The sequence below is a fragment of the Desmodus rotundus genome, chromosome 6 (genome assembly GCF_022682495.2).
Source record: "Desmodus rotundus isolate HL8 chromosome 6, HLdesRot8A.1, whole genome shotgun sequence".
NCBI classification, from domain to species: domain Eukaryota; kingdom Metazoa; phylum Chordata; class Mammalia; order Chiroptera; family Phyllostomidae; genus Desmodus; species Desmodus rotundus.
Window position 1 is genome coordinate 30,566,147 of NC_071392.1, and position 518,211 is coordinate 31,084,357.

General features: G+C 39.8%; 5 protein-coding genes, 1 long non-coding RNA gene and 6 pseudogenes across 11 annotated transcripts; 6 read left to right on the forward strand and 6 right to left on the reverse strand.

Moving 5' to 3' along the window:
• Positions 1-4,939: 4,939 nt before the first annotated feature.
• LOC112319822 (small ribosomal subunit protein uS7m pseudogene) lies at positions 4,940-9,185 on the reverse strand (annotated as a pseudogene).
• Positions 9,186-70,458: 61,273 nt separating this feature from the next.
• Positions 70,459-70,992, reverse strand: LOC112319786 (chromobox protein homolog 3 pseudogene; annotated as a pseudogene).
• Positions 70,993-89,551: 18,559 nt separating this feature from the next.
• On the reverse strand, positions 89,552-91,731 carry LOC112319823 (NADH dehydrogenase [ubiquinone] 1 alpha subcomplex subunit 12 pseudogene; annotated as a pseudogene).
• Positions 91,732-91,749: 18 nt separating this feature from the next.
• Positions 91,750-92,507, forward strand: LOC112319824 (TIP41-like protein; annotated as a pseudogene).
• Positions 92,508-116,098: 23,591 nt separating this feature from the next.
• LOC139440974 (uncharacterized) lies at positions 116,099-173,890 on the reverse strand. The gene is made up of 3 exons (XR_011651310.1): positions 173,784-173,890; positions 119,755-119,860; positions 116,099-116,449 (listed from the first exon to the last, which is right to left on the reverse strand). It is a non-coding gene; the product is annotated as an uncharacterized lncRNA (long non-coding RNA).
• LOC112319825 (annexin A11 pseudogene) lies at positions 147,331-148,871 on the reverse strand (annotated as a pseudogene).
• CDK6 (cyclin dependent kinase 6) lies at positions 173,699-401,325 on the forward strand. 3 transcript variants are annotated; one of them, XM_024577298.4, is made up of 8 exons: positions 173,699-173,869; positions 176,700-177,308; positions 235,912-236,047; positions 288,073-288,240; positions 328,975-329,084; positions 381,595-381,645; positions 386,121-386,256; positions 391,342-401,325. In XM_024577298.4, the coding sequence occupies exons 2-8, from the start codon at positions 177,076-177,078 to the stop codon at positions 391,486-391,488; spliced, it is 981 nt and encodes a 326-aa protein (XP_024433066.1). In that variant the 5' UTR covers positions 173,699-173,869; positions 176,700-177,075; the 3' UTR covers positions 391,489-401,325. The 3 variants fall into 3 exon arrangements, with proteins under 3 accessions (XP_024433066.1, XP_045041203.1, XP_053782922.1); XM_045185268.3 differs by lacking the exon at positions 173,699-173,869 and adding an exon at positions 176,405-176,517; XM_053926947.2 differs by lacking the exon at positions 173,699-173,869 and adding an exon at positions 176,440-176,587.
• Positions 362,163-363,288, forward strand: LOC112319897 (rRNA-processing protein FCF1 homolog pseudogene; annotated as a pseudogene).
• Positions 401,326-410,240: 8,915 nt separating the features above from the next.
• FAM133B (family with sequence similarity 133 member B) lies at positions 410,241-435,444 on the forward strand. Its single transcript, XM_024577219.3, has 11 exons — positions 410,241-410,357; positions 419,682-419,779; positions 421,539-421,617; positions 424,993-425,067; positions 425,240-425,272; positions 425,681-425,743; positions 426,190-426,282; positions 427,578-427,628; positions 429,214-429,306; positions 430,922-430,969; positions 434,158-435,444. The coding sequence occupies exons 1-11, from the start codon at positions 410,334-410,336 to the stop codon at positions 434,242-434,244; spliced, it is 744 nt and encodes a 247-aa protein (XP_024432987.3). The 5' UTR covers positions 410,241-410,333; the 3' UTR covers positions 434,245-435,444.
• Positions 435,445-436,210: 766 nt separating this feature from the next.
• LOC112319826 (calaxin-like) lies at positions 436,211-450,590 on the forward strand. Its single transcript, XM_024577200.3, has 6 exons — positions 436,211-437,559; positions 443,363-443,518; positions 444,538-444,642; positions 446,592-446,746; positions 448,934-449,038; positions 450,540-450,590. The coding sequence occupies exons 1-6, from the start codon at positions 437,508-437,510 to the stop codon at positions 450,588-450,590; spliced, it is 624 nt and encodes a 207-aa protein (XP_024432968.2). The 5' UTR covers positions 436,211-437,507.
• A 385-nt stretch (positions 450,591-450,975) lies between these two features.
• RBM48 (RNA binding motif protein 48) lies at positions 450,976-457,929 on the reverse strand. Of its 3 annotated transcripts, none has more exons than XM_024577286.3 (5): positions 457,802-457,929; positions 457,059-457,249; positions 455,749-455,894; positions 453,713-454,281; positions 450,976-451,296 (listed from the first exon to the last, which is right to left on the reverse strand). In XM_024577286.3, the coding sequence occupies exons 1-5, from the start codon at positions 457,910-457,912 to the stop codon at positions 451,210-451,212; spliced, it is 1,104 nt and encodes a 367-aa protein (XP_024433054.2). In that variant the 5' UTR covers positions 457,913-457,929; the 3' UTR covers positions 450,976-451,209. The 3 variants fall into 3 exon arrangements, with proteins under 3 accessions (XP_024433054.2, XP_045041204.2, XP_045041205.2); XM_045185269.2 differs by lacking the exon at positions 457,802-457,929 and adding an exon at positions 457,593-457,790; XM_045185270.2 differs by lacking the exons at positions 455,749-455,894; positions 457,802-457,929 and having other exon boundaries at positions 457,059-457,192.
• A 301-nt stretch (positions 457,930-458,230) lies between these two features.
• Positions 458,231-507,045, forward strand: PEX1 (peroxisomal biogenesis factor 1). 2 transcript variants are annotated; one of them, XM_024577208.3, is made up of 24 exons: positions 458,231-458,439; positions 462,355-462,498; positions 465,085-465,168; positions 465,345-465,459; positions 465,558-466,324; positions 467,448-467,567; positions 469,636-469,759; positions 469,969-470,069; positions 471,140-471,222; positions 472,374-472,506; positions 479,630-479,726; positions 480,878-481,048; positions 482,715-482,869; positions 485,268-485,457; positions 485,674-485,840; positions 486,845-486,979; positions 489,528-489,592; positions 492,931-493,073; positions 493,157-493,260; positions 494,063-494,239; positions 495,316-495,546; positions 496,797-496,994; positions 497,275-497,405; positions 506,727-507,045. In XM_024577208.3, exons 1-24 carry the CDS (start codon positions 458,311-458,313, stop codon positions 506,809-506,811), a joined length of 3,849 nt encoding a protein of 1,282 aa, XP_024432976.2. In that variant the 5' UTR covers positions 458,231-458,310; the 3' UTR covers positions 506,812-507,045. The 2 variants fall into 2 exon arrangements, with proteins under 2 accessions (XP_024432976.2, XP_045041201.2); XM_045185266.2 differs by lacking the exon at positions 462,355-462,498.
• The last annotated feature ends 11,166 nt before the right edge of the window (positions 507,046-518,211 follow it).

The following is a 518,211-nucleotide window of genomic DNA, read 5'->3' on the forward strand; positions in this document are numbered from 1 at the left end:
AGAAACCCATCAGTAGAAACCCTTTCTTCTGCCAAGTAGGTAGAAACACTTTGCTTCCTCACACAACCAAAAGGAGGATAACAACCAATCTACAGTCAATAAACAACCAGAACTGCATGGAACTCCGACAACCAAGGAATTAAAGAAAAAGTCAACCAGACCAACCAGACTGGTAAGAATCTATGGCAAGGCGGTGGACTGCACGGGCAGGGCTGGCTGAAGGCAAAACCGAGACTTAGAGCTCACTGTGGACTATGGTGGTTGTCGAGGTGGGAGAAACTCCCAGTCTTACATGAGAGTTCCTTGGAAAGTGAGCTGGAGCCCAGTAGGCAAGCTGCACTGTTCCCTCTCTGGCGCCTCCCCCACAGGCAGTGCCACAGCACAGCAAGGGGAGTTGCCATGCCCAGGTGAATACCTAAGGCCCTGCCCCCTTACAACTTAACAGGTGCGTCAAGACAAAGAAATATGGCCCAAATGAAAGAACAGAGAAAACTTCAGAAAGAGAGCTAAGCGATGAGGAGATAGCCAACCTACCTAATGGAGAGTTTAAAGCCCTGGTAATCAAAATGCTCACAGAACTGATTGAGCTTGGTCAAAAATGAAAAAACAAATGAAAGATACCCAAAATGAAATACAGCAAAATATTCAGGGAACCAACAGTGACAGGAAGGAAACCAGGACTCAAACCAACAATTTGGAACAAAAGGGAAAAATAAACATCCAACCAGAACAGAATGAAGAAACAAGAATTCAAAAAAGTAAAGAGAGACTTAGGAACTTCTGGGACAACCTGAAATGTTCCAATATCCGAATTATAGGGGCACCAGAAGGAGAAGAGCAACAGCAAGAAATTGAAAACTTATTTGAACAAATAATGAAGGAAAACTTCCCCAATCTGGCAAAGGAAATACACTTCCAGGAAGTCCAGGAAGCTCAGAGACTCCCAAAGAAGTTGGACCCAAAGAGGAACACACCAAGGCACATGATCATTAAGTTACCCAAGATTAAAGATAAAGACAGAATCCTAAAAGCAGCAAGAAGAGAGAGTTACCTACAAAGGAGTTCCATAACACTATCAGCTGATTTCTCAAAACAAACCTTGCAGGCAAGAAGGGGCTAGAAAGAAGTATTTGAAGTCATGAAAGGCAAGAACCTACATCCAAGATTACTCTATCTAGCAAAGCTTTCATTTAGAATGGAAGGGCAGATAAAGTGCTTCCCAGATAAGGTCAAGGTAAAGGAGTTCATCATCACCAAGTCATTATTGTATGAAATGTTAAAGGGACTCATCTAAGAAAAAGACCAAAAATATGAACAATAAAATGACAACAAACTCACAACTATCAAGAAATAAACCTAAAAGAAAAACAATGAAAACAAAAACTAAGCAAACAACTAGAACAGGAACAGAATCAGAGAAATGGAGATCACATGGAGGGATTTCAGTGGGGAGAAGGAGGGGAGGAATAGGGGAAAAAGGTACAGAGAAGAAGCAGCATAATAAGTAGGCATAAAATAGATGGGGAAAGATAAAAAGTGGTATAGGAAACAGAATTCAAAGAACTTATACGTATAACCTATGCACATGAACCAGGTTGTGGGGGAATGCTGGAGGGTTGGGGTGTTCAGGGCAGAGGGGGATTAAAGGGGGAAAAACTGGGAAAACTGTAATAGCATAACCAATTAAAAATACTTAATAAATAAATAAAACCACAATGAGATATCACCTCACACATGTCAGAATGGCTATCATTATCCAGAACACTTTTAAAAAATTTATGTTATCATCCCATATAAAATTTTATTTGTTGGGAGTATTTATAATTAAAGGATGTTAAATTTTGTCAAATGTGTCTTTTTATCTTTCTAAGGAGGTGGGTCATATGATTTTTACTTTTATTATACTATTGTGATATGTTCTATTATTGATTTTGAATCATCCTTGCACCCCAGGGATGGCTCTCACTTGTTATGATGCATAATCTTTTTAATATGCTGTTGAATTTGATTTACTAGTGTTTTGTTGGGAATTTTTACATCTATTCATCAGAAATATTGGCCTATAGTGCTCTTTTCTTATAGTGCCCCTGTCTGGCTTTGGTATCAGGATAATGTTGGCCTTGTAAAATGAGTTGGGAACAATTCCTGCCTCTTCAACTCTCTGGAAAAATTTGAGAACAATTGGCACTAAATTTTGTATAAGTGTATGCTAGAATTCACCAAACAGTTATATAAAAATTATAATATCTACCTATCTATCTATACCCAGAAGCCATCTGGTCCTGGACTTTTCATTGTTGGGAGGTTTTTGATTACTGACTCAATCTTAATCCTTCTTGGTCTATTCAGATTATCTATTTCTTCATGATCCAGTTTTAATAGGTTATATGTTTCTAGATACTTATCCATTTCTTTAAGGTAATTCAATTTTTGGGCTTATAATTGTTCAAGGTAATCACTTATGATCCTTTGTATTTCTGTGGTATCAGTTGTAATATCTCCTCTTTATGATTTTATTTAAGTTTTCCTCTTTTTTCTTAGTCTAGCTAAATGTCAATTTTATCTTTCAAAATAAGCAAAAGCTTAGTTTCGCTAATCTTTTCTATTGGTTTTCTGGTCGCCAGTTTATTTCTACTTTGATCTTTTTTATTTCCTTTTTTGTATTAACTTTGGGCTTAATTTATTCTTCTTTTTCTAGTTCTCTGAGGTGTAAAGTTAGGTTGTTTACTTGAGATTTTTCTTTTTTCTTAGGCATTCATCACTATAAACCTCCCACTCAGAACTGCTTCTAAGCAGGTTACAGCATGAGTTTTAGTATATTGTGTTTCCACTTTTATTTGTCTCAAGAATTTTTTTTTATTTCCCTTTTGATTTCTTCTTTGACCTCTTGGTTTTTCAGGAGTGTGTTATTTAAATACACATATTTGTGAACTTTCCCACTTTCCTCCTGTTACTGATTTCTACTTTCATTCCACTGTGGTTGGAAAAGATACTTGGTATGATTTCAATCTTCTTAAATTTGCTAAGACTTATTTTATGACCTAAAATATGATATATCCTCAAGAATGTTCCATCTAAACATAAAAAGAATATGCATTCTGCTGCTGTTAGGTGGAATGTTTTGTATAAGCCTGTTAGGTCCATTTGGCCTAAAGTGTAGTTCAAGGCCAATGTTTCCTTATTAATTATATATATGACATAATATATACTATTATGTATAAGTTACTTATAATTGGTTTATTTAACAATAATTTATAAAGTTGAAGATGTGCATTTTCTAACACAGCAATCTACTTTCAATTGTTGATCTTCAAATCAGAATATTTGTTTTTTTAAAGATTTTATTTATTTATTTTTTTATGGATAGGGGAAAGGAGGGAGAAAGAAAGGGGGAGAAACATCAATGTGTGGTTGCCTCTCGAGCACCTCCCACTGGGGACCTGGCCAGCAACCCAGGCATGTGCCCTGAGTGGGAATTGAACTGGCAGTCCTTTGCTTCGCAGGCCAGCAGTCAATCCACTAAGCCACACCAGTCAGGGAGAATATTTGTTTTTTGAGGGTGTGTGGAAGCATTCCAATGGATACCAGGTCATAGTACAGAAAATCAGTTTTAGACTTTTAATTTTCATATCTACTCTTTCCTAAAAGTTTTTTTTTTAAAGCCTATCCCATTTCTCCACACCATTGACAAACACCCTTCTGATTTTACAATGCTCAGAGCACTGAATGACCAGAGCAAACCATTTCAGAACTCTTTTCCCTTTGATGCAGTAACTGGCAACACCTTGGGTGGACGCAGCTATATCAGTCTGGGTCCCACAATGGGGATAATGTACAGCAGAGCCTCAGCTAATCCCAGAGGGAGTTAGGAAGAAATAAACCTGGTTTAAGCCACTGAAACGCGATCATTTCCTACTACCACATAAACTGCTGATCCTGACTGATACAAAGACAAGCCCCTGGCCACTTTACACAATATTATGGTGACTTGCCCCACTATAAAAACCTATTTTACAATGAAGAGGGCATTTTTCTTTCTCATTGGTTTTCAGAATATACGTTAAAATGTATATTGACACATATTTGAATTTTTTTAAGTGAAGTCACACTTTCTCTAACAGAAAGTTTAATTTAATAATTAAACAGAAAGTTTAATTATTAGCAATAAAAACTATTTATTATAAATAAAGCTGTATTAAAATAAACAACATACTTATTTTTCCCAAAACTTTCTGATTATATTTGGTTAAATAAGATGCCTCTAAGTAAAAGAGCAATGAGTGTAAATAATAGTTTTTTCTATCAAAGCCTTGTTGGTGTGTTTCCCAGGAACTGAAAAAGTAATGACTATAATGTCTATATAACAAAATATTTTGCAAACCAGGTTGTTTCCAAATCTTTGCTTTCAATAAAATTGAAGGCAGACCTGAGTTGTCAGATGACAGATCATTAAAGTTTATGATAGATAATTATATTATTTTCTCAGTATAAGTTCAAATAATTGATAGTTTTTTAAAATACTCCATTCCCATTCGCTTTTTTAAAAAATTTTCTCGAGGTGGTTTTAATAAGTGATAGTACTACACAGTTCAGGATTAGAAATTTCTAATAAACCTTCTGATACTAAAATGCTTCCTTTTACATCTCCCAGAAGTCTACCCCCAGCAGAGGGAAAAGATGAGCCCTAAGTTTTGGGGAGAAAATCCAAGTCCATGTGCTGTCTCTTTGCAAGGAGATGGGGCAGGGAGAACAAGTTCTAGCCCACAAGGGAAGGACTAACAAGCAGTAAACATAACTGCTCCATCTGTCCTATGAGGCCTGCCTGCCCAACCTTCAAAAGAAACTGTATCCTGCATCGTGGCATTTTTCAGTGTAGCGTATCTCACATTGCTTCTTGCAGGAGAGAGGCTGGGCTCCTCCCCGTGCCTCTACCCTCCCTCTACCACCAGCAGTTGTGGGCCAGGGCATGGTGGGTGTTAGCCATCTTGGGCATGTCATGCTTCCACGTAACCACAGGGCGCTGGTTGTGAAAAGCCTCCAGCAGCTCACGCAACAGCTTCTCTGGCATCAGCATCCGTCCACTGACAATCCTCCCGGCACTCAGTAATCATCCACTTCATGGCCTCTGGTGGGCTAGGAGCACAGGGACCTGGCAGAAATGGCCACGCTTTCACAGCCCAATCACAGGCTCTCAGTTTTTCAGTGCTTGGTGGAAGATGGTGTAGGGGTTGCACTCAATGGTGGCCTGCTGGCGGCAGGGTACTTCTCAAACAGCTTCGTTTTCAGCTTCCAGGGTCTGTGTTATGAGGTATCTGGCCAGTAATTTGTTTCCTCCTTTCACCATCACGTCGGTGAATGTACTGATCAGTGGGTCTTCGAACACAGAGCTTGTTTTCATCACTGGGGCAGCTCTGATACACTGAGTCTTCCTGAGCTCCCTGTTCAAATTTCTCTTCAGTTTCTGCCACGGGCAGTAATATTCCTTGTCAATCTGAGGATCCCTGTATTCAGGGCCATAGTGGCCCCACCTAACCTGGGTTAGCCCTGGAAGCTGCAGGACAGCACTCTGTAGGCACAGCTCTGGGTCCAATCACCCTGCCTTCACCGCACCATCCCCTGTTTTATGTGAATAAGATTCTCAGCAGCTAACTATAGTAATAAAGAGCAGGAATAGAACTGATGCTTAATTCACATCTTACTACTAATTGTTATTTTTCATGGAAGTATAAACTAAAAAATGTACCCAAATACATTGTATCAAATGTTTCTAAGAAAACTTTTATGTTTATGTTAAATAACTATTCCCCAAAATAATTATGTTACCTTGGCCAATTTTGTATTACTAATAATAGTGCTACTAACTGAGTTCAGAATGTTTTAACATTTAGAGTCTTTGGTCATGGAAGAAAATCTTTTTAAAATTTTGATATATATTTAGTTGTAGAGAAATAAGGGCAATTGAGAAAATATTTCAAACATCAAAAAATACATTAGGATAAAACTTGATTAGAATGGAAATATGAACTCAAGAAGAAAAACAATGTGAAATTTCAGACTAATATATATGATAGAGTTTATGTTTCTTTATATCGATGGTGATGCTATCAACCTATTTGATATCCAAACAGCTGTATTTTAAAACATCAATGTTTACCAAAAAAATCACATTTGCCACTATTCAAATGTGAATGAAAAAATGTAATTATTATCTTAAAATTGTACAAGAATCACACAGTTAAGATTATTGGGGGCATATAAACACAAGTTTCTTTAAAGAAAATTTCACACATGTGCACTTGGAGAAATGTAAATGAACATCATTCTAATGTTGTTTGAAATAAGGAAAACTTAGGGAAAAACAAAATTTTATCAACAGGAGAATGTAGGAAAAATGTGTGTGTGTGTGTGTGTATATATGTTATGCTATTACAAATACAGGAACTAAAATGATGAACCCTATGTATATAAATAAACATAAAGGACTGTAAATTTTATGTTGATAATATATATTATTTATATGTTTTAACCAGCAAAATATTTAAAACTATTGGACTACATTGTTTAACTAGGTAATACATAATATAATTTTAAAACATTCATGGAATTAATAAACATCAAATTCATGACAGGTTAACTCTCAAGAGGAAGAGAAGAAAAAACGAGACCGAGCAGGTTGTACACACGGCTTCAACTTATTGTCACTGTTTTTCTTACTGAATAGGTCTAAGACTGTTCCAGCCAAATGTTAGAGTTGTTAAAACTCTGTAAAGCTGGGAGGTGGACACATGGGTTGTTATGTACTGATATATAGAACTGAATAATTTCTTAATAAAAATAGCTAAAACTAAAAATTAAAAAGAAATTATTGGGTTAGCCAAAAAGTTCTTTCAGTTTTAAAGATTAAAAGACACATTTAAAAATAAAAGACACATTTTCATTTTCACCAACAACTTTATTGAACAAAGTATTCACCATTTTGTTCCACTACCTTCTGCCATCTTTCAGGTAACTTCATAATTTCATCTTCCCAAAACTTTTTGTCTTTTTGAGCAAAGAACTGTTCCAGTACCTTTTGCAGTCTTCCAGGGAATTACAATTTTTTCCGTTAAGAGAATTTTGTAAAACTGAAATAAATGAAAATCCGAAGGTGCGATGTCTGGTGAATATGGTGGATGAATGAGGACTTCCCAGCCAAGCTCTAACGGTTTTTGCCTGGTTATCAAAGAAACATGCGGTCTGGCGTTACCCTGATGGAAGATTATGCGTTTTTCTGTTGACTATTTCCAGAAACTTTTCACTGAATGCTGCTTTCAGTTGGTTTAATTGGCAGCAGTTCTTGTTGGAATTAATCATTTGGTTTTCCAGAAGGAGCTCATAATAGAGGACTCCCTTCCACTCCTACTACACACACAACATCACCTTCTTTGGGCAAAAACCAGCCTTTGGTGTGGTTGGTGGTAGTTCATTTCACTTGCCCCATGATCTCTTCTGTCCCACGTTATTGTAGAGTATCCACTTTTTATCACTCATCACAATTTGTTTTAAAAACAGAACTTTTTCTTTATGTTTAAGTAGAGAATCGCATGTAGAAATATGGTCAAGAAGTTTTTTCCTTTAACTTATGTGGAACCCAAACATCAAAGCGATGTTTAACATAATCAAGCTGTTATAAATGCTTTTCAACTCTCAATTAAGATTTTTTTAAATTTTTTATTCTTGTTTATTCTATTACAGTTGTCCCAATTTTCCCCCTTTGATTGTTCTCAATTAATGTCTCCATTTGATTGCTATCAACTTCAACTGGTCTATCTGACCATTGTGGCATCATCCAGCCAGAAATCTCCAGCACAAAATTTTGCAAACTACTTCTGACACATTTGATCAGTCACAGCACCTTCTCCATACAGTGCACATATCTTTTTTTTACACTGCAGTTTTTTTACCTTTCTTGAAATAATAAAGCATAATAGGCTAAAAATGTTACGTATTTTCTTTCATCTTCAATATTAAAATGGTCATACAAAAATTCACCAATTTTGATGTTTTTTTAAAATGCATGTTGACATGACAGTTATCACATACAATCTAAGAAAATTGTTTCAGGTTAAGTTAAAGACAACTAAGTGCTACTAGAGCCATCTTACAGAAAAAGAAGAATAAATCTTTTGGTCAACCCAATATATAAAAGAAAAACTGTAATATAACGTATCCTAAAATGGCAGAGGGAAGAATATTTTTTAATTATCAGTCTAACAGATCACAGAAAAAAGAAAAATAAAATACAAAAAAACAAACATAAAAGGTGGTGGAAATTTAAATAAATCAATAATCACAATATATGAAAGGAGAATAAAGTCACCATTAAAAAACTGAGACCCTCTGGGTGTTTTTAAGGTAGCCATGTAAGGCCTACAAAAGACACAACTTAAACAAAATGACATACAAAGGTTAAAGGCAAGAAATACCAAGCAAATTCTTTCCTAAGAAATGCAATTGTAGATATATTATATTAGATACAATGAAATTTAAGGCAAAAGGCAGCAATGGGGTTAAACGGAGAAACTACATTTTTAAAAAAGGAGATCAAATAGTCTTAAATACATGTGCATTTAACAACATGTACACAAAAAGCAAAAAAAACTGACAAAATTATAATACATTGACAAATGACAATCATGGAGAAAGATTTTTATCTCATTTATAACACAATATGATAAACTGAGTAACTTCCCCACCTATATCCCAAACCTGTAGGATATAGAAAACTTGGACAGCCAAATTAATATTTAGACTGCATAGGTATACATAGGTAGAACCCTGCAAAAACAAAAACAAAACAAAATGAAAATGCTGTAGCTCCCCCATATCCAAAGGGGATACATTCCAAGATCCCTCCAGTGGACACCTGAAATCATGGATAGTACCGAAAGTTACATGTACTATGGGTTTTTTTATAAATATATACCTATAATAAAGTTTAATTTAAAAATTGGGCACAGTAAGAGATGAACAACAACAGCTAATAACAAAATAGAACTATAACAATACATATAATAAAAGTTATGTGAATGTGGTCCTCCCTTCATCACTCTCTCTCCAAATATCACACGGAACTCTACTCACCTTTTACTTAAAGAGGCACTTTCCGACTTCTTTTTGGCATAACTCCTGTGCTTCGGGCCCATCACTAAGTAAAATAAGGATTATCTGAAGACAAGCACTGTGATACCAGGACAGATAATCCAGGTAGCCACTAAGTGACTAATGGCAGGGAGTGTATACATCAAGGAGTCTCTGGACAAAGGGATGATTGACCTTCCAGGCTGCACAGAGCAGGTAGGTGCAAGATTATACTCAGAACAATGCACAATTTAAATTTTTTGAATTGTTATTTCTGGAATTTTCCATTTAATGTTTTTGGTCCACAGTTGACCATGGGTAACTGAAACCACGGAATGTGAAACTGTGAATGATGAAGATGACCATATATTGTTCTTTCAGGTGTCCACAGGACAACGACAAAAAGCTAACATGGTTAGCTTTCAAAAGAAGTCTCAACGAATTCTACATCATCACTACACAGATCACCTTCCAATATTACAATAACAGATAAATTAGAAAACGATAAAATGATCATTTTAAGTACTAACATATATTTGAAAACTTTTGTTTTAATGAACTCTTAAAATAAGAAGGGACTCTCTGGTCCTGTCCAATCCAGCTTATAAAATTTGTACTAGAATTATATCTCCGTTTTAAGTGCCACCTCAGACAGTGGCAGTAACACAAAGAATCCACTGGATGTCAGTGTTACTTTATATTTATTCTCATTTGCTCAAATGGCGCTGTGTACAGAACTTCCAGTCCAACAAATCAGATTGCAGACCCAATCCTAAACCTTTTTAGGGTTGACTCAAAGATCTACTAATGAGAAAATAATATTATTTATAATGAATAATTTTAATGTGCTATAAAATGTAAATTTTTATCACACAATTGCTTCCTAACTCTCTCTCAGTATATTTTCTGTGAATTATTTATTACCTTGCTAAAGCAGTTTTGTAAGATTTTATAAGCCTTTTAAGAGACAAAAGCCATACAAACAGCACATCTTGGCTCATGCTTCAGACTTTCCTAAAATTTCTCAAACAAGCAGCATCTGGCCTCGGCACGTCCTGTACCTCTGGCTAAGTGGTCCCAGGCCTGGCACCAGTGGCAGCCAGCTCTGGTTTGCAGGTTGGCCTCTACCAGGCACCTCCAAGCCCAGCACAAGTAGCAGCCATCTGAAGATGGCTTGGTAGCTCATGCCATGTGGCCTTGGACAGAACACAGGCAGTAGTTGACCTTGGCCTGCATGTCCCGGGAGGCCTCGCAGCCAGTGCACCCAGTGGATAGCTTCAAACCACATTGAAGCACCACCAGCAAACACCCTCCACAAGCAACACACTCAAGGGGCAGACTCAGCAAGCACCAGACCCCTGCTGAAGCAAGCTCTGCTCCAAAGGGTTGATCTCTGCACAGAAGCTCCTTTGATGTAACAGCACCCAGTTCTCCCAGCCAACTGGCCTGGGGGTAAACCCCTCCCACTGACATGCCAACAGTAACCAAGGTTCAACTAAAACAGGAGGGTGTACACAGCTCACACAGGAGGTGCACCTGGAGTCCCAGGTGGACAAGGAGGCTGGGCCACTAGATCCTACTGGACAAATACTACTTAAGGCCATTCTACCAAGCCCAGGAGACAAAGCAGCTCCACCTCATACATATTAACAAACACAGGGAGACTGCCAAAATGAGGAGACAAAGAAACATGTCATGAATGAAAGAAAGAACAGAACAAAAATCCAGAAAAAGAACTAAATAAAATGGAGACAAGTAATTTATCAGATGTAGAGTTAAAAACACTGGTTAGAAGGATGCTCAATGAACTTAGGGAAAGAATAGAGGAACGTAATGAGAACTTCAACAAAGAGATAGGAAATGAAAATGGAGATAGAAAACATTAAAAAGAACCAGTCAGAAATGAAGACTACAATAACTGAAATGAAGAATATATTACAGGGAATCAATAGTAAAGTAGATGAAGCAGAGGATCAAATCAGAGATTTAGAAGATAAGAAAGTAGAAAACACCCAATCAGAACAGCCCCCCCAAAAAATATCCAAAAAATTGAGGATAGTATAACTAGCCTCTGGGACAACTTCAAGTGTACCAACATTCACAATATGAGGGAGCCTGAAGGAGAAGAGCTACAGCAAGTAATTAAAACATATGTGAAAAAATAATTTCAAAAAACTTCCCTAACCTGGTGAAGGAAATAGACATACAAGTCCAGGAACCACAGAGAGTCCCAAAGAAGATGAACCCAAAGAGGCCCACACCAAGACACATCATAATTAAAATGCCAAAAGTTAAAGGCAAAGGGAGAATCTTAAAAGCGGCAAGAGAAAAGCAGTTATCTACAAGGGAGCTCTCATAAGACTCTCAGCTGATTTCTCAATAGAAACTGTGCAGGCCAAAAGGGATTGGCAAGAAATAGTCAACATGATGAAAAGCAAGGACCTACAACCAAGATTACTCTGCCCTGCAAAGCTATCATTTAGAATCGAAGGGCAGATAAAGAGCTTCCCAGACAAGAAAAAGCTAAAGGAGTTCATCACCACCAAACCATTATTATATAAAATGTTAAAGGGTCTTCTTTAAGAAGAAGAAAAGATAAAAAATATGAATGATAAAATGGCAATACATACATATTAACAATTGAATTTAAAAACCAAGATAAACAAACAGAATAGTAACAGACTCACAGATACAGAGAACATTTTGATGGTTCCCTGATGGGAGGGGGCTGGGGGGGGCGGTGAAAAAAAGTGAAGGGAGTAAGAAGTACAAATTGGTAGTTACAGAATAGTCATGGGGATGTAAAGTACAGCATATGGAATATAGTCAATAATATTGGAATAACTATTTATGGCATCAGATGATATGAGATTTATCAGGATGATCACTTAGTAAGTTATATAATGTCTAATCACTGTGTTGTACACCTGAAACTAATATAATATGTCAACTACACTTGAAAAATTTTAAAAATTATTTGAAGTAAAAAATACAAAATAATAATTTTTTAAAAAAGAGACAAAAGCAAAATAAACTTATCTCCTATTGCTTTGGGGAAAAAATCCCTCTAAATTGTCTTCAATTCATATACATACATTAATTGAGTTCCTCTTAGAAATACAGCAAAGTAATACTAATATTAAAAGAGATCTTGAGAAACCATCTACGTATTCTCACTGCCTGCACCTTAAAAACTGACAAATTGGGAACTATTCTATTTTTAAAGATGGCAGGGAAGGAAATCATCAGTCAGGAAGTTCTTCCCATCTAATCTAAATCCCTGCTGGTGAAGTTTAATGCCATTTCCTCTAGTGTGAACCTTTCCAGTGAGGATGAAGGAATAAACTGTCCACCATCCTCATGTAGAGAATAACCCTTTATGTCCTGGAATACTGTATATAATAAGGCTCTTGTGAACTACAATGTGAGTCTGAACATGGAGGCAGCAATGAGCAACTCTCAGGCAAAGTAATACTAGCCCAAAAGTTAATGAGTTCAAAGAGACTCTCTAACAAAAGTTTTCTGCAATGTAGAGACCTGATTTTGAAGTAGAGATATGGGTTCTTATCCCCACATTACTCTAGTAGCATTCTAGGTTACCTCAGAGGGTTAGATAAATACAACCATGACTGAGTACCTACTATGAGCAAGTGCTTTAACTAATTCTTATAATCCTTACAACTGGCCTGCAAGGTAGAAGGGATTATTATTATCATTGTTATCATTAAGATTATAACCACTTCCAAAGAAAGAAACTGAAGCTCTCAAAGGTTATTTTGCCCAAGGCCACGGAGATGGAAGGAGACAGTGCTGGACTCTCAGTTCTGTCAGGACTCCAAGGCTGGGCTAGTACAGTATACACCTCTATTCTTCAGTTCTTCAAGATTTACAGAGATGGCCTGCCTGGTGTGGCTCAGTGGATTGAGCACTGGCCTTCATACCAAAGGGTCGCAGGTTCAATTCCCAGTCAGGACACATGCCTGGGTTGTGGACCAGGTCCTCAGTAGGAGGCACTTGAGAGGCAACCACACAGTGATGTTTCTCTCCCTCTCTCCTTCCCTTCCCCTCTGTCTAAAAATAAAATAAATAAAATCTTTAAAAAAAAAAGATTTACAGAGACAGGCTCTAAAAAACAGGACACATAAGAACAGGAGGCAGGGTAGGTTTCTCATCCGAGTAACTGCTCCTACTTTAACCTTAACACAGGTAATTGATTGAAAGTTAACACTGTGTGAGTTAATATACGATGCTCAGTTGCTCTGTTTCTACACTAGGGACAGAGGTACTCAAATATAAGAAAGTAGTACTTCATAGTACAGATTATTACATGTGAAAATGGTTATCAAGGGAAGCTGCAGAATCTAATAACCTGCCTTTTAAAATAAAAAAAATATTCACAAATATCTGGGGTGGTTAAATTTAGCCCTACTGAAAGTCAGGGCATGGGCTAAAAAGAATCATTTATCCAAACCCTGATCAATCTTAAAACACTGATGATTAGGTTGTCCTTTGCCTCTGTAGTACAAATACCTGTTGTCTCCTTTCCCTTTCCTTTCTTTTTTTAATTGTTATTCTAATAGAGTTGTCCCAACTTTTCCCCCTTTTCCCTCCTCACCCATCCCACCCCCATCTCCCACAGTCAATTCCCACCCTGTTGTCCATGTTCATGGCTCATTCGTACATGTTCTTTGATTAATTCCTTCCCCTTCTTTCCACTATTATCAACCTCCTCCCTCCCCTCTGGTCACTGTCAGTCTGTTCCATGATTCCATGCCTGTGGTTCTCTTTTGTTCATTAGTTTATTTTGTTCATTAGATTCCTCTTATTGGTAGATCATATGGTATTTGTCTTTCACCAACTGGCTTATTTCACTCAGCATAATATTCTCCAGTTCCATCCATGCTGTCACGAAAGGTAGGAGTTCCTCCTTTCATTCTACTATATAGTATTCCATTGTGTAAATGTACCACAGTTTTTTGATTCACTCTTTTACTGATGGGCACTTAGGCTGTTTCCAGCACTTGGCTATTGTAGATAGTGCTGCTATGAACATAGGGGAGTATAAGTTCTTTTGAGTATGTGATCCAGGATTCTTTGGGTATATTCCCAGCAATGAAATTGCTGGGTCAAAAGGCAGCTCTATTTTTAGTGTTCTGAGGAAATTCCATATTGTTTTTCACAGTGGCCGCACCAGTCTGCGTTCCCACCAACAGTGCAAGAAGGTTCCCTCTTCTCCAGTACTTGTTTGATTTATTAATGATGGCCATTCTGACTGGTGTGAGGTGATATCTCATTGTGGTTTTAATTTGCATCTATCTGATGGCTAGTGATGTTGAACATCTTTTCATGCTCATGTCCCATAGACATGGGACCTCTGTATGTCTTCCTTGGAGAAGTGTCTATTCAGGTCCTTTGCCCACTTTTTATATGGATTGTTTGTCTTCCTGGGGTTGAGTCATATGAGCTTTATATATTTTGGAGATCAAACCCTTGTCCACTGTATCATTGGCATATATGTTCTCCCATACGGTCAGTTCCCTTTTCATTCTGATGATGGTTTCTTTAGCTGTGAAGAAGGTTTTTAATTTGATGTAGTCCCATTTGTTTATTTTTCCTTTATTTCTCTTGTCCTAGGAGATATATCAACAAAAATATTGCTACATTGGATATCTGGAATTTTCCTGCCTATATTTTCCTCTAGGGGCATATTTCATAGATTTAGAACAAAGATTTCAAAAATTTGTTTGGAACCAAAAATACCCTAAATAGCCTCAGCAATCTTGAGAAAGAAGAACAAAGTAAGAGCAATCACAATACCCAATATCAAACTATACTATAAGACCACTGTAATCAAAACAGTCTGGTACTGGCATAAGAACAGACATATAGATCAATGGAACAGAATAGAGAGCCTAGAAATAAACCCAAGTCTCTATGGTAGATTAATATTTGACAAAGAGGGCATGAGCATACAATGGGGTAAAAATAGCCTATTCAATAAATAGTGCTGGGAGATCTGGACTGATACATGCAAAAAAATGAAACTAGACCACCAACTTACACCATACACTGTAATAAACTCAAAATGGATAAAAGTCTTAAATATAAATCGTAACACCATAAAAGTCCTTTCCTTTCTTTTTGTCTTTCCTTTTCTCCTCTTCCTTTCTTTTTGAAACAACCAGAGGTGGGGTGTGGTGAGGTAATGGGAAAATGGGAGCAAGGTACGGACTTTAGTTATAAAACACGTAAGTTCTTGGGATGTAATGTACAGCATGGTGACTCTAGTTAATAACACTGCATTGCATGTATGAAAGTTGCTAAGAGAGATCTTAAAAGTTTTCATCACAAGAAAAAAAATGTAACTGTGTGAACTGATGGATGTTAACTAAACTTATCATGATAATCATTTTGTGATATATACAAATATCACAGCATTATGCTGTACACCCTTACTTGCCAAGCTCTCACTTGCCATCCCTCCACCCCTTTCTTCCAGGTGGTAACCACTGATAATAGTTTGATGCATATCCGTCAGGGCACATTCTATTCATTTACAAAGAAAAAGGAAGGAGAGGAGCAGAGACAGAAGGAAGAGAGAAAGGAGGGAGTATTTTTACAGAACTGGGATAATACTGTTCATATTGTTCTACAGCCTGTTTCTTTCACACAAAACTACCTTATATACTTCTAATGTTTATACTTTCTTTTAACAGCTGCATGGTATTTGTTAACATACATGAGCCATAATTTCTTAACTATTGCAAACTCCCTCCAATTTGTTCATATTCCAAGCATGACTGCAGTGAAGTCCTCCCCCTTATATCTTTTTGCACTTAATGTGAGCATTTCTAGGGACAGGTGTCTACAAAGGGGATTACTGAGTCAAAGGTAGAGCAGTTAAAAGTTTTGGTAGGCCCTGTGAAATTGTCCTTCAAAGGTTTCAAGGAAGTTACAGTTTAGTTTGAATTAAAAAAAAAAACTTTTATGTGAATTAGAAACCATTTTTACTTCCACAAAACAGGCAAATAAGAATGATTTTGATTACTGTTGCTTTAGAGTAAGTCTTGAAGTAAGGTAGTGTCCATCCTCCAATTTTGTTCTTCTTCAATAATTGTGTTTGCTATTTCTAGGTCTTTTGCCTCTCCATATAAACTTTATTTTTTTAAGATTTTATTTTGAGAGAGAGGGGAAGGGAAGGAGAAAGAGAGGAAGATAAATATCAATGTGCAGTTGCCTCTTATGCATCCCCTACTGGGAGCCTGGTCAGCAACCAAGGCATGTGCCCTGACTGGGAATCGAACCAGTGACCCTTTGGTTCACAGGACAGTGCTCAGTCCACTGAGTCACACCAACCAGAGCTCCACATAAACTTTAAAATTATGACAATATCCACAAAATAACTTGCTGGAATTTTGACTGGTGTTGTATTGAATCTATAGATCAATTTAGGAAGAACCAACACCTTGACAAGGAATAAACTGTCCACCATATTGTTGGCTTTTAAAAAAATTATTTTGAGGTAAAATTCATATAAACAGTGAAGCTCACATATCTAAAGTGAGTACGATTCAAAGAGTCCATGTAAATGTAATAGAAAATATTTATATCAACTCATAAAGACCCTTCTATCTACATCCAGTAAGTCCTAAATTTCATAAATATTCTCATATACCTCTTTTTAGGGACATGTTTTCAGTTCCTTTAAGTACCTAGGAGTAGAACTACTGAGTGGTAGGGTAGTTTTATATTTAAACTCATAAAAAATTACCATATAGATGGTACCATTTTATATTCCCAGTAATATGGTGTGAAAGTTTTGGGTATTACACAGTTTTACCAAGATTTGGTATGAACTGATATATCATGGTTTGATTTTGAAATTTTCTGACAGTTAAAGGTGTTTGGGCATTTATTCTTGTACACGTTCTCTTTAGTGAAGTACCTGTTTAAGCGTTTTTTCCATTTTTAAATTCTTCTTTCGTTTTTAACTGTTGATGTAGCTCTTTGTGTATTCTCTATATAATTCCTTTCTCAGATATGTGTATTATATTTTCACACAGTCTATGGCTGATTATTTTATTTTATTAATGGGCCCTTTAGATAAACAGAAGTTTTTAAATTTTGATGAAATCCAAATTATAAATTCCTTTTATTTTTTAAAGATTTTATCTATTTTTAGAGACAGGGAAGAGAGGGAGGAAGGGAGGGAGAAATAGAGGGAGAGAAACATCAATTTGCAAGAGAAACATCAGTGGGTTCCCTCTCGCATGCCCCCAACCTGGGGTCCTGTCCTGCAGCCCAGGTATGTGCCCTGACTGGGAACCAAAGCAATGACCTTTCAGTTTGTAGGACAATGCCCAACCCATGAGCCACACCAATCAGGGCTCAATTTTCCTTTTCTATTTAGTGTTTTTTTCTCCTAAGGAGTCTTTGCCAACCCATGATACTCTCCTATACTTTCTTCTAAACACTTTCTAGTTTAAGCTTTTAGGTGCAGATATAAAATTTATCTCAGTTCTGTATATGGCATGAGGTAGGAGCTCATATTTTTTCTATATGTGTATCAAATTGTTCTAATACTATTCATTGGCATAAAGGTGTAATGCTTCCCTACTTTCTTTTATCTACAGTATTAGTCTCTATTTTATTCCTGATATAGGTAATCTGTGCTTCCCTTTTTTCCTAGATTAACCTTATAGTACTTTGTAAATGTTATTAATCTTTTCAAAGAAAGAACTTTTGGCTTTTGTTAATTTTCTCTATTGGTTTTCACTTTACTGACATCACTCTTTTTCTATTTCCTTCCATATATTTTTAATTAGTTAAATAACTTAAGTTATATGTACATACAGTTAAATTTCTTCCTCTTTTATACAATTTAAAGTGAAAACTTACATGATTGATTTTATGCCTTTCTCCTTTTTTTGACATACAACAGCAACTATGTTTAATAAAAGAATGAAAATTGCCCAATTCGCAAATGAGTAGACTAGACTGCCTTCACTGCTAGTCTGATAAACTATGTAAGAATTAGGATTACAACTCCTTTTCCAATCAACTAAAAATAGAATTCCAGAGGAAAATAGGGGAAGTGTTTTGGAAACTAGTATGGTACTATATAAAAAGTAATACAACATGATGATGATATTGTTGGTTCTTCTGATTTTAAAAGCCTTTTTGTATTGTGTCTTGCACATACAGTCAGTCTGTAAGTATTTTTGGTGATGAATTCACCCTTTTATCAAATATTTCTTAGGCCTTTATATAGAGTCAGATGTATTCTCACTCTTTTTTTCCTTATTACTCCTAAGTTTGGAATTAAGATTTATTTTTTGCAGATAAAGGTAAATGACTTTTCTTCAACATCATCTTGTTAATTAAGGAAATTGGGAGCTTTCTTTTATTAAAATATAAGGATTTAAAGTTTATTCTCTCTATGAACTGACTTAGCTGTATTCCACAAATTTTGACACATTGTATGGTCATTACCCTTCATTTTAAAGTGGTTTCTAATTTCCCTTTTTTATTTCTTCTTTGACATAGTTCATTTAGCAGTCATCAAGATAACAACTTATTGTTGTTACGTTCTAATTTAACTCCATTGTGTATGACAATAACTTAGTAAAAATTCAATTCTTTGAAATTCAAGACTTATTTTATGGTCCATAATATGGTCTATCATGATGTATATTCTATGCATCCTTGAAAAGAATATGTATTCTGAAGTTGTTGGTATACCATTCTATAAATACCAATTAGGCCAAGGTGGTTGATAATATTCAAATATGCCATATTCTTAATTTTTCACCTAGTTTTTCTATCAGTTACTGAGAGGGTGATTAGTTAAAGTCTCTAACTGTGATTGTGAATTTATTTCTCTCCTTATTTCTGTCCATTTTTTCTTCATGTATTTTGAAGCACTATTAACTGCATACACATTTATGATTATGACTTCTTGTTGAATTGACCTTTTTATCATTATGAAATGCTTTTTAATTCTAGTAATATTCTTTTGCTCAATATCCACATTTGTCTTGGGTTAACACAGAAACATGATCTGTGTATTGCACTGTGGGCCCACCACCCAAAGTCACATCATCTTCTGTCACCATATATTTGTCCCCCTTTTCCCTTTACTGCCTCCTCACCTGCTTCCCTCTGGTAACCACAATACTGTTGTCTGTGTCTATTGCTTTCATTTTTATATCTCATATATGAGTGAAGTCATATGGTTTTTAGCTTTTTCTGACTTATTTTTCTTAGCATAATATTCTTAAGGTCCATCCATGTTGTCGCAAATGGCAGTATTTCATCTTTTCTTATGATTGATTAGTATTCCTGGTAGATATGTACTACATCTTCTTTTACCCAATCCTCTAATGAAGGTCACTTTGGTTGTCTCCACATCTTGGCCACCGTAAATAATGCTGCAATGAACATAGGGTGCATATATCTTTGCAAATACATTCAGGAAGGTACCCAGAAGAGGGATTGTTAGGTCATATGGTAACTCTATTCTTAATTTTTTGAGAATCTGCCAGACCTTTTTCCATAGTGACTGTACCAGTTTCCATAGTGACTATACCAGCAGTGAACAACCTCTCCAACACTTGTTATTACCTGTCTTGTTGATAATGGCCATTCTAACTGGTGTGAGGTGGTATCTCATCGTTTGCATTTGCATTTCCCCTAATGTCTAGTGAACACTTTTATTTTCATTCTGACACTTTATATTTAAAGGGCATCTCTTACAGACAGCATATGATTAAATGCTGCTTTTAAAAGCAGTAATAGCAAGAATATGCTATTCTTTTTAATGCTATTTGACAATATCTGTCTTTTAATTAGTGTTCACTTTATTTACATTTAATATTGATATTGTAAGTGTAGGTTTACCATTTTGCTATTTTCTATTTGTCCCATATTTTTTCCTTTGTTTCTCCTTTCCTAGTTATTTTGGTTCAACCACATTTTTGCTTCATCCACATTTTTAATATATTCATTTTAATTTCCCTGTGGACTTAACTCTACTTTTTTGAATTTTAGGTGATTGTTCTAGGTATTATAATATTCATTCTTAACTTACCACAGCCTTCTTGTAGAGAATATATTACCCCTTCATGTAAAATGTAAAAATGAAGCAACAATAAAACTCCATTAATGCCTAATCACACATTACATATCCATTAATTATAAATACCAAATTACAATGTTATAAATTTTACCTTAAACACTGAGTTATTTATTGTAATTGCAAGAAGAAATATTTTATATTTACCCACTTTTAAAAAACATGTTTTGGTGTTCTTTATTCCTTCTGTTGACTTGAGTTTGTACCTGCTATCATTTTCTTTCAGCCTGAAGTTTCCTTTAACATACCTATAGAAAGTCAGCCTTTACTGTCATGTTTGAAGGATAATTTTGCTGGATGTAGAATTCTGGATTGACTGGATTTATCATTCAGCACTTTAAAGATGTTGTGATAGTGTGTCTGTCCCTACTGTCTATTGAAAAGTCAATAATTATCTGTACCATTGTACCCTTATGTGATGTCTTTTTCCTCTGAACTTTTCAGGACTTTATCCTTGGTTTTTAGGAACTTGGCTATACTGTGCTTAGATTAGGTTTTCTTTGTACTTTCCTTACAAGGGGTTTGTCGGGCTGCTTGGATCTCTAACTTCCTACTTTCCATTAAATTTGGAAATTTTTCTTTTCTTTTTTAATTTAATGTTTATTGTATCTTTTCCATTACCATTTAGTCCCCTTATACTCCCCTCTCCCCAGCAATCAACCACACTGTTGACCATGTCCATGAGTCTTTTTTCCTTTTTGCTCAATCCCTATACCTCCTAACCTGCCCCCCACTAGCTGTCATCTGTTCCCCATCTATGTCTATCCCCATTTTCCTTGTTAGTTCAGTTTGTTCATTAGATTCCATATATGAGTGAAATCATATGGTATTTGCCTTTCTCTGACTGGCTTATTTCACTTAGCACAATGTTCTCCAGGTCCATCCATACTATCACAAAGGGTAAATTTTTTCTTTTTACTGGCCAAGTAGTATTCCGTGGTGTAAATGTCCCCTAGTTGTTTTATCCACTCATCTACTGATAGACACTTGGGCTACTTCCATATCTTGGTGATTGTAGTAAGTAATGCTTCAATGAACATAGGGTGCTTATATTGTTTTGAATTAGTGTTTTGGGTTCCTTTGGATATATTCTCAGAAGTTGGATTATTGGGTCAAAAGGCAGATCTATTTTTAATTTTTTGAGATATTTCCATACCGCTTTCCACAGTGGTTGCACCAGTCTTCATTCCCACCAACAGTGAAAAAGGGTCCCCTTTCTCCACATCCTCACTAACACTTGTTGTTTGGTGATTTATCTTTTTTATCAAATGATTTCATTTCTTTTTTTAAAAAGATCTTATTTATCTAGAGAAAGGGTAGGAGAAAGAGAGGGAGAGAAACATCAATGTGTGGTTGCCTCTTGCAGGGGCCTGGCCTGCAACCCAGGCATGTGCCCTGACTGGGAATCCAACTGTTGACCCTTAGGTTCACAGGCCAGTGCTCAACCCACTGAGCCACATCAACCAGAGCTGTTTGTTGATTTATTGATGATAGCCATTCTGACAGGTGTGAGATGACATCTCATTGTGGTTTTAATTTGCATTTCTCTGATGATTAGTGACGTTAAGCATCTTTTCATATGTCTATCGGCCATGTGTATATCCTCTTTGGAGAAGTGTCTATTTAGGCCCTTTGCCCATTTTTAAATTGGGTTTGTTTTTTTGGTGTTAAGTTTTGTGATCCCTAAGTTCTTTATAAATTTTGGATATTAACCCATTGTCAGATGAATCGGTGAATATATTCTCCCATTCTGTGAAGTGTCTTTTTATTTTGTTGGTGATTTTCTTTGCTGTGCAAACACTTTTTAGTTTGATGTAGTCCTATTTTTTCTTTTGTTTTCCTTGCCTAGGGAAATACATCCAATGAAAAATTGCTACAAGCAATACCTGAGATTTTGCTGCCTATGTTTTCTTCTAGGATTTTTATGGTTTGGGGTCTAACATTTAAGTCTTTGATTCATTTTGAATTTATCATCCATTAATTGATTGGATTAATAATGTTTTATTAATTAATTAATAAAACATTAATTGATGTTTTTTATATTCTCTCTTTCTTCTAGAAACCTAATTACATGTATGTGAGACTGTTTGATATTTTCCCACAGGACCCTAAAGTTCTTTTCACATATTTGTAAAGCTTTTTTTCTATTCTTTAGATTGGATAGTTTCTACTGATGTCTTCAAATTACTGTTCTGAAGCCTATCTGGTGAACTTCATTTCAAATATTACAATTTTCAGTTATAGAATTTCCATTTGGTTCATTTTTATAGATTCCATTTCTTTGCTGTAATTTCCCATCTCTCTGTTCATTATGATTACTTTATTCTTCAAACAAATATATTATAAATATATCAAATAATATATGTAAACAAATATAGCTGCATTAAAGTCTTTGTAACATCTGGGTCATTTACAAGTTGGTCACATTTTTCTTTTTCTTTATTATGTCTAGTAATTTTTATTGTATACTAGACATTTTAGAGGATACATTTACAGACTCTGGTTTCTATTATTTTTTTCTGAAGTGTATTGAATTTTTTCTAGCTGGCAGTTACATTAATGGCAGATCATTTTGAACTTGTAGGGGCTTGGTTTGATGCTTTGGTGGGGTCTGTTGCAATTTTGCCAGTCATCCTATGACAAATCCTTCAATTATAATATCTAGTTTTATACCTCAAGCATGACTTCTAGAATTCAAGTGGAAGCTTCTCAAACTTGGCAGGACTCAAACTCTAAATTGTCTTCATTCAGTGAACAGGAGCTGAAATCTCTGTTCTGTTCTTCCAGCCTCACAGCTGCAGTTTTCCACTGAGCTCCTTGGAATCTCTCCTGCACATGTGCTGTTCAGAGGTCAGCCAAGGATTTGAAAGGATGATATAAGCAGATTTGGGGTCTATTTCTTCTATGATCTAAGATTTTTACACCTCAATTTCCAGTTACTATAATAGCCCCTAAACACCATTCTTCAAATCCTCAGGCTAGTAAGACTGGCTTTCTGCTTGAATTTTAGTTGTCCTGCACCAGGTGAACTATGGAGTACCCCTGGGAAAATACATAAACATATTGGACTTATTTACTGTGGTTCCTTCTTTTAAGCATCAAATTCCTTCCAGCTTTCGCCTGCTTCAGTCTCTCTCCAATACATTTAAATAGCTGTCTAATATTCTGTAGTTTATAATTGATATCTATAGAAAGGAGAGTCTAGTACAGGTTACTCTACCGTGACAGAACCAGAACATACACAAGTAACTTTTTTAGTTCATTTCACCTAAGTGAGAGCTGCCTTCTTCACTTGCAGCATACACTGCAATAGCTTAAAATTTGGAGATCAGCCTTTGATTTATAAATCATTGCTTTTCACACCTAGATTATCATTGCTTTATAAAAAGGTAGAGGCTCTCAAGAGAAAAACAAATGTTTCCTTCCCTGAGACTATATCAAATGAAATTCTGTCTACTTTTGTTTAATATTGTATTTATAATAGAGAGAGACTTAGGACCTCAGCCTAAAATTTGTCAACCTGAAAGATATGAGTTTCCTGTCTATGTGGCCTTATCATTTTACAAATAATTCATTGAAAACATCCCATGACTGACCATTTATGTAAATAAGGGAAACCGTTGTTTTAATTAGTTTTACTGGTTATACTGGGCAAATTAATGGAAGGAAAGCCAGGTAAAATAACTTAGTGAGTGGGGAAATGTGGAGTGTTTGTTTTGTTAGGATGTACTTTAGAGATTCCTGGTTGGAATGGCCCGTACCATAAGAGTTCTGGGTGGGTGCCATGCCACACAGGAAACAATTGTAGCCTGCCCCCGGGAGTAAGCCACAGAGCTAACAAATTCAGTGTGCATTGAAATGCTTCATCAACACGCCTTCTGCAGGGCCTGCCCTCTCTGCTGGGTCACCGACCTTTATAAGTGCACAGTCATGGCCACCATCTGACAGGCATGAAAAGAAGATAGACAATGGACGAGAGCGAGACACGCACAGAGGGGGAAAATGCACTCATTCAAGGGATTTACTGGCCAGGGATGTCATGTCCTATTTCCAACTCCAGAATGCAAGTGACCATATTTAAACCATGTACATCAGGCTGAATAAATATCAGGAATAACTGTTATCAACATAAAATATCCCTGAAAATAATGATCAGTTGTGTGGCAGCACAGAACAATGTAGAAAGTTGCTCTTGGTTGCAAAATTTTTCACCAAGTTCTAAGAGCTTTAGATCATTAAAATTGATTAGAGTGTCATACAGTCTGATTTCAAAGGCATTCCAGACTCCAGAGACAGCATCATATAGTGGCTTACAAGTGGGAAAAGGAAAAACTGAACTTGGGTCCTGAGTTTGTCACAAAGTAGCTGTGTAACCTTTGACCACTTGCTGCAAACCATCACTCTCTGTCTGTATATCAAATGGGTGCTCTCCAAGTACAATGATCCCATTCCCCTGATATTTTAGGACATCTGTGTTTATTACTGTCCCTTCACATTCTGAGGTTATCTGTACAGCTTCTTGTTCAGAAAGTTTTAAAATCACGTTAACACACTCATATTCCAAATGAGCTCCTAGAACTCTAAATGTTCTCTCAGTACAATAAGATACCCTAGTTCTGTGGGGGTTTTTTACATATTGTAATCCCATGTTGGCTTTTATTGTTTTATTTTATTTTTCAAAGGAGTCCATTACTAAAGGGAAAAAGCATTTGAAAACCCATTCTAAAGGATGTTCTTTCTACCTTCAAAAGTCTATAATTCTTCTAATGAAAAAGGAATGCATAAATGATACCTTTTATTGATAAACATTTTCAGAGGCCTATCAGTGATATTAAATTACATATCTCTCCTATTCTTTAATTTTTATTTATTGATTTTAGAGATAGAGAGGAAAAGGAGGAGAAAGAGAGAGAGAGTGTCATTGAGTTGTTGTTCCACTTACTGATGCATTCATTGGTTGCTTCTTGTATGTGCCCTGACCAGAGATAGAACTTGCAACCTTGGTGTGTTGGGACGACACTCCAAACAACTGGGCTACCTGACCAGTACTAACCTGTTGATTCTTGACCAAAATACCATTCCTATAGAAGAAATAATGTGCTACAGATGCATACAGAAAGACACACATGTTCTGCAAAACCTAGTCTGGAATGGAGTACTGTCCTAGACTGCATATATACCACTCCCCACGACAGTGACAGTCCCGCAGAGGGTGTTGTCACGTGATTCTGTTCACAGTTCATGGTCTGCAGGTCTTACCACCCTCCTCTGGTTTCATCACCCTAAGAGCATCCCAAAAATGGCATCTTGCCTGGCATTCCATCCCTAAGTGCCTAACTACCCATTTTGTTTCTTGGGGAACCTCTCCAATTATCAGTTGTTCAGGGAAAGTAACCTAATTTTAACACGAATGAACCCAAATATAAATATCTGCAGAAAGAATAATAATATGACACATTTAGAGTAATTTCTATTACTTGTTATTGAAAAGTAATCTCTTTCACTACTCCCTCCTATAAATACAAGGTTACTGAAGAAGTAATATATGTGAACAACCTGCAAATGGCTTCCTAAATTGACAGCGCCTATCTGATAGTTATAGTACCTTTCACTCAAGAACCTATACCTATATGTGTTAGTAATTATTGTTATCCCCACTTTGAAAAAGTATAGAAACTTAATCCTGGAGAGGATGACATCAAAATTCATTGGATGATGTAGATATATTGTTCTTCCCTGATGAAGAGACTGAGGTCTCTAATGAGAGAAAAGAAGTCTGATTAGGTATCAAGGTGGAAGACCTGCCCATCTTCTAGAAGACAATAATACTTCCTTCCTTGTTAGTCCCTAAGCCCACGTGACAGGAATAACTGCTCCAGGGGTTTCATCAGAAACACTGGAAGGGCAATAATTGTGTTTACTGTATTTACTTCCCAAATACAAAGGTGCTGGACTACTCTCTAAGAGCCTTTACTCTGCTGCAAAAAACTCAGTATCATTCATATAGCCTAAAATATCCCATAATCAAATGCTGAACACTTTGCACAGTTAGGTTTTTTAGATATATTTTTAGGTTTTCTTAATTTCTCCATTCCTTTTTAAAGTTTTTTTTTTTTTCTTGCCAGGGTGGCAAGAAAAATAGAGACAACTGTTTAAATTCTGAGGGAAGTAAGTGTACTCACCCCACCCACTTCATCAGAAGCTTCTTGTGTGAGGTGGGATTGGAGTCATATTAATTTGTCCCAGACCACACCAAAATTAAGCTGTTCAAGCCTGAAACATTCCATGAATTTAGTTGTGAGAAGGGATTTGTTCAGCCATGTTACAGATTCATATTTCTTTGCTCTCCCAAGAAGGTCTGAGTGTCTTTATAAGGGAGAATGCCTCTGTTTCCCACAGTGTGAAGAGCTAAATAAATATTCTCTCACAGTCAATGCAGAGGTAACTTTTTTTTTTAATGGATTAAAAAAAAAAAAAAGCAGTTCTGAGAGTCCATCACTGTTTCAGCATCCCCATTCAGAGAGGGGGGCTTTTGTCTCTCTCTCAGTGGGAGCTGCCATTTTAATGGGGCCTCCAGCGGGGCCTAGTGTGATGATGTGAAGAAGGCCTGGAAGAATTGAGGAATTTTTTTTTTAATTTAGGTTTTGGTTAATTTCACCATACTGGCTTTCAAGTGAAAGAAATTTTAAAAGTGAATCCAAGGTAAATGTCCCTCAGAAACTGCTACCAGGTAATTTCAGCAATTTCTCATTTCTGAAGCTCTTTTATGTGAAATACATCCCTTGCTGTTCTAATAGACGTTACCGCCACCCCCCACCCCCACTCCAGCCCCACCCCCATTCCCATCCCCAACCCAATCTATTTACAAAGACGAGAATCCGGAGAAGAATTTATTCTTAAAAATATGCCTAGGTATACACACATATTTGCATAAAAACATGCTAAGTGCTAGATGAAGCACCCTCCAAAAATTGCTTTTAGCTGATTGGTGACGCCAAGTAAGGATTGAGATGGCTTTGTGGTAATTCTGGGTTTCCCTTTGGCCTGAGTCAGGAGCATAAAGGTACATGGAGTACTCCCCACACCCCTGCCCACAGGGGGAGTTCAGCATCCCTGCATACACTTTCCAGATATGACTGTGATGTTCTTTGTAACCAGGCCAGACCTACAGGGCCAAACCGGGCCGCAGGCCACTTTCTATAGGCCCTGATGCTGGACCTGCCCCAGCCCACCCTGCAGCCCCCACAGTCTTATGGCCAGCTGCCAACAGCTGCAATGTGTGTTATATTCCTGTGTCTCTGCCTGGTCAGTCAAGGGCCTGGGGAAGGCCCCGGCCTCGCTGGCTGTGGTGGCTGTGGTGGCTGTGGCGCGGGGCTGCGGCAGCAGGGGAACTGATGTGCGATCAGTTCACAGACAAGCTGTTCAACCATCCAAAAACTGTTTGCCTGCACTAATTCTGCGCAGGATGCATACACTGAGCTCTTTGTAGGGCTTCTGGACCACAGTTCTCTTCGGCCTAGATTTGTTTAGTGAGTGGCTGACAGCATGGGCCTGCTGTACCATCTGAATACCTGGGGATTCTTCAGTGTGTGTGTGTGCACGCGCATGTGCCCATGTGCCTCATGTGCCTGCATGGGCAAGCAGGCATAAAGGTGCTAACTCTTTGCACAACTGAATGAATGGATGACTTTTTAAAAGGAGGGTGGGAGAACTGGTACATTTCTGAAAAAGGCATACGTCTGGAAAAAGCATGTGTTGTTATAACACATCTACTCATGATTCCATTATTGGGGGATTTACATGAAGATAGCTTACCGTCAGGCAACCAGCAAGCAAGAAAGCACTCCTTAATTGAGTTGAAAGTGGGGAGGGAAAGAAAAGAAAATTTATCTCCACAAAGTAACTGAAATTCAGGCTTGCATTTTCCCAATAACTGTGTTATCTGAGGAATGAGAGTGGGAATGGAGAAAGCCAAGTCAATCTTACAGCTGCACTTCTCAGAAGTGACTGTGAAGTCTCACAGGCAGTCTGTGATTTATGCTTCTTTGAGACACAATGTTTTAATTCATTGTATGCAATAAATATGATATCACTGCATTGGTGACTAATAAAAATATCACTTCTCACTTGTTTGTTTGGTGGAGGTATTCTTGGGGTTTTTTTTGATTTCTTTGTTTCAATGTCAAGTTGATCCAAAGGGTCTCCTACCTACCAATGTAATGCCTGGAATATAAAAGTATTAGATTTTCCACCTCCAAGAGCTTGAATGATGATTTTAAAAATCATTTGACCTCTCTTTGTCTTTTTTACGCTTCATATAGAAAATGACAATGGCAGATTTAAGCACGTAGGAATTATATTTGAGCCAGAATGAAAAATCAGGTACTACAGACCCAGTTTTACACGCAATTCATTTTTGGAAAAGACATAAAAAGTAGACTTCCACTTATACAGCAAAATCTCAAAAGCAGATATGTTATAACATTAAAAAAATTAAACTATAAATGTAATACCTTCTTATAAAAAGATAAAATACAATAAAGAAATGTTTAAAATAAAAAATGAGCATTACCTCATTCTCATTTCCTAGAAATAAGCACTTCCTAATCTATGAGTCTCCTTCCAGTCTTTTTATACACACATGTATATAATCTATGTGTGTATTACATATGCATATAAATGAAATATATATTTAATATATCTAGATAGAGAGGATTTATTCTTTTTGATGGGATCTTTTAAATATATTGTTCTGCCTCATACACTGTGGCTGGGAACACATACTGGTGCAGCCACTATGGAAAACAGTATGGAAGTTCTTCAAAAAATTAAAAATGGAACTGCCTTATAATCCAGCATTTCCAATTCTGGATATATATATATATATATATATATCTGAAAAAACCCAAAACACTAATTTGAAAGAATATATGTTCTTTGTTCTGGGTGAAAACACTAATTTGAAAGAACATATGTCCTATGTTCATTGCAGCATTACTTACAATTGCCAAGCTATGGAAGCAACCCAAGTGCCCATCAGTAGATGAGTGGATAAAAAAGCTGTGGCACATTGACATAATGGAATATTACTCAGCCATAAAAAAGAACAAGATCTTACCATTTGTGACAGCCTGGAAGGAACTAGAGGGTATTATGCTAAGCAAAGTAAGTCAGTTAGAGAAAGACAAATATCATATGATTTCACTTACATGTGGAATCTAAAGAACAATATAAATGAACAAACCAAACAGAAATGGACTCATAGATACAAAGAACAAACTGGTAGTTGCCAGAGGGGAGAGTGGTTGGGGGACTGGGTGAAAAAGGTGAAGGGATTGAGATGTACAGATCAGTAACTACAAAACAGTCATAAGGATGTAAAGTATAGTATAGGGAATATAGTCAATAATATTGTAATGACCATGTATGGTGCCAGCTGGGTACTAAACGTATTAGGGGGAAACACTTTGTAAAGTACTATATATGATTGTCTATGAAACACTTTGTAAAGTACTATGTTGTACACCTGAAACTATTACAAAAGAATACTGAATGTAAACTATAATTGAAAAAATTTGATTTAAGAATTAAAATAAATAAATGTATTGTCCTGTAAGTTCTTTCTTTTTACTCAAAAATACATATCATGGACTATATATGGTTCTATAATATCCCAGAATATCAATGTATGGTGCTTTATTTTGTTCTTCCATATTTATGGTCTTTTAAGTTATCCCAAAATTTTTAGTGACACAAATAATGCTCCATAAACATCTTTGCATATACATCATAAATTTTAAGCATACTGTATTTAGGTACAGTTACCTCTGTGGAAACTGAAATTATCACTGGAGCAGACAGGGGCAAAAGAAGTGAAGAACAGGTGTTGTACAAAGTATAAAGCTGCAAGTGGCAAAGCAGTGAGTTGCAACTGGCTTATAGAAACAGAAACTGGACTCATTAAAAGTTGCATCTGGGTGTATAATGTATTATTTTTCACAGTCATGAGACTCTGTTCTCACAAACAGAATGTTCTTTCAGATAATATACCTGTCCATATACAAAGCTCTGTCTCCAACTTTGTCACTGAACTTCGGGTAGAATTGGATTCACCATGTAACTTTGAAATACTGATGAAAAGGGCAGGAACAATCATAGAGTTCTCTGCAACAAAAAGACTTCAGTGGTTCCTACAACACGTGGTCATATTTGTCTTTATTCTCAAGGCCTAAAACTGAAAATTAAAATTTATTTTTCCTCTAGTGTGATCTCCTCGTTATTGATCACCTCACCAGGTGACTCAGATGGTTGGAGCATCCTCCCGTGCACCAAAAGGCAGTGGGTTCAATCCCCAGTGGGCGCACATATCTAGGTGGCGGGTTCAATTCCTGTCAGGGCGTGTGTAGAAGACAACTGATCGATGTTTCTCTCTCACATCGATGTTCCTCTCTCTCTCCCCCTTATTCCCTCTCTCTCTCTAAAATCAATAAATATATCCTTGGGTGAGGATTAAAAAATAAAAATAAAAGATCCCTCACATTCTTATTACTTTGGTCTAGTTTCATTCCTTTATCCACTCAATTATTGATATATGTTGGGACTTGGTGATCTTCAGTAAACCAGGAAAAAGTCTTCACTATTTACTATCTAGATGAGTGAAGTCTTTTTATTCATTTATTTTTTGATGTTTTAAGTCATTTTACAAATAATTATAGAAATAAAGGTATAGTAATAAAATGATTTAGTTAGAAATAAGAACTAAACATAGCAGATTCAAATTTATATTCCATATTTACCTGCTTTTGGATAAATATATGCCCCAAGTGGGGAATATATTTAAAATTCAACTAAATGTCCACCACCTGTCATGCAGAAGCCTGGATCACAGCTATTCTATTGTAAGTACTGATTCTGGATTTCAAATACCTCTTTAATCAATTTTAGTGTAAGTTATTTCTGGTTCTTATCATGTCTGGCATTATCAAAATGCAATATAGGTCTGGAATATAAATCTAAGATAAAACTGGTCAATCACATTGGTTTCTGAACTAGACAGAAATGGAAATGAACAGATTATTGTCTGCACATACTGGAAACCAAATGTTGTATGTCTCTAGAAGTCATACAAAATCTTACAGCTTTAGCTGATTTAGTTTTTATAGAATTCAAAGTATTAGATTTCAGTGAGCCTCCTGCTGTAAGAGATATCTGATCTCTGCTGCCCACTCTCTTCCCAGGGTAAAGAGTTCTGACACTGTCCCAGCAGCATCCCCAGTATAAAACCTTATGAGGTTTTCAAGAGTCTACAATAGGCAGGTAACCAGGTCCTAAAGGACCAAGCATGCGTCTCTCCCTCCATCATTTGGAAATTTCTCATGGGGATCAGTATCTTACTCCTTGCTGCCACACCAAAAGCCTATTATCTTTCCCTGTCCCTGCTGCCCTGTGCTCACCCTTCCCCTCTTTTTTTTTTTTTTTTCATGCAACCCAGGGGTGAGATTATTAAGGGACTTTGTGGTTTTGCTATACAAAAGTGATTCAAAGTCCCTTCAAGACCAGACTAATTGCTTCCGTGGAATAACTTAATCCACATCCTTTGCAGATTATAAATCAAAGAATAAACTATAAACTATTTTCAGATAAAAGGCAAAATCTAAGTTACCATAATTGTCATCCACTTGGTCGAGTGGGAAAAGCTCCAGCCTGGAGGTTTAAATGCTGGTGGTGCTCCCACCTACCAGGCAGATGACCTTGGACCATTCTCTTAACCTCTCCAAGCCTCAGTTTTCTACCAATAAAATGAGCATAAAGCCAACCTCAGGCGGTGATGTCAATAATTAAATACGATTAAAAGAGAAAATCTCTATGAATCCATCTACCATAGTGCCTGGTCCATTGCAGGAGGTCAGCCAGTGTTTACGAGTTCTAAATCCTTTAAAAATCAATTGCATTTGGAGACTAATAAAACTACATATTGCACAAAATGAAATGTATTAGCCCTTCCAAAGTTCCAAGATTTTGTTTAATTTATAGTAAAAAGTTTTGTTCTTGTATAATCCCATCTTAGGTGAAATGTGGTGGTTTTATGCAAAGTAACTGGTAAAGGTTTAAATAATTTTGTATCTATGTACTTTTATTAGGTTTTTGTGTATCCTAATTTATTCATAGAAGATTTAATTGCTGAAGGAGAAGAGAATTTTTTTCAATAAAACTCTTAAGAAAATTGCCAATTTCTATTTTTTCCAGAATATCCATTTTTATGGAATGACTCTAGCCCTGAGTCAGGCCATAAAGGCATGTTTTACTAAGTTTGAGTCACAAATACTTTTGGGAGCTAGTCTGCAATCTTGAATCTCAATCAAGAGATTATTTGAAATTAGGGCTCCATGTGTGTGATTATTTTCATCCTGTTAGAATAATCCACTTAGAATTTAAACTGTCCATTTAATTCTATCTCTTTTAATCTATTAGTCACCATCATTCCTCCTAATATCCTAGTTCTCCTAAAACTCTCTTCCATCATCTCTATCAAACCCTGCCAAAAAGAAAATATACTGGTTTGTGAGTAGGAGGATGCCTGAAGTTTACTTCCCTCCCTACACAGTCACCAGTATTTCAAATCCCACTATTAGCATTTTTAGTTTGTTTGAGTCAAAGTTCCACAAATACAGACACATTATCAGCTTCTAGTACTACTGTACATATAGTAAGTACTTAGCGCAGTACTTGCCACAAAGTACTTGCCACACAGTAGTTGCTCAACAGCAGTTTGTTAAATGAATGAAATATTTTGAGGATTTGTACCATGATTTAACAATGCAAATGCCTTCAGTAATAATAGTCTTCATATCATCACTGGAGCCTTAATTGACTCAGTCAAAGTATTTAAATGTCCACAATATGCCACAACCATGCTAGTCCCCTCCTCACAATGCAGTTAGAGCTTTGGGGTCCCCTTCCCCATGCAGGAATTCATTGACCTTGGTTTAAAGTCTCAGAATCTAGGTAGCCAGCATGGGACACCTTGTACTCACTACCACTCACTACCCTACTCACATGTACTTTAAGGACTGGCAGCTTGAAAGGCACTGAGGGACCTCTATTCCAGGTGGAGGCATCAGTGCCCACTGGTGAGCAGTATCCATGGGATGGTGGTACCAGTCATAGCCTTTAAAGGTGGCTGAAAACAACAGAGTAGCTGTAGCAAAATCACACAAGGATATTAGGTGTGAGTTCCCTTTAGATATAGCTCCAATGTCTTCTACGAATAAATAGATGAGATTCCAAAATTGCTATAGATCTTGTATTTGGAGTTAATTGATAGAGCTAGATGCCTTGAATGATTACTTAAAATGTGACTCACAAAGGCTTGTATTGTCTGGAAAATGAAATTTTATGCTACTAAAAATGAGTTTGAGACTCCTAGACCCATTCATGAAATAATGGCCTCATCTTTTTCCCACCTTTCTTATCATTTCCTCCCCTTTCCTATCATCCTGGCCTTTCTTCTTCCTGTCCTTGGCTATCCACACCCCACTTTTCCACAATGGTGAATGCATTGTGCCTCTCCTCATTTGTCCTTTCTCTTTTTTGGACACCCCCCATCCGTGTGTCCCTGAATGTAGGCCTCTTTCAGGAGGAGGCCTGTTCCTCTGGCCAGCTTTGCCCCGCCTCTCACAAGCAGAGTCAACCATAGAGAGAAAAACTCTTTGCACACTAACGTTTAGTGAAAACAGACAGCAAGTAATTGAGACCCTTCACATAAATGCAAAAAACAGACATCTGTAGTTTACATGATACATGCTTCTAGGTTAAAGGACAGCATATTACAAATATAAATGACACTTTTGGAAAAGCATATTGTATATATTATAATTCCTAACATTGTAAAACAAGAATGTCAGAAGTCCCCTAAAGAAAGAAGACGCCATCTGTGGGTTTGTGACACGAAACAGATGGAACAGCATCTGAGCAGTGCTTCACAGTCTCTCTTCCCGATAGTGTCATCAATGCGATCATCACTTGAGCTGCCTGAGAATCCTAAATGACACAGTGTTTAGGAGGCACCATAGACATGAGGGAGTGCATCAGAATTCACCCCAATGATTCAGCATCAAGTGTGATCCCAACATATACATCATCTCAAATGTTGTCAAATGTCACCCTATATCCTAAACAGAGCAAAGCGACAGTGAGAACCAAACTATTCCCATTACTGTTTAGCAGATTGTTTTAAAAATGTTTACATGGCATTCCAGAGTCTTCAAATAGAAAGAATTAAATTAAGGAAGCAAATAATCTCACCTTTTAGTCAAAAGAAACTTTTGGTTCTATAATGCAAGCTATCGCTATCTTAAGACACCATAGCTACCAACTGTACCATGGAGTCCCTGAATGTGAGCCCTGAGGGGCCTTGGAGTCTTTTGCTTACTGAAATTTGGTAACAACTAGCCCAGAATATTCTAGTTTGATGCATAAATATGAGAAAATGCTCCACAAACACTATGATGGTCCTCATGTAATCTTAGAGGTCGAAATTAATAGAATTAGGGTATTTGTTGTTTTGTTTGTGAGGGTTTTGTTTTAAAAAGGAGGGAAATACATGCAAATAGTTCAAGAGGAAAACATGCATAATAAAGATCTAAAGAAATGAGTTGTATGTGTCCTCCAAAGGGAGATTAATAAGGTAGGACCTACACATTTTCACAACTTGGATTAAGCCTGTCTTATGGCATCATACGATTACAATTTTGTAAGGGAAAGATTACTTTACTGGGAAATCAAAGCAAAACAGCTTCCAAAATATCATATGTCTTTTCCCACAGACATAACGTACAAAAAACGATTTAGGCAAATTCACCCAATGGACACTGTTTATTACAACATACTTTCAGTAAAGCCTCTCTGGACTAGATCAGCTCCTAGCAGCTTGAAATGGAATGCCCAAACATTGGAGCAGCTGCTCTATAAGTAAAATATCCTGTTACATTTTCGTTAACCAACCACCTATTCAGGCTGTCTTGTCAGTGTGTCCCACAAATATACAAAAGTCCTATAAAACTAATCAAAATCTAATAAAATCTAATAAACAGGAATGGACACTTCTCCAAAGACAGTTCACATCTAGCCACAAAACCCTTCCCAATATTCTTTGCTTAGGTTTGCAGAACAAATCAGCTTATTTATTATTTATTTATCTATTTATTTTACCTTGGGCTACAGCTAGCCTCAGAAGCCTCGTGAAGCCCCCTGTAATGGCCTGGCCTGGCCCTGAGTACAAGGGGCCGACCAGGCCTCAGAGCGGCATCTGACTTCTTCCACATCAAATGGTTTCACCAGCCAGCTCCATATCCAAAAGATTTAGGCTGCTCTCCCAGAAGACCCTGGAGATGTACAACTACCCAGGTAACCCAATCTAACCCTGAGCTTCGCTGAGAAAAAGACTCTGAATGCACAGACCGTTAGCCAAGTCAGATTTAGTCCCTTCTTTTCTGACTTCTGAAGCCACTGTAATTTAATGAAGAAATTCTTAACAAGGGCTCTGTGGACTAGCTTCACTGATTCCATAAAATTCTTGAGATTGTGTTAAGATTTTCTATGGAAATATGTATATGTATTTCCCTAAAGGAGACTGTCTACAACTTCCTAGTTTCTCAAAAGGGTGTGTGCCATTAAAGGTTACTACATTCACATCTAAAGGTTAAATGTAATAGAGTTGGGTTAGAATCCACCTCTTCTGTTTACTGACTTTATAGTTTGAGCGCTCACTTCTCTGTGTTATGTGTACTACTCACATATTGAGGAAAAAAGAAAGAAAAAAGTAAGTTGCTCGCCTTCTGTATCAGTTAGGGACTGGCTTTGCCTGCCAGTAATGCTGGCCCTGTGGCAGTGGCTGAAACAAGTTTTTTCTTCCTTGTAAAATAAATTTGGAGAAAGGAAATCCACAGTCTTGACGCCAACAAGACGCCATTAGAGACACAGACTGCTTTTATCTTCCTGCTGACATCCTCAGCACCTGGCAGTGACAAGACAGCTGTCATCTACCTGGATTTAAGGACCTTTCCTAGATGTTCCGCGACATAAATTTACTTTACATCTTATTGTCCAAAACTTAGCAGCAAGGAAGGTTGAGAAACAGAATCTTTAGATGGCAACTTACCTCTCCCACCCCAACCCCCTAGAATCAAGTTTTTGTTACTAACGAGCAAAGGGAAAACCAGTTCAGTAGGCAACCAGCAGTCTTCTTTATCTTTTCTTGGAAACAGAAGTTAATGGACTTTTATTTTCTACTTACGGTTCCCCGGGGAATTAACACTTCGAGTCACCTATTCATTCGAGAATCAGAAGCACCACTCTATAAAACACACTGCTCTGCGTAGTAGCGAATCTCTCGCTTTGTTGTCCGGCCTCTTAGCCTCTCTCACCCACGCACACGCTCCCGCACGCGCACGCGCACGCACGCACACGCACGCACGTACACGCACACGCAACACTGCCAAGGCGCTTGAAGCTGATTAAAGAACTGCTGGCAGTCTGCGGCCCGGTGCCCACGCTCACCAGCGCAAGCACACCTCTTCGCGTCACGCGGCATTCTCCCTGCCACCACGCACCACTGAGTGGGGAAGGGGGCCTCCCATCCGCTCACTCTTCTGTGTCTCGGTCTTTTAAAACAATGAGCGCAGAACCTGTCTCTGCCGCCCTAGAATTCCTCTGCTTTTCTCGCCAGGCCACGGCTGTCCTCAGCCCTTCCTTGGGTCTCTACCTGAGCCTTTCTGGTGAGTTGAATTCGTTTTAATCAAGCCTGTTTGTAGGATGGGGTCGGATCCCAAACTCTGGATCTCTTTCCATAGTCTGCCTCACTTGCTATGATTTCCATGGCGGACCAGATGGACTGCTTTCCTGTCTTGTGAGCGAACGCCCAGAACCCCATTTGTCTTCCTTCCCCTCGAAGGGCGCTGATATGTTAGTCAGAATGAGTTCTCAAGATGACATCAGCCAGGCCACCGGAGCGAGGTGCCTGTGTGCGGCAGTGATCAGATGGGATAGGAGTGTTCTAAGGCCAAGTATTTATGTGCCCTTGAGCCGATCACTTTCTGCCCGCTAAGCCCCCGTTTCGCCGTAAGTAAAATGGCAGTGATACTCTGCTTCAAACGTGGAGAGCTGAAGTTCTTGCATCTGAAAGGTCATATTTTCCACCAGATTTTATCCTCCTGACTCCTTCAGCAGGAAGAGAGCATTCCCACTTGAGTGCAGGCCTGCTGCTGCGGTATTTGCACTGCGGAGTTCCACCTTGAGCCCCTGGAAGTTAGAGGGGCTTTGGGTCCTACAGGAGGAAATGGGAAGAGGCCAGGCCCCAATTCACTGGATAAAGGACAGACAACGTTTGACCCCCATGAACGGTCTGTCACATCCTCTCAGCCAAGAAGCTGATGGCTGCAGGATGAGCGCTGAGCTACACGAGAGGTGCAGTTAGGGGAGGAAATGGTACTCCCGGAAACTGATGTGGTCATCCTTAGGACAAACTGGGGAATGGCTTTCGTCCAGAAGGTTTTCTCTGTGTGTTTCTCTGCCTTGAGAACTATATGTATAAGGATAACAAATGCTTTGTGGAAGAGGTCTCTTTAAAAACAATTAAACTGAAAGTCCCTAGATGCTGCCGGCTGAGCAGTTTCTCTACTCTGCCTGCCAGAGAATGCAAGCCCTGTCTGACTTCCTGTGAAGCTAGTCAGAGCAGAACATCTTTTCTCCGGATCCTCTTCTTAGCAGCAGCCATCGCAGTAAATCTTCAGAGAGGCCTCATTAGGCAAGTTCCTTTTTGAACTCCCTCCACCCTCCAGACCTCGCGAAACCACCACCGCCATTCTAGCATGTTATTATTTTTTCCTCCTAAGCTTGCATTTTCCTCAGTCCTGGCACCTAGGCCTCCCTACACTGCTCTTGCTTTCCTTAACCGACTCTTCTCTAGCTGGAATCCCTCCAAAGGGTGTGTCCGTGCATTCAAAAACTTCCCTTTTTGTTTTATCACATCGCTGAACATACCAGATAAGGCCCAGCTAAGGGAGGGAGGAAGAGAGGGAGGGGTCTGGGCTGGGTTGGCTGGTGGGGAGTAGGGGGCAGGTGAAGGGGGAACAGGAAGGAGGCAGAAATCTTTACATCAGCTCTTAGGACCACAGGGACAGCAGAGATGTGGCCTCCCCCATCCGACCCTGGCCACTTCTCAGGAAGCTGCACTGTCACATTCACTCATGTAGCAATGACCGTCCACAACTTGAAAAGAGCATATAGAACAAACCAGACACACGAGTTACAGTGAGACATTGGACACCAGGGCATTAAATAGTTAATTTTTAGCAAAACCAAATTGCATTTCCATCATGTGCAAGTAGTCAGCTGCTATTGTAGGTCACCAAGATACAACGCATTATTTCTACAGTTTGTGGAAAACATTAGGCAGCTGTAATAAAGTCAATGGTATTTCCTTCCTTACTGAAACATGACTTCAGTAAATCCCCGTTTAAATTTTTTTCCCTTTCTAAACATTTCTCTCCATCTGCACGATAAGGCAATAAAAGAAATTAAAAGTTAAAATGCCTAATGAAATTTTATCAGGCATGAAATGGCATTTAAACCAGAGTTGCCACCCGGGCTTAGATGCATGAAAACTGACCCGAACCTGAGGAGTTATAAAAAGCAGGGGGAGGGTAACAGCAAGTTTCAGTGGCCTTTATGTATTACAGCCACTGAAAAAAAAAAAAAATCATTCCAGAGAGGCATTCCATGAAACCGAGACTCTCAGAGCAGTTAAGATTTTTACAGGAGGTACATCAATTCTGTAAACCTCCACATTCTTTTAGGCCGTCATTCTTTTTTCTTTAATCACTTCTTTGCACTGACGTGCTTATTTTGAAATCAATCTTCATCTGTGTGCCTCTGTCGTGATCCCAGGCAAAGTGACAGGAAGAAAACCTGAGAACATTTTTAAGAAGAAATGGATGGGAAGAGTAGGGAACTTAATTCTTAATCTTTTTTAGAGAAGAGCATTGGGATGTTCCATGTAGGCTCAGAAAGAGTTTTAAATAAGCAGACATAAAGAAAAAAATCATTCTTCTTTACATAAGATTATTTATTTTAATACTTACTGCCCCATCTCATTTTCATAGGAGCCTGGGAAGAAAATGAGTTATTCAATTTAAAATATTAAACTTCTTTAAAAGCAAATCCCAGAGTCCTACCTCATTCAGGACATCCACTGAAGTCAAGGAGCATTCTGTCTTAGAAGGGAGAGCAGAGTTAGACTGTCTAACTGGAAAGCATATTGAGAACTTTCTAGAAACTTCTTGTAGTTTGCAACCTGGGGGCTATGTTTGTAAGTGGTTGGCCTTAACTGATAGCCTTGGTGAGCGGAAAGTTGTTGTCCAGCCTGCTGAGCAGGAAGGGGGACTCCATTCATTTCTAATGGCTCTGAAAATTAGCATGGGATAGTGGGTTTCCCACAGTGTGTTCCGTTCAGCTGCACTTGGAAAGCCAGCAGTGGGAGTGCTGGGCCCAAGCGTTATGGAAACCAGTCCTTTCCTCCATCCAGAAACTGGCCATCAGGCAGGTAGGAAAGTATGTTTGTTACTGCCGGCAGCATCACAACACTGTGATCACAAATGGATCTTACCAGCACCTGCACACCCAACCTGACTGTATTAAAATTCCCTTAATTCAGGCAAGGTGATACATTTTCAAATATTTGCACATTAGCATGTGCTATCAGTAACCCCCACCCCAGCTTTTTTAAATCATCAAAGAAAGTCGTGTTCACAAGTCCAAGAAATACATGTTCACTTTCATTTTTTTATAACGCTGACTTTCTGTAATAAGAAAATAATTCGCCCTAACTTTCCTAATTTTTGTCTTCCCAGTTTTAACCCCAGAAATCCTGTAGCATTAGAGATTCTGCGACACTCAAACACACAAATGTTTCCAACAGTGCACTTGATAATGTTTGTAGAGAAGCCCTTGAGATTTGCAGATATGCATGTTTTACAGCCCATCAGACAAACCCCAAGCAAGACTGACTCTTAACCTACCTGTACCAGACCAGATGTGTGCAGAATCCCTGAGCGCTTGTAGGCTGGCGCATTATTGAAGGATGGATTCATGGCTTTCCCTGAAATATGAGAGGTGGATAGACCAGCCTGACATAGGGAAATTCAGACTAGGAAAGTGCTTTTTGAACAAACACATCATGCCAACTATGAGGCAACACATAGAATTAGAAACAAAACCAACTTGGATAAACTCTTGGATAAGAGGAAACAAAAGGATAATGCTTAGATGTGTGTGGGATAGAAAAGCCTGCTACTCATCTGTTTCCATCACATCATCCACAGGTAGAATCCCCATTAGTAAGAGCTGGGCAAAGCCAGGTCTTGTGGGCCAGATGCTTATGTAATAGTGGGCCTTCTTTAAGAAAGAAGACTATAACAAATAATGGTTTAAGCTCCATTAGCTTCCTGATACATCCACCACTGATAACAGTACCTTTCCCCACAAAGTGAATGCTGCATGAATACAGTATTGGTCAGCTATACAATGCCCAGACTAAATGAAGGGCTAGTCTCTGCAGCGAGAAAGTCTGTCACAGTTCTACAAAGATTGATGTTGTGTTAATATTTCCATATCATAAGGTTAACCATCATGTCTGTCCAAATGACAGGGCGGGCACTTAAACTTGAATTTAGCCCCAACACGTATTACATACAACCTCAGGATTATCTCAGTTAGAAGGACATGCAGAGTTAGGCTGCGGAGTGCTGGATCAGATCCTCTGAGTTCACAAGAGATCTTCAGAGGTTTTGCAATGGAGTTTTTCATGAGACTCTGTATTCTTTTTTCTCCCTACCTGTAATCTTGACATCAGGGATTACAGTGTGATCCAAACATTCATTTGCTGCTGATATGACTTGTCAGCGTAGGTAAGGTAAGTCGATTCAAAATTAAAGTCAACTTCAGGCAATTTGGAGATCTAACCTAGTCGTAAGTATTTTGAAGTATCAGGGTACATTAGTATTATTTAGAAGAGGATGCGAATTCAAAGCTAATCTAATAAGCATTAAAAAGAGAAATATTACACACACCATTTGAAATAACTGGCCCTTCACTGATGAAGACTTTAACCATCATTAAAAAAGATTTTTTAAAAGTTAATAGAAACAATTTTTAAGCAAGATTCTGTCAAATTAAATATCTAATTTCATGAACAGTCTCATTTTATTAATCCTAATTTTTTAATTTATCTCATGAAATATGTGGGATGTTGGGCCCAATAACCCTGTCTCCACTCTCAGGACATCTGTATTTTGCTGGTTGATTCTAGTAGGGAAATATAGTTAATTGTTTCTAAACCATTAAGTTCTGCTTTCATTTCTTGACTCTCAATAGCATTAGCAGTTAAAGAATGCATTCCCCTTCAACTTATCGTATGAAAATCTTAATGTTGCAACTGCCTTTTGACATCAATATTCTAGAGAGTGTTTTATTGTATTAACTAGAAAGTGGCCACCATGCTCTTTAGTGTTTGAGGAAAATTAGACTGAAGGTGGCCCCCAGTCCCTGGAGAGGAATTTTAAGCTGGTTAGGTGCATGTGGAAGAGTTAAAAACCCTTTGACACATAGCTGGTTGCCTAGAAGTGTAGCACCAAGTGTGGCCAGTAGTCATAATAATGCTATTAGAATAACCATCTCTTCCGAAAGAAATTGAGGCATCATTCTGTGATGGACATAACCCATTTCCACATTGCAGCAGGAATTAGAAAATTATTGGAGTTGCTATAGCTATTACTTATCAATAAATGCAAAGTCTATACATTTTTTCATTTATTCAACAAACATTTACTGGGGACTTGTTTTTATACCAGACATAGGTACATTGATATGCTCTTGAGGAACTTAAAATACATATTATATGTATATATCCATGTATTTACGTCTCACATATTTAGCACATAGACACCATACCAGACTCCTCCCTGACACACATACTTACACAATTGGGTATTTCCAGCAATTTTAACTGTGTACTACAAAGTCAAGGATCCCTGAGTCACTGGAGACAAAACATGTCAGAAACTTTAATGAGAACAATCATGAACTTACAAGAGAAGCCTTTGGGCCCTACACAGAACTCATATCCTCTTACTTTTCTCACAATTCCAGCAAACTCATTATCTCATTCCTAACATAGTAGGTCAGTAATCTCATTATGTCATGTAAAAAGGCAGCTAATAGGTGGGGAGAGAAGCTATTAAATGAACACAGGAAGTAAAATGTACAATAATTTACGACCATTTCATACAGGGGCAAACAATACTACATCCTTAATAGTCCCTGAGCTACCAGGTAAGATTAAATTTGTTCAGTACATTCCATTATGAAGACAAGACTGTGTAGTTTATATTAGAAAAAATGTTTAGCTTTAAACTGGTACTTTGTTATATTTCTTCAATAATATTGCTAAACAAATGAGCTGCTATTATGCAAAAACAATTGTCACCATCAAGCTCATTTATCAAATCCCTCACAGTTTGTGGAGAAAAAAATTCAGATAGGAAAATAAATGTACAATGGTGAGTGTGCTATAATATACACACTTCTTCCACTGTGAGAATACTCTAGCAAATGAAATGTTTCTGTCCAAAAGAGGGAGGGTCCCTGTATTCAAAAGACATGGCTAGGGCTCTGTCTTCAGCATAAATCCCCTTGATTTGTAACAATAGTTTGCATGACTAATGTTTTTGATTCCTCATTTCCATGGACTGAACTGGTGAAAGTGATTCTACTTTCTCTGGAATTCCCAAGACTTAAAAGCAAACTCTTTGCCATTCTAAATGCAACCTGCACAACCTGTTTTCAAAGCCTCTGAAGTAAGAAGTCAGGCTCCCAAGCATCGAGAAACCATGGCAACTATTCAGTAATGCTGTCCACTTGCCTCCCTTGGGCTGGAGACCTGGTATTAATAACCCGCATGACAAGTTACATAAATCGTGGACATGAAGGGATCACTTAAGGGGTCCATTCGCAAGAGAACATGAAAATAGTAACTTATAACAAACACTTGGAATACTTAAAGCTTAGTAGCAACTGATATAAAGTACTATAGGAAGCAAAGAGATGCTTCACAGATATGTACAAGAGCTTAGAGTACTCATGTAGGAAAAAGAAATATCCCCTCCCAGTAGTTCCAAATTTTACCACTCTATAAAGAAGGCACTGAAAGTTGGAGGTGGTCTGCCATCTGATTTCAAAACTGTACAAAGCTGCAGTAATTAAGGTTATGTGGTATTTACATAATGATAAACATAGAAGAGACTCAGATATAGATCCACACTTGTGTACCTGATTAATTTTTGATAAACATGCCAGGGTTAATCAATGGGGGGAGTAGTATTTTTAATACATGATACTGGAAAAATGGATATTCATATGCAAAATTTATCAACTTTGGTCTTTGCCACTACATTCAAATATTAATTCAAAACCGCTTATAAAATTAAGCATAAGTGCTAAAATTGTAAAACTTTTAGTAAAAGAATAGGGGAAAACCTTTGTTATCTTGGATTAGGCAAAGAATTCTTAGGACATAGAAATCATGAACCATAAAAGAATTATTTGGTAAGTTGGGCTTTGTTAAATTAAAAATACCTGGTCTTTGAAAGATGATGTTAAGAGTATTAAAAAGCAAAGCACAGACTGGGAAAAATATTTTAAAATTTCATGTCTGCTAGAGGACTTGCATCTAGGATATATAAAAGATCTATTAAAACTCATAAGAGAGCAAATCACCTACTAGACAAAAGAATCGAATAGACAATTCATTAGAAATACACATATGGTGCCCTGGTCAGCGTGCCTCGGTTGGTTGGGTGTCATACTGCAAAGCAAAAAGTCACCGGTTTGATTCCTGGTTGGGGCACATGCCTGGGTTGCAAGCCTGGTCCCCATGTGAGGTCATGCAAGGGGCAACTGATTGATGTTTCTCTCCCTTTCTTTCTCCCTCCCTTCCCTTCCTTCTAAATAAATAAATAAAATCTTTAAGTATTTATATATACGTGTGGCAAATGCACATATGAAAAGATGCTCAATGTCATTAGTTAATGGGGAAGTACAGATTGAAACCAAGATATGATACTGTTACACACCCATCAGAGTGGCTAAAATTTTAAAACAGCAACTGTTGAAGATACGGAGTACCTGAAATTCTTATATTGGGTTGGCCAAAAAATCCGTTTAGTTTTTTCCATACTATAACACACATATTTCATTTTCACCAATAACTTTATTGATTTATTAGATATTTTAAGTATGTTGGCTTCTAGTGGGCAGAGGCTGGGATGCTGCTAAATATCTTCCAATGCATAAGACAGCCCCACAGCAAAGAATTATTTGGCCAAAATGTCAACAGAACCAAGAGAAACTTCACAACTACTTTTGACATGTTTGATCAGTCACAGCACCTTTCCCATACGCTGCACAAATCTTTTTTGTGTGTTTCTGTTGCATTTTTATCTTTCTTGAAATAATAAAGCATAATATTCCAAAAATGTGGCTTATTTTCTTCTATCTTCAATATTAAAGTGGCTGCACAAAAATTCACCAATTTTGATAAGTTTTTTTAATGCTTGCTGATATGGCAGCTGTCAATAATACACTCTAACAGAATTGTTTTGAATAAAGTTAAAGACAACTAAGCTCTACTAGAGCCATTGTACAGAAAAAACTAAATGAGCGTTTTGGACAACCCAATACATTGCTGGTAGGAATATAAAATGTCACAACTGCATTTGGAAGAGTTTAACACTTAAACATTAAATTTAAATATGCACTTAGCATAAAATGTACCAGTTTCACTTCTAGGAATTTACCCAAGAGAAATAAAAAGCATAACTTCACACCAAAATCTATATGCAAATGTTTATAACAGCTTTATTCTTAGTCACCAAAATCTGGAAACAACCTAGCTATTCAACAACTTGTGAATGGATAAACAAATTGTGTTACATCCATGCAATAGAATATTACTCAATAACAAAGTACTGATATGTCCAACAGCGTAGATGCATCTCAAGATCGTTGTGCTAAGTTAAAGAAGGCAGATTCAGAAGGCTTCCTACCACACAATTTCATGCTCCTTGACTTAGCCTCTAACACAGGATTACAGCACAACATAGAGAAACAACAGAATACAAGGTTATTGTGTATGTTTTCCATTTGGTTAAATTCAAAGGTTTTTTTCCTTTTAACTGAACTTTCCCCTTATCAGTGGAACTTAAAGAGCTTCTCTCTATTAAAGTCAGTCAGAAATTAGATTCAGCCAGAAGCTTTCTACCATCAGCCGTTCAGTGCTGGAAAGATAGTTGTTGGTGACCCTGACCAATTCAAACAGCCAGTCCACACTTTGAAATTGCCCTGAATTCTACCATTGAAAAAGCAGACTGGGGGCAATATGATTGATAAGGGTTTGCAAGAAAAGAACATGAGAATTGAGAAGAAAAATGGTAGCTGTCTCCAGACTGGAAATTCACAGCTCAGAAAAGAAAAATCTGGTGTGGTTGTGGTAGTTCTCACTGCACCAAGTGAGTTAGCTCTCCATTTCTCATTAATGTGTTCTGCAGTTTAATCCATTTCCATGAAGCATCTAAGTGCTTAGGCTTTTTTCCAAAGTGGGTATAGGGGGAAATAAAGGTTACCACCAAGAAACAGCCATGTACTGATTACAAGGATAATACAGTTTGCTTCTCTAAATTATTGAGAATTAAACAAGGTAAGATATTAAAGTATCTTGTTCAATATTGGACACTCAATATTATATTCACCAAATTATGATTTTCTTTCAATTCCTTAATGAAAAAGAGAATATTTTTGGAACTGAAAAGACCTCAGATTATCTTGTACAGTGTTTTAATTTTACAAATGAGAAAACTAAGTTCAATGAGATTAAATACAGTGCTCAAGTGCACACAGTTAGATTTAGAAATCCAACTTCCATTTCACACAGATCTTTTCCCTAAAGTACCTGCTTCAACTGTGATGCCCCAAGTACAAAAGCTGAGGGAGAAAAGAGAGGAGAGTTTTGCTCTATATATTTAGAAATCATGGACTCTTGCTTCTGGCTCTGTGTTTACATGAGCTATTTTCATTTATTTTTTACTTAAAAAATGGGAAGCAATAGGAAGCCTTTCTCTACAGAGACTGTGATTGCCAGATTTAGCAAATAAAAGGACACACAGATTTGGATATCATATCAATAAAGCACAATTCTTTTGTTCCATTTGGAGATATTTGGAACATACTTATCCTGGCAGCTTATCTATCACCATTACCAGGGACCAAACAATATGTGGTTCCCAACTATGAAATGTTTTTCCCCCCTAAAGCAAGTAAGCAACAGAAAGTCACCAGCCCTATGCATATATCTTGGCTTTCTACCATTTCTTTCCTATGACCATTTTCCTCACCTGGGATCAGGATAACTGTGATGAACAGCCTCTCTGACCAAGGTTGCATTTGATGAGGATAGTAGTGGGGCAGGAAAAATGATGACATGCCTAAAACATGGGATGACATGTTTTGCCAAATAGGAAGTACTAGCTGTGTGGCTATATGACTGAGCAAGTTACTTAAACTCCCCCACACCCACTTACCCTCAGAGTCTGCTTTCTCATTCATAAAATAAGGTTACCTTAAGTTTTTGTGAAGATCAAATAGGATCACAGGAAGAAAGTAGTGATTACTATGCCTAGAATATAAGAGCTCCTCTTACAAATTTTCATTTCTTGAACTGCTCATATGTATTTTATGTCCTTTTCTCTGTATTTAATATAGTTCACAATAAAATTGCATAAGCAGAATTGATAGATTGGAGGCAGAGTGGTGAGGGTCTTGATTGCCAGAATTTAGAATTTGGATGCCTAATTTTATCCTGTAGTTATAGGGGAGCCATTGCTATCTATACAGTGTTTCAGGTCCAGAAGCAGGCAACCTCTTTCTAAGTTCCCCTAAAAACAGCTTGGGAAATTTTGTAGCTTATCATTTCTTGGAGGGTCAAGCACATGTTAGCCAACGCTGGATGAACTGACCTGCTCCCTTGAGTATTTTCTTCGGCTCCTCAAGTCCAACCTTGACAGAGAAGAAAATGAGAAGTTATCACTCTTCCCATCAATCTACTATGTGGCATCAGACACAACCAGGAATAATTCCTGCTCTATCACTTATTAGTGGAATGGACTCATCCAAATTAATCAGCCTTTCTGAGGTCTATACGATAGTGATAATATCAACTAAGCTGGAAAGGTCTTAGAATCTAGACTCTACCAGAGTGCCTAGTTATAGGAGAGGTTTGAAATCTGTATTTTTATTTTCTATTTTTATAGAACAATACACTTAAGAGTCATATGAATCTTATGAATCGTAGGTCCCTGGAGTGCTCTTTCTCACACCTATCGAGAAAGTCTGTGACTCAGTTTCAGAACACTGTCCAAAACTGAGAACCAATTGTTCAGACCAATTTGTTTAGAAAATTGTTTTACCAAAGTATTTTAGAGAGTTGACACCTGAGTGAGTCCGATTCCTACTCAGCTTTCTACTTGATATCTTATGGGCTGCACCCTTTTAGAATCTGCAGATGTGTGTTATCTGCTCCTTCTGTTTGGTCAACTTCAAGTGCTTCTAATCTTTTTATAACCAGTTCTGTTGGCTGTTATCTGGATTTCTTGTAGTGCCTTGTCTGTTGTACAGTTTTAACAGGGCTCCACCCTCTTCCTAGGAATCAGAAGGACAATTGTTTAACAATGTGCTAGTGCTAGTAGTCTATCATAAGCTCCTTAATTGGATCTTTTCATCCTTTGTCACTCTGTTGGGGGGGGGGGGGGGAGAAAGAGAGAGGTTTTTCTTAAAGTTAGACTCTTACATCATTCACTATGCTAAATACCAAATAAAGGCCCAAAGCACCCTTCTGCCAATAACATCCCCCACTCCATTGCCTCCCTCCAAGCATGGATGTTATTTCTCACAACCTGAAAAGATTAATCAGACCTATTATTTTAGTTTTGCAGCTCTGTTTTTGTTATTTTCTTACATACTCTCACCACTCTTCCTATTCCGGTGTCTTTATCTGTGTGGCTCCATAGTCATTGAAATTTTTAACTCCATAGTTAGTCACAGGGTAATGTGGGATACTGGAGAAAGTAATGGACTTTGAGTCAAGAGAGGTAAGTTTTCATTTAGGCTCTGCTGCTGACTAGCTATGTGACCTGGCCAAGACAGTTAACTGCTTTGGGTTTCAGATTCCTTATCTATAAAATATAGAGAACACATACTCCCTTTCAGGTCTATGCTCTGTAAACCTTCACTTCTAAAATGCTCATCCTTACATCTATGGGCTTTTCCATTCATTCCCTACCACCTAGCGAAGACCTGCTTTTACTTTATGTCAGTATTTGCTGTTAGTTTTTGCCAAATGACTGTTCATATGCTCTCTTACTAGCTCCAAGGGGCTCAGCTTAACCCAACATAAAGCACCTCAATCATTTCTGGATGTTTGAGATACATCCACTAACCTAACTATCGTGGATTCCACTAATTATCCTCTGTAATTTAAATATTATTAGTCATAACATTTTTCCTAAACAATAAAAATATAATTTAGAAGTAGAATTGTACATTCATGTTCTACTTGTAAAATTGTATGCAATGTTTTTTCTTAAAATAAAAAATGAAATGATGGAAGAGCATTAGCTCTAAACTATGTTTGTTTCTCTCATTCTATGCAGAACAAATTAGGAGGGCAATAACCAGATGTATTATGTTCATGGAAAGGCAAAAAAGAAATCCGAATGAGAATTTGAGGACCCGCTCAGTCTTTCTAGAGATCTATAGGGTTCTCTCCTCCTAAGAGCCCAAGTCTCTCCCTGGTTGCCATTTCGAGTAGAGTTGATTAGAATATAGCAATAGAGCATAGGGTTCCAGGAAACTACTGTGGTGGGGTCTGGGCAAGAGCCTTAAGATAGGAGGTACCTACAACTTAGGTCCAAATCCTTACATTATCAGATACCTCCAGCCAGGGTGAGGACCGGCTAACCACAGTGACATGCAGAAAGAAGCCCACAAATTTTACTGACCACAAGCTACACCCAGGGCTGGAATAACAACCACCTCCTGCCCCCTACCTCCCTGCCCCCTACAGTGCCACCAATGGAAACAGAAAGGAAGAGGCATTTTAACTTTGAAGTGAACCTAAGTTAAAATGAAAAAGAGGCTAAATGTGTCTGCCTTTGGTGGTATTTTCCTTTGAATGTAAGTGGGTATCACAGGTTAAACCTATAAACTCAGGCAGAGTGCTGCAGAACCTACCTGTTGCTCTTTTGCTCTCCTCCCCAGCCCTTCTTCCAGGACTAGGTTCAAGCTCCTCCTCACTGGACCATCCATAGAGTGTGAGTAGTCAGCCTGCCTTCAGCCTCACCCTGCCTGCAGGGTCAAACTATTCTTCCTAAAACTTTAATCCAACTAGAATTTCCCTTGTAGAAAGGCTTTCACTCATTCCTTATCCTCTGGATATAGTCAAAGGTCTTCACCATTATCTACCCTTCCTACTTACCTTGCCTCACTCTGCACTCTTACCCTCCCTTTTGCATTATGAACTAACAGTGCTGAAATTTTCACAGATCTCTGGACACAAAGTGCTACTTCAAACCTCTAGAGTAGTGGTTTGATTCTAACCCTCTTGTCCACTTGATTCATTCATATTCAGCTCATCTGATGGGTAGATGGGTAGATAAAACTCTATGCAACCTTCAAAACCTAAATCATAAAATGTTAACAGGAAAAAGTATTTGGTTGTCATTTGTAGTTGCAAACATTTTTTTATTACTAATAACATTTAAGCTTTTTCATGTTCATTAGCCACATATATTTTTTATTTGAATATTTAATTTTTTATCTAACTATTTTTATAGTATTTTCATCACAATGTATGAGGATATTTCCCTGTAAAGAAAACCAATGTGTTTGTCATATATGAGAACAAAACTTTTTCTTCCAATTTATTGTCTTTTAATATCCTATTTTAGTGAAGAGTTTTACTTCACTGTGAAGAATTCACTTATTGTTAAATTTTACTAAGGTTTCATTGTTTGTGTTGGCTGCTTTGAATTCTTGAATGTAACAGTTATCAAGAATTATTTTCTAATTTTTAATAAATTTATATACTGTACTTAACAAGAACAATAACAACCCAATTCATAAATCACAGCCCCCAATATAGAGGAGGTATTCAATAAACCATTGCTGAGTGGAATAGTGCACAGGAGGCCAGAATCCACGTGGTAAAGTTACCACCTTTTTATATTCCTTTAAGTTTCATCTTGCTTCTGACTTTATTTATTTTGTTCATATTTTAAGTATATTTTACTGATTATGTTATTATAGTTGTCCCTTTTTTTCTACCCTTTATCACCCTCCACCCAGTACCCCCATTCCCTCTAGCATTCCCACCCCTCTAGTTCATGTCCATGAGTCGTACCAGTAATTTCTTTGGCTTCTCCATTTTCTCCCCCTCTATTCTTTACCTCCCTCTGTTTATTTTGTACCTACCAATTATGCTACTTATTGTGTGTACCTTTTCCCCCATTTTTCCCCCTCTGCCTTCTGGCTGATATCTCTCCATGTGATCTCCATTTCTGTGATTCTGTTCGTGTTCTAGTTGTTTGCTTAGTTTGTTTTTGTTTTTGTTTTTTTAGGTTCAGTTTTTGATAATTGTGAGTTTGTTGTCATTTTACTGTTCATAGTTTTGATCTTCTTTTTCTTACATAAGTCCCTTTAACATGTCATATAATAAGGGCTTGGTGAAGATGATGAACTCCTTTAACTTGACCTTATCTGGGAAGCACTTTATCTGCCCTACCATTCTAACTGATAGCTTTGCTGAATAGAGTAATCTTGGATATAGGTTCTTGCCTTTCATGACTTGGAATACTTCTTTCCAGCCCCTTCTTACCTGTAAGGTTTCTTTTGAGAAATCAGCTGATAGTCTTATGGAACTCCTTGTAGGTAACTGTCTCCTTTTCTCTTGCTGTTTTTAAGATTCTCTCTTTATCTTTAATCTTGGGTAATGCAATTTATGATGTGCCTTGGTGTGTTCTTCATTGGGTCCAACTTCTTTGGGCTTCTCTGAGTTTCCTGGACTTGTATGTCTATTTCCTTAACCAGATTGGGGAAGTTTTCCTTCATTATTTGTTCAAATAAGTTTTCGATTTCTTACTCTTCCTCTGCCCCTTCTGGTACCCCTATGATTTAGATGTTGGAACATTTATAGTTGTCCTGGAGCTTCCTAAGACTCTCTTCATGTTTTTGAATTCTTATTTCTTCATTCTGTTCCAGTTGAATGTTTATTTCTTCCTTTTGTTCCAAATTGTTGATCTGAGTCCTGGTTTCCTTCCCTTCACTGTTGATTCCCCGTACATTTTCCTTTATTTCACTTTGCATAGCCTTCACTTCTTTCTTTATTTTGTGTCCATACTCCACCATTTCTGTGAGTATCCTGATTACCAGTGTTTTGAACTCTGCATCTGATAGGTTGGCTATCTCCTCATTGCTTAGTTATTTTTATGGAGTTTTGATCTGTTCTTTCTTTTGGGCATATTTCTTTGTTTCAGCGCACCTGTTTACATTATAAGGGTTGGAACTTAGGTATTCACCAGGGTGAGGTAACCCACTTTGCTGTGTTGTGGCACTGTATATGGGAGCAGGGTCAGAGAGGGAACAGTGCCACTTGCTTGGCTCTGGCCTAGCTTTCAGTCACTCCCCCCCGCTTCCCAGAAGTGAATTGTGCCCTTTCAGGTGCTGCCCTCATGCTGATTTCTGGGTGGGTGGGCTTGTGTACATTCAAGGACCCTGCGGGCCCTTCCAATGGACTCTCTTATAAGGCTGGGAGTTTTTCCCTCCACTGCAACCCCCCACAGTTTTTCTAGCAGAGGTTTTTAGGCTTTATTTTCCTGTCACTGGAACCCTGGTTTGCGTAGTTTGTATCACTCCCCAGTTGTTCCTTTTGGTTTATCTGCACACAAATGTGAAACCACCCTGCCCGCCAGCCTTCTCTCTGCCCCAGCTGCTGCTCTCTGCCCCTATTACCTGTCTGGATGAATGTTTCTTCTTTAACTCCTTTGTTGGACTTCCATATAGTTCAATTTTCTGAAAGTTATGGTTGTTTTTTGTTTTAAAATTGGTTATTATCCTCATTTTGGTTGTGTGAGGAAGCGAAGTATATCTACCTATGCCTCTATCTTGGCCAGAAGCCCTCTTCTGACTTTAATGGATTGAAAGGTATCAGATACAAAATACCAAAAAAGTGTCTAAGCAAGTACCGTTTTGCCTCCAGTTCCTACTGTCTCTCAGAAGCCTGTTCCATTTCAAAGTGACCTGAGAAAACCAACCAAACCCTAAGTGTTCTCCATTCCAGAAGAACACAGGAAAGACCTATTCCAAATGTTACCTGGGCTAATCAGTCAAATTAAACAGATGCTTTACTTGCTCTTTTGATTGCACTTGGTCTAGAACTCCTAAAGTCATCACCAACTAACACATATCCCCGGATCTGTTGTAATAGTAATGGCCTCTTGAGTATTACCATGGTTAATCTTGAGCTAACTTTGTCAGAATTTTTAGGCCTGTTTTCATCCCAAGCACTACCAGGACCTCAGTCCTGCATTAGGTCATGACTGGTGTCCAGATCAGGATAGGAAGAAGGTTCATTGTGGCCTGTAGCCTGAGGTTTCCTCACTGATTGATTATTTGAGTTCCTGAATCATATTTTCCCAATACCTTTCATATAATATGAGAGACTTGCTTCTTCAGAGGAAATTTAAGACTCAAGATAGTCACAATCATACCAAACAATATATAGAGGACATTTTAAAGATAACACAAAGACACACTATTCATGCAATCCCCATTTATGTATTGAGCATTTTCCTGGGCTAAAAACTGGGGACAGAGTTGATCTGGAGATACATAAAGCATAGATTACTTATAATAAATAATAAGTAGGTATCAAAGATTAAATTAAAACTAAAATTTTTAAATAAGCTTAAGAGTCAACTGAAAAGGACATAATGTAAAAGTAACACTTTTATAAACAATACCTTTTCCAGTATCTTACAGAAACATAATACGCCACACTGTTTGATTCTAATCCAAATTCTTCTCTCTCGCGCCAGCCTCTATGCTGAACTCCAGACTCCCTAAAGAGTTCATTCTGTCTTCCACCAAATGCTGACTTCTTCATTTGGAAGTTAAAAGGCTTCTCAAACGTAACACATCCCAAAAGAAACCCAAATCTGTCTCCTAAAACCTGCTCCTCTAGTGATCTCCCTCATTCAGTTAATGGCTACTAACAAACGTTTCGGTTGTTTCAAAGCCCAAACCTTATACTCTTGACTCCTTCCTCTCCTTATCTCAAACATTCAGTCCATCACCGAATCCTTTTGCCTCTATATTTCAAATATATCTCTTCACCTGTCTAAGTATGTCATCTCCCTCCTGAACTATTGCAATCTTCTCCAAACTGATCCTCCAGCTTCTGTCCTTGCCCCCTACAGTCTCTGCTTAACCCCATAATCAAGGCGATTGCTTTAAAATAGAAGCCGGTTATATCACTCCTCTATTCCACACCCTCCAATGGCTTCCTGTATCACTCAAGGTAATATCCAATGTTTTTGCCACCATCTACCACGACTCCCCTGACTACTTCTGTAACCTGTTTTGCTTGCATTTTTTTGTTCTATGAAGAACAAAAATGGTCATGATAGTTTACTACTTACTAGAATATAAAGTTAGTCTTTCAACTGCAACTAACTATATAACCTACAGTTGCATGTCAGAACAAGAAACACATGTCAACTGCAAGTAACACTCCTGGCATAGGAGGATAAATAAAGTTGTAGCTAGTGTTATGTAATAGTGTTGAAGAGTACACTATTATGTACATCTTGCCAAAGCAAACCTTCCTGTGAAGGTTATTGTGATGATACAATACCCTCAAACATTAAAAAGAAGCCCACTATTGAAAATATTTACACTTGCAACTCATTGTAAATCTTATCCTGTAATAATTCCATCTATAAGACGACTTTATATGTTCTGTCTGTCTGTCTCTCTCTCTTTCTCTCTTTGTTAAGAGAAGGGAAGGAAAGAATGGAGGAAGGAAAGAAACTATTAAAAAACATGTTTCCTTTTATGCCTTAACTTCCGAGAAAATTAAAGGCTAATCCATTGCCCAGATAAGTAAGCAACTCACCCCAAATTCCTGGTAACAGCCTTTCCCTTTAAATTCTATCAGATAGCCTTGGTTCTGGTTTCAGTGCTAATTATACTGTTTTGTACCATGGTATGCCTCGTATACTACCATAAATCTTTTTGAAAGCAGGCAAGAAAATTCGTCTCCAAAACATTTTTTATTTTTTTAGAGAGGGAAAGGGAGGGAGAAAGAGAAGGAAAGAAACGTCAATGTGTGGTTGCCTCTCGAGCACCCCATACTGGGGACCTGGTCCACAACCCAGGCATGTGCCTTGACTGGGAATCGAACCGGCGACCCTTTGGTTCACAGGCCAGCACTCAATCCACTGAACACTCCAGCCAAGGCCCCAAAACATTTTTAAACTTCATCATGTATCATATTTTTTAAAATTGTTTGCCAAAAAGATATTTCTGAATTTCAGAATCAATTCAAGGTTTCCTCTTTTCTATTCATGTTCTTAGGATCTAAACTTTGCCTTCAGGTTGGGTTTATTGAGTTACTGGGATTTTAAAAAATCTATTTATTTACTTTTTGAAATATAATTTATAACATTGTGTAAATTCAGGTATACAACCTGTTGATTTGACACTTTATATATTGCAGTATGATTACCCATATAGCTTTAGCTAACAATATCACATAATTATGTATATATATTTTGTGGTGAGAACATTTACAATCTAGTCTCTCAGCAATTTGAGATATATAATACAAGTGTTGTTGTCTATACTCACTATGCTGTGCATTAGATCTTCAGAATTTCTTCATCTTCTAGTTGCAAGTTTGTACCCTTTAACATCTCCCCAATTCCCCCACCCCCAGACCCCTGCTAACTACCATTCTACTCTCTGTTTCTAGGAGTTTGTCTTATTTAGATTCCACCTATGAGTGATACCATACAATATTTGTGTTTCTCTGACTGGCTAATGTCAAGAGAAACACACAAGCATAATGCCCTCAAGGCTCATCTGTATTGTTACTAATGGCAGGATTTCCTTCTTTCTCATAGCTAAATAATTTTCCATTGCATGTGTATATACCACATCTTCTATATCCATTCATCCATTGACAGATATATTTTGGCCATTGTGGATAATGCTGCAATAGACATTGGAATGCAGGTATCTTTTCAATATCCTGCCTTTTTATACCCTGTTTTTATTCCCTTTGGATATATTCTCAGAAATTGAATTGCTGGATCATATGGTAGTTCTCTTTTTAGTTGTTGAGGGACCTCTACTGTTTTCCATAGTGGTTTTACCAATTTTCACTCTCAGCAACAGTGTACAAGGGTTTCCTTTTTTCCACATCATCTCCAACACTTGTTATCTCTTATCTTTTTGATTCCAGTCATTCTAACAGGTGTGAGGTGATATTTCACTGTGGTTTTAATATACATTTTCCCTGATGATTAGTGAGGTTGAACAGGTACTTTTCATGTACCTGTTGGCCATTTAGATATCTTTGTAAAATTGTCTATTCAGGTCTTCTGTCCAGTTTTTAATGGAAGTTTTTGGTGTTCTAGTTATTGAGTTGTATGAGTTTTTAAATGTATTTTGGATATTAACACCTTATCCAATATGTGGTTTGCAAATATTTTCTCCCATTCCATAGGTTGCTTTTTCATTTTGTTGATTGTTTCTTTTGGTTTTAGTTTGGGACTACATCAAACTTTTAGTTTGGGGGACTACATCAACTACCCTTGTTGATTTTTGCTTTTGTTGCTTGTGATTTTAGTGTCATATAAGAAATTATTGCCAAGACCAATTTCTTCTTCCCTCTGTTTTCTCCTAGAAGTTTTATGGTATCAGGTCATATGTTTAAGTCTTTAATCCATTTCAAGTTAATTTTTATGAATGGTATAAGATAGAATTCCATTTATTTTCTTTTTATTTTCTCTCTTTCTTGCTTGCTTGCTTCTTTCTTCTCTCCTTTTCTCTCTGCCTCTCACCCTATCTCTCATTCTTATTCTTATTCTTCTTGTTTTTACTAAAATGCCATGATGTCCAGAAGGCAAATCTCCTTCACACATCACCCTCTTTTCAGACTGGATAAAACGAGCAATCCAAATGCCTCCAACAAAGTAAAATGCCCACCAAAGGAAAAGAACCTGACATTGTTACCAGGGAAAACGTCACTCTGGGTTATTCATGTAATTATCACTATTCCTTGATCAGTACCACCAACACATTTCTAAAAACAAAAATGAAGGGAAGAGAGGAAGTTTTTCTAGCTCATTTCCCCTAAATTACCTTATGTAAAAAGCTCTCCCAGACACCCAAAAGAACTGTTTCATACTGTCCAGAGTGAATAAACCTGCAGTCTGGTAACGCATCACTTTGAAAAGTCTCCATGCACTTTCATGCCACAGATGTCTGGCAAAATATTTTTGGAGCCTTCACACAACCTCCCCTGCCCCCCCAGTGTAGCAATGCCTTTTAAACAAAATAAAGGAATTGCCAGTGAGCAAAACTCACTGATTGCTTTCCATATTTACATCAGACCTTCTGATCAAGGACTAAATCATTCCACTTTTCCTGAGAATTTGCAACATATTTGGAAATTATCCTGTAGAGCAGTGATTCTCAACAATGGCTGCACATGAAGATTATCTGGGGAACTTTTAAAAATACTGATTGATGTCTGCAATCCACACCTTAAGACCTGGGAAGGGACTGGGCACCAGTACTAATTGAAGGCATTCACACTCACTGCCACGGGCTAATTCCAATGGACAGCCGGGTTAAGAACTACTGACTGTTGAGAGATGATTGCTTTTCGGAACTTTATGTTTTAATGGTTATTTAAATGGATTTTCTTTATTGTAGCCCACTAACTTAAGCATCTCACTTGGCCAAATAACTTTTACTTTGTATGGTAGGGTCAGAATCCTGGGATTCTTGTTTTTTAAATGGTCTTTAGTTACACCTAGCATTACTGTGTCTGTGGAGTGTTTTGAGTGTCTCTAGTGGTAGCCAGGTTCTTCAAAAGAAACATACTTAACTTGATTGCTTTGGAAATATTCATTAAGTCCAGGTGTTAACATGCAAAAGGTTCTCAATGCCATGTTTAGCACCTTCAAAACCTATCATTACATGCATTAAAAAATAGCCGAAGACTCATTCCCAGATATTAGAGGGAATATAGGCTACAATATTTATATGAAGAAATACTTCTTTTATATATTTTTCGGTTACTCAGTAACACAATTCACACAGGAAAGACAGAATAATTACTTGATTTGTTCCTTTTATTTACCAGTGTTCAAAATAATGAATTGGTTCTTTATCAACATTTTAAAGTGACTGATTAGGGTTTTATTTGTACCCATGAATTTAAACGTATTTAATGTTCTGGCTGCCTTTAGCAGATTTCTCCCGTGTACACTGAGCTACTCCTCCAGGGCTTTAAAGATAATGACTGATACTTAGTGCCAGGTGAGTCTTTGTTTCTTAGGTCTTTATTTGTTAGTGCCATCGGAAAATTAGAGTTTGATAGGTTTGCTAATCCTTCACAACACCGTCTTGATAAAACCTTATCTTAGGAACCTGGACTTTACATCTGTGCTAAATAAAGTGGCAACTCTTCCAAACCCTGGAAAATATACAGCATCACAAATTTATTCTAAGTTGGTCACTCCCCCAAAAGTACACATAATTTTCAACTTTACTGAAAATAAGTTAATTATTAATTAATTAATTAATCTTAGGGCCTGGGAGTTGTCCAACCAGCAGAGGGAGTGCAAGTTAACTGACAAACTGAAGCACCCAAACTGCTTTCCTATTGGTGAAATCACTGATAATGTTTTGGAGAGAAAGAAGATACCAGAAACAAGACAGGACATATCTGTGCTATTTTGTTGTCTGTTGGGTGCAAACTGAACTACACTGATTCTTAACAAAGAGAAACTACAAAGTGAGGGGAAAATATTCTCCTGATTTTCATCAGAACCTTCTTTGCTCAGAATTCAACACATTATTGTCCACAGCCTGATTGATAACTGCCTTGGAGGATTGGACAGGAGAAAAATATGATTACCTCACTTTTTGTAAATTTAAAAAATAGAGACATTCAGAAGTGATATGAATTCCTTAAAGACACATCAGTTTACAGGTAGAGGCAAAACAATATAAATCATCCCAGTTTCATACCTGCTTTTCACATGAGACCTTAGTCAATGACCTTTTCAAAGCTTACAAAAATATTTTGCAGCTTTCCTACTTGTCTTTGCTAATAATGATGCAGCTAAGGCAAGAAGAAGAGCTCGAAAATACAGAGCACCCTGATTTCTTTGCAAATTTTCCTGTGGGGATAGCGCTTTAATTTCCAATCAGTCCAAGTCAATAATGTATGGTTGTCAGTGCCATTGTTGACTCTCACAATTTCTTGTCTCAATCCCATAGTTTCTGGAGCTTGGGGCTTGGGGTCACTGGCAGGGGTTTTGATTTGGGGCTTTCTATGTTTACACAATAGGGCAAGTCAATATCTCCTCTGTAGCAGCGAATTCTGGACTAAACTGATCTATCAAGCATTGTAGACAAATGAAGACCTTAAAGAAGGCTCTGTGGAAGCCTCCACTCCTCTTACATTTCATTGAATCCACAGATTCTCATTTGCTCCCTACAGAGATCTGAGAACAGCTGAATAAGAAAGAAAGGAAAGTCACATGAGAAGAGTGGAATGCTCTTACAATATTTTTAGTCTGCAATGTATACTGAATTCCATTCACACAGTCCTGCAGGAGGTTTGGCCCATCTTCACAGAGCATGCCACAACTCCTGCTTATTGCAACAGATATGTACATTTCTCAAGGACTGACGATAATTAAAGAAAAAACAAACTGGGAGGCTCACATAGGATTGTTGAGGCAGGCTTTCCCTTTTCCTTTTGTTGATACCTGTTTTATAAAGTGTTGGAAAGTTCAAGTCTTTCTCTAATTTAATGAACTCAAATTGTGCACCTGAGTCAAACCAGTTTTGGAGATCACAGGGCTACTTCTAACTTTCCAAGAGGCCAATAAAAAGACCAGGAAAAGTTTTTGACCACTCTGCCATCATTTTTCAAAGAAATAAAATTAATATAGAAATGAACTGTGAAAAAAATGAAAAATTTCCCTTGGAGACATGGGTTGAATACATGAGGACTTACTTCTTGGTGGAGGCCATAAATGAATGAGTTGGGTCTTTGCTTTCACTGAACTTAAAGGTTGCAGGTTTCTACTTGCATGTTCATTGCCTTTATTCTGTGAACCAAATCTGCCTATCCCATGCCAACGTACAGCATGGCCTCCTAAAGCCTGTTTGCTCCCAGCCCAGGAGCCTGCAATCCAGAAACAAGGCTTTCATCATTTCCATGTGTCCCAAAACCCCCAAGTCTATGCTAACATCACTTAGTTGAGTGGAGTACCAAGTTAATGACACAAGGTCATTGATTCAGACTTACTGAAGGTGATCCTGCTAATCTTGCCCCTCTCTGTGTCAACTGAACACATTACCACAGAACACACCCTCAGTGGCGTTGTAAATCCATTAGTCTCTAAGAGCCTATGGATGGAGGGCAGCTGCTCTAAAACTTGTCTTGGCCACTTTATAGCTGTGTGAACTTACATAGATTACCTGATGCTGGCCGCAAAATAGAGGTAATATCAACTACCTCATAGGGTGGTTGTAAGGACTTATGAGATTAACCGTATAATGTGTTTAACATAACAGTAGGTATATAGAAAATAAATGTTATTTTAAATTTCAATTTATTATCATTAGTATTGGTGGTGGTGTTATTGTTATTACTATTGAACAACATTTCAATATACTTGAGTTCCATGGTGCTAATTTATAAAATTATTGTTATAGCTTCAATTCCTTTAGCACTGATAAATATTGGCTTTAAAACACAACTCCACAAGGTACATAGAATCCAGAGAAGCCAACACACCCTCATGGAAGTGCAAGGGGGGCAGTAACCCTCCATTCTCAGAGCCACTTCACCGATCACACCCTAAAATCAGCCAACACAGCTGCCATATCACCGGCAAGTAATTGGACCCCACTGTGACTTTTCAGTTTGCTGAGATGGCTTCTTTTCCAGTGATGAAGCCTAAACACAAGTTCAGTAATAAGGAATGTGAGTATCATTCAAGATGTGAAAACGATGGTCTCCTCTTTTAACAAATCCAAAGTGCAGCCATTTATCTATTTTTCCCCTTTGGGAGGAAAAAAAGAGTTGAATTAGAAGAGCTTTCTGTTTTATTTATATTTTTGCTTTAAAAAAAACAAACATGTTATTGGTTTTACACTACAGAAGCCAAAGGGGTGGATTATTTCCTGATGGTTTAGAGAAGCATCATCTATTTCAGATCATCCCCATGCTGACTTCCAGTGCATAGCTACACAACTTGAATGCACTCAATAATTGTTCATGCCTCTTTAATTTGGGTGTGTAACCTAGCAGAGAAGTATATCTTAAGATGGGTGGAAAAAACATTCCACATACTTCTTTACATTTTAGCAGAAGCAGTGGCTAATGTGGAGTAGCCATTAATTCCATTAAAAACACCAATTCTTAGCCCTGGTCATTGTGGTTCAGTTGGTTGGAGCATTGTCTTGTACACCAAATGGTTGCGGGTTTGATCCCCATTTGAGGTGCGTGTAGAAGGCAACCAAACGATGTTTTTCTCTTTCACATCTTCTCTCCCCGCCTCCTCCATTCCTCTCTCTAAAAACAATTTTAAAAAATGTCCTTGGGTGAGGATTAAAAAAAAAAAAACCACCACCTATTTGTAGACAACTTTGCTAAGAGATTCTGATTCAGTAGAATGGGGTAGGGCCTAGGAATCTCTGTTTTAAAACACTTGTTCTGGTGATTCTTATGATCTGTTACATCAGATACATTTGGTCATCTGTTGTTTTTGCTTGGCCAACATTTCTTCTTTCTTCTGATAAGAATACCTCCGTTTTCCTTTGAGAAAACACTCTTCCCCAATTCTCAGACTGTGAGCAAGATTCTGGACATGTTGAGTGCCCACGTGAGATTCACGGCTGTGGAACTTAAAAGAGAGACCAGGAAAAACAGTTCTGTATTTTTTTTCCAGCCATTTCAGCTGCTCAGATGCCAGTAGAGGGTAAACAGACAGAAGGGTTTGACCCAATCATGAGGCAAGGGTATCCAAAAGAAGTAGATAGAGAATAAATGGAATTCCCAAGACAGTGTTTAAATGAAAAGAGACAAAAAAATGTAAGATGGCAATATTAAAAATAAGTTTTTCTTTTTCCTCTCTGATACAAAGATGAGTTTTAATTAAGAAAGATTAGGCTAGATATCCTTTACTCTTATTTGTAGTACAATGTATAAAATTTTGAACCTACTACATTATCAATATCAAATAATACCACTACAACTGGTAGTGCATTACTTTTAGATAATGATCGATGCAATTTGTGTTTATTATGCACTGCAAACTTCCAAATAAACCGGAGATCCAGGTCGGCAAGAGTCACCTGTTTAAGAAACTCTTTCAGAATAGCACTTATAGTAACTCTACCTCCTCACCCATTAGATTTTTAATTTCTAACACTGTTTTCTCTTCAGGGCTTAGTATGTTTGATCTCAGACTGGTATCAATATGCCTAAGAGCTAGTGCGATTTTATAGATAAAATTTCAGCCTATTAATTAAACTATGTTTGGACAGTCTTCCTTCCTGTCCAAATTTTGAGCTAAAATTCTAAAAATGAAAATTGTTTCTAGACTCCATGAATGCCCCAATCCTAAATCCTTCCTGAATTGTAAAAGTGGAAAATTAAATCATTTTTGTTGGAAAATTCCCTGTTCAATGGGTCCAGATCAGCACTCAGATGATGTCAGCAAATGTTACATTTTTTTCCAATTATGAAATGAATTATGGGGCGCTAGCAAACCACAGTCAGTCATTAAATAAAGCTATTTTGGCTGACACATTGTTGTCCTGCCAGAAAACACAGGTGTTTTGTTTTTAAAGAATTTTTAAAGCATTGCTTTAAGAAAAGATTGCATTAACAATCCCTGGGCACAAGCAATATAGGAACATAAATAAGAAGCTGCTATTTTGTGGAGAATTTGTGTGGCAAGGGTAGAGATTGTATTTTCACATACAAAATAAAGAGTTGCTTTATGTCCAAGGAATTGAAACATTTGGGCTATGATGTATGATGACAGTGATATATGACCATGCATATTTAAAAATCTATACAGAGTCTTAAGAGTTGAATAAAAAGCACCTTATAAACATGAATTATTATCAAGGACAAGCTTTCTTGGACTGGGATTTTTCAAAGAATGTTACTTCATTCTTTCTATGATGATTCCCAAGGGTTTCAAAAGCGTAGTCTCAAAATGATGGCATGTCCATCTGTTGGTATCAAACATGTGCTTGCTACTGGTAGGACTTGAACCGTACTTTCATTTGGGGGTAGTTCCTTGAAAGACAAATGAACATAATTTTTTTTCCTTGGCCCAAAAGTCACAGTGACAATTTTTAGTTATTTTGCCTTTTTAGTAATATCCTTACTTTTACACCCACCTTTCTCCCTTTCAATCTACTGTCTTCAATTTACATGTTTCTAAGTCATTCCTAAACAAAGCATCTGCTTTCACTTGATTCATCTAAGGAATCTGATTATCTCATCCAACTATGACATCTTGAATCATGCATTAATGGCATGCTTATGGAATGAAGCAGTTTTCTGTTTCAAAATGACTTTTTCCCTTCTGTGTGTGCAAGAGAATATAAATGTCACATATCTGTAATCCTCAGAACTCAAAAACTAAAGTAAGTATTAACTTCTCATCTGGGTTAAAACTATGTTTAACAAGAACAGTGTTCTATTGGCAAGCGTCCCCTAATAAATTCTTGCTGGAAATAAGTTTTAGGGTTTAATTGTTGAAAATGGCATTTTGAATGTATTCTAAAATTGATTCCCAAGACCTAAATTGCCCAGGTTTGACTTCAGAGTTGCTAAATGCTTTAATTGAAGACTTTAGAAAGAGCCCCTCCTCAAATTAATTATGGGTATCTCATTTTTGAATGCTGATATATATCAAGAACATTCTTCAGATACTCAGGATTGTCTTAAAAGCATACTTTAATTAACAACACATTCAGAATTTCACTAATTACTTAGTCACAAATGTGTGAAATTCACCTAAGATACAAAGACATTTTTTTAAATACTGAAAGGACTTAAATTATTTATGAAACAATTACTGTCCATACAAAATTGAATAATTTTGCAATAATCTGGTGGAGAGAACTCTGAGTAAGCTATTGTTCAACTGAATGTTAGGTAAAAGTTTTAAAATGAGAGAATTCTGATCAATGACCAGATCTTATACTATGGTGACATGATTTAATAAAACATATTTATGGACATATAACTCTTCTACATCATTTCATTATTTCAAGTTTAAATGTGGCAAATTCTATTATCAAACATAATTGGGGACTATGTTCTGCTTAATCAAAATTTCGGGTTAAATAAGTGACTATTTCAACAAAAAATTTGCATAGAAATATAAATAGATACATAAGAGATATACAGTATTATATATATATATACACACATGTGTACCAACTTTGTGAGAATTTCACAACACAGGTGAACCACTAGAACTTATTTAACCACAAATGCATTAAACACCATCATCGTAACATTCTAGAATTAATCTACATCAGCGAATTTCAACTGGTGTGCAGCAAGAATTTTCAAAACATGCTACACCAGACTATTTAGTCAGGGGCACTGACCTCTTTTCCCTTAGATTGTCAAATTAAAAAACGACAACAGCCAACACAACAAGAACCCTCCAGTGTGAGTGCCATGTCTTGAACCATAAATATATAGGTCATATAACAGAGTTGCATCTTATTTGTCACATCACATAATAAGTTTGCATGTGTTTAGTTAATTCTTTGTATCAGAAATCCTCATATACAAGTATAGGCACATGATTTTTAAAAATGTCACTTTGGAGGAAAAAGGGTAGGTAATTACTATTATTATTTTTTTGGAAATCAATCAAAATTATGCCTATTTTTGTCAGATTAATAATTTTGGGGGTATGCAGCAGAATTTTAGTAATTAATTTGTGTGAAATGAGATGAAAAAGGTTGAAATCGCTGATCTACATGTATGACAATGTTTCTAAGAAAGAAAGCACATATAATTGTTGCTGATGATACCTAAAACTTTGTTCCTAAGTAGAGGACTCTCCTTACTCCCTATTCAACTTGCCACCCTGATTCTAGCCAGGCAGTAGAGACTGCTTTCCCACAGTTTTTACCCAATGACGGTATACCCTATGGCAGGACGATCTAGTTGAGGAGGTTTAGACGCCAAGGGTAAATCCAGAAGTCTGAAGAGTTATGATGGAGTGACCAGAGGTCCAACTCAAAATTCCAGGAAAACTGAGGCAAGAGGGGTGGGTGGTGGGTGGGCAGAACACTTAAGATAAGTATCTGAAGATAAATTTGCAAACAGAGAAATTAAAGGGTGAGATTGTTCACATAGCAATGGATCCCAGGAACATTTGAAGAAACACATTTTCAAGTATTTGCTTATAATTCTTTAAAATAATTAACAAAGGGAGAAATTAAAATCTAAAATGTTTTAAGCTACTAAAAATTTTCAAAAGTGGAAGCTTTCATATCTATTGTATTTTTTAATATTAAATTATTTTTTAAATATATTTATTGATTATGCTATTACAGTTGTCCCATTTCCCCCCCACCCCACTCCATCCTGCCCACCCCCCTCCCTCCCACATTCCCCCCCCCATAGTTAATGTCCATGGGTCATACTTATAAGTTCTTTGGCTTCTACATTTCCTACACTACTTTTACCCTCCCCCTGTCTATTTTCCACCTATCATCTATGCTACTTATTCTCTGTACCTTTACCCCCCTCTCCCCCTCCCACTCCCTTATTGACAACCCTCATGTTCTAGTTGTTTGCCTAGTTTGCTCTCATTTTTGTTTTATGTGTGGTCGTTAATAACTGTGAGTTTGCTGTCATTTTTACTGTTCCTATTTTTGATCTTCTTTTTCTTAGGTAACTCCCTTTAACATTTCATATAATAAGGGCTTGGTGATGATGAACTCCTTTAACTTGACCTTATCTGAGAAGCACTTTATCTTCCCTTCCATTCTAAATGATAGCTTTGCTGGATACATTAATCTTGGATGTAGGTCCTTGCGTTTAATCTTGGGTAATGTAATTATGATGTGCTTTGGTGTGTTCCTCCTTGGGTCCAGCTTCTTTGGGACTCTCTGAGCTTCCTGGATTTCCCGGAAGTCTATTTCCTTTGCCAGATCGGGGAAGTTCTCCATAATTTGTTCAAATAAGTTTTCAATTTTTTGTTCTTCCTCTTCTCCTTCTGGCACCCCTATAATTCGGATGTTGGAACGTTTCGAGATGTCCTGGAGGTTCCTAAGCCTCTCCTCATTTTTCCAAGTTCTTGTTTCTTCATTCTTTTCTGGTTGGATGTTTGTTTCTTCCTTCTGGTCCATACCATTGATTTGAATCCCAGTTTCCTTCTCATCACTATTGGTTCCCTGTACATTTTCCTTTGTTTCTCTTAGCATAGGCTTCATTTTTTCATCTGTTTTTCGAACAGATTCAACCAAGTCTGTGAGCATATTGATAACCAGTGTTTTGAACTGTGCATCCGATAGGTTGGCTATCTCTTCGTCGCTTAGTTGTATTTTTTCTGGAGCTTTGAAGTGTTCTGTCATTTGGGCCTTCCCCCCCCCCCATCTTGGCGCTTCTGTTACTTTAAGGGGCGGAGCCTTAGGTGTTCACTGGGGCGAGGTAATGCTGGTCGCTGCGCTGTGACGCTGTACGTGGGGGAGGGGCCGAGTGGGAGCAATGGTGCCTGCCTCACTCTCCTCTGGATTTCAATCTTTCACTCCGATACCCACAATGAAACCGGGCTACTCTGGTGCTGGTTCCCGAGTAAGTGGGCCTGTGCACACTCTAGGCCCCTGTGGGTCTCTCCAACAACCTCTCCTGTGAGGCTGGGAGTCTCTCCTGCTGCCACCCCAACCCCCAGGGGTGCTTTCAATCAGAGGTTTGAGGCTTTATTTCCCCAAGCTGTAGCCCTGGGTTGCGCGGTCTGCTTCGCTGCCCGCCGTTCGTCCGGTTTATCTGTGGGCGAATGTGGTGCCTCAGGGTGCTACCCGCCACTCTGCCTGCCCCACTCTCCGCCACTCTGAGTCCGGCCCTCTGGGTTTATCTGTGCAAATGTGGGGCCGCAGGGTCTGCTAGTGCTCCAACTGCCTGCGACATTTGTCCCACAGTCCGCCAGTCTCAGTCCCACCACAGCCACGCGAGTCCTCTCCACCCTGGTGCCCGTCTCCGCCCCTCCTACCAGTCTGGATGAATGTTTATTTTCTATTTCCTTGGTGTCAGTCCCCCTTGCTGTTCGATTCTCTGTCAGTTCTGGTTGTGCGAGGAGACGCAGTGTGTCTACCTATGCCGCCATCTTGGTTCTCTGAACATTAAATTATTTATTGACCACTGTATTTATGATAAAGAGTATATAACATTCTGAGTACTACAAAGTTGTTCTTTATCCAGGCTCCTGCTAAACCAGTAACACAAATACTTAAAAGATTGAGGCTATATGTAAGGAATGAGTCGAGGGTAAAGAAAAATCATGCAAATCAATAGTTTAGATGACAAAAGTTTGTTCACCCATTTATTCCAGCAGGTCTTCTTAAATTGCCAACATGTTTAACCATCTGATTAGGTTTCCATGAGCAAAGTCCTAGACATTGACCTTTTAGTCAATATAACAGAGATTTCAACTTGCAAAGTTTCACTACAAAGAATCTTTAAGTGTCTGTTTAACTAAGTCTTGCTTAACTAATTAAAACACACGAGGATTTATCTAGTTTTCTCATCTGGGAGGGGAGGGAGATTGTTGGTATCGATAAAATATTCCCATCAGGGGTTTTGCAGATAAATTTGTATTTATATGACTGTAGATACAGGTATGGATTCTGACATGGCTGCTTTTAATATGTCTGACTTAATTTGTTTCCATTGTATTTAAATTGTCTAATAATTACAGAATTATCTATTTGATTTGAAAGATGAAGGTTTCAGAAAAATTTTCAATATAATGTGAACTGACATTTCTTTTTTCATTATTTTAAAGTATATTTTATTTATTATGATATTACAGTTGTCCCATTTTTTTCTCCCCTTTATTCCCCTCCACCCTGCAACTCCCTCCCACAAGCATTCCGCCCCTTAGTTCATGTCCATGGGTCATACATATAAGTTCTTTGGCTTCTCCATTTCCCATAATATTCTTAACCTTCCCCTGTCTATTTTGTACCCACCATTTATGCTTCTTATTCCCCAAACCTTTTCCCCCGTTTATCCCTTCTTGCTCCTCTCTGACAACCCTCCATGTGATCTCCCTTTCTGTGATTCTGTTCCTGTTCTAGTTGTTTGCTTAGTTTGTTTTTGTGGGGGGTGGTTTAGGTTTAGTTTTTGATAGTTGTGAGTTTGTTGTCATTTTACTGTTCATAGTTTTGATCTTTTTCTTACGTAAGTCCCTTTAACATTTCATATAATAGACTTGGTGATGATGATGAACTCCTTTAACTTGACCTTATCTGGGAAGCATTTTATCTGCCCTTCCATTCTAACATAGCTTTGCTGGATAGAGTAATCTTGGATATAGGTCCTTGGCTTTCATGACTTGGAATACTTCTTTCCAGCCCCTTCTTGTCTGCAAGGTTTCTTCTGAGAAATCAGCTGATAGGCTTATGGGAACTCCTGTGTAGGTAATTGTCTCCTTTTCTCTTGCTGCTTTTAAGATTCTTTCCTTATCTTTAATCTTGGTTGATTTAATTATAATATGTCTTGGTAAGTCTCTCTTTGAGTCCAACTTCTTTGGGACTCTCTTTGAGCTTCCTGGACTTCGTGAAAGTCCATTTCCTTAACCAGATTGGGGAAGTTCTTCATTATTATTTTTTCAAATAAGTTTTCGATTTCTTGCTCTTCCTCTTCTTCCGGCACCTCTATGATTCAGATGTTGGAACATTTAAAGTTGTCCCAGAGGTTCCTAAGCCTCTCCTCATTTTTTTTGAATTCTTATTTCTTATTTTGAATTCTGTTCCAGTTGAATGTTTATTTCTTCCTTCTCCAAATCATTGATTTGAGTCCCAGTTTCTTTCCCTTCACTGTTGGTTCCCTGTACATTTTGCTTCGTTTCACTTTGCATAGCCTTCACTTCTTTCTTTATTTTGTGTCCATACTCCACCATTTCTGTGAGTATCCTGATTACCAGTGTTTGGAACTGTGCATCTGCTAGGTTGGCTATCTCTTCATTGTTTAGTTCTGTTTTAGGTGTTTTGAGCTGTTCTTTCATTTGGGCCATAATTCTTTGTCTTGGCACACCTGTTACATTGTAAGGGGCAGAGACTTAAGTCTTTGCTAGGGTGGGGCAGCCCACTTCTCTGTTTGGTGCTGTATGTGGGGAAGGGATCCGAGAGGGAACAATGCCACTGGCTCAGCTCTTGTCCCACTTTCTGTCACTTCCCCTGCTACCCACAAGCCAATTAGGCATTTCTGGTGCTGATTCCTGGGTTGGTGGGCTTGTGTACATTCTAGGACCCTGTGGGTCTCTCCAGCAAACTCTCCTGTGGGGCTGGGAGTTTCTCCTGTCCCGCAATCCCCACAGGTTTTTTCGGTCAGAGGCTTTGAGGCTTTATTTCCACACACTGAAACCCTGGGTTGCACGGTCTGTCTTACTCCCCAATTGTTCCTCTCGGTTTATCCACTCATAAATTCGGGACCACTGGGTCCTCCATCCACTGCCTTGCCTCACGTCCTCTCTGCCCGGGCTGCCTGTCTCCACCCCACCTACCTGTCTGGATGAATGTTTTTTCTTTAACTCCTTGGTTGTTGGACTTCCATACAGTTATAGTTTCTGGCACTTCTGGTACTTTTTTGTTTTTAAATTTGTTGTTTGCCCTTCTTTTGGTTGTGCAAGGAGGCAAAATGCATCTACCTACGTCTCCATCTTGGCTGGAATTTTGTACTGAGTTATTTCAGTGGTGTCAAACTCATTTTCACCGGGGGCCACATCAGCTTCTTGGTTGCCTTCAAAGGGCCTAAAGTAATTTTAGGACTGTACAAATGTAACCACTCCTTAACAGTTAAGCAAGAGCTCAGTGCTGCCGCTGGGTAGAAATAAGGTGTAGAATGGGATAAAACAAGGTGGAGGGCCGGATTCGGCCCTTGGGCCTTATGTTTGCCACCTGTGTCTTAGGTTGTTCAGAATGATGATATCGCATAAACATGGGCTTATCCATGGTTGTGAAATGATGGGAGGAGAAGGAAGAAAGTGCAGGAAAAAAAAACATTTGCAAATGTATTTTATGTGTACACACACAAAACAACCAATAAAGAAATAAAAAATACCCAGAACGGACCTTAGGCATATGAGTTAAACACAAAATCCGACTGAAGAATGAGTATGAAGAAACTCCCCCACATTTAGAAAAGCTGTTCTCTAATACAAAGGAAATAATTTACCATGAAATCAATTTTTTTCTGATAAAAGAAGCAACTAAGAAAACTTTATTTATTTGTTCCATGTAACCAGTGCTATAGATGAAGAAAACCCAACTTCCCAAATATTACTTTAAAAGGAATATATCAAACTTGATTTTCATTAAAATGTAGCTGTTTTTTCACACTAATAAATCAAAAAACCAAGACCCAGATTTTATATATATATATATAAAATCTATCTATCTATCTATATATCTATGTCTATCAATCATCTATCCATCTATATCAATGTAAACAATTATTGAACTTAATTTTCTAGACAAGAATTCCAAATTAGTCTCTCTTCAGAAAAAAGCCAGTACAATGAGAACACTTTATATTGGCCTCTTTTTCCATCACCAACTCTACCTCATTTCAATCTTTCCATTTCTGTGGAAACATTAATTCTCCATTGCTGTCTGTGGCACCAATTATTTGTTCAGTATCAAACCTCTGGCAAAACCCCTCAGTCTGTCAGCAGCATCTCTTTTTTGGTGTGCCATCATCAGATTCACTGTGAGATAAAGATTTTCTTTTGTACCATCTTTTTCTTTACCAGCTCCTTGAGGATTAATCAATGTTTTAATAAATTCTGGACAATAGAAACTTTCTTCAGCTTCCCAATACTGTCAACACCGGTACTACCTTCCACTTCAGCAGATACCCCACCTTCCCATTCACTACACGTGGGGCCTGTGTTTTTTCCACTACAAATCCTTCAGGCTCTGCCTCTTCAACATTTTCACTCCTTCCATTCTGTTTCTTTCCCATTTTTTGGCAATGTCGTTTTATGGGAGGCCATTTTTACTGCAGCCTTGAAGAGCTATTGTAGTAGTCTCCCCTTATCCATGGGGTATATGTTCCAACACCCACGGTGGGTGCCTGAGTCCACAGATAGAACCAAGTGCTATTTATACAGGCATGGGAAAAAGTAGGTTTACAGTTGTTCATATGGAAAATAATACAATAATTAATAAGCAATGATATAAGACTAAACTCTGTGTTTTACATACTCAAAACTGTAAACCTAGTTTTGCTCATCCCTGTACTATGTTTTTTCTTATCCGTACATACCTATGATAAAGCTTAATCTATAAATTTGGCACAGTAAGAGATTAACTACAATAACTAATAATAAAATAGACAATTACATCAATATACTGTGATGAAAGTTATAGGAATGGTCTCTCTCTCTTTGTCTCAAAATATCCTCTTGCACTGTACTCACCTTTTCACTCAAAGGGTCACTTTATGACTTCTCTTTAACATATTCAAATTGCCAGCATGGCCACTATTGTGCTTTGGGGCCATTATTAAGTAATTACTTGAACACAGTCACTGCGATACCATGACAGTCAATCTGATAACCCAGATGGCCATGAAGTGCCTAATGGGTGGGGAGCGTGGACATCATAGATACAGTGGACAATAGGATGAGTCGCATCCTAGGTGGGACTGAGTAGGATGGCAGGAGATTTCTTCATGCTTCTCAGAATGACATGCAATTTAAAACTTAGGAATTGTTTACTTCTGGAATTTTCCATTTAATATTTTCGGACTGTAGTTGACTTTGGGTGACTGAAACCATGGAAAGTGAAACCTCAGGTAAGGAGGGGCTACTGTATTTTCCGCCTCCAAACTGCCCCCTAGATGAGCCACGTCTCCAACCCTGCTCACCTGAAGTTCAAGCTCCATTTTATTTTTAATTTTCATCTTACTGGACAGGAATAGATCAGGCCGTAAGGTACACCCCCAAAGTCCTGCCAAAGCGGGGTATGGAATCTACCTTGGGTCTCACCAATGTATCTCCCTCAGGCCCCAGCTGGTACAACCCCCACACCCCTGTCAATCACACCTCATTGCAGACAGCATCTAGTCATCGCCTTTCTCCACACAGGCAGAAAAGCAGAATAGATGTCTCACAAGTCAAAGGTCCATCATATATCAGGGGACAGTAATAAAGGCATGTCTTTGTGCATGAGAGTTCTCTGAACTCCTTGACACCTTGACCCTCACTTTTACAATCCTTCCTCCTTTGCCCTCACCCCATAGGCTTAGATCTACCCTGGCCTTGTTTTTGACTCGGAGAGGAAAGAAGTCAAAGGAGCATAAAGCTCGCTATTGATTGGACAAAAGACTAAGGAATTATCTATTTTCACAGGAACACCCACATACAACTGCTCTTTTGTTCTATTAGGACCTCTCTGATGAACAATTCCTGACAGAGCTGTGCTGGGAGCGGCACGGGGAATTCATTCTCCTTGTCTTTGACCTCATTTGATCAAGGGACTGCTAGTGGGTGAAGCAAGAAAGGTAAGCAAATTCCTGAGGCCACATAAAACTTACTTTTAAGTAGGCATTTCTAGGAGCTGCAGGCTGGGGCTGGTTTAACAGCCTGTTTCTCGCACGTCCACCACTTCACACTGACACCCCCAGCCGTGGCAGCACGTCGTCGTGCTTGATGTGCAGGCAGAGATGCACTGTGCCTCCACCAGGTTGATACATTGTCAGTCAGCACCTGAAAGATTGATACATTTTCTAAATATATTTGCACCATTGAGTTCCCTGCGCAGGAAAGAATCTATTAAAAGAGTATTTATTGGGATTTTGTCTACTTGTGACAATAATGAAAGTTCAACTTTAGAAAAATCTCAAAAGCAAAAGAAGGAAAATAAGAATCATACATCATTACACCCCACAAAGAGAACAATGTTAACATATTGAAGTATTTCCTTTGAGTTATGAGAGACAAGTGAGAGAATTACCACAATTGGGATCACATTAAATTATATATGCATTTTTGTATCTTTTTTTATTTAACACTATATTATTCATTTAATGTTTGAAAAATATTAATGAACCATTATAAAACAGAACTGCATTTGTCTCTGAATATTATGAACATTTTCCAATGATATTAAATGCTCTTCAAATACATGATTTTTAAAAAACAATGTTCAAATATTTACTGTTAAATAACAGATTAAATTATTATTCAATTTTTGATCATACATGTTATTTCTTTTGGTAACAGCTTTATTAACTTATAATACACTGCACATATTTAAAGCGTACAATTTGCTAAGTTGTGACCTATGAGTGTACTGTAAAACCACACTCGCAGTGAAGATAATGAACATGCCTCACCTGAAAGAGTTTTCTCGTGCTCTTTTGTAATCCCTTCCTCTGTCCTTCCCCATGACCACCCCCATCTCCAGGCAACACTGATCTGTTTTCTGTCACTATAGATTAGTTTGGATTTTCTAGACTATTTTATAGATGGGATAATAAACTATGCACTCTCTTTTGTCTGACTTCTTTCACTCATCATAATTATTTTGAGATTAATTTATGTTGCTGTGCAACTAGCAGTTACTTCCTCTTATTACCGAGTAGTATTCCATTGTATGGATATACCCCAATTTATTAATCCATTCACTTGTTGATGGATATTTTTGTTGTTTCCATATTTTTACTATCACAAATAAAACTGCTATGGAGGTTATGTGTATTTTTGTATACCATATGATTTTTTCTTGGGTCATGTATACAAAGACTTATACACAAATGTTTATAGTATCTGAGGATGCAATGTCTCGGTCATATGATATGTGTGTGTTTCTAAGAAGCTGCCATACTGTTTTCTAAAGTGTATGAACCATTTTCATTCCCACCAGCTTTTCATGAGAGTTCCAGTTGCTCCATATCTTTGCCAACACCTGGTATGTTCAGTGTTTTTAATTTTAGACATTGCAATAGGTACATGGTGGTATCTCATTGTGGTTTTATTTTGCATACCTGTGATGACTAATAATGTTGAGCATCTTTTTATGTCCTTATTCAGTTGGTTGGGTAGATTTCTCAAATCCTCAATCAGGTTTAACCTGAAGTAGTGACTTTCAATCACAGAAGAATACTTCAAAATGTAAATTCTTAGAAAATTATTTCTTTAATAATACACTTCTGTCATATCTTATTCCTATTCAAAGCACTCAAGGTTGCAGTAGAAATAAAAGACTAATCTTATCAATAGATAATTAATAGGTGGTGGTGATGATGATGATGATGATGATGATGATGATGATTTAAAAGTCTTACCTAATCATCAGGTGGATGGCTCCAAAACAAATATCTCTTAAAGAGGAAAACCATCATTTTAAACTCCTACAAGCACTCTCTAAAAGACCAAAGATCCCAAGGTCATAACAATTATGATATTACTTTATTCTTTTACTCAGAAATCTCCCCACTTCTTCAAGGTCAGTCCTGCTCAGCAATTCTTTTTTATTATTATTATTCAATTACAGTTGTCCCCATTTTCCCCCATTGCTCTACCCTGCCCTACCCACCTCCCTCTCCCACATTCAATTTTACCCCCACAACTTTGACCCATGGACAAAGTTGTCTTTGTCCATGGGTCCTTTATACATGTTTCTTGACTTGACCCTTCCTGACATGAGTCTTTGATCACTTCTGGCTCATTTCTCCCATTTCTGCCTCAAATTTCTTTTTTTTTTAAATATATTTATTGATTATGCTATTATAGTTGTCCTATTTCCCCCCCACTCCATTCCATCCTGCCCACCCCCTCCCTCCCACATTCCCCCCTATAGTTCATGTCCATGGGTCACACTTATAAGTTCTTTGGCTTCTACATTTCCTACACTATTTTTACCCTCCCCCTGTCTATTTTCCACCTATCATCTATGCTACTTATTCTCTGTACCTTTCCCCCCCTCTCCCCCTCCCACTCCCCTATTGACAACCCTCCATGTGATCTCCTTCTCTATGGTTCTGTTCCTGTTCTAGTTGTTTGCCTAGTTTGCTCTTGTTTTTGTTTTAGGTGTGGTCGTTAATAACTGTGAGTTTGCTGTCATTTTTACTGTTCCTATTTTTGATCTTCTTTTTCTTAGGTAACTCCCTTTAACATTTCATATAATAAGGGCTTGGTGATGATGAGCTTCTTTAACTTGACCTTATCTGAGAAGCACTTTATCTTCCCTTCCATTCTAAATGATAGCTTTGCTGGATAGAGTAATCCTGGATGTAGGTCCTTGCATTTAATCTTGGGTAATGTAATTATGATGTGCCTTGGCATGTTCCTCCTTGGGTCCAGCTTCTTTGGGACTCTCTGAGCTTCCTGGACTTCCTGGAAGTCTATTTCCTTTGCCAGATTAGGGAAGTTCTCCTTCATTATTTGTTCAAATAAGTTTTCAATTTTTTGTTCTTCCTCTTCTCCTTCTGGCACCCCTATAATTCGGATGTTGGAACGTTTCGAGATGTCCTGGAGGTTCCTAAGCCTCTCCTCATTTTTCCAAGTTCTTGTTTCTTCATTCTTTTCTGGTTGGATGTTTGTTTCTTCCTTCTGGTCCACACCGTTGATTTGAGTCCCAGTTTCCTTCTCATCACTATTGGTTCCCTGTACATTTTCCTTTGTTTCTCTTAGCATAGGCTTCATTTTTTCATCTGTTTTTTGAACAGATTCAACCAAGTCTGTGAGCATATTGATAACCAGTGTTTTGAACTGTGCATCCAATAGGTTGGCTATCTCTTCGTTGCTTAGTTGTATTTTTTCTGGAGCTTTGAAGTGTTCTGTCATTTGGGCCTCCCCCCCCCCCATCTTGGCGCTTCTGTTACTTTAAGGGGCGGAGCCTTAGGTGTTCACTGGGGCGAGGTAATGCTGGTCGCTGCGCTGTGACGCTGTACGTGGGGGAGGGGCCCAGAGGGAGCAATGGAGCCTGCCTCACTCTCCTCCCGATTTCAATCTTTCACTCCGATACCCACAATCAAACTGGGACCCTCTGGTGCTGGTTCCCAAGTGGGTGGGCCTGTGCATACTCTAGGCCCCTGTGGGTCTCTCCAACGACCTCTCCTGTGAGTCTGGGGGTTTCTCCTGCTGCCGCCCCAACCTCCACGGGCGTTTTCAATCAGAGGTTTGAGGCTTTATTTCCCCGAACTGGAGCCCTGGGTTGCGCGGTCTTCTTCGCTCCCGGCCTTTCACCCGGTTTATCTGTGCACCAATGTGGGGCCGCAGGGTCCGCTAGTGGTCAGACTGCCTGCGCCGTTCGGCCCACACTCTGCCGGTCTCAGTCCCGCTACAGCCACGCGAGTCCTCTCTACCCCAGTGCCCATCTCCGCCCCTCCTACCAGTCTGGATGAATGTTTATTTTGTGTTTCCTTGGTGTTGGACCCCCTTGCCATTCGATTTTCTGTCAGTTCTGGTTGTGCGAGGAGGCGCAGTGTGTCTACCTACGCCTCCATCTTGGTTCTCCCAAATTTCTTATCTCACTCTATTTCACCCCCAAAACATTCTCCCACTCACAGGAGATGATCTGCTTCTTATGTCATCCAGAGAATAATCTATTAGGTATGATTTCTATTCCCTTCTTTTCTCCAATTTACAAGCTTATCTGCTTTTTCACCCACGATCCTTCCCACTGCCTTGTGTAAGAGAATCACATACTCCTCTTAGCTAAGGCCAGCACTGCCTCCTAATCTGTAGGCACCTAGTATCTAGTATCTGTTTCTTTCCTGTATCTTCAGTACTTACTTCACTATTGACTCCTTTCCTTCTGCATCCAAGCCGGTTTGAGATTCTTGCAGTTGAAGCTCTCCCTCCATTTTATGTTCTTTAGATAAAGTCTTCCTTTCCTTCCTACCTTTTCTTCCTTCAGAGCCAAGCTCTCAGGAAACACAGATTACCCCTCTTCCTCCTCCACTCCTCCTCATTACCCATTCACACCTTAATCATCACAGTGTGGTCCAGTTCACCCCACACACTATTTTTGCTAGGAACATCAAAGGTCTCCTCATGGTCAAAGGCACTGGACACTCTTCAGCCCAGATCTTACTCAACATTATATATTTTGAGTTTCTTGAGTAACTCTCTTTCCACTTGATTTCAATTCCACATTTCTCCACAATTTTGTTCCACAGTTCTCTTAAAATTGTTAAAGTGGCCTCTATTATCCACACCAGACCTTGGAATGATTTAGCTTCTTTCTACACATTATAGTCCAAAGAGATTAAACCGACTCTTTTCACTGCCTCCACACACCATGTCTTATACTTCTCAAACTTTGTTCATGGTGTTACTTCTACCTGGAAAGTGTTTTCTTCCTTATGTCCCTAGGTTACTTTAGTGAAATGGAAGATTTTTCACACAATAAAGGAGCTGTCAAGAAACTATCATAACTTTGTAACATTTCTACTAAATCTTTCTTCTTTTTCTGATTTATTAAGGACAAAATACATCGCCTCAAATCATTAGTTCAGTATACATCCACAAAGCTTTGCCTGATTTCTGATAACTAACTACCATCTATTACTATCTCTTATTTTTTGAAGTCTTCATGTATGTTTTCCTATTTTTCTATCTTAAATTACTAGAATTAACTCCAAAATAAAGCTCTCTGAGAAATACTCTTTTCTTCAAGGAATTCACTTTGCATGGTATTTATATTTCAGAGCACAAAGAAAAAATAGAGATGATTAAAGGCTTTTTGGAAAGTACAAAATCAATTCTTTCATCCAATTTCCTGTGGCCATGAAGTTAAAGGTTATTCCTGTGAAGAGCCAGATCTTTCAAGATGATGACATGGCTTCTGTTGTATATGGAATTAAAAATTGATTTTTCATGTGGTAGAGCATTAGTACTAGAAGGAATATTGGCCATCACTCTCTTCTGTTACAAAGCAGAAGAAACTATTTAGAACTATCTTCTAAAGGAAAGAAATGGCATACCTAAAATGGTCTAGCATATTTATGGTAGAATTGGGTCCCCTAATGCCCATTAAAATATCATTTTCGATATTTTTCAATGACTTTATTTTTCAACATTTACAACACTGATTAATGGTCTGCAAGATCCATTTTTAATTTGTTAATTTTGGAGCAACTAAGAAATGGAGAATTTTATACAATGCAAGCAAAAGTGAAAGCAACATATTCAAAAGTTGAAAACCAGGTTAATCTTTTCAAATAATCACTCATTTTATCCTAGACTAGGAGGGATTAGGTCCTGGAGAATGAGTACATGATACAGGACAATTCAACTTAATCTTTTCTTACACTTCTGATGAGCCTGAATAAATAGGCTTTCTGGTTACTGCCTACATTCAAAGCTATCCTTCATATGTACTAAAACATAAGTCTATGGCTTCTCTCATTTCAAGTATATTTTGGGCTTTCCACAAGGATTTCCAAGTATGTATTATTTCTCAAATGAGCTAACATAACCATGTTACATGAAGCCTCTTGCTTAAACAAGTGGAAAGTAAATCTGTTTCATATAGATTTGTTTTACTACCATTCTCACTACCTTATTTTGGAGCTTTCTAACTATCCAATTATCAAGACAAGGATTCTAATAATTTGTGAACCTCCACCAATTATGAAACTGATAAAGTACCAGGGACAGTAACTTGACACTGTCACAGATGCTCATGAGCAATCTCAGACATATCAGTCCCTTTGAGGTCACGCTGAAAGTGCCAGCCCAACTCTGATTGGTAGATCACCATCAGACTCCAAGTCAGATAGCAGTTTTTACAGATCTAACTGCTGTTGCTCAACTGGGTGTCCATGGAAACTGAAAAGTTGGTTTGTTGCCTAGAGAAGTGGAAAGAAAACCAAGTCATTTGGTTTCTATGTGGTTTCTAGGAAGCTAAGAAAAATTTTTTGGCAAATGATGAAAACAAGAATGGCAAAGGCTGTGATTACCTTGGTCAATTCTTGATCTTATCAAGAAATATTCTCTATGTATATATATTACTTAAAAATATAAAAATATTCTAAATGATGGAGTACCAAATTCCAGGGTTATTTGATTCTTGGTTAGATTTAAAAGAGTGACCAACATATGCAACAAAATCTAATAGGTTAAAAAGTCCTTGGATTCATTACATATGGAAAATGTTTCTCATCCACAAATTCAACGGAGTTCCAAGTAGAAAGAAAAGGCTAGTATTTAATAAGGGTGGAGGAGACTGAAACACCTATTCATTAATTCTATAGAAGTATTTGTCACTCATATGTGGTTTAGGCAATTAGGTAAAAATTGTTTTCCTAAAAATTTGTTCATCTGGGCATGGATCTTTATCTATCTGAACAACTAAATATGACATAAGAGTAGGCAGGGGACTTACACAATGAACTCCCTGATAGACAGGGATGCAAAAGTGACAACTTGGCACATGTTGGCATGATTTCACAGCATCTGTTGGCCTTCCATCAGCTAGAAAATAACTCCTGGCGGATCCCCTCTCTCAATAATTGCACAAAATCAGCCAGGTCAAGAAAGGTGGTATACATGAGTTACAACCAACAGTTGGCCTGACCTCAGCTGTTCAGTATTTAGGATAATTAATGCTGCTTTTTAGCTTGTCTTAGAATACGTGGGAGAAATACCTACAAAAATTGAACTTAAACAGGAAAAATCAAAATTGCTTTTATCCGTGAGTCACAGCTAAATGCCCACAGAGGCCAAATGGGGGGTGAAAATCAATGTATGGAACTGAGCAGGAGCAAAACAATAGCACTAGTGTGATGACCAGCACCACCGACACATAGGCTTGGGGTTGGGGAAAAACAGGGAATGATGACAACTGTAGCAAAGGGTAGAATACACTTCTCCTCAAAAGGGAACAACCACTGCTCCAGTCTAGTCATTTGATGCCATGTCTTCATATATTTCCAAGAGGCTAGGTTTGGTTTCCCCATACTTGCTGGAGTCCCCAGAATGATTTATTATTTAAGGAAAGAATAGTAAAAGGGATATGGATACAACTGACTATTACATATTCATTAAGTCATTATGCTCTGTAATTTTTGTACAGATTACAAGTCTGCATGGAAATGTAATGCAAATGCTCAAACACACATACACACAAGCATGCACACACTCGGGGTACAATGCCTAGAGATAGGGCATTGGAAAGTTGAATTAGTTAATATACAAAAACTAAAACATGAGCTGAGTCCAGTGGGGAAAGGGGTGTTTTCCTGCTTCACTTTCTTCCTTCATGTTCCTAGACCATCTCCTATGTGTGTTTTGGTTTTGTGTTTAGGCTTTAAGTCCTCAAGAGGTTACAGTGAAGGAACATGTAAGGTTGTTGCTCACTTTTCTCTGCCTATGGAAGAGTTATTTCATTATAAGTCATTCCACATTGGTCATGTTTTCTAATCCAAAAGCTTTCCTTGTTTCCCAATACCTGCAAAACAAATCCTAACTCTTTAGTTCAGGCCCAACAAGCTTCCCAGATGTGCTCTCCTGCCAAACACACATTTAGCTTTCACCTGACCTCTGCACGATCCCTTGTCACCCTCTGCCATGTTGTTCTACCTCTAAATGATGCTTTTCTCTGTGTTCCTCTCCATCGAACACCTACTTATCCTTTAAGATCCACTTAAAATCCCACCTTCTATATAAATCCCTCCAAGACCAAACCAGTCCAGCGTGATTTCACACTCCTCTAAATTTCATATGAAATCATAGTAACAATGCAATGATCAAAGCCAACACTTATATCATTTACCTAAACACCAATTCTCTATGAAACAGATATTTTTATTAACACATGATTTATAGGTGAGAACTTTGGGAATCAGAGATATGAAAACAAAAATAGAATCCTTTCCCGATAGAAAAATGACAAGGAGGGATCTCATTGGACAACTTGGATTATTTGCTCATCCCTGAACCAATTACTGTGGCCAGACCTTGTATTACATAGTGTGATGTTACAAGGTCAAATGAGCCAAGCCTCAAGTCACACGAACAGATATCAGAAGGGAGGGGAGGTTCCCCCACGCAAAAGCTGGGGTTACCTAATGTAAGAAAGAATGCTGGGAAGGCAAAAACAAAATATTCACTCTTCTTCTCACATGGAGAACTGTGAACTCTCAAGCTTCTGCTGCAAGATTACTGCAGCCCCCTGCTTTCCTTCCTCATGTAAAGTGAGGCTTCTAGTCAAAATGATGCAGGGAGTGCACACTTTAATATACCCTCACTGCTCCAAACTCATAAAAAGGAAACATAAAATAGAACATTTTTTAAAGAAATGGTTAAAAAAATAAACATTTTTGTAGGCCAAAAACAACCAAAGAAACATAAAGGTCTGAACAGAGCTATAGTTTGTAGATATATGACAAGTTCAATATTTAAAGTTGAGAGCAAGTTGGACTCTCCCCATTTCCAACTCAATTCTCAGTCCTCTATGTTATCAGTTCCTCTGACCATGTGACAGTGACATGTGAAAGAAGACTAGAAAAAACTATTACTGACCAACAACTATGGCTATGCCTTTAACAAGGTGAAAGTCTGCAGGGCAAATACAGCTTTTTGATAAAGTCTGCTGCTGGCTCACAGAATACTGTGATATCCCCAGTATTAAGGTGAGTCCTCAAAATGATATCATCAATTCTGGTTCTGAATAGAGGTACATGGTGAACCAGGTAAGGCCACCACCAAACTGTTGGACAGGGAGATGTGAGCACAGTGTAGGGAGGGTCTTAATCAAATACCTCCAACTGAAAATGAGCCTCCACACTGAAATTCCAAAATATTTGAGGAAATATAACACTGGGAAAGTCTAAATAATGAGAACGTGAATTTGCTCCAGATGAAAATAATTTATGAAATAGTCTGGTGAAGACTTTAAAATAAGTAAGTTTAGAATTTTCAAGTAAAACACAAAAGAATGATTTTCATTTTTTTTTTCAAAAAGAGCAGAAAATGATGAAACAAAAATAGTACTGAATACAATGTAAAAGAGAATTAGAACCACCATGAGATTTTCCTTCGTACCCACTAGGATGACTAAAATCAAAAAGTCAGATAACAAGTATCGACCAGGCCATAAAGAAATTAGAGCCCTCTTACACTACTCATGGTAATGTAAAATGGTGCAACACTTTGGAAAGTAGGATGACACGTCCTGAAACAATTAAAGTCTGAGTTACCATTTGACCCAGTAATTCTACTCCTAGGTATATACCTAAGAGAAATGAAAACATATGTACTTACAGAAACGTGTACATGAATGTTTATAGCAGTATTATTTATGATCGTCAAAAGATGGAAACAACCCACATGTCCATCAACTGATGAGCAGGTGAACAAACTTGGAATAGCCATACAATAGCGTATATGACTCAGCCATAAAAGGAAATGAAGTATGGATTCATGCTACATCATGAGTAAATCTTGAAAACATTATACTAAGTAAAAAAAAAAAAAGCTAGTCACTAAAGGACCACATGTTACATGATTCTGTGCATACTAAAATCCAGAATAGAGAGAGCTATAGAGACAGAAAGTAAATTAGGGCTTGATTAGGGCTGGCATGAGAGGCAGGAGGAAGATGGAGGAATAGGGTGGTAATAACTAAAGGGTACCAGATTTCTTTTTGAGGCGATTAAAATGTCCTAAAATTGATTGTGGTGATAGCTGCACATATCTGTGTCAAGCCCTCTAAAGCTGTCTTAATTTTTTTTACTTTGGAATTTTCCCTTCACCGAAAAATTTTAAAGCATACTATAAACATTTGTTGAGACTGGATGAATTTTCTGTAACCGCCACCAGATAACATTAGTGCCCATGCCTACTCGTGTTTATAATTTCATTCTCACCACATGAAAAGCCAAAAGGCCTCTAGACAAGTAACACAAATTACAGATTCAGAATCATTAAGATTCAGATTCAGTCATTAGAGATTCAGAGTCACTAAAAAGATGGTGGGGAAACCCAGTTACCACACAGTGAATGGTACTAAAAGGAAACCAGACTCAAAGCACCCACCCACAGCAGTCAGGAACACATTCACTCTGGGAGTGGACATACTGTGACTCCTGGTTCGTACATACCCTCTCGTATAGCCAAAGGAGAAATCGAAACTCTGTAATGCTGTTTCTTCATTGGACCCAACATCCACTTGCAGTGATCAACCATAGAGAACACTGGACCACATGGGATTCCAATGTCATCCACGGGGTGCTGACAGCAATCTGTCTACTACGTAGCCCTGTAAACTTGTGTGGTGGTCCTGCTTTGTACATACCATCTTGTATGGTACTAGCGGTAAGAATAATAGCAAACCCATAGTGAAGGATTTGTTATATATAAAGCAACTTTTAAAAACTTTTTAGTATTATTTTTATGTATTGTGTTTAGTATTGTGTTTAGTATTGTTTTTAGTATTGTTTTACAATATTCAAATGATTGGATCAAATATTAAAAACAAGCTCGCCGACTAAGAGGAAAACTAATGATATTGATAATGATGATGATTTAAACCATGGTCCATAGTACTCAAAATCAAAAGAATCAATTTAATGTAAATATTTCTTTCCTATATTGAACCCAGAGTCCAAACAAGATCATTCCTCACATCAAGTATATTCATCTGAATTATATGGTTTTGCAATTTTATTTACATTAGATTCCTAAATTTGTCTTTGTTTTGTTATTTTAACAAAGGCATTAAGTATAATGAGTTTAAATCTAGTTTTATCACGGTACATATAAGTGTGATATTAAAAATTGACCTCAGCATTAGAAGTCCATGTAAATTATTTTCCTCTAGAAAGGTTCTGTGAATTTCTTTGTTGTTAGGATTCAGTGAGACAGTCTGTAAAGTGCTTAGGCAAGAAATGAAGATTTGAGATTTGGGTAAATAAATAATCAAAATGTTCTTGGTCTGAAATTGCAATGAAACTAGCTAGACATCAAAGAAAAGAGAACATGGCCTCAATTAACTAGAACGTGCTGAGACCTATGTGTTTTGAATAACCAGAAATTTTATTTTTAAGTCTCAAAACCTTCTTAAAAATATTTTTAAAGTGTTTCGTGCTTTCTTCATTAAAGAAGATAATTTAATCTTTATTTTATGACCTAGACACTGTCAGTGCCTCAGTTTCAGCTTTCAAAAATAGTTTTATTATAGATCCATCACTGTAAGAATTATGCAAAAAAATTACTCTTTAAAAATATAGGATATAAGGATTTTTCATGCAATTTTCCTCCTTTTTCAGCGAGGGAATGCATGACATGAGGTTTCTCTGATTGGAGTCCTGTTAATTAACATTTTATTTTGCATATATTGTTACTTTGATATAGGACTGATAGGCCTAACTGTGGGGTTAGGGAGAGGAGGTGAATCATTTGTCCCTATGTGCAAAGCAGCCAGAAACTTTATATTAACTTTAGATACTTTAATTGAATGACTGCTATGGAAAAGAAACTGGGGGAGGGATGAGGAGAGACTTAAAGAGGTGAGTGAGATACTATCACCAACTTCTTAGAAGTTTATAGGCAAAGGAGAAGTCAAAACTCTGCAATGCTGTTTCTTCGTTGGACCTCAGCAGCCAGTTGCAGTGATCAACCATAGAGAACATTGGAACACATGGGATTCCAACGTCATCCACCGGGTGCTGACAGCAATCTGTCTACTAACCAGTAACCCCGAGTAAACCCATATAATTAATGGGTGATGTCAAGACAGGGCCACTTCCTAACAGAGTTCCACTGGCTCTGGACAGAGCCCTGTCCTGCTAATACTTTGTGAAAAATGAGAATAAAAAGATATTCTGCAAATGTATCAGATTAGTAGTTAAAAACAAACCAGAAAAGACAGTAAACACAGGATGAGAGAATCAAGATCCAAAACGCTGAACTATTTGGCTGAATGTTAAACATGATTATTACAAAGGGGGAAATAAGTTCCTGCACTCTGGCCCACAGGAAAAAAAAAAAAGAGCACAGTGTACAAATACAGGATGGGAGAGGCATGGAACAGTGTGTGTGTGTGTGTGTGTGTGTGTTTCTGTATGTGTTGCGTGTTTCAAAGAATCAGACTTGAACTAGCTTGAATTGACCACCATACAAAGAGGAAATATTAGTTATTAATAAACAAAACTGTTTATTCTCATTTTAATCAAATAAATTAAAATTAAACTCGTAGTCCCTTGATCTACCAAATTGATGAAGATAGGAAAAATAACAAACCTCATGCTGGATGAGAAAGGTGTGAAGAAATAGGCTTTCTTATATACTTCACATCAAAGTGTGAATTGGTAAGTTTTGCAACAGTTTGGTGATATGTATTGGAAATTATAAAACTATGCAGCCATTTTATTCAAATAATTACATGTCTGTGAATTTACTTAATTAAATAATTAAGGATGCACATAAGTTTTTAACTTCTGGCACATAAACCACAGCATTCATTTTTTCCGCCTGTACCGAAATAGCATTGACATATACCATATGGAAGATTAAGGTGTACAGTGTGATATTTGATACATATATATTGAGATACAGTTAGCATGACAAAGTTAGTTAATACAGTATTCACCTCACATAGCTACCATTTTTTCTTTTTGTTGTCATAACATTTAAGATCTATTACTCCTTTAAGAACATTCGAGTATATAACATAGTATTTTTAGACATCATGCCATACATTAGATTCCCCTGAACTTATTCATCTTACAACCAGAAGTTAATACACTTTGACCAACAACTCCCTCACTTCCTCCAACCCCCAGCCCCCCGAAACCACCATTCTACAGTTATCATTCAGCATCTGCTGGGGATTGGTTCCAGAACCCCACCACCTCTCCCCTGCCTTCAAATCCCCAAATCCACAGATACTCAAGTCCCTCATATAAAATGGTGTAGCATCTGCATATTACCTATATTTGTATATAGGCTACAGCAAGGTACATCTACCCATCACTTCACATGGATTCAATGTAGTGCTTGGCATGTGTCAAATTCGAGTTTTGCTCTTTGGAACTTTACGGAATTTTTTTCCTCAGATAGTTTCAATCCATGGTTGATTGAATCTGCAGATTTGAAACCTGAGGCTATGGAGGGCCAGGTATACTCTCTCTTTGCACATGAGTATTTTTGTGAATAATACAGAGAACATGGGGATGCTTACAGTTCTTCAAGACCCTGATGTCATTTCCTTCGGATATATATCCAGAAGCAGGAATTTCTGGATCATTTGCTAGTTCTATTTTTAATATTTTGAGGAACCTCTATACTGTTTTCCTTAGTGACTGTACCAATTTACCTTCCCACCAATAGTACATAAAGGTTCCCTTTTCTGCATATCCTTACCAATACTTATTCTTGTCTTTTTGATAATACAGCTTCTAACAGGTGTGAAGTAATATCTCATTGTGGTTTTAATTTGCCTTTTCTTGATGGTTAGTGGATGATGGACATCTCTTCATGTACCTGCTGGCCATTTATTTATCTTCTTTGGAGAAATGTTTGTTCATATCCTTTGTCCATCTTTCCATGAACTACCTTTGTGGTTGTTGTCATCGAGTTGTAAGATTCTCTATATAGTTTGGATATTAGCTTCTTATCAGACAGATTGTTTGCCAATACTTTCTCCCATTCTACAGGTCATCTTTTCATTTTTTTATTGTTTCTCTTGTTGTGCAGAAGATTTTTAGTTTGGCGTAGTCCCACATGTTTATTTTTGATTGAGTGGCTTGTACTTTGGGCATTATTGTTCTCTTTTTGCTTATTGAAGCCTTTTAATTTCTATAATTAAAAATAATATTTATTTTAAAATACTTCAGTGTTGCAGTTGAAAGCAAGGTCAGGTTTTGTTGCAGCCAAGATAGAGGCATAGGTAGACACACTATGCCTCCTTGTACAACCAAAAGAAGGGCAACAACAAATTTAAAAACAAAAACAACCAGAACTGACAGAAAATCACACTGTATGGAAGTCCAACAATCAAGGAGTTAAAGAAGAAACATTCATCCAGACCGGTAGGAGGGGCAGAGATGGGCAGCCGGGTGCAGAGGACTCGCAGCAAGGCAGCAGCTAGTGGACTGGGTGAGGTGGTTGATGGCAGAGCAGGGATCCCACATTCTCGTGCAGATAAACCAGGAGGAACAACTGGGGAGCGAGACAGACCCCGCAACCCAGGGCTCCAGTGCGGGGAAATTAAGCCTCAAAACCTCTGACTGAAAACACCTGTGGGGGTTGAGGCGGTGGCAGGAGAAACACCCAGCCTCACAGGAGAGTTCATTGGAGAGACCCACAGGGTCCTAGAATGTATACAAGCCTGCCCACCTGGGGATCAGCACCAGAAGGTCCCAATTTGCTTGTGAGTAGTGCAGGAAGTGACTGAAAACCGGCAGAGAGCAGAGCAAGCAGCATTGTTCTCTCTCGGACCCCTCCCCTACAGACAGCATCACAATGCAGCGATTTGGGTTGCCCTGCCCTGGTGAACACCTAAGGCTTTGCCCCTTACCCGTAACAGGTACACCAAGACAAAAAGAAAAGGCCCAAATGAAAGAACAGATCAAAGCTCCAGAAAAAATACAACTAGGCAATAAAGAGATAGCCAACCTATGAGATGCACAGTTCAAAACACTGGTTATCAGGATGCTCCAGGAACTCACTCACTGGGTACTTCCACAGCATAAAAAAGACACAGGCAGCAATGAAGGTTGCATTATGTGAAATAAAGAAAAATCTACAGGAAACCAACAGTGATGGGGAGGAAACCAGGACTCAAATCAACAGTTTGGAGCAGAAGGAAGAAAGAAACACTCAACCAGAACAGAATGAAGAAATAAGAATTCAAAAAAATGAGGAGAGGCTTAGGAACCTCCGGGACATCTTTAAACGTTCCAACATCTGAATCATAGGGGTGCCTGAAGGAAAAGAGGAAGACCAAGAATTTGAAAACTTACTTGAAAACATAATGAAGGAGAACTTCCCCAATCTGGTAAAGGAAATAGACTTTTAGGAAGTCCAGGAAGCTCAGAGTCCCAAAGAAGTTGAACCCAAGGAGGAACACACCAAGGCACATCATAATTACATTACCCAAGATTAAACAGAAGGAGAGAATCTTAAAAGCAGCAAGAGAAAAGGAGGAAGTTACCTACAAAGGAGTTCCCACAAGACTATCAGCTGATTTGTCAAAAGAAACCTTGCAGGCAAGAAGGGGCTGGAAAGAAATATTTCAAGTCATGAAAAGCAAGGACCTCCATCCAAGATTACTCTATCCAGCAAAGCTATCATTTAGAATGGAAGGGCAGATAAAGTGCTTCCCAGATAAGGTCGAGTGAAAGGAGTTCATCATCACCAAGCCCTTATTATATGAAATGTTAAAGGGACTTATCTAAGGAAAAGAAGATCAAAACTATGAACAGTATAATGACAACAAACTCACAGCTATTAAAAACTGAACCTAAAAAAAACAAAAACAAACTAAGCAGACAACTAGAACAGGAACAGAATCACAGAAATGGAGATCACATGGAGGGTTATCAGTGGGGGAGTGGGAGGAGGAGCGGGGGGAAAGATGCAGAAAATAAGTAGCATAAATGGTAGGTAGAAAATAGACAGGGGGAGGGTAAGAATAGTATAGGAAATGTAGAAGCCAAAGAACTTATATGTACGACCCATGGACTTGAACTAAAGGCAGATAGTGCTTGTGGGAGGGGGTGTGTAGGGTGGAGGGGAGTAAAGGGTGGGAAATGGGACAACTATAATAGCATAATCAATAAGATATATTTTAAAAAAAGAAAGCAAGGTCAATATGAGTCCACAGGATAAAATGACTGTGAAAATATCTAGTTTGGCTACATTGACAGAGAGTAGTATTTTCTTTTTAAAGAGGCCATAGTAGTGTTCAGCAATGCCCAGATCAGATGTGAGGTGGAATATAGAGCTCCTTCCATTTGGGGAGCCACACTTTGGTGGGAACATTGACATGGAGACCTTTGAAGGGGTATTTAGAGAAAAGCTATCAGAACAATGAGAGAATCCAAAATCACTCCATAATAGGGATGGTGGCGAGAACTGTGGACATCTAGCTTAGAAAGAAGACTTAGAGGGAACATAATAACTGTCTTAAAATTGTAAAGTTTTATCACTTAAAATAATAATCATAACTAACCTCAATTTATTTCGTGCTCATTAATCCTCACCACAGCTTTATAAGAGAGACACTAATATTATTCTTCCTTTACAGACGAGGGAACTGAGGCTCAGGAAGTTCAGATAACATGCCCAAAGTCATACATGCATTAGTGATAGTGCCAGCGTTCAAACCAGAATCTGTCTAACTCACATCCCAACAAAGGAAAAGAGACTGGGGGTTTCTGTGACTCCTGATGAATAGAATTGGGATCACAGCAGGCATCTCTATACTCAGAGATTTATCTCAGAAAAATAAAAACTGTCTAATTATGCATTGGGTTGCCATGGAAGATAGTGAATGTCCCTCTCTACACTAATTTATTTTATTTATTTTTGTTTAATCACATTAAAATTAAACAGTAAAAGTGTAATTACATGAAAGCCTCATATTTTACATGTTTTAATTATTTTGCATTGCCTTGTAAAGTGTTGATGGTTGGACCCACTCTTGAATCTTCTTTCTAGAGGTGGAATAGGGTACCTATTGCTCTGGGGTGTCACTCACGTTGAATTTATGGCTTGTCCAGATGAATTTATGAGCAGTAAGTGGTTTTGTTGTTGGAGGACCATCAGTCACTCAGTGAGGCCAGCCATGCCATTCAGGGGCACCAGGCTTCCACCCACATCAGAGAATGTGTTTTTGCCATTCATTTCAGTAGTAGTATATGTATAACCCATCAGTGATGGCCAAAACACTGCTGTGGTCTTCATAGTCTTTGTTCCCACGTTTGTCTTCCCCCAATAACGTGCCAACCCTCACCTCATTTGCCCTGAAGGGAATTCGCAGACGGCCTCAGAGGCCTCAGTGGCCACTGACTTGCAGCAGCCCGAGCTTCTGGACCTGCAAGGTGCTCCATTTCGTGCTGCAGGCCTGTCCTTCCAGGTGCAAAACTCCTGTCCCTATATACACTTAATGTAGAATCAGTGACACTCATGAGTGATGACAGAGGGATCTCAGACTTCAGTATGCATGAGCATCACCTGGGAGAGCTTGATAAAACCAGATTCTCTCCTTCCCGGCCATATATTCTGCTTCAGAGGGCCTGAGGTGGTAGGATCCAGAAATTTGTAGTTCTGTCAGGCTCCCAGGTGATACCAATGATTCTGGTCACACACTGAGATATTTTTAAATCCTAAAATTCTGTTACTTTCTAAAAATCAAACTCTATGGGTTCGACAAAATTTGTGTCATTCACAACCTCTGTCATGGAATTGCATGCATCCTGCACCTAAATCATACATGTTGTTTGCTTGCTTTTTTCTTATTCAAGTTACCTGTCAATAGGGTATCCTATATGTTTTTAAAGTAACCTTTGGATAGCTGAGTTTTTAAAAAATTTCCAGAGATTGCTAATATATCAGAGACAGGTCTCTCTGTCTCTCTCTTTCTCTCTCTCTCTCCCCCCGCCTCTCTCTCTCTCTCTCTCTCTCTCTCTCTCTGTGTATCTTAGAAATCCATCTATATTTCTGATAAAGAATGAGTAAAAGCAAACCTCATTAAATTATGAGACAGGGGACTGATAAATCTTAGCGTCTCCTGATTATCCGGGAGGAAATGTACTTCTCTAGAATGATTCACTCTTCAGCTGTCTCGCTCAGTTTGGAATGGGAAATGAAATTGCTGTTGTTTGCCAAGAAATAAGGACAATGACCATATGTTATAGACCATGTTTTATTATTTTCAACAGTGGCAAACTCAGCATTAAATAGTGTTAATTTTTCAGAACTTCCGAACTCTACTCATATTTACCTTAAGGGAAGCTTTATTGGTTTTATCCACTTTTGATGAGGTTAAAATTGCCCAGTGTCTTTAAAATAGGCAAAACAATCTAAAAACAAATATTAAGGAGAAAAAGAGAGCTCTCCATAATTGTACCACGGGCCCTCTGCTTCCTAGAGGACAGCTGATACAATGCCTACGGCTGCTTCTTTACACACAGGATTGCCCCCGCGAACCTGAACAGCCAGGATCCCCATATAAGAACTGAATGTGGCTTTTAAGTTGATAAGATAGAGTTTAGCTGCTGTATTTTATGACATAATTTAGCTGGTGTTCCTTTACAGAGGGCCACTGGCTGGCCAACTTTTAAGTCATAAACATTTGATTGTGGAGTAATTTAATTTAATGATTTGTTTAATCTTCAAATCACAAGGGGCTGTTTTCAAAACACTTTGTTGCTACGTTGATCCGTTTTTAACCTATAGGATTAATAACCGATGTTGAAATGCAGTAGGGGAAAAAATTGACAATGAACTTCTTTCTAAAAGAAATGGCACCTGAACAGAATTATCAGATTTATGCAATGACTCCCCAGATAACAGATACATTCAAAATACCAAACCTTTAAAATCACAAGCCTTTTGGCCTCAGCCAGGTACTTCCCCTGGTTAGAGCAGGCATCACCAACCCCTGGGGCCACAGACTGCTACCAGTCTGTGGCCTGTTAGGAATCAGGAAGCACAGCAGGAGGTGAGTGGATTAAAGTTGAGGGTGGGGATGGGGGCACAGCTGGGCCACAGTAAGGTGGAGGAACTGGCGCCCACTGCTGAGGCCTCACCTGCCAGTCCCGTGTGACCCATGCAGGCCCTGCCTTGGCCATGATCATCCACAGCCTCCAGAGCAGCCACTGGGACTTCTCCTTTGGGCCCTGGAAGCTGACCACTACCAAGACCCACATCATGAAGTTGGCAGACGTGGAGAAGTTAGCTGATGAACTGCATATGCCATTCCTCCTCAAAATGATGTTTGGAGACAACGTTTTAAGAATCTAGCACTGTTCTGACTTTGGGATTGAGTTTGATGCTACAGATGCTTTATGATGTGTAAACAACTACCAAGGAGTGCTCAAAGTAGCCTGAGCAAAAAGTGGCAGGAAAGCAGGACAGAGGGTGAACACTCCAAGGAGGTTATTAAACCACACGATTGGACCCATACAACATTACAAGGGAACATTCCCTGGAGAATCACTCAAGATAAAGGTTGTACCTACAATGGATCATATAGAGAAATTGAAAACCAGAGAACAGATTTATTTTTTTGAAGTTATTCTTCTGTTTGAGGATGAACCTCATGATCTTGGAGTTTCAAGTCTGTGTGAAAATCAGAGTAATGCCTTCCAGTTTTTTCCTGCTACTGTTGAGGGGTTTTTGAGAATTGATGAAGTGCTTATCAGAACGAATGACATGAGACTTTACCACGAAGCCGACAAGTACGTTATGAGAATATATGTCACAAGAGCATTATTGCTAATTTAACACATCCTCCGCCTTGCTTCTTCACAGAGCCCAGGGAAATGGCACAGTATTTACTGATGAAGGAGGCAGCAGACTCACAAGAAAATGCACCTGTGGAATAGAATGTGATGTACCACATGCTCGCTGTGGAATCTGATGGAGATCTTGTAGGTGTGGATGGCGGTATTTTTATTATGAGAATTAATTGCCTTGTCTATGTGCAGATTTTCAGTAGCCTTAAAGGAAAAAAATAAAAGATTGTTGCAGGAAAAAATAATAAAGTCAAGGCGGAATATCCTGAGATTGCCACATAGGCACTGAATAGCCTGCTTCCATTTCCAACATCCTGTCCTTGTGAAGCAGTGTTTTCTGCAGTGACAGCAACCAAAACGAGGTTATGGAGTAGACTGGACATAAGCAACATGCTTTGGTGTCACTGTCTCCCACCACCCCCAGATGGGACCGTGTAGTTGCAGGAAAACAAGCTCAGGGCTCCCACTGATTCTGCATTATGATGACTTGTATAATTATTTCATTCTATATTACAATATAATAATAATAGAAATAAAGTACACAATAAACCATCCCGAAATGAATCCTCGTGCCCTGGTCCATGGGAAAATTGTCTTCCATGAAACCGCTCCCTGGTGCCAGAAAGACTGGGGGCCACTCGGTTGGAGCATCACCCTGATATGACAGGGTTGTGATTTGATCCCTGGTTGGGGCACATACAGGAATCAACCAATGAATGCATAAATAAGCAGGACAACAAATCAATGTCTCTCTCTCTTTCTCTCTCTCTCAAATCAATCAATAAATAAAAAATTAAAATGACAAACATTTTGGATTGAAATATTTCTAAAATGTCTCATAGGTTTTCTTACTATCTTGAAACAGAGCAATGGAACACACTTTAACGTCCTTTAATAAATCAAAATATTACTTATAAATAAGTCTCATTATATTGTATAACTGATTGGTACCCTCAGAGGGTACAGTTAAGATTTGGTTGATTGCTGCCTCTAAAATGCCTTTAGAACTTTACACTATATTAGTCCTTTCATTGAATTTTTACAGTATTACACTTTTCCCTTTCACTTAAATGTGCCGACCACTGTTAATTTTTCCTTCCCTTTTAATTTGCTGTTAAATTTACTGTGTGCTAGAAATCTGGGTTACCAAATTTCCTGGAAGTGTGTGCAAATGAGTAAGAGGAGTCATTCTGAGAATTCTGTGACTCTTTAGCATGTGTTGGGTTTATGCCGTAAGTTTTAGCTTCTTGAGGAGTTTATTTTTGAGTTGTTTCTGCTTCTTATCTGTTGTCCTATAATCAGGTTGCCAGATACATGACCTCTTGTCTAAAAAAGAGTGTGACTGTGGTCATGGAATGATGATCACTGATGTTTCTTTTATTATCTTGCTGCTCCAGCCAGGTGAGCTCTTTATATTCAAATCTACATCTTAAAATGTAGCACCCACAATAGCAAACTGAGTTTAGATAACTTTTCTATTCAAAACCTAGCATCCCTTTATCTCTGAAGAGGGCTTCAGACCTTACAAATGAAACCGAAATAAGAAAAGAAGACCTGACTTCAGATAGGAGTTTTATAACTCAGCCATTAATACCTCATGAATGGAAAAAAAAAGTCCCTAAATTGCAGTTTTCACCTCCCCTAATCTGAGAGATTAAGGAAGGAACAGAAATAAGTAAACAGGAAAAATATACCATATTACCCTCCTGGGAGTCATGATTCTTTGAAATTCTTTTCAAGTTACAGGCACACATTCTGTTTGCTGCTGTGAGAAATGGCTTTCATCAAGTAAAAGTTTTCAGTCTGGCCCTTTAAATCCTCTAGGATATGGCTCACCCCCCTTCCTCATCTCATTTTCTACTGCTTTCTCTATGACTCCCACATCTTTCACTTTTCTGCCTTTGGAGCATGTGTGAGGTGCTAATACGTGTTTCTCAGAGGGGAGCAGAAAACCAAGATGGGGGAGCCCCATGGTCAAATAAATCTGGGAGATGTTACATTAATTAGTATAAGACAGGGTGTTTTTTACTATAATACTCAGAACCTTTCAAAATCTTAATGTTCCTTTACATCTCCAAAAGGGGAACAGTCCAGAATGAGTGCAACCACTCATCCCAGGTGCCTAGGACAGCCCCAGTTTACACCTGTTATCCCAGCCCAATTAATAGTGTCCTTTTCAGCTTTTAAAGTGCCTCATGTTGAGCAATATGGTTTTCCTATATATAGCACTTTCAAAATTAATTTGACCACCACACCCACTTATCACAGAACACCTGATATCCTATGAACACAATGTGGGAAACATGACCTTTGCCCCACTGTGCTAGCTGTCTACCTCGACCTCAAATAGTTTACACTCTGGTGGAGTCTTCCCTTATAACTGGTCCTCCTCCACACTAGAAGTACTTTCTCCCTCTCTGAAAGTCATAATACCTTCTCTAGATCTTCCCTTGAGACTTTAGCATTTTCTGCCCTATTTTTTGTTTGGGGTTCAAGCTTTCCTTCCACTACTGTAACATTCATATTAAAATCCAGGTAGTGTTTCACTTTTTATTCTCTTAAAATGCCGAACTCCAAAACCGTCTTTGAATGATTAAACTTAGTTGCACCTTTCTCTCAGTACGCAGAGATAGACCCTCAGTGCAGGTCAAGGCAGCTCCCACCACTACCCTCTCCTGCCTTCTTGGAGACCTCTGCTCATTACCTGTCCCACCCCCTTTTATGTCTCCCACTTACACACTTAAACACTCTCAAGATTCTCCCATCTTAACAAAGCCTGACCTCAACTTTGCCCCTGCAGCTACTACCCTACCTTTCTCCCACCTTCACAGTCTAAATTCTCGCGTCAAACAAATGGCCCTTCAGACTTACTCTCTTCCCATTCGCTTGCCAGTCCACTTCCACCTGGCTTCTGTCTCCAACCCTGCACCCAAGCTGCTCACATCAGAGTCACCAGTCCCTTTTTTTTCTAAATCAAATAGGAACTTCTCATTTGGGTTTGAAAAGCTCAGATTCTGAAAAAGTTTCCTTCTGTGATTTATACTCTCTTTAAAAGTGACCAAAGTTCCTCCAAAATTTGAACATAGTATTACCGTATGATCCAGTAATTGCACTTCTAAGTAGTATATACCCAAAGGAATTGAAAGCAAAAAACCCACACTAATATTTGCACACTGTTGTTCATAGCAGCATTATTCAATAGTCAAAGGCACAGAGAACCCAAATCTTCATCTTGGAGATGAGTGGATAATCAAAATGTGGTGTATACATTCAACGGAGTATTGTTCAGTATTAAGAAGGAGTGAAATTCTGATACGTGGCACAATGTGGATGAAGCTTGAGGACATTGTGCTGGGTGAAATAAGCCATACACAAAAGGATATTCTACAGGCCTACTTATATGAAATATCTAGAACAAGCAGGTTAATAGAAACAGAAAGTAGAATAGAGGTTATCAGGGGCTGGGGAAAGGGGAACTTAGGAGTTATTGTTTAATGGATTCCAGGTTTTTGTCTGAGATAATGAAAAAGTTCTGGGAATGGAGAGTGGTGACGGTTGCACAATGCTGTGCATGTATCGGGTGCCACTGAATTGTATGCTTGAAACATGGTTAAATGACAACTTTTGTTATGTATATTACACCACAATTTTTAAAAAGAAAGTGACCGAAGTATTAAAGTCCTTGAAGTTAAAACTGTCACAGTAAACAGAAAAATCCATTTCATAACTCCCTTCTGCTCAAGAAGAATCTCATTCCGGGGGAAAACCTGAACTGGGGGATTCCCAACCAAGGTAGGTGTCCTCGGCAAGCATCCTGTAAAGAGCTCTCCACCTAAGCTTATCTCTAGCCTTCCTGGTTACAGAGCCACACTTTGTTTTCCCAGTACCAATGTTTCTGTAACATTGGAAGCCAGATCATATTTTCCTAATAACTTGGTTATATAGGCAGACAGGTTTCATTTCATTTGAAATTGCTCTTCAGGTGGCAGTGCTTCAGAAGGTTTCCCTTCAGGTCTCTTCAATCCTCTCCTACCTTCCTTACCAACCTCTCAACCTCTCATTCCCTCCCTAAAAGGACAGTGATTTGTTAAAGAGAGAGAGAGAGAGAGAGAGAGAGAGAGAGAGAGAGAGAGAGAGAGAGAGAGAGCCAGCCACTTGTTAAGTATGGGTGATGTGAACTGTCGTGGGTAGTTGGGGAAGGGCATCAAAGTCCACCCCTGCAATCCCAGATTAAATCTTTTATTGAGCATGAAGTTATCAGTGCCCTAGTTTCCTGCCCATGGTGTATTTTATTCTTCTGTGTTATTCTCTGCCAGTAATGAATGGCCTGCTCCCCGTGCCCAGATTTTCTGTAACAGCAGGGAGCCAAATAAATCAGAGTGATTTTTCTGACTTTTCAAAAGTAACACATTACTTGTTATTATTTGGTGACATATACCCATTGCCTGCTGTGAAATTCCTTATCCCAAAGCCTCATAATTCTCAAACCCCAAGTAAAGCATCTCGCTTCCTCAGAGTTTGCTATAAGTCTATTACGGGAGAAGGCCTCTCGTCTTGCAAAGTGTGAGCTTTTATTTGGTTTGGTAGCAGTTGAGCTCCTTGTAAAATTCTCACTCAAAGGATAAGTAAGATGTCCAAAATCCTGCCCGGGTTGATTTTTCCCATTGTGAATTTGGTCGATTTGAGGGAGGGTAGATTAAAAAAGCATTGAGGTTTTTTTAGTTATTACGGCCTGAACATGGGCTGTGGTAGTGGAAAAGGAATGATTCCAAAAATATTAAAAACATGAGAAAGGAGGGCACTTGGTATCTGAAAAATTCGTTTCTCTCAGCATCTTGTCCTTAGCTTCTGTGAGCTACCTGATCACATGGGAGAAAGTTCCCTATTAGAATAAAGTTACAGGAAGCCTCTTTCTTACTTTTTTTCCCCTTAAAAAAATTGTCACAAGGACTCTTTACTCCCATGGAATTTCGAGGAGATCCCATGAAACTGTGTGTGAATTGTGCTTCCTCCAAGGACACTCCCTCATGCGCACGACGCTGGCCGGATTTTGTAACTGCGTTTATGACTGATTTACGGAACTTTTACTTGGCAGGCCTTGCTGTTACTGTTAGCTGGTTACTATGGATCTTTCAACATGCCACTCTGGCATGTTGCATTAAAAATAACCTCCCAAGACTGTACAGAATACATAGAACAACGGGAGTACAGTCATAGCTGCAGACTCCAGGCTCTGCTTTGGTGCCTATGATTTTACATGTGCTCCTATATGAAGCGCAACTGCAGGAAAAAAATATATAAACACCTTCTAAAGTGTCTGGTTGCATTGTAATTTTTCTAAGCTTCCCCAAAGCAGGATTTCTCAGAGATCAACAACATCCCAAACAACTATAGACCAAAAGAATTTTAAAAACACAAGTTATAATTATTTGTTAAGGGCATAAATCCAAAGACAGACTCTCTAGGGTTGAATCCTGGCTCCAGTACTTAACAAGCTCTGGGACCTTACCAAGTTATACCATGACCACAGCTATCTCATCTGCAAAACAAAATGGTAACAATATCAATCTCAAAGGGTCCTGCCAAAGATGAAGGGAGATATTTAGGTAAAAGTTCTTGGTTAAGTACTTATACATAGGAGGTGCTTAATAATAAGATTATCATCCTTTCAACGCCATTTTTTAGCCTGTAGACTCGTAGCATTTATCAACATGCAATTTATGTTACAGTGCCTGGCACTGAGTATGTGCTTAAGTATTTATTTATTGTAAGAGTGATGTCCAGTTACAGCACATGTCTGATACTTTTATCTAGATTATCTACTTCTTAAAATTAGAGCTATCGTTGATTCATCTTTGTATTCTCCACAGCTTTATGGTGGGTGCTGAATAAATATTTGTTGAATTAACTGGAAAGAGAAAGGCTATCACAGTATAAGAGGCAACAGTTAGTGTGTAAACTGGTAGAAAAAAAATCACAGGCTTCAAGTGCAAATATAATCCAGTGCCAAGAAAACACTGAAGTTCCCTGAAACTAAATGAATATATCAAGCTACATATGAATACAATATTTGTAATGCTGGGTCTGGTTCAGTGAGTCTGGTTCTAGCTGGGTACTGCAGAGGGGAGAAAAGCTTTTATCTCTATCCCACCCCTGGCCTCAGCCCATGAGCTAGGCTTGCCCATGACTCAAGAGAAGAATTGCTCTCTTAGAGCCAGACACCACAGTCACCACAAGCAAAGTAGTTTCCTTATACCACTTCAAGAGTCATTGGATTCGGTGGCAGCAGCACAAGCAGAATACTTGTGCTGAGGGACATGACGCCAGGATAGTATAGACTCTGCCCCAGTTTTCCTCACGAGTGTTTGAAATGAACCAGCATGAACAGAACTGTGCCCATGCAGAGGGGCGGAAAGGCTGTCTCCTCCTGACAGGAAAGCCAGCAGGCCACTCTGGATCCTTAGCAGGGAAAATGGTAATAGGGTTCTGTGACTTGTGTCTGACCCCCAGGGCAAAAGTGAAAATTATAAGTGTGTGTGTGTGTAAAAACCATTTCCTTATTTTCTGACAGTGTGTCAACACTTTCCAACCAAAGGCCACCAGGACCATACTGATAATTGACTGAGGTTGGTTTCTTACTTATTCTAGTAAAGGATATGTTAGGAAGAACCTATTATAGGATGTGGGCCTTGGTTGGGTGATTTGGGGAGGCTCTAGGAAAGTGGTAGTTCATTCTAGATTGGTTGCTCTCAGAAAGCTCTCAGAATTATCTCAGAGATAATTCTATGATTAGGTATCTCAATAAATCTAATCTTTAAGAAGGACAGACTAGAGTGAGAATAAAGATAAATTGCAAAAGAAGCAGTAGTCACTTAAATTAGCTGGAAGAGGGGAATTTGGGGAATTTGTGGTTTGGACAATATTCATGGTTTGTCTGTGTTCGGGTGTGACTACAGAGTCATTGTCTTGATCCATCACAGTCAAAGAGTGGCTTTGTCTGATGCTGATGCTCAGTGAAACTGTTTGTGTTCAATAGGTGAACACCGAGACCTAACTATGAGTGTGAAGTCCGTTGGCAACACCTAGGTCTAGCTGATTGTGCTGATTTTGTCATAGTAAATGACAAAAGTGGAAACCCATTGGAAATGTATTTCAGCAGGTCTTCTGATAAAATGTCTTAGAGCTTGGTACAACCATGTAGTGTTTTAACTGATTGATGATGGCACCCAATGAGAATTTATTGAACATCCGGTTGAAAACCTGCATTATCTACCAGCATGCCACAGGGCACCGTCCTTGGTTCTGTATTGTCAATTTGCTTTACATTGAAGGCATGTGATCAAAACCTAAGCAGATAGTAAACTTATTAAGCAGGAGATTTTTATTCCAAAAAATAGTTTCCATAGGCCTTAATGATGGCCTGGGTAAAATATGATAAGCTTAATTGGTGATTCCTTAATAACAATTACTGAAAAGCACCTAATTTAGGTTCAAAAACTCAGTACCAAAGACAAGATAAAGAGAGACCTGAGAAGCAACAGAAGGGGAGGAAAAAAAACTAATAGTTTATCTGAATGTAAGTTTTAATGCAATCAACAGTGGCTATAAAAAAAAAGTAATGTCTTTTTAGACTACATAAATGGGAAGATGGACTCTTTAATAAGGGAATTGACAATCTATCCATTCTGCACTGGTCTGGCAACACCTAAAATGCTGTGTTCAAGTCTGGGCATCACATTTTTGAAGGATATAAAGCCTCCATCAGAGAAAATGACTATGATGCTCCCCCTTCACTTAGAAGCAAAACATGGGCCATACCAAACAAAAACACAGAATCATAGGAGAGATGATTGAAGACGTAGTCCACATTTAGCGGAGGAGCTCCAGGGGATACATGAAAACTGCTTTTAAGTATTTTAATAGTTGTCATATAAAAGAGTCCATTTTTGTCTGGCTTAAGGACCTGTGATCAGTTAAAGCTAAAGGGAGGCAGAATTTGCTTTTAAAATACATGCACATGCATTTACATACAATGATATCAGAAATCCTCTTTCTATTGAGGAAACAAATTCTCCATGATTCGAACTCTGCAAACAGAAGCTGGAGGACCACTGGTGAGGGTGCTGTGGGAGGGAATCAGGCGTAGAAGACTGAATTTCCAACTCTTTGATTAGAGTTTTTGTATGGTAAATACTTACAATACAATAGTCTCTTAATATTTTTTCAGATTTTTAATTGGCTTGACTTGTTTCCAGTAGAAGTTATTTTTCTCTAGACACACATCCCATTCAGAACCTTATAGAACAGTTTGCATATTTATCAAATATATGTATTATGCAGCAAGAATCTTAACAGAAAGTTGAGTTTTTTCCCCAAACAATTCCATGGTTTGAACTTGATTAGCAGCTTTGGCAGTATTTCACCTGCCTTCTTGTCCCTATTTGCATCTTAAACTGTTTGCTTTATATCTGAATACTAAATACTCTGCATTAAAAATTCTGTTTTTTTGTTTTCACAGCTACATTGATCTGTGCCACCTTCTACTCTTCTGTAATAACAATACTTAACTTCACAACAATATAGTTCTAGTTTTATAGAACTTAAGAGTTATAAAATTTTATGACCTCCAAGTTCCTTAAACTCTACATCCTTCCCTGACTTAACACTCAAAAATTGGTGAATCTCCATCAACCTGGCTAACACTGTTCACCCTGCCCTGGTGATTCCCTGTGACCCCATCCAAGCCAACTTTCAGGGCCCCCCCCCACACACAAGCTGTTTCCAGTAGCTTTTCCATACAAATGGCCTGTCTTGACTTGTGCTTCAGACTTTTCTAAAAAATCTCTCAAAGGTTCACAAACCCCAAATAAACAATATCTGGCCCAAGTGTGTCCTGAACATCTTGCTAAGTGGCCCCAGGTCCAGCACAAGCAACAGTCAGCCTTGGTTCACAGCTTGGCCTCTCCTGGGCAACTCCAAGCCCAGCTCAAGTAGCAGCCATCTGCAGATAGCTCTGTAGCACATGTTGGGTGGCCCTAGGCAGGGTACAGGCAGCTAATGGCATTTGTCTGTCCCTCCTGGGAGGCCCCACAGCCAGTGCACCCAGTGGACAGCTTTAACCCATGTTGTAGTGCCACCCAATCATCCCCACAAGTGACACATTCAAGGGTCAGACCCAGCAGGTGCCAGAGCCCAGCTGAATCAAGTCCTGTTCCAAGGGTTTGGTGCCTGCACAGTAGCTCCTCCACTGTATTTGCAGCCAATGCTCACAATCTGCCTGGGAGTAAATCTCTTCCAGTGACGTAACAACAGGAATCAAGAGTCAACTATTGTACAACAGGAAGGTATACAGAGCCCACACTGGGGATGCACTTGGAGCTCCAAGCTCAGGTCACTGGGGGTGCTGCACCACTAAGCCCTATAGGACACCTACTACATAAGACCACTCTGCCAAGACCAGGAGATGTAGCAGCCCTACCTAATACATAGACGCAAACACGGAGAGACGGTCAAAGTGAGGAAACAAAGAAACATGTCCCAAATGTAAGAATAGAACAAAAATCCAGAAAAAGAACTAAATAAAATGGAGACATGCAATTTATCAGATGTAGAGTTCATAACACTGGTTAGAAGGATGGTCTTCACAACAATATAGTTCTAGTTTAGTGGGAAAGAATAGAGGAACTTAGTGAAAACTCAACCAAGAGTTAGGAAACATAAAAATGGAGATAGGAAACAACAAAGAACCAGTCAGAAATGAAGACTACAATAACTGAAATGAAGAATACATTGCAGAGAATCAACTGTAAAATAGATGTAGCAGAGGATCAAATCAGTAATTTGGAAGATTTAGGAAGCAGACAGCACCCAACGAGGACAACAAAAAAAATCCAAAAATAAAAATTAGGATAGTTCAAGGAGCCTCTGGGACAACTTCAGGCGAAGCAATATGCACTTCATGGGGGAGCCTGAAGGAGAAGAGAGCAAGGAATTGAAAGCGTATTTGAAAAAGTAATGATGGAAAACTTTCCTAACCTGGTGAAGGAAATAGACATACATGTCCAAAAAGTTCATACAGTTCCAAACAAGATGGCCCCAAAGAGGACCACACCAACACACATCATAATTAAAATGCTGAAAGTTAAATACAAAGGGAGAATCTTAAAAGCAGCAAGGAAAAAGTTACCATATTTTGCCATATAATGCACCCCCATGTTTTTGGCCCAAACTTTCAGGAAAAAATATTTTGTTTTAATTTTTTAATTCAATTTTTAATTCATTTATATTTAGAAACAAAACTGATTATCATATTCCAGAATATTATTTTGCAAACAGATATTGTTACTGCTTTCTAGAGTTACACTTTTAATGTGTAAGCATAAGTAAAAGAATTAAAAACATTTATATAGGTACAGAATTAGTACTACCCATGTGTAATACACATCCTTAGTTTTCCCTTAAAAATTTGGGCAAAAAGGGCGCATTATACAAGGGAAAATACAGTAGGGAGCTCCCATAACATTGTCAGCTGATTTATCAACAGAAACGTTGTAGACCAGAAGGCATTGACAAGAAATATTCACAGTGATGAAAGCAAGGACCTACAACCAAGATTATTCTACCTAACAAAGCTATCATTTAGAATGGAAGAACAGCTTAAGAGCTTCCCAGACAATAAAAAGCTAAAGGAGTTCATCATCACCAAACCATTATTATATGAAATGTTAAAGGATCTTCTTTAGGAAGAAGAAGAAAAGATTAAAAATATGAATAATAAAATAGTGATAAATAAATATCAAGTATTACTTTAAATGCAAATGGATTCAAAGCTTCAATCAAAACAGTGGCTGAATGGAAAGCAGAACAAGACCCTTACATATGCTGTGTATAAAAAATTCGCTTCAGATCAAAAGACACACACAGAAAGTAAAGGGATAGAAAAGTTATTTCATGAAAATGGAAGCAAACAAAGAAACAAAAGCTGGGGTAGCAATACCTATTTATACCAGACAAAACAGACTTTAAAACAAAGGCTATATTAAGAGAAAAGAATGACCAAAAAATTCCACTTCTGGATATTTATCTGAAGAAACTTAAAATACTGAAAGACCTACACAACCATATGTTCATTGCAGCATTATTTACAAGCCAAGATGTGGAGCAAACTAAGTTTCCATCAACAGAAAAATGAATAAAGAAGAAACGGTGCATCTATTCAATGGAATATGTCTCAACCACGAAAAACAGTGAAATTTTGTCATTGCAACTTCATGGATGGACCTAGGTGGTATTGTGCTTAATGAAGTAAGTTAGACTGAGAAAGACAAATACCATGTGATTTCACCTATATGAGGAATCTCAAAAACAAAATAAATAAACAAGCAGACAAACAGACTCTTAGACACAGAAACAGACTGATGGTTGCCAACTGGTTGGGGGTTAAGGGAGATGAGTGAAAAAGGTGAAGGGATTAAGAAGTACAAGTTGATAGTTACAAAATAGTCATGGGGATGTAAAGTACAACATAGGGAATATAGTTAATGATATTGTAATAACTATGGTATCAGATGGGTACAAGATTTATTGGGATAATCATTTCATAAGTTATATAAATGTCTAATCACTGGGCTTTACACCTGAAATTAAGATGTATGTCAACTGTAATTGAAAAATAAAAAATTAGCCCTGGCTGGTGTGGCTTAGTGGATTGAGTGCCAGCCTGCAAACCAAATGGTCGCTGGTTCAATTCCCAGTCAGGACACATGCCTGGATTGTGGGCCAGGTCTCCAGTTGAGGGCACTCAAGAGGCAAGCAACCACACATTGATGTTTCTCTCCCACTCTTTCTCCCTCCTTTCCCCACTCTCTAAAAATAAATAAATAAAATATTTTTTAAAATTATTTTTAAAAACGCAATCTATTCTCTATATCTATTTATATCTGTATATTTATATAGATATACAGATATATATGATGATAAATGGCTTGCCATTTTAACTTTGGAAAAAAATAGTGAAAGGTTGGTAAATACAAAAAAGTATCTTTTCTGAATATACACAATTACCTCTTAATTAAACTGTTATTCTTTGAGATTCTTTGAGTTTTTTAATGTAAATCTCATATATAATTAGTATTTTTGAACCTTAAATATATTGTATGATATTAATTCATTTTTCCTGAAGCTTTCTTTTAGTCTGGGTTGTCTAGAAAGCAGAGCTTGAGGCAGGAATACCTGTTGTGTTGATGATTGTGATATCATAATATAATAAGAAATATATACTTTGTTCCTTATATCTATCTGGCTTCTGGCCAGAGCTTTGAAAACCTTTGTAATTTCCAAATAGATAAAGTTACTAGGAGTATCTTTTTTTAAAAAAAGATTTTATTTATTTACTTTCAGAGAGAGGGGAATGGAGGGAGCAAGAGAAGGAGAGAAACAACAGTGTGCGAGAGAGACACACCTATAGTTTGCCTCTCACACGCTCCCCACTGGGAACCTGGTCTGCAATCCAGGCATGTGCCCTGACCGGGAATCGAACCAGCAGTGCTTCGGCTCTCAGACCATCACTCAATCCACTGAGCCACACCAGCCAGGGTGCTAGGAGAATCTTTTATTTAAATGAGGTGACTCTTGGGGGAGGCTTCTAGATAGCTTGAGGATGGGTTAATCACCAGGAAGACCAAACCATGTTTTGAAGCTTGGAATTTTCAGCCCAACCCCCATCCTCTGTGCAGCAGAAAGGGTTTGGAGATTGAGCTAATAATCAATTATGCCTATGCAAGGAAGCATCCATAAAAATCCCTAATCTATGGAGTGCAGAGAGCTGCTCAATTGGTGACCACATCCATGTACTGAAAGGGTGACACATTCCAACTCCATGGGGATAGAAGTCCCTGCTCTCAGGAACCTTCCAGACCTTGCCTTATGTGTCTCTTCGTCGGGCTCTTCATCTGTATCCTTTACCATAGCCCTCATTATAATAAACCAGAAAATATAAGTGTTGCCCTGATTTCTGTGAGCTGTTCTGGCAAACTATTGAACTTGAGGGGGGTCATGGGAACCCTGAATTATTGCTAGTCAGAAGTTTGTGGGACAACCTAGGACTTTCAGTTGGCTGCCGATGGGGATAGTCATGTGGAACTGAGCCCTTGATTTGTGGTACCTGACGATAACTTGAGGTAGATAGTGTCAGAACTGAATTGAACTGTAGATGTCCACTGAGAATCAGAGACATATTTCGTGTGTAGGGGAAAATATCACATATTTGGTGGCCAGAAGTGTGAGTGTGGTAGCAGTAGAGAGTAAAGCAACAGAGGAGGAAACTGAGGTTTTGTTATTTTTTTTACAATGTTTTATTTGTGAATACCATCCCAAGCCAGCAAGAGTAAGGGCAAAAAGAAAGTGAAACTGGAAAAGAAGGTAAGCCATGCAAGGTGAAGGATCCGTGCTGGAAGATACCTGCTGGCCAGTGTTTTACGATGGGCGGGACTCAGCAGGTGTCCTGACTGATCTTATGGAGAAACTGTGCCTCAAGGGAAGGAGGAAGAACTTGGAATGTATCTGCCTTCTTACCTCCTGACTCCTGTTTTCCCCTAGTCAAAGTTGGACCCACGGGCAATTAGCTTCCCAGCCCTTCCAGGTTGCCACATTCAGCCCCTTTGGCATCCTCTTGGAAAGCCAGAGTTCACACCCTGCTGTTTTACGTTTCATTCAAATCCAGAAGAGACAGGAGCCCAGCCCTCCCAGGGCCTGGTCAGCACCAGGCACTAGAACCACTTGGACTCTGCAGCTGAGACAGAGGCAGAGCAAGTGGCTGAGGGTCCAGGAGATGGTACCGAGTAACTCTGAGGAAGCACTGAAGTTGTTATGGGTGCACTTTCTCTGACTCTCTAAACCTCTATCAGTTGCCACCTTTACTGAACCTTTAGCACTTAGTCTGTTCTCTTTATGGCTCAGGCTTCTAGTGTCTACCACATGTGAATCTCCTCTCCTGCCTAGACACACAGGAAGATGACACTTCCTGCCTCCTTGCAGTCAGGTGGGGTCATATGACTTGTTCTGGCAACTGGTAATGAGAAGTGCCTTGTGTGATTCTGGGCCAGAACATTTAAGAGCAAGTGCAAGTTCTCACATTGTTTTCCTGCAGCAGCAAACATGGAAGCTGTGTGGAAACAGTGGAGCGTCAGAGGGAGGCAGACTGTATCCCTCCCTCTCCTCTCAGGGAGACAGCATGGGTACAGAAAAGAGCTGAATTTATATTTCATTAGTCAGATTTATCTGATAAGCAATGGAAATCTTCTGTAACTAACTCAGGCAAAATAGAAAGGGAGGCTGGAGAGGCAGATTCAGAAAGTAGGCAGGAACCAGAGACTCAGCAGTAAGAATCACAGTCAAGGTCAGGCCACAGGAACTATCTGGCTAAGATGCTCCTGCTGGCCACACCCCCCTGCCTTGACAGACACCACTTCTGCTGGACTCTTTTTGCTGCCATAAATAATTTCTAAATGGCCCCTGTGTTTTTGTCTCACTGCTATCAGGGGACAAATTATCTCAGCCTGTATTATATGTCCATATCCTAGCTACAAGAGGGATAGTGAAAAGGGACATCTGCCCCATTCTCTTTCCATCCCACCGATATCACACACTGGGGCTTTCCCACAGGTAGCCAGGAGCTTGAACACTGAGCAGCCAGAAAAATCCAACTCTCCTACAAATGCCCACTGAAGTCACATGCTACTTTGTCTGCTCTATAATGCCTGGCCACAATGCTTTCTTGCAGTAGTCAACGAAGAAGTATCCGTGATTGATGAAGAGCTGCGTAGGTTAACTATACAGGAAATAAATAGGAAGCTATTTATTCAGAGCCTAAATACTGAGTCAATATTGGATGAGCACAAATCAGGATTCAAAACAGGAATGAGACTTAGGAACAGCAAGTTCTAAGTTAATGGTGCCACTATAGTAATAACATAGTTATTACTGTCCTTCCTCCTAGAGAGAGCTTTGCCTTTTTTTTTCTATGTGGGCCTCCATAGCCCCTTGTTTTTTCCTTCTGAGTTTCCATTTTCTGGAAGAAGCAAACACACCAGATCTGAGCATTTTTCTCTCCCCTTCTTTGTTGAAATAAACACGTGATCCTGATTACCACCACACTCAAGCACCTGTAGCTTACATGCCTTATGTGACTGTTTCCCATTCTCTGCAAAAAGCTTGAGATTAAACTAGAAAAAGGACCCATATCCTTTCTCCTTTGGGGCTCTCTCTACCATATAGTATGTCATGATACCAATAAATCTATCCCAGGGAAAACAAAGAAATTCTAGATGTATACATAACTGGTTATTAGGAAATTGTTAAAGATGACTAGTATATTTTTATAACCTTTTGAGGTGCCCCATAAAATTTTCCTTAATTTGGAAACAAAATACAGATATAAATGGGCACATAATATGACAGGTTAGCACCTCTTCTTATTCCATTTTGAAAGGGATAATTAAACTCAGAGTTTGAGGAAGATTGTCCTGGTCATTTATATGGAAAGAACTGGAACAAGATGAGTGAAGGCAGGTGATAAAGACCAGGATGCACGATGTGGAGATTAAAAAAGCACAGCATACATCCAAGAAAATTCTAGGATCTGCTTCAGCAAGATTCCTATGGTAGATGCCAGGGAAAAATAGTACCACCAGGAGCAAAAGGGTTTCTGATAGGCAAAGAATTCCAGCTCCCCTGTTGCAACATATGGCAACATCCTGATAGTGATTGTTTTGGCAACAACCAACAGGGCAACAGTCAAAGGCAACATGCCCCAGGGGAGTAGCCTAAGAGGTATCACTCCTAAATTTTATGGAATATATTTCAGTGGCTGTCTTGGTTATCTACTGTCACGGCAATGCAACACTCGTATTCAAATAACTCTTACTTTGCTTAGTCATGGCCCCAAAGCTCAAGAGTAGTGAGGCTGGTGATTTGCGTATGAGAAGCCATACAATGCTCCCTTACGTGAAAAGGTGAAAGTTCTTGACTTATTAAGGAAAGAAAAGAATTGTATGCTGAGGTTGCTAAGATCTATAGTAAGAAAGAATCTTCTATCCATGAAATTCTGAAGAGGAAAAAAATTTGTGCTAGTGCCGATGCTCCTCTGACGTATTGTCTGAAAATCAGTGTAGCCGAACACTTTGTCACAATGCCTATGTCATTCGCATCACTTCATCTCCTCACGGGGGCATTTTATCATCTCACGTCATCTCAAGAGGAAGAAAGGTGAGTGTAGTGCAATAAGGTATTTTGAGAGAGAGACAGAGAGAGCACATTCACATTACTTTTTTTACAGTTCTGTTTTTTATCGTTATTAATCTCTTACTGTGCCTAATTTAAAAATTAAGCTCTGTCGTATGTGTGTATGTTTAAGAAAAAGTAGCGTGTATGTAGGGTTTCAGTGCTGTCTGTGATTTCAGGCATCCACTGGGGGTCTTGGGACGTATTCCTTGCAGATAAGGGGAGAGCAATGTAACTAGGCATAAATTCTCAGGCTTCCCTGAGAATGTTTGCCTCTTCGTTTTAGTAATGATAATGTGGTTTTTCTGTGTTTCTCTTTTTGCCCTAGCTTCCAGAGCCAAGTCTGATGCTCAACAACAAAATACAGTATACATATGTTACTCTGTATGATGAGAATACTTGCTTTCTCCTTTTTGCCTTGATTCTGATTTTTCTTCTATCATTCACTTATTCAATAATGATTTGGGTACCTAATACATGTCAGACACTTTGCCAAGTGCAGTGGATACAAAGATGAACACAACTTGGTTCCTACCTTCAAAGACCTCATAGTCCAATGAGAAAACTTACATCAAACAATGAACTGTAAGGCAATATGATAAATGCTATATAGTAAAATCATGCGCACAGAATAGTAGCACGACAGGATAGAAGGGCTAGATTGGTGAGGGGTTTTGAGTTGGATCCCAGTATAAGATTGAGTTGGATGGATGGTGGTTGACTGGGGTGAGAAGCTACGGAAGAACACTGCAGGTAAATTCGTACTTATCGAAATCTTACTTTGATTAACCTTAACAAAATACACCTAACCCTGGGTAGGTATGTTTTGTTAAAATTGCTTTAAATCCTTCTGGAAAAAGAGACGGGAGATGATGAAATATAGAGACAGACAGGTTTTCATGCCAATGGAGTCTTAGGCAGTTGGGGGGAACAAGAGGCAGGCAGCCGAAATGAAGTCTGATCTAAGACTCAAGAATAAAGGTGCAGTTATTACTTGCAAATCCAGAGCTCTTAGATGTTCATTTCTTGAGGTTTAAAGCTTATTCTGCTTGCCTTTCCTCGTTGCTCTTTTTCTCCCTGGTCATACCACGTATTTCTATTCTCTGACTGTTCTCTCAGGACATTAGCATGAGTCTCAACAGATTTTTTTTGTTCTTTATTTTCTTTGTTCTTTGTTGTTGTTGTTGTTCTGCATTTAGTGATGACACAATTCAGGTCAGTCACTTAAGCCTTGATAAATTTTATTTCTTCCATTAATTCAATGCCATAGAGAATTCCTTGTGCCAGCTGGGGTCAATGGAACCAAAAACAAATTTCCGAAGTCTAAATATTGAGTTCGTAGTTCTGCACCTTCTCCATGTTAAGCACCCGCTATTTGTATGAAGAGCACAAAGTTCCTTCATCCGACCACTGCTTCAACATGCAATAGCCAGAACCATATTGCCCTGGCAGTCCCCTCTGGTCCTTCCTCTCTCCGTCTGTATTTCTTATTCCTACCGATCCTCAGGCCACCTTTCACTCCCGCCCTCCAACAGTCACTATTACGATGATCTGTGCCTTCTCCAGCCAGTGCCCCCTCCGTAGTCCCAGTCAGTCCAGCCCACATCCCTGTTCATGGAGCAGCGCTGACAGCTCTCATGTTCTCTTTCTGATGCTGCCAGGAGGAGGGGTTGTGGGACAGTGTTTGCAACACCAGCAGTAGTGCGCGGTGATGTCCTGTGTCTTCCCCCCCTCTCACCACTGACACCTAACGATGCATTTCTCAGAATGTATCTCAGTCGTTAGGCAACATGTGATTGTGTTGCCACAGATCGTTTTTCTCAACCTTTACTCCTGCTCTCAAAAAAGTTTTCTCAAGGGCATTATACTGACTGAACATCATGTTTACTTTTAACAGAGTTCTTTAGAAGTCCTCCTTCCCACCACATTCTCATTCCCACTTTCCCAGAGCTTCCCTTCTCTCCTACCTAGGCAGCCTCTCCCTACCTGACAGGTCTTCCCAAAGTCAAGATCTGGTTGTCCACCTTGGAACATAAACTCCCCAGAGAAGGAAACTTGTCTTTCTACATATTTGTCGAGTATCATGTACATTTAGAGAGTTAAATAAATAACAAATATAGAGTCAGCATGAATGTGTTCAATAAATACCTTAGGTATTATCCTGAGGCTTTAATTACACTGAAGCTATGGACATGAGGTGTATAAACAGAGCTGATTACAAAATAATAAAATAATGTTTTGGCTGCTCTGTAGTGGTAACAAACTGACAGCGTGGTTGGGTGACCAAGAAGTCTCCTATCCCCCATCCTGAAGAGCAAAGCCTCAGCTGTCACTCTCACCAGGTGTCATACTGGAAGGGCTGTGCAAAGCTCAAAGACTAGCCCATCTGGAAGACACCCACAACAGATCGGGGGCTCCAATGGTAAGGGGGGAGGGCTAAATTGGTAGATGGGATCAATTACAGGGTGACCGGTATGTAGATATTGAATTATAATATTGTACACCTGAAACATATATAATGTTATAAATCAGTGTTACCCCAATAAAAATTATTTTTAATAACAAAAAAAGCTAGCCCAGTACAATTTTCCTTCCCCTGCCACATCGACCACAGCCGAGCTGCTGAACCCTCTCAGGTGAAATTCCTTAGCAGCGGTACGCTGTGCTGCACAGTTACTTGCCTATGTAACTGTTGTTCCCAATTATTGTGTGGGTCTGGTTCTGTCTCCTTTCCAATCTCTAGGTTCTTAAAATGTGTCTCATCTTTCTTTTTATTCTCTCACATTATTGAACACTTAATCTGTGCTCAAGAATTACTTGGGTGCTTTTAAATTAAATTTATTGGAGTGACATTGGTTATTAAGATTATATAGGTTCTTCTCTCACCATATATTTGACCCCTTTTACCAGTTTCTAACAGGCCCAGACCAGTACCAGCCTGCAGCCTGGAGGTTGGGGACCCCTGGTTAGCCTGAGACCCTCACAGTCCATCCATGTTATCACATGTGTCAGTATTTCATCTTTTCTTACAGCTGATCAGTGTTTCGTTGTGTATATGTGCCACCCTTCCATCTTTTTCCCTAATCTCTTATTTGTTAATGTTTTTGAATTATGTATATAAAATTTTTCCAACATACAGAAAAGAACCAAAAACAAATATCATACTTATATACCCAGTACCTGGACTGAACAGATGTTAATATTTTGCCATATTTTCCTTAACCCTCTCTTTTGTGTTTAAACATGAGAAACACAAAGAAAATCATCCCATTTCTACTCTCTCCTTTGTCCCTCAATATAAGGCTTTTTCAGCTGATCTAGTTCATTCATGTCTCAGGGTTTTGACTACCACACATGTATCTATAGACTATACTCATATATTATTGTTTTGTGTATTTTAAAGACTTATATCTCTGGTGGTATTGTATATATCTTACTACATGTTGCTTTTTTCATATGAGTGTCTGTTTTTGAAATTCGTCCATGTTGATATTTATGAATCCAGTTCACTGATTTTTGCCCTGTACTGCTGTCTACTGCCCTTTGACGGGGAGTGGGCCATCCCACCTTTGTGCTGTTCTCAGCAGTGCTGCAGTGAACAGCTGTAGACATGGCTCCTGGGGCATGAACTTCTCCAGGCAGTGTTTGGTTGATAACACTGAAGCCCAATTGCCCACTCCAAATGCAAGTTCCACCGCAGTCACAGCAACGTGGCCGTGGGTGTATTGTTTCATTTCCCTGTGCCTCAGTTTCCTCTTCAGTAAAACCAGGATAATGATAGCATCTCCCTCAAGAGAATAGAGTGAGAAAAGAGTCTCACACAAAGCAAGCACTCTGTCTGTGATGGCGGTTGTCATTGGGGCAGATACTTAGGGGGAGGGTCTGAGCATCTTTGACTTCACTATCGTCAAATTACTTTCAGTTGGTTGTACCCATTTACACTCTCACCAGCACGGTATGAGTTCTTGTCCCCCACATCCTCACCAGGACTTGACATCCTTTCAAATGCAGGAAGATGAAGAATAAGATGAGAGAACAGAAGGAAATAGAAGTGTACTGGTAAGGAGTAATGGGAAGGGTGAGATGACCAGCAGGAGGAGAGCAGTCAGTGGGAGATTTGAAAAAGTGGGGGAAAGTGAGTTCTTTTAGGTAGGAAGAAAAATTCATTTAGTCAGACAAAGTAGAAACTCGGGAGACTTGCAGAAAATAAGGAGGCATGGTACTAAGACATAGTGTTAACAAAGGGAGTATATAAGGTGAATAGAGGAGAAGCTGAACAGAAATGGGCCTGTAGGAATCTGTTAATGACTTCTCAGAGAGGCTCTGAGCTTTCTTGGGTGGTGTAAGTAGGGACAAACAAACTCTTTCTGAAAAGGAACAAGGAAAGAGAGAGTAGCAAAATGTCAGGGTTGGTAGAGTAGCCGAGGAGGTAGCTTTTAGGGAAAGAAGTTGATTGGAAGTATTATTTTATGTGGAGACCAGTGGACCAGTGTCACCTCTCTGATATGGCGTCAGCATCTGCAGCATCTCTGTGATTTGGTTCCTCCACTCAATGTCGACAGCCACTGCCCCCCACACCCTGATCCCATTGCACCTGTGTGGCTGCAGTGGCTGTCGGTGGTGTGCTGAACCAGGCTGGCAAGACAGGTATTATCATTCCTGCTTTATGAATAAGAACTAAGCCTCAGATTCACTAACTAGCTCAAGATTGCACATCTTGAAAATAGTGAAACTGAGACCAAAGCCTGGGTGTCCTGATTCCAAGTTTAGGGCTCTTTGCATCAAAAAGAATTGATATTTATCTTAAATCTTTCATTCTCAACTCAAAACCTTAAGAGGGTTTCATTTTTCCCAAGACAATCATAACTCCTCTGTTTGACTTTCAAGACCTTTTAATCATTGGCTCTGGTCTCTCTCTCGGTCCTATTTCCCAACTCACTCTTAGCCACACTCTCACCTCTCCACCCAGAGCATGTCTTGCCTGATTTATGAGTTTCACCAAGTTCATTCCCACCTCTGTGTCTTTGTTCATGCCTTCCCCTCTGTTAGAGAGACTTCCCTCCTTTCTCCATCGTCTAGGCCCCGTTCGAGTCCTGTGCATTCTGTGATTGCTTCAATGCACACTTTCTGAACTGCCATATTGGTCGTTCATTGTGAAATACGACTCTATTGTACATTCTCTTGAATTGTCCTCAAATTGTTACCCTTTGCAACAAAACGCAAAGCAAATCACTAGTTTGTTTGCTTTGCATTTTTAATCAACTACTTGTTATATAGGGATTTTTCAATCACCCTTAGCCTACACTGAATGTATATCAGACCCTCCATAAATACTTAATAACTGATGAAATGTGGACAAATGAGAACTAATAGGAAATGGAAATTATGAAGACTTGGAAGTTATGATGAAATCGGTGGTCAAGATGAAAGTCTATAGGCATGATAGAAAGTTCAAGTGACCAAGTTTTAAGGCAAACTGGTTAAAAAGATGCAGAGACAGAGATCAGTACCAGTCTGAACCATAGCTTTGCTGTTCCTCCTATGATGGCTCTGGCTTTGTGACACACTGCAAAACAGGGGAAGTGACTTCTTATTGCTACTTAACAACAAGGCTTGCCCACACTCAGAAATAGCAATATTATCTGCAGATGACGATCACATTGCGCATTCATGCAGCCAAACTTTTATTTTGCATTTATGAAGTGATGGAAAAGGTTGTGTACATATTCAATTTTCCAAAGTTAGTAAGAATCTTATTGGTGGAGAGATGTCAAGAAAGTCCTGACCCCTGCCCTGTGGGTAATTAGGGGAAAATACTCATATCTGTGCATAAGTGAATACATCCTTTGCAGAGCAACATGTAAACAAATGCGAGTTCATATAACACTCTATGTATTTCCATGTTGAACTGCTGCTGATAAAAAGAAATAAAAGGAATAAATAAGCCAGTCAGAGAAAGACAAATACCATATGATTTCATTCATATGTGGAATCTAATGAACAAACTGAACTAACAAGCAAAATAGAGACAGACTCATAAATAGAGAGCAGGGTGACAGCTCTGTGGGGCATAGGGGAGAGGGGTTGGAGTGGAGGAACCAAGCAAAAAGGAAAAGGATTCATGGACAAGGACAACAGTGTGGCGATTGGGGATGGGGGGAGGGTAGGAGGAGGTGGAAGAGGGTATAAGGAGGATAAATGGTAATGGAAAAAACACAATAAATTTTTTTTTTAATTTTCTAAAATAAAGTCAGTTAAAATGATGAACTTAATTTCACAGACAAGAATAGTGGAAACATTCCAGTGTGTGTAAGGTCATGGAAGTGGAAGCAATACCTTATCTCAGTACACCTGGTAGAGTATATTATTATAATATTATTATTATATTATTAGTAGTATTAATATTCCCATTTGATAATAGGAGATGGTTGGACATTTAAGTTAACTTTCCCTACATCATACAATGAGTTTCTGGCACAGCTAAAACAAGTGATATTTTGAGAACAGTTTACATTATGAAATACTGAAGCTGTATATTTTAAAAAATACATCCAAGTACTCCTATGTACTTCTTGGACAACAACGAGTAGAAACTAAAATATAGTCTTAAAATGCTTGCTTCACAAATATTGCAAATGACAGGACAAGGAGCCGTCGTATTTCCCTAGAACAGAAAACCAGCAAGCTTTTTTAATCATTAGCAATATTTCCTGAGGGAGAATATAGACTTCAGCCTATGCCAGAATTCCACATTACTACTCGAATTCAAAGATGAAGGGTGTGTTTAGCCCACACCCTACATTTTTGGGAACACAAGCCCTGCCATTATGTAAGGTCTACTGAGGAGGATAACATGACTCTTCTCTTCATGGGAGAGCCCGTAGTCTGATCCATAATATGCATATGTGTTTTGCAATGCACTCTGTCCATTAGCCAAACTGACAGATTACCACTCAGGTAAACATACATCTCTATACCTGCTCCTCCTGCAAAGGGTAGCGCTTACACCAGACAGAAAACTCTCCTGGAATAACCAGTATATTTGTTTTAATCACCTACAGATCCATAAAGTGGGAAAGATCCAGAATAGAGGAGTGGCTGGTTTTAAATACGATATAATTCTCCTCCTAGACCACTGCTGAGAGCCGAGCACACCACTGTATAGTATGGGCCTTTGTTGAGGCTTATATTTCCCACCTGTATTTCTTTTTCTTTTTCTAGCAACAGTCTGTCTTTGTGCCAACTCCTAAATAACCATAAATTTTGTTCTTATAAACCTTAATGAATGCTTGGCCAAGATGCTGTAACTATTGGCTTCTACATTGGAGCATAAATGGAAAGGGGGGGAAAAAAGTGTGCACTGTGAAAAACTGGATAAAATGGAAAAAAGATCACAGCAAACCCAAAGTCGCAATTTGCCTTTAATGTGAAGGAGGCCTTGTTTTCACGGTGTGGCAGCTTTCAGGGGGTTTAATCTCAAAGTGGCTGATCAATTTAAGGTAAGTGGCAGGCATTTGGCCTGGTTCCCAGGCTTTGCTTTGCTGCTCTGCAAAAAGAAAGGATTCAGTCAGACACACAGACAACAGGCATCATCAGCGGCTCCCACATTCCAAGCATTTTAACACAGATTAGGTTGGCATGATTCTACTGTTTACTGAGATCTCCTAGGTGTTGCATTTTTCCTTCTCCTTGCCGTGGTTATCCAAGATGGTTTTCTCAGGTCAGGACCTTCATATGCCAAATAGCTTGCAGGTCTGGGGAAGCAGAAAGAGCATGGGTCAAGACTTCTGATTAAAATGCTATTTCATTTGCTCACTGCAAAATATGAGACTTCAGACACCAGGTAATTGAGCACTGAACTTTTTGCCTTAGGCGTACATTGAGACAGGAACTGTTTTACATGCATTCCTGAGCGAGGGAAAACAAAGATAATTTCTTTAACAAGGAAAAACTTAATTCAGCTAGAAATGCCCAACGGACTAGCAGTGTGATTTGTAGTTATTTTCTCTTCAGATGTTATAAGCATGAGACTTACAGATACGTTGAGCAATATTGCAATCAATATAATCCATATTTTAATTTACATTTTCACATTAAACGTTCTTTATTTGTTCAAAACAGTTAATGTTAAATAGGTTCCACAGGTCCTTGACCACTATCTCATTTTCTTAGCAGAAGTGATGTTTTCTGAATCCATTTGACCTATAACCTGAGTTAAATAAAGTATGTGTTCAGTTGATGGAAGCAAAACAATGTGTAAGTTGTCTCTCATGTATTTCGGTTATATCATGCTTTATGTAAATTGTGTATTTTAAAATACATTTTTACAGTTTTTAAAGATACCTTGTCTTACTTTAATATAGTCAAATAAATCCTTTAATTATCCTCATGGAAGATTTACTCATTTTCTCTCTACAAAAATTTATCAAATTAAATAACAATATGGATATTAAAAAATCATTTCCAGCTATTAAATTTTTCAAAAGCAATGCCAAATTATTATACTCACTATACCCAGAAATGCCTTTTTAACATTTCATAAATGTACATTGATATATTTCTTTCAAATCGAACATTGTTGCAATCAAGTAATTTATATTTAGAATATGAATTCTTGTCTGTAAGTATTAGCTTAGAAGCTAATGTAACTATATGCATTTATTTTAATTTCAATTGCTGTAAGTGCAAGCGTGGTTTTTGAAAAAATAATATATGATTCCTCATTGATTAAAAAAAAAGGAAATAAGTGAGAAGCGGATAGCAGCCATCCTTCTGCTGCTTGCTGGACGTGTCTTGTCAACTCTTGTCGACGTGTGATGCATGCAGTGCTGGAACTGCAGCAGCCTTGTTGCAGCCGTGAACAGAGTTAGCCTAAGAGAACAAGCCAGTATGCTGAGGAGGGCAGGCTGGAGGGTGAAGAGAGCACGGCTCTCACTGGGCCACAGAACCAACAATCCTGGCACCGCCCTGCTCGTGCCTCATGTGAGATAATAAATTCCATTTTATTCACCCAACAGTATTTATTCAGCATTTACCATGTGGGATGCTCTAGGTGCTCTGTTCTAGGTTCCTAGAATGTCTCAGTGAACAGAATATACAAGAGCCCTGCCCTTTTGGGACTCACATTGTAGCCGAGAGAGATAATAAACTAAGAACAGAAGTAAGAAAATTCTGTAGTGTGTTAGGAAGTAGTAAGTGGGCAAATTTAAAAGTAGAGCATGGTGAAAGCATCAGGAGTGCTGGGATCCAGGGGAGAGGATTTGATGTCGAATCCAGTGAGGGCTCAAAGAGAGGAAGTGAGATTTGGACAAACGCTGAAGGGGAACAAGGAGTTATTCTTTAAGACAGTAGGAAGGCGGGTGGGGAAGAGTTTTCCTATTGTTGAAACTCCTCTAAATAAGAGAGAAAGGTGGGGAGAGGGAAAAAGAGGGAGAGCATGCACTTCAGAATGTATCTGATGCCAGTTCCTCTTTAGTTCTGCCTAGTTCCCAGAACGGCTAAAATTATAATAAAAGGTTGACAATACCAAGTGTTGTGAGGATGTAGAGCTGCCAAAAATGCATACATTGCTGTGCGAGTTTAAGCTGGTACAACTATTTTGGAAATTTTGTTACCAGTAAAGTTAAGCATATAGCCAACCTATGACTCAGCAATTCAACCCCTAGGTGTAAATTGAAAAGAAATGTGTACATATGTGCACACAAAGATAGTTACAACAACATTCTTCGTACATTATGTTTAACATCAAGCTGGAAGCCACCCAAATGTCCATTAACAACAGAACGGATAAATAAGGTGCGGTATATGTGCATAATGGGATACTATACCACAATAAAGAAAACTATTTCTATGTGTAACAGCATAGATAAATCTCAAAGACATAATGTTTAGCAACAAAAAGAGTACATACCATGTAATCTTATTTAAATAAAGTTCCAAAACAGGCAACACTTACGGTAAGATGAATCTGTGTAGTGTTTACCTTTGCAGGCTAAAAGCACATAGCAGGTCTCTGTCGTGAGGGTAATGTTCAGTATCCTACCTTGTGTGATAAGCTGTAAACTTAAGATTTGTGCCCTTTTCAGTCCATATGTTAGATTAAGTAAAACAAAAGATAGATAATTTCATAAACCATCAACCATAAATTAAAGACATGAGCTGTAAAAACTCCTAGGTTACTTTTAATCCTATCGTTGTAATAAAGAGGGAATTATTTTTCCTGCATAACCATTCAGATGGAGGAGTCACTATACTTAAACCTTGGAGCTACCAAAGTGACCTCCAATTTCTGAGACTCCAAACTATCATTCCTAACTCTGAGACAAATGGTGAGGACCTCCTCACACCAAGATTCACTCCTACTGCAGACAGCCACTGTTCTTCCTGTGCCTGACAAATTGTTAATATCATTAGCTAATATTTTAGGGACCATTACTGTATGTCAGCACCATACTGAGTGCTGCATTTATCAACATATTTAAGTCCCCCACCAACCCTAAAAGGTAGGTACTACTACCTACTTTACACATGAGAAAATAGGTTGAGGAAACTGAATAAATTTTCCCAAAGTCATTGTATGAGTCACTATCCTTTGTTACATTGAAAAGAAACCAAAAGTTTTCTATAAGCAAAAAAGAATGTACTGAAAGGTCATTGTATAACTCTCGGAATTGCCAGCCCGGCCGGGTTGAGGACTCTGCAGTCACAAACAGCACCCAAAGTCAAGTCCTAGAAAGTTATAATGCCCGGCAATGGACAGTGTGACCCACTCTGCCACCCTGCCCGCCCTGGAAGTCAGACACAGTCACCAGCTGAACGGCCCCTGCTCCTCTGGAGCTTACTGAAAGCTCTGTCACTGTTGCACCTGTGCGGGGGACTCTCAGTCCACGCACGGCCCCAATCATTAAGAGCACACGATTCGTGACACCGGGCAAAAAGCAATGGTGTGTGCACATTTCTAAAATCACAAGTCTGGCCCTGGCCAGCGTGGCTCCCTTGGTTGGAGTGTCGTCCCGTGCACCAAAAGGTTGCAGGTTCAATTCCTGGTTGGGGCTCATACCTAGTCTAGGGGTTGGATCGCTGGTCCCACTGTGTACGATCCTTGGTCCAGGGGCGTATGGGAGGCAACCGATCAATGTTTCTCTCTCACATCCATGTTTCTCTCTCTGTAAAAGCAATGAAAACAATGTTTTGGGGTGAGGAAATAAATAAATAAACGAACAACCAAGTAATAAAAGCTGGGTTAGCCCCAACGCCCTGGGGGCTCAACTGCTATGCTAGACTGCATCCAAACACATGATGTTACTTTCCCATTTTAAGGACCAGGTGAGACAAGCAAGTACTAAAATGCCCAACAGCACTTCACGCCACCATATCATGTAAATTAGAAAGCTTCAACAATTTGTTGCTTGACTAATTTAGAAATCAGACTGAAACTAATAATACTCACACTGGGCTTCTGAAATCACCAAGTGCTTTAAATGAAGGCAAGAGAGACGACTGGATATGACAGCTCATCCTGAGCCATGACTGCACCATGCGGGGTCGGTCATGCGGCTTCATGCTGACTCAGATTGGTGGTGAAGGGGGGCCAAGTCTGAATCACCAAGACCACATCCTGCCCCTCCCTCATTTTTTTCCCCTGGAAGCTGCCCATCAATCTTCTCATTGAGCTCTCCACCCGAAGCGTGGAACTCAGGTATTTGCAGCAAATGTCTGTGAACCTAAGAAGTCCCATTTTCCAGGAACATTTGGCTCTGGTTCTTTTAGCGGCATCTATGTGTGAAGCTGGCTATGACTAAGTGCGAAACTGATAGTCTGTGCTCCACTTCTGTCATTTATTTATTTTTCACTACATTTTGGTGGGCACAAACTAATATCTAACATCACATATACTTACGTTTAACAAACTTTTTTTCACTTATTTAATCTGAAAGAAAATTCTTAACTTAAACACACCATGTCAGCTAGATAATGACTTGGGAGAAATGTGTTCTTCCTGAGAATTGTCTCAGAGACACATATTCATTATGGCCAAAGACTAAGCAGGCATTTTGTCCTGCTCTGATTCATCTGAGGAAAACATGTGGTAGGCAGTTCAAAATCCTCCTCCATCTACTTTCAAATAAAGAGTAAGAAGAAAGGTCAATTTTTATTTCTTATTTTTTTGGTTAAGGGAATTTAGTAAAATTAGTATCTGTTGGGGCTTTTGTTTTGTTTTGTTTTGTTTTGTTTGGGGTTTTTATGGTTTCCACTGAAAACAGTAGTGGGAGTTAGGATTACAAAGCCTGAGGTAGTCAGAGTACAGAGGAATTTGGAAGTTCAGATGAAAGAGTCTGATCATTGTTCTGTAGGCAGAGAGTAATACATAAAGATTTTAAAATCTAATTTATTTTTAATGATTTTTAAGTCAAATACAGCAAATAGAAAAGTATAAAAATCATATGTAAGTTTAATTTACAAAACGATTAAGCAAAATTCGTACAAGCACCACATGTGATGGGATGGAGGTAGTAGTTAATACTGTGATGATAATTATTTTGCAATTTATAAATGTGTGAACATTAATAAATACAAATCTCATTTAAAGTGGGGTCAGGAGGCCCTGACTGCCGTGGCTCAGTTGGTTGGGCATCATCCCACAAAGCAAAAGGTCACTGATTCGATTCCTGGGCAGGGCACATGCCTGGGTTGCGGGTTCAGTGCCAGTCAGGGTATGTATGAGAGGCAACTGATCGCCGTTTCTCTTTCACTTCAATGTTTCTCTCCCTCTCCTCCCTCCCTCTCCCTCTCTCTAAAAATAAATAAAATCTTTAAAAGTAAATAAATAAAATGGAGTCAGAAGGCTAGGAGAGAAAACTCTCCTGCGTGTGTCACTCAACCCACATAACTGACTCCAACAGAGTCACTACATTACCTTCTCAGCAAGAGATACTACATAACCTTCTCAGCAAGAGGAAAAGACTCCACCTTGCCCAGTAACAGCTTAGCCAATGGGAAACCGCTATAACTTTGCCAGTGAAAAGTCATTCCAATTTAGTTTCCTCCAATGGCCTCTTCGTTTGCAACAGTTCCTCCCAAGTCCATATGAGTATTCCTCTCCTTTATTTCTTTTTTTAATAAATTTTTACTGTATTTTTTCACTATCATTTAGCCCCCTTATACCTCTCACCCCCTCCAATCACCACACTGTTGTCCATGTCCATGGGTACTTCTTCCTTTTTGCTCAATCCCATCACACCCTAACCCCCACCCCCATAACTGTCATCCTGCTCTCTATGCATCTGTCTCTATTTTGCTTGTTAGTACAGTTTACTCAGTAGATTCCACATGTAAGTGAAATCATATGGTATTTGTCTTTCTCTGATTGGCTTATCTCACTCAGCATAATGTTCTCCAGGTGCATCCAATTTGTGGCAAATGATAAGATTTTCTTCTTCTTTACACCCAACTAGTATTCCATTGTGTATATGTCTCATAGTTACTTTATCCACCCATCAGCTGCTGGGCACAGGTTGTTTCCATATCTTGGCAGTTGTAAATAACGCTACAATGAACATAGGGGCACTTATGTTGTTTTGAATTAGTGTTTTGGACTTCTTCGGATATTTTCACAGAAGTGGGATCACTGGGCCAAAAGGCAGATCCATTTTTAACTTTTTGAGGTATTTCCATACTGCTTTCCACAGTGGCTGCACCAGTCTGCATTCCCACCAACAGTGAAAAGAGTTCCCCTTTCTCCACATCCTCACCAGCACTTGTTGTTTGTTGATTTATTGATGATAATTATTCTGACAGGTGTGAGGTGGTAACTCATTGTGGTTTTAATTTGCATCTCTCTGATGATTAGTGACATTGAGCATTTTTTCATATGTCTGTGGGCCATCTGTATGTCCTCTTTGGAGCAGATCTATTCAGGTCCTTTGCCTGTTTTTTAAATTGGGTTGGTTGTTGTTTTGGTGATGAGTTTTGTAAGTTCTTTATACATTTTGGACATTAAACCCTTATCAGATGTATTAGTGAATATGTTCTCCCATTCTTTGTGATTTTTTTTTGTTCATGTTTTCCTTTGCTGTGCAAAAACTTTTCAGTTTGATGTAGTCTCATTTGTTTATTTATTTCTTTTGTTTCCCTTACTTGGGGAGATATACCCAATAAAATATTGCTACAAACAATGTCCAAGATTTTACTGCCTATGTTTTCTTCTAGGATTTTTATGGGTTTGGCCTACCATTTAAGCCTTTAATCTATTTTGAATTTATTATTTTTTATCTTTGTCATATTTTTCCATTACCATTTAGTCCCTTGTATCCCCTCTCCCCCCAGTAATCACCACCCTGTTGTCTGTGTCCATGAGTCCTTTTTCCTTTTTGCTCAGACCCTCCACTCCCTAACCTCCCTGCTCCCGCTAGCTGTCATCTGTTCTCCATCTATGAGTCTGCCTGCATTTTGCATGTTAGCTTAGTTTGTGCATTAATGAATTTATTCTTGTGTGTAGTATAAGAAGGTGGTGTAGTTTCATTTTTCTGCATGTATCTGTCCAATTCTCCCCATACCATTTATTGAATAAACTGTCTTTAGCCCATTGTATGTGCTTGTTTCCTCTGTCAAATATTAATTGACTATCCTGCTACTTTGCTGAATTCATTTATCAGTTCTAGTAGTTTCTTGGTGGAATCTTTGGGGTTCTCTATGTACAATATCATGTCATCTGCAAATGAAAACAGTTTTACTTCTGCCTTTCCATTTTGGATGCCTTTTATTTCTTCTTCTTATCTGATTGCTGTGGCTAGGACTTCAGTATAACGTTGAAAAGAGAGGTGAAAGGGAACATCCCTGTCTTGTTCCTAATCTTAAGGAAAACATTTGCAGTTTTTGCCCACTGAGTATGATGCTGGCAGTGGGTTTGACATTATGGCCTTTATTTTATTTAGGTATGTTCCCTCTATTCCTACTTTATTGAGAGTGTTTATCATAAATGGGTACTGTACTTTATCAAATGCTTTTTCTGCATCATTGATATGATCATGTGGTTTTTATCCTTCATTTTGTTTATGTGGTGAATCACATTTGTTGATTTGCAGATGTTGTACCATCCTTGTATTCCCAGAATAAATCCCTCTTGATCATGGTATATGATTTTTTTTGATGCATTGCTGTATTTTCTTTGCTAATCTTTTGTTGAGGATTTTAGCATCTAGGTTCATCAGGGATATTGGTTTATAATTTTCTTTCTTTGCAGTGTCTTTATCTGGTTTTGGAATTAGGATAATGCTGGCCTCATAAAATGAGTTTGGGAACCTTCCTTCCTCTTGAATTATTTGAAATAGTTTGAGAAGGAGAGGTATTAGTTCTCTCAGAATGTTTGGTAAAATTCACCTGTGAAGCCATCTGGTCCAGGGCTTTTGTTCGTTGTTTTTTTGTTTGTCTGTTTTATTTTGTTTGTTTGTTTTTTACCGTTTCAATTTCACTATGTGTAATCTGTCTCTTCAAAATCTCTGATTCCTCTTGATTTAGTTTTCAAATATTGTATGTTTCTAAGAATGTATCCATTTTGTCCAGGTTGTCCAATTTGTTGGCATATAGTTGTTCATAAAATTTTCTTAAAGTCCTTTGTATTTCTTTGGTGTCCATTGTTATTTCTCCCCTTTCGTTTCTGATTTTATTTATTTGAGTCCTCTCTCTTTTTTTCTTGATGAGTCTGGTTAAAAGCTTGTCAATCTTGTTTATCTTTTCAAAGAACCAGCTCTTGAATTCATTGATCTTTTGTATCATTTTTTAGACTTTATTTTGTTTATTTCCACTATGATCTTTATCATTTCCTTCCTTCCACACACTTTGGGCTGTGTTTATTGTTCTTTTTCAAGTTCCTTTAAGTGTAAAGTTAGATTGTTTATTTGAGCCTTTTCTTGTTTTTTTGAGATAGGCCTGTAATGGTATAAATTTCCCTGTTAGGATTGCTTTCCTAGTGTCCCACAGATTTTGGATGGTTGTGTCCTCATTTTCATTTGTTTCAAGGTATCTTTAGATTTCTTCCTTGATCTTGCTGTTGACCCATTTGTTGTTTAATAACATGTTATTTGGCTTCCAGGTCTTTGTGTATTTTTCAGTGTTCCTCTTGTGATTGATTTCTAGTTTCATAACATTGTGGTCAGAGATGTTTGATATGATTTCAATCTTCTTAAATCATATCAAGACTTCTTTTTTGTCTTAACATATGGTCTATCCTAGAAAATGTGCTATATGCACTTGAAAAGTATATATATTCTGCTGCTTTGGCGTGAAATGCTCTGAAGATATCAATTAAATCCATTTGATCTAGTGTGTAATTTCAGGCCACTGTCTCCTTGTTGATTTTCTGCCAGGAAGATCTATCCATTGAAGTCAATGGGGTATAACAACCCCAACTATGACTACATTTCTTTAAATCTCTCCCTTTATGTCCATCAAGATTTGTTTTACATATGTAGGTGCTCCTGTGTTGGGTGCATAAATATTTACTAGGTTATATCCTCTTTCTGGATTGTTCCCTTTATCATTATGTAGTGTCCTTCTTTATCCCTTACTATACTTTGGTTTTAAAGTCTATTTTGTCAGATATGAGTATTGCTACCCCAGCTTTTTTTCCTTTCCATTTGCAGGAAATATCTTTTTCCATCCCTTTACTTTTAGTCTGTGTATATCTTTCAGTCTGAGGTGGGTCTCTGGAGACAGCATGTATATTGGTCTTGTTTTCTTATCCACTCAGCTACCTTCTGTCTTTTGGTTGGAGCATTTAAGCCATTTATATTTAAGGTGATTATTGATAGATACACATTTATTACCATTTTGGTTTTAAACTATTTTCCTCTGGGTTTTTTTCCTTTTTATTTTTCCTCTCCTTCCTCTTAAAGTAAGTTTTTTAACATTTGCTGCAGTACTGGTTCGGTGTTAACAAACTCATTTAGGTTTTTCTTGTCTGGGAAGCTCCGTATCTCTCCTTTAATTTTAAATGATATCCTTGCTGGGTAAACTAGCCTTGGTTGTAGACCCTTGCTTTTTATCACCTTGAATATTTCGTGCCACTCCCTTCCGGCCTGAAATATTTCTGTTTAGAAATCAGTGACAGTCTAATAATCAAGAGAGCCCAACCTTTTGGCACCTCTGAACCACACTGGAAGAAGAAGCGCTGTCTTGGACCACACGTTAAATACATTGCAACACGTAATCACAAAAAATCTCATACTGTTTTAAGTAAACTACAATTTTGTGTTGGGTCGCATTGACAGCCATCATGTGCTGCATAGAGCCCACAGGCTGCAGGCTGGACACCCCTGGTTGGAGCTTCCATGTAGGTAACTACCTGCTTTACTGGTGAGGCTTGTAGGATTCTCTCCTTGTCTTTGAGACTTGCCATTTTCATTACTATGTGTCTTGGTGTAGGCCTCTTTGGATCCATCTTGTTTGGACTCTGTACTTCTTGGACTTGTGTGTCTTTTTGTTTCCCCAACCTAGAGAAGTTTTTGGTCATTATTTCTTCAAATAGGTTCTCAATTCCTTGCTCACTCTCTTCTCCTTCTGTTATTCATTCCCACATTGCGGATGTTGTCATGCCTTATGTTGTCCAAGATGTTTCTTAAGCTCTCCTCATTTTTTAAAATTCTTTTTTCATTTTGCTTCTCTGCTTGGGTGTTTCTTTTTTTACCTTGTCTTCCAAATCGCTGATTCAATCCTCTGCTTCATCTAACCTACAGTTTATTCCTTCCAGTGTATTATTTATTTCAGATAGTGCATTCTTTATTTCTGACTGGTCCTTTTTTATGGTTTCTATGTCTTTTTTCATGCTGTTGCCTATCCTTATAGTCATTACTCTAAGTCTATACTTGGTAAATTGCTTGCCTCCATTTCATTTAGTTTTTCTTTGGAGAATCCTCTTGTTCTTTCCTTTGGGGCCTGTTTATTTGTCTTTCCACTTTTGTTGCTTCTTTGTATTTGTTTCTATGCATTAGGTAGATCTTCAAAGACTCCGCTGCAGACCTATGTCACGTGCTGCTTGTGATTGGCCCTGGGCATCCTATTTGGCGCTATCAGTGACCCACAGCTTGTGGCTCCCTCTACTGGTCCTGAGCATGTGCAGAAAAAACCAGGCTGTGCACCAAGGCTGGCTTTTGTACCAGCACTAGGCTCAGGGGAGAGTCAACTAGTTTCAGAGTTCCCAGAGATCTACCTTCTTGGGAAAAATAGGGAGTAACTAGTAATGGGTACAAAGTTTTGGGAGGAATATTGAAAATGTTCTGCAATTAGTACTGTTGGTTGCACATCTCTATGAATATAGTACTGAAACCATTGAATTGTACACTTTATGTATGGATAAGAATAATATATCAATAAAGCTGTTATTTTTTTAATATAATAAAATTAAGTTAAAGACTGAGTGGCAGAAAGACTGCCCAGGCTTAGCCCTACAGTGAGTGGAATGGGGTAGCTATAAGCGTACACTCTTGTTGGACATACAGAAACTTGTTAACTCTTACATCACACCTTTATATAAAACCCAAAGATTTCCTCATTTTCCCCTGCAGCATCCTAACCTCAAATTGAATTCAATATATTACAATTCATTATAACCAAAGCTTTGGGCCATTCTCTGGGAGTTTTGGCAGACTAGAAGACTGTATAAGATGATGTGTTAAAGTCAGGGATGGGCTGACTTTTTGGGCACACATAGTAGACAAGCTAAAGGGCAAAAAAGAAGTCTCAAAGAGTTTCAGCCTCAAAACTGCAGCTGTATCTACAAGCCAAACATAGTTTCTATATTCACTACCCACTGAAAAGATTGTTGGTCAATAGTAATGATAGCTTGCCTACTGTGTGCCACACACTGTGATATGGGCTGGAGCCATAACAATGCGTAAGACAAGTTCTCTGCTTCTGAGAGGTTCCCAGCTTGGAAAGAAGCAAATAATTACACAGTAAAGTAATAGATAAATGCTATAGCAGAGATCTGGACTAAGTGCTGCAGGAGCAGAGAGGACGGAACAACTGACTTTGTATGAGTGAAGCTGAGACAGCTTCCTGTGAAGGTGACGTTGCAGCTGGGTCTTGGAGATTGAACAGACAATGCCTGCGATGCCCTCTAGGCATTTTTGCCATGCATATAAAATTCCTGTTATGCTGTCAAGACAGTGTTTATATTCTACCCTTATCTAAAAACCAAACAGAATTAAATAAATACCAAAAGACACTAAATGTGCTATAAAGCTATTCAGAGGATCATAGACATGAGTATGTGGCTTACAACATTTACAGGCATTCTTTATCCTGTATTTTTGATAAGAACACAGATAATTTTAAAAAATAATCTATTGTCGACCCTAATTTATCTGCTAATAGTTACGATTTTTTCTGTTTTATTTTGCTCTATCAAACAACAAACTCGTTTCTATATGAAAGACTGCTGAGCCACGGAAGGACCGAATTACATTGACAGAAGCGACTCCAGTGGGTCCTCTGTGCGTCTTGACTTTAGGCCTGCACGGGCTTAACTACTCCTGGCTTCATTTCGTTCTTGCCTTAAAATCGCTGAGAAGGACTTTCTGAAACTTCCCTTGATATTCTGCCTTTTGTCATCGATGGTCTTAGATTAAGCAAAGTGTGGTTTGAATGTGCAATTACTCACAAAAACAAACTGGCAACCCAAAAGAAGACTAAGATGGAATTTCCCAAAAGGCTGAATTCCTCTGAAACAGGAGCTTATCAGCAAATGGCCTGTAAACCAGTTTTGGGCCCCAAATATTTCACTCTATCTCTGAATGAGCAAAGTGCTTTTATCTCAGTATGATTTGTCAAGCAATTACAAAGACACCTTACCATTTGACTTTCGGGTTGACCATCTCCTGTTGTGATAAAATTGAAATTTCTTTTGTCGGTTTAGTGGGAAAGGGCCAAAACCATGATAACAGGAAGAAAACTTTTATTCTAGAAAAAAAATGAGAAACTTCCCCCTCACAGAAGTTTTCTTCCCTTCCACCCTTGGACTTGATTGCTAATGTCCTAGGAAGAGACACCCTTTCTCGCCTCCTGTGCCTGGTTACACTCCAAATTAGCCAGATTTCGTAATTCATTCCAAGTAAATGTTCCAATCTTCCCCACCCCACTTTCCAGAGAATTGGTTTTGGTATAAAACAACAACAAAAACCCTACGTATTGTTGAAATGCAGGATAATCTCTGAAGGTATCCAGAGGTTCTTGGAAGTGTTTTTCCCAATATAACTTTCCGACAAAATGGGAGCAGAAGTGTCTCGGACTTAAATTAGTACTGAAAGTTTACGGGTCTTCTACTAGCGATATATAGTAATTGTTTCACTGGAGGCCAACTGAGTCATTGGTTTCACGTGAACACTTTCCTAGCGGGCATGAAAGGAGAATGTTATTTCTTCTCAAATGAAAAGTTAATTATATATGACAGCCTAAGAATTGGGGTGGAGGCCCAATTAGGGATCAGCAAACCTCTGCCCCCCACCCCCCACCAGCCTTACTAGTTCTGTCCATCCCTACCCCTCCCCCACAAACCTCGGATCCTGGCCAGCTCCAGTCTAACCATTTCCCAGGAGTCTTTGAAACCTGAGCCTCTCCCAGAGTAAATACACATCAAGAAATTAGTCCATCCTGGCCAGATCCTTCCAGAGAGGCCAGAGGTAGACTCTTTCCCTGAGTCCACGACTCCTAAGAAGTGTGGTCAGTCCATCTTGGTGATTACTGTCAAAGAGGGTTTCTCCCAACTGCTACTAATTCCAGTCTGTGGAAAGTTCCTGAAGTCTTGTGGTGGGACCATACCTGAGGAACAGTCAGTTCAGATCAGGTGTGCCATTCCTGAATAGTTTCAAAGCCTCTCAATGCATCACTCATTTTTTCAGCAAGTTTACAGGTGACCAGTCCCACTGTGCAGTGGGAAACTGCTGGCTATAAAAAAGCCCATCAGAGAGCTGCACAGCAGAGTGGTTAGAAGTCTGGGCCCAATGGTACGATCTTGGGTAAGACCCGTAACCTCTCTGTACCTCAATACCTTCATCTATAAAATGGGGATAATAATAGTACTTACCTCATAGCTGATTTTGAGAGCCGAATGAGTTAACACATCTAAAAGTGAATAGAATAGTGCCTGGTAAATGCCACAGGAGTATTCACTATTGTTACTTTTGAGCATGGCCAATAGACTGAGGCATCTAAAAACCAGTTACGATATAATTTAAGACAAATGAAACTGCACTTAAATAGCCTTCAGCTTTGATTGGATTTCCTTAGATATCTGGCTATAATATCATAGCAATAGGGAACATATTTGATTATTGTTCAAGCAACTATTCAAACACCTCTCAAACTGGTCTTAACAGAAGGTGATTCCAGGAGATGTTAATTCGGTGTGCCAGAATTATTTTTTTTGCAAACAAATTTGTTCGTTTATCCATTAAACAAAATTTAATTGATTTCTTGACTCCAAGGCTTCTCAGTCTTTCATGCGATATATGCATTTTGAAACCCAGGCGAGGGATTTGGCATGCAGGGTTTGCCAGATGTAACTGAATGCCGAATCCTTTGTTCTTAGAGTTCTGATACATGCACTAACCTCCCCAAACTGTATCCCAGCGGGGATGCTAGTGCATTTTACTTGGCAAGTGACAGAAAGATTATTATATCAAGTCATATTTAAGTTCTGCCTTCCTAATTCCTAATTTGTATAAACAAATTATATCATACTGAAAAAAATATTCACAAGTGTGGAGATTTCAAAGACCAGTAAAATCAATAGGTTGCTACTATTTTATCTTGCCAAGAAAGGTCATTAATATAAATCATCATGTATCATTACCATTGTTTCATAAAAGAGAAACATGTAACAATCAAAAAAGTGAAGGAATAATATAACTTTAAAGTAAAGGGCAAGTATTGACATTGAATATATTTAGATGTATAAAATATTTACTACATTATTTGCATTTTTGTCGTTTTGCCTTGCAGGAGAGAAAACTTCTTGGTCTGTCTCTTGGGAATCACTGATATATACAGCAGCACATGAAGGCTATCAAATTAACCCCGAATATTTCAGATATGTTTTATTTTGCAAAACACTGCTTCTTTCTTTTTCACTGACCCATTTGGTCACAGTTATGGGGGTCCTGTGTACCTGGGTGATGTAGGTTTACAGTTGTTCATATGGAAAAAGACACGCAGGTTATGATTACTACAGTGGCGTTATCAACTCAAAAGAATGTTCCAGTGGCACAGTGCACTTAGGGACAATCTTATAAGTGCTCAAATTGCCAGCCTTCATATAAATAATAATACAAGAATAAACCCTGTGTTTTGCATACTCACAACTGTAAACTCGCTGTTGCCCTCCCCGGTCGGTGTATGTGTCTGGGTATTGTTATCACACAGAGAGATGGCGCTTTTCTCTTGCTGGTGTGTAAGGAGCACTGTGGCGGAAGGAGGCAGGGACGGGGCCACTCCAGACGTGCCACTGCCCTGTCAGCACATCTTCGTGCTTCTCTGGGCATTTTCTTCCACCTTACAGCTAAATCCTCTGGGAAGTGACAGAAGAACAGCCTCTCTCTTCTCAGACTCTTCTGAATGTGTACCACCTTGCCTTGAGTTAAGACATGGTTCTCTCTTGAGGAGGCTACAACTCTTAAGTAGAAGTTGTTCATTTCCCCTACTCCATTCGGGTTAGGAGGAGGGGCCCGTGTCTTCTTCATTCCCCAGTTAAATTTCCAGACCTTCATTGCTCCATTTTTATATAAGAATTGTTTGAAACACTCTCTTTCAGTCTTCAGGAGGAACCCCTGGCCCGGTTTCTCTCTTACCTCTCCTGCTCTTCTGGCTTCTTCATAGGACCCTTTCTTCACCATCCCTTTGAGTGTGGCATTCCTTGGTCTGGTCTCAGACCCTCCTCTTTCTCACTTTGTATTCTTGCCCTCAAATTTCTCATCCAATCCCATCATACCAATTATCGTCTATTTGCTAATGAATCTCAGATTTTTATTTTATTTTTTTGCCCAAAGCTCTTTTCTGGCCTTCAGACCTGTATATCCTGCTACTCATCCTCCCCGACATAACCCACAGGTCCCTCAAATTCAACATGTTCATAACTATGCTCATTTTTTTCTCCCAAAACCTATGTTTGCTATCTCAGACGCTGCACCATCTTCCATCCAGCTGAGCTAAAAACTACAGGATACTTTACCTCTTCTTTTTCCTTCACCTTTCCCAACCCCCACAGTCAAAATCCCATTATCCCTTGAGATCAGTCAGATGCCTCTAGAAACCTTTCTTCTCTTTTTCTGGACTTGCCCCAGTCTTTCGCAAGTCACCATCATCTCCTGTCTGCATAATTAGAACCCAACCTCACCCCTTCAGTGTGTCCCACACTCTGCAGAGCGATCTTTCTAAGACACAAATCTGATGACAACACCCCCTGGCCTGAAACCCTTTCATGGCTCCCCCAATCGACACGCATCACCACGATGGCAAGGTCCACATCATCTGCCTGCATCCACAGCCTATGCTGACTCCTCCCTATACGTGACTCTCGGGGTTTTAAAGAAGCCACACTCTCTTAGGATCCCCTTTTCTGAAACACTCCTCACCCCACACATGCATCATCTGTCCCACACCTCCCTTTGCCTGGCACATTTTTTTCTCCTACTTTAGGTCTCAGCTTGGATGTCTCTTCTTCCAGGAGGTTTTCCCAGATGCTTCAACCCAGTATTGGGTTAGGAGCCCCCACTCTGTGTTCTCATGGCATGCTGACCTTTCCCTGTTGTAGAATCTCCTACAAAAACAATAATTTTGTTTATTTGTTTACCTTCCCCACTGGACTGTAAGCTCATGAAGACATGGACTGTGTGGTTTTTATTAACCACCATATCCCTTGAGCCCAGCACTTGGCCAGCTCATAATAGGCACTCAGTCGAATGGTGAACACATGAATTAATGTATTTGATGATAGTTTTTATTTGCAATGTTCTTATAGTGGATGTATCACTTGGGTCCCGAGAGGAAACAGCACACTCAAAATAGAAAAATTCAGGGACAGGTGACTTACAAAGGAATTATGTACAAGTACAAAATACAGAAAAAAACACTAGTAATGACACAGTAACTTAGGATGTCACTACCTTTAGGCCAGAAGCAGTTACCAAACAGGAAGAAGAGAGTCATATTGAGTCAGCTGCTTGAGAAAGCATTGGCCTTTAGTGAAGAGGCACAGTCAGGGTTCAACAAGAGAAACAGGACTAGGAGGAGATGAACATTAAGAGATTTAGTGCAAGGCACTGGCTTATATGATTGTGAGGACTGGCAAGGCCAGGCCAACATCTGTATGGCAAGCCATCAGGAAGGGCAGGAAGAACTCCCAGGCACAAGATCAAGCTCCTGTCCACAGAGAGAATTTGTTCTGGGAAGCCTCGGTTCTGCTCTTAGAGTATTTGAACTGATCGAGTAAGGACCACCGAGATTACCTAGGTTACTCTCTCTTACTTACAGTCAATTAATTATGGACTTGAATCACATCTCCAAATTATTTTACAATACCAGGATTAGTATTTGAGTGAGTAACTGGGAACTATAGTTCAGTCAAGTTGATACATAAAACTGACCATCTCAGCTGACATGAATGATGTGAGCCAGGGAATACACATCCTGACCTCACTCTCCAGGGCTGTCCATTGGCTGAGCCCAGTCAGTACTCAGAAGACAGAAACTACTGAAGAATCCCCTGGAGTGTGAGAGAGAGAGATAGAACCAAGCTCCAGCCCACACGCTGTGGGTCAGATGTGCGATTTCTCAAAAGAGGTAAATAAAGATTCAGACTCTGAAAGAAGCTCCTTGAAGAGGAAAGGAGCCTCAAATTTAGGAAGATTAGAAATAGCAGTGTTTCTACTGAGGGCTCCTAGGTAAAAGGTTTGTCTTTTGGGGGGCTTTTCCTTTGGGCTATGGGGACACACCCATATAGTGTATAGTTCCACATATAGCTCCTTAAGTCAGAAATCCCATTACGCGCACCAAAACTTCCTGACAACTTGAACGCAAGCTCTGCAAGTGCATGTGGTGTGCTGTGAGGAATAAAGAGCCAGGGCAGTCCAAAGGGATGTGGCCTGACCCACATCCTCTTTCCTGTGGCTATCCACATGTGGAAGCTGCAGCCTGGTGAACGAGGGCCAACCAGTCCTGGGTAAGAGAAGAGCAGCCAGGTGGACAACTCAGGTATATGAGGGAGACCCACCTGGCAGTATTCCCCAAGTGCAAATGGGTAAACTCTCTCCTGGGTGGTATTTACTTTTCATCGTGACTCTGAAGTTCAGACTCTGAAGTTAAACTGGTAAGGTGCAAATTCCTGCTTCACCACTTGCTGAGTATATGAGATTTTAGACTGCTTAATCAACCTATAGAAAGAAAATGAGTCTGGAGATTAGGTGAATTAGTAAAGATTTGAAAACAGCACCTGGCACATAGTAAGTGTCCAATGAAAGGGGCTATTATTATTATCATTCAAAGCTGATTGATGTTTTCCATTTTCTAAATATAATAAACTTTAAGAATTGTCCATGGATTTAGATCAGGGGTCAACAAACAAAACCAAATCTAGTCTTTCACCTATTCTTGTAAATAAAGTTTTATTGGCACATAGCCATGCCCATTCATTTACATATTGTGTATGGCTACATTCACTCTGCAAAGTTGAATAGTGGCCACAGAGATGGTATGACCCACAAAAACTAAAATATTTATTCTCTGGACCTCTACAGAGAAAGAGTGCCAACCCCCGATTTAGGAAATAAAAGGGGTAACATGAAAGAGAAAAGTGGTACCACGAAAGCAGTGGTAAATGCAACTGCTTTATATTCAAAGAACAGATACCCTATTATAAGGTAGAAAATTTTATTCTTCCCAAGGAAATCTTATCACTCATTACACATTATTAAGAAACAAGCACTGAAAATAAAGGATGTTCTCCTTTATCCATATCCCTCCACCCCCTCCTTTTTTATTTTTCCCGTGACTAAAAAGAGAAGCCCCAACATAATATTTCAAATATGAATTTTAAAAATGAAGAGCCAAAAAATTCCCTTTCTCTTGATTCCGTATGCACAAGTTCGATCGCAGTCTGTCTATGGCAGGTTAGTTCAGTGAGTTAGAGAACGGTGCGAATGGGGCGGAAGTAAAGACTTTGACCTTTAGCTGGTTGCTGACATTTGGTCTGTTCAATGACCTTGAGTACAGACAAATAGCTAATTCTAGGCAGCTCTTTCATGCAGGTAATCACAAAACTACGCCAAGTGGTATTTTGGCCCTTTGAAATTCATCATCACTACCGATACAGTCATTCAAGAAATATACCCTTATACGGTGGTTCAGAAACATCCTGTTTACATATGGGAGATGCCTTGTTTTCACCCATAGGTTGTCTTCCATAGGTGGATGAACATACTGTTATGCATAATCAGAGAAACACATGGGTTGACGAAACAGGGGCTTCTCTGATAGGTGAGGTCAGGTGAGAGATAGAAGAATTATTATACTACGTAGAGCCCTCTCTACCAGCAATCTGCCTCTCCTTTGTTGCAACGTCTCCCCTACCTTCTCTTACTTCACTAAATACTACATGCTCCTGACTTTGACTTGGCAAGCCTGGCTCTGTTTTCTAAGTCCTGATTTAAACATGGCAACCTGCATCTGCTCTTCATCGTTCCTATATTCTCCCCTTCATACTGTTATTCAAACCTGGTCACAGGACCCTGAATCTCTGTTACTTCCTTTGTTAACTTGATTTAGGAGAGAGGGATGAGCCCCTCCACACACATAAAACAGTCTTCCAATGAAAGAGCCTCTCAGTGCCAAAAGGATCAAACGGGGAGAAGGTCAAATACTAAGTATTGTTTTTCCTTTGTACTGTAGTCAGTATCATGTTCATGATCAATCTGCAATAAAATCTTCACATGAGTTACATGAATGGAAAGTAGGCATTTGGGGAAATGCTTTCTTTCTAAAACACAATGTCCTGTCTCTTAGCCAAGCACACTTATTTTAAAGAGTTGGTATGCAATTAATGTATTTGGAACACATGACTGATTAAAAATAGCAGCACTGTTAAGTTCTAACTTTGTTCTTTTGCCAGTTTTGAAGTTCCATGAGAGCAAAGGATTTAACGATCATAGTAACAAGATAAAACCAAAGCTTACGTATGTTTGCCTGCTTTGTTTCATTGAACATGTCCAAATCTGCATATGTAATCCAAATCAGGAACTGCTACAGGCATACATTCCCGGTTCAGTAGATCATTTACAACATTTACATCACTTAAAGTTTTCTAATATATTTTATATATTAGCTTACTTTATTAGATGCACTTGTTTTCAATAGAACCGGACTTGATAATAACATAAAGCATGATTTCAAGGGTGGCGCAATAAAATGGATATTTTTCCAGCTTACCATACCCTAAACCTTATGCTTCTGAAAATTATTTTTGACTTTTATTCTCTAGAGCAAGTTTCATTTCAGAAAAGGAAAAAAAATGCTTGATCTATTAAATTTTATTGGTTTGGGTTTTTTGTTTTGTTTTGTTTTGTCTTGTTCTGTTTTATTTTGCTCAGTCCTTAAAAGCCATTTCTGCCTTGCTGATTCATGAAGTCAAATGTACCAAAATCTTTCTTTCTTTTGCTTCTGCGCTCCTAGAAAAATTAAATTAAATAAGGGTATTAATGGGTTCCATTACACACTTGTTGGGGACTTCACACTTGCCCAAATATGATTCGGTTGTCCCTAGTCAGCTCCAGGCTTCTCTCTCGCACGGAATGAATGGTGGGAAAAATACTGCGCCCTGTCCCCATCTGCTCCAGTCTCCGTACCGTCAGTTATTCTCTCTCCTCTCCTCAAAGTCTCCCTCGCTGTTCTCTCCCTTCGGGTTATAAACAGGCTTAAGTTTCTCTGATTCTGAAACTTTTTAAAGGATACATAGAAATAAAACAAAAAGAAAACCTTGTTTCTTCTGCACAGTCCTCTCGGTTTTTAACTGGCTCATTTCTTAAAAAGGCGATCTATACAGACTATCTACTGTGCTATTTTTAGTGAGTTTTTCAAGTTTGATTTCTTTCTCACTGTTCTGCAAAAAATGATTTTGACCCTCTTCCTCCTTAATCTGTCTGTGGTATTTGACCTGGTTGAACACTCCCTAGTGTTGGAAGGGTACCTCCATCTTTTTCTGGCTTCAAGTTTTTATGTGAAGCAAAGGCCACTAGGGTACTTTCTTTGGACTGCACAGGGGAGGAGTGCATTTTCTGGTTTTTATGAGTTTGGGAGAAGGAGCGGAGTTTGCTTCCTCAATAACAGGAGATGGTTTAAATAAATTATGATAAATGCACATGGTAAAATAGTGTTTTCTCAGCTCCTCCTTGCATGAGAACACGCATCCCTCCCTGCCTGTCCCTGCCTGCCATGAAGTAGTTCAGAGCCTGTCACTGAGAGGCCTTAGACTTCTGCAGGCAAACCTGCTTAGCTAACAGACCAAAAGGCATGTCCTCTAACTTTTATTAGTAATAAAGTGATTTTTTTAAATCTCCATTTGCCTCTCTCTGTTGGTGCCAAAGTCCACGGTGTAGATAGATGTTTTTTATTGGCCTCTCTCCCCCAACTCCAAAACTGGCTTCTTCCACCTGCTCTGGTGACTTTCATGTCTTTCTCCCCCCTTTACACATACCTATATGTGTAGGCACTATATTGTAGCACAGATTGCATCGCATTTTATAATGTTTTCCTATTTATAAAAGTAATTCTTGTTATAGAAAAGGTTTTAAGCAAAAAAGTACAAAGATAAATGTAAAAACTTATAAACTCCGAACCCAGATATTTTGGAAGCTTTCTTTCTAGTCTTTTTTCTAATGGTATAATAATAAATTTTACATATGTTAAACATTGGAGTCAAACTTTATATACTCTTCAATCCTGCTTTTCAAAAAATTATAGTGAACATTTTTTCATATTATTAAACATTCTTCTAAAGTATTATTTTTAATAAGTAAAAATTTAAAATGTGATTTTTAGTGTCTACATAATATTCCATTATATGGATTTATCATAATTTATTTCAACAATTTCCTATTATTGAACAGTGTTCCTCTTTTTCACTGTTAAATATTCTAGCTACTATTTATTCATGTTTATTATATGCCAAGAACTATCATATCTTTTACAAAGGCTGCCTAATTATTTATCACAACAATCCAGTGGGAGGTGATGTTTTCACCATTTGATAGGAAAAGGGACCGAGGCTCAGAGACTTGCTCAAGCGAACAGCTAACAGGTGACAGGGTTTACTTCCCGGTCCCCCTGCCTCCAAGTGCCTGCGCCCTGAGTCGCCTCCTTACACTTCTCTCTAAGCAGCGACATGATAAACATCCTAGTGCATAAATGATTGTAATGTCAATCTTTTAGAACACTTTTTGATGACACAAATCCATCCTTTTTCAATATAAAAATTAGAATATCAGATGAGCACATACTTTTTTAAAGATTTGATTCTTACAGTCTCAAAAATTAAATACGAATTAAGAACTAAATATTTAACTATATATATAATATCTCAGAGAGAATATGGGAAATATATTTGTAAATTTAACATTAAATGAGGCACAAACTGCAGAAGCAATAAAGGAAAGGATAGACACATGTAACTACAGAAAAAAATTAAACTCTAGTAAAACACACCTATCAGTCACCACTGGGTGGATTAGGCTGCCCAGAATCTAGTTACCCTCTTTAAGCAACAGCTGATTCCTATTTGGACGTCCACCCCTCCCCCACTCTCAGTGTGGTTCCCACTCTCAGTGTTGATTCCACCTCTGGTTCCAGGAAGGTCGGATAATCCATGCCCAGGTAATAAAAGCAACACACTACCTGACAGTGATTGTTTCAGAAGTGGGCAGAAAATTCAAGTCAGAAATAATCAAAGTCAAATTCAACTGCTGACTTGTTGAAGTGGATTCTCTCTCTTCCACTGTTCTTGGCATTGGAATGTGAGCTGAGAACTGCAGAGTCAAAGCTGAGAGTGAAGCTATCCCAATTAAAGGCAAAATGCAAACTCCATACAGACAGGAATTTTTGTCTGTTTGGTTCAATTACTTATGCATTTTTAGTTCCTACAACATTGCTTGGTACATAGTAGGCACTTAATTATCTGTTGAATGAATGAACAGAGGTAGAAACAAAGTCTTAGATGATACAATTTAAATCTTGATTCCAGTTGTGCTTGCCACTGGTTATCACTGGGCTTTTTAGATCTATAAACCAGTATGTTACCATTTGTATGTAAACCAGTTTGAATAGATTTTTCTGTAATTTGCAACTTTCTATGTTCGGTATGTTTGTGTTTCCCTAAAATGCATATGTTGAAATCCTAACACCCAAAAATGATAATATTAGTTAAGTGTGGTCTTTGTGGTGTGATTAGGTCAGGTGGGTGGAGCCAGGAATGGGATTAGTGCTTTTATAAAAGAGATCACATTTATCATTGCCGTTTTATGCAGCCAATATTAATTTCGATTTCCCCTTGAATTTATTCTTCCCCATTGTTCTTCTTTGTTTTTTCTGCATCTGTCTTTTTTTTTTCCCTCTTTTGTGTAGGGCAGCTGGTGGCAAGTTCTCTCAATTTTTATTTGTCTGAAAATGATTTATTTCATGTTTATTTTTAAAGGATATTTTCACTAGACATAGAATTCTAGATTAGTATTTTCTTTCTTTTTTTATTGTTATTCAAGTACAGTTGTGTCCATTTACTGTGGAAAACAGTATGGAATTTCCTCAGAGAACTAAAAATGGAACTGCCTTTTGACCCAGCAATTCCACTGCGGGGATTATACCCTATATTAGTATTTTCTGTTCAACACTTGGAAGACATCATTCCATATTTGTTTCTGTTGAGAATTCAGCTAACATTATAATTTCTCTTCCTTTAAAGGTAATACGTACTTTCTCCGTCCCTGACTGCTCAACATTTTTAAGTTGTTTTTTATTTTCGGCAGTTTTACTTAGATGTGCCTAGGTACGGTTTTCTAAGCATTTATCCTGCTGTCATTCCGAGAGGTTTCTCAAATAACTTTCACTGGTTATGAACATTTTCAGCCATTTTTTCTTACCTATTGCTTTGCCCCATACCCTTTCTGTCTCCTTCCAGAAGTTAAGGCATTTTCACTCTGCCTCCTATGTTTCTTATTCCAATATTTTTTATATTCCATTCTTTTTATTCCATTTCAGATTTTTCCCCCTACCTACACTTTTGTGCTTTATTTTTTACTTCAACTGTATGTAATCTGGTGTTATTCATAAAAATCAATAATAAAATAATTAATTAAAAGAGATTCCACAGAGCTCCATAGCCCCTTCAACTCACATGGTGTCTCCTCACATGGGCTACAACAAGAAGTTTGCGACCCAGAAAAGAGACGTCACCTAACTGCACTGGCACCCTGATCTCAGACTTCCAGCCTCCAGAACTGTGAGCAGTGCATTTCTATTGTTTATAAGCTACTCATCTATGGTAGTTTGTTAGAGCAACTCCAATAAACTAAGACAGAAAATTGGTACCAAGAGTGGAGCTGCTGCTGTAACAAACACCTAAAAATGTGGACACAGCTTTGGAACTGGACAACGGATAGAGGCTTGCAAGAGTTTTAAAGTGCACGTGAGAAAAAGCTTACACTTCTGTGAATGGATGGCAAAGAGCAGTTCTCATGAATGCTTAGTTTAGAGCTGTAGGGAAAGCCTCGGGCGTCTTAGAGAATACCTAATGGCTGTTAACAGAATGCTGGTATAAATATGAATGATAAAGGTCATTCTGTTGAGGTCTCAGACAGAAATGAGGAACGTGTTTTTGGAAACTGGAGTAAAGGCAATCCTTGTTATAAAGTGGCAAAGAACTCAGCTGAGCTGTGTTCCTGTCATACTGTTTTGTGGAAGGTAGAACTTGTAAGCCATGAAAAGAGGGTATTTGGCTTTGAAGAAATTTCTGAGCAAAGTGGTAAAGGAGAGGCTTGGTTTCCTGAATGCTTATAGTAAAATCCAGAAAGAGAGGAATGATTTAAAGGTAGAATTGTTCATCAAAAAGAATGCAGAATTTTAAAATTTGGAAAATTCCCAGCCTATCCATTCTGAAAGAAACAAGAAAGCTTATTTGGGAGAGAGCATAGAGCGTGGCTGAGTTTGCTAAGGAGATTGATGTGGACTGAGCATCTCAGTGGAAGACAGAAACTGTTCTCAAGGTAATGGACAGATTGGTTGGCCATTTAAACAAGAAGCCAGGACCTGTAATTCAAGACAATGGCTGAATGACCCCTAAGGCATTTCTAACTGGACCTACCACCACAGGTTCAGAGTTCAAGGACCTGGGAAGCAGACTGATTTCAAAAGAGGGGCTTTTTGCTGCCTCACACTGCAGGCTTTGCTCCCCAAATGCCCCAGTTGCACTCTTCAGCTTCCAGGTGCTGAGGAAGAGGAACAGGAGGCCGTCCCTTTGAGGGCACAGGCAGTAAACCTTGGTGGAATCCCTACAGAACTCAGTGTCTGAGCCCTGAGAGCATGGATTTCACCACTTACATTTGGAGGGATGGAGGCTCTCACGGCAGCAGGTTTAGGAGGGAGAGGGGCCACTGCAGAGTCCCTATGAAGGCTATGACCAGAGGCGGTACGGGGGCAGGGCCACACTGAGTCCCCAGTCCCAGAGAGGGACAAGCATGGGACTCCAACGTGGGAGAGCTTGCTGTGTGGGCTGCACCCAAAAGAAAAAGCTGTGAGGTAAGGGTCACCAAAGCCTTGGGGACCCAAATCCCACCCCAGGGTTTTCAGCAGGTAGTACCTCTGCCCAGTGGGCCTTAAGGTTTTGGACTTGCTTGGACAATATTACCCCTTTCTTCTTTCCTACTGCTCCCTTTGGAATAGGAATGTCTATCCCAGACCTGAGTCTCCCCCATATTTTGAAAGTACATAACTTGTTTCATTATGCTGGTTCACACAATGGAGGGCAATTTGCCAAAGGATGAATGTGTCACCCATATCTGATTTAGATGAGATTTTGGACTTAGACTTTTGAGTTGATACTACAACAAGACTTTTGGGATTGTTGGAATGGGATGAGTATATTCTGCATGTAAGAAGGACATAAATTTGGGGGAGCCAGAGTTGGAATGCTGTGGTCTTAATGCTTGTGTTCCCCCAAATTCATATGTGAAAATCCTAACCCCCCAGATTAAGAGGTTGGACCTTTGGGAAGTGATTAAGTCATGAAGTCAGAGCCCTCGTGAATGTGGTTAATGCCCTTACAGAAGAGGCTCTAGAGAGATCCTTTGCCCTTTCCTCCATGTAGGGACAGTATATAAAGGTGCCAGGTATGAACCAAGAAGAGGACCCTGACCTGACCGTGCTTGCACCTTGACCTTGGACTTTCCAGCTTCCAGAAGTGTGAAAAATAAATCTCTTGTTTTTAAGCTACCCAGTTTGTATTATTTTGTTATAGCAGCTGAACAAAATAAGACACAACTAAGAGTTTTAATAGATGCAACCAAATTCAAAGTTAAATGACAAAGAGAAAATACTTGCTACATACATAAGCCAAAGAACATAAAGTACTCCTTCAAATTAATTAAAATATATACCTAATAGAAAAATAGGCCAAAGAAATAAACAGGCAGTTTATAGAAATAATACAAATGAAACCTATGAAAGAGTTCAACATCATTAGTAATCTAGGAAGTGTAAGTTAAAACAACAATGTGACATAATTTTTAAATATAATTGGCAAAATTTATTTATAAGATCTGATAAGGGTAGTGCAAGACTTCCGGCTAAGATGGAGGCATAGGTAGATACACTTCACTTCCTTGCACACCCACAAATTTAAGGACAACAAATTTAAGAGCAAACAACAGAACTGCCAGAAAATCAAACTGTATGGAACTCCAAAAACCAAGGGGTTAAAGAAGAACCATTCATCCAGACTGGTAGAAGGGGTGGAGACGGGCAGCAGGGGTGGAAAAGATGTGCAGCAAGATGGCAGCAGAAAGACTGGGTGGGTGAGGCAGCGGCTGGCAGACCTGGTGGTCCCACATTTGCGTGCAGATAAACTGGAAGGAATAACTGGGGACCGAGACAGACCACACAACCCAGGGTTCTACTGTGGGAAATAAAGCCTCAAAACCTCTGGCTGTAAAAATCTATGAGGGTTGTGGCAGTAGGATAAACTCCCAGCCTCACAGGAGAGTTCATTGGAGACCCATGGAGTCCTAGAACATACACAAACCCACCCATGGGGGAATCAGAACCAGAAGGGCCCAATTTCCTTGTGTGTAGCAGGGAAAGTGACTGAAAGTGGGGCAAGAACCAAGCAAGTGGCATTGTTCCCTCTTGGACCTCTCCCTCACATACGATGCCACAATGAAGCGAAGTAGGTTGCCCTGCCCCAACGAATATCTAAGGCTCTACCCCTTGCAACATAACAGGTGTGCTGAGACAAATAAATATGGCCCAGATAAAAGAACAGATCAAAATTCCAGAAAAAGAACTAAGCAATGAGGAGATAGCCAACCTACCAGACACAGAGTTCAAAACATTGGTAATCAGGATGCTCACAGAAACGACTGAGTAAGGACTCAAAATAGAGGAAGAAGTGAAGGCTATGCAAAGTGAAATAAAGGAAAATGTACAGAGAACTAACAGTGAAGGGAAAGAAATAGGGACTCAAATCAATGATTTGGAGCAGAAGGAAGAAATAAACATTCAACCAAAACAGAATGAAGAAACAAGAATTCAAAAAAATGAGGACAGGCTTAGGAACCTCTGGGACAACTTTAAAAGTCCCAACATCTGAATCATAGGGTGCCAGAAGGAGAAGAGGAAGAGCAAGAAATTGAAAACTCATTTGAACAAATAATGAAGGAGACTTCCCCAATCTGGCAAAGGAAATAGACTTCCAGGAAGTCCAGGAAGCTCAGAGAAGCCCAAAGAAGTTGGACCCAAGGAAGAACACACCAAGGCACATCATAATTACATCACCCAAGATTAAAGATAAGGAGAGAATCTAAAAAGCAGCAAGAGAAAAGGAGACAGTTACCTACAAAGGAGTTCCCATTGGACTGTCAGCTGATTTCTCCAAAGAGACCTTACAGGCAAGACGGGGCTGGCAAGAAGTATTCCAAGTCATGAAAGGCAAGGACCTCCACCCAAGATTACTGTATCCAGCAAAGCTATCATTTAGAATGGAAGAGCAGATAAAGTGCTTCCCAGATAAGGCCAAGTTAAAGGAGTTTATCATCAAGCCCTTATTATATGAAATGTTAAGGGGACTTATCTAAGAAAAAGAAGATCAAAACTATGGACACTAAAATGAGAACAAACTCACAAATATCAACAACTGAACCTAAAAAACAAGAACAAAAGCAAACTAGAACAGGAACAGAATCACAGAAATGGAGATCACATGGAGGGTTATCAGTGGGAGGTTGGAAAATAGGGGAAAAGGTACAGGGAATAAGAAGCATAAATGGTAGGTACAAAATAGGAGGAGGTTAAGAATAGTACAGGAAATGGAAAAGCCAAAGAACTTATATGTACAACCATGGACATGAACTAAGTGGGGGGGGAAATGCTTGTGAGGGGGTGCAGGGCAGAGGAGGATAAAGGGAAGGAAAAAATGTGACAACTGTAATAGCATAATCAATAAAATATACTTTAAAAAACATCTGATAAGATTCAATATTAGTAAGAATGTAAAGAGCCTCTTTACTGTTGGCAAGACAGTAAGCTAATAAAGCCTTTTTAAAGAAGATAATCTTGATGGCAGTATCCATCAAAATTTTAGATGTGCATACCTTTCAGTCCAGGATTTCTATGTCTAGGTATTAGTCCTTGACAAGCACCCACATATATGCCCAGAGACAAGTACAAAGGTATTTACCATAGCATATTTCGTAATAGCCCAAAGTCAGGAATGGTCCGATAAATTTAAATGCTTCTATGCAGCATTTAAAAAGACCAAAGTAGCTGTTTGAATAGCTGTTTATATATTTGGAAATATCTCCAAAACATATACTTAAAATAAAACCAGATAATAACAAAATAACATGCACATGTAGGATAAATTATTTTACATAATAAAAAATTATTTATGTTGGTAAGTATACGTACCTACGCAAAGAAAATCAGCAAAGATACACATCCACTCTCAACAGAGTTGATTAACATCTATTAACATCAAGAGATGGGCAAAGTGGGATGTTAACGTCTTATCCTGAACCAGAGAAACCCTCCATTAATATCTTTCTATTCCTCAAGCCCTTTCCCAGCACGTGCTACCCAAATATCACCAGGCTGCTCAGTACTATAGCTTTCATTAGCTTGTTAGTGCCATGTGAGAAAATATAAGAAAGTGAGAAAGATTTGCCCTCGTGCTACCCTTTGCTCCAGGGCCACCTGCCCTGCCTGGGTCACTAATCTTTGCAAAGTTCTGCTGAAGCCTCAGCATCCCACAACACAATCCTGACTTCACATTTGAACCATAGGCCCCTGCCTCACTCAGGCCCCTCTCTCCACTCCAATGTTACCTCTTCAGCAACTTTTAAGACCCACACTCATCCTTCCTCTGAAAGTGGACAGAAATATGGCTCTTGTTCCTGGCTTCAGCTCTCTGCGGTGGTTCCTGTAACAGAGGTTTGGGTGCTAAGGTATTATAGCTCTTTTTAGCTTTATACATATACACCCTTTCTCCCAACAGCGTGCACTTCCATAGAGAGAGAGTAGCAAAGTGTTCACTATCAAATAACAAAAACCACTAAAGACTCAGAATTACTTACGGAGAAATTTATCATGCAGCTATTTATGCACAGGTAAGAAATGACTTATAAGCAGTTTTTTCATTATAGCATTGTTTCTGATAGCCAAAAATTAGAAACAACCAAAATGTCCATAAACGAGACTGGTTAAATATATGATGATGTATCTATACCATAAAACACTAGGTAACTGTGAAAAAGAATGAGGAAGTTTTCATATACCAATAGAGAAAGAAGCCCAAGATAAAAATAAACAACAACAAAAAAACACCCCAAGGTGCAGCATGGTATGTAAAATATGCTACCTTTGTAAACAAATGAAGATAAATAAGAATCTATATCTGCTTTTGCTTGCATATAAAGAAACTGTGGACATTTATGAAAGAAATGAAGGGCAATGGTTGCCAATGAGAGGGGTGGGGTGAGAATCGGTCAGATGGAGGACAAGGATGGTAGGGAGACTTTTTATTGAATATCTTTTTGTATTATTTGGTTTTTAAACCATATTTATTATTCATGAACTATATGAAGATCTGAAAAAAAACTATTCAGATCTTTAGATTTTCTTCTCCTAAGGTCAAGTCTTTCCCATGGGGCCATGCAAGTGAAATCCTTGCAAGTTAGCTTCCTGGCCCCAAGCCTCATGTTTCCCCACCCCCAGGAGTTTTCTCTGGAGATCTGTAAATTCAGTCAGTGTGAGTGGGTATGGGGCAGACAGAGCGCATGCCTTTTCTACCTGATCTCCTCTTGCCCAGGATATACTCTGTTTTACACACCCACAGACACATGCACACATAGTAACATGTTTCATGCTTACATAAATAAGTACTCCTTGGGTTACAAATACCTGAAATTCAGCACAAACTACTGTAATCATACAGAGTTCCCATGCACACCAAAGGCAATAAAGCACTTAATAAAATTCCTAACTTCTAGAGTTGATGGAAAGATGAAATAAATTAATGCACATAAAAAAGTAGTTATGTACCTACTAAATAGTAAATAAAGATTAGTTGTTATCATTTGTGGACATTTTAAAACATAATATTTGTTTTCTATACCACATGTCTGAATACTATTTATAGTATGCAAATTACAAAGTAAGTCTTAGATTTTTCCCCCCACAGCTGACTGACTAACTTAGAAACAGCTTTAGGCTGTCATCATTCAGGTTTAAGGCACATTCTTAATTACAAGAAGCTCTGTGCCTGGCAGGGGGCTGGCTTTGTTTTTGTGGTTTTACATGAAAGAAGGAACAGATGACTTTCTGGCCTTTTTTTTTTCCTTCTAAAAATCAGTGAGTTTGGCAATAACAAAGCTCATGCCACATTCTCACCAGATTCAATGATTACCCTTCAAGGTCTTCCCTTGTACCACTCAGTGAGGACATGGTGCTCCCAACCTGACCTCTGTCACCCGAAATGTGTCCGGCAGCAGGGAGATTTGTATGCGCCTGTCTGGCAATGACTATAAAAATATGCCTCCAAATGAATATTAAAATTACATGACTAAACGAAGCTGTGGCTCAGCTACAAGCAAAGGGGAATGGTTGCATGAGTCACAAAACAAAACAGCCACCTGGGCAGCAAGAGGCTGTGAGATGCCGGGAGGAAAGGCATCGCGAGAGAATTCCAGACCGACCCCGACTCTTCAGCAAGAATGGTATGGGATCAGGAGGGGTGAGTGGAGGGCAGGGGCCAAGGCTCTCCGGGCTGTTGCACCGGAATACTGGGGGCTCTTTTGTGGGTGTGATAGAAACAGACAGATGATGCCTTTTCCTAGCATCACTGCTGCTGGCAAGAGGACAGAAGTGCGTCGCCAGTCATTGCTCGGTCTTTGCCACCACAGATCTTCAGCGGAATCTTCCCATAATCCCTCGAGGTGTCTCTTCTGGGGTACAGCAACCTGCGTACAGCTGCTGATTCTCCATTCGGATGTCATGCATGGCAGGGGTGACGTCCCTGGACCCTCTCGAGCTGCCAGAATAGGAGCCAGGTCCGGGCCTTTGTTCCTGCTCCCCGCGTGGCCTTGTTGAGCCTTTCAGCAAAGAAGGTATGGGCTTCCTGACACATTTCACGCCGGCCGGCTTGGCCTGCTGCAGGTCCCCAGACATCCCCGGGCAGATGCCCCTCTCAGTGTCTCGACCCGCCATTCCCTGATACTCCACGTTGAAAGCTTCCACCAGGTGGGCCCGGCTCCAGGAGCACAGCACTGCATTGAACTTGGACTTGTCTGTTTCCAGGCGGTTTTCCCCAGCTGTGAACAGCTCCTAGCATCTCTGGAGCAAGCCACATGTCCACATGTGTGCTTTCATCCCCGTTTCCCCGAGAGAGAGAGCCGAGGAGCTGCTGGAAGTGCCCCGCAGTGTCGCTTCGAACGGCCTCCTCCAGGGACTGTTGGGACTCTGTCTGCACTGTTAGGTAGGCCCTGCCTGGTTCTGGGTGTGCCTGTGGCTGTGGGAGGTGAGGGTCTCTGTTAGGCAGGTGTCATCCGTGTCAGCCCGCTTGAGGGCGTCTTTTATCTCATAAACATCAAGAGGACCGAGGTCTTCATCATAGCCAAGGTGGTCTTCGCAGTTTCCTGACGGTTCAGATTCCAGATCTTCGATCGAATCCTTCCCGGAAGCTGTCTCGAAGGACAGGAGGATCTGCTGCTGCTGCTTGCTGGAGCCACGCCCCGGCAGGCAGTCGGTGATGGCCCCTCCTCACTCCCGAAGCCTTCATGCAGAGCCTTTCACAGGACCCTGGTGTCTCGCAAAAGGCAGAAGCCAGAAGCATCTGTGATGATGTTTCGCTTTCCAAGCTGGGCTGGGGGTGTGGCAGGGGTGATGTCCCGGGACCCTCGCTATCCTGGGTAGGTTGGCACCGCCTGCTGCTGCCGCCGCCTAGGAGGTGGCATTGGCGACTGCCCAGGGTAGACCCCTGGGGGCTGCTGTCCAGGAGGTGGCATGGGCTGGCCTGGCACAGGGGCCCCTGGGTGTGGCAGGTAAGAAAGCATCCCAGACGGTGGGTTTCCTCCAGGGGCAGGTGCATTCCCTACAGAGGAACTGACTGCTGGATGGAAGGGGGTTACCCATAACCCCCAGGGGGGATAGAAGGGTAACCGCCCTCAAGGCCCCAGGGGATAGGTTTGGCACGTTGGCTCCTCTGAAGGTCCTCTGATATGTTGGCTGCCATTACCGAGAGGTAGTCCTTGTTGAACTGCCCTGCGAAATTGGCCACCTTTTCCAGCCCAACAGGGATCACATTGGGTGGGGAGTAGCACCAAAACCTGTTGCAATTGTGGGATAGCCACCTGCAGGCGGCGGGTAGCCTGAGTACCTCATGGTCACTGGCCATGATCTAGCCACTGGCCACCTGAGTGAGGAGCCTCGAGGGATGAAAGAGGAAGCAGCGGCTCTTTCTCTGGTATCCGGGGCGCCGTGCCCTGCAATAAGTCTTAGATTTTAAGGTTAGTCATTTATATACACACAAAAGTCACTATAGGGCAAGACGAAAAGAAAAAGTTCACAATGAATTTTGAACTCAAATTTGTTAAATGGTTAAGGACACTTGAACTTCCAAACGTAATTGAGACCAAGAGTCTGAAAATGCCAAACAAGAGAAAATAGGGGATTCTAAATGGTGCTTGATAAACACTTATTCAAGACCCCAAATACTTATACAGGGGGTTAGATGAATGATTTGATTGGGCAGCAGTTATTGTTAAGGGAAAATAAAGTGGAAGAAACTGAAATATTTAGGTACCTATCAAGAAGTGATGAAAGCCAGCTGCGGGAAATGGCTCTGTAAGGGAGAGTTCCTGTACTACAAAGGAAATAGCTGTACATTGTCCAGAAGGGAATTCGGTGAGATGGAAAGCAAGGACACCCACCACAATAAATAAGATGCCAGATTCACAAAAGCCTTACCCAACATTTTCTTCTTACTGTGCCAAGGTGGGAAATTTTGCTTCATCAGTCTTCAAATTGAACATGAAACTCTTATGACTGTCTTAACATTGTATTTTAGAATATCTCCTGGGCCCCCAGGAATGTACTATGCATGTCTATCATTCCACAGGCTGTATGTAGTAGCTGGGATGGGGGTGGGAGGGTATGTGTGGCAATTTTCAGAAGATAATACTTCAGTGCTAAAAGTTGAATGTCTGGACTCCTACACATATGTGACAACAAGTAAATAAGTGACTTTGAATTATTCTGAGCATATTCAGGGGTGAGCAAATGTAGGTTTACAGTTGTGAGTATGTGAAATGGAGTTTGTTCTTGCATTGTTATTCATTAATTATTGTACTATTTATTTGTGTTACGACTGTAAACCTACCGTTGCCCACCCCTGTATTTAAGTGTTGAAGAGTACTTTACACATCGTCAGATAGGTCTGTTGGCAACTCCTTTCTTCTAATAAATATAATAATGGTGGTGGCTGATGACAGCCACAGGCTGTTATTACCCCAAATTTTCTGTTTAAAAACTTTTTTTGAGGTTTCACCATAAGTAGTTCATGAAAATATTTTACTGTAAAAGGTGTGACAACTAGAATATGAAACTAACAATACACATAAACACAGTTGAAGTTTGCGCCCCTTGAAACTTCACGTATTTTGAATCAGCATTGTAGCTAGAAAGCCAATGATAAACAAACTGAAAGTAGCTCATTTCAGATATTCATTAACAACCTTATGACAGTAACTGCCATGTGTCAACTTGTCTGGACCACAGGGTGCCCAGATATCAGGTTAAACATTATTTCTGAGTATGTCTGTGAAGGTGTTTCTGGGTAAGATTAACATTTGAATCAGTAGACTGAGTAAAACAGATTGCCCTCCCCAATGTGGGTGGGCCTGGTCCAATCCATTGAAGATGTGAACAGAAGAAAAATCTGAGTAAGAAATAACTCTCTCTCCCTGCCTGACTATCCTTGAGCTGAAACTTGGGTATTCCACTGTCATTGAATCAGATTCGGAATGCAGCTCACGCCACTGGCTTTCTGGTTCTCAGACTGGAACTATACCATAGGCTCTCCTGGGTCTAGACTCCTTAGCCTCCATAGCTGTGTGAGCCAATTCCTTATAATAAATATATCTGGAGATAGACAGAGATAGTTGGATAGGTGGCTAGACAGATAGGAATATATATATTCCAGTTGGTTCTGTTTCTCTGGAGAACCCTGACTAGTACAAACATAAAATACGTCGGGGTCTTGAAATCAGGCTAGACATCACGAAGGAACAGACAGTCTTGCAAGATTTCCAGGACTTCCTGTGTTCAGTTAAGGCAGCAGTGCCACGAGATGAGCCTTTCTTGTTTATTTTTGTACTTCCACTTCCTGTCAAGTGCTGTTAACCAGCAAATTCAGAGGTGCATGAACATTTAAATAACCTTGAAGTGTGCATAATTATGTGTTTAATACCCCTCCCCCAACAAATTCAATTTCTTTAGACATTTTTGTGATTTTCATTGTAGCCGAGTAGCAGGCAGATTTTTACTTCAATTCACAGGTGATCACCGTTTCCTCTCTCCTTTCCCGAAGGACATAGGTAAGGGTAGCGTTCTTTCTTGGAGAATAGCTATAACGACAAAAACAGTAACACCATCTATCACTGCCTTATGAGCTTGTCCCAGTTTCTCAAATGCGGGCCCCCACACCTGCAGCATCAGCGTCATGTGCGGATCTACTAGAAATACAATGTAAAATCTCAAGCTCCACTCCAGACCTTCTGAATCAAAAACTCTCTAAGGTTTGATAACCACCAGCTTACATAATCACTTCATAAGCATTATCTCATTAAATCCTCAAAACATGAGTACGGTATTATTATCCCCATTTCACAGAAGAATAAAATAAGGCTCAGAAAAGCTAAAATGGCTCCCAAGGATCACACCAGTAAAAGGCAGAGCTGGAACTCAAACCAAGTTCTTGTGTCCCAAACCCAATACTCTTTCCACACAATTGTAGTTTCCTCTTCAAAGAACTCAAGTATATTCCTAACATGTACTCCCACTGCCATATAAGACTTGGAATACTTTACATCGTGCCTCCGCATAATAGGCATGCCTAACCTGATAGGAGAGCAACATCAAGTGGCCCTCTGAGGGGGCACCCGTGTTTTTCCCCCACTTCTGCACGGCAGTGAGGCACACAGGAAACTGGAACCTCCCAATGCGTGGCTCCTTGAGAGTAACAGTTCATTCTGTCCAACCCTGCTGCCCACTCTCCCATCAGGAGGTGTTCATGTTGTTCTTTCTGCTCAATCATGATGCAGTATAGTTTTGTAACAACAGAAGAATGTAAACAACCTGAATGTCCATCAGAGGGATGGTTAATTAAATTTTGCAGTGGTCATAAAGCATACAGCAGCTCTACCTGGTCATGAGGAAAGGTCTGTACGACACACTGATAAGAAGGAAAAGTAACGTGCAGACCATGGACAATACATAGCATGCTATCATGGTGAGAAAAAGAATAGCTCACACACACATGTTTGTAAATTCATAGAATTTGTATGGGATAAGGAACAACTAGCAAACAGTGGTTTTGTCCAGTAAGAGGAGTTGGGGGAAAGGGGAGATGGGAAGGGAATCTGTGAACAAAGAAGGGAAGCAGGAAGACTTACTTTTCATTATTTGAATTTTTAAAACCATAATTAAAATGACCTATTTAAATATATCTTTATTGTACATATGTTTATTTATACTTATTATATATTGAAAAGGACAATTATGAACTCCTAAACATCCCATCTACCCTCAATAGTCAACTATGTTTTCATTCCCAGGGAGCATCTTATAATTTAAACCTAAACTACCTCTCTATGGAAATTCCCAAATTTTATCTCTGTGTAAAGCTGAAATTATTTTTAAACTTGAAGTGCGGCATCCTAATTCTAGTATAACAGGAGTGCTTTCTCTTCATCCTTCAAGTTAAAAACTCCCAACCCCAAGTCCTCTAGCAAGCCTGGGTCACGCCTCTGTGCCTGGGGCTCTCCATCTTGATACTTTTCTAATACAAACAAATTGCCTTCCACTCGGTTCCCCCCTTCTCAGATCCCAACCTGCCTCATACTCTTTAAATGAGCCAATGACCAATAGATAATTAATGTTAAATAGAAGTGCCCTTATAGCCACATGCCTTCTCCCTGTGACAGAACAACACCCAACTCCCCCACCCTCTACAAAAACTAAAAAAGATGAGCAAGGGGGAAAAAAAGTCTTGATAATTACTCATAAGAGCCAACTATAATTATGCAAATTAGGATGAGCAATGGTGAGTTCATTTAGGAGGAATGTTAAAAATATTTTAAATAAGGGAGGCAGAGTGGCTATTATATACTGAAAAGTAAGTGTGTAATTTCTGGAATAGGTAAAATTTTGAGTGATTCATAAATGAATATTAGAAGCATGTAGGAAGCAGGACATGGCCTAAGTGAAAATGTATGTACATGGGGGGGTACTATTGGGAAATACCCATAACGCAGTACAACATGACTCAGGGGCAAAGGGAAAGAAAAAGGCCAGAGGGGCTGGGTGGAGGGGAATAAGGGTGGGGGAAATGGGAAACATCTGTAAAAGTGTCAACAATAAAAAAAGTTTTAAAAATTATGTTCATACACACACAAAAGTAAAAAGAAAAAATACAATGATACTTGCTGTATTGGATTGGCTCAAACAGCCATATTTTGAGATGACTCACCATGCTAAAAGAAAATGTGGAGTTATTTAACATAATTGCTGATTTGTGTTACTAGTGATTTAAATCTCCTAAAGTAAATAGGTGGTGGAGAGGTCACAAAATAACTCCCAGTTTGTGAGCATATAACAGGGGTGTCAAACCCAGTTTCACCGGGGGCCACATCAGCCTTGCGGTTGCCTTGAAAGGGCCGAATGTAATTTTAATACTGTGTAAATGTAACTACTCCTTAACTGTTAAGCAAGAGCTTGACACTGCTGCTGGATACAAACAAGGAGCCAGGCCAGAGAAAAGACAGTGGAGGGCCTGGATTTGGCCCGCGGGCCTTGTGTTTGCCACCTGCGACATAGAAGATGAGGACTCTGAAACTAGACTCACTCAGCTCAGCCTCCCAATTTATAGCCCAGGGTCTTATCCAGGTTGACTGATTTCCAGACGGTGAATATGTATTGTCTGTGCAAATCTTTAAGGATAGGGAAGTGTGGGGGAAGAGAATAGAGCTGGTTCTTCGCTTCCCCATAACTTTTCCCCAGTTCACCCTTAAGCCCACCTCAGCTAATCAAAAATATGGTTATGTTTTCTTCTGTCCCATAACTTGGTGATTATGAGGAAAACACCAGTAGGAAGACATTCTGTAGAGACAGTAAGGTTCTTGGAATGAAATTTTTAGTGTAAATTTTGGTTTTTAGCATAAATTTGTTAAGTAGCTTCAGTTACCCTTTTTTTGATTGTCACTTTTCTAATAGATGGGATTAGTAATTATTAATAAAAAATAACTCTAGGGTGTGGAATGTTACACTTTTATTGGCAATCCGATGCCATGAGAAAGCACTGTGTGTCACTGTTCACTCCTTTCCTGGTAATTCAGTTCTCTCTCAGGTCTCAGTTTCCACAAACCAAGATTCATTTCTACCAGCTTCATATGATCTTTCTCTGGCAATTGAGAGTTTTCAATTATCTGTGCAGGTGGTAGTCATGTATGTGAAATGTTCACCATAAATTAAGAAGCACTTTATATAATGTATCCTATAAAGCTGTCCAAAACAAAAATGCCAATACCTCAATAAAAACAAAACAAACAAAAACTCCATTTGACATTGAAAAACAACTCCAATGCACATAATAAAGGCTTAGGGGTATTTGGTACCCACGGTGTTTTAGGCACTGTGCTAACCATTTGGATGGCAATAATGAATAAGATGAGGTCCCTGCTCTGAGATACTCTCAGGCTAGTGGGAAGAGATGGAAAAGTAAACATGTAACTTTAATATAATAATTGCTTTAATAGAGAACATGAATAGAAAATTGTAGGACAGAGGACTATTAATGCTGCCTGAAGCCATTGGTTAAGGCTCCCTATTTCATCTTGAAGACACAGACAGAGCTTGGGAAGCATCTTTGGCACAGGAGAAAAGGTGAACATGGCTTGAGAGGAGCTGGAGGTCTGCTGGGGGAGACAGATCAGCAGACAAATAGCATAAGACAACAAGACAAGGACTTTAAGTGGAAGTATGCACAAAATGCTATGGGAACACCAAAGGCAGAACAGTTAATCTTGTAGAAATTGTGGGAATACAGTGAGGACGGTGGTCAGTGAAGACTTGTACATTAGAACTCCATATAAAAGGAAAAAATCAAGATTTGCCAGGCAGAGAAGAAAAATGAATATACCAGGAGAAAGGAGCACCTTGATCCTACTCTCCAGGCACAGATGGGGAGCAGTCTGGTGTGCATAAAGGCATAGGAGGGTGGGAGACCAGAACGTAATTAGAAAATGAGACTTGGACGTATTCTGAAGGGGATCACATGCCATCCCAAGGAGTGTGGACTAGAGTACATCCTGTAGGCAGTTGGAAATTGAAGGAAGTCCTTACTCCTGGTAGTGACAAGTAGAAATATGACTGAGGAAAAGCCTGGAGGCAATCTTCCCGGGGTGAGGTGATGAGCTATGATCTAGACTACAGCAATGGAATGAAGAATGAAGGCGCAGAAGAAAGGCTTCTCAGGAGGCAGAACTGAGAGGAAGTTAGGAGGGAAGATAGAGGGTCGAGATTCACTCTTGGACACCGGAAGGATGATGAGGTCCTGAATGAGCTAGGGAGAATGAGAAGAGGAATTTTTGTGAACAAGCTACAGAGCGAGGGTGCTGCATCAATCCTTCAGGTGTGTTGAGTTTTGAGATGCCTCAAGGAGAATTCCTATGAGCAGTTCAACATGCAGATCTATTGTTGGAAGAGAAGTCAGGCAAATGTTAGATTGCCTAGGAGTGGAGAAAAAGTGAGAGGGAAGAGGAGAGAAGGATGTAAAAGAAACCCTAGGGAACCCCAACCTCAGAGATGGGCAGAGGAACATCTCTGAAATGAGGGAAGAGGCAGAATACTTAGAAGTATATACTAGGAGGGGTGGGATCAGGGGAGGGAGGTGGGGACAGCTGGGGTGTGGGGGGAGTGGGGCAGGGGAAATGCAGACAACTATACTTGAACAACAATAATTTCTTTTAAAGTATATACGAGGGGGACCAAGAGAAGCTAGTGAGACTGAACTCAGTAGGGAAGATGCTCTCCTGCTGGGGAGACCAATTGTTAGTGGCAAGTGGAGAAGACAGGCAAGTAGGAGAACTGAGCAGCGTCCATTGATTGGTGACTGAGTGTTCTTACCTGCCTTGGTGAGAGCAGCGCAGTGGGAACAGAAATGAGGTGGCAGTGAATTACAAAGAGAATAGGAGCTAATGAACAGAATAACCCCTGTAGTCTTCTTTCTTAAGAACTTAGTGATGAAGAAAAGGTGAAAATGTAAGGCATTAGCCCGGAAAAAAAGGAAGTTGAGCTAAAGAAGGATTGTTTGTTTTTGTCACTGTGTTTTATTTCTTTCCTGTCTGGCGGAGTCTTAAGCACATGTGTACCCAGGAGAGAAGAATGGGTGAAAACCAGAGACATACCGGGAACATGAGGGAGCCAGATCTTCGGGGCACAGGTTGAAGCCTGAGTCTTAGAAAGGGGTAGATATTTTTCTCCTGGGATAAAAGGGAATAAGGAAAGAGTAGGTTGAAGGCTGGAGGAGTCTGAGGGGAGTAAGGAAAGTGAACTCGGTGATTTTCTACCTGACAACCTCTTTTTCCTTGACAAAGCGTTTGGCTAGGAAATCTCTGGAAGTGTAGTGGGACTGAATATGCTGAGCGAGAATGTTGTTAATAAACACCAGTGTCTTGTTTACTCTTTTAAAAACTCTGCTTCACTTTCTCCAGTGAGATCAGTAAAGTCTTATCTCAAGAAACACGGTTCAATATGACTGTAGAAAATTCAGACTATAAACTTGCAGATGCAGAAGAGGCCACTTTATAGCAGGACTGATACCAGGCTTACATAGCTTTGCCTGGGGCTCCCCAGGTGCTTTTGATAACTCTTCCTTGAAGCAACATTGGAGTAAATTCTGGATGTGGGGTCATTCTGTAGGATTTAGAACTTATTTGGAGTAAAATATTCTGGTACTTCATATTCTTAAAAAGAAAAAAAAGTCAAAGAAATGACAACAAAAAATCTGGGGCTTTCCTTAGAATGGGAAATGTGTTAACCCTAGGAGAGAATCCACACATCTCTACAGCCTTTTCAGAAACTCGGACCACTGATTATCAGGTCTGGTGTGCGCTGCATGGTTGCCCCGAACAAATAGGCCAGGGACACAATCATAAAAGAGAGACATCAGATTAGACAAACTATCACTTAGAAAGAATTAATACAGCCATGTGGTATGCTAACCATCAGCTCATAGACCCTCTGCTCTGGTGGCACTCGTCTCCAGAGGCTACTTAATCTCATTGAGACAAGACAGCCAGCCTAATTGATACAGAAAATGAAAGCCCTTTGATCTCATATCACAGACTAAGAGGCGGATCCAGCAGACAACATGACTGTCTTCCAAAGGAGAATTAACACTGCAGGAAGGAAAGTAGGAAAGTAGTAACATTTTACTTTGGAGTTCCATGAACTTGGTATACTTATATAAGGATTGAAGAGTAATACATTCATCCCAATGAATGAATGGAGTTTGTTTGCTCTTAGGGATAAAGCACAATCGGTATTGTCACTACGACATCTTTCAAACTGTCAGGCAAGCATTACAGCAGTGATAATAAATGTAAGCAAAATAAATGTAAGAATACCTGCCTTTCTGCATGTAACTGTAAAGGACAGGTGTTTGTCAATGTCAACCTTTACTGCTACAATAGACTACCCCTACTAAAGACTTTTCTTGGAAGAAATTTATTGTGTGTAATTTAAATAGCATTTACTGTGCTTTTTAAATAAGGTAGCTGTTCATGCAAGAACCTGGCTTTGCAATAATCAGAATATCTACAAATATACTAGTGGGATTGTAAATCAGACCATTATTCAAATGTCAGAAAACATAAAAACTGGTTTTCTCTATTCTAATGCCAAAGCACACATTTCTATAATTCTATGAGTTATATTTTTAAAATATGTGATATAATGGTAGTTTCAAAAACTAACTAAGGCTATGATTATATAAGTAAGAAGTTATGGTATTAATGAGAAATAATAGGAATAATACCTTGTCTTCATTTTAGATACAGAGAATTACTATGAAAAATAACATGCTCTTAGCTTAGTGTTTCTACCCATTGGATCTCATTCTTAATGTATGTAAAAAGCCTAAGGTATCTGATATTTGTATCGTCCCACTCTTTGACATTTTTAAAACTAGGAAACTATAAAGAAAAACAACAAAAAAGAATTTTAAATAACAGAATATTAAATAACATCTTTTTCTTATGGGAAACAGTATCCATAGTGATGAATAATCAAATCAACAACAGTAAGTTACCATTTATTTGAATACAGAAAAATGTAATTGTCCGATTATATATAGTATATCTTCAAAATAAATTCTAGTTCTCTCAGAATTTTTTTCCCAGTAACCTACAAGTCTAGACTTTAAATTTGTGGACTCTTCAACTGTCAACTTCTTTTCTCCTCCTTATTTAAAGTCGGCACCAGTTCTCTGTTCCACTATCTTAAAGACACCACAGCTGCTGTTTACTGACCTCCTGTGAGACCCACTTCCACTTCTCTAGATGAATGTGACACCTGGCTTATAATTTTCTTCCACAGCCTCATCACTTCTGACAATTTCAAAATTCGTGCCAGGGCCCATCAGCTACCTCAAGTGTAGAGTCCCATGATGTTGCTAACTGCAGCGTTGCAACGCCACCCTGCTTGAGCCACGCACCAGCAAGATTGCTCCCTGAATTTAAGCATTACCGGCAGTTGGAGTGTGTTTTTATTACACAACCCCAACGTCTACCCACCCCTCCCCTTCCCATGCCCTTCCCTGCTTTGTCACCAAGTGCAGTAAAGACTAAATCCTTCATAGTTTAATCTATTCATGAACTTTTCTCAGCCATTATCGCCCTCTGCAACACCGAGGCTCCCATCATGCTCTCGCGATCCACCATGTCAGTGGGCAAAGCCACAACATACACATTGCCCGGCTTTTCTGGAGAAAACCTGCGAGCGCTCTGGCTCACACGAACACACTCATGCTCACCTCCACTGTGCTGGGAAAGCCAACAACATTCATTGCTGGGAATATTCTCCCCAACAGCTCTACACACACAATTCCCACCTGTGTGCCTCACACCGCTTGAATATTTGCTGTATCATGCTCAGCAACACTGCCTGAAGCAATCGAATATAACTGGTCTCATAATCCTTCCACTTAACTTTCCTCAGTTTCAATCAGCTTCAAAGGCACTTTTTCCACCATTTATGACTTTCAATTCTGCATTTTTAATTTTGAGATCTCTCCACCGGCTGCAATACCACATAAAGAACTTCTCATAATATGCCCCCATGCTTAGTGCCAAGCTGGTAGGCACTCAATAGGTATTTTCTGAATGAATGAGTAAATGAATGAATCGGCATGTGGATGTCCTACTTGCAATTCAACTCTCGATAAATAATGTTACTGGAGAAGAAAGGACTGGATCCTCAGAGAGGGAGACTGCTTTCTGCTCCTTCCACTCCAGCTGCTGATACTACCTTCAACTCTGGTGTTTGGGTGTTTTATTGATGTTTCAGCAAAGGCTTTAACTATTTATTTATTTTCGGTGATAATTGCAACATGGGTAATTGGGCTCCCATATAATTACTGCAAAAGAAATAAAACAACTTGATTGCACACACAATGTTTTCAAGGACAATAGTTAAACGTATAAAATACACAGTATACAGAAAGTATCATACTTTGGGGGTACATGACATCCCCCCAAACCATCCTGATCATGACCATTCTTTTCGCTGCACTCATGTTCTTATACCCTAGTGACTACTGTGCTTTTTTGTGGTTTTCAAATGCATTGGATGTTCGTGAAGGTGCAGAAAATAGTCACCCACCATGTCATCCTGCATGCTTTCCTGCATGCTGTTTCTATTACACATGCTATTTCAAATTTCTTACAACCTTGTTTAAAATGTGTTTATAAATTGTAAATTCTGCTTTTCTATTTTCTTCATCTATGATTTTTTTCCTCTAATCGGGATGGATTCCAGAAAACTCAGGAACAGTATCTAGCAAGATCTAAGCAAAGGAAAGAGAGGAATGGCAAATAAACATTTTCCAGTGCCGGGTTAGGAGGATATTCGATCTTTCAATGTGTTCAACAAATGGGTTCAATAATGCACATTTTGGTATAAAACAGTTCAGAACAGAAATATTTGCTACTCAGCCCATTTACCCTGGGAATTACACAACATGGACCACTTTCAATAACTCTTTTCATTATAATGATTTCCTCCTGCTCAAGCAACAGAGATGTAGAAACCGTTTTGGTCTAGAAATGTAATATGTCAAGTTACAGATGTATTAAAGAAATATTAAAATACAATCATTTTAATCACTTTGGCTCAGTGTTGTATTGTCTTTTTGAAGTGCTTTAGCCTTCTTATACATTTCCAACCAAAATATAAAATTGTCTTTTATTCAGAATTCATACAAGTAGACAATCTGGAAAAGCATATTTATTTTAAAGGCATGGTAAAGTAATGGTAGACAAAAAAAACAAAAGATGAAGATATATTTGTAAGAGACCAGTTGGTTTCTCCTAATTTTTTAACTTAAAGATCTTGAAGTGCCTTTTGTTTTGTTTTTCCATAAAATATGCAATTTTTATTTGTCAATTACAACTCAGTAAAGCTACTCCACTGTCTTGACCGGAACTCATAAAAATAGCATCATGTTTAATTTAATTTTGACTTACTTAATTTTATATTTTAATGTCAATCCATGTAGATCATGTAAATAGTAACTTTACTTTCTGAGGCCGTTAAATCATGTAAAATCTTTTCAAACATTCTGAGTGAACGGAAGTATAATGTTATCCATTTAATAATTATTCATTCATTTACTTAGCAAACTAGTGTTGAATCTGCATGATGTGTACGGTACATCAGTTAAGAACTAGTTCCCCAAGGAGTCTTACAAGTAATAGAATTAAGATATGTTTCCATATCACCATAATGTATAGTAATAATTGCCGCAGAAGTGATGCGATAAACCTTCATAGGACTATAGAGATTCGTGGTAGTTTTTTTAACCAGTGTAACAGTTTAGTGCTTAGAATTTTACATTTTACAAAGCTCCCCGAATGACAATCACATAAAGCACTGCCCTTATTCATGGTTTTATTTTTTTAGTCATGTGTACTCAGAATTTTTGACCATATTTATCTAATTCTTTCTTTTTTTAATCCTCCCCCAAGGATGTGTTTATTATTTTAGGGAGGCAGGAAGGGAGAAAGCAGGGGGAGAGAGAAACAGAGAAATATCGATGTGAAAGAAACATTGATCAGTTGCCTCCCGTTGTGCCCTGACTGGAGATCAAATCCTCAACCTAGGTGTATGCCCTGACCAGGGATCAAACCTGCAACCGTTCTGGTGTATGGGCCAATGCTCCAACCAGCCAGGGCACATTTACTAATTCTGGGAAAACAAAAATTCAGGGAATGTTTCTTTACGGATCACATATTGTAAGGCACTAAGGTGGACCCTAGCCGTGTGCACTAAAAACGAATACCACAGGAATGGTCCCTTCACTCAAGGAGTTCCTACTCTAATGGGAGAAAGGAAAAAAGTGTTTCTGGTGAACATATCTTCCATTCCTTCCTATCATACTGGAACTGAACTTTATTAGGCACTGAAGCAACCACATTATTCCATCCATGCCCCCAAGGAGCAACGAGCCAAGACAATAGGCTATGGTCGATTTTTGGGTTAGCTCACGATTGTTGATAAGACAATTCAGTGTTTTCTAAAGCACTGGACGCTGCTGGCAAAACTCACGGAAGGGATAAGAGTGCTGAGATGGCATTTCTGATTGACTCGCACAGTGGACGATCTTTGGTGAAGGGCCTCTGATCTCTAAAGCAGAGACTGCTTGAAGGAACAAAATTCTGCCCAGGAAGGGAGAGTTCTGAAAGATTTGCTTCAGGGGACTCTTCCTGTTGACACGACAGGTCCTTTTCCTCCAGAAATCTTACTCTGTGAATGAGAGCAGGAAGAAAAAGCAGAAGAATACAGAAGAGGACAGAGAGCGAGCTAACGCAGAACAGACGGTCTAGTGTATGAGAGAGGAAATACAGAAGAAAGTACGGAAAAGCAGAATTTGTGAGAAGGAGCAAAGGAAGTGAGTGGGGCAGGAGGAGAAAAGAAGACAGCATATAACACTAGTAACAAGAGCTCCAAGGGTGTGGTGGTTATACCAACTGGACACCATACTGTGCAGTAAATCCTGGGCCAGGTGCCCAGGAACAAGGACAGTAAAACTCTAAGAAGTGACAGCTGTTTTATCAGGAGGAATATTAATAATAATCATAGCTAACATGTGTTTTCTATGTGCCAATCCTGCGCTTTATATGGATTAACTTATTAAATCTTCAGGACAACCCTAGAGGCAGGGAGTCTCAGCCCAGACAGAGAAACTAAAACTCACAGAAGTTAAGTAACTTACCCAAGAACACAAACTAACACGTGGCAGGGCCTGGATTTTAACCAACTGATCTGGCTCCAGAGCCCCTCCTCTCAAGCACTAGGCTACCCCTCCCTGGCTATCACCAGGCACACAAGAACCTGGAGAAATACGATGATAGGAAAGAAATGTGATGGATTAAAACATGAATCTGGCCACCTCTGACTTCCAAACTTCTTCCCACTCTTTCTATGATGAGAGACAAGGATTTTAAACAAAACTCACATCTGTTACACACACAGTCAAGTGTAAGAGATAATTTCAGTTACTTGAATATATGGACTTATAGTCTTAGTCATTTTAGATACTTTATGGCATCTAAATCTTAGCTACCGTAAAGTACAATTTAGATACGTTATGATGTGTAAATCAGGCTATCCTTAAGTAATACTTCGTGGACAATCTCAGCTGAAGTCCCCAAGCAGAACATTGGTTGGATGTAAAATACCTGAATTCAGAAGGATTGCAACAAGGTACATATGTTACAGATCATTATTCTGAGTTAATAAACTGTCACCCAGCCAAAGACTGGCTAGTGGTAAGCCTGGGAGGTAATAGGCGGAGGGCTCACTTATTCCTTCATTCCACAAACACATATTCAGTGCCCAGATGTGCTAAGTGATTATTTTAGTGATACAAGAGAATGTAAATCAAAGGTCCTGGTCTTCCATAAATTACATTTGGGCAGTGGGATGGAAATTGGCACTAAACAAATAAATAAGTAAACCTATAATGTGTCACGTGGTGATGAGTGCTAAGAGAGAAAAATAAAATGAAGTAAGATGGACAGAGACTGGAGTGGATGCATTGTGTAGATCATGGGTGTCAAACTCTTTTTCACCGGGGGCCATATCAGCCTTGCGGTTGCCCTCAAAGGGCCGCATGTAACTTTAGGACTGTATAAATGTAACTACTCCTTAAGTAGGGGCAAGGAGCTCAGTGCTGCTGCTGGGTAAAAACAAGGTGCCAGGCAGGATAAAACAAGGTAGAGGGCTGGATTCGGCCCACGGGACTTGTGTTTGCCACCTGTGGTGTAAAGTGATTAGAGAACATTCCTCTAAAGATTTTGGAGTGAGATCTGAAGGAAGTGAGGAAGAGGGCCATGCGGATGAGTGGGCGAGGAGCACTTCAGCCAGAGAGAACAGCAAGTGCAAAGACTCAGAGGTGTGAACGTGCTTGGTTGGTTTGAGGAACAGCAAGGAGGCCAGTGTGGCTGCAGCAGAGGAAGCAAGGAGCGTGGCAAGGAGAATCCGTGGTCAAGTAGGGCAAGATTAGTAAGGCCTTGTAAACCATGCAAGTGTTTCGGATTTTACTCTGTAGGAAATGGGATGACATTGGAGAGTCTTGACTCCAGAGAGTTGTGATGTGATCTAACTTCAATTTTAAAAGGATAACTTTGCTGAGTGGAGAAGGCAGAAGGGCAAGGATAGACACAGGGAGATAAAGGAAAAGGCTATTGCAACAAAGCAGGTAACAGGTGAAGGTGGCTCCCCTGCAGGGGGAGGTGTAACTGTAGGGCTGGCAGGATTTGTTGATGGAATGTACACAGGGTGTGAAAAAGAGACAGGAGTCAAAGTTAGTTGCTAGATTTTGGACTAAAAAAACAGAAGAATGTGGTATTTGTTTGTTTGTTTGTTTTTCCTAAGATGGAGAAATGTGTGGGAGAAGCAGGTTTGAGAAGAAAATAAAGAATTCAGTTTTGCATGTTAAATTTGAGATGCCTATTAGACATCTATGCAGAAATACCATGTGGATAGTCACATATATATCTATATCTATCTATCTATATCTATCTATATCTATATATCTATATCTATACATCTGGAATTCAAAAAGGATATCCAGATAAGGATATACATTTTTTGAGTATCAGTGTGCAAATTATATTTAAAGCCTTGGTACTAGATGAGGTTACTCAGAGTGTAAAAGGGATGAGAGGGGAAATCAGGTCTAAGGACTGTTCCTCAGAAGAGTTATGGTGTGTGTGTTGAAACCCGAATCCCCAGTGTGATGGTATTTGGAAATGGAAGCCTTGGGGACGTAGTTAGATCATGAAGGTGGAGCCCTCGTGAAGAGATTAGTGCCCTTGTAAGATCAGCGCTCTCTGCCACAGGAGGATACCGCCAGACTGTCTGTAGACCAGGACGAGGGTCTTCACCGAGAACCTGACCATGAGGGAACTCTAATCTTGGGCTTCCCAGACTCCAGAACTGTGAGAAATGACTGCTGTTTAAGTCACCCAGTCTATGATATTTGTGTTGTAGCAGCCAGCACTGCCTGACACACCCCAGGCTTGTGCTTAGGTTTCAGACAGTGAACACTGCAAGGATGGTGGAACTCCACGTTTATGTGCATACCACAGGGAAGGTGTGATAGCTGGTATGGGGTAAGTGAGCAAAAGAACAATTCAACCACTGATTGTTCAGTCTTGGAAGGTACCTCCAGATGTGGGGCAGGCCCAAGAGAAAAAGCTGGCAATGCAAAACCAAAAAAAAAAAATCAAATCAAGAAGTGGCAGAAAACATGTGTCATGACAGTTAAGTGAGATCATTTCAAGAAAAGATTGAAAACAGCATTGGAAATGCAGAGCTTAACTAAGATAAAAATGCCATCGACGGCGTCAGTGGTGATGTTGGAAAGAACGGTTTCGTGGAAGCAGTGGAAGGAGCAAACATTTCTTGAAGGTGACAGAGGCCTGAATTGTGAAGTGAATGCTCACATCTGGCATGTCAATCACAGACGTCCCATCAGGAAGGCAAAACTGCATACAAAGTTTGCAGGGCTCTGTCCAGAATGAAAATGTGGGCACCTTGTTCTACAATTATTAAGATGGCAACAGCAAAACATTTCACCAAGCAAAGGGCCCTTCTGTGAAACCCATGAAACTTGCCCTGCAGGTGAGAAAGAAGAAAGATAGAATGTCATTTGAAAACAGCCATAGCTTTTGCCAGGGTGGTGGATCTGAACATATTTTAGGGAGAATCAAACAGAAGAGAAAAGCTCTTCACTCCATGTGACCATTTGGCTTGCCATCTCAAGTTCGCAAGTGGAACTCCTAAACCTTCACCAAGCCATCTTTTTTTGCCACCTTTCTTTGACTATGCACTACATTGTTGTTGTTTTTGTTATTTTGATACCTCGGACCCAAAACCTGGTTACAAATTTGGTCCTATGCCTCAGTTTCATTGTCTACAATATAGAGGTAATTAGAGGGTTTCAATAAATTAATATATATAGTGTGCTTGGAGCTATCAAGGCAGACTATATACACACACACACATACACACACACATATATATACACACACATACATATATATATTAGCTCTTCTCTTTATTCTGTTTATCTTGTTATTTACCAAATACTGTCAAATGTTTCCTTTTAATTATTCCTTGTAGCTATTCTTTTCCTTCCCAGTCCTGGACCATCACCCGGGGTCTTTCCATCACTTGAAGGAGCCTGCACATTGGCCTTCCATACTCCAGGCTCTTGGGCTCACTGCCCCCGAAGTCGTCTTCTTTGCACACGACTCTGTTCTGTCACTGCTCCAACAGCCACCTTCTCTGCTCAGAAGTCTTAAATCAGTTTTGCGTTTTGCCTAATAATCAAGTTTAAACTTTCCTGCCTGGATTTCATGGCGCTTCCCAACCAAGCACAAGCCCAGGTTGGTCAGATCAACTTGGCTCCGGGAGCTTTCTTGCTGAGGGAGGCCGTGCTGCTACAGCCTGAAGGTAGGGACTGGGGACATTGGAAGAACTAAAACAGAGACCATTACCTGACCTGCCTAAGGGTTCATCCGTTAAGGAGACAGCGTGGAATCCAGGATGGGGAAGAACCAGGTGAGCAAGATGTGGCCTGGGAGGGTGCCAGGTCATTGCTCAGATGGAAACTCATGTGATGGGTCCTGTGATTCTTATATCACATCTCTCATTCAAGCTACACTTCTTGTTCACTGACTGAGTGGGAACTTAAAGGTGAAGAAATAAAAGCCACAGCCCCCACTTTGAAGGAGTCCATCATTGTGTCGGGGATGTCAGTAGGAGAGAGTGGATGGAGGACACATGCCCAAAACTATGTGATCCAAGTTCCTGGTGGCTCATGGGCAGGGGTAAGAAAGCCCTAGGAAAGTAAGGAAAATGGCCAACAAGGGAACATTTGAGTATCAAAGGATAAGAAGCTGAGGAACTGTACAGATATTCCTGGTAAGTTGAAAAACAAAAAAAAGAAAAAGGAAGGTAGGGGCGGCAGGGTTTCCCCTTGAGCGTTTCTAGGGAAAGAACATGGGCAGGAAGTACAATGTCATCTAAGGACAAGGAAACTTCTGCTAAGCCAAGAAGACCAGGTCCAGGGTAAGGAAGAGACTGATATCATGACAAAGAGTGTGACATTCAGCACTTCAACACGAGAAGTGGGAGGTAGCCAGTGACTGTGGAAAGGTGATTGATGGGGCAGTTCTTTTGGGAAGGCAGTGGCATAGCCCGGAGCTTTAAAGACAGATGTCAACAATTATGGGCACAGATTTAAGAGGCAGAATGGGGTGGCCCTAGGGCCACACCAAAGCAGTGGAGAAAGGAAGAGCAGAGCCACTAGGAAGGAAGAGGGTGAAAGACAGTGAAGAACAGGCTAAGGAGATTGAGCGGTTGTGGAATAAGATCTGGACAGGACAGAGAAGGTTCAGGTGAGACAACCCACCCTCTCGCCCATTCCTCAGATACCCAGAAACAGCTGTGGCTTTGCCAAGCCCCAAGATCATTTCACATGGGTCTGTTTTAGGGTTGGTCCTCCTGCAATAGTGGATATATTGTATCCAGTTAAAAAGAAGGACATTTCAGTCAAAGGGTTAGCTGTCCCTAAAAAAAGAAAGAATAGGAAATGTGATTTCATGAAAGCAATGTTGTGTATTAATAGTTATTAAGTGTCTGCTAAGTGCAAAATGCACAGTAGGAGCTTATTTCTCATACTAACCGATTATGGTGGATAATAGTATCTTTACTTTATGGGTGAGGGAAACTGGGGATCTGAAAGTTTAAGAACCTAGTCCAAGGTCACATGGTGAAACCAGGGTTATCATCCAGGACTATCTGGTTCCAACTACCCAAATGTCCTTTCCCTAGACATCTAGGAAGGACCTTAAAATCATTCACTTGGGCCAAGGCAGCAGAAAATAGGAACATAGAGGTGTAAGCCTGTTCCCCTACGTACATTTTAATAACGGCTCTGGCTCAGCAGCTCTCGGGATTTCAAATATTGCTGGAGTCCCTCAGATTCACCGCCTACTGCCTTTGACCCTCCGCTTCCCACTGCCTCATGGAAGGCTGGCTGCCACCGGTGTTTTCAGTGCTTTATAGTCGTGCCCCGTCTCCCAACGTTGTGCTTCACATCTTTGAAGAATTTCTGTGGTTGTCCAAAATTTCAAATCTTGAGTGTCCTGGTTCTATGTGTACTACTGTAATTTATTTATCCCCTTTTAGTAATGAGAGTTGATTAATTTAATTCATCATGGTTTCAGCCAAAAAGTTAAAACCTGGCTCCACTTTCCCCATTTCTAATGGAAACACTAATGAATTTTCCCAGTATTTTTCTAGAAGTCCTCATTTCTGTTGTCTTGGAAACCCAGAGGGTTAAATTAGAGAGACCCCCCCCCCCATAATAATTCACATTTGAAATCCAGACCCTTCTCTGGGTTGCTGACATCAGAATCCCACCCTCTGGCCCCTCTCATTTAGGGGATTTTAAAAACAGCTGTGTAACGATGGTGCGGGGCATGGAATGCTGGGTTGGACACAAGGTTTTCAAGATGCAGCAGCTCCACAAAACATCCAGTCTAATCATCTCTTTTACTGTCAAGGACCTTGAGGCCCAGGGGCTTAAGTGTGTTGCTCAAGGTCACACAGGTAGCTTGTGGCCCACTTCAGGTTAAATTTCAGGTCTTCAGACACACAGACCAGCAACTTCCAATATACCTGCCTATCTTGTGAAGGTAAAACTCTTCATTGCCTTTCTCTACACTGTTTTCATAACATCTTTCTCAATGACTAGCAAACCCATTTAATGGGCATAGAACTGAAAGTCACATAGACACATTGTTCCCAGTGAACAATGAACACTAATGAGAGAAGAACTAGGAACAAAACATAAGGATCCAGCTTAGAAATCAAGGATGCTGTCTTTTAGGATATACTCCCATAGATATTAAAGCTAGAGACAAATAAAATGATCAGTCTTTCCAGGTTGCGGTCTATATATAATCTAATTTACCTCAGAGTTTAGTATTTGCTCTTTTTAAAGAAAAATCGTTTAACTGATATTTTCAGTGGTAGGGAATGGAGAAAATTATCTAAACACATTTTATTTCAGGTACGATTTGAGAATTTATCTTTCAGACAAATTCAGAACTTCATCTGAACCCGTTTTCTTCTCTCCAAACATATTTTAATGACTAATATTTGCAACCCAAGAGAAAACATAAATCCACGCAAAGTAGCAGGATGATCTGGGGTGGGTTGGGGTTTTTTGGGTTTTTTTTTGTTTTCCTGTTTAAGCAAAGAGGATCATCATTCTCAACTTGTCAAGTGTTATTCTAGTTATGTCACTCTATTCCAGTCTGTTGGGTGCCTGCTTGACTCAGTCACACTCATGGAGAGACAAGGACCACTGAGACATTCATTGACCACCGACTAGGGCCACATGGCACAACCAGGCGCTGGAGCACTGCCAAAGGGAACGAGGCCTGATAGACGCTCTTGGGAGCTCAGGGTAGTAGAGAGCAGAGCACCAATTTTGGGAAGGTAGAAGGCAGATGTCCTCAAGGAATTAGAGCAAAGAGGGATGTCATTCAGCTGAGGGAATCTCCTAGGTTTTAAGGGGGAGCTGGGCCTTGAAAGGATGATAGAATTTAGGGAACTGGCTGAAAGGAAAGGAACTGCAGGTAGAGAGAGACAACACGTTTCTGAGGTCCTGACATCAGAACACTGATCTATAAACTTTGCCAGGATTATATTTAAAAAAATATTCTACTCTATCCCCCTTAAGGAAATGGAAAGAAATAGTCCCAAAGAAGACAGAGTAAAATATATAAAACCAATTTTCCTGTTGAGAAACATTTATTGGACATAAAATATTTGCCAGTTACTGTACTAGGTATTGGGTTTAAGAAGTTATGAGTAACTTTGAACAAATTTATAGTAGAGTTTAAAAATTGGATCCTCTCTTCAATTTGTGGTAAAATGTTTGATCCACAGGGCTATATTATTATATACTTTTTTCTAGGCATTCAAATAATTCTGCAAAGAATTCCATTGTGTACATTTTCAGGAAAAAGCCATAATGACACAACATAAAATAGTTACATGTGTACGGACACATACATTACACAATCTCATTCAATAAGACGGATTTTATTGCACAGTGGGAAAGACACGGAACACTACGTATTCTGAGAGAGTCAGGTTGCCTGCATCTGTCATACCTGGATCCTGGGGGACATCTTCTTGGCCCCAGGACCTCAACATGTGCTTTCTTCACTTGTACCTGCTGTCAGGCCATTCATAGAAGTTTTTCCCAAGTGCCTTTCTTTGTCCTTCCTCCTGCTTCCCAGACCCACTTTATCCTAACCTCTCCCCACTGTGTTGTACCTTTACTGCTTTGTCCGCATGGTCTGTTTAAAACATGTACACACCTTGCAGTCAACCAAAAGCAGCTACGGCAACACAATTGTTAGGCCATCCGTGCAGTTGAGATGCACGTATTTATTATTTTAAAAAAGAAATGTTAGAAGTCAGTGAAAATTACAGGACACTATAACTGGAGAGGAAATGTAGGTATTTTCATGTGATTATCACCAACTTTTATGAGTGTATTCCCATAGTTCTTTTTCTGATTACTCAGAATTCTAATATAATTGATGAAAGGATCTTAAGAACACATTTCAAACATGTCACAACAATATGCCAGGAACATACAGGTACACACACACACACAAAGGAAAAAGAAGATATGAGTGTCTATCAACAGGGAGAAAAACAGGAAAGGTGATTACAGTTATACAAATATGGACATGGTACCGACATGTCACCCAAGGATAATTATAGAGCAGTAGAACCCATGAAAATGGGATGTTCCATTAGATAATATTGTCTTTTTTTCTCCTTAAATTTATAAGCTATTACGTCATATATATTTTTTTTTTTCCCTCACAGCAAATACCAACTGGTCAAATGCAATGCACTAGATCACATGCAAAAAAACAAAAAACGCCGGGTCATTTCCAAAGGGATGGGAAGTAATTTATTGAGAAGATTGAATTTTTAAAAATCATTTAAAGTTCATAACTTTACAACTGAAAAAGTTGGTAGTATAAATGATTTTCTTCTAGAATATTTAGCAAATTTTCAATATTATATTTCAAGGAAAAACCCAAAACACCTTGAAACTGTCTGGAGGGGAGGGGAGAGTGCATTAAAATGCACTGCATTTTATTACACTATTTTTGTTAAAATTATACTATTTTATGGTAATTACTCAACAAACATACACATATAAATCAAGTTAAAAATAAGTGTAACTGATTTCAGTTAGTAAAGCAGAAAATATTTTTTTATCAAATCAATAAACAAGAGAGATTTACAGATAAAAAGTATACATTTACATGGACCTCCAATTAAAATTATTGTTCAGTAGATTATAGCAAAACCTCATTTCTGAGTTTCTGGAAAATGTGTTTTGTAATTTCAAATAGCAAATATAATTCAGAGATCATTTAGAATTAGATATACATTATATAATTAGTGATTTTAAGTAAATTACTCATTTCTTAAACAAAGTTATAAATGATAGATCAGAATTTAAATTTTTATTTTTATTTTAAGGAAAACAAAAATTTACAGATATTTTATACGAAATATTCACACATGGCACATATCGCTTCTGTGATACTAAGAAAACTTCAGTGTGAGCTCCAACATCATTTTGGAGACAGATTCATGAGTTCTAATTTTTAAAAACTTGTAAAATGATTTGCAACATCAGACTATATGATATGCAGTGTGAAAATATTGGTGCAAATAAATTCTTGCGAGCCATGCTTTCATTTATCGAAGATTCCTAAACAAGAGTCGGAACTTGGTCCACAGTTTATAAATTTTGTACAAACTTTGTTATGATAACCTGGTACCCACAGAGGAAGTTATCCATAAACAAAAACAATCTGGTATTTGCTAATTTTATAAAATCCATTGTAAAACTTCCTGGTCTGAAGCTTTAAGTAGCCAGATGTTAATGTGAACCATAACCAGGGAAAGGGAACAATGGTGAGTTAACCATATCAGAGAAAGCAGATGACATAAAGAGAGTTAACGCTCAGCACTAACATATATAATTAAATAAAGTTTCATTGTTTTTACATTGACCGAGTAATCTATAACCTAAATTATGGAATTGCTAATCCACCTACAGTTGTTGTCAAATTCAGTAATTAAAAATGCAATACAGTGTAGAAAAGACATTTTTGTTAATTTTAAAGACATCTACAGCTTAATATTTTTAAAACAAATTATTTACTTAAATAAATTCTTACACTCATTTGCTGGTTTCTATGATTATCTTTTAACAATTATTTCTGAATTACATAAACATGTTGATTACCAGCAAGTACATCTTGTTTTTAAAAGCACTAATAAGTGGGGACAATGATCAAAATGGAGGATTCCCATTTGTGTCTCTGGTTTAAAGTCTAATTAGTGATTTGTAATGATCCAATATTTTATATAAATATAAAATTTAACAATTTTCTTTCTTAAGTCTAGAAGGTATATTAGATTATAGATATCTTTACAAATACAAATTTTTGTTCAGAAATTGGATTTTATTTTAGGAGGTATATTTGTAAACACAAAATGTATTTTATGAATTATCTTAAGCATAAAGAAACACAATTATTCACCTTATTATTTAAGAAAATTATTATAATGCATTGCAAAATATTTGCTAATAGAAATGCAACAGTTTTTATTTACCTAACCTGTTACTTCACACTGTGGTATAGAATAAATTTTATAAAGGTAAAATTTTGATCTAGTGTGAAATTAGCAACATGATTTAATTCAAAAAGTCAAAAGATCTATAGAGGTTGTATTTCTAATTCAAACAGAATTTTGCTAGGTTTTAGTTTTTCCACAGAGCATTGAAATAAATAATTTTTTAAGCTTTGCTTTAAGATGTTTTAAGGGTTTCAAGTATTCTTCAGATACAGATTTTGGACAACACCGAATTCTTTTAAAAAAAAAGTTATTTTAATTTTTGTTTTACTCCATGGTAGAAAGTATTGAAAACTTTTTTCCCCCTCCAAAATCTCATTTTTCACCTGAAATAATTGTATTCGGGTTTTGTCAGCAGGTAAAATATACATTCTTACAAGGTTTCAAATTTCAGAATTCCAATAATGCATTTAAACTGAGCACCCACTGAATCACGCTCTCTTTGTGTGTGTACACACGCGCGCGCGCGCGCGTGCGCGTGTGTCTGGTATCTTGCGGTTCTGTTATTTACATTGAATTTTAGTCTTTTTTAGCTTCTCAGAAATACCTTCGTGAACCGTCAGCATTTGCTAACCACGTAATAACTGTGAACCGGCCAGTCCCTTCAAGTAGATCGTTAACCACAAGAGTGCCTGACAATTTCCAAATCATATCCTCTGTCCAAAAAGAAAAGATAGGGCTTTGTGAGGCCGAAAGGAAGCGAAGGAAAACAAAACAAATGTAGCTCATGCTGAAAGTGAAAAGTGCTTGGACAGATTGGTATTTTCTTTTCTGCAAGGCGTCCTGCCAAACTTTTTTTTTTTTTAATAGAGAAGAGTTATTTTTCGGTCTGACTTTTCAGTTTCTTGGAAAGTGTGGGTATTTACCATCCCCACCGGCCCCTCACAATTGTTGTTGGTTGTTTTGTGTTTTTCCCATCCTGCTACATCTCAAGCTGCTGATACCTCCGTCTCACTCTGTCAAAACCCCAACTTTGGGCGACCCTGAGTTTGGAAATCCCGCGGACTCTCGACGACACATCCCTCCTTCCCTCTCACGCTTCTTATTTTAGTCACAAGATTCCCCCACTCCAGTTGCAGTGAAAGCCGGAAATTTTCATTTAACTCCCCCCCTCGTCCTCGCCCCCCACTTGGAGCCGAGAGTGGGGAGCTGGGCGGCTCAGAGCACAGCCGGATCCCGGCCGCCTCCTCTTTCTCCGGAAGGCTTTAATTTGCACACTTGCTTGCCACTGCGCCGCGAGCCCCCAACCCCGCCGCCCGGTGGGTCTCGGGCAGAGCTGGCCTCCTGAGCCTCCGCCCCCGCCCCTGCAGCCTCCCCGGCTCGGGCCCCGAGGCCCGGCCGGAGCCCCGGGGCCCCCGTCCGCCCCCAGCGAGCGGCGCGGGCGGCTCCCTGTGCGTCCCTCCGCCCTCCGCCGCTGTGCCCACCCCCTAGCCAGAGAGAGTGCTGGTGACTCCTTCCTCCGAGCGGGGTTACCTGCTCCGCGCCGCCGTGGACACGTGCGGAGGTCGGACTGACACACGCAGCCCCCTAGGGAGGCCAGATGCGGCCGGGTCCCTCAGGTGAGGATCTGTGCGTTCGAGTGGGTGGGCTGCGGAGTTGGGGGGGCGGCTCCCCGGGGGAGGTTTGGGGGCTTGGCTAGGGTTGGGAGCCAGGGTGTGTGTGGGGGTGACTGTTGGGGTGGGGGGAGCATGTCCTGGAAATCCACTTTGGTTAACCCCTTAAGAACCGAGGCGAGGTAGTTACAGGGGCCAGTTTGGGGGAGCTAAAGGAGTCTGCCCTAATCTGGCTGGAGGAGGACATCTCACCCTAGGGACATCCCCAGCACTGAGATCCTGCGCCTGCTCCCACATAGCCATGCGCCAAAACACCCACACAAACACTCCTCATCCAGTTTCTGCAAATGGAACTTAAACTTCACTCGGACACACAATCACCCCCATGTAGGATTGAAAATGCACAGCCTCAGGGTCTCTGCGGGAGAGTGTGTTTCCCTGCCCCATATTGGTTTCCCCACGAGAGCTCCCGCTCCCACTCGCTGAGGCGTGGGTGTGGGCTCCACCTTCCCACCGCGAGGTAAACGTTAAAGCAGGCTTTATGTTCGCAGCCCCTGCGGGCGTGTTAGGCACATTTGCCAAAGTGTACGCAGGCTGCCAGTGCCCAGCCTCGGAGCCCTGCAAGGACTCTCACGTTCGCTTTAGTTTCCCAGTTTACTTTTATAGTTTCAAATATCAGATTGGAAACGCATGCCCCGCAGGGGGCAACTCCAGCCCCGCAGGGGGCAACCCGGGCCCCGCAGCGCGCCCGGCTGGGTGCACGTGGGCGCCTCTGCGGGTGCGCACACGCGGGAGCCGCGGTCCCGGTTGCGGCCTCTGGTCGCTGCGCTGGTGGCGACCCTTGCGGTGCTTGGCAGGCTTCGAGAGAGGCGCATGAAGGATTTCATTGAGTGTGAAGACAGAGAGCAGAGACAGAAAGCAGAAGGAGGCGGCTGCAGCCTTTGTAGTCGCAGAGGAATGCGGAAATGTTGAAGCACTATGTCAAACTTTTTGAAATGGGGTCAAGTCACATTCAGCCAGCGTGGGAAAGCAACAACAACAACAAAAAAAAGTGGAGGAGAGGGGGGGAAAAGGCACTGCTGCTCCCGTTTCTCTCCGCCGGAGCCGGCTGTCGGGGAGCGAGGGTGGGGAGAGCCGGGGCGGGTGGTGCGGGGCCGGGCGGGGGCACCGGGCGCAGTTCCCTGCGGGGGTGGGACGTCCGCGACGCTTCCTTCGCCGCCGAGCTTCAGCGAAGGGGCGGGGAGAGGGGGGGCGCGGGAGGGCGGGCTGCGCTGCTGGCGGCGGCTCCTCCGCTACCTGTGTGGCCCTCCGCCTAGCTCAGACCCCCGGGCAGGCCCTGGGGGCTCGTTCCTCGGCTCCCCCAGGGTTCGCCTTCCCTCTTTCAGGAGAGTTTTGAATGGAGTTATTGTGAGGGGCTCCATCCTTGCTGCGGTTCCTTCTGCCCGCACGCCGTGGGGGCGCGCCATTTGTTTCTTTAATTTCTGGAAGGAGGCGAGCTGGTCAGCGGTGCGGGGCAGGTAATTCCGAGGTGCCCCGGGAATTCCGGACACGCTGCCGGCGTGGCGCACATCCCGCCGAGGCGCCCGTGGGTTAGAGGTTCCCTGGGTACAGGATTGCAAATGAATGGAAAGGGAAGGTGGCATGCCCCCCACCCCCCGCACTTTGTTGTGCGGAGGGCTTCGGGCAATGACTGGCTGCAGAAGGCACCAGGCCTTAGGCCGACCGGGGAATGGAAACCTAAGTCTGTTACCTACAGCGTAGATGATCCTGGCTTAGGGAAAGATTCGCGAATCCCGACCGCGAGAGCAGAGCCTCTTCTCTCTCTCACCCCCGGAGTCTCAGCATTTACTCCCCTCCAACCCACCCATTTTATTGGGGAGATTGAGTTTACTCAGGTTGCAATCGGTTGGAAATTTCTGGGCAAGTCACGGTTGTTACCTTCCTCCTGACGTTATTCTTTAAAGAGACAAGTTAAAATGTGGCAAACACCCTTTCTCCCACCCTTCGTGTCCCGTGGGCGACTCCCCCACCTAGGGCCCCAACGTTCACCCACCCCGGAGTGGCGGGAACCCTAGTTCTCCCTGACCTGATGGGTTTCCACCAGGGAGGTCCTCCGAGTCGGAGGAAGAATGCCGTTTCCAACCCAGACTGCTTTACCCCCCAAAAGACCATTTGTGATCCAAGTCGTTTTTAAATGTCTCCTCATAGAAAAACTGAAAGTAGAAAGAAAGGAAGCAATTTCCGAGCAGATGTCCGACCACCCCTTCTCACACACTCCCAAGCATCGGGTTACAGGGTCCTGGGAGCCCCCACCCACACTCAGCGGACCCACACGGGTGGACTCACAGTCCCTCCACAGCAGCTTGTGGGCGACCCCTGAACGACCCGCAGCACCCGGGGAGCCCCTCTCCCTGTGCGTCCAGGCTCGGAGGAACACGGAGGGTAGCGACGAAACAATGATATAGGGATAAATATTAAGCCGTGACATTGACGTGCCCGGCGCCTCCCCTCCCCCGCGCTCCCGGCACACTCTGGGCTGCTCGGCACGCCCCCTCCCGTTTCACTGCGTCCCGCGCCGCGCGGCGCGCTCATCCCCGAGGGGCCCCTGCAACCTCCCCGCGCGAAGACGGCTCCGGCCGTACAGGGAAAGAAAAGTAACTTCGCTTTTCTCGGAGGAACCAGGAAGGATTAATCTGCCTGGGAGAGGGCTGGAGCGCGCGGAGGGTAGCGACGGGGGATTCAAGAAGGAGGAGGAGGGGAGTCTGCGGGAACCCCAAGGAAGGCGCCTGGGATGTCTGATTGCACTTTCTTCTTGTCCCCCCATCTCCTCTTTTAGGTGGAATGATTGTGGACTAAGACGCGCTGTGGCAGAGAATATGTAATCGCCTCGGTGTCTGTGCAGAGGACTGCTCTTCGGGGAGGGAAGAGGAGGGATCGGCTCGCTCCACCGCGACTCGGCAGGCGGAGTTTCGCGGCGGCACCAGGGTTGCGCCCGCCCGCGGGGAGGTCGCTCCATCCAGCCCCGGCGGCCGCAAGAGCCCGAGCGCCGAAGCGCGGTAGTCGCCAGCGGTGAGGGAGAGCTAGACGCATCCCCGGGGCGCGAGGGAGCGGGTCGGGCAACCCTGAGCTGGTGAGCGGCGGCCGCGAACCAGCCGAGCGCGCCCCCAGCCCACTCGAGCGGCGCCGCACCGCGCCGGGAGCGTTCGGGCGCTATGGAGAAGGACGGCCTGAGCCGCGCCGACCAGCAGTACGAGTGCGTGGCGGAGATCGGGGAGGGCGCCTATGGGAAGGTGTTCAAGGCCCGGGACCTTAAGAACGGAGGCCGTTTCGTGGCGCTGAAGCGCGTGCGGGTGCAGACCGGCGAGGAGGGCATGCCGCTTTCCACCATCCGCGAGGTGGCGGTGCTGAGGCACCTGGAGACCTTCGAGCACCCCAACGTGGTCAGGTGAGCAGGAGAGCGGTGACTGGGGCGTCCGGGGCCGAGCGCCTGGGAAGGGCCGGGCGGGGGGCATCCACTGGCGCAGGGAAGTTATGGGGAGGCGGGCAGCGGGGGAGGCGCGGCGCGATCCGTTGACCTTACAGAGTGGGAGCAAGTTTTGTCGACAGCCGCGAGCCAGAGCCGGTGACCTTGCCAAACAGCAAGCAGAAAGACAAATTAGAAAATGTGACCTGTGCAGGCTTCCCTCCCTGCGGGCCCTGAAAGGGGATCCGGGAATTTGGGTGCCTTTTAGGCACAAAACATACCAACATGAGACACGCTCTGCCAGCCATCCCCACCCCGCAATAGTTCACTGGCTATTGGGGAATTTTTGAGAGACTGAGGGTGACAGGTAGCAGGATGCAGTGATAATTAGAGAGAAGAGAACTTTACTGGTGGAGCCTAGTATGATTAAGGTTAAAACAATGTAGAAACTTAATATTTTTGCCAGTCACACCCACAGTTTCTCTTTATTCAAGTTGCATAATGATAAGCAGGATCCCTGATGGGCTAAGGACTAAAGTGCTGGTGCCCATTTTCCAACTGTCGTTTAAAATATTTATTCCAAAAACGTTGCCCATCTGTCTGTATTGTTTTATGTCTCTGGGCCAGCAGTCTTAGGACTACTCCAAAGGGGTAGAAATGAGTTCAAGACATGGAATCTTTAGATCCTAAATTCTAAATTCTGTCTTTGCCTTTTTTGGAGGGCTGTGCAAGTGGATGGGGAGACAGCAGTTCTTAAAGCTTCTCCTGTGTGGTAACCAGTGGTAAAGTGTGTGTGACTTAGGATAATGGTGTTTTCTTAGCGATCCTGGAATTTCCCCATTGTGTGGTGTGTTCTTTTATTTTCTAAACAGACGCATAGTTTTAAGTCAGAAAGGAATGCACAGAAACTTCTACAAATTAGGGTGTGATTTTCACCTTTCTCAACTCTTAGGATAATGTGTTGGAAAATGGTCTTGGGGTCTTGTTGCTGTCTTCTCATCCATCTAGGGATTCTGTTCAACAAATAGGTGCCTACTGTGTGCCCTGTGGATGAAAATATGTAAATAAGCACAGCTAAATATTTTTGTAACAAGTCAAACAATTTAACATTAGTCATCAAAGTAGAGAGACCCAAGTCTGACCTTTGAAATACCAAGCCCTCTGCAGACTCAGGGAGCCGCACTGTCTACAGAATCTTCCTAGGAGGTTTTAACTTGTCTCCTCGTTATCCCGGGCTGGGTGATTTGTGTGGCGCTTTGTTCCCTACACAGACTCAGGCTAGAATGCAGCAAAGAATCATAAATACGTAAGATGGTAAATGGCTATAAAGATAAGGACCCCCATTATACTTCTACTTGAACCACTAAAACAAAGTGAGACAAAGTATGAGCCTGGAAGAATAGTGTTTTCGGAAGATGGGATCACATATAAAAGCAATAGATTACCTTTTATATGTGTTTTCTTCATTGAAAACAACAAAAACCCTTTTGGGGAGTCTTTGTAATATTGGAGGGAAAGGAGAGGGTACATTTTTGTCCCCTGCAATTTAGTTATCACCCTAGGGGAATCACTGAGGTGGTTTCCGAAGGATGAGTTCCACCACTAGAGTTTTAGGACCAAAATTCTTGTTTTATTTTGTCTGTCACCTGTGGAGAGTGTCCAGTCAAGGAGGAGCATCATGTATATAAATCAGATGCTGTCCTTCCAATGTGGCAGTGTTGTAGAGGCACCCCTGTTTCCACTATTTTTAGTTATACAAGACACAGACTATTCTAACAAAGGAAGGTTGTTTTTGCTGTTTTGTTAGTCGATTTTGGCTAATCTATTTTATTCTCTTAATTTATCCTTTTGAGACTGGTGTGTCTTCAGAGATCTGTAACTGACCTATGACTTGGATTCTGTACTGTGAACTTTCAGGAAGCTATACTTACGAATTGAAGACACGGGTCGTTGTCTAAAATTATCTTTACATGTTAAGTGTTAATGATGACACCTCTTACAGGTTGTGCGGAGAAACTGAGAGAGTGTATATGAGAGCACTTTGTCAGTTTAAAAGTGTTTCGAATGTCCAAGTACTATTTGTGTTCAGGCAGATTAGTGGGGCCCTCGCCTCAGAGCAGGTTGCCAGCAAGGCATGGGTTTGCCTGACCTGTATGATACAACAAACCGAACTCAAACCCAGACATGATAGACTCTGGAACCAAGAAGGTACTTGAATATAATGAGCCTGTAGTCTGTCGGAAAAGCCCATCAGTCGTGTGCAGTAAAGTTCAGTGACACTGGAGAGAATTGTTAATGATGTCATCCTCACAAGCTGCAGATCTCCCAGTTTGTTTCCTTCCCATTTCTTCTCTTCCGCCTCTGCCTTGGGGCAGTCATGGGCCCCCATGACTTACTTGGCTAGACTAGGAATTCTGAACTTTAGAGGTTGCTGATATTTGCTCAGGCCGGGTCAGGAAATCAAGGACAGGTGACAACAATTCTTTTCTTTCCAAGGGAGAGTTGCCAAAGTTGAACCCCCAAACTTGTGATGTTGTTGCCCCACAGGATTATTACCTGGTTCTTTAAAGGTTTCTTAAAGGGCAGATGCCTTTATAAGTGCCTTCAAGTCATAAGTAATTGATCATAATTGTAGGCCCTTCCCACGGATAGTTAAGCCTGTAAGTCTGAAGGAGCATAGTAAACATATTAGGGTTTTTTTCAAATTTTATGATTTAATTTTGATGAATTTGCAGGAAAAGCTGACTTGTTATTGTGGGCACTGGTGTAGCCTACATGTGCAGGGATAGTGACTTGAAATTCTTACTGACCTGCACTTGATGTATCTGTCCCAGGCTTGGTCAGTGTCCAGGATGTAAATTTACTCTTGACAGCTGGTAATCCCAAGCCTGGAGCCTTTGCCAGAATCAGACTTCAATATGAACCTATATGGGAGCTGCTGCACTCTACAAATGAATTCTGTTTTACATTCTGAACTAAATATGTGTAGGCAGATAAAATAATGTTTTGTCAGCAATCTGTTCAGTCACCAAATATTTATTGAGGGCTTACTCAAGTGGCAGACACTGCTAGGAGGTGGGGGTGCAGTAGTGAACAAGTCAGGAAAAGCCTGCACTTCTAGGACTTACCTTGTGATGAGATGAGAAGTTCTTTTTTTTTTCTTTTTAAAAATTCACTTATCTTTATTTCCATGGGCTGGCTTGCTATATTTAACCTAACCAGCTTTATAGAGCAACGAATATTTGTGATAATTTGGTTACCAGGAGTTTGCTGATGGAACAGGTAAGATAACCAAAACACTAATCAGAATCAAATGCTTTTTAAAGATTAAATTTCACCTTAGGGACATACAAATACATCTACATAAGAATACATTGACCCATAACTAAAATATATGGTGAACATTTGAGCTCTATTTATTCATCAAGGATATAGGAAGGACCTACTGTTTAAACACCAAGGGGATCGGTGCTGGGAAAGATACTGGGGTAAATCACACTGGCTCCTCTCCTTGAGTTATCCCCCCCTCTTCGAAGGAACCCGGATAACATGACAGTACTGTGTCATTACAAAGATCCTGGTAAGTGCTACCACGGTTGTCCCGAGGGACCAGATTTGTTAGGGTAGCAGTAAAAGCAATTCAAAATCAAGCACTGGTTCCAGAAACTTAAAACTCAGGGCATGTCAGTGAATAAACTTATGACGTCTAAATATGTCCAGTTATTTTTATTAGCATATTTAATCACTGCTTTAAAAACAAAAAGCAGGAAGCTCTCCTGCCTGTGGGTCTCTGACTCTCACATATGTGGGATTCCCATACATATGTATGTGTTAAATTTGGTTATTTTCTCTTGCTAAAAATAAATAAATAATAAAGCCAACAGGAAAATCCACTCAGCTCAATTATTATTGTTCAAGGAGAGTTTTTCAACTTTCCCTTTTTAAACATCTCAGGGATATATATCATAAAACGAGAATTAAAAATGTGATGTTCTCTCGAAAAACCTAATCATTAACAGGGTAGAAGAAACATGGCAGATTATTTGATGCAGCATAAAGCTGAGTCCTCTGGGAATCCTTTTGAATAAAAGTGACATTTTGTGAGTAAATAACACATTTTTTTAGGGCTTGTTTCAGTGAAAGGGAAAGCAGGAGTTTAATTCTCTTTGTTAAGTTTCAGTATGCTGAAAATACGTTTGGTCCCTCATTCTCTAAGAGTTCCTTGAAAAGTTTCCAGTTTATCAAAGCTATTTAGTGAATAAACATTTTCACAATGATGTTCTGCCAATGCCTTGTTCCTGCAAAAGAACTCGGTAATACCAAATTGTTGACATTGCACTTGTATTCTTTTTACATAACTATTATCATCATGTAATTATTAGAATTTCTCTATCAGGAAGAAAATAATGTAACAGAGGGAAACTTGTATAAACTTGAATATCTAGTGGTGTATTTTCCTATGTTTAAGGCACAGGTAAATGAATATCTATGAAAAAAACAGACTCCTTGTTAAAAGTAAGTTGTCTTTAAAATACATGCCTCACTATTAATGATTCCTTAGGAATGTTTTTTTAAGAATGAGACATCCGGTACATGTACTATGTCATTGTAAACTCATGGATATTAGGGTTGGAAGACACTCTGAAAGTCTTTCAGCCCTTTTATGTTGTAAAGAACTAAAGCCCAGAGGTGAAGCAACTTGCCTGTCACACCGTTTTGAAGTTGACTTGTTCTGAAAGCTGAGTAGCAGTTTTAAAAAAATTCTTCCTAATTGTGTGATGGAAGAAGTTAAATCAAGTTACTGCGTTTCTAGTTTGGAAAAACAATGAACTACATGTAGACAAAGGTGATGATTTGCCAGGAATAAATGACATACCAATTCAGGAAATTCCTGAATTCTGCAGTATGCCCTACTGAAGGATATCTGCAAAAGGTATAGTGATTATCCATTACATTCTGCTTGTACAGTATTTGGGTAGTAACTTTGATCATTTAAATGGCTATAGTTAAATAATAGTACAAGTAAATAATGTAGTTAAATAATTATGTAATAATACCAGGTTCATTTTAGATAAAGAACAATAGGAAAAAATCTAAATGCTTGGTACTCATCTGAAGAATGAACTATTGCATAATGTGGCTCTGGCATCTACAACTCATTTAATGAAATAAACACCATGATACTTGAAAATTAGGCAGCACAACAACCTCCAGACAGATAAACAAATATATTACTCATGCTTCTGGAAGAACTAATCGCACTGTTGGTATTTCTCATAACGTTCCGATGAGCTTTTCTGTCTCCTTAGGAAGGAAGTTAACTGCGAGCATCCTGGTGTGGTGGAACGTAGTGGAGGTGAAATCTGGGTGCAGGAGGATTGGTAATAGGAGAAGGTAGTGTGTGTAGTGTTGGCTTTGTCGAAGGGCCAGGAGGCAGTACTGCAAACGGGCCCTGGTGGTTGGTGGCAAGCATGCCTATGTAAAGGTCACCATTTGAGTGACGATCTCTAGATGCTAAGTCCGCTGGAGCAGGCAGGGAGGAGTGTTCTAAGACTCAATGGGCAGTTGTTTTGAATATCACCAGTTGGCTGCCACACTTGCTTTTGTTTTACCAGCTGCACATGTAGCTGCTCTCCACTGAGAGGTGAAGTAAAGGCACCTTAAGGCATGTGACAAGAATCTCTGCGTCTGCAGTAACATCTGGAAGTCCATTTGGGATAGGCTAATTATCACACATTTAGTAGTTTACCTAAATTTGAGCAACTACTGGCTTTGTCATTTTGTAGCCATTTTAATGATTGATTCTTATTCTCTGGCCTTCCTAAAGGATTTTAGTTCAATAGAATTAAAATCACAGTATAAGAATTTTGGAATTGGAAGGGGTCTCAGATTTAACTTAGTCCAGCCCCTTTTGGTCTATGTAGGAATTCTTTTGCAAGTGCATAAAAGAATTGTCTCATTTTTAGTCAACAGTTTTATTCCACGTTTCTATACCTTGTAGTTAGAAAATGAGGACAGCTAAGGTTCAAACGCAGGTTTATATCCAGTGTTAGCAGGACAGGATGAAGAATGGTCACTGCATATCCGAAAACACTCCCTTGGGGCGTGAAAATATTTTCAGTTTAATGATTTTATGTTTCCTGACGTGAGGACAAGGGTTGTATCTTTTACACGCATAAATAACACAGTGTCCATAACTATGAATTGCTCAGTATGTGTTTCCTGAATGAACTAAGTAAAATAAGTTAAACCCCTCCAATGAGAACTTGCCGTCCTTCTGAAGCTGCCTAGAGCATTAGCAAGTATCTCAGCCTAAACACGGGGAGCTTATTGGGCATTGACTGTATGTAAAACACCTGCACACCGAGACTATTTAGTAAGAGCCTTCAAATACTTATTGGTGTTTTAACTTTTCCTGTGACTGCCCTTTTTTTGTCGTCTACACTGGCTTCCACTGTGACAGGATTTTCTTGTGTTCACTGTGTGCCTTTGCTACATGTATCGTACAGGCGAACAGTCTATTTCCGCTGTACGTGCTCCTTGCCATCCACCTCTGTGGCTGTGACTTTAATAGGGGCTGATCCCAAAATGTGCATACAGTGCCCCTCCCTGTACCCCTGTTCCCACCTGTTGAAATGCTGCCCATGCTTCAGGGCCTCACTCTAATACCAATTTTTTTTTCTTTTTTGGTGGTCTACTCCTTAATACCTCCATTTGGATAAAACTTCTGCTTCCTTTGAATCCCGACAACTTTGGAACTCCTTTATGGCACTCAGCGTATGTCTGCCCCTTTGTACTATATCCGTTATAGAAGATAAAAAGTTAATCTCCCCTCCAACCACCCTCTTCTGTTCCTTTGCCTTTCCACACCCCAGTTGTAAGGCCTTGAGGCAGGCAGTGTCTTGTGGTGATGGCCATTTACATTCTCCATCCAGTGGAAATAATGGGAAGGATGTCTAGTTATTAATGAGGGAACTATATGGATTATTTCCATCACATGAATGTTACTATAAATGGTGTCAAATAAAGAGGGGAAATGGATCAGTATATTGCACTATATTTATTTGGTTCCTGGTAGAAATAAAGAATACTGAAAAGAGAAAGTTTGATTTTTGTTTTACTCCAATATGCAGAGTTTATATTAAAGTAAGTTTTAAATTTAAGTCATTCTCATAGTTAATTAACTATACAGTCTTGCACTTAATTCGTATTATAAAGAAGGCATTGGCATTAGGAAATGTGCACAATTCAGTGAAAGTTAAAAATAATTTGAACACTTTTAAATATAAGGAATACAGTTGAATCAATTGTTTAATTCTTTTACTTTTGTTGTTCCCCTCACTAATTTAGTATTGTTGGCTTTCTATACTGGAAAGACTCTTAGGAGGAGCAAGGTTAAGTAAAACTTTCCTAATAATTTAAAAAGATGTCAAGATACTGAATTCCACTAAAACTTTGTCTTCTGCTTCTTTTCATAATTTGTGTACAGAGAATTTGGATTCCACCTTGACAAACTGGTAGGTTTAGTTCAGAAGTATTCTTCCAGCCTGAACTAAATCTAATTTCTCAAAACACATGTGGTAGGTGTGTGTACCTGTGTGGGTGCAGGCAGTGCACACCCAGAACAGCTGAATACAAGGTCCCTAAAAGAAGGGACTATTTTCTTGTGTTTTAAAAAAATTTTTATTTTTCAACTAATGTTGACATACAATATTATAGACATACAGACATTTTTGTAACTTAGGAAGTAGTGCCCATCTGACACCATCCATAGCTATGACGATATTACTGGTTATATTCCCTGTGCTGCACTTTACATCCCCACGACTTTTTATAGCTGGCAATTTGCACATCTTAATCCCTTTCCCTCTTTCACTCTCCCCAATCTCCCTCCTATCTGGCAACCCAGCCATCAAAATGTTCTTTGTATCTATGAGTTTGTTTTGTTTTGTTTGTTTACTTTGTTTTTTCAGATTCCACATTTGAGTGAAATCATCATATTTGTCTTTCTCTGTCTGACTTATTTCACTTAGCACAATGCCCTCTAGGTCCACCCATGTTGTTGCAGATGGCAAGATTTCATTCTTTTTTTTGGCTGAGTCACACTCCATTGTGCATATGTACCTCTTCCCTATCCATTCATCTTTTGATGGACACTTAGGTTTACTTCCATATCTTGACTATTGTAAATAGCGTTGCAACGAACATAAAGATACATCTGTATTTTCAAATTAGTGTTTTGGGTTTCCTTGGAGAAATACCCAGAAGTGGAATTCCTGCATCCTTCTTCGTGTCTTGTTACAGCCTTTGTTTTAAAGTCTGTTTTGTCTGACATAAGTATTGCTACCCCAGCTTTCTTTTTTCACTGCCATTTGCATGAAATAATCTTTTTCCATCCCTTTACTTTCAGTCTGTTTGTGTCTTTCGATCTGAAGTGGGTCTCTTGCAGACACATATATATGGGTTATTTGTTCTACCCATTTGGCAACCTTGTGTCTGTTGATTAGAGCGTTTAATTCATTTACATGTAAAGTAATTATCGATAGAGCTGTAGTTATTGCTATTTTATTATTAATATATATATATTTTTTTTCTTCAGGAAGGCCCTTTAACATTTCTTGCAATACTGGTTTGGTGGTGAATTCTTTGAGCTATTTCTTCTCTGGGAGTTTTCTTGTTTCTTCCCCCAAGCACTTAACATGGTGGCTGCCATCTTGTAGCCCAGAATAAATATTTGTGAATGAATGAATGAGTGTGTTCCCTCTAGGAATTCAGAACTGATTTTTTTTATAGTCAGAATTGGGTAACAGTGTCTGAAAGTGCATTCAAAATCTATAATAATGCAACAAGTATTTATTGATTATCTGCTATACTCAACATCTTATTAAATGTGACTGAAAATGATCACAGAAAGTACCTACATCTTGAAATGTTTACCCATACAAAAGGTGTTAGGTCTGGAATTTGTTTCAAAATGGGGTGTAGATGAAACAAGCTGATCATTGTTGAAGCTGCGGAAGTTCCTTGTGTCTGTTTGAAAAGGAGTCAGAATACTTGGATTCTGTCCTGACCCCTCCACCTGTGAGCTGGGTGACCTAGAGTGAATTATTCTGTGTCTCTTCACTGCAGTTTCCCTTTAATAAAATAGAATTATTACTACTCTTTTGACCTTAGAGAGTTACAATGATCAAGTGAAATTATGTGTATGAAGATCAAATATTGTTAAAATATAAGGTATTATTAACAACAGGAATCTGTCTCCTCAAGTGGCTTATAATGTTGTGGAGGAAACTGACAGGGACACAGATGGCTGCATTGCTGACTGGAAGTCCGCACCCCGCCAGCCCCGACGGTGTTGAAGTATAAATGCAGCTAGGGATTTCTAAAAAGATGTGTATTGGGTTTATATTACTTGTAGTAAAGTACAGTCTTTAATCTGGGTGTTGGTAGTTGGTGTCAGGTTTAGTCAATCTGTGTGCTATTCATGAATGGATTTATTGTGGGAGGGTCTGGGGACACAGTGCTCCTGAGAACATTGTCAGAATGGACGGGAGCTTGATGATTTCTTGTGTATTTCACTATTCCGATTAACTGAAAGAGGAGTTAAATTCTTTGCTTGTTCTTTTGCTTTCTCTTTTTTAAATTTCAAAATCTCAAACTGAATTATTCCCTTTTATGTCACCATTGGAAATTCTGCTTGTTAATTTTCCAAGGCTCTTACGGCGTGACTGCCATATGACTCTCGATATTTTATTCCATGTGCTCTGTGTTGAAGTCACTAAGAACCCCTGTCCACAGAAAGGAAGCAGTTTTCTTTCAGGGGCACTGATCTGCAGTGAAATACAGTGGTGCCCTCTAGGAATTCAGAACGGATTTTTTTGGTAATAGGAGAAGGTAGTGTGTGTAGTGTTGGCTTTGTCGAAGGGCCAGGAGGCAGTACTGCAAATGGGCCCTGGTGGTTGGTGGCAAGCATGCCTGTGTAAAGGTCACCATTTGAGTGACGATCTCTAGATGCTAAGTCCGCTGGAGCAGGCAGGGAGGAGTGTTCTAAGACTCAATGGGCAGTTGTTTTGAATATCACCAGTTGGCTGCCACACTTGCTTTTGTTTTACCAGCTGCACATGTAGCTGCTCTCCACTGAGAGGTGAAGTAAAGGCACCTTAAGGCATGTGACAGGAATCTCTGTGCCCCTTATCTGTGCCCCTCAGTCCCCTTATCTGCAGTTTCATTTTCAGTGGTTTCAGTTATCCGTGGTCAACCATGGTCTGAAAATACTGAATGGAAAATTCCTAGAATAAACAATTCATAACTTGAAGCCCTTGCATAATAAACAGCTGCAGTTGTCCTTACAAGTCGCGAGGCCCGAGTGGCCAGTCCCATCATGAACCTTGCCCCAGCACTCCTGTTGGGTGCCACCATTTCAAGCACCTTCATTCTCTGCTTAGATTGGTCGATCGTGACCATCTGAGGAGCTGACATTAATTACTGATGACCAGTTATAAAGAATAGTAAGGAAGGAAGGAAAAGAGGGAGGAATAGACGAATAGAATAGAATAGAATAGAATAGAATAGAATAGAATAGAATTAAAATGTGTGGTGTCCCAGTCAATTGTTACATATATTGCAAGGAGTTACCAGAGGAGTTGTTTGCATTTTTTAAAAATTTAAAGTAATTATATTTTTCTGTGAAAGTACTTGTTCTGTTTAATACTGCTGTGTAGTAGATTATTCCAAAATTTAGGGCCTTAAGGCAACCATTTTCTTACGCTCAAGGATTCATTGGGTGGAGAATTCAGACAAAGCACTGGGTGAGAATGGTGTCTCTCTACTCCATGATGTCTGAGGCTTCAGCTGGAAAGGACAGAGCAGCTGAGGGTTTGATTCACTATCAAGTCTGGCATTTCTTGCGGGCTGGTTGAGGAAGGCTGGGACCTGAGCTGGGGCCGTGGACCAGAGCACCTATACCTTGCCATGTGGCTGGGGCTTCCTCTCAGCATCAAGGCTTGGAAGTGGTTGAACTGGCTTATGGCTCCAAAAGCCAGTCCATGTCCTCAGGAGCAGACGGTATTACTTCAGCCACATTCTGTTGGTTACAGGTGAGTTCAAAGGTTCCCAAGGAGGGGACATACACTGTTGTTGTTGTTGTTGCTGTTGCTGTTGTAATCCTGACATTAGTATTTAGTGATTAGTACAGAGGGCTTTATGATAAAAAAAAGCAAGGCTCCTGCCCCAGCTATTCCTATTCCTAGTGCTTAGATACAACTCTTAACCCTGTTTTTGGTGCTTCCGATAGTTGCCTCCGTAAGTCTAGATAATATGCTATGCTCTGTTTCTTGGTACTTAAACCTCAGATATCTATTGACTTCCTACTTTGAAAGATGGGGATTTAGCTCATCAGTTCTACTCCCTGTTCATCTCCTTCACCTTTTGTTAGGGATTTTTATTTCATACAATAATTTTAAATTTAATATAAATAGTTTTATATGTAAACATTATATTTTTGTTCTTTCACTTTTGGCAGATCTCGATTCTCCATTTAGTAGGAGAATATTTGAAGAACATCATCAAATGCCTGAGGATGTTTAGATAGCCTTTGCTTTTAAAAAAATAATCAAGTTTATTGAGATAAAACTTATCTAAACAGCTAAGAACATTTAGCTGTTTAGTAGGAGAAGAATATCCTTCCACCTCTGTACTCCCTTTAATGCAGTAACTTCTATCAGCTACTTTGCTAAAGTTGTTAAACATTTTCCTCTGTTCTACATCCACAATTGCAGGTCCCACGTCACAGTGCTGTGAGGCCATAGGAAACCTTCTTTCCTAAATACAGACATCTGGATTCTGTTTTCTTACTCTGCATCACTTTTTAAAAATTATGCCCTATTTTACATACTTCGTAATCAGACTATGATTTTCTTGTTGTTTTGTTTTTCCTGGAGTCTATAATTGCCTTTGTATTTTTTTTTTCTTTCACTGTTTGCCTTTGTCACAACCTAAACTTTTTTTCCCCAAACTCTTCATCATGCCATCTATTTCTATTGACTTGTGCCATTTCCTGAAGTTTCTTTGAAGTTTTTGTCTACTCTGGACTGTTTATTTACTGGACCTGATGATCGGTTGTCTTCCTGGGACCTCTTTGACTGTTCCTCTGGGTTGGAGCCACTCTTCCTGCTTCATGGCTCTTCTTCTTCAGTGGTTCACACCCTCGTTTTGCTGGTGTACATTTGTGAGTAACTTTCTAAGAAATTGTGTATAAGAGAGAAACTTTCTGAACCCTCACTTATTAGAAACATCTTTATTGTCCTACACATGTGATTATGGTTTGACTGATTTTAGAAGTCCAGGATGAAAAAATTTACCACATAAAAAAAATTGAAGCCATTCTTGTCTCTGTATTGAGTGTGTCATTGAGAAATCATCTGCCAATATGATTTTCTAATTAATTTTTCATGATTTTTTTGTCTGGAAGTGGCTAAGATGTGTTCTTCAGAAATATATGTCTAGGTGGGATGCTTTTTAACATTCAGTTTGCTGAGGCATTCTGTGAGGTCTTTCTCTGTGCAGATTTGTTGTATTTTTTCACAGATTGCTTCTTCCTCTCTATTTGTTCAATTCTTTCTTTCTGAGGTTCTCCTGGTAGTCAGATATTCCATCCTTCAGTTGGGATCTCAGAGTCTCAAAGTTCAGTCTTACAGATTGGACCTCTGTGTTTTACCTTCTTTTCCTCTATTTTCGAACTGTTCTGTTTTCTTTGGTTTTTGTTTCATTCTATATACTAAAGAGATCTTCTATATTACTTTCCAAACATCTATTAAATATACTCTTTTGACAGTTATTTTAACCTCAAAACATATTTTATGTTGTTGTTCTACTCTTGTATGTTTTGTTTTTTAAAGCATCCTATTCTGGTTATATAGGTGTAATATGTTCTTGAATTGCCCTAAGTTTTTAGGACGTTCTCTATATTATCTCTGTCTTAGTCAGTGTATAGTTTTTAACGATTTTGTTTTCCTTATTGCTGGATTCCTTAAATGCCTGATGATGTTTACATAGCCTTGGCTTTTTAAAAAATAATCAAGTTTATTGAGATAAAACTTATATACAGTGAAAGTCATCCATTTTAGGAGTGTTTTTTGTGAGTGACGAATTTGTAAACCCATATAACCACTATAACAATCAGGATCTAAAGCACTTCTCATATCCCAGAAGTTCCTTCAGGCCCCTTTGCAGTCAGTATCCGCCCCTCAACCTGGACCCCTGGCAGCCACGGATCTTCTTTCTGTCGTTGTAGATCATATTTGTCCTTCCTAGAGTTTCATGTACATGGGACCAAGCAGTATTATGTTCTTTTGTGTCTGGCTTTCACAGATAATATTTTTGAGATTCATTCATGTTACTGACTATTTCAGCATTTCATTCTTTCCCATCATATGGATTTGCCACAATATGTTTATCTGTTCACCTGTTGGTGTTATTTGTGTTGCTTCCACTTTGAGGTTATTATGAATAAAACTGCTACAAACACTCATGTACAGGTCTTTGTGTTGGTATCACATGTGCTTTAAGTTCATTTGGGTAAATACCTAGAAGTGGTTTGTTGGCTAGTATGACAAATGTGTGTTTAATTTTTAAAGGAACTGCCAATTATTTCCAAGCTGGTTGTTCCATTTTACATTTCCTCCAGCAGTGTAGGCAGGTGTCACTTGATTTGGAATCTACTCAACACTTCCAGTATTCTCAGCCTTTTTAACTTCAACCATTGTTTTTCAGGTGTGAACTAATATCACATTGTGGTTTGAATTTGCATTTAACTAATGACTAATGTTGAACATCATTTGCTTATTGGCCATTCTCTTCTTTGAGGAAGTATTTAAAAACTGGGTTATCCTTGGAACGGTCTTTTGTCAGGTATATGTATTGCAAATACTGTATTTTCTTACATGTCTCTCAAAGAGAACATTTTCATTTTTCTAAAATCTAATTTATTTTTTCTTTGATGGTTTGTGCTTCTTTTGTATCCTAAGAAATTTTTGTTTACTCTAAGGCACATAGATTCATTTATAGGTTTTATTTTATTTTTAATATATTTTATTGATTATGCTATTACAGTTGTCCCATTTTTCCTCCCCTTTATTCCCCTCTGCCCTGTACCCCCCTCCCACCTTAGTTCATGTCCATGGGTCATACATACAAGTTCTTTGGCTTCTCCATTTCCCATACTAATCTTAACCTGCCCCTGTCTGTTTTGTACCTACCATTCATGCTTCTTATTCCCTGTACCTTTTCCCCCATTCTCCCTTCTCCCTCCTCCCTCTCCCTGAAGACAACCCTCCATGTGATCTCCATTTCCGTGAATGTGTTCCTGTTCTAGTTGTTTGCTTAGTTCATTTTTGTTTGTTTGTTTTTTTTTAGGTTCAGTTGTTGATAGTTGTGAGTTTGTTGTCATTTTACTGTTTATATCTTTGATCTTCTTGTTTTTCTTAGATAAGTCCCCTTAACACTTCATATAATAAGGGCTTGGTGATGATAAACTCCTTTAACTTGACCTTATCTGGGAAGCACTTTATCTGCCCTTCCATTCTAAATAATAGCTTTGCTGGATAGAGTCATCTTGGATGGAGGTCCTTGTCTTTCATGACTTTGAATACTCCTTGCCAGCCCTTTCTTGCCTGCAAGGTTTCTTTTGAGAAATCAGTTGATAGTCTTGTGGGAACTCTTGGTAGATAACTGTCTCCTTTTCTCTTGCTGCTTTTATGATTCTCTCCTCACCTTTAATCTTGGATAATTTAATTATGATGTGCCTTGGTGTGTGCTTCCTTGGGTCCAGTTGGGCTTCTCTGAGCTTCCTGGACTTACTAAGTCTATTTCCTTTGCCAGATTAGGGAAGTTCTCCATCATTGTTTTTTCAAATAGGTCTTCAATTTCTTGCTCTTCCTCTTCTCCTTCTGGCTCCTCTATGATTCGGATATTGGAATGTTTAAAGTTGTCCCGGAGGTTCCTAAGCCTCTCCTCATTTTTTTGAATTCTTGTTTCTTCATTCTGTTCTGGTTGAATGTTTATTTCTTCCTTCTGTTCCAAATCATTGATTTGAGCCCCATTTTCCTTCCCTTAACTGTTAGCTCCCTGTACATTTTCCTTCATTTCACTTTTCATAGCCTTCACTTCTTCCTCTATTTTGCGACCATACTCCACCATTTCTGAGAGCATCCACCATTTCTGAGAGCAAACCTACCAGTGTTTGGAACTGTGCATCTGGTAGGTTGGCTATCTCTTCATCACTTAGTTATATCTTTTCTGGAGCTTTGATCTGTTCCTTCATTTGGGCCATATTTTTTTGTCTCAGCACACCCATTACATAGTAAGGGGCAGAGCCTTAGGTATTCACCCAGGTGGGGCAACCCACGTTGCTACATTGTGGGCTATATGTGGGGGAGGGACCTGAGGGGGAACAATGCCCTTTGCTCAGCTCTCTGCTGGCTTTCAGTCACTTCCTCCACTACCCACAAGCAACTTGGGCCCTTCTGGTGCTGATTCCCAGGTGGGTGGGGTTGTGTACATTCTAGGACTCCGTGGGTCTCTCCAACAAACTTTCCTGTGAGGCTGGGAGCTTCTCCTGCTGCCACTGCAACCTCCACAGGTGTTTTCAGTCAGAGGTTTTGAGGCTGTATTTCCTCCTGCTGAAACACTGGGTTGTACAGTCTGTTTTGCTCCTCAGTTATTCCTCTCCATTTACCTGCACTCGAATGTGGGAATACCCGGTCCACCAGCTGCCACCTTGCCTTGAGTCCTCTCCACCCCTTTTGCCTGTCTCCACCCCTCCTACCGGTCTGGATGAATGTTTCTTCTTTAACTCCTTGGTTGTCAGACTTCTATACCATTCAATTTTCTGGTATTTCTGGTTATTTTTTGTTTTTAAATTTGTTGTTGTCCTTATTTTGGTTGTGTAAGGAGGCAAAGTGAATCTACCTACACCTCCATCTTGGCCAGAAGTCCTATATGTTTTATTTTAGAATAGCAGTTTTCAACCTTTTTCATCTCATGCCACATGTAAACTAGTTACTAAAGTTTTGTGGCACAACAAAGAAATACATTATATTGTTTGCCGGTCCGACTAAAAAAGTAGATACAATCTTGATTCATTCACACCAGATGGCTATTGTGTTGGCTGTTGTCATTTTTTTTACTTGACAATCTAAGGGAAAACAGGTCAGTGCCCCTGACTAAATAGTCAGGTATTGCATGTTTTAAAAACTCTTGTATACCACTTGAAAATTGCTGTTCTAGATTTTTATACATTTTGCTTTTATGTCAAGTCCATGATACATCCAAGTTAAACCTTTGTGGGTGGCCTGAAGTAAGAATCAAGGACTACTTTTTTCCTATATGGGTATCTAGCTGTTGTAGCCCTATTTGTTGAATAGACCATGCTTTTTATATTGTGAATTTCCTTGACACCTTTGCCAAAAATCAATTGACCATATAAATGTGGGTCTATTTCTGTGCTCTCTCTTCTGTTCCATGGTTTATATATCCATCCTTTCTCCAATGCCATGATATTTTGATTACTGTAGATTTACAGTACGGCTTGAAATCAGGTAGTTTAAGTTTTCCAACTTGGTTCTTTTTCAAAATTATTTTTGTTATTTTGCCTGCTGAAGTTTTGTTAATAATTTTTATGTCTGTAAAGGATATTGTTCTGTAATTTTCTTCATAATGTCCCAGGTTTGGAGGTAATATTGACTTCATAAAATGAGTTGATAGGTATTTCTAGCTCCTGAAAGATTTTATACTTTTAGCATATACACTCACATGCTATATGAAATCGGTCAGAAAAGATAATGGAATACACGTTAATGGAATAATACACACTAATGGGCTTCATACACATTAATGGAATTTACCAGTATAATCCTCTGGGCTTAACATTTTCTTTACAGGAAGGTTTTAAAGTACAAATTCTATTTCCTTAAGAGACATGGAGCCATATAGGTTGAATCTCTCTTTGTAAGTTGTGTTTTTCAAAGAATTTGTATATTTCATCTAGGTTTTTGAGTTTATTAGTATACATTTTTAATCTTTATTCTCATCTTTTTTAATGTCTGTGGAATCTGTAGTAATGTGTCCTTTCAATCCTTATATTGGTAATTTGTATGTTCTGATTGTTTTTCTTGACAATACAGATAACACTTTTGTCAGTTTTATTGATGGTTAACAAGTTTTTGTTTCATTAGTTTCTTCTATCATTTGTCTATTGTCTATTCCATTGATATTTACTTGTTTTTAAATTTCTTTTTGCTACTTTGGGTTTGAGTTTTTAGCTTCTTAAAATAGAAGCTTAGCTCATTGATTCTCGAATTTTCTTCTAATATAAGCATTTATGTTGCTTTATTTGTTTCCCACACATTTAGATATATTGTGGTTGCATTTTCATTGGATTCAAAACATTTTAAACTTATTTTGGTGATTTCTCCTTTGACCCATCATTTATTTAGGTTTGTATATTTAAATTTCTAAACATGAAATTAAAAATTTGCCAGACCAAACAAAAAGTCTAAAGGAGTACATTTCCACCAAATCAGCATTGCAAGAGATACTAAAGGGACTGCTTGACGAAGAAGAAATAGAGAAAGAAAGGAACACAGGTACAAAGGCAATGAATAAGTACCTATCGACAATAACCTTAAATGTAAATGAATTAAATGCTCCACTCAAAGTACATAGGGTAGCTGAATGGATAATAAAACAACACAGCCCACATATATATTGTCTACAAGACACCTGCCTCAGAACAAAACATCTACACAGGTTAAAAGTGAAGGAATGGAAAAAATATTCCATGCTAATGAATGTGAGAGTAAAGCCAGGGTAGCAATACTTCCATCTGACAAAATAGACTTCACAACGAAGACTGTAACAAGAGACAAAAAAGATGACTACAGAATACTGAAGGGGTCAGTCAAACAAGAGAATATAACCATTATAAACATATGTGCGCTCAATATAGGAGCACCTAAATATATAAGGAAAATCTTGGAGGACTTTAAGAAAGACATTAACAGCAATACAGTCATTGTAGGTGATTTTAACACCCCACTGTCAACAATGGACAAATCTTCCAGACTGAAAAATCAACAAGGATACAGTGGCCTTAAATGACAGACTAGATCACATGGACTTAATTGATATTTACAGAACATTTCATCCCAAGTAGGCAGAATGTACATTTCTTCTCAAATGCACACAGAACATTTTCAAACATAGACCACTTGACAGGACACAAAATAAGTTGTAACAAATTGAAGAAAATTGAAGTCATATCAGGTATTTTCTTGGATCACAATGGCTTGAAGCTAGAACTCAAGCTCAAGAGAAAAACCTAAAAACATTCAACTACATGGAGGATAAATAACATGTTATTAAATAATGAATGGGTTAACAATGAGATCAAGGAAGAAATAAAAAATTACCTGGAAACAAATCAAAATGAACACACAACAACCCCAAACCCATGGGACACAATGAAAGCAGTCCTGAGAGTGAAGTTCATAGCAATACGAACCTACCTAAAGAAGATAGAAAAATCTCAAATAAACAACTTAACCCTGCATCTACAAGAACTAGAGGAACAACAACAAACAAAGCCCAGAGCAAGTAGAAGGAAGGAAATAATCAAAATCAGAGCAGAAATAGGTGACATAGAAACTACAAAAAAAAAAAAATTCAAAAGGTCAGTGAATCCAGGAGCTGGTTCTTTGAAAAATTAAACAAAATTGAAAAATCTTTAACCAGACTCACAAATAAAAAGAGAGAGGACCCAAATAAATAAAATCAGAAATGAAAGAAGTAACAACAGATACCACCAAAATACAAAGGACTTATTGGCACCATCATACTCAGTGGGCAAAAACCTAAAGTGTTTCCCTTAAGATCGGGAACAAAACAGGGATGTCCGCTTTCACCACTCTTACTCAACATAGTACTGGAAGTCCTAGCCACAGCAGTCAGACAAGAAGAAATAAAAGGCATCCAAATTGGAAAAGAAGAAGTAAAACTGTCATTGTTCACAGACATGATAATGGACATAGAAAGCCCTATAGGCTCCACTAAAAAACTACATGACCTAATAAATGAATTTGGCAAAGTAGAAGGATTACAAAGTCAATATTCTGAAATTGATGGTATTCTTATACACCAATAATGAACTATCAGAAAACCATCCCACGTACTATTGCAACAAAAGAATTAAGTACCTAGGAATAAATTTAACCAAGAAAGTAAAAGGCCTGTACTCAGAAAACTATAGGACGCTGAAAAAAGAAATTGAGGAAGATACAAATAAGTGGAAGCATATACCATGTTCATGGATTGGAAGAATTGGCATCATTAAAATGACCATACTCCCCAATCTATAGATTCGGTGCAATTCCTATTATGATACCAATGGCATATTTCACAGATCTAGAACAAATATTCCATTGTGTATAGATTCCATATGGAATCTCAAAAGACCTTGAGTAGCCTCAGCAATCTTCAGAGAGAACAAAGTTGGAGGGATCACAATACCTGATATCTGCAAGGCCACTGGAATCAAAATGGTCTGGTACTGACATAAGAGTAGACACATAGATCAATGGAAGTGAATAGAGAACCCAGAAATAGACCCATGTCTTTACAGTCAATATTTGAAAGGAGGCAAGAGTACACAATGGAGTAAAGACAATCTCTTCAATAAATGGTGTTGGGAGAACTGGCCTGGCACACACAGACAAAAGAAACTAGACTACCATCTTACACCGTACATAGGAATACCTTCAAAATGGATAAAAAGACTTAAATATGAGTCATGATACCATAAAACTCCTAGAGGAAAACATAGTGAAATTTCAGATAATCTTGTGTAGCAATATTATTGCCAATATATGTCCTAGGGCAGGGGTGTCAAACTCATTTTCACTGGGGGCCACATCAGCCTCACGGTTGCCTTCAGAAGGCCGAATGTAATTTTAGGACTGTATAAATGTAACTACTCCTTAACTAGGGGCAAGGAGCTCAGCACTGCCACTGGGTAGAAACAGGGTACTGGGCTGGATGAAACAAGGTAGAGGCCAGGTTCGGCCCACGGGCCTTGTGTTTGCCACCTGTGTCTTAGAGCAAGGGAAGTAAAGGAAAAACAAATGGGATTACATCAAATAAAAACCTTCTGCCCAGCTAAAGAAACCATCATTAAAATGAAAAGGGAACCAACTGAATGGGAGAACGTATTTCCCAATGATACATCAGACAGGAGTTTAATCTCCAAAATATGTAAAGAATTCATACGACTCCACACCAGGAAGATAAACAATCCAGTTAAATAATAGGCAAAGGACCTAAATAGACAATTCTCCAAGGAGGACGTACAGATGGCCCATAAACATGAAAAATGCTCAACATCACTAGCCATCAGAGAAATGCAAATTAAAACCACAATGAGATACCACCTCACACCTGCCAAAATGGCCATCATAAACAAATCAACAAACAACAAGTACTGGCAAAGTTGTGGAGAGAAGGGAACCCTAGTGCACTGTTGGTGAGAAAGTAGACTGGTACAGCCATTATGGAAAACAGTATGGAATTTCCTCAAAAAACTAAAAATGAAACTGCCTTTTGACCCAGCAATTCCACTTTGGGATTATACCTTTGGAATCCCGAAATACAATTCAAAAGAATTTATGTACCCACATATTCATAGCAGTGCTATGTACAATAACCAAGATTTGGAAACAGGCTAAGTGCCCATCAGTAGATGAGTGGATTAAAAAAAAAGTGCGGTACAGCTACACAATGGAATACTACGCAGCAGAAAGAAGGAATTCGTACCTTTTTCGACAGCATGGATGGAAATGGAAACTGTTAGGCTAAGTGAAAGCCAGTTGGTGAAAGACAAATATCATATGATCTCACTTAAAAGAGAAAACTAATGAACAAAATAAACTAATGAGCAAAACAGAACCACAGGCATGGAATCATAAAACAGACAGAGCTGTAACGGGAGGGGAGAGGTGGGGACTGATTGAAAGAAGGTGAAGGGATTAGTCAAACAACATATATGAAGGACCCATGGACATGACAGTGGTGAAGGGACTGATTATGGAGGTGGGGGCAGGCCAGGTGAAGGAGGGTGAAGGGGGAAAAAGTGGGACAACTGTAATACCGTAAACTAAAGTATAAAATAAAAAATAAATAAATTTCCAAAAATGTGCAGGATTTTTCAAATAACTTTCTAATTAAATTCTGTTGCGATCTGAGAACAACTCTATTTGATTTTAATCCTTTTAAAATTTCATTAAACTTTGTTCCATATAATCTCTCTTGCTACATGTTTGATTCATTTTAATATTTATTTCCCCCTCATTATGTTCATGTTTTCCTTTAAGTCTTTGAGCATATTTTTTAATATTTATAATAGTTGTTCTAGAGTCTTTGTCTGCTATTCCATAATCTGTTATTTCTGGGTCCATTTCTATTGACTGACTTTTCTCCTGGTTACGGGCTACATTTTTGTGCAGGTTTTTGCATGTGTAATACTTTTTTATTGGATACCAAATATTGTGAATGTTGTATTGTTGAGTGGTGAAGTTTCTTCTGTTTCTTTAAAGATGTTGGACTGTGTTCTGATGGGCAGTGAAGTCTCTCCTTGTGATCAGTTTGATTCTTCCAAGGCTTATTTTATTTATTTATTTATTTATTTATTTATTTATTTTTGTATGTGTATAGATATTTATTGATTGATTATGGGGAGGGTGTAGTGCGTAGGCTTTACTTTAGGGCTAGTTTAAGTCCACTATTGAGGCATTAATCTTTTATGGCCTCTCTTCTTTGGCTGCTGGGAACTAGAAAGATTTCTTGCTCACTGTGAGCTCTAAGAATCGTTTAGTTCCTGGTAATTGTTCTTCTTTCCTCAGAAGCAGTTATTTGCCTGGCCTTGTCCATTTCCTCATGTGCAAGTTGATACTCAGGTAAGGACTCAGTAGACCCCATGTGACTTCTGAAGCACTTTTTCTTGGTAGCTTTTTCTTCGGTACTGTGTCTCACAAATTTTAGTCATCTTGGCTTCCTTATTTTGCCAACTCTCCCTGCTCAACTCAGTGAAACTACAGACCTCACAGGGAGTTCCTTCTCCCTGCACCCGTGGTCTGGACGTTGCCTCCAGGCAGAAAGTCCGGGCAATTTGTTTCCTTTCTCTCAGGGATCACAGTCCTATACTATCTATAGTCTAGTATCTGTAAACAGTTGTTTTATATATTTGTCCAGTTCCTAGTAGTTTATAGCAGGTAAGTAAGTACGAACCCTCTTGTTCTCTTACTGCCTGGTATACCCATTAGTTTTTATTAAAACGAGTAGCTGGTATGGCTGTTAAATAGGACTTTTTCTTACCTGCTAGATCTCATTATAGTGAGTAAAATTTGTGGGAGGCTTATTTGGAGTAGGGAGTCTTGGGGTGAGAGCATCTTTTGTCAAGCTTCACTTTTGAGTGAGTGATAAAGTTTATTATCAGAATGTGGATGAACCCCCAAATGCCATATAAAAGAGGTGTTACCCCAAGCTCCTAGGTATGGGGATGGCAGTGGAGATTCTAACTGGTGCAGTTACCTGGTGCCAACCTGCAGTTGACTCCCCCACTCGGGCAGCTTTCCTCTCTCCTTTTCTCCGTTGCACCTGCTGACACAGTCCAGCTCCTGCTTCCTCCAGTTTGTTCTTCATAGCTTGTTCTAGGGCAGTGGCCTCCCCTCTGATAAAAATATTTGAGCATGCCACTGATACTCACGAACATAAAAGTGACATTTACAGATATAGATATTAAAATGCACAAAAACAATGATTTTGAAATGAGATTTAAAAATGCCTATAAGTAAAAGGTATTTTCTTACTATATCTCCTGGATTCTATGTTCTCCACTTTGGAGACTGCTGTCATTTTGGTGACTTTCGCCATCAATTTCCTCCATCAATTTGCTTCTATTTTATTTTCAGTCATCCAGAAAAATCTCTAAACTCTCTCTGTCTCTTTTCTTTTGGTGATACCCTTCTGTACTTGGGTTTTTGTTTTTTTTTTTTACTTCAGCAGTTTCTGAGAAAGACTGGGGCCAAATGATTGTGATTGAGTCTGCCATTTTGACTGGAAGTCCATTTGATGTAGTTCTTAAAATAAATTTTTGAATTAAAGAAAAGAAAAAAATTTTTTTGAATAATTAAAAATGTTATTTTTTGCAGTTCATTTTTCTTTTCTGAGTTTAAGTAGAAGGATGGAGCTAAAGGTAGTGGCCTCAGAATTATTTATAATCTGCAGAAGGTTTTTGTTTTTGTTTTTGTTTTAATGTGCAGCCGTTAAGTTTGTGTATGTCAAAGGGACTGTGACCTAAGGAAGTAGTCTGCAAATTTCACTAGGAGCAAAAAAAGTTAAGAACCAGCCACTTTGGGAAAATGTGGGATCATGTGAGATAGAATTCTCCCCTACTTATGCTACATTCCTTAATTTGGAGGCCATTGTAATCAGGAGAGGGGCTGTAAATACAGAAAGAATACTGTCTCATCCATTGCTCATTGCACCTGGCTATCTAAATTCATTGTTATTCCAGTTTTTCATACTGTTACTATACCATCCCTAAAGCCAACTGCTGGTATAAGCCCATAACATGCAGTAACTAATTTGACATATTGGTAATGTTAACCAATTGATTTTTCTTAGGAGAAACAAGCTGAAAAAATAAGCCCATTATTTATTCTTTGCAGGAATTTCCCATGTCTGATGATTTAAAAAGAATAAATTCTACATGTAAATGAATCATTGCAAGCCTAATTGAAGCTTGTTGGATATTCACGATTACTCAATTTGGTATGTTTTTAATGGAGGCAGGAAGTAAAAAAGCAAGATCTGTGAGATTTGTGTGTGTGTGAAGTCTCAGCCAGTCATTTAATCTTTCTCATTGAAACTCATCAAGGTATCTATTGCTTCTTAGCTGTTTTTAAGGGGAAATTTACCCCCACGTTCCTCCCCTCCTCAAAGTAGCTAATTATATACTGGAAGTTTCAGTATATTGTGCCCAGTTTGTGAAGTCAGCATATTTCTGGAAGCTCTCTGTGAATGTAATGCTTAGCTGTACTGATGCTTTTGTTTCTCCATCTCTGCAGCCAGCACTGTACTGTAAGGACACAATTCTATCGCTATTTTTCCCTCACATTTGATGTGGTAGTTTGCATACAGCTGCAGAGTAGACAGTTACCTTTGAAAGGAACATTTGGCTGTTCTAATTTGATTAAAGAAAACCACCTCAATCATTTCTAAACTGAGAACGTTTTCATTTTAACTTGGCAGTAGGAGTTGGGAATGTACTCGCTGCACTTAGATATGTGGGGGAGCAGACAGGGAACAAAACCAACAGCTTGAATGAAGAAAGCTTTGGTGCTTTTTTTTTTTTTTGAGGCAAGCGGTGTTATATAGGATTGATTCTCTTTCCCTTGCAAATTTTCTACAACTTTGATTTTCACTTCCATTATCTTTTCACAGTTATTTTCTTGATAATGCCAGTAAACCTGATTCGAGCAAGAGTAGATTGCTTGCCTAACACGATTTGAAGGACTTTGAGGTTCTCAAAACTTATACCATTTTTACGTAGAACCCCAAATCATAAATGACTGTGAATTGCCTGTGCTTTCTTGTCTACTGTTAGGAATGACTTAAAAAGTTTTTAGACCATGGATTCATAGACCAAGGTTGGGAATTTAGGGGTCGCTTGCATAGAAGAAAATTGCTCCCCATCAGAAAAGCTGGTAAGCCCTAGTGCTGGGCCTTTATCTCACATATGTACACTCTCTTCTGAGAGAGAAGTTTTGATTGCTCAGGTAGTATGAGAGTTGAAAATACATTCTGCTGATTGTGGGTTGGCATCAGTATCATACATGTGTTATTGAAAATGATTGAGCAGGGTAAACCAAACAAATTCATGAACCCGAGTTCAATAATTGAATGTATGGTGTTTTGGGAAAGGTACTATCCTGGCATCTCAAATTTTAATTTGAGCATGAAATTTTAAATTAAAAGTTTGAGGGCACACATGGGGCCTTAGAAATAAAACTACATTATTATCTATTGACCCTTGGATATTATTGATAACCTAAGAGAAGAGGTCAAATGTGGGTTCACATTCTCATTCTATGCGAAGGTGTGACTTGGCCATATTATGCTTCTTACCGCTAAGCTTCAGTTTCTTCTTTTGTAAAGTTAGGACACATTAAATGGTGTTTCTGAATTTATGTTTCTGTTATGTGCTTGATACTTGGCAAATATTTAGTTACCTCACTGCCTCTTTCTCTCCTCCTTGGTACAACCACTCAACTCCTTGAAATGGTTTGAAGGAGAGTGATGATGGAATGGGTGGCTGAACTTGATAAAGTCCTTTTCAAATTCTCATGTTATGTGCATCTCTTATTCTCTTGAACAAAGTAATTAAGTCCAGCAGGAACCTGTCTGGTCTGCCTAGTTTTCCTATAGATAACAAGCCCTGGGCAGACATTATATCAGGTAGTATAGAGTTGCAAGATACGGGCATTGTGGACTTCGGAACTGTTCAATAGATGTTTGCTGTTGGGTAGAGTTACATTGTCATCTTGAATTCTTTTCCACCTTCTGCCATCTTCAGGTGCTAGAATCATTTCCACATTTAACCATAAGACTTGATGCACTTGAAGTCACTCTAGTTTGTTCTTTTGAGAGTCAAGGGACAAGAAGCAATCCTCCTGTTCTCTTTTCATACACACCAGGAAGAACATAAATCTTTTCAGACACGTCTGTGTCATCTAAGTGTACAAAGGTGGTAAAGGGACTACAGCGATGACTGCCCAAAGGCCTGTAGATCTGGGAACTCAAGGCTTCTGGTAGATACAATTTGGTGAATGTTGTTAAATCCCTGGCTAGCTCACAGTGCTTATCTGTTCCGTAACATAACTGAATAATTTACTACAATGCAATAAAATGTTGCAAAAAGTAATACTTGCTGTTTTTGTTTTGTTCACTTTCCCCAATTATAACATTAAATAGGATTTTAAAAATTAATTGCTGGTGAAATAGAGACAGACACATAGAGGGAAGTATATCAGCTGTGGTTGGGGGAGGTAAGGAGGGGGTGGAGGGATCAAGCAAAAAGGAAAAATGACTCATGGACGTGGACAACAGTGTGGTGATTGCTAGCGGGAGGAGGGTATAAGGGGGCTAAATGTTAATGAAAACTACAATCAAGTTTTAAAAAAGAAGAAAAAATTAATTGCTGGTGATTTAGGAAAAGTTGGTTTTATTTGAATAAGGTGTTTAGAGACCTGTGGGAATTCCACAGGAAAATGCCAAGTACAGATTTTTGTGTTACTTAAAACTGTCTTTATCCTCTATAAAGTATTATTTGGATATTTCTCATATATAACTGCCTTTTATAAAAGTTTACTTTTATGTAGCCCAGAGCTGTTGAACATTGTCCATTTACTACTGTTAGTGTTCCCAGGTTTATTGTCTTGTATGGACTCTAACCCATGTGGAAACATAAACATTTAAATGCAATGAAATTATTGAACATTTCTGATGAAATGCATAGAAGCTAGTCTAAGAACAAGGCTTGGTTTTGTTTACAGATAATGAAAGTGCCATACCTTTTTGTGTGACAGCAGGAGTAATGGCTGGGGGAAGATTGTCCTTCCCATTTTGTAGATAAGAACCTGACACAGAATTTAAATGCCCTGTTAAAGGGCACCTGACTGCTGGTGTTATTTCCCCTGTTTTGGAGTTTTCTATCCAGTATTCCAAGTGTTTTAGTTATGCAAAGATCACTTGAATATGAGGTTTGGTAAGTCCTTTTTTGAAATTAAATGCACATAAACTGAATGCTGAAAAAGGCATGCTGATTGTTTGAGGAGGAAACTCTTCTATTACCAGAAAACAGAGGTATAATCTTTTAATTCTGACAGATTATTAGATTCCGTGTGTGTGTGTTTTAATTTAATTTAATTTTTTTCCGGTTTGTTTTATTAGCTATATGTGGAGATAAATGCACATGGAATGGGGACTGTCACATAGTGTTACTTGTTATTCACGTTGCTCCTCAACTTGGTGGCAGTCAGCTTGCTGTCACCTACCCTAGGCCAGTGAGAAAAGGAAGGAAGAGTGGCAGGTCAAAGGAAGTACCCTCACCTCTGAATCTGGCACCAGAAGTGCTGACAGCAGTGTCACTTAGGCTCACGATGACTCAGCACTTCCTGATTTCTATTTGGCAGCCCTGCTCAGGCTAATAATATCCAATGACCTTGGTCCAAACTGAGGGTTTCAAGGAACCTTGGGTTCCCTCATCATCAAAAATTTGGAATTAGAAGTCAATCCTTCCTTTTGGTTTTTAATTAATTAATGGTATTAAATATAAACCATTAGACTCCGCCCTGGATTTAGATAGTTTTTGTTCTTTTTTTTTTCTTTTCTTTTTACATTTTTTGGAAGTTTTTTTATTTTTTAAAATTTTTTATTGAACTTAGTGGGGCAGCATTGGTTGATAAAATTACATAGGATTCAGGTATGCAATTCTGTAATACATCATCTGTATGTTGTATCATGGGTTCACCACTCCAAGTCTCCTTCCAACACCATTAATCCTCCCTTTGCCCACTTCTACCTCCCCCACCCCCTTTCCCTCTGGTAATCACCACACTTTTGGTTCTGTCTGTGAGGTCTTTTTTTTTCCTTAATCCCTTCACCTTTTTCACCAAACCTCCCAACCCCTCCCCTCTGAGAGCTGTCAGTCTGTTCTCTGTGAGTCTGTTTCTGTTTTGTCTTAGTTTATTTATTGGAGTCCACATATGAATGAAATCATACGGTATTTGTCTTTCTCTGACTGGCTTATTTCACTTAGCATCATGCTTTTTCATCATAGTGCAAAGGGTAAGATTTCCTTTTTCACAGGAACTAGTATTCCATTGTGTAAATGTACCACAGCTTTTTTATCCACTCCTCTACTGATCGGCATTTGGGCTGCTTCTAGATCTTGGCAATTGTAAATAATGCTGCAGTGAACATAGAGGTGCATATATTCTTTCCAATCAGTGTTTTGGGTTTCTTTGGGTATATTCCCAGAAGTGGAATCACTGGGTCATAAGGCAGTTTCATCTTTAAATTTTGGGGGTAACTCCATATTGTTTTCCACAGTGGCTGCATCAATCTGCATTCCTATCAACAGTGCACATGGGTTCCCCTTTTTCCACATCCTCATTAGCACTTGTTGTTTGTTGATTTATTGATGATAACCATTCTGACCAGTGTCAGGTGATATCTTATGTGGTTTTAATTTGCATTTCTCTGATGATTAGTGATGTTGAGCATGTTTTTGTTCTTAAGACATTCACAATCTAAGGAAGTAGCTTTGGCCTTGAACTATAAATAAAATACACCCTTACTTCTCTATTTAAAGCAGTGCTGTTATAATTTATTTGGTCTTTGTATTGTTTCTGTGCAATCTAATAACTGGGGCAGGAATGGAAGGAAATGAAGTTCAAACAACAGTTGCAGCGTATTTGCTATTTAATGTTAGGAAAGGTTTAGTGACCAAAGAGGCTGAGTCCGGGAGGGAATCATGGATCCGTTCAGTGGACCCTCGTCACTTTCTGTGTAGTTCAGAATATGGCCTCTTTGTGATTAAAAGCAGAGTGCTATTAATTAGTTTTATATTTAGAACTAACCAAAATTGTTAGACTCTACAATTATTAATATCAAGACATTGGAAGATAAATTATTTCAGAAACCTTGAAAATTTTAGAAAATCTTGAAACCCTTTTTTACCTGTTTTCCTGCGCTACTTAACATTAATGACAGGACACATTCAAAAGTTTATCCATGTTGACAACCAATTTGTTTTAAAGTTTATTAAACAATTTAAAAGTTACTTTTTAGATTATCTAGACATACGGTTTCTTTAGAAATATATTGTTATTATTGAAGACAATTTTAAAGCAGTAGTTTACAGTGAAGAAAGAAAGAAATACCTATATTATAGCAAGAATACTGATGTATTTAAATCAGAGCTATTTATTATTAAATGTTTCTCTATGTGTCTTTTTTCCCCCTAAATGTTTCTTTTATTTCTGGGCCTTTAACTGCTTCCAAATAAGCAAAAGTAAAAATTCCTACAGAAAACATAGCCCTGACCTTTCTGCACATATAATCCAAGCAAAAAGTTGGCTTTGAAGTGGCATCTTGTTACATAATCATACTGAAAAATATGCAGTAATATGTATTCCTTTGAATGTCTTTCATTCAGAAACATTGTTTTACTTACTCGACTGTCCTACCAGCTGAAAGTGGATTATGTTTGGGATGTTTGTATAACTACCCAGTGTCAAAATACTTGAGAAATTACATGAAAAGCTTCATTCCAAAGCATAAAATTTGCAGGAAGGTTCAGACGGAAAATGGAATGTGAAATTTCACTGCATTGATTATTAAAATAAAAAGCAAATAATCAGAGAAGATAAACAGAATTTACAAGGCCACTTTCTGCCAGGCAGAACATCTGTGCAATCAAATAGTAAATTAGTTTAAATGGCATTTACTTTCTAGAAGGTGTTTAATATGTGAATCATTTGTTTCAGACATGTCTGTAAGCATTTCTACTGAACTGTTGGCCAAGTCTACATATAGAGCGAAGAATAATGAGCAATATAGGTGAAAGCAAACAAAACCCTTTCTTTTCTCGTGTGTTCTTTGAGATGTTGTGATAAAAATCTGAGAATTTGTAGCAATGCTCAACTCTCCAAGTGTCTGCTGCTGCCTGCAATACAATAACTGACTTTTTTTTAAAGATTTTATTTATTTATTTTTTAAGGGAAGGGAAGGGAGAAAGAGAGGAGAAAAACACCAACGTGGAAGAGATAACATCAATTGATTGCCTCTTGTACATCCCCAACTCGGGGCCCAGCCGGCATCCCAGGCATGTGCTCTGACTGGGAATCTAACCAGCAACCCTTTGGTTTGCCGGTCGACACTCAATCCACTGAGCCACACCAGCCAGGGCCAGTAACTGACATTTTGATTCCTTTTGCATTGCCTCATCTGCTGACTTAGTGAGCATTCTGCAAATTGAGACAGAGCAGGAAATTCTGCTTAATTATCACTAAAAAAGAAAAATGCCAAGTGAGATTTCTAAGTAAAATTTTTGACACTTATAGAGTGTCTTTTTGTTAACTTGCGTAATTGAAGAATCGAGCAGTTCAGTTAATAAAATGTAGTTAATAGAAAGTTGTTATCTCTTCTGTGCATTAAGTCCATTTTCAAAGAATTAGAATATGACAAAATACATTTAACACTAAAACTCATAATGTAATACTTGGTTCATTGAGAAGATATCTCAGGATCTATTGTTCATTGTAGCCCTTATGACCGGTCATGACGAACACTGGCTGTGCCTGCCGTTACAGAATTACAGTTAATAAAATGTCTCCTTCCTTAAGTGGTTCAGCTCCTCATGACAGGTGAGAGAAGGCCTTATGTGATGTCTGTTGAAGAAGGAAAATTATGTGTGGTTAGACACCAAATTTCACTCTTTTGAACTTACCGATTATGGAGGAAAAGGTTGAGAGGTTTGATAGTACTAGTGAAGGGCAAGCAAAAGTTTAGATGAAGAATAAATGATGAAAAAGAAAAAAATATAGATAGGAAGAAGAAAATTATGAAAGTGTATAGACACATAGAATAGAAAATGACCAAAAAATTAGAAGAGATTATATTAAAGGAATAAATTATTTCTTAGTTTTGAAATATCATTAAGAGATCAAAATTAGTAGGGCAGAAAACTTCTGGTTCTGAGAGGGTACATGTAGACTAGACAGAAAGATAATGAAGTTAAAGTGGAAAAGAGAAGAAAAAACACATCTCAAAGCGCAAAGGAGTAATATAAATTAAAATGAGTTTGGAGTTAGGCTCTAAAATTGGTAAGAGCTACAATTTCAGTGTGCTTTATCTTAAATTGTTGACCTGTTGCCCAAAACCTACAAAAACAATGCATTTCTTTGTTCTTTGTTCTCTTCGTATTATGTCTCTTGTGTGCAATGCAAGGTAAATCTGTCTTGTGCTCATGCAGCAGCTTTTGGTCTTAAAATAAAAAGATAATGGATAAAAGAGTTGTTACACTTGACAAGCAAACAAGATTTTTTGGTCTGTTCCACATGTTGTAAAATTCTTGTTGGGTTTTTATTGTTGGCTTTATTATACATGAGTATATCCTGTGCCTGTTATCTGGCTACAGAGAAACTCCCTTCTAAATTTATTTTTCAATTATAGTCGACTTGCAATGTTATATTAGTTGCAGGTGTACAAGATTTTAGGGAAGCCCTGTCCTGTTATGTTAAAACATCAGCTGACTTCTTTAAACATATAAATAAGTGGTAATCAATTTAGGACATTGCGTTTTTCATTTCTCCCTCACATTCCCCATCCCTCCTCTCCAGGTTCTTCCTCTTCGTGTGAGTTCATGTGCATATCCATTTTGCAATTAATTGCATTTGTTTATAAAGATATAAAGTGGTAAAGTATTGATGAAAATAAAGGAATAGTGATGGTGAGGAATCACTGAAAAACAGTCACTTCAAATTCTCCAGTTGTTTACTTTTAAAAGGGACATTTTAAACAGTCCTAGATACATTCTCAAAATACATTGCTGAATTTGGGGGTGTTTGGAACATACTTTTATATTATATTCTCTATGGGAAAAATCTTCAACTATCTAGTTTTACTTAACATTGAGGATTAGAAGCTTCTATAGACAGGGTATTTCAGTCATACACTTTCCAGGAAGATAATTTAATTTTTTGCTTATTGTTAGTGGTAAAATATACATAACAAATTTCTTATTTTAATCATTTTCAAGTGTACAAGTCAGTGGCATTAAATACATCCACAATGTTGCACAACCATCACCACTATCCATTTCAAGAACTTTTTATCGTCAAAAATGAAAACTGTAGGTCGTGGCCGGGTAGCTTGGTTGGTTGGAGCGCCGTCCGAAACGCTGAGGTTGTTGGTTACGGGTTTGATCCCTCCCTGGTCAGGGCACCTAAAGAGACAACCGGTGAATGCTTAAATGGGTGGAACAGCGAATCCGTGTTTCTCTCTCTTTCTCTCTCTCTCCTCCCTGCTAAAATCAAATTTAAAAAAAAAATGGAAACTGGACTTGTCAAGTAATCACCACCCATTCCACTCTCACAAAACGATAGATTTTTAAATGACATTTTATGACCAGAAGGTGAGAACCAGCAGGTAGTTAATGCCATAGCCAGTAGGCTTAGTGTTAGGATTAGAAGCAATAGAGACCCACTGAGGCTAGCTGAAGAAAAAGGGGTTTTGTTGGAAGGAACAGGGCCCTCATGAGAATCTTTATCCATTTGGGCTACTGGGACAGGGGCTCTGGACTCCAGGAGGCTACAGGGAGTGCTGAGGTCCGTCTTGTGTCGCCTGGAAGTCGCCTCTGAGGGCCTGCCCTCACTGCTTTCTGTGGTCTTCATACCCAGGCTTCCGCCATAACCTTCGTTTTCGTGGCCGTCACGGTCTTCATATACCTCACACATGGCCGTGTGAGGTTTTTGGGGTGAAGCCGCTGGTTCTAAGTTCGTATTCCACAGAGTCCGAGGCATGGTGTGGGGAAAAAAGCTTCAGTCTAGGAAGGCTTTTGGTCCTAGTTTCACATGGCTGAGCAAAGTGTTTGACATTTGATTCTTTGTTGTTCCTGCAACGGCCTGAATCTTCAAGAAGCAAAATACAATGTTTGCCATGAGAATGCATCTTCAGGATAATTTTTATATCATTTTGAAATTTGGCTAAGCATTTCAAAGTGATATATGTGTTGCTAGACAGGTTTAAAATTGCATGCCAAGACATAACAGTAGTTTTTAGTCCCGAAAACTTGGAGAAATGTCACATGTAGCACATTTTGAGAATACTGAAGGAGGTCGTGAAGAGTAGGTTGCAAGGATGAACATAATCAGTTCCTGGCCACAGCGATGTCTTGAGCTCACTCATTTTGGTGGGAAAATCTTGCTCTTCAGATCGAAACATTGTAATATCATTACAGAAAATAGATTTTTACTTTAAACCACTCAGCAGAAATTCTGCTTGGCTGCATGGTAGCTAGAAAACGCCTTTTGTATAATTAACTGAGTAGATGATGCTTTTATCAACAAACCCCAATGCAGAATCTCTTTGATCCTGAGTGGATTGAGCTCAGGGCGGGGGGTGGGGGGGTGGCTACATTGGGTGGGGGGTGGAGGTGGCGCTGGAGAAGGAGGAGGAGTGGACAGCTACATGATTCAGCTTTTGACTCATCCCAGGTCTGTCTGTGCCACTCTATGTGTTCGAACTCTGGGGACACAGGTTTTGTATCCAGTTTTCTTTCACTGGGGTCCCAAGCTCTCTCGAATCCAGAGAAGGGGCAATTTGTTTTTTAAAGTTGAAGAAATAGACTTTCAGAGCTACTCCTATCTATTCCTTCTACCCCTATGTTCAGTCTTTGAACCTGGATTGTACAAGCCCTGCTTGACCAGTATCTGCCTCCCACGATCACATTGCAGCAGTGGCCTTGCAGGGAGGGCCGCTGGTCTCTGCCACCTAGGGGATATTTGACAATCTGGACACATTGTCTTAGTCACTGCTGGAGAGGGGTGTTGCTACTGACATCTGACAGGTAGAGGTCACTGATGCTGTTAAATACCCTGCAATGCATGGGACAGCTCCCCACAACAAAGAACATTCCGAATGTCAGTAGTGCCAAGGTTCAGCTGCCCTGCATTAGAAAAAGTCACTAGTTAATATCAATTTATAGGAGGAAAAAAATTAAATTCTGTGGCACAAATTGGAGAAAATGCATTGGCTCAGATATCAGCTTCCTAAGAGCATTTCTGAAAACTTGAGAACTCCTATCGATCACTTCCTTCTGGAGACGTCTGTCTCACCTGGTTTAGCTCTGTGTTCTGTCTTGTGCCTGTGGTTATTTCACATGTGCACATCTTCTTTCCTCAACTTTAACGAAAGCATCCTATGAGTAGAGGCCATGACTTCTTCCTCTGGTGGTTAGCATACTGCTGACCATACTGCAAGTGCTTAAATAAATGCTGTTGTTCAGTTGATCGTGTGAGATACTTTGTTTCTTTTAACATTGCATTGAAATCATATGCACAAATATAGTGACAATTATAGCATATAAAAAAACTTGAAAAATTAACTACTGCTTGTCACCCTAACACTGGGGTTACATGGGAAGGGCATGTTTTTAAATTGTGTCCGAACAAAAGCAGAGTAAACCGTCTGCCCTCAAAGCAGTAGCTCTCAGCTGATGTTTTTTGGTTGACAACATACTTGTACTGGTTTCTAGTGGGTAAAATCTGAGGACGCTACTAAACACTAAGTGCACAGGGCAGCCCCCCCACAACAAGGAGTTAATCTGGCCTCAAATGTGAACATTGCCAGGGTTGAAAAACCCCAAGCTGTAGCATTGTGTGGACACCACCGTCAACGTTCTTTACCACCTAAGTGAATGGGAGCGTGCAGGAAGCAGTGCATTTTAATACAGAGAAAATGACCGTGCATTATAAGCTCCTAAGTTGTGGGAACTGTAGCTATGTACATAAACCGGAGGAATCTGACAGTTAAAAAAAGCTCGTGATAGTGCTTGTGTAATAAACGGACACTTTGTGTCTTTGTGCCTTTGGGAGGAGACAACAGTAAGTAGAGTGAATTCTCTCAAGGCTGAGTGTGCATATCCCACAATTTTAGGAAATGAGAGGCATTTGCTAACCCAGGAGCATACATTAGAATATTAGGTCACATTTTTAATAAGCTGAAATTTCCCCCAAAAGGATTGATAGTTATATTAGAATATTGAGGCTTACATTCTTCTACTTTTCCAAATATTTTTTAAAACTTCTTGAGGAATACTTGATCATTTTTAAGGTATGAGATGCTATGCTTTCCCTTCTGACATTAATGTTAGGAAGTGCTTCTGCTGCGTTCAATGATAGAATGGTGTAATGGAGAGGACCATTCACAGGGAGAACTGGGGCAGGTCATCTTAACCATTTCCTGCCTCAATTTTCTCATTTTCAAAAGGCAGGACTAAGGCTTGGTGACCGCTAGCTTTAAAATTCTGTGTTCCTTTAATTTTAGTTTGAAATAATAAAAAAGAGATTGTTTATGCAAAGTCTTTTATGAGAGAAACTTTGAAGGCATTAATTACTCCAGTTTGTTTCTTCAAAACTTTGGAAATACCCCTTTCTACAAAGACTTACTTCCAGTGTTTAAAGAAGGAAAGGAATTCCTGTGATACATGGAAGTTGTCCCCGACCTCCAAACAAAATAAAGAGTCAAATTGAATTTACAACTGACTTTAAAATATCATTGTTAGCTAATTTTGAAATGTTTTCCCACTTTTATATGTGTATACTTAAGTATGAAGGAAATATTTTCATGGTACTAATAATACTGCATTTATGTTCAGATAGCTGCTTCCAGATCTAAGAAATGTCCTGTTTGTAAAGGTCAAATGAATGTGGAAGCTTTATTAAGCTTTTCAGTCTAGCGTTTAGTAAGTTACTGGGCTCTAAATGAAATGATGAAGCATTCCCGTTTATTGGGTAGAAAATTAAATAGAACTTTGATAATTTTCTCCTTTCTCTATTCCTAAAGTTGGAAGTTCAGATACATTGGGGATATAGTATCCTGAGAAATGAAGCTTGTTTCTATGGGAGGTTGGTTCTGACATATTCTTATTTTCCGGGGGCCTAGTCTAGAACTTGACTAATAGGATTGCCAGAACCGAAGATGCTTTTAGGATGGATCCAAAGACGCTAAGGGAATCTAGCTACAGTTTGGATCTCACTCCCAGAGTGTATTTTGCTTCCAGGGAATAGCAGGATGACATGGCATACGTTCATAAAATAGTGCCTTAGATGGCTTTCCGTTCATCAGAAGTTAACTGAGCACCTGTTCAAGGCAAGGCACCTGCTACAGGCAGTGTGCACAGTGGGGAATCAAAATGTGTATTGCTCAGGCCCTGCTTTCTCTAAGTGGGGTTGTAAGTGAGCTTATAACTTGATGGGAGGAGAGGGAGCACATAGCAAACTACTATAATACAAAGAATAAAGTATAAGGACCAGTCAGAGGCACAGATATAGTTCTTTGGAAAAAGAAATATTTAACTGGTGGAGCAGGAAACAAGCTCCACAGAAGAGGCGAACGGTAAGAGCAGAGTCACAGAAGTGGAGATGAATGACATGTGACACGTGACAGCCGAGCCTGAGGTGCTGAGTTGACCAGAGCGTGAGGGGAAGGGGAGTGGAAGAGATATGTTCAAGTGGTGGGGTCGGGACAATAGCAGAGGTACACCGTGCTGATACAGCATTTAGAGACCAGCAAACTAGTTAGGAGACTGACCATATCCTGGGGAGAGAGAGAGAAATGATGGCCTGAAGTGGGGGGTAGTTCCCTTGAAATGAGGGGAGAGGTTGAATCTGAGCTGATTGAGAGTAAGACTTGGCCGGTCTGGGTAATGGGTTGCTATGTGGATGAACAGGGTTGGAGAGTTCACAAGATGCCCTGTAGTTTGAAGCCTGAGCGAGAGGAGGGGGTGCTGCTGTTAGAAATAGGAGTCATGGGAGAAGGAATGGGTTTGATGGGACACTGATGAATTCTGCTTTGAACATGTGAAGTTATCTGTGCTCTTGGGAAATAACCAAGGCCAAGTTGTAGTTGAAGTACCAGAAATCAAGAGTTCCAGAGAGGAGCCCAGAAAACCTGTGTCCCACATTTGGAATACCATTACTGTGCATCGTGTGTCCCACGGGAGCAACCCACAAATGCTCCATGTGAAAAGGAGCACGTGACTAAGCCTGTGTCACCAGCTAAGTGCCAGGTTTACTCACACCAGCCTCCACAGCATAGGCAGTTCCAACTGTGCCTCTCACACAGTCGCCTTCTGAAGTCGATCTTCAGGGTCACTGGCAAATTTGACCCTCGTGTTAAATCCATAAATGAACAAGAACTCCCATATTTTGAGGAGGGAATAAGACTGAAAATGGAAATTTGGAATTACCAGCATTTAGGATTGAAGGACAAAAAAAGGCCAGCGAGGAAGGCAGAGACCCGAGAAGTAAAGGGAGATATAGAAGAAAACTCAGCGAAGCCATGGGAAGGGAGAGTTTTAAGGCAAAGGAAGCATTTCATTCAGGTATCTCAGGTGCTGCCAAGAGGTTGAAGAGAAGGAAGGCTGTGTTTAGTGGTGGGAAGTTATCACTGTCCATTTGGGAGGCAGATTTTGCTGGAAGAGAGAGGGAGAAGCCAGTTAACAGATAGCAAAGGAGTGAGAAAGTGTAACACAAAGTGTAGAATATCATTAAATAATTAGGGGAATGCAGTATTGTTGGTAGAATGACAGCCAGATTGAAGTAAATGTGATGATGTTTTTGTTGTTGTTTTACAAAGGAAATAAGAGTGTGCTTGTAGGTGTGTAAGAAACAACTGGCAGAGTAGCCTTATGCTTTCAAAAATAGCTCTAATAAATGAAACAGAAACTTAAATTCTTAAGAATAAGTCATCGTCATTATCATCACCTTACAACTAATTTATAATTGAACACTTAGCATGTCCCAAGCTCTGGTAAGCCTATAATAAATGGTTTTATTTTTGCTGTGTAGGTGAGTCTACCTTAAAGTAATTTCCTTGTTTTTCTCTCTTTGTTTATTGTTTAAAAGATACATATACACACATACACACAAATAATTTTTTGGTATATACTAAGATTGATTGATTAACTTATGTGTAGACACTTAAAAATTGTTAGGGTGACATTTTATAAAAAGTAAGAACTCTTTTATGTAGCCAGTCTGTCAAAATTATTATGGTTAACTGGGCTTAGTAAAACTTGGGCGAGCCTACCATAAAACACAGTTGCTATTTGTTGAATTCATTTTTCATCAAAATGTTAAGTTGAAATGCAAAAGAGATTTGATACAACATTTTGACATTTGACATTTTAAAGTAATTTCATTAGATCATCAAGCTATGAATTATTAAAGATTGTTCTACTATAAACAGTTTTTCCATTATCTTTCTTTGATTTAGAAACAAGTTGCATGCCACTTGCCTGGAAGAAGATAAATGTATTGTGCACTAAAATATACAAAGATTTTGGCACTATGTTTTCTCTCTTTTTATTAATGAATGCTTTTGTGTAGCCTTACGTCAGATGAATAGGACGAATTTGTGTTTTGAATAGCTAAAGCCAGGAACAAAATTCTCTGTAACAGTGTTGACAAAATTCACTTGAAAAGCCTAATCTCACTCAGGGTGAGTCATTTTCAATGTATTTCCACCCCAGCACACCGAAGGTGGAAGCAGACTCATCAGCTGTAGGGGCTCCCAGGACAGTGACTCTGGAAACTTCCTGCGGGGACAGTTTTGCCCGCTGCCTTGTCTCCAGTGTTAGCACATTGAAGGTGTCTGCGAACCCACTGTTGATTAATCAGCTGATTGTCAGTGGAGGGTAAGGTAGAGATGTTTGACGAGACCCTCGCTGGGATTTTATATTATCAGGTCCTCACCCTCCAGCATTTCCCACCCCGTGAGGCAATTCATAATGAAAACAATTCAGTACTGCATAAACGAAGTCTAAGTATCCGCCTTTTCCAAAGTGCTTATCTGTGCTTCCCAGAGAGATGGTTTCTTTAGAAGTTCTAACAAACCTGGGTAAATATGTCCTGAGATGTTGCTTTTATTCTTACAGTTTAAAAGTTGCATGAATTACAACTCAAAATGCAGAAACATTCTGTTTCAGTGTGAAGAAAGGTATGTGTCAAGGTCAAGGTACCCATTGTTGCCTTTTCAGGAGGCAGTCAAGATGATGGCTGGCTGCCCACACACTGGGAGCCAGTTCTGTGGTGGGACTGCCATGTTCCAGGATACGCCTGACATTAAAGGCTGGACGCCCGATTTTATTAGTAAACCTAGAGGGATTGAGAGTGCAGGGATGGTGGGCTCATGCCAACCTCACAAGAAACCGAGGTTTGAACCAAAATGTTCATTTACTCTTTTCCAATAAAAGCTGTACTTGTCAAGTGTACTGGGATTTGCCAGCTAAGGCATTGCCTTCCTTGTGTGCTTGTCTGTGGGAAAGCCAGATGATCGTGGGGCAGTAGCAGAGTGAGCGCGGGGTCCGTGAAGGGGGCTGGCTGATGATCTTGCTGTCTGATGGCCTCAAGCCCCGTGCCCCTTGCACCCGTCTTGAGTGTAGAGAGGGAAGTTCTGTGAGTCACACCAACTCCCCCCGTCCGACAGTGTCCGAGCCACCTGCCAAACTGTTTTTCCAGACACTGCTTTGACAGAGGTAGAATACAGGCTTTTTGTAAAAGTGAATGTGATTGATGATATCACTCTCGATGAGTAGCCATCCCAGCCTCCTCTCTTAGATTTGGGTAGTCGTAGGCTCAGACCTTTTCTGCTGGTGGCTCATCCTCGTCACCTGCATTTGATGTCTCCTACTGCAGTCGTAGAGTTTGTCCCTTCAGTTTGGTTCAGGAGCCAACATGCTTTCTCTTGTCCTACTTCCAGATACCTTTGTGTCTGTTCACTGAAATAACTTCGCCAAAACTAACCTCCTACGGATATCTTCTTGGCATCTCATTTGATAGGGGTATTTGACGTTTCACTGGCATTAAGTAGAGTATTTTAGAGTTCTCTTTTATTTTATTTACCTCTATCATTAATAAGTGCTAAGCTATAAATTATATGCTTTGAGATTTTTAATTTTTGATAGATGATTCTTTTGAATTCCAAAAAAATAATATGCATCTATTTCAGCGGGAAAATGTCTCACTTTTACCAACTTGTTTTTCTCCTTTAAGAAACTGTTATTCTAAATCTGAAGGGGATATGTACTCTATATCTAAAAACAGAGAAGTGAAATGCCAAAGGAGGAGGTCAAAAACAATACAGTGTTTACAATAAATAAACAATATTTATACACTTAGCAACTTGTAAAATATAATTTTCTCTCAAGTTATTCTATAAGAATGATTAAAAAGACTAAAAAGAGACTAAACTATTGGGTTTAATATTATTTTAGCATCTCAAAACAAGTCACTAAAAACTGAACTCATGGAGCTACTTACTGTCTGCTCGTTTCTCTGTTAAAGGGTAATATGTAGCCAATTTTGCTTTTTGGTTTTACTTCTAACAAAGAAATATAAGCCAAGAGGGCAGTGATTAAATATCCACATGTGTATAGCTTTAAAAGTTACATAAATATGTTCATTCTAAAATTATATTTTTCAGAACTATTGTTCATTACCTAACAAAATTGATTTTCTTTAGGATAGAATTTCTTTTTTGAATTAATTTCAGCTGCTGGTGATGTTACCTTTTTTCTGTATTTCGTATTATTTGTGCTTACTGTTTCCCATCTTAGTTCCAGTGGGTATTCTGCCTTAGAAATCTTACACTCAAATCACTGATGTTGGGTAATAATAAGGTGACTTTGAGTAGAGTGAAACCCTATTAACAGCTAAGAAACACTATAACTGATGTTAGCAGAGATATGTTTATTAGGGTAATGCTTAGATCTGACCTTCATATGTACTAAATCAAAATACATACTGTGAAGATCTATGAAATTCCAACTGCAGAAAGACGTGTATGGCGAGAGAACAGGACAGAATCTTTGAAGAGGAGTTCAACACAGCAGGCTTATTGATGGGAGAAGGTTGAGGCTTGGAAGAAGCAGTGAGGTTGAATGTGTGCTGTGGCACGAAGTAGTTCTATTCTGATAGCTCCCTGCATCCAAATTGGGGCAGGGCTGGTGTAGGATGTACTTTTAGGTGTGAGGCTGTTTCTTTCAGGAAACTTTCTTTTTGTAGTTCTTTGGGATTTTCTTTAAAAGTTGAAAGGGGGAAACATGTCATGTTAAAACATTTTGTGACCTAGTTTGGGGCTGAGAATACTTTTGTACTAGCAAAATACACAAGAGATTGAGGCTTTGCTCTAATAGTTAAATGAATTTAAATGCATACTGAGTGTAAACTGCTTTGAAACCTGTGCATCACAACTTAATAGATTCTGGACCTTGTTTTTCCTACCATGAGCCAGACATTCCTTGGATTTAAGGGTAGTTTTAAATTAAAGAGTAGCAAATTGCTTCCCTCGTTGGAAATAAGCAAAGTCACCCTCTGATAATAAAATATTTCTTTAACATGAAAAGACGCTTACTGAGTAAAGACAATGTGAGGGGGAAAATGGGGATAACTTATTTAGTGGTTTGCTCTTTAGGAAATGGAATACATTTAATAATAAAGTACAATTGCCTTATTATAGCGTGTGACTTGAAAATAATAAGACAAAGAAAAAAGTGAAAAACGTCATCCTAGAACATATTTATATGAACAAAAAAATCTTGTCCTGCGGGGGAGGGAGTCCAGTTTTTCTAACTCCACTGTAATTGAGCAAAACATTTTCTGACTCTTTTGGAATTAATCTTCAGAAGTGTTTTATGAGCCAGGCCCCCAAATCAACATCTTTTACTTTATTATCACACTTCTTTTTGGACCCAAAAGGATATTACTCAGCCTAATCCCCCACTTCATTTATCAGACTTGGCCGGGCTATTTCTAAAAATATAGTGTACTCTCTTATGGGACAATTGAATGTTTTAATTAATTAATTAATTAATTCATCCAGCGATTGTGGCCAAGCGCCTCCAGTGAGCGATAGCATGTCAAAGTCTCGGCTCTGGAAGTGGGAGGACCGAGGGAGAAAGTGAGGATCACAGATGATGTCCCCCCCTGAGCAGTCTTCCTCGGATGAGTTGAGGAGGCCACCACACAGGGAAAAGGAGAGCTTGCTAGGCACTGGGGGCAGCTTGTGTCGAGGCATAGCACCACAACTACGCACATTTCGGGAACTGGACATATTTCAGGATGGAGAGATACTAGTTAAACAAAGTGAACTGAGTAGTAATTAGGGTCAAGATCAGGAGGATCCTAATAAGGCGTGGAATGGAGAATATAGAAGAGTGAGAGTTCTCGTGCCTCATTATCTGAGCTCGAATCCTGGCTTCTGCATTTACAGGCTTTCTGATGCTGGCATTCTACTCATCTTCAATGCCTTAGTTCTTTTCATCTGTAAAGGAGATGGTGATACCTGCCTTATAGGGTTAAGTGGTAGAAATATGTGAACACAGATAAAATTCTTAGCACCATGCCTGGGACACAGTAAGCACTCAATAAATGTTAGCTTTTTGTACTGCTACTTGTCCTGTATTTTGTTGTTTTTGATGCTGTTGTAAAAAGAATTGTTTTCTTAATTCCCTTGTATTTTTGTGACATCATTTTCCTAGCTATTTTTTTTTGCCCACCTCTCTGATTCATTCAGGGATGCTTTTTTTTTTTTTTAAGGTTTTATTTATTTATTCTTAGAGAGATGGGAAGGGAGGAAGAAAGAGAGGGAGAAAAACATCAATGTGTGAGAGAAACATCAAGGGGTTGCCTAGACCAGGGACCAAACCTGCAACCCAAGCATGTGCCATAACTGGGAATTGAATCAGCGAGGTCTTGCTTTGTGGGATGATGCCCAACCAGCTGAGCTGTACCAGTCAAGGCAGGGATGCTATTTTTGTTTCATGTTGTAGCCCCCAAGGTCCTGCCTTCTTTGCATCCTGATAGCTTCCCAAACTACTACTTGACCTGTGTCCAAAGCTCCAACCATTAGTTTACAGTTGTTCACTGGACATTATTTCCACCTGGAGGTCACAAACATCTCAAGTTCATCTCTTCTGAAGTGAACTCATTAATTGTTCCTCAAATCTTCTTTTCCTCTATTATTCTACTATTTGGAAATAGTACCATTATCTACGTTGTTGCTTAAACCAGAACTTGAAAATCATTCTAACCTTTTTCTCATTCTTCAACTATAATATCCTGGTTGGTCACGAAATTCTATGGATTCAACCTTTCTAGATATCACTATGGAAATATAAATTGATACAATAATCTCTAATGCCATTTGGATCAAGAACTTTTAAAAAGTGTACATAATTTTATTCAGAAAAAGTGCACACCTTTTGATTTCTTCAATGCCAGTTATAGGAATTTATTATAAAGTGGTGAGCCAGTGTTATAAGAACAGAGAAATGGTGTAATAAATTACATAGATAACATAATTTAGTGCATTTTAAAAGTGGTTTTATATACACACACATAGTGAAAGGGAAAGAAAGGCTTGTGATAGCATTTGATGCATTGTTAATTTTTTTGAAATTTTTATTTATTTGCTTTTAGAGAGAGGGGAAGGGAGGGACAGAAACACTTGATGCTAGAGAGAAGCATGGATCGGTTGTCTCTTCCACATGCCCCAGCCGTAGACCTGCCTACAACCCAGGCATGTGCTCCTACTAGAAATCGAACTGGCGACCCTTCACTCTGTGCGACAGCGCCCAAGCAACTGAGCCACACCAGCCAGGGTGTGTTGTTAAATTTTCTAAATTGCAAAACATAGTGTAAAGTATGATTCTGTTGTTTGTTTAACAAAAATAGAAAAGAAGATCTAAGCAGGGATCTTGTCTCATTGGCCTTAATATGCCCTGTAGATTATAGGTGTTCAGAAAATATCTGTTGGTTGTATTGGTCTTTCTCTGCTACTTCTATTTTTCTAATCTATCTGTATTTCTTACCCAGACTTTTGCAGGCACTTCCTACCCATTTTCCCCACCCTTGATTTCATTCCCTTGGAGTCCAATTTCTAGTACGCAGTCAGAGCGATATTTGCAAGTGTTAAAACTGGCCATAGTATTGCTCACTGCAAAGTCCTTTGGTTCTCCCCCAGTGCCCATAAGATAATTTCCAGACTTCTTAGCCTGGATTACCAAACTTCTCAATTTCACTTCTGTGTACTTTTCCAGCTCTTCTCTCGACATTTTCCAAGATAATCACTAAGTCATGCCAAACTATCCACAGTTCCCTAAATATGAATTTCCTGCATACCTACATACCTTTGGACATGCCATTTCTTATACCTGGGGTGTACTAAACTTCCTTTATTTATTTGGCAAACTCCAGATCATCCTTTGAGACTCATCTCCCCAGCCACTTCCGCTCTACGCACATTTGAGAGCCTCCTCTTTGGAGCTTCCATAACCTCTTGAACTCTTTTACAACCCTTAATGTATGTAGGATAGATAACCCCACTGAGAGTCGGTGAGGGCGGGGACTGTATATTCTGTCTTCAACTCATTATGTTACAGCCAAATGGACTTCTCGTATATCTCCGTCTCAGGGCTTCCCAGTGTCGGTCTGAGGCCTGGTACCAATTTTCCATCATCTATGATGAAATTAGAAAAAGAAGGGCCTGTGGTGAATTTTTCAGAAAGCTAAATCTATTTACAGTTTGGGTGTTAAAATGTGCTTGCTTTATGAAATGGTACTTGACAGTAGACGGTAGGGTGTATTTACGTCTTTCGTTGGCAGTGTTCTTTCAGAGCCCTACATCTGTTGGAAATTTTACAGGTCTCTGCAAACTAAAGGGCTGGGAACACTGCTATATCTCGTGGGGTGGCACCAAGTCCCCAAAGTCAAAGCCTGTGAGTCATCCTTGGCTGCTCCTCCTTCCTCATCCCTCCACCCCCGCCACATTCAGACACTTAGCAAGTCCTGCCAATTCAACCTCCTAAATATTTCTGGAATCTGCGCTCTCCTCTCCGTCCTTGCTGCCAATTCCTTAGGACAGGCCCTCTTTATTTTCCTGCAGTAACAGTCTCCGTACTGGTCTTCTTGCCACTATTCCCCTCTTATCCATGCCCATCAGAGTGAGCTATTTAAAAATCAAAAGTAGGTGCCCATTTCCCACAGGATAAAAGTTCCTTACAGCATACAAAGTTTCTCTCCAGTATTTCTTGCTGTCCCTTGTTCACACTTCTCTTGGTATTGAGTGCCCTTTGCCAGTTGCTTGGGTGATTCCTGATGGTCTAAGATAGTTCAGTTGTCACTTCCTCTACAAACTTTTTCCTGCAGTTTTGGGTTAAGAGCCTCTCTTTATTACTCTTAAAATATCTCTGCTTTGGCATTTCCAGGTTATTTGATATTCATCTTTTTATGTCTGCCTTCCAACTAGACTCTGAGCAACTTAAGACAATATATTTTACCCTTTAATCTTTCTATTTTTAGCACTCAATACAATGCAAGGGAATAACAAATATTTAACAAGTAATTTGTTGGCTAAATGCAATTTGTTCGGTGTTATAATTAAATGTACGCTCTAGAAAGTTCATTGACCAGAGGGCAGGGAGTATCCATGAGGCAGGGAGACAGGATAAAGGCCCTCTGTCAAAGTCTGGGAAAGAGGGATGAGTACCTGAACTCAGGAAGTGGACGTGGAAGTGGATGCAGAAGCACTTTGGTGATGGATTAGAGATTAGTTGGAGGTATGGGGAAATGGAAGAATCTAGGATTGATGGAAGGTTTCTGGACTTAGAAAATCGGTTGGATCGTGGTGTGATTCACCAAGGAGATGAGCTGTGTTCTACACATTTGAAATTGAGGGTTTCAGAACATTGGAGTTGTCCAAGAGGTAACTGGGTGTGGGAAGAGAACTGTTTTGGAGAGACAGAGTAGTAATTCACCCCCTTTAGGTGCTATCTGGAGCCACGACTGTGAAGGAGATAATTATCACTAGTTGTTTGGCTTGTTGTGCTGGCGGTGGTAAGAGGAGAACAGGCGCGTTGGGTGATAAGAGGGTAGGACCAAGAAATTCTAAATGTAGGAGCTGCAGGTGGAGGAGACAGAAGTCTGTCAAGGTTGCTAATTGAAATCCTGGTTCTGCATCTTAGGAGCCCTGTCACTCCGGACAAATTCCCTCTGAATCTCAGCTTCTTCACCTGTAAAATGAGAATAATAGCACCACTCAATAGGGATATTGAAAGAATTCAATGACTTTGCACATATACACTCCCTGGTACAGTCCCAGGCTCATGCTAAGCTCCTAGATGATAGATTAGAGAGAGATTCAAGAAAATATTTCTCAGGACATGAATTTCTTAGTGATTACACTGGAAATGACAATTAACATCTTAAACTTAACCAGTCTAGTGTGAAATACACTAACTTAGTTTGTGTAGTCTATAAAAACTGTCTTCCTGAACAGCTCTGCCCCTCCCGCTTCATGTTGTTACTATCACAAATTACATCTTTATACATTGTGTGGCCATTAACGTAGCTTTATTACTGTCATGTGCATTTGTCCTTTTAATCATATCAGGAAAAAGAGTGCCAAACCAAATATGGAAACATTAGCTTTTATATTTACCGATGAAGTTAACTTTGCCAGTGTTTTTCATTTCTCCATATGGCTTTGAGTTACTGTCTAATGTCCTTTTATTTCAATCTAAAGGACTTCCCTTAGCATTTCTCCTTTTAGCAAGATGTACTGACAACAAACTCCTTCGGCTTCTGTTTACCTGGGAGTGTCTTGATTTCACCTTCATTTTTGAAGGATCTCTTTTCTGGACATAGAATTCTTGGTTGATAGTTTTTCTGTTCAGCACTTCCAATTTGTCATCCCACTGCCTTCTGCCGTCTGTGGTTTCTGATGAGAAGTCAGCTGTTACTTTGAGTTTCCTTTGTAGGTGATGACTTGCTTATCTCTTGCTGCTTTCAAGATTCTTTGCTTTTTGACTGTTTGATTTATGTCTCAGTGTGGATCTCCTTGCCTTATGTTCGTCTGCCTAGAAAGTGCTCAAATAAAGGATCACAGTAACAGTGCTGAGTCAAACTATTATAATTTAATGATGATAATAATGATCATGAATCCTTCAGCAGTAGAACATAACCAGTATTTATGCTTAAAACATCAAAAAGATGTTTAATGCATGCTGCAAACAATTCCACTTAAAACTATTATTTCTTCTTTTTAATTAAATGTATTGGGGTAACATTGGTTAATAACATTATATAATTTTCAGGTGCACAAGATTATAATTTGACGTCTATGTACTTTACTACATGCTTCCCTCCCAAAGTCTAGTTTCCTTCTATCACCATATATTTGACCCTGTTTACATAATTCATTCTCCTACTACCTGCTTCCCCCTCTGGTAACTACACCTCTGTTTGTAACAATGAGTTTGTTTTTGTTTGAAAAACGTCATTTTTCAAAAGTAGTTTAAGGACTTAAGATGGGTAAGATGAAGGTATCTAAAATATTCACTTTTGTGAAATACCTAATTGAAGAACAGATTCCCAATATGAGTTGTCCTGCGGTTTTTTGCAAAAGACAAATTCTGCCTCAGAGGAGTTACAGTTGTGGCTACATTTACAAATCCACCCGCTCTAGTTCTTAATCACTCTTAGCACTATGAAATATTTACCTTGTTATCTGAAATATTCCTCAAAGATCAAACTCTAAAGTAAAATGGATATGTAGACATAAGGAAAATCATAACAGTATTTACATATTTTTACATCTGAACAAAACAAGCTAATTTCAAATCCTTGAGGTTTGAGTTGATAGAGATACCAGTTTTTTTCCACTTTTCCAATTATGTTCTGTTTTCATATCTTTTAATCGTTCCTGATGGTGTTCTTAACAAAATAGTTCCTGGAAATTTTGCTGGAATAAATCTTATTTGAAAATATAAGGTGTTAGATGTTAATTTTTATAGTGAATTTTTTAAAAACCATGCTTTGGTTATTTTGGTTGCTTATACCTTGTTGTATTAGAAAGAGCAACGAATTTTTAGCCATGAGACCTATGTGTCTTATTTTTTTATTTAGCTTTGTCATTGCGTACTTGTGGGCCTGTGTTTCCTCCTTTTTAAAACAGTTGTACAGAACCAAATAATCTCTAAAGCCTTCTCCATACTTACACAGTTCCACAGTTACACCATGCGGGACTTTCTGGGATCTTGTATGATAACCATTAGAACTTAGGGCAGTTTGAAGACTTGGTGAGCTGCCATTGTTTCTCTTGTGTTTCATCATAATTCCATTACTTTTGACCTGACAACTAGCCAGATATCATAAAAATAACTTTATTTTTTCCAGATTCTATTTTATGGAGTTAACCCATATTGGGGGAGGATTAAAATCACATACCTTTAATGAGACAGTAACACATGTGTATTATTTTTTTCTCCTAAAACAAAATTAAGCACTTAAGTTGTTAACATTTAATTAAAAAAACACATTTCCAGGATTGTTGATTAACTCAGAGGAGCAGATTGAAGAAAAGTATATTAATAATCTTAAATGAGAAAAGAAACTCCTACATTGCTTGTTTTTTAAAATGGTGATTTCTTTTTCTTATTAAAAATAAATTCTCATCATAGAAAGTTCATATGAGCAAATAGCAGAACATACAGAAAACACAATTCCATAATCTTGTTACCTAGAAATAACCAGTATTAGCATCTTGATTTATGCCTCCACCATTTTATATGTGGACCATACTGTACATACTCTTTGGAACCTGCATTTTCTTTTTATATTATGAATGCCTTTCTATCTTTCCATGTTCGATAAACATGAACCTCTATCATCTCTTTAAGAACCACATGGTGTGTGTGTGTGTGTGTATAATTTTTCTTGCCAAGTTACTCTCCAGGAAGGTTTTTTTTTAAACCAGTTTATGCTCCCGCAATGGTATGGGCCCTTTTTCACAGCCCCTCACAAATACTGTTCTATGATACCACTTGAAAACTTTTGTTACCCAATTTGAGGGGCTTAAGTATTGTATCTGATATTTCCATTTGTGTTTCTTTAATTTATTACTATACTTTAACATTTTCTTAATGTTTATGTTCATATATGTTTCCTTAAAAGGAACCAATTTCAGTGGTCGTTTAATTAGGTAAGTAGCTAAGCCTAAGGACCTTAGTAAATTAGTGCTGGGGATAAATTTACCCACCTAGTCAGGATGTGATAATGAAAGATTTTTGGCTTACGGTGTCGGTAAAACTTGCTTGGTTTTATTTTATGACCCAGCAAACAGTCTTCATCAGACGATTGCCTGGTTTTGGCTGATGCATCATTTTCCCTTAAGAGAGGCCCAGAGCTGGAGAACAGCTCAAATGGAGACAGAATTGAACGTTAAAGTTCTCCAGAGTGCTCCTGTACTCTTTTTGACTCACGCCAGAGCTATGCATTTTGCTTTCAAAAATATCATTTACTCACTTTTTTTTATTGATTGATTTTAGAGAGTGGGGGAGGGAGGCAAGAAGGGAGAGAGAGAGAAACATCAATTTGTTGTTCCATTTATTTATACATTCATTGGATGATTCTTGTATGTGCCCTGACTAGGGATCGAACCCGCAACCTTGGCCTATCAGAATGACACTCTAATCAAACTGAGCCAGCCACCCAGCCCGGGCCCTAACATATTTTTGAGATCAGGTTATCTTTTTAAGGTCTGGATGAATTGAAGCATGTCGCTTTTCTACCTAGTCAAGGGAAAAATGTAAGCAGGGTTAGGAGATCAACAGTCTTCAGCTTTACTTTATTTTTCTGTGAATTTTATGAACACCTGTTTTTTTTCAGCCCCGCATGTAAAGCGTATGCTGGGATAGCCAGGCTTACCGTAACATGTGGGAATTGGCATTCCCACAGAGTCACTCAGCAGTGTCTCGTTTGCCACAGGGAGGTCTCTGTCCCAAATGCTGAGCTGCACGCATGGAGGCTAGGAAATCAGGCTGTGGGACCAGATAGCCTGACTTCACGTCTCCACCGCTTACTGTCCCTGTGCCTTAGGCAAAACACCAGACCTCTCTCTGACTATTTCTTTCCTCTTGTTGTTTTGAAACAGCTTTATTGAGATACACTTTACATAATAATCAGATTCACCTGTATAAGTATACAGTTCAGTGGTTTTTAGTATATTCACTGAGTTGGGTAACCATCACCATGACCTAATTTTAGAACATTTTGTCACCCTGCAAAGAAACCCAGTAGCCATTAGCAGCCATTCTCTGTTCCTCCCCTGCTATCCTTCCCCACCACTCCCAGCCCAGGCGATCACTGTCTCTGTGGGTCTGCCTATTCTGGACATTTTGTATAAAAGAAATCAAGTAATATGTGGTCTTTTGTGACTGGTTCATTTGACTTAGCATAATTTCTCAAGGTTTCTCCATGTCATAACATGTATCTATACTTTATTCCTTTTAATTTCCAACTAGTATTCCATAATATGAATATGCCACGTTCTGTGTATCTGTTCGTCAGTTGATGGGCATTTAGGTCGTTTCTACTTCTTGGCGTTTATAAATGATGCTGCAATAAACATTGGTTTACAAACGTCTGTTTCTTCATCTGTAAAATGAGTAACATCCCACAGAGTTGTTGTGCGGACTCAAAATGTCAAAATGTGGAGAAGTGGCTAGTACTTAAGGAGCCAGTTAACAAGTGTTAGTTTATAAATGCGATACGTTAGTGTGTGACTCCTCATTTCACATCGGTTCCAAGGTCTGGCTTCGTCAGAGTACCACACTTTCCTAATGATGTAGAGGTCCTCTCTTTTACTTTGCTGTTGACTTTTCCCTGAGTTATAATTTGGAAAATATCATTCATTCATTCAATAAATATTTATTGACTACCTAGTGTGTGTTAGACGCTGTGTTGTGTGCTGTGGAGAATTAAAAGAAAAGAATAAGCAACGTCATGGAGAGGCACTTTAGCTTATGGCTGCATTGTGTGCTAACCTGTCATCCCTGATCTGCCCGTAGGTTTTAGGACGTGAGGATCCCCAACCCCTTCCTCACACCCCACGTCACAGGGTTTTCATTCTCTTTAATTCATGTGCTCCTGTCAGGCTCTTATTTTGACCAACATACCTGTGTTTGTGAAGTGGCTGACTGAAGAAGCCCTCTGTGGTGTATGGAAAAGGCTAAAACTAAGGTAATCGTGTCTAGGTAGCAACTTTGACAAGAAAAAGTACTTTCTCACTCCTGGCTGTATCTGGAGATAGTGATTGGTGTTTTTACTAACCAAGACAGAAAAACATGCCTAATTGTCTCAATTGCTATGTTTCTTTTTGTCGAGTTGACTATGTTCTTTTTTAATTTACAAAACTCTTTGGTATTGAAAGTGGACTCAGCAAAAGTATCAACTCATCACTGTCTGTTTTCCTTCTCTTGACTTTGGGGACATAGTCATCTGCACAGTGATTCAGAATTAACTTATCGAATATTTAGCCCCTGCTACCATTCTCTTCCCTATAAAAGAAAAAATATTTTTATGATATCTTCACTTGATTTTGTTTTAATATTTTCCTTTTCCCATCATAATGTATAGTTAGCAGAACAGAGGGATGCTGCTCATTCTTCTTCCTTTCATTCACATAAAATGCATTAGCAGCTCAAAGAGCCATGTTTAATGAGAGTGAACCTAATGCTTACTGAAGGGCTATGAAAGGAATTTGATTTCTGTTGTCTAATGTCCATGTCAGGAATTCACATTGAATAGGAGCAGAGCAGCCCACAGGAAGCCCACAGGCCCCTCGGACACCCCAAATACCTTATTTGGAGCCTAGGTAGTAGTGCACTGGTTTTGTGCTGGTCAGTAGCAGTGGGTTTCTGTATACACAAGTTTTAGCGATTGCTCAGTTTTAAATATTTACTGTAGTGCAAGGCACATCTTCTAAACTTGCCCAGTTTGGGGGATTCCCATTTCATTTGTAAAATATTTGTTGGTTAATGGATGCAAAGATACTAACTCATAGATCCAGATTGCCAGATATAGGTAGAAAGACGCTAAAACTAGATTAGTAGAGACTTTAAAGATGAACTGGAAGAAAACGAACTATGAAACTTTCCTGTAACACTCACATTAAGGCTGTAAGGAATGAAATGAGTCAGTAAGTAGAAGATGTTGACTTCGTATTCCCTTGTCAGGTTGTGGTAGCCGTCAGTGTAACGGTAACGAAAGGGTTTCCCTGCCGCAGCCTTACTGCCGGCATGGCATTCTGTGCATTTACACTTCTGAGCAACAGCCAGCGGGAAAGGGGTTCTTTAATTGAGGGTTTCAGAACATGTGTTCGAGCACCAGACTCGACCTTTCATTAAATTTTGTCTTTGTAGCATTTGAAAGTACTTCTCCTTGCCTCCTCACTTCCTCTTACCATTGAGTCCTGTCCTATTCTAGGTTCCATATTCGTGTTTGTGATGAGCGTGTCTGTCTGTCTTCTTTCTCTATTTTTCCTCCATAAAATGTCTGTGTGGTAAGACCAGGAACCTCAAATAGGAGTCCCAGAAAGAAGCCTCACGGCTCCTTGGGAAAGATCAGTCTGCGCTGCTGCTGGGGAAGTGGACGGTCTTCCAGCAGGTCAGAGCACCGGTACCGCTACCGGGAGGAAACTGCCAGTGCCGTGTGCTTGAGCTGAATTCATCTTGTCTCTTACGTGCAATGTGTCTGAGGTCAGATATTGATGTTTCAGAGCCATTTAATCATTTCAAAATATTGACAGATGCCTTAGGACTATTTTTTATTGTAAGGAATAGAAACCCAACTCAGACTGGTTAAGCACAAAAGTGACATTACTGACTCACATTACTAGTAAATCCAGGAGTGGGTCAGGCATAACTGGGCCCAGGTGCTTAAACAGTGTCATCTGAATCTCTTACCTATCCCCGCTCTGCTCTGGTTCTGTTCCATGTCAGCTGCTCGCACAGTGGTAGGCTAGTGACAAAGACAGCCGTTAGCAGTGGCAGGCTTATATGTTGCAAGTTTGGTAATCCCCAAATAAAGAACGCTTTACTCTCCCCATGGTTTTAGTACAATTCCCGGGACTGGTTCTCATGGTCCTGCCCATCCCTGAATCAATCATCATCACTCTATTTATCCAGGGTTGGTTACCTGCCATCCTGCACCCATGTCCCCAGTGCCATATTGCCTGAGTATAGGGTAGAGTAGTTCCTCAACAAAAAATGAGAATGTGGTTTCCAGAAGAGATTACGAATGTAGAAAGGCAGACACTACATACATATACTTTCAGGTTGGTGGAAAAGTTCATGTTTTTTTTTCTGTAAGATGGCTGTAGTAGCACTTACTTGTCTTTAACTTCATTCAAAACAATTTGTTAGATTGTATTGTGACAGCTGTCATATCAGCGTGCATTTAAAGAAATTTATCAGAATTGGTGAATTTTTGTGTAGCCATTTTAATATTGAAGATGGAAGAAAATAAGCAACATTTTCGGCATATTATGCTTTATTATTTCAAGAAAGGTAAAAACACAACTGAAACGCAAAAGAAGGTTTGTGCAGTGTATGGAGAAGGTGCTGTAACTGATCAAACGTATCAAAATGGTTTGTAAAGTTTCACGCTGGAGATTTCTTGCTGGATGATGCTCCATGGTCAGGTAGACCAGTTGAAGTTGGTAGCGATCCAATTGAGACATTAATTGAAAACAATCAACATTACACCACGCAGGAGATAGCCAACATGCTCAAAATATCCAAATCAAGTCATTGGTGAAAATGAAAAATGTCTTTTATAGAAAAAGCCATATGGACTTTTTGGCCAACCTAATATAATAGGATGCTGAATGAATTTACTCTGATGTGATATATAAAGTTTCATATACTGTTTATAGAATTTATTTGGAATTAATACATACCCATATATCATTACTTACACTTTTACATGTAAGTCTTGTCTCCCACAATTAGATAGTAAAGCTCTCAAAGACAATACCTGTCTTTAGATCTTTTGGAGTCTCTAAAACCAAACACAGTGCCTGCGCATAGTAGGCACTGATCATGTTTTGTGGATGCTGCTGAAATGGCGATTGCGTTCCGGCAGCATGCTCATTGGTGGCGGCACATACTCCTGGAGTTAAACCGTGGAGTATTGGTTGAGAATGAGTGCACCCCCAGTCACTATTTAATAAGCACAATGAGAACACCCCGGCCTATGTCTGGTAGTGTAGGGTAGTGGAATGTGTGAACATAAATTTGGTGCATGAAAGCTGTAGCTACAGAATGTGCTTCGTGCATTATAAAGGAAGAGATTAGAGATTTAAAAACATTCTTCTTAATTCCAAAGACAGGCTGTAGTTCAAATAAAATTGTGTTTAGTGTCCTTAGTCAGCTGTGCCAGACATCTTAGTATTTGATGTCCAAACATTTAGGAGTATGGGGAAAAAGTGACGGGAAAAAAATCCTCACAGAACTTCCTGTGGCAGGTCAGAGTTTAATCACAGCAAATAATGCAGATTTCGCTTTTATTATAACCACAATAGAAAGGCAGGGCTTGTGTTTCCAAAGCGTGTTGTTTGGGAGACCTTTGTAAATTACAATCTTTGGAAATCCCAAACCTATTGCATGTAATCCCATGCGTTAGATGAAGACAACTTGCCTATGCAATAGATCCAGAATAGCAAGTTAAATAGAGAACACGAACAGGAAGCAGTCATTAAGAATTACAATGGGTGGGATGCAGAGTTAATTCACAGAGATGTTTTGTTGTGAGATAATTACATCACTGGGGCAGCTGGAAAGCTGTGTGCTGTGCTGGACCACAGTGCTTGCTCTCTGCCCTGCAGCTGGGGGTCAGGACAATAGGGACAGGGAGAGAATTACTTTCTGGGGGAGTGAGGGGCTTGTCTGACTTAGTGAAGTGATAATCTATCTGCCTCTTTTAGATTGTGTTTTCACAGCCAAACTGGATTCCTATAGACTCAATAAGTGCTGAGAACCCCTTTTCACTTCTACTTTTTGAACATTCACTTGGGTCACATTAAGCTAAGCTCTAATGGATAAGTAGCGAATGGTAGTTTTCATTTCCTCTAAAAATAATCTGAGATATTGCTCATATTCAATGCAGAGTGATTACATTTCTCCTATGGAACTGCAGTCATGCATTCACTGAAATGGTATTTTTGTTAGTTTACTGAATAGCAAAAAAGAAAAGCTTAAAAAATCGGGAGGTGTTGGTCAACACAGGAATCATACAGTTGAAGTTATTTTCCAGTGTTATGTTCAAATGTTCAGACTTGCCTGGCTCTTGTGTTTTGCAAGTAGGGGTTCTAGGCAGCCTGGCCATATTCCTCATTGATTTATATAAATACATTACAGATTGTTAACCTCCTGCCAAATATCGGGGACTTTGGTTCTTGTTTAGCTCAGTTACTTCATGTGAGATTTGCACCTGCCTTCTCTTTATTGCCCACCAAAGCGACTATTGCTTGTTCTGGGGTCATTCCAGAGGGAGTCGTTGTAGGGGAAACAGTATCATATACATTATGGTCTAAAATTCTTAAGATTAGTGTTTATAACCATAGTGTTCAAAATGCATTTCCTACCCATTATGTCTAATATAACTTAATTTTTACCCTGGTAATGTTTGCTAAACAATTAAGTCAAACTAAATTTCTTCAGTGTTGAGCAGTACTTCCCAGAATGTCTTCTGTGGGGTATTGGGCTATAGGAGGTTGACACCCAGCATTGGAACCAAATAGGGGGTACTCTGCAGGTCCTCCTAGGACTTCCACTCCCCTTGATGTCGCTTGTGAATATGGGGAGAGAGTGTAATACTCTCCATTTCCCAGATGAAATTAATAATAGCATCTTAAAGAAAAGGATTATTTCCTTGAACCAGCATGAGCCACTTCTACCTCAGGCCATTCTTTCTTTAGCCTAGAATACGCGTATAGAATCATATACATTAAAATTTATATAAGAAGTTTCTACTCTGTGCAGGGACACGACTCTTTAAAAATTCCACATTTAAAAAATTCTGGTGTGGCTCAGTTGGTTGGGCATCATCCTGCAAAGCGAAAGGTCGCCGGTTTGATTCCGACTCAGCTTGTGCCTGGGTTGCGGGCCAGACCCAGGTTGAGGTGCTTCGGAGAAGCTACCTGTTGATGTTTCTCTCTCACACTGGTATTTCTCTCCTTCACATCCTCCCTCTCTTCCTCTTTCTCTAAAAATAAATAAATAAATTCTAAAAAAATTTTTTTTGCCAATTAAAATTAGGGCCTTTCAAATCGGTTAATTACAAAATACTCAGGGATATAAAGTACAGCATAGGGGAAAAGTCGATAATATTGTAATAACTATAGTGCCAAGCCAGTACTTGAAATATCGGGGGGAGCACTTTGTAAAGTATATGACTATCTAACCACTATACTGTACACCTGACACTAATATAGAATAATACTGAATGTAAACTGTAACTGAAAAACAAAAATAAATAAAAGAAAATTGGGGCCTTTTCTCAAAAGAGTGAGTCTTAATATTTTGAAAAAAGTGATATAACTTTGAGGAAAATAACTTGGATGGGTTAGATGTTATTCTCAAATTGTGCCATACAAAGAGTGTCTGAAAACGGTTTTATGAGATGAAGCAACTCGGCATACTGCCACGGCTGTTAGGTAACAGCGACAGTTTGAGAGCCGGTGACTTTGGTGACTTTGGTTCAGCAGTGTTCTGTGCTCACTTCATGCTCCAGTTACGTCCCTTTTGGAAATTACTAAAGTGTCTTGTATATTAAAACTCGTAAGTACTATAAGAACTGGAGTTACTGAAATCATTGCTGGCCTCAGGCAGTGTTGAACACTATGTTTGCATTTAGGAAATTAATTATAATGAATAAATGAATTTTAATGTATATAATTAATTATAATGGAAAACATGTTTAAAGTAACATTTAAGAAGCACAACTGCAGGGATGAAGTTCCCATGCTTGTTCTTGATTTTTCTTGGTTCATCGCTGTTTTGTTTTATTACAAAAGTAGAAGCAACAGATAGGAAGAAGCTTGGTGATTGTGGAACTCCCTTTTCTTCTAAAGGAAGCAAAACGTGAAGCTATCAAACTGTATGGGTTTAATGGGAAGAAGATGGTTCACAGGAGCCTATGAGTGAATGGTAGTCACCTCAAATTGCCAGATTTAAAGAGTTGTCTTGATAAATATCCAAGGTGTTAGATCCATGCATAATGGCGTTATTTTTCACAGTATGACATTCAAATGACTTGTGGTACTATCTTTAATAAATTTACTAATTAGGAGTTTTTATTTTATCAGAATAATATTCCAGAAGAAGTCACATTAGTGACACTGGAAGACTTTGGAATTTAGAAAAAAGTTACTTTAGAAGTAGATTATTAAAACTTGAGCATTCAGAATATTTGGAAGAAGATATATGTAAGGAAAAAATTGAGGTGATCATAATTGATTTTAATGGAATTGTAGGACTCACCCCAAACTGCCCATCATTAAAAATCTGGCTTTGAAGTGTGTGCGGCTGGTGGTGCTATTGTTCACCCCACTAGATTTAACTTACAGTGTTCTTTAGTTTCTTTTAAAGTTTAGTTTACATTCACTCAGAAGTACCAAGTGTGGGACCTATGTAGCCTAGAAATTCGGTAGGCTGGTATAGCGACCCAGCTTGCAATTAGCAATTTAACAGAGGTAATGTACAAAGTGGGTAATTGAGAGTCAGCCCTGCATTTTAGTAATTGGGTTATGTGCACATTTATAGTTAGTCTATTTGGAGAGTTTTATTAAATTTTAAAAATAAAATAACAGAAATAGCATTTTTGAGCCTTTTCTTAGTGTTTCTATTATTCTTACCAAGAGATTTACTTACAGCTTGTTTGTGGGTGGTTTAATTCTTCAAGCATTTGGTGAACATCTTATATACCAGATACTGTGCTATGTATGGTTGAAATTAAAAGAAAAGTTGCCCTTTGACTTGAAAATTGTTTTGTTACTGAAAACTTTGTTTTTGAAACTTAAATTTGAATTGGTTGTAGGATTTTACGAAGAAATTGAATTCGCCCATCCAAACTCGATTATAAAGTTTGTTATAATCAAGTAATCTGTCCTCATCATTTAAGGGTGATAATAGTTTACCGATGCAATTTCTTCCCCTATCCCTGAAAAAAAAAAGTTTGAAATTCACAGTTTTGATTAGCATGATATTTGGAATTTTGAAACTAAAAATTTATACCGTTTCTAGAGAAATTAATTGATTCACTAGGATGAGAAGGCTCTCTTAGAAATAAAACAAATTTCTCCATATTCCGTCATACTTATTTTCACAGGCACGATTGTTAACACCTTAAATTCCAGGAAAAAAATTCATTGCAGAGTCCGGCATCTCCAAAGAATACTCAGCCGGTCTTTTTAGTAATTCTCGAACTGTGAGCTAAGAAGAACAATGTTTTTCGTAGGCTGCGGTTTTTGAAATTATCTCCACCAGAAAGTTCTACCTAAGGTCTTAACTAAGGAAACACTCCAAGCAGATATTCTCACGCTCAGGTCCTGCTGCTTTCTCTTTGCTACCATGTGTTTTGCCACCACTTAGCCAAGTGCTCCTCTCCTGAACTTTCATGTTGACATTAAAGTGTCAGGTCCTGGTAGGTATGCTTACGTGTTATCACACGGAATGGTCAGCACTGACCTTCTTTTATTCCTATTTGATCAAATGGAGGGATATGCGAAAGACATACAGGTTACTGCTTTGCTGATTGCCACCTTCTCAATATCTCTTTCTTTTTTCTTCTAGGTTATTTGATGTGTGCACAGTGTCACGAACAGACAGAGAAACTAAGCTAACATTAGTGTTTGAACATGTTGATCAAGACTTGACCACTTACTTGGATAAAGTTCCAGAGCCTGGAGTGCCCACTGAAACCATAAAGGTACCGAGAATCACCTTTCTGCCTGGTCACAGAGTCACACTATTATGGTCTATGGCATTCCTTCCTTATGCAAATTTCCAGTTAGAGCCTTTGAACTCAATATATAGATAAATATATCCAATATAGCTAAGTGGCGTATTTACAAGTGGGATATATTCTAGTTCATTAATTTTAGGGCTCGGTGGAAAATACTTTTGTTCTAATACATTTGTTGAAAAATACCTACTTATACCTTATCTAGCTCTAACCTTGGGAACTATAGTGTAGTGAATACAGCTCAGTCTTTTTCTGATGGTTTGTGGACTCTGAGAGATACATGTTGAAACATCATTTAGAGCACATTGAATAGTATATTTGTGTCCTGGCTCCAGGACATACTCACTGCTGTGTGAATCTGAACTACTGGTGTCAGGCCTTTCTTTCTCCATTTTTTCTCATTAATGAAACATTTATAGGAAGCCAAGTGCTAGCTACCATCCCAAACTCTAGGGATTCAAAGATGACTTCAGACTTTTTAGAGGTCAGCTAGCTAAATGCGGTGGACGGACTAGAAACTCTTTCCAGTGGAAAAAGCTACTTAAGTGTTGTTGGTCTGTCTTTATTCTGCTTAATTGAACTTCCCAGTAGATTTTTTAGATCCATGCCCATCATGTGCGGGTCTTCAGGAACGCCTTGTGTTTTTGTGAATTAAGTGACTTAATTAAACAGACTCTCTACCTTATCATTCATTGTTTAGAAATGAGTCATTTTTATATGAATAAATAGGTGAATATAGTTTATCTTCTAAACAGAGTAAGGAATGTCTTTCACTGATAGCTGGTGGTATTCCCAGATACTGACATTTAAAACTCGATTTATCCTTTTTGGTTTTAAACTAATACAGAACTTATTTGCTCCCATCTGCCTTTCATAAAAGGATATGGTACACAGTAATGGTCTCATTTCTTTCTGAGCAATTTCAAGGACATTACATCTCTTTAAATGTAGGTATTCCTAACTGCCTGTTCTTAGTCCTCTTCTATGTTGGCACCCATGTTTCCTTTCAAATTTTATTCCAGTGGCTTTATTCTCTGCTTTTTGAGTTTGTCCAAAACCCCATGTTCCGCATGCAGGGCAGAGCATAGCCCCTCTTCGTGTACTGTTTTCTGGCCACCTTGGACTAATCCCCATTCTCTTAGTAGGGCTTATAATGTCCTGCCTCTGTGGCCCTCCTTCTCATTGCCATTTCTTTGCTCCTCCTCCCCACCTGCCAATAATCACTGCTTAAAATCTTCAAGTCCCACCCCAGATATCACTGAGTCGACTTGTGTAGCTGGCTGTAATCTCATTTGTCTTACAGTCCTTGATCTACATCTCTCTCCCTCTTTATCAACTTTTCTACCTTTACTTGTGATTATTTATGTCCATGTCTTTCTTACCTATTCCTTCATCTTTGTATTCTTCTGATGGTAGCCACACAGTGACTTAAACCAGTTATTTTCAGTCTTTTTTATCTTGTGGCACACGTAAACTAATTGCTAAAATTCTGCAGTACACCAGAAAGTATATTTTTTACTGATCTGACAAAAAATAGGCATAACTTTATTCATTTACACCAGATGGCCATCGTTGTGTTGGCTGTTGTCGTTTTTTTACTTGACAATCTAAGGGAAAAAGGGTCAGTGTCCCAGATATTGCATGTTTTAAAAATTCTTGCGGCACACCAATTGAAAATCGCTCATTAATACACCTAGATACTCAATAAATAAGATACATTGACAACCAACAGCTAAGCATAGGCTGACAAAATAATCATCGGCTCCTTCCGATATATTTCTGAGTTCACAATTTTTATGTTGGGGAGGTCGTATTTTTTTTTAAGCAGCAAGAGAAGGTAGCCATATATTTATACCATGCATTGCCACCTACTTGGATCTTTTGAGCTTCTCATTAAATTATCCTAGGATGGTAGAGGCTTCTGAGTTTCAGAATTGTTTGCAAAAGTATCAGTGGTTAAAATGATTGATAAGCCAGAGTGGAGCTAAACTAAGGCCTCATCTGGCAGGAACAGAAATGCAGTGAGGTGAGGGTGGGAGGATTCTCCAGGGAAGGAGAGGTAAGCAGGATAAAATGAGGAACAGACAGAAAGGTGCTCGTCAAAGTGAGGTAAAGGAGAGGAGGAGTGGCAGGGTGGCCAAGCAAGGGTTGGGAGATGGAGGAGGGGGAGGGGCAGGGTGGGGGATGGTGCTTGTCACCAGAAACTTTTAACAAGGTGACTTGTTAAAAGTATTTTTTGAGTTTTTTATCTATCTTCAGGGAAAGGAATGTCATTTCATTCTGTGCTGAACAGGAGATTTTTCCCAGAGGCTGTTAAATTTCTTCTACCATCAGGGCAGCACCCCCACTGACCCTCCAGGGACCATTTAAGCTGATTGGAATGGAAGTAGGGAGACCAGCTGTGGTCATTTAAGGTTTGGGGTAATGGTGTATTGATGTTTTCATCGTAAAATAAAGCTATGGTCAACTGAAATATTTCAGGCAATTAATTTGTATCTTAATGGCTAATTGAACATTTTTTGCTAACCTAAAGGCTAATCACAATATCCATTTTGTTTTCATCCTTAATTTTTTAAACATTTTCTAAACTTTGCTAATATATTTTTCTTCCTTATTAAATATAGGGTTTGGGGGTTGTGGGGGGTTTTTGGTAGATTGGTAATAGTTCATGATCCTTTAAGGTTATTATTACAATATGAATAATCATTTAAATGCACTAGAATACCATCAAACAAATAATTCTAAGTTGACTTGTATCTTTTGTTTCTGTAATTGACTTTTTTAACAATTGGATTGCAGGATAAACATCTGTTAAGTATTGAGTTGGCCAGAAAGTTCATTTATTTTTTTCCGTATGATGGCTCTAGTTGTGCTTAGTTGTCTTTAACTTCATTCGTAACAGTTTTGTTAGACTGTATTGTGACAGCTGTCATATCAGGGTGCATCCAATTATCATCAAAACTGGTGAGTTTTTGTGTCGTCATTTTAAGGTTGAAGATGGAAGAAAATAGGCAACATTTTGGCATACTATGCTTTATTATTTCAAGAAAGGTAAAAACGCAACTGAAATGCAAAAAAGGATTTGTGCAGTGTATAGAAAGGGTGCTGTGACTGACCAAACGTGTCAACAGTGGTTTGCGAAGTTTTGTGCTGGAGCTTTCTCCTTGGCCAATACTCTACAGTCGGGTAGACCTGTTGTGAAGTTGATAGTGATCAAATTGAGACATTAATTGAGGACAATCAACATAATACCATATGGGAGATAGCTGACATACTCAAAATATCCAAATCAGTAGTTACTGGTGAAAATGAAAATGTATCTTTTATTGTATGGAAAAAACCATACGGACTTTTTGAGCAACCCAGTAGGAGGTTCTGGCTAGTTGAGATTCTGGTTAATTGAATATTTTAAGCACATAACCAGAAAACACAAATATTTCATTATGTAGGCTCATTTGTGAAACATCTCAATAACTATGTCAAGAGAATATTGTTATTGTATGAACAACCTATTGGAAACACAAATTGGATTCTTTATGTAGAATGCTTTGTTGTAATAAGAGTATTTTTCTGAGTATACTTGTACAAACATTGATTGAATATTTACAGGGAGAGTTCTGTGCTTGGCACTCTGGGGACATAAAACTGAATTAGTCAACAATCTATGCTCAAGGACCTTAGAGCATAAGGGAAGAGCTGAACTACATGCAGAAGTCTGTGCTGCACATTTTCTATGGTTATTTATATACTTCAGGGTGTATTTTCAAGTTAAAAAACTTACTTACCGGTAAGCACAGATATAGCTGATTTTTTGCATTATGGTACCAAAATATTTTCTAAAATGTTCTTCGAAATCATAGATATTACTATGGACAATGTCTGGCATATATCAACACATGTCATGTTGCAAAATAATTATAAAAATGTAAAATATTTTAACATGAAATAGATTTAAACAAAATCTAGAAAAGACTTTCTGTCAGATCATTTAGGCGAAAGGAATTTTCCTTGACCACCTGTCTCCTACCGTGTTTTCTGTGGCACTGTTTGCCTGTTAGCCCACTTAAATGCACAGTCTTCTGGTGCATGTTCAGGACATAATTACATTGGGTGGGCAGTATTTGGCTAAAGCTAGAATGCTCCGTAGTGTCTGACTAGATATTAGAGGGTAAAATCTTTGTGTTCAATACCATTTTCATCAACCTGTTTGTTGGAAAAGAACCCATGATGGACTTATTTCCCCAGTGTACACATATAACAATTCTTCAAGTTCATTTAAATATGTTTTTTTTTAATTTTTTATTGTATTTTCCATTACCATTTAACCTCCTTGTACTCCCCTCCCCCCTGCAGTCACCACTGCTGTCCAGGTCCATACGTCCCTTTTCCCTTTTGCTCCATCCCTCCACCCCTAATCTCCCTCCCCCAATTGCTGTCATCCTGCTCTCTATCTATGAGTCTGTCTCTGTTTTGCTTATTAGTTTATTTTGTTTATTAGATTCCACATGTAATTGAAATCATACGGTATTTGTCCTTCTCTGACTGGCTTATTTCACTCAGCGTAATGTTTTCCAGGTCCATCTATACTGTCACAAAGGGTAAAACTTAATTCTTTTTTATGGCCAATTAGAATTCCATGGTGTAAATGGCCCATAGTTGTTTTATCCACTCATCTACTAATGGACACTTGGGCTGCTTCCATATCTTGGTGATTGTAAATAAGGCTACAATGAACATAGGGGCGCTTATGTTCTTTTGAATTAATGTTTTGAGTTCCTTCAGATATATTTCCAGAACTGCGATTGCTAAGTCAAAAGGTAGATCCATTTTTAATTTTTTCAGGCATCTCCATACTGCTTTCCACAGTGGCTGTACCAGTCTGCATTCCCACCAACAGTGCAGAGGGTTCCCATGTCTCCACTTCCTTGCCAGCAGTTGTTGTTTGTTGATTTATTGATGACAGCCATTCTGACAAGTGTGAGGTGGTCTCTCACTGTGGTTTTAATTTGCATTTCTCTGATGATTACTGACATTGAGCATCTTTCCATATGTCTATTGGCCATATGTATGTCCTCTTTGGAGAAGTTTCTGTTCAGGTCCTTTGCCCATTTTTTAATGGATTGTTGTTATTTTTTGTTTTGGGGGGGTTGTTTTGGTGTTGAGTAAGTTCTTTATAGATTTTGGATAGTAACCCCTTATCAGATGTACTGGTGAATATGTTCTCCCATTCCATAGGTTGTCTTTTTATCTTGTTGATGGTCTCCTTTGCTGAGCAAAGACTTTTTAGCTTGATGTCCCATTTGTTTATTTTTCTTCTGTTTCCCTTGCTTGGGTTTTTTTAAAAGCAGAAAATCACTCAAAAGTATTTTTTGTCAAGGCCAATACTTGGTTGAACTAGGGAAAAATCTTGTAATAGAGCATAGTGTTCATGTCAGACTTTGATGAAATAATTTAAGGGCATAGTCCTCAACCGAAAATGGCCATTGAGAGGCTCATGAGAATGAAATAAAATCATAGGCAGTTCTTCCCAACATTTAAAAATACTACTTATTTTAAAAAATAAGCACATATATACATCTTACTCATACTTCATCTTGAGGCTTTCATCACATTCTTTAATATATTTTCTTCATGCCCCAAGGTACATCCATTTACATTGAGGGTGACCTTTGTATAAAGAAGCTTCCTCTGTGAAGTCAACAAATACCAGATTTTGCCTCATGGGCTTATCATTGGCATATCTTGCTTTCCTCTTTCTAATTCAGAAGGGTTTTTTTTTGATCTACTTAATTGTGGAAGAATTCACTGCTTTTGCTCTCTAATTTTTATTTGGTCATTGGAGATTTGATGTCGTCTTCTTGGACTTTCGTGTTTAAATAAACTTATGAGGCAGAAATTGATGCCCTAAGTTTTTGTTTTAACAGTTCATGAGAAATTATCGATATCTTTGCTTATTTGGTGCCTTTTATTTATGGGGACCTTGTGATAAAAAAAGGGGCTTTCAGATTGTTATTTTTTCTCTTTCATGCCTTTATCTGCCACCCTGTGACAAAGGATCAGAAAGAACAAAAAGTATAAATAAATTCCTTCACCTTGTTCCTTAGCCACTTGTAACTGCTACCCAGAAAGAACTACTACATGGCAGGATATATGTGGGGAGAGACTCGTGTACAAAATCATGATGTTTTACAGGCTTTCCAAATGTAGTGCCCTCTGTACTGAGCTATCGTTTCAGTACTTAGGCTTCCCTTTATGCAGTACATTATCTATCCTAGTATATGACCTGGTTTATCGACTGCCTTATAAGCTCTTTAAGACCTTAATAGTCTTTGCACTTTCTGTGAATGTAACATGTTTGATGAAATTGGCAGTAGAATTTCACAAGTCTTATCTGAAGACCCTGAACAGTGACACAAAAAATCAGCTACCTCTTCAAAATAGGGCAGGATTCTTTTAGCTCAAGACCATGTTGCCTCTTTGGATGACTCAGTCGTGGGACAGAAATTATATTTTATTTATGCATCTTTGACATAAGGCTTGAGAAGGCTAAAAAGCTCAAGGTTTGTGTGTCTGGTGGATCATGTTCTCTGTGAATTACATTTCATTTTATCTTCTGTTGACTGTTTCTTAGAGATTTCTGTTGGTTGTTAATAGTTTCATTAAGAGATAAAATGTACTGTTAGGTTTATTTTACAAAACCCAGACTTCAGAGGCTGACATACACTCGTAATAGCACCTGTTCTCTGCCTCTGGGAAATATCTGTTTTCATGAATAATATCTGCTTGCAGTAAACAGTGGCTCTGATGTCGTCATGGGATGCCTGGGGCTGATTCATCTTTTTCGAGCTGACATAATGCAAAGTGACTGACTGGTCCCCTGCCCTGCAGATGAGGAAAGTCTCCCAGAGCCTTCTCTCCTCTCAGCCTAAAGGAATCAAGCCATGGCCCCTCTCTGCGCCTGGTGGTCTCCACTTTGCCTGAATTATGAGCAGGTGATTTGTCTCATCTTTGCAGGACACAGAGCAAATTAACATGAAAATATCTCTCCTCAGAAAACAAGGCAGGCTTGAATGCCCTGTCGCTGCTGGTCATTAGCCATCTGCCACCGACACTCATACTCTGTTTATCACATTTGAAATTCAGAGCAGATGTTGCATAATAAGGTGATCTTAAAAACAAGGCAAGAAATTCAAAGAACAAGTATTCCACAATAATGATAAGGATCCTGGAAGGAAATTCTTTTCAATCTAATATCATGACTGGAGTAATTGAAGAGACCATGTTTTTTAAAACACATGTGCACACCACTCTCCTGATATTTAATGCGAACTGCTTTTTGTAGTAACGTGAAATAATTTGAAAAGAAACTACATGTGTGAACAATACCCGAGAAGACTGTTGAATGAAATTAATTTCAGTAAGCAAAGTGCGATGTTATAACAACAGTAATTCTGGTGCAAAAGACCTCACAGGTTAGTCATGTACTCTAAGATGGACCTCAGCTCGTAGCAACGTGACTTCCAATAGTTCAGTCCTGTGGTGGGATCTCTTAAGGCTTTGAGTGGGCCAGGGTGGTTTCCCAGAGTTATTTTCTTTTTTCTTTTTTTAATTTTCTTTTAATCCCCACCTAAGGACCGAGGGCATTTTTTTCATTGTTTTTAGAGAAAGAGGAAGGGAGAGAAACACCGATGTGAGAGGGAAGCATTGATTGGTTCCCTCCCATACACACCTGAACCAGGGATCATACCCACAATCTAGGTATGGGCCCTGACGGAATCCAAGCCCTCAACCTTTCGGTTTTGAGACACCGCTCTCCAGCTGAGCCACGCTGGCCAGGGCCAGACCGTTTATTTTTTATTGATACTCACAATCCTGTGTTACCCATACCCATACCCTTTCTCTTTACTGCTTCCTCCTCCACCGCCTTCATCACCACTGCCTCCCTCTCTCTCTCTCTCCCTCTCTCTCTCTCTCACACGCACACAGAGCACTTTCCTAGGCTGTGTGTCGCAGCTTCCTCTTCAGTCTCTGGCTTTAGGTTCTCTCCAAGCTGAGTCCTAGGAGTCTTTCATTTCAGTTTCATTCCCCTTCCATATCAACTCAGCATTTTATAAGATTGATTATTGTAATGTTTTCCTCAATTGATTTATGCACATTCTAGACCCTTATTATACCTTATAAAAATTACATTATTCGTAGTATATTAACTATTGTGCTTAGAGGCATTCTGTTTTTCCAAAAACAGGCATCTGGACTTTTATCAGGAATGTAACCTAGAATTTCTCTGCGGAAAGTTAGCTTCAAATGGTCTTTTAACTCAAAGGAAATGTTTTCTCCACACAAACCAGATCCTCACACACACCCTTACCTGTGTATGTCCTCCCTCGCCCACCCCACACATACACAGAATTCGGGGGCATTTTTAAAAAGAGGAACAGCATGTATATTGCTAAGCAAAAGTTAAGCGGCCAGTCTGAGAGCAGCTAGAGGGTTAAATCATAGTATCACCAGCAATCAGCCATTGACTCCAGTAGGAGAGATGACTGGAAGTGAGTCAACACTGAGTTAACCCCAAATTTAGGGGGAGGTGTAGGAAGAGTGAGCTACAACTGTGGAAATTTACAATAACTCAAGAAGCTCCTTCAGGGAGAACATTGTTAGATCATCTAGATTTTGCGTTTTCTCCCAGAAACATATCCTTAAGCAATTTCTCAGGCCCTTGTAGTTGCTGAATTTGTATCAGAAGAAAGAGGACAGAATTATGCAAATACACTTATCTAAAAGTATGTAATAGCAAACTAACAGTTATTTAGTGGTTTCATGTTTTTTTTTTCTAAAAGGAAATATGAGTTAACAAATAAACGCTAGTGTCTTTCTAAAGGTACTGCTAGACTGACTCACTAAAATAAATAATGACTAACTAAAATAAGCAAGTGACATTCTGATCAAGCTAAGTTGGAATCTCTTGAGGAAATGCTTTCTCACCTTAGGCATTGAATCTGTTTGTAGAGCCCACTAAAAAGTTACCAGCAGTACATACCCAGCCTGTATCGCCGTGGTGACAGCAGAATGATGCTCTGAATAGAAGACGGATAGTTCTCATCTGAGTTTAGCATGTGCCCAAACTTTCCTGGTTACAGTCGCCTTTGTGACTCTTCTCCTCTAAATGCTGGAACAGTCAAGGCTTCACCCTCAGTCCTCTTCTCTTCCCTGTCTACACTTTCTGGCAGATGTCATTTAGGCCAAAACCTTCATGTGTCATTTACTGTCCCACCTGACCTCTCCGAACACTCTAAATGCATTATAGTCAATTAAGCATTTGATAATCTCTTCATCAAAATGTTGCCCAAGGATTATCCTCTAACTCAAGCCTTCCCCATCTGCCCAGTTGTTTGAGCCCCAAACCTAGGCGTCATTTCTGGTTTCTTGCCTTCCTAGCTATATCCAATCCATTAGCAAGTGCTTTTGGTTTTGTGCTTCAAAGATATCCCCAGTCTGCTTCTCAATATCTTCATTGGTGAAGCTGTAGTCCAACCCATCAAACCAGCCTCCTAACTCAACATGCTGCTTCCACTTCTGTCCCTTTATCGATCACCCTCCGTACGACAGCCCTATGAAAACATAAATGGAAGTGTTATGTCCCTCCTAAAAACTTTTCTCCAGGGTTGCCTGTGACCTGTAGAATAAAATCTTAAAGCCTACATGATCTGGTGCTCTTTCTTCCTTCACCCTCCAAACTCTGATCTGCCTCCACCCTTCTCCTGGTTCCCTGTTCTTCAGCCACACCTGCTTTCCTTGTCTTCTTCCAACATACTTCCAGCTCAGTGTGTACTTCCTGTTCATTCTGTTTGGAATGTTCCACGCCTCTCTCCCCCAAGCCCCACAAGTAGGATGTCTACTTCTTACCATTCTTCCTAGCCCAAATTCATGTCATATCTTCATGGTTCCTACTCTGACCATCTCAGCTAAAGCTCAGCAGTTAGCGATTGTTTATTACCACATTACACCACTTTGTCCTATTTTATCTTCTTCATAAGACCGAGCTGACATTATCTCATTAATTTTTATGTGTGTTTTTTATCCTTCCCAACTAGAAGGTAAGAGCTTTGAAGTCAGACCTCTAGTTTCTTACGTATCTCCAGTACTAGCGTACTGTTTGGAATATAAGGGACCTTGTAAACAAGTGCTGGTAACTATGCTAGGTCTTAACCTTTAACCCTCTAATTAACTCGAAATGTAGGCATCAGTATTCCCATTATACAGGTGAATAAACTGCTTTTTCAAGGGTAGATTTTATGTACACACACACAATAGAAAAATTGGTTGAGGGCATATCATATCTCAACACATCCACTCGGCTCTTTCCCATTAGTTTTTTATGGCAGACAGGGACTCTGTGGGATTATCCATATTGTAATTTAGGATTTGCTTTGTTGGTTTGGTTTAGATAAAGTCTAAAACCAGCAATTGATCTTTGCTAGAACAAAAAGCATTTTCTCCTTTAATACAGCACGGACTTAACAAAATTCCCGAAATTGTTCTCTTCCAATGTTGGACCGTGTTAAATGTTTTATACTAAGGAGTAGAAACCAAGTCCAGTGAACAGACTGATTGATACTATGAATCTTAGACGCCATTCTCATCTCTCAGGAGTATATATCTAAAAGATAATTTGGTTAGTTACACATTTTTGAAAACTTAAACATAAGATTCCAGCAATTCACCATTGTGTACAAAGTTCTTCCCATTCCCCAACTATCAGAAGTAGCAGTTTCAAAGAGATAAGTTACTTTTTCAAATCTAATTGAAAATACTCTCCTCTATTTATGTATTTGATTTTAACATTCTTATCCAGAAATTTCAGATACCCACATGTATCGTGAAGTTTGGAAGTTAAGAAAACGCCATTGTGCTACAGCAATTGCTAACAAATTGCCGTCATTAAAATTTTTATTCTTTTTTTTTTTTTTTTAGAAAGAGAGAGGAAGGGAAAGAGAAAGATTGAGAAAAACATCAATTTGTTTTTCCATTTGTTTATGCATTCATTGGTTAATTCTTACATGTTCCCTGACCAGGGATCAAACCCACAACCTTGATGTATCGGGACAACACTAACCAACTGAGCTACAAGTCCAGGGCCACTAAATTTTAAATTAGTTAAGGGCATGTAGAGAAGGTATCCATCAGTTATCTAAGATAGTATTGGGTTGACCAAAAAGTTCATTTGGTTTTTTCCTTAAGGTGGCTCTAGTAGCGCTTAGTTGTCTTTAACTTCATTCAGAACAGTTTTGTTAGATTTTATCATGACAGCTGTCATATCAGCGTGCATTTAAAAAAAAAGATCAAAATTGGTGAATTTTTGTGTAGTCATTTTAATATCGAGGATGGAAGAAAATAAACAACATTTTCAACATATTATGCTTTATTATTTCAAGAGAGGTAAAAATACAAGTGAAACGCAAATAAAAAAAGATTTGTGCAGTGTGTGGACAACGCGCCGTGACTGATCGGAGAGAGGTTTGTGAAGTTTTGTGCTAGAGATTTCTTGCTGGACAATGTTCCGTGATCAGGTAGACCAGTTAAAGTTGATAGTGATCAAATCAAGCCATTAATTGAGAACAATCAACATTATACCACATGGGAGATAGCTGACATTCTCAGAATATCCGAATCAATCAAATTATTGGTCAAAATGAAAAATGGGCCTTTTATTGTGCGTAAAAGATGAAACAGACTTGTTGGCCAACCCAACATCTTACTCCTCATTCCTAAAAAACAAAAAAGAATTAATCAATCCTTTTATTGCAGATAAAATCATTACTGGTGCTAGTAAATATTTGTTGAATGAACAAGTGCTTTTGCAAACAGTCGGTAATGTAGGCTTGACAACCCCATTATGGCAGTCATGAGAATCAAATATTTCCAGCGCATGAAATATTGTTGCGATTACTCTCATTCTGCTCCTTCCCTTCCTTATCATCAACTCTCAAAAGAGCAAAATTCTCCTAAAAGATCGACTCCAGTGGAAAAGCAAACAAGGCGTGTTTGACCTGCATTTGGACTCATAGATGCAAATCTCAGTCTTGTTGCCAAGAATTTGGACACTGTGAAACTTGAAGTTTTAAGGGAGTAAAAGATAATTCCTCGAGTATTAGAAATAATTAAGTTTGAATCTAATCTCTGAAATCTCTGGCTACTGCCATACAACGGTAAGTTTAACTTGGATATGTGGAAAATAGGCTAAACCCGACATTTTGCAAAAATGAGTTATCATCTAATAAAAGGTTAATGACGTTAGGTACACATGACGCTCTCTGTTTCTCCAAGTGTGGCCAGTGACTCAGCTACATAACCCCACCCGGGGTGCTCATGAGCCCTTTCCCCATCCCAAACGTAACCTCAGGAGGGAATTTCTAGTAAGTTCACATGACATGAGTGGGAAATGGACAGCATCTCCCTACATTCTAAGACGACTCAAACCTGTGGAGTACTTGCTTGCCTGTGCATAAGGTAACCTCAGCCATTCAGAAGGCTCTAACCTCAGACTGGGTGAAGTCAGCTGTGGCATTTTAACTACAGTTGCCCACACATGATACTTGTTTAAAAGCATCAAAGTTTTAATCCTTGATATGTTTTATTGGAAAATGCTAAGTCATTAATATGAATGAAGAAAAGTCACTTAGGAATAGAGAATTCCAACTAGAAATTCTTAGGCCACCCAGAAATCTCTTCATTTAAAAAAAAAAAGCGTTCATGATTTGACCTTTGAAAGATGCTTTTTGTTCCATTTCACTTATGTTTTCATAGTTCTCTGTGATCTTAAATTAGCAAGCCATTACCAGACTTGCAAGTGTTGCTGGTCAGAATTCCTGACTCTGTTTTATAGAAGAGAAACCAAAACCAGATGAACCTTAAGTAGATGACAGTCATAGATTTTTAGCACTGACAACGAAGTGGCCAGACACAGTATTCAGGCACTCCCTTTGAGGCTCGTGTGCTAGAAGCTGCCATTGCTCAGATTTCTTCCCGTTGTGGTTCTAAGCCTTTAACAAATATAAACTAGTAGCTTTGTTGATGTTTATATTTACCATTGCTCTCTGTTGTCCCTGACCATACTTGTTCATTTTTCCTTTCTTGGACAAAACCGAAGAAATATTTATCATTCTATTCTAGTATAGTCACAGCATTTTTAGATTGGAAAGCTAAAGTAGAACATAGCAGGAATTGGGGACCACAGGGCATAAGAAATTTTACTGTGAATTAACTTTAGGAACTTGAACTCATTAGTTAAGTCTACGTTCATCAATCAGATATTGATCGATCCGGAATCAGTTATCCTCAGTTGAAGATGTTCTGAGGATGTAGTTATCATGGAATGAACATTTGAATTGCTCCTGTCGACATTTTAATTTTACTAACATATCACATTTTAACGTTCAGATCTGGACTTTAGCCGAAGACCTGAAGTGTCGGTTCAGACTAAGATAGTGTGGATGCTGAAGGTGAGGGGCCTGCCTCCCCCACCCCTCTCCGTCTGTGAAAATACATTCTGCATCAGATGGGTGGGGTGTATGAAGAGGGAGAAATAGGTTGATGATGACAAGAGAATTGATTGACTGAGCCCCAGGGAAAAAGTAGAGTTTTCTGTCCTGCAATAAACCCTAAGAGTAACTTCTTAAAAGGCATGTGATTATGCTGAGTGTAAATATCAGAAACATTACATTACTAACTCTTGTTCCCTCATTATGATTATTACTCTAATCACAGCAATTTAGTATAATCCTAAAATTCTTTAATATTCAAACCAGACATTTAAGATGGGTTGATTTATGTCTCCAGCGCAAAACTATATGAATGCAAATAAATGACGTACAGGGAGAAAAATGTTGGTGAAGTTTTGTCTTTGACATCATCTGTTCTAAATGTCGGTACTATCCTAACAGCCCTTGATACACATCTCATCATCGCTGTAAGATCTTGATAAACACACTTAGGAACTGGGAAGAAAGTAAAATATAAATTACATTAGACTGAATTAAGAAAAGAGCTGCAGTTTGGTGTCCTCCCAAGTGGAGAGATTTATGAAAGCATCACACACCGAGAGAAAGGACCCCCTTTCCTTTTCTGGTTCAGCCTCGCCATCACTCTCACCACCAGAGTTTCACAGGACTTCTTCCTTTATTTATCACCAAGTTCCATAATTAACATATGGTTCATGTTATTGATTTCTCAGGTTTCAAAGTAAAATAAATTGAGCTTTCTTCCACATTTAGAATATACAGTTTTTCTAAGGAACTCTAAACAAAGACACACATTATTTGTAAGTTAGAGAGCAGCTGCCAGAAAACAGAAAATTAGGAATGGAGTCATGGGTGAAATAATGGAGATACTGTTCAGAGGTAACCCTTTGTACAGCAGGAAATTTTCCTTAGAAAAGAGACAGCTGAGTTTGCTTGTAAATTTTGCTAGAAACAGGCCTGATTTAGTAACAGTTAGTGCTGGTTAGGAGGCTGAAGGCAGCACTTTCAGCTTTGGATACCAAGCAAGTGTTCTCTTACGTGGTCTAAACACTTTATAATTTCAAAACGTATGTATGAGTAGAGGTGCTACTTATTTTTTAATGAATAGAATAATATATAAGCAAATATTAGATTTGGGAGTAGACATGAATTTTCTAAGGAAAAAAATGGATGTTATCCTACAAGAAATAATTAATAGATTATACTATAAAATTTTAAACTTAAAATATTATAACTAAAACTAAAAGGCACACATTTGCAAAAATTGTGCCAGAGGTTCGATATCCTTAACATACAAAAAGCTCTTACAAACCAATAAGAAAAAGAAAATTACCCAGTTTAGATATGAAGAAGGAACACAGACAAATTGACAAAGAAATGCAAGCATGCACTATGGTTTCTACATAGATGGGAGAAATATTCAACCTCACAAATAAACAGAGAATTGTACATTCAAAATCAAAATGTACCATGACAGGAGATGATTAAATTATGAAAATTCATTTAAAAGAATGATTTTTCTAAATAACTTATTGTTGAAGAATAACTGCCAAAAGAAGGAGATCCAAACTGTACATAAAATATGATCCCAATTCTGAAATACATTTCAAAGAAATGTACAGAAAACTAAAAGGAAATACACTAAGATACCAGTAGTGTCTGTCTCTGTTGAGGTATTATGGGTTGTTTATATTCGTGGTCTAACATGAGCATGTACTATTACCACATTAAGCCCTGGGAATTGCCAATAGCCGACTGCTTTTGCCCTACAAGAAATAGTGTTTTCATAATATGCAACCTAATATTTTGATCTGACAAGGTTGTTTTAGAATTCATTCTTATGGAGAATGTCTTGTATTACAGAGAAGTTGAAGTTCTTACATCTGCATACATACTGTCTTTGGAGCCCAACATAATACTTAGCAACATAGCATCATTCCCTTTGCTGTTAGACAGCGCAGTGGGACATATTTTGTAAAAATAATGTGTATGTATATTTAAAACATATAGTGCATTTTTGTTGATGTTGATATTGATAAAATGGCAAACATTGAAAACTAGAAAAAATGTGATAGGTTTTCTAATAAAACGGACTGATACCATTGTTATTATCTCTGTTCTTATTGGCATTTGACCATTTAGTATAAGTGGGCTGTGGAGAAATTTCAGTAGATTATAAATGGAAGCAATTGCTGGTGAGTAGTGAACTTGTAAATTAGTGTCTGCATGGAGAACAAAGTAAGATCACAAGCCTATTTTGACTACAGTGGCAGGCTCTGGTGTGGTTTCTTTAATAATCTGTAGCTTTTCCATATTTTTTACTTGAAATCAACTCTCAGTCCTCTTGTTAATGAGCTCATAACAATTATACAATACAGTTAATCAAAGGCTTCTTTGACATATGCATTGCTCTGTGTCTGCTAAAAAAGGAACTTTTCTTCTCCAACCTGTGTGGGCCTGTACAGGGAGATAGCCCACAAATAGATAAGGTATTGTGAATGCAGAATTAGTGTAATGAAGGGCTGTCAGATGTCTTACCAGTTTTTCCTGAAGTAATAAAATACGAGTATTTAATGTGAGACTCGAAATGCTAACAGCAGTCCTTACGGCATGCACTTGCCCTTACAATAACACAAATAACTCCACTGTCCGCCCAAAGGCAACCTACACTTCTTCCAAATTAAAGCAGGGAAAAGTATGGGGGTAGAGGGGGGGAGTGATACCAGACAAAGGAAATTTGAGTGTTATGTTTATTATTTCTCAAGCTTTTTTCCCTGTCTTCAAGTCTGTTGTCCCCTCCCATTGTGGCCCTTTTGACCGTATGAAGATGAAAATAGTGTGAATGATGGTAAATGAAAACGGTTGAGGATACACTGTTTACAGCAAGTTAAGTACCCGCAGCTTTTTGGTAGTCTCTGTGTTGGGTTTAGACAGTTGGCATCACCAAACACATTCAGAATAGGTTTCATTCCAGGCTGAACCATCTATACAAGTGGCAGATAGTTGTGTCCCAGCTCAGCCTGTGCACCCAAAGCTGTCAAAGGTGGAGGCAACATTGGGTGGGAGAGAATCCCTTCTCACTCAGACAGAAACCACTGAGCTTTCTTTCCTCTAGTCAGAATAACAAAGTCCTAGCCTCTGGTGATTGATGAGCATGTTGCCAGGGGAAATGGACTGGAAAATCATCGCCTTGTCGTCTGCTTGCCACAGGAAAGCCGTAACAGAGATCTCCATTCTTCTTGTTCTGATAAGAGGCCTGAGGAAGCATCAGGCAGGGCTGGGAAACCTGTACGTGTGTTATATCCAGCTGCTTGCTGGATGGCCTTTGAAAATACGGCTCAGTTCCCTAACTCTCAAATCGAACATGTATGCTGTTGGAGAGCCTTTGACAAGGCATGCAGCTTTTGACCACTTCAACGTGGCACGTGAGCTGAGATAGGCTATTTTATTAAGAACAGCTCTCCCCGCCTTAACCTAAAAATACACATCCTAAAGGGTATCTGTGGAATGAAGTTCCCTATACAGAATTCTGTTACCCTCCTGGTATTGTTAAATTGGATATTTATAATCTGGAAAAACTTGGGAGCACAGAAACAAACTAAAATCATAAAAATGAATAATATTGTAACTAATGAGAAATGACAAACGAACCAGCCCCGCAGCCCACCTCTTGCTGGGGTCCCTGGCGGTGGGCTGCAGAGCCACTGGGGAAGCTGTAGGCATCACACATCAAGCTCAGGATGGCACACACACATGACTTTGCTAATATTTGAAGAATCCGTTTTGAGAGACTCCAGTTCACGCTATCGAGTTGTCACATAGGCAGGAGTATTTGAAGCTGAATGGGATTCGTGTTTGTGAATGTTGCCACAATGGTCTTGGCAGAAAGGACCTATTACTTACATAGCGTGTTCTTAGTGCCCTTATACATGCAGAGTATTTAAAGGTCCCTTAAAATATTACTTTGTGACCAGAAAGCAGGGATCCTTAAAGACGCTGTTGGCACTGGACATTAAAAAAAGGCTCAGGTCACATTGTGTACTATCTCAATAGTGTATTTGGGAAATGTGTTTAAGAAGCTGGCGTTTCCACTTCCATGACGTCTTGTTTTGTGTCTTTCCCAGGCCCAAATTCCAGTTTGAGTCAGGAACATTATAAACCTTTCCTAAATTCAGTAGGTCTCTCACAGATTATATTTACAGAAATAACAGCCCACCCACTAAAGTTATCTCCAGAGTCTTTATCTGGTGGGAGTGGGCATGCATACCATTTTATTCTCCCTGTGATCTTGTGCTTTTTGCCAGAGTGAGTTGGAGAATTTTTTTAATTCCATTTGTTGGTGAAAAGATAGACTGCCTGTCCCTGTAACTAACTCTTTGTGGCCAAAGAATGACCATTCTGAGGCCCCCACACTAATGTTGGCTTTGAAAGCCCTCTTGGAAGTGGAAACGCATGTCCTCTTTCTCCCCAGGGTCAACCTGGTAACACTGCAGGTTCATTTCTCCTCTTCCCCTGTCCTCCACTCCCCCAAAACAAAAGGACTTTCTAACTCAGACCAAAACCTTCACATTGTTCCTTTGCTAAATTCCCCGGTTGCTGTAAGTACTTCTTGTGTTCTCAGAAACTGGCTGCATTTTCACATCAACTAAGTACACGTTAAAACTTTGGAGGGAGGAAAAGTGGATTGAATAGATCGTTGTTTTTATGAGATTGTCTTCTACTTCAGAGCCACCAAAATTTTATTCCATGCCATGCCCAGACACAAAATTGGGGAGCCTCTTGTCTCTTTGTCGTGTCATTTTTGAAATACCCTTAGAGCTTCACAGATCTTTGTAAAACGCTTACCAGTGTGACTTTCCCACTACGACTTTCCATTTTCTTTCCTTCAACTTGACTTTCGTGTCGTACACAAGATTGTGGTTAGGTGATCTTCTGCTGTGCCTTTTCTTTCTTTTTTTAATTAAGTGCCTTCATTTGTTCGTCTGAGCTGAAATCAGCAAGGCCTGGTCTATAACAGAGCCACCATTTTAAGTGACCACCAGCAGAGTTTGATTCCTGATCATATTATGAGGAGCAGGTGGATCTTGCTAAGGTTGGGGCAGATTCCCGAGTCTTACAAAACGTTGCAGGCAATTAATGGGCTTGAACTTGAGATTCTTTTGTGTGTGTGCTTGTGTGTGGGAGAAAGAGTGAAAGAGATACCCCATGCATAGAATTTTTAAACTGGGCTGCCCTATGGTAGTTAGCTAGAGGCAAGAGATACCCTGTTGGCTCCTAGGCCCTCCTGGAAGCTGCCTGCTAGCAAAGACTCCTTGCAGATAAATCTCATGTGGCTTCCTTTTGCTTGATATTGCTCTCCTAACTTACACCTTGGAAAGAAGGCCTTGGAAGAGGAATCCTTCTCTTGTCTCAAGTACTTTGCAGGTTGCAGTCCTACAGTTTGCCACTCGGGAAAATGAACCAGCATATTAACTCCCGGCAAAGGCTACCTCCTTGGTCTGACGCAGTTTGTAGAGCATTTTCTTCCTGGTTTGTGCGCCCCACATTGTTTCGGATCCTCTCATCACTGACCAGCTGGCTTGCTGGTGAATAGAGCTGTGGGCCCCTCGCCATGTTTCATGTGAGGTCTTGGCTGGGTGGCAGGCAGGCAGCCTGTAGCCAGTGTCAGCAATTCAGGAGGAATTGGCACAGCAGTGTCCCCATTAATTTCTGCTTGTCACATACTGTCATGCAAGTTACACCAGAGAGGAAATGACCGTTAAAAAAAAAAGGTACCCTTGTGGCACTGGGTCCCCTCCAGACGTTCCCCGAGGTTAAACAAGTGGATACAATTAGCTCGACACAGACAGCTGCAGGGAAGGGAAAGCCTAGAAGTGGGCCCCACAGCAATGTGTCTTTCCTGTTAGCAAGGAGTGTCAGCTATCAACATCTGCCATATTTTAACCCTTCAAAGGGACCGGTAAATTAAGGGGAGCCATTATCCCACGCTCTGCTGATCATTAGCAATCATAATGCCTCGGGAAATGACCACAGTGCTGCTGCCTTGGTGGCGGGTTTTGTGCTTTGGGGAGCTTTTTTTTTTTTTTTCTGCTTTTGCTGGGAGAGGAGAGGAGAGGCGGGGGCAACAGGGGCGAGGGGAGGCTGGCTCTTTAATCGTTGGTAATTTACTGCCACAGGGAAAGGGACTAGAGAGGCAATAAACTCCTCTTCAGTTCAAACTGAAGTCGTTAAAATTGGGGAGCTCCAGACGGCTTCCATTTCCAAAGAGATTGATTTTGCGGACTGACTTTGGTCCAGCCGGCCTCACCACGGACGGGGAGGTTTCAGAGCACAGCAAGAGCTTGGGGAAATGAGAACCAGTTTTAGAGGAGGAGGGCCATCCAGGATGAGAAAAGAAACTCAAAATAAATTAGAGGCCTCCAAAAACTGCTGTTTCATTTTTTAAAGATTGAAATGATTAAGCTATTGTCACCCAAATAGAGTCCTCACGAACCTTGGTGAGCACGTACTTTGTTTGGGTAGATTTGTCTAGTGAAAATCTGGTTGCCAGCACAGAGGGGACAGATGAATGAGACAGTCCCATGCGAAAGTATGGTTTTTGAAACGTATTTGTCTAAACTTGTCATGAAAACTGTTCAGAGAAAAAGAGAGGGGTATACTACAATGTTTTGACCCCATCGGCTCTTGGGTTCATATTCGTGAACTTGGGGCTTTCTCTTCTGAAAAGATGCCATTTTGCTTGGGTCATGAGTATTTCTTTTGCAGACAGTTCTGAAAATGATCAACAATGAAGACTATATGATTGCACCAAGAACAAAACATCGGAAGGAATAATCGTACTTGGATTTCACTGAGTTCTTACTTAATGTTACAGAGGAAAATTCTGGAACTATTTAAATTAACTTTAAGTGAGGGTTAGGACCAACCATTAGGATAATCGAGTAAAAGTACCCCTGTGTCATATGTTCTAGTTTCAATCTCTTCCTCTATGGAAGAAGGGGCGGCACGGTCACCAAAGGGATGATGTCAGTGATAAATGTCAGACCTGCTACAACCCTCTAATATCTAATAAAGACCATCATTTTATAGATAGGAATCAGAGGCTCAGGAAGGTTAGATCTTAGATCTCACAGTGAAGCAGAGGCAGAACTCGAGTCTTCTTCCCGGATGAACTGTTTATATCACTCCATGGGTGGGCTGCCTTAGTACAGTGACAACAAAGGGGTCCGCCTGCCCTGTTGACAGAAGGGAGTAGGAAGGAACCACAAACCTGGGGTCAAGGTGACTTTCTTAAGTAAGGGACATAAGTCAGCTTCAGCCATGATGATGTCAGGCTATAAATTGGATACTCCAGTTTTAGTTGGCTCTATTAGAGCAAGAGATGCCAATTTTAAAAGATTGTCTTCTTGTCCAATTTTAAGTATATCTAGTAATACATAAAAGTATTTTAAATCTAAGGAACAAAATACACTAATGAACAAAGTAGAAACAGAGGCATGGACACATGGAACAGACTGAAAGTTGCCAGGGGTGGGGGGCGGAGGGAGGACTGGATGAAAGAAGGTGAAGGTCTCAGCCAAAGAGCATGTACGCGTGACCCATAGACACAGACAACAGTGTGGTGATGGCCAGAGGAAACGGGGGTGAGGGTTGGGCAGAGGTAGGCAAAGGAGAGGGGGGAATGGGGACATCTGTAATAGTGTCAACAATAAAAATAAAGTTAAAAAATAAAAAATTATATATAGTTTGGAGAAACTTACCTCTTTAGGTGTTTATAATCTTTTAAATATCAGATCACAAAGAAGAATCAGTAAAGGATACATAAATGTGAGTCCACATCAGTATGTGCCCAATCCCTAACTGTGGGATCTCGTCTTACCTAACGAGGAGGAGACCGTATGTGAGCTTTTCTGTTACTCATGTGACTGAACTCTGATTTGAGGGGATAATTGGTAATTGACTTCTGTTTGAGCTTAGGCAAATATTGAAGCATATAATTTAATAAGTTAAATGTCAGTTTGATTTCAGAAGTGGATTTACTCCTCATAAAGTAGAATCTTATTTCATTAAAAATGAAAACATAGAAACAAAATTATATTTATTCATGTTTAAATGCCACTGTTTTCTCAGAATTGTTTCTCAGGCCTGATTTCAGGATCTGCCCTGCAGCATCAGGCCTCAGCTGAGGCACATACCTGCCAACTGTGCAGGCTCCAGAGGAACACCAGATGATGGGAAACAGGGTAGCAGAGAAAAAATAGCAATTTAGTGAACAATGATGAGCCAATTAGACAAAAAACATTGGCTGGAACTTCACGGGACGGCACCGAACCATTACTCACTCGTGTGGTATTCAGAATCACAACATCAATCGTGATGAACTGCTTTGGTAGTCATGTGTCCATAATATGTAATTCCATAAAAATTCTCTTGGTTTTGGCATTAATTAATAGTGACTATATTTTATAAAATGGCATATTTCATTGGAAACACTTGCGTTTGAACATGTCAGCTAAGAACTTGAAAATCTAGCATTCATTAGAATTATAATTGCTAAGTTCTCGTGGGAAAAAGTAGTTTCTCATTTTAAGTCTCGCAGTTTCAATAGGATTTGATAGAGCATTTTATTTCACTTCTCGTCCCAGTGACTCACTGCATTCTTTTCCCCAGAACTTATCCCCTGTTTACCCTCCAAGTTCTCGCTCGTGTAGACACAAGCCTGGTGAATCCATAGGCATGACTATTGCCTTGAACAGTTGAATAGTTCAACCTCTGTAATGTCATTGGGAAACCTTGTCTAGTCTGCAAGTTTAAGGGAAATTTACATTTCCTATACCTTTATATCTTGATTGGATTTGGCGTTAATCTCTTTAAGATTAAATTGGGGGGGGTGACTTTTCAGAGCTGACCTGGGATGTTCTCGTGCGGTTGGGAAGTAGCCCTCTCCTCATTTTACAGATGGACGCAGCTAGCAATAACCAGCTTAATTAATGACCTGACCAAGTTCACACAAGTAAAAAGCCAAGAGCTAGATTTGTGACTCTTGCACAATCCATGAGACTGTTTGCATCTAAGTCACCATAGTAGGATTAAATATAATTTATTTGTCTTTGTCAGTGCTATTTAATGAGTAAGACCTATTTACATAAATGCTTTAGCGTTTCCGTGCCCTCTGGGCCATTAAGGCAATTTATTTTTATAATTTTAATCGTTATAAGCCTCTGAGTGTATAACATAAATTCAGAAACAGAATGAAGACAGATCCATTTAATTTTATTATGATTAAGCCTCGTGGTGTCAGTGCTAGGATTCAGAAATAAAAGCTCTTCATTAGATATTGGCTATTTGTCACATATGTTGTGGTTTTGTTTAAACACTTCTGAAGTTACATTCACTTAAGGAAAATATACCTTTATTTCTGCAGATATACCTGTAAACCATTGAAGAATACATAGTGTGTTTTCAAGGATATACAGCCTGTTTCTTTAACATAACAACCCTGCAGAAAGTCGACAGAACTGCCTGTGTGATCCCTAGTTTCTATTTCCTCACAGATCTCTGAGTCGCCGCCTACTTATGGCTGCTGTTGCCATATTGTGTTCCTTGAGAACAGAGCTCATGTAAGGATCATCTCTGGTTATATTCTCTTCTCTCTGGTGAAAAGATCCTACCCTTTTTGGTTTTTAAATTTTGGGAAAATGACACAAACTTCAACACAACTGTAAATTGGAGCCCAACTTAGTTCTAGACAAACGTACCTTTCCCCTTGAAATATCAGTAGTAATCTGGCATCTGAAATAGATTTATCATCACCTTAAAACTTGTTAGCAGTTTTCCTTGAGTGACTTAGTATTGTATGCTTGTATCTGAGACAAATGAAGATTGTGAGAGACCACTGGAAATAGAATTTTAGTATTTTGAAGGAATTATTGTATTACATTGTTCCCCCACTCAGTTCAGAAACCACTCCTGGAATTTCTCTCTTTATATCATACTTTATAGATATTAGAATCTGTTTCTACTTCCTTTGTAAAACATAGGAAGGTTTCCCAGGCTGTAATTTTTACTGTCGACTTTTGTAATGATCAAATATGACATTCCCGTGGAAAATATACCTTACAGTTGTTTAGCTGATAATACACACTCTGCCTCATAAAACCTAGGGATAGTTTTAATAAGCCATTATGAACTCTATCATTAAATAACATTAAATCCTTTTTTTAAAACCTCATTTATGCCAGGTACATTTTTATATTGTGAGAACTACATTAAAGCAAAGCAGGACTTGTAAAAACATAGTAGAATGCACTTGAAATTCACATTGCAAATGTAACAGGACAGATTTTCAAAGCCAGTGTGCTTGTTGTTCCACCGGGTCCCAAAATCCATCGCGTATTGGACCTCTATCCCATTTCCATTTTGCTCTTTTTTATAATTTCTTAAATATGTTGCTGTGTTGCCAGCTCAACATGAAATCATGAAAGTTGGCAAGGTTTATGTAGTATACCATCTACAAATTAAAAATGTAAACAAAACTGAAAGGAACATTTTAACCTATTAAGGGAGGCATTTTTAAAGGCTTGAAGGCATCCCTTATACATAAATCAGTGAAATTATAAGATTTTCAAAATTGGAAAATACTTTGAAATCTACATAGTCTAGTCTTTCCACATTGCATTTAAGAAAGTGAATCCCAAAGAAGTTGGGTAAGTTGCCCAAAAATCATGCAGTTAGAACTAGGGTAGAACTGCCTCAGGGGTGTCCAACCTGGGGCCAATGCATCCCAGGATGGCTATGAATGCGGCCCACAAAACTGTAAATTTACTTAAAACACTATGAGATTTGTGTGTATGTGATTATGTGTCACAATGTATTCAATACGTGGCCTAAGACAACTTTTCTTCCAGGGTGGCCCAGAGACGCCAATAGGTTGGACATCCCCGGGCCTATAGTTCCAGTAGTTCCTATTGGAATATAGTATTCCCCACTATTGTATTATTTTAGTCCAATGGACCTTCTAAAAGTCATAGGCATTTGGTTTTGTTCTCATTTATATAGAATGATTTCCTATACCATAGACTTATACTTAAAGCATTTTGTTATTGGTTTGAATGAGTTACTTGCACATTCCTCTAAAAATAGTTTGAACTTTGCCCTCATTTTTACTGACCTTACCCTTGGATCCATATTGCCTTCTTTGCTATAACTTTCATTCTGAGCATTTATTCTCTCCAGTTAGAGCCTGATTCCAAGTGTGATTTTTTTTTTCCTCCATGAAGAGTTGAGTTATAATGATTTCTGTCCTCAGTTTCATTTCGGTAATGTTCGTGCGCCATCAAAGTTCTTATTCCTGTTCTGTTTCCCTGGTAGCTTCTGATAACAGTTAGTTGAATACACGTCAGATAGAGATACATGCTGACTACATACAGGGCTTTTGTTCAACTCAATAAACATTATTTTGTGTCTTCCATATGAGGAGCGCAGTGCTATCACAGGACTAGGATGGCTAAAATACCTAAATTGTATTTCTTAGTTTTGAGTGTCTCCAAACACTTACAGGCCGCACAGGGCAAGTGCTGCAAAGCTGTCAGACATTCCCTGTGAGATGTGGGAAGGGGATGCAGTAGAGGCTTGGGGTCAAAAGTGCACACGTGATTAAAGGCCCAAGAATTTAGCAGGTCTGCCCTGAAGAATTTGAGGTTTGGTTTTGGACACTGGCATATATTTTATTTCCTCGGTTGACATTAAGTTACAAAATCACCTTGCACACTTCGCATTCAAATTCATGAATTCCACAGGTATGAATGGGGAGGTCGGGGAGTGGAATGTGAGTAGTTGTATATTTGCCTTCTATGGAACATCAAGAAGCCAGATTAGATTTGGGGAAGCACTAGCAATGCTAAAACGTCTTCAGGCCCAGGAGACACCGTCTGCTTATTTGACTTTCTTTATTTGATGTGGAGAAAGAAAGTTCATGGCAACCAACACCAGGTTACTAGCCATGTGACATGAGCAAGTCACTTATCTGAGCCTCAGTTTCCTTATCTGTAAAATACGGTTAAAAGCTGCAAATCAGATGAGTTAAAAAGTATAAAGTGTTTTATAAGCAGTTGGCCTTCTGATGATATAAAGGGTGATGATTATTCTCCTGTGTGCTTGTGGTTGTTCTCCTGCACTTTCTACATGCAGAGACCCAGACCGGTCACAGTGCTACACCAAGGTCTGGCTGGTCATGACAGATGCTTGTCAAAATTGTCTACAATGATGCCAAGTAATCGATAATGCATGGTGGCCTTAATGACCCACCGAAGTCAGTTGATCTATCTGGTGTTCTTACACGCCTCTCCTTCTTCTGGTGTGGGCCTTTGTTGACCATAAAAAGCCTTTTTGCATTTCCTTCATCTCTTTTTTTGTGATATCACAGTTACCTCTTGAATTACTATAAAAAATCTTGAGATTCTCAGGAAAGTCAAATCCTATAAACCTTTAGGTCTGAAATTTCTAAGTATAGAACACATAATATGCCATAACTTTAGGTAATTGATTCTAAGAATTTTCCGTTGTGTATTGGAACACCTAAAAAGTGGAAGTCCTGAGAATAATATAATATATTTAACATCTGTGCATTTTCCCTCGATTTGTAGTCATATTTTCCTGGTGGCAGCTGATCAAGTTGAAATGCTAAGTTTTAAAATATTCTAATATTAGATGTACTCACATGCATCAACTTTTATCAGCATGCTTTAAATGGGAACAAGAAAGCCTAGCTAGCAAAGAAATACATTCTAGTTTTGTATCTAATTTATTCTATAAATCCTCGTACAGCAGAATGTTCAGGACACTATACTGATAACTTGAACATATTATATACACATAATGTATTTTAAAATCTCTCTATATTTTTATATTTTTTTATATTTAAAGTCACTATGTATTTTAAAATCTAGAAAGGAAAACTAAAATATAGAGAAATAGCCACCCCACGAGGCAGTATATGACAGATGCCGTGTAAGTGTTAAAATGCGGATGTTACAGAAATTCAGAGGCGGAAAAAATGAGGACTGGCTTCAAGGAGAAAGTGGCAATTGTGTAGTACCTTTAAGATATTACTCTAAAACATGAGTGACACAAACCAAAAGAAGCCAGGATTTGGGAGTCTAGCTCAAGAGTTGTCAGTTTCCACTTGGGGGAAAAAAAACATTTATCTGGGCACATGAGAGATGGATGAGGACAAGGAGTTAGTTAAACAGGAGAGAAAGGGACTTCCTTGATCATGTAAGTACTGGGACCCAATGGCAGGCTTCGGGTGGGTGGCTGACATTTATTATCATTGTAGTATTTTACACTGACTCATCTGATGTGATGTGCTCATTTAGGAGAGATCATAGCAGAAGATCAGTCAAAGAGGTTGCTCCAGTGATTTGGGAATGAGCAAACCAGGGTCTCTGCTAGAAGGGTAGCAGTGGTAGTTAAACAGAAAGAAATGAGAAGTTGTGAAGAAAAACTTGACAGGACTTGGTTACTCATTGTCCTTAGTAAGGAACAGGCAGAGCTAGGTAAGTAGAGAGCAACTGTTAGTTTAGAGAAGAAGTTGATTATTTACTTTTGTCTTGTTGAATCTGTCCTGGGATTGGGAAATTATATCTGAGAGCATTGCAAGAACTTTTGGCTGCAACAGCTGAGTCCCAGGTAAGTAACCTTTGAGGATGCATGGAATCTAGGAGAAGCACCAAAATACTGGAAATGGAAAAGGTTTCCTTTTTTTAGACAGGAAAAAAGATGGACTCTACAAAAATCCAATCCAGCAAGATTGATACTGCATGAGTTGTGAGCATGGGGAAAAATAACTGGTTAATAAATACAAAAAGCTACCCAAAGTTCCGTCTAATTAGAGAATAAAAAGTAAAACAATCAGAAATATTTCTCCCATCAAAATGGGGCAAGCAAAAAAGAAAGTTTGATAATCTCGGGTGTTAGTGAGACTCTGAAGAAGCGGATAGTCTCACGTACTGCTGATGGGCTGTAAATCGGCACAGCATTTTGGAGGCAATCAGATAGTATGTATTCAAACTAAAACTGCACGTATTCAGTGACCAAGCATTTTTACTTCTCAGAGAAACCCTGGTACTAGTGCAGAAGGAGGTATGAATAAGAAAATTCGTTGTAACAGTAGTTATAATGGGGAAAAGAAGGAAATAACCTAAGGGTTCTTCAGTGGGGGGCTGGCCAAATAGACTGTGAAACCGTATGAAATAATTCTGTGTGACAATTACAAAGAATGATGTAGATCTATAAAAAAATTACCTTTAAAGCAAAGTGTTGAGTGAGGAAAAGGAAAAAAGGCCATTTTAGAACTGTGAGGAGAGGGTGATTCCATCTATCTGAAGTACATGGATATCTCATAATTCGCCAAATCGAGTCTGGAAGAATTATACAACAAAGTGATCTAAGTAGGTACCTCTTTGTAAGGTTAGAATATCTATCAGTCTAGTCTCATTTTCATGTCAGATACAATTGCTGAACTGGTAGATTAAAGAATATAGCTATGCAAGACTTTTATTGAGGAAGCCTCTAATTTAGGGTCTTTAGCATTTAGCTGAGTGCCCACCATATTCTTTAGCTATGGACTAATCAGTAAATGTTTATTGGATAGCTGGTGGATAAATAAATTGTAGTATGAAGCATATTTTCCAAAGTAAAAAAGCAACTGACTTATCAGTGACATGGGTTCCTAGAAGTAATGAAGCCACATTTTAAAATTTCTCATGGAAAATCACTTTCAAATTATTGTATAATGTGCTGCCTCGAACCATTTCTAATTTAATCTTTATAAGAATCCTATCAGGATAAATATATTTCATTAAAGAGGAAGCTGAGGTTCAAAGAGGGAAATTACAATATCACATACCATCAGTTCTAAGATGCCCATTTTGGATTGCATTTTACAGTCACTCTCAGTAGGCCCCCGTCGTGATCAAGCTGTTACTGGCTGCACGTGTGCTGTATGCTTGAGAGCTTGCAGAATTAGTCAGTGACATGGATGACAATCCTAGAGGTGACAGTGGAGCTCTTTTGCTCAACTGTCAATGCTCTTGTTCATACGAAGAACAAAATTGTGCGGGAACACAACTGAGGCATTGATAACAGAGTGTAAAAGTGATGTGAAAGAGAAGGACTATGAGTGTGAAGAAATTCTTGGGGGGACTTCTGGCCAAGATGGAGGCATAGGTAAATACACTTTGCCTCCTTGCACAACCAAAAGAAGGACAACAACAAATTAAAAAAAAAAAAAAAAAACCCAGAACTGCCAGAAAATCAAACTGTGGAAGTCCAATAACCATGGAGTTAAAGAGAAAACGTTCAGACTGGTAGGAGAGGCAGAGACAGGCAGCCAGGGTGGAGAGGAGGCCAGCAGCTGGAGGACCAGGCGGTCCCACATTAGCAGGCAGTTAAACCGGGAAGAACCACTGGGGAGCGAGACAGACCACACAGGCCACGGTTCCAGCGCAGGAAAAGAAAGCCTCAAAAACCTCTGGCTATAAAAACCTATGGGGGTTGCAGCAGTGGGAGAAACTCCCAGCCTCACAGGTGACTTCACTGGAGAGACCCACAAGGTCCTAGAATGTACACAAACCCACCCACCTGGGAATCAGCACCAGAAGGGCCCAATTTGCTTGTGGGTGGCAGAGGAAGTGACTGAAAGCTGGCTGAGAGCAGAGCAACTGGTATTGTCCCTTCTTGGACCCCTCCCCCACAGACAGCACCACAGCATGCCAAAGAGGGTTGCCCCACCCTGGTGAATATCTAAGGCTCTGCCCTTACAACTTAACAGGTGCACCGAGACAAAGAAATACAGCCCAAATGAAAGAACAGATCAAAAGTCCAAAAATAGAACTAAGCGATAAAGAGATAGCCAACCTATCAGATGCAGAGTTCAAAACACTGGTAATCAGGATGCTCACAGGAATGGTTGAGTATGGTCACAAAATAGAGGAAAAAGTGAAGGCTATGCAAAGTGAAATAAAGAAAAATAGGGAACCAAGAGTGATGGGAAGGAAACTGGGACTCAAATCAATGATTTGGGACAGAAAGAAGAAATAAACATTCAACCAGAACAGAATGAAGAAACAAGAATTCAGAAAATGAGGAGAGGCTTAGGAACCTCTGGGAAAACTTTAAACGTTCCAACATCTGAATCACAGGGGTGCCAGAAGGAGAAGAGGAAGAGCAAGAAAATGAAAACTTATTTAAAAAAATAATGGAGAACTTCCCCAATCTGGCGAAGGAAATACACTTCCAAGAAGTCCAGGAAGCTCAGAGAGTCCCAAAGAAGTTGGACCCAAGGAAGAACACACCAAGGCACATCATAACTACATTATCCAAGATTAAGGATAAGGAGAGAATTTTAAAAGCAGCAAGAGAAAAGGAGACAGTTACCTACAAAGGAGTTTCCATAAGACTGTCAGCTGATTTCTCAAAAGAAACCTTGTACACAAGAAGAGGCTGGAAAGAAGTACTGGAAGTCATGAAAGTCAAGGACCTCCAGCCAAGATTCCTCTATACAGCAAAGCTATCATTTACAATGGAAGGGCAGATAAAGTGCTTCCCAGATAAGTTCAAAATAAAGGAGTTCATTATCACCCTTATTATATGAAATGTTAAAGGGACTTACCTAAGAAAAAGATGCTCAAAAATATGAACAGTGAAATGACAACAAACTCACAGCTATTAACAACCCAACCTAAAAAAACCAAACAAACAAAAAACTAAGCAAACAACTAGAACAGAAACAGAATCACAGAAATGGAGATCACATGGAAGGTTATCAGCGCCAAGGGGTAAGGGGAAGAATGAGAGAAAGGGTACAAGGAATAAGAAACATAATTGGTAGATATGAAATAGACAGGGAGAGATTTAAAAAAGTATAGGAAATGGAGAAGCCAAAGAACTTATATGTATGACCCATGGACATGAACTAAGCGGGAGGAACGCTGGAGGGATGGGGGGGGGTGCAGGTTGGGAGGGAATAAAGGGGAGAAAAAAATGGGACAACTGTAGTAGCATAATCAATAAAATATACTTTAGAAAAGAGAATAATATTAAACAGTCTTATAAAAAGGGAAAAAATTCTTGGAATACCTTACGTTATTTCACTTACATTTTAATTTTCATATATGTTTGAGTATATGATAAAAATTCGAATCTGAAGAAGTCTAGAGCTCTTTTAATGTGTATAAGTGAAACTTCTATATGACAAGAAATTATGTCATAGTTTAATTGGTGGTTAATTTTCTGTCTTAGTGTATTTTAAAACAATAGTAAATCTTAAAAGTAGAGGATATTGTAGATTCAATGAAATACACAAGCATGCCCAAGGTCATCCAACCAGAAAATTACCCTGAGTCACTGCAGTGAACTATAGGGTGAAAGGAATTGGATTGGACACTTTTAATCTTACTCATAACGAACTTTTGATGTTTTGTTTCAAGAAGTAGAGAATTGTTAGGGAATTGTCAGTATGAAAAATATATAGTGTCCTTAACATTACTTGGAGAAACTGATTCTTTCAAATGCTCAATAAATAATAAAATGTACATCCATATAACACTTAATATTTTTAAAACATACATGCATATTAGCTAAATTATAACCATATGTGAGAAAAACATGTGTCATCCTCCCATATAGCAGTGAAGAAACTAATGCAGGTGGAAAGTAGGCAAGGTGATTACACTACTTAGAAGTAAGAAGAAGCAGATCCCAATGGAAAACTGAGAGCTCTCTCCTGCTCCTTGAAGCCTTGAATGATGAGCCTGCCAGGGAGGTCCTGAAAAGCGTGCCTGAACTGGAATAACTTCCCAGATTTGGATGAATGTTGGAAAGACAGGTTTTTTTTAATTGAGGTGTGAGAGACATGCAATAAACTAAGTGCTCTAATCTCAAGCATTTGTACTACTTGATGGGGGGGGGGTCGTTTTTGCTGATATAACCACCTCCCAGATGAAGAAGCCTTTTAGGGTTCTTCATGCCCTTTCCATTCTATAACCCGCTCCCTGGAGGTAATCACTGCACACTAGCTTATTTCATATCATAGTGTATACAGTTGTGTGTACAGTTTTTATTACTCCATCAGTGCTATGAGGGGTCATTTGCTCCATGTCTTTGTCAAGACTTGAAGGTGTCCAACCATCTCAGTGGTATCTTGTTACACTGTTAGTTTTCAGTGTGATGACTAATAACAGTAAGCACCTGGGCATTTAGATTTCCTCTTTTGTGAAGTGCCTGTTTCTATCTCTCACCGTTTTTAAACGTTTGGTGTGTGTCTTTTTCTAATGGATTTTATGTATGTGGGCATGTCATTTCTCAGATACGTGCAGTGCTAAAATCTTCTCCCAATGTGTAGGAATGCGAATGGGATCCTACCCCTCTCCACTCCGATGGAGCATCAGACATAATTTTATCTTCACCTGGACCTCTCACATTCAGGCACTTTGAAAATACATAGAAATAACATAGAGGCAAAACATTTCCCTAACGCCTTTTTAGTCTATTTTGACAGCTCAGAATATGGAATTCTAACTGGTATGTTTTAAGTGTTCAGTAAAATATTTTTAACTACAAACTAAGTATATGTGACATGTAGTGAAACCTCATAGTCTTTTAAATGTTAAAAATTTTCAATTTCCATTGTGCATATTTCCATTTTACCAAAAAAAAAAAAAAGCTTAAAATACAATGCCAGAAAGGAAAAGGAATTTTTAAACTTTAAGGAAGAAAAAGTTTCAGCTGTCTTTTAGCTTTATAAATACATAGAGTGTAATGTGTATGTGGGGGCAGGAATAAACCGTATCCTTCTTAGATGTACTACAAAAGTATATTTTAAAAAAGCAAACTATATTCAAATATAAGCTCTTAAGGAAACACCAGCACTAGCAGGCCTGGTATCTCTTGGCAGACCAACAAGCATCATGTCTGACGGTCTGAGATGCCCCTAGAATCAGTGCGAAACAATTGCCTGCCCACAGCCCGATGAATAATTTCAGAAACCATTTTGAAAGACTTATGTGTTGATTCCAACAAACAGGAGGAAAGAAGGAGGGATTGGAAATAGTCGAGCAAGATAATGTTTTGTTGTGATGGGTGCAACTCAGGTTTTTACATTGGTTAGTTTGCCTGCAAACTTTCATGCTTTTGACTCTCAGTCTAAGGAAAATTTGGGATTATTCCGATTTGGGATTGTTGATTTAGCTTTCTTTCTAAAATACGAGGTCTGTCTGGAAAAAAGTCTAGCCATTGTTAATATAACGAGAATGGTTTACACAACCTCGCTGTAACCTGGCAGCCAAGGAGAGTGGACTGGAATGTGCACACATGAACAGTGATGACTTCACTGTATTTAGTGGGGGCAGTAGACACTGTTGAGTGAGCACGTGTACTGTATGGTCATCACATTCAAAATGACTGTGCGAGTAGAGCAACGAATCTGCCTCAAATTTTGCATTAAGCTTGAACATTCCTGTGCAGAAAATATTCACATGATTCAGAAGGCCACAGCTATGGGCAACTGGTGATTGGCAGCTTCATCATGACAACGGTCTCACTCATGTATCACGTCTTGTGCGGAGTTTTTTGGTGAAACATCAAATCACCCAGGTGACTCAGCTCCCCTACAACCCAGATTTGACGTCCTGCAACTTCTGGATTTTCCCAAAACCAAAATCACCTTTGAAATGGAAGAGATTTCAGACTGTCAGTGAGGTTCAAGAAAATATGATGGGGCAGCTGATGGCAATTGGGAGAACTATGAGGTCCCAAGGTGCCCCTTTTGCAGGGACTGAGGTGGTGTTGTCCTGTGTACAATGTTTCTTGTGTCTTCATCAATAAGTGTCTCTATTTTTCATAGTACATGGCTGGATACCTTCTGGACAGACCTCCTATTTCAATAGTTACGCTAAGTAAGAGTCTAAAAACAAACAATGTTACTTATATCACCGCCCCTTCCCTAAAATGTATTGTTTCATTGTCTTTCAGAAACTCCTCTCTAGCTTTTACTTTAAATATTAAAAGTATAAAATTTAATGAGCCACCTATTCTGTAGGATCTGTGTCAGGATTGGAGATTAAAAACAATACCTGAATAAGTTGTGCTCACAATTTTTAGGTGGCGGTAATCCATTGAAGACATAAACAACACTGTTAGTATAATTTTTAAAATGATGTATCATTTCTTAGGAAATTCCAAAGCTTTCTTCTTTCTGTTCCTGTGGAGTAGTTTTTAACTGATCCCTGTAGGATTTTTCTCATTTCACAGAGTCAGAGACTTGCTATATTGTACATTTTCAGAAGATTGCTGGCTACCAGCCTAAGAATCGGGGTTGGTAACAGGATGTGTGCGCGTGTGTGTATAATTTTAACTGGCTGCTCCAGAACACAACATAAGTAAAAGTTGCCTACAGGCTACCACTTTAAACACTTAACATAAAAAAACAACAACAGAAACCTCTTCCTTTTGTTCCTCCTTCCTACCCCCACATCCAGAGATAATAACCTTTAACTGTAGCTAATCTCCTTCCAAACATTTTTTATATGTATTCAGGTAGGGCTGCCAGACTTAGCAGATAAAATAAAGACGTTCAGTTAATTTGAATTGCAGGGAAACAACACATACTTTTTTAGTTTAAATATGTCCCATGCAATATGTGGAGCATACTTGTATGAAAAAATATTTTTTATTTATCTGAAATTCAAATTTAACTGAGTGTGCTATATTTTACCTGGCCCCCCTGATGCAGAGATATCCACACGAACAGGAGTGGGCAAAAGTACATTTACACTTGTTCATATGGAAAAAGGCATACTGGTTGTGATTATTACAGTAGCTTTATTAACTGTGTTTCACATTCTCACAGCTCTAAACCTAGTCTTGCCCACCCTGTACGTGAACGCATACCCTTTTACAAGCGGCTCGTCTTTCCTCTAAGGCTTATCCTTTCCCTGTTGATTTATCTCGGTTATATATTAGAATTACTTAGGTTCTTCCTATGGCTGCCTGATATTACATTATAGACTCATCATAATTTAAGTATTCCTATATTGATAGACACTTCAGGTGTTTTCATTTTTTGTTTGTTTTTTTACTCTTTCAAACGAAATAGCATGGATCCTCTTTGTATTGACCTATAAACTTGTGCTATTGGTTTGTAGGATGAAATCCTAGGAGTGGAATTGCTAGGTCATAGCATATTTTTAGAACATTGTTTGTCCTTTTCCTTTATACCTATTCACTGAGGCCCGAGGCTTGGGCAGCTGAAGTACCGGGGCAGGTGAGGCTGATTTGCATGGTAGGCACCTTGCTTGACCTCACAGAACTAGCCTCCTCCCTCGCTGTCAGCTCCATGAAACCAGAGCCTGCCACAGAACTGGCCCATGACACAAATTCAGAACGAATAAATACGAATTCACTCAAGGGGTTGCTGTGAGAAATGAAATCATGTATGTGAAGTGCCTGAGGAAAAAATAAGGTCTATAAAACATCTAGGATGTTCCTTTGTTTTTCTCACCCCACCCCCACTTCCAGTCTCTTCTTTAGGGTTAAGGGGCTCTAATCTGGTGAGGGGGACTTCACGGTTACAATAAAGTCCGATCAGTTATGTGGCAGAATTGTTACTAAGAGTGAGTGCTGAGAGACGTAGAAGGGGAGCACCTGGCTTAGCTTGTGGGTGTGAGAATTGCCTGGGACTTGGCCAAGGTCTACTTAAAGTAAATCGTGAAAGACAAATTGGAAAGAACCAGATAGACAAGATGTGTATGTAGGGAGCAGAGCAGTGGGGGGAACATGGTAGGCGTGGGGAACAACATTGCAAAGGGACAAAGATATAATAGAACATGTCACCTTTGGAGCATAGAAACAGCTAGAAATAAAACCAGACCAATTAGGTAATCAGACATTTAAGTGCTTTAGGTAGCCAGCTAAGTTCTACCTTTGTCTTAGAGCGAACAGGAAGGGACTTCTGGATGATTCAGATTTATGTTTTAGGAATGTCATTTAGCCAACACTGTGGAGAAAAGATGAAAGATGCTTAAATCTAAGGGCAGGAGCCATCTGTATTGAAAAACTATTGCAGTCATCCAGGGAAGAGATACTGGTGACGTGACAAGGACTGTGGAGATGTCAGATTTCTGAAACAGTCACTGGTGTGCATGGTGGTACCATTATGCAAAGTAAGAAGTACAGGTCGAGGAACAGATTTTGATGAGGGTGAAGAAACTGTGTTGTTATTTTGGGACATATGGGAATGCATTTGCTATGGAGTATTCTAGAAAACATGAGCAGGAAGCATTGAAGTTTGCAGGTCTGAAACTCAAGAGCAGTCCCATCTGCCACTGTGGCTTGGGTTGCCTCAGATTATAACTAAGTCGTGGTGGGAGCTGTGAATGAAGGAGGTGAGGAGGTGAAGGCAGAATTCAGAATTTAAGATGTTTCTGAGACATGTGACTGGGAACACAGACAAATGGTGAATGTTTGTGGTTACCATTGTGGACAAACAGAAAAGCGAGCTTACCAGAGACCGCCCCCCCACCAACCGAAAGTAATACTGAAAGCCCAGATGGAATCAGCGACTGTGTGTGGTGATATTGCCCCTAGCAGTGGTGATCCTGGGAGCAGGGATGGGCAGGTAGCTACTAAGGTGAGACTTCGGAAAATCCGTGTTAGGTGAAATGGAGGATGATTTTGTGGTGCCTGGAAAAAAATGATCCAGAAAGCTGACTGGGAGTTTTAGGTGAGCCAGGAAAAGATTTGAAGGCAAGAGGGACGTGTTGGAGACAACAGCCAGTCCCAGGAATGACTGGATACCATTAAGACTAAGAGTTTCCTAGCCATAGCATTGCCCATCTTCCCCTGGATAATTTCTATTTTAATTTTTATTTACTGGTTGATTTTAGAAGGGAAGAGAGGTAAGGAAGAGAGAGAGACATCGATTGTCGTTCCACTTATCTACGCATTCATTGGTTGATTCTTGTTTGTACCCTGACTGGTGACCGAACCCACAACCTTGTTGTATGAGGACAATGCTCTAACCAACTGAGCTATCCTGCCAGGGCCGGAGAGTTCCTACAGTAATGCCGATTTTAATTTCACCTTGCTGAATTCTTCTTTGTAAGATAGTCATTAGATTCTTAACCTATTTCTCATTTTTGCCTGGGTGCATAGCTCTTCAGTTCCACTTAGCCGAAAGACCCCCTTTTCTCTTGGCCTCCATGCTTTTCCTGACTAGATGTGACCACCCAGAGCCTCTTCTCCCTGTAGATTGAAGAAGTTATTAGTGAGGAGCATATGGTCCTCCTCCCCCTGGAGATACATTTGCTGCCTCCCTCCTAACAGGCTTCAGCTTAAAAATTCAGTCCTTGCAACAACACGAAAGAAAAAATGTTGAAATGCTGCCTCTTCTAAGGCCCCCATAAACAGCTGTGCATGCAGCTGTACCCAAAACAGATAATAGGCACAGATGTGTTTATGGGAGGGAGGCACGAATACTCTGTGTTGTTTTCAGCTTCTCACCACTGCAAGGATGTCTTTGCGTCTTTAAGGAAGAGGTACATTGTGGTAAGCAGTGTTTTATGACCTATAATAAAAAGCCTTGTAAAGACCATTTTTTGACCAAATGAAGCTAAGTGTTCTTTTCAGAGTCTTCATCTGGTCCTCTCCCCCTCTCTGTATTGGAATGCACACAATTCAGCATTAATGGATAACATGAGGAAATAATATCACAAATTCTAGTTCCTATTGGTTAAGCCGGGAAAGCAACCAACGTTAATTATGTAAGAAAGCTTATTAATAATGTTTCTTTCTACTCAATAGTAGCTTCTGAATTTGTATGTTAGGCAAAAATTTATGTTGCATTTTTTATAGTGCACTGCTATTATCCCACGAAGACACCTATGGGACAGTTTGAGGGGACCTCAATGGTTGGAAGCCCCACAGAGAAATCAGTTCAAGAACAGGGAAGAAGTACCTTCAAGCCACCTTAGAAAGTTGGGTTATTTTCAAAAAGAGACATCCTACATACAGTGAATAATAAAAGATGATTTCTAAGGACATTCTGTACCTAAAATCTTTACCTTCTACACCTAGCAATCTGTAGACTTTCAAAATTAAGAAAAGATTATATCCTCTAATATGCTCACAGTTGCATTCGTTGGTCTTAATAATGATTGGGAGGATCGGAGTCTGTGGGTGTCCTAGCTGGAGAACACTAGATCGATCTGAACTTACAGGAGTATTGCGAGATGCCATTGCTAATGGTGGGTCCCCTTCTTGATTTAGTGGCACCGGTTCCAAACCTGGGAAGTTCCCACATTGTTTTTAGTCCTCATAACCACCCCCCAAGAGAATGTTGTCCGACCCATTTTTTACAGATGAGGAAACTAAAGCTAGATGCTACGGGAGGGGAGGTTAAATAACAGGCCTAAAGTCACCCAGTGTGTAACCTGAAGGTGTAATGGAGCCCTCAAAAGATGTCCCATTAATAGCCCTGGCTGGGTTTCTCTGTGGGTAGAGCATCATCCCAGTGCACCCAAATGTGTCCCATTGAAGTTGACCTGTGAAAATAAACATTAACATACTACATTTGTCTCTCAGCTTGCCCTTCCCCTGGCTTTCCCTTTCTAACATTTCTAGTTCAGACCTTTACTGTCTTATGTCCAGAGTGGAATAATAGCCTCCTAACAGCACCTCCCATCCATGCTATATGCTAAAATATCAATGCTTACATGCCATTCTTTTACGCATTTTCCACTAGCTTCCCATTGACTACAAGGTAACGTGCTTTAAGCTCCCTACACCACCAGCCCAGCAGCAAAGCCCTTTGCAGCGTGGCCCCATTTAGCAGTACATCATCTCCGGGAGCTGTTCCTGGTCTCCAAATACCTAAGCACTTGCTCTCCTCTAAGCCTCTGCTTAGTGGCGTCTTCCAGAAAGATGCTTCCCCAACCAAACCTAATAGTAGGCCACCTGCAAGATCGGCTTGGGTGTGCTTCTCCTCTGTGCTTACTCAGGGCTGTGTGCCTGCGTGCCATTGTTCTGTGCCATTGGGGGTCCTTGCCAAATCCTGGCTTGAAGTGTGTAGGTGCGTATTTAGGTCTTCTGTCCCCATGAAAATAGGAGATCCCTGGGACCGCACCTGCAGGCGTTTGTGTGCGACATTGCCTGGCACAAGGCCTTACACATATAGGGGCTTCAGAATTCTTTCGTATAAGTGGTAGAAATTCATTCTGTGCATGAGTTTTATACTATATAAAGTACTTAAATATTTAATGTCCTACTTAATACCTCATATTGTTAAAATACATAATTATTATTAAATACCTCCTTTTTGAGGTTATTTCTATTTTTATACATGTGAAAATAAAGGCCCATGGAGGTTGCAAGTAACCTGCTTTAGATTATGTAATTAGTAAGCAGGAATTCAGATCCAAATTAGCTCTAAATTCATGCTCTTTCTCTTAAGTCAGACTGCTCTGAAAACTGGAAATTGACATCTCCCATGCAGGTGGCTCACTTAAGTTATATACATTTCCAGGAGGAATTTTTTTTTTGTACTGCTTTGTGCCTCCATTTGGCAAGCATTCAATAAATTCTTAGTGAATAACCAATAAACCACATGAAGGATTTTGGGTTTTTTCACTAACAACCCAGGAATCAGTTTCATTAGTGAGGATGTTCCATATAACTCCTGTGCACAGAGCCAAGAGCAGAATTCATTATGCATCATCTTAAAGTCTTTCAAAAAACTATTGAGTGATTTATCAAATCATGTAAAATCAACAGACATGTCTGCGTAAGGTGCCTTGTTGGATTCTGTGGAGAATATAAAATGTACCATATTCCTGTTCCTCAGGCAATTTGCAATCTAGCGTACTAGCACTTACTTGACAGTTAAAAAAATCAAATATATAATATAAAATAATCTAATATCTCAATTCTCTCTGTAGTCTTATGACAGCGGCAGGCAGGATTTATCCTGATATTTATAAATAAAAAACTGAGGCTCAGAAAAGTTGGGGCTTGGTTAGACAAGTTGGCTAGTGGTTAAGAGGGAATGGAGCTTAGTCAATAGTGCTAGATTAAGAGACCACACTTTGAGAAACACTGATATGACAATATGAAATTAAAGTGTTGTTTAGGAGATTTAGCCAGTGGTCCAATTCTGTATCAAGTAATGACTCGGGCAAAGTGGTTTGATCCATAGAATGCTTCTCGTGGGGATGAAAGAGGCTAAGTGACTTGCTTATAGTCATAACCTTACCTGTGGAACAACATGCTAAAATCCACATCTTTTGATGGGTAAGTTGCTAAAAGTCCTGAATAGGGCTGGGAAAGTAGAAAGGAAACCCCTTTCACTATTTTTATTCCATATTTCAGTGTTCGTTATAGGCATAGGAGTATTATATGTCTGAAATAATGAACCGAAAGTTCTTAACACACATATGAAGATGTTTTAATGGCTAATAGGTAGGGATACTGATGTGTATACCATGCCTCTTTGGTCCTTATTTCCTACTCCAAGCTCACTCTTTCTGATTCCCCTGGAGTTTTATCACCTGTTGATGTATTCCTCCTTGGGAAGAGTCAGTGAATTCTTTTAAGCTAACAGCTTCTATAGATTTCATGGTCATTTTCCCATTTAGTTTGGTGCTCACTTCACTATGAAAAGTCATTCAATGTGTACTGACACCTGTTAATACAGTGTGCTAAGAGTCTGGTATATCTGGAGGAAGAGTGGTTAGAGCAGACCCTGCTCTCAGAAGATGGGGCCACAGGGCAGTGAGTGAGGAAAGATAGCAGAAGCCCTCAGGAGTTCCAGGAGGCGAGGCCAGAGAGCTAGGTGGGCTTTGTCTGAGGGCAGTCGGGCATGAGAATGAGCTGATAGGATCAGGTTTGCATGTTAAAAAGATCAGACTAGCCAGAGTATTAAGAATGGATTTGAGGAATGAGATCAGTGGGGAAACTGTAAGGAATACTTGTCAGGAAAGATGAGGACCTAGCCCACTAATGTGGGGGCTTCAGAGGTGTAGGAATTGTATGGGACAAAAATGACAAAACTTTATTGGGACCCAGAAAAAGACTTGATAGAAAAAGAACCACACCATGTCGTGAAAAGGAAAGACTTCACATTGTAAAAGTGTCAGTTCTCCCCAAATAAATCTTAAAAACCAGTGAAAATACTAACGGTACTTTGGGGAGGATATAGGAACTCAATAAAATGAACTTAAAATCAGTGTAGAATAATAACATGTAAGAATATCCAGGAATGTTTTATAAAGAATGGAAAGAGGAAACTTGCCCTAACACATATTAAAACATGTTCTAAATATTTGAGGAGTAAAGGAGAGAGGCACTCTAAACAGAGCTGAACAAGTCAAAGTCCAGAAACAGATTCAAATAACTTAGACCATGATTTAAAAAGTGAGTGATTTGCTAACATTTCTTTTGAAATGTCTTGCTTAAACATAACATTTGATTGTGTTTTCTCTATTGTCAGACTTAGTATTCTATTCTCAGCCTAGAATCTCAGAATATTAAAATTATTTCTTTAACACTAATATGAGTATCTAAATTGCATGTATTAATTTCCATACCTTATTTATACTTGAAATTTTCACATGAGGCTTCAGATAACATATCATTGTTTATGTGCTAAAATGTTTTGTCTAAAAAAACGGGTAATTTAATAAATGTGTAAAACCTTTGGCTAAAGATAATATATAAATAATAGCACACATCCATTAAAAATTGAGCAGTAGATCTGTATTTATTGACATGCAAATGATTCAGTATATATTGTGATGTGAAAAGCAATTATAAAATCACGAACACTAGCATTCCATTTATAAAAACAGAAAATAACTATCTGCGTGAGTGTATATGTATAGAAAACTATGGAAGGGCATGCTGATATGTTCATTGTGGTTACCTCTGGATGGAAGAATTGTGGGTGGTATTTGTTTCCTTTCTTGTCCTTGTATTCTGATTTTTTTTAATTTAACAGTATCTGTGTGACATTTCTAATCAGAATCATAGAAGATCTTCTCATTGGAGAACAATGAAGAGGAGGAGGGGATCCAGTGTGAAATGCCCCAGCAAAGCTAAGTTAGGAGTGGAACATCCCATTGGTTGAGTCAAGCAAGTGGTGATGGGTGATCTTGTAGGAGCTGCTGCATCTCCACCCACTGCAGTGATGTAATGTGCGTGAGGAATGAGAAACTGTGCACTGCTGTGTAAAGACCATTGGCTGAGAAAGGAAGGGGGTTGCTTGGGTTGTTTAGTGGTCAAGGACCAGTAGAGAGGGACCAAATCCCAGATACAATGCAGAAGGGGAGTGGTTAGGAGAGTGAGGTTGGTTGAAGAAGTAGAGTGAATGCAATCCAGAACATAGGAAGAAGAAGAATACTGCCTATCCTTTCCTACCAAGAGACAGGGAGTGGGGTAAATGCCAATGCATGTAAATTTATTGGTGGAACCCAGGCAGTTGATAGCTTTCCCTTGATGGACTGTTTCTCTCTGAAGTGGAGTGCGTACTAGTGTGCTAAGAGGAGGAAGGGAAATGATAAGGAAGGGACACCAGGAGCAATTTAGAATGGCCTACAGGGACAGCCAGAGGGTTGACTAGGGACCTGTCAGATTACCTGGTCTCACTAAGGTACTCAGGGTTGGAGACTCACTTGAAAATGAACACATACATGATTGTTTTTCCCCCCAAAACAGCTCTCTGTAACACAGGTATAACAGCCGAGAAAGAAGTCATGTAGCTAATTGAGGATTAAGTTTTGCATAAAGGATAAGGTAGAATGCCCATGGAACAAGAGAGGTGAGGGAATCGGCAGAACTGGTGAATGATGCGTAAGTTGCTCTCCAGATTTAATTAATCATGCTGTCTAATAAGCTTATGTAAATTTAAGTGGTATTTTGATATTCAAATGAATGTAATTAAAGTAACTCAAAAATTTTTTAATTAAAAAATAGATCAGTGGTGAGTAATGACATATGCCTGATTTTAGCCATGGGACTAGATGCCAAAAAATGGATGGGGTTAAAGAAGTCAAAAGTTCTCTGAAGCTAGGTGTAGCTAGCGCATCCCGGGGACGCTGAAACCGTGCAGGAAGATGTGAGGGTGGGCTGGAGAGGATGAGCCATAGTCCCTGAGGAATTTGGAGGATTGACAGCAAATGATAGCGAGGAAGAAAGAGGAATTTGTGAGCGTTAGTGGAAGGAGGTATACAGGTCTCAGAGAGAAAAGGGTGACCCCCTGGAAGGGAAAACAGGCAACAAGAAAGGAATGTTCGTACATCCCCTGCAAGGGCAGGGGGACGAGGGTTGTAAATGAAAGGTAGTGGCCTTAACAGGTTTTATTTAATATAATTTTAGTTAGATTTGTTAGAATAAATTTCAACTGCAAGTTTCAGAACCCTCAATGAACAACAAAACAGCTTTAAATAAGGGCATTATTATTGATGTAACTACAAGGCCAGAGGGGGGCAGCCCCAAAGTGGAATCAACTATTCGCTGATGTCATCAAACATCCAGACTCTGTTTTTTAATTACACGCGGGCATCGTATGTGTGCGGGTGCTGTCTCCCTTTATGTTTCAAGATGGTTGCCACAGCTGCATACTCATGCCCTCAAGTAAGAGCATTTAGTATAAGATCTGGGGAGGGGAGGAGGAAGTACGCGGGAGAGTTTATTACTGTGATCCTCTAGTAAAAGAAAACTGTACTTACAGAACTCTCTGGCAGACTTGCCCATACATGTCACTGGCCAGGACCGGGTCTCATGCCCATCCCTACATCAATTCCTAGCAAATGGAAATGTGACTGCCCTCAGCCAATCCTTCATTGCTGACAACCAACAGTGTCTATTCCACTATAGTAGGAAAATGATAATACATTCCACTCTGTGGAAAAGCAGCTTCTCTGGTGCATTACCTCATTTGAAGAGGAGGGAAGTATGTAGTGTGGGGAACATTCTCAGAAGAGGGAATTGAGAGGGAAAATGGGGAAAGATGAGAACATATTTCGTCCAAATGCAGCCATTATAAAGCATAATGTTTTTAAAATTTTTATGTTACAAAGAATATGTGTTGAAATGGGGAAATATCCACAGTGTACAGACATCTGTCCAGCCATGTACTATGAAAAGTAGAGACATTTATTGAAAAACATACAGGATACTAGAAGCATTGTATATAGGACAATGACTCCTCAGCCCCCTGCAAAGTAGGCATCATGGGACCTCACATAGTTCTCCCAGTCGCCATCAGCTGCCCCTTCGTATTTTCCTGAATCTCAGCGATGGCCTGAAATCTCTTCCTTTCAAAGGTGGTTTTAGTTTTGGGAAAAGCCAGAAGTCACAGGGTGCCAAATGTGGGCTATAGGGGGGCTGAGTCACCTGGGTGATTTGATGTTTCACCAGAAACTGCATGAGACATGATGCATGAGGGGACATGTTGCAGAGATGAAGCTGCCAATCACCAGTTGCCCATAGCTGCAATCTCTGAATCATCAGAATAGTTTCTATGGAGGAATGTTCAAGCTTAACACAAAATTTGAGGCAGATTCATTGCTCTACTCACTCAGTCATTTTGAATGCAACCTCCACACAGTACACATGCTCCCTCAATGGCATCTACCGCCCCCACTGACTAGTACAGTGACGTCATCGTTGTTTACACATGCTCATTCCAGTCCACTCTCCTCTGCTGCCAGGTTACACCGATGTCACGCAAACTGTTTGCGTTATACTGACAATGGCTGGACTTATTCCAGACAGTCCTTGTATTATTAAATGTTTTTAAAAGGATTACAAAACAATGTTTATAGAACAGAAACTATTTGGGCCATTAGCCAACAACCTAGGCAACTTATACTTTGCACTTTTGTATTTATGAAATGCTGATTGTTATATCCTGCTCCGAAGAAGTTCTACTTAACATTGCATACTTGTAGTTTCGGTTCCTAATGACTTTCCACTGTGAGTTAGTAATAGCCATCATGGTGAGGTAATGATTTCTCCTTTCACACTGTCCATTTAGTCATTGCATTGTTCTTCAGACACCAACAGCATTTCCAGGATTGGTGAAAATCAATTGTTCTTATTTCGAGTTAGTTGAAACCGATTCTTTACTTACTCAGCATTTTCATAACTTCCAGGAATGAGTTCTTTTCATTCTCTCTTCAGAATACATATTTTATTAATAAAATCTATACACAAAGCCACATTTATTATGCTTTTATCTAGTTGCCTAGGAGCAGTAAAAATAGAAAGCCAGCACTTGCAGTTAGAGGCCTTGCATTTGTTTCTGCTGAAGAGCCCCAAGGCAATGTGGTGACACCTTGCTCAGTCACCCCTGTTCCCTGCCTCCTCCCCTCCTCCCAGTGCTCCCCCCGACATGCACTGTGCTGTAGTAACTGGTCCTGTGGTACAGCTTGATTGTTCTTCTTTGGAACAGAGCTCACAGGTGTCTCCAGGCCCTTCCATTTACTGCTTGCTTTGAAGTCACCAAAAATTACAAGTTTCCAAGTGACCTGAAGTTTTTTTTTTTAATTATTTTATTGTTGTTCAATTGCAGTTGTCTGCATTTTCTCCCCACCCCTCTACCCCACCCCAGCCAAACCCACCTCCCTCCCCTGCTTCCTCCTTCCCCCTTGGTTTTGTCCATGTGTCCTTTATAGTAGTTCCTGAAAACCCTTCTCCCCACTGTCCCTTCCCCCATCCCCTCTGGCTATTGTTAGATTGTTCTTAACTTCAATGTCTCTGGTTATATTTTGTGTGCTTTTTTCTTCTGTTGATTATGTTCCAGTTAAAGGTGAGATCATATGGTATTTGTCCCTACTGCCTGGTTTATTTCTCTTAGCAGAATGACCTGAAGTTTTAAAGAACCTGCTTTAACCCTCCTTTCACTTCGTCAGAATTTGTGTTGCCCTTTGTGATTTGGATGAAGCAGTGTTTGGGTACTCCTGAGGACCAAAGTGAGAAAGAAGGAGGGAAACCTGCACATACAGTACTTTTTGCATCCCGTTCTTATCGTTGGTAAACCGATCAGCAGAAGCATAGATGCTGCTGTCGGTTTTAACCCAGAGTAAAAGGTGTGTGTTGCTCAGTCGGCTTGCTGCTGTGACCCTGCAGCAGATTCTCCCAGAGAGCACAAGGGAAAAGGGTGAGTGTCAGCGCCCACTTCACTGACTGGCCAGGACCTTATCATGGCTTCGTGATTCATCACTTCATTGCCTTTGCAGTAAACATTGTACCACATTTTATGGGATAGCTGTGATTTTAAGAGATCCTGGGACTAGATCCAGCCATTCCACTTATGGGTATGCAAAAGGATTGAAAGAAGGGTCGCGAGACATGCTTTTACACCTATGCACATAGCAGCATTATTTATAACAGCCAAAAGGTAGAAGGTGTCCATCAGCAGATGGATGGACAAGCAAAGTGCGGTGTATACATGCAGTGGAATAGTATTCAACCTTAAAAAGGAAGGAAATTCTGACACATGCTACCACATGGATGAACCTTGAGGGCATTATGCTAAGTGGGATAAACAAGTCACGGAAATACACGAATACAGTATGATTGCACTTACCTGAGGTATCTAGAGAAGTCAAATACATGACTAAAAGCAGAAAGGTGGTTGCCAGGGTCTGGGCAGGGAGGAAGAAATGGGGAGATGCTAAATGGGTATACATTTCAGTTCTGCAAGATGGAAATGTTCTAGAGATTGGGTGTACAGCAGTGTGAATATGGTTAATACTAACCTGTGCGCTTAAAATGATTATGATGGTAAGTTTTATGTTATGTGTATGTGATTACAACCAAAAAAAGGCATGTATTAGTTATCAGAAAAATATAAAGAATGAAAAAAATCCTGGGACTAGCCCTCAGTACTGTCAGTAGTCGTCTTGTTACATGACTTTATCATCGCCCCTTACGTATAGGCTCATGGGCTTTTTCACTTCGGTTCCTACAATCATAGCCCCTACCAGAAGTCAACATGTTATCTGTTCAGTGTAAAAAATCTTTACGTGTGATCTATTTTAAACTGTAGACTCCTCTGGTACTCTTCACAGGAAACACACGAAGTCGGAAACCTTCATAGGAAACAACAAATCATTGTGAAGATAATTCTGTTGAAACTTGGGTAATAAATTTGAAAAGACTATGGTTTACATTAGAAGAAGAGAAAAAATTATCATCTTTGTCTACAAGTTGTTTATGTCTTATTTTAAAGTTTTAGTAGATAAAGTATTAATGGACATTTTTGTTGCTAAAGTTTGAGGATGGGAATGTATTACTTCAGTGGGTACATCCAAAAGTCTGAAATTGTCTGTTGAAAGCTGTCCTTTCCGTGACTTACTGTATGGAATAAATTGGGTGTTTTTAGTATCTTTCGGACCTATTTATATGATTTTTTAGTTGGAAAAAAGACCCAATAATAATACTTTTCCCATTAGAAAGTTTTCATTTTGCTTGTTTGGTTTTTAAAGAAATAAGAGGATTAGAGTTCTGGAACACCTAAAAGAAACAATTACAAAGCCTTAAAAATTTCTGGTTTTCAGACAGAAGTCCAGAGTCTTTTTAGGGGAGTTGCCAAGAACCAAACCCCACCTAAAGTCACTAAAAGTCAGACTTCATTCCATGATGATGTCCTGTTGAAACATGCTTTCACTTTCAGAAGGATGCAGAGGGAGGCCCCAAGTGACTATTCACCGTTAAGCATGGCTAGGTGTTCAGACCTTTTATTACCGGACTGCATCGTTAACATAAAAAGGATTTGCCTGTGTTTAACTTAACGGGCAGTATCCGTAGTTTTATTGCGTTGCGTCATTAAGAGTACTGTGAAATACTTGAGTCTATAATCTAAATTAATTTAGATTATAACATTGAGGAGCTAACAACAGATAATAAACGTAAGTAGAGAATCCTTAAAATGTCTCTGCAGCGTACTTCCTGTGATTCAAAAGGAAAGCCATTCTTTGGTCCGTGTGTAGTGCTACGGCTTATTTATTCATAGTCTCAAGAATTGAGATCATGTATTTTTTTAAAGATTTTATTTATTTATTTATTTTTAGGGAGAGGGGAAGGGAGGAAGAAAGAGAGGGAGAGGAACATCGATCAGTTGCCTCTCCTACCTACCCCAGCCAGGGACAGAACCCGCAACGCAGACGTGTGCGCTGACCTGGAATCAAACTGGCAGCCTGTCCCTTTGCGGGTTGGTCGATGCCCAGGCAGCTGAGCCACAAGGGTCGGGGCAGGATCACATCTTTGCTGTATTGTTTCATACCTTCTGTTTTCTTGTACCTCCTGTAGGGTTACAGCTTATTCATTCATATCATTCTCAAGAATTGGGACCATGTCTTAACTGTGACCAGAGTTCCTGTGAGGATTGAGTGTATTTCCCCTTTGAGATGAGGTGTTCCAATGAATGACGGTTAACGATGAGGGAGGGTCCTCAAATCACACTTATCACAGGTCCATTATGTTCATCAACCTACCTCACAACTGAACTACTGAAGGGAATGAGATTTTTAGCAAGATTTTTAAAAAATCATTACTTCAGAGCTCACTAGTTCAAACTCTAATTGTGGCTTAGCTAGATATTGTAGGTTTAGAAGAAAACTCAGTGTGCTAACCAAAAAAAAAAAAAAAAAAATTAAAGCAGCCCTACAAAGTCTGGAGAATGGCAATTCTTAGGCAGCACTAACTTTTTATACATTAACAGGCGTCATTTACGTGGAATTCAGTTACCGCAGTTTTGTGGATTCGCACTGCTTGACCCGAGCTCAGATGTGATGTTAAGGCATTTTCATCCACTCTCCCCTTTAAACAAAGGAGAACTAGACTCTTAAGTTCCAAATAACACAACTGAAACCAAATAACGATTATGGTATATTGCAGGGAGGAAACCATGCAGCCACTAAAAATCATATTGTGTGAAAAAAGCTTTTGTAGAAGTTTTGTTGTAGTAGCAAAATATAATGAATTATTAAATGTTTGTAAAAGAACCACAAAATAATATGTGCAGAATAATCACCATTTTTATTTGTAAATATATTTAATATAATATGGAACAAGTATATAATATTTATAAATTATATAAATTATAACAATAGATATAGCAGTACATGTAATTTTTTTGAAACAGACAAGAAAGACACACAAAAATTACTTAACAGCGAAGGTTTCTCTGTTCTCTGAGGAGTAGGATTTTGAGTGATTTTTGCCCTTCCTGTGGGTTTTTTTTAAATTTTTATAATTCTCTGCATTAAGCAAGCACCAGTTTTATAACTAAGAAAAATAGAGTATGTGCTATGTAAATAAATGCGCAAATAAAAGCACTGCACATTTTTTACTCTGTAGTTCAGGCTTTTTATAAAGTTAAATGAGCTTTATTAATTAGTTCAAATTTTTAAACTTTTATTCTGCTCGTTTGCTGCTTATTGTTTGAACACTGAAATACGAACCAAGCAGGTTTATTCTTTGTACGAGTATTCATTTATTCTTTAAATGGTTGGCACTTTGTGTACGAGGCGCTAAAAACGATGAGCCAGCATGACATTACTGCGGGTTAGCCGTGCTGTTTCAAACGTAGTGCTTGCACGGGTGCCCACGTTTCCAGTGCAGACTTGCTTGCCAGAGCAGCAGGGTGCTGTCCTTAGCATTTTGTGCTTCGTTTTCACATTCATGTGTATCCATTGTTTGACCTGTCCTGGTTCTTAAGTCTTGAAGGACTGCTGTCCATCAACAGTACAGTCGTCTCCCGAGTTTCCACCTTTGGACATTGAGAAAGTAACCTCTGCCAGTTCAGAAGACAGTAGTCCCCTCACATCCACAGGATGGGGTGTATGTTCTGAGACCCCCAGTGGGGTCTGAAACCACTGGAGTACGAAGCCCTGTATATACTATATTTTTTCCTACCATACCTCTAATAAAGTAAGGGATTAACAATGATAACTAGTACTAAAGTAGAGCAACGATAAGAGTATACTGTAATAAAAGTTATGTGGGCCCTGGCCGGGTAGCTCAAGCTGGTTAGAGCATCATCCTGATATGCTAAGATTGTGGGTTTGATCCCCATCAGGGCACATCAGGAACCAACTAATGACTGCATAAACAAGTGGAACAACAACTCAATATTTCTTTCTCTAAAAAAAATATCAATACCTAAAATTTTAACCAAAACAGTTATGTGGATGTGCTCGCTCTGTCTCTCCTCCTTTCCCCTTCTTGGTCCCTCCCACCCATGACTCCCTCTCTCTCTCTCTCTCTCTCTCTCTCTCTCTCTCTCTCTCTCTCTCACACACACACACACACACACACACACACACACACACACACACCCCATCTGATGACCACTCTAATGGCTGAGAGGGCTACTGTGTGACGAACAGCCAGGCAGTGCTATGCAACGTGGATACACTGGACAAAGGGATGAGTCACGTCCCAGGTGGGACGGACATCACACTACTCAGAAGAGCATTTAAGGAATTGTTTATTTCTGGAATTTTTATTTAATATTTTTGGAATGCAGTTGACCGTGGATAACTAAAACCACGGAGGGTGAAACCGCTGATGAGGGGGCGCTGCTGCATCCATTTAGGTGGATCCCAGGAAGGATTCCAGTTCACCTGTCGTTGCGTGCCCCCCCTTAGCACTTTGTTCATTGACCTTGTGGCACTGGACACTTTTTCTTGTAGTTTTGTGACCTGTCTCCCCCAAGAAATCAGACACTTTAATGATTATCATTTGTTAAATGATTACGATGTGCCAGAAACTGCACAACCCCATTGCATCCATTACTTCATTTAAATCTAATACTGAATATTATGAAAAGGGTGCACTATTTTCTCCAGTACGTCAGTGGAAAAAGCTAAGACTTCGGTTTTAAACAAGCTGGCTGTGAAGACAGAAATCCCATCTCTGAAGGAAGAACTGGTACCTTAAACCAGGAACTAAATATCGTATTTTGCCATGTATAACATGCACTATTTTGCCCAAACTTTTGAGGGAAAAATAGGGATGCACATTATGCATGGGTAGTACCCAAAATACCTTGCATCTGTTCTTGTGTTTTGTAATTATTTGTTACATAAAATTTCTTGTACCACCCTAGTACGTTTAAAAGTAAATGCTAAAATTCCTTTACAATACAAAAAAAACCAAGTATCTAAATATAAATAAATAATTGAAATAAAAATTAAAACATAAGATTTTTTTTCCTGAAAGTTTGGGCCAAAAACATGGGTGCCCATTATACATGGCAAAATACGGTTTGCTGTTCTCCATGAGAGGGTTAGTGGTCCAGCTGCTGAACAAGTGCATCCTCACAGCCCACTGCCAGCTGTAAGCCCATGATGCTGCCCGATCATTCTGCTAACCCTTACATGAACAAGATAATTCTGGCCTTCCTGTGCACACCATTCTCACAGGATTTTGGGGGGTAGATCAATCTTACCAACCCCAGATGTCAGAGGATCATTTCATGGTTAAATTTTAAGTTCATACTTTCAGATGCTGTTTCTGTGTTTTAAATCTTGTGTCTAATTTCATCAGTTCTAAAGTTAGAAAGAGATGTGATGATGCTGCTTTATTTTCTAAATGCCCCTCTGCTGGCCAATAAGGATGGCATTAACAGCTACCATTTACTGAATGCTTACTACTGTGAGTAGTGCTTTATAAACAGCAATCCTACAAAATAGGTTTTGGTACTTTGCCCTTTTGCAGATGGGAAAACTGAGGCTTGAAGAGGTTAGATGACTTAGCTGGTTTTACATAGTCATTCAATCGTCGGTCTAATAAAGGAGTGCGTTGGGGATTTTAGTCCAGTTTTTCTGGACTCTGAATCAAGACGGTCTCTTGCTAGTGGTGTTACTTTGGGCTTATTATATATACCTACTGTGTATCACTTTCTTGACCTATGAAATAGGGTGATGATATTTACCTTAATGCTGGGGTATGGGTTGAGTTACTAAACAGAAGGTGCTTAGAACAGTACTTGACACAGTGTCTGCTTAATATTTGGTGCTATAAAATAATTATCATTAACATTATCATTCACTGGATTTTAATTATTGAGATCATATAGAAGTATAGGAAGTAAAAAATATCCCCTCTCACCACCTCCCACTTCCTCTCCCCACCATTAACCACTGACACCAGTTTGGTATATATTCTTCCAGAATATTTCCTATGCCATGTGAAACTATTTTTAAGTTGTCCTTTCGTGAATAAAATGCAGGGCAAGAGTAAAAATTTTTGTAGTGATCCTGAAAATGGAAGGGTAGAGAGGCAGGAAGGTAGACAAATTCATTCATAAAGCGAATACTCTGTGCGAGCACTCTCTAAGTGCTGAGGACTTGGCACGCTGAATTTCTGTTTGACTGTTCATTGACTTTCTGTTGTTGTTTTATTTAGGACATGATGTTTCAGCTTCTTCGAGGTCTGGACTTTCTTCATTCTCACCGAGTCGTGCATCGTGACCTAAAACCACAGAACATTCTGGTGACCAGCAGCGGACAAATAAAACTGGCTGACTTCGGCCTTGCCCGCATCTACAGTTTTCAGATGGCTCTTACCTCAGTGGTGAGTGAAAAAGTGCTATTCTCTCATAAACTTATTTTTCCTCTTTTGAAGGACAAAGTGCCCCATTCCATGCCCCTAATGTTATTACTGCCAGTGGTCTGCTGGTGAACAAAACGTCTCCGCTTTTTTATATAGCAGTGGGTAGGAGGAAAGCATTCTGCTTACAACTACAGACACATCCTGGCTGGGCTTGATGTGGACAGGACCCGTTGCAGAAATAGCCTGTAGCATCTTAGCCACTGGAAAGGAGTTAGTCCTGCTCTGGCCAGGTTGCTCAGTCGTTGGAGCATCTTCCCAGTACGCCAAGGATGCTGGTTTGTTCCCAGTCAGGGCACATACAAGGATCAACCTATGAATGCATAAATAAATGGAATTACTAATTGATGTTCTCTCTCATCAATAAATAATTTTTTTAAGGGAATCATTTACAAGTATCAAAATGGTTTTTGCTATAACACTATTTTCAGAGCTGCATGTGTAATATCTGGGGAACATAGCTCAAGGAAAAGAGAACACCAGCATCCCTGACTTGTCTGCAGAACCCTGGTTTGAGGAAAGCCGGGGTGTCTGCACAGGTGTATGAAAGTACTTTTCCGAAGCTGTGGTGTGGACTGTGAAGAAAAAATTGAATTTATAGTGAACTTGGATGACCCATGAACAAGTAGCACCACCCTGCCAGGCAAAGCCTTCATCCAGGCCAAAAGAGAAAGGGCTCTTTTGACAAAGAATGACAGTTACAATACCCTGTCCTAGGTATCATTCCGGCCCCAAACCATAATAGCCATTGACTTTGGTTAGCTTCTATTTCTCCTTCTAGTTCATTGTTTCTGAGATGAATTTTTGTGAAATTCTGCACCTCAGAGATGAGAAGAGGAGCCTGGAAGTAGGCACTGATAACCCTTCTCTTTGAAAGACCTGCTTTTCATACAGTGAATTCATGTATAGATTAAAAAAAAAAAAAAGCCAGGGAATATTCCTTTGCTGTGCTGCTGACCTGGGGCTAAGGGTGATGCTGGGAATCCCTTTGATTCTATGATGGCTGTAGAAAAGGCCCCCAAAGCATTAGATTAAGTCTTAAAAAGAAATCCTCTTGGGTAAATATGTACGTATAATCCGTCTTTTTTTATGTTTTATTTTCATTGATTTCTGCCTTAAATTTTTTCCATTACAGTCGACATACAATATTATGTTAGGTTCAGGGGTACAACATAGTGAGTAGACATTTATATAACTTACTGAGTGATCACCCTGATGAGTCTAGTACCTAGCTTGGACACCGTACACATGGGAGGGAGATTGGGGAGCGGGGAGCGGGGTGAAAAAGGAGGGATTAATGAGTACAAATTGCCAGTTATAAAGACAGTCACAGGATGTGAAGTACAGCGTAGGGAATATACAGTCCACCTCTCGCAGGGTTCTCAGTCGGGGCAGCACTACCCTGGGTGTGGAGTGTTGTTCACAGAAGTACGGCCTTGTCTCTGGTTATCACATGACTTGGGGACGGAAGTGGCTGCAAGGAGGCTAATATTCTGCACAGCAAAATTGTTTTCCCACATTCCGGTAATGCCTCGGCTGAGAAGTAGAAAATTGGGAGGGGAATTGGAAATACTCTGAGAGAGATAACTTGCCTTAGAAAAACATTCAATTTACAAAAGTATTCTGCTCCCCAACCCTGAAATATGGATACTACAACCTGGACATGTGAGATTACATACTTTCCCAACATTGTATACTTTACCTAGGGCATCAGAATTTTTTACAGGGGATCCCTTGGAATGTGCCCCCCGGTTGAAAGATAAATTGTACTCGTTTCCTCTTGGTCCAGCAGCACCGTCTCATTGAGAAGACAAGGCACCGATAATATTTAAAGGATACGCCTCAGCCTCTGGCTGGGTCAGGCAGGCCCTTGTATTCTTACATAACCACACCAGAAGGGGCTGAGGCTGTGTGCTTCCCAGTGGGAAGGGTGAGGTAGGCTGCAGGCTTCCCTAGGAAGCAGTTGCGCATGTTGTTTCAGGGCCCTGGGGAGAAGCCTGAATAGGCTTTGTGATCCGGACAGTCATCAGAGGAGCAGATGGAAGGAACTGGTCTCCGTGGGTGCGTCGTTAATTGAGGGAAGGGTGAGCCATCACTGAGAAAGATACTTTATTTTGATCCCCCAAACGGGCACTAAAAACCATAAATAAAAAACAGGAAACCCAGTTGGTTTTGATTTTTTTTCTTTCCTTTTTTTTTTCTTATTAAATTTGAGGAATGATAGCCCAGCTTGTGTGTAACATGAATTAACATTCCATTCTTGCTGAAAGTTGATAGGCCCAGACAGGAAAATGCAGGCAAACTATTTCATAGAGAAAAGGAGAAAGGCGATCATAAGTACCTGGTTTTTCAGGATCGAGTTTGCCTTGCCTACTCTGTATTACTTATGGTGACAAAGTAAAAAAACATTAGCAACTGGAAGACACCGTAACAAATGTAGACTTTACTTGAAAGTAATGGTTGGAATTTAACGGTAATAATAAGGGGTATGATTCCTATAGAGTACGGCATTTAAGTTTTTTCCCATTGCTTTATATATTTTTTTATTTGAAGGAAAAAGTCCATTTAGTACACTGATCCGTTGGTTCACATTCACACGGTGACGTATAAAGACTTGGAATCGCAATTTTCCAGATTCAACGGGTATTTATTCTTCCACTTCCTGAAAATACACATTTTTTTTGTGAATTATGTCATACAGGAACTGGGAATCCATCTGTGGAATGTTAAAGGAATTGCAAGTTAGTGGATTTAAAACTGACACCTTCCAGCCACGAGACAAGCTGATAGATACTTATCTTCCTAACCCTGACTCAGATATTCCCTCCTGGTACGCCCTGCAGAACTTAATCCCTGCTTTCTCCTTCAGTGATTTCAAAGTAACGCCTTATTACTTTTTCTTTTTTTCCTCTTTTTTTTAATTGTTACTCAAGTACAGTTGTCTCCATTTTCTCCCCACCACTCAAAGTAACGTCTAATTGAGGCCTGTTATAATACTGCTCTCTGTCTTGTTTGTAATTATTTGGGGGGTTAGTTTATCAAGCTGTAAGATCCTGGAAGGAGTTGGCCTTTTTGGGTAGATACTAATGTAGGAGAATCACTATAAGTCTGGACTGTAGTTGTCACTTCAGATTGTCTCCATCCCATAAGGGAAGGTAAGTGCCCTTAGATGCCTGGCTTCCCTGGGCTGCCCCCAGCATGACAGTCAGGTGTTGACAGGGTGCATTGGGTTCTTGCTGCTCTGTATACAGTCAGGCATTCCCAGAACCCTGTACAGAATAAGGGTTGTGCATACCTCTTTCTGTACAGGTTGTATAGAAGTAAGATGTAGATAGATACAATGTATACCTTAGACTTGACAAGAGGGTCCCTTGACCTGGGTCTCACGCTTTAGAGGAGGCTGCGCTGGCCCTGCTCTAGCCATGCCTTCCTTCATGGAGCGTGAAACTCAGGATGCCAAGGAGATGCGCCACCTAGTCCCTGAGACACCCCCTCCCCCACCCCCCACACTCAAGAGTGTTGGAATTCCCGAGCGGCTCTCAGGCTCTTCTGCCTACCAGCAGGCTGTGCCACTGTGTGCCCCCCTCTGCAGCCGGCAGGTGTGGGGGCAGAGTGTGGGCCCGTGGACTGGAATGCCTGTGAGCATCTGAGGCCCCTTGTGGTATAAGGAGCTGGGAATGTGAAGAGAAGTGGGGACCGTTAGACTCAGCATGGGTTATTTTTATCAGAAGAGTTTCTTGGAACCCGTGGAAATCAACTTTTGTGACCTACACTGAAATATCACCTTTGTGGAAAACCAAAGAGAAGAGGTGACAGGGAAGTCCTTCCCGTGGCACATAAGTAATACATAAAATTCATGACTCATGTGATTCTATAGTCTCAGTGGCAGAAATGTTTCAAGGATATAAAACACATTTTGAGATAAGCTAAAATTATATTCAGAGTCATTTTAAGGTCAAACGTTGCTCAGTTCTTCCCTTGTCAGTGTGGTGTATGGTGCAACTTATTTTTGTCTGTCAAAACAAAAGGGAAACGGAGACCAACCACTCAGCCAGAAGTTTTGGTCACACTGACAGGGAGGGTCTCAAAGCAGAGCCTGGGACTTCACCAGCCACCCCGTGATGATGCTGCTGGTGATGACACACAGTGCACAGCCGCTCAGGGAGAAAGTCGCCTTCGCTCTTTATGATGCAAATGCTTTGTTACTTTTCTCCTAAACTGAACCATAGCAGGCAGGGTGATGCTGTTGCCATTGGATTTGCTGTTTTTGGAACTCCCTGTGAACCCCACCGTATTGTGCAAGCGGGGAAACTGAGACTGCGGAAGGCAGTTCGTGACCAGGTTAAGTCTGAATTCAGCAAACAGATTACACATGGCTTGGAGAACCCACCACCCCCACACCTGTCCTGGTCTCCTCACCGTAGGCTCTAGTACTTCACAGTTTATCAAACTGTGTTCTTGGGAACTCTCTGGTTCTATACAAAGGGTGCCAGAGGTTCCACAAATGTTCAACAGTCCATTTTAAAAAATATATTGTAGGTCTTGCTGAAATTATCATTTAACAAGACAACTAGCTCATGCCACATTTTGACACATTGGCAGACACTGAGGCATGAATGTGTGCCTCCTGGTTAGTTCATTCTTTATGTAGACCTCAATGCAACTTCTGCCATCCTTGTGCACAGCTGAATGTCTTATAAATGTATCGTTGCTTAGGAAAAACCAAGTTCTGTCTGTTCACTCCCGTGTCAGCTCTCTTAAAATCCCCTAAGTGCCCAATTGCGACAGCACAGGCGGCGCTGCGCCCACCGGACATGAGACTCCTTGGCTGTCCAGAGTGATGCCAGTGTTGACGTTTCCCCATGCAGATGTGACTGCCAACGCCCAGGCATTTAGCGCCGCTCACTCCCCAGGACAGTTACCATAAAACCGCCTGTGGATAGAAGCCTACACCTTAAAATGAGCTCGCTCCTTTTTGGTGCCCCAGTAACTTAACATCCTGGGATGAAGTCCAGGGCTGGCCTGCCTTGCGCTCATTTATGCTGTGCAGTGAATATCATTACAGTGACTTTCCAGTGCCGCGGGAGGGCTTTTACAGAATCATTAGACAAAAGGTGGAATGAGCATTTTTCCTCCAAATGCTTGTGCCGAACACACACAGTTTGGAGAAAAACTCTACTTTGTTCAATAATGGAAGAGGGAGAATGTTCTCCCATCTTCTTAGTGACTTAATAAAATTCTCAGCGAATTACACTCCCCTTTTCCAGAGGTCTTTTTTTGCACATCACCTTCTCTATTAAAAGAGATGTATGTTCAAAAAACATCTTCCACTCTAGAATCACCAAAAGACAACAAATAAATAGTAAGCATGGGAGGATTTGGTTTTGCTCTACAAAGTACAGTTTCACTTGAAGATTTTTCTTATATGGAACTGATAAGATTCTCTAAGTGGCCTTATTTAAGATCATTCGTTTATTTAATGCACAAGTATTACAAAAATTGAATTGCTTACATTCCCTTTTTATGCCTCCAGCGATGAATGATTTCCTACTCTAACTCCAGGGTTGGTAGCATTCAGTAAACACCAAGCGAACCTTTCAGATTCAGAAACTTTGATCAGCCTAAAGGAGGAAAGTAATGAAATGGAATGGTAGCATTCAGTCAGCAAATAAGCATTGACCACTTTCCATGTGTCAGGGACCCTGAGAGATGATGGCATACAGAAGTGAATGAGCTCTCTGCCCTCACAGAACTTACAGTCAAAATGGGGAGACAGATCTTAATCAATTGTCACACAAAGAAATGTACAGTTAGAAACAGAGGTAACTACGAAGGGGTGCCATTCTCTGCAGCCAGGAGACTCAGGAACCCTCCATGGCTGGGAGTCAAGGAAGCCCTCCCTGCTCACCTGTGCCAGGATGTGGGATGCTCAAAGAGGTCTCCAGCGTCCTGCTCTGAGAACCCACCTGGACACAGGCCCCCGGGATGTATGTGTGCGCCGTACAGTCCATGCTTATTTTCTGTGTCTGTGTTTGGAATCACTCATTGTACGGGACCCAGTTGGCACCACCAAGTTGACAAAGTGAAACAGGACTAGAGATCGGGGAACAATGTCATCTTTTACAGGAGAAAATAAATTGTTTATGCTTGTTTCCTCTTCGTGCGTGTTGTATTTACTATGGAGACCTGGCAGGGTTTGTGCCTGAGCTCGGGCAGCCGTGTTGCTCCCACAGAAGCCTGCAAACGCTGCCAGTACATACTGAGTAAATCAAACCAAGAGCATGACACGGGTATAATGGAAAAAACCCAAAGCCCTGTCGCCTCAGCACCTCAGGGAAAGGGCAGGACACACCTCTGAAGCCGGAAAGGCTCCTGTAACTCCCTCTCTGTTCAGCATCTTGCCATGACACAACCAGGTCTGTTTGGTGAAAACTTCCAGTTGCCAGTACATATTTCATAGTTAACAATGGGGTGTTTGTGCCGGTTTCGTTTTCACTTTCACCAGTGAGGGAAGTGGAATACAATGGGGCAGTGCACAGAGCTGGGAACAGGACACGTTTTCTTCAAGATTCCCAAGGCTGGGTACGTGGAAAATGCCAGAGCCAAAACAAACATGGAAACCCATCCAGATCCTCCGTTACGCATTCTCAGTGGTAATAAAACACATTTGGAGTTACCATCTGATAGGTTCACTCTGCCTCCGCAGTGAAAGCAAACATTGATGACTGCTGTGGGAATGTCTCCCATGTAGAAAGATTGTGTGTGCCTTGGTGTGCAGAAAGCTGCTGTGGGTGTGAGCACATGTGTGGGGGTATTTAATTGCACCAAGTATACTTGTAAAGTTAATCAAATGACTGCTTCCCTTGTTTATAAAAGATAGTCATTTGCTTGACTCACCTACTTCTAGCTCCTTCATGAGTGGTCACTGTTGCAGATTAGTTCTGATGAAGACAGTTTCACTGCAGTGCTACTGCCTGGAAGATGCTTTACTCGGACAGACAAAGGACGGGATGGTCTTTGCTTCCTCCATGTGTCTGTTCGGCCAGCATGTTTTATCGAGGTGCAGAACAGACAGGGTCTGGTCATCGCCTGGTTTTTATAACCCCTTACATTGTCACCTTGTGTGATGCCACTGAAACCTCAGAAGCTGGAGGCCAAGTTTGAGTGTAAAGACCAAGTACTGTTGACAACGCCAAATGCTTTAGACAGGATTTGCAAGCAAAGGGATTCTCAGGGATTCAGAAGACAGGGGAAGGGATCGTGTCCTCTTACATTTAGCATTCTTATAATATGCTTTCCATGATTTGTCAGGAGCTAGTCTGACAAACTGTATTTAATGAGATAATTCCATATCCTCTAAATCTGCTTAACTCAAATATTGTGTTATATTCATTCAGGGAGTATGAGACAGACCTCAGAATTGAATATAAAACAATGTTTCTATAACTTGATTGTGATGGCCTCTATAATCCTTTGTATATGTGAGCTCAGTTTTGCAGATATCATTACTTACTTCCTTGAAAGGAAGGAGAAGGTGGCAGTATCCTCATTTTGCTTGGGCGTTGATAGTTTCATAGTGTAAGCTCCTAAATCAAAATATGTTATTGAAATTCTGTACAGTGAGCATGCTACATTGGCCATGTCCATTTTTAGTCACTCAGTCCAAATCTTATACTATTTTAGTGTTTCCCACAGTGCCTTCCTGGCACATGGTAGGCGCTTGATAAATGTACATGGTTGAATGAGTGAAATGAGTCCTAGTGATTCTCCAGTGCCTAAAGAATGAATTTCAAACTCTGTAACTAGGCGTGCGGAATTTTTTTGCCGTGTAGCCCCACCCTACCCCTCTGTGCACCCACCCGAGACCATCCCCATACACATAAACGCATATTCTGTATCATCTAACACCATCAAATCTCTCACTACTCTTTGAACTTAAGTGCTTTCCCAACTCCCTGCTTTCATAAATGAATCAATGAATGAATTTCCAACTTGGGCATTTTCCATGTTGCTGCTGGGACCATTGCATCATCAATTATAAGCATCTAAAGTTTTTTGGTTTTTTTATTTGTTTTAGACGCAACTTTTAGCTAATCTTCCCAGTTACTTGCGTCACTCCCTGATAGTAACTTGAGCTTTGAGGGAGTAGCATTTACACTTCGAATGTCTGCCTGGACAGCCACTGCTAACCTTCAGATAGTTACTGTGCTTCGTCCCTCCTTATCCAAGGTCACAAACCTTCCTACACCTCCCCAACTTGTGCGCTTCACATTTGCTGTACAGCGTGTTTTTTAAAAACTTAAGAACTTTGGAGGAAGCACAGTGTTGAAGGAAAGGGTTGAAAATTGTCTGCGTTGTAATTTCTTCTCATCATTTAATTTAATCCACCTGGGTTCTTGAGAAGATCGGGCACATGTCTTTGTTAATCTGAGCTCACACTTTTTATGATTGCTCTGTACTACTGGATTTTCTTTCGTATTTTATTTCTGATATTCCAAGTTCTTTTCTAAATGATGCCTGTTGGGCTGCTGAACTACTCCTCGTGTTGCTCCTGTAGTCTGGTCTCCTTTTCCCTGGGGACTGAAACACAGGCTGCACGTCACTGCTGGACCCAGCATCTGTAAGGATACTGATTCCTTTTAAATCCCTCTTAAATTTGCATGTGAAACTTTACAGTTGGCCGTAGAGGAATACTCTACCTTCAGGTCTCAGGGAAACATCCAAAAGAAAGAAGCAGAAAGCATAGGAGAATTTACTTTTGCACTGTTCATATACTTATTTCGAAGGCTGGCAGGATCTAAAAGTGGGGCTGTAAATTTAACAACTCAACCGTAAAAACCCCAAAATAAGGGAGAAGAATCTCTACTACTACTTCTAGGTTTGGGTACTAATATAAAGTTACAAAATCTCTATTCTTCCGCTGTCTGAATTCTCTTTTTGTATTTCTGAAGCTATCCTTGCCTTTCTTTTTAACTGCTTTTATTTTGGTTCATTTGTTTTTAAAGTTTTATGGCGTTTTGAAATGTATGGAAGTGTTCTGCATGCCTGCTGGCACCCCGCAGTTAATAGGTCTCGCGGTGACATTGAGGGCTCTCTGCACCTCCTGTAACGCCGCCGATTTCAGTGAGGTGGGGACCGCACGTGGGATCAGTTCTTGTGGGAAAATATGCTCCAGTGGCTTACTGGCACTGCTCTTGGAATGTGGCATTTAAAAGTACCTTTTTACAGTGGGAAAGAATTCTGTCAAGAATAAACAGTCTGACCTTGTTAAATGGGCCAAAGTCTGTCTGTAACCTAGTTCCAGAAAACTAGCTTTTACTAGTTAGAAAAAAAAAAAAGCAGATTTGAAAAATTACAACTAAAACTCTCTGAAGAATGGGGAAAGTTGCGACCAAGGATATGAAATGAATTCCAAAAATGTTGGTCTTCACATGCATTCATGAACATTTCTCTGCTTGACTATGAAATCTCCCTCTCCCGGAGTGGATGGAAGATCTGGAGTACAGTTAGTCAGAAAAACAGCTTTTCTTTTTTCCTGGAAAGACAAGACTGGCTTATAGAAAGGAGCTGTGGGAGGGGCCACATAGCACGGACCAACCGTGGGAAACCAGCAGGCTTCGGGAGACGTGGGAGTAAAAATTGCCCATTGCCCACAGGTCTGTATATTCTGAGCCCTGGAATGCAACAGTCTGTTCTTAACCATTCTCCCCCCTTTATCTTTCCCACCCACCCTAAGTCCCTCCACACACCCCTGTGATCTTGCCACTCCAGACCTGCTTCCTGCGTGTGAAAGAACAAGCCATGAGACCTTGTGTCTCTCTGCCATTGGACAGTCTTCTCTCCACTTACACTGCCTCTCCCCTTCTCAGCCCAACAAACTCCCACCATTCTTCCAAACTCGGTGCCAACGCCACCTCCTCCCTGAAGTTGGCCTCTCTAGGATAAAGCTTGGCACTTCCTCTTCTGTGTACTTTTGATTTGCCTCTAATATAGTAACTGTCATATAATATATAATAAGGGGCAGGGAAGGGAGGGGATAGGACCTGGAGATAGTTGAATGTAGATCCAGAGGAAAGTAGGGAAAACACATCCATGCCACAATCTGAATGATATTTTTTATTTATCTGAATGATACTCCTTTAGTCAAATACATGGCTGTGATCATCAGTCTTTTGTATTACACTGTTACTGTTAATAATGTAGATCCATGCTCAGGACATAGTAGTCACTATTGATGTAATTACTGCTGTTTTTATTGCCAATTGTATAAATACATAGTAATTTCTTTTAATACAATGAACATTTCCATTCACAATGGAATTGGCCATATAATAGAGAGTCTGCATAAGACATCTCACTAGTAATTGTGTGAATCAGAAATTTTCTAAAGGTTTAATGTCTACGCAATTGTAATTAAGATGCATCTATCATAAAATGACTTTTTTTTTCCATTTGTAGACAGAGTCTTTTCATCAGGACTTACATGGCAGATGCTGTAGCTTATTGGGACTGAACCCCAGCAACACGGTTGTGTTCTCTCTAATTAGCCACCTGTCTTTCTGTTTTTCCTTTTTCCAGCCCCCATAATCCAGCTTTTGCTAAAGTTGGCAAATCGCATACCTTGCATGTGGTCATTATATGACTAAACCCTAATGAGGGTTATGTAATGTCAACAGCCGCAAAATACCATTAATTTACTCTTTTCATTAGACAACAAGCACCTTGAGAGGAGAAATGGAGCATCACGTACATTATGCTCACTGAAAATAGTAATTGGTAATGATGATGTACGTTTCAGATGTTTATGTCCATTACGGAAGTAATATACACTCAGTAGAGGCAAAGTTGTGTGGCCTGTTTATCTCCGTTCTCCATTTTCTTGGTTCATCCTGTCCATTCATTTTTTTAATGGCATCATGGGTTTGTTTTTCAATTTTGAAAGTCAGAAAGTCCAAGTGCAGTTTGAAAGAATGATGTGCATAAATAAAGGTGTAGAATATTTTTTCCTCCCTTTGTTAGAGCGTTCTCTTCCTGGAGCAGTTCGCCTTCACCTTCCTTTCCTCACTGCTCCTAAGTGATAAGAAGTATAGAAACTAAGTATTGGATGCCATTCCGATAAGAGTCTGTTGAGTTGAAGGATTTTATTTGAAGAAATAAACATTTCACTGGCACCCCCATTGGTTCCCCCAGCCCCAAATGTCATGCACGAGATCACGGCCACTTCTCTTAAAAGAACACTGGTCACGTTCTTGAGGCCAGATGTTGTTAAGTTGGAAGCATTTGGGAATATATCAGAATTTAAAACAATATATGACTGATGTTCTTTCAAATACGGTGTTTGTTTACTGTGTGGTGTGTGTGTGTGTCTTGAGTGTGTTTTCTGTGTCTCATCAGGTATTGGTGAATAAACAGTTCACACCCGCCCAGGAGAATATGGCCTTTATTTTCTCTAGACAGTGACTCCATTGATTCTCTTCTAACATCGCTTCCCTTGGTTCTCTCTTCCTTCTTGGCAACATTGTTTTTGAAGTCTTGAATTGATTCAAGTGTTCCTGGAATACTCCTTTTCTCCTCTATCATTTTCAACTAAAGGCAAAGAGATTCTTCCCGATAATCTGCATTCGGGAGGCACTGCAGCGCGGCACGATGGTTAAGAGGGCACATTCTGGGCCCAGACCTTTGGTCTGAAGTTTATCTTGCTATTTAACAGCTGTGTGACCTTAAATCAATTCTTTAGTCTGTGTTCTCGGTTTCTTTTTTTTTTTTAATGGAAAATATTACCATACCTACCTTATAGAATTGTTGTGGGAATTAACTTAAAATGTGAAAAGAGTAAGTACTTGATAAAGTCCAATCATTGAATTACATAGTAGTAATATTCATCTTGGCACCCCCACATGAAGACAGAGACAGAAATGAGTAGAACCAATGAAACCATTTTCCCACTACTAACCAGTTATGTAAGGACCACTCATATTAGAGTTTAGGTTTTCCCACTACTAACCAGTTATGTAAGGACCACTCATATTAGAGTTTAGGTTACTAATGTCTCAGGGAGACCATTCTCTCCTTTTTCATTATTATTTAAGGGTTTCTCAAAAGGGAGACTGTCTAGTAGTTCTGACATGAGTATGTTGGGGAAATCTTCTCCCCACTGTCATTATTTTTTAAACCATGCTGGTGTTTGGAAAATTCTTTCCAAGAGCGTCCACATACCTGGCTTTGAATACAGGAGATTGAATGTGCAGATCCAAAAAGTGGCAGAATTTTCACCAAGCCTGGGAACAGGTGAGCATGCTGCTGTGAATGCACTGTGTGGACCTTGCGAACTGCCCAGCCTGCCGCGCCATCTCGGCCTGAGGCCCAGGGCCCCAGACACCCGGCGCTGTTTTTCTCGGTCCTTGCTCCCTGCTTGCTTTCACTGCCAGGCAAGTAGTTAAGGGTGGGAGAGGAGAAACTGAGTTTTGACCCAACAACATGAACCTTCATGATTATACTTTTTGGCTTTACCATCTGCAGGTCACACTCTAGAAGGGAAAGGAAAAAATTTCTCAGAATGGTCGCGTTCTGCATTTAACCTCTGTAGAGGCGAGGGTAGATGACTGAAATGTAACAATTCCTAAATAATGAAAGTGAATTCCTTTCCTCACTGTAGTCAAAATGGGTCTTTTCATCTTATTTCTAGACTCAGCCATTTTTGTATTCTGGCTAACACTTTGCTCAGTAGTTAATATTCAGAAAGGTTCATTTCCCAAATAGGTTAGATTCTTCCCTGGTCAATGAGTGACTCATTGTACCATGGATTAGGAATTAATGTCACAAATAACATACACTTCTTTCCCATAGTCTGCTTAAGATGTGTCACATAACCCTTCCAGCTATTAACCTTTCAAAAAAATTAGTTGAAAGAAATTCCTGCGGCTTTCAGCCCAGCCCTTGTATAACCTGCGCGGTCTTGTTTTGTTTTTCAAAGCCGCGCCGGAATGCCCCCTATTCTCACAGAAAGAGGTGGTACCTAACTAATCACTCAGGGGCATGTTCAGTCTGCCATGCCGGGAATTTGTGTGTGGCACTTCATGCATTTGCTTATTCTCTCCATTTAGTTTTTAAGAACAGTTGTCTTAGTGTTTGCTTTTATCAATTTCATGCCTGACTCAGGATTCAGATTAAACCATGATACTGTCTTGGAAGAAAATGTGCCCTGGCTTCTCTTAGATTCAAGGTAAAGGTGTGGCTTGGCCGCATAAGCAATGCTGTGTGGAAATGGGAGTCTGGAGCTTCTGCAACCTCACCTGACTAGGATCTAGCTCTCTTTAGGCACTTCCTGCTCTGAACTCCCATAGCACTTTTTAAGCCACCCAGTTCACCCTTTACGTGAAGACTTGCATTCTCTGCGTAAGTTTAGTGTGACTTCCTTTTTTCCCAATGCTGCTCACAGCTCCTTTGAGACCAGGAGTGATGATGGCCTGTGTCTGCTAAGCGTGCCTAGCATCATTAGTGCGGACCGGAAACCTGGGAGATGGGTGATGCGTGGTGAATTACTAGTTGTTACACTTTTCTTCTCTTGGTGCCTATAGGACATTCTAGGGGACATAGCACTATTATTCCAGAAATTTTATTACTACTAATGTGTACATGAATTCTAAGTACAGAGTGTCCTCGTGAGATAAAGACATTCCCAGATAAACAAAAATAAAGAGAGTAAACTCACAACAGCTTTTCACTAAAGGAACTTCTAAGGGACATCCTTCCAAGAGAAGGAAAATAAACCTAAAAGGAATGTCTGAGATGAAAGAAAAGATAGAGAGTCCATAAATTGGTAAGTATGTCCAAGTACGTCATTAATCACAGTAAATATAAATGTACAAAACCTACCAGTTAAAAGACAGAGAATGTTAGATTGCATTTTAAAAATATTTATCAAATACCAAATCTGTGCTTTTTTTTTCAAGAAACACATAAAACTTTGATCTTTACTGGTAAGAGCATAAAATAAATAGTGCTGTACTTTGGAAAGTGGCTTGACCTGAACTCTATAGTTTAACATGCTCATACCAAGAAACCCTGCAAATTCATGCCTGGTTACATAACTTAGAGAAATTTGCATATGTGCACCAAGAGTTATCCTCAGGATTACCCACAGCAACATTGTTTGTGATAGCAAAAACCAGAAACAACCCAAATGTTCGCAAACAAAAGAATTATTTAATCAACCTTGGTATGTTCGTACAACAGAATTAATTATACAGAGTGAACATGAAAATGAAGGAACTCTTAGCTATCGGCAATACCACGGACGAACCGTAGAAACAGTATTGAGTGAAAAAAAACAAGTTGAAGAAACTTATAAATTATATGAGATATTTATAACTTCAGAAACAAGCGACACTAAATGTTATATTTTTTAGGTGTATGTATGTGATAAAACTAACATTTTTAAAAGTAAAGAAATGAAAAACATGAAACTTAGAATAGTGGGAACAAAGAGAGGTAAGGAATCAAGAGAATGGAATTAAAAAGCGTCTAAGAGAGCAGAGGAGGGAGGAGGGCGCTCAGCTCACGAGTAGCTAGGACGTCGTTAAAGCCTTGCACTCGCTGCCTCGGGCTCTTCTTTAGACTCACGCTCTCATTTAACATGATTTCTTAAAGTTTTGCTCCACGGTCTCTGCTGGCCAGGCACTGAATTGGGAGAGTAGAAGTTGATGAAGCAGAGAAAAATCTCCCCCCACTCTTGTGGGGAAGATGCATGATAAGTAAGTGAGTGCGTTAACGTGTGATGCAATGTCAAGTAGAGGTGACTGCTAGGAAGCCCTGGGGTAAGTGTGGCAGACCAGGAGAATTTCAGGGAGAGGGGGCTAGGATCGGGGAGGTGGTCCGCACTCCTGCTCAGAGGTTCCTGGTGAAAAGTGCTGAATTCGTTTTAAAGTGTAACAGAAAGCCATCTAAGGGCTTTAAATGAGGGACCTAGTCCATCTTAGAAGCAAAAACTAGACAAGGAGTTAGGCTGCGAAACAGGCAGTGTAGCAGCAGGAAAAAAAGGCAATTGATAATAGTACGCAAGCAAGAACAAATTTAAATGGTCAAAGTAATACTCTTCCAGAACTCAAAGAGAGAAACCTAACCTGGGGAATTCTGTCATGCCTAAGTCTAGTGAGCAGAAATGGATTTATTGTGCCTAATGGGTCTTAGGCGGCAGAGCCCCCTTCCCTTGCAGCCCTGCACGCACCGAGGCCATGGGCAAGGCCTCAGCAGCATGTTCGTGTGGTCTTTGTTTTTTAACTGCTGAACTAAGCTGTCTAAATGCAGCTAAGGCTTCTCACTTCCACCCCACCACACTGTCCCTCCTGTCAGGTGGCACTGGAGTGGCCTTCCCTCTGGGTGCTGTTAACCCTTCTATTTTGTGCTAGCAGCCTTCTGCTCCCATCCTGTTACTACTGTGGATATTCTAAAGCCCTCAGCTTGCTTAGCATCTTCTGGTCCCTGTTTACTCTTTTATTTCTTATAGCTACCCACCTTGGCTTCTGTGACGCCACAGTTTGCTGCTCTTCTTCCTCCCTATCTCCCTCCTCTTTGCTGACTGCGCATCTTCCCCCTAGGTCTGTCCTGTGTGCTCTCCCCCTTAGCAGCCTCCTTGACTTCCCAGAGATCATCCTGGAGGAAGAGAGCTCATCTCCTGTCCAACTCGGTTCACTGGCTTGAGCCCCAGATCCATATATCCACCTAGACGTCATCACAAGCAGCACTCCTGCCTGTCCTTCCCCATTCAGGTCGATGGCCCCACCATCCACCATCACCGAGGCCAGAAACCTGGGACTTGTCCTAGGTTTTTCTCTCTCCTTCTGCCATATTTAAAATGATTCCTCCTCCATCTCCTCTCCTCACTGCTATAGGATGGTACATCCTCTGCCAGTGCCCCTGGATTGCTCTCCCTGCCTCAAAGATCATCTCATTTCATCCTCCACAGTTACCAGAATATTCGTTCTGAAATGCAAATCTGACCGACAATCCCTGCATACAGCTCTTCAGTACCTCCCCTGCCTCTTGGGATAAAGTCTAGGCTCCATCATCTGGCACTCGGGATCCTTTGTCATTTGTTGATGCATGCAGCTTGATGCTCCTCAGCTGTCCTGCCCAAGCTCTTCCCTCTGCCAGTCATGCCTTTATACCTGCTCTGTGAAGACTTCAGCCCTGGATGTCCCTGTTCCACACCCTGCCCTCCCCTGTGGAGCTGATGTATGTATTAACACTTGCTGATAGCCATGAACCTTCAGAGTATTACATGGACCTTACATCACGTAATTCTCAATTGCCCTATGAACTAGGTGCTATGATTCCCCATTTGGCAGATGAGGAAATAAAGGCACAGAGAGGGTAATATATTACACCAAGGTGAAACAGCCCATAAGCCAGGTGCAGAATTTGAACCCAGCCTTTTCATTGTATGTCTCTACCTGGCACAAAAGCTTACACAATTGGTAGTTACATCTGCCTCCCCTGCTCAAATGTGAGCTTTTAAGTGTAGATGCTGTGTCTTCAGTCATGTTCATATCATCTTAATAACCGGGATCTAGCACTTGTCACATAGCAGGCACATTAGTATATGTCTGGATGAATGAGTCATTGAAGTATGTTGTCTGTGTCTTACAAACTGCATGAGAAGGAATACGAGGGGCATGTGAGAGCAGTACAGACATATCTGTATTTCACCCACCATGTATTTTGTCCATGAGGACCTAACAAATAAAAAATGTTATTACTGCTTTTAAGGAGAATTCGGCTTAAGTGAGAAACTTAAATAGTTGAAAGAACTTAAATATTGAGCTTCAAAAGTTAATTCCTATTCCCAATGGACGTTATTAATATTTCTAGGAAGTAACTTATCTTTTTAAGGGTTCATTATGTGCTAATAGCTAACAATAGCAGCCGTTTAATTATTGCCTTCATCAAGATCTAGAGCAAACAGACTTCCTAGTACTTTGAGGACCGATGGCCACTTTTCACATCAGTCTCACATTGCAAGGCTTCCGAAATAAGTAAGGGTAAGCTTTCCGTCTTCCGATGGCCAAGTAGTTTATCAGTTAAAATGGCAGGGAGGCTTCCTAGCCCAGTTGAATTGGCAAGATAATTCATTTTGCATAGATCAAATTTATACAGAAGAAAGATTTCAGTTACTGTTTTACATGCAAAAAATAATACGCTTCAAATATAGGTGTGCGCATCCTGTGGTTTCCGGAACTGTCCTTATGGGGCATCATCGAAACATGGCCTCCAATGTTCTTTGTAATAGTAACTTGCTTATTTCATAAACCAGACCCATACAGGAAGAAGCTTTCTTTTTTCCCCATGCAAAGGCTTATAACTGAATGAGAGAAAAATTAATTAATTACATGAATATTAAGAGGTTACTTATCTATTATAACATTGGGCCACAAGTTGACTAATTAAAAGGAATGTAGGTTGGAAAGCTGCCACAAATCTGCTCCTTTCATTTAGAGGGCCACAGGCTGAAGCCAGTGATTGTGCGTGACGGGCTCTGGGAACAATGGTGCAGCACACAGACCGTCCAGATGAAGCATGCTCGTCTGAATTACGCCGACCACGGGGTGGCCTACAGGCAAACAAAATGGTTAAACAATACATAATCAAGTTTTTATTTGGTATTTCCTGCGAGGCTGTACCAGTTGCCAGGGAGTGTACTGTATTTTTTCTTTGGCTGTATTAATTGTTGACCATAGCTGGCAGAGCACCAAACAGGGACAGATAAGGGGGAAAATGGCATCTGGACATTAAAGCCCCAAGTGTACTGGGGGAAGAAAAGCACAAAAAATTACAGCATATATCAGGAATTTTCCAACTAACGATGTGCGGATGTGGTAGCGCGAGGGAAAGAGAGCCAAACTGAGCTTGCTTTGTTCACTAAAAGAGGCCCCCCTGTAACATTCCTTTTCGCTGTGCATATTTTGGCTTCATTTGTACAGTTTTAACTTTATACTGTGTGTGGAGAAGCTCGGTTGTGATTGGTTGTTCCTGATAAATTATATTGCAGTAATTAAAGTTCATGGATAGCTGTTATGTTCTTAGTTATTTAGAAGCTGTTTCAAAAACCAAGTCTAAGCGGAAAACTTCTTTTAAGTGACATGTCATTACTCTATAAAAGATGGCAACAATTATTTTCATTGATTTCAAATAGTTTTTTTTTAAGACAATATTCATTTATGGAGACAAATAAGAAACAATGTCTTTAAAACCTGGTATAGGAGCTGGGAGTGACTGAATCTTGTAGCCTGCAAGTGAAATATTCCCCAACTGGTTTGTAAAACATGAAAATGTGTGATGGGATAATCCCCTTTGCTACTTTCAGATTCCATTGAAAATGCAAACGTAATATATAAATATTAGTAAATCTATTGCAGAAACGAAGTATTACAGTTTCATGACCTCAGTTAGAAGTCATATGTTACTGTTTTAATTCACTAATAAAATGAAAAATCTCCAACGGATCACAGCTCCCTTCTTGAAAGATTGATAAGCCTCGGAGCCCCCAGTAATAATAATTGTAATGTATACCAAACCTTTGGAGCTGTGAAATGTGTTTTCCAGGGGATTCTTTTGCAGTGCTAGGGGCCTGTCTGCACGCATGGCTCTCAGACCCAGTGGGTACACCTGCACTCTCTGAGTGACACTGGGTTTGAACTCTACCTCTGACACGTGGCTAGCTGTAGGACTGGACCGTAGTTATGAACACATTCTGAACATGCGTCTCTTAGAATGTGGGTACAAAAGGGCCTCCCTCTCAAGCTATTACAGGATTTAAATGACATAAAATTTGTAAAGTCCTTAGTGAGGTACCAGGCATATGGAAAACCCACAATAAACTTCGGCAGCCGTTACTGCATCTTTCCTATTGAGAAGCTCTGGGGTTTCTTTTAGCTTCTCAAAACATTGCTTCTGGTCAGTGTCTGCGTTGGAGTTCAAGAGATGTGCCTAATTGCCATTGACTTCTACAACAGATAGCAAGGAACAGGTTCTCCGGTCTGCCATGAAAGCTGGGACGGCAGTTTTGATTGCTCCTAAACATTGTTAGAGAAGCTGAAATTTTAACAACTGTTTTCAGAAGCACTTAGCAAAACCCAGTTATTACTTGAGAAAAACTGAAAAACAGTATTCGCAAATAGCATCATTCTTTTAAAGATGGACTTCGAGCTACAGGATATGCATACTTTATGGCGTTATACACAAACCGCCTGGAAACACAAAGACCAATACTGTCTCATATTTGAGCGAATGATTTTTGTAAGATTCATTTTAATGACTTGTACATATTAATTACGTTTTCTAGTGTGTGTTGTTCTTCATTTTCATCTCCAGAAGTCTTAACCCTTAACCCTAAACATATGTAAAGGGCTCATACACACTGAATATTAGAATTACACGATTCATTCCAACACCCCAGGAATTCAGTGTGATCTTTGTTCAATAAAGGGAAACCACTATTAATGATGATCGATGTGTAGGTCCCAAGTATTTTTAAATCCATAAAATTTCTCATAAACCAAAGCATTTCTTAAAATAAATATGAATCCCTGACATTAGACCAGTTTTTCTCAAAGTAAATCTTATGTCCTGAAAACATTTTCAGGCCTTAAATAGTGTTACTGTTGAATATATCTTTTGACTCATTGAGTAAAGACTAATAAAACATACACATATATGGTCAGTTTTTGATGGGATTTTTAAAGATTATTAAATTAGGAATAAAAGATTATTAATTCTCCCTCACCGAAACAATACCAACTATAATAATAAGCTGAATGTGGCCAGCTTTAACTTAAAACTGGAAAACTCCTTTTTCGTTTCTACAATTGGCTTTTTCTCTTCAGCTGCTTTTTAAGTTGGGCTGTTAGCAATTTAGCCTGTCTTTAATTTTAAGCACCATTCTTCCAGTCCAGAGATCCCTATAGGAAGCCCCACTCTCGTAGCCTCGCCTCCCATTGGCTAGCTGGGAAAAGAGCATTTCTGCATAAATTGGATGCTTCCTTCTCCCCTGGAGACCAAATATGCTCATGTTTCACAATCCCCTGGTTTGTAAGCATGAGTCCATTGCCCGAAGCTGGAAACTTTCACTTTGTAGAACACAGCCCACGTCGAAATCCAGATTCAATCCCCCTGACATGCCTGTGGGTCCGATAGGAGATCGAATACATGCTTCTTAATCCAGTGTTTCTGAGCTGCTCCCACTGAAATCAGAAACCGATGTGCATGGGAGAGGTGTCCTTCAAAGAAAGGTATTTCCTTTGTGCAGCACCAGTGCTCACAGAACCCAAGGGGTTAACCTGAGAGCCGCTTTGAAAACAGAGGCGAAGGTCACTGGCGGCAACAGCAAAGACTTAAAGCCTGCCGTCCTGAGCCTTTCACCCTGCCTTTCCCACCCAGGGGATTGTAAACATTGGCTCCCGGCCACCACGTCCCACTGCACAGAACTTCTCTGTGCTTTCAGCATATACATTTATGCTTTTTTATGGAAGCTGAAGCAAAGGCGCATTATTGCTGTGAGCACAGAGAACATGGTTCTGTTCAATGAAAGGGGAGGAATTCTGTCCTGCTGGAATGTGAAAGCATGCAGACACGCTTATTTAGTGCTGCTTCACATGTAACTTAGCTGCTGCTCTTAGTCTGACTTTCCCAAGTCAAAAGAATGTGTAGAATGCTGTCACTTAATCAGAACCCAGAAGAGCTCTTTTATCTGCCATTTGTTAGTAACTAGCAATATTGCCCTTATCTCTTTGTCCTTTAGCTCCATCCAGTGCCCTCCAATAGGAGAACTGGTAACATGAAAGCGCTTATTACCTTGAGAATTGCTTCTTGTTTTTCTTTTTTAAAACTCACAGTTCTTTTACCACCAACGAAGAAGTTAATGGGGTTTTCTTTCATTCAAATAAAGTTGTCCTAGTCCTAGGATCATAGCTGTTTGATAATGTTTAAAAGAAACCAAGGTGATTCATATATTTAGGTTGCCGTTTATACCTGATTCTTCAAGAGTTTGTAACTCATCCATGTAATTTATAATAACCTTCACTGATTCAGTTGCAGGAAAACAGAAGGGAATTTCCAGAGATATTACATATAGTCTTAATTTCTTCCTTCTGAACTTTTCAGTATATTGAACAGGGCTTAATATCATTCCATACATCAGTAATTTCATGTTATTTCAGTCGTGTGATACAATAATTTTTCTCTTCAGTGATTTCTAAAGACATGAACAGGGGATTCATTTTGATAGCTCCGTATGTTACAGTAGGTGGGGGCAGAAAGGTTATAACCCATATCATTCCTCCTTGCCATGCTATGCTCCTTTTTTCGAAGGGACTGTATTTCTAGGGCAGGCATATAAAATCTTACCCCTTTCTTCTGAAATGGCGATTATGGGTGTATTTTGTAAAATTTGGACGCTTGCCCCCAGAAAGTACAGGCAGTCACTGGACATTCCTGTTGGAGCATTGATACTTACGATACGGTACAAGGCCGACGGCAGCCCCTCCCCTTCGCCCAGACCTGCAGGCAGGACTGCTCTCCAGCCTGTAACTGCACCTGATAAGAGTTGGTGGCTTTGCCCTTTGTCTCTCCATCTAAATGACTTTTTAAAAAAGATTTTATTGATTTATTCTTAGAGAGAGGGGAAGGGAGGGAGGGAGAAAGCAAGGGAGGAGGATACCGATGTGAGAGAGAAACGTGATCGGTTGGTGGTCCCTCACGCACGCCCCAGCCAGGGACCAGCGACCTTTCGCTTTGCGGGACGACGCTTAACCCACTGAGGCGCGCCGGTCAGGGCTGGATGACTTTTTAAGATTCTTCACAGTCTGTTCTGGAATTTGTTTTGCTTTATAGAATCACAAATTCTCTTGGGTACCAATGCACGTCCTTCAAAATGTCCTTCTGCCCAAAGTTCCACTTCTTTAAAAATGAAGTTCCCGTGAACAGTGTTCCTGAGGATGTAGATCTGCATGCGGAATTTATTCATTCTTTTTTTAAAAATTTGTTATTGTATTTTTTTCTTTACCATTTAACCCCCTCATGTCCCCCTCCCCCCTGTAATCACCACACTGTTGTTCATGTCCATGAGTCCTTTTCCCTCGATCCCTCCACCCCCTAACCTTCCCCCCACCCCATAGCTGTCATCCTGCTCTCTGTCTATGAGTCTGTCTCTGTTTTGCTTGCTGGTTCAGTTTGTTCATTAGATCCCACATATGAGTGAGATCATACGGTATTTGTCTTTTTCTGACTGGCATATTTCACTTAGCATAGTATTTGACAGAGGAAGCAAGCACATACAATGTCTAAAGATAGTTTATTCAATAAATGGTGTTGGGAAAATCGGACAGATACAGGCAGTAAAATAAAACTAGACCACCTTCTTACACCACACACAAGAGTAAATTCAAAATGGATTAAAATCTTAAAATATTAGACCTGAAACCACAAAAATCTTAGAAGAAAACATAGGCAGTAAAATCTCAGACATTGCTCATAGCAATATTTTATCTGATATATCTTCCCAGGTAAGAGAAACAAAACAAAAAATAAATAAATTGGACTACATCAAACTAAAAAGTTTTTGCAAAGCAAAGGAAACAATCAACAAAATAAAAGGCAGCCCACAGAATGGGAGAGCATATTTGCCAGTACATCTGATACACGGTTAATATCCAAAATTTATATAGAACTTACAAAACTCATCACCAAAAAAACCCAGACAATCCAATTAAATAGTGGGCAAACGACCTGAATAGACTCTTCTCCAAAGAAGACATACAGATGACAATAGACATATGAAAAGATGCTCAATGTCACTAATCAGAGAAATGCAAATTAAAACCACAGTGACATAACACCTCACACCTGTCAGAATGTCCATCATCAATAAATCAACAAACAACAAGTGCTGGTTAGGATGTGGAGAAAGGGGAACCCGTTTGCACTGTTGGTGGGAATGCAGACTGGTATGACCACTGTGGAAAACAGTGTGGAGATACCTCAAAAAATTAAAAATGGATCTGCCTTTTGACCCAGCGATTCCACTTCTGGAAATATAACCAGAGAAACCCAAAACACTTATTCATTCTTAATTATAGGATTGTAGGGTTGAAAGGACGTCAGAAATTATCTCATGTGACCTCTTGGTTTTATAGTTTGGGGATGAAATTACTTTTTTTTTTTTTGACATGGTTATTTATCTGAGACTAAAAACCCAAGTGTCCAAATCTCAATCCAGGACTCTCTCCTTTATTCCATTCAGTCATGTACATCAGGAGTCACGATGACCGACGATGAGATTGACAGGTGGCTGGTATTTGCACCGTGGGTGTATCGCAGCATCTAGACATTCGCACAAGTGACTAGGAGCTGATATTCTGTACACTGAGTGGGAGGTGACGTGAAGTCTTTGTCTTCACTTACTCCCAAGGCACGGGGGGACTGGCTAATCAGCCATCCACCTCATCAACGTGTCGTCTCAATTTCAGTAGGACGAGTTTCTCACAATTTCTGTAGAGTCCTCTTTTATCTCTCGCCCCCTCTAGTGAGAATGACTTCACATCACAGCAGTGACCTCTGCATAAAAGCTGGCAGTAGGACCGGAGCTGTGCACGGAGGCTAACTGAGAACACTGAATGCTTTTATGACTAGATAGGAGTCCAAAGACTGGAGAAGAAAATGAATTCTTTCCAACAAAGCACCTATTGAGTTTATTGTTTTTTAAAGGCAAATGTTATATGTACTCATTATGAAAAATAGAAACATTGTCCATAATGATAACTTAATCACAAAAATGCCAGTATAAATCAGGAAACCAGAGTAAATGTATGGATGTACCAGACATAAAAATGGATAAAATGCCTGGTTTTCATTAATAACACTTATTTCTCATAATACATCCCATGAGGAAAATCATAGAAAGGCTTAGTCCTGTGTAGTTCCATTAAAAAATGAATTTATTATAACAGAAAGGATTTGGGAATCCCAATAAAGACGCTTCCATTCTCTTCAAAGGTAGCAGCTTCTTAGGCTTGGAAATTGAGACAGAAATGTACTGTGATTGGTGCATATGGACTTGTCTGTGGGGTGAAACTGGCACTCAGCTGCATATTTAGCCAATGCGCTGTTGGAGTTCCGTCCTATTAATGCCCATTAGTTAGACAGTGCTGCGGGGTGTATCTTACAGAGATTTCTGAGTGGCATGGTTTTCAAGTGGGAGAGCTTCCAGTTCCGGCTCGTGGGGCAGCAAGATGACATCCCTCGCTGTATTCCATGATTGCTTGTTACTCTCTTGTGTTACACAGATTTTCATGAATTTTTAAAAATGGCTGAATTACTTCCCTGTATTTGAAATATGTGTCTCTGCACCCAGGCTTTATTTTATATCAAAGACTTTCTTTACATCTGAAGTCTGACATCGCTCCATATATATGGAGGCTTTTTTCTCAAAGAGGTTTACCCCCTCTGCTGGCTCTGTGAAATGAGTACGTAGTGAGTAGACATTAAGTCCTCAGTTAATGTTGTTGGTGGGTACCGGAAACCTGGGGCTTAAGTAAAACTGTGTATAACAAAACCAATTGTACCACAGACCAAGTGACATAAACAAGGGTTAAGTTCCTATGGTATATTTCTGGTCACAAAACATCACCAAAGTTCTAAATAAAGACCTAAAATACTTCTAAAATTAAATGTAGAAATAAATTGTGAACTCTACATACATTTAAGAAAGGGGAATTAAAACATGTAAGATAACTATGTTCCAATCCAATTATCCAGTTCAAGGTCATGGCCGGCCAGAGCCTGTGCTAGCAGCTAGGGTGCCAGGCAAGAACCCCCACTGGACAGGACGCCCTTCCATCACAGGGCCACTGGTACCTACACACACACACACTCAGATGCGGACAGTGTAGACCACACCAGTTCACCACACATCACATGCACATTGGGGGCGGGAACCAGGGCGCCCAGAGAAATCCCGCCGAACATGGGGAGACAGCGAACTCCACACAGTGGCCCCAGCCAGAAATCCTTTTTTTTTTTTCCTCGTCAACATTGTAAGGAAATGACGTTACTCGAGGACCTGCTGTATTTCTGATTACAAATCCTGGGGATTGCTTGCAAATGATCTTTGCCTTAGACTTTTTCCAAAGTGTAAAATTTAAACTTTAGTTTGGCTTCCTGTAATTCGGGATATAAAATCGCCCAAGAATCTGAGATATTTTACATTCCTTTTGAGAACAATGTGAAATTCTGTGAGACTAGCAGTAATTTGACATTGAAGAAAGTCTGGCATGCAGATTTATAGTATAAAATAGGTGCTCAATAAATATTAATTTCTTGATTGCAGTCATGTTTTTATTGTATACAGATTGTGTGTACTTTATTATAGGAGCTATAAATCACCAATTCTCTTTAATGAAGTCATCTGTGTTTTCATAGCACTTTCTCCATGCCTCATTATAATTCCAACCACATTGTATTACCATTATGTCTTTTTATAGTTGCCTCACTGGACCACAAGCTCCTCCAAATCAGGCATTGTCTAATACCTGTCTCTGGGGTCTCAAACCCTATCACGTTGTCTTGCCCAGGTAATATTGGTGAACTTCAACATTACACTACAATAAACTTCTTCCCAAATGGTGTATCAACAGCCAAAAAGTTTAAATAGCCAGAACTTTTTCTACATTCTACTTTTACCATCAAGGGGTCATTGACAGTAAATAAAGTATTCAGAGCAGTCGCTTTCTAAATGTGAGCATACCCGTACTGACAGAGGCAGGATAGTTAATAAAGGCATCAGGACTTCTTCACCATCTGTAATCTGTGTAGTGGTAGTCGATGTTACAACGGTTATTCCAAAGGCCTGAAGGGTACTTTTGCGACTTTAATTTTCATTTTGTACGTTTATTTTCAGTGCAAAACCAGATTTTTATATATGTTGCTTATATATGTTGCATGCATGCATACATTTCAAAACTTCTTTTGGATTATTTGTGCTCCTAGCCTTGTGCAATGTTATGTGCTATTGCTTTTCAAAGCATTTTTCAAGGAACCCTAATTCCATAGGATGATAGTGAGTGTTATGTGAGGGGCAGAATACCATTCCGTGGACAGTACTTGGGAAAGCTTTGATTGAATAGGTTTCTTTTTAAACTGTAGAACTTCTCAGAGCCTTTCATATGGTAAATAGGGTCAAAAAATGTGACCAAGATTTAACAGTGTAGACAAATGGATTCCTTCCTCATCTTCTCCAAGATGCTTTTTCAGTCAGTCAGACTGTAAGTCCCGTAAGGGTAGGAACTGCTTCATTCCCTAGTGCTAAGGGCCAGCCTGCGGGCAACAGTCTGCAAACGTTCATCCACCAAATGAAGACAGTAATTTCTGCAGTTTTTCAGAGTTTCTAAGCAAGGGAAGATGCTACCACAGGTACACAGATGATTGTTCTATAGCCCAGCCCTAAAATAGTGGTCGTGGCTCCCATGTTTAAATGTCATGCCCGGGAACATGTCTACATGACGTCTTCAGAAAGAGAAGCAGCAACATTTGGGTTTGCCTCTGAACGAAGCTCAGGGACTGTACCGACAGGTTTGGTTTTGTACTTTGGTTTATAATGATGTTTCAGAATTATTTCCATAGAGGACAGCTAGCACAAACCATCATCCCATAACTTCTAAGACTTTTATGTTATTAATATTTTAACTTTGGATCTTGGCACAAACATTTCAAAATATTATTCAGTTTCATTTCCCTATTTAATGCCCAAATTGTGTAAGAACTCTGTATAAATATATGGTTTGTACACCTCCAAAGGAGGACAAACAGTATGCTTAAAAGAGTTGTGAATTTTCTGACTCAGATGTAGCAAGGGCAAAAGTGAGAAGAAAAGCCTAACACTTTTAAAATTGTCTTCAACGACTGAGTCATCCCTCTGTGCACCAATGGTAAATATCATTATTTATTCTATCTTTACAGAGAGCATAGTTAGTGCTTTAATAAATCCAAACTGTGTGTCATTTTTAGAACCATATATTATAAATTTGTTAGTTGAAAGTTTTGGCCGGTACCACTATACACTAACTTGAATGGTTGAGAATATCAAGTGGTAGCAAACATACGGTGGAACTAGAAACTCTAGAATGAAACTAGAATTCCTAGTGGGAACATAAAATTGTTCAACTACTTGGAAAAAATTGTTTTGTAACATCTACTAAACATATATGTATTCTCTCTGTCTCTCTCTCTCTCTCTCTCTATACACACACACACACACACACACACACACACACACACGAAATGACTACCGTGTCCAACACAAGATACACAGAAATGTTCACAGAAGAATGTTCATTCACCATAGCCAAGAACTAGAAACACCCATCAACAGAAAATAAATTAATAAATAAGGGAGGGGAAAGGCTAAATAAGGTCCGGCTGTTGACCCAGTGAAACACTAAACGGCAGTGAAAGACAACAAGTGACTGATGCGCACAACCACGTAGATAATCCACGTTAGATTGAGCAAAAGCAGCGGGACACAAAACCTGCGTGTCTCCTTCCATAGGAAGGTCCAGAACCACCAGCACTGACCCGTGTCACAGGACTCAGAGTGGTGGTGCTGGGGCGACACTGACTGGGGAGGGCCCAGAGGACCTGGTGTGGTGACACAAACCACGTTGGCTACGCAGGCACGTACACATGTAAAAATGCATTATATCTTAAGGTCTGTGTATACTTTAAACCAAAAAAAGGAATACCTTAAACAATCTGTCTACCTACCTACCTATCAGTAGGTGCCAATAAGTAGCAAAAACTTATTTGCTCTGTACAAGAAATATGCTCTAAGGTTTGATGTATAAATTTGATTCTGTTGCCATTTTTATGAATCTGGAACACCTTTTGTACATTCAGAGTAATCCAAAGGCAGATGGATTTCTTTCCTCGCTGGTTTGGTTTTGGTTTTGTGGTTTGGAAGCAAGTTTGCAATAACTTCTTGGTCACACATAAAACAGATAGTTACTGAATGCCTGGTGTGTGCCAGACAGGGTGCCAGGCTTTGGATAGCCGAAGGTCATCTAGCCCCAGCCCCTGCTCTTCAGTGTCGTACGGGCGATAGGGATGGAAGCAGATTCTTGTGGTAACACCACACATCAGCAGGGGCTGTAAGGGATGTGTGCTGTGTAATACAGAGAGCCACTCCCCCTCTCAGAATGTTCTGGAAGGCTTTCACAGGCTTCATCAGTAGGTCCTGCTTTCATTTTTGCCATATACCAGGGCCCTCTTTATATTAAGCATCTATAATAGCTATTTAAAACTACTTCTCACTTATTACAAAATATTTTAAATATTTTGTGTGACCTAGGTGTTTTCTTAGATATCATTGTAATCACTTCGTAGACCGTTTTTCAAAGCCCTAGCAGTTTCAGGATGAAAGAAGCTACCTGCCACAGATTTCTAGAAAGCAGCAGCATTCTTTGAAATGCTTATAAATGGAAAAGTAGGTTTTCTTTGAATCATTTCTGAGGTAAGAGCAAAGTTTTACCTAACCTGGAGGGTTACTTTTCCTTTCAAGTAGCGCTTGCATGCAGCAACCACAGTGGCCCGAGCCCATGTGCAGGGAGCTCCTGAGCCTAGGTGAGAAGCCTTCCGCTGGTTTTTAGGCTCACACATGTATCTCTCCTCTAATAGCGGATGTACCTAGAAATACTCTGCAAAGTCCTTGGTAGTAGTGTGGTTCTTCTTAGAAACTGAGACAGTTTTAAGAGAAGCATTGTGGCTCATCAAAAACAAATGAATTTATATATCTTACAATTATTTAATTAGTGGAACTGTTTTCCCTATAGTGATCCTTTCCCCTTCACTCATACAAGATCTAAAGGTACTAAAAATTCTGTAAGGATAGAAAAGTATTTTGGAGAAGAAAGATGGGGCTATTTTTAAAAGAAGAAAAAAAGGGAAGAATTAAATATAAAAGAATCAAATTCATACAAGAAAGAGGGGAAAGTAAAGGGCTAGGACACATGTTTTGTATCAGACCTCTTTTTTTTTTTTTAGTAACTTTGAAATCAGAGAGTGAAACCCAGAGGGATGCCATCACACCTATACAGTTGCACTGAGTCTTCAAACCTGAGCGTTTGTTTTGCCCAGTGATGTGGATTTTTCTTTTACCCCGGAACAATGTTACCAAGTTAAGAGTAATCAATGTTAAGAGTAATCAGGGTCTCCAAACTGTGTGTTTTCCACAGAATTTTTAAGATGTTGAAGAATGTTTGAGCCTGAACTTAGATTTTAAAGCCATGCTTGCACTTCACTCACTTGCACCAGCCGTGTGTCTTGCTCGTTTAGTGGGTTTACGTGCAGCCCGTGTAAAATGAGCACAGCACCCAACGAGAGAGAAGTCACAGGCTTTAGAGAAATTTGACTATTTTTGTAATAAAATGTCAGTTTTTAAAACTCTTACAAATCTGAGTGATGATGTAGCCTCCCAAAGCATATAGATTTTCCTAAAGAGTTAAAACTACTTTTAAAAGGAAACGATGAGCTCTCTAGCCTGCCATATCCTGTATTCAGAATAATTTTCATTTCTACTTATCTGTGAAGGCTGAAGGAATGTCTACAAATATTTGCTTGGTTTCTATGGTGAAGGCAGAGCGAGATCAAGTGTGTGATTGTTTAGTGTCAAAATCAAAACTATACTGTACTTCTAAAAAGAGAATGAGTTTGTTACTTGAAACATAATAGTCATTTAGCAAGTGGTAACTATTTTAAGTTTCATGAGTTCAAGATGAAATTTAAACAATACAGCCTGAAGCAAAACATGGGCCCTTCAGGCATTTTAAAACTTCATGTTACAAAAATAAAGTGGTCATCACACTTTATTAAAAAGTCATGTGTTCCCCTGACCAGTGTGGCTCAGTTGATTGGGCGTCGACCTGCAGAGCAAAAGGTCACCAGTTCCGTCTCGGCTGGGGCCGTGCCTGGGTTGTGTGTTTGGTCCCTAATCAGGGTGCGAGGTTCACAAGAATTAAGTATGGTGTTGTGAGAGGACATTCCAGAGAAAGGTCTGAGTGTGGGGGAAGCCACAAGGCGTGACAGCACGCTATTTGAACAACGATAAAGCCTCTGAGCAGGTAGAGGAAAGCTTTCGTGTGAAGGAAGAACAGGTGATAAAAGGAGGGAGCCAGATCATGAGGGCATTGGGAGTAAATGGAACTTGAACCTGATCTTAAAAGCTCTGGAGAGTAGGTGAAGGATTTTAAACAGGAGTGTGGTGAGCACCGCTTCAGGCACAATAGAGAGGAAGGAGACAGGCTGGTAGGAAAAGACCCCAGGGGAAGCTTTTGTGACCATCAGGACAGGACAGGGTTCCCATGGAATTGTCAGAATCTGGCAACTTCATTAATAACAGAGATGAGCGAGGAGGCCGAGTAGGTGGTGATTTTGCTGCAAGCAGAGAGAGAGGATCTAAGAGAAGTAAGCATCAGAGAAAAGACGGCTCACCCATTTTGAAATAGAAGTACCTACGGGAGTGCTAAGTAGTGAGGTTCAGGAGGCGTTGGATATGTGGGTCAGAGACTCTGCAGGGTATGGACTTGGACGGCGTCCACGTACCATTCTCCCCAGGGATGGCGCATCATGTGAGAAAAGTAACTGAGGATCTAGACTTTGCCACATACCGTGTGCCACATGGTATTCCATTGCCACATCATTTAGGGACTCTTAGAATGCTAACAGGGGTCACCATACAGACCATCCCGTCTAAATGTTCCCTTACAGATGAAAAGACTGAGGCTTAAAGAAGTTGCCACCCACACACACTACTTTCACCTACAAACTGAATGTATTAGATGGAATCCCAACAGGAAGTCTATGGCACACTCAAAATAAGATAATTCAAGGAGGGTTTGTTTACAGAGACAAGATTTACAAAGAAGTGGGTTCAGAGGAAGTGTGGGGCATGGTGCTGTGACTTGAGCTCTAGTTGCAGCCAGGCTGGTACCATTCCTAGACTTGAAGGGAAGAAGGGGAGCAAGGAGAGTAGGCCGCCCGAGATGGGCATTGACTTTGTGATGGATGGCGGCATGGCCAGCTCTAGACAAGCTTGCTGGGAGGAAATCGAGGACTTAGAGACTCTGTCTCACCCCTGGCCCTCTCTCTGAACTCCTGCCTAGTCTTCCCATGGGCCAGACCCAGTAAGAAGCTGGAAGCAGGTGATAGACACAGACCCACCTCCCAGGGCAGAGACCTTTAGGAAAGGCAAAAGGGAGGTGTCCAGCGGTGTTTACAACATGCTTTTCTGCCTTCGAGCGTGTAGCCGGATAATAAGGGAGATTCAGATTAACATCTACAAAGTTTTTTGGGTTCTTGGTTAAAAGGGTTCATGAATTTTTGGATAAAAGAAACTTAAATTGAATATTAAATAGGAGTGGTTTCCTCTGAAATTTATTTTGAGTCAGAGTTGTCCTTGGCTCTCCTTTATCTTATACTGCTATTGATTTGGTTCAAAAAAAATTGTGAATAGAGATCAAAGCACTTTAAACAGATACATCCACTTGTGTAAATATCCTTGAATGCCACCCCCCGCCCAGTCTTCCGCTCCCCCTCTGGTTGCCAAGTCCATTCAGCACCTCTAGAGGCTGTTAATACATGTAATGATTGTAATAAACATTGTATTTGCTTTGGTTCCAGCTGGCTCCAACCACCAAACTCTGTCCATAGTTCCTATTGTTATCTTTGCCTAGTAGATAACTGCATTGTTATCATTAGAAGCCACCTTTGTCATGGATTTCGAAGTGTTGATCTTTTATACATTACAATCATTGTTTCCCTCAACATGTTTTAAAATTTACCCCTGTATTTTTGTTTTTAAGGATATTTAGAATTACAAAATGCAGGTAAAAGTTAGGTACACTATTGAGAACTTCCTTATTTCATGCACTAAAGTCTTGAAATGTTTTTGTTGGTTTTGTCCATTTTTGATACAGCTTTCAAACAAAAATTAATATATTTGCATATGTGTGACTTAAACTGGTTTTAAGATGGGCAGTCTTCATCAGAAGTTGTTAGAGGCACAGGCGTGTAATAATTCCTAAGCCAACAGAACTTATATTTTACTGTCAGGGAAAATTGTTGTAATTTGTCCTCAAAAACTGGAAACATATATTTTTAAATCCCCGGAAATTGTCATGATTTCAGATGTTTTACAGTGACTGAAAGTGAGGATTAAAGGAGGCTGGGTCAGAGAATATAGAGTAGTCACATAAATTAGCAAATTAAAACTGGGGGAACTCTTGATAAACTAGGGAACAAGTGTTAGATTTATATCTATTGAAGAAGGTAGTGATTTCTTATATTTAAAAGTAGGCTTTGGGCATTGTTGGGGTTATCTTCTTAGAGAATTAACCAGAAATGTAAGTCTTGAACAATTCATATTTTGTTTTAGAATTTAAGCATGTTGGAGTCCACAAAGATTAAACCAAAAAGATGTCCCTTTAGACAAATACTGATAGTTCAAATAGAGTATAAACATAAATGTAATTAATGAACCTAAGTCCTCTCACTTTGTTACAGTGGTTTACATACATGGACACCAAGCAAAAATCCTGAAAATACCAGAGATTTTTAAACCTTAGCTATTATTGAAGTTACTAAATGGGAATTAGATGAATAGATGTCGTACCATACAGAGCACTGATGTGGATCAGAACTGAATTTTGGAGTAATAGAAACCATTTTTTAAAACACATTTTCCTAAAGAAATCTTGTGAACACCAAAGGGTAGCTGAAGTTTTTGAGACTTCACGCTCTTTTAAAAGTTCATGTTAAATATTTCAAAGTAAATTTAATAACAACCTGTATGTCTGCCTGTTCACTTGTGGACATTTGGAGTGCTGTGCTGGATGCTGAGGAAGGAGCACAGGGTTGAAGTTCCACAGCCCTGGTGGGAATCGCAGCCCTTTTCACGTCTCAGCTCTGTGACTCCAGCCTGTCTGACATTCCTTTTGTCAGCTATAAAATGTGGTTACTGATGGCAACTGATTGGTCTTGCAACTTTTCTACCTCCTGCACTTCCAGGTTTTTGTGCCCACTGTCCATTTAAAGCTTGGGTCTGCGTGCCCTGGCAGACATTGTTGTATCGCGTCTATGATTGTGATATTTACACCCACACATGACCTTGGATAAAAATTAGAATGTATTTCATACAGTTACAAAACTTATGTATTCACTTAATAGTATATCATGGACATCTTTTATGTAAGTGGGAATGAGCAGGATGAAAAACTCATTCATCTTTTTTGATGGCTGAATAATATTCCCCTGTTGGAAATTATTGTGGAGCAAAAGTCCTGTGAATACCTCCTTGTATACTACTATGAATATTTCTATAGGATAAACTTTCACAAGTGGAACTCTGGGTCAGAGAAAATGGACACTCTTAATTTTATACATTATGTCAGATTGTCCTCTGAAAGGGTTGTGCCAATTCACGATTAATAGTTTTCCCATACCTTGGCCAATCCTGAATAATGTTATTCTGTTCATTTCTGCCAATCAGGCCCTTTATTATGATGGCCTTCTTCCTTCCTTCCTTCCTTCCTTCCTTCCTTCCTTCCTTCCTTTTAATGAGATTGAATATATTTGATAGTTTTTGTTTCTTGTAAATTATCTTTCTTATTTTTTATCTGGTTTTCTGTTGTATTATTTTATTAGTGTAATTTGTTTTAGATGTTTTCTCCCAGTTGGTCATTTGTATTTGGCCTTTATTTATAGTGTTTGCTGAAGAGGATTTCAGTTTCAAATAGCTGGATCTATAAATCTTTTCACCTGAATCTTCTAGATTTCCCATTGTGCACATCCCAATAGGCATCCACATCCCAAGGTCCTCTTCCAATAAGGAAAAACGTGTTTCCTCCCAACACACTTTTCTAGTTCTGTTTTTTAGGTCTTTCCATCTATATACTGTTTCTTCTTATAGATTTTTATAGGTGGTGTAATGTAGGGATGAAACTTACTTTCTTCCAAGTGAATGGCCAGGTGTCTTCCTTTCACCTATTGAAGTACATTTTCTCTCTCACTAAGAGGAAATGCAGCCACCTGTAAGAACTTTAAACCCTATTAATGTATCCATCTCTTCTGGAATTTACTCTTTTTTTAATGTTAATACCACCCTTTTATTTACTGTACCTTAGAGTATATTTTGGTAACAGAGCAAATGCCCTTCCTCCTTATTTCTCAAGCTATTAAGAATTATTCAGCCAGAAGTACCTTATTTTAAAAATTACATTCCTCAACAAAAGCATTTGATTGCCTTAAATGTTTTGTGTTAATATAGGAGTGACTATTATCTTCGTAATACGGCTTTTCCCCACCTTAGTCATGGTCTGTCTTCCTATTTTTATAATATATCATTTTATTTATATAGATAGAACTTTTTAAAATTCCTCAGTGTTTTGCCTTTTTTGTTACTATTGTGGATGGGATCTTTTTCCGATTATATTTTGTAGCTGACTTACTAGGATTTGTGTATTTATTTTATATTTTATGTCTACCATCATCTAAATTATTTTTATAATAATATTTTTCTTGTCATAAATTTTATTTATGAAAAACATAAGCCAATGTATCTAAAGCAGAAACCCTTAGAAACACAAGGAGATTCTGGGGGAAGGAAAACAAAAACTCAGATTCTCTTTTAGAGTTTGACAAATAAAGTATGGAAAAATATAAGGATATGTGTGAGACAGAAATCTTGTTAATAAAGGACTTAAAAGAGAACACTCCCTTTGTACCCTGCGGAACAAAAACCAAGTATGTGCATAGTCATAAAGAAAACAATACTAAATTCTACCGACTGGGAGTTTGTACAGGTTACCTTCTCTGACCATAATGCAATAAAGTTGGAAATCCAGCAGCTAGAAGATAACCATAAATAATAATGAATTTCCTGGAAATTTTATGGCCACATGGGTTATAAAACACTTTTTTTTAATTTCTTTTTCCAATTTTTAAATTATTTTATTGTTGTTCAATTACAGTTGTCTGCATTTTCTCCCCACCTCTCTACCCCATCCCAGCCAAACCCACCTCCCTCCCCAGCTTCCACCCTCCCACTTGGTTTTGTCCATGGGTCCTTTATAGTAGTTCCTGAAAACCCTTCTCCCCACTATTCCTCCCCCCTCCCCTCTGGCTACTGTTAGATTGTTCCTAACTTCAATGTCTCTGGTTATATTTTGTTTGCTTTTTTCTATAAAACACTTTTCTAAGTAATTTATTCTTCAAATTAGTTTACTCTTGTTTTAGAGAAAATTACATATTTAAAGATTTTAAGTCTTTAAATTACATATTCAAAGATTAACAAAAATTAGGAACACTTATTTAAAGATTCACATGAGAAAAGTAGAAGTCAACAAATTATAAAATAAAACAATAATCCTCCCAAAATGGAAATAAAACTTCATGTCCATTTTTTAAATAAATTATATAGCTAAATTGACAAATCTGACTGATAAAAGCAAAAACCAAAATATACAACATTAAAGAAGAGAAAATCAGATTTTCTCAGAAAACCAAAGAAACAGATGATAATAAAATAACTATAAGAAATAACCATGTATAGAATGGAGCCAATACATTTTTAAATCTAAATGAAATAGTTTCATAGAGAAATTTATCATTAGTAAAATGGACTCATAAAGAGGTTGCAACCTGTTGCAACTAATTGGCAGGAAGACATTCACAAGATCATTAAAGACACACTTCTGAGAAGGATCCACCCAGATGGTTTTACAAGTAAGTCCCTAGGGACCGATTATTCCTATGTTGTTTATAGTATTTCAGAATATAGAAAAGGATGAAAAGCTTGCATATCCCTAATATCAAAACATGAAAAACTAACAAAAAAGAAAACTATGGATTAGTCTCACTTATGAATATGTTAATATCCTAAAAAATTAGCAAATAAAATCCAACAGTCTATTTAAAAAAATAGCAAGCCATAATTAGGAATGATTTATTCTAAGAAGTCAAGGATGGTACAATGTTAGGGAATCTATTAATATAATGAATATATGGAGAACCAAGATGGCGGCGTAGGTAGACACACTGCGCCTCCTCGCACACCAGAACTGACAGAGAATCGAACAGCAAGGGGGACCAACACCAAGGAAATAGAAAATAAACATTCATCCAGACTGGTAGGAGGGGCGGAGACGGGCACCGGGGTGGAGAGGACTCGCGTGGCTGTGGCGGGACTGAGACTGGCGGAGTGTGGGACAAATGGCGCAGGCAGTCTGAGCACTAGCAGACCCTGCGGCCCCACATTGGCACAGATAAACCGAGAGGGCTGGACTCAGAGTGGCGGAGAACGGGGCAGGCTGAGCAGGGGGTAGCACCCTGCGACCCCACATTCGAACAGAGATAAACCGGGCAAACTGTGGGGAGCGAAGCAGACCGCGCAATCCAGGGCTCCAGCTCGGGGAAATAAAGCCTCAAACCTCTGATTGAAAACGCCCGTGGGGGTTGGGGCAGCAGGAGAGACTCCCAGCCTCACAGGAGAGGTTGTTGGAGAGACCCACAGGTGCCTAGAGTGTGCACAGGCCCACCCACTCGGGAACCAGCACCAGAGTGGCCCAGTTTGATTGTGGGTAGCGGAGTGAAAGATTGAAGGCCGGAGGAGAGTGAGGCGGGCGCCATTGCTCCCACTCGGCCCCGCCCCCACGTACAGCGTCACAGCGCAGCGACCAGCATTACCCCGCCCCGGTGAACACCTAAGGCTCCGCCCCTTAAAGTAACAGACGCGCCAAGACAGACAAAAAAAAAAAATGGCCCAAATGACAGAACACTTCAAAGCTCCTGAAAAAATACAACTAAGCGACGAAGAGATAGCCAACCTATCGGATGCACAGTTCAAAGCACTGGTTATCAATATGCTCACAGACTTGGTTGAATCTATTCGAAAAACAGATGAAAAAATGAAGCCTATGCTAAGAGAAACAAAGGAAAATGTACAGGGAACCAATAGTGATGAGAAGGAAACTGGGACTCAAATCAATGGTATGGACCAGAAGGAAGAAAGGAACATCCAACCAGAAAAGAATGAAGAAACAAGAACTTGGAAAAATGAGAGGCTTAGGAACCTCCCGGATGCCTTGAAACATTCCAACATCCGAATTATAGGGGTGCCAGAAGGAGAAGAGGAAGAACAAAAAATTGAAAACTTAATTGAACAAATAATGAAGGAGAACTTCCCTAATCTGGCAAAGGAAATAGACTTCCGGGAAGTCCAGGAAGCTCAGAGAGTCCCAAAGAAGCTGGACCCAAGGAGGAACACACCAAGGCACATCATCATTACATTACCCAAGATTAAACGCAAGGACCTACATCCAAGATTACTGTATCCAGCAAAGCTATCATTTAGAATGGAAGGGAAGATAAAGTGCTTCTCAGATAAGGTCAAATTAAAGAAGCTCATCATCACCAAGCCCTTATTATATGAAATGTTAAAGGGAGTTACCTAAGAAAAAGAAGATCAAAAATAGGAACAGTAAAAATGACAGCAAACCCACAGTTATTAACGACCACACATAAAACAAAAACGAGAGCAAACTAGGCAAACAACTAGAACATGAGGGTTGCCAATAGGGGAGTGGGAGGGGGAGGGGGGGGAAAGGTACAGAGAATAAGTAGCATAGATGATAGGTGGAAAATAGACAGGGGGAGGGTAAAAATAGTGTAGGAAATGTAGAAGCCAAAGAACTTATAAGTATGACCTATGGACATGAACTATAGGGGGGGAATGTGGGAGGGAGGGGGGTGGGCAGGATGGAGTGGAGTGGGGGGGAAATGGGACAACTGTAATAGCATAATCAATAAATATATTAAAAATAAAATTAAAAAAATATATAATGAATATATTATTAATAGAATAAAAGAGTGATCATGTTGTCATTTTCATAAACATTTTTTAAAACATCGGATTCATTATCCGTTTTGAATGGTAACTAAATTTGAAAGGAATGGAGGGGAACTTCTTAAACACAGCAATATTGTTCCTATCTTAAGCTGTCTAAACATTTATTTGATGATTATAATAAGTATCACTGATTAAAGTACTGAAAAGGAAGATAGTTCCACTAAAGTGCTTTGGGTTGGGTGATCAGTCAGAAATCACAGCCTCTTTAGGACAGCCTAAAATAATGCTATATTCAGATTAAACTTTTCATCTCTGATGATGCTAGACTTTATTTCAAATTGAGATGAGAAGATAAGCGCGTGACCTCACAGTGTCTGTGTATGTCTATAAACCACTCAAGTGGAACTTTATGGACAGTGTGCACCTGCGCTTTCATTTACAGTGTGTCAGAGAAGCAGGGAGATGTGTTCCTCCAGCTAAAAATATTAGTAAAGCTGACCAGCGCTCAGAACTGGACACTCTGCTCAGCACAAGTAGTAAGTACCTTCTGTTTAGAGAGTGACTGGTAATTGAATTTTGCCCAGTTATCTCCTAGGAAAGATTGCCTTGAAATCATTGATTTGATATTTGTCAACCCCCAATTGTACTGTGCACACTATTGCGGTGGGCCTTTGCAGACATACTAGTGGACAAAATTGGATCCATACCCTCTAGAACAAACCATATTCTTTATGAACTGTGTTACAAGGTACGAATCTCAGGTGACGGTGGGTTCGGGGAGGTAATGGTATCAAAGCTGGGCGTTGGAGGCTGAGTAGAATTTCCACTTCTGGCGAGGAGAAAGAAGAGCTCTCCAGCCTAGAAGAACAGTGTCAACAAAAGGATGGAGGCATGAGCTGGAGGATATGTGTGTCTAATTGAATGGTGCTCAAACGCAGCCAAGAGTTACCTGAGAATTTTTTTTAAAAAACAAAAGAAAAAGGAGAACTCCAGGGGCCCCACCTAATTCAATGACTGCAAGATGAGGCCCAGACACCTATGTTCTCCTAAAAGCCCCGTGGGTGATTCTCACGTGCAGTCGGGGTTGGGAGCCAACGGTGTGGTCTCGTATGTGACTTGGCTGCGAGGAGTATGAAGTACTGTGAGAGATGGTGCTGGAAAGATATGTTGGAGCCAAATGATGACTTGAGAAACATTGTTTTGGTATTGTGGGTTTGTTTTCTCTTTTAATTTCTATTACCTCACCATCATCTCTCCATTAGACATCAACCAGCTATCCCTTAAACAAAACCTGACCTCTTGCATGGATTAGAAGCAAAACATGCCAAATGAGATGAAGAGGAGGAACCAGTCAAGAATCTTGTTAGTTACTGCTATAGCATCGCCCTAAAACTTACAACAACAACCAGTTTATTATCACTCACAATTCTGTGGGTTGAACTGGACTCAGCTGGGTAGTTCTTCTGGCAGGGGCCACGGTCACCTGGAGGGTCATTTGGGCTTCTACGTCACGATGGTCCACGCACATGGCTTTTAGTTGGGTTGAAGCTGTCAACTAGAACATCTTTGTGGGCCTCTCCCTGCATGGCAGCTGGGTTCCAAGAGGAAGCATTCAACAAGGTTCAGGCTACTGAAATTCGTGTGGCCTAGCTTTGATAGTCTCAGACGTCACTTCCTCCTCAGACTCACTAGAAGGTGAATTAGACGTCACCCCCTGATGGGAGGAGGGGCGTGTGCATCAGTTTCCTGAAACTCACGGCAGCAGTTTTGGAGACCTACTGCAGCAGTCTTCGTGTGCCAAGCCCTCGACCATCAAAACACATAATAAAGCAGAATGTCAGGAAATTTAGACATAAACAAAAATACAATTAGACAAAACAATATGTAAGGATAAAAGGAATCTGAGTAATAGAAAAAGCTTATGTAATAGATTTATGTGTTAAATTCCTTAGCTGACAATAAAGAATACATCTTCATTCCAGGCATCCATAAAATATCTGCTCCACCCTCCCAACTACATAAAAAGAAGCTCTTGAATCCTTATGTACCCTTATAAATCTGAAGCCTTAATGATAGGCTTTCCTCACCTCTCCACCAGGCAGAAGTAATTACAGTTGTGTTCCATCTATTATTATATACTGTTCTGTATTAGTATTAAGTGGGGTTCTTCCCACTTTAGAATTTCTTCCTCTGAATGACTTTTTTGCACACAGTATAAACAATTGGGTTACATATGTCTCTCAAGTTCTTCTTTTTTTAATTTGTTTTCTGAAAAGATCAGCATTTGAAGGAGGCTTTATTTTAATTCCCCACAGTCTCATGATAAGAGTAGTTTTGACTTGTCCTGGTGCTCTCTTGAGACTGCAGAGTCACTGAAATCATCTGCTAATTTCCCAACAGTCTCACCCGGGAACTGAGCTGCAGTCGCTGCCAACACCTGTTGTCCGCGTATTCTTTTTGTAAGCCCCTTCAGGAAAAAAAAAATAATTGTTTTAAGACTTTTTAAAAAGTCTTTACTGTCTGCAAGTCAGGTATTTTCCCCTCCTCATGAGACACAGAGAGTCTGAGGTAGGAACCCAGGTTGTGGTGATGTCATTTCCTGGCCTGTCTGCGATCAGTCCTAGGTACCTGTGGCTCCCATCTCAGCGTCCCCCCATGACCTTTCGGAACCGAATCTTGGCGTTCCAGTGCCCAGGCTGAGGGGTTAGCAGACAGCCGGCGCCCTTGGTAACACTCAGCCCCCTTTGCTGTTGCAGGTCGTCACGCTGTGGTACAGAGCCCCGGAAGTCCTGCTCCAGTCCAGCTACGCCACCCCCGTGGACCTCTGGAGTGTCGGCTGCATATTTGCAGAAATGTTTCGTAGAAAGTAAGAAATACCTTTGTTTCACTTTGTCTTCCTTGGAAAGAAACTTTCTGGGTCTTTGGTCACTTTAAGTGGCCTCATAGTGTTTCTGTTCAAAGGAGGATCATGTTACCCAGGTCCACCTGCTTCAGGTGACCACATGGAGGGCTGCCCTGAAACGCTCCTCTGCCCTTACTTACAGCGTCGGTCTGTCTGCCTGTGGTTCCAGCTCTTAGGGACTCTGGAAAGGAATACTCCACTGGTCTTTTAACAATTCATTTTGTTTCGGTTGAGATAATAGGACACAGTGAACATGAAGCATGTTATGGTGTTTTTTAGGGAGGAAATATCCTCAAGGTGAACTTTATCCACAGAAGAATGATCGGCGCTGTTAAGTATATGGAAATTTTGATGGTGAGAATAGTGGAAAAACACAGAACGTTTAGACTGAAAAGGAACAGGCAAGGAAGAAGTCAGTGCTATTTCAGAATACTTCAAATGCTGTCGTGTGGAGGAGAGATTAGGCATATTTGGGCAGTGGAGTGAGCAGAACTAGGGCCAAAGATATTAAAATTACAGAAATAAAGATTTTTGCCCAGAAAGGGGAAAATCTAATGATTACATAGTTGTCTGAAGAAGAGGTTGGGGTCCATGAAAATAATACATTTTCATGGAGTTCCGAGAAGAGACTGGCCCACCACACGCTGAGATGGTTCCAGCGGCATTCATAGAGTGGTGGGTGGGGTAGGTGACCTCCAGGGTTCTTCCGACTCTGAGAGCCTCTGATTCATTTGTTTGATTTTCAGGTCATAAGAAATAGCCAAACAATATAATGGAAGATCTGCCAGGAAAATAACCCATACCTGGGTACTAAATTCAGCCTTGTCAAAATTAAACAGGGAGCCTAATTATAATCTAACCCATTTTCTATTTTTACTTCCATGGGAAAGTGTGAGTTGGGAAGCTGAGTATATTCCCATTGGATGTGTTATGTTCAAAACAAAGCTACGTGATCACTCACAAGGAGAAGTGGTCAGCCATTGCCTGTTTGGTTTTTTTTGTTTGTTTATACCAAATGAAGTTTTGTGCATATAATAAATTTTGAGACCTATTTCTAGAACTCAGCAGATTTTTCTGTAGCTCACAAGAGAGGATCATGGCCAGGAGTTCAAAGTACACGGATGTTTAATGCAGGCCTGCTGCTTTACCTAATACAGGACCAAACCTCTTCCCTTATGTTACCTTTGGCTCCTCACAATAAGAGATAAGTGAGGCGTTGTGGTAAATTTATTTGTCTAATGTCAAGCAGCTAAAAAAAACCTGCAGGCCTATGATTCCAATGCAACTCTTGTGTGCTCTAATACAATGTTGTTTTTCTACCAAGGAGGGAAGAAAAAAGGTAGTATTGAGTTCAGCTGCAATGTTTGCCAAACAGGCTAAGTACAGGCATACCTCCTTTTATTGCGCTTTGCAGATGTTGCTTTTTTTTTTTTTACAAATTGAAGGCAAGACCATTCCACCAGCAAAAAATTATGACTTGCTTTACTGTGATACTCGATTTACTGCAGTGGTCTGGAACCAAACCCGCAATATCTCCGAGGTGTGCCTGTAATTAGTTTTGGAAATGTGGTCCTTAGACCGGCAGCCTCAGCCTCACTGGAGACCTTGGAAACACAAATTCTTGCCCCGCCCCCCAGACTGACTGGATTAGAAGCTCCTGGGCTGGGGCCCAGCAGCCTGTGCTTTAGCAGGTGCTCCCAGTGACCCTCATTCACCCTGCATGGTAGGAACCACTGTGCTGGATGACAGGATCACCAGCGATGGGCGTTCTTTAAATGGTCAGCTCTCGACTCCCCCTCGAAATTCTGATTCGTTACTGGGCTGAGGTGAGGCCAAGTTTTGTTGTTTTTAAAAGTGCCTCATGTAATTCTTCCCATCAGACAAGTGTGGAAAACATTGGGTTAAAGGGTTATGGTCAGAACAAGGAATAATTTCCTGTCAATGTTGCAGGGTGGGAGGTAGGACTGTCGTTCCAGTCAGTCCCAGGAATAACTTGGGGTAGCTGGGAGTTGATTAGAGACGTGTTTATTGGAATTACATTTATATGTCAACAGTTGTCCTCAAATGTAGAGATTGAGGCCTTCTTTTGCTATGGCAGATTATGGCAGTGTGATTGGTTATTTTTCTTTTTTTAAAATTTTTAAATTTTTATTGTTATTCAATTACAGTTTTGTGCCGTTTCTCCCCATCCCTCCACCCCGAACCCAGCTGAACCCACCTCTCTCCCCCACCTCCACCCTTCCCCTTGATTTTATCCATGTTTCCTTTATAGTAGTTCCTGTAATCCCCTCTCCTCACTGTCCCCTCCCCACTCCCCCCTGGCTATTGTTAGATTGTTCTTAACTTCAATGTCTCTGGTTATATTTTGTTTGCTCTTTTTCTTCTGTTGATTATGTTCCAGTTAAAGGTGAGATCATATGGTATTTGTCCCTCACCGTCTGGCTTATTTCACTTAGCATAATGCTCTCCAGTTTCATCCATGCTGTTGCAAAGGGTATAAGCTCCTTCTTTCTCTCTGCTGCATAGAATTCCATTGTGTAAATGTACCATAGTTTTTGGATCCACTCATTTGCTGATGGGCACTTAGTTTGCTTCCAGTACTTGGCTATTGTAAATTGTGCTGCTATGAACATTGGGGTACATAGGTTCTTTTGAATTGGTGTTTCAGGGTTCTTAGGGTATAATCCCAGCAGCAGAATTGCTGGGTCAAACTTGAACAGACACTTCTCAAAGGAAGACATACAGAGGGCCCAGAGACATATGAAAAGATGCTCAGCATCACTAGCCATCAGAGAGACGCAAATTAAAACCACAATGAGGTAACATCTCACACCAGTCAGAGTGGCCAACATAAACAAATCCACAAACAAATGTTGGAGAGGATGCGGAGAAAAGGGAACCCTAGTGCACCGCTGGTGGGAATGCAGACTGGTGAAGCCACTGTGGAAAACAGTATGGAATTTCCTCAGAAAACTAAAAATGGAAATGCCCTTTGATTGGTTATTTTTCAATAGGACAAGACTTCAACACCACCCATAATTGATGACAGAAGCCAGTATTTTTCTGAAGGATGTGAAAAGAAAGATAAAATTTAAGAAATACACATATAGTGTTAAACATTCACTAGTGAGAAATTTGCTGTACTTGTAAGTATAAGTAGTCACCCCCAATGGAAAAGTTACAACCCAAATTTTTATTTTATAGTATTAAAGCATTTTCCCAGTGAAGTGGTAGTGTGATTGGTAATCTGGTTCCTAGTCCAGCCAGCAGAATCCTATTTAACCTGGAACATATCTGAAACATTATCTGTACTAATTCATCAAAACCTATTCTCTATTTATTGCATTTTTTCCAAGGGAAAATTCATTGTACGTTCCAATCCAAAATGACAGGGTTGTCTCTTTGCCCCAGCACTGGGCCTGGGAAGGAGGACTCCATGTTGCAGGCTCAGAGGAAGGCTACTGTGATGACAGCAGCAATGGTCTGCTTCAGTTTGCTGGGAAATCAAGATACTGGGTAGAGACCCATTGACTCTACAGGTGTGCACAACAGAAAGTGCCTTCTCTCTGGGAGCCTTGCACAGAGGTAACAGACTGAGAAATAATTGGCAGTACCAAGAAGCAATATCAGAACCCAGGCCTGTGTGCCTTTAAAGCTGAAGGAGAATGAATCAGGACCTACCACACACCCTTCCTGGGGCGGATGCCTCATCTCCTAGATAGTTCCTGCCTACTTGGCTGTGACCCTGAATGTGGCCATGGGACCTGACCCTTGTTCCTGCTCAGTTCACATTTGGCATTTCCTATGATGACGCCCAGATATCTGAATGTGCATGCTTCTTACTTACGCCAGATGTGTTGTTCTAGGGTCCATCTCTTAGCCTGACCTGGTTCCAACTTGATTTTTGATACAGTGTTGACCCATAGATTCTGAACACAGACTTCCCTGGCTTTGTCATCTTTTAATACCTTTGTGGTTTTTGCTATATTCTTATGACAACTATACTTAATTTTTTGTTACCCTACATCATTTACTTTTTCATTTGGCCTCATCTAAGCAAAAATACACAAAATCACAGATTTGATGAGCCAGTTATTTGTTTGTCTAATACATGCTAAAATATATTTAGTACAACCATTAATATTATTAGGCAATTTGGTCCATGTTCAACCCCTGGAATCATTTCATATCATCAGTGGTATGTGTCACATGTTGGAAACCCTGTAACAGGTGTTTTTCATCTAGTCTACAAATACCTTATTGAGTGGTTACTATATGCAAGGCCCTTCCCTAGAAGATTAACTTAAATCCTAGTGGGGAAGAGAAGCACTGCTTGCACTATGAGTTAATTAACCAGAACTGGGGTAAAAGCTATGAAGAAGTATAAGGTTCTATGAATGGATGTAATGAGAAGACCAGAGAGGAAAAAGAGATTTCTCAGTGAAAGGCTAGAAGTCAGGATTAACCTTCCTTCAAGGGCACATCCTGGTTGTTTATATAAAATCCCTGAGGAATAAGCATTTGTGCATCAGCAAGGCTCAACATCTTCCATAACTAAGGGGGAGAAAAAGAAGCAAAAGGCATGGACATCCGTCTGTCATGTGACAGGCCCGGGCCCAGGCCCTTCCCTTGCACTATCTCATCAAACCTGCACCCTGAGGACCGTTACCCAGTTTCCAGATGACAGACTAGAGCCCTCCCCCAGGAGGATCCACAACGTGTTCATGGGCGCACAGCTCTTAAACGGCTGAACCACTTTTGAACCCAGGGCTGCCTGACTCTGTAACCTTGATTTTTTTCACTCTGCCATGTTTCTGCCCTTGCTGTTGTTTTACCTACTAGGCCGTTTTCTTTTCTGGAATGTTTATATGTTATTACAGTGTAGCAACAATGATATTTTAGAGAGGTCAAGAAGCAAACCATACATTCAGTAGCTTTGATTTTTAGTCTCTCCCATATTGCAAAGGTTGACCAATTCCCTGTGATATTGTTAAGGGATGAATGTCTTCTATTCTAAAATCAAATACCTAGATAATATGAACTCAAAAGAGTCTTAGGACAGATGGTTGACAGAGAGTTTAAATACCATCTGTCACTATTATCTGGGTGTAGTAATTGGCCCACGCTGACCCACAGTAGCATTCTACAAAATGGAGAAGAGCTGGATTTTCATCTTCCTCATTTCATTCTTCGTCCATGGGTGATCTGACCTTACTCCACACCGAGTTATATTTTAACACTAAAAAACATTGTTATGAATTTGGCCAGTAGACAGCTAGGCAGTTTGAGGGGTGGGGTGGGATGGATAGACAGATGAACAGATGGATGAGATCTCTTTGACTTTTTTAACTTCATGGCAAATTAAATTCACAGTTGTCAACTCTGCAGGTATCTGTCGGTTCCCTTGTGATCCTGGTCAGAGCTGTTGACTGTGGTTTGAAAGCTATGGGGTTTTCCAGGTTACGGCAAACTCATAAAAAGAAAACGCACATTTAAAAAATAAAACATGCTACTAATTCTTTGAATGTGGAGATTGTGGTGAACAGATAGTAATTCTTAGAAGTTCTGAGTTGCCAGCTCTGCTGGTCCCTAGCTAAGAAATGCCAAATGCCACCAGAAAGAACATGATAAATACAGCCACTGTGAGAAAGAAACAAATAGGCTTCATGGTTGTATTACCCCATGTATGGGGGCCTATGTAGGCTTGTCGTCACTGGTTTCTATGAATTAAACACCCAGTAATTGAGAAACTGACAGTAAAACTGTCCTTTGTGGTTGATGGTCTGTGAGCAAATGTCTTTAAAATGTCACCGAGTGCCTTGCCAATGTTCCATTGGCTGCTGTGCTGCTCTTTCCCCATATCTGAGTGCTCTCCTTAATGACATGAAATAAATGAGGTCCTTAACCAGCCGGCCTGAGCACCAAGGCGCCAGAAAGCGAGCCCTATCCTGGGAGAGGAAACCCATCACCTCAAGCTAGGTCAGAACACGTGTGTGGAAGCCAGAGCACTCTGCTGGACTCTTGAGATTTCTTATCTCTTCCTGGATATTGCCCTTGACCTTTTTTTCTTCCTCTCTCTCCCTCTCTAAAGAACCAACCAAATGGGAAAACTCCAAAGAACATTTTCTTGAGTAAGGATATACACAAGATGGTACCCAGGAAGAGAACCGATCTTGGTTCAGTAATGCATACAGGATAGCTCTTAGTAAGAACAAATAAATACATTTTAATGTGAGCAGCATGGCTTTCTCTTATTCTTAAGGTGTGTCTTACTTTAACATGAATTTGAACAATATATTTGTTCTCATGACTCACATTGAAAAGCCACCACCAGGAATGGCCTTTCCCTAGCGGGGCAGGTCTGCCACCCTGCAGCTCCCCAGCCCAGTGCCTCTCCAGTGTGGGCCTCTGGGTCGGCCTTTTTGGTGGTGTTCTCTGTAAACTGGGTTTTATCTTTCACTACTCTCCCTACCATTCTTCTGCTGTGTCCTTCCCTCCATTCCCAAGTCATTGCTTCCCTTCTGCTGACAATTACTGGTCCGTGACTGCTTCCCAAGGTCCTATCCCTGTCCTGAGCAACCCTGTTCTCCCTTCTCTGGCTCTTCATTCCATCCCTCCACTCTGCCTCTTGGAATCCCTGTTCTGTGGCACAGGTTACCCATCTTCCCTGAAGTTTTCCTCACAGTCTCCTTCTTCAGGGTAACTAAAACCAGGCCTTTTCCCCTCGATGCTCCATCCCCTGAGAAGAGAATTGGGATATTCTAATCCAGGGGTCCCCAACCCCAAGATTAGGAAACAGGCTGTGAGTGAAGCTCACCTAAGCTCTGCCTCCTGTCCCCCGACAACTGCCCCCGCCCACCTCAGGCCTTCCACAACACCTGTCCCTGGTGCCAAAAAGGTTGGGGCATGCTGTCCATCTAGACCATCTGCTGCCTGGGGGCATTAATCTGCCAGAGCCCCTTTTTGCCATCCTCTCACATGCCCTCTTCCCAGTCCTAATTTAGCATCTGTCACATTCAGAACCGGTGATTTTTTTTTTTTTAAGTATAGAACCACGGTAGGGTTAGAAGATATGTTAGATGGGAGTGCTTTGCACATAGGAGGAGACTGCAGTTTGAGGGTCCTGACTGAGTCAGTCTTCACTCTCCCTGTCCCTCCCACCCTCTGTGGGTACTTTAGCATTCAGTGACCTTCTGATGAACTCGTGTTCCCCGCCCACTTCTGGGGGGGGGCACTGCATCTTGGACGTCATTATCATCCAAATGCCCCCGCCGTTAAAAAGAAAGCTGCACTTGCGACAGAAATGAGGGCAACTAGAGCATACACGTGGTTGTTCAGCATTGCCGTCTGGACCTTTGTGGGCACGTCTCCTCCGCTCTGGCCCCCCGCCCTCAGTCTGGGACCCAGGCCTTGCTCGATTTCCTCCCCGTCCATCCCCCACAGTCCTCGCACCTCAGTCTGTTCCCACTCTCCCTGGCCAACGTTCAGCCTCATCTGCAGCTATGGAGATGAGCGAGGCTATCCAGAGTGAGCTCCTCTGTACTCCTTTCAGCTCAAAAATCTCCGTTTATCTTCACCTTCTTTCTTCCCTCTCTCCTGTTTCTGAAAACAATGCCTTCTTCCTCCTTCCCAGGCAAATCCTTCAACCTGTGTTCTTGGTCCTACCCTGCTTCTACACTCTCCCCCATCCGTCTCTCCTGATTTGCCTCTTCGGAATCTCCCCACGGAGTAACTCTTACCTCTCCATCCTGGAGAAGACCTTACTCTCCCTTCTATGCTCTCAGTCTTTCTCCTCCCTTTCATGGTCAAAGTTCTTAAAAGAACAGTGTCTCTACATGCAGCCTCCACTTCTTCACCACTTGTTCATTCCTTAACTCCTTCCAATGATGCAAATAACGCCTAATATTTATTGGGCACTTGCTATGACCTAAGCACTCTTTTCAGTGCCTTAAAACATATAATTTCATTTGCATCTCAAAGCAACTTTCTAGGGTACTATTGTCCCCCATTTCTCAGGTAAGAAAACTGAGGCCCGAAGAGGTGAAGAACTGCAGAGTACCACGGCCGGTTAGTGAGGAGGAGGAGGAGAGGCTCTGAACCCAGGCTTATCTAACGGCGCAGACCTGCTGGCGCAGAGCTGCTGCCTGGCAGGTTGATAGGGCCCATCCCTCCATTCTCGTTTCACTTGGTGTCTCCAGCATTTGCATCTCGTGGCCACTCATTCCATGACACCCTCCCTGCCCGTGCTGTTGACAAAGAACACACTCCTGGGTGCTTCTGCCTCTGTCCCTTTACCAACTCTTCTTCATCTCCCTGCTCCCAAACCTAGATGTTCCCAAAGAGTTCTGTCTAGATAAGATGCAGATGGCCCTGCAATGGGTTCCAGAGCCCCCTTTCAGTTCCCTGATGGACGGACTCCCTACCAGCCAGTCTCACAGACACCTGTCCTTCATCCAGCCCCTGACACCAGCTCTTCCTGACGCCTTTTCTTTTCCGGTTGATAGAACCCACATTCCCACAGTGACGTGCCTTGAAGTCACTTTGGAATCCTCCTCATCCTTCTCACATATCAAGTCCTGTGGCTTCTATCTCTACAGGGTCTCTCAGATCTTGCCCCTTTGTTTCACAACTTCCATCGCCCAACTTGGGCCTTCTTTAACAGTCACCCAGCAGCCTCTTTTTCCGTTTCCTGCCCAGTCGTGGACATAGCATCAATTAATCTTCCCATTGTCACCTTTTACAAAAACTTGTGAAAACTAGTGTAGGATCCTTGGCCCTCAAGACCTTCTCAAAAAGCCTCAGCTTTATTCTTGCCTTAGCATGTATTTCTCTCCAAGATGTTAGTGGAAGCGACCTGCCTTGTGGCCCCAGATTAGGCCTCGGTGTTTTCCTCTTTGGAACCCATGCACTTCTCATGTCCCGGATGCCCTCCTGCCTCTTTCACCTCCCAAAGCTAATGCTAGAAACCCCATCTTCTGGGGGAGACCTACTGCACTCCCCGCCTCCATCCTCAGCAGCTACTTGGCATTCTGTACGTGGCTTGCAGCACTTTTCCTCAGCCACAGTCTTTCTACACATGCAGGTCGGTCCACTGCAGCTGCACTGATGACATGATGCAGAGCGGTGTCCTTTCTCAGCAATCAGACACCCAAGTCTGTGTCTCAGCCCTGCCTCAGCGAGCTCTGGGACTGGAGGCAAGCCAGCAACTCTGGAGCTTGGTGTCTTCATCTGTAAAGTGGAGAGGATAGGATACCTCGTCCAAGGTGTTCCAACTGCTCCACAGCGCCCCCAGATCCCATCCTCTGTGTAGCGCAGGAGTTCCCAGCCTTTGTGCACTTGGCTCAGCTCTATTCCGGCAGCTAGATTGCATCTTTCACAAATCGAGGATTTGAACAAGTTTTAAAACATGGGAGTGAATAATGTCCAAGATTCATGCTGACACTGATATACTTGGCTTCTGGGTCACTGCTGGAGCAATTACCAAGTCTAGCACATCTAACACTTGTTGATAGAGTTTATTACACAGCCGTGTGTATAGTCCTCAGCGCTTGACACACATTTAAACAACCCCCAGTGACTTGCCCCCAGGATTCTACATCTGGTCATTGCCAGAGCTGGCACTCAGAGCTGTCTGACCTAAGAAAGGTACACTGAATGGCAATAAGCAGAACTGGAAAATTAGACAGGCATAAAGATAGAGGGCAGCCATCAGTAGATGAGTGGACAAAAAGGCTGTGGTACACTTACACAATGGAATACTACCCGCCATAAAAAAGAAGGAAATCTCACCTTTTTCAACAGCATGGATGAGCCTGGAGAGTATTGTGCTAAGTGAAATAAGCCAGTCAGAGAAAGACAAGTACCATATGATCTCACTTATACATGGAGTCTAGTGAACAAAATAAACTAACAAAATAGAAACAGATTCATAGATACAGAGAACAGACTGACAGCTGTCAAGGGGACGGGGGTTGAGAGGCTAGGTGAAAAGGGTAAAGAGATTAAGAAAAAACTCAGACACAGGCAAGAGTATGATGATTACCAGAGGGAAGGGGAGTGGGGGGAGGAAGAAGAGAGGGAAGAGGAGAGATAAATGGTGATGGAAGGAGATTCGACTTTGGGTGGTGAACACATAGTACAATATACAGATGATGTATTATAGAATTGTACACCTGAAACCTATGTAATTTTATCAACCAATGTCACCCCAACAGATCCAATAATTGTTTTAAAAAGATAGGGGGCAGCAATATAACAATTGGCGTGAGCATGTGGGCATGTGTGTGCATGTGCCCCGTCTCTACCCTGCTCATCCTTTTTTAAAACATTTAAATACATAGATACTCCATGCGGGATATATATAAAGGTCTAAACCAGCTCGGTCCAATATAAAGTATAATGTGAGCCACCATGTAACTTTAAATTTTCTAGTAGCCATATTAAAAGGGGAAAAAGAAACAAGTAAAATTAGTTTTAATAGTACAGTTTATTTAACACAATATATCCAAAATATTATTTCAACATGCAGTGAATATAAGAATATGAATGAATGAAATATTTTACACTCTTTCTTTGCACTAACTGTTCAGACTCCAATGTGGGTTTTACCTGCACAGCCTGTCTCAGTTCAGACTCGCCACGTGGCAAGTGCGCGGTAGCCGCCAGTGCTGTGCTGGACGGCGCACGTCTGCCCCATCAAAGAGAAACAGGCGACTTGCCGTTATTGGGAAAGGGAGAGAAAACGAGTCAGTGCCTTTCTACCGTAGGCTCATTGATTTCTCAATCTTCTGTCTCCTGTGTTTTCGTCTATTCCAGTTTGGGTGAGGTCCTTACATGTAAATCCAAGAGAGCCGAGGTTGAGGGAGTTGTTTGGCCTTTATCTCCTGAATTAGTAGCACTTGGGTGACAACCTGCAAGTTGTGTCTTTCATGGCTGGCAGATCTTCCCCAATCTATCCTCTTTAAAAAATGCTTGCTCCAGGGAGCCTCCCAGTGTCTGTGATCCATCACACCACGTGCCACTTTCAGAAACAAGAATTGCTGAAGGAAGGAACAAGTTAGGAGATCTAGATGTCAGTTAGCTTTTTTTCTTTTTTTTCAGTCCTCACCTAAGGATATGCTTATTAATTTTAGAGAGAGAGGAAGGGAAAGAGAGAGAAAAACAGAAACATCAATGTGAGAGAGAAACATAAATTGGTTGCCTCCCATACACACCGCAGCTGGGGATGGAACCCACAACCTAGGTGCGTGCCCCGCCTGGGGACCAAAACCCCAGCCTGTTGCTATGTGGCATGACACTGCAACCAACTGAGCCACCCGATCAAGCAGTTAGGTTTTTTGTGTGTGTTTTTTTTAACCACAAAGTAAAATAGTCTGGTTGCAAAAATGTCAAACAGTACAGGAGTTTAAAAAGTGAATATCGTCTTTACTATACTCCCATCCAAAATCCACTTCCCAGAGATTACCCCCTGGATGTACTTCCAGAGCTTTTTAATGCAAATTCAAGTGTATGTTTTTATAAACACATGTGTACGTATGTGCACATGCACAGCTATAAATTTCTCACACAAAGATGGGCTTACACTAAACACCACACTCTTCTGTACATTGCCTTATTCACTTAATATATCTTGCCATTTCATAGAAATCTAACTTATTCGTGAACTGCTAATTGTCTGTTCATTTATTTCATAATTTAATTTCCTGTTGATGGATATTTAGAAGTTGTCTGTTTGTGGACTCATTACAACCTATGTTGCAGTAAAATCACTGTGCTTATTTATGGAACATTCATCCAAGTATTTCTGTATGGTGAATTCCAGAAGCAAAATTACAGGGTCAGATAACACGGATATTTAAAATTCTGCTTAGCTAAACCAAATTGCCCTCCAAAAAGCTTCAAGTAAACTCTGTTTTTAGCTTAAGGCGGGAGATAGGATTGAGATCCTCAAAGATTAAGAAAGGTTGTCCAGAGTAAAACAAGAGGACTCTTATGTAAGCCTTGGCTACCCCTTTACCCCTATTTAAAAATACTACCAAGAGGAAAATGTAAATGAGTATGGTAATTTTATACAAGCTGTTGTTAAACTTGATTTGAAGCATCTTTCAACTGTAAAATTCACTGTGGGTTTCCTTTTTTATCAGTTGTGTAGCAATAGGGACAGAATCAACCTCATTTTGTCAGTTAAAAAAGTTATCTTAAGATAAGTTCCAAGCAGTTTTTCAGACTAGTTTTTTCCAGTACACGGACAGCATGAAGATCATTCTGTAGAGTCTGTGAATGCCAAGGCCTGGAGAGTAATGTGCATTGAGTTCCGAATCCTCCTTCCCGGCGGACGTGGAGCTGGGGCCCTCGCTTCCTTCTAGGTCTTCTTCGTCACCAGACCTCATGTATCTGCGCTTCACATTTTTCCTTCCGGGTGTACTCACTGGACTGACTCCGGAAGCCCTTGCGTTTTTCTAAATAGGAAAAGAATCAGAGTAATAGTCTCAGTTCTGTGTTAAGGTCTCAGGTCTTTCTGGTCCCATTTGTCAACCATTGATTTGGATAAAAAATATTTAGTTTGAGGCAAGAAGCCACCATTTCTTATTACAAAGCACTGGCAGGGAAAGTAGATATTTTATACAATGAAAGCCATTTCTTGCCAGTCTAATCTTCAGTTGGTGGCAAACTTCTCGTCATTATCTCCTGGCTCCCATGAACCAGAGGTGCTTCCCAGCCCTACAAAAGAAAAAGTACCAGGCCCGTACAAAATAACTTTCGCTGGGGCTGGGACCTCAGCCCTGAGTAGAGTCTGGCCTTGGTAACACTCTCAAGGCATAGTGTTACATTACATTTGTTGCTTTACAACATTTGTGCAAATTTACTAGACAAGACAATAAATATAATGAACAGTACAAAGTACTCCAGCTAAATGTAAATTTATTAGATTTTTTTGTAGACCTAAATAATTTTCCACAGAGCAGTCCTAAGGCACTAAATTATAACGAATGGTCAAATGTGACAAGATTCTGCTTGATCTTGTCCTAAAATGACAGGCTGTCATGACAGTCCGTTGGCAGCCCCACGTGGCCCACTGCTGTGTGGGTCTGATACCCATGCCCCATTGTCCCACACTGAGTGTCTGCCTCCCATCTGGCCCCCTGGGGTGGCAGGAGGAGCTGGTTTCTGATAAGACCCAGTACTTGGCTTAACTGAATAAAATTGGTTATTATTTCTTATAAAAATAAAAAATATTTCCCCAGTGTTCTTCTTTCCCTCCCTTTACCTTCTTTTCTTCTCTTCCCTTCCTCCAGACTTCTCCTCTTCGCTTTTGTCCCTCTTGCCCTTTCTCATCACTCTGCCTCTGTCATTCTGTCCTGAAATTCCTGCCAGTTTAACCGTGGGAAATACCGAGCGTTCCACACAGCCTTCTCCGTACACCTTCTCTGATCATGCAAGGGGGTATTAGGTTTGGGGTTTATTGTTCCAGTTTTGCTGGCTACGTTTAATGTACAGGTAGTAGAATTTGCTCAGAGATGGCCTAAGAGCTCTTGGCTGCTTAGGGTGTGTGCGCTTGCACGCATGGGAGAGCGTGTGTGTGCACACACTTACGCACTTTTATAAAACCAGGAATATGGTAAATGTATTTCTGAATCCTTTTTTGTTTGTTATAAACATTTTGCAGAGTCTTAATGTGAGAAAAACGGTATAACAGGCAACTATAGACGTGTGGGCTGTATTTACTTGCATATTGAAATATTGCAATTGCAAATTGAAATATTCCAATGGCAGGTTTCCAGTGGAGATTGGATTTTACTATGAGCTGAATTGGATACTTCCAGCTCTTCTCTTATCACTGGCATAGTTAGAGTTTGCTGAACATTCTCAGTCCAAAACCTGGGAGAAGATCCAAAACTTTGGAAGTCAGGCATCAGAAGCCTGCCAAATGTGTTTCTGCTATGTTGCCCAATCATTTAATTGATAATAATTTGACATTCTAATATATATTCAGAAGTAACTTGGAAGCCAATTGCTATGTCTTTTTTGCTGGTCAGAGTCATGATTTCTCCAGGTATCAGCATGCAATAAAGTTCGTTTCAAAGGCATTCAGTTAATGATATACAGCCCTGATTAAAAATGGCAAAATTATTTGGAAGACTTCCCACTTTGCCAGAACTAGATTTAAAAATCCATTTGGTAATGCAGGTTTCTTATGTACACCTGGCAATAGTTAAATAGGTCTTCCCCCTCCTGCATTCCCTTGTTTCAGAAACACAAGGTTGATTTCGATTCAAAAAACGGGCAGCTATTCTCAACACTTTTCTTATCACTATCTCCATAGTGCTGTTGAGTCCCCTCTGCCATCAGAGTTACATCTCTTTCTCTCTCTCAGGTAGGAGTACAAATACCAGAAAAACATGTGAAAATGGGATCAGGAGGTCAGGAGGTGAGAAGAATGGCATATCTAATAGGTAGAGACAGAGACATGAGAGCAATATTAGATGAAACATGGCCAGATACTAAAGTTGGTCTAAGAGCTATTCAGAGAGCATTAAGTGACTATAAAGTGCGTTCCAAGTAATGTCTACCTTGTGTTGACTACAAATTGTCTAGGTAAATTGTCCCTCTTAGAAGAATGAGAAGGCAAACTAAAAGGATAAAATTCTTGTGACTTTTAAAAGAAAATGACTCAACAAGGCAAGTAACATTTTCCAGAATCCTGAAAAAAGATACAAACTCTGAAAATGATTAACTAGCAAAGTCAGAAGAAAACATTTTTGAAGCAGGAGACTAACTCAAAAGAATGCCAGAAGACATACTCTCTAAAACAGAAACAGAAGACCGCAGGAATTGAACATTCCGAAATGGAAAAACAGCAAGTGAGGTGGAAAGAGAGATGAATGGCATGTGGACTTGTAAGGAAGTCAAGTACAGTGGCACAAATACAATCTGATAGGAGGGAGGAAAAAGTAGAATTAATGCTATAGGAAAGGGAATCACTGATGTAAAAGACAACATTGAGAGGTTCTCAACAGAATGCTGAGGAAATAAATAAAACCGTGAGAAAATGACAACTATGAAGGATAGAGAATAGAAATCTGGCCCAAGAAATCGATGGTCTTCAATAAAATGCAGTCATCAAAAACATAATTAAAGAAACCTGTTCCTACACTGAGGTGAGACTGGAGTATGTGAATTAAAAGATCTCACAATATTTGGGGGGACATCACTGAAAAAAGACAATGGTGTTTGGGATGCTCAGGGTGTAAGTATAGCGAACTCAATTTGGATCAGCTAAAGAATAACTTGTTGGCTCACGTCAACAGTGACTGTGGAGGTTGGTGAGCCGCAGGTTTGGCACAGTCCAGAAGCTGCAGCTCCATTTCTCAAAGATTCTATTTTCTGTGTCTTGACATCTTCAAAGACTGTCTTTCCTCGGGGCAAAGTGACTCCAGTAGTTCCAGGGTTCTCAGACAAGGACATCACTTAGGCAAAGAATACATTCCTCTGTCCCCAGGATCCAAACAGGAGTGCTGAATTCATTCGTAGGACTGCTTATGACATATACCTACAGTTGAAGCAGGGACTGAGACCAGACTGTTGGTCCGGTAGGTGGTGGTCTAAAGAACACCAGGTCCTGGTGCAAGGTGAAGGGGGAAAGTGGATACTGGGGATCCATGGAATCCACTGCAAAGACTGCCACAAAGCACATGCTGGCACGTGTTTGAATTGCACAGAGAAGGAAAAAAGCCTCTAAGGACCAAGTAAATTCATCTGAAACCTATACAAAAAGGAAGAAGAATCAGGCTGGCGTCAGACTTCTCCTTTACTTAACTAAAGCCAGAGGAAAATGGGGAAATATCTGTAGCTTTGAGAGGGAAAGACTGTGACCCAGGAATTTCGTTCTCAGGTAAGTTGTCCTGAATGTGAGAAAGCAACAGAAAAGTTCAGAGAGGCAAGGATTCAGTTATTGTTTTTACTTTGTTGTTTGTTTGCTTGTTTGTTAAATACCCATTGGACATAATTGAGCTGATTGAGAGGAATATCAAAATTAGCATATTAAGAATGGTAGGCCACAGTATGGAAGCACTGGTAGGAGTCTCTGAGGGATTGTCTACAGATCCAACACCCAGCTTTTCACAAAATCCCGAAGAGAACTGGGACTTCAGACCTCACCTGTTTGTACTGGCCATACTAATGACCCCATAGGAATGCAGTTGGGTTAGTGTATTTTTCATAACAGCATCTGGATGAAGCTTAAAGCAAATCATTTCATTATGAATTAATAGTCCTTATTATGTGAATAGCCCTGTAATTGGACTTCAGAAATTCCCCTGAAAAACCTTCAGGCAGAGTGTACCATCAGATTTAAAAGTTTAATTAAATATGACAAAAATGTGTTTCATTTTAGCCCACCTAGGGCTGAAAAAAATGGTCTCTAAAGACCTTAAAAAATAAAGAAGAGTAGGTCAAAGTGAAAAAGGTGAAATGGAAAGTGAGGTGATGGGGATAAGAAGCAATTACGAAGACATGACCTGGAGTGGCCCCAGGACAGTCCTGGGAGGCACCGAGAGCAGAATGGACAGGTAGGAGGACTGAGGAAGGGGTGCAAAAAGCAGACCGCGTTAAACTTTCAGGGGGTGACTTGTTCCCTCAGATGTGATTACTCTGGCACTTCCCCATCTTTCTTTAACACTGAATTTCTCTTTTTAAATATCATATTAATACCAAAAATGAAATTAAAATGTTCAACATTCATGGAATTGCTTAATAAATAACAACGTATCAATACAGTTTATGAGGACTGTTGAACTGTGAATATGTGAGTGCCATAGTATTCCTCCCTAGAAGTGAGTGCGAACTCTCACATTGTCCACGCCATTGGATGTCTCAGAGTTGCTCATATTACTGCACCTTTACCCACTGTTGCAATATTGACATACTTCCATACCCATTCGTTAAAAAGCCACTGCCTGTGGGACCTCAGCTCCCTGGATACCCCTGCCTCTCTGCCAAGATCTCCAGGGCCTCCTTGGGATCCAACTAAAGGGTTACAAGCTGACATACCAAAAATTCTGTACCTGCCCTTCTATGTTGGAAAATAAAATTTTTTTAGATTTTTATTTACTTATTTTTAAAGAGAGAGGAAGGGAAGGAGAAAGAGGGAGAGAAACATCAATGTGTGGTTGCCTCTCACATGCCCCTTACTGGGGACCTGGCCTGCAATCCAGGCATGTACCCTGACTGGGAATTGAACTGGGAACCCTTTGGTTCGCAGACCCATGCTCAATCATCTGAGCTACACCAGCCATGGTGGGAAAAAAAATGTTTTTAATATTATCTCAGGCTATGGAGATGCAGTGCTAGGAATATATATTTGCAGTAATTCCTGTAAGTCCCCTGAAGTCATCCTGTGCTTCTGGCAGTTGTTTCTCCCAGCTACCATTTGAACAATTGCTGATCTAGGCTGATTCATTATGCTTTTTATAGCAAAGACTTTCCACAAATCCCTAAGTGGCTGCTGATCTTTGCAAAGTTTCCTGGACCTAAACACTTCTGGAAACAGGGTAAAAGTTGGAATTTAACATCAAGCTATGAAATTCTTTATTTGTTTATGTCTTTTATTTATTTTACTTATTTTTGGGGGGGTTTGGGGGGGGGCAGGGTTAATTCACCACTGTTAGCCATCTAGGCTAACAGAAAGGCTCACCAAAGGTGTACCTAGAATGGACCCTACATATGTCTGTACCCAAATCCCTATGAATTGGTTTCGTTATAATGGTAAAAGGGATTTTGCACATGTAATTAAGGTTATGAACCTTAAAATAGGGGGATTATGCTGGATTATCTGGGTGGGCCTCATCTAATCACACGAGGCCCTTAAAAGAGAACTTTCTCGGGCAGAAGAGATGGAGCAAAGTCAGAGAGATCCCACATGTGAGAAGGATTCGGCCTTCTGTGGCTGCCTGAAGAGAGTCTAGGAGCTAAGCGTGGCCCCCAGTTAATAGCCAACAAGAAAAGAGGGACCTCACTATAACAACCACATGGTTAGCCAACAACATGAGTAAAATGGGAGTTTACTCATCCCCAAAACCTCCAGGATGAATTGCGGCCCCATCAACTCCTTGATTTCAGCTTCGTAAGACTCGAAACAGAACCAAGCCATCCCTGGGCTTCTGATCCACAGAACTGTGAGATGAATCATGGGTGTTGTTTTAAGTCCCTAAATTTGTGGTAATTTGTTACAGCAGCAATAGAAAATTAACACACCAACATATCAAATAACAGCAACATCACACACACACAAATCGCAACAGGACCCAGTGGAATTAACAGTGAGCACTGCAGACCACACAGGTCAGAGTGGCTGTTGAAGTGCTCTCTGGCTGAGAAGGGTTGTACCCTGGGAGCACCAGTTCCAAAGGCCAAAAGGACCCAGGGGGATCCGGCACTCAGCCACTGATGACGAGTTTACAGAGGATCGAGTGTTTGGGGGGAGAGCACAAATAGGTGCATGCATGTACGTCGTCTTTTTGTAAGAAAAATATTTTGGAGACGGACCATTTTAACTAAGTGGCCCTGTGCAGTGCTGTAATTAAAAGAGGGTACGTACATTCGTAGTTTCTTGTTTGCTTAAAGGTTAATGTTGTGTACTGTAACAGTGGTGAAAAGAAGAAATTGTGCAAAGGGGAGATTGTTTTGACAATGGGTACGCGCTGTCCCATTTCTATTTTATTTCTTTTGGTACAACTGTAAAACTTGGACAACTTTTCAAGATGTGTTAGCACAAGTTCTGGGTGTTATTTTATGTCCGTCCCTCAGTTCAGAAGGCTACGTACATGAGTACATGAGGCGTCAACCCCACTGGAAGGTACGGGGGATTGTTTTGTGATAGGAGCTGCACTGGTAACCTGGAAGTTTGCTAAGCGCAAGCTGTTAACTCCAAAGGTGGTAGAGCGTAAGAATTGACGCTGTGGAGCCAGACTGCCTGGGTTTAAATCCCAGCTGGTGCAGTTACTGGCTTTGTGGCCTTGGACTAGTTATTTAACCTCCCTGTGCCTCAGTTTCCTTCTCTGTAAAAACAGATAATGAGTACCTCTTTCATAGTTTATGGCGAGAATTTAATGTTAAGTGCTCACAATAGCACATCAATTGGCAGCAATAAATGTTAGTTATGATTATTAAGCTTTCCTGGAAAAATAGAAATATTCCTGAAATCAGGGCTTTCTGACCTTCTTGGACCCAGGAAACAGTTGATGCCAAGGACCCCCCCGAGTAGATGACCAACCCATCCTTTACCAGCTAGGCAAGCCGGGAAATCCCTTCTGTCCCTGTATCCTGTTATTTTTCACTTCAAATGAGTGAGTCTTTATAGATGAGTTGCTATTATAGCAGTATATACCTTACCTTAAGTGTCTTCATTTCTAACACCTTAAAACAGCATTTCCCTATTGGCCGTTTTATGGAAGAATGTTTCATAAGATGAGATAATAGGCATGAAATGGTAGGATGACACTAAAATAATTCAGGACACGCTGGCCTAAACAAAGGTTTCCTTACTCAGGACTTATCAGAGGTCTTATTATTATTGTTAATTTTGAAATCCCAAGGATATATAGAGAGCATTGCTCCCTTCACACATACTAACCACAGGCATCTTTTTCCAACGTATGCCTATTAAAATTTTCTGGAAGCGTTCTGCACATCCAGTTTGCGAAACAGCTGCCCTAAAATACGAGCATATTTTACCAAGATTATTTCATGTTTATGAATTAATATTTTTATGAATTATAACTTGTTCTAAAGGAAATTTTACAGGTATAGATTCCAAACATATGTCTTTGTGTGTGCAGGTTAGACTTAGATAAAGCAGAGTCCAATTCTTATTTTACAAATTAGAAATGGTCCTGGTCAGATTAGTGACGTCTCCCAATAGTCCTCTGACAGAGATAATGCGGATCATGTTGTAGAGGACGTGATCCTCCAGCTTGGCAAAGACCGAGTCATTCGTTTAACTACGTGTTGAATTGGGCATTCTAGGTTTGTCATCCACAACTTTAGTGAGGCCTTTTTAAAAACAATTTCTTTTTTTTTATTGTTGTTCAGTTACAGTTGTCCCACCTTTTTCCCCATTGCTCTCCCCTGCCCCACCCCCCCAACAGTCAACCCCACCCCTTTGTCCATGCCCATGAGTCCTCAGTTTGTGTTCTTTGACTTGCCCCTTCCCCTCCCTGCTTTCCCCCAATATCACCCTCCCTCTCCCCTCTGATTACTGTCAGTTTGTTCTTTATTGCAATGTCTCTGGTTATATTTTGCTTGCTTGTTTGTTTGTTGATTAGGTTCCACTTATAGGTGAGATCATACGGTATTTTTCTTTCACCGCCTGGCTTATTTCTCCAGTTCCATCCATGCTATTGTGAAGGATAGGAGTTCCTTCATTCTGCTGCATAGTATGCCATAGTGTAAATGTACCATAGTTTTATGATCCACTCATTTACTGATGGGCAGTTAGGTTGTTTCCAGCACTTGGCTATTGGAAATAACACTGCTATGAACATTAGTGTGCATAGGTTCTTTTGAATTGGTGATTCAGGATTCTTAGAGTACAATCCCAGCAGTGGGATCACTGGATCAAAAGGCAGTTCCATCTTTAGTTTTTTGAGGTAATTCCATACTGTTTTCCACAGTGGCTGCACCAGTCTGCATTCCCACCAACAGTGCACTAAGGTTCTCCACAACCCCACCAGCACTCATTGTTTGTTGATTTGTTAATGTTGGCCATACTGACCGGTGTGAAGTGGTATCTCATTGTGGTTTTAATTTGCATCTCTCTGATGGCTACTGATGCTGAGCATCCTTTCATATTTCTCAGGGCCCTCTTTATGTCCTCCTTGGAGAAGTGTCCGTTCAGGTCCTTTGTCCATTTTTTAATTGGATTGTTTATCTTCCTGGCGTAAAGTCCTATGAGTTCTTTATACATTTTGGAGATTGAACCCTTGTCCAAGGTATCATGAGCAAATATGTTTTCCCATACAGTTTGTTCCCTCTTCATTTTGTTCATGTTTTCTTTAGCCATGCAGAAGCTTTTGAATTTGATATAGTCTCATTTGTTTATCCTTTCCTCTATATCCCTTGCCCTAGAGGATGTATCGGTAAAAATATTGCTGCGTGGGATATCTGAGATTTTCCAGCTTACGTTCTCCTCTAGGACTTTTATGGTGTCACAACTTGTATTTAAGTCTTTTATCCATCTTGAGTTAAAAACAATTTCTACTTACAGTCAGCACCGTTTATTGAGATGGATAAGGTTGGTATCCTCCATATGAAGAAATTCCTTTGTCTTACCCTAAATTTACCTCTCCCAAATATTAGACCCCTTGATTTGATATTCAGCATTGGTGAACACAGCCAAGTTTCCTGTTACTGATTTTATAGACTTGAGCCTTATCTCCTTCTTGGGTTTTGTCTTTCTAAACTAAAAACTTTCCATCCTTCCATATGTCAGTGGACTGATTCCAGGAACTGTGAGGGATCTGAGATTTTACCCTACTTGCAAGCTAACAAATTAGCCTGCCGCAGCTTCACAGATGCAAGAAGACACGAGACCCCTGGGTTAGAGACAGGACTTGTGGCAATAGTACTAGCTAGAGTGTCGGCATGCGCTCCAGTTCCCAGATCCCCAGTTCCAGTAGGGAAACGAGAAGAGGGCCATGGGACACCTACACATGCAACAGGTTTCTTACAGAAAACAAATCCCAAGCTTGGGGAACCTGACTCTTGTATAATGAGCAGTATGTCCACCTGACCTTTGCCCCAACAGGAGGCATTATGATGTTGAAGAGTAAACAAGCATGCTGAGACTCTAGAGGGAGGCACTGTCTCTATCACCCAAGGCTGTTCCCTTGAAAATGTCTAGTCCAGGTCAAAAGCCATCAGTGCCTCTACTCACTACATGTGCAAAAATACAAGGTACCCGTGAAAAACTGGAGCAGCTGTCCCCTGCATCCTTTACATCACTGTCACTTCCTCTAGCTTCATCATGTGCATACTAAGGTCTGACGCCAGACCTGCAATATTTAGATGAATATAATTTAATGCTTTTATGTCTTGTCGCAAAACATAAAACTTCACAGAGGCAGGGGCATTTGCTTTGTTTATTTGGATATGCATGGAACCATATCTGGGACATAGTCTGCATTCAATAAATATTCGTTGAAGGGGTGAACAAATTTCCTATGTTCTTTCTCTTGGGATTTGTAAGTATATTGGCTTTGCCCTGCAGACACAGCAATTATATCGGTGCCTTCAAGAGACTTCCCACAGAGATTCCCGGAGTCCTTTGCCTGAAACATTCCCCACCCACCCCCCAGTTCACCTCCTGGCTGCTCCATCGCACCTTTCAAATATCATCTTAAATGGATTTCCTTGAAGAGGCCTTCTCTAACCCAAAATAATATCATAACTCCCCGATATTCACTGCAGTGGCACTTTGTTCTTTTCCTTCATGGCACGTAACCACAGTTTGCAATTACATGTTTATTACTATAGTATTTTCTATTTTAAAACCTTTTGGTCCCATTACTCATGAAGCTATGGACCATCCTTATTTTGCTCAACACTGTGTACCTAGTATCCAACAGAGCACAGCATAAGTGGGCACTGAGTAAACAAGTAATGAATGAATGAACACGTTGCAGCCTGTAGCTCAGAGCCTATCACTTTGAGTAGCTTTGGCACAAAATGGGCCAAATGCATTATTTGGCCTTTGCCTTCCTCAAAAACAGTTTTGCCATATTTCTCCCTATTGACACAATCTCAGAAGTCTTTCTTCAGTGAAGTTTTTTTTAATTTTATTTTCTCAGAAAGCACTTAATTTTACATTTAGAAATGTTACATCATTTTACTAACCAAAATGAAATAAACATATTAAATAATGCTAATCCTAGCATTATTCCTTCAGAGCACTCCAATGTTTACACTTACAGATTCAACACACTTGCATCATAGGAAATTAACCTGACTGAAACCAGGAGCTCCTATGGTTTTTCAAATATCCTTTGAAAAACCTACCAATTGGTTAAGATCATTCTGGATACTGGGGGAGATAGCAAAGAAATGAAAGGCCACTTCTCACCAAGGTCTGTGGCCAGGCCCTCAGGAGGTTGTATCCTGCGTGAGCAATTATGAAAACTGGACGTGATGAGCTAGCAGGTAATAATTAGCAAGTGGTGTTAGACTCTGCATATGGAAGTGCTAAACTGTGTGGTACAGATTTAAATACTACAAGAGCTTAGAAAATTTCAGCATTACTCCAAACTGGACTAGAATAACAGAAAGTCATGAAGTTAGTCCTGAGCTGAATTTTGGAGATACTTGATTGGGTTTCTAACAAGAACTTTATGAGGTAAGCCATAGAAATAGCTATGTAATCTTGGAAAAGCAATACCTGGCTGGAGTGGAAAGTATATATTGGGAAGTAGTGTTTTATGCACAATCAGTGTCGGACTATAAGAACTGCACACAAGTCTTTGTGACTCTTTTTCCATTCAGTTTAACAGTGTAGAGTGATAGTGCCACACCTTTGGCCACTCGTGGCTGGGATGAGGGAGACCAAAAGATGGAGCCCTTCTAAGGAGTGTCCACGAAGCAAATAAACTCTGAAGAAAGGACTCAGAAGTTCATCCAGGGTTCCCATAAATTCCAGCTATTACCAGAGATGAAAGGGAAGTGAGAGGCCTGAGAAACAATGGGAAGGAGAGTTGCCCGTCCCCTCCAACCACCTGTTTACAGTAGGGGAGGAGCAGCAGGGCTACCCAGATGGCAAGGCCCAAGTTAGAACGAAGCCTCCTTGCCCTAAGACCACTGTAGGAAATCCTGTTTGTGACGGTGGATTCAGGAACCCTCCCTGCGTTGTACAAGCACACTTCTGGATTGAACTTCGATTTCTAATGAGTCTGAAATCTTATTATCATGTGCTCTCAGCAAGATACAAACTGCCTCTCAGGTGAGCTTTGGGTCAGGCCTTATTTTGCAAGCATGTACTTATCTTCTTGTGCCATTGAAATGCTGGTAACACAATAGCTTAAAAATAAGATAAGCCTCATCTTTTTTCCTGTATGAGTGTGTTAGGGAATGAAGGTTTCGATGGCATATAAAAAGCAGGAAAGGGCAAAGCCCTGTGATGCCACTGCTTTGGCATGGCATTACTTCATTAAGAGAATTATCTTAAAAGCCTGAGAAATACAGCTTAAGACTGATGAAAGCTTGGGTGCAAACACCGTAGAATCCAAACCAAATTAGCCAGAAGGCTCATCCCCAAAGAAATCCACTTCTATATCCACACTTGGGGTCTGCACTTTTCTCCTCTTTCCCTTCTACCGCTCAAGTGCTTTTGGGTACGGGGTTGGACAGTTTGCTTACTGTGCCAAAACTCATGAAATGGGATTTGTCTTCCCTCGCAGACAGGTGGCCAAGCTATGACAGAGAGGGCTCTCCCTGGCTGCTGGCCTCTTTGGATATGCAGCAGGGTGGCGGCCCAACGCCAGGCCACACATCTGACCCTGTGGCCTCCCGATCTGGAGGCCCACATTGGCAGCCCCGGGTGGTGACAGCTTCGGTCAGTTGGTGTGGGGTTCCACTAGCAGACAAAGGAGAGCAGGAGAGCATGCTGTTCCCTGTCACTTCTGTGTGCAAAGAAGAAACCTCTGGGCCTGGATGGTTGTGAAACAACAAAGTGGCTGCCCCACTCATTAGCGTACTGGCTTTATTCCCTCTTTTCAGGGCAGACCAGGCCTCAGGAAAGAAATTTTGGCCTTTTCAGACTGTACACATTACTTAATGTGTCCTTTTGCACTTACTATATGCATCAGGAGCTGATTTCACAAGCCTTTTTCCTGTGAGATGAGATTAGTCATTAGGGTTAATTATTCAGTAGTTAGAGGAAATATTATGATGAAGAAAAAAATAGACTGCTGGAAGCCTGGGAGTAGAGGGCCTCAGAACATCAAATTGCTCCATGAAGAGAATACACAACAGTTTTGTTGCAGTCTTTGGACATAAGGGAATAACCTGATTTCATTTCTCTACATGATTTATGATTTCATTTATGATTTAATGTCTCTACATGATCAATAACATGATTTCAATTCTCTACACATCAAAAATATTCTCTTCTTGGCTATACCTGGTGTCGGGTCCCAGCCCCACATGTCCTTAGGGAGCTCGCCTTCCCCTAGAGAATGTGTGGTTAGACCAGTGAAGAAGGCCCCAGGCCTTCCGTGCTGTTGATTCCAGCAGACTCTCCAAAATCTCTACTTGTGAGGTAATGAAATTATCATTTTCAGAAATATAAACTGTGTCAGAACTCACCAGTGTTGGTTCAGAGGCCTCTGGGGTTGAGTACCACGTCTGACCACTGCACGGACAGCATTCATAGAAAAAAATTTGGACCCAAATTTGCTTCTGCCTTTCACTCTCCCTCTAAGGGCCCACGTGAACAGCTAGTTTCACTCTCCCTCTGGGCCCATTTCTTTTCTTTCATCATCTTTACTAAAGCTGATAAAGCTGTTCTGTGGGGGAAAAGACAAGTGGTACACTTGGATGACCTCTACAGAACACAAAGAGCTTTTTCCTCTTATCCCTGATTCTGAAGTGACTTTCTGGTTTTGTTTTGTTTTTTTTAATTAGGGCAGTCTTAGACGGAATAGTAAAATCGCGTTCATGTCATATTTGTGTTGAACTGAGTGGAGAAAGCATTAGTGAAAATGCACATGGATTGTAAAGTAGTGAGTGGTTGACCTGCTTAACAGAGCCCAAGTTGTAAAGCACCCTTGAAAAGTACTCAAATTCAGCCCTGGGTGGTATGGCTCATTTGGTTGGAGCATCGTCCCATAAACCGAAAAGTCGTGGGTTCAATTCCCAGTCATGGCACATACCTAGGTTGCAGGTTCAGACCCCAGTCAGAGCTCGTTTGAGAGGCAACTGATGGATATTTCTCTCTCACATTGATGTTTCTACCATCTCTTTATCCCTCCCTTCCCCTGTCTCTAAAATCAATAAGCATGTCCTCCGATGCGTATTTTAAAAAAAAGTACTCAAATTCCAGCTATTACCAAAGATGAAAAAGAAGTGAATAGACCTCATCAGCCCTGCCTCTTCTGTGTCTTCCTTTTGTTTAAGTGTTCCCTCCTTAGAGAGGCTTTTTCTGACCACTCCATTTTATTCTTCACCAGGGCATCTTATTTTCTGCATAACACTCACACTTATTTAGCAGTTGTTCTTCTTTTTCTCTATGTAACTGTAAGCCGTACAAGGTCAGGGACCTCCTCAGCCCTATCACTTCTGCATTCCCTGCAGTCTGCACAGTGACGAGATCACAAACCCCAGGTGTGCTGAAAGGATGGATGAACTACTGAGGTGCTGTATGGCAAACTTGTTCTGTGTTCTGATAGACTTGCGGTTCCTTGGGATCACCTCTCTTTTCTTAGATTCAGCTAAAGAACATTCCTTGGCCTCAATATCAGCTTACCAGGGTGGTTTCCATTCATTAATTTTTCTTTTAAGAACTGGAATTTTTGTTCAGTCAAAGTCTCAAGTTCATTAACAGTTCCATAGTCATATCTGAAAGACGTAATACAGTGAAGTGGTCGCAAGAACTGGCTTTGAGGCACCTACTTCTGGCTCCCTCACTTCTTAGCTGGGTAATGATGACTCATTATTAACCATTTCTCAACTTTAGTTGGCTGAACCGTAAAAGGAGGGCATTAATATAGCTCTCCCACTTTGTGTGCATCTGAGTTTAAATAAAACAGCATATGTAAAGCACCAAGCTTTGCATTTGCATTGCATATGCTTAGTAAAACTGAGCCACCGTTATTGTTCACATTGTTAAAGTGCTGCGGTGCATCATTTTTCTAGAGCAGGAGGAGGGGTGGCTTTTTGTCAGAGGTAATAGCAGGCATTAGGAGAATGCAGAGTCAAAAAGCATCTGACTTGGAGTACTGGGATTCTAGGCAGAACCTTATGCCTAGAGCACAAATTATGAACTTAGGTCACAGTCGACTGGGCGGTATGGTCAAATGACTCAACACTTAAGTAATGACTAATCGTCGCAGAGCTCCCTATGTCTCTTCCCCTCCACCCCACCACAGTCGCCACAAAGGCTAGAACTGATCCTAGAGTCTGTCTGGCCAAGAGGCAGAGCATACAGTGAGCTTCAGTGAAGTCATCTAATAAGCTAGAGACACCAGGCAGGGCACTGTGGGGCGAGGGGTCCACTAACTCCAGGACAAATGAAGGGCTCCTGTTCTGTTTTCCCTAGGACCTTACAGAACCAGGAATACAGTCCCCACTCTGTGTTGACTCTTGCAGAGTCTTGCTCTGAGCCACAGGAAGAAGTGCCTCATACCAGCTCATAGGGAAACTCCAAACAGTCAGCAGGAAGAAACTCAATCACAGATGAAAATGATTTTGTATCACCATTCTTCTGTGCAGTTTTCTGAGAGGGGGAAACAGGACACATTTGGCTATGAGACAGCAATTGAACAGAATGTACTTTAACTGTTCCCTTCCATATCTGGGTTTGTGTGGCTGGCTCACTGGTTTCAATCAAGAAGAGAGCAGTGACATGCATTTAATGATCTTACTGGACATAACTGCCTTTCACACAGATTTGTAAGGCAGATGCCCCTCTCTCCCATCTCAGTTGGCACTCACAGAGGAGCTCCATTTGTTTTAATATTTCTGAGCCAAGTAGGGTCAGCAATCTGGATTTTTTAAATTTTACAATTTATTCATAAACCTTACACTTTAAATGAGATTTACTTTAAAATCGTATGTAGCCCTGACCAGTGTGGCTCAGTTGGTTGGGCATCATCCTGCAAAGCAAAAGGTCACTGGTTCAAATCCTAGTCAGGCGGGGCACATGCCTTGGCTGTGGGCTCGGTCCCCCGTGGGGGCACATATGAGAGGTAACTGACTGATGTTTCTCTCCCTCTCTTTCTCCCTCCCTTTCCCACTCTCTAAAAATAAATACATAAAATCTTTAAAAATAAAATAAAATAGTATGTATTAGGATGTATTAGGAAGATTTTCACTTAACAAAAGTAATACATAGTTATTATAGGATATTTTTAAAAATATGAGCAAAGAGTTTAAGACAAGTCTAGAGCAAGTAAGAAAATGTTTTAAAAATGTAGTAATGGGAACTTATCAAAAGAGTACAGAATTTAGTTTGAAGGGGCTGCTAAGCAAATCTGAGATAATTTGAGCATCAAAATACATAATTATAGTAATGGATTATAACCCATTTGATAAAATAAAAATCCATGAGTCCATACTGATTTATAAAGATAAAGAGGAGAGAAGAGAAAGCTCCTTCTTATAGTAGAATGCCAAGAATAAACATAGAATGAAAGATAATGTTAAAAAATCATCCGTGGGTGCTAAAATTATGTGTGAATATTTCCTACAGATCAGGAGATTTATTTAATCTCAGAATAGCTCTCTGTAAGATACTTCTTTTTTTTAAAAAAAGAAAATGGTAAGAAAAAAGAAGAAAGGGAAATAAGCAACAAGCCAATGACCAGGAGATGACCATTATTAATGTCTTAACTAGTTTCTTTTGGCTGTATTTCCTATGCTTTATGTTGTTTTGATTTTCGTATAAAAATGAGCTCATGCTTTTTTGTAACCTGCTTTTCTCCTATAAAAATATATCGTGGTCTTATTTATTTGTATTTAATATTTTCCAGTTCATAATAGGCGTCGTAAATATTTATTGAATTAATGAAATTTGCAAGGATTTTTAAAGCAAGATTGCAATGCATATCCCTGTAACAAAGTTCTCCATCCCCACAACTACTTAGGAGCACAGTCCTTAGGACTCATTTCTGGAAGTGGACTAGGGAGGTAAAGAATATTCAAAGCCCTAAAGCCTTTGATAGATGGACTTAAATTGCCCTGTAGGAAGAGTTTTTCTACTCTGTTTTCCCACCGGTAGTGTATTGAACAAATGCCTTTCACTACAGTTTTAAGGAGGAAGATTGAGATTAATGTCTGTAAAACACCCAGAGTTAGGAGTCTGCCCTGTCAACATAAATGAGGAAGAGGAAAGCCTGGTTCCTTCGTGAAATAGGCTAGCACTGAACACCACTGTTAACAACACAGGGCCTCCAACAGGGCCTCCTCCACTTGGACTTTGGTGCTGGGTTCTTAGCATGCTTCAACGCCAGCACCCAATGCAGTTTCCAAAGAGGAATGGGACAAGGTGCAGGACACGTGCACGCTCCACACGCGTCTGAGCTGTTTGCCCTCCTACACTGACTGGGGCCTGGGGCAACCCCTAGCGGCTGACTTAAGCCTCCACCTAGTTGAAGCAGGGGGATATTATCTCCTGGTCCATACATTACAAAGATTATTGAGGAAAACCAAGAAGAGGATATTCAGAGAGGTATCTTTGCATTCAAAAGATGAGAAATCAGAAAATTGTACCATGATTTGGATTTGCTTATATTTTCCCCTTTGGCTTTCACTGCCTCATATGTTCTCAAGTGATGACAGTTGGGCTGATTGAGGGCCGTTAGTCAAATCCAGTAATAGTATTAATCTGTGGTTGGAAATGACTGTTAAAGTAAGTGCCAGGCTATTCAGTTGTGGTTTTTCTTCCAGCTTCCAATCGTGCCAGGCTTCCAGCGGGAGGAATAGAGGCTGTGGTAAAGGAAACCGTTGATAAACGAAAGAAACCAGAAACTGTCACTACCCATAACAACGAGACAACAACAAAAAAAAGTTACAGAAAGGGAGGGGGAGACAAAGGAAATTGTACAAGGCGGTTTAGCCTGCACAGTCTGATGTGAACGTTAGGGATGAGGCTAGTGTGGTGGTGCCTCAGCCATTGACTCCAATTTTCCAGTGAGAACAGGAAGCCTTTAAGTACCAAACTCGAGCTCTCCAGTAATACTGCTGAGCAAGAAAGCTTTTCCTAGGGGAAGAGAATGACTGCAGTTGAACCGAAGCGAAGTTTTTTCTTTCAGCTTCCTACCATGCTTCTCAGACCATTATTACTACACAAAGGAAGCTGGGGGTTCAGTCACCAGACATGTCAAAAGAGTTTACCCCATAATCCTCTTTACTGAATTTTCCAGAACAAATGTTCAATAATGTTGCCACCATTCATCAGTTATCAAGAAATTTGTATTGTAACTGAGATGTGCTTAGCAATCAAGGTCTCCAATTTGCTGGGGGTGGGGGCAGTTGTTCTTTATTTTTTGTTTGGTTTTTGTTTTGTTTTGTTTTTTGAGCTTGAAATCTTTATGAAAGGTAGTTCTTCAATACTGTTGTCAATTTCTTTTTTAAATATATTTTTATTGATTATGCTATTACAGTTGTCCCAGTTTTTCCCCCTTTGCCCTCCTCTGTCTTCTACCTCTATTCCCTCCAGCAATCTCCTCCCTTAATTCATGTCCATGGGTCATGCCTATAGGTTCTTTGGCTTCTCCATTTCCTATACTGTTCTTAACAGTATATTAAGAACATACTGCCCCTGTCTATTCTGTACCTAGCAATTTGTACTTCTTAATCCCTGCACCTTTTCCCCCATTCTCTCCCTTCCTCCTCTCAACTGATAACCCTCCAAATGATCTCCATATCTGTGATTCCGTTTCTGCTTGTTTGCTTAGTTTGCTTTTTAGATTCAGTTGGGGATAGTTGTGAATTTATTGCCATTTTACTGGTCATAGTTTTGACCTTCTTCTTTTTCTTAAATAAGTCCCATTAACATTTTATATAATAAGGGCTTGGTGATGATGAACTCCTTTAGCTTTACCTTGTCTAGGAAGTACTTTATCTGCCCTTCCATTCAAAATGACAGCTTTGCTGGATAGAGTAATCTAGGTTGTAGGTCCTTGCTTTTCCTCACTTTGAATGCTTCTTGCCAGTCCCTTCTAGCCTGCAAAGTTTCTTTTAAGAAGTCAGCTGACAGTCTTATGGGAACTCCTTTGTAGCTAATTATTTGCTTTTCTCTTGCTGCTTTTAAGATTCTCTCACCTTTGGCATTTTAATTATGATGTGTCTTGCTGTGGTCCTCTTTGGGTCCATCTTGTTTGGGACTCTCTGTGCTTCCTGGACTTGTATTTCTATTTCCTTCACCAAATTAGGGAAGTTTTCTTTCATTATTTTTTCAAATAGGTTTTCAATTCCTTGCTCTTTCTCTTCTCCTTCCAGCACCCCTACGATTTGAATGTTGGTATGTTTGAAGTTATCCTAGAGGCTCCTTAGCCTCTCCTCATTTTTTTTTTGGATTCCTTTTTCTTCTAGTTGTTCTGATTGGTTGTTTTTTGCCTCCTCATGTTCCAAGTCGTTGATTCTCGGCTTCATCCACTCCACTGTTGGTTCCCTGTAAATTTCTCTTTATTTCACTTAGTGTAACCTTTATTTCTGCTTAGGTCATTTTTATGCTGTTGAAATACCCAATGAGTTCCTTGAGCATCCTAATAACCAGTGTTTTAAACTCTGTATCTGATAGATTGCTTATCTCCATTTTGTTTAGTTCTTCTTTCTGGAGAAGAACTTTGTTCTTTCATTTGGGCCATATTTTTTTGTCTCCTCCTTTCCGCAGCCTCCCTGTGTTTTTTTCTATGTATTAGGTAGAGCTGCTTTGACTCCCTGTCTTAGTAGCATGGCCTATTGTAGAAAAGTGCACGAGTAAGTTGGATGGGGTAGAGCCTTAGGTAATCTCCAGGGTGGGGCAACTGTGTGAACCAGGTTGATGGAGTCTCACATATGGTGTCACTGCTCTGTGGCTCTGTGTGGGAGAGGGCTCAGAAAGGGAACAATGCTGCTGCCTGGCCTCTGGAGTTTTGTCCCAGAGGAAGCTGTCCCCTGGCACTCACCCTGTTTTGAGACACTTCAGTGTCTCCCCATATGCCGCTGGCACCTTTCCAGCTGCTGCCCTGGTGCTCAAGCCCAAAGGGAGTGAGTCTGCATAAGCCCTAAGTCTGTTGCAGGCCCTTTAAGAGGAAACTCTTGAGAATCCTGTATTTCTTCTGCTGCCTCCACTCCCACTGGTTTTTACAGCCAGAAGTATGGAGACTTATCTTCCTGGCACTGGAACCCTGGGCTGGGTGGTCTGGTGTGGGGCTGGGATCCCTTGTATCGAGGTATCCCTCCTGATTTTTATCCACCACATGTGGTTGTAGGACCCCTCTTCTATGTGTCTCCGCATCTCCGCCCCTCCTGTCCTTCTGGGCGAATATGGCTTCTTTAATTCCTTGGTTGTCAGACTTCCATACAGTTCGATTTTCTGATGATTCTGGGTGATATGTGTTCTATAGTCTAGTTGTAAGTTTTGCTTTGGTCGTATGAGGAGGCGAGCCGTGTTTACCTAGGGCTTCATCTTGACCAGAAGTCCAATTTGTGTTTCTATCTCAAGAACTTGAAACTGGCAGCCCTCCATGTGTGTTCACCAAAGCTCCCAGGTGTTTATTTTATACTTTCAAAAGAAAAAAACCTGAAGTCAATCTGTATTCAGTGAACTGAAAAGTTAAATGTATCTATAAGGGAAAGAAGACATAAGTTCCAGAGTGACATCAAGGAGGTTCTGAGCACAGGGCACTGAAGCATTTCACTGCCTCCCAGTAGGAAATGGCTATTTTGCCAGCTGTTCTACCATATCTCAGTATTTCAAAGATGTACCTTATTTCATGATTATTTCTGGAATCAGATATAAATTATAATTGACTGTATAGCATCTTAGAGTGGATTAAATACAGGGTTCTGGTTTAAAAGCAAAAGTTTATAGTTTTCTGCATATCATCGGTTTCCAATAGCTGGTTAAGTCTAGGATTGTAAGACATTTTCAGGCACTGGCATAGAAAACCTATTTACTTTGTGGGCATTTTTATTATAATTTAGTGTGTAGATGATATTCCTTGGGGCATGCAAGGATAGACTAAGGAAACTGAGGCGCAGCTATCAAAGCCCTTGCGGGTCATTGCTGATCGATGGCAGAGCCGGACTGGGGTCCGTGCCCAGCCTGGAGGTCCACACAGGGTGTGTTGTCCTGCTGCCTGTCCGGGCTCAAGCCTTACAAAGCAGGACTCAGTGAGGCAAACCCCACATTTGCTCTGAAGCGTCCTTCTATCTGGGCATTGGCAGAACTCCCAAACAAGTGGGGAAAGGTACCAGGAAAGCTCAGCCTCAAATGAGTGGATCAGTTAAACACGAGACAGTGAAACGTTGTTCCGTGATGGGCCGTGGGATTGGCGTGATCATGTTGCTCGACTGCTCCAGGCTCAGCCTGCAGACTTTCCTGCTCCCAAGGCCTTCCTACTTCAGGTGCCAGGATTATCTTTTGAAATAAGTCATTTATTTAAAAAACAGTACGATGCTAATAAAATAGTAACAAACCCAAGGTATACTAAATGTATATGTAAATTAGTAAAGAAGAACAGTTCAGTCACCATATCAAATTTAAATTTAAATGTCTTTAGACTTAGTATGCCAAAGCAAAGTCATCTAAAGTACATGTAAGTTGGCAAAAGCGTCGCGCCTGCGGTGATTCCAGAAGAAACAAGAGTGCGGGTGAACATGGGGAAGCAAAAGAGAACAAGGAAGTATGCGACCATGAAGCAAATGCTTAGTCTGAGAGATCAGAGGCTTAAAGAAAAGGATAGATTAAAGCCTAAAAAGAAAGAAAAGAAGAATCCCAGTGCACTCAAAGAAAGAGAAGTCCCCCGATACCCTTCCTGCTTTTATTCCTCCAATATAACACACAGCTGGGGCCCGAGTTACCACATCCTGGTTGATGCCAACTTTATCGAGTTTCCCATTAAGGCTAAACTGTACTTAGTGCAGATAGTGATGGGCTGTCTCTATGCCAAGTGCATCCCTCGTATAACTGACTGTGTAATGGCTGAAACTGAGAAATTGGGGCAGAAGAATCAATGGCTTTATAAAGATCGCCAAGGAGCCAAGACTTGAGCAATTACCATGCACACACAAAGGAACCTATGCGGATGACTGCTTAGTACAGAGAGTAACTCAGCACAAGTGTTGCATTGTGGCCACAGTTGACCAAGACCTTAAACCAAGAATCAGGAAGATCCCTGGAGCTCCCATCATGTACATTTCTAACCACAGGTGCAACACTGATCGGATGCCACATGATTGTGGAGCCCCTCGGATCTAATACTAAAAGACAAAGTTCTCTGCTTTCCTTCAACCAACTTTCTCTGTTGCCAGTTTCCTAAACATGCTGCAGAATGAGTTATTGCTCCACTCACCCACCCATTTGCTCTGTTATGAGCTCAGTATGCTTAAATACACTCACTTTTTGATGTTTTGAAAATGGTATTTTGTATCATTTTAAAATGTTATATCTTTTTACAAATCAGATGACTGCTCACAGAAAAAGTAAATAAATAAAATATGTGTAAGTTATGTGCTTAAGCTACAAATATCTGAAAATACATTTTATGAGCAAAGTATACAATGTGTATTATTACCAAATTCCACCAATATATTATTTGAAATATGTTAAATACTTTCACCCATAATGCTTTGTAAGCTTTAAAGTGATTTAATTAATTAGCTGAGATGAACATAATCCAAATTTTAAAATGTATTTGAACCCTACTTTTTGTCTGCTTTCGCAAAATAGATTATCACCCATCACCTTCAGCGTGTACCATTGGGATACACTGTTCACTGCTTATTACTAGTAGATGTTAGAGTGTTATAATTTGACATTTGATCTTAACTTCCCTAAGCCTCAGTTCCTGCTTTTAAAATGAAGAAAACGATACTTACCTAGCAGAGTGTTGTTAGAATTAAATAAGATGACATGTGTAGAATAAAGCAGCCCCTATCCTGTTAGAAATAGTTGATGAATTTCATCTGTTATCATTAATAGCTGTAGATGTTGAAGAAAAGTTACCTACTCGACATTTTTTGGTTACACTGGTTTTTTATCAACATAATTTCTTTAAAATAATGACTTTAAGAGTAAGTGTTCTTATGTATTTCCTTAAACTTTCTTTCAGAGTGTTAATCTAGCCATAAGTGGTCAGAAATTCTTTTATAGGTTGAAAGAAGCTAAGTTTCATTTTCAAGGAAAATGTGTCCTTCAGTTACAATGCCAAGCCGGCCAGTGATGATTTGAGGCATAGATGGTCAGGAAGTAATTATCCTTTTTATTAGAAAGTAAACATTCATTTACTTAATATCTAAGACACGACCAGGTTCAACCTCTGGTCAGGGCACATACAAGAAGCAACTGATGAATGTACCAGTAAGTTGAACAGCAAATAGATGTCTCCGTCTCCGTCTCTCTCTCTCTGTCTCTCTCTGTCTCTCTCTCTCTGTAAAATCAATAAATAAAAAACTTAAAAATCACTAAAATATGACTAAGGTACTTTCTGAACACAGAAGCAGTTTTTGAGTATGATGGTAAGCTGACATTTAAATCTTCAGTTTTGTTAAGTGTGTGAGACCTCATGTAACCTAACAGCCCGCTGTGGCCACATGGCTCAGGTATATAAGAAATAATCCCACAAAGCTTTTTAAAAAAATGGTTGTCTCTGTATTTATCTTTTTCTAAGACCATAAGTTTATAGATATGGCAGCATATAACTGGATTTTTATTTTCATCTTTGACAAGTTTTATTGCACTTTTCATATTAAAAATAATATATTAGCAAAATTTTAGAAAGTTTGATTTAGAAAACCTCAGAAAGGCAAAAAACAGAGGATGAAAATTACCAATTACCTGTAGATAAATAACATATCTTACTATTCTCTTTATATTCTTTTTGATATATTTTTAGATAATATTAAAACTTTGTATTATATAAATATACATTTAATATATATTTCAAGTCTTTTTAATGTCTACTTTTACCAAATGTAATTATTACTGTATTTTTTTTCACCAAATGTTTGGGTTGTATGGCTGACAAAGCTGTTTGCCCTTGATGTCCTCCCCATACAGGTGTGAAACCAAACACAGGGCAGAGAAGACCGAACGTCTCTAGAGCACGTGTAATGCAAACAGATCATAAGTAGAATCATATGCCCTCTGCCTCCTCATTCTTATAAATTCATTTGTTTCAGAAATAAATTAAGAACTTTGTACTGAGGCCAAAGATTGACCTTAATATTTATTTTGTAACATTTTTAAATATGCTGTGGTATGATAAATTGCATTTAAATGTGTGGTAGGTTGCATTTATATATGATAAAATAGTATCAATAAGAAATCATGATTAAACAATATTGATTCCAGCTCCTACACTTACCATATACATCAGTGTGTCTTTTTACATTACACAGCTCTCCTGGGCCTCAGCTTCCTCATCTCTAAAATGAGGAGAGTAATGCCTATGTTTCAGGGTTGTCTATTAGGATTAGGAAAATATATCTTACCTATAGTTCTTACCCCATTTCATTAAGCAAAATTATCTGGCTGTGTTAGAAACTGAGAAGTAGAATTTCACTGAAGTATTCACGGAAGTATTACCAATAGTCAATAAGCATAAGAATAAAACTGTTCAAATTCACCATGACTCAGGGAAATACACATTCTAACAACAATTTATTAACATATTTATTTAGAAAGAAGAAATATATTTCATTTACTACAATATTCCTGGCATCCAGAACAGTATCTGACACAGTAACTATTCTCTGAAAGAGTCAATGAATGAACAAAATACCTGTCAAGCTTTGAGCAAGTCATTCAGTCTCTCAGGACCTTGATTTCTTCATCAATATAAGGGGAAGACCATGTTCAAGCTCAGTTGAAGGGGGAGAGGGATGCTGTAATTAGCTTTACTGCCATGGATACTCTATAAGGAAACATTATCGTTGTGAGTACATGAAATACAGAGTTAATTCTTGTATTATTATTTATTCTCGTATTATTTTCCATATGAACAACTGTAAACCTACTTTTGTCCCACCCTGTATTTGTCATTTTCCTGACTATATGATGTTTAAAGTTTTTTTGAGCCAGTAATCTTTGTAAAATAGTACAGCAAAATATCATGGGTAAATTAAATACAGAGTTTTGGTCAAGAGACAGGGCCAAAACAGCAGCACTGAACTTTTTTTTTTTTTGGCATATTTAGCCATAAGTAACCAAGGAAAAGAAATCAAGGGAGGTGGGGAGGGATAGAGGGCTAATACAGCAATAAGCAAATATGAATAACTTTGCAATGAGTGCGAGGTCATTATATTTGCTACTGAGTGATGGCATTACTTTTACTGAGCAGCTAATTTTACTTCTCAGAGCTCTAGCAGTTCTGCTTCATCCACATGGTTTATTATATTTGAAGCACATCTGTGGGACAGCAGCTGGGGTATCTGTTCTTTAACAGAGGAGCAGAGGTTACAAGGCCTGCCTGCCTGCCTGCACCCAGTAATTTGTTAATCAGTTACAGAGCCAGCATTAGGAGCTGGATCTTCTGTCTCCTGGTTTATCCTTCTTTCCATTACACGTGTTTCCATTACACGTGGCTAAGTGCTTCTGTCTTGTTATAAAGGAGTCCCTTCAGGGGACACAGCCATCCCCTGTTCCAGAAATAGTATTGTTACCTGGTGGGCTGGTCTGCCAGGATGACCATTTTCTTGTGTTTTAGGAAGCTAATAGACTTTTATCATTTTTTTCCCAAGAGGAAGTAGCAATAGATCGTGTACCAAAAATAACACCTTAACAGCTAAATTCTGCTTAACAGGTAGTTTCCCAAGGATGATCCAATGCAATGAGTCATCACTCTAAGCACTTATTAGCACATTATTTCTCTTTTTTACTAACCCCGGTGCTTTTGGGTACATGTTTTTCCGGGAGGTTCACAGTCTTCACACTATAAATATAATCATCGCCTTTTTTTCTTCTGCTTTTACTTTTCAAATCTAGGATAGCCCATGATTTCAGAGAACAGTCAGGATTATGACCTCAGACAAGAGAGACAGTTTCTCCAGTTGGTAGCAGCTCCATCTCATTCCCAGTAGAAATCAAAAATGTAGAGTAATATAAACAAATGTTTGGGACCCATACGATAAAGAAGGCTACAGCCCTGGCTGGTGGTGGCTCAGTGGATTGAGCACCGGCCTACGAACCAAAGGGTTGCTAGTTTGATTCCCAGTCAGGGCACAGCCTGGTTTCCAACCAGATCCCTGGTAGGCAGTACATGAGAGGCAACCACACATTGATGTTTCTCTTCCTCTCTTCTCCATCCGTTCCCTTCTGTCTATAAATAAATAAATAAATGTCACAAAGAAAAATATTAATATATTTGACTATATAAAAATTGAAAACTTTTGTTCATCAAAAAATTAAAATGCTGCAAATTTTAAAAGCACATGGTAATCTTGGAGAAAATGTTTGCAACATATATGACAAAAGTGTAATATCCTTAATGAATAAAGAGCTCTGAAAATTATTTGGAAACCACCCCAGTGTAGTATTACCACTTGCCCATCACGTTATGTATATATCACAGTGCTGAATGGGTTTACAGTTTAGATGGCACGAGAGAATGAACTAAATGCAGATCTTATTTTCCATTCACATATTCTTTGCTCGGAGGCAGTTTAAGGAAAGTACACATTCAGCTATAAATACTCAGGACAGTTTGTCCACACTGACACTTCCATTTCCTAAAATGAAACCCTCATTGGCCCACGGGGAGAAAAAAGGCTGGCTTTGTTAACCAGCTTTATTCCAACAAGCACATCCATATGGTAAGAACTTCCTCCGATGAGTCACCCACAGTTGTCAAACACCAACTCTCCTTTGTTTGACCCGGCAGAGATGAGGGCTGTGGGAGCAAACTGCAAGAGTCTGAATCATTTAATTGTGGTTTTTTTTTCCATATCTGAATTTGCATCTGTCACAGACCCAATGTGTCCACCATGAAAAACTGCATTTTTCAAATATCACAGGAAAAAATCCCATTCAAATGGGTCTGTTCTGTCTAGATAGTCTGTGAAATTTCTAAGGAATGTTGTGGGCTTTGCTTCCTGTGCTAAATTGTTGAGTTATCACACGTTATTGGATTCCACCCAGACTGTGCTGGATAGGAATATTATACTCATGCAGTTGTCTTTACCATTCAGAAAGGGAAAAAAAAGGAAAAAGTTACTACTGCTCCTTGTCATAAGATACAAACCTTAAGAGGGTAGGTGAAAGTGTATGTGAAAATAATTTTTTAAAATACAGGGTGGGGCAAAAGTAGGTTTACAGTTTCTATGGAAAATGATACGGTAATTAATAAATAATAAGAATAAACTGTTTCACATAGTCACAGCTGTAAACCTACTCTTGTCCACCCCTGTATGTCCTTGATTCTTTGTAGAGGCTGGAGTTCTATTTGGTCTCAGCTTTGTTATGACTGCTAACCACTTTCTTGTGTTGTTGGGGTTTTTTTGTTGTTGTTCTTGTTCAATCAAGGACTGTACAGCCAGGATTCAGATCCTGCTCTGGGGTATGATGCCATCCCTAGTCTGTTTGAAAGACTTCTTTAGAGATACCATCTTGTCCATTTGTATGAAAAAAAGAGAGAAAAGAATTGATGTTGTGTGATTTCTTCTCTATGCTATTTACTCTTCTCTGTTTTCCAAATTTTCTATATGCATATGTATTTTCTAATCAGCAAAATAATTCATTTTTAGAGTACCCACCCACAATTTAAAATATAAATGCAATAAATAAGCCTCTTAAAAAGTTCAGCTGGTTCTCGAGTAAGTAAAATTTTATCCTGAGAAAATACGTGCTTGCTCTGTTGACTGATCGCTGCACTGATCTCAACACTAAAGTCATATGTAGATAACATCACTGACATTCAAGGGCCAGCACCCATATTTGTATGCTAAGCACATTGTTTTTTATTATTATTATCTTTACTCCTCATCCAAGGACATTTCTTTCATTGCTAAGAAAGAAACATCGACTGGCTGCCTAACCAGGGCTCAAACCCGAAACCTGGGTGTGTGCCCTGACCAGGAATCAAACCTGCAACCTTTTGGTCCACGAGACAACACTCCAACTAACTGAGCCATACTGGCCAGGGCTAAGCAGGTTGTTTCTTAAAGGAAAAAAATGAGATAATCAGTCTTCCACTGTTTGGAGTATTTTTAACTAATGATTGAATCCAATTTGAGGATATTTTTGGATCATTTGTAATATTTTCTGAGTGAAACTTTGGTTCCCTTTTGAGCGGAGCTGCTTTTTTAAAAATAAGCCACTCTAACCAACAGATGCTTCTATTTCAGAAAATCTCCAGTGATTATTTTCCCCCCAGATCAACATTAAAATCTTCAGCCTGGGATCATGTCATTTCGCTGACAGATGGCTCATGTCCATATTGAAGTGTTTGCAAGAGAGAAAGCCAGTGCACATGACTTCGAGGTGGTCACAGTTATATATCAAAGACACACCCACAGTAGAGTCCTTCAGCCTCCCTTTGGCAAAAATGTTGTGTTAAAGACAAGACTAGTGGATTCCTAGATTGAAAGAATTCCACGTTTTTGTTATTGTATCATGTATATAATATTAGCTCTTAGGAGTGTGTCGCCATTAAATAGGCTTTTACATTTTCTAACCTTTCTGTCCATTGCTTTGATGTCAGCCTATCAGAGAGAGACAACTTGAGTCACTTGGGTCACTACCTTGACTTGTGTAGCTAGTTTGTTTCCCGTGGCCCATGTTGCTGATTACCCTCAACATTTTGCTACTGTACCTAGATAGCACGTCAGAATCCCTCTCATCCCGCCGCAGCCTGTTACTTACTACCAATCAATCAGATTGGACAAAATGAATCTCCTTGTCATTCTAGATATGCAGGCAGGTGGCCACCTTTTTGATCGCACACGTCCGCAGACTGTTACTTTAACTGTGTGCACTAAGTCGTGGGCAGTGCTCTTTCCCTGGGCAAGATGTATTGTGTATCATTTTACAAGGTCTTCTGCTATAAGAGAGTAATAAATAACGTCTTGAATTATGGTATGAGGAGGGTGCTGCCCATGACCTAATCCCTTATATTACATACAGCAGTGAGTTATTAGGAAGAAAGAGAATGAAACCTGTCTGCCTGGCCCACCTTTTGTTCTTACTGTTTTGACAGATGCTCATCTGATTTTTCAAAACAGCCCTTTGAAATAACAAAGATAATTTTTTTAAGATTTTTTTAAATTTTCTTTTCATAACCTCTTGCCCTGGGTGTCCTATATAGAGTGACCAGCCATCACAGTTTGCCTGGGACAGAGGCTTCCCAGGATACAGGATTTTCAGTGTTGAGACTGGAACTACTCCGGGCAGACTGGACTGGTTGGCCACCTCGTTCCTGAGTACTCTACCCCCAGATGGCCTGGTATTGAGGAACATGAGCTCTCAGGTTCCAACTCATGGACCTCCTCCCTGTTAGAGCTTTTCTTTCTATCCCTGGAAGACACAGCATGAAGAAAGGCTAGGAGATGTGAGACAGAATGATTTTATTATGAGGGATGGTGAAGCTCCAGTTTCGTTAAGTGATGTCCTTAGTTCATATTTCTTCTATAGAGTGAAGGTAATTAATAAGCCCTGAAACAGCTATTAATTGAAGCCTAATTAATTAATCTATGGCACTGATTTTGCCAGGTATCCGTGGTAATCTCTGATAATCTACTGTCTTCACACACCACCATCATCCTTGCCCCGAATGATCTTCTAGCCTGTTGTCATTAAAGTTTTTCAATACCAAGCCTAATTTAAAACACAGTGAGTATTACGGCTGGAATTTCCGTAAGGGAGCAAGACTGTCATCCAGACTCTCTGGTTATTTGAAGAGACGGAAGACAGCATTCCCCAGGGCCTGCAGTCTGAGATGCCCGACTGTTACAGAAGCTTACTGCCCACAGGGGGACAGGTGACTCTACGGCGGTCACACACCCTGGACTTGCCTCCAGTTTCCTAGCGATTAGTAATATCGATGTAAGTGCTTCGTCCATACAGGAGTGCTTCTTAGGTTTGACTCAGATCTCTTTCCCTGCTTTTAAAACTTTCCTTCAAATGCAGAGTTACTGAGTGCTTGGCCAGTGGTCTGACTTTAGGGTCAGAATGAGAATGAAAACGCAGTAATGTATTGAGGAACCCAGACTTTAGAAAGTAGTTAATACATAACCATTTCTTTCCTGCCCTAAGAACTTCCCTGAGCAGTGTGATTGGACAGCAAGAGATAAAGGAGGCATTAGGAGGAGTAATGAATGAGTAATTTGGCAAGAAAACGTAGCAGAAAGTATATAAAAATAAATGCTTGGATCCCAGACACAGAATGAGACAAATCATGTTTATTGCTCCTATTGGACAAGAATGTTCCTGCCCAGGTTTCTAATTTTAAAGGTATGAAAGATACTGTATTTAGTAACATGAGGAAGGACATGTTATGGACTGAGTGTTTGTATGCCTCCCAAAAATTCAGATGTTGAAGCCCTAACTCCAATTTGATAGTATTCGGAGATGGTCCTTTGGGACGTAATTAGGGTTAGGTAAGGTCATGAAGGGGGCTGGGTCCCACAACGGGATTAAGGCCCATCAGCAAGCTTGCCCTTCCGGCCCTGTGAGTACACAGCAAGCAGGTCTGCAGGCCAGAAGGAGTCTTCAGCAGACACCTTTATCCAGGACTTCTCAGCCTCCAGAATTGTGGGAAATGGATTTCCGTTGTTTTAGCCACCCTGCCTATGGGGTTTTGTTTCAGCACCCCAGGTTTACTAAGACAGGAAGAGGTGGCACTGGAAGAAGAGGCAATTCTTTAAGTATTAATATTTTAGAGAAATGTTTATTTCTGGCAAATGGTAGATACTTAATTGCTGAAGTGGTAAATTTTTTAAATCTTAATGATCAGGCTTCTTTAGTCATAGATGAAATTAAGCCAGTTAATATATTAATTTGTAAGTCTTGTAATGTTTCAGAACTCTCAAGTGGTTTGATGGATTCTGGTTTAATTTTAATTCTAAATCTTGAATTGAAAAACAGTGAAATGTCTGTCTGTCTGTCTCTCTCTCTCATTACTCGTAGTCCAGCAAATATGAGCCCTGTCTGGAGAAATAAATTAGTCACATCTGGTAACAAGGAAAAGTTAATTCAGCTATTTATTTTAAAGGAAATTACCAGCCTGAGAGTCCCCTGCTATGGACAGAGGCAGCCGCACACGCTGTGACTTACGGTAGTCTGCTCTGAACTGGGAGTAGCACCGCGCTTCCCTGGGAGGGGTTTTTCCTGTTGGTCTCTGTCTCAGTGACAGAACTTCATCTCAGGTTCTTCTTTTTGCCCTCACCTTCCCTTGCATTACTTGGGCTTCTACTCGTTTTCACCTCGCTCTTTCCCACCAGCCCCTCTTCCTTTCTGGATGGGTTTCCTCAAATGCCTCTTCCCCTCCACGCCCTCTTTAATCCCTCACTCTGTTTTGCCTTTGCTACACTTTTTCTCAACACTTGTCTTTCTTTGTCTTCCAAGGAGCCCATCCCTTCCCTGCATACCTGGGTGAAGTCAGCACCTAAGGGAAAGTTCCCATCCTACGTGCCTCTTGTTGCTTCTTTAAAGGTTTTGGCAAGATTTTAGATTTAGGGGACTAATTGTCAGCTAGCCCCGGTTTTTAAATACCCATTATCTGCAGTCACATATTGTCTGGTGCCACAGGCCAGTTTAAGCATTAATAGATACAACAATATAAATCAAATCCAGCTTGGCTCTAAGTGTGCATATATCTATTCTATATTCATATGTGTGCAAATACACATGCTCGCACTTGAATGACCCTGAAGTGAACCAAGCAAGCGCATTTTGACACAGTAGGGATTGACGTTGCTGGAAAAGAGGGAGAGAAAGCTTTCCTGGTAGGAGGACCGGTAACCATTCTTATGTACTGAGTGCCAGTTATGGGCAGAGTGGGCGGTGAGTTATGTGCCCAGGCTACAGAAGCATGTAGGTGTTGGCCCTGTCCTCAGAGAGCTTCCAGTCTGTCTGCAGAGACCAACAAGTAAGCGAGTAAGAGAAGCGGGTTGTGAACACATTACATAGATGCAGTGTATGGCAAGTAGCTGTGGTGGGATCTTTTTCTTCTGATTTTCAAAGTAATTAGTACTCATAAAATGCTAAGTATAGGGTAATAGAAAAATGCAGAAAACAAAGAAATCCCCCATAATCTCAACAGCCAGAGGAAAGCATAAAATAGTAGTTTTATAAGAATGTCCTTTTGTACATTGACATTTTTGATTTGTTATTTTATCCTAACTTGATAAATCAGGTGTTTGGGGGGATTCAGATCCTATTAGTAACTTATTCAGATCCTCCAGAGCAGATGTCTTCACATGGGCACTTCGTTGAAATGCGGCAAGATAAACGTTTGTCATGTACTTTAAACCATGTACGTGTACTTAAGCCTTTCATATGTGCAGATCCAGAGCAGTTTTCATTGCAGTTTTTTACTGTCGTCCTGAATCTCGTGTTTGCTTGGAAGTATGGATTCTTAACTGCTATTTTTGAACAGCTTTATTACCATATAATTTACATACCACACAGTTCACCATCGTACCATCGATGGCTTTTCATTTTGTGTATCCGCAGAGTTGCGCAACCATCACCACAAGCCAAAAAGAAACCCCGTGCCCACTAGCAGCCCCACGCCCCCATCCGAGGCAACTACTCATCCACCTTCTGACTCGATAGCTTTGCCTCTTCTGTACATACAAGTGGAATCGTGCCATAAATACGTGCTCTTTGGTGACCGGCTTCTTTTACTTAGCAGAACGTCTTCAAGGACCATCCATCTGTGTCATGTGTCAGTGCGCCATTCCTATTTATGTCTGAGTGACAGACACCATTGTGCAGGTCTCCTGCATTCTGGTTACCCCTTCATCAGCTGGTGCACGTTCGGGTCGTTTCCATTCTTCGGCTGTACATGCATGTACAAGATTTTGTGTGGACATACATATTTCAACACTTGTATATGATTAACTGTCTTTTGTGAGTGTTTTTCATTCTCAAATTTCATAAGTATTACTTTATACATCATTTGTTATTATTTGAAAAAAACAAGTTTAAAACCAAGTTAATCATTTTCTAGTCTTCTTCGCCCCCCCACCCCCACCGTCTCCCCACCTCTCTCATTCGCACTGGCTTTACTAACAACACAAACGTAAAGTCATGCTTCTCCTTCCAGGTAGAGTTCAGCCTTTCACCAAGTTCAGATCATCTTTTTTTTTTTTTTTTTTGAGAAGTAAAATTTTTTTTTCATTTATTATCATCTTCCCTTAATGTCTTTGGGTCCTTCCCCATTTTCTTGTCCACCCAGTTTGGGTTCTTGTCATCTTCCTCGTCCCTGGGTCTCTCCCCCTGGGCCTCCCTGGCTCCGTCTCCATCCCCTGGATTGTCAGTGAACGTCTGCCATAATAATCTCTCTAAAATACTGCTGTTACTGCCCGTTGCAGTCACACCAGCTTAGCCACTTACTGAGCTGCGTTTCCTTGGATAAGTTACTTCTCACGTGTTAATAAAAAGCTAATCAGACCACCTCCCCACACCCTAGTAGTAATTAAATGATTGCACTGGGTTTCTTCCTCGTGCCAGCAGAATGCGATGAACTTCTCTCATTTCGGAGTCCTGTGTTTGTGTATCTTGTCTCCCACGGGGGTAAGGATTATTATGGTGGTAGATAGTATTATATATGTGTATATTTATGTATAGATATTTATAAATTTCTATTATAGATGTGTTTTAAAATATAATGTAATTTAAATGTGTATATTATATAGGAAGGCTATATATTATTTAATGTATATTTTTGGTGCGTGGTTATTTCCCAGCACCTAATGCAGCCCTATGTGTTTAATGAATGATCACTGGATTAATGTTTACAAAAAAAAAAAAATCAGTTAATTGATTTTCTGCTTAATGTCATTATTTGAATAGGTGGTAATTATAAGGTGATAAACATTTTTAACTTAACAGATAACAGCTCTGAAACTGAACATGGGAGCAAGTATAAAAAGTAGACATTCCCTGGGTAATACTTTTCAAAAGGTCGTTTTATGAGCATGGAAAATCCCTCTTCTAATCAAGGATAACAGCTAGAGCATAGCTGCAGGTGAAATGCGTGCTACCGAGGTGTTCCACGGGGCAATCCATGACTTCCTCCTCTGTTTAGTACAATGAAAGTATTGTCACTAAACGGGATCTTCCATCTTCCATTCTGCGTGAATCATTTCCTCTCTGTAACAGACGCAGCGGCATACACTTCTCATCTGCTAGAAAACATAACCTGTTTCTCAATGTTGTTTTCCACAGTTCATTGATACTGTGATGTTTATGCTCTCATAGTTGTTTGTTTAAAAAGGCATGTAATCTGAAATTTAAACCCTTTGTAACTTAACCCAAGAAAATTCTCTTCAATGATAGAAGAGTTTTTAGCTAAAACTACATACAGAAGAAGAAATTAGATTGCCAATGCAAAATCAATTAATTCTTATTGGAAAATTTGATACTTATTCTTTCCTTTCTTGATGATAAAGGTGTAAGAGTTCTAACAGGTGTGGAGAATATATAGAGACCTCAGAGGGGGGACCGTTAGGCTTCAATATGACTTGTACATGTACCACATGGTGACTAATGTCCCCTTCCTTTCTGGTTCTCCATGCGAAATACTTTGTTATCATCTGTGTACAACAGTGGCCAGGAAGATGTCTACCATGTATCTACCGTGTAGGAGTGTGAAAAAGTGTGTGGATATGTAGTTGCCACTTACTGTAGGTGTACTATGAGCTGGGCATTTTACAGATGGGGCAGATAAGGTTCAAAGAGCTGCATGACTTTCCTAACATCACTCAGGGAGAAAGGGCTGCTAGGAGGCTCACATGCAGGACAGTCTCACCGAAGTCTGTGCCCTTTCCTAAGTCAACAAATATTGTGAAAAGTCAGCACATTAGATGCAGAGAAAACATTAAGGCTTAAACTCTTACAAATTCAAAAATGCCTTGGGGAAAATCCTTGCTAAAAAAACCCCAAGAACCATACTTGTTTTGGCATGGCTGTACCTAAGGTGATAGGAGAAGAGAATTGACTTGGCTGTGGTTTAAAATGCATTCAATTTTGCCATTATATTTGCAAAAAATCTCCTTTTACTGAGAAAAAAATGCTTATGTATAAATGAAAAAAACATACTTCTTTCATAAAGAGTTTATTTTATCATTAACTATTATCAAGTATAATGGTGAAGGAAGATATTTGAAGAAAATATTTGGAAATAACCTAAAATTCTCTTTCACAAAAAACTCATAGCAGTGTTCAATTTCAGATATTTTTCCCCAAATATTGTTTATCTTGTCAGATAAATTGCTTTCAAAGAGTAGCATGGCAGACACCTTCTAGGAGGCTCCTCCATAGTCGGTGTGGGAATTCCAAACAGAAAGAGGCTCAGGGCCAAGAAAGACAGAAGAAGAGTTTATGTAATGGAATGCAACAGTCTCAAGAAGTGATCGTGGACAAAATCTTCTAAAGAAAAAGGACGATTGCCCTGGCCAGTGTGGCTCAGATAGTGGGGCGTCGTCTCCCACAGCAGAAGGTCGACAGTTCAATTCCCAGTCAGGGCACCTGCAAGAGGCAACCTGTTTCTCTCACACATTGATGTTTCTCTCCCTCACTTTCTCCCTCCCTTCTACTCTCTTTGAGAATAAATAAAATCTTTTTTAAAAAAAGAAAAAGGAGGACCATAATAAGCCAGGCGAAGAGAAAAGAAATGTAGGTATAAAATTAGAAATGGGATTCATAAAATTTAGATTCAACTAAGGTCTTGAGTAGATGTTTGTGTGCCGTTACCGAAGCACTTGGTTACACTGCTGGGAAGTCATCTGAAGTAAGTAAGTGTAGTTTTTGATGTAGTAAAATGCACAATAGTTTCTGACTTTAAGTATTGTCCTGTATAATAAAAAGATTTTTTAATGTGTTTCTCCAGTCAAAGGAGTTGCACAGTCTTTATTTGGGAATGTTTTCGGTAAATGTGATCTTTTCATTTTATTGTTTAACCCCCCTCCCCCCAAAAAGTGTGTATATAAGGAAGAAATATGTTTAAAACTTTAAAAATAGAGTTCAGATTTACTACTCTTGGTGGAATATCTCTACTGCTAATTTTATCTTTAAATAATTAATTAAAAAGAATTAGTAAGTATGTCACCTGTAAGGGGGTTTATGTCTAAACACAGACAAGATGGGATCACTTAGTGGATTCTCTCCCTGCGATGGTTTGGAAAAAATGCATGGGCTTTTTATCTTTTATGAGCCTCCATCTCGTGGTATGTAATTGAACATTCCTCTCCCGTCTTCCGTCTTCATGCAGGGCCTCTCGATAAAGATTTCCAGGAGGGCTACATTCTTAGGCAGTGGGAAGGAACAGTTCAAAGTTATTTTGGAGCTCCTCAGCCTGTCTCTGTGTCTGGCCACCTCTCTCTGTCTTTCAGTGTCTTTCATTCGCCCTGCTTTGCTCCTTCAACCCTCTACTTCCTTCCAGCTCAGCTCTATGTCATGGTAATAAAGAACCAGCCAAGGCCGACTCATGCATGTCTGAGTTTTAGCTGAATCATTCGTACAATTATAAAATTATTCAAAGCAGCAGGATTAAGCAGTCCCTCTCCACTAATCCAAAGAATAAAAGATCATGTTCATATTTGTCCACCTGACACAGACCATAAATTGTGTGAATTATAAAGACTGTTTCACTCAGCTGATCTGAGGAAGGAAGAAATATTCAAAATAATCTCAGTGAAAGTGTGGTCCTGTGTGTTTCTTCATTACGGGGTGCACACAGCTCTTATGGCCGTGGCTTTTTCCCATGGAGCCTTATTTCACAGAAGGTCCCTGGAGCGGTCTCATTCTTACATCTTCACACTCCACGTCATGTTGAAAGGTTTTATCCTTCCTCTGAACCCATAGTACCTTTCCACACTCCCAGTCCTCTATCATAAACCTAGCTCACACAAAACATTCAGAGTTGTCAGCCGCAAAGTCAATAGATGGTTCTTAAGGGTTTGGTCACATTTGTGTCCACCCCCTGGTCAGCTGAGAGTCCTGATTCCAGTTTGGCCTCATCCCTCCTTTCTTTGCCCCATTTCCATTGTCTTGTGACTGTGTATTTACATGCAAAGATCCGGTTTTTAGGAGTTACAGTCAGAGTTCGGTGGTTTTGTTCAATTCAAGCCAACCCACATCTGCTACAAAGCCAGGTTAATAGACCTCAGAGTTGCACGCCAGGTCTTCCTAAGGTGGCAAAGTCATTCTGGTCTGTACAGTGAATTGTTGCTTCCAAATGTCCTGTATTCCCATAACAGGTTTCACTGAGTATGCACAGCAGAGTGAGTATGACCTTCACTTGCCGCACTCTGTATTAAAGGAGGGGAAACTGGTGGGCAAGCATCTCTGGCTCTGGCAGTAGGGTGGACTCCATGAGTTGAAAGTCCTCTGCTAAAGTGTCCAGCAGATGTAAAAGAAAATGGATCAGACATTGGCTTACATGCCTAAGGGAACCAGCAAAAAAAGTTAGCAATATTGCCAAGGGACAAAAACAAAAGGGGAGCTGAAAACCAAAACAGTAAGGACATGAGCCACCGCCTCTGCTGGGCTTCAGGCGGGTCTCAGTGCCCACGCAGGCCAGAGGCGGTCTCGTGCCTTTGCCTGGGAACAATACCTATTCCAGTTAGTCCGTCCGGTTTGCTTCCCAATAGCCATGGCCAACATATTTATTTTAAACTGCTCACGATGCTTAAAGGTAATTCACCCAAGCCTCTGTGGATAGAGGTCTTCGGGAAGGGTGGAGGGTTTGCCTGCTGACATGGCCACTCCACTAGCTCATCAGGTTACACTGAGGCTCCCTGTTCCCCCCATGCTTGCTGACCCGGCACACCCATCACCCCAGCCATGTGAGATGTATGCTTACTAAGGAGGAGTCATTGGTGTCAGTTCCCAAACCTCATAATGCTGGTTGTAGTTAGTTTTGTAATTTCATACTTTAAATATTAAGGAAACAGATGAGTGTGAAGGAAAGAATCGTTTGTATGCAACCCAAGTTCTGTGCTTCGGAAAGAATGAAAAATGGTTTATCAGTTAAGATGTGAACAAAACAGGCAAGTGTAGAAGATTGGACTGGGGAAGAATTTAAAACCATAGAAGGGCCATCAGTCAGTAAGTTTATAGAGAGGATGAGGAGCCCCAGTCAATCTGGTGAGTTGCTGTGTTCCTTGCTAACAACATAGAGCAAGAATCTAAAGACACTTGGACACATATGAAGCAGTCTGAGTACAGAATCTCACAGGCACCTGCTGGTGAGACCCCAGGCTCTCCCTGAGTGCTCCTCACACAGTCACTGTGCTGTGTCACCCCCGAGGCTTAGCTTCAGACACTGTGTGTGATGCAGATTATCAGTGACATACATAAAAGTATTGCAGCACGGTCCCGAAGCATCAGACTTTGGGGCTGGGCAGACCTGGTTTGAATCTTAAGGCTGAAATTTGTTAGGTGTCCTTAGGGTAAGTCTTGAAACATCACCTGAAAATAGGGATGATAATACTACCGTGCTCCTGGGGTTGTGAGAACTAAATGAGATAATGTTTGGGAAGCATGTGGCTCCATCCCACCATTAGCGCTCTAAATAATGGCTGTCAAGGTTCCATTGTGTGGCTTTCCTAAAACTTAAACTTCTCACCTTGATATCTTTTTTAAAAGCTCTCTGGACGTCTTTTGGAACCCAGCTTCATGATTCTCTATGCAGTTGGCTACATTAGGGATGTGCAAGGTGCCTGTATGAGTTTACTAATAGGGCTGCATGACAAAATGCCACAGACTAGGTGGCTCCAACAACCGAAATACTTTCTCACAATTTTGGAGGCTGGAAGTTCAAGACCAAGGTGTCAGCAGGTTTGCTTTCTTTCCTGCTTTGTCCTCACATGTTTATTAGTTTGTGTGCACACATGTTCCTGGTGTCTCCTTGTGCGTCCAAATTTCCTCTTACGAGGACAGGAGAAAGAGTGGATTGGAGTCCACCCTAACTCTAACTCTTTAACTCCTTAACTCTTAACTCCACCCTCACTCTTAACTCTTTAAAGGCCGAGTCTTTAATTCAGTCGCATTCTGAGGTCCCAGGGTGTGGGCTTCAACACGTGGGTGGGAGGGGCACAATTCAGCTTGTGATATTGCCACGAATGAATTGTTTTCTACTGCATTTGAAAACAACCATTTTAGGAATGATCATAAATAAAAAGTATGGTTGAAGAACCATACTTTTTAAGGCATCTTCTTCTTACCACTGAAATGCTATGACTTTGCAGGATTCTTTATATAGAGTGAGTTTATTTATTGTGCATAGAAAATATTTAAGGGGTCAAGTTTAAAGATTTATAAATTAAAATATATTTTTAAAATATCTCAGTTAATAGGCTACAAATATTTTTTTAAACACGTTATTGTTGAAAAATACCTGTCATTCATTGGGCAAGGAGTTAGGGAACATTTACATGTGTACTATACATGTATATAAAATCATATACAATATTCATTACCCCAGCACCTGTTCAGGTAACACACCAGGCCAAAGGTTAGGGACAAACCTGGAGAAGTCCCTGCTCTCAAGAGTTATTGAGCTACTGGGAAAAAATGCCAGAAGTGTCACCAAGTGAGCTGATTTAATTGCCAGTTAAATGCTCAAGGGGGCTGTGTGTCCACAAAAGCCTCAGAGGTCCAGAGTTAGGATTTGAAACTTGTAGTGCTTACCTGCCATAATACTGGGAGAAAGGGAAGTGGTGTAATCAGAAAAACCGACCCAGAGGTAACTCACTGCAGCAGTCAGGACAAGTGGGAGAAGAGACTCATGAGGGAGGACTACGGTTGCCTGGTGGTAAGGAAAAGGGGCTCTGAGAAGGACCTGACCAAAAACAGTTTCCAAGGGTACTGCATTCCCCCGGTTTGAGACTAGGACAGTGATGTGTTCCACCTGTCACCAAGTAAAGTACTTCAAGGCTGGAACCTGAATGTGAATGGTGGCACTGCTGTTACAGTGACCATGAATAGGAGAGCCATGATTATAAAACACAGGCATCAGGTACCACCAGGCAGTCATGAGAGATCCTTACCAGAAGTGACATTTAAGAAAGCTTTCAGTCCTGGCCGGTGTAGCTCAGTTGGTTGGAGCATCGTCCTGTCTATCAGAAGGTTTCAGGCTTGATTCCCGGTTGGGGTACGTATGGGAGGGAACCAATAGATATCTATCTTTCTCTCTCTTTCTCTCTCATCAGTAAATATATTTTTTAATATTCTTTAAAAGAAAAGTTTTTATTTACCAAAGGGACGGTATATCTTTTCCTTACTGCTTCTTCCCCACATGTAAAGACTATTTTGCTTCCTGTTACACCGTGATAATGACAAATATGATTGAAATGTAACCTGAGAAAACTTGTTGTTTAATATGTATTTTTATTCTTTTAGGCCTCTTTTTCGTGGAAGTTCAGATGTGGATCAACTAGGAAAAATCTTGGAGTAAGTGATCACTGTAATTTTATCAGTGTCTGGAGCATTGAAACATTTATAGTGACTTTCCTCTGACGTTCATATAATGTTTATCTCTTGTCTTTCCTACCCCAAGCTGCTGCTGCAGACAATGTTACTATTTGTGTGGTGAGTGGGGACATGGCAGAGGTGCTGTTTTATGCAGAGACCGTCAGGACACGCGGCCTGACCACTCTGCTTCGGAAGCTTGTATGTCGCTCGTGTGGGTCTTTGCACTGCTCCTCTTTGTTTGCTTGGCCGAGCTCCTGTTCTTCAGTCCAGATGTGTTGTCTGCTTGGGTCATTTCAAATGCATTCACCATCGGAGGTGGGGGGCTTGGTGGCCTAGTAACCCAGCCTTGCCCACTGGGCTTCCTGCCCCCAATGAGTATCCTTTAGTCATCCAGGTTTGTTTTCTGTTGTTTTCCTGGACGAAGAATGGTTTGCTACATAACCCATTTTTCTTTGGAGCACTGAGATAGGAAATGAGAATCCTAGTTCTGTGTCTGTGGCTAAATAACTATGCAGTTTTGAGTAACTCGTGTAACATAACCTAAAAAGAGCTTACACAGTGCCTGGTATATAGTAAATGCCTTTAAAGTGTTAGCTGTTATTGTAATTCATTATTAATTGTTTAACCATTTTGTTCCTCAACTTCCTTCCCTGAGAAATGAAACTTGGGCTTAAATTCTCTTTAAGTTCCTTTCTTGTGCTCGAATCCTTTGGTTCCAGTTGTCTGTTACTTAGCTCCTTGATGATTTGCAGAGTTCCCTTTGTGCCTGCATGTGTGTGTGTGAGGGTATGTATGCTTTCCTGTTTCCAGAATGCAAAGGGGGCTTTCCTTCTCACAAAGCATGCAGTATGGCTTCCTTTTGGGATTTGTACATTTGCCAAGTTCCATCAGAATTGGGGTGGAGTAGGAATAAAGTGGGAGTTACAGAACCAGAAATAGCCCTGATCATTGGTCTGTGACATTTTATAGGAATCCCAGTGATTTTTATGATATTTGCAATCTGTAGAACTGGAGAGAAGTACTCCTAAAGAAAAGAATTCTATTTTAACCCTATCTTCTCAAGCATGACTGCTTAAAACAGTTGAAATACAACTGGAACCTGATTTGTTACGTTGGTGACTGGAAGTAGCTCCAGTAGACATCTGCTCGTGCCAGTGCCACTGCTGAGTCAGAACCGGGTGGCTTTGAGGTCTGAACAACACTTGCCAGTTTTCCTGTCTGGGAGCCATCGGGGTCCAGAGCAACTGCCACAACTGTTGCTTCCACCGACCACTCTCTAAGATGGGTGGATTCAGGACAGAACGCTTCTGGGTGTCAAGGTCTTTGTCGTTCAGTGATGAACTCCCATCTACTCTTGCGCATTGCTGTGAAGAGTGAACTGGGAAAGCCAGGCGTGCACCAGTGACCTTCTGCTTGCCAGGCATTGAAGTCCTTCACCTGCTTTTCCTAACTAACACCGCCTGGGCATCTGGTCCACCTCCAGCACCAGTGTCTGCAATCTTGGTAACCTCGTTGGTGCCCCTGAGTATACGAAGCCTGTGAGATAGGTGGACCAGAAGGATCCTTGGACGAACATGCTTCCAAGGGAAAGCTGGGTCCACTTTTGTCAAAGGCCCATGATCCTATGTTACCAGAAGACAGAAGCCACAAAGTTCTACATGTCTTGTGCCTTATGATTTTACTTCTTGGTTTCTGGCATTGTTTCATTGAAATGATGTTCTGTTTCCTGAGTGCAGTTATTACTGTGGCATAGAGAAAAGGGACAATGCTGCACCCTAGTGTCACTTCCAAGAACTTGAAAAATGGTTTCTGTGCCCACCATCACTGCCATTTATAGGTTTTGTGCTCTGTCATTCTTTCCAGTACAAATGTCAGCGTTTAAGGCTTATATTCAGCTGTCCAAATACTGAAATTTGATGCAAGCACTTTTTAATGGACCTATCAGAATTTCACCACACTCACATATGGGCCGTAAAAGTCCGTACTGCATTAAGGTGATTTTTTAAAGAAAGTTATAAGCACATTCTCTTAAGGGAAAGAAAAAATGTTTGTGTTTTGGAAGATTTATACTTTCAAAGAACAGAAAGGACTTTGAAAGTGAAACTGAATGCTTTTAGCCTGTGGCATTTTAGAGCATATTTAGGAGCAGAGTCATAGTTAAATAGAAATAAAATACTGGATTTGGAGTGAGGAGAACTGGGTGCACTCCAGCCTCTGCGGCTGAACTCACTGTGTGTGACTGTAGCCGTTCATTTCATTCCCTAACTCAGTTTCCCCATGTCTGAAACAGAGATTGTCAGGCCTGACTTACATGTTGCAGGAGGTGTTAGGGGGCCAAGGGAGGTGGTAGATTTGTAGACACTTTTAGAAGTTATTTGTATAAGAATAGAATAGAATAGAATAGAATAGAAATTACATTATATTATAGAATAATATTATATTATATTATATTATATTATATTATATTATTTATATTAGAAACATGTATATAATTACATGCCCACACATACCTGTTGATACAGAGACACTGGTTTTTCCAGGGCTTTTGCATTCAGCTGCCCATATTACCAGATGTAACTCAAGATAAGTATATTGAAAGCTGCAAATAAAGAGATTTTAAATCATTACTAAGTGTCGTTGTGACCAATCTCTAGGTAACTGGTGATGATATGCAAATACATTGATAGTAAAAATGGCTAAAAAACTAAAAAAGGAATGGAAGAAAAATGTTAAAATTTCTTTAATAAGCATTCTTCTTTTCTTCCTCTGCCAGTCTCATCCAAACACATACAGATTTATTTCCTTTAATAATTCATAGTGAGGTTTTTTCTCCTTTTTACTCTTATTCTAGATCTTGCTACTTAACAGATTTGCATATTGCTCAAGTTGCCATTTTCATTCATATGTCCCTGGGTCTGGCTTCATCTGCCTCATTGCATGGCTCTCCCAGCATGTCCTACAGAGGTAGGATTGTCTTTCCCCAGACACCCAGTGCTGTGTGCGGTTATGCCACGGGTGTCGGCTCTTCCCAGGCGAGGGCTAGAACCTGGGCTCTGTTCAGATAAGGAGAACAAAGCCCTGTAGAGATTCTGTTACATTTACTACCACATCTTCCTGCAACCTGAAAGCCTTTCAGGAGAACACCTCTTAGGGGCCCCAGTCCCAGCAAGTGCAGGCCAAGAAGACCCTAGTTTCTACTGTGCTTTAAATCCTTTGGTCAGTGTTTGAGTAGCCATAGACTCTGTTCACTGAACTATAATTTAGTTCAGAATTCATCAGTCCGTGTGAGACCTAACTTCTCACATCCCCTGATTTCCTTTATTAAAACCTACTACCACAAGCTATAAATAACATCTACATAATGTACATTATGCTGTGTAAGGCCACTGACCTATTAATATTTCTGTAGAACCTTAAGTTACCCATTAATAGAACTCAAGCATTTCATATTTTAGTGTGGTAGCTCTGCATTGCCTACACATTTTAGATTAATAACATGATTTTCCTCGTATGATAATAATAATGGGCAATGTATTGATATAAGTCCTGTGTGGCCGGCACTTGCTGTGCATTTATTTAAATTATCGCTGATCATCATAACAACTGTCACTTATCGCCATTGTTGTATAAAAAAGACAGTGAAGCTCATAGAAGTTAAGTAATTTGTCCTTACCTACCCGTAAGTGGCAGGTGCAGAATTTGAACCCAGGTCTGCCTATTTCCAAAGCCTGCACTATGTTTATCTTATTTGATGCTTTGTCTACATTTCTGATTCCAGAATAATTTTTATTTATTTGCTCATTTTGGAATACCCTAACATAGTTCTATAATAAACACCTATCAATTAAATCTGATGTTAAATTATAAAATAGTGTTTGCATAACACAGGTCTAATATACCTTTTAGTTCTTTTTTTTTGTCTGATTCTAATGGATATAATTACTGTTTGGGGAATTATTCTTTAACCAAGAGTGCAACCAAATTTATGTCTTAAGAAATCATGTTATAGGAGCACCATAAAAGCATGTAAATCCTGAAGTATTTGGTCAGAGCACAGAAAGCACTCATAGGCAAAAAGGAAAATGTAACATGCCCATGTGAGTCTACTTTGAACATACAGGTCCTGCTCTGTCAGTGTTTCAGGGCTTATTAGTAATAGAACATTTTTCATTTCTTCATTATCTCTTACATTTACTACCTGCTTCCAGAGTAATCTCTTGTCTCTCCCCAGTGAATGGTGCCATTCTCCTGTGCGATTACCCTCTACCCCCGAGATCACTGTATTGCAGCCAGGCAGACAGAAATGGGAATCCTTCCCGTCATACATGTGAGGGGCTCCTGGGGCTCTGTGTCCCCCATGCCTGCCCCTTAGACCTCACCTTCATCCAGAATTTGGTGGGAAAGTAGCTTCTGCAGAGCAGCTAAAGCTTATGTTCACCTGTGGTTCTTTGCAGCGTAATTGGACTCCCAGGAGAAGAGGACTGGCCTAGAGATGTGGCCCTTCCCAGGCAGGCTTTTCATTCAAAATCTCCTCAACCTATTGAGAATTTTGTGACAGATATTGACGAACAAGGCAAAGACCTACTTCTGGTAAGTTCGGGCGATGCAGAGCCGATCTGCACTGTGTTAATGAGATACTTGCCCTGTCCACGCTGGGTGGTGGGGGCCACATCACGTGCCGCCACCTCACAAGGCACAGGCACGATCTCTCTGCAGCTCTCATTTCCACACCTGTAGCAGCTGGGGCTTCTGATTCTGGAATGTCTTCAGTTCCTATAGAAAGAGGCTGTGACACACACACTTTTCAATTCTTTAAGTTTGAACATTCATTTTAATGTAGCTTTTGAAGGCCTCTCCATTCACATAGACCTGTGCTTCTAATAAGTACTGAATGTGTCATGCACATAGGAAATACCTCACTGAAAATAAGGACTTCGGGGTCCTGTTTGAGACTCAAATCTTAATACTTGGCCTTTTGCATGATTCCCTGTACTCAGCAGCCAGGACAGAAGGTAGGGGAGTGTATTTACTGCACTACTCTCGGTGTTTGGAACCCTCGGAGTAACGAGTAGATCCTTTCCCACTGGAACAGCCTTTGCTCTCTGCTCCTAGACCAGGAGCCAGTGCTCCCATTCCGTCAATGTATTCTGAATTTCAGATACGGACCTAAGAGTCGGTAGGTCTTAGTGGAAATGTTACGCTTCAGCTCTGTGTGAACACAGCCAGTGATTGGTATGTTTGCAGAGCCATGGATTTTCCCAATGAAACTTGTAAGATTTTTATTTATTTATTTTCAAAGAGAGGGGAAGGGAGGGAGAAAAATCTTGATGCAAGAGAGAAACATTGATTGGTTGCCTCTCCCAAGCACCTGGACTGGGACCAAACACACAACCAAGGCATGTGCCCTGACTGGGAATCGAACCAGCAACCTTTTGCTTTGTGGAACAAAGCCCAACCAGCTAAGCCACACTGGTCAGGGCCCAGTGAAGCTTAACTCCATCTTCGCCTGATGGTGACTCATTTTCTGGTGCTGGGGCAACAGTTCCCTCCACTGCCGAGTTGAGGATAAGGACAGCTGTATTTCCTCCCTGTTGTTTATTTCTAAGGTACTCACTAAGGCCTACATCCTTTGAAATAAATTAATTAGAAGGGAGAATATTCACCTAGACAAAGGCTCACAATATACACACACTTGCTGACTCACCTGCTACTTAGGAAAATTTTTCCTTGGTTTCAAGTAACAGACATGTACTTGCATTAACTTGAGAAAAGGTAGTTTGAGCCCTGGCCCGGGAGCTCAGTTGGTTAGAGCACCATCCTGATACGAATGCATAAATAAGTGGACAACTAAATCAATGTTTCTCTCTCTCAAAATCAACAAATAAATTTTTTTGAAAAAAAGGAAAAGGAAGTTTAATGGAATGTTTCATGTGGCCTGGAAATGGAAAGCCATTCAAAGCGTAAATACTCAGTATCTGGCCCGTGTATCACCTGCTCTTAGCAACTCTGCCCTGAATGCCTTCACCTCGTTGCTTCTCTTCAGTTGTACCATCTGCTCCCCTGAACTCTAACTGGTCCCTTACTGTCAGAACTTGAACTAACTCACGGATTCTTTCAGCTCTAACCTCCACTGCTAACATTTGCCCCATCGGTATTTCCTACATCAGATTCCTAAAAGGAAGAACCCTGCTGACACACCTTACCATTTTGCCAAGCTACCGGTGCAGGCAGTTGTGCTAAGAAGGAGGAGGGATCATGTGAAATTAATTATAGCCACCATAGGCTTCCTTTTCAGCAGGAACTTTGAATGAAATGTTCCTCTTAGAAAAGGATTCTGAACAGACAGTCACAGGGATGGACTTTAGTGATGAAGTATTTAACTCCTTCAGCTACCAGGTTATCCAAACATACCCAAAATATCTCCGAGTTCCAACATCAGCAGGAATCACCAAGAAGAACTTAAAATGTAAAGATAACAGACAATGTCCTGTGCTCATTTAGGGTGGCCGCCCTAGCAGTGGGGGCTTTCAAAGTCAGACAACACACTAGTGCTAGACCGGAAAAGTAGCAGGAGACAATTGAAGAAAAAGGAACAAAGAAACGTACCAAAGAGAAGAGAAAGAATCATGCTGAATAAGAAGCAGAGCCAGTGACATCAGGACTAGGGGAAATATAAGCATTAAGCGTAATATCCACAGGCATGCAGACAGGACAGCCCCAAACCTCACAGCTCAGGACCCTCTGAAGCTGCTGGAGGGACGCAAGCTAGAACTGGGAAGCAGAGGAAGATGGGCCATGTGGTACAAGATGGACAGCTGAGCCCCCAACAGTACCTGTTGCCTCTGCTGAAAATTATTTACTAAGGAGGAAGAATGAACACTTTTTTTTCTTCTTTTTTTTTATAATTTTAATTTTTTATTGTTATTCAATTACAGTTGTGTGCCTTTTAAAAAGATTAAACAAGTAACATTTGAGAATTTTGCACATTAAGAGTTACTCTTCATTTTTATCTGAAAAAAGGTGACTTTATATAATGCCTCCTTCATATATGTATGGATATATATAATCCACATTTATAAATGCTCTTACATACATACTGTATAAATAATGTACAGCAATAAGACAGTTCAGGCGGAGAATTATTTTTAACAACTAAAACCTACACATTTTTATGAGTTTTGTCCCCTTAGTCATGATTGATTTGGGAGACTGAATACTTATTCCAAATTTGATGCTCTTGCTGAAGAAAAATGTATAGAGCTCCTGCTGTCTAACTGCTTTCAGAGCCTGAGGTACATTTTTTTATAAGAATAAGCATTTTTTTTTTCTTACGCATGGGTCTCCAGATTGGCAGAGACAGTTCTCCAGCCTGCAGGTCAAGTACAGGTCTTTTCCGTGTGTCGTATTCTGGGGCCCAGCCCAGAGAGGCTTCACTCCATGGAGCATGGTTTTTTTCGAGGTAGAAGGCGGGTGCTCCCAGAAGGGCAAGCAGAAGCACATGATGCCCCCGAAGGCCCAGGCTTGGAAGAGCTACCCTACTACTACTGTCTACATTCCACGGGCCAAAGCAAGTTAAATGGCCAAGGTCAACTTCAGTAGAGGAAGGGATACTGCCACCGTGGGGGGGAGGGAAGGGCAGAAAGGGAATACATGCTGAAAACTGCTCAGATCCACTGTAGTATTCAAGTCTTGAGTAAGTTGTAATTCCAAAAGCTCATTTTGTAAGTCAGTAATTTGGGGAAGTAAATTTCCTTGCAGAAACAGTATTATTACACGAGATTTTTTAATTTCCAAGCCAGCCAGATGCTCTATTAGAGTAGGGCAATAATAGAACTTAGCCACTTTTTCAAACAATATTCCTATAGGATATAATATATAAGACTTCCAACTTGAGATTCTCACACATACCCATGTTTGGCTAAGGATTTCTCCTTCTCTCTACCTTCTGTCCGACTTTAAGCCATCAGTATAGTTATGGGGACAGGGCTTCATCCCAAATAATCCTCTAGGGAAATGTTTCTGTATCTTGAACATGTCCCACATGTTTTTTCTTTCCTATGTTCTGGAGGTTAAATTGGCTGCTTCCTTTTCCAGTGCCACTACCTAATTTTCTCCTTCTTAGAGTCTGGAAAGAGAATTCTCAGACCCAAGAATTTTGCCCTAGCTTTCCTGTCCTTTGGGAATTCCGCCCTTCCTTGTAGAGCTTTTTTCAAGATGCTTATTGCTCTTAGAGACAGTAGAACCATTCAACGAACAAGCTCCTTCCTCTTCTTTTGCTCTCTGATGTCAGAAGACACTGTGAGGAGGCTAGCATCCACAGACTGGTAGGGAGCTCAGAATAAGTAAGATTTCAGGGGACCCAAAAACTCTGATACTATATGTAGAATTTTCTATTTGTACATGTTTTTTTCTAGGTCAGTAGCATTCAGCAGAACTCCCTAAGAGCAGAAACGTAGACTAAATGGGAGTGGTCTGCATAGCCATGCTAACGTTAAGTCCTTAGGTTACATAAAAGACTCAAATTCATAGACATGTCAGATGCCCGCCTCACTTCAGTGGACCCCACATCACCAGGAAGGAAAAGCTGGTATAACTTCTCTGCTACTAGTCAACTCCGGGGCAGTGGAGTTAATTACTAACAGTGGAGTCTTACTAACCATTAATTAATGCCTGCCACCCACTAGGCACTCTGGAGGTGTTGGTGGAAGGAGAGGAGGGGGATTTGAGGAACAAGATCACCTGGGGTTGGATTGGAAATGGAGCTGAGATCAAGGAAACTTTCTGACTAATTGATTATGAATGGACAGTTTGGGAATGGAGATTGCTGCTCCACAGGTTCCCTTTTCCTCCTTTCGCTTTCTACCTGCCTCGACCTGAATCGACCTTTCTACCTGAATCAACAGCTTGGAATACAATTGAGTGACTTGAATTGAATCTGATGGATTCCCTATAGGGATGCTGCTAGCCCAGACAGCACCTTGATGGGAATTGGAAGGCATCCCTCCTCTGGCGGTGCAGCCCTGGGGCAGGGTGCAAGGCTTGCTAGTAGATCGGGCTCGTTAGTAGGATCTACGTTTTAGCCCTTACTTCCCCCCATCTTAATAGAGAAAGTCTTTATTTACTGGCTTGAAATGTATTTGGTTTTTGTTGCTATCTTGTTTGGTTTTGATTGGAGGACTTTGTCAGAAATTGTTTGCTGTTTTGCTTTGGAGAGCAGTTCAGTCATTACCCTTTATACGTGAACACCACTCTGCCATTCTCGCTCATCGACAAACCTTGGGGAAGAGTTAAAAATTAGGGTGAAGTCTCTGACTATAGCACTAAGTTTGCTCGCATTAGAAAAATCACTACCTACAGAGTTATATGCATACTACAATAATAATAATAATATCTTTTAAAGGACCTGGAGTGGGTTGCAGAAAAATCCTGGGTAGTAAGAGTCCACGAGCAACCCAAAAGGGGTTGCCTTTTCCTTAGCAGCAGTTTCCACACTAAGGACATTCATAAGATGAGTACTGTCTACCGTTTATTTAGCGTCCCTTGGAGTAGATATTCTTTCTCATTATAGCTGCATGTGATTCGTGGCAGTGAAAATGTACTGCATAACTACATGAGCACATTTTTTAAATGGACATGTTTTATGCCAATCCGTTTTTTTTTTTTTCTTTATCACAGAAGTGTTTGACATTTAATCCAGCCAAAAGAATATCTGCCTACGGTGCCTTGTCTCACCCATACTTCCACGACCTGGAGAGGTGCAAGGAGAACCTGGATTCCCACCTGCCACCCAGCCAGAACAGCTCAGAGATGAATACAGCCTGAGCTCCCAGCCACTGCCTCGAGCTGTTGACCTGGAGAACACCGTTGGTGGCTGACGGGCCGTGCTGCGTAAGCCGTGCAGAGCTGTGGAAGATCACTGGCTGGAGACCTGTCGGCTGCTGTCTCCTGGACGGCTCTGCTTCTCCACGGAAACCAACTGTTTACCATTTGAAATCAATGCAAGAATGATTGCAGCTTTATGTTCTTTCATTTGTTTGTCTGTCTGTTTGTTTGTTTCAAAAACCTGGGAAAATTCCAGAAGAGAAGCTGCTGACCAATTGTGCTGCCATGTCATTTTTCTAATCTTGAATGCTGCCGATGGAAAGTGAGCAATCCAGGCACAGCTGAGCTATGATGTAATCTCTCTGCAGCTGCCGGAGCCTGATTTGGTACTTTTGAGTGAGCGGGCGTGAGTGAGTACGTGTGTGATTCTTGATCTCTTAAAAATGTTACTTTCTGTAAACAGCAAGAATAATTGAATTTTAGAGACTCAAAGAGACCCATAAATAACAGGCATCTGTTGACTGAAGCTGATTCACCAGAATGGGCTTCTCAAATTAGAAAGTTGAGCCTATGTCCTCAGAATTCCTTTTCCAGCCAAAAGTAGTAAATTTGTTAGTAGTAAAAGTTTCACTGTCTCGATGAAGTTTTATACACACAGCAAAGAGAGAAAAAAAATTCTAGTATCTTTTAAGAGACCTATTTTTTAAAGCATACACCCTATTTACTCTTCAAAAAGTGGAATTTACTCATTCTAAGTAAATTTTAACCTGTATATTACGCTTTATTGGTCCCTTTGAAAAAAAATACCCGATAAGCTTTTTCTTACTTGCTATAGATTTAGGGAGTATACCTCAAGTAGATAAAATTGTCCAAAAAAATAGAGAAAGCCTTTATTTCTCGCTTTGAAATTTATTTCCTTTTTGTTGTTTTTGTTGTTCTGTTTTGTTTTTGATTTTAGCGATTTGTCCGAAACTGTTTCCTGGTTTGGGTTGGAGAGTAGTTCTCTTACTAAAGGCAGGAATGCCGTTTAAGTTTTCCCCACATATTACACTGTACTTCTTCTACAATGCACTGCCTGTCTTCAAAGCATCCGTCTTGTCTGTCCCCCAGTGCCTCGAATACATGTTACTACCGTTACAGAGCTAATAACAGATTGCTTAAGTTGTTTGCACGCTCACTCTTTCTTTCTCTCTTTCAATGATTGTTTCATAAATAGATTCAGATTATGTTTTAAGGCTGCAATCCCACAATCCTAACAGGATCTCCTATGTTCTCGCCCTAAAGCCATCTTCCTACCTGGCGTTCACTGTCGTTACCTAGGTAATGAGCATAGAAGACTGGTTCTTCTCTATCACCAGCAGATAGATTGCTTTAAACTGTTAACTGTGTTTGATGTTTTTGTTGAATATATTATCAGTGTAGTGTCTAAGGAAATATCTTTAACTATTTTTTTAGAAATAAGTAATTACTCTACAGGATGATCTTTCCCCCATGCCCCAGGCTGTGCTCGTTTGCGGTGCCTCACGCACACTCCTGCTCTCTGCAGAGCCAGCCTGACTCGGGCATTATGAACAGCTTTACTTCCTCTCTTGCCATTTTCTCTATAGTACTTTGTATTCCATACCGTCTCGGCCTTCCTTATGTGTGATTAGTGCTCTTTTGGCTCCAATAACCACAAGACACAGAGAGTAAGTATGTTTAGGGAATTTTAGCTAGCTTAGCCTTATGACTCATACTTTGAGTTTGTGCAACAGTTAGACCATGTTCAGGGTTAGGGTTTTCAAGAATGGACATTGCTTCACTCAGAAGAAAATGCTCCAGCTGATGTTTATGCATAGTCAAGCCTTACTGAATTCTTCACAGCTTAGTGTTGTATATGACTGTCTTGAACAGGAGAAAAATTAGGAGAGTTTTCTCCTTGAGAGCTTCTTGGGTCAGGAACCATTCATTTTTTAATACATACATTGTTTCACATGGCTCTAACTCAGTGACTTGAAGAGCAGGAAAATTTTTGTAAAGCAAGATACAGAGGAGAAGACGGGCCATAGAGTATTTTATACTTTCTTTATTGTGACAATGTTGTGTTTTGTCATCACTGTAAATGCTTGAGATATAACAAATCCAGAGCATGTAGGGCAAGGTGTATTTGCAGCCTGCCCTGGAAACGTGAGTTCTGCCTTTCCTTTGGGGGCAAAATACAAAGACATTTTTGCAGACCCCTAGAAATTGAATTTTAAAACTTGCTGCACTGGTTCATCATGAGCTTTTCGATTAGTATCCATGGTTAGAGTGAACCTAACTAGAGTTTTTGCTTTTGCAAAAGTTTTAAGTTTGCTTGAGAAAAATGCAGCTTTCTCTAAACTGGAATTTTTTCAGCACTCTTTAGAATTTTAAACATAAGAGCTCAACTTTTATTTCTAGCACATGCTTTGGGTTCATTTTTTTAGTTGTGCTTATAAGGAAAACTTAAAGCACGAACATTTCGTGCTGTTAGATACTTGGCTAATCATCCCCTGGGAGGCAGAATGAGAGGACATCTCAAGCCTCTATGAACTCCTTAGGAGTCTGTCCTCAGCTCCTCTATGGTTGTGGCTTGTGACACTGAAGTGACTACTGTCTTGTTTTATGTCATTTACATGAGGCTCAACACTTCTGAAATCCAGATCCCACACAAGCACACTTGCTATTAGGACTCCTTGAAGCATACAGTAGCATACAAAGTTACTGCACACCGCTTATTCTTCTGTGACCTATGTTTTCAAACATCTTGGCCAGAAAGCTACGTAGGTGGTTAGCTGAAAAGGTGAGACTGCCCCAGAGTTACACTGAAGTAGCTTATAGCAGTAAAAATATGGTGACAGATTTGAAAACACATTTGGGTTTCTTTGTAGGACAGGCCCAAGAATGGGCATGATGGTTCCTCTCTAATATTCCTTCCTGGCAGCCCAGGCATTGTAGGAACTGTTGTGCAGAGTGAAGCTGTAAAAACCTATGTTTAAAAAGAGTGAAGGAGAAACCTGCCCATTTAGGCATCATAGCAATTGCATGGCAAAGGGTGATGAAGACCTAACCTTATAACCTTAGAAACACAATTCCTAAGAGCTTATGAGAACCCAGTGGGTTGGACCCACCCACTTCATCTCTCTTTTAAAGTGCATGGGAACTCAGAGAGCAGAGAACCTGTTTTGGAAGAAAGCTCCGGGCCATTCAGCCCCCTGTATCCTCCTGATTTTTTTCTCAGGAAACACACTGTGAATGACAGACTTTTCATTTAGCCCCAGGTGACTTACTAAAAATAGTTCAAAATATTCATGTAAGAATAGAACCTTGGTTAGTTTTAAGTAAAAATGAAAATTTCAGAATGTACAGGATGTTAATATCTTAAAAAAACTTGTACCTTATAATAGACTGATTATAGTTTGACTCCTGGGTGTGGTACTGTCCATAATGATGAGAAAAAACTTAAATCGTACCAAACATTTTCAATCTTAGATTATGTATTTAAGTTGAGCTTCTAACTAACTATAGCTGCTTCTCCTAAAAGTAGTGCCTGTGAAAAGCAGTATTGGCTTCCGTTCTGGAAATTAACTCATGTAAGCTTCCCAATATCATAAACATTAAACTGAAGAATTTCTTTTAAGTGACAGCTTGACTATTTTTATGATAAGCACATGAGAGTGTCCCACATTTTCCAAAAGCAGGCTTTTGTTGCATACTTGGGTCTAAGAAAGCATAATGTTAAAAGTTAATACGCCCCTATAATTACTTAATTGCGTTAGTATAGAAATTGGAATATTTACTTCAGCAAGAATATTGAAATATTATAAATTCTTAAATAGTGATAGAATTCAAAAGAATGCAGGCTTGACATTGTGACACATAAAAATAATATATTTGATGAAAATGAAGATGTTACATGACCTCTAAATCTTTGAAAATCATAAAACAGCAGGCAATCAATAGAGGAAATTATAGAGGAAATGAAGGTATTCAAAGACGGATATTTCAAGGTTAAACATATTTTGAAGGACCTATATTTTACTAACAGATACATTGTAAGAATTTATATTGAAGTCATCTGGCACCTATGAACTTGATACTTTCAAAAGTAAATCTGATGGAGAAGCCATTACGTGCAGTTACCATTCGGAATTCGAGCTGAGCATCTGTATTCCTTTCTCATGCCACGGACAGAAACAGCCATGTGAAGTTACACATGTTATGCAAGTTTAAGAATGTTCCCTTTTTTGGAAAAGTAAATTTTATAAAAGCATGTGTTTCCTTTGCCACCAGTATTTTTGAAAAATCTGAAACCCAAACCATTGGTCCTGTGCACGGTACTCAGCACATTCAGATACACGGTTAGGAGGATGCCACACGTTACTTCTCCGCAGGGACAGCAAGCTTCCTGAGGCTGCCCAAAACCCGTCAAGACCTGTCAAGTCCTCAGATCATTGGTAGTGATGTTTCCCTCAAAAGCACGAGAAAATAATTTCTTATCAGTAGCGTGTTCAACCCAGTTTTGTTAGATACCGATATCTCAAGCATTTCTAATGTACTTTTTCAGAAAATAAATCAAAAAATATTCTTTTGGCCTTTTTTCTTTTCTGACCTTTATAAACAACAAAATGAGGAGAGTTTTGATTTTAAATCTTTTTTCTCATTTAGTTGTTTTTAATGAATTACGAGCGGGCTTTTCAGAATGATTTCTATTTCTCAGCAGTCCCAGGGAGTTAATTCAGATAAGCGAATGGCCTTCCATCATCATGCTTGGTTCCTTTATACCGGTGCTGTGGCCTTCAAGAAGAGAACAAGAGCCACCTGAAAATAAATACAGACTTTGTTCAAGTATCTACTTAGATTCTATTACAATTGGAAGTTAATATGGTAGGAAAAAGAGGTGCAAAGACCTGTTTTAAAATTCACACTCTTTGAAGAGATGAGCTTTCTTGTTTTATTCCAGTATGTTCCACAAGGTGGCACTTTCGGGGGGGGGGGGGGCGGTCTGAGGAAGGTGAATGAGGCATTTCTGAACGCTTCATTCTGACTTTATTTTTCTGCACATACTTAACTCTTGCCCAGCACTTGTGTTTTTAGGCTAATAGTCTTTGTACTGTTCTGTAACTTAGATATTTTAGTTAGCTAGGTTCTGAAGGATTGTCTCTAATTGTTCTTAGAGATAAGTAATACACTCATTTTGATCATTTAAGTGTGCAAAGAAAGCCTAGGTATTCATTTATTTAAGAAACATTTTTTGAGGTTCCTAATTACCTGGCTTTTCTAGGTGCAGAAGTTTCCAAAATGGACAGGCTTATAACTAAAACAGCACCACTCAGTTTTGTTAGGAGTGTAAAACTCCGCCAGCGCCCCCTGCCCCAGTACCAAACCCTCGTCTGCTGCTCTCACATCCCTGCGTTCCTGACCTTGGGGGCCTTCCGACACGGATTACATTTTTAATCCCAATTTAAAATTCAGATGAACAAAATAGGTAACACATCCGTTACTAAATAGCAAAGAAATTTTTTTAAAGAATTGGCTCTGCTGAAACGCAGCCCTGAAATACATATTTGTATCATCACAAGTGTACTTCCTCAAGAAATCACAATTTTTTTAAATTTTGGCTAAACAAAATAGGAGTATATCTACACAAGTCTTTAATTTCTCCATTTGTGAAGTTCTTGGCAACTTTAGTGTAGCTATAGATATCCATATACTCATGTTTTCATTCACAGGTCTCCTCAGAGACCCATTAACCCCCAGATTTTAGTTAATTTTAGAAGTCACCTTCCTCAGTAGTGTCACTAAAATTTAGGAGGAAGGAAATTACAGTGTTTTTCAGAGTTTCCTTAGCACAGCATAACAGAAGGCGGTGTATTCTTAAGGAGTGACGGAAACTCAACAGTGCCTGGTTAACTTTTCTAAAGAGTAGCCAGCAGACAAGTCTCAGTAATTCATAGAGTCACAAATTACCACGCACACTAGGGGCTGTCAAAAACGGCGTCGGCCTCATCCCTCTGCTTAAATTCCCACTGTAGGTTACAGTTTAAGACTGAATTCAAACCACGAGTTTGTTATCAGTTGGGCCAGTCTGAATTCCATTTTCTCCTGTTAGAACTTCACTCCTGCCTGAAAACCTCCCGGGTGCGCTGCACCGTCGCCCCACCCCTTTGGCAGTGGAGTGGCAGGGGGCGGAGCTGGCTGGGACCCGCCCGCCGCCGCTCACCTGTTAGTGCTGAAACGTGTTTGGACCTGGCGGGAAACTCCGAGGTCCACGTGCCCTGCTGCTGTCTCTGAGGCATCTGTTCAGCAATCTGAGGACGTAAAGTGTCCCTAGAAGCAAACGGGTGTCTTCTGTGCATAAATGAGTACAACACAATTCGAAAGTTCAGGTGACTAAGAGATGCTGCTCTGTGTGAGGCTGTCAGGCATCTCTCAAGCTCTAAGCTCAGTTTTGTTTTGTTTTGTTTAGATATGTATAATTACAGGGAAGATTTTTTTTATTTTTTTATTCTCTATCATGCTACATATATGATGGCAAAAGATATGCCTGGAAAAGTTGTGTTTTGAAATTTTATTTTCTGCTTCATCTTCAGTTGGCAAAAGCTCCTAATTCTTTTGTTCCTATTTTTTTTCTTTTTTCTTTGTCAAATAATTAAAGGCATGTAAGCGAACTATCTCATGTAGTAGGGGATTTTCCTGTTTAGAAGAACTTTTGTGTGAATTTTTTCTTTAAGCAAATAATCAACCCTTCTCTATTTTAGGAGTTTGGATTGTCAAATGTAGGTTTGTTTAAAGGGGCACATAAGTACATATTACTCCAAGAACTATGACTGTAGCACTAATCGGCAAGCATAGAGACACACAGTTATTTAGTTTCTAACTCTGTGGTTTCTAGCCAAAATCCCTTCATGTACTTAGGTTACAGTCCTAAAGATACCCTTTATACCCTCACTTGAAAGTTTCTAATTTTAAGGTTTATGAAATGCAATAATATGTATTAGCTAGCAATAGTTCTGGGCTCACCAGCAACTCTGTTTGACCTTTAAACCTTGAAGTCTCTGAATAATGAAAAATAGGTAACAGCAATAATACATTTCTCGAACCACACCCCCAAGTATATTTATACATCTTCTCATTTTGGTCCTGTGTTTGCAACAATTTATACATGACTATTATAATTCCTCACTTACTTTGCAATCATTTATTTTGCTACAACGAGTAATACATTAGTACGTAGAATGAATAGGATCAGCTACTCCTAGGATCAGCACTTAACAAGTTGGGGAGTATCTATTTCAAGTTTTTCTACATTTGCATAAATTATTTCTATTATTATTCATTTATATTATTTATTTCTGTATCACACTAGTCCTGTGAAAGTGCATCTGAGGCAGACTGCATTAGGATATCCGTTTCATGTTCATTATCACGGGCTTGACAGAGTTAAGAAAATAAAAATTAGTCTAAACCCCCAAATAAGCTACATGCATTTTAACATGATTGCAGAACTTCAGTCTATAGATATAGTGTTTTTGTGTCTAGGTGTTTTAATTATCAATATATAAGGGACTTAAAGCAAAGGGTTTTGTAGTTTTGTCAAATATGCATATAATATAGTGAGAAAATACAACAAAATAAAAACTGTAGATAGAAAGGCATCAGATACTGCCTTACTTTAGGTACTCTGCCAGGTGGCCATCGGCATAGATGCCAGCCAGAGACAGTAGATGCCTGGGCGGTGCCCCTTGTCTGACCTTGAGAAGACGCTTCCCCCACGTGACCTAGAGCCCTCGTAGGTGGTGTGTGCAGCAGTGGGAACAGGTAGTGCTGTTGAAAGGAGAGCAGTGGGAGTTTTCTGCAGAAGCAGAACAGTCAGCTTGTGCCTTGAAGCTTCCAGAACGTGTTAGATGGAGAAGTCCAAGTCTCCATGCTTCACACAACTTGGTTTTGTACAGAAGCAATCCAGTCTGATAATAAAAACGAGGACTGAGTGTGCAATAGTCACCAGTGGGATTTTAACAACCAGCACTTCCCCACAACCTCAAAAGTTTGTTGCATTTCTGGTATTTTAGGTTTTGATCTGAAGGTTAAATGGCAAGTGTTTGGTCTAGAAGAGCAGTATGTGTTAAGAAAAGCACAATATCAGTTCCCGTAGAGTGCAGGTCAGACCCAGAGGGTCTCGCAGGATCATCCTTTCTGAGATGAGTAGAATGTAGTAGTGTTTCTGCATTCCCATAGGGCCTAGTTAAAACTTTCTTCTAGGTTTCAGCAAGGATGTTACACCCAGTGAGCTTTTTTTTTTTATTTATAATAGAAAATGTTGTAAAAGTAGGGGGGTAATCTGAATGTGGACTTTTGATTTGTAGGTTTCTGTGTTTGAAATCACAGTTCTGGAGATGCAGAGATTGTGCGTGTGCATGTCAGATACTAATCTAGACTGTGAACCAGCCTTGGATAACCAGTACTCACCATCCCCAGCATCTCTGCCTCCCTTCCCCTGAGGTGCTCCCTGCCCCCATCCGGGCCAGTTCATGTGGTGCTCTCCATCCTCCTCTGCTACTCTTTAGGCATCAGGGAGATGATGAGAGATCCTTCGGCATCACTAGTGTGCTCAGGCTTGGCTACCATCCGTACTTGACCTTGGGCTGGCCACAGTCAGCAAGAGAAGGTTCCTGGTGCTAGGCACAGAGAGTGCTCACAACACCAATCACAAATGCCCTCTAGCATCTTTGTATATATCTTGATTTTTAAACCATGTTGTTCTACGGAGCATTCAGTTTGGGTTGTGGTACAAAGAGAAAAACTAACCAAGAATGCAAACCACATTTCAGGCTGCTGTTTTCTGTCCATTTACAGGCTATACTTTACTGAATTTCTTCATACTTGAAACTCATTCTGCTATTTTAATGTCAGGGTACAGACTTACAAGGGTGCATGTTCCTTCTTAAAGGTGCAAAGTTACTTGCATTCCGTTTGCTCATATTGCTCCAGATGCTCTGTTTTGGTGCTTTGGGTTCAACAAGTCAAAGAAGCAGTGGAAATTTACTGCCTGAAACAGTCTTACAAGAATGTTGGCAGATGGTTTGATGTTAGATTTCACTTCTGCTTCTCTCTGTACACAAGACTGAGAGTTAACACACTGGCCTGGCAGGTTCACCTGGGTATCCTTCCTCATAGGTGCATAAACCCTGTGCTATCCCAAAGTGGGGGTGCAGCACAGCTCTTTGAAGGCAGGGAATCTGCCCACGTATCCGGATCATTTAGCCCTCAGAGAAAAATGGCCTCGGGTGTAGACAGGAGCAGAATGGGGAGGACGTCTCACTCTAGTCCCATCCCTCCATTCCATACGGAAAACCTTCCTGAGGCAAAAAAAAAAAAAAAAAAAAATTTAAAAGCTTATCTGTAGAGTTAGCCTCTTCATGGCACCCTGAGCTGAATAATCTCGCTTCCTCCCCTATAGATAAATGAACATACAGGTCAGTTAATCTAAACTCTTCCCACCTGCAAAAGAAAATAAAACAGTAGGTGTTTGTGTAGTGTGAAATACTTAAGGTGATGACCACCAAAACTTATATTAAATGCCCCACCACTAGCAATCTGTTTTTGAAAGTAGCTCAAGTAAAGGATGCTTTATGACCCCGGGTTTCTGAGGTCAGAGGTTGCCATTCTAGCGTGTGACTTACTCTCAGATGTACTCGGAGAGAGGACAGAACTGCCGATAGTGACCGCCGCAGTGGCAAAGGTAATGTCAGAAAATTCAGAGGGTTACAGATCAATAATCCTTTGGAAACTGGATGTCTTACTGGGTGCTAGAATGCAAATTTAGGTATTTATTGTCAGGTAATCGAAATTTATTTTTTTTTTAAAGAATTGGTGTTAAAATGTCACTGTCCAGTTCATTGTTTTCACATATTCACAAGCTAAACCGAAGCAAAAAGAAATAATCGTTTGTATATTTGTCATGCTTTTTGTATCTCTTACGATAAGAATATTGGTAGCAAATAAAAATAATAAAACCAGCATTTACTGCTTTCTTGGAGGTGAATTACTATCTTAGCTATTTTTCTTGTTACTATAAGGGTAAAGGAATATAATTGCTGTGAGTAAAGCAACATACAATAAAATAAGTTTTAGCAGGATAAGTTTTAAATGTTTAAGAGACTCCTTTTCAGGCTTCAAATCTTTTTAAGAAGTAAATAGCAGCTCACTGAGTTTAGAACTTCAGTAGCAGTTGATAAGCTTTTATGAGTTGACTGCGCTAAACACTGAAGACCAGGAAACGATGAAGGCATGGCCAGGCCTTTCGGAGGCTCAGAGACTCAGTCTGTGAAAAAGGTCTGTATAACCAGTTGCTGTAACTGGAGATGAGCAGGGAGACCATGTTAGAGGTGATGCTTGAGTGGACTCAAAAGCAAAGTCATTGTTTGCCAGTCGTACAAAGAAAAATACGTTGTGTGTGCAGAGACATGCGGTTCTGGAAAAGTGGGCAGGAAGACTGGAGAGGCCACAACTGGAGCGGTAACTTTCAGACATCTGAATCATAACCTGTAGAAAAAAACATCCTCTACCAGCATGACCTGGTACATGTACACACGTCGACACACATGTACATATATCAGAAACTTGTATTTCACGAAATGATCTATGTATCCCGCACATGTCCTCTTTTCTGTTTTATTATCCTCCACAATGAAAATACTGGTGGCAACCACCAGACTGATTGCACAACCTTATCGACTTGACTTAATGTTTGAAACAATTAGTCAAAGTGGGGGAGTGGTTATGAGGGAGTCAGGAAGTGACCAGAGGCTCAATATGCCACATGAACAAGTTTGGAACTACTAAAGGATTGTAAGACGGAGATCATTTCTGTTAATGTTGGCCAATTTTTGTTCAGCCACTTACATACTAGATGCAGAGTGACAGACCAAACAGTTCCTGAGATACTACACAACAAGCAAAAAGTGGGGGCCATAGTTGCTGTCTGATACATATGTTCCCCCTCTTTGCGTACAATATCAGGTATTTTTAAATTAGTCCACCTGAAGTCCCTGGGAATTATCTCATTAGGAGTTACCTCAATTATTTTTAATGGGCCCTAAACTACATCTGAATTTTAAAAACTATATGAAATATTCAGGAGGGATAATGCAGGAAGTCAGTATTTTGATCTTTTTTATTACTGATTTTTTAAAAGAGAAAGAGGTGCAATGAAAGATATTGATTTGTTGTTCCACTTATACAATAACCAATATTGTGCATTCATTGGTTGGTTTTTTATGTTCTCTGACCAGGGATCAAACCCACAACATTGGCATTTCAGAAGGACACTAACCAACTGAACTACCCAGCCAGGTCAAGAATTTGATTTTTATTATGAAATTTAAAGTTTGTAATATATTAAGGGGTCAAGTATAGTTACACATATTTACAAACCATAGGCATCTGCAACCAGATTTGACTGGACCACTTTCTTCAAAGCAGTGCACAAGAAGATCCTCCCGTTAGTTATCTCGTTATCTCTGCTCTACCTACATAGAACCTCATCCCATTAACAGCCTTTGCCACTGATTTTATCCTTTGCGATGTCAGCCCAATTTACCCTTCCTCATTCTCTAAGGAAGAACTCCTCACTGTGGATAGGTCCCAGGAGGCCCTATTTGTCCTGCAAATGCCACTCTCCTGGACATAGCAGATGGAGCAACCAGAGCATCCCATGGGATGTGGCGCCAAGAGACTATCAGTCTCTTACACGTCTGGAACTGCTACCTGTAGATTCAGGTCTGAAGGTGGCCACATTTCTCCTCATGTACAGAGGATCATGGGGAGCCAATCTACGGAGAGAAGGAAATGTGCAGAGTTTGGACCCGGACATCTGGTTCCTGTTCCTTGGGCTCTGAAACTCTGCATATCCTTATGAAGTCTACCTCTGGCTTTTTTTTTCTTTCAATTTATGTAGCTCAAGTAAATTTCTATTGCAGCAAAAGTCCTAATACAGCTGCTTCCTCCTCTCTATCAGCACTGCAGCTTGGGGTCCCTCCTCTGCATTGTAACTTCAAAGTAGTGAAAAGCTAAGTCAGAACCCTGACTGGTGCGTCACAGTGAGTTGGGCATCCTCCCACAAACTGAAAGGTCACAGGTCAACTCCCAGCCAGGGCAAATGCCTGGGTTGCAGGCCATTGGCAGAGGCAACCAATTGATGTTTCTCTCCCTCTCTTTCTCCCTCCTTTCCCCTTTTTCTAAAAATAAATAAAATCTTTAAAAAAAAAAAGTTAAGCCAGAGAACTGTGTCCTTATTTAAGTGTAGATAGAAGAAAGACAGTAGAGCCTGCACTTTTCAAATTGGGGTTCCCAGAAACCTGGGGTATACAGGGGGAATCCAAAGCTAGATAAACAAGGTACGTTCCTCAAGTGTCAATTTCACTTGAAGGAGAAAAATGTTTCTTATTAAAGAAAGATGCTATTTTTAAAATACATTAAAAAGTAGAATAGAATGTAAAATTCAAATTTTTAAGATAATATAGCTGACTTCAAAGACATTTTATGACTTTAATAACTGTGTAGGACTATACAACCAGGTCCTCCTTTGATGCCACTCGCTCTCCTGTGGAAAATTTTGAGAAGCACTGTATCAGCCAAGAGGACACATCAGCACTTGGAGTGGGGCCCATTTTTCTGAGTGCTGTGCCTCCTGTGGTCTCCAGGATTCCTCACTGGAAAATGACATCTGCTCTGACAGTGTATTCAGAAAGCTGCTAAGGAAAGTCTCTGCTATGTACTCATATTCACTGAGGGCCCATTACTGGCCTCAGTTCTCAAAGAGCATCTGATAGGCAGAAGTGTCAAGAGGCATTGATTCAATGGTGATGACTGATGGTAATGGACCCTTGTTGGATTTAATTGCGATACAGTTATTTAATTGTGGATGCAGAAAAAATAGCACTCTCAAGATGAGAAGGGAGGCAATTAGCAGTCAGTGAACCTCTGAGTGCCAGGCATTCTGGAACATTCCATACAAACTATGTCTTGTTTCATCAAGTCATTCTTTTTATCTCCAGGTGAGAAGTAAATGGTGGGGTCAGCTCGAAACAGTTCTGGGATAAGATTGCATATAACACATAAGAAAGAAATACAATTAATTGCATGCTGTACCAAGTCTAGAGGTGTCTGAAGCAGAATAAAAGTTCAATTTGTGTTGACTGAATGAGTGAGTGAGTTTCTAGTGACCAATTTATATTTAGCTGTCAATATAAAATGATTACATGCCCACCATGAAGCACTTAAAGAATACAAAAACTACGATGAAAAATTATTACTTGAAATTCCACCATGTAGATAAAAATCACTGCTAACATTTTGATAAGTTTTAATACCTAGCTTTACATAGATACATGCAAGATACGTGAATATAATTTTACCCTTGGCAATGGGCTGGGTAAAGCTTCACCCCGTTCAATAAGTTGTGCCTGGAGGATTGTTTGTTACTTTACATAGAGGGCCATTGTACAAATGTACTATAATTTACACAGCCAATCCTCTGTTAGTAGGCGTCTCTCCCTACACTACTCCCAGTTCTCACTATATGAAACCGCTCCCATGAGCAGTACCGTGCCTGCATCTATATTTGCCTGTGTCCGCAGTTTGATTGAAGTCATCTAATCCCTGGAAATTCACTGGCTCAACCACCAGTCAAAGAATGCCTGGGGCCAGAGAGAGCCAAAAGAAACAAGGAGAAATTCTTTCCTAGAGCCTTCAAGGGGATCATGGCCATGCTGACACCTTGATCTTAGACTTCTAGCCTCCAGAACTGTGAGGAAATACATTTCTGTTTCTTAAGCCACCCAGTGCATGGCAGCCCTATCAAAATAATACAATAATTTAATGGGGAAAGGACAATCTTTCCAACAAATGGTTCTGGAGAAACTGGATATCATTGGGGGGGGGGCAGGGGAATGAGCCTTGATCTTTATCTCACATCATAGGAAGAAAATGAAGAGAAAATCTTTGTGACTTCGGGTTCGGCAAAAATTTCTTGGAGCAGACACAAATAGAAAATATTGGTAAGTGGTACTTCATCAACATTTTAAATTTTGGCTCTTTGAAAGACATTCTTAAGAAAATAAAAAGACAACCACAGATTGGGAGAAAAAAGATTGCAAAATATACTCTGGCAAAAGATTGGTATTCAGACAAATAATCAGCCCATTTTTTTAAATGGGAAAAAGATTTGAAATGACACTTCACCAAAGAAGATAAATAAAAGAAAACAAGAACCTGAAAGCATGAACAACAGCACTAGTCATTAGGGAAGAGCAAATGGAAACCACAAGGAGATATCACTACACACCTACCAGAATGACTAAAATTCTTAAATTGACAACACCAAGTATTGGGGAACATGTGGAACTGAAATTCTCCCCATTGATCTCAGCAGTGCAAAATGATGCAGCCACTTCGCAGAGAATTGGGGAGTTAAAGTGAAACATATATATTAACAACCACACCTAAAACAAAAACAAAAGCAAACCAAGCAAACAACTAGAACAGGAACAGAACCACAGAAATGGAGATCACAGCAGGGTTATCAACAGGGGAGGGGAGGGGGAGAGAGGGGGGGAAAGGTACAGAGAATAAGCATAAATGGTAGGTAGAAAATAGACAGGGGGAGGGTAAGAATAGTATAGGAAATGTAGAAGCCAAAGAACTTATATGTACGACCTGTGGACATGAACTATAGGGGGGGAATGTGGGAGGGAGGGGATGGGCAGGATGGAGTGGAGTGAAGGGGGGGAAATGGGACAACTGTAATAGCATAATCAATAAATATAGTTTTAAAAAGTTAAACATATAAATCAATTCAATGTACTTGTAATTTAATGTATATAAAAATCAATGTAAATAAATTCTAGCTATTTAACTTGAAAGAAATGGTAACATATACATAGGAATACATATATGAACATTCACAGTAGCTTTATTCATAATAGGCAAAAAATGGAAACAATCCAAATATCCATCAAAAGGTCGGTGAATAAGCAAGGTGTTATGTATAAACACAGTGGAATACACTGAGCAGTAAAAGGGAACAACTGTTGATATACACAACATGGGCGAATCTCAAAAGTATTGTAAGTGAAACAAGTCAGACACAAAAGGCTATCTTCTACTTGAGTCCATTTATGGGAAAGTCTAGAAAAATCAAAACCGTAGTGACGAAAAACAGATCAGTAGTTTCCAGGGACAAGAACACAAGGAAGGGGGTTAACTTCAAAGAGGCAAAGGGGAATTTTTTAAAAGACTGAAAATGTTCTATATCTTGATTGTAGTGATGGTTACATGACTGTATACATGTGTCAAAACTCATCAAACTATACATTTTAAACTGGTAAATTTTATTATATGTAAACTATACTTCAGTAGAGCTGTGTTTTGTTTTCTTTTTCATTAAAAGCATTCTCTTTCAATGCTAACAAAAGCCAACCTGAAATAATTGGCCAAAAACTTTTATAGCTTGTGAGTCACCTCAGTAGAGACACAACAAGGAGAGAATTACAGTGAAACCATTACGCATTGATTCAGTTGAATCTCTCCTGAATATCAGGAATTTTCCTTTCTGAGTCATTTTACTTGGTAACTTCCACTGCCTTCATCCACTAATAGTACTGAACCGGGGGTTTATTACAGTGAATCAGTACTTGGTTCTCATAATTCGAATTCTCTTTTTAACAAATCCTCATTATGTCTTCTACAGTGAGAGATACACCTGTCAAGAGCACCAGCTGATCATGTTTACCGGTCATTGTTTTCTCTCTATGTAGGCAAAATTACACCCAGAAGTTACATGTTGAGTGTGGAGTCAGAGAAAGGGGAGTTGAGTAGCTGAGCAACCTTTCATAAAATAAAATAAGTCAGAAAAGAAGGGGATACTGTGAAAAATAAAAACTCCTATGCCCAACCCCCTCAACCCACTAGTACTATGATGAAGTAACCAACACTAAGGTTTTATTGTGCAAACTTTTCCGAAAACTTTCTGGACATATTCAAGCATATATATGTAATAATTTGAACCACATGAAATTGCTATTATTATAGGTTAAGATTGCTTAATATCAACAATTGCATGCAGTTCAACCAATATATCCTACTGTTAATGTGCATGCTCTTATACTCTATATAGTGTTCTGTAATTCTCTCTTGAGAATTCTCTCTTGAGAATTATAGAACATAAAGTGGCCATTTTTTCCAGATCAACATATACATGACTTTCTAAATGCCTGGACAGTTGTCATTGCACGGTTGTGCCACACCTTACTTAACCTGCTCCCTTGTGATGGATATTGAACTTGTTCCCTGCCTTTTGTTCTCTTGGTTAACTTAGTTGAATGATGAAAATGGCTATTGTCTTCAAACACGAAAGCGCTGTGCTTCCATCTCCAGTTTAGGGATGTGCGCGCCCAAAGAACAGACACTTGGGTTTGTGGATTGAGTTTCTGTGTCTCTCTCTCCTGTTAAAAGTTTTAAATACCCACACAACAACAATCAAAATTTTGGGAAATTCAATCAACTATATTATTAAAGTTGGATATAGACCCAAGTTCATCTTTCATGTTAAAGCTGCCAACTAAGTTAAAAAATCCTTGAATGCTCTTCCAGTTGAAAATCCATCCCCAGTTATTATTACTGTCACTGTTTAAAGTTTGCCTGTTATCAATGATCACATTACTCCCTTATTCAAAAAGTTTTACCTGCAGAATAAATAAAAACTTCTTCCCTTGACATTCAAGGCCCTCAGCCACTAGCTCCAATGTGCCTTTCCAGCTTTGTGCCCCCTCTACCAAGCTTGGTCTATGCCACTACATCCTACCCCTTCACCTTTCCTTTTACTGAAGCTGTGCCCTCTGCTTGGAGTGTCCTTCCCCCTCAGCTCCTCTATGGGGATTCTGCCCACCTTCATTGTTCACCTGTAATGCCGCTTCCCAGTTCTCCTTCCCCCCTCTAAAGTCAGTGTGATGTTGTAAAGAAAAACATGCTTCCAAGTTTGTCACACCTGTGTCACACCCAGCTTCTCCACTTTCTAGTTATGGGAACTGGGGCAAATTACTTGGTTTCTCCTAGCCTCAGTTTTTCTTATCTGAAAAATGGAATATAATCACTTGGTTATGCCTGGGACATTTGGGAGGACCTGTAGGACCGTAGCTAGAAGGAAAATGTGTTCACATGTGTATAGAGCATGTCTTTATTCTTCTCATTGAGTTACTCTGAGTTGTATCTTGAGAAGGCTAGAACTGATCCAGTGTTTATGAAGTCCACTCAGATAAGCTTTCAATGGCTTTAGCATTCTTCATTATTTCTGCACGTTCCTCCGTCATTTTCCTGTTTCTTTGTCCTTATCTGGGATCCCTGCTCCATCTGGGAGGATGTGTACATTGCCAGAGGGGGAGACATCTACAGAAAACACAAACTCTTCTGTAGACTTATAGCATTAGTATATTTTTTTAAATCTCTGTATAATCAGCCAAAGGAAGTGAAAGGTGAGAAAGAGGGAAAACACTATATTCTCCCACAGGTATTATCAAGCTTATGTTGAAGTGTTGGAAATAATATTTGTAAAGTGCCCAGAATATTAAAAAGAAAACTATAACTGAGCCATGAAAAAAACCTTATTCACAGATTCTTCTCTTCCTGTGCATACAGAGAAGCCTGTCTGGTCAGAGAGCTCCCCAGCTCAAGTCATGGAAGAGGAGGAGAAACGAAGGACTGGGGAGGTCTAATTAACAGTAAAAAAGCAAAGTGGCTTTCTCAGGAGAATGAATGCTTAGTGGGGAGTAGAACCACTAACAGCAGCATTTGAGAGAGTTTGGGAAAATTTTGAAAGAGAAAATGGGAGTTGGGAGCGTCTGTTGTGCAATGCAGCATGAGAAAGGGAGGGAGGCGGACAAAACGGGAAAAGACGATTTTAAGAATTTTTCTTGTATGTAATGAGTATGAGCCCATTTTGCCATTTTCCGAGAGTCCAGAAAATATCCATATTAATTTTCAGTTACTTTCTAATGACACTGTGCTGAGACGGGCACAGAAGGCCCAGCTTTGCCCAGGTCTGTAACTACCCTGGAGCCCCTAACACCTTCCTTGCAGTTTCAGTTCTGTACTGACAATGTTATGACTAGCCACGCAGTAAAGTTGGCCCTGTGGAGCCGTATCTTCCCTAGGCAGGGATTGTGTCTTAATGATCTTTGTGCCCTGCCCGGGATCCAGCTTCCAATCGCCTAATTAGCGAATTGCACAAAGTTCAAAATTAGTGTGAAAATGAATGCATGGGTGATGGATTAGTGGAACTGAACTTAAAGGGCGATTTCGTTAGCGACATATACGACGCGGCTGTCTTCTTCCTCACCACCCGATGGCTCCGCGAAGGACCACGTCTGGCCTCATCACTTTATTCCCAGCACTTGAGCTTTGCCAAAGCACACAATAAGCCTTGGAATAATTTTTGAATCTCCAAGCATGCGTATTTCAGTGCATCTGAAATGGAAGAGAGCTAAACGGAGGTGAGCTGCCTTGGTGAGGGCAGCTGCACAGAAGAAGGGCAGTGCCCCCATGCCCCTGGTGGGTGGTAAAGAACTGGAGTCCCCCGCGCGACTCCGGGGAACCGCGGGTGACCGCCGGCGCCGGCCTCTCCTCCGCGGCGATAGGTGGCGCTGTGCCCAGACGCAGCCGCCCGGTCCGCGCGGCGCCGCTCTCGGGGCGGGGTGGAGGAGTCGACGGAAGGACCTGTGCCGACCCGCTCCGGCCGCTCCAGTGGCCTGGTCTCCCTCGGCAGCTGGCGGTGTGCGCAGTCCAGCATCATGGGGAAGAGGGACAACCGGGTGGTGAGTACTTGCGGGGGAGAAAACAATGGGCCGACGCGGGGCCCGCGGCAGAAGAGCGAGACCCCTGTTCTTCCCGGCCCGGCCTGAGGGTCGGTTGCGGGCCTGAGGGACCTGGAGCCTCGAGCCCCAGCTGTCCCCCCCCCCCGCCCCCACGCCTGCTCCAGACGCGCGTGCGCCGCGCGCTGTTGGCGCCTTTGGCTGGGCCCCACGCTCTCCGCTTGTTCTTGTCCCCCTCTTTCTTCGACTGCCCCAACCTCGCCGCACCTTTCGGTAGTGCTCCCAGGCTGGCTCGCTTCCTTGCCGTACTGGGATCAGCAGTGCCTTTTCTTTTTAATTAAAGAACTGCAAGAGCTCAGGGAGACCTGTCTTCTCCGTATGTTAGTCGAAAGTCTGAGGCCCGTGGAGGCGCCGGGACTCGCCCCTTCTCGGGGTCTCGCACCCCACCTCTGCGCTCCTTTCGTGCGCACTTAGATGGGGTGGAGGCGTCCAACGCGGTCCCTGCTCCCGGGGCCCTGCCGCGCCCACAGTTCAAGCGCAGACGTGCTCCCGTTTGAGAACCAGGATGGAAGCTTTTGGCCTGTAGTGTGCAGCGCCCGGCACCGCCTGGCACTTAGAAGGCCCCGTGAAGGAATGAATGGCGTGCAAATAGTTGACTTTGGAGTCAGCCTGGAGCATTGACTGTTTGGAATGTCGGTTTTGGTCCCTCCGGAGTTGCGTGACTTAGGACACGTTGCTTTTCCCCGAGCCTCACTTTCTTCTGTAAAAGATCAGTGGTTTCCTCAACCTAGTTGAGACCACAGAAAGATGTGCAGGCCGGTGCTTGGCATGAAAGTTGTTACTATTCTGGTAAATGAAATAAAGGAGATACATACATAATGGAGTAAGAAATGGTACCTGATAGAGATTTGAGGTTCTGAGGGCATTCGAAAAAGAAGGGACTTTTGCCAAATGGAGATAAGGAGGTATTCAAGATGGCTACTCGGTTGGTTGGTTTGGAAAACCCGGGTTATGCATCAGATTGGATGTGCCGTAAACTTAAACTTTGGTGGCATCCTCACAGTTCCTGGGATTGCTTGTGAATTTTGACCACGGAGCAGGAAAATGAAAAATAAATGCACTTGAACTAGCTTGTTCTCAACTATTATTTCCTTTGTACATTTTGGGAGGTAGGGGAGTGCTAAACGGTTTTTGCTTTTATGAAATGATGACATTTTCCATCTTCAAAACAGTCGTTTTAATTTTGTGTATTCTTAATACATCAAAGCTGTCTAGAAACAACTGTAGTGAACATTGATTACAAGGTTAAGGAATGTTCTTTTCTCTTGCTTTCCTGGCTGTGGGTCAGAGCTTGTTGCGGTATCCTGATTTTCACGGAGTTGAAAGAGTATTCTGTTGGGACCTTCTTAGGCTTGAAGTGTTAAGAGTGTTTTGGCTCTTTAATGTGATTGGGCCTTAAGCGTTTAGAAATTACCAGGCCTTGAGTGCAGTTTCATACAGAGACCTAAGATGTTTTGTTTTATTGGGGGAAAGTATTGGTCCCTTTAAAGCATTTGAAAAACTTTTCAAGCAAGCTTCATTTACCCCAGAGCATTTTGGTACTCGGGGCTCTACTTATTATTCAGTATGGTGCCTTGGCAGAGTGTTCTGGTGACATTTTGTTTGTACTAAAAAGGTTGTGGGAATGAAAACATGAAATTAAGATGTAGAAGATGCAGACTGTCAAATGCAGTTTCCCTATGGAGGAGATGGAACTGTTGAAACTGGGGCCCAGATTTGGGTCATCTGCACTTAGTTCAGTACCTCATAATTCTTCATTGTAAATAACAAAATGCAAATATTAGCATTTTGGTCTTGCATTGATAAAATTACAGTTTTAAAGATGACAGAATTGCTTTTTTAAAAACCATTAAGTTTCAGGTGGAAATGTTTTTTGGTTTTTTTTTTTTTTTTTTGCTTTTAAATAGACTATTTTAGAGAAGTTTTAAGTTCACAGCCAGACTGAGCAAAAAGTAGAGTTCCCATGTACTCCCTGCGCCCACGCATACACAGCCTTCCCATTTTCAGCATCCCGCGGGACATCTGTTACAATTGGTAGACCTGCCAATTGGTGGACCTGCATCGACATACCCTTTTCACCCTAAGTCAGTAGTTTCGTTAGGGTTCGCTTTGGTATTGAGCATTCTTGAACAGGTTTATTTGCTTGTTTTTAATTTGACATTTTAAATCTCAAGATTTGTCAAGGGCCCTTAAGTTCATGATGGTCACCCTTTGTGCCCATTGTTTTCCAAAAGCTTCCTTCATGTTTTTTTCTGTTACTTTGTGCTCTCTAAATAGATGTAAACTAGAGTCGGGTTAAAAATAGGTAATCAAAGTAACAAATGTAGTTCTGCACATTTTGTCCTTAGCAGTTTTACTGCTTTGTTCTTTCCAACCTGCCCACTTAAATTCCTTTGAGCCCAGTTTGCTACCCTGAGTTTCAAAAACAGATTGTTTTGTTACCCAAACTCATGCAGCAGTTTGAAGCCACAGACAATTCTAGTTATATATGAATATGAGCATTTGACAGTACTTAAAGTGATTGATAGATGGTGTCAAGAAATTGCAGTTTCTTTAACTGATGCCTAACCACTCACTTAATGTATTTGTTTTTCACACTAACACTAATAAGTGAAAAGGCTTTACCTTTGTAAGATAGTTACTTTTTTTTTTTTTTTTTTTACCTTTCTGTAGTGCATAGTAAAAGCATTGTTGCTTAACACTTATGAGGACAAACTATCAGGTGTTTTGCAAGGAGCCTAGTACTTTAAATGCACTAATAAATAACAAATAAATAATGGAGATATTTGGAGTATACTTAAGCACACTGAGGGTAGTATTTATATTCAGAAGCTTGAAAGTTAAGTCTGTTGAATACTCAATGATAATCTGATGTAATTTTACTATAAATTGTTTATAAATAGGCCTAGCATGTAAATACACTACAGTACTGTTTTATTTTCATCTGAAAAATAAATAGCAAAATAAGTTGGTATGTACTTTGAGAAACCAGTTTCACAGTATATATTAAGATATAAAAATGCTAATGTACTTTTAAGGTAAATTGAAGACTAAAACATGGTGAATGTTGTGTTACAATTTGTTAGTTTTAGAATAACCAATTACCATTGCACAATTTGTAGATTTTTACTTGAAGACAATTCAGCTTCCTGAATTGCAGTGGCAGTATTGTGATTGAATTTTTCACATTTGTTTACATTAATATTATAATGTTTGTGTGTAGATTGTTTTTGTTTTTGTTTTTGTTTTTGTAAAGGTAATGAGTTGTTTTTAAAGATTTCCAGTGTAACCCTGGCTGGTGTGCTTCAGTGGATTGAGCACCAGCCTGCAAACCAGAGGGTCGCTGGTTCTGTTTCCAATCGGGGCACGTGCCTGGGTTGCGGGCCAAGTCCCCAGTAGGGGCACGTGGGGGGCAGCCACACATTGATGTTTCTCTCCCTCTCTTTCTCCCACCCTTCCCCTCTGTCTAAAAATAAATAAAATCTTTTTTAAAAAAATTCCAGTGTATAAAATGATGAATAGTGGGCATTTCCCTTTACATTCCGGTGCATATGCGTGTAGGTTTTTAAAATTTGATGGCTGAAAAGGAGTTCAGACTTCCAGCCAAGATGGAGGCATAAGTAGACACACTGTGCCTCCTCACACAACCAAAAGAAGGACAACAACAAATTTAAAAACAAAAAACAACCAAAACTGGCAGAATATCGAAGTGTATGGAAGCCTGACAACCAAAGAGTTAAAGAAGAAACATTCACCAGACAGGTAGGAGGGGTGGAGATGAGCAGCCAGGTGGAGAGGACTCATAGCAAGGCGGTGGTTGGAGGACTGGGGTGGGCAAGGCTTCGACTGGTGGAGCACGTGGTCCTACATTCCTGTGCAGATAAACTGGGAGGAACAACTGGGGAGCGAGACAGACCACACAACCCAGGGCTCCAGTGCAGGGAAATAAAGCCTCAAAGCTTCTAACTGAAAACATTTGTGGGGGGTGATGCGGCAGGAGAAACTCCCAGCCTCACAGGAGAGTTCTTTGGAGAGACCCACAGAGTCCTAGAATGTACACAAACCCATCCACCTGGGAATCAGCACCAGAAGGGCCCCCTTTGACTGTGGGTAACCGGGGAAGTGACTGAAAACTGGCAGAGGGCTAAGCAAGCAGCACTGTTCCCTCTCGGACTCCTCCCCCACAGCTTCAGGGCAGCAACATGGGGTTGCCCCGCCCTGGTGAAACCCTAAGGCTCCACCCCTTACTATGTAACAGGTGCGTAGAGACAAAAAAATGGCCCAAATGAAAGAACAGATTGAAGCTCCAGAAAAAATACAACTAGGCGATGAAGAGATAGTCACCCTATCAGAATCACAGTTCAAAACCCTGGTTATCAGGATGCTCCAGGAACTCACTCACTGGGTACTTTAACAGCATAAAAAAGACTCAGGCAGCAATGAAGGTTGCATTATATGAAATAAAAGAAAAATCTACAGGAAACCAACAGTGATGGGAAGGAAACGAGGACTCAAATCAACGGTTTGGAGCAGAAGGGAGAAAGAAATGTTCAAACAGAACAGAATGAAGAAACAAGAATTCAAAAAAATGAGGAGAGGCCTAGGAACCTCCAGGACATCTTTAAACATTCCAACATTCAAATCATAGGGGTGCCAGAAGGGGAAGAGGAAGACCAAGAATTTGAAAACTTACTTGAACAAATAATGAGAACTTCCCCAATCTGGCAAAGGAAATAGACTTCCAGGAAGTCCAGGAAGCTCAGAGAAGCCCAAAGAAGTTGGACCCAAGGAAGAACACACCAAGGCACATCATAATTACATAACCCAAGATTAAAGATAAGGAGAGAATCTAAAAAGCAGCAAGAGAAAAGGAGACAGTTACCTACAAAGGAGTTCCCATTAGACTGTCAGCTGATTTCTCCAAAGAGACCTTACAGGCAAGACGGGGCTGGCAAGAAGTATTCCAAGTCATGAAAGGCAAGGACCTCCACCCAAGATTACTGTATCCAGCAAAGCTGTCATTTAGAATGGAAGAGCAGATAAAGTGCTTCCCAGATAAGGCCAAGTTAAAGAAGTTTATCATCAAGCCCTTATTATATGAAATGTTAAGGGGACTTATCTAAGAAAAAGAAGATCAAAACTATGGACACTAAAATGAGAACAAACTCACAAATATCAACAACTGAACCTAAAAAACAAGAACAAAAGCAAACTAGAACAGGAACAGAATCACAGAAATGGAGATCACATGGAGGGTTATCAGTGGGGGAGTAGGGAGAGGAGAGAGGGGTAAACGGTACAGAGATTAAGTAGAATAAATGGTAGGTAGAAAATAGATAGGGGGAGGTTAAGAACAGTATAGGAAATGTAGAAACCAAAGAACTTACATGTATGACCCATGGACATGAACTAAAGGGGGGGGAAATGCAGTGGGAGGGTATGTACAGGGCAGAGGGGAACAAAGGGGGGGAAATGGGATACTTTAATAGCATAATCAATAAAATATATTTTTAAGACTAGAAAGGCAAAAAAAATTGATAGCTATTTGTTAATATGGTGTCTTATTTTTAGGCAACTTGGGTTTTTTTGCTTTTCACGAGAAATGTTAGACGTCTTTCTATATCAGTTACTGTAGATCTATCTCGTTCTTTTTAAAGGAACCATTCTTTTTAATGGTTCCTTTTTAATTTTATTTTGGGGTATACATTAATATACTTAATCTCATTTTAGTGGCTAATTGGGTGTTTTTCATTTTTCCCTATTTTAGTAATTTAGTTTTGAACATCCTTGTGTATATTTGCATTCTTTGGAAATAAACAGTTTTTACAATTTTAAACTCAAAATAGTTTACCATTGACTATTGCTAAAATTATGACATGGCACTTCTGTTTTAAAATGATGATCTTAGCTTGCGCTTTGTACTTGCTTCTGCTTCGGGTTGTCATTGTCATTAGCAAGGCCATCAGTTCCTCTACTGAGGCCTGTTGGTTGTCAAATTTCCACACAAACTGAAATTCTCAGCAAAGGCAGTTTAGTACAATATTTGAGGGCATAACAGTTGGCACCAAAATATGCCATAGTGCTGGTGATGCTCAGTATGGCAGAGGACGTTGGCTGGGAATCCCCTTTGTTTTTCTGGGCGCAGGAACAGCCCCCCGGAAGGCCTGGTTGGCTAGGCTACTGTGGAGACCGTTAGTTGGAGGTTTTCCTGGAGGGAGGAAGGAATTGCAGGGAGAGGGGTGGACAGAGACATTTTTAAAGCGGGTATAAGAGGCAAGCCTTGGGGTTTGCTTTTTACTCTAGTAGGAGTGAAATTGTGCAAGATCATGACACAAACTTTTCTAACCTAATTTCAGCGCTTCTTAAGTAGTGGATGCAGGATTTGGTTTGCACCTATTTACTTGATGCTTTAGCTGTAGGTGGGAGGACTGCCCTCATCCAGAACTGGCATTGGGAGCAGAATAGTAGACCCATTAATTATAAAGTTTATGCCTTAACACATTTTAAATCTGGCTTTTTGATGTGTTCCCTTGGAAAATTTGAGAGTTTTAAAAATGAAACCTGAAGCAATTAAAACTTTCTGTTTAAACTCCTTGAATGAGAAGATTGCATTTATAGTTAAATGCACTATTGAGGTTTTTTAATGAAGGAAATAAATTCTTTCTACAGTGAAAAAATAATATTATGCCGTTGTCTTTAATGTCATATTTGATAATCCACATTTAGCCCTTACTCTGTAACATCTCTGACAATAGAAGCATTCCTTTCTGCCCGTAAGATCATTATGTTGAAGGTTTAACCTTTTCATCCAAGCAATCAGGTGGTGTCCAGTCGAATGGAAACAGTTCTCAGTGTGTTGTTTATAGTGGTTTAATGCTGTTTACTCTGGCAGAGAAATCTAGAAATATATAGCTAATGTTTGTTATGAAGTTGGAAAATGTTAGTCATCTTTACAAATTTTGTTAAGTAAATGCAACAAATGTGTTTTCTCTGTTAGCTTCTTTTGGGATGCTAAGTATAGACTTAAAGCCTTAAAATCAACCTTGAAAATAGTCATTTTCAACCAAAATTCTTTTTATTTAGAAATAGAAGGGTTTTGTTGACTTGAATTAAATTTGGAAAACTGAATATAAGAACCAAGAGGTTGAGACTGAAGTAATAACAGATTTTATATCTGGAATAAAGTCAATTTTAATAAAGCATCTCTTTGCTAAACACTAATTAACAAACTTGCCTTATTTTGTCTCAATGTGTCTTTGAAAACGTGTCTAAAAATGTGTTCTGCAATATGAGTACAGTATACAGAGAATAATTTATTTTTTTATAGAGTTTTATTGAGCTAAAATACAAATAAAGTTCACTGTTTTCAACATTGCTAGGTGTAGAGTTCAACAGGATTAAGTACTTTCACAGTGTTGTACACCTATCACCAACATCCATTTCCAGAATTTTTTTTTAGTCCTCACCCAAGGATATGTTTATTGATGTTAGAGAGGGAAACATTGGTCTGTTGCCTCCTGTACGCGCTGCAACTGGGGATCAGACTCTGAAGCTAGGCATGTGCCTTGGCTGGGCATCTGACCACATCCTTTTAGTGGGCAGGGATGACACTCCAACCAACTGAGCCACCCAGCTAGGGCTGTTTCCAGAACTTTTTCATCATCCCAAACAAGAAGCTTTGTACCTTTTAAACAGTGACCCCTAATCACCTCACTGACCTAATTCCTGGTAACGTCTGTTTACTTTCTGTCTCTCTTATTTTTCTCATTCTAGGTATTTCATATGAGTGGAGTCATGCAATATTTGTCCTTTTGTGTCTGCCTCATTTCATTTAGCATGTTGTTAGGGTTTATCTGTGTCATAGCATGTAGCAATTACATCCCTATCTAAGGCTGGATGACATTCTATGGTATGTACTCTTGTATATACCACATCTTATCCATTCCTCTGTAGATGGACATTTGAGTTGTTTCTACCCTTTGGCTATCGTGAATAATGCTTCCATGCACATGGTATACAAGTATGTTTTGCCCCTGCTTTCAATTCTTTTTCATTTCCATTTAGAGGTGAAATTTCTGGGTCATGTGGTAATTCTGTGTTTAACTTCTGATGAAACACCAAACTTTTCCATAACAGCTGCACCATTTTATATTCCCACCAGCAATTTGAAAGGGTTCCATTTTCTCTCTGTCCTTGACAACACTTGTTATTTTCTGTGTTTTTGATAATAGCCATCCTAATGGGTGTGAAGTGACATATTGTAATTTTGATTTGCATTTCCCTAATGACTAGTGATGTTGAACATCTTTTCATGTGTTTATTGGACATTTGTGTATCTTCTTTAGAGAACTCTCTGTTCAAGTCTTTGTGTGTTTTTGAATGGAGTTGGTTGGGTTTTTTGTTACTGAGTTGTAAGATTTTTTTATTCATTTGGGATATTAATCCCTTATCAGATATATGACTTGTATATTTTCTCCCATTCCGTGGGTAGTGTTTTTACTTCAGTGCATGTTGATGTATGCATCAGTTTGGAAGACATCCTTTTGTTTGTTTGTTTGCTTCCTGTGCATAATGTAATATTGATGTTAACAATTAGTGAGTAAAATTGCATTTTGTATGGCACAGTACTTCCTAAGATAGAAGATATAGTAGAATAAGCAATGGATTTGGAGTTAGATCTGCTTTACCTTCTTTGGGACTGAGTTTTATTTGCCGGAGAGCAGTGTCATCCTGCTCACAGGGTTATTGGGATTTAGATGGCAATATAAAGCCCTCTTATAGTAAGAAAGAGGTGTCATTATAATTTTCATCAAATCTCTGGTAAAGGCACATATTTCATGAAAGCACGATATTACTCATCTCCCAAACTCGTAAGGCTTAATAATGAACCCTAGCTGGTGTGGCTCAGTGGAGTGAGTGCTGGCCTGCAAACCAAAGGGTGGCTGGTTCAATTCCCAGTCAGGGCACATGCCTGGGTTGTGAACTAGGTCAGGTCCCCAGTAGGGGGCACACAAGAGGCAACCACACCCTGGTGTTTCCCTCTGACCCTCCCTTCCCCTCGTCTAAAATAAATAAATAAAAATCTTTTTTAAAAAATGAGCATTAAATTTATTTTTTGTAATGAAAATTTGGTTAGCCAGATTGTTTATGCTTATGTGGAGACAATATCCACCTACTTAAAATTGTTTGATAAGCAATTGTTTGAAAGTGAGCTTTTGCCTTTCTAATGGTTATTTTAATGGAGTAAATTTCTGTTCTTTCCTAAAGGCCTATATGAACCCAATAGCAATGGCCAGATCAAGGGGTCCAGTCCAGTCTTCAGGGCCAACAATCCAGGATTATCTGAATCGACCAAGGCCTACCTGGTATTTGTGAAAGAATTTACCTATTTATAAAGTTTTTATAAATATTTAAAAGGTTACTGTTGCAACTTTTATTGATTGCCAAGCATATGCCAGATATGTAATTTTTGAAGTAATATTTGATATGTGCTTTTTTTGAGTGCACGAAACACATGCACGAGTGTAAAGCAAACATTTGAGAACCCAACACCCAAGATAGCTAACGCACTACCAGATATCCTTTCATACCAATCTCTTCTTTATCCCCCAAAATGAACTTAACCTTGCAGTGTTCTGTTTTAAAAGGGTAGATTTGAGTAATCACATCCTTTGTTGAGATGTAACTAGGTGTTAGGAAAGATAATGTTAGGTCTTGTTTCTTGCTTTATCCGCTGGCTTTTCAATGTTAGAATTTCCCATTGTTAGATTTTTACTTCAATGTTTTTGGCCCTTGTTGAGTGGTGCTGTCATAGCACTGGCCTTACTTTCTTTCTTACTATTAAATATCCTGCTCAAATGTAACATATAACAAGCGTCAGAGTTGAGTTTCAGACTCCTCCTAAGCGCCTCTGAAAGCTGGACAACTACAGTTGAAAGTTGTGCTTATGTATAACACAGTCCTTTGACTTCAATAGGAAGTAAGCGTGTCCACCTCTGACAGCGTTCATGAGTGCTATTGTTAACTATTGCAGCCTACCAGAAAATAAGTTATTCCAAAACAAAGTATATTTTGTCTTTAAAATTGAGGAGAGGTAATGAACTTTAAAAGGGGATGTGCTCAAGTAAGTATATTACAGGTGTGTCAGCGGTCCTCAAGAAAACTCAGGAACTCAGGTTAAGTAACTTGCTAGGTCTCATAGATAGTTATATTTGTGGGTGAGATTTATTACAGTGACAGGATACCAGCCACAGGCAACAAAGGGAAAATGTACATGGACGAAGTCTCAGGGAGACTGGGTGCAGGCTTCCAAGGCTTCCTCTCCTGTGCAGTCACACAGGACGTGTTTAATTCCCTTAGCATGGGTTGTGATAACACATGTGAGATGTTGCCAACCAGGGGAATTCATAGAGTCTGTGCGCAGGGTTTTCACTTGGGACTGGCCAGTCTCTGCCTGTTAGGTGCCAAAATTCCAGACTCTTGGAATGTAGATGTTCGGCCTGAAATATAATGTTTGTATAAACAGGCACAGTGAACCACTCTTATCAGAGATTGGTAAACTCTCCTAAATTCCAAGTTCCCTGAAACAGCCAGGGCCAGTCTTGTAGGTAGTCCTTCCTAAGAATAAGCAGTCAGGTGTGCTGTGTTCGCTTTTTGCACATGTGTGATACATTACAAGATGGATGATTTAGTCATCGAATACAGTAGTTCAAGCAAATACACTTTTGTTGCTAAAGCTTTGTGATGTTAGTCAGATTTCTTACCTTCCCCAAGCTACAGCTTTTATCTGTAAAAATAATAATACTTTTTCTCAAAGGATTGTGGCGAGGGTTAAAGGAATGTATTTAAAACAGTGCCTATAGCACGTAAGTGCTCAAATGTTTCCTATATTAACTTTTATAATCCATGTGTAGAAAAGGAGTGATTGGTGTTATCTGGTAGGCTTTATTATGATAATTGATTCACAAAGATACGGACACAAATTTGAAACGTATCAACATTGGAATGGAGGTTTACTAAAATACTGAGAGCAGTTTGTTTATGAAATTTTATTGTATTGTTTTTAAGCATCCATCTCTAATTTGAATTGCTTAAAAACATGTTTTTTACATTTTACTTTTTAAGGGAAGAAGTGAAAGAACAACTGGAAAAGAAAAAGAAAGGCTCCAAGGCATTGGCTGAATTTGAAGAAAAAATGAATGAGGTTTGTGAATAGGACCTTTTGAAAAAAAGTAGACTAATATTTATTATAAGAAGAATTAAGTAACTTTGGTAAACCAAGGTTTGGGTCTAGCTCTCCAGGTTGAAGGGGCTCTGTATATTATAGGTGTTTTTGTTGTATTGAGTACAGGTTTGTATGTAAATATATGATTTTTTTAATAGAGAAAAACCATCTCACAATAATTTGAATCACCTGGAAGTTTTCTAAATGTTAGGTTCTTTACCTTCTCTCCCTCATCACCATGGTGCCATTTTACCCTGAGATTTCTGTGGTAATATTTGCTTGTTTTTGATTATGAACATATACATAATATTTTAGCCACAGTATAGATTAATTTAACTTAAACTATTTGGGGAAAGAATCTAACCATCTTTGTTAGAAAAAATTCCTCAGCCTCAGTAATAATACCTACTCTTTTTTTTTTTTTAATTACATTTTAGCCTATGTGGCTCAGTGGATTGAACAACCAGCCTGTGAACCAAAGGGCCTCTGGTTCACTTCCCAGGCAGGGCACATGCCTGGGTTGCAGGCCAGGTCCTCAGTAGGGAGTGCTCCAGAGGCAACCACACATTGATGTTTCTCTCCCTCTCTTTCTCCCTTCCCCTCTCTAAAAATAAATAAAATCTTTTTAAAAATTATATTTTATTGATTATGCTATTACAGTTGTCCCAGCTTTCCCCCTTTGCCCCCCTCTACCCAGCACTCTGCACTACCTCAGGCAATCCCCCCACCATTGTTCATGTCCGTGGGTCATGTGTATAAGTTCTTTGGCTACTCCATTTTCTATACTGTACTTTACATTCCCATGGCTATTCTGTAACTACTTATTTGTACTTCTTAATCCCCTCACCTCTTCACCTTTTTCCCCCACATACCCCTCCTTTCTGGCAACCATCAAAATGCTCTCCATATCCATGATTCTGTCTGTGTTCTTGTTTGCTTAGTTTGTTTTTTAGATTCAACTGTTGATAGAGCCATTTTGTTGTTCATGGTTTTGATCTTCTATTTCTTAAATAAGTCCCTTTAACATTTCATATAATAATTGGTTTGGTGGTGATGAACTCCTTTAGTTTTTTCTTGTCTAGGAAGCTCTTTATCTGCCCTTTAATTCTAAATGTTAGAGCAGTCTTGGCTGTAGGTCCCTGCTTTTCATGACTTTGAATATGTCTTGCCAATACCTTCAGGCCTGCAGTTCCTTTTGAGAAATCAGCTGACAGTCTTATGGGAACTCCCCTGTAGGTAACTAACTGCTTTTCTCTTGCTGCTTTTAAGATTCTCTTTTATCTTTAACCTTTAGCATTGTAATTATGATGTATCTTGGAGTAGGCCTCTTTGCATCCATCTCATTTGAGATTGTCTGTGTTTCCTGGACTTGCATGTCTATTTCCTTCACCAAATTAGGGAAGTTTTCTTTCATTGATTTTTTTCAAATAAATTTCCAATATTTTGCTCTTCCTCTTCTCCTTCTGGCACCCCTATGATGCAAATGTTGGAACACTTGAAGTTGTTCCAGAGGCTGCTTACACTATCCTAATTTTTGTGGATTCTTTTTTCTTCTTCTTGTTCTGATTGGTTGTTTCTTGTTTCCTTATGTTCCAAATCATTGATTTGTTTCTCGGCTGCATCCACTCTTCTGTTGTATCCCTCTAAATTGTTCTTTATTTCAATTAGCCTATCCTTTGTTTCTGACTGGATCTTTTTTATGCTGTTGAGGTCCTCACTAAGTTCCTTGAGCATCATTATAACCAGTGTCTTGAACTCTGCATCTGATAGATTGCCTATCTCCATTGTGTTTAGTTCTTTTTCTGGAGTTCTGATCTATTTTTTCATTTGGACCATGTTTGTCTCTTCATTTTGGCAGCCTCCCTGTGTTTGTTTCTATATTTTAGGTAGGGCTGCTATGGCTCCCTGTCTTGATAGTGTGGCCTAATATAGTAGGTGTCCGGTAGGGTCCAGTGGCACAGCCTCACCTATCACCCAAGCAGGGTACTCAAGGGCACCCTTCATGTGGGCTGAGTACACCCTCCTCTTGTAGTTGAGCTTTGATTGCTGTTGGCAGGTCAATGGGAAGGATTTACCCAGGCCAGTCAGTTATAAGGACTGGCTGTGGCTACTAACCACCAACCTCCACCCTCCTGTGCAAGGGTAGGTAGGGTCATGGTGCTCTGACATGGTCTGTAGTTGCCCACAGGGTGCACAGGCTTTGCAGTTTCCCAGGTGGTGCAGGCCAAGGGAAGCCTGCACCTGTGTTCTGCCCAGGCCACCCTGCATGAACTATTAAGCAATCTGAGATGGTTGCATCTTGTGCTGGACTTGGAGATTCCAGGTGAAACCAAGCTATGAATCTAGATTGGCTGCTGCTAGTGCCAGGCTGAGGACCCCTTAGCAAGAGGTACAGGGGCTGCAGGTTTAGTGAGGCCGGCTATTGCTTGTTTGATAGGATTTAGAAAGTTGTGAAGCATGAGCCAAGACCAGCCATTCATATCTTGGGTGGGATGGAGTCTTGGGTCTCCAGGGCTGGGCACACAGTGTTGGCCAAGTTGATGGAGTCAGAAATATGCGCCAGCCTGCCGGCTCTGTGGGGGGACAGTTCAGAAAAGGGACAGTAGCCTCTGCCTGCCTTTCTGTCTGCGAGAAAGCTGTCCCTCGGCTCTTGCCTTAATGCCAGACACTTCACCTTCTCCCTCATGCCACTTGTGGTCTGAAGCTGCTACCCTAGTGCTGGAGCTCAGAGGTATGACTCTGCGTAAGTTCATGTGTGCCTTCTTTATGGAGAACTGCTTGGGACTCCAGAAGTTCCTTCCATTGACTCAGTCCCCACTGGTTTATGCAGCTGGAAGTTATGGGGACTTCCCGGCACTGGAACCCTGGGATGGGGGGGCCTGCTCTGGGGCTGGGACTCCTCGATCCCGAGATATCTCTGTCAAATTTTTATCCACCACACATGGGTGTTTCTGGGTCTCCACCCCTCCTACCAGTCTGGATGGATGTGGTTTCTTTAATTCCGTAGTTGTCAGACTTGAATGAACTTGTCGGAATTGAATGAACTCAATTTCCAATGGTTCTAAGTGATGGTGGTTTAAATTTTAATTGTAATTTTGATGATAATACCTACTCTCAATATACAGGATATACAGTGGAGAATTCCCATCCCTTATTATCCTCTCTGAGAAGAGCTGGTAGAGGTCCTCTTGGTGATAGAGTAAAGGAATCTGGCACTTGGAGCACCTTTTGTATTTAGAGGCTGGGATGGGTGAGAGGCTGGAAGAAAGGAAACAGTGGCTGTCTTATACTCGTATATTAGGTGTATTGGAAGGGGATAGATGTCCTCTGATGGTGTTAATAACCTTTTTGCAGAACTGGAAGAAAGAACTAGAAAAACACAGGGAGAAATTATTAAGTGGAAGTGAAAGCTCATCCAAAAAAAGACAGGTAATACTATTTTTACTTTATTGCTACCCTTAATCTCACAGTTGGGATTAAGTTGGGATTAATCTCACAGTTGGGCTTTCATAATACTGCTTTATGCTATTACTAATATATATTTCAAAGTTCACATCAGTTTACTTAGATCTGTACCTTTTGTTTGTTTGTTTGCTTTTAGAGAAAGAAAAAAGAAAAGAAGAAATCTGGTAGGGTGAGCAAAACTTTTCCATTTTTCTAAATGTTGAAATTAAGAGCCTACCAAAAAAGTAAGACTCATTTATAAAGCTTGTATGCTAACTCCAGATGGGGCAAAGAGCCTGGAGGTCCTTTGGTAGTTATTGGGTGCTTGTGTTCTATTTCTGACGTAAAAGACAGGTGCCACCCTCCTTCTATAACCTAGTACTGCTGCACTGCTGTTAGAGAGGGAAATTGCCATTACTTTGTGGAGCCTTTTTTCCCCTTTTATTTTGGGCGGGGGCGGTGAGGAAATGTGACAGTTGACTTTTCATATAAAGTTTTACAGAGATGGCACCTGTGTCAGGACAAGTATTTGAGACACTTAGTAAAAGAAAAAAATTCCTGCATCTCACAATCTTTAATTGTTTTGTGCTTGGTCAAGTATTCATCCTCTTCTTCATCAAGCTCTGATTCTTCCAGCAGTTCTTCAGATTCTGAAGATGAGGTAAGGTTTACCTGCAATGATTCATGAAATGTGTATAATTTCTTTATGAAATACCAGTTAAAAATGTTTACTTCCAGGTTTTTATTAGTTTTCTATAACTGAGAGCACTGATACAAATAAATACCTAGATAGTTAAGTATTGGTGTATATATTTTTTAGATTTCAGAATTTGTCTTGTTCATTTTTAAAATATCAGAAGAATTGGATTTGAATAATCTAAAAAGCTCTTTGACTAGATACTAGGAATTATGTGTGACTCAAATCACTTTTTTTTTAATAAACCAGGAAAGTGATATCTTATATTTAAAACATTAAGTGAAACATATGTTTATAAGCTGGTCTTTCTGTTTACTTTTGTTTATTGATAAAGATTTGATATTAATAAAAATGCAGCAATTATATTTTTGAAAAAGAAAGCAAATGTTTCTAAAAAATGTTTTATATAGGATAAGAAACAAGGAAAAAGGAAAAAGAAAAAGAAGAACCGTTCACATAAATCTTCTGAAAGCTCCATGTCAGAGACTGAGTCAGACAGTAAGGTAAAAATTTTTAAATTAGCAACATTTTGGATAGCAAAAACATATGATTAGGTTTTTCTTTTACTTTTATTAACTTAAATTGCTCTCCATTTAAAAATAAGATACTGTTTTTTATATACTAGGATGTTTTGTGCCACTTAATGCTTTACACGTGTCATTTAATTGTTCTCTGAATACTTTCACACGTATGTCTCTATCTCTCAACATTTGCGTGACAGCTTTATGATAAGTCTGACAGGCTTTTTTTTTTTTTCCTATTTTTATAAAGAAGTCATAGTTCAGAGAAAAGTCTTACTTGAATTTATATAGCTGGTATCCGAATTTGAGGTTGAATCTGTCTTTTACTAGCTGGTCCAGTGTCTTTTCTACTATACCTGAGTCTGTTCTGTACTACCTAGAATTGTCTGACACAATTTACTCTCACACATAATGATCAGAAGAAACACATGCAAGTACAATAAAAGTGCAGGTTGTCGGGCCTCATTTTCAGAGTCCGATTTGGTAAGTGATTAGGCTCAAGAGTCTGCATTCTTAACAGATGTCCTCAGTGATTCTTACACAGGGGTGTCTATGGACCACAATTGAGCAAACAAATGTCCTAGGGTCCCAGGAGAGCAAAGCAACTGTCTTATTTTGGGGCAGATATCTCTCCCCTGGTTATATTTCTTCTGACAAAATGCCTGGTGGCTAGAAAGTACTCAGTAAATGTTGGGTTTTTTCATTGTTTTTTAAAACAGAAGAGCCAGTCTAATGATTCTGATACCTAACGTTTATTGAATGCCTACTACATGTCATGCACAGTTCTGAGCATTTGACATATTAACTCAGTTCTCTCAGCAACCCTATGCAGTAGATACTTGCTACCCCACTATATGGATGTGAAAGGTGCAGAGATGTTAGTAGCTGAGCAAATATTCTTACCTCCTGTCCTTAAAAAGAGTAGAAAAATCACATTGGTAGAAGTCTGGGCCCAGAAGGAATTGAACTCCAGTACTTATGACCACCTCAGGCAAAAACAGGCAGTGGCATAAAGTCATATTAAAATAGATCATGTGGTTATCACAGACAGTATCTTTTTAGGTGCACATAGATGTGACATACAGCCAAATAAACTAAACCTCATTTTCTTACAAGTATATATATACAACATACATTTCTTCTATATTTTTAAAATAAAATTCTGGTATTGAAGTAAACTTTTCAGTCATAGAGCAAATAACCTTTTTGGTATTTTTGTTATACTATTATGCTGTATCTTTTACATTTAAAATTGGTACATATATGTATTTGTTTAGAATAGTCTGAAAAAGAAAAAGAAGACAAAGGATGCAACCGAGAAAGAAAAGGTAATTATAATTTTATATTTCCTTAAGATAGTCTGTCATACAATACTTCATTTACGTCAAGAAATAAACAATAATGTGTTCCCCTTTTTAGCTTGAGATTTACTTATTTGCTTTTATGACATTTTGTGTTGATTTAAGGAAATTACTGGATTCGTTATTGAAGATGAAAGATCAAAAGTATTCCTGCAGAAAGTTTGAATTTTTGTAGTTTAATGGTTGTCTCAGATTAAAAATTCAAAGTGATGGAGATTAAATATTTCCTTTGTTTCCTCAAGTTATTTTAAAAGGAGGAACTTTTAATTAAAGAACATGGTCTTCTGGTTCACATTGAATGTACCATAGATAAGTTTTGAAAAAAAACCTTTTATTACTGTTAGTAGATATTTTATTTTGTGATTCAACTATAATTAGTGCTAAATTTATCTCTACCCATGTTACTGATTTACATTTTAAAATCTTATTCTAATTATTAAAAATAAAGCAATTACTAATAGAAAACTATGAACTAGTGTCGCTATATTTTACTACCTATTCATACCATTTTTTTAAATGGTGGTAAAATTCACATAATCTTATCAATCATCTTAAAATTACAATTTGATGACATTTAGTGGATGTACAGTGTTGTGCAACAACCACCTCGCTCTAGTTCCAAAGCTTTTTTATCATCCTTTTGAAAACAACCTGTTAAGTAATCAGTTCCCACTCTCCCTTCTGCCCGTCCCCAGGTACGCTCTAATCTGCTTTCTATCTCCATGGGTTCCCATATTCTGGATATATCATATGAAAGCAGTCCTACAGTATGTCACCTTTTGTGTCTGGCTTTTTTCTACTTAGTGTAATGTTTTCCAGGTTCATCCAAGTTGTAGTATATATGAGGGGGAACCCCCAAAAACCTGGAATTTATATATAAAACATGATGTATTTATTCTTACATGTGTAATACTTCAGTCATCTTCAAAGTACTCTCCATTTGATGAAATACAACTACCAAGACTTTTTTCCATTGCTCAGTTTTTGAACTCGTTGATTTTTTTAATCTTTTTTAAAGATTGTATTTATTTATTTATTTTTAGAGAGAGGGAGAGGAAGGGAGAAAGAGGAGAGAAACATAATGTGTGGTTGCCTCTTGCACGCCCCCTACTTGGGATCCAGCCCACAACCCAGGCATGTGCCGTGACTGGGAATCAAACCAGCAACCCTTTGGTTTGCAGGCCGGCATTCAATCCACCGAGCCACACTAGCCAGGGCAAAAAAGAAATAATTTTTATGGTAATTTTAAGAATTGTTAATAAAGCCCTGACTGGTGTGGCTCAGTGGGTTGGGCATGGTCCCACCAAGCCAAAAGGCCACCAGTTCAATTCCCAGTCAGGGCACATGCCTGGGTTGCAGGTCGGGTCCCTGATTGGGGTTATGTGAGAAGCAGCCAACCAATGTTTCTCCCCTCTTTCTCTCCCTTCCCCTTTCTCTAATAATAGATAATAAATTTTAAAAAATTTTTAAATGTTGATAGAGTGTGGAAACAAAATTTGCATGTTGTAGTACTGTCTTTTTGAGTCATGATGCATGTATTTTTTTTTAATAGGACATTAAAGGACTTGGCAAAAAGAGAAAGATGTATCCTGAAGATAAACCTTTATCATCTGAGTCCTTATCAGAATCAGATTATATTGAGGAGGTACGTATATGATCAGATCTATTTTCTTTAAAATGTTCAGTTATTTGATTTAATATTAATTGAAAAAGATATTTCATATGTATTTGATTTACTATGAAAAATAAAAGATTGTTCCATTTTAGAATAAGTCTTGTATTTTTCACAATTATATTACTATTATTTTGATAATTAGCTATATTCTCACATACCTTTCCAATTTGAGATATGTATATTATTTTTACTCTTCTAATGTTTTCTTTTTTTTAATTTTTGACCTTTATTATGTTTTTTCCATTACCATCTAGTCAGTCCCCTTAGACCACCCAGCCCCCAGCAGTCTTCGAATATTTTCTTTTTATTGTACTATTTTGACTACATGAAAGATGCCGTATGATGTATTGTGTATTGAAACCCAGTATTTCTTTGTTTCTGTTTGGAACTGCTCTTTAGGTAGTGAAGAGATGATGAGATAGAGCAGAAATGTTGGTGCGATCTCAGTTTTTCTGTCTGTGCGGTGAAGGAGTAGGACGAGATCATCTATCCAGTCCTTTTCAGCTCTGATCTGTCTTAGATTTTGTACTCCCTTGGAATTAGAGTCAGTTTTTACTTAGTTTTAGGTCTGTAAGTTACCATTTTTAAAGTATTTCTTGGAATTGGTTTCCTTGTTTTTAAAATAGGGCCTGTTGCTCTCATTTTATAGTAGTATTTTGTAACGCCCCTGAAATGAACTTATAGCCTTTATAGAAATATATATTTATGTATATAAAACCTACACATTTTAATATTACTATCCCTTGACAGAAATAGAAAAAATCCAAAAAACTTATAATGCAGAATTTTTATTAAATTATATTTCAATATGTAAATTCTTGAGAGTGTATCTTAAAACCCTGTACAAAAGACTTCGTGTTCATAGTACAGTAAACTTAGCTTCTCTGTTCTAAGTAGGTGTGGATGTCTGGCGGGCTCCTCAGAAGCCATGTCAGGGCTGTGCTGGACAGCGCATGGCAGCGTCTTCTATCTTGGCCCTGCCGAGTGTGGGTGCAGCACAGCTGCTACCACTCTGGTCATTGCTATGGCCAGAAAAGCAACAGATAATAATGTTACATCTAAGTTAACGTTAAATACACAGGAGCTTTGGCAACTTTGGATTTGATCAGTTGGTTTATACTGAGTACATTATGTGTATAGCTGTTGTTTATTGAACACTGTAGAGAGAGAGAAATACCCACTTTATTCCAGGCACTTCCCCTGCCATTTTATAGAGGATGAAACTGAGAGTGATAAATAGCAGAGGTAGGATCCAGAGCTTGGTTGGATGGTTGGTTGGTTTCAGAGCTCATGGTTTTTATCCATTTTATCTCACTGCTTTTCATAGGTGCTGAAAGAGAATATAAGAAAAGCCCTTTAGAGATTTAAAATATTAATTTCCCTCTCTTTAAATGTGTTCTATTTCATTCTCGTTGTGATATAACAGGTTTAAGGTAAATAAGGCATTTAAAATGTTACTTGGTTGTCAAAATGTTTTTACATATAAATTTTAAAGATACAAAGTATATTAGGGAATGAAAAAGAAATGCCATAAGTACAAGTTACATATTTGTCTTCCGTTCTCCACAAAAATTAAACTTTTTAGGTACGAGCCAAAAAGAAGAAAAGCAGTGAAGACAGAGAAAAAGCAACAGCAAGTATCACTTACATTTTTACATGACAACAGTATAGCTGTTTTTATTTAATATAAAATGAGTAGTGGGTAAAGAAAGCATGATTGCATTTACTAGGACCAAGTAAATATTTATTATGGTGTTTGGCAGCTTCTCTTAATGGGTTGGAGAAAATTGAATTGGCACAGGAAAAAGGAAAAATGCCCTGCTAGCAAACACGGTCTGTTTCCATTTCAATATCTTACTGTTAGAAATATAAGCTCAAACTTTTGTTTGATTTTCTTAAGGTGTAATAATATGAAAGATGATATTAAAATATGGTGATTCCCTCTATCTTCAATAGTAGTTACTTCCAGATCAACCAAACCTGATATTAACAGAAAAAGCCTTTCCAAACACAAGATGCAATGAATAAAAAGCCAGAATGTGACAACATAAATGATTTCACTAATAAAGATTATTCTTTTGATCATTTCTAAAGCCAGCTCTGCTATTATGCAGATTGAGAAGTAGGAAAGGAGACCAAAAGAAGAGGAAGAAAAGGGAAATGGAAGTGGTAGTTAAATAAGAAGTAGACCATCCTAGAAAAAATGAATACAGATTATCAAAGAGTAATGTGGACCATATCAGCAAAGTAACTTTGGAGCGCTCACTATAAGTATAGACTTTGGCCTTTAAAGGTATTTTCTTAGGGAGAGGTAAAATAAAAATGGGAACCACATTTGTAGATTTGAGGGTAATTCCCATAATTTCCCTAGGTCTTAAAATGAGGGTCCTTCTCTGATAAGAAGGTTCACTTGGTAATGTATGGTTTGATTCAGAATTAACATTTTATATATATGTATGTGTGTGTGTGTGTGTGTGTGTGTGTGTGTGTGTGTGTGTATATATATATATGCCTTCAAGTCTAAGGTGACATTTAAAAGACTTTTGAATGGAAGAAATAATTTGGATAAAGACTGCTTTGGTCTTTGGCTCAGATTAATGAATTCATTAAGATAAAGGTTAACATTTTGGATAATTCTGATTTGTATTTGCATACTTCACTGTTCATGCATTTAGCTAGCATATGTTTATTAACCTCTATATGCAGGCACTGTTCCAGATGTTGATAGAGCTGTTATGATAGAGTACAAGAAAAGAGGGTGATGTGTGAGGGAGTGACTTCAGGGAGGGAAAGCCTCTCTGAGGAAGTAAAATTAAACTGAAATCTGATTTACAAGAAAGAGCCAGCCATGTGAAGATTAAAGGAACAATATCTAGGCAGAGAGAAGAGCTGAGGACGTATGTGGGAATGAGTTTGAGGACCTAAAAGATGTTAAGCTGGGCTTTTACCTAGTAGACAAAGGAGCAGCATACAGTAAGGTGGGAAGTAAGCAGAGCTCATATCCCACAACAGAGTGTTTGGGTTTTAATCAGAATGTGATGGGATGCTGTTTTGAGGGTTTTGAGCAAAGAGGTGAATCAGCTGAATCAACTTTACTTTTTTATTTTATTTATTATTTTTTAAATATTTATTTATTTTTAGGGAGAGGATAAGGGAGGGAGAAAGAGGGAAACATCAGTGTGTGGTTGCCTCTTGTGTGCCCCCTACTGGCGACCTGGCCTGCAGGGAATCCCTGACTGGGAGTCACACCGGTGACCCTTTGGTTTGCAGGCCAGCACTCAATCCACTGAGCCACACGAGCCAGGGCTCAACTTTACTTTTTTTAAAAATGCTTTGGCAGAGGAGCTGAATGGATAGAGGTGAGGAATGTGTTGGTATTACAGTGGTAATCATGGAGAGGGATTGGCATGATGGATTTGAGATGTGTTCTGGACTTAAGTGTACCACTTACTTGGTGCTCTGGATGTGAAGACTAGAGTTAAAGCAAAGAATAGAGTCAAAGATAGCTTAGCTTCTTTGGCTAACGTAAAATGACAGATTAGTGATGCCATTTACTAAGATGGGTACAAGATGATTTGGAGAGAAAAATTAAACATTTTTTATGGTAATTAGCCAGGTGGAGGCGTTAATGAGGCATTTCCAGTCTTGAGCTCAGAGTGGACTGGATATAAAGATTTGGTTTGTAAGTGGCATTTAAAGTGTGTGACTGGGAGAGCATGTGCAAGAGAAGGGAAGGAGGCCCTGAAAAGTTGAGCAGAGGAAGAACCAGTGAAGGAAATGAAGAGCTCTTTGCAGTAGAAGAAAAGCAGTAGAGTGAGGTTATCATGGAAGCCAAGAAGGAAAGTATTTTAGAGAGTGCTCAACTGCCCTTTGAAACATAATCTAAATGCAAAACTTACTTTTAAAAGCCCAAATACAAGTTTTGGACTGGGCTTGTAATGAAAAGAACGATGACAGTTAGCTGAGAGCCACAAAAGGGTAGAGACTTTTGAGAGAGGAGGGAGGACTGTAGAAAGTTCTAATAGATACATGGATAGGAAACTTGGCTTTTACTACCCTTACATCTTTTTTCTTGCCTTTTATTTTCTTCTCCTGAACATCAACAACTAGCCTGTCATTTGATACCACCTTTCCAGGTATCTGTTCTGAAAGTTCAGCCTTCTCTTCTGTGTCTGAAACAGTCAGAGATTCAGAGATCAGTGAGGTTCTAGCTCCCCTTACCCAGTGACAGTCGGACTACTTTTACGAGGCTTCAGTGGCATTTTCCTCTGACAGTCCAGTGTGTGTCTCACTAAGCCAAAGAAGACTTTCCAACTACCCATCAATGTTTCGTGCCAGTCCGTTGTTAACCTAAGCGCTCCCAGTCTCAGCAGTACATAATATCTGTGTTTCTGTTTGCTTAAAAATAGCAGATTTAATGTATGTCCTCTGAAAACTATCACTTTGCAAAAATCATTGTTGTGCTGTTGTATAGGGATTCCTTTGCAGTAACTACAACTATTTTACCTTTAGAAATTAAATAAATGAAAAATAGCTATTGATACTGTGATTCAATTGAATTTATTTTCTACACGAAATTTAAAAGTTACATTAATATGTTGATGACTTAAAGCTTTTCCTTATTTTGAAAGTCGATGAGCACTGTTCATCCTCATGATACTGATTATTGATGCTTTTCAAGAAATGTTTTGAGTAGCTTACTTGGTTGTGTGGATTGTTTGAAATAACTGTGCAGTAGCTCAGAAGTACCTTAGTAAACTGGTTGTTTCTAATTTGCATATTTTCATGTAGAAATGTCTAACATGGGACTTATCTTTACAGGAAAAAACAAAGAAGAAAAAGAAGCATAAGAAACACAGTAAGAAAAAGAAAAAGAAGGCTGCTAGTTCGAGTCCTGACTCACCATGATGTTAGAAAAAATCAGGATTCCCTTATAAAGTGCAATGTCTGAGGAGATCTCAACTGTGAAAATAATGACATATTTACTAAAGTGCATGAATATTGTTGTTTCTAGAATTATTCCTGGACTGTTCAGTAGCCACTCAGAATGCCGCTGTGTGAAAGGGCCGTAATAATTGCCTGCTGCCTGAACATCTGTCTTTTTCTCTTCCATTGCTTAGTAACTTTGGGAGATAATACACTGCAGTCATACTAGTGGTTGTTATTTGGGAATAAAGTTAATATTTTTGACTAGAAGTATCTAATGATAAGTCGACGGAAGTTGAGTCTGGATACATCATTGAGATGTAAACAGAAATGACTAGATGACGCTAACATTTTTGAAGTAGGGATTGCATTGATATTTCAGTATCCTTACTCTGTAAATAAGTGTATTTTAATTCTTTCCCTCTTGTATACTTTTATTATTTACCTGGGGAAGGAGCTTTCAACGGTTGGGGTGGTTTGCTATTTTCTTTAGCAGAATAGTGTGCCTTTTATCCTCATACATCCTATTTTTGCGGACACAGTAGCCATGCTTCATGGGGAGGTCAGAGCTGGGTATGGCAGTCCTGCGCTTCACTGAGGTTAGTAACATCCTTGGACTCTGCTGTATGCTGCTTTGAGTGAACCAGAGAAACGGCCTTTTGCAGCACGAGAAAGCCCTGGAAGCTCTGGAATGTACCTCCACTTCGATAATGCTGAGTGGTTTTTAGTATTAGAATGTGTTATAACATTTGAATTAATTTTGACTATACTTTGGCTTTGGAGAGGAGTCATTTCAAATACACACTGGTACTTTTTGAACTTGATAGCTAAAGATTCTAATATGCATGGTTTATACTGTTAAGTTTTAACCAGTCAGGAAAATTTTATGTAACCAGTGATAGTTATTTTTTGTATGAATTTTGTTTAGGCTGTAATGTTTAGCTTTTATTAACTTTTATTCTTGCTATCTTAAATTCCTTACTGCATTTAATGGCATTCTTGCCAAGATATTTAGCATGTGAAAAGCAGGTTTTTTGTTCTGTTTTGTTTTGTTTTGTTTGTAACAGCTTCATATTGAAGCTGAGACTTACCATATACAAGTTGAATGGCAAGCCTGTTATGCTGTGTCTTGTTACATAAAGCTCTTGCCAGAATCTTAGTAACTATAACATTTTAAAAGTTTGTATATTCATAAAAAAATTATGACAAGTTAAACTTCAGTGAGAATTACATTATTGCTCTTTCTGTGTCATTTTACTAAGATTTTGTGCCTCATATCTCCTGCTGAATTGTTTACTAGTTATGTTAAAAGGGATTGATAAATCAATTTCACTTTACATTTTTATATAATCAGGTAACAAAATATAATTTGATGTATAATTTTGCCTGTGTGACAATTATAGTGTTATATGCACAAAACATTTTGGCATGACAAGAGGCTGAATAAATAGCTATTTTACTTAAAAATAGCCAAGTTCTTATCGGCTCCTTTTGAGTCACAAGTGAAGTTACAATGATTAAGAAACACTACTAGGTGTTAGGTGGTAGGAGGATAAGACATGTCTTCAAGTTTTAGCTGTAAAAATAACACATTTCTTGGTTAGTTTCCTTAAATTTTATGCTTAGAGCTTCCTACTCTTACCTAATAAAAGATATCTATATGTTCTTGAGTACACAGCAAGTTGGAGGGACATTTTGTATCCAGAAGGAAGTTTCTAAGACTTGTTGGTGAAAATGCTAAAAGTTAAAGTTTATTTGTTGACCAGTTTTGCTGTGAACATAAAAGTGTACCTTTGTTGACTGGCCTGGTATGCAATGATTGTGTTCCACTAGAGGCAACTGCTTGTTTTGTAGACTGGGGAAGGAAGAGATTCGGCAAGAAAATTATACTCTTTCCAGACCACTGACTGTCTGGGAGTTAAAATTTTTCATTGTTTCTCTTACAATAACCTTAACATTCTCCTAATATAAGGTTTGGGAAGAAAACCTGACTGTGTTTTGATGTGTAAGTCAACATCTCTGACTTCCTCCCTCCCCCAGATCACCCCTTTTCAACACAGACATGTTATTTGGGTAATTATGCCAGGGTAACTGCCACAAAATTGATGAGTCTCTGGATTAAAAAAAGAAAATTTGAATTTATAGCAGTGCTACCTTTTGTTGTTTTGGATTTATTTGGTTGGCCTTAATATATTTAGGTGTTCTAAATTCCTAAGAGTGTCCTGAATTTATTTTATCAAGAATATGGGTTCATAGTCTATTTATTGGCCAGGCTGTGCTTTAAAGGCCCATTGCTCTGGAGAACAGTAGACGAACCTCAGAGAGACTGAGAACAATTACTCTTCAGACTTACGTGACAGGTTTCACTTTTTAAAAATTACCAGTTTTGAACTTAAAATATATAGAAAAGTCTTAAGAAAGCTTCTTGTTCCCCAGTTGTATTTGCCTTATTTTAACATTTTATATTTCATTAAAAATGTACTAAGAATTTAGTGCCCTAGATTCTAAAAATTATGTTAGTACATTATGTTTTTTGCTTTAGCACAGTGAAGACCAGCAGACACACCAGAAGCTACTTGTTCTCTAGTAGGATTCGACAATAGACAGGACTTAAAACAGTTGCTTTTTGGGCCACCTCTGGCATAGTTACATGTTTCCCTACTAGTTAGTCAGGTACAAGTTGGAGGAGTGAAAGGGGGGTTTAACATTTCTCTAGAGGCTCCCAGATTGAAGCCTCCACTTGTATATCATGAGAAGGTACTTGGTTTGAATTTTCAAATGAGGGTATAGCTTTTGGAGGAAATTATATAGCCCGGGAAATTATTTTATTTCAACTAAAAGATTAAGGCCTTTATAATCTTAGTTTTGTGCTCAAATGGGAGGGAAACATTTTCAACTGTAGAAGTTATGCTGAGGAAATACAAATGACAACAATTCAAGTACCACTTTAACTGGTATTTAGACCCAAAGAAAAGCAATGTTAGACTGCTGTGGTGTTTCAGTTCACGCTAACATTACTGAAGTCACCACGTCAGTACCGAGTGGTAACAGTCATCGTCGCATGTGTTTCCAGTGACTTGAGAGCCTTCTGTGTTGGGTTGCTGGAATGTTGCCATGGTGACACTCTGTCAGGTGTGGAATGTCCGGTGTGGAGTAGTGAGCTGTGCGATCATTGGGGCCCCAGGCGCCCAGGCTCGGAGCTAGGCTCTCTGAAGAGTCTGCAGTGTGTCGAAGCCGCAGTCACCATGAGCCAGCTGAGGAAACTGGTGGAGCCCATCAGTAAAATTGTCAAGGGCTGTAAGTACTGACCAGACATCCAGCACGGCCGGAGCATCTTTATCCAAACAGAAACTTAGTGGACATACTAGTTGAACATTAACAAGTGCTTTATAACTTTCAAAACGGAGTTCCTCTATTTTCTGTATAATACCTTGGTCACTGTAAAAAATAAGATAGCAAGTGAACAATTATCGCTGCCCTTAGGCTGAAAATAATTACCAGGTGTCCTAAAATACATTTGTGTATGTGGGAAGAGAAGCTTGAGAATTTACGTGACGTAAGTGCTAAAGGATTATCTGCCAACCAAGGACTGATTTTATTATAATCTGAAATTTAATAAGATTTCAAAGTACAAAGGTTCACTTTGACAGTTCCCTGAGTTCTCTGGCACAAAACCCATAGAAGCAGATCGCTGTGCTTCAGGGGGTTGGTAGAGATACGTAGCATGAGATACTATAGATGTTGAAATAGCATGGTGCTTTAAACATGGCAGGTGTTTTATTAAAACTAGCCTAGTGTAACAGATTTGGGGGGATTCCTTGCCCTGACCTTAAACAGTAATCTCATGAGTGTTTTTTTCTCCGCCATGACCACAAATCCTGACTTAGAATTCTGAGAATGTTTTCAGAATTTGAGGAAGTTCCTTTTACTTCAGCCACTTTCACAGCCTCATTATTGGGCACTTGCACGTCCTCTCGTGTGTCCTCCCTGGTTAGGGTAGGTCCCACCTCTCTTAAGAATCTCCCTGTGCCTGGTCGGGTCCCCAGTCAGGGCACATCAAGTGTTCTCTCCCTCTCTTTCTCCCTCCCTTCTCACCTCTTAAAAAAGAAAGAAGGAAGAAGAAAATGTGGCTTCCTGGGTACCACCCTAAGTATATTTAAACATCTCTGGAAGTGGCACCAGGCACCCAGATTGTTCTATGTATTGTAGACACTAAAATTTGAGGATTCCAGACCAGAATTATCTTTTCCAGGTGAAACTTAATCTTGTCAGCCTAATGTCAGTTACAGTTGATAGATTGGGAATGGACCCAGTCTTTCATGTCTATTGTTGTTTTGCCATAATTTTTACACTTAAATAGATGAACTCTTTTTTAACCTATGAAGAATTTGAAAACTTCTAATGACGTCATGTTGTTTGCTTCAGCTGATCATTTTGGCCTCTAGATGTTCCTGTCATCCAGCATATTCCTCAACCTGTCCCAGCTACAACAACTGCTTGATGGTTCCTTAGTGAGCATCTGCGAGCCTACATCATGCTCTGTGGGCTCTGCGTGGTACTGAATGGGTACTAACATCATAGTGATAAAAGATACTGTCACATGCCTGTTAAAATTGAAATACTTTGTGGACTGCATTTCTGTGATCCACTCCTATTGGGGGAGAAATAAGCTAAATGTAGCATGACTTGCCTTTGTGGATTCATGAGTCCTTACCGCGCGCCCCCGCCCCCCGCCCCCCCCCCCCACCCTCCCGGCCTGCCCAAGTGTTCATGATTTTTTCATGTAATTGTCTCTTCTGGCACTTAGCCCAGGACCACCTACAGGCCAGCTAGTCCGGTACTTGGCTTTCGCTTTATCTGTGAGGCATAACAATGGGTGTGCCTACACAGGCTCGTAGACATACTTATTTCCTGGCTGTGTCTACTGAGAGGGTTTAGAAATACTAACACCCCAGTAGCCACAGCACACTCAGTACTTAAACCTTGGCTTCAAAATAGCAATCTCCAGTTTAAAAAAACAAAAAGACAGGATTTCTTGACAAAGCTGAACAGAGCACAGAGGAGAAGCCTGCACTACTTTTTCTTTGACACTACTGCCACACTCACATCTGTCACTTATGTTCCCCACCTGTGGAGGTTTTTCCCTGCAAGCAATTCTCTGATACCAGCTAGGTGTCCCACACTTAATTCCAACACTACCTGGAGATAGAATGAAATCCCACAGGTTAAGAGGTCAGTCCTGCCTCCCCCATCTTCAGATGCCAATCACAAGTTCAGGTTGTTACCTGTGCCGCAGATTCTGACCAACTGTCCATGAATCTCAGGTTCCAACAACCCCTTCCTTGGGTTCAATTAACTTGCTAGAGGGGCTCACAGAACTTATGGAAACAGTTTACCTACTAGATGAGCAATTATGAAAAGATAATCAGGGACAGCCAGCTGGAAGAGATGCAAAGAACAGGGTATGTGGGGTGGATTGCAGAACGTCTATGCCCCCTCTAAGCACCTTTGTGTTCAGCAGCACAGGACATCCCCAAACCCTGCATGTTGGCGGTTTTCCTGGATCCTTCAGTGCACGCGATAGATCATCAATCATTTCTAGCTCCTCTCTGAAGGATGGTGGGTGGGGCTGAAAGTTCCAAGTTTTTAATTATGGCTTGGTCTTTCTCTGACCAGTAGCCACCAACAGTCCCCTCATGAGGACAAAAGACATTCCTGTCACCCAGGAAATTGAAATTGAGGATTTAGGAGCTTTGTTTGGAACTCGGGCCAAAGAAAAAAGATGCTCCTCGTGCTTGTGTCCCTTAGAAAATCACAAGGTTGCTTTCTGCCCTAGGAACTGGAGGCAGAAAGCAACACGTCTTTTTTTCTCGTTCTCTCTCAGGGATGATAGAAATGAGGCTGGCAGGTAGTGCCAGAAAGCAAGGAAGTGTGGAGGAGCCAGCCTGAAAACTCCCAATGCTGTCTCACAAAGCTGGAGCAATGTGAGAACGAAATAATGATATTGGTATAAATTCTATGTAACTCCATAGGGACATAACTAAATAAATGGAAAAGAGACATCTTTCTTACAAAGGAATTCTGTATAATGGTATAGACACCTCTTCCCAAGTAGTGGCACCTGACTCCCTTTTCTTTGAGAGACTGGCCTGTAAAGCAGATTGTGGAGAAGGAAAACAGTAATTACAGTGGCGAAACCCGTACTCTCTAGCGTAACCAAGTAATTGAGGCTACATATATGCCCCTGAAGTGTGGTGACAAGAATAACACCATCTCGTAGTCTTCCACAAAACACAAACGGTCTAATTATGAGAAAAATGTTAGAGAAAGCTAAATTAAGGAACATTCTTAAAATAAGGTCAAGGAAAACTGAACACTCAGAGTAGAGGCAACATGACAGCCAAGTGAACCCTGGGGTAAAAAAGAGCACCAGCGGAAAACCTGGCATGTGTAACTTAGCCGATGGTAATGTGCCAGAGTTAGCATATTACTTTGGCCAAATGCACCAGGGTTGTGTAAGATGTCACGGGAGAACTGAAGAGTTCACGGGAACTCATCACTGCATCCCTTGGAAATATAAAATTACTGTAAACTAAGTTGTTTCATAACATGGGTCAATCTCTGGCATCTCAACACCATTCTCACTACCCACGACTTCTCAAATATCACCCTTGTTCCTTCTCCACGTGTATAATAAGGTCTGTAGATATAACGAAACGCAAGCCACATGGATAAACTCAGAAAAAGTTACCCCCCCCCCCGAAGACTCTACAATCCTAGATCGCTTTGACTCAGAGCAGCTGAACCCTCACTTACTTCAGGGGCCCTTTTAATTCACACTAGTGTTGGTGCTAACATTTCCTCTCAGCTAGTAATTCTCCAGACTGAGCAGGACAAGTGTCTATTACTATGCACTCGATAGAGTGCGTCTACATCTGAGCGTCCTTTTCCTTCATATTCCACAAAAAAAATGGCTTTCCAAGTTTTTGTCCTCAGCAATTGCATCTCTTTATACCATGTAACCTTGAAAAGTCACATCCCCTGGTCTCCATTGTACACTTACTTGCTTGACCGGAAACTGGCACAAAAGTCCCCCTAGTTTCAAGGGAGGGAGACAGTCCTCACCTCTCCGAGGGTGAAATATCTATGTCACATCGTAAGAAGAGCATGTGGGGTGGGATAGATGGTTTCAGTGGTCTTTGGGAAAATAACCTGTCACATCTGGATTCACCATTCATAAGGTAGTTTCAAGAACATGCCCAAGTGATAATGCTTAAATGCAATATCCTGTTAAATTGCCAAAATTTTTCAGTAAGCTCCCCATTGCCTATAAGCAGTTCTGCCACCAGGCCAACACCAAACCATCTGCAGCTCTCAGAACATGCCTCCACGCGTTCAAGCGTTCTCCTCTGGCTAAAGCTCGTTCCTTTGGCTTGTCTTAGCTCGTGGCACCTCCTTGGGACCCTTCTTAATTACCACCTCTCTCCCCAGTTCCTCCCTTTGGGTCACCCCCAACCACCGTTGATCACAGTGCTTATACTACTTTATTGCACTTATTTCCTCCACCAAACTGTAACAATCTTGAGGGCAGGAACCATGGAGTAATCATTTCGTGGTTCATGGAAAACCCTTAATAAATGCTTATTTGATGGATAAGAAAGACCTTTTGTTTCATATATCAGGGCTAATGGCTACAGTGTGAAGCCTGAGGATCTGATTCAGTTCACAAAACAGTATTACTGGGTACCTTTGTAATTGCTTCTTATTTTGTCAGTCATTGTCCTAAGAATCAAGTTGTTTTGACCACAGTGGAAACCCTATTGTAAACTGCATTAATATGTGTTGTCATTACTTTCTATTGGGTAACCTGAAATCACCTCAAAGACAGCATCTAAAATAACCTTTTTTCCTCCCCATCTTCCCTACCCCCCCTCCCCACCCCCCAAAAAGCAAAAAAGTGGGGGAGGACAAGGAAGAGAAAAAGAAAGCTATTAACCGGCTTTCTCCCCTCTTTTGGTTCTATCAAGCTTTGATTCAGAGAATTAGGCTTTTAGAAACTTGAGGTCTCAGAGACCATCTGCACAGACAACACGTAATTTGGGTAGGTGAGGACTCCAGAGCATAAGGTGCTATACGACTTGTCTGTCGTCTCTCTCTCGGCTATTTAGTCTCTCAGAAATGGGAGTAGAACCCAAATGCTTAAGTCTAGTACCCCCAACCCACTAAGTCTAAGCCCTGAGTTCTCGGTCCTGATGGTCCATTAGAAACACCTGTGCACTTCTTAAATCTTCCATCAGTTTTCTAAGCCTGGAGTAAGATCCGGGTATATGAGTAGTAAAAAGTCTTGGTTTGAAAATCAGTCACCAGGTCCTACAGTATCTCAGGCTCCCTCCCCACTCTGACCTCATTTCCACCTCTCCAGCCCCATCACTGCAAGCCTAGCTTCTGTGCTTCAACACAGCTTATCACTTCCCAACTCTTAGGGCATGGAAGAGTCAACCTGGCTCTTGTTTAAAAGCTAATTCCTGGGCTCACTGTTAACAAATCTGAGGGAAGTCTAGGGCAAGGCCTGGGAATCTGCATGTTGAACAAGCAATGGCAAAGGGGTTGCTTCTCACACGGATGGTCCAAAGATGGACCATCCTCCATCTCGTGATGCACCACGAGAAACACTTCAGTAAGATAAATGTTAATCCTCTGGCCGTGTATTCAAGGCCCTCGACCATCAGGCCATTCTCTTCAATCTTATTTTTCACTTCTTTCCAGCTTGCTGGTTCCCCCCATTCTAACTCTTTCCTTTACGCATGTTGTTCCCTCTCCCTGGAATTTTCCTCTCTTCACAGACCCCCAACTCATTCCTTCCTATAAAAATCCTTCAAGGCCCAATTCAAAGCCCACTCCCATGAGAATGGCCCAACTCCTCTTTCTGAGTGAGACCCATTTTACCTGGGTAAGCTCTTAAGTAACAAGTCCATGTCATATTTTAAAAATCACTAGGGTATCTAGCATCATAGGAAAAATAGCTTTTTAGTAACATATTTTTAATTAGGTTGGAGAACTCAGTGATGAACTCATATGTATTTATATTTTCATTTCACAGTCAAAAAAAGTGAAGTAGAGTGTCTGATAATACTTTTTCAGCGCTTGGTGGGAAGAGCCAATGTGAGACTCGATAACACTGGACTAGACCGTAATGCCTTCCGAACGATCCTGTACAGCTTATTTGGAATGACTGACGAGAAGCTAATGAATAGGGGTAAGAAGGCACGAGAGACTGAAATGGGACAAGCTGAGAGAGTAAACATGTATATATGGCATACGTATCTATGTAGATTAATATATGGCAAGCATATGTTTAACTTTTACAAAGACTGAATTTTTTAATGCCAAACTAAAAAGACAATCCTAATAGTGCTGACATCGCAAGTCGGTAGTCGACTTTCTTGTCAGGACGGTTTTTAGTGTAAGCTCGCTGAGGATTTGTCTCATAGCTGTACCACTTGGAGAGATAACCAGTAATGGACTAAATAACAGGGCAGCATTGTTTTTCAAAGATAAGCATGTGGCTTTTAATCGCGATGTCTGTGGATTCATATGCTGTAGACATGTAAATTTTTAAATGACTTCCTCATAAAAATGAAAACTATCAGTCAATACAAAAATGATACTCATTATACTGAAAAAAATCAAAGATCATTTATTTATTGTAAAATAGGAAGTTATTTAATGTGATCCATTTTCAGTAACAGCTTTAGTGTTTAATTGGTAAGTTTTGACATATATAGGTACACGTTGAAACCATAACCGCAATCAAAATAATTAACATATCCATTGCTCCCAAGAGTTGATAACATTTTATTTTCTTTGAGATCAACTAAGATTTCATTGGTAATTTTAAAACAATGTATTATTTTAGTAATTTACCTTTAGGCATTGTACAAACTCTTTAGAACAGCTTTTTGCCACTTTTTTAGAATAAAAATAACCACATTGATTGGCTCCATCATTGGATTTCCTGGCTTATAGTAATTGTACAAAACATCACAAATGAAGTTTAAAATTGATCATGGAGGAGAATGGCTCTTTTCTTCCTATGAAAATCTGGGGGAAACACATAAGAGTAATTTTGACTCTTTCAAGAAAGATTGTGGCAAAACCCTTTTCCCCCCCTCAGTTTGGGAGGAAATTTTTGAAAATCTATTCTTAAATACATACATACTCTTGAATTATAAAATAGCTGTAAGTTACAATGTACTAATATGTTCTTTTTTTCAGTATTTTTTGCATTTGACAAAGACAATGATAACTGCATAAACATAAACGAGTGGGTTGCAGGATTATCGGTGTTTCTTCGAGGGACTTTTGAAGAAAAGCTGAAATGTAAGGATCCTATATGAGATTGCTGGCTTACTGATATATACTGCCAATTTTGTAGTTAGTGAATGTTTCAAGTTTTTTTTAAAACATAAAAGCAGTGTTCTCTATGGCAACCTTGCAAAAATAGTTCATGGTAGCTTTAAAAAATAAAAACCAGATGAAATGGGTGGCCTATTTCACAGGAGAGTCCCTAGTCCCAAGATCCCCAAACACTTCCTTCACTGGCTCTGTAATGCTCACCAGGATGGGTCTTTGGCTTATGCCCAGGCTAGTGACCAAAACTGAGGGCCAACTCTAATCAGCCTGCAAGGCAAAGGCTTCTGAGGCTGCCTCTGGGCTCGGCAGCAAATGGGCCTTGATGTGGGGCAGTGCGCAAGTCACATCAGGGCCATTGCTTGTCTTTTCATTAAAAAAATGTGGGAAGTAGACACAAAATGAGGTAAAGCACACGTTAAACCACCAGACACCGATGCTCCCCTTAGTGCTGATGAGTGTAAAGAGGGGAACACCTGAGGACAATGAAAGGCCAAAGGGAGGATTATAATGAGAACTTACAGAAAAGAAATCAAAGTCTCCTGGTTCACAATTTTGCCCAGAAATAAGTCTGGCCTCACCTCACCTTAACTTTGGAGTGATGTGTATTTCCTATGGTTTACACCTCTGGAGACAGAATTTGGGGTGAGAAACCCCAGAAAGAGAATGTTAAGCAATTTTAAATACCAGTTTTCAAGGAAACGTTGCTTAGCGTCAAATTGCTTAAGGCTGTGGTGTTCGGAGGAAGTGAGCAAAATTTTTATTCCTTCTTATTCTTCAACTTGGATTTGGATTTTGAATGTTCAAAAGAAGATCCCTAAACTAAACACATTTATACAGCAATAGCAACATTTAAAAAATCGTCACCTTTCTGGCATTTACACTTTATTGTTCTTAGTTTTGTTGTTTTCTTCAGTCTAATTTTTTACAGGATAACATTTAAATATAGTTGCCATTTAGCTTATTGCAACATTCCTATACAAAAGTCTCACTGAAAAGTGAAAAGCTAAGTTTCTTGGATGTAAATTCTTGTGGTAATTCTAATACCTGGTAAAAATGGTTATGATATCGAAAGTAGCCATACATGATTGAATAGCAACTCATTATCAAAAATTTTTTTTCCTCTAACCTCACTTCCATGAATATGGAATATGGTATATGAAATATGAAAAATATTTCATATATGTTTCAGGATATATCAGTTTGGGGGAAAATACCACTTCTAGTAAGCTTGTGTTGCAAACTCATGTGTACAACAAAAGACAAAGCCAATCTGATCACTCTGGAGTTTTATATGTGGTTCTGTTGCTTTTGCTAAAACATTTAACTGGATTACAAAAGCCACCAGAGCTCTTTCACTGCTGTATTCCCAGGACCTGAGCAAGTCACCTGGGGATGAATGAATGAGTTGTGGTAGCGCTTCCTTCGTGAGATGCAAGTCACTCCAGGGAGAGATGGAACGTGTTGGGTAGTGTAGACGGGGCGCCCCCAGGAGGGGACAGACTCACTTCCCAAAGATGCTGATGTTGTCAGTGACAGAGCAAAGTGTGTGCTTATTTTGTACTCTATGTGAGAAGAGAATTGATACTGAGATTTCATACACATATGTATACATGTATTGTATGATCAAAGATTTAAAAATATATATCCCCTTTATTGCAATTTCATAACATTTTATACCCTCTATTTCAAAATCCTGAAGTTATAAGTCTTTTCACATTCCAAGGGGTATTTAATCTTGTAGAAAGAAATATAATAAAGGGTGCTTTATTTTAAAATCTCTCACCATATAAGCCAGTAATTGTAGGTTGCATACAATTTTTTTAATTTTTTATTATATGTTGCAATAACTAAGGAGAAGATTAATGACATTTGAACTGTCCTCATCCAAGTCTTTAAACTTCTTATGTTTTGAAAAGTCTGTTTTGAAGTTTACTATTTGAATGGTGATGATGGCTACATTTCTCGAGAGGAAATATTTGACCTGTTGAGGAACAGTCTACACCAACTGTCATCCAAGGAAGAGACTGATGAAGGAGTAAAAGAGCTGGTAGACATAACACTGAAGAAAATGGTAAGAATGAAAAACTGTAATTCTTTGTATCCAATCAAGTGGATGTTGGATAAAGCTGACGATGCAGAGATTATTTCCCTCCGTAATAAATGTAACCTGTGTGAGGGCAGGAGGGTTTGTTCTCTGCCCTGTCTGTTACCTAGAACAGTGCCTGGCTGACAGTGGGTGCTCAGTAAATAGGTATGGAACTGCTGGGTGATTAGTCACCACGCCAAATTAATGTTAATTTTCTTAGTTTAAAATATTTTAATACGAGTAAAGTCTCATTAATTGCAGGGGGAGGCTCCGGGTTTAATTTGTATAACACTGGATGCTATTCCAGTCTGTCTTCATAACCTTAGCCTTCCAATTTGTCTAGACACTTAACTGTGGCAAAGTAACATAATAATAAAAACAGTTGTTCTCTATAGAGTGCTTACTATATGCCGGGCCCTTCATAGAACTTTAATATAGGAACTCATTTTATCCTCAAAACAACCCTATGAAGAACAGATTATCTCAGTTTTGCAGATGAGAAAGCTGAAGTGCCGGTAGGTTTAACACTAGAATACTGGGCGCAGAATTCATCTTTCAATGAAACCAATAATATTTATTATGGACATAGTAATTTCTCTCCTTTTTCTTACTATGACCCTAAACTGGATACCAGGGAAGATTGGGACCGTAAGGCAGCCAGAGCCCGGCTCACCCATTCCTCACTCTGGAGTTCAAGAAAGGACCATGATGTGGACAGCCGAGTCACACTCAGCTAACACAGACTCGAGCGCCCTCTTCCATTAGAAGTACTCTCAGCAGCCCCTGCTAGGGCTCAGTGTAGACTTCTTGAGAGACAGTGTATTCCCTCATGTCAAACCCACCCCTCCTTGTTGAAATGTTATGGAGTGTACCTTTTTCTGACAAATTATTCCAACCTTTCTCTCAGTTAGATTTTCAACAACCCTGATTTTCCTGATTTAGTTATGCTCAGAAGTGAAGAAAACCATCAAATCCCAATTCATTTAAGCAGTTAAAGGCATTCATAATTTACACACACGCTCCCCCATGACTTACTTGATTACCCATAGTCCCTGTCATGAATGCTCCCCGCCAGGCAGGCCTCTCTTCTTCCTGACTTCCTCTCGTGCTTACTGCTGTAACTCAGGTCGGGCTGTTCTGCATTCCCTCCCCAGACCTCTCCACCTGTCTGGATCCCAACCATCCTTGAAGGCCTTGCAGTGGTCTGCATGGCTCTAGTCCATCTGGAACCGTCACTGCTGTCACTCCCGGTGCCTGGCTCCTAAACTGGGCAGCTGCTCTTTTATCCTTTTCATTGAATACATAATGGCTTTTAAGTAAGAGATCCTTTGAGGAACAAGTTCTACTAAAAATCAAGCTTGAGCGTTTTTGCCCTATGGCACTTATTTTATCATGAAAATAGCAATATAATATTGGGCTTCTGGTGATTTTTTGTCTTATTTTTCTATTTAGAGTACAGGGCTACATTTAATATAACTCAGGTGTTCATCTGCTTGGGCTACTATTAAAAAAAATTACCATCCACAGGAATTTAATTTCTCACAACAGGAATTTATTTGTCGCAGTTCTGGGAAGTCCAAGGTCAAGGTGCCCGCTGATTCACTTCCCTGGTGAGGGCTCTCTTCCTGGGTTACAGGCAGCCACCTCCTCAGTATGTCCTGACATGGCAGAGAGGGGAGTTCTGGTCTCTTTCTCTACTTAAAAGAATACTAATTACATCATGAAAGCATCTAAAACTAATTACCTTGCAAAAACCCGACCTCTAAATATCACATTGGGGGTTAAAACATAAGAATTTGGGGATGCACATTCAGTCTGTTCTACCAGCAATGCTTATTCAATTAATAGGAATAGAGTAAGTGGCCTCCTTACTTTTTAAAACAATTTGTTGATTTGAGAGAAACATAGATTTGTTGTTCCATTTATTTACGCATTAATTGGTAGATTCTTGTGTGTGCCCTACCAGGGATCAAACCCACAACCTTGGTGTATTGGGACGATGCTCTAACCAACTGAGCCACCTGGCCAGGGCCCGTAAGTACTTTTTGACTGTAGGTAGTGCCTAAAGAATGTGAACCTAGTTTTATTTGGTGTAACCTTTCATTCTAGACATTTCTTTTCCATGCAAAATTAAAAACTGCTTATTTATCAAGAAATCATCTTCCTCTCCAGGATTATGACAACGATGGCAAGATATCTTTTGCAGACTTTGAAAAAGCAGTGAAGGAAGAGAGACTTCTGTTGGAGGTGTTTGGACAATGTTTACCGGAAGCAAAGGTACAGTGCCAACAGCCCAAATTGGTTGCGGGAACATATTAAAGATTCTGAAAATAACACTTACTAGACACTCACCTTTGTAGGGCTTCATCTCCCTGCTAAGTTTAGGCAACCATGAAGGGTTCAGCCCCATCCTAGTGTTTTGGCAACCAAAACAGTAGTGACGATTTAAGTAACTATATTCAACAGACATTTTTTTTAGCTTGCAACCTCAGCTATACTCAAGTCCTGATTTCCTGAATTTCCGAAGAAATTCAACACTTTTTTTTTAACTTGTAACTTCAGCTCTACTCATCCTGATTTCCTGTATGTTAGTATTTTTCCCAAAGAAAACCAGGGTGTGTTGAGCTTGCTTAAGGGACAGAACAGTGACTATAGAGTGGATGCAGCAAGAACTGCTAAGAGAAAACTTGACCTCTTTTAACCCAAATGTTGCCAATGAGAAAAAAATAAATTTAAAAAATTTTGGACACATAATTTAGTACTTTACATTTTGTGGCCATAAAGGTTTGTTTGAATTTGACCAAAGTTTTCTGAGCTTTAAGAGCCAGCCTAATAATTTATTTGACTCATTAACATTTCCTTTAATTCTACCTTTGATCAACCATGCTTTGCAAACATGATATATAGACATCTTTACTTTTTCTTTAAGGAAATTTTTCTCTGGTAACTTAGATTTTTGTGAATGAACTTGAATGATGTTAAACTATCCTTAGCCATCTCAGCTCTCTCAATTTGTCCCACTGTAGTTTATTCCCACATTAAAAAAAAAAAAAATCCTCACCAGAGGGTATTTATTGATTTGAAAGAGAGAGAAGAAAAATCGATTGGCTACCTTCTTACATGCTCCAACTGGGGATCAAACCTGTAACACAGGTTTGTGCCCTGATTGAGAATCGAACCCACCACCTTTTGGTGTATGGGATGACACTCCAGCCAACTGAGCTACGCAGCCAGGGCTATTCCCACATTTTAATTTTCTGGAAATGTTGGTAAAAAGCAATGTGTGAAAGGCAGACTTCTCATTTTATGAGACTGATGGGTGAAACACTATAGAATAATGGACTGGGTTGGAGTAACTAGTTAGGTCTGGGTGGACCAGCAGTCCTTCACTTGCTCTGACTGTAGCCAGTTTTCTAGAGCCTCGCTACTCAGTGTAGTCCGCACCAGCGCAATGACATCACCTAAGAACTTACGGGAAAAACAGAATCTCAGACCCCACCCGAAACCAGTTGAGTCAGAATCTTTTTTGGGTGACTTCTTCAGTTATTTTAAACAGTAAAAATATGGAAACAGCCTGGATATAACTGGATTTCCAGTATGTGGTCTACTAACAGGAAAAAAAAAATGCGTACTAAAGTACAGGTAGAAGTCTAGTATTTACAGATTCTAATTTGTTTCTGCCCTGGATCAAGTAAATTCTTCTTACAAGTTAAGTAAAGCATGTAAGCTTCTAATTTCAGTTTTGTTCTAATAGTTTACTGACTTTTTTACTTTACAGATTTGTCTTGATTTTGAAGCCCTGGCATTCAGACACCTAGACACATCCTGACTTCTAGTTTTTTAATGTAAATCACTCAATACTTGTATTAAAATAAAAAACAGATCCTGGTTGCCTATATTTATTTCCTTCAATTAATTCACATATAGTTACTGCAGTGTGAAAGGTAATGTTATAAGAAGAGTTTCTATAGTAAGTATGGATCAAAATAACATCTATAATAGGTAATGATAAGCTATTTTATTTTATTTATTTAAGTTAGCAAGCAGCGTTGGGCCTTGTAGCAAATACTGTGAATCAGGCACTCCCAACCCTCTTCTCTTGCTTCCTCAACCACAGGAGGTGGAAGCCTAAAACACTCACTATCCCAGACTCCTCAGTTAGGAACAGTCATGGGTCCAGTTCTAGCCAGTAAGATGCAAGCAAAGGCACTGAGTGGAGTTTCTGGAAAAGTTTTATTAAGGGAAGCAGTTGGCTGGCATGTATTTTGTCCATGATAAACTAATTTTAAAAGATGAAACTAAATTAGACAAGTAGCTTGAACAAAATTACAAAGAAGAATGCATTAAAAAAAAATACCAGTAGTCAAATCTCTTCAAGAATTAAAATGACAGACTAAAAATAAAAAATAAATTACTCCTTTAGAAAATACTAATTTGCTCTAGTAATCTTATATTCTTCTTCTTTGTTTTAATGGATGGCTTGTATGCAGTTCTTCCAACTTGTCCTCCGGAGGCTTTGGCACAGGTGAAGCCACCTAGTTTTAAAAAAAAGAGAACCAACAAATCTTAATTTTTATAGTATAAGAGTAAATTAACTATCAGAAGAGGTAGGATAGATATCCAGTAGTTCAATCCTTGCTATCATGTTTGAAGCAGAGCTAGCTCAAGTTCAAGGTTCAGCCTACAATGTAGGCACAGAGCAAAGTTTTCTGTCCAAAAATTGATGGAAGTAAAATTTCTAAAGAAACTTAATAGGGAAAAAGAATTGAGGGGAGAGAAGTAAACCTATGCTCTACTTTCCCATTCATTCATAGATCTGGAGCCAAGTGTTATTTTTGGATACAGATACATAGCCTGGTTGTGCATACCCTGAAAGAGTGATAATGTCTGATATATGTGGGGACGTGGATGACTGGGGGGAAGGGATGAAAAACTTGAAGAAATAATCAGAAATGGCCTTAATTTCTTAGGGAAAATGAAATCAAACATCATGAGAAAAAGAGTAGACAGTAAGTTAAACCAGAGTAAAACGGTCTTCACTTAAAATAAAAAATTATTAGAAACTGTGATAAATTATATGTAGTTCTCCTTTTTGTTGCTCTATTTTTTCTCTTTATTTCTTATTATACGAATATTTTCTCTTTATATACAAATATAATATTTATTATACAAATTATTTTAGAATTAAACACCAAGTAAAAGGACAGCATTTCTTCATAAATCAAATGTTTTAATTTTCCATGATTCTTTTGAAGCCTTGACAATATGTGGATAAAATTTTTAAAACAGTAGTAAACATAGTGAATACATGATTTGTTTATTTATTCATTCATTAACTATTAAGTGCCAATGTTATGTTAGGAGTTTGGGATCTATCAGACCAAAAAAAAAATCTCTGCTTTCATGAAAATTAAATTCTGGGAGATTGAAGACTGACAGTAAAAAAGAAGTAAGTTATATTATTACTAGAAAGTGATGAGCACTTCAGTTAAAAAAAGAGAAGGCATGGAGTTGGGGGTGTCAGGAGTGGCAGGGCGGGGGGATGTCGTTCTATTTCCATACATAGGCTTTGGACCTAACACATTTTTCTTGAAAATACAGTCAGGTCTGGCTAAGACAGCCTATGTATCTGTACCTATGCCTCAGTTCAGCTGCATGTGAAGGAAGGGCAGCAACACAAACTAAAAAATTTAAAAAGAGGCTTAGACATAGAAACTGTCTGTGTCCATGGATTTGTTTTTTAAATACTCATCCAAGGACATACTTTTCATTGCTTTTTTTTTTATTTTAGAGAGAGAGGAAGGGGGAGAGAAGCATGAATTGGTTGCCCCCTTATGTGCCAGACCAGAAATCACACATGCCCGTGCCTGGACCAGGGATAGAACTGCAACCTAGGTATGTGCCCTGACTGGGAATCAAACCCACCACCCCTTTGGCTACAGGACGGCACTTCAACCAACTGAGCCATGCCGGCCAGGGCTGCATGGATGGATTTTTATTATTATTAAAAAAACCCTATCCTTAATCAGATAATTTTCAGGTAAAAACATATACATAAAATTAATTAAGCTGCCTTAGCCCCCCCCCTTAATCACATTATAAAACATGTACAATTGTGTGAAAAGCACTTTCTGAACCTAAGAGAATGGTCTTTCTCCCTCAGTTTATGATTTCTAAGTCTTGCCCCCAAATAAGGTATTTCAAAAGAGAACTCAAACATTAACTTTCTTTTACTTGAGCTCAGAAATTGAAAAATGACTGTGTAAATAATATTAAAATTATTAAATAGAAAAATCTAGTCCTAATCTATTTAAGAAGTTTACATGTGAAATGCAAACCTTAAGGACTAATGTTTAGAAGCCTCACCTTCTGTGGTCACCTCCATCAAAAAAGCAAATAAGCATTTTGAATTTAATGTAATTTGAAATAACTCTGAATTTAAGGAAAATAAATTGTAATAATTTTACTTCAGTACAGTAGTTCTCTACTTTGGCTCGTATTAGAACTATGGGTGTGAGGCGCACTTTAAAAAAAAGGGAAGGGCCAGGGCTCTGCTCTCACAGATGGATCTTAGTGACTGAAACCACTGCTTATCTATTTTATAGCGGGGGGGATATAAAATATACAGGGTGGAGCAAAGGTAGGTTACAGTTGTTTATATGGAAAATAATACAATAGTTAATACTACAAGAATAAACTCAGTGTTTCGCGGCCTCAGGACTGTAAACCTACTTTTGCCCACTGTGTATTCTGTTTAATGTTTAAGACAAGGATTAATGGCATCAAGGCAGATGAATGTTAGTCAAATTCAGTTAATTTAACAGAAAATTCCAGGAAAACACATCAAAAAATTACAAATATTAATGGCAATGCTGTTGTTCTCATAAATAATTCTCCGTTTAGTGTTAGTCTATAACCAAATCATCTCACAGAAGTTTTAAGTGATCTTACCTCTTTAAGTTTATTCCGAATTAAGTTTGCTGTTGTATTCAATGAGTCATCATGCATATCCACTTTAGCTATGTCTGGGAGCAAAGGCCCAATCAGAACCTCATTACTGCTCCTGCTTGTTTCAAGAAAAGTTCCAAGTTTACGGTCATCTTCTCTTCGTCTTTTCCGCTCCTGTAGCTGTGTTGTCCTAGGCATAAATCTGTCCACTGCCTCTGAAGGAAGAACAGCCTTCTGAGCACCAGGGCAGGCCACCGGTTTTTGGAAAGTTTTCACCTGCACTGGCTGCAGAGAATTGTGGTGGTTGCAGTACCCCGCTGTTGCATCACGGTCTCTGCCATCCTGGGAGGAGTGTGACACTCTGTCCACGTACGCTCCTGATGAACACACACACTTTGAGGAGAAATAACATAAAGGTACTTCACAAGAATAAGGAAGACAAGGATCTGAGTTCCCAGCAGAAGTGTTCAAAGCAGCTTCACAAAATCCAGATTGCTTTGAATGGAAGTCTTGTCTGAAACCTTTCGTGTCTTTCTGCTCCATAACCAGTTTCTTCTTTGCCATGAAATGATCTTTGTATTACAATTTAAAAGGTGAGAGAAAGGGAAACAGAAATGGTTCATTTACATTCATCATTCAGAAAAGAGTTATTTTAAAAACAAACTTTAAAATGCTAACAAACGCTACCCTAAAATTTTTATTTCTTGAGCAGGTAGTATATTCATGTGGTTTAAACGCTTAAAAGGATAGTAGTGTCAACCTACATTCTTTCTTTGCTCCCCGTATGCCTGGTTTCCACCCCCATAAGTAATCGCTACTTTTATTTATCAGTCCAGTATGTCTTACTTTTCTTCCTTCCACCTACCTCTTTCTCCCCTGTAATACCAATTTCTCTGCACCCTGTCTTTTCTAGTTAACTGTAGATCTTGGGAGAGTTTTTCCATGTTGTTACATACAAAGCTGCTTTTTGTTTCTTTATAGTTTCAGGGTATTCTACTATATAAGTGTATATGCTGCTTAGTTTGTGCTAGTTTTTTTAAAGGGGGCAATATGGTGAGTCCGTATTTAGTAATTTCCTTTGCCACTCACACACACATACAAGTTTGCATTTGCTACTAATTCACATATCCCACAGGTTAAAATTCAGTGTCTACAAACGACCAGGGACTCTCAACAGCTCTCTCAACAAATTTTCAGGTAAGTTCTCCAAGAGTGTTCCCCCTTGTTTCTCTCTTCACCACTGCTACATGCCCACTCCCCAAACAGCCCTAACCTCACCATATTCAACAGCTGTAGGGACGCTGACTTTTTCTTTCAACCAAAAGGTGGAAGTCTGGTAACCAGACCTTCTAGCAGTACTCAAGATTTCAGGATGCACGCACTACCTTAATCCAGTCCTGGCTGCTCTGGTCCTGCAGTCCGCATCCCAGACCCCATGACTCCACTCCAGGGATCTGGAATGTGCGTGCAGGGGAACTCAGTTGGGCATATGGGGCATCTGGCGAGCTGCTGGCCAAAAGCGAAACTTTTCCACTTTTAGCAGTTTTACATTAGCAGCTGTTAACTGGTCTGCAGATCCCAATTGTTTCTCACTGACCTTGGATCAAAATTTTAATTCCTCGCAGGGGACCCAAGGCGTCTCACCATTCACTTCCCATCCACTTTTGTCATCTCACTGAAGCCCCTGTGTATGGCTATCTCATATAACACACAGTTCCTTAAGATTCACGATGCTCGCTTATTCCTCTGGGCCTTTAAACAAGTTATCTGGCCCACCTTCCCATTTCTTCTCCCTTTCTCAGTAATGTCTACTCATCCTTCAAAACTCAGCCACCTCTCTCACCCTATAGGAAGTCTTGCACGAACGAACATCTCTGTCTTTCCAGCCCAGATTAGGTTGGGTGCTATAAAGAACCCCATTACAGTTACTGAATATTGTTATCACTTATTTGCCTCTCTGCCCACTAGGCTGATAGCTCCATAATGCTATTCCTAGCAGAATTCCTGACATGTAGGTTTTAGTAACAGGCTTTCCATACCTTTATTTTTAGTAGCTCTTGCTATATAAGCCTTCCTCTCTTGTAGTTTTTTTCTAGTTTCTTCAACTGTTTCAAATTCTGGAGCATAGCACACATGTAGCAACCCACCGAAGAAACTCTGCTCATCCATCTTTCTCTTGGCTACCCTAAACAGAAACGCATGGTAGCGTGGTTTACGACTCTAGGTTTACTTGGGATGAAAGCCTGACTAGTATACAATGCACTGATCTAAAGAACAAGAGGACGGTATCATTTACCAAATACTTTATTAAACATCTATAACTAGTCCAGCATTGCTACAATAAATATTTAAGTACTTATCTGCCCAGGGGTAATAAGAAATACTTATTGAGATTTTACCACGTGCCAAGCATTATCCTAAGTGCTTCACTTGAATGAACACTTCACAACAACCCTATGACGAGAGTGAGGCCTGGGGAGATACATCACTTGGCCATGCTCACACTGGTTAGTGGAACTAGGATTCAAATCCAGATGTCAAACTCCAAGGCCTATTATACTAGGTGCTGTTGAAAATGCAAAAACTCTAGAAAATGTCCTCCTCTAATTATGAGGAGCTGGCAAGTTGGTTAGGGAAGTGAGATTACATGTAAGTGCAGCCTGAGAACGACATCTGACCCCATGAAGTAAGTGCTTTATGGCAGACTGCACGTGCTATTCATGACACAGAAAATATGAAGTGTTAATAGCTAGGGAAGGATGAGTCTTGGAACAAATTAGCAGGGGTCACATTAAAATAGATATGCCATTTCACATTATAGCCTTTTGGAGCAGACTTTATGTTATACGGAAGTCAGGAATACGTGGGGTCAATTCACACAGGTGCATAACAGTAAAAATCTCAATAGCTAAAGTTTGCTGCATTCTGAACAGGAGGTGCCATTCTAAGTCTTTTATGTAGATTACCTCATTTCATCCTCACACAAGCTCAAGAAGCTGGTCCTCTTACCCTACGGATTTTACAGAATAGGAAGAATAGGCTTAATAGCATTAAATAACTTGTCCAAGGTCATGATGTTAGTAAGCAGTGGAACTGGGAAACCTACTCCCAACCCAATTTTTAACCTACATGATGAAACTTAAGTATGGGAATGATGTGATGGAAAGTATTTTGGTATGGAAAGTATTTTGGTAAGGCTAACATTTAAAAAGACGGAGAAAGAAAAGAGTAACACAGGGCTGTGTTAGGTTGTTGGGTAATTCAGGTATAAATGGGGGAAACCCAGGGCCAAAATAATACCCTCCATGGGAATGGAGGCGGGTAAGACAGTACTTAACTTGCACATTACCTTGCACTTTGTAAATTCATAAATTTAATAAGATAAACTTCTGTGAAGTCTTCTGCTGGGTATTCATCTAGAGCATTATACTGTTCAATAGCACCATATAGAGCAAATCGCTCAACTAATTCCTTCATTGCTCCCACCGCAGGGACTCCTTGTATTAGTAAGTACCGAGATTCCAAATTAATAGTATATACCTAAAAGAAATGTAAACAAGGTAAATATATGTCATCAATAAGCCCGGACAAACTGCTTTATAAAAAAACGAAAAGCTTTGAAAACAAGAAATATTCTTCAACCAATCTGTGGAAAACAGAAAATAAAAAAATGTGCTCTTCTAATAAAGAATTAACAACACACGTGAATTCACCTAACTAAAGCATAAAATAGACTACCTTAAATTGACGTGTTTTCCAGAAGTTGGCGTATTTTCCAGTAACTTCTCAGTAAGTTACTGGAAAGAGTTAAATATTCATCGAGTGCTTACCACGTCGCAAGCAACACCGTAAACCCAGAAGATACAAAGATGAAAACAAAAACCTGTTTTCGTAGGGCTGACGTCCTCTTAGTTGACCAAAGGAGTCGTGAGAATCTTTGGTACCTGATTACCATGGTTCCTCATACCTATCTGCAACGAATAAAGGATCTGACAGCAGCCTTTCAAGGTTTTATTTACATAGGCTGGGCGCCTGGAGCTACAACTCACATAAAACCACCGAGGATAACAAATGAAACCAAAATCACTTTACCCTGACAGCACGAGGCCGTCGCCCCTCCCGATACTTGGCCCGTGTGTCGCAAACAGCCCTTTGAACGTGGTGGTCGAAGAAGCCGCCGAGCTCCCCACCACTCGACGCCATGTTGCCGGTTCTGGCCCTCGACAACATCCGCTGGGCTGCACTCCTGTTCACCCAATAAGATAGAGGGGTGGGTCAAGGCGCCCCCGGATTGGCTGGAGAATCGACAGCGTCGGCCATCGTTTCCTGCAGACAGAATTCTGTGGAGGAGGTGCTGCCCCCCAGCGGCGCGGCGGGGAGGCCCGGAGAGAAGAAGGCTTGCCTGCCCCTCCCGCTACGGGCCGCGAGAGGCGCCCGGGAGGGGGCGGGGCCGAAGGGGGCGGGGGCAATCCATGTCATCCAGCTCCGCGGGGCCGAAGGGGGCGGGGGCAATCGATGTCATCCAGCTCCGATGCCCTGGGCCTGCGGGCTTGGCCCGGGTCCGCTAGGGTGGGTGGCCGGGACGTCTGCGCTGGCCGACGATGTGGGGCAGCGAACGCCTGGTGGGTGCGGGGGAAAGTGGGGCGGTCGTAACTGTGGCCTTCACCAACGCTCGTGACTGCTTCCTCCGTTTGCCTCGGCGCCTCGCATCCCAGCTGCACCTGCTGCAGGTAACGCGCCGGCCCGGGACGGGGCTCCGAGCCCGGAGGCGGGACACCTGGTCGGTAGTCGAGTCGGGCGACAGAGGCTTTCCAGGGACGCGGCGGCCGCGAAGGCCTCTCCCGGCGTCCCGGAGCAGTGCGGAGGCCAGACTGAGGACCCCTCGAGGGGCAAGGCCGGTCGGGGGTCGTGTCTGCAGCCCCCATCACGTCTGGTACAGCCCGGGCCTTTGAGTGAACTGGCCTTATTCTAGGACCTTTCACTCGGTGAAATTGGGCTTTCAAACATACTTATAGTTTACTTTTTCATTCAAATATTACTTCGGGTTGGAAAACTCTTGAGAAGTCGTTTATTGTTGATGTTTGTACTTGTTTTTTTAAAAAACGTTTTCCCGCCAGCGATTTTCCAGATGTCTTCCGGCTGCAGTCCGGGCCTCCAGAGGGAAAGGAGACTTGGTTTGTTAGCGGAGACCCTGTACCTTAACAGGGAGGGACTGAGCGCCGTGTCCCCGGAGCCCAGGGACAGATTGATAAAATGAAGGTTCTTCCCTGCGTCCCTCCGAGGAGCGCCAATAGTGTGGAGTTAGGGTTATTTGAACCAGTGCTGTCAATTGCCGTTCTAGAGGTTGTGATGGTGATTCGTGGCTCTAGCCATTGGCAAAGATAGAGCATCCCAATTTTCACAATTAAAAACAGAGGCACCTGGCCTACGAGTTTGCGTGAACTATTGGGAACAAAAGGCTAGAATACAGGTGTACCTTATTGGTTCGGTTCCAGACCACTGCAATCTAGTGAGCATGTCAATAGAGCCAGTGGAGTGTCTTGCTTTTAATTTGTAAAAACGACCAACATATGTGAAGCGCAATAAAGCGAAGCTCAATACAAGGAGACATACCTGTATTTGAAATCCTCGAAAACCCTGAATGTGTGGTAGCCACCACTGCATAATCCACGCAGGAAATATGTAAGAGTTTGCAATCATTTCAAGTATCCCACCTTTCCACTTCAGCTACTTTTTGGTACATGTTTTTCTGGGTCAGCGATTTTATACCGGTGCGTCTTATCAATTTTTGAAACATGCAGTACATGACTATTTATTTAGACAGGTGTACTGAGCTCTTTTCCCTTAGATTGTCAAATTAAAAAATGAGAATGTGCCCTGGCTGGGTAGCTCAGTTGGTTAGAGAGTTGTTTCTGTGTACCAAGGCTGCAGGTTCAATCTCCAATCAGGGCACATACAGAAAGCAACCAATGAATGCATACATGAGCGGAAAAACAAATTGATCTCTCTCTCTCTCTTTCTTTTCCCCCTCCCTTCCTCTCTCCCCACCACTTCTCCCTCTTGAAAATCTAAAATCAATAAAAAAATAAATGTTTAAAGAATGACAACCAACACAACAATAGCCATCAGTTATGAATGAACAAAAATGTACCTATTTTTTTGTCAGATCAACAAATTTTTTTTTTGGTGTGTTTTAGGAAGTTTGGGCAAAAACAGGCAGTCAATCATTTGTTGATTAAAGTGGCAAAGGACAGAGTCCTTTCCAGTCTGTCCTTTTATTCTCTCCGAGTGCCCAGGGCTCTATGGTCCTAGTGAAAAACTTTCGACATAAAAATGAACTCAGAACATTAGTCTTCAAAGTTTACTGAATTCAGCTGAACATAGAGTATGACTTTAAGAGCTGGTTACTACATTTTGACCAAATGAATAATTGAAGTATTTATCCTTTTTAATAAAGTTGATTTTCCCCTTTAGCGCCAGAAGTGGCAGTGGGTTGTGCATACTTGGCCGTGTGCAGTTAGGGTTATTTGACCCAGTGCTGTCAATTGCCGTTCTAGAGGTTGTGATGGTGTTTCGTGGCTCTAGCCATTGGCAAAGATAGAGCATCCCATTTTTCACAATTAAAAACAGAGGCACGAGTTGGTGGAATTCTCCTTTTCGATGTTTCAGGGTATACTTTATATTTCCTTATTTGACAATTCTGGTTTTAAAAGTTACTTCGTATGAAATAGGGGAATTGATCGGGATTATATGTCACTGACTTGGATGAAACTCCACAGAAAGCATCTGGGGTTTCGGTCAGCTTGACTCTTGTTACCTGTCAGCCCCCACAGTAACAGCTGACGTAGCAACTGAGGACTTTTGGCTGCTTGTCTAGGGCTGTTTCTACTTGATCACACTGTGCTCAGTGGAAAGACTTCTGTCAACCAGAGCACTTGGACTGTCCTATGAAGAAATGTGAGAAAAATTATATGACTAAGTGATACACATGATTTGTTTTCTTTTTTAAAAGATTTTATTTGTTTATTTTTAGAGGGAGGGAAAAAGAGAGGGAGAGAAATAACTTGCTCACCCCCAACTGGGGCACCTGGCCTGTAAGCCTGGCATGTGCCCCAACTGGGAATTGAACCAGCAGCCCTTTGGTTTGCAGGCTGGTGCTCAATCCACTGAGCATCACCAGCCAGGGCCATTTTCTTTATACAGTTTTAATAACATGGTCAATTTAAACTACATTATATTACCTCAGAAGTGTCTCTAATGTCCTTGAAATTTTCTGTTTAAATAGACACAATAAACAGACTCTAACCAGTTTTGAGGTAGTAAAATATATATATGGATGAGTTTGTTTAATTTATTTTGATACTAATAAATGAATTTAATAATACTAAAACTTCCTAATATGTTAAGTCTCAGTGGCCATGAATGAAATTCTTACTTTTTATTAAAAAATAATGTGTGTGAAAATGCTTGTGATACAATGTTAAGGATACTAAATCATGACTATATTATACAACTATGTAAAAAATTAACCTGTTACCAGAGGGGAAGGAGTGTGGGGGAGGACGAAGAGGGTAAAGGGGGGTCAAATACATGGCGACTGAAGGAAACTAGACTTCAGGTGGTGAGCACACCATGCGCCTACAGAAGTCGACCTATAAAGTTACAGTACACCTGAAATGTATGTAATGTTAGTAGCCAAAGTAATGTTTTCAGTTTTAAAAATTAATTAATTAAAAAAATTGTGCATAGCAAAAGATTAGCCGGAAATCAATAAAATTGTTCACATGGTTGTCTTTTTGTGGAGGAAATATCAATAATTCTTGTTTTTCCTTCCAAGATTATATCTTTTCTAAGGTTTCTATAATGAGTTTGTAATTCTTTAACCATAGAAAACATTGTTTTAATTCTTAGCCCCAAACTTACATATTTTATGTGAATGCTCTTAATGAGAGTAAATGTTATTTTACTATTTTTTAACATAAATGTTTTCATAGTTATAAAACTTTAAATTTTATTTAGGAAACTGCATAATATAAAATTTCTGGAAGTGTGCATAAGAAACTACTAACAGTAATTACCTCTGCGGAAAGGGGCCTGCCCTCACGTTTTATGCTGTTGTGCTTTCACTGTGTGCATTTGCTAATCTTCTAAAAAGTAACTACTGTTGTATTTTTAATGATCATGGTATGTTGCTAGTTACTGACTCATACTTTACTAAAATAGTAAATTTGTAGCTTATTTAATAATTTCCTATCGATAGACACTTAACACCAGTCCTAAGTTTTCATTGTTACAGAGAATACTGCAGATATGTTCTGCTGTAGTTTTTTTTTCTTTTTCTCATCATTAATTGGCCACCTACTGCCATATTGAATTCTGGAATGGTTGAGTCAATTTATAATGCCATCATAGAAGTGTAAGTGTGTTGGTTTCACCCAAAGTATCACCAGTGTTGGGTGTTGGAAATGATTATAGCTTTTGAAATGCTGTAACAGAGGTGGATAACAGGGAGCAATCAACCAGTTGTAGAACTGTTTTTGTGTTTGGGGATTACAGTGATACTTTTGTCATTTATGTGAATCCAGAAAAACATATAAAAACTTTCAAAACCTCTCTCCCCCATTTTTTATTTCTTGAACAAATAGAATCAAGCTATAGAAGTAGCCTGGGGTCACCAGCCTGCATTCTTGAGCTGGGTGGAAGGCAGGCATTTTTGTGATCAAGGTGAAAATGTGGCTGAAATTAACAGACACGTTGGTCAGAAACTTGGACTCTCAAATGGGGAACAGGTAAGCACCAAAGGTGATGACAGTGACTTTCTCCTAATATCACGTAGTACAGAGATGGAAATAAAATTTAAAGTTCAGGTTTTTTTAAAGGAGGAGAGATGACACCGAGCCTGTGTGTTACTCTAATTAGTCCAGGATATTCAAGTTGACCCTATGTACCATTGTTAAGTCGTTATCTTGTAGTCTACCATGCTCTAGTTGATTTTTGTGTTCTAATTTAGTCATTTTCCAGGTTCCCTAATTTTGTTTTTGTGCAATTTTTGCTTTATAAATTATTTCACTTTACTTTATATTATTGAACTTCATTTTATTTGTTTCTGACAAATTTTCTACTTGATTTTTAAAAATCTGTCCTGCAGCCCTGTCTGGTGTGGCTCAGTGGATTGAGCGCTGGCCTGCCGACCAAAAGGTCTCCGATTTGATTCCCAGTCCGGGCACAGGCCTGGGCTGCGGGCCAGGTTCCTGGTTGGGGGCGTGCTTGAGGCAACTGATTGTTGTATCTCTTGCACATTGCCATTTCTCTCCTTCTGTTTCTCCCTCCCTTCCCCTCTCTCTCAAAGTAAATCATTAAAATCTTAAAAACAAAAAAACAATTGCACTTAAAAAAAATCTATCCTACAAGAGAGGGTTATTTTTCCATTTTTGTCTTTCAATGAATTTAATGTACTTAGATTGTAAACTCCAAAGCTTAAGGGCTCATGTCTATTTTATTATTTTCATCAATTTATTCTTTTAAAAATATTTTAAACTACAGAAGTAATACATTATTTATTACAGATGCTTTATAATTGAAAAATGTTTTCAATTATAAAGTTTTTAAACTTTATAAAATGTTTTTCCTTTCTCTATTCCCAGCCTCAGAATAAATGTGTACTGTATGCTGGGATCTCACTAGGCCTTTAGGATTTAAAGAATGAGGTCATACATATGTTCTGCAATTTTTCCCACAAACTATACCAGAGACACCGTTTCATGTATTATAAACAATTTGCATTGAACATCTCTGTATGTATGGAATGAAATAGTAAAAATTGAATTGCCACGTCTAGAGGGCTGCACATTTAAACATCGATAGATGGCGCTAACTTGCTTCTATTACCAGTTTCCATTAACAGTACTATTAACAGTACACAAAAGTGTGATATCTTTTTAACTTGTTTTGAATACATGCATGTTTTTGATAATGAGAATAGGCCATTGATGAGAAATCATAGGCCTAGCACTAGCCCTTTGCTTATCCTATATTTTTGCTAGAATCTTAAATCTTGAGCACCAGAGTGACCTTAGAAATGACTAACGTTGGTGCCCTGCTCTACAAACCTAGGGAGATGGGATATTTTCCCCAGGATTTCATAATAAGTTACAGTTCTGCTCTCCGAGTATGTGCCACTTCCCTGTGCGGAACATCAGCTTCCCATTGCTGATCTTGATGTCTCATCAGCATTCTGAACAGTCTTGCTTGTTTTTAACTCCCACTGGCTTCAATGTGAACTTTTACCTGATTTTTTGTAGATACCCTGTATTGTAGCAATACCACTAAGGTGATGTCTCCCAGAGAATCATTGATAGGAACAGGAAATGGACTGGCTTGCTAAGGACTCTGACTTCTTGGTGGGCAGGAGCTGCTTTGTGCTTCCTCAGAATCACCCCTTTCAAATAGGGCATACGGGAGGTACGAAGGGAAATTCACTGAGGAGTTGGGAAAGGCATGTGGGGAAATTCTGCTCCAGTCCACAAAAGCAGAGAAGGAAGGGCTGGTTACCTGGAGCATTTAATAGTTAGTGGGTGGCTTTGGATTTTAGTCCTCCAATCTCTAGAAATGCTAACAGGAGAGGAAAGAGAGATGGTAGATTAGAGCTTCTTGTGAGACAGGAGCATTTCGTGTAGATCTATAGACTGGAATGAGGGGTATTTGTTTTAGTTCACTTTTAGTGGTGAATGATCGTACTTCTAAATTTAAATAATTGGCTGTTATCTCAATTTCCATGTGTTTTTTAGTTTTGTAGAAATAAAAGTGGCATGGCTTGAACTTAGTTATAAAACTAGCAGCTGCAAAACTAGAAATAATGGTATTTCTGTACCAGACCAAGCCATGACTGGGTGACAGCATTGTTTCTTCTTACCTTTTTTTAACTTACATTAATTTTGTAAGTGGTTATTTTTATTTTATATTGTTATTTTTAAATGTGTTTTGCTAGGATGTATTTTCCTTTTGGCTATAATTTATTATGAAACAATTTCTCCTAAAATGCTGTGCATATCAAGGCCTGGCTAAGTAGGAATATCAATCAAGTAGGACTGTACACACACACTCACACTCACACTTAATTATATACCTCAAGAGAGAAGTTATTTTTCAGGGATACAAAAGTCTTTTAAAAGTAGCCCTGACCGGGGTGGCTCAATTGTCTGGGCATCGTCCCACAAAGTGAAAGGTTGCCAATTTGATTCCCCCTCGGGGCACATGCCTATGTTGCGGGTTTGGTCCCCAGTCCAGTTGTGTATAAGAGGCAACAGATAAATCCCTTCCCCTCTCTCTAAAAAAATAAAAAAAAAGTAGTTTTACATTTTTAAAATGTTTTTCAGGTGTTCCTCAAGCCGTGTTCCCATGTCGTGTCTTGTCAGCAAGTTGAGGTGGAACCTCTGTCAGCAGATGATTGGGAGATACTGGTAAAGAAAGTGAAATAACCTTGTTTAAGACTAAAATACTTCAAAATACCAGTGTCTTTGGATTTCTCTCTCTGAGCTTCATCATATATATCTGAGTTGGTTTGAGTTACAAGAATGACTGCAGACATGGAATGGACAAAATGTAAAATCAGTTGTTTTTTTGCTTTTGGTTCTAGGAACTGCATGCTGCTTCCCTGGAACAGCATCTTCTAGATCAAATTCGAATAGTTTTTCCACAAGCCATCTTTCCTGTTTGGGTTGATCAACAAACTTACATATTTATCCAAATTGGTAGGTGCCATTGTAATATTTGCCACCATACTGTCTGACACAGCACTGAGTCGAAAGCAAAGGCAAGTGTGCATTAATGAGCTTTATTTTGTACACAGTTGCACTTACACCAACAGCCACTTATGGAAGGTTGGAGATTGACACCAGACTCCTTATTCAGCCAAAGACCCGCCAAGCCAAAGAAAATACATTTTCAAAAGCAGATAATGCACGGGGAACGTCTCATAATTATGGGAGAGACCAAAAAGGATTGGCAGACGAACTCCAAACCAAGCAACATCAGTCAAATACTATAGGAGTTACTGGGTCTAATGAAACAGATTCAGAGGATATAGTCGACTCACCATCAATGCCAAGCTTATGGACTATGATAGGAAGCATTTTCTCTTTTGGGTCTGAAAAGAAACAAGAGACATCCTGGGGTGTGACTGAAATCAATGCATTCAAAAATATGCAGTCAGCAGTTGTTCCTGTAGACAATATTTTCAGAGTATGTAAATCTCAGCCTCCCAGTATATGCAGTGCATCAGCAACTTCTGTATTTCACAAACACTGTGCCATTCATGTATTTCCATGGGACCAGGAATATTTTGATGTGGAGCCCAGCTTTATTGTGACCTATGGAAAGCTGGTTCATCTACTGTCTCCAAAGCAACAGCAAAGTAAAACAAAGCAAAATGTCCTGCCACCTGAAAAAGAGAAGCAGGTGTCAGAACCGTTAGATCAAAAACAAATTAGCCAAGACCATAATCAAGAAGCTGGTAAGGCCTGTGTGCTAAAGGTAGTTTGGAATGGACTCGAGGAATTGAAGAATGCCATAAAATACACCAAAAATGTGGAAGCTCTCCATCTTGGGAAAGTCTGGGTTAGTATAAGTTTTATAATTAGGGACGAAATAATTTTATGTTGTTTGAACTACCCCAAATTATGAATTAAAATAATGTGTATACATTGAAAAAACCTACAAAGCCTCATATCTTCATTACCTGCATAAGGTTTGTTTCCAAGTTCTTGAAAGCACAGGAAGGATTTACTGAGTATCGGGGGAAATGTCCTATATAGGGAGAGGCCCACAGCTCCCTCTGATGGCACCTGGATTGGGATGCACCCGTAAACTCACTTTGCTGGTATTAGCTCTTTAACTTGTGTGTGACCAGGAGAGGAAGTAGACAGAACAACTGATGTTCTCCCCTCTCATCCTGGCCTCAGATATAAATGCTACACTTAATGTGAAATGAGTCACCAGCCCCATTTACTTGAGCCTAATTTTGAACCTTTGTGAAGTGAAACTTCATGAAGGGAAGGAGAAGAAATTAAGATAGTGAAGAAAAATAGGAAGGGATGGGGATTTCCTTGGTAGATTTCTTTTCCTCTCACAGTTTAACCTATGACTTTCATGCAGGTGACTTACAAAGTTTTAATCTCTTTGACCGACATCATTTTCTAAAGCTCTGGCCTGGTTATTTTCTATTAGCTCCCAACTCAGTTTAGGAGATCCCACTGCACTGTCTAACGTGAACTTCTGACGACTCACCTCCTTTATTAATGGTTCTGCCATTAGGTATGAATACCCTTTCATTTCCATGAAACTGTGGTGAGGACAGGGTGCAGAAGTGGTGATGGTAAAGTCTTGGGGACCACATAAGATAGCAGTGGGGAGTCTGTACTTCCCACTCCACTCTAAAGGTTGGGTGCCATGGCCCCTGGGGAGTGGCAGTAGTTGCCATCAGGTACTCAAGAAGTCTTGACTGGGTAGATGGACATTGATCACATTCTGAAGAGGTGTTAAAGAAATATAGGGGGAAAATGGAAATGCTTGCAATATAACAATACTAGAACATCCATTTGTTTATACTATGAATCTTGGTAACTTACATATTCATCTGAATTCATAGGAATTACTATGAATATGCTGTGGAATATTTTTTAATCATTTTTTTAACCATTGAGCATAATTATATTTTTGTTCATTTATTTTTAAATTTCAGATTCCAGATGACCTGAGAAAGAGACTGAATATAGAAATGCATGCAGTAGTCAGAATAGCTCCAGTGGAAATTACCCCTAAAATTCCAAAATCTCTAAAATTACAACCTAGAGAAAACTTAGTAAGTTCAAATTTATGTTATGTCACAGTTATTTTACAGGTGTTATAAAATTTCTAGTTGCTTTGCTAAGTAATAATAGTGTAGTACTCCTTTTTGTTAGAAGGGCAAAGAAGTATTTATTTCCCTTTAGTAAAATATGAGTAACATAAAAATGCTTTTGTAATCTATTGTAGATGTACAATTAATTGGCATTAATTCCACTCATAATGTTGTACTACTATCATCATTATCTATTTCCAAAACTTTTCCATCACTCCAACAGAAATTCTGTGCGCAGTAAGCAGTAGCGCCCTGCCCTCAGCTCCCCCAGATCCTAGTAACCAGTACTTTATAATCTCTCTGATTTCGCATATTTCGGTTGTATCATATAAATGGAATCATACAATATTTGTCCTTTGTGTCTGGTTTATTTCCCTTAATATGTTTTCAGGGTTCATCCATGTGGTAGCACGTGTCAGAACTTCATCCCTTTTTAATGGCTGGATAATGTTCCATTTTAAATGCACCACATTTTGTTTATCCATTGATCAGTTGATCGGCACTTGGGTTGTTTCCCCCTTTTTTGGCTGTTGTGAATAATGCTGCCATGAATGTTGGTGTACAAGTATCTGTTTGAGTCCCTGCTTTCCATTCTTTGGTAGATACCTAGGAATTGAATGGCTATATCAAGTGGTAATTCTGTGTGTATGTTTTTGAGAAACCAAGAAGTCTTTAATAAGCAATACACTTTATATATATAGATAGATAGATAGAGAGAGAGAAAGAGAGAGGGAGGGAGGGAACGAATGAACGTGCACCCACATGCCAATACAAATAGGGAGAGTTTTTGCTTTTAAAAGTTGATATTTTTGCCACAGTTAATCTAATTTTTAAAATTTTCTCCCATGTTGCTTTAGTATTAATATTGCAGGCTAAAAGGGTGCTAGACTGTTTTATGTTGCTACTCTGTTAATTCTTTAGAAACTGGTGTGGTCAGAAAATGAGGTGTTGAACTTAATTGTAAAATCTTTTTAATAGAGTATTATCATCTGTACCAGTTTGGGTTACCAGTTCTCAGATAATTATAATGCAGGAAAATTATTGTATTATATTGGGTTGACCAAAAAGTCTGATGGTTTTTTCCATAAAATAAGGGAGACATTTTTCATTTTCACCAATAACTTTATTAATTTGGATATTTTGGGTATCTAGGCTATCTCCTTTCAAATAGATTTTAAAAACTTAATAATTTTAATTTAAAGTCTTAAAATTAGCAAAGATTTTCTCAATTTCTTCACACCTTTTGAACACTTTATTAATACTCTGCGTGTTGAGCATATCAGCATTGCAGCCAGCTTAACAGAAAAAAGGAAAAGAAGTGACTTGAACATATAAAGAGTTTATTTTTCTCATGTACAGAGAAGTTTAGAGGAGCTGTAGATTGTTAAACCGTGACATTAAGCATCTAGGCTCCTTTGGCCTTTCTCTTTTGCCATCCTTAGCCTGTGACTTTCTTCCTTCTAGAAACAAGATATTTGCTGTACTAGTAGGCATCACACCTGCACTACAGGCAGCAGAAGGAAAGGCACAAGCAAAAGCCTTTTCCTTACTAGGTTTCCCTTCCATTTAATTAGGAAGAGAAGCCCTTACTGAGGATTGCTGATTGCATGCTATTGGCCGGAGTCCAGCCGCATGCACGTGCATGAGCACACCCCCATGCACACCAGCCCCGCCTCCAAGCTAGGAAGCCAAGCTAAGAGTTGTCTTTCCCACCTGTTTAGTAGAGAGGGGCAAGAGAGAATGGGGTTGGAATGGTTATCCAGTAAGAGGAATTATGGCATGTGTATCGCTGGGCATAGAGAGAGAGTTTAAAACTGCCACTTCGTAATGTTTCTTCAGGCTACATTGTACTCATTGTGCTGACCCTAGTGTCAAGTCCTGAGGCTGTGCCTCCATAGTGGGAACATCTTCCTGGTTTTGTTCAATAAGGTTAACATTTGATTAGCAAGATAAGATGTTAAATAGGGATGTTAAGGTTAAGATCAGGTATTAGGATAACTTGTTGCTATTCTTTCATTTTCTTTGGCAGCCTAAAGACATAACTGAAGAAAACATAAAAACTGTGTTCTATTCATGGCTTCAGCAGTCTTCTACAACCACACTTCCTTTGATAATATCAGAGGAGGAATATATTAAGCTGGAAATTAAAGATGGTGTGTAAATTTTATTGGTTATTTTGATATTTTTTCTATTGAAGAAGTCATAAAATTTGTCATTGTTTTTCCAACTGTGACATGTAAGAACAGGAAACATAACAGTGATAATTAAACATTTTACATAATGAAGAATGCCTTTATTTAAATCTAAATAAATTTGATATTTAAAGTCTTAAAATTTCATCTCATTACTTTCTTTTCAATAGGGTTGAAGGAGTTTTCTCTGAATATAGTTCATTCTTGGGAAAAAGAAAAAGAAGATATGTTTCTGTTGAGTACTAATCTGCTGCAGAAGATCACAATACAAGTAATTACATGCTATTGAATATTCAATGAAATAATATTTGTCAGATGTGATTGATAATAAAGTATGAATTTACCTGTAATGCTTGCATCCTAAAGTATATTAGAAACTTAAATGATAAGAGTAAGGAATAACTTGATTTAAAATATTTTATTCTATAATCTCTTTAACTTCCCCAAATTGTTGATTTACCCTAAATTTAAAGTCAGTGCCTTAGCACAGTTAAGTCTCAGGAATATAGAGTTGGTGGTGTTAACTGGCAAATGGAGCATGACTTAAAATTCTCCCTGTATTGAAACAAAAGAAAACTTAGCTTTAGAGGTTTGAGTTTTAAAATTCAGATTTTTACTTGCAGTTTTGCTGCACAACTTGTATTATTTTGTCAATTCTTAAATTCTCAACTCTTTACAAACATATTGCTTTTATTCCAGACATATTTTTAAAGTGATTATTTGTTTTCTTAAATTGATTTTAAAGACAGAGAAACATCAATTTATTGTCCCATTTATTTATGCATTCATTGGTTGACTTTTGCATGTGCCCTGACCTGGCATTGAACCTGCAATCTTAGCTTGTCAGGATGACACTCCAACCAACTGAGCTACCTGGCCAGGGCCAGAAATGGTTAGTTTAGAATATAATGTTCTAGTTAGGCTATTTATTCTTGTCATTGTAAAATTGAAGATGCTCTAGTCATTTAGAATATCAGTGATTTGGAACTAGACACTGTTTCTCTACTTTTAAAATTTAATTAAAGGGATACCATTCAGAGGAAATTCAAATGTAAGACTTGTGAAAAGAACGTGTAATGCAAATCAAAGTTGCAAATAAAGATAGACGTATAACATGCATTGAGGAGATGATATTCTACACTGCTTGTTGATCGTAAATATTTGTGCTCCTCGGATGAGGAAATTATTCTTGTCAAGGTTGTTTTATGTAGTCATCTTGCATGCACACTGTATCTTTTCTCTGTGGTGTAACAATCAGCAGTTCATTTTTCTGGGACCCAAGAAAAACAGGCAGAAGATACAACTTTGAAATGTAAAACTGATTTTTCCTTGCTACTATAGGTCCTTCTAGATCCTATGCTAAAAGAAGAAAACAGTGAGGAAATTGACTTTATTCTTCCTTTTTTAAAGCTGAACTGCTTGGGGTAAGAAGTTATGGCCAAACTGGCATGTTTAGAGATGTGTTCGACATTATCTCTGGCAGGGTTTTTATGTGTAAATATTAAAGTAGATGTTAATGTCATTGAATACTCTCGCTGATGCATTAGTAGATACTATTTCAGGGCTTGTTTCGCTTTCACGCTTAGCTTAGTAATTTGCCTTGTCCTAGATAACAAAGTCTGAAGCTTATTAGAAATTTTACTTTGAGATTTGATTTGTGAGAAGAAAGCAAGTAGATATAAACTGGATCATATGTGCTTGAATAAAACAATAATTCTTAGAGCTAGTAAATTTATTCTAAAAGTTAAATCTAAAAACATTACTTGAATGTTTAAAAATATTTCAAATTAAGTTATTCCTTCAGTATCTTATTAATGTTTTAATTGGGATTATTTGTGTTTTCTCCAGCTTGTAGACAAACAAATCTGAAAGAACCTCAATTTTTTTCTATCTCTCATATACTATGAAATGTCATGTAACATTACCTCTTAGAATTCTTCACAGAAGCTTTTAGAGAGGTAGTAGTAGTGATTTGATTTCCTATTATAGTATAGTCTGTAAGTTTTTTATTAAAAGAATTAAACCATAAAGTAACAGTGTTTACATACAGCATAATATTATGTATAAAGTAAAATCTCTTTAGTTCAGACTGTAATTTTAGGAATTTCTGATATTAAGAGAAGTAAATTGTCAGTCAGAGCCAGGAAGTAGGTTGAAGTTGATGTCCGTATAATCTACAGATTGCAATTGGATATCAAAGGTGATTTTTAGGAGAAAATTCGTCTTCAATTATCCTATCATTTTAAAAGCACCCTTTATGATTATGTTGATTACCAAACTGAAAATCATTTCAAGGGAGTAACATATACAGATCACTTGTATATGTTAAGACAGATTCCTTAAGGAGTCCTATTTGGACAAAACTTTCAGTTATTGCACGTGTTTGAAAGTAAATTAGTTGTAAAGCTGTGACTCAGATTTGGCATTAATTCAACGTACTTTCAAGTAAGGGAGGGTTTCTAAGATTTTACTCTTTAAAAAATCATTAGTCTGGGAAGGCAGTTTCATAAATTTTTACAACCAGATCTTATTCTGCTTCAGTGTTTTATCACACAACAATGTCCATGTTTTGCAGAGGAGTGACTTCCTTAGGCCTGTCCTCCGTGGAGCACATCACTCACAGCCTCCTGGGACGCCCCCTGTCTCGGCAGCTGATGTCTCTTATGGCAGGACTTCGGAATGGAGCCCTTTTACTCACAGGAGGAAAGGTACAAGGTTGAGATGTGCTCATTTTCCTTTTCTAACGACTTTTCATTCCTCTCTGAGTTTTGGTCATGTTATATGGGGATATTAATACAAGATATGGAAAACATTCATTCACTAATATTTTTGAGTGCCTGCTATAGATATTGGGGAAGTGGTGATGAATCAGGTGATGCTCCCCCTGTCCTTTTTCTGTATCAGTTGATACAATTGTATTTTTGTTTTTTAGGATATTGATAGGGTGTGTGATAGGGTTGATAGATTTTTAAACGTTGAACCAGCTTTATTCTTTTTATACATTGCAGAGTTCTTTTTGCTAATATCCTGTTGAGGATTTTTACACCTAAGTTCATGAGAGATATTAGCCCATAGTTTTCTGTTTCCATACCCACTTTGTCTGGTTTGGCTGTCAGGGTGATAAAGAGTAGAGAGGTGTTCCCTACTGTCCTGTTTTCTGAAAGAGATTATATGAAATTGGTGTTCATGCTTCCTTAAATGGTAAAACTGAAACCATCTGGGCCTGGAGATGTTTTTATCATTAACTTAATTATAACTTCAATTTCCTTATTTGTCTGTTTTATCTTGGAAGACATTTGGTAGTTTGTAGTTTTTGAGAAATTGTTCTATTTCTTCTAAGTTGTCAAGTTTGTGAGCATAAAATTGTAGTGTTTTCTTATTATACTTTTAATGACTGTGGAATCTGTTGTGAAGTCCTGTTTCCTGATATTGGTGATTTGTGTCTCTCTCTTTTTAAATTCTGTCAGTCCTGCTAGAGGTTACCTGGCCTTTGAAAGGGCCTACAGTTTTATTCTCTACTAACAGTGTTGTTGCCAGGGTATAGTGTAGTCTTTGTGAGTCTTTGGACTCTTTAAATTTTTATTTATTGATTTTAGAGAAGGAGAGAGGAGGAGTGGGGTAGGGGGAGAGATTGAGAGATCACTTTCTTGTTCCACTTATTTATGCATCCATTGGTTGTTTCTTGTATCTTGTGTGTGCCCTGATAGGGAAACAAACCCACAACCATGGTGTATGGGGACGATGCTCTAACCTATTAAGCTAGTTGGCCAGGGCTTCTTTGTGCTTTTTTTTTTTTCAGTTCAAAATTTTAAGGCTTTGCCCTGGCTGGTGTAGCTTAGTGGATTGAGCATGGGCTGTGAACCAAAGGGTCACAGGTTTGATTCCCAGTCAGGGCACATTCCTGGGTTGCAGACCAGGTCCCCAGTAGGGGGTGTGTGAGAGTCAACCACACATTGATGTCTCTCTTAGTCTTCCTCTTCCCTTCCCCTCTCTCTAAAAATAAATAAATAAAATCTTTAAAAAAATTTTAAGGCTTTTAAAATTTCTGTTCACTTTTAACTCCAACATAATAACTTAATTTTCCTGTTACTAGACCAGTTGCTTTCTTCCAATTTTTAAAAATTTTTTATTTATTTATTTTTAGACAGAGGGGAAGGGAAAGAGAAAGAGAGGGAGAGAAACATCAATGTGTGGTTGCTTTTCTCGTGCTCCCTACTGGGGACCTAACCTGCAACCCAGGCATGTGCCCTGACTGGGAATCAAACCTGCGATCCTTTGGTTCGCAGACCATGCTCAGTCCATTAAGCTACACCAGCCAGGGCGCTTTCTTCCAATTTTTATTGTAAAAAGCGATATATAGCCACCACTCCAATAAGTTTCTTAAGTTTCCACATTGGGGAACTAGAAAAGGAAGAACAAATTAAACCCAGTGTAAGCAGAAGAAGAAAAATACTGGGTTGGCCAAAAAGTTTGTTCAGTTTTTTTCTGTATGATGGCTCTAGTAGTGCTTACTTACCTTAACTTCATTTGAAACAATTTTGTTAGATTATATTGTAACAACTGTCATATCAGCATGCATTTAAAAAAAACATCAAATTTGGTGAATTTTTGTGTAGCCATCTTAATGTTGAAGATGGAAGGAAATAAACAACATTTTGGGTGTATTGTGGTTTGTTATTTCAAGAAAGGTGAAAACAACTGAAATGTGAAACCGATGGTGCAGTGTATGGAGAAGGTGCTATGACTGATTGAACGTGTCAAAAGTGGTTTGCAAAGTTTCATGGTGCTGTTAACATTTTGGCCAAATAGTTATTTGCTGTGGGGCCGTCTTACGCACTGGAAGATATTTAGCAGCATCCCAGCCTCTATCCACTAGACGCCAATAACGGAAGACAGCCAACATACTCAAAATATTCAAGTCAATAAAGTTATTAGTGAAAAAGAAAAATGTGTCTTTTATTTTATGAAAAAAACAGACTTTTTGGTCAAACCAATAATAATAATTAGAGCAGAAATCAATGAATTGAAAATAGATAATCAATGGAGACAATACATGAAACTAAAATCTGCTTCTTTGAAAAGATCAAGGAAATTGATAAGCTTCTAGCCAAGCTAAGAAAAAAAAAGAGGTGATCTGATGTGCAGCATGTGGTTATGGGTAACGGTATTATACGCCTAAGAGTTGCTGAGAGAGTACATCTTAAATGTTCTCACCACGAAAAGAAAGGCTAATTCTGTGAGGGGGTGGCAGTGTTAGTTAATTACCTCTATTGTGGTGGTCAGTTCGCAGTGTCTAAGTGTCAGATTGTTATGTTGCGTACCTGAAACTCACCCAAAGTCCTTATTTGACAATTATAGCCCAATAAAGCTGGGGGAAAAGAAGAAAGGAATTTTGAATTTATTGTAAGAGGCCATGATAGAATTTGCATTATTTTATTTTTACACATTTTTAATTTTTAAGTGGAAATGGAGCACTCAACAAAGTGCACAAATTATAAACCAAATGGACTGTAAGCCCCTGTGAGAGAGAGAGAACACAGATTACTAATACCTGAAAGAGGGAGAAAACCAATATATATTTAAAAAAACTGTAAATACCTACCAATACTTAGCCTTTCTAGGGGGCACTATAGCAATTCATAGCAAAATTTTAAATTACGTAAAACAAAGGATTTGATGTAATTCCACTTCTAGAAATTATTCTAAAGGTATAATCTGACAAATAGGTAAACTTAGATGTATGTATTTTTTACAGCTTTACTTATAATAGTTAAAAATTGGAAGCAGAATAGATAAACACTTTAAGAAAGGGCTTTTCGAATTTTGTGGTCCCATATGTCCCATGGTGGCATTAGGGAGCGGACTCAGCTGCTCATTTGTTGATAAAGAGGACAGTGGTTTACTGTAAACCTGCATAATACAGTAATCCCGTCTTCCTAAATGCGCGTAATGTGTATGTGGAGTGCCCGTAAGGATGATACATCAAAACAATTGACCGGGGTTATTTCTGTGCAGTGGGATGATTACAGAAGATTTTTCCTTTCTCTACTAAGTATTTACAATTATTATGTATTTTTTGATTGACTATACTATTACAGTTGTCCCAATTTTTCCCCCTCTGCCTCCCTCCACCCAGCACCCCCACTCCATCCAGCAATACCCCCTCCTTTGTTCATGTCCATGGGTCTTGCATGTAAGTTCTTTGGTAACTCCATTCCCTATACTTGCTGTTAACATCTCCCTGCCTACTCTGTACCTATCAATTTGTACTTCTTAATCCCTTCACCTTTTCCACCATTCCTCCAGACCCCCTCCCCACTGGCCACCATCCCAATGATCTCCATATCTATGATTCTGTGTCTGTTCTGCTTACTTTGTTTTTTAGATTCAGTCATTGGTAGTTATCTATTTGTTGCCATTTTAATGTTCATAGTTTTGATCTTTTTTCCTAAAGTCCCTTTAATGTTCCATATAATAAAGGTTTGGTGATGATGAACTCCTTTAACTTTACCTTTTCTGGGAAGAACTTTATCAGCCCTTTGATTCTAAATGATAGCTTTGCTGGATAGAATAATCTATGTTGTAGGTTCTTGCTTTTCATCACTTTGAATACTTCTTGCCCGTACCTTCTAGCCTGCAAAGTTTCTTTTGAGAAATCAGCTGACAGTCTTATGGGAACTCCTTTGTAGGTAACTATCTACTTTTCTCTTGCTGCTTTTAACATTCTTTATCTTTAAGCTTTGGCATTTTAACTATGATGTGTCTTGGTGTGGTCCTCTTTAAGTCCATCTTGTTTGGGACTCTGTGCTTACTGGACTTGTATATCTATTTCCATCACCAAATTAGGGAAATTTTCCTTCATTATTTTTTCAAATAGGTTTCCATTTTCTTTCTTTTCCTCTTCTCCTTCTGGTACCCCCATGATGCAAGTGTTGAAGTGTTGGATCACTTGAAGTTGTCCAGAGGCTCCTTAAACTATTCTCTTTACGCAATTTGTTGGGTTCTTTTTTCTTTTTGCTGCACTGATTGGATATCTTTTTCTTTCTTATGTTCCAATCATTGATTTGATTCTTGGCTTCATCCACGCTGCTGTTGATTCCTGTAAATTGTTCTTTATTTCAGTTATTATATCCTTAATTTCTGCATGGGTCTTTTTTATGCTGTTGAAGTCCCCACTGAGTTCCTTGGGCATCCTAATAACCAGTCTTTTGAACTCTGCACCTGATAGATTGCTTATCAACATTTTGTTTAGTTCTTTTTCTGGGGTTTTGATCTGTTCTCGCATTTGAGCCATGTTTCTTTGTCTTCTCATTTTGGCAGCCTCCCTGTGTTTGTGTCTATGTATAAGGTAGAGCTGCTTTGACTCTCTGTCTTGGTTGCCAGGGTGGTCGGCGATGCAGGCTGTGAAAGAATTCACCAAGAGAAGAAAGTGCAGAGAGCACAGTTTTATTTTACTTTCCCAAGAGAGGGAAAGAGCTAGTGCAGAGATATGCACCAGCACTGAGGGGTGGCGGCTTTGAGCTTTAATTGGATTATAAAAGGGTGAAGGGGTTGCTGTTATGTGCCCCCTGGGGTGTTGGGGTTGTTGCAACACAGCAGATTTTAGGTGGTTTTGCATAAGCTGCAGTTTGCTCCATTGTTATCTTCTGCCTTTGTCAAGTCGGGGAGGGGGTGGTTACTTGTTCTGTTCTTGCTTTCCAGTAATTTCCAGTCCTGAGGACATTAGCTCAGAAGAATAAAATGTCAGTCCCGTTTAACAAGGTCATAGGTCTGCTCAGCAAATGGTGCCACAATAGCAAAAGGCTCTGGCTTTATGTTTTCGTTGGTAGCATGGCCTAATGTAGTAGGTGTCCTGTAGGGTCCAGTGGCACAACCTCCCCTGTATGCCAAACTGTATACTCAAGATGCTCCCTCCGTGTTGTCTGAGTACTCCCTCATCTTGTAGATGAGTCTTGATTGCTGTCAGCAGGTCAATGGGAGGACTGGGATGAATGGGAGACAGGGGAGACAGCTGATAGGACTCACTGTGACCCCTGGCCAGCCCCCACCTACCTCCGTGGCTTGGGGAAGTGATGTGGTGCTCCCACGTGGTCGACGTGGTCTGTAACTCTGCTGGGTGCGCAGGCCCTGGGCTTTCTGGGGTGGTGCAGGCCAAGTTGAGCCTCCACCTGTGTTCTGTCTGGGGCCCCTTGGTGTAGCTGTAAGCGATGTGCAGATGGCTGCTGATAGTGCCAGGCCTGGGGCCACTCAGTGAGTGGTGGGGAGGCTGGGCTCAGCTGTTGCTTATTTGAGCAGATTTAGAAAGATCTGAAGCCTGCGCCCAGCCCAGCCCTTCATAAGGAAAAGCCACTGTTACCAGGGTGGGAGGGTTGCTTGTGTGGACTGGTAAATTGGATGGGGCAGACCCTTAGGTAATCGCCAGGGCAGGGCTTACCTTGTGAACCAGGTTGAAAGAGATTCAGATATGGTGCTGCCTTACTGTGGCTCTGGTGGGGGGAGGACTCAGAAAGTGTAGGATGGCCGGTCTCTGCAGTTCTGTCTGGGAGGAAGCTGTCCCCCAGCTGTCACTCTGATGCCAGACCCTTTGGTTCCTCCCCATATACCACTGGTGCCCCTCACACTGCTGCCCCAGTGCTGGAGCCCAGACAGTGAGTCTGTGTAAGTCCATGTGCCGTGTGAGGCCCTTTAAGAGGAGAGACCTGAGAATACTGCAGTTTCTTCTGCCCCCCAACTCCCACTGGTTTTTACAGCGAGGAGTTATGGGGACTTACCTTGCTGGCACTGGAGCCCTGGGCTGGGTGGTTTGGTGTGGAGCTGGACCCCTCACTCCCAAGACCCCTCTGTTTTATATTCACCACATGTGGGTTTGGGACCAGCTGGTTCCGAGTTTCTGCGTCTCTACCCTTCTATTCTTCCTACATATCTGAAATTCCTTAGTTGTCGACATCCATACAGCTCGATTTTCTAATGGTTCTAAGTGATGGTCCTTCTATATTTTGGTTGTAATTTTGCTGTGGTTGTATGAGGAAGTGAGCTGCCTTTAACTGTGCCTCCAGCTTGACTGGAAGAGCATATATATTTTTTACAAATTATTTTACAATCAAAAAATTAAACTTAAACTTGAAAAACAAAAGTGCACATTGGATAAACCCTATATAATCTAGAGTTACTTTGTAAAAGTAAACAGTTTTCCTAACCTGCAGGCTCCATGGTACACTTACTGATGGTCAAGTTATACTGTAAGTCACCAAGAAACTGAATTAAAGTTACAGTTAATTTAAGATAATAAAGAAGTGCATAGTATCTTTTCCATTAAAAAATAATTGAAATTAAATACAAATAAGTTTCATTTATCTAGAATATATCATATTATTCCCTTTCCCTGGGGTGGGAAAATGCCCCTTTCAATGGTGTTTATGTTCCTGACATTGTATTAACCTTACGGTTATATAATACTTGAATCTTGCTGTTAATGCTAAGAAGATGGAAGCTCCTGGATTTTTGTAGAATATTACATGTTTTCTTGGCTAGACTTGAGTACTTAGGAAATAGTTTTGTCCCCACTTACCCCGCAATGCTCTCTTACAACTTGCTGAATCCAGATTTCACTCCTTCCCGGTAATTTACTTGATGTTAAATGACTCACCATGATGTGATGCCAGAGTGCCAGTGATGTAGGGGCCCCCCAGCTTTATCGAGCTATAATGTCATATAACATTGTATCATGCATATGTGATTGGCGAGGCTTTAATCTTCGTGGTTGCCACAGTGACAGGGCCTTTTTCTGTGACTGAATATATTGAGAGTTCTTATGAATTAATTATTTTGTAGGGGAGTGGAAAATCAACTGTAGCCAAGGCAGTCTGTAAAGAAGCGTTTGACATACTGGATGCCCATGTGGAGATAGTTGACTGTGAAGCTTTGCAAGGTATGAACACTCTACATAACTCCCTTTTTGGGTAGAAAGAAATGTTATTACATAATGCTGTTAACTTAATAAATACAAATATCTAATTTGAAATTCCTTAGAAATTTTAAATCTTTGGCTGACTTTCTAATGTTTTAATAAGTTTTTTAAAACTCTCCATAGTTAATGGAAGCCTATTTTTTTCTAGCCAAAACTCTTTGTAGAATATATTCCTGGAAATGCCACTTAGAGAAAGCTTGAGTTTAGAATATATGCTAATGGGTATGAACTATCCCTGCATTGCTGAGGGGAACTGGCAGAGTGGTGCCTTGGGAGGGGGAAGTGAGTGGGTCTGGGCAGCAGAACGGAGAATTACAGTTGGCCATGTGCACGTCTGTGCTTTTAAAAGTCTTCAACGTTGTCATCTATTCAATAAAGAAAATGATTGGAAAGATTTTACTTTGAGTAGTTATTTGGTTACCACTCCCATATCATCCCAACTCATCACTTTACTTTCAGGTATTTTTTTTTAGTCTAGTATATGATAAGAAAATAAGAAACGACCTTGGAAAACCCACTGTTTCATATCCTATTAAGGTGGTTTTGGAGAGATTGCCCATCTCTCCATCCTGTTTGAAGCTTCATGTGAAAATTTTGTTTTAGAGCTAAATAACAGGAATTTGTTACATTGGCCTGTGAGTTGGTATGTTTTCTATTGTTTGAAAATTAAAACTTTGTAATTCACTGGGAAGCTTAAAGCCAAATTTATGATTCAAATATAACAACTCTAGGATCATTTGTATTTAATTTTATCTGAATCTTGATCTCCTCTTCTCATTTACGTTTTCCCACAACCTGCTTCCATTTTACTATTTTGTTGTAAGCCATCGGAAATTCTGTATGGAATGAGGCTAGGTATAGATAAATAAATACAGACAGAAATTGCAGTAGCATATTCCTTTTGTATAAACTTCAGTACTTAGTCCTTTGATGTGTTATTAGTGAAACCATGTAAATGATTAACAAGTTTTAACGATCAGTATATTAACAAACTGTGGATTGAATCTTCATAGTTGAGTCAATATTGAGCTTTTCTAATGCTTTCAAAAGGTCAGTCTGAACTTCCCTAACCCTGAAATAACATTAAACCACTTAAAATCTTCTGTCTTAAGGAAAAAGGCTTGAAAACATACAAAAAACCCTAGAGGCGGCTTTCTCAGAGGCAGTGTGGCGGCAGCCTGCAGTTGTTCTGCTGGACGACCTCGATCTCCTTGTCGGCCTGCCGGCCCCCCCGGAACACCAGCAGGGTCCTGAGATGGTGCAGAGCCAGCGGCTGGCACATGGTAACAGCAGTGCACCCTCTCACGGGCTTCGGGCCTTTCTCGTTTATCAGGCAGCGTTTCTAGTCTTAGTGGTGAATCTGCTCTCTTCAGAGGATAGACTATATCTATGCTATGTGTTGCTTTTGAGCTTCTGGTAGCATTCTACAGTTGTTCTGTATTAGCAACACCGGTGGAATAAGAGCAGTGTGAAGAGTCTGCAACTTCATGACCAGTCTTTGGGGCCCTTTCACTCTCCTGTACTGATTAGAAATTGCTTAACTGTACAGATTTACTCTTGATTTGTTCATTTGACAAATATTTGTGTAATGCTTGTGCACAGTCTGTATTTTCGAAGTCTAGGAGAAAAGAGAAAAGTAAACCGAAGATTTGTAGTTTAGAATATTGATAATAGTCATAGCTGTCATGTGTTTAGTGCCCTTTCTGGGCAAGGGATTGGCTTTGTACTGTACATATAGATGTTCTCCTGGTTTTTCAGGTGGGTAAATAGAAATTAAAGAATAGATCATTTGACCAGGGTGACTTAACTAGGAGGTGGTTGGATATCCTCTGGAGTATTACAGGGTACTAGGGGAGCACATACCCCAAATTGGGGGTGGTATGGGGGTTGAGTTATCAAGGAAGGCTTCTTGGAGGAGTTGATAACTGAGATGAGTTATTTTTTAATATTTTAAAAAAGATTTTTATTTATTTTGAGAGAGGGAGAGAGACATCAATGTGTGATTACCTCTCGTGCACCCCCAATTGGGGACCTTGCCCACAACCCAGACATGTGCCCTGACTGGGAATCGAACCAGGGACCCTTTGGTTTGCAAGCTGGTGTTCACTCCACTGGGCCACACCAGCCAGGGTCTGAGATGAGCTTTCGTGGAGGAGTAGAAATTAGTGTGAAGCAGCTTCATGCTAATGAAGAACCAAAGGAAGTATCCTCAGGCAAAGGCACAGAGGTACAAGAATCATGCTGTTACAGAGTAATTTATGACTGGAGCTGAGAATTCAAGGAGAGGACTGGGGCAGGGACACTAGAGGGTTTGGTAGCATTCAGCTGCCTAAAGGTTCTTGAGAGTGAAAATAGATACAGAATGCAACCTCAGTGGCTCGGGTTGTTATAAACTGGTGTTAGTCTCACATTTCCAATCCTATAGCATTTGCAGGGCTTGTTAGTGTGATGTTGAAGGGAATGCTGAAAATGTCTGCATCAGGACTCAGACATGTGTTACTAATGCCTGGCTCTGTTTTGACCTCATGTAACCAAACTTGCAAGGCTTGGGGTGGAAAGAGATAGTTCAGGAGGTCAGGAATATGAGCTGTATTTTGCTTTATTAACAGAACACAATGTGGACATTTATCATCCTTCCATACTATTTATTTCAGAGACTCCTTTTCATTTACTTTACAAGATCCATAAGTCAGGAACCTTACTAGGCATTGTTCTGAGCATATAGTGCCTCCTATGCCTCCTCCATTAGATTGGTTAGAGCCTGGCCAAAAATTTTAGGTCCTTAGTAGATGAATGAATGAATGAAAGATATAATTTTTAAAAGATATGAAGGAGCCTAACCATTCATACTCTGCCTTAAAGCACAACTGTTATTTTTAATGAATATATACTTTAACATTTTTATGTTCATATTTACTAAGCTTTTAACACTATATTGTTTAATTCTAGCTTTGAACGATATTTTGAAAGAGTTTATTTCCATGGGAAGTTTGGTTGCACTGATTGCCACAAGCCAGTCTCAGCATTCTCTCCATCCCTCACTTGTTTCTGCTCAAGGACTTCACACATTTCAGTGTGTCCACCATATCCAACCTCCTGATCAGGTAACATGCCGCTTTGGAAGGTTGTTGAAATGTATCCTTGATGTGAATTATTTTTCAATTTTATTAATTATTTATGACTTTAAACTTATGCTTATGTTAATGATCTTAATATTTTAAAAGGGGGCATTTGGTGCATATTGTGCATAGAAACAATTTCCATTCCTAACTGTTTGAAATGTTACTGTGTACTTTCCAAGGAAATAGCTTTTTTGAAAACAGCATTTCTTCTTTTTTTTAAGCTAGTTTTCCTTTTTCCAATTCCATTTAAAATGAAACGAAAACCCTAAGAATTCTGAATGTTTCAGTTTTTCATTGGTGAAAGCAGTAAATACACCACAGAAATTAGAATTTTTTCAGCCTCATTGAGGTATAATTGACAAAACTATGTATTTAAAGTATACAGCATGATGATTTGATACAAATTGTGAAATATTTACTACAGTCTTAATTAACACATTCATCACCTCACATAATTGCCTTTCTTTTTAAATATTTTATTTTTTATTTTAGAGAGAGGGGAAGGGAGGGAGAATGAGTGGGTAAGAAACATTGACGTGTGAGAGAAACATGGTGGTTGCTTTCTTTATGCGCCCCAGGGGACCGAACCTGCAACCCTGCCACATGCCCTGACCAGGAATCAAACTGGCGACCTTTCGGTTCCCGGGACGATGCTCCAACCTACTGAGCCACACTGTATGGGGCCATAATTATCTTTTTTAAGCATTTTTTCTTAATGAGAAAGAGCAGTGAGAATGCAAATAGATCTATTTTAAAAATTCAATTAACTGATTTTTTTTTTACCAGCACTAATACTCTGTACCTACTATTCCAGCATCCAGTTCCAACATGTTAGTCTTTCCCTCACACCACTAAGCAATTCTCGGACACAAGCTGGGTGCCCTGCAATTCAACTCAATTCTTTTATTTTTTGTGTGTGTTTTATTTAATTTTTATTTTTTTGCTTTACCTTTTAGTCCCCTTTTACCCCCCTCCTTCCATCAATCACCACACTCAACTCTAACACTGTCCACCTGGAGATGGGTCAGATCCCACCGGTTAAGGGCTCAGTCCCACCAGACAGCCCTCCACTTCAGATACCAATTTCAAGTCCAGGCTGTTGCCTGTGCTTCCGACTGGGTAAATCAGAGGTTCCCACAGCCCCCTCCTTGGGTTTGATTAATTTGCTGGAGCAGCTCACACAACTCAGGACACTGGTTTACCCACTGCACCGGTGTATTACAGAGGATGTTGAAGGGTACGAATCCACAGCCAGATGAAGGGATACATAGGGTGAGGTCCTATCCTCCTGAAAGAGCTTCTGTCCTATGGAGTTTGGGGCCCAGCACGTTGGCACATGGAAGTATCAGATTCACCCACTCAGGGCCTCTCTGAAGCCCCTCCTTTGGACTGTTTTAGAGGCTTCAGGACATTGATGTGATTGATTAAGTCATTGACCATTGGCAATTGATTCAGCTTCCAGCTTCTCTTCCCCTCTGGGGGAGTCAGGAGGTGGGTCTGAAAATTTCAACCTCTGTTTACCGTTGGTTCCCCTGGCAACCAGCCCCCATCGTTAGGTGCTTTCCAAAGTCACTTCATTAACTAAACTCAGATGTGATTGAAAGGGGTTTTTTATTATAATATCAAGACACCTTTATCATTCTTATCACTTAGGAAATTCTAAGGGTTTTAGGAAATCTGTGCCAGAAAAAGAGACAAAGACCAAATCGTATTATAAATCACAGAATCACAAGTACATATGGCAAGTTGTCTCCTTAGGGGCTTGAGTTAATGATGGTTTTAGTGGCAATGGCACATCTGGGACTGGCAAGCACATTTTAACTTCTTATTTAAAATTCTTACCTACCATCTACCCTGAATACGCAGACCCTGTGCTAATTGACTGTTACTGAAGAATGAAAATATTATACCCATTATTAAGCACAATAGAATGATAGTAGTATAGTGGTATTGGTCGTTGAACTTGTTTTTAGAAGTAAGTTTCATAGGAACAAAAAAAAAAAACACTCAAAGGAACCAGATTTTACTAAAAAGGTTTCTTACTGGAAAAAGAAATAGCAATCATTTATCAGTGTGATTTTTTTTAATAACTTTTGAGATATAACTGAAGAAAAACGTATTTATTATAGAATGTACAGTTTGCTCACTTTTAACATGTGTATATACCATGACACCATCCCACAATTAGGGCAGCAAACGTCTCCCTCACTCCCGGAAGTTTCCTGGTGCCCCTCTGCTGCCCCTCCTCCCCCACTGTGCACAGGACAACCACCAGAGTGCTTCCCGCCACTGTAGGTCATGCCAGCCTGGGAGTTCTCAAAATACAGGCACTGAAATATACAGCTGAGCAAAATTAGAAATTTGAATTTTTTCTCTTCAGGAACAAAGATGTGAAATTCTGCATAACGTAATAAAAAATAAACTGGACTGTGACATAAACAAGTTCACTGATCTTGACCTGCAACGTATAGCTAAAGAAACCGAAGGGTTTGTGGCTAGAGATTTTACGGTGCTTGTGGATCGAGCCATACATTCTCGTCTCTCTTATCAGAGTATATCCACCAGGGAAGGTATGCTTTACTATTAAAACCAGAATTTGGAATCTTCATTCCGTGGTGTAGAAATGTAATTGTAGTAAAGCAAGAATTAAATATATTCCATTATAGCATTCAAATGCATCGTTATTTCAGTCGAAGATTGGCATTGCTAGCTAAGTTGGTGGACATATTTTGAAAATTCATATATAGATAGGACGACCAAAAGTAGTTTTGTTCATTTTTAAACAGAATTAGTTTTAACAACACTGGACTTCCAAAAGGCTCTCCAAGGATTTATTCCTGCATCTCTGCGAAACGTCAACCTGCATAAACCTCAGGACCTGGGATGGGATAAGATTGGTGGATTACATGAAGTGCGGCAGATACTCATGGATACTATCCAGTTACCAGCCAAGGTACTTAAAAAAATCAAGTACTTCCCGACGAACCACAGAGTCATTGGCTTTGGCTCCATGTGTTGGCCTGCCCAATCTCAGTTTGATCCAACAGGTATTTACTTAGTTACCAGAGAAATGTCCAGGACTATTTTTGGTACACTAACAGGTTTTTAAAGTATTTGTTATATTCCTTGCCCATAAGAAGCTTATAAAGAAAGCTGGGGTTTCTTTAAACTGGGATAGTTAGAGTAAATACATTTTGATGTAGATTTCATAATTATATTTTGCTTGATGCATTCAGGTTGTGTCAAAGCAAAACGAGCTGTCAGCTGGGATTTGAACAGAAATAGATAGGAATAAGCCTGGAGGTGGAAGAGTCATCTCAGTCACAGAACAGATGGAAAAGCCAGATTTCCAGACTCTGAGTGGCAGTCCTGGGAAGGCAGAGTTATCAGGTAGCACAGACCAGGCAGATGGCAGGGCACAGGGATTGAATGTAGATCGCTCTTTCGATCAGAAGGTCAAGTCTAGGGGGCAGTGTGTTTGAATCAGAAACCTGAGAGAGAAGGATCTCGGCCTGAGATCGGGGACCCATGCACAGAGGAGAGAGATGGGTAAGGACCTCAGTAGAATTAGATGGGAAATTTTACTGTTATCATTACCCAAGCTTTTCTACTATTTTCTTTCTGTGAATATACATAGTTGTCATATGAGCCATACAAATAGAGTGCGGTGTCCTTGTTAAAAGATTGGTTTTTATTTTCTTAATGCAATACTTTTATAATGTTAATTAAACAGGAAAAAATTCGATGCAGCCACATGGATGTTATGTAGAATGTGTACCATGGTCCAGCTGAGAAAAATCTAAGGAAGTTCCTTTGAGTTCACTTTCCATCATTGCTCTGTTAATAAAGGTGGCAGTTATCGCCATCTGAATACTTTCTTCTACACATTGATCTTTGGCTGCTGCTTAGTCATTCATTTCAGCTCTGAGCTCTTGGTCACACTTTCATATTTTCCAGTACCCAGAATTATTTGCGAACTTGCCCATACGGCAGAGAACGGGAGTGCTGCTGTACGGGCCTCCTGGGACGGGGAAGACCCTGCTCGCTGGAGTGATTGCACGAGAGAGTGGGATGAATTTTATCAGTGTCAAGGTATGTTGTGCATTTGTCTTTTTTCTTTTCTTTATTGAAGTAAAGTTTATGTGACATTAACTAACTATTGGGCAATTCAAAGGCATTTAATGCCATCACAGTGCTGTGTGACTATCCCTTCTTTCTAGTTTCAAAACTTTTTCATCCCACTCCCTATTCCCTCCTTCCCCCGGCAACCACTAATCCGCTTTCTGTCTCATGGATTTGCCTATTCTGGACGTGTCATATAGAAGGAATTATGAAATATGTCACACGACAGGCTTCTTTCGCTTAACATAATGTGTTCAACGTTCACCCAAGTTGTAGCGTGCACTTTAGTCCTTTTATTCCTGAATGATATTCCATCGTATGGGTGTGGCACAATTGGTTTATCTATTCATCGTTGGTAGACATTGAGGTTGTTTTCATCTTTTGACTATTATAAATAATGCTGCTATAAATTGTGTACAAATTTCTGTGTAGACATGTTTTCATTTCTCTTGAATATGTATACTTTGGAGTGTAATTGCTGGGTGATACAGTAATTCTATGTGTGCCTTTTTGAGGAACCACCAAACTGTTTTTCACCGTGATTGCACCATTTTGCATTCTCACCAGCACGTGCGAGGGTCTCTCCACATTCTTGCCAACACCAGTTATGTTTCTTAATTGTGGGTTGGTTTCATATTTGGAAAGCTGGTAGGAGCAGTGACCCATTTATTAAAGTTGTGAGGCATATTGAATAATGAGCCACCTCTCTTGTAGGGCTTATTATGTTCTTCCTTAAGGCAAATCTTCATGCATTATAAATAGAGTTATACATAAATAATCAAAGACCAAAGAACACACTGCACTTGATGAGAGAAGAGAACCTAGAAGACTAGGGGCTGGGGACCACACTGAGGCAGGAAGGCAGGTTTTTACTGTTCCGTCATTTGTTGGCTGTGTTTCACCTTCGCTTGTGTCACACTAGGTCTAAGTGTTTTCAGATATCAGGTGAGTGTGGTAATTAAGGGACATGCTAGCATGTCTCGTAGGCCTCACAGTCCACTAGTCTGGGGTCCGATGTCAGAACCGCACAGGTTCGGGGCCAGCAGTGTTGGTCTACCAAAGCACGATTCCATTGCAGGCACGTGTCGTAACGTGATTATGTACAGTCTGAAAGCCAGGGTAGTGAATTCACGATCGAGTTAACGCCTCCCCTTCCTTCATCATGTGAGCTGTGGTGAGCTGCTTTCATGGGCACTCCGGCAACAATGGAGAAACACTGTAACGTTTACATTTTCCTGTCGTCTTTTCTTCTGGAATCTGGAATAATTGTGACCATGCTCTTCTTTTTGTCACTAGAATATAATCTCACTATTTTTTAAAAAACGTAATTTTCAAGATTAAAGCTTGTGATAATTGTTGTATTTTAGATTGTTCCATCAAGTAGGACATCTTATCCCTTTAGCAAATCCCCAAATCACCATTTGGGGTGAGTTCCTATAGAAAGGTTTCAGTAGCAAGCTCATTCTCTCAGGAGGGTGCGGGGGCGTGGCAGGGTCAGTCCTAGGAGATGTGTCCCAGAGACAGGGTCCTTCCACTGACACCAGTGTGCTGCCTAGTCCCCCATATTTGGCCTTAGTTGTTTCCTGTTCCAGCCTCTATAGTTCTCTGATTGTGTTAAGGAAATCTAATTAATTGCTGGTATGTTAACAGATATGTAGATGGCTGTGTATTAGATATTCTTGATTTTAGTCACATATCCTGATCAGTATTTGGTCTTTTTGAGGTAATTTTTCACTGGAGATCACTTTAGGGCCTATTCAGTTTTTTTTTTTTTAATTTTAAGATCCCAATTTAAAATACTGTCCTCATTATTGCTTTTGTTATATGTAGTAAAGTTTTAGATTACATATTCTTCAACTTCTGTACAAATAAACTGTCCTCAGTAATTGAAGATGCTGATTAAAGTAATTCATCTCATTACATATTTTTTGGAATCTCCAAAGATTTGAGACAGATGGAATGTTTTCCCTTTGTAAACCATTCTCTACTTTACTAAACAAGTAATTACTCAGCACCTACTACGTGGCAGGCACTGCTTTTGGCACTGGGGACTCAGGAGTGAAACAGAACTGCCTTTTTGGAGCTTGCTTTTTACTAACGGTGAGAGACGATCAACAGACACATTCAGTATGTGATATACTGTCGGGGAACGTAGATGCTAATGAGGAAGACGAGCAGGGCCGGGAGGTGCAGAGTCACTTCTCTGGACTGAGTCATAGAGGGGGTTGTCAGGTAAGGCCTTTCTGAGGACCCGGCGTTGGTCAGAGATCTAAGTGGAATGAAGCAGTGGGCCATGAGACTGTCTGGGGACAGATGACGTAGGCAGAGGAGACACCAAGGGTAGAACCTGTGGGGTGATATTTATTCCAGCCACATAATGTTAAATGCGTTTGAGACATTTATTTAATCATATTAAAATTTTTTCATGACTGCATGTAGACTTAGTCATAAATAAAAATTATATTTTGTTTTTAAATAATTTTATCTTATTCTAATTTAATTTAATTTTATCTAATAGGGGCCGGAGTTACTCAGCAAATATATTGGAGCAAGTGAACAAGCTGTTCGGGATATTTTTATTAGGTTGGTTATCTATGAGAGTTTTTGAAGCCAGTATTTATCAGCCAATGCATTTTGGTCTTCAATTGTTTGTTTGTTTGTGTCTTTTTTTGTTTTGTTTTAGAACTAATGTTTGAGACCTGTGATTCATATGGAGAACAAAGATTCTGTTTCACCAAATACCACTTAAATATAAAACATTTTCAGTGTTAAGTTTTAGTAATTATTTGGCTTTATGTTTACAGTAGAAATGTTCCTGAAATGCTGGAAGTGGAATCATAAGTGGTTATTCAAAGGAATCTCAAAGTAGATCCTTGTATGAATCACGTAATCACTCTAGTTTCTCTCTTTTTTTAAACTAAGATTCCCTGTGGCCAACTTAATTAAGATAGAGTGTAACTATTACTGCATTTATATAAAATACATATGAATAAGAAGCTAATATTTAAGAATCAAAATAATTATTTAAATGTAATCAGATTATAGGGAGTTTTCAAATTAAAAAGCTACTTTGTTTTATTCTTAAATTTTATTGTAAAATAAATTATTAGAAGAATGTATGTAATATATATTTTGAAGAAGAATAATGAACCCTGGTATATCCACCACCCCATTTAAGAAATGGAACATTATCAGGAAAGCATTATTACAGATAAAGACAGTCACTGCATATTGAGCAAAGGGTCAATTTGCCAGGAAGATAGTACAATTCTAAAATTGTTTCTATCTAATACTATAGCTTCGAAATATTTAAGGCAAAAATTGACAGAACTGCAAGGAGAAATTCACAAATCCACCTTCATAGTAGGATTTTAACACAGGTCTCAGTAGTTAGGTTGAGATTTTTAAAATACTAAAAATTTAGATGATTGAAACAATATATTCAACAAGATTGATCTAAGCATATTTAGAACATGTACCCAACAACTAGAGAATATTCATTCTTTTCAAGCACACCTGGAACATACTTGAAAATTGGCCATATGCCATTCCATAAATAGCAATAGCAGTAAGTCTCAAAGAAACATATCATACAGATTCTATTTTCTGAAAACACAAGTTAAAGTAACAGGATAATCCCCTTCCATTCATTTAGATATTTTTTTTTTAAAAAAACAATCTTCTAAATAATTCACAGGTTGAAGAGGAAATGGAAGGTACTTGGCACTATTAAATAATAATGAAAATTCTGTTAAAATGATCAGATGCTGCACAACTTACTTAAAGGCAAATTTATAGCCTTAAATTCTTATTTAAAAGAAAAACGGTTGAAAGTTGATCAGTAGGTGTCTATCTCATGAAATTAGGAAAGTATAGATATAAACTAAAAATAAAAGGAAATAATAAAGATAAGAGCAAAAATTAATGAAATAGAAAATAATTCAATAGAGCAGTTCACAAACCCAAATATTTTTTGAAAGCCTGGTGCAATTGATAGATCTCTAGGAAGACTGATAAAAAGAGAGTATGAATAAACAATATGTATTAGGGATATAGCAGGGACATGACTAAACATACCCAGAAATGTAAAAGATAAGAAGGGAAATTATGAAATAATGTTAGGAACTTTATGCCAATATCTCTGAAACTTAGGTGACATAGACAAAAAGATAGTTGACCAAAATCACGGAAAGAAGAAACAAAATTTGAATAGTCCTATAATTATAGGGAAAAAATAAGTCACTTGTTAAAAATCTTTACCCAAATCAAATATCAGACCCAGTTACTTTTTTGGGTTTTTTTTAAAGATTTTATCTATTTATTTTTAGAGAGAGGGAAGAAGGAGAGAGGCAAAGAAACATCAATGTGTGGTTGCCTCTTGAGTGCCCTCTACTGGGGACCTGGCTCCCAACCCAGGCATGTGCCCTGTCTGGGAATCGAACCAGCAACCCTTTTGTTTACAGGACCGTGCTCAGTCCACTGAGCTACTCCAGCCAGGGCTCCAGATCCAGTTGGTTTTCTAGGAGAGTTTTGACAGTCATTCAATGAGTAGATCATTCCAGTCTCTTGTTGGCCCCAGAAGATTTATCTTATTTGTCATGCAATTAATCCTGCAGAGGTCACGACTGATCTGAGAGATCAAACTCTTAAGTACTATTACCTATATTGGGTGCATAGGTTCAAGTTCATGACTAGCTGCATGTTTGTATGTGATTAATATTAAGCCATAACGTCTAAGCCGTAAGTTTGGTTATAACACATTTTTCGTAAGTGTGTGTGATATTCGATAGTAAATTGCATCTGAGAGATACCGAGAACTCCGAAGTCAGTGTTAGTGTAGTTTTTTTTGTGGTCTTCAAAGTCAGCATAGAGTGTGTTTGTTTGTTTTTCCTTTACCATTGAAAATGGCTGGAAAATATATTGATTCAGTAATCCAAGATATGTTGAATTTCAGCAAATGCTACTCGAGTTGCTTATCAAAATACTTTTGCAAGTATTGTGAAAAGTATTCATGCCTTGAGCACAGCAATATTGTTTGCGATGACTGTCACAAATGTTTTGCGAAGCCAACTATTGAAGATTCTGATTAATTAATGTTAAAGACATTTTCTTGGTTGCATTTTTTAGCAATATCCACGTTTCCATCATTTGAATTTTTTTTTATTATTTGCTTGATAATTTTTACATTGTAGCTGAAAAATAAATTTAAAATTATTTTATTATATAAATATAATAAATGCAAATTTGCAGTGTTTTTACTTTTATTTTTTGCATTTCAGCCCATACTAGTAATGAATGTATCTCTTGGATACCTGCGACCTTTTCAGGGTTAATGAGATGTTTGTTGGGCCTTTTTTATCGTCAGCATGGCAGGCGTTTTGTATTATGGGCAACTCTTCAGACATCTAGCGCAGCCTGTTCCCAGAGATGGAATTTGTCCTTTTCATTCCAATTAAAACAAAATTAGTTAAATATCGAAGTTCAAATTAGAAAAAAGGTAATATATATAAACCAAAATATATTTTATAGAGAGTTCTTAGAAAACAATATGAAAATAATGAGCTTGACAAATTTTAAATAGACAAGAAAAATGAATAGGCATTTCACAAAAGAAATCAACGTGGCCAATAGGCACATAAAAAAAATGTTTACTTATATTAAGAATCAAAGCAGCATTTCACTCATTGAGTAAGACTCTGGTTTTTGTTTTAGTCCCTGTCCAGAAAGCCTCAGTCTTAGGCAAACACCTTGATCTCTCTAAGACCCAATTTGCTGAAAACTAGGATAATCACATATGCCTTTTTTCAGGAATTCATTGTGAAGATTTAAATACATAATGTGTGTGCATACATGTATATATATAATTACCTTGCAAACTCAGAAGCCCTACTCAACTATGAAATATTGTTTGTTTTTCCCAGAGCACAGGCTGCAAAGCCCTGCATTCTGTTCTTCGATGAATTTGAATCCATTGCTCCTCGCCGAGGCCATGATAACACAGGAGTCACAGACCGCGTCGTTAATCAGTTGCTGACTCAGCTGGATGGAGTAGAAGGCTTACAGGGTAATCATTGTAAATACCAAAATATTTTATTGTAACGAAATCTTGCCAGGATTTAGTGAACAGTTTTTGTTTTCTTCCCCCAGGTGTTTATGTGCTGGCTGCTACTAGTCGCCCTGACTTGATTGACCCTGCCCTGCTTAGGCCTGGCCGCCTGGACAAATGTGTATACTGTCCTCCTCCTGATCAGGTGACAGTTTCATATTCAGAGTCCAAAACCCAACAAATGCTACACTCTTTCCTTGTGAACTTGACTTCTGCCAGGTAATAGCAGCTGTCCTCAGAAGATCAGCTTTGGACAAAGGTCTTAGTCACTGCTCACAGCATAAAAAGATTCTGAATTAGTACAGAGCCTCTCTTTGGCCCAGCCATTTCCATGCAAATCTGAAAACTTCATGATCTTGCAGTGTTGGCCAGGTGGGGAAAAAAGGAAGGAAACCCCAAGTATTGCATGTCCACATTCCCTGCGTTTAAAGATCCCATACTTCATTATCCCAGCAAGACTCTGGTACAGAGTCAAGCATATGACTCGTAAGCAGGTGACATAGAGATACGAATTTTAACCGTTCTTAGTCCTGTGTTGTCCCAACTCTTGTTCCCAAATTTAGAAGCTAAAGAATAAGTCAAAGGTATGAAATATCTAAATATATGTCACATGTAGCTATTCTTTAAATTACTTTAATTTTCCTTTTGAAACACTCTCAGCACATTTGTCCAAATCTGGGAAATAAGCAGCATCTGCATGAGAAATGATTTACAACTGAATAGTTAACAATGTTGATTTTCATTCATCTTCTTCCCTGTGTTCGTTCTGTTAGGGAAAAAGTCCCAAGGAGGATAGATAGTAGACTGGTGGTACATTTTTTTTTGACTTACTTATAAAACTTATTAAATATGTAAAGTTAATTTCTAAAAAATCTTAAGATACACAGTTTAAAATGATACTTAATTTTATGGGGTTTTTTTGGTTAAATCAGTTTTTCTCCCATCAGGTGTCACGTCTGGAAATTTTAAACGTTCTCAGTGACTCTCTCCCTCTGGCGGATGACGTGGACCTTCAGCACGTGGCCTCAGTAACTGACTCCTTCACGGGAGCCGACCTGAAAGCTTTACTTTACAATGCCCAGTTGGAGGCCTTACACGGAAGGCTGCTGTCCTGTGGGCTCCCTGTAAGTTACATGGGGACATCGTTACATCGTTACTCAGGTGTTTCATGAGCAATAAGGAAAGTTCAGTTTCAATATCTCAGCCTTGAAAAAATCCTGTTTGTTAGCAGCTTTGGTTAATTGTACAGAAGTTTACCTTCAGTCAAATGTTCCCTAGTTGGAATATTGACTTTGCAGAGAATTTGTAATCATGAAGAGTTTGGTGTCTTTTTAACATTACATACTATTGGCGACGTATGTTGGTGTGCAGAAGGATATTTAAATTGGGATATCATGAATTAGATAATATAGACAGATATTTTATACTTTAATTTAAAAAAATAACTATTTTGAAGCTCAAATTGTCCCCGATCTGGTCAATAGGAGCTGCTTTTGGATGGCTTCCGTGTCCTTTGCTATGTCCTCTCATTCTTTGGTCACTTAACTTACTTCCTGATACAAGTTGTTCTAGGTTTATCTTGTATTATTTTCTGTAAGCCTTAGAATGAGCCTTTTCCCTACGGATAGTATTTTGATTTTAATTTTTACAGCAGATAATTTGATCTCTGCTACATTATGGACTTTATAGTACATTTTTGAGGAAGGGTTTTCCTGTGTACTCCTCTTTTCTACATTGTATTGGAGAGTCTTGCAAGGCCTGACGTCCCTAAATCAGATACTGCCTTAAGTTTTGTTGGTTAATTTTGGTTAGCCATTGAAGTTCTTTCTTTTCCTCTTTTATTATCAGAAAAGGTTTGTATCTGGAAAGCACTCCATAACATGGTTGATTCATCATTTCAGAGTCAAAAAATATGAATGAAAGACAGACATAAAAAATGAAACCAGAAGTCTGACTCCTAGGTTGGTTACAGAATTTTGGGACAGATGGTTAACACATTATCTATACATTCCATATTGTCTTTTTAAAGATGGTAATAGTTAAATTTTTATTATGTCTTCAGAACCATTGGAGAATAAGTTTTGTTTTGTTTTTTTAATGCCTCAAGTTGCCTTGTACTGGTCTGTTAGAATGTTTTCTGTTGTTTCTGAGTTGCGGATTATTTAGATCTTTACAACTGGTTTCCCTCTGTGTGTTTTAGGATGGAAGCTCCAGTTCCGACAGCGATCTGAGTCTGTCTTCAATGGTATTTCTTAACCACAGCAGTGGTTCTGATGACTCCGCCGGAGACGGAGAGTGTGGCTTAGATCAGTCCCTTGTTTCTCTAGAGATGTCTGAGGTGCTTCCTGATGAATCCAAGTTCAACATGTACCGGCTCTACTTTGGAAGCTCTTATGAATCAGAACTTGGAAATGGAACCTCTTCTGATTTGGTATGCTGTTCAGTCGTCATTGGACAGTTCTGAGATATGAAGCCATATATTGATATAAAGTTGTACAGTGATTTGTCTCCTAGCCAGCCCCACGTGTTCTTTCTGATTGGTTGGTCCTTCAGTAAAATAGTCTTGTTTTCCTTACACTAATTAGTCATTTCCATTCCTTGGTCAGAACTAGAAGACAGAGTTGGCAGCTAGGGGGAGCCAAAGTAGCCAGATGGTTTCTTTCATATTTATCTCCCTTCATCAGTGGTTCTCATACACCTTTAGTAGCAGATCCATTTTATAGTAAAAATCTTTTATTAGAATATTGGAGGATAATGAGGAATTTGGTAAAATGATGTCAAAAATCTTTGATAACCAAATGGTATCTATTTGTAACACTTTTGGTGGAAATTATAAACCCAGTAAAAATTGTAAGTAGTAATAATGTTTCAACAGGGAAAATGTTTAGATTAAATATAGGCAATATTATTTTTTTTAAAACATTTTATTTACTTTTTAGAGAGAGGGGAAGGGAGGTAGAGAAACATCAATGTGTAAGAGACACACTGATCAGTTGCCTCCTGCACGCCCCCAACTAGGGAACCTGGCCCACAACCCAGGCATGTGCCTTGAGTGGGAATCAAACTAGTGACCTTTTGGTTCACAGGCTGGTGCTCAATCCACTGAGCCACACTCAGCCAGGGCAACATTTATTTAAAAAATTAAAGTTATTAAGAGTAGTTCACTGTTACTTTATTGGCACACATAACATTTTTATGTATATTTAATTATATATTTTTTGGTTTTTGTAAATTTGCCTTATTAATTCAGGTTTTAAAAAAATCTAAGTGACCGATTTTTATTCCCAAGAGTAGTAGGCTATTGTTTTAATTCTAGTCTTTAATTCTGTTCTCTGTTTCTTAACTGCTATGTAGAAATGTCCCAGAACCTTATATTTGCTGAAAGCTAAGACTAAGGCTCGTTTGGAATGCATCCTAGGGCTTCAGTGCAGTGGATTTAGTAGCTGAGCATTGGCAGGACCTTGTGCTGCGGCAGTTTTCACTCGATGGTGGCCCAACAACATAGATATAAATGACCTGTATAGAAATGAACAATCGGCTTAATTTCAGTTAATTAAAATTAAGCTTATCCATGTTAAGGTTTTAGTGCTTAAAATTTTTAATTTTATCTTTGATAAACACATACTTTTCTTATCTCCCTCTTTTTCCTTTCTTCTCTCACCGTTACACCTAACCCTGTAGAGCTCACAGTGCCTGTCCGCACCAAGCTCCATGACTCAGGATTTCCCTGCAGTTCCTGCGAAAGAGCAGTTGCTCTCACAGCCTCCCATGTTCAGAACAGCTTCACAAGAAGGCTACCAAGAACTTACACAGGAACAGAGAGATCAACTGAGAGCAGATATCAGTATTATCAAAGGCAGATACCGGAGCCAAAGTGGAGTATGGCTTTTCTCTGCCCCCACCGTTATAATTGTGACAACTTTTCTAAAAATTGTTTCCTTTTTTAATATATGTGAATTTATTTGATTTGTAAATGAGCTGTATTTATAAACAAGGGGCTGAAACTGTTACGTGCTTCCTGCTTTCAGACAAGTTTTAGTAATCTTACCAGAAAGGGAATGCATGGTCTCCTGAAAAGACTGACAAAAAGAGAGACACGTGGACTGCTGCTTTTTAATCATGCCCCTAAGTTAACTTCTTGTCATTTTCTTTATTTAAGGAGGATGACTCCCTTACGCGACCAGGACCAATCAGAGCCAGTCTTGCCATCAGCCAGTCTCATTTAATGAGTGCTCTCAGTCACACAAGGCCATCCATTAGTGAAGATGACTGGAAGAATTTTGCTGAGCTGTAAGTAACAGATTCTGATTCATAAGTATGTATTATTAGACGTGACAGTTATTCACTTGAACTTTTAAAGTTATTTAAAATTATATTTTGAATATTTAAAAACCAGTTCAGAAATTTATTTAGTAGCTATGCATTTAAACACTACGCATTTAAACACACAAAAACTCCAGGAGATTAGAAGTCAAAAATGAATTTTCATTAGCCAATTCATTTGATTTTATTTGAATTAATGAATGATTTAATTTTAAAAGCTTTGAAGAAATAAAAGGAAAATTAAAAGCTCAAAATGATTCCAATATATAGTTGTTAAAAATGTTAGGAAAAATATACCCATTTCACTTTATTTTTAAAAGATTTTATTTATTTTTTAGAGAGAGGGGAAAGGAGGGAGAAAGAAGGTGAGAACCATCAGTGTGTGGTTGCCTCTCGCATGCCTCCTACTGGGGACCTGGCCTGCTACCCAGACACGTGCCCTGACTGGGAATCTAACAGGAGACTCTTTAGTTCACAGGCCGGCACTCAATCCACTGAGCCACACCAGCCAGGGCTTCACTTTCAGTGTAATTTGTATTTTGTTAATCTTAAGAACATTCTAATACATTCAAGTTTACTCTTTTACACATTTGGATTTACAGGCTTCTTGCAGTTGTGTCTGTAGTGACTTAGTCTGAGACTCACAGACTAGGGACCAACTCAAGAAATGATTTTTCCTGTTTTTTAGAAGTTACAACTCTTTCTTTGGGGTAGTCATGTGTATGTACATTATAAGGGCAGAAAAATTTTCTCTTTTTTTCTTCTCGGTTCTTTGGCTGATCTAATAATTAAATTACCGTAACACAGACTAACAGAAAAATTTAATTGCACAGTTACAGGAGTCCCATAAAAATAAGAGACTCAAAGGCAGTTGGTCAGTTGAGGCTCATCTAGCAACCCGGTCCTGAGGAAAGGCGAGGGGGAGGGGAGGGGAGAAGAGAGGCCGTTGGCAGTCAGATGTTTGCTCTGCCCAGCGGGGAAGTCTTTAGATGAAAACAAGTCACCTCTGGGCCCTGGCCAGCTGGCGCAGTTGGTTGGAGCATCGTCCAGATGTGCCTACCTTGTGCAGACGATCAGATTTCTGTGGAAACAAAAGAAAAACAAAGGTTAATGATTAGCCATAACCCCAGTCTGAGTTCCGAGGGCCGTCAGTCGAGGTTTCTAGATGTCGGATGAAAGCATCTTCTGCAGGTTGAAGGTCTCTGATGATGATATCGATGTTCAGGTAAACTTTCTGAGTGGCCCACACAGCAACGGCACAAAGATTGTCCATGCATGAGCTGTTGTGACTTGGGGAACATCATTATCAGGTTGTCCACATTCAGTTTTCAGGGATTCAGGAAAAGGGAAGGCTTTGAAATTATTTGTTTTTATTGATTTTAGAGAGCGAGATATCGATTTATTGTTCCACTTATTTCTGCATTCATTGGTTGATTCTTGTATGTGCCCTGGCTGGGGATCGAGCCTACCACCTTGGCACATTGGGACAAAGCTCTAAGCAACTGAGCTGTCCACCCAGGGCCTAAAGGGGCAGTTTTTGTTTACAGAGTTTCCAAGTCAAAAGAGTGGGATAATTTAGAAACGTTCATTTGGAGAGTTGTGGACGAATACTGGAAGTAAGGAAGGGAAATCAGGAGCCAGTCCATTTTACAGGTAGAAAACAAAACATCAAGGACAGTTAACAGCACTAGAATCTGATGTCCACAAAGGTGTATTACTGAAACATCATTTCTCTCTCTCCCAATTTTATCAAAGTAACCACAATAAGACTAATCTGTTTGCCAAAAAAGTGAAGTTTCAGTAAACTTGGCCTGATGATTTACGTAAGTGCAGCTCTTTTAAATCCGCTTTACTGGAGCTTTTCATAAGGAATCTCAGATTGAACTTTTAAAAGCCCCTGGAGGCTAGGACGCCAAGCCAGGGACTCATCATCAGAGTCTGCTTGCAATACATACAGATGTGAGTTTATTCCTCTCTTCTGGAGGTCCCCAAAATATCCTGAGGTTTCTGTGTCTGCTAGGAAGTGATGTTCTTTACTCACCTGATAAGGCTACTGGGAACCCAATAAGCAAAGGTGTGCAGGCTGGTTTTCCAAGGTGCTTTACCTGCTCCATAACGCCAACCTTAGTCCCTCCTGTGTGCGTTCGCGGATACGACACTCTGGTTCAAGCCTTCAAAGTATTATCAGTGTTTCCGACTGTGTCCTGTTATAAGGAGAAAAGATTCTTACTGAGTTTATGCAGATATCTATATTGTCAGGAAAATAAGAATATTCAGTAGGAGTTTCTGAATTCTGGAGGGATCAGGTAGGGAGAAAAAGTGTTTCATCTTTGTTTACAGAGGTATGTTTCCTTAAATTTGGAACAAAACAAAAGAACCAATGTTTCAAACAAAAAAATTATGATCATCCTCATCAGTTCATTCAGACCCATGTAATTAATTCTCCTTGATCTTGCCCTTTTGTTAGCAGTTTTCCGTAGCCATCAGTCTCTCCATCAGAGGTTGCAGATTCTTTCTTACCCAGGTCCGTGGTGTAGTTTGAGAGTATCAGGGACCTGCACGTGTTAGAGTCTCCTTCCCATGAGGCTCCTGGAAGATGAAGAACTTTTGCAGGAACACTTTTGCAAAAGCATCAAAGTAAAACAGTAACTGTCTGTAAATGACAGAAATGGCCATGGCGAAAGATCTGATGCGAGTTCATTATAATTCTCTGGACAAGGTAATGTGGTTATTTCTGTGACACACAACATTTTTAAGGATGATACTTGGAATTATGACGAATACCATTATGTACCCGATTTTTAGAAAGTTTACGAAGTTTCTGGAACACATGACAACATGTATCCATACAGATATAACCAAAAGAAGGTTCAGTATTACTTCTAGGTTTGTGTTAGTGAGTATACTCCATGAATCCATACAGATATAACCAAAAGAAGGTTCAGTATTACTTCTAGGTTTGTGTTAGTGAGTATACTCCATGACGTTCCCCAAACTGCAGGTTTGTCTGACGACATATTTCTCAGTCCACCCTCGCCATTAGGTGGTGCCAGGTGAGCTTCCTTAGTTTATCATCTCTCATTGCCTGTGGGGAGAGCACATCTTTTGAGATGTTCAGGGTTTCTTAAAAATTCCCAGGTGAGCTTGAGGTCAAAAAGACTTTCACTTAGAATTTGATTTGGGGGATATTTGTCAAAAACATCAAAAGATTTTAAAATAATCAAGTAGGATTATATGTCACTGTGAAACAATATATAATTATCCATTTAACCAAAGTGACAATTAAAAATTTTGCAGGCAAATACAAAAAGTTACATAGTTGTAAAACAAATAAAACTTAGCTCTTTTAATAAAGAAGACTCAGTTTTCTTAAGTAATCAAACATGAAGCATAGGATAATTTGTCCATGTAGCAGATGAAAGAAAATATGTTTTATATAAGCACACTACTGATGTTAAAGTTTACTTTTTAAAGCTCTTGTAGTAAATTTATTCCATTTTAGTCGGCTTGACTACAGCGAGTAAAATTCACCCTCCAACTTTCTGTATCCTTTTAGTTGGTCCTTTTTTCTCCTTGTCCCATTCTGAAACACTCAGAGGTTTTACTTTATGATAAAATTATTTTTCCCTTAACAAAAGTCCATCTTTGTACCTCAAACCTTTTTACCAAACCAAACCTGCCTTCCTTGTATACAGAGTTGTTTTCCTTATTTCTTGTAGTTTTCATTACATACTAATTAGAATTCTTAACCCTTGAAAACCTTAATTTTTAGTAACTGTGAAATGTTACACCAGCATTCTGTGGATTGGCAAATCTGGGGATACACTTCATCATTTCTAGAAGCAGAGCCCTCTTTTTAATCTAGTTTTTCACTGTAGCATAGGACATGTTTACTTACTGGTTTCTCTGTACTAAGAAACCAGAAGTAGATAAACCTGTGTTCACTGCTGTTTCAGTATTTCATCTTATTTAAAAGTGATGTAGATAGTCCATGAAGTTCCGTCATTTAAATTAGCAAAACTCTCAAAGAGTGTAAGTTACCAAAGAGATCTGGGAAACTATTCAGGTAGACCTCATACAACATAATTGTTGGAATGTTTACTTAAGAACTTTTATTTATGTTTTCTTAATATTTAGACTTATTTGAAAATTTCCTGAGGCATTAAAGTAGCTAGCCGTTATGAGAATTTTTAAGAGTTTATTGGGATGACACTGGCTAACAGAATTCTACGGGTTCCAGCCACAGCATGTCTGCACGCTGCGTTGTGTGCTCACCACCCCGTCAGGTCCGTCCGTCACCGTTTTGTCCCCCATGCCCCCCTCCACATTATGAGAAATTTTGTGACAAATATAGTACCTGAGCTTATTTGACTAAGAAACTTAGGTAGAATAAAAGTCGTATGTCTACACTGCTGATAACTCCGAAAACATGCCTCTTATAAATAAGCCAACAAACTTAAGCTAGCTTTCTTTTTAACCAAAGATTATTCCGGGTCATGTAAATTTTAAGAGCATTTGGGTTAGTTTCTGTTACATTTCTGAGAGTTTAGAAATATTTAGTTTAATAAGTGCTTATTTTTCTTTGGCCAAAAAATGTGTTTCTTCTGTACAATGGCTGTAGTTGTACTTAGTTGTCTTGACTTTCATTTGAAACAATTTTATTAGATTGTATTGTGACAGCTGTCATTTCAGCATTCATTTTTTTTTAAATATCAAAATTGGTGAATTATTGTGTAGCCATTTTAATATTGAAGATGGAAATAGCAACATTTTTGGTATGCTTTATTATTTCAAGAAAGGTAAAAGCATAATGGAATTATAAAAAAAAATTGTGCAGTGTATGGAGAAGGTGCTGTGACTGATCAAACCTGTCAAAAGTGGTTCGTGAAGTTGCTTGGTACAGTTGACATTTTGGCCCAATAATTCTTTTCTGTGGGGCTGCCTTATGCATTGGAAGATGTTTAGCAGCACCCCTGGCCTCCACCCACTAGAAGCCAACAGTGGGAGGTAGCTGACATACTCAAGCTATCCAAATCAATGAAGTTATTGGTGAAAATAAAAAAATGTCTTATTTTACAGAAAAAACTAAACAGACTTTTTGGCCAACCCAATAAATAGCTTTTTTAGAAATTAATTTTGGAAACACCATCTGGACAGAGGAAAATATCGCATGTACATAACATATATCCATAGACATACATAAACACAGAGACACAAACAGACACCCTGTAGCGCCTGTTCCAAAATTTGAGCCACAAATCAGGTGCAACAGTACAAAACTCAGTTTATAAAAGTTGAATCCAAATTGTGTTTCTGGTAAAACAAGATTATTTGCTCAAATGGCTAAAGCTTTCTACTAATATTTGTGGAGAAGCATCTGTAAGCATTTTGAGAGAAATAGGGTAGTTTGGGGGTTGGGAAAGATGGGCAGACTTTGAAATGTGTCTAGAGCTATACTTCTGGTTTGGCAAAGACTCCAGGCTGTAAAATGACCGTCTGAATTCCTCAGAGAACTGGTTGCAGCCTGAATGTGGTCAAGGGGCCGACCATCCACCCAACCACCTGCAGGCTGTCAATGAGGATGGAAATCAAAAGGTGCCTGTGTTCTAAAGCGTCAGGGTTTAATGCAGTATGCCTTTAAAGGGCCTGTGTAGCCCTGGCCAGTGTGGCTCAGTTGGTTGAAGCACTGTCCTGTAACTGAAAGGTCACAGGTTTGATTCCCGGTCAGGGCACATACCCGGGTTGTGGGCTCGATCCCCAGATGGGGCACGTGCAGCTGATCGGTGTCTTTCTCTCACATCGATGTTGCTCTCTCTCCCTCTCCCGGCCCCCCCTGCCTCAGATGAGAATTAAAAAAAAACCTGTATAAAGTGTTTAGCAAAGGCCTCTGAATGTTTTCCTTTTTTCCCCCCTGAATGTACAATTCAACCTCAGGTCAGCTCACCTTAGTGGGAGGGGCTCTGTTGCTTCTTTCAGACCCTGCAGTTGCTTCCCCACAGGGCCACCTGGCTTGTCCGATAACTACAGTAGAATCACGGTGGGGAAGAATACCCCTCAGCAGCCAGTGGAGGTCCCTGTGAGCAGGGTTTCAATAGACAGTAGTCTTTCTGACTTCTCTCTAAATTTGGCGGGATGTTCTGAACATGGAGGTAAAGACATCCACAAAGGGCGTGATTCTTCTAAATTCACTTCCTGGCTTTCAGCATTTACATGAGTAACCTATACAACCCCCAGGCCTGAGTGCTAGCTGTAAATCTTGTAGGGAAAGGGAAGGTAAAACAGGCAGGCAGTGGTACGTATATACATTGGAATATTACTCAGCCATGAAAAAGAACAAAATCTCACCATTTGCAACAGCATGGATGGACCTAGAGGGTATTGTGTTAGGTGAGACAGAGAAAGACAAATACCATGTGAGTTCACATATATGTGGAATCTAAAGAACAAAATAAAAGAACAGAGAACAGACTGATGGTTGCCAGATGGGAAGAGGTTGGGGAGCTGCGTGAAGAAGGTGAAGGGATTGAGAAGTGGTAGTTACAGGTAGTTACAGGAGAGGCTCAGGGGTGACAGCCCAGGGAAGGTGGTCAATAATGTACAGTTATGTGTGGGGCCAGGTGGGTACTGGAAGTAGTGGGGGAACACTTTGTAAATCACGACTGTCTAACCACAGTGCTGCACACCTGACAGTAACACAGAATAGTGCCTGTAAACTGAAGGTGGAAAGACACAGCAGACAGGACCGGATTTTGAGAAGGGGAAGCGACATCCGATGTGCTCTCTGTTCTCCCGTCTGGGTGAGGGCACCCCTGAGGCCAGCACCACGCTCCTTTGTGTCTGCTTTCTAATTCGGCCTTTCCGCAGGTGCAGTAAGGATGAGAGGTCTCTAAAATGTTTGCAAAGTTAGAAGTTTTCCCAGTCAAAGGATCTATCTGGCCATTGTCAAGTAAAAACTTATGTTAACCTTAATAGTGGTTCAAACCAATAAGCCTTTTTAGGACTTAACCATGGATGTAAGCGGTGTCCCAAAGTAGGTTGCAAAGTAGGTTGCCCTTACAAGATCCATCAGATTTACTGCCAGAACTAGCCAGAGAAAGCAAAGACCTGCGATGTCATAGGGGGTGCAAATGCTGTAGTGACAATGGGGTCTCTGGTGATACGCCTCCAGTCGCAGACCCGCTGATCCGCCGCCCTGGGTGGGCACTGCTGGAGTGGGACTTCCTCAGCACTAGCAGAGCACGGAAGACCGAGGCGTCAGAGGCCCCTTATGGACTGGGAGCCCTGGCACATCAGGCAGAGAGCACTGCTAGTTACTCACGTCTCAGGTTGTCAGTCTGTCCGGCCGGCCGCCGGATACACACCGATACTTGCACCCTCTGGCTGATGGGGACCCGACAGAATATTCTCATTGGTCACAAAGCCAAGTTCTCAAGACACACAGTGAGACGAGAGAACCCTCATTTGTTTTATTTTATATAGGGGACCCACAGCAAAGTCAGTCTGAAGAGATCTGTGAACTCACCGGTCTATAGGGCTGGCTCAAACCCCGGGCCTACAGGACCCATGTCTGCCAGTCACTGTACCCGAGGAACAGGTTCACACCGATAGTTTTTCTTGCTAATCTAAATTTCAAAAAAGGGAAAGGACCCTCACCAATCACCTCCTGGGACCCTGCTAGCAGCGGTCCTGGAGGCTGGCACAGCCCCAGCTCTTACCTCCGGCCGGCGGCTCATGTCCAAGGGCCTGGGATCTCTCGCTGTGGCAGCTACTGGGGAGCTCCTGTTGGACACCAGCCAGACTGTAGAGGTAGAAACTTTTCCCCTTATTTCCTCCTGGGGTTCTTTGGCTGGTTGAATTAAATTGACAAAAGACAGATAAACAGGTGAAAAACATTTAATCTTGTACCTACAGAGCCCCATAAAAGTATGAAACTCAAAGGTAGGCAGGCAGTTGAAGCCTCTGTGCTCTTCTGAGCTAAGGAAAGGGGCGGGGACCGGGGCTTGAGTGGGGGGGAGGAAGGCCGTGCACAGCAAGAAGACAGGAGCAGATGAGGCTCTAAGATGGAAAAGTTTCCTCTGGTAATAGCTCTGTGTCTGATGCAGACTCCTATCTAAATTCTTACGGACTGTTAAGGGAGAGGTAAAAAGCTTGAATCTGCTGGGTCTTTACTCCCTTCAGCTCAGACTGATCCACCTGCCAAAGTGGCACATTCTGGGTGGCAGACTCTGTTCTCCCTCAGTATACATAAGTAAGACGTACTTACTGTAGAAGAATCAGAAATCTCCCTAATCCCTCTGCCTCCCAAAGCATAGTTATTTGCATGTTCAGGTGTTTCTTCTCACTAAAACGAGACACACCTCACACGAGGCTGAAGAGCAGTTCCCCTTTCATCGGTCCGTTCCTCTGGAACATTCCCTCACATTTTAAATGTTACTACTATATTGTTTTTAACACACTTTCTAATACGGTTACCCCACATACCCAATTTCGGGACACTTGTTTGCAGCTTTTCACTTACGAGCAATGTGATAATTAACATTCTTGGAGCTGAGTGCTCACACATATTCTAATTATTTGGCTGGGATAGAGGCAGAATTGTCGCCTCACAGGGCCCTCGCCTTTTTGTAGGCTTTTGAAATCTACTGCCTTCATGCTTCCCAGAGATACCAGTGCGTGTCCCAGCAGCGGTGCGTCCAGTGCCCCTTCACCACACGCTCGCTAACAGTGTCACATGTTCCTCTCATCCTGGCCGATTAGAGAAAAATTCTCTTACTTAAAAATGTACATTTCTTTGATTAAAACTATGAAGGTTAAGTTTTTACATTAATCACTGCCATTTGTATTTTATCTTTTCTAAATTGTCCATACATCTCCTTTACTCCTTTTTCTAGTGAGGTGTTCACCTTTTGAAGATATATTTGTAAGAACTTTAATTTCTGTTATGAACACTTTTTTCCCAGCTTGTTATTTTTCCTTGTTTCTTAAAACCATTCTGGCCCTGGCTGGTGTGGCTCAGTGGATTGAGTGCCGGCCTGCAAACCAAAGGGTTGCCTGTTCAATTCCCAGTCAGGGCACATGCCTAGGCTGTAGGCCAGGTCCCCAGTAGAGGGCGTGCGAAAGGCAACCACACATTGCTGTTTCCTTCTCTTTCTCCCTCCTTTCCCCTCTCTCTAAAAGTAAAATCTTTTTTTTAAAACATAATTCTGTTTGCAAACAATGCATGGTCTTTTGTAATTTTAGCATTTACATGCATTAAATGTCTTTTTTTTTTCTTTTTTCTTTTTTAAGGTATGAGAGCTTTCAAAATCCAAAGAAGAGGAAAAATCAAAGTGGAACAATGTTTCGACCTGGACAGAAAGTAACTCTAGCATAAAATATACTTCTGATGTTTTTTTCTTGGTGACTTGTCCTTATGTTGTAACAGTAAAACTGGTGTCTGTAATTTTTTTTAAATTTAATAAATTAAGCTATAAAATCACAGATTTGTAAACCTGTGGTTATATAATGATGAAGATTACTTGAGAGTAATACTGTATAATGGGATATTTATAATAGATTCTGTATTTTATTTCCTATAAATCTATATTAAACCCTTAATGAAATAATACTAGCCACACTGTAATTTTTTTCTCCTTTGAAGAAAAGATAATAAAAAATGTAATTAAATACATTTCTTAGAACTCACAATTGCATACTCAACATCTTTCTTGCACCTGACAAGTTTTATACTTAGCAACTTCTTGACTGTTTTAGAATAAAATATCCTATTTACAAATCCAATTTTTTCTTTTTATATCAGCAAATATGGCATTTATACAAAATTTAAATAAATTTAATTATTCCGTTGACCAGAAATGAGATCCCATTTCCCTAACATATATATACATCCAGCATCCAGACCAGGATCTTGAGTGATGTCCACTCCTTCCCCAGCTCCGTCAGGGATTCACCTCAATGTTCTTTCCTCTGTGAGCCACACTGCAAAGTCGGCCACCATCAACACCAGTTGTGCATGGTAACGCAGTAGGGGGAGAGGAGACAGTCAGGTAAGATATACCTATAAGTATTGTAACATGAGACGGCAAAGAAAAATGTGCCGGCAGCAGCCATTGCCCTTTCTGTAGCCAATCATGAGGCCGCAGCTGGTAATTTTTACCTCTGTCTCTCATTACTTACTACATGTTCCCAGATTCCGGCCAACACATCAGTGGCTTAGAGCCCTTTCAAGGTGGGATGGTCTAACCCTTCATTCCCACCTGGGCCACTGGCGGCCTGCCTAAGATCACAGAAGTCTTCCATGAGATTGTGCCCTAATATTCAACATTACCACAGACTTCCACCCACACTTCTCCCACACCCCATCGTGTAGCGGCAACTCCACATTCACCCAGCCCTCATCGTCACCCTCCCCTCTGAACCATGGGACTCATCAGTGGCCGCCTTATAGCAGCATTTCTCGCTTGCTCACCCCTAAATCAACAAAGCCCAGCATCACAGAATAGAGGCAAGGATGTGGGGGCCACTACTTGGTAGAAACTGAGCAAAGGCCATTCCCCCTTGTACTGTGGTTCCCAGGGCCTGGTGTTAAGGCCGCGGTCACTGGTTCACAGCATATACAAGTACTCTGCATCTGGCAGAACAGCACTCGAGCCTCACCGAAAGTTCCCCCACAAGGGCCAGCTGTTTCAGGGCGGTGGGTGTTCAAGTCCAGGAATTCCAAGACTAGCCCACTGCCTTACTCTTCACTGTAAAGAAAGTTTCATGATCAGAAGTATCACAGACAGCATGACATAAAAGTGTGTAGTAAGTCCGTGAAAGATGGTATGGGCAGAAGTTTAAAGGGAGGACAACGCAAATCCAATACCAGAACGTGTCCCATCCAGGGAAGACAAATTGCCGCCTCTGGTGGAAGAGGAACAAATGCACTCAACCTCCCACTCAGCACAGGCTGGCCCCTCTGATGCATCTACATGGATGGTCACTGCTGCTGACAAATAGGTTGCCAAGGTGGACAGCCCTGGCCACTGTGGCTCGGTGGGTTGAGTGCCAGCCTGCAAACCAGAGGGTTGCTGGTTCGATTCCTGGTCGGGGCACATGACTGGGTTGCAGGCCAGGTACCCGGTTGGGGCGTGCTAAAGGCAACCACACATTGATGTTTCTCTCCCTCTCTTTCTCCTTCCCTTCCCCATTTTCTTTAAAAAAAAAAAAAAAAGGTGGACAGTCAGGTCAGCCTTGGTGAATGGGAATCCACACACACACACCCCCATCTCTGTGGCCACTCTGTTCATGCGTCTATTCAACAACCAGTGCGTGGCTGGAGGTGAAGGCTGAGTGGCATCTGTAGAGAGCATCCAGCACACCCGATCCTTAAAAGCAGAGAACTGTTAGGTGAGCATTCACACAGGACACATTTTCGCTCTCTGAGCTGAGCCTGGGAACTCTGGCTACACCTTTCCCTCAGACCTCCTCACGGCCAGTTTTCCAGTCATGCTCCTTCCAAATCTCTGGCCCAGCCATTAGCCACTCACTGTCTAGGGATCAGCATAGATTTTATATCAGACACCTCTACCTCATGGCAAAATGGAAGAGACACATTGAAGAGAAAATCTGCTCTGTTGGAGGACTCCCTGCCTCCACTGGCTTTCAGGGCTGTCTGTCCCCAGAGTACAGCAGTAATGCTTCACTCTGACATGTAAGTCACAGGGGAGTCCTGGGTGTCCAGGGATTCACATTAGTGCAGACCCAGTGTCTCTGGCTCCCCAGAGTGTCTGGTTATTTCTCAGGATGCTGGGAAATGGCCGGGTTGAGTGGGTTTGGGTCCTTCTGGGGAGGAAGGATCGGAGGGAGGGAGGGAGGGAGGAAGGGAGGAAGGAAGCTTTGGGGGGAAGGAGAGAGGGAGGAAGGAAGGAAGGTCGGTCTATAGCAAGTACTCATGATATTGCCCAGGGACCCTTTGCCTAGACACCCAACATCCCCTTCATTCTTGGTCTGAACTAGACCTGAGAACTGGGTCAGGGGCCATGACTATTGTGATAACTCAAATCAGGCCTTTTTTACCAATGGAGATTTTTAAGTTATAAGAATCAAGTAGGGCCATCTTTTCTGGTCTTGAAGAACCCCACAATTAGGCAGCAAAAAATCCCTGCAGGTCAGACCATGGTAATTAATGCTCTGGCTTTGCTGCTGAATATGGAAGCCTCATTCAGCTGGCCTCTCACGTGGCAGCTACCCTAACCCCTCCTTCCCCAGGATTCACCATCCCCACTCAAACCAGAGAGCCCATTTCTACTGCAACATCTCCCACGTTCATCCCCAGCAGTTGTTGCAGATTCTATAGACTGACTCATTCAACATCCATTCCAACACCCTCTCCCTTGCCATCCCATGCTCCCTGGGAAGTGAATTACTGAGTCACATGAACTCCACTGCAGCCACGCATGGCTATGTGGCATAGCTTGGACAAGAGTGTAGGTTGGTGAAGTCCCTCGGGTGGGCCCCCTTTCTGGAATGAGGGCACAATTCTGCAATGAGGGCCAATGCAGCAACCATCTTGCAAACATGAGGGTGAAAACCACAGGCAACTGATGGCAGAGCAAGAAACAGAAGGAGTGGGGCTCCCTGAGCGGACATGTTAGCCCTGGGTGTCCTACTCCTAGGCCTTTCACCCCAGACAGATAAACCCCTTGCTTACTTCTCTGAGTGGGGTTCCTATTATAGCCAAAACTAATCTTAACAGCACACCAATTTATTTCATAATATTTATTTATTTAATTGTTTTAGAGAGTGAGGAAGGGAGGGAGAAAGAGGAAAGAAACACCGATGTGAGAAAGAAATATTGATTGGTTGCCTCTCACATGCGCCCAAACCCACAACCCGGGGATGTGCCCTAATTGGGAATTGAACCAGTGACCTTTCACTTCGTGGGATGACACCCAACGGACTGAGCCACACAGGGCACAGCAACACCAATTTATTTCTTAAGGCCTTGAAGGAGTGTTTTCTGACATTGCCACTATCTTGGGGGACAGAGCTGGGTGGGGGTAAGTTGGCAAGTTGTACACAGAGCATTCACTCAACAAGCCCATCTCACAAAGTCTTTGGATTTCTTTCTTATATTACACCAGGAAGTTGCCAGCATCTCAGCTTTATTCAGTGTGAGTCACTAAGTGTGAGTCCCGACCACCCAGCCATGGAATCAATCAGAACATCCCTGACACTGATGCAGCCCCTGAATCAAAAATTAAGTACGTTAATAAAAAGTTAGACACATTCATGCATTAAACTTGACCAATAATTATATTTTTCCTAATGTAAAAAATAACTTAGAGACATTTTAAAATGGAGTGAGTTGCCGTTCATAGTAAATGCCTCAAACCTCTGGAATGTTAAAACTGGGTAAAACAACCTTTGGACTGGGCCTAAAGCAGCCCTGTAGCCCCAACAACTGTTTGCTAAGATGACAAGAAAACAGACATCCTGACTGTGGACTTAAAAATAAAAGATGTTCTTTAGAATTAGCATCACCATGTTAGCTTATCTGCACATATAAAACTCCTTCCTTCAATCATGTAATTGTGCCCCCTCCCTCCCTCATTGGCACCCCATGCCTCCATCTGCTAACCAGAACACTTTGGGGTCTCCTCCTGAATCAGTGCTTATGTAACAGCTATTCTTTTTTATCTCAAATAAAACTTGGTTGCCTCTCAATTTGGCCTTTTATTTTTTTATTATTTTAAAAATATTTTATTTATTTATTTTTAGAGACAGGGGAGGGGAAGGGAAGAAGAAAGAGAAGGAAACGTCAATGTGTGGTTGCCTCTCGCTGGCCCCCTACTGGGGGCCCAGCTTGGCTTGCAACCCAGGCACGGGCCCTGACTCCCATCGGCAAGCCTTTGGTTTGCAGGCTGGTGCTCAATCCAGTGAGCCACACCAGCCAGGGCTGTCCTTTTATTTTCAGATTAACACCTACTTAGCCTAGCACCCATACACATACTATATCTCTACACATATTCTGCAGATTAAAAAAAGGCAAAATATCGTAGTTCTTCAGTCCTGGGACTTGGGATCTAACTGGATAGTTTGGATCGTGAAAACTCCCTCTGCAGGACTGATCCCCACAGATGTGGTCATTTCAGGGTCTTCCAGCAAGAGACATAGGGGTTGCTCCACTATCCAGACAAACGCAAGGAGGGTGGGGGCCCGGTTCCTCCCACGTGTCCCCAGCCCAACTCTCAGGGGCCCACACTTTTCCTACCGATGCCGTAACTGTCCCACGAGAGATCTGACGGGGCTGTGAACCCGAAGGACAATACAATCCAGTAAACTGTGGGATCAAATTCCGCATTTGATCTTCAGCTCTCAGCCTCATGGCTCCAAAAGACAAGGGATACTTAGAGCGTTCACACAAACCCCCAATTTTCAGTCTATATACCTTGAGCTGAAAATACAAACATCTGAGCTTGTCTTCCTCTTTTTTAAGCTCTCTAACACTGTAGTCAGCTCACCTGTTTGAAATCCTCACGTGTTTCGTACTATTCTGTAGCAGCAACCCCTTGGCCGCGCGCTTCCTCCCTGGGACTGATTAGTGATACCGTGGTGGCTGTATTGGCACTGTGCCCTCCCACTCAGGCCCCCGGACACGGGTTGCATTTTCCTTGCCTTCAGCCTTTACTAGTCCCAATTCTTCCTTATTTTCTTGAAGGTGTATTGCTTGCGACCACTTTTGGTACTGATTTCTGCGCCCATCAGAGTGTGTAGTTGTAAGCAGCAGAAACCAACCCCAGAAAAGGAATTTGGCAAAAGCTTACTGGGGCTGGGAAGCAAGGAGATGCTCAAAGACTAGTGGGGTCATGTCACCAGTCTTTGCGTGACATGCAAACTGGCTTAAAGCAGCCCCCACTCCAGACCATCCTCACCCAAAAGACCACGCTGTGGATGGCATTGTCCCATTCCCACCCCTCGAAGTCTGCCTGTTCCTGAACGTGCAGCTTCCCACAAACCCTGACGAGGTCAGCAGTGCTCTGCTAAGGAAACCTGGGCCTGAGCGGCCCAGCACGTAAATACTGGAGTCAACAAAAAAATTCAGCTTTATATTTTTATTTCAAACATTGAGAGGTGGTCTCATCATCCTTTGATATTTCCCTAATAAGTATTAATAATTCCTAACCTGCAATCTAGTCATCTATTAAGAGTCTGACTGGGAGAAGGACACTTAGTGGGAGTACCAACTATTAATTTGCAGTTTGTTTTTAAAATGCCACGTCCATCACCTCTGCGCTTTAATGAACGCTCCCCAGTGGGCGGGGCTTCGTGCGCGTTGTTCGCTGCTGGCATCTCGGACAGTGCCCTGTCCAGGGGATCACTCAGTAAATGACATAGTGTGTGAATGAGTCGTTCCTATTCCTCAACTGAAATAGGAATAATCCTCCTTTAAATAAATAAAGGGGGAGATGCAAAACAAAACAGAATCTAAGATTTCAGTTCTTAACTTTTGTTTTTAAATTACAGCAGATACAATTGATTAGGAATTAGTTTTGATTATATAAGCAATGGGGATTGGCCATCTACAATTATTTCAGGAGACATTAGAAGCATGGATTCTTAAAACAAATGGGCATCTTTACTATAGAACAATACTCAGTGCTCACAAGTATAAAGAAGAAAAAATAAAAATATAAAATGTAAAACCCTGGACAACAGTGTGAATCCACAGAGTTTGTTAGCTTGCTAAATAACCTGATATTTTAGGGAGTATAGGACTCAACCTCCCAGGACGTGTCCAAGAATCAAATAAATCAACAACTAAAAGCAAAGGAGTAGTCCAGGGTAACAAATACCATCAACCACGTATCGACAGAAATTTTGCCCAGAGTTTTAGACAGGAAATTGAAATGAGTCACTTTGGCCTTGACATTTGTGCTGGCCCATCACTCGGATACTTCAGGGGAATCAGGGTCAGTCAAAGGGATGCAATGGCTTGTCCATGAGAGTTAAAATGCTGGCTTCTAAGCCACTGGTTTTCAAAATACTTGGACCGCGATCCAGAGTGCCACTTCCTCCTCACGATCCAGTTCACATGCGCACACCACTGAAACAAGTTTCGTAAGGTTATACCGACTCTTACACCTGCGTTGGTCTCTGGTCCCTTCTATTGTCTCTTATTCTATTTTATTCTTTCTTGCTTTATTGTATTTTTAAAAAATAATTCCAGTTTTGACCTATATGCAGGTGGACACTTGCAAATCGAAAACCACTGGCCTAAGTAGGAATAAATTACTGAAATATAGAATTGCTTTATATTTTATGATCATATACATGAATGTATATTGAACACACACCACAAACCCCACTTTAAACCTACTGTTTTCTCAGCAAAGCACAATGTGTCTCAGTAAAGGCATGCCCTAGTGTTACAAAAGTATCATAAAATTCTACAGCAGGTAGAATTATTTTTGTCTTTGGTGCAACTTTCTTTCAGTAGTTGAAGACTCTCGTGTTCTCCAGTAAATCTGGATAAGGGGGCTCATTATCAAACCGATCCCACCACAAAATTATTCAGATCAATTATCAAATTAGTTCACCTTTCCCAATTCTGGAGAGATTACAGAATTTAAAAAATCACCGCACACGTAAATCAAGCAAATAGCCCTTAACCTTTGGAGTTGGTGTCTCTTCCCTTCCAAGGACACTGTGACAAAACAGACAAGTGCAGCCAGGTGACAACATCTCAGGATGGATCAGACAGTCCAACAGAGGCGCAAGGCATCGTGTGCGTTTTACTGTGGTGTGAGGATGGTGGATATCTCAACCACATTTCATGAGTTTAGGACGGGGCTTTGGGGGGTTGGATATAGATCCGACCTCCACTGTGGCCTCGGATCAGTCTCATCCCGGCAGCCCAGAAACATCTGCGGCAGCAGCTGGCAGGGCCAGAGGGCCTTGGTTTTGAAGGGGATGAGCCCCGTGGCCAATGGTCCTGTACAGCAGAGAGAGGGCTGGGATCCTTCCCCCCTGGGGCCCTCTCGGCATCTGATGAGGAGGGAGGCCAGGGGCTGTGGGGACGCCCTCCTGCGTTGTACAAGATGGTCAATGCATGTTGGTCCTAAGGGAGAGTGGGGAGACTGGGGCTCACACTGTGACCCCCCCACCCCCACCAGAAAAAGTCCTCAGAACAAGCCCATGGGAAGTAGCAGAGGTTCCTATTTGACTTTTTTTCACTTAGGAGTAAGAGCGGCCAGCTGTACTGGAATGGTCACCACCTGAGTGGAATGGCATGGCCAGATATTCCATTTTCTATTTAAAATCCAGCCTCTATGTTACCCTGAACTGGACTGTCTAAAATGTAAACAGTAGCATTACTGAGCATTCGCTACGTGCCAGGGACTGTGCCTAATCACTTCACACATACCGCCACATTTAATCTCCTCAGCTGCCTGAGAGAGTATGGAACTTGTCCAAGACGATTTCAGTGTCCTTGTATCGAACCCTGGCTGTCTGAGTGCAAAACCCACAGCCTTACAGCGCCCTACGCTGTCCACTTAGTTCTTATTTCCTTGTTGGTCAAGGAGAACACTCTGCCCAACTTCACGTGCAAGGTTTCTGAAGCCCTCTGTTGTGTCAAACACATAATATAGAACCTTGGGAAGATGCAAATACATGGAAAGCCATTCCATGCTCATGGATTGGAAGAGACATGTTGTTAAAATGTCTATACACCCAAAGCAATCTGCAGACCCAATGCAATCCTTATTAAAATTCTAATGACAGCCCTGGCTGGTGTGGCTCAGTGGGTTGAGCACCAGCCTGCCACCCGAAAGGTTGTCAGTTCGATTCCTGTTCAGGGCACATGCCTGGGTGGTGGGCCAGGTCCCTGTTTCTCTCACACATTGATGGTTCTCTCCCTCTCTTTATTTCTCTTCCCCCTCTCTAAAAATAAATAAATAAAATCTTAAAAATAATAAAACCCTGATGATATTTTTAACAGAAATAGAGCAAACAATCCTAAAATTTGTATAGAGCCACAAAAGACCTGGAATAGCCAAAGCAATTTGAAAAAAACAACAAAGCTGGAGACATCACGCACCACGATTTCAACCTGCCGTGTATTACAAAGCTGCACTAACCAAAACTGTATGGTGTTGGCGTAAAACAGACACATAGAGCAACGCAACAGAATTAAAAGCTCAGAAATAAACACATGATATATGGACAATTAATTTATGAAAAGGAGCCAAGAATGCACAATGGGGAAAGGGCAGTCTCTTCAATCAGTGGTGCTGGGAAAACTGGACAGCCACATGCTAAGGAATGGAACTGGCCACTATCTATCATCTACCACACACAAAAACTGGCTTCGAATGGATAAAGACTTGAATGTAAGACCTGAGACCATAAAATTCCTAGAAAATAACATAGGCAGTAAGCTCCTTGACATCAGTCTTATGAGATGTGTTTGTGGACCTAAACGACTTAGAAGTCAGGCTTTTCAATCTTGGGACAGAGGAACAAAGTCGGAGCCCTGGGTGGGTGGCTCGGTTGGTTGGAGCATTGTACTGGGCACCAAGAGGCTGTGGGTTCAATTCTGGGTTGGGGCGCATATGGGAGGCAGCCAATCAATGTTTCTCTCTCTCTCTCTCTCTGATCAATAAACATATCCTCGGGTGAGGAAAAAAATAAAAGAAGAACAAAGTTGGAATCACGTTACCTGATATCAAACTATACTATTGCACAAGGCCATCGTAATCAAAACACCACAGAAGTGACATAAAAACAGGCACACATATCAAGGGAACAGAATAGAGAACCCAGAAATAAATCTGTGTCTCTATGGTTGATTAATCTATGACAGAGGAGGCAAGAATACACAATAGGGTAAAGACAGTCTCTTCAATAAATGGTGTTGGAAAGACTGGACAGATAAATGCAAAAAAAGAAAAAGAAAAAGAAACTAGACCACTTTCTTACAACATATAAAATAAACTCAAAATGGATTATAGACTTTATAAGTATAAGGCCTAAAACCTAAAACTCCTAGCAGTAAACTGTTTGACATCACTCTTAGTAATATTTTTTGGATAGGTGTCCTTGAGCAAGGAAAAAAAAATAACAATTGGAACTATGTCAAAATAAAATGTTTTTGCACAGCAAAGGGAACCATCAGCAAAAGAAAAAGACCCACCAAATGGGGGAAGATATTTTACAGTGATACATCTGATAAGGGGTTAATATCCAAAAATATATATGAAACTCATACAGTTTAATACCAGAAACAACAACACAGAAACAAACAATCCGATTTAAAAATGGGCAGAGGACCTAACTAGACATGTCTCCAAAGAGGTCAATAGACATGGAAGGATGTTCAACGTCATTAATCATCAGGAAATGCAAATTAAAACCATAATGAAACGTCACCTCACACCTATCCGAATGGCTATCATCAATAAACCAACAAACAACAATTGCTGGTGGGGATGTGGAGAAAAGGGACCCCTAGTGCACTGTTGGTGGGAATGCAGACTGGTGCAGACACTGTGGAAAGAGTATAGAGTTACCTCAAAAATTAAAAATGGAACAGCCTTATGACCCAGGAATCCCACTTCTGGGAATGTATCCAAAGAAACTCAAAACACTAATTCAAAAAGATCAATACCCCCATGTTCATTGCAGCGTTATTTACAATAGCCAAGCTACGGAAGCAGCCCACGTGTCCTTCGATGGACGGACAGATAAAGAAGTGGTGCATACAATACAGGGGAATATCACTCAGCCATAAAAAAGAATGAAATCCTGCCATTTGCAACAACATGGATGGACCTAGAGGGTATTATGCTGAGTGAAGTAAGTCAGAGAAAGACAAACACCATATAATTTCACATACTTGTGAAATCTAAAAAACAAAATAAATGAACAAACAAAACAGAAACAAACTAAGATACAGAGGACATATTGACGATTGCTAGATGGGAGGCGGTTTTGGAGGCTGGATGAAAAAGCAGAAAGGATATAGAAGTACAAACTGGCAGTTATAATAAAACAGTCACGGTCTGTAAAGTATATCACAGGGAATACAGTCAGCAACATTGTAATAACTGTGTGTCAGTGCCCAGTGGGGCCCAGGCTACTGCACTTATGAGGGGGTTACTTCATAATCATGTAAGTGTCTAATCACTATGCTGTACACCTGATACTAATATAATATTGTGTGCCAATTATAACTGAAAAAAAGTCGGGCTTTTCATAGTGTGACTTGTGCCTACTTGGATTTTGATGTGCCGCTTGGTCAAAACAGTCTGCATTTCTTAATTCATTTCCCCGAGTTTGCAGCAGCTCATGCTGCCTTGTTAGGAGGTTTCTTGAGTCCCTAAGGGCGGCTATCTTGCTTTCTTCGGATTGAGGGGCACCCTAGTTGAAACCCTCCTCCCTAGTGCAACCAGATTTGCTGTTTCTGGCTGCCTGCGCCTAGGTCCTGAGGCCTGTCAGGACCCTGTGGATGAGGTCAGCTACAAACCCAGATGTCGCAGCCTCCTGAGTCTTACCATGAAAAACTAGGGTCTCGCACACCCCAGTTTTTCACCTGGAAGGACAGACAAACCGACCCGAGGAGCTCAGAACGCACAGCAAGCGGAACTCAATCCGGGAGAAGTTCACCCGCATTCCCGCGGGCGTACACGAGGCCGGGAGCGCGAGGGCTCCGTGGGTCTCTGCACCTGTCCGCAGGAGCAGGCCCCGGGATCCTCCGCGCCTGTCCTCGGCACCAGCTTGTCGCCAAAAC

Bases quoted from the DNA above. Each gene is read 5' to 3' on its own strand.
- CDK6 (XM_024577298.4), top strand. From the start codon at position 177,076: ATGGAGAAGGACGGCCTGAGCCGCGCCGACCAGCAGTACGAGTGCGTG. The intron at 236,048-288,072 runs GTACCGAGAATC...TGTTTTATTTAG, and splicing joins TGCCCACTGAAACCATAAAG to GACATGATGTTTCAGCTTCT. The intron at 288,241-328,974 runs GTGAGTGAAAAA...TTGCTGTTGCAG, and splicing joins AGATGGCTCTTACCTCAGTG to GTCGTCACGCTGTGGTACAG.
- FAM133B (XM_024577219.3), top strand. From the start codon at position 410,334: ATGGGGAAGAGGGACAACCGGGTG. The intron at 425,068-425,239 runs GTAATACTATTT...GTTTGCTTTTAG, and splicing joins GCTCATCCAAAAAAAGACAG to AGAAAGAAAAAAGAAAAGAA. The intron at 426,283-427,577 runs GTAAAAATTTTT...GTATTTGTTTAG, and splicing joins AGACTGAGTCAGACAGTAAG to AATAGTCTGAAAAAGAAAAA.
- LOC112319826 (XM_024577200.3), top strand. From the start codon at position 437,508: ATGAGCCAGCTGAGGAAACTGGTGGAGCCCATCAGTAAAATTGTCAAG. The intron at 444,643-446,591 runs GTAAGGATCCTA...TGTTTTGAAAAG, and splicing joins TTTTGAAGAAAAGCTGAAAT to TCTGTTTTGAAGTTTACTAT. The intron at 449,039-450,539 runs GTACAGTGCCAA...TTTACTTTACAG, and splicing joins AATGTTTACCGGAAGCAAAG to ATTTGTCTTGATTTTGAAGC.
- RBM48 (XM_024577286.3), bottom strand. From the start codon at position 457,912: ATGGCGTCGAGTGGTGGGGAGCTCGGCGGCTTCTTCGACCACCACGTT. The intron at 457,250-457,801 runs GTAAAGTGATTT...CATTTCTTTTAG, and splicing joins GACGGCCTCGTGCTGTCAGG to GTATATACTATTAATTTGGA. The intron at 451,297-453,712 runs GTAAGATCACTT...TTTTAAAACTAG, and splicing joins TTCGGAATAAACTTAAAGAG to GTGGCTTCACCTGTGCCAAA.
- PEX1 (XM_024577208.3), top strand. From the start codon at position 458,311: ATGTGGGGCAGCGAACGCCTGGTGGGTGCGGGGGAAAGTGGGGCGGTC. The intron at 472,507-479,629 runs GTACAAGGTTGA...ATTATTTTGTAG, and splicing joins TTTTACTCACAGGAGGAAAG to GGGAGTGGAAAATCAACTGT. The intron at 493,261-494,062 runs GTGACAGTTTCA...TTCTCCCATCAG, and splicing joins ACTGTCCTCCTCCTGATCAG to GTGTCACGTCTGGAAATTTT.